Consider the following 438,922-nt stretch of genomic DNA (forward strand, 5'->3'; position numbering starts at 1 on the left):
ACTTAGCACACTTAGGATCCAGGCCAGCTCCCATGCAAATCAATGGGAAGTCTCCCACTGACTACAATGGGAGCTGGATCAGGCACTTAAGCTGAGATTTTTACAAGGGACCAAAGGAGTTACATACATGACACCCATTGAATTTTGATGGGAATTGATTGCTTAATTTCCTTAGGCCCCTTTGAAAATCTCAGCTTTAATTTTTCCTTATTAATCAATACTTACAGCACCTTAAATCACTTCTGTTGTTCTTCTCTAAACACCCTCCAAATTCTTTCTGATAATGAAGTGACCACACCACAGATGAATTCAATATTCCAAGTGTAAGTGTGCCAGAGCCATGCAGAGAGGAATTTATTAATTCTTTGTATGTGATTTGACGCCAATGTGTATTCAACCCAAAACTGAATTGCCCTTTTTCTTCCTGGCTGCCACATTTGAATTGTAAAGCCAAGACTGACTTGCAGGGCCGGCTCCAGCTTTTTTGCCACCTCAAGTGGTGAAGAAAAAGAATAACAAAAAAAGAAAAACCCGACTGAGCTGCCGCTGAATTGCCGCCAAAGAGGAATAGAGGGAATGAAGGACCCACCGCCGAATTGCCGCCGAAGACCCGGAAGTGCCACCCTAATAACGCACGGAGTGCAACCCCTTTCTATTGGCCGCCCCAGGCACCTGCTTCCTTCACTGGTGCTTGGAGCCGGCCCTGCTGACTTGCCACCCACGATTTCTCCTTCATCTCTATTGCTTTGGGGTTCTCCCTCCCATTGAGCATCTGTGTTTCATATTGCTTTCCCGCAGGTGTATTAGATAGTATTTTCCTACATTTAAACTCATGCTAGTTATCTTCTCTCCAGCCACGTATCTGATCTGTTTAGGTTCCTCCTGACTTGAGCCCTAAAGCATGCATTGGCACATGTGTTAGGCTCATTCATAACTGAGGGTTGGGGTTGGTATGGTGTTTCTTTTGAGTGCTGGAGATGTGTTAAGCCCTCTTTCACTCTGGGGTTTCATAATGAATACATGAATATTATTAGCTTGCCCAGGAGGAAGGATCACGGGGTTACAGTGGTGCCAATTAGCACATCTTGTGTTTAAAAGTATTCACTGCCCATATCTGAGGTGAGAGAAATCCCTTTTTGTTAATGATGCTTTTCTTTTGAAGCCTGGCGGCTACCGCAGCCAAGTTGGTTTCAAAGACAGCCAGGAGAAGCATCACAGCTTACCTAGGGGAAAGGTGCCAGGCTGCAGCAAGGGACAACACTAGTCATCACAGCACCAGGAGGCAAGAGCAGAGTTTGGGGAGTGGAGCAGAGGGGAAGGAGATGGGGGAAGTAATTCAAAGAGCCCCCAAAATGCTATTGGAAGCAAAGTCTCTGAAGAATCCTGTTCTGTATGGTGGGCAATGGAGCATCTCAAATAAAATCTGTCCCATTCTCAACATCTGGAGACAGCTGGGAATGGTGGAGCTGTTTGTGCCTCAGAGCCTGTGCTTGTGTGTCATTCTCTACAGCACCTGCTGCTGGGAGAAGCTGGGATTGGAGTAGGTTCCTGCACAAACAGTGCTCCCACACCATTCCTGACAGGGCTTCATGCTAAGGGACGTCAACTCTGGAATGCCTACGAACCAGCCATTCCCTGCAGTGACGGATGTGGAGCACTGAAGCTCACCCATTCCTGAGAACGTTCTCTGCTGACATACCCTACTGCTCATGACAGCTGCAGACGATGGAACACAACAGAGAGGTAAAGCAGCCCTGCCAGCCTCCCATCTCAAGGAGGCTTTAGAAATCAAGGTAAATTAAAGAAAATGGCTGGTGTCAAGTGCTTGTAAATCACTGTGTGGATGGGGAGATTTCAGGGCATTCAGTAGAGAGGCTGGGAAACAATGAAAAGAACTCTGATGGCTCCCATGTAATTCCACAGCAAGACACCCAGCTGGAGTGCAATTCAGCTGGTTCTGAAGTGCATCTGATGATGAAATTCACCCACAGGGTTTTGGTTTTTTTTAGGACTTGACGCTTCTATTCCCATGGAAATGAAACACGCGGAAGAAGAGTTTGAAAAGTCTCATCAAATTCTCCTGATTCTTAAATACGCACAATCTGATTTCCTTATTATGCCCGTGTGCCGGTTCAGGGTTTGCGGCAAGTCACTGTGGCTCTTGATTGGTGATAGCCAATGAGGAAGAGAGCTCGATGCAGAAAGATGGCTGACGAGGAAGAGGGCTTGATTCCTCATGTGAGGAATTCGTCGGTGATTCCTCCATCCCCATACTGACATAAGATAAAATTTCAGTACCACTTAGATAATGGTTCACAGAAGCAGACTCACTAAAGAGAGGAGTTAGGACAGATACTTACATGTTTCTTCACTGTTTCCAACTTAGCGTGATAATGCAGTCATCACTTGTGACACGTTGCAGTATCACAGCAGCTACTTGTGTCATCAGTCTGTGATCGCCACTATCGTGATGATGAAATGGCCCCTCATGACACTGCATTTAATTCTTGTGGTTACCCAGGATGTTCAGATTAGTGTCACAATTCAACATTGGTCACCAAGGCCACCTCAAGGAGAATGTATGGTGCAAGAGGCATTGGGTCAGAGATCACCTCAGCTCAGGTCGGGCTGAGCTACCACAGCTGCTGGCCAAAAAATTTGCAACATTCCTTCAGCCTCCCTGCAAAAGTAAGCAATGCTTAGCCACGAGGAGCAGCTGTGCTTGACAACTAAAACCTCCCATCTGTAAGTGATTAGAGGCTCAGCAGCTGTCCAAGGCAAAGGCTTAATTGTCTTTGGCTATTGAGGGCATAAAATGAAGAGGCCTACTTTGTGCCTTTAATCGGCAGCCTTCAGTAAAGGGTTGTTCAGAGCTACCCTGCCCTAGGGGGAACTCTAAGGATTGTACAAACCCTTCCTAAGCTGCTTGGTGCACAGAAGGAGGATAGTGCAGCCTGCTATCCACAGTAAACCCACTCTGTTCCAGTGGGTAGTGCAGAGGAAGGCAGGGCCATGGTTTTCACCCCTCTTTGCCCTTATAAGGTGATGACGTGCTCCCCATGGAGAGTAGGGTCTATTGCAGACTGGCCCCCTTGTGTAAGGAATGAGATATGTCTCCTTGAGTCCCCACCTGTGTTGGCCCGGAGACGGGAATCAAACAAGGAAATGGGGAACAGCTGCATTTCTCTCTCTCTCTTTTTTTTTTTTTGCTTTCACACCTCACCCCTTCCCATGTGCTGATCTCTCTCTCCCTCCCTTTCCATTAGCTTCTCCTCAGGCCATCGCACCTAGGTCAGGTTGTGGTGTTACATACATTTAATTTCACTTCCCCCTTCAGCTGACATTTGTGATGGGCTTGGGAGATTTTTGCTAGCTGTTATTGGATGCTTTTGACAGTTTGTTTAATGCTGCTCTGTTTAGATGAACATGTGGACTTACATCTCCAGAGCAGCCTATGTCAGCTTGCCAAGTCCTCTCTGTCAGCTCTCTCCCTGCAGAGTATAGCCACGGCCTGGAAATACCCAAAAATTCTTTGCAATGTGCAGCGTTGCTGTAGGGTTTAACTACAGAGACCATCCTGGTAAATGCCCATGTCTGAGTGCTGACAAAATGTCCTAGCCCATGGGCTAGTGATTATTTTTATAATGGAAAAGATCCTTACCTGCTTGCAGGTAAAACTTTGGGTGGAATCACCACTTACACTGGAGAGACCAGAAGGTTTTCCTCATGCAAATACACAATATTGCTCTAGGACTGACCCTTGCTTAAAGGATTGATGGCTTATCCAGTCAGCAAGTGGGCCATGTTCACTGAATATATAACTGAAAGCAGGGTATCTTTGGCAGGCCCTTTGCACTGAGGGATGTTACGATATTACAATTAGGAGAGAGAAGGCTTTATGCATATGTCATGCCTATAAAGTCCTACACCTCCCCTTCCTGTAGTGGTCAATGGGTTGGCCAACCCCAAGCATTCAAGGAATCAATTCTGAAGCACTTAGAGGAGAGGAAAGTGATCAGGAACAGTCAGCATGGATTCACCAAGGGCAAGTCATGCCTGACTAATCTAATTGCCTTCTATGACGAGATAAGTGATTCTGTGGATGAAGGGAAAGCAGTGGACGTGTTGTTCCTTGACTTCAGCAAAGCTTTTGACACTGTCTGCCACAGTATTCTTGCCAGCAAGTTAAAGAAGTATGGGCTGGATGAATGGACTATAAGGTGGATAGAAAGCTGGCTAGATTGTCGGGCTTAACGGGTAGTGATCAATGGCTCCATGTCTAGTTGGCAGCCGGTATCAAGTGGAGTGCCCCAAGGGTCGGTCCTGGGGCCGGTTTTGTCTATATCTTCATAAATGATCTGGAGGATGGTGTGGATTGCACCCTCAGCAAGTTTGCAGACGACACTAAACTGGGAGGAGAGGTAGACACGCTGGAGGGTAGGGATTGGATACAGAGGGACCTAGACAAATTGGAGGATTGGGCCAAAAGAAATCTGATGAGGTTCAACAAGGACAAGTGCAGTGTCCTGCACTTAGGACGGAAGAATCCAATGCACCGCTACAGACTAGCGACCGAATGGCTCGGCAGCAGCTCTGCAGGACCTAGGGGTTACAGTGGACGAGAAGCTGGATATGAGTCAACAGTGTGCCCTTGTTGCCAAGAAGGCCAATGGCATTTTGGGATGTATAAGTAGGGGCATTGCCAGCAGATCGAGGGACGTGATTGTTCCCCTCTATTCGACACTGGTGAGGCCTCATTTGGAGTACCGTGTCCAGTTTTGGGCCCCACACTACAAGAAGGATGTGGAAAAATTGGAAAGAGTCCAGCGGAGGGCAACAAAAATGATTAGGGGACTGGAACGCATGAGTTATGAGGAGAGGCTGAGGGAACTGGGGGGTGTTTAGTCTACGGAAGAGAAGAATGAGGGGGGATTTGATAGCTGCTTTCAACTACCTGAAAGGGGGTTCCAAAGAGGATGGCTCTAGACTGTTCTCAGTGGTAGCAGATGACAGAACAAGGAGTAATGGTCTCAAGTCACAGTGGGGGAGATTTAGGTTGGATATTAGGAAAATCTTTTTCACTAGGAGGGTGGTGAAACACTGGAATGTGTTACTTAGGGAGGTGGTGGAATCTCCTTCCTTAGAAGTTTTTAAGGTCAGGCTTGACAAAGCCCTGGCTGGGATGATTTAATTGGGGATCAGTCCTGCTTTGAGCAGGGGGTTGGACTAGATGACCTCCTGAGGTCCCTTCCAACCCTGATATTCTATGATTAAAAATCATGAGTCAAGTCCCCAAAAATCATGAGATTGGCTTAACAATAATGAGGTTTTAAAAAAGGAGATTCTTCCTATTTATCACCTGGTTTCTGAGCTTCTAGGGTGAACCTGGTGTGAGGTGACGCTCCATATTCTTTATAGAAATATGCTTATGATATGAATATGGCATAATTAAGATATTTTATGCAAGATGGCTCATGTAAGATATCATTGGAAAGGTTATGATTTACTGAACGAGATTATCCAATTTGTATGCATGGATCATTTCTGTATCTGGCATTAGGAATATTGACTATGTAACAATTCCATCTGTGATTATACTTGGAGACACCCACCAGACAGTAAGCAATCAGCCTTAATGGACCAATAAGAAAAAAACAATGAGTCTTTGAAGATGCGGATCCTCCGTCTTCTGGGGGTTCCTTCCTATGGACATTGCAAATAAACCTGGTTTCATGGTTGCTTTTTCACGGCAAGGTCAGGTGATAATGTCACCTGGTAAAAAGTACCACTTTTGACACTGCTGGTACTTTTCCACTGGAAACAAAGGCTTCCCGCCTTATGTAAATTCTATTTAAGGCTGGGGAGTAAGGCAAACAGGACTCTTTCTTCCCAAGAAGAAAGACTGCTGAAAGTACCTGAAGAGACAAAGGAAATGAGCTGTGGGAAAGGCAAGGGCTGAATCCAGACTAAGACAGGAGTCTAGTCTGTAAAGAGAAATAACTGGAACTCTAAGCTACAGAAACTCTGAAACTTGCCTAAAACAACATTTAGGGTGAGAAATTACATTTTATTATCTATTTCTTGAGTGTATTAAGCCTAATATGTGTGTTTCGTTTTATGTGCTCAGTAATCTGCTTTGTTCTGTTTGCTATCCCTTATAATCACTTAAAATTTACCTTTTTATAGTTAATAAACTTATTTCTTGTTTATAACATAACCCAGATTGTGGAATTCCTATTGGGAGGGGGGGCAAGAAGTTGTGCATAACTCTCCACATTGAGGGAGAAGGTGAATTTTTATGAGCTTGCGCTGTGCAGATATTTCTATATAGCACAAAACAATATTATTTTGGGTTTACTCTCCAAAAGGGGGTGTGCACTTGAGTGCTGGGCAACTTCCTAGCTGAATCTCCCCATAGAGAGCTGCTTGCAGACTGTGTGTGAGTCTACAGCTGGTGCGTCCCTGCCCTTGTGTGTGCTGCCAGAGGCCGGAAAGCCTGATTCAGCAAAACAGGGAGAGGGAGCCCAGGCTAGTTGAGCAGACAGGTTCAATGAAACCTCAGCACATCAGCTGGCATCCTGGACCAAGAGTGTGGGGGGGTCCAACTGTCACACTTGGGTCACATTTCTAAGCTTTTATCTGAAACCATTCTGTCTAGACACCTTGTTTTTTAAATGAAAGCTGAGATTCTCCTCTAATCATGACAGGTTTCAGAATAACAGCCGTGTTAGTCTGTATTCGCAAAAAAGAAAAGGAGTACTTGTGGCACCTTAGAGACTAACCAATTTATTTGAGCATAAGCTTTCGTGAGCTACAGCTCACTTCATCGGATGCATGAAGTGAGCTGTAGCTCACGAAAGCTTATGCTCAAATAAATTGGTTAGTCTCTAAGGTGCCACAAGTACTCCTTTTCTTTTTTCCTCTAATCATATGAATCTAGAGGCTGGGACTTTATGAAAAGCACCAGATATTGCAAGACTTGCAGTAAAATCACAAGAGTTTGCAGCATTGCTGTGTTAATGTTATGCTGAATCTGTTTTCTCTGTATGGTCCTTTAAATCTCCAAGAAGGCAGCCTGGTTGTCCATTTTAAGGTTATATCCAGAGTTGTGATACTCTCAGTACATTTCCCAGATCTAAAGAAGAGCTCTGTGTAGCTTGAAAGCTTGTCTTTCTCACCAGCAGAAATTGGTCCAATAAAAGATATGACCGCACCCACCTTGTGTTTTCATTTTGAGGCTGTCCATATTGGAGATCAGTTTTAGCTTGGATCAGATGCAGGGCCTTAGAGTGAATCACTGTATTCCCTCTGTCATGGTGACTTTGGAATTCTTCTCCATTTATTTTCTTTAATCTGAAATAATATTCATCTAGATACAGACAGAGGCTCCCAAGTCTCAAGTGGCTCTTTAATGGGTCTCCTGCAGCTCTTTACAGCACATGATATTACAACACGTTGTGATTTAATTATTAACCAGTCAGGAGGCTTTTACTATGCTGTTAACCAATTGTAGTTGATATAATAATACTTGGTCAGTCATTTTGCTGTGAGAATTACATATAGAAGCTAAATATTTACCCTGTCATACTGTTTAAATAGGAATATATAGCACTATAGTAAATGAAACAATGAATTCACACTACTGTGACTTTTCTGGGTAATGCTGATTGCTAATTTGGCTCCTGAACCACTGAGGTCTGAGTATCGCTGCTCTAAAACAAAAGATGCAGGTTGTTCTTCATGTCTGAAAATACAGAACAGACACCCCCAAGGATGCAGTGAGCAAATGTGGTCAAAGAAAGCAAAACACGGCTCACACCCCTGGCACCACCATGCTCCAGCAGATCCACTTGGAGAGAAATGTCCCTGGCCTCTCTCTGCCTTTCTCCTTTGTGCGGGGTGGGGAGAGAAAACTGCTTCTTTGCTGTTTTAGTGTCTAAATCGTCAAGCTTCCAATTGGCAAGGAGAGCGAAAAACAGTCACGTTTACTCCTAGACCTTGTGCCTTGTGTCCTCAGAGCTGCAGAGCTGCATTTCAATGAAGCAGTTGCAGAGACTGGTGGCAGTAACACACCCACCTGGTCCAACAGCATTTCAGTCCAGCCTCACCACAGTGGTGTGGTTTTGTTTTTTTTGTGTGCACCTGTTTAAGCGGTGTGACACTTGGCTGTGGATGCTCATGTTTGGCTGATGGTGTGGTGGGAAATGGCTTGCCTGGATGCCCTTCCAAGAACAGGGCTGGTCTGTTAGCAGAGGGTGTTGCACACACAAGCTTGCAATCCCGCCATGCAAGCGGCAGCGAGATGTGAATGAAGAGGGCAAGGGCTGTGCCGGGAAGAAAGTGCTGTAGCTCTGGCAAACAGATTGCCTCAGTTTAACCCCACAGCATGCCTTTGAACTGTAACTAACTAAAGCAAATCTTCTGCCATAAGCCAAGTGCCCCACTGCACCTTCCAAACCTGCTTATGGTTGCATAAGACTGGAACTGCAGAGTCGGAGGTTGCTATGGCAACTTCCATCCCCGAGTCTCCGTCTCCCTCATGATAGAAAACTTTGTGTGTGTGTGTGAGAGAGAGAGCACACACTGTAGTGATGGACAAATAACTCCCTTGTTTTGGGGGGGGGGGGGGGGGCTGTGATGCTCCCAGAGTTGTGAGGCACCTTACCACTACCTGCCCTTTGCATGAAGCAGTCCTCTCTGTGCTTGCTGTGGGTCAGCTTCCTGAAACCAAGAGCCTCTGTCAGCACAAGCAGTGCCTTCCAGGCCTCTGCAGACCTCACACTCTCCATACAGGTCGTGACAGGCACATGCCAACCCCTGAATACTCGGAGGATTCCTTGCAGTGTCCAGCCCCTCATCTACTGAACACTCTCAGAATAACTGGGCCTCCTGTCCCCCAAGGAACAATACACACCAGCTTGTAAGATTCAACTCTGGACCAGCACTTCGCTTAGCAGCACAGCACTGAGATGTATTTATTGTGAAAACAAGAATAAGTTTATAATCAAAGAGCAGAGTCAAGTCATAAGGAATACCAGTGTTGGCAACAAGTGGTCACATGTCAAATAAAATCATAACACACTTTCCTGTCCAAAGAAATGTATCGTGTTTTCAAGCTTTGCTTTGCAACTGTGAGGGCTAGAAATATAAAATTTAAAATTAAATCTGAGGCTTTCACATCATCACATTAATAAAAATTAGGATCTGGGGCTTTAAGCAAAGCACCAAATATCCTGCAGCTCCCAATAAAATTGCAAGAGTTGGCAACAATAATGTCAGGTGGCACTGCAAAGTTGGACTGAGGTTCATTAGCAGGGCCGTATTTGTGAGCTGGAGGGTTCTGGGAAGGGGATTAACAGGGGGTGATGCGGGTGAGGATTTAAATGTACTGTCAGAGCTGTTGGGGCAGGGGGCGTTTCTCAGGGGTAGAATAGCAGGGGAACTGCAGGTCATGATTTAGGTGCACTGGTAGAACAGGGAGGGGTACCCAGGATTGAATTAGCAGGAGGCTGGGACAGAGGTGCACTGACACGGTGAATGGGAAGTTTGTATAGTGTCTTTCCATCTGGGCTATTTGCTACCTCAGTTTCATGAGCATCGATTTCACCTCAACATTCCAAGTAGCATGTCCTTTGCAGATGTCTTTAGCTTTCAGTCCTCATTGAGCAAGTATTGTCACCAGCCAGGGGGAACTGAAATGCAGTATGTATCTCTCTGTATCTTGGTGTCTCTTTCTCTGGGATTAAAATAGAATAAAGTGCTTTTTAAAGAAACTAGCAAGGACAGTGAGGTTTTTTTCCAGGTGGTTATATAAGCTTTCTAGAGACAATCTCCCCTCACCACCACCCCCTCCCCCAAAAAATCAATATTAACTTCGTCAACTTTCTTTCTATAGTCTTTTCTTAAGGCAGGGACAGGGAAGTAAACTGCAAATGCCCAAATGGAGACATAGAGTAAGGCAGTAGGACCCTTGACGCAGAGAGAGAATTCAAGGATAGTTTAGCTGTGTATTATGTGGAGCAGAGTAGGGTTGCCAACTGTCTAATCACACAAACCCAAACACCCTTGCCCAGCCCCCTTCCCCGCCTCTTCCATGAGGCCCCGCCCCACTCACTCCATCCCCCCTACTTCCATCGCTCACTCTCCCCCACCCTCACTCACGTTCACAGGGCAGAGGGTTGGGGTGCAGGAGGGGGTTGCAGGCTTTGGGCTGGGGCTGAGGGGTTCAGAGTGTGGGAGGGGGCTCTGGGCTGAGCCTGGGGCAGGGAGTTAAGTGCAGGAGAAGATGCGGATGCAAGCTCTAGGAAGGAGTCTGGGTGATGGAGGGGGCTCAGGGCTGGGACAATGGGAGCTGCAGAGTCGGCGCAAGGGGCAGGGGCAGCACATGGAGACCCCCTGCCCCCACCACCCCCAGGGGCCGCAGGGATGTGCCGGCCACTTCCAGAAGCAGCGCAGGGCCAGGGCAGGCATGGAGCCTGCCTTAGCCCCACTCCGCTGCCAGACTTTTAGCAGCCTAAAATCTCCTGGTTTGGCTTCAGTAGCCTCCGGGAGATAAAGCGCGATTCCGAGAGACTCCCGGCGAAACTGGGAGGGTTGGCAACCCTAAGCAGAGGTGAATATACACAGTTCATGGCCTAATTAGCTATAAAATAGTATCCTACAGTGCACAAATGCTCATAGTTTCCCTCTTTCTTCTCCTCTCCTTGTTTTGTTGGAGAGTTCTAATCCCCATATAAATTGTAGCTCACTTTCCCTGTGCTCTGGCACTGCAAGGAGTGGCACTCCAGTTGGTTAGTTTGATACTAATTAAATTTGTTTCCGCTGTTCATTTCACAGATGCAGTCCTTTTCTACTTTTAAGGAGAGTGGTGGTCACAGCCAGTGGGAGCTTGTTGCTAATTGGATTATTGTGGGATTATTTGGAGAGGAGAGAAGCGTCTCAAAGCAGAGGAAAGTCAGGAGGATATGGAAGTGAAAAGAAGGTAACAATAACTTTGTACTACACATGTTCTGTGAACTTTGATCCAGAACACATAGAAAGCACCTTGGGTCTGATTCCCTATGGCCCTGCACCTTGTATGGTCACTTACACACATAAACCACTGCTGTGTCAGAGTGGTAGCAATTTGCATCATTCATACAGGCTCTAGTTTGATCACAAATTATTGGGGCTTGATGCAGGAATCACTGGGTGTAATTGCAGAGCGTGTGTTATGCAGAAGGCCCAATTGCATGATCAGAATTGTTCCTTCTGGCCTTGAAATCTATTCATTTAAAGAGCGAGGTGATGGTGAAGTTGGCCCCATGTCAGCACAGCTGTTTGTAGCTTTCATTATGAAACCTGAAACTGGGCCATGTTCATCCAGATCTGAATTTCATTCAAAGCTTGAAATTCAGACCAGGCTTGCACACAGGTTCAAAAACAGTGGAGCAGCCCTGGTTCCTGAATATTAGAGCTTCCAGATGAGCTCCACATTGAATTTTGGGGCTCGTTCAAACTTGAGATCAAACCCTGGGGGAAAACAAATTCACACAGTCCTTCTGGTAGGTACCCTACATCTTCCACTCAACAATACAGTGCTCTGTTTTAGCACTGCCAGCTCTGATTTTATTGCACATCTAGTGATATTTGACATTTCACTTAAAACCCCAGCTTTTTTAAAGTAAGATTTTAGCCCTTTTATTTTCAAAGCAAAGTTTTAAAATGTGACCCCAATGTATCCTAAAGGCTTAAAAATCAAACAATAAAAAGAACCCAAAATATTTTTTTATCTCATGATTTTCGGGGAGGTTGACTCATATTTTTTGATTGCTTGTGGTTGGCATTGTAGTTGACAATGCTGCATTTATTACAACTGGACAAAAATGGCTTTGTTCCATATGAGTTATCAGTTTCCCCCCCAAAAAAACTTTCATACCACATGGACTGTTATTCACTCATGCAATAACTCACCTCCCATGGTAAGCGTTCAGACTTTGCAATTAGCTTTCCTTGTATCCTCTCTCTGTGCTGATTATGCCTGGTCTGATGGTTCAGACCCAGCACTGGCATGGTTGGAAAACAAGGTTTCTATTTCCACTTCTCCCACTTGATTCACTGTGCGACCTTGAACAAAATAGCTTGCCTCTATGCCTTAGTTTCCCCATATGTCAAAAGAGACAAATATTTGTGTAGTTGTCTCATAGGAGCGTCTGAGGCTAAACTCATGGGTGTTCATAAAGCATTTTGTGGTATTAGTAAAAGATTATAGAAGTTCAAGCATTACTATTATTTATTAGTATGGCTGTCATTTTGCATCTTGAGTACATTATTGCTATGCTTAGAACAAAAAGAGAAAAACAGGGTGCGGAGAACAAGAACAAAAAAATGGACAAATGTTAATTCTGAGCTATTCTTTTTCCAGGAATTATAGTTAGTCACAGACTTCAATTAAAAAACCCAGAGGTATTTAATATCGTGTCAAAGTAAGGAGGCATTTATTTATCCCAGAGGCCTCCTTATTTTCATAATAAAAGTTAAAAATGGTAGGGAAAGAACAGTTGTTGTGATTACATAGAAATGGCACAGCAGTGAGATAGTCCAGCAGTTCTATGGGACAGGAAAGGGCGGGTAAATGAGACATTCACCTAAATCACTGAGGCATTGGGCCTGATTCACTGCCATCTATTTTTACCCTGGTGTGACTCCATTGAAACCAAGCGCCAAGGTGAAATCCATGGATCTGCAATAGTATAACATTGGAGCAACATGGTGGTGAAGCCAGCTTCAGGGAGGAGGCCAAGGGGGATAACAAAGGGATTAATTATCTTTAATAACGGGGAAATCTGGTCCTGAAACACTGACTTCAGGGAGAAAGACCAAGGGAAGTGTCAAAGGGATTAGCCCTCAGTTGCACCTTCCACCAGTGAGGTATCAGCTCCAGAAAGCAGAGAATCAGGGTTGAGAAAAGTCCATCTCTCAGGCACAAAGAACACAGATTTGGCAGCATTCGTGCTAGAAGAAACGATCTGCAAAGTATTTTCTGCAAATACTGCTCCCACCATCTCCTGAAGGCACAGGTGGGGGTGAACGTGGAAAGGGTTTTTTGAATAGATTTTAAAAACCTAGATCCCAGAGAAGCATTTTTTTGTAAGCTGCTTCCCCACCCCGTAGTGCTCCATCCAGTTTGCAAGGCAGATGGAGCCTCAGAATATGAGTATTTACACTGTCCCAGTTTATGTAGCAGCAGCCAGAGCTGCCTGGGCTATAACAGACGTTTCTTAATGGGGACCAAAATAGAACTACCTGCCAGAGACAGCATCACATGTGCTGCAGAAGGCTGTGGTGTTTTACTCAATGCTTCATGCATTTTTCATGTATTTCAGCTTGTTTCTATGCGGTTTGTTTTGTCTCTGTTTTCCCACCTCCCCTCCCATGTTACCAGGCTTTATTATGCTTTTGTTCTGATGCTTTCAAGTGGTCCCCTGTATTCACCTCTTCACCCCACTCCTCGGTCAGTTCCTCACACTCCTGTTGTAACTAAACATTTTCTGGAAGGTTCCAACCCTGACAGGAGGTGATTGGGAGGGAGGGAGAGGGAAAGTAGGGTCATAAAATGGAGAGCCAAGGAGAACCCAGATACTGTAGAAACAGAACTGTGGAAGAGGCCAGGTAGCTGCCATTTCCCCTCTCTGTATGCAGCTCCTAGATGGAAGAAGCCATCAGGACCCCTAGGGAATGGAGTCTGTGGTACCCCTCATACCATGCTGCATACCCACTGTCACTGGCCTGCAGGACTCAGGAGGCAGAGGTGTGCACCCCTCCTTGCTCCAATATGCACTATTGTCTGCCTGAAGAAATGGGTGTGGGAAAGAGATCCAAACTCATGACTTGTGCCGGCTCCTCCATGTTCATGAAGGGTTTTTATACAGTACAGTACTCTGTACTCAGTGTCAGAGGAGAACAGGGCTTTCCTTCAGCAGAGAATGCCTTAGACCACTCTGTTTTCCTTCATCAGGGCAGGGGAGATTATAAACCAATTAACTTGGTCCACCAATGGGAATATAGACACTGACTTCTTTACCCTTAGCTGTACAGCCCTCCCTAGGATAGGGGAAGAATAATACTTTGTATTTCCCTGGCACCTTCTATCCAAGAACCTCAAAGAGCTTTACAAACATAAAGGAATGTAGACTTGCAAGTAGAGATGGCTGAAAACTTTCAGTCACAACTTCTTTGATGAAAAATGGCTTGTTTCAAAATTGAAAACTTTTGCAAGCAGTTTTTCCATTTTTTCCATTTTTTTTTTACCAAAACCACATATTTTGAATTTGTTTTTTTTTCTCCCAGTTCAGTGGGGGTTTTTTCCTCATTTTTCTGTTTTCTTCCCATTTTCCACTCTGTAACCTTTCTGAATACTCAAATGAAACTCTAACTCTGCTACTTGGTAACTTTTCAAAGATGCACAAAACATTTTGAAAAGCTAGAGTGGCAAAAGGAAAAAAAGACTGTCTGTGCACTTTGGGGAAGAGGTAAAATCTGGGCATCCTTCATTTTATGCACTCAGTGGCCAAGTGAGAGAAACAGGGGCAAATGAAAATTCATTTTTGTTGAATGAAAAATTGTTCAATTTCAAACCTCGTGAATGAGAAACAGCTTTAGAACTTTCACAAAATTGTTCCTCCATTTTTCAACCAGCTTTATTCAGTCTCCCTGTGAGAAGGGTAACTATTATTCTGTTTTACATCCAAGGCCAGTAAGGCACTGAGAAATCAAATGACTTATCTAAGGTCACACACAAAGTCTGTGGCAAGGCTAGGAATAGAATCCCGGCTGTCTCCCAGGCTTGCATCTCATCCTTCCTCCCATTCTAGGTTAACGCTGTTGATAGCCGCTTATTTCCCCATGTTCATGACTGATTGTAAACTCCCCCCTCCTTGAGTGTCCTTCACTAAGTTGAATTAGCTGGGGGGTGGAGGGAGCTCTCATCTTTAGGGCTACCCAACTTTGTACTGCTTATAGTAAGTGTGACATGTAGGGTTGTCAACCCTCCAGGATTGTCCTGGAGTCTCCAGGATTAAGTCTGAAACAGCTCCAGGAATACTTCCAACCAAAACTGGCAATCTACATGGGGTTGGGGAAAAGAGCTGCAGCTTGCTGTCTCCTGCATAATAACTTTTCAATTATTCAGGGAGGGGCCACAAGCAATTGAAGTGAATACGAGAGGGGTGGAGGGAAGAACAAAGATGGTGGGGGAGGGAGAATGAGTCTGGTACATTGAATAATGAAGGAGATTAAAATGAATTGGAGAAGACAGGAAAGCTGATTTAAATATTTAATTTCTCATGTGCATTGAAAAGGAGACAAAAACCTTGGAACATCCTTTGTCTTGAACTAATTGTGATCAGAGGTGAGAGGCATGCGATTGTCATTTTCCTCATATCCTTGGTTAAGAGAGAACAGATGAGTCTCATTTCATCAGACCACTAGTCCATTAATTCAGCATCCAGTCTTCATCAGTGAAGTATGCAGAAGTAAAACAATAACAATTATTGCACCTAGCCTATTGTCCAATGGTGTATGTTACATGGGGAGGGGTCCCATTGTGATCCTGAAGCAATCAGTGTGAGAGGTGATGCAACCATCCTGTTTTGGGAGCACTGCATCTTTAAAAATGGAGGAGCCTCCCTGCAGCTGCCATCTTGTGCTTTGGTTCAAATGCAGAATATTACAGAGCAAGTCACTTTGCTTTCTGTCTGTCATTTAGATTTGGAAGCAGTCAGTTTGAACTGCACTGTACTCTGGCTTTTCACTTCTCCATGCCCCCTCCTCCTTTATTAGTAAAGCCTCTGGTGAAGTTGGAACATGGAGCTTCTCCCATCACCATGTTTGCTCTCCTTCCTTTGACCCTTATTGGTAAATTTTCCTTCTCTCCTCTGCTGACCTATTTTTTTCCCGGTTGATCTGAAATGACCATGGCACTTTTGCCCATCAGCAACCAGTTCATCATCTACCGCACATTCTGCTGTAGAAACAACTTCATTTATACACCAGCATCAGTGAGTGATCTTGGACTCATAGGACAGTGTATATATGTGCTCATTGCTGCAGAGCCAGTATATGGAGGAAGAAACATTTTTGTGGGCCCTGACCAAATAATGGCTACTGTTTTTGTTCAATTGATAAGAATCTGAAGCACTGTTCCTTTTTCCCTACCTCTCTTACACTTTAACCCCAGACTTGTGCTCCACGTCACAGACACTGTCAATATGAACCAGGGCTTTGGAGCAGAGCCCGGAGCTGGAGCACGGAGCAGCTCCGGAGCAGTGGAGCTGCAGGTTTTTGCCTGGAGCTGGAGCAGAGCTGGAGCACAGCTCTAAAGCCCTGATATGAACAAGGGGTAGGCAGAGCTCCCTCCAGAACCTGTTGATGCTAGTTGCTAATTAGCCAGAGAGAGATAGAGAGCTGTTTGATATGTGCAATTTGGTTTCTCTTATCTTGACCATAACCCAGACTTCTTTCTTTGGGCTCTACACTGCTATGGGATCTGTACCATAGTGAGTGTGCTTGCATTCAGTATCATGCAACATGGTTTTCTTACACACTTTAGCTGGCTTCATGTTCTGGATTACAAATCAACTATGTACTTATACAATGCACTTATATGGCCCCCATTACCATAGTATCTGAGCACCTCACAATCTGTGAGGTGTTTATCCTCACAATACTCCTGGGAGGAAGAACAGTGCTACTATCCACATTCTACAGATGGGAAATGAGGCACAAAGGGAGGGATCCACAACACATTGCAATGCTGAGTGTCACAGCACTTAATTTATAGGCACTTAAAACAAAACAACAAAAATATCACAGGAACAACACAGTGATCCACAAAGTCTGAGTTAGACAGCTGAGCTCCCTGTATAATGACTGGGGAAAGAGAGGCACCTTAGAATCTGATCCACAAAAGCCAGCAAGCTAGATGGGGAGCCACCTAAGCTAGCCAATGGGAAATGCTGATGAGAGGAGTATGTATTAAGCCGCACCACCTTGCAGACAATGTTGTGAAGGCCAAGACTATAACAGGGTTCAAAAAAGAACTAGATAAGTTCATGGAGGATAGGTCCATCAATGGCTATTAGCCAGGATGGGCAGGGATGGTGTCCCTAGCCTCCGTTTGCCAGAAGCTGGGAATGAGCGACAGCGATGGATCACTTGATAATTGCCTGTTCTGTTCATTCCATCTGGGGCACCTGGCATTGGCCATTGTTGGAAGACAGGATACTGGGCTAGACAGACCTTTGGTCTGACTCAATATGGCCGTTCTTATATTCTTATGAGATAGGCACTTACCTCTGCTGGCAATCCATGAATGGGAAGCAATCATCGGGAGTCAGACAGCGTAAGCACCTAAGACATTTCTTGTGGGAATGGGTTAGGCATCTGCTTTGCTCTTCACTAAATATCCAGAGGTGGTGGTGTCCACCTTATAACTTTAGACCAGTGGTTAGAGCGCTTACCTGGAAGGTGGGACCCAGGTTCAATTCCCCCATCTCTGCCAGAGCGGGAAGAGAAGATTTGAACAGGGGTCTCCTACCTCTCAGGAGAGTGCTCTAAACACTGAGCTAGGGGATATTCTGAGTTAGGGCTCCCTCAGTCTGTCCTGTTGCCCTGTGGATATATAATGAGTGATTGGAGCAGGAGGACTGGTCCCTTCGTCTCCCATCTCCTAGGCAGGTGGACTACGGAGTCATTCTCACTCTCTTGTTGGCTCAATGGCTCTTTAAGTATTTATCCACAGTGGCACAGTCATTTGAGGTGGGGAGAGAGAATGAATGACTCTATAGACGGGCTCTCAATCTCCTGTTCAATTCCTTTTCCCACCCTCTGGCAGAGAGGGGAAATTGAATCTGGGTTATAACGGGATACGAGTTATGAAGTGAGTGGTAGCCAAATGCTCCTGGTTCGTGCATCATTCTGGGGCTTAGGTGGGAGAGGTGTCTGGATGCCTAGAGTAGGGCAGCAGTGTACATGCCTTAGGGTCTAAAATTTTGGTCCCTAGGGAACTTTGACAGCAGAAAGTTAGGCACTAAGTGAGTTTAGGCAGCAGCCAAGCAGCAGTTTTGTGGGTCACAGTGGTTTAGGAGCATACAAGGATTTAGGAGCATAACTCTGGTGCCTAAATTGCTTCATGGGTCTCATACAGAGAGATTAAGTGACTTGCCCAAGGTCATACAGGAAGTCTGTAGCAAAGCAGGGACTTGACTCCCGGTCTCCTGAGTCCCAGGCAAGCGCATGAACCACTGGGCCATCTTTCCTCTCATGAACTGTGTGACTATGCTAGAAAAATATAAATAAAAATCATAGTGCTATTCATAAAGCAATTTGAAGATTTATAGTTTATTTTTACTTTATTAATACAATTGATTGTTTTATTACCCATTTGGTGAAATCAAATGGATCCAAGGGCACCTGACAAAATCTGTCCAGATTATCTCTTGATATAATTGCAGGAACTGATTTGCAAGTCTGGAAATCTTTTATCTTATCTAGGTTCCCATCCAGCAGCCATCAACATGGTATCTGGGCACCTTTCAGAAAAAGATATCCAAGTCCAATTTTGGTTTTGGTGAAGAAGGCTGGGTAAGTCTTTCAGGCTGTAACCTCACTTTTGTTTCTCTGCGTCTTCATCTTCACCTGCATTAGGTATAGAGTGACCTACCTTGATTAGGGTTAGACATCATGGTGGTGATATGGCCTGCACCCTGTCTACTCTACAGCTTCTGCCTTTGATAACATTGGTGGAGATGCACCAGCTCAGAGAAACTCTTAGAGATATTCTCTGGGTACATGCACTCTGTGAGTGGAAGGCAAATTCAGCTTCCATAGCCGATCCAGTCCTTGGCCATAATACTGCCAGTGACAGGTATAGAATCATCGAGTTTAAGGCCAGAAGAGAACGCCAGATCGTCTAGTGTGACCTCCTGTATATCACAGACCACCAACACCAGACAGCACCCACACAATGGAAATGAAACCAAAGCATTACAGCCCACGTGAGACTAGACTATTATGTGCCACAGGCAGAGATAGGAGCGTCTGAGCTACACCAGCACTTGAGGCCCCCAGCAGTGGCAGAGAATTGATTGAAAGACACCCAGATAATCCTGGCAAGTGGCCCACACCCCATGTTGCAGAGGAAGGCCAAAAAAACCCAAAGTCACTGCCAATCTGACCTGGAGGAAAATTCCTTCCCAATCCTACATATGGTGATCACTTAGACCCTGAGCATGTGAACAAGAACCGTCCAGCCAAGCACCTTGGAGAAAGACTTCTTGGTGTCACCTCATTGCACTGGCCCATCCCACTCTGTATCCCATTTCCTCCAGCCTTGGCCATCTCTGATGCGTCAGAGGAAGGAGACCAAAAAAACCACCATAATACACTGGGGGGGGGGGAATTCCCTTCCTGCCCCCTGTAGGTGATTGGCTGAAGTCCTGAAGCATAAGCTTTAGGAAAATAAGACATAAACCAGAAGGGACATCCCATCACAAGCAACCCCGTCATACAATCCCACTCAATTTTGTCCAGCTATCCCTTAAAATGAATTAAGTTGTTTGCCCCCACAACTCCTATTGTGAGACCATTCCAGAACCTCACCCCTCTGATGGTTAGAAACCTTCTTCCAATCTGCAACCTGAATTTATTGCTGGCCAGTTTATATCCTTTTGTTCCTGTGTCAGAATTGTCCTTTAGTTTAAATAGCTCCTCACCCTCCCTAGTGTTTATCCCTCTGATATATTTATAGAAAGCAATCATATCCGCTCTCAGCCTTCTTTTGGTTTGGCTAAACAAACCAAGCTCTTCCCGTTTTCTTGGGGTGGTGATTTTGTGCTGTTGATTCTTATCTGCTAGAAGCTGGGTGGTGGGGCCCTCATGCTCATCTTATTTAGACCACGGAACAGCTATCCTATAGTGACAGCTTTTGGTTCCTGTTGGCCTGTATTCAGTTTGAATTGGTAACCTAGCGGTAAAGGGCATTATATCCCAGTTTTAGAAAAAATTCCCTGAGCTATCCAGTCTCCACCCCTAGTATGTGTCAAGATGCCAGGGGAGACCCGGTAGTTGAAGGAGCCCTGGTCTTGCTGTATGAAAGGAGTGTGAAGGATTGGGCCCTCTTCCGGTTGAATCCAGGCTGCAAAGCTAGCTCCCTCCCTGGGGAAATCCTGCTGGGGGAGCCTCTCACAGAATCCAGGCAGAGTAGTCTCCATTCCGATTAATTGCTGTGGGTTTTATTTCATGCCTTCTTAATGAAAACAAGATCAAAGTTTCATAGCCTTTCCCCACAAGGTCTGTACAGGTTAAGTCCCTTCTCTCTCCACCCCCCAAGTCTGTCTCTCACCTTACGAGTTGCTCAACCCAAAGTTCCTGGCTCTTTACCTCTGAGCCCTTTGCACTAACAGGACTTTTCCAAGTCTCTCTTCTCTCCCTCTGTTTCTTGGAGCTGCTCCTCCCAACGGTTGCTCCAGCCTCTGGCAGGTATGGCTGACCCCTCTCCCATTTCCTGCTCTTCTTTTTATAAGGATCAGCAAATTCAGTTGCTGGTCATTTTTCCAGGTGAAGCAGGTGGGGCTACTTAGCCAGCCAGCCATCTGGAGGCCTCTGTCCTCAGAGGAATACTATCCCTTATACTTTCACATATCACCTGTCCTTGAGAGGTCCTGTCAGGCACTCACCACAGGGCCCCTAGTAGTCTTCAGTTCGTGACAGGAAGATGGTATTCTGATGATCACTCTCGGGTTAATGCTCTATACAAAACTGAAAGGGTTGTAAGGGTAGGTACCAGTATGTCACATGGGCATTTGAGTTTTTCATGGTTTGGAGCCACCTTAGAGCCGCATGGTCAGTGACCAAGACAAAGAGTTTTCCAAACTGTACCTCAGTGCCTTTACAGCCCAGTGTATGGTCAGGCATTCCTTCTCAAGGACCAAGTATCAGGTTTCCCAGAATAGGAGTTCTCTACTTATATAGAGGGTAGGGTGTTTTTGTCCATGGAAGGTTTGGGATTACATTGCACTCACAACGCGGTGCAAGGTGTCAGGGTGTAGAATGAATTCTCGAGAGAAACTGGGGCTGTGCATTATTGGCTTGTTGCATAGAAGCTGTTTAATTTTTCCAAAATGCTTGATCACACTGGGAAGACCACATGACCTGTCGAGGGGCTGATTTTTTAAACAAGATCATAAGTGGTGCTGCCAATTGGGCAAAGTTCGGTACCAATCTTCTACAGTACCCGGCAAGAGCTAGGAAGAACTAGACCTGCTTTTTAGTTCTTGATATGGGAGTTTTGCTAGGGCCTCAACTTTGTCCACTTTGTACCTTTCTGTTCCCTACTAGATACCCCAGATATTTTGTTTCCCATTTCCTCACCAGGCACTTTTTTGGATTTGCTGTGGATGGCCTCCTATAGGGCTTGAAAGACACCTGCTAGGTTTTGGTGAGCCAGTCCCGACAATAGAACACCATATCATCAAGGTAGGCTGTAGCATAGCAATGATGGGGCTGAAACTCCTGGGCCATCAGCCTTTGAAAGGTAGCCGGGGCCCCATGCAATCCAAAGGCCATGCTAATGAATTGGAATAGACCCAGTGGGGTAGAAAAGGGAGTAAGAGGAATTTGCCAATAGCCCTTAATTTGATCTAATGCCATGATAAAGCAGGCTTGACCAAGGCAATACATTGACTTGGAGCATCAGATATGCATAATCTTTGACAGAAATCTACCCAAAATTGGGCAGTCCCAGCTTGCTTTGGTACCAAAACTACCGGACTACACCAGGGACCACTAGACTCCTTGATTAATCCCAATCTTAACATTTCCTGTTTTTCCTGAACTAACGGGTTTTATGCTGTCTGGGATGGGATGTGACTTCTGGAGGGGCTTGCCCCCCCCCGGCTCTATACGATGCAGTGAATTACTAAGGAGGTTCATTCTGATAGTGGGGAGAACACTTCCATGTAAACTTTCAGGAGGTTTTTTGCCTTCTCTGCCCATCAGACAGTCTGTCCCCAAGTGGCACCTCTCCTATCCCTATTTCAGCTGGTGTAGGGAGCTGAGAATCCAGATCCTCTTCGCCCTCCTTCAGGCGGATGAAGAGACATTCCTGGATCTTCCAGGATTTTAACAGATTTATGTGATAAATCTACTTTTGTTTTCTCCAGTCAGGGTGATAGATTTCATAGTCTACTCATCCCACTCAATGGAGCACTTCATATTATCCCTGCCATTTGGCCAGGTGCTTGCTCTCTGAGCTGGGAAATATTTGGAATTTCCTGGCTCTAGACCCCTTATTTTATTGTTGCATCTGGGCCTGTTGGGTCTGCCTTTCCCTAGTTTGAATAACGTATTGGAGGTTATTGGTAGAGCAGGAGGGGTGAGCTTTCCAACACACCCTAACTATGTCTAACGCTCTGCTAGGCTGTCTCCCATAAAGGAGCTCCAAAGGGGAGAAGCCTCTGGAGGCCTGCAGTACCTCCCACACTGCAAACAAAATATAGAGAGGCAGTTGGTCCCAGTCTTTGGCTTCTGTTCCACAAATTTTAACATATCGTTAAGGGTCTTATTGGACCACTCTCCATGTCAATCTTTTTGAGGGTGGTAGACTGAGATCTGGAGTGGTTTTACTTTCAACAGTGGCCACACTTGGAGCACCTGGGATGTGAAATTCATTCCCCGATTAGTGAGGATTTCCACAGGAAGATCAGCTGAGGAAAATGCTAGGGTGGAGGCAAAGGAATTTCATAAAGGAATTCAGGTGGCGTAGTCCACAAGTACCAAAATAAACTTGTGACCTCAGACACTCTCCTCCAGAGGGCCTAGTAATCGATCCCTACCCATTCAAAGGGGTTTGCAATGTTGGGTAGGGAGTTAAGGGGCCCAGCCCTGATTTGTTGGGGTCACTTTTTGGTAATTGGGACACAATACACAGAAATCGCCTACTTCTTTATGTATCCCTAGCCAAAAGAATAGCGCCAATAGAAACACTCTTTTTTGGGTTTTCACCTTACCTAGGTGTCCTGCCATGGGGAGTGTATGAGCTAGTCATAGGAGTTCATGAGGCAAGAAGTTTGGGGATGTGTCTCTACTCAGTACAGGATCTCCTCCTGTAATTCAGAGGGGGGGAACTGGTGAGATGCATCTTCAGAGACGGCCACCCCATTGATGGCAGCAAACTGGTTGAAATATTCCCAGAGCATCTGGTCATAGTGTTGACCCACCACCACATCAAAGGTGTCACTTAGGGTGTTATAGTAGAGGATGGGATGGGCTCTGTGGTATCCATGGATAGGGGATATCCCAACAATCAGTAGGCTGTCCCCTCACCTGGGTCTGCTTTTTAGGAAGATTCTTCTCACAGCTCCATCGAATCACCTCTGGCTTGTCCTCCCTTCTGAGACTTCTTGGGCTGTCTTTGCAAACCTTGGGATCATCGTGGGATTTCAAAGAAGTCAGATTGAGCAATGGGAAACAGATCCCAGATATCCTCAGTGGGGTTCTTTTCTTGCCTCTCTAAAGTGTCTGGCTGCAGGGACTTGATTCTTCTCCCGGGAGAGTTGAAAGAGGTTTCCAGCCATAACCCAGGATCATGGGCCAATGTAGGCAATCTGCCACTCCTACCTGGAGGCGCCATATTTGACCTGCAAAACAACAGAGGCTGTTAGGTATGCATGGATTTCCCCATGAATGCAAGAAATCTGAGTAGGTCTGGAACTCTGGAACCAGTGATGGAACCAGGTCTTACTGAAATAGCATTTGCCCACACCCTGAGTTTATTAATTCCTCCATCATGTTTGGCCCTGTCTTTATTGGGACCACAAGGGGCCTCGCGCTCAATTCTATGGATTGGCTTGGAGTCTCCCTGGCTTGGACAAAGAGGCATCCTAAATAGTCACATTCCATCATAGGGCATTCTGGTCAGATGTGCCCATGTTGCCCACAGCGGTAACATACCACAGGCCCTTTGAGGGGGGGAGTAGTGGCCCATGGGAAGTCTGGAACTTTGAGACCCTTGCTGTGAGTGTGGGAGACCTGATAGCGGTAAAGTTTCGATTGGGGGGGGTAGGTCATAGTCTCTTGCTGCCTTTCTAAGTGAGACCAGCTGACTGAGAGGCTGTCCTTCCCACACCTCGGTAATTCAGCCGCCAAGAACCTCTCCATTGTCTCAACAGCCTCTGCAGTGCATCCAGGCTGAAAATGTTGAACCCAGGTGTGTACCACCTTAGAGAGAATGTTGTCCATGAGCTCCACTACCATCTTGGGCTCTAGGTTTAGCCATTGGGTAGTCAACTCCAGGAGCCATTGAGCTACTGCCCAAGGGTGCGCCCTTTAGGGAATGGCTCCAACCAAAATTTCTTTCAATAAGCTTCTATAGAGAGACAGAGGAGGTCCAGGATGACTCCCCTTTGCATTGCATAGGATTGTGCCTCATCCACACGCAGGGCCTGATAAGCTGCTTGGGCCTCTCCAATGAGGTATGGGGCCAGATGTGCCACCCAGGAACTCCTCTGCCAGCCCACTGTAGTAGCAACACATTCAGAGGTGGTCAGGTAGGCCTCAGGGTTGTCACTGCTGCCCATTTTGGTCAAAGTAAGACTGGGTGAAACTCCAGAGCTGGCTTCCCTCTGTGGCTGTTCCTTTCTCCCGCCAGCCATCGTGAGAGCAAGCGAGGCCATTTCTATCTAAGAGCTGTCTGTTCTGCTCATGGTCAGCCAGTTGGCCTTCTTGCAGGTGCTGTTGGGAACCAAGGAGAGCCTCCTGGAACTGACCGATCCTTTTATTCTCCACATGCTTTTGATTCACCATTAGTCAGAGTATCTACTCCATTGATGGAAAGGGCTCAGATTGAAAGGTCCCTGTTCAGGAGCCATATAAGAAGGACTAGGCCTACCTTGTAGCACCCTCTTCCAGCTGGACCCAGGCTGGTGCCTGCAGAGCTAGCTCCCTCCCTGGGGGAATCCTGCATGGGGCCTCTCACAGAATCCAGACAGAGTAGTTTCCACTCCCACTAACTGCTGTGGGTTTTATTTCAAGCCTTCTTAATGAAAACAAGATCAAAGTTTCACAGTCTTTCCCCACAAAGCCTGTAAAGATTAAGTCCCTTCCCCAACCCCCAAGTCTGTCCCTCACTCTATGATATCACCAACCAAAAGTTCCTGGGTCTTACCTCAGAGCCCTTTGTGCTAACAGGACTTTCCCCAGTCTCCCCTCTGTTTCTTGGAGCTGCACATCCTAACCTCTGACAAGTATCGGTGCCCACTCTCCCATTTCCTACTCCTCCTTTTATGAGGCTCAGCCAATTAAGTTGCCATCTTTTTCCCAGGTGTAGTGGTTGGGACTAATTAGACAGCCAGCCAACTGCAGGCTAGGGTTGCCAGGCATCCGGTTTTTGACTGGAACACCTGGTCGAAAAGGGACCCTGACAGCTCCGGTCAACATTGCTGACTGGGCTGTTAAAAGTCCGGTCGGTGGTGCAGCGGGGCTAAGGCAGGCTCCCTGCCTGCCCTGGCTCTGCATGGCTCCCGGAAGCAGTTGGTAAGTCCCTCTGTGGCCTCTAGGTACCAGTGCAGCCAAGGAGGTTCCGCATGCTGCCCCTTCTCCAAGTGCTGGCTCCACAGATCCCATTGGGCAGGAACCGCAGCCAATGGGAGCTGCGGGGGTGGTGCCTGCGGGTGAGGGCAGAGCACAGAGCCACCTGTCCATGACTCCACCTAGGAGCCGCAGGGACGTGCCGAGTTAAGTGCCACCCAGAGCCTGCACCTCCCCCCACACCCTGCCCCAGCCCTGAGTCCCCTCCTGGACCCAAACTCCTTCCCAGAGCCTGCACCCCCTCCAGCACCCCAATCCCCAGTCCTGAGCGCCTTCTCCCACTCTGAACCCCTCGGCCCCAGCCTGGAGCCCCCTCCTGCACCCCAAACCCCTCATCCCCGGCCCCACCCCAGAGCCCACACTCCAGCCATAGCTCTTGCACCCAACCTCCCTGTTCCAGCCCTAAACCCCCTCCTACACCCCAAACCCCTCATCCCCACTCCCAGCTGGAGCCCTTACTCCCCCGCCTGGTGAAAGTGAGTGAGGGTGGGGGAGAGCAAGTGAAGGAGGGACGGGGGATGGAGTGAGCAGGGGCAGGGCCTCAGAGAAGTGGCGGGGCAGGGGACAGGGAAAGGGTGTTCAGTTTTCCGCAATCAGAAAGTTGGCAACCCTACTCTCACCCCAGACGAGGAGGTTAGGCAGGGAGCTAACCTGATGCACTGATTTATCCCCCATTATTGTAGGGTACCATCATTGCCTAGGGAGGTTGTGGAATCTCCATCACTGGAGATTAAGAGCAGGTTAGACAAACACCTGTCGGGAATGGTCTAGAAAATACGTAGTCCTGCCATGAGTTCAGGGGCCTGGATTGATGACCTCTCACGGTCCCTTCCAGTCCTAGGAGTCTATGATTCTATCATACAGGAGTTACGAGGGATGGCTGAGAACCCAAGCCCCAGGGCTGGAGCCCGAAAACTTGACACAGTGCAGCTACATTACTCCTGGAGGAATTCTGTGCCACTGCATGTACACAGCATTTATGTTCCCTGCAGAATTCTTTGCTTCCCTGCAGAAAAATGGGAAGCAAAGGGAAGCCACAAGAAAGGTCATGTGACCCTCCCCAGCAGTATGTTTCAGGTGCCCAGGGCAGCCGGCAGAGAGCGGGGAGGGCAGGAGGCAGGACTGGGGAAGACCCGGCTAGTGGCTCCTACCCTGCACTGGGTTCAGCTGCTAGTCCCGGCTGGGCTGGGGAGGATGGGATTTCCTCTTTCCCTGCACAGCATCCGGGGCCAGGCCAGACCCACCCCCAGATTTCTCCATCTGGATCCCCCACTGAGCCCACCCTCAGACTCCCTCCCACTGCTGAGCCTCAACCACCTTCACCTGGACCCCCCTGCAGAGTCCCATTACCATTGCACCCAGAACCCCTCAATAAGCCCCTGTGCATCCAGATTCCCCCCCACACACACACCAGGATCCACTGCTGAGCCACCTGCACCCAGATTGTCCCGCACAGAACCCTCTCAGCCCACACCTGGATCCCCCCACATTAAGCCCCTGCACACTTGGATCCTCCCTTGCTGAGTCTGCCTGCCCACACAGAGGGGCAGGGCCCTGGGGTGTTTCTGGGGCAGGCCACGTCCTTGTGCTGTGTCAGGGTTGGGTGCAGCCTCACTGCTGAGTACGTGTCCCGGGGGGGAACTGCACAGTGATGGCCCACCTCTGTGCAGCCAATGGCCAGTGCTCCCCAATGCCATGCTGGAGCCTCCACATTTCTATGATAAATAAAATTTGCAGAATTTTAAAATATTGTGCACAGAATTTTAATTTTTTGGCACAATTTTTAAAATTTTTTGGCACAGAATGCCATCAGGAATATCACATGCACATTCAGCAGTGGGTGGGTATGACCAGCAGTCCTCTTCCTAGGAAGCGATTAATCATTTGTAGAGCTAAGGGGTGTGGCTAAGGAGGGAGGTGGTTACAAATCAGGGCTGCCAGCAGCAGTAATGCCGATATGCAGTCTATGGAGAAAGTGGTCTTGTTGCAGCAAGAAGAGGTCAGGAATCCAAACATGAGAAAGCAGGCGGGACCACAGCTTTTAGAGGGGAAATTAGCACTGTCTCTGGGTTGATCCAGAGCAAAATGAAGTTGCAAGCCACTTAACATTTGTAGCCTGATTTGTAGTTCTAGATCAAAACCAACGAGCGTTCCTAACAACTGCAAAGTGTCTTGGGGCAGGGGATGCTATATCTCAAAAGAATCATAGAAATTAGGAACAGAAAATCCCTATTTGGTTAACCGCTCAGTCCATCTCTGTTTAGCAGGAAACATTGGAAGGGGAAAATAGTGCTTTTAAAAAGTTCATGAGTTTTCAGAGCATAAAATATAATAGGAGTAAAAAGGATCTCTCACACACGATCACAGATATACACACAGGTCTCTTGTGGAAAGAAAAAGAATTTGCAATCTGGAATGTGAAAGAATTTTGTGTTTAAAAAAAAAAGCCCTTCAATAAACATAAGATCCCACCCCCTTGGCAACTCTTCTTCCACTGTCTCTGACTTAAAGGGAGGAGTGAGCCAATTATTGGTGAGTTCTGCAGAAGGAAAACCTGCAACTTACTAGCTGCTGGGGGAGAGAGACAGTGAGAGAGGCAGGGAGGAAGAATCAATAGACAAATTCTAAAATGTAAAGAAAAAGCAAAGCATTTTAAAACAAATCTCAGATGAGGTGGGGAAGTCTATTTTATCTGCCAGGATTTTTTGCAGTGCAAGAGTGAGGGTGTACTTTCAAACCTGCTATAATAAGAAACTCCCAGGCCCCCCTCTTAACCCCTAATTTGCTTCCCCCTCTTTATTTCACAGGGTCTACATAAAAGCACTGTGGGTCAGCTGAATGCACACACTAGCCTTGACAGCTAGGTGTCGCACCAGAGGCCACTTCCATGCAAATGAGTCTACGAATTACAAGTTGCAAGACAAGAAAGTGTGTGGGAGACCTCGTGAACTGAGACTACCAGGAGAAGAGCAAACCTCTTCAGAGGGCAAAAACTACTTCTGGTACACAGAGCCTACTTTGGATCATGTCAATCTTCTGACCCAATAAAGATCACCCATGGGGAACCAGCCCCTGGAGCGCTCTGGTCTTTCCCAGTCCAGCTAAGGTCCAAAGTGGTGGAGAAGAGCCCAGCTCAGTGACTTGGGATCCAGAAAGGAGCAGCAGGAGCAGCAGCCTCTGAAAGCCATCAAGACAGCTTCATCCACGGCACTAAGATTCAGGACTTCTCCTCCAAACAAAGAAAGGTAAGGGAGAGGCACTGAACTTGAAATTAAAGCAACAGAAAGGAAGAAAAACACCCTGCAGAAATAATATCAGTGTGCATGAAAATGAAAGGTACTCCAGGATTTTCTAATCAATGACAGGTCTGTAATGCACAGTTTGGTTTGCTTCTGCCTATGTCTCTTTTAGCCAGATGCAATAAATCATTTAGGATTAGTATAGAGAGAGAGATACTGTAACTGGTGACTGTAAACAGTGGCATCTCAGAATGTTTTTATGTATGGTCAGTGGTAGGGAGCATACTGCATGCAGTAATACTCAGCATTTGGGTATTGAAAGCTAACATGTAAAAGCTCCAGGCAGCAGGTTTTTTATCTTCATTATGTTTTTCTGTAACTGGTGCATAGGATCAGACTTTTCACCACCTCACTGGAATTTTGGCATAATCTGTTTAGTGCACGTGTGGATTTGCAAAGGCAGATGCATTATAATGTAGTCTTAAATTTGCAAAAACAGCATTGTCTAATGATTAGAGCAAGGGGCTGGAGTCAGGAGACTTTGGTTTTAATGCTTACCTTGTCACTGGCTCATGGTGTGACCTTAGACCAGTCGCTTTCTCTCTCTGTGCCCTGGTTTCACAGAGATAGGGATAGTTTTAAATTTACCTACCTTTTGTGAAACAGTTTAAAATCATTGGACAGAAGGTGCTCTAAAATTGCAAAATAGTATAAATCAGGTGTTTTGTTACCCTCAGGTCAGTGCAGGAAGTTAAAGACAGAGCAGGGAACAAATCTATTTTTAAACCTTTAATAAACTTGAAGGAAGAGTCATAGATTCAAACCAGCTTGTGGTGTGTGTTTGTCCTCTTCTGATTGATTTTTACTTTATTTAGTAAATAACCATGTGGTCTCTTTCTGTTTCCTCCTTACTACCTTTAATCTTTCCGGTGTATGGCTCCCTGTACCCCGCAAGGGGCTTGAACTTGGTCTCTTTCTCTGAGTAAGAGAGGAGAAAGATTTGAGTCAGAGAGAAGCTGTGATGATTTGAAGAGCGTGAAAGACAAATGAAGGTTCCAGGTTATGCCGCACCCTGCAAGTCAGGTGCACAGGGGAGGCAATGAAATGAATAACAGCTACAGGAATTAGAAGTGCTGAAAGGATCTATTTACTGTGCACTAGACCAAAGGCAGGCTGCAGAGCAAGGGAGCTCCCTTAAAGGAATAATCTGACAAACAGAACCTCTCAAGGGCACCATAAGGTGACATTTTAAATGAATATTGGGTGTGATGGGGGAGATCTGTTTCCAGTTGTCACTTCCCCTAACCTTGCACAATAAGGGTTTGCCCTGCTCAGGTTGGCAGGCAGTGTAGCCTAGTGACTGGAATTTGGGGCACTCTGAGAGCCAGGAGACTTGGGTTCTGTTCCCCACTTTGCTACTGACTTGTCTGACCACTTCCCCTAACCATGCACAATAAGGGTTTGCTCTGCTCAGGTTGGCAGGCAGTGTAGCCTAGTGACTGGAATTTGGGGCACTCTGAGAGCCAGGAGACTTGGGTTCTGTTCCCCACTTTGCTACTGACTTGTCTGACCTTGGTCAAGTCACTGAGCCGCTCTGTGCCTCATTCTCTCCCTCTCGGTAAAATGGGGATGATAGTACTTTTCTCTCAGGAGTACACTGAAGGAAAAATTAACAAAAAGTGCTTTGAAGTCTCTGGATTGAAGGTGCTGTGGAGATGCAAAAGGGGTATTGATTTATTGTATTTTTCATGGCCAGTGCATCTTTGAGAGGAAGGAGAAAAGTTGGAGCTGCCCCAGCCTGTGTGTATGGGAATTAGAGAAGGCCCGTATGTTTTAGGATTGCTCCCAACTGTGCACTCTCCCATGCTTCATCAAGCTTGTTAATTGGCCCAAGCCATAAGGCTCCTACCAGTTCCCAAGAGAGACTGTTCTGCAGATTCTGTGCCCCGATTGTTAGGATGAATATGAGAGAAAAATTCCTAAAAGTCCTGTGCTAGGCAGGATGGACAGAAAGTGGATTATTTTTATTTTCAGTGGAAGAATGTGTGCTGTCCCCTTTTGGAAGAGAATGGACAGAGAGTTGTAGGTGGCTTGTTATCAATAAAGTGATGTGACAAATCCAGAGCAGTGTGAAAAGCCTGCACGTGTAAAACAAAACTGACAACATGTGTATGCTCCCAACCAGACCCAAAACTAAAATCATACTCTTCTGCCCCAGTTCAGTTGTTTGCTTCTTGTTCTCAGCATGTTCTGAAGGATTCAGGGTTTATAGGGTTTATATAGGGCCAGTATGAACTTGGGGCCAGCTTTGCAGATGTACATCATGCACAACTGGGGCCAGATATTCCAGTGCTCAGATCCCAACAAAGAGCTTTGCTGAAAATCTGGCCCTATGTTCTATCACTTCCTTCAGTGCTCAGCTGAGGAGCGTCTGTTTCATCCCCAACCCCATAGAACCCCTGTGGTGGGCCATCTCTCAGAGCCGCTTTATATTATGATCCATTAGATTTGGATAGCCCCAGACTTTGACCACTTTAAAGCTGTTAGCCCAAATGAGTATTTCCTCCACGCACTCAAATATAGAAGAGATGATGCACACGTGCAGCTTGGCATGTCTGTATGATAGATGCAGAATTCTCCTCCCACCCATTGAAATGAGACACTCTCCTGCTTGCTTTCTTGATGGGACTGTATATCTGTGATTTGCTGCTAGTTCACGCAGTTGCCTTTTGGCCAGTATTTATTTATTTATTAGTTTATATTACGGTAGCACCCCAAGGCTGCAGTGAGGATCAGGGCCCTGTCATTCTGGGCACTGTACCAAACACATCAGATAACACCGATAGAGTTCCGTATTTGAAGAATGCTACCGTATTCTAACAGTATTCACCCTGTAGCAGCACAGCTGCAAGACACTGGGCCAGATCCTCAGGTGGTGTAAATCAGCATCACTCCACTGAAGTCAGTGCAATGACACCAGTGTACAACAGCTGAGGATTTGGCCCTATGTACAGCATCAGACCATTATGGCAGGATAATGTCAATCTTTTTTATAAGGATTGTCTGGCAAAACTGATTCTCCTTTTTAAAATACCCCACCTTACTAAACAAAGCTCAGAGAGCACGGGGGGCGGGAGGGGGGACTTCTGCCTAATCCCAAAACAGATCAGTCCCCATCCATTTGGTGCACAGACCCTAGAACCTGCACATCCTAGTGTACAAAGGAGAGTACAAGGGCCAGCGAACACCACTGGATGTCAGTGTTTCTGAGGAAAATTGGTGACTTTGCACTGAGAAGGTACAACCTGTTCCAAATTAGACACAGTCCAAACATAGGGCCGGATCTTGCCAGCCTAGCCTGGCACAGCGCTCACATCGACAGAATTGGACCCATGCTACATGTGCACAATATTACGTCCTGATTTTACTGCCTGATTGTAATTTAGGCTGTAATCCCCTTTGAGTGTAATTTAGATTATAATTTGCCTTTGGGGCAAGCACTGCATTTTCTTTTCTGCTCCTTACAGAGCTGAGAATGCTGTCAATGCTCAGTAAATAACCATAACGATGAGTAGTAATGTTCTGCTAGTGCCTTAAGCCACAGCACAAAGCCAGTAGGGATACTGGCTTGGACTTCTTACAGGCTTCTTTATTTACAAAGAATATTTCGTTACTTCTGCTTGGTACTTAACACATGTAAAACATTTTCAGTGATTTTCTTGGCATAAATACCAGATACATAAAGGTTTGGGAGATGAAATTCACATGGGGAAAGGATAGTCATCCAGATCTGTACCCAGAAATAATCTCTCAGTGTATATATAAATACTCAAAACCTATCATTCAGTAAACAACACCTACATTTAATAAACAGCACAATGGGAACTTGATATTTCTTTCATACGCTCCTAGTAACCAAAATAAACTGTCCAAATGTGTCTGCTATGCTACGACAGCTAGTTTTCCACAGTGTGCCTGTATTTTTCTTTTCTGTGCACAACATATTTGATCTGAAAGATAAAAAATGTCTGTGAAATCCATGTTTTTCTATCAAGATTTCCTGTATCTTTCTGCTGTGTCAAAATGTAATCTCCGGGGTCTGTAGACTCACTTTAGTATTCACCTTGCCCTTTGGTTATATCAGAAAGCTGCCCTCTTCCCCCACAGTCCCTCATTTATCTCAATACAGCCAAGGACTGCCAGAACCGAGGACTAACATGTGAATGTAAAGAGTGACACATCCATGAAAAACAAAACTAGCATTTCTGCAGCTCCATCCACTACCAGCCATCTTGCTGCAAAGCAGCAGTATTTGAGATGCTAACAGTTTGGGGGTGAGGAGCTCTGGCCTAAGAGATTTGTTGGATAAAAATCTGGTGTCAGAATTTGAAAAAGAACATTTGGGGCCCAAGTCTTTGAAGCTAGTGTCTGATGATGCAATTCTGTGCCTGCAATTACCTGTACCAGCACTTTAGGTCACTTGGACTCTAAGTATCTGATTGATCCTAGAAAGCAGGTACTGTGAGCAGCTCCCATTTAGATACCTAAAGGGAGTGGCTAGATCTTAATGGGAGCTGCTCAGTGCTTCTGGAAACCCGGCTGCTTCATTGAGGTGTCTAAACGAGAACTGAGCTCTTTTGAAAATCAGGCCCCAAATTTCTAAGTGGCTTAAACTGTGGGTATGAAACTGGAGTCATGGCTAGAGCCAAGCTGATAAATTAGCCCTCAATGTTTAAATAAAATGGCAAATTGTAGTTCAAAACTTTATGTTCAAATATAAATTTCTTCATTTTGGTGTGACTTAGAAAAGAAAATTCTCCTTAAATCAGGCTAAAAAATGAGACCGTTTCCCTCATGTAATTTCCTTATCAAGATTTCCTATATCTGCTAAGCAGACCTGCTAACCAGAACCAAATGCTGTATCTTACATCATGTAGCAATCCACAGTGATCTTTGAGTTAGCTGTAAGAAAACACAGAGGTCTCTCCACTACAGCCTCACTCTTCTTTCCTTTCTCTCCACCCCTGCCTGCTTTTATTTTGACCCTTTCAGCACCAAGCAATGATGAAGACTGTGTCCAGTGGGAACTGCACCCTGAGCGTGCCAGCCAAGAACTCCTACCGCATGGTGGTGCTGGGAGCCTCCAGAGTGGGCAAGAGCGCCATCGTCTCACGCTTTCTCACTGGCCGCTTTGAGGACCAGTACACTCCCACCATTGAGGATTTTCATCGCAAGGTCTACAACATCCGGGGAGACATGTACCAGCTGGACATCCTGGACACATCTGGGAATCACCCTTTCCCCGCAATGAGGAGGCTTTCTATATTGACAGGTGAGAGGGGTGGGGTGTGAGACAGAAAAGGGTGTCCTACTGAGGGATGGTGGGTCAAGGATCCCAACTGTGGATCTCTGCTTGACAATAATAACCAGGACACCATTCTTTCCTAACAAAGCACTAGTTATGGGAGATAGATAGAGGGAATGATGGGTAATGGGATGTAGCTTGTTATAAAGATGCATCTTTTCCCCAGTGACATTCCCTGACTGGAGCACTCCAGATGTCATCAGGGAGTACATCACTCACCCAGGAATCAACTTGGAGATGTTCAAAAATTTGAGTTGTTTTGCCTAATTTATTCTGCTCCCCTCACCCCCCGTGTATAATACGTATGACTTGTGTTTTTTAACTGCGGTGACAAGTGAATGGTAAAATCAAAATCTCACAGGTATAAAGAACACCAGGAGAAAGAGGAAGTTTGTCACCACCATGCACAAGCAATGTAATACAAATGTAAAATATACACTGAGGGATTTAAAAATGACTTGACAAGGTTTTGAAAAAAAATTTTAAACTAGTTTCCTGCTTTTGGACAATTAAAAATTCCAGTGGAATGCATCTCCCTAAAGTCACTCCCTCCACTCTTACTATTTCTGCCTTCTCCTGTAGTCACCCAGAATGAAGTAAACCACATATTAGAAGAATGGTGGCCTCATATGGAAAGTGTTGATAAGCTAGGAGTTCCTGTTTTCAGTGGGTGCTGCTGTGCGTGCACTTCTGAAAATTAGACTGTGGGTGTGTACATGGCTGAATATACAGCCATAGTTCATAGCCCACCTGGGTTAAGTCCTACTTGCCCTACTATCCAGTGAGACCCCAAGTCTATATTAGGTAGCGCTTGATACCAGGATCTGCATCCTACATGATGCAGATGCCAAACTCCAGGATGTGAGTGGGGGTAAGCTTGGGTCCATGAAAGATCTCTTTCTCAGTTCCATGTAAACTGCACTTAACAGGCTGTTAGTTTGCTTTATCTTATATTTGTACAAGAAAGATTCTCCCAGCATTGTAAGTAGATTGTGCAAATTGTCATTTGCACTTCCTTTTGTACTCTGTTTCTCTTGAGCCAGTGAAATTGTAGCAGAGCACTGGATTCTTGGAAGCTCAAACTCATTTCTCAGATGCTCTGAACAGACTGGCTTGTGGGTCTTGTGGTCAAGTGCTGCTCCTGTTCTTGTATATTGAAAGGGTCGAGGTATCATAGCTACTGTTTTCTGCTCTTAGGAGTTGCTAAACGGGTGGTGTTTTTCAGGAGAAATGATTGGGGGGTGGGGGGGAGGAGTGAGTGACCCAGAAGAATTAAGTCAGAAGATTGTTGAAAACACATGGTGCAAATAGGCCACATCAATAAGTCAAATGCAGTCTAGGATAAGACAACAGGATATGACTGAGGAAATACTTTGACCATAAGACGTTTCTACAGCTGTGGGAACAAGGGAGAAGGTAAATCAGAAGGTGACCAGGAACACTCCTTAGAGAGTGTATAGGATCGAAGGAGAAACAAGCAAAGAGGAAGAATGATGGGTGTGTAGGGGGAACGAAATCTATTGTTTTAAATAGAGAGAATCAAGATAGGTGAGGTAATATCTTTTATTGGACCAACTTCTTTGGTGGAAGGGAAGTAGACTGCTCTGAGATGGATTCTAATAAACAAATCCTCTGGCTTTCTTTTTAATTACAGGGGATGTTTTCATCCTAGTGTTCAGTTTGGATAACAGAGACTCCTTTGATGAGGTCAAGAGGATCCAAAAGCAGATCCTTGAAGTCAAATCCTGCCTGAAGAACAAGACCAAGGAGACAGCTGACCTCCCCATGGTGATTTGTGGCAACAAAAATGATCATAGTGAAATCTACCGCAAGGTGCGCTCGGAGGAAGCAGAGAAGCTTGTCTCCAGCGATGAGAACTGTGCCTACTTCGAAATCTCAGCCAAGAAGAACACAAATGTGGATGAGATGTTCTATGTCCTTTTCAGCATGGCCAAGCTACCTCACGAGATGAGCCCTGCCCTTCACAGGAAAATCTCTGTCCAGTATGGTGACGCCTTCCACCAAAAATCCTTCAGGATGCGCCGGGTCAAGGAGATGGATGCCTATGGCATGGTCTCCCCCTTCGCTCGCCGACCCAGCGTCAACAGTGACCTGAAATACATCAAATCCAAAGTTCTCAGGGAAGGCCAGGCAAGGGAGAGGGAGAAATGCACTATCCAGTGAAGGGGTATCCATCATTCTGAGTGAAATCATTGTGTTGGTGCAGTGCCTTAAAGTAAAAGGTTTGAGAACAGGTTCATAGCACCCACCTGATGGAGGATGCCCACCATGGCCGTAAGCTTGGCTCTTCCTCAGACCTCCACAGCATCGCTAATGTAAATAGTAAACTTCCAAGCCACCTTATAAACAGTTGAGGAAATCCGAGGTCTGAAAGGTGACTAGCTTCTTCATTTCTTAATTAAGTTTCTTTTTGTTCTTCTCCTGTCTGAAGAACTTGGACTTGTAAAGAAGGATTTGCTTCATGCCTACCCAGGGAATAGGTCAGCAACACAGAGAAGGCATTGGATATATGTAAATAACGAGTAACCCATCATTCAGCCTCTGCTGAGAAAAACAAATGTGTGTCTTTTTTCAAGCACACTTTAAAAATGCTCCAGTTTCCCCATCTTCATCCAACGGATAATGGTATTAACCCAGGCTCCCAGGACTGAGGGTGGACTTGATACATGGGAATGCAATTCTGACTGGCCAGGTAGATGAGCTCTGGTTTGCTGTATCTTAGAAAGTCTGGGAGCGATGAAATTTTGCTGTACAGGTGGCAATTTCTAACAGCCATTGTCGTAAATGTCACTTTTGTATTATAGCTTTAATCTTGTTTTTGTTTTGTTTTTTCAAGTGAAACCAGATGGCAATTGTGTATTTGAAATGAAAACTGTGTCTGTGTTCTAGACTTGCCAAGTATTTTCAGTTTTAAGGTTACATAATATGTACAGTAATTGAAAGTGAAATTGTTGTACTGTAAAGCCAACACATCTGACTGCTAGCTCTCCTCATGTGTGATTGCTTCTCAAAACAAACACAAATCTGTTACAGGTACTCACTCACTCTGCCCCACCTCTCTATCAGAGCAATGGTTCCTTCCTCGTGTCTTTGACAAGAGCTGGACCTGATTTGAATTTTGGCTTGAACCATTATAGAAAGAGGTTTGGACCTTCCTCTGAAATTCAAGGGTGACAGGACGTGGGGAGTTGATTTGGAACCAACTCTGCTTGGAACCATCCCTTCGTTCCAGAGTTCTCCTTGTTACTGGTGGGGTTTGCCCCTGAACAGAGGATGGGCATAGGTAGCACCACTAAAGTCCCTGACAGCACAGTCCTTGTGCTAGCTCTCTGCACAGTGTGAATTTTGCCACTGTGATTAATTTGGAGTTGAGTCACTCTTTCCCATTCCTCCCTTGCCCTGGTCCCTGGCTGCTCTCTCCCTGTCTTTTCTATTTCAGCATCTCTTGTTTGGTGTGCTGGGGCCCCTGTGTGCACTCAGAAAGCCAGATGTATTCCCTTTGATATGAGCATGCCACTCCCATTGACTTAAATGGGAGAAACGCATACATAGCTGTGGGTAGAATCTAGTTCTAAAACTGTAAGTAACAACAGTGCATATATTCTTCCCATGAGTGTGTGGTTTTTATATATACACCTCATACCAGCCCTGGCATATTCCAGCCCGCCCCATCCCTCACATACTGCCCCTGTATGTATTCATCTCGCTGTGTCCTGGCTGGAGCTGTGGGCTGAATGGTAGTTCATTCTGTAACTTGACAGGTGACAAAAAATGACAGATATTTGCTAGAAATAGCCTCTGAGAGACCCAATCCTGTCTCCACTTGTCCGTCATTCCATCCTCTCCTTGTATTCACAGGTAAAACGCACAAGTGTTTGATTCCTGGTGCCATGGCAACACCCTATATTATCAAGTCTCTCTCACTCTTTATAAATATGTATACTGTTTATGATTAAACCTGATTGATTTATTAGCAGTGTCCTGCCTGATTTTGCTTTTAGCAGGAGTAATTAGGAAGGCAGTAGGGTTTTTATGTAAGGTGTCAGGTGATTTTTGAACAGGGGGCTTCAGCTGAAGTCTTAGAAAAGGATTCTCTTTTCCTGACGGGAGCATACATTTAAAGGGATTTTCATAGCCCTTTCAGACTTCATTGACCTGCTTGGAACAGAATATTTTATTTTCTCCAGAAGGCTCCCGCTACATACATACATCCCTGACAGAGCTCTGAGGATGCCATAATTTTTGGCAGCTCCTGAGAAGGGGTTGGGTTGTTTGGGTCACAGGCCGTGGTGCTATGCTACAAGCACAAATGAAAGGGGGCCCGTATCTCCTCCAGAGCACAGGCAGCTAGCTATGCTCCCCACATTGCTCACGGTGCAGGGAGCCAGCCGCTCTCTCCCTCCTCTCATGAACTGAAAACACTGTCCACCCCTTCTTGGATTAGATGCGAGCTCTGTGAAGGAAAATTGTCCTCTGACCCACCATTAGAACTGTGAAAATAACTGATTTTTTGTTTGTTTGGTTTGGTTCTCTGGCAGTTCTGAAAAATCAAAGAAAAAGGTAATCAGAATTTACAGCGTATTGAAAAAAAATTGGAAATTTCATTTCTGGTCAAATGAAACGTTTCACAACCTGAAACAAAATGTCAGGTTAATTTTCTTTCTTTCTTTCTTTCTTTCTTTCTTTATTCATGCGCGGGGGCGGGAGGAGGAACGTATTTTTAGCCTTTTGTTTTGTAAGCAGGGTCTGAATGTACTCTCCCCTGACAGCTAGCTCGGGAGAGGGAGAGACTTCAGGAGCAAACTGTATTTACATGAACACACCCCTCTGCGTAGGTATCTAGCAGACAGGAGTTGTGTAGCTCCAAATAATCAGCTTTGTCTGATGCTTGGTTACAAATCACTTTAGTATTGAATGCAGGGGTAGAGAAATGTTATCAATGTTATCTTCATTGTATGACTAAAGGGGAGCAGAACTGAACATTGTCCAATTGAGTGGCCATCCTCAGCTGAAAGGAACTTGCTAAGCCAGGGGCTCAAATGCCAGACCTCTGTGAAAGTCAGAGGGGTGGGGACAGGTGTTCCCAGCCGGAGGTGTGGACTCTTCCTAACGGTCCCTAATCTGGTTTAACCTGATCCTTCCCACTGTTAAAAGGTAGAGCTAAATAGACTTCATTAGGAGCCTTTTGTTATATTAAAGAGCTCAAATGAGAGCTGAAATCACTTGGGGGGCGCAATGTTTCTGTCCAGCCTGCTATCACTAAGAGACTGATGTGTAGAGGTCACAACAGAGAGGCAGGTGGTAGCAGAAGGTGACTGACAGCCAGCGAATGAGCGGCTGGTGAGGCAACAAGTGGCTGGCGAAGCAGCCAGACAGTGAGGAACTGCGGCTGGCGAAGCAGCCAGCCACAGCAAGTGCTCAGATGGTGAAGCAAGCCAGGTGCCTTCTTCCTCAGGTGGGAGGTGAACTCACACAGATGCGCCTCTGAACCCAGGGTCCTCGCTGATCAAGGACAACCACAGTGAGTGGGGTATGGTGAGGGAACAGAGAGGGACACAGTAAAGGACCTTTTGGGTGTCGAACTCAAGAACATGAGGTGGAAGGCACTGCCCCACGCACTCTGGGGTGGGCATCCTGCTCACAGTTTTATGTTTATGAATCCTGCTTGCAGCATTTTCCCTAATTAATGTCGGGTAACTTCTTTCATTAAATGTTTCTTTTCTACACTCAGGCTCTGTGCTTGCGAGAGGTGAAGTATCGCCTCTCAGAGGCGCCCAGGGTGTGTGTGTAATTTTCCCAGGTTACTGGATCGGGGCTCGAGCCAGTTCTGTGTTGTATTGTTGAAAAGGAACCCCTAGATAGCGAACCCGGCCCTGGTTGCTGATGGCTCCACCTGGCAGAAGGGTTACAGTTTTAACAGAAGCAAAAGGCATGAAGGGCTAGATTCATGGAGGAGGCGGTGTCCCCCTTTTAACAAGTAGCGCAGTCATTAAGGCACTCACCTGGGATTGGGAACACTTGAAATCCAGAGCAGGGATTTGAAACAGGTTTTCCCCCCTTCTAGGTGAGTGTCCTAACCCATCAGGTTTCAGAGTAACAGCCGTGTTAGTCTGTATTCGCAAAAGGAAAAGGAGGACTTGTGGCACCTTAGAGACTAACCAATTTATTTGAGCATGAGCTTTCGTGAGCTACAGCTCATGAAAGCTCATGCTCAAATAAATTGGTTAGTCTCTAAGGTGCCACAAGTCCTCCTTTTCTTCTAACCATCAGGCTATTGGCTAAAAGGAAGGCATGCACCACAGTCACTACCACCTGCTCTTCCTCAATTTTGTGACTAGTGCCGAAATCTCCTTGTGAATCTAGCCTGACAAATCAAAATGGTTTGTTTCAATAATTTCAAAGGCACGATCTACAGCTGTATTTAGGTTGGGGCCAGCTGCCCACGCTGGGCCTCTTGGCAGCTTTCGGGGTGGTTGAGTCTGTGCTGTTGCCTTGGCGTTCCAAGGAATGTTGCTGATGTGTGTGTGGAATTGCTCTCCATTGGTCTGAATCACACCTGGAAGGCAGGAGTCATTGGATGCTGATAAACAGTGAGTCCGATCACAGCTATTATGATTTCATATTTGTCCAGTGCCCATAGTGTGCCAGGCACTTTACAGACTAGTAAAAGGGGAGGGGGCTGTCCTGGGGGCGCATACAGCCTTAGATAAGGAGACATAATGTAGGGAAAGATGTCCAGATAGTAAGGGGCATGGGAGGAGGGTAAGGTGACAGCAGTCAGACATAGGTGAGGTTTTTCGCAAGAGTGGGTGGGTGAGATTCTCTGGCCTGCGTTGTGCAGAAGGTCAGACTAGATGATCATAATGGTCCCTTCTGACCTTAGTATCTATGAATCTATGTGACTGCTTTGGTAGGTTCTCCATGCTTGATGAAGGGCTACTAATGTTTGTTAGTTGCCAGTGTTGCTAGGCCAAAGTATGTGTGGGAGGTTTGTTTGGGGAGGTGTGGGAAAGATGCTGAGGGAGAGGTGGGTGTGAGAAGGGAGAAGTGAAAGGGCATGGATGGGATGAAGTCACACAAATTGATTCCGAGCTGGTTCTTGTAAAGAGCTACAGGCCTGGGTTATTTCAAGACCTTGTCTGTGGGCCTCCTCTGGATGGGTATCTGACACTAGTTGCCATCTAGGAGCTCAGCCGTTACACCCACGGCCGGTCACTGATAGAGGTGTTGCTGAGGCATCTGCTGGGAACTGACACCTTTTTCCCTTTGGTATCCTCCTCAGTTTGTCCTTCTGCACCTATAAGAACCATCTGAAAGTGCTTCTTTTTGCTTTTTTCTTCAGTTTTAAGCTCTGTTAACCCTTGCATAGGCCCCACCCCTCCATCACTTTTCTGGGATTGGAATCATAGAATCATAGAATATCAGGGTTGGAAGGGACCCCAGAAGGTCATCTAGTCCAACCCCCTGCTCGAAGCAGGACCAATTCCCAGTTAAATCATCCCAGCCAGGGCTTTGTCAAGCCTGACCTTAAAAACCTCTAAGGAAGGAGATTCTACCACCTCCCTAGGTAACGCATTCCAGTGTTTCACCACCCTCTTAGTGAAAAAGTTTTTCCTAATATCCAATCTAAACCTCCCCCACCTCAACTTGAGACCATTACTCCTCGTTCTGTCATCTGCTACCATTGAGAACAGTCTAGAGCCATCCTCTTTGGAACCCCCTTTCAGGTAGTTGAAAGCAGCTATCAAATCCCCCCTCATTCTTCTCTTCTGCAGGCTAAACAATCCCAGCTCCCTCAGCCTCTCCTCATAACTCATGTGTTCCAGTCCCCTAATCATTTTTGTTACCCTTCGCTGGACTCTCTCCAATTTATCCACATCCTTCTTGTAGTGTGGGGCCCAAAACTGGACACAGTACTCCAGATGAGGCCTCACCAATGTCGAATAGAGGGGAACGATCACGTCCCTTGATCTGCTCGCTATGCCCCTACTTATACATCCCAAAATGCCATTGGCCTTCTTGGCAACAAGGGCACACTGCTGACTCATATCCAGCTTCTCGTCCACTGTCACCCCTAGGTCCTTTTCCGCAGAACTGCTGCCTAGCCATTCGGTCCCTAGTCTGTAGCTGTGCATTGGGTTCTTCCGTCCTAAGTGCAGGACCCTGCACTTATCCTTATTGAACCTCATCAGATTTCTTTTGGCCCAATCCTCCAATTTGTCTAGGTCCTTCTGTATCCTATTCCTCCCCTCCAGCGTATCTACCACTCCTCCCAGTTTAGTATCATCTGCAAATTTGCTGAGAGTGCAATCCACACCATCCTCCAGATCATTTATGAAGATATTGAACAAAACCGGCCCCAGGACCGACCCTTGGGGCACTCCACTTGATACCGGCTGCCAACTAGACATGGAGCCATTGATCACTACCCGTTGAGCCCGACAATCTAGCCAGCCTTCTACCCACCTTATAGTGCATTCATCCAGCCCATACTTCCTTAACTTGCTGACAAGAATACTGTGGGAGACCGTGTCAAAAGCTTTGCTAAAGTCAAGAAACAATACATCCACTGCTTTCCCTTCATCCACAGAACCAGTAATCTCATCATAAAAGGCGATTAGATTAGTCAGGCATGACCTTCCCTTGGTGAATCCATGCTGGCTGTTCCTGATCACTTTCCTCTCATGCAAGTGCTTCAGGATTGATTCTTTGAGGACCTGCTCCATGATTTTTCCAGGGACTGAGGTGAGGCTGACTGGCCTGTAGTTCCCAGGATCCTCCTTCTTCCCTTTTTTAAAGATTGGCACTACATTAGCCTTTTTCCAGTCATCCGGGACTTCCCCGGTTCGCCACGAGTTTTCAAAGATAATGGCCAATGGCTCTGCAATCACAGCCACCAATTCCTTCAGCACTCTCGGATGCAACTCGTCCGGCCCCATGGACTTGTGCACGTCCAGCTTTTCTAAATAGTCCCTAACCACCTCTATCTCCACAGAGGGCTGGCCATCTCTTCCCCATTTTGTGATGCCCAGCGCAGCAGTCTGGGAGCTGACCTTGTTAGTGAAAACAGAGGCAAAAAAAGCATTGAGTACATTAGCTTTTTCCACATCCTCTGTCACTAGGTTGCCTCCCTCATTCAGTAAGGGGCCCACACTTTCCTTGGCTTTCTTCTTGTTGCCAACATACCTGAAGAAACCCTTCTTGTTACTCTTGACATCTCTGGCTAGCTGCAGCTCCAGGTGCGATTTGGCCCTCCTGATATCATTCCTACATGCCCGAGCAATATTTTTATACTCTTCCCTGGTCATATGTCCAACCTTCCACTTCTTGTAAGCTTCTTTTTTATGTTTAAGATCCGCTAGGATTTCACCATTAAGCCAAGCTGGTCGCCTGCCATATTTACTATTCTTTCGACTCATTGGGATGGATTGTCCCTGTAACCTCAACAGGGATTCCTTGAAATACAGCCAGCTCTCCTGGACTCCTTTCCCCTTCAAGTTAGTCCCCCAGGGGATCCTGGCCATCCGTTCCCTGAGGGAGTCGAAGTCTGCTTTCCTGAAGTCCAGGGTTCGTATCCTGCTGCTTACCTTTCTTCCCTGCGTCAGGATCCTGAACTCAACCAACTCATGGTCACTGCCTCCCAGATTCCCATCCACTTTTGCTTCCCCCACTAATTCTACCCGGTTTGTGAGCAGCAGGTCAAGAAAAGCGCCCCCCCTAGTTGGCTCCTCTAGCACTTGTGCCAGGAAATTGTCCCCTACGCTTTCCAAAAACTTCCTGGATTGTCTATGCACCGCTGTATTGCTCTCCCAGCAGATATCAGGAAAATTAAAGTCACCCATGAGAATCAGGGCATGCGATCTAGTAGCTTCCGTGAGCTGCCGGAAGAAAGCCTCATCCACCTCATCCCCCTGGTCCGGTGGTCTATAGCAGACTCCCACCACTACATCACTCTTGTTGCACACACTTCTAAACTTAATCCAGAGACACTCAGGTTTTTCTGCAGTTTTGTACCGGAGCTCTGAGCAGTCATACTGCTCCCTTACATACAGTGCTACTCCCCCACCTTTTCTGCCCTGCCTGTCCTTCCTGAACAGTTTATAACCATCCATGACAGTACTCCAGTCATGTGAGTTATCCCACCAAGTCTCTGTTATTCCGATCACGTCATAGTTCCTTGACATCACCAGGACCTCCAGTTCTCCCTGCTTGTTTCCAAGGCTTTGTGCATTTGTATATAAGCACTTGAGATAACCTGTTGATCGCCCCTCATTCCCAGTATGAGGCAGGAGCCCTCCCCTCACAGACATTCCTGCCTGTGCTTCCTCCCGGTATCCCGCTTTCCCACTTACCTCAGGGCTTTGGTCTCCTTCCCCCGGTGAACCTAGTTTAAAGCCCTCCTCACTAGGTTAGCCAGCCTGCTGGCAAAGATGCTCTTCCCTCTCTTCGTGAGATGGAGCCCGTCTCTGCCCAGCACTCCTCCTTCATGGAACACCATCCCATGGTCAAAGAATCCAAAGCCTTCTCTCCGACACCACCTGCGTAGCCATTTGTTGACTTCCACAATTCGACAGTCCCTACCTAGGCCTTTTCCTTCCACGGGGAGGATGGAGAAGACCACCACTTGCGCCTCCAACTCCTTTATCCTTCTTCCTAGAGCCACATAGTCCGCAGTGATCCGCTCAAGGTCATTCTTGGCAGTATCATTGGTGCCCACGTGGAGAAGCAGGAAGGGGTAGCAATCCGAGGGCTTGATGAGTCTTGGCAGTCTCTCCGTCACATCGCGAATCTTAGCCCCTGGCAAGCAACAGACTTCTCGGTTTTCCCGGTCAGGGCGGCAGATAGATGACTCAGTCCCCCGGAGGAGAGAGTCCCCGACCACCACCACCCGCCTTCTCCTCTTGGGAGTGGTGGTCGTGGAACCCCCAACCTCAGGACATAGCATCTCATGCCTTCCAACCAGCGGAGTCTCCTTCTGCTTTCTCGCCCCAGACATATCATCTGGTCCACTCTCCGCAACGATACCTGTGGAGAGAACATGAAAGCGGTTAGTTACCTGTGTCTGTGTTACTGGAACCCGGACATTCCGCTTACCTCTTCTGGAGGTCACATGTTGCCAAGCTTCTTCACTGGCCTCTTGGCTTCTCTGTGCAACCTGCTCTATATCTGTAGAGCTTTGTGCCCCTAGAAGCCTATCCTGAGTTTTGTCCAGAAAATCCTCAGTTTCTCGTATGCAACGCAGGGTTGTTATCTGTTGCTCCAGACCTTCAATCTTCTCTTCCAATATGGAGACCAGCTTGCACTTTGTACAGACAAAGTCGCTTCTGTCCTGTGGAAGAAAGACAAACATGGCACATCCAGTGCAGGTCACAACAGCTGAACCCCCCCCCCCCCTTCCATATCACCTTCCTACTATGAGCTTCCTCAGAGCAGTTTGCAAGACGTAAGCCTCACTGGGCTCACTCCAGGTGAACTCCCAGGCAAACTCCTGCTGTGAGCTGCTCTGCTGTCCCCTGCTGCTCAGCTGGTTCACGAAGCTCTGGCTATTTTTAAACAGCCAGGCTTCCCTGACGCAAACAAACAGACACCCTACTGCCCGCCCCCTGCAGGCTAGCAGCCAATCAGACACTCACTCAGGCTCTCACACTGCCCTCCCAGCACACACACGCTCGGATACTTCCTCCGCAAGCAAACACACACACACTCAGATACTTACCAGTCCCAGGCAAACTCCTGCTGTGAGCTGCTCTGCTGTCCCCTGCTGCTCAGCTGGTTCGCCGCCGCTCAGCTGGTTCCCGAAGCTCTGGCTATTTTTACACAGCCAGATGGGCCAGAGATGCTTTAGAAATTAAATCATTGTAGTAACCCACCTAGCTGTGGAATTAGATGAAAAGGTTTCCTTGAAACAGGTCTAAAGTGGGATATAATGTATATTTTCCCCCTGGTTTCCATAATGACTGTCTCTTCTCTCAGTTCACAGTGACAACAAAAAGTTTGCAGTGGTTGAGGTATACAAAGGCTGATCTACACCAGTTCCTGTATATATTGCCTCTTAGTCCTCATGGGAACGTAATGTCAACCCTTCAGAAACCAGGACAAGGGGCCAGCCCCCATAACATACCTTCACTGATGATACTTCCAGCAAGACACATATCGAGAAGCAGGGTGCAACTGCTGTTCTATATAAGATATCAACTTCCATGCAATAACTATAAGACATGGTGCAGGGATATTTGATCTAGCCATGTTGCAGGCCAACAAAGTGGGTGGATTTTAGCTTTATTTCCCATCTTTGGGGCCCAAGCACCAGACTCCCTCACTCCCTACAGAATTGCCATCTGGTGGGTTCAGGGGATGAGGCCTTCCTCCAGGAAACATTTGATGCAACTGGGGGGAAAGATCATTACGCCATCAGCCCAGATCCTCTCCTTATTTCCCTCCCACACACACAGTCACAGGCTGATCCCAGCATTTGGGCTATGCAATGGCTATTGGATACTGCTTTACTATACGGTTATTGACAATGTAGACTGGGAGTTAGGGCACAAAAATGATTATGGGGCTGCTACAGAGAGTGACTTTTATAAGGATTATGGAAAGGCTGAAAGAGCTAAATATGTACATCTTAGGCAAACAATCTCTAAGGGAGGTGATGGTATGAAAACTTGCTATAAGTAGTTGAAACGTGTAGACAAATCAAGAAGAGGAGTTACTTATGGTTGGAAGGGAGCCGTTGCTGCGAACGATCTCCAATGGCACAGATGGCTTCAACCTCCATGATGAGAGGGTGAGCGTCCTGGCTTACGCGGATGACCTGGTCCCGACCGTGGACGACCCAGAGAGCCTCCAAGGTATGCTAGATGCCACCAGTAGAACTGTCGACTGGATGGGGCTCCGCTTCAGTGCAAAGAAGCGTGCAACTCTCCACATTGACGGCAGCAAAAGGGACTCGGTGCACACGATGGGGTTCCAGATCCTGGGCGAGCCCGTCATCCCCCTGGCAGAGGGACAGGCATACCAGCACCTTGGCACGCCGACGGGTTTCCATGTCTGGCAGACACCCAAGGACACCATCCAAGAGATCTTGCAGGATGCCGCCAAGATTGACGTCTCCCTGCTAGCACCGTGGCAGAAGATAAACACTTTGAACGCCTTCCTGATCCCGCGCATCCCATTCATCCTAAGGGGATCTGCCGTGGCGAAGGTACCCCTCAACAAGGCAGACAAGATCGTCCGGCAGCTGGTGAAGAAGTGGCTGTTCCTTCCCCAGAGAGCCAGCAACGAGCTGGTCTACGTCACCCACAGGCATGGCGGTGCCAATGTCCCCCACATGGGCAACCTGTGTGACATCGCGGAGATCACCCACGCCTTCCGCCTGCTGACGTGTCCCGACGCCATGGTAAGGAACATCGCGGCAAATGCCCTCCATGACGCAACAAAGAAGCGGATCAGCAGAGCCCCCTCCAACCAAGACATCGCCACCTTCCTGAGCAGTTCCCTGGATGGCGAATTTGGACGGGACAGGCGCGACATCGCTTTGCTGTGGTCCCGCGCTCGCAATGCCACATGTCGCCTGGGGAAGTGCATCGGCTGCCTCTGGGAGTGGTGCGAGGAGCACCAGGAGCTGGGAGTTCCTGGTGCCGCAGATCAGGTCCACCGACAACACCTTCATCACCCAGAGCACCAGGGGCATGCTGGAGAGGACCCTGAAGGCAGCCATTCACTCACTGTACATGGAAACCCTGAAGTGTAAACCAGACCAGGGTAAAACCTTCGAACTGACCATTAAGTGGGATGCCAACAACCACTTCCTCACCAGGGGCAGCTTCACCCGTTTTGCCATCCACCATGCCCGGCTCAACTGCGTCCCGCTCAACGGAGCCGTCCACCACGGGAACCAAGACAAGCGTTGCAGGAAGTGGGGCTACTCCAATTAGACCCTGCCCCACATCCTCTACAGCTGTAAGCCCCACTCCAGAGCCTGGCAGCTGCACCACAATACCATCCAGAACTGCCTGGTGAAAGCCATCGCATCGTGCCTCGGGGAGGTCGCCGTGAACTGTGCCATCCCCGGTACCGACAGCCAGTTATGACCTGACATGGTAGTCACCGACGAGGCCCAGAAAAAGATCATTCTCGTCAACGTCATGGTCTCCTTTGAGAACAGGACCTCAGCCATCCGCAAAGCCCGAGCTCGTAAGCTGGAAAAATACGCCCATCCCCCTCCCCCTGGCTGACACCCTGAGAGCGAAGGGCTACGAGGTGCAGATGGATGCCCTGATCGTTGGAGCCCTGGGCAGTTGGGACTCCTACAACGAGCGTGTGCTGTGGACCTGTGGGATCGGTCGACACTACGCACGGCTCATGCGGCACCTCATGGTCTCGGACACCATCCGATGGTCCAGGGACATCTACATCGAACACATCACCGGCCACCGACAGTACCAGGAGATGTGAGGGGGTATGACATCGTGCATCAACTATGAGAAAGGGACCGAGAGACTTTTTCCATTGGACCACATGAACTGGAGCCATAAACTCACTGAACATTAAATGTCACCAAATGAGGGTAACTCCATCCTCATCGTCATATCCACTCATTATACTCCACACCTGAACATAACCATTATATGGACAACATACCCCCATATCTCAATGTCTGTACTTTGACCCGTTAACCTTTTACCCCCAATCGGGGAGATTGCAGATTATGTATTCCTTACGCCACCTTGTTCCTAAACCGAATTCGCACCCCTTGATAATCTGTACCTTATTCCCTGATAACCAGAAACTTCTATGCTTCAACTCTGTACCATTTTCTTTTTATTTCAACATCATCTTAATAAATTATTAAATCTAACTGGGAATAATGATGTAAGCAAAGTCAGGATGAGCTCTACCCTGACATCTGGTGGTGAGTTGTGGCTGGTTGTGGAAAAGAACTTCAGGGGCTGATCTCATTTGCATAGGCACACCCACCCTGCCTAGATGGTTACTTTGGCTGCTGTAGGAGCCCCAGTTTCTCTGTTATTGGGGAAGGAATAAACTGTTATTATCCTGATTATGTGAATCAAGGACAGTGGAACTATACTTGGCCTTTTGTTATGATTGTGGGACTCTCCATCAACTAAGCAGCACTCTCTAGGCAAGGGTCATGGGCTCCAGAGCCCAGTGAATGGGGAGAGGTTGGGGATATGTATTAATATCTGATGGTATAGGCTCCCTGGTGATGGCTTAAAACACCAATTGTACCTTTTCATCTCACTACTGTGGAATATCAGAGCTAATTTTGATTCCCTTAGGAGTCTAGTTACAGGCTGCTGAGCTGAACTTGATTTGGAATAATGGTGCACCAGTACTGAGGCTCCCCTACTACAAGTTGAAATCACTAAAAAGCTAAAATTACTGAGTGCTGTGTTAAGTAGTGGGGTGGGCTCTGAAGATATATTGCAGGACGGCTGGTGGAGTGGAGCAGCTCATGGGATGGCTGGTGGAGTGGAGCGGCTAACAGAGTGGAGCAGTTTGTGGGATGGCTAGAGCAGCTCATGGGACGGCTGGTAGAGAGGAGCCCCACGGAGAGGCGGGGCAGTCGGCTTTGGACCACGTAAGGTGCCCTTAACCCCCCCCCCCATTTCCACCCAGGCTGGGAGGTAAAACTCTGCAGATAAACTTTTGAACTCTGGGGATGCACTGACCAAGGACAGAGACTTTTGGGTTGTTGGACTTTTGGGACTTCGGGTGATTTTTGGGGACTCAAGGACCAAAGGGAAAGGACACAGCCCAATTTGCTGGGGTGGGTTTTGCTCATGGTTTGTGTTACAATTCCTGTTGGTGGTGTTTCCCCAATATAATGCCACATTGTTTCTCTCTGTTGTTAAAAGGCTTTTGCTACACTCAGCCTCTGTGCTTGCGAGAGGGGAAGTATTACCTCTTGAAGGTGCCCGGGGGTGGTTATCCCGGGTATGTAGTTATCCCAGGTCACTGGGTGGGGGCTCGAGCCGGTTTTGCACTCTGTTATTGGAACAGAACCTCTAGATACTGAACCCGGCCCTTGTTGCTGCCAACTCTGACAAGCAGAAGGGTTACAAAAAGATTAAGTTAAGAAGGGGAAAATTCCTGACAGTGGTATTTATTGGTATAATCTCAAGTCATGGAAGTCTCATTAGAACTAGATAGGGATAAACACTAGAATATATACTAGCTTGCAAAGAATCATTCTGTGCTGGTAGTGGGATGGACTGGATGACAGAATAGGTTAGTTATCTCCATCTCTAAGAGTGTCTCTGTGATGGAACATGAGATGCCCAAAGTCTGCATCAAAGAGGTCAGACTAGACCATCACAGTGGTCCCTTCTGGCCTTTGAATCTGGTATCTATGAAAAATCTCCCTAAATTTCCCTTTACTTCCAACCCCCTTCCTTCCACACACTCTCACTATGCCACTTGGAGGTTGGGTAGTTCTCTGCTCCCCTTCAGGCAGATTAATATTACAAGGTAGACCTGATGACTTGTACTAGACCCCATTTTGAGAGCATCTTCAGAGGAGCTCAGTGACCTATTTGCAGCAAACAATCAATGAATTATCCATGAAGAGACACTGGCTCTTACATATGTGTTCATTATTCAAAAGTATTTGATTAATGATTTATGCAAATGTATTCCAGCCAGTGGGTGGACGGTGGCTGGATCATTTAGATTAGACGAGACGGAGAGGCGGGGGTGGGATAAGGTCACCATATTTTTCAAAATTAAAAAACAAAGCAGGAAATTTTTGTAACAACGTTTATGAAGGGTGTGAAATACTCAAGTGCTCCGCTGATTTCCAATGGGAGTTAGGCACCTAAATGCTGTTGAGGATCTGGGTCTTAGTTTCTGTGCCTAAGTTCCCCACCTGTGAAATGGGATAATAGCACTGCCCTACTTCATACGGGGGGTTGTGAAGAGAACTATGTTACAGATTGTGGGGTGCTCAGATACTATGGTGGTAGAGTTCCAAAGAAATACCAAAAATAAGCTATCGCCTCATCTAGTAGCTGAACTACTGCAAGGCCAACAGTGGGGGAAAGGAATTGCATTTCCTAGGAGCTATATACCACTTTTAAACTGAGGTACGCAGACTATGCATGTCCTCCTGGCAGCCTAGAAAATCCTATCAGTTTAAGGATTAAAATCCCTCCACCCCCAGATCAGTGCACTGTGGTGTGTGAACCGGGAGTGGATTGCAGACAGGTAGGAGCCCAAGAGCCTGTTGCACTGGCAGAGGGTGACCAGATGTCCCGATTTTATAGGGACAGTCCCAATTTTGGGGTCTTTTTCTTATATAGCCTCCTATTACCCTCCACCCCCTGTCCCAATTTTTCACATTTGCTGTCTGGTCACCCTACACTGGCATGGAGTATAAATTACTCATCCATCTCCTAGTTGTTTTGGAACCTAAACCCCTAATGCAAACACAAGTTGATTACAAAATAGTGTGTGTTTTGATAAAGTGGCACTGGCTAGGGAGTGGTGACATGGCAGGTGGCTCTCTGACTGGCTGATACAGGCGAGTGCCCCACACGCAAGGGAACAGTTTGTTCCAGTCCTGGTGGCAGGCTGCCAACCAAAGAAATACAGGTTTCTAAAAAGAAATAAAATAAAAAGGAAAATAAACACAGCGTGGAAAAGTGTTCTGCCAAGTGACAGGAGGTTTGCCTGGGAATTGCATGATGGGGATGAACAGTTCTCCTTGGAGCCTTCATAGCCAGAGCTCGGCAGCAGTTTTCAGACACTTTTTATGAGCTGCTGCCAGCTGGGAGAAACCTACATTTTGGCAGTTATAGAAGAGAACAATTCTAGCCAGGCACACCTCTGGCAAGATGAACATTCTCCCCTTACACAAACACAATGACTCACAGGCTGTGCAACTCCCTAGACTTCAGTGCAGTTACACAAAGGCCAGTATTATTATTATTACCAGGAACTGAAAGCCCTGGTGTTGCATAGGTATGGGAGTTGGGCCAAGTAATCCACCATCCGTCCACACTCCCTAATACAACGAATGAAACTGTTGCAAGCAAATTACCTGTAGAGTGAGGATGGTGTTTGGTTGAGTTACCTCTGATATCACAGTGGTCTAGGACTCTTGGCATGGCATAGATACAGGCCTTACTGTAGCTGTTCACTGTACGGGTGTACTTCATACATTCAAAATGGCTGAGAACTTAAACACTGGATGGTAATAGACCGTGAAGCCCAGTGATAACTTAACCTGGTGATATTTGGAACAAAAAGCTCTCAGCCATGCTTGTAGTGGTGTCTATCACGTCACACTGACTCAACAGGCATTCGAGGCTTCAGAGTGACAATCCTGGAATCTTATACAGACTATTATTATTTTCTGTATTAATTACTTGTGTGGCAGTAGTGCCTAGGAGCCCCAGTCACTGGGCCAGGATCCCATTGTGCTAGTATAAACACACAACAAAGAGATGATCCCTGCTTCAGAAAGCTTACAATCTAAATGAAGGCCAGGGCAGAATTTGGCTGACAATAGCCAACTGTACTATAGCCATACTGTGCCCATCACAATAATAATGAGGAGTCCGGTGGCGCCTTAAAGACTAAAAGATTAGTCTTTAAGGTGCCACTGGACTCCTCATTGTATTTCTGGATACAGACTAACACAGCTACTCCTCTGATACTTGGCATCATCATGATGTCTGTCCTATGCTTTATTCATGCTGACTAGTCATCTGCACAACCCTTGTCTCTCAGGCATTCTCCCTGTGTGGTAAGCTGAAATGGGTATGGTTGTATGCATTAGAAGTCAGCCACTGCCCTGGTTAACATTATAAATAAGTGATCAGTATGTCTGTGAAGACCTAGTAACTATTATATTCTAATAGGTAGCAGCACTGATAATTTGTGTAATTTTAGGGACAATGTTTCTTCAGCTGGACTTGCTAAGACACAGCTGGAGAGGACAGAGCTCCCATACAGTCCTGCCCAGAAGTCGTAGGGCCCTAGTTGATTCTAGGGCAAGACAGGAAAGCCAAAATTAGAAATATTGTCCTCTCAGTCCTGGGGGCCTCATGTTTTGGGTGCCCAGCTTGTTGATTTTCAAAGGTGCTGAGCCCCTACAATTCCAACTGAAATCAGAGAGAGCTGCGGGTGCTCAGCACCTCCGAAAATCAACAGGTGTCTCAAGTTGGGCATCCAAAAATCAGCAGCCACTGTCGAACATATTGGCCTACGTCACTCCTGCAGTATTCTCATGGAGGGCTGTTCTAGGGATTGCTAGATCACTTCGCTCCTTAGCTGACTCATGAGTGGTTCTGTAAGATGTAGCCAACTGGGTGCTGAGTGTGGGAGAGGAGATGTTTGTACCCCATCACTGAAGGCGAAGTAGTGAGGAGTGTGGGCAGCAGGGGGAAGGATTCTCTTCTCTACGGCTCCCTTGTACTGCTGCAGAGTGTAGCAGAGCCCTGCTTCCAGACAGGAGAGAATTCTCCTCCTCCCCCTATCCCCCGCACAGGCTTGGGCAAGGCAGTTTACATTGTCCTAAAAGGCCCTGCTGCAAGCCCCTCTGTTGGGTGAGCGTTGGGGGCAGGAAGGGGTCTCACTGGCTTCTACAGCTGCTCTCTGGGAGCGCACTGGTTTCTACAGCAGCCTGGAATCAGGAGGGCGCAAAAGTGGCTTATAGATTCATAGATATTTAAGTCAGAAGGGACCATTATGATCATCTAGTCTGACCTCCTGCACAACGCAGGCCACAGAATTTCACCCACCACTCCTACAAAAAAAACCTCACACCTATATCTGTGCTATTGAAGTCCTCAAATCGTAGTTTAAAGACTTCCAGGAGCAGAGAATCCTCCAGCAAGTGACCCGTGCCCCATGCTACAGAGGAAGGTGAAAAACCTCCAGGGCCTCTTCCAATCTGCCCTGGAGGAAAATTCCTTTCCGACCCCAAATATGGCGATCAGCTAAACCCTGAGCATATGGGCAAGATTCATCAGCCAGATACTACAGAAAATTCTTTCCTGGGTAACTCGGATCTCACCCCATCTAATAGCCCATCACAGGCCACTGGGCCTATTTACCATGAATATTTAATTACCAAAACCATGTTACCCCTTCATACCATCTCCTCCATAAACTTATTGAGTTTAATCTTAAAGTCAGATAGCTCTTTTGCCCCCACTGCTTCCCTTGGAAGGCTATTCCAAAACTTCACTCCTCTGATAGTTAAAAACCTTTGTCTAATTTCTAGTCTAAATTTCCTAGTGGCCAGTTTATATCCATTTGTTCTTGTGTCCACATTGGTACTGAGCTTAAATAATTCCTCCCCCTCTCTGGTATTTATCCCTCTGATATATTTATAGAGAGCAATCATATCTCCCCTCAACCTTCTTTTAGTTAGGCTAACCCAGCCAAGCTCCCTGAGTCTCCTTTCATAAGACAAGTTTTCCATTCCTCTGATCATCCTAGTAGCCGTTCTCTGTACCTGTTCCAGTTTGAATTCATCCTTCTTAAACGTGGGAGACTAGAACTGCACACAGTATTCCAGGTGAGGTCTCACCAGTGCCTTGTATAAGGGTACTAAAACCTCCTTAAGGCTTAAAGACTTCTTAGCTCCTTCTCCCCGGGCTGGGCGAATTCTCACCCTGGCTTGTTTCTCAGCGTTCTGCCAAAGGGTGAAATTTTCAAAAGCACCTAATTGACAGCGAAGCCTTCAATCCCACTGACTTTCCATGAGGCTCAGGCTCCCAGATCACTTGGCTCCTTTTGAAAATGTTCCCTCAATTGTCTAAGTGTAGAGAGGGAGTTTGAGGTCTGATGTTTATTAAAGAGCAATGTTGTTTTGAACGGGGTTCCCATTCAAAGGAACAATAAGTGGCTTTCCAGGAGAGGGGTTTAAGCTGAGAACATTTCCTCGGTCAAATGGCTGAGAGAGGTCTTTATTTTCATTTGATTACATTTAGAAAATAGGGACGCTTGATTTCTGTTCAAACAGTTGGGCAAAGGAATGCATTCCCGGGGACTGCATTGACTCAATGACAAAGGTTTCAGAGTAGCAGCCGTGTTAGTCTGTATTCGCAAAAGAAAAGGAGTACTTGTGGCACCTTAGAGACTAACAAATGTATTTGAGCATAAAAGCTTTCGTGAGCTACCGCTCACTTCATTGGATGCATTCAGTGGAAAATACAGTGGGGAGATTTATATACATAGAGAACATGAAACAATGGGTGTTACCATACACACTGTAAGGAGAGTGATCACTTAAGGTGAGCTATTACCAGCAGGGGGGGACGGACGGGGACTTTTGTAGTGATAATCAAGGTGGGCCATTTCCAGCAGTTGACAAGAACGTCTGAGGAATGGTGGGGGTGGGGAAATAAACAAAGGGAAATAGTTTTACTTTGTGTAATGACCCACCCACTCCCAGTCTCTATTCAAGCCTAAGTTAATTGTATCCAGTTTGCAAATTAATTCCAATTCAGCAGTCTCTCGTTGGAGTCTGTTTCTGAAGTTTTTTTTGTTGAAGAATTGCCACTTTTAGGTCTGTAATCGAGTGACCAAAGAGATTGAAGTGTTCTCCAACTGGTTTTTGAATGTTATAATTCTTGACGTCTGATTTGTGTCCATTTATTCTTTTACGTAGAGACTGTCCAGTTCGACCAATGTACATGGGAAAGGGGCATTGCTAGCACATGATGGCATATCTCACATTGGTAGATGTGCAGGTGAACGAGCCTCTGATAGTGTGACTGATGTGATTAGGCCCCATGATGGTGTCCCCTGAATAGATATGTGGACACAGTTGGCAACGGGCTTTGTTGCAGGGATAGGTTCCTGGGTTAGTGGTTCTCAGATGTTCTTGTCAACTGCTGGAAATGGTCCACCCTGATTATCACTTCAAAAGGTTCCACCCCGCGCCCCTGCTCTCCTGCTGGTAATAGCTCACCTTAAGTGATCACTCTCCTTACAGTGTGTATGGTAACACCCATTGTTTCATGTTCTCGATGTATATAAATCTCCCCACTGTATTTTCCACTGAATGCATCCGATGAAGTGAGCTGTAGCTCACGAAAGCTTATGCTCAAATAAATTTGTTAGTCTCTAAGGTGCCACAAGTCCTCCTTTTCTTTCAAGGACAAAGGTTGTTTGTTATTTTCCCAGTTAACATCTTTTCATTAATCAGGGATTAAAGTAAGAAGGATCTCAGGGGCTCACAGGTTGGTTCACCCTCTTTTGGGCATGGAGAGCTCAGCTATCCAGCCCTCCACTTCCTCCTGGCTCTTCATGGGCTGGTGAACAGAATCTGAAGCAGGGGCAGCAGGAGGGGCTGGTTGGTGTCCGGCTGGGGGCATTTCTGGGGCTCCAAGCCTTCCTGTCAGTAGGTGGAGCAGCACCAGCACCTGCTAAGAGAATTATCCAAACTAGGAGTCTCTGATCAGCTTTCTTTCTTCTACAGGATGATCTGTCCCCCTGCTGGTTCCTCCTCCCTTATAAGGGGGCAGAGAGGGAAAAAGGAGAGTTTCCCACTTCTAGGCCTCCCTTCCTTCATTCCTCACCAGAATGAAGGAAAACAAAATGACTGTCAATACCGTGTCCCCTCTTGGTACTCCACTGTGGGGTTGTGGGTAGACAAAGTTTGTTCCCCTACACAACTGCACACTCTGCATGTGCACACATGCACAGTACATTTATTCCCTTAGCTCTGTTTTCTTCAACATGTCATGTCCCATCTGACAGGATATTGAAGTATCACTTCACTACATGATGTCAACTTGCACAATAACGTGCATCCACCAGAATGGGGGAGGTTCTCCTCCTACTTTGATCTTTTTCAGACACTGAAGGACCAGCAGTTTGAATCAGTAGTCTCAGAGAGACCTGTCCATTGGCATCATCCAAACAAGGTAGAAGTGCTGAAGAGGTAACCTCAGAGACTCTTCTGTTTAGACAGCAGCCCAGCTTGCTAGATGAGTGAAGCCAGTGACCTCACAGAGGCTATGACATCATACCAACTGGCTAATGCTGCTGAGCTAGTGACCAGCAAACCAGGGATGTTTGGTCAGTGAGTTTACAGGGACCTGTTCCTTGACATCACATAAGCAAGTAAGCGACAGCAACTTAAAAGAGGCCTATGCCTCGATATCTATCATTCCAGCATTGTAGAGGTACTTAGTCAGTAACCTTGCTGTGATGGGATATATTACATACCTGGGTCCCAAGAGGGGTAGGGAGTGACCTATTTAGAAAGCTTTGTGGATCCAGTCAGGAAAGCAAGGGTTAACCGGCAGGCTCACAAAACAGCTAAAGTCCATTTGCCTCTCAGGAAACCAGCCTGAGACACCTAAGAGGAAGTACAAGCTAGTATAAGCGGGGGAATGGTCCCGCTGTTGTGGGGAAACTTTCCTGGCTTATACACTACTCCGGTGAAGTGGGCTAGTGAAAGGATCTGAGTCCTCAGTCTCTGCCTGACCTCAAGGGCTCCCCTTCCACTCTCCCCCGTGTGGCAGAGTCCTCATAACCCCAACAAGGCTGGGCCCAGGATTCCTGGGGGGCTCAACCCCCAACCTTGTTGTGGTCACTTAGGGCAGGGGCTAGGGTGTCCCCACTCCTGGGTGCTCTCTCTGCACTAGATGCTTCCCTGACCCACTGATCATTACATACAGTTCAAAGCAAATACAATTTATTAAACAATCAATTTAAAAAAATAAGGAAAAAGGGGAAAGGTTAAAGGAAAACGTGTCACCCCGCTCTGTGGCATGGGGACGCCACAACCAGAGTCTCTAGAATGTCAGGGCAGTTCACAGTCTGTTCCTCACACGTCCCAGGCCTCCTTCTCAGGCCCTGGCTGTGCTGCAGAGATGCTGTGGGTTGGACACTTGCTCTGGTGGTGGTCACACACCCTCAGGCTCTAGGCGGCAGGACCCTTCCCAGTGTCGCCTCTGCCCCGTTGGGGTTATGATCCCCCTCCAAGTCTAGCCTGCAGGGCCTCTTGGCTGGGGGCATCTCCCTGTGCTGGGCCTGCTGCCCAGGGTCCCCCCTCGCTCTCCCCAGCTGCTCACAGCACACAGCTCTGGACTGCTCCAGCTCCACTCTGCCTCAGCACAGCTCCTGCTGTGCCTCCAGCTCCCTGGGCTGCTTCTCTGGCCCCTCTGGCTCTGGTTGCTGCAGCTCTGCTCCCAGCACAGGTCTGCTCTGTGGCCTCTTCTGTGACTCTGCTCCCAGCACTGACCTGCTTCCTGGGCTGCTTCTCTGGCCCCTCTGGCTGGCACAGCTCTGCTCCCCAGCTCAGCTCGGGGCCCCTGCTTTCTCCTTAGCTTGGCCCCACTCTGCCTGACCCAGGCAATTCCAGCTCACACAGAGGAAGGGACCCCCCCTGGCCTCCTGCCTCCCTGATTAGCCTGCCCGCCCTGTCAATCAGGGTGACGTGGAGCATTGGCCTCTCCCCATTGTTCCTGGGAACTGTCAGTCTCAGGGTCCTGATTTCCCCTTGGTACTGGGAGCTAGCCAACCCAAACACCCCCACTGAGTTTTAGTACTAGGAGCTGGGGCAAGTGGAGCAATCGCTGGAGACTGTCTGCTCATCACAGAGGCAGCACCACCAACTTCAGAGTAAGTCTGTTTTGCTTTTAAGTGGTATTTGTTTGAGCCTCTTTTAAAAGCTTTAATTTCTCTCTGTGCTCTGAAGAGGATCAGGGTCCAAAGTCTCTGTGTGTTTTCAGGCCATCGGAAGGCTTTACTCCCTTTGTCCTATGGAGATAGAGCAAAGACGTGATTGAAAGTAGTCTTGGAAAGCAGGGGTGTTTGGGTAGCAAACCCAGACCAATGCCTCGAGTCCAGAGCCCGGACCCTGAATTCCAGAGGGTGGGGTGGGCTAGGCTAGAGTTCCTCTTTTCATCAGCACTGACCGACTGCTGGGAGGCTACTTTGCACCACTCTCAAAGACCTCTCACATCAGCTCAGCTGCTGAGCCCGTGGCCTCACAAAAGTCTGGGCCTTAAGTGTTAACCAGCAAGCTAAGTGCTAAGCCAGTGAGCTCACAATAGAGGTGCTGTGCAGTGGTTAAAGTAAAGAGGAGCATGTGGGAATACGGTTCTCCTCTTCTCCTGGCCCTGGGAGCTCTCAGCTCCCCCACCTCCTGCCTCTTCACAGGCAGGTGCAATAAGGACTCATCAGGCAGGAGAATCAGAAGTGGGAGTAACAGCAGGAGCTGTTCCCTGCCTGGAGTATTTCTGGGCCTCCATGGCTTTCTGTTAGTAGGTGGAGCAGCACTGGGCTCTGATGGGCAGAGAAGAATTGTCCAGGCTGGTAGTTCCCTACCTGCCCCCTTTTTCATAGAGGAGGATCTATTCCCCTGCTGGTTCCCCATCTCCTCTAGGGGGACAGAGAGGGAAAGAGCCAGAGCGTGGTGCTTCCAGCTCTCCCTCCTCTTTAGGGCTAAAGGAAACTGTGTCACAGGCCTCCCCTCCCCTAGCCAGAATTCAGGAGAAAAGGTGTGTGAGAGAGGGGGAATACATTTTGATTTGGTGACATATTTTAAAGGGAGACATTTTCTTAAAATGAGGAAGCAAATGTTTCTGATAGGCAAACTGTGCCCTTGCTGCTTTCTACAGCAATATCACCAGCAACAATGTGACAGGCACTCAGCCCACGAGTTTACTGAGATGAGGCAGAATGGGCTTCAATGCTTGCTCTTCTGAAGTGATATCAGCTCTTCCGGGATGAAGAGAGGAGGAGGAGAGTCCTATCCAGCCAAGACTTTGGAGGTGTGCAGGGATGGGGGTGGGCAAAAGAAAGGAAAAGAGAGAGAGCAGTTTTAACAGCACCAGCTTTCTTGACCTTAGCCATGCTTCAAAAGACTAAGGGCCTGATTCCCTCTTACATGGCCCTGCCAGCCCAGTGTAAAAGACCTTAGGGTAAATGAGAGAGTCAAGGTCCAAAACATCAGCTTCATTCATCTGTCGCATCAAAAAGACTTGGCACGAAACAGCGATAAATTAGTGCCAGCTTCCCTGCTGAGATAATTCAAGGGATCTTTCCTTCCACAGCAGGGACCAATTTTCCTGTTGATTACATATTGTGATTAATATAGGGAAATTTCTTGATTAAAAATGTCACTGAGTTAGGCCTTTTTTGCGGTAACTTGCCCTGTTTGTTTCTGTTCACAAAGTGAGCCCTTTGTTTCAGCGATGGGCGTGGTATCAACGGGTTAGATCTATCCAGTGGGTCTTCAGGTATCCACTGCTATACTGAGTGAGGCTTGTCAATCACAGCAATGCTAATCTCCTCCTTACCTCCCACACCATTGATTAGTGTCACTCATCCAGTGAGCAGGGAGAGAGAGCGGAGGCAGGTTCTGCCAGAAATAAGTGACTCGCTGAAAATCTAATCCATACAGTGCAGCCTGAGAATCATACCTCGTAGGTGGAAGAAAGAGGGGGAGGGGGAAAATATTTTCCACTTGATGATTGTGTGGCTCCTTTTTATTGCTTGTAACAGGTGTAGTTTACAGAGCCAGGGGAGAAAGATGGCTGAGTTTTTGGAAATGTTGTATAATGTCTAAGCAATTGTACGGAGGTTGCACTGGACAACTGTGCACCTTGGGGGCATTTGTGAGGCAGGGGGCCAAAGTAGTACCTGTGAGATCCCTCTGCCCCATTAAATGAAGGTATCCTGTGGGATCAGTCCCACATGCCAGGAGATGGAAGAGGCTTTGCAGTACAATATAGGGGCGGGAAGGGGTAGTCTTGTCATGGCTGCGGGTTGACAGCAGCATCTTCTGCACTGGGCTTTTAGAGGCAATCGCTCCTGGGGCAAGGGCTGGTCCCGGGGAGATGTGACGTCTAGTCCACTAGAGGTGATTCTGAGCGGCAAACATCAGATCTGGACCTCTCCAAAGTTTGGGAGTGACTAGATCCAGGGTTTTGGTTTGGGCCCTCTGTTTTTGGTTCCCAGTTGAAATCTGGTGGAGGATTGAAAACTCTGAGTGGGAAGATCCAAAGTTTCTAGTTAAAATCTGGGTGAGACAGAATCAGCACCATTGCTTATTGGTTAGCTCAGTGGACTTGGAGGCAGCTCTTCTTGGTTCTATTCCCAGGTCTGCCACTGACTCTCTGTCTGAATTTGGGCAAGTGACTCTGCTTCAGCTTCCGCATCTGCAAAATTAGGGTATAAATACTGTATCTATCCCGGAGAGGTGTTATGAGACCTAGAAATGTTCACAAAGTGCTTTGAGATCCTCAGATGAAGGGCAAAGCGTTGTGGTTCTCTCTCATGGTACAGGTATAGTACTAAATAACTGTTGTTGTGACCGAACAGTGACACTGGAAATTGAGGACTCCAGAGGAAAGGTCTGTGAGGGGAAACAAGTATCCAGATCCCCAATGCGTGTAATTTCAGTGGGAGTTAGGTGTTGTGTGTGCCTGTGGACAATCTCCCCCTGCATGGACGGGGGCTTCACCCATGGAAAAGAAGAGGCTGCATTTGATCTTTGTGACACCAACTCTCCTCTGATTTCAAAGCATTTGGGGCTTCGTCCTGCTCGGTGCTGAGCTCCTCACCATCCCCACTGACTGGGACCGGAGTTGAGGAAGTTCCCCACTGTGTAAGATCAGGTCCTTAAGAGAGAGGCAAAACCTGTCACTTCAGTCTTGTTCAGAGCTCCACTCACACCTGAACTCCCCATCTCTCTCCTAGTCCCCCGTCTAAATCTGGGACTGATTCCTTTTAGGAAAAGTGAAGGGGCTAACAGTCCCAGGATACAGCAAATATATAATATGCTTGTTTGATGACACTGACATTCTACCCTTTTCACTGAAAAAATGTACAACAAAAAGCCACCCCATCCTCCTCCTTCAAATCCCTTCTTAAAACTCTCCTGTGCCATGATACCTACAAAAAATAACCCTTGACAATGGTTAGGCAGCTGCTCATTATCCTGACCACTATTGTATCATTGTTTCCATGTGCTCACCCTTCTTGCGCTGTACCCACCTCTTATCCCTTGTATGATACTTAGATTGTCAGCTCCTTGGGGGAAGGACTGCCTTTTAGTGCTGTGTTTGTACAGCACCTAGCACAGTGGGGTCTCGGTCCATGACTAGGGATGCTAGGTGCTATGGTAATACAAATAATTAATACTAATAATAAATATGAGAACAGCCACACTGGGTTAGACCAGTAGTTCTTCTAGCCCAGTATTCTGTCTTTTGACAGTGACTAGTGTCAGATTCTTCAGAGGGAATTAACAGAACAGGGCAATTATCAAGTGATCCTTCCCCTGTCATCCAGTCCCCGCTTCTGGCAATCAGGAGTTTAAGGACACCTAGAGCATGGAGTTGCATCACTGACCACCTTGGCTAATAGCCATTGATGGACCTATCCTCCATGAATTTATCTAATTCTTTTTTTAACCCAGTTATACTTTTGGGCTTCCCAGCATCCCCTGGCAACGAGTGTCCCAGGTTGAGTAAGTACTTCCTTTTGTTTGTTTTAAATCTGCTGCCTATTAATTTCATTGTGTGACCCCTGGTTCTTGTGTCATGTGAAGGGGAAAGTAACACCTTTCATGATTTTATAGACCTCTGTCATATGACCCCTTAGTCATGTCTTTTCTACAGTGAACAATCCCAGTCTTTTCACTCTCTCCTCAAATGGAATCTGTTCCATACCACTAATCATTTTTGTTGCCTTTCTCTGTACCTTTTCCAATTCTAATATCTTTTTGGAGATAGGGTGACCAGAATTGCACACAATATTCAAGGTGTGGGTGTATCATGGACTTATATAGCAGCATTATGATCTTTTCTGTTTTATTATCTATCCCTTTCCTACTTGTTCCTAGCAGTCTGTTTGTTTTTTGACTGCCACTGCACATTGAGTGGATGTTTTCAGAGGACTGTCCACAATGACTCCAAGATCTCTTTCTTGAGTGTTAACAACTAATTTAGACCCCATCATTTTGGATGTAGAGTTGAGGATTATTTTTTCCAGTGCACATTACTTTGGATTTATCAACACTCATTTTCATTTGCCAATTTTGTTGCCCAGTTTCCCACTTTAGTGAGGTCCCTTTGTAACTTCACAGTCAGCTTTGGACTTAACTATCTAGAGTAGTCTCATTTTGTCTGCAAATGTTGCCACCTCACTGTCCAGCCCCTTTTCCAGATTGTTTATGAATATGTAGAACAGCCTAGGTCACCATACAGATCCTTGGGGGACCTCGCTATTCAATTGTTTCCATTGTGAAAACTGACCATTTTATTTCTACCCATTGTTTACTATCTTTTAACCAGTTACTGAACCATGAGATGACCTGCCCTCTTGGAAGGCTAATATCAGATGATATATTATCAACAGGGCTCATTTCTGCTCCCCTGATAACAATTACAAAAACTCCTGCAGAGTAGGATTGGGTCCAATTCAAAGCAATCTTAAGACTCTCTTTGTTGATGATCATGCATGGTAACATTTGAAAAAACATTTCAGCTATCCAGTTCAAGCCATAAATCTGGATTACATATATAAAAAAAGAATCTATTTAGAAGCATATGTCCAATTAAGGGGGAAATGTTTCCAACTCTTGTCTCTTGCACTGACTTTAATGTCAGTCAATTTTTTATGGTTTATTTGACTCAGTAAACTCATACACACTGACTGCCTGTGCTTAGTAGGACTAGTCCCTGCTTTTTTTCATAGCAAAAAACTATCCTTTTTCTATCTCTGTCCATCCCCAAAACTTCTCCCAGGCCAGTGCAATTCAATGGCATTTAAAACCTGTCTTTAATGGAAGTTTAGTGAGTTAGACCCTCTCTTTTAGTTAGCTTTCATATGCTAACAAGCATGATACACTTAGAGAGTTCAAGGTGAGATGTGACCATTGTGTTCATCTAGCCTGACCTCTGTGATAACACAGGCCTTAGAATTTCATTCAGTAATTCATGCATCAGGCTAGGGGTGCCAGAACGGGGAGAGCAGCAGGGCCATGGCCCCATCACTTTTAAAAGTGGGAGGGATATGCCCTCCCACTTTTTACCAGCCCTAAGGGCGAGCAAGCTGGGGGGAGAGGATTGGGGAGTAGATGTGCCATGCAGGGGAACAGGTGGCATGAGGGCTGGGGCTCAGGGAGAAGGGGCAGTGTGGGGGGTGTGGCTTCAGGGCTAACGGATAGTGTGGGCACAGGGGCGGAGCCACCGTTCAGGGGCTGGTGACACCCCCCCACCACACACTCTCTCTCTCTCTCTCTCTTACTTACTTTTAGGGAATTTCCACCACTCCTGCATCAAGCCAATAATCCATGCTGGAGTTAGTACATATCTCTAGTTGATGGCTGGCAACCAAGATCCTTCCTCCCATCCTATGGCATTAGCCCAATAAATATGAATTGCACTGTACAGACAGGAAGGCACAATCCCTTCCTCAAGAATAATAAATAGACCAATGGAGAAGTATAGGAGGGCAAGAGGGGAGATAACAGAAAATGAGAAAAGGAAAAATGGTTTGGGGAGAGTGAACTATGAAGAACTGAGATTGTTCTGTATGTTATGGTTCCATGTTTCTTTTCTATTTTTGTTTGATTTTAATGTTGGTGTGGTGATTTGGGGAATCTGTATGATTTATGAGCTCTGTGTGAGATTATGAACTGTTCATCTGTATCTGTGTCAACCTGCTGACTCCATCTTGGCTGTGGGGTTCTTTACCTACTCTGTTACCTCTGTACCACCAAGTTGGACTGAAATTCCAACAAGGCAGTGATACAAGGCTGACAATAGCAGGATGGTAAATCCGATTGGCTGACCACTGAAATGGAATAACTGTATACAGTAGCCTGGCTCCCAAGCAGGAGAAATGGTTTATCACGGGAGAGGTCACCTGGCAATGAAGTCAGCTTGGTAAGGGCCTGTGGATCACCTGAGTAGGCTGATCAATGAGTCACTTGACAGAGGGACTGGAATACTCTAAAGTGCAGGAGTTGCTCAGTCTATTGTCTCTCTCTTTGACAATTTTTCATGAGCGTAAGATCAGGGACGCTGCTGTGGCTGGGACCTCCGTGTATCTGGAAACAGATAGGACTCCAACGGGAAGGGTTGGCTAGAGTGAGGAGAATTGTCTGTGGGGTTTTTATTTTGTTAAGCGCTGTGTAATTCTCATACTATTAAAGAACAGCAGCGTTGTAGAACTCCAGGCAAAATGCATGCGTATTGTATGCTGCATCTACCATGTGCAACCCTGAGAGACTAAAGTAGTAACCCAGATGCCTCACACCTTTTGGTGGATTTCTGGAGAAAGGTGTATTGAAGCTTGGGGGAGCCTGCGGCGTCAGGTCTGGTAATAGGGCTGGGCAGGGGACAGCAAGGTCACCGCTGTCAGGAGGGAGTAGCATTCTGTTCAGACTCGGGAGCCTTAAAACACCCAGGGATCAAAAGGTTTGGACTTCTCCACAGCCATTTGGTGGGCGGCCTGCAAGAGGGAGTCTGACCAGATCAGCGACAGGTTATTTGTTTCAATTAATGATGTGGTCAGGTGGGAGTAAGGTTGCTTATGATGCCAGTGCTGCTGTCAGGGAGTGAAAGAGAGCCAAGAAGGGATTTAGAGAGGGAAGGTGTTCAGTGCTCAAGGGGATTGAGGCTTTTCCAGGCATAGGGCATGGCATCAAAGGTGTGCCTGGGAGAAAGACACCAAGGGGGCATCAAGTAAAGACAAGTGGGGGTAGAGTATAGGGAATGCAGGGGAAGCAGGCGGAGACCAGTTTGAGGTGTTAGGAGAGGCAGAGCTTCAGAGGTAAGAATGAGAAGGAAGATTCTGATCTTGTTTGCATTGTGTAAAGGCAGACTCATGCCACCGTTGACCTCACTGCAGTCACTCTGGATTTACATCCATATATGTGAGAGCCGTAGGCTGTCTTGAAGAATTTAAATGTGAATGCTCTACAGCCGATCAGCTGGGGAGATCTCCTGGAAGATCTGTTGTGTTGGGGATGGTATGACTGTAGCTTAGCCACCTACATGCACCCTACTCTTCCTGATAAATGCCCAGCTGGTGGGATGTGAGGCACAATGATGCCATCTTGTGGCCAGTTACAAAAAGTGTCAGGTCTTGAGTCCCTACAGACATGACACCAGATGCTGTATGTGCCACCTGGCTGGCATAATAAGTACTATACATCTTCACATGTGTATGCACATTACTTTAACCCTCACAAGCCCTCAGTCTGATAAGCAATTATTCCCATTTTACAGTTGGGGAAACTGAGGCACACAGTGGTGGATGTAGGATTGCAAGTACAATCCAGGAATTTGTGGCTCCCAGAGTCATGTAAGTTCATCTGTACTTTGAATCCAGCCCCATGAGGACGGAAAGAATTTGAAGTGGGTGCCTTTCAACAAACTGGAACTAAATTTCTTTTTTGGGATAGAGGGGGCAAAATGTTTGTTTATTTAGTTTAAAAAAAAGATTCCTGGCCAATGGGTGCTGTAGAGCCAATGCTTAGGGCAGCACGGGGAGCCCCCTGGATCCCCCTACACATAGGAACCAGAGGGGGACATGTCACTGCTTCCAGGAGCCGTGCAGAGAGCCTACCTCAGCCCCGCTGTGCTGCTGACCAGACTTTTAACGACCCGATCAGTGGTGTTGACCAGAGCCACCAGGGTCCCTTTTCAACCAGAACGCCCAGTCAAAAACTGGACACCTGGCAACCCTAGCCTACGTGAGAGTTATTTTTATGAGACTCTTTCTGACCCAATAGGCAATTGCTGTACAAATGCAGAGCTCATGAGGCAGACTTTACTGCCCTGTCAGTCTATTTGACTGTCTATTTCCAAACCTGACCTTGGCTTTTGGTTCCCAGGAGTATGTCCCTCCTCCCACCCCATGAATCGCTAACCAGCACCGTGACAGTCTGAGGGAATACGTCTGTGTCAACTTGTAAATGCCATTTTGTTTTGTGAAAGTCCTTTTACATTGTATCCTCCATCTTGGGTTAAGACATAAAGGTGGCGTTGGACACACTGTGCTCCTGCAGAGGGCATGGGGGCACCTCCTAGAAAGCTGGCGCTGACAGAGCCATCAACTGTGTGACTCTCCCCTGCTGGGACACTGGGCTGTCTGCCAGTAAGGTCACTGACTTTGAATAGACTCTCTTCCCAGAAACCTTTCTGGGGGGGAAGGGAGGGCTGGAATCCCCAGGTCTGAGCAGATGACTGGGAGAACTTCAGCTTCTCTGCTTGAGCACCTGGCCCAGTGGGGTAACTCTCTAAACCAAGAAAGCCTTTTCATTCCCAGAAACAGAAGACTTAGCTGGAGGAAGTGGAGAGAGGAGGGAATGGGCCTCTGCTGAAGGAGGTTCCCAGCCAGTGGGAGCTGCGGAGCCAGCACTTGAGGTGTGGGGCAGCATGCACAGCCCCCCTAGCATAAGAGCCAAAGCGGGGACATGCCGCTGCTTCCAGGAGCTGCACAGAGCCATAGCAGGCAGGGAGCCTGTCTGAGCCGTGCTGTGCCGCTGACTGGATTTTTAAGAGCCCAGTCAGCAGTGCTGACCAGAGCTGCCAGGGTCCCTTTTCGACTGGGCATTCCAGTCGAAAACAGGACACGTGGCAACCCTATGCAACACTCAGACTCAAGGCATCTAACCTTTTTAGGCACCAGGAATACCACTGCGCTCCACAAAGAGTGAGTTAGGCACCTGGGCTGCCCATACAATGAATGGGGAGAGAGAGGTGCCTTGTGATGATCCACAAAAGTTAACATGTTAGGCAGGGAGCTGCCTAAGCTAGCCCATGGGAAATGCTGACCACCAGTGTGTTGTAAGACCCTTCCCTCTCACCTGTGGTTAGACACCTACATGGCTCCACACAAAATTGAGGTTGGTGGGACTAGGAGCAGTGCCAGTGCCCACCTTATAACTTTTAGCCAGTAGTTAAAGCATTGGCCTGGGAGGTGAGAGCCTAAGATTCAATCCCCGCACCCCGTCAGAGGACAGGAAAGAATTTGAACAGGGATCTCCCACCTCTCAGGAGAGTATCTAACCACTGAGCTCTGGGATCTTTTGATGTAAGACTCCCTCAGTTTTGCCTGTTGAAGCTGTTCCCCTATGGATAAATAATAAGAGTAGCTGGAGCAGGGGGGACTGGTCCGGGGGGCCCCCCATCTCCCAGATGGGTGCCCTGACCGCTGGACAACAGAGTCATTCTCTTGGTGTCTGGCCCAATGACTATTTAGAATTATCCACAGTTGAACAATCATTGGTCCAGCGAGAGAGAGATTCTGTAGTCCAATGGTTAGAGCACCCATCTGGGTGCCTAGAGTGAGGCAGCAGGATGCATGACCAGAGGCAGAAACTTGGGTGCTGAGGGAATTTTTACTTTCAAAACTTACCTGCTGAGTGTTTGGCAAAAGTTTTGTGGATCGAAGTGGAACCTAAACCTGGCACTTACATGCCTAAATTTGGGCTTGGGGCACCTAAGTACCTTTGTGGAGCTGGGCCATAGTATCTAGTGTCCTCCTGCTGTATGCTGTCACCACAAGATGATGCAACATCTGTTCACCACACCAAATGAAGATGTGGGGTGACAGCCATCAGAACTGGGCTGCGAGGCCTCCTCTTTTGTGCAAAATGAACAGAGTTTAAGGCCAGACAGGTCCATTAGCTCATCTAGTCTGTCTTCTTGCATAGCACAGGCCATTGCAGTTCATCCAACAGTTCCTGTACTGAGCCCTGTAACTTACCGTCAGCTCAGTATGTCCCATATTCTTTAGCTGCCATTGAATTCCACCTCACCACTGTGTTCATATCCTTCCCCTAATCTGACTACCGTGATGCTGCCCCTAGCCCTGGAACTCCCTTCTTATCAGAGTTCACCAGGCATCAACCGTTCGCGTCTCAGGAGCCTGCCACCACAGACAGACACCAGTAAGAATGCTGAACCCATTGCCTCTCAAACCCAGGAACTACGTGAACACCAAGAGGCTGGAGCTTGGGTGTGCTGTGTCTGATTGGTGGGCTTTCTTCTGACGGAGTGGTTAAAGCAGACTAAAGTAAGAGCTAGTCCATTGCATTGGCTGGACATCGTGCTGCCGGCACGGGGTGCTGCTGCAGTTCCCGGGAGAGCCCTGAATTGACGCTGCATGCCTGCGGCTCCTGTCTGGGGTCTGCACGGTGGGGGCCGCCAGACGTGCTGCTCCTTTCGCCGCTGTGGCTCCCAGGAGAGCTCTGCGATTCAGGGCTCTCCCGGGAACTGCAGCAGCAAAAGGAGCAGAACCTCATGCCGGCAGCTCCTCCGGCGCGGCTGTACCGCCCCTAGCCTTGCCTCCCTGGACTCAGGAGACACAGCTACATGAAAGGGCCTGGGGGTGGTACAGCTGCGCTGGAGGAGGTGCCGGCGCAGGGCCGCCTGCTGGCCCCACGTTCTGCGCCTTTCCCCACTGCATTTCTGGAGAACCCTGCGGTTCAGAAGTTTCCAGCCCAGCGGGAAGAGGACAGAGCCCCCCCAGCTAACATGGGACGGATCATGGGGAGGGGATGGGGAGAGCACAGGGCCCTGGGCTGGGGCAGGGTCACATGAGAAGTCATGTGCGGAGATTCCCCCCACCCTTTAGCTGGTGCAGAGTACTGGTAAAAAAGGAATTCTACTTGCACCACTGCCTGTCCCCAAAGCGGGTGACAGCCAGCAAAACACCTGTGGTGTTTGCCTGCCCGTTCCTAGGCAGTGGGTGGAGCTGTGAATTGTTTTCCCAGCTGCCCTCCCCACCATGCAGTACCAGGAAGGGAGCAGGCACTTATAGGGCCATTTGGTTTCCCATGGACTCTGCCAGTGGTAAGATCTGTCCCTTTACTCCTGGGAAGAAGGGACAGCTGAAAGTGGTTTCCTTTCTCTTTGCCCCTCTAGACGGATGAGGAAACCAGATCTTCCTGCAGGAGAGAGGAAACACATAAGGAATTCCCAGTGGTCAAGGTTCCTCCCCCACTCTGAACTCTAGGGTACAGATGTGGGGACCTGCATGAAAAACCTCCTAAGCTTATCTTTACCAGCTTAGGTCAAAACTTCCCCAAGGTACAAAATATTACACCCGTTGTCCTTGGACTGGCCGCTACCACCACCAAACTAATACTGGTTACTGGGGAAGAGCTGTTTGGACACGTCCTTCCCCCCAAAATACTTCCCAAAACCTTGCACCCCACTTCCTGGACAAGGTTTGGTAAAAAGCCTCACCAATTTGCCTAGGTGACTACAGACCCAGACCCTTGGATCTTAAGAACAATGAACAATCCTCCCAACACTTGCACCCCCCCTTTCCTGGGAAATGTTGGATAAAAAGCCTCACCAATTTGCATAGGTGACCACAGACCCAAACCCTTGGATCTGAGAACAATGAAAAAGCATTCAGTTTTTTACAAGAAGACTTTTAATAAAAAATAGAAGTAAATAGAAATAAAGAAATCCCCCCTGTAAAATCAGGATGGTAGATATCTTACAGGGTAATTAGATTCAAAAACATAGAGAACCCCTCTAGGCAAAACCTTAAGTTACAAAAAAGATACACAGACAGAAATAGTTATTCTATTCAGCACAATTCTTTTCTCAGCCATTTAAAGAAATCATAATCTAACACATACCTAGCTAGATTACTTACTAAAAGTTCTAAGACTCCATTCCTGTTCTGTCCCTGGCAAGAGCAGCATCCAGACAGACACAGACCCTTTGTTTCTCTCCCTCCTCCCAGCTTTTGAAAGTATCTTGTCTCCTCATTGGTCATTTTGGTCAGGTGCCAGCGAGGTTACCTTGAGCTTCTTAACCCTTTACAGGTGAGAGGAGCTTTCCCCTGGCCAGGAGGGATTTCAAAGGGGTTTACCCTTCCCTTTATATTTATGACACCCCTCTAGACGGATGAGGAAACCAGATCTTCCTGCAGGAGAGAGGAAACACATAAGGAATTCCCAGTGTGAGTAATCCTCTCAGATGCCAGTGCTGGCACATTACCAGCAGGAATGCGTGGAGCCCCCGAATCTCCCCGCTAGAGCTGGCTGAAAAGTGCACATGCAGTTTTGTGGGAAATGCTGAAGCTGTGTTCCTTTGGCAGGGCTCTGCGCAACCTTATTTTTAAAAAAAATCCTGAAAGCTTTTAATGAAACATTTAAATCCACACACTATCAAAATGGTTCTCGAAGTAATTTTTTGTTTAAACAAAAAATGTCAGGAATGTTTGGGGTTTGTTTTTTTTTTTAATCAATTCTGATAAAGTCATGATTGGTGAAAAACAAAAAAAGAATGTGGAAAATGGTGACAGTTTTTCATTAAAATGCCCTTTTTTCAAAAAAAGGCCAGTTTTCAAGGTGAAGGAAACTTTTCATTTAAAAAATTTCAGTCAGTTCTGCTCCTGGGCTCCCACTTCAGAGTCCCTCACCTGATGAATTCTCCCTTCCCTGGGCAAAGAAAGGGAGATGCTCTGAGAAAGCTGCTTTCCGAGGCACTGCTGCTTACTTACCCTGCCACTTGGCTCCCTACCTTGAAGGGCTGATGTCAAAACACAGACCTCTGCAAAGGCACTCTTGTGCCTCTGCTGAACTGCTGGCTTATTTGAAGACACAGGCCTCTGTGGAGTTATTTACCAGTTAAGCATCTATACCTTATTGGATTAACATCATGGCATAGGCCTCTGAGCTCACTGGTTCAGTACCTCTAACTTGCTGGCCTTATGTTAAGGGACAGCCCTCTGTAAGGTCATTGGATCAACATTGTTAGTTTTTCTGGCCTTACATGAAGGCCTGGACATCTGTAAGGTTATTGACTACGTCAGGCTATCTTGCGGGGCTATTGTTGAGGCAAAGTTTGAAGTTCTTGGCTCAGCATCTCAAGTTTGATGGACTAGCCTCTGAGCTAACACTTGCTCAGCACTTCCACTGTGTTGGTCTGATGTCATTAGCATAAGCCTCTGTGATGTCCTTGGCTGTGCTGACGTCTGTGAAGAGGAGTCTCTGAGATTACAGTCTCAGCACCTCTAGCTTAGTGGTCTGGTGGCAAGGCATGGGTCTCTCTCAGTTCCACTCGGTCAGCAGATGAGCTACTTGGAGCAGAAAACTTGTCATCTCTTGTCTTGTACAGTGCCCAAGTACATGGTCTGTGCTTAACAAATTATAGCTATGACAAGGCCTCTGACAGAAGCTGCTCCTTGCGAGATAAGGGAGGGCAGTTCTCATTTGCGTAGTAGGATGGTGTCTCATGGGAGGTTATGAAAGAGTCTGTGTAATGGAAAATATGAGACCAGACACAGTGATCCCCATGAGGTGAAATGGAGAATTTCATACCAATAGCTGCTTCCAAAGAAAAGGATCAAAAAATGGAGGGTGGGGAAAGAATGACTCTGGAGATCTCAAAGCACTGTTGTCATTATGACACACAGCTATGCATAGATACTAACTGTGCAGGCAACTATTATGTGGTCCAGCCATTGCTCATGTAGCCTGATAGACAACAAAATCTGTTTGATTAGGATACCAGTCATGGCCAGGACCTCTAGCGTGCATATAACAGTTTGAAAGTACCCTAGGCATTTTAAGGTCTTGTGTGCAGGACAACTCCTCTAATCCTTAGTTTTGTACTGGGACACATTCTGAAGGGAAGTCTGTTTAACATCGCTCCCTCCAGATGGTGCAGCTGTCAAGCCGCTAAGAGCAACCAAGGGGAAAGCACTATTTAATCCTCTGTTTTCTTACCACTGCTTGTTTCCACCACACATCTCTTCCAGGCACTCTTGCTAGAATTCCATGCTCTGGGATACCCATATGTGACCACAAACTCAGGCTCTGTGAGAGAACTATTCTCTGAGCATTTTAGCATTGAGCACTTAAGCCTCCTCTCAGGCTGGAAGGGTGGGTGTCTGTTTCCCCCAGCCGTGGTTCTACCTCAAGCTAAGAAGAAATGGTTCAGAATGGCTCCCTAAAGAAACTAGTGATGTAATTACAATAAGTCCTGGCTGTGCTGGAAGTCACATTACTCAGTAAAAAGGCAATTTCATACTAGACAATTGTCTGTAGTTTAAGGGGCAAAGTCACATGACCTCAGCCTTCCTATCCAGTTATGAAAGCAACAGAGAGCCAACTTCTTCAGAAAGGAAGCTGGGAAAGGTCAGCCGGCGCTCCTCTGAACCAATCAAAAGCCGAAGGCAGAAGCTAACACGGAAGGCAATGGCAGCTTACCCAAAAAACTCAGTTGTCTCCTGCTTAGCAGTGTATAATTTGGAGACTTAAGGGACTGATTCTCAGTTACACAACGATTGGTAGAGTGGAAACAGCACTCTGAGAATCTTCTCTCAGCAAACATGTAGGTGGAGTGGATGAGGCAGTAGCATTAGATGGGGTTATTTGTTTGACTTGCTTCCAGATATCTTACTCTCTATACTCGGTGCTGAGAATGGTGATTTGGAGTCTGAGCACTTAAAGAGATCACAGTCATTGCCATCAAGGACTCGGGGTGCAGTAGGTTAATACACAGAGGCCTGGTTTCCCCTTTCTGTTACATTGCAAGTGGAACATGTTGAGTGGTCTCAAGCCAGTGGCTTTTTGTGCAAGGCAGAGCCAAGAGGAGAGGTGGCCAGAATCCATCACACTCCAGCGGCTGCTCTAGCTTGCATTGGAGAGCAGGCAGGCCGTTGGCTATCCCACAACACAGGGAGCACAAACCTAACTCAAAGCCCCTTTTCTCCTTCCCTACCCCCATTCCTGCCCTATCCTCTGTACCCGCAGGAACTGAGTAACTGAGCATCAGCACCTAAGCTGAAATTCAAAACAAATGGACTTTAGTCCTGCTTTAAACCGAAATCTCTACACAACCTTATCTATGGAGCTCCTACGGGGCCTCCATGATATCCTGGTTGTTACATATATTGTGCCAGGAGAGAGAGCAGCTTGCTTTTGTTGCCTTTACTGGACTCCTTACACTCGTGCATAGCTCACACTAATAATATTGCTACAGCACTATACAGAGTTAGATAAGAGGTTGTGAAAATTGAAGCTAGTTCTCCTATAAAGCAGGCTGTCCAAGACCCTTCTGTTCCCCACCATATGTATGCACCCTCCCCATGCTGTTTAAAGCTCACCTGTAAGGCCAAACTGCTGATCTGAAAATGAGTGCACTGCTGTTAAATCAGAGTTCAGTCTGGCAGTCATGCCATGTGGATTTAGTCATGATGTCTTTGTGAATGTAGATCTAGTCAGTGGGATAGGACCATCTCCCTCTCCCTGGGGATAAATAAAGGAGAATGACGCAGGCATACAAATCACAGCACAATTTCTCCAGGAAATCCAGCCTCCCTTCCCCATAGCCATAACACACTAAAGCCAGAGACCAAGTCATGCCCTCAAGTGGCAGGGTCTACTAACCACTGCCAACCAGGATGGATACCAGCATGGGGGTGGGGGAGGGATGTCAATTTTTTTTTACTTGCTCCCATTGATACCTTACTCTCTACCCCTGCTGCTGGGAACTGTGATTTGAAGTGTTGGTGTTTTAAAGAGATCACAGCCGTTGCCACAAAAGGGACCACTACTGGGGACTCGGGGTTCGGTAAGTTAACACACAAAGGCCTGGTTTCCATTTTCTGTTACATTGCAAGTGGAGTATGTTGAGTCGTCTCAAGCCAGTGGCTTTTTGTCCAAATCCCAGCAGGTATAGTTCAGTCTGACAGCAGGAACGCTGTGCACTGATAGCTCGGGGCATGGCTGATGGTAGCCTAAAAGCTCCCACCAGAATCCATAGCACCTTATGCGGAGGCTAAATGCAAAGCAAATGGATCTGAGTGAAAAGGTGATTCCTAATTGTACCCCAGATGGCTGGCACCCGCTGTGCCCTCAAAAGATAGGCTGCTCCCTTCTCTCTGTTTGTATATATAAATCTCTAGCTTAGTGACTCCAGGGGCTTGGAGTGTTCTGCTTTGGCCTGCCACTGATGTTCACAGCACCTGTGGCCATTTTCTTTGCAGGCCAGGGCTTTTTCTTTGGGAAGGAGAAGACTAAGCCACTATACAGAGTTCTAAGGATAATAGTGCGTATGTCTCCAGAGCCTTTTCTTCCAAACTAAACCCAAAGCTCTTAACCACACTCTGTCATCTAATCTAAACTTCAAGCTGGAGGTGTCATTTCCAGCTCCAGGAGTTATCCCTGCACTAGCTCTGATGAGCTAACACTATTTTCAGTATGTCGCTGTAACGGCAGCCACCTGATTACATACCTAGCGTCGCGAATGTGCCGCCTACAGATTTTGGGGCCTCTAGCCCCTCACTAATTTTTAATGCACTAGCTCAATCAGAGTTAGCATGAATCGATCTCCTTTAGCTGGAAATTACACAACTTGAAGTGTAGATATACCTACAGACAGCATCTGTAATCTGTCTGGTTAGCTATACCGGATCACTGGAGTAGCTGCACAGCTGGATACAGGAAACGTCTCATCTACCAATTAAAGGTGACCACCTCGGGGATGGAATTGTTTAAGAGCACATGGGACTACAGCCCAAGTCGTTCTCTGCAGGAAGTGAAGCGTCCTAGATCTAAATGAGACAGCAATAATATAATGAATAGCAGGAAGAAGGCTAAGCAGGTGTGCCCATTTACTAAGTCATGCTTCAATAACAGATGGGTACTCCGATTTAAAAACAATGGATTCAAAATAGATAATAAACCAGAATACCTTATCATTAATTAAATACTCATAACGTGCTCCATCCCAGACAAGATGCACAGACAGACAGCAATCTAAAACAGACCTAGGAAGAATGTGCTGGAAAACCACAGGAGGAACAATGTTAAGGATTTTTTTAATCTATGTATGTGCATCTGGTGGCTTCATGAACTGGGACTAGGAGGTCATTTCATTTACAGAGGGAGCATAGAAAAAGTCATAGGGACAAGAATGGAAGGAGACCAAGCCGGTGTCAAGCCTGCCTTTTTTGATAGACCAGGGAAGGGCCGGGAGAAGAGCTTACAATAAGTTGAGTAGGTCTGAGATGTTGGACACAGAAGAATTATGTAAGAGCAGAAAAGTGAGGATGAGCAGTTTAAACTTGATGTGCTATGATTAACCTGTGGAACTTACTGACACATGACAATATAGAGACAAAAAGCATATAAGATTTTTTTTACAAGGGTAATAAGAAGACTAGCTGCTGAAGTGAGAGTAGCCATACTAAACGGTCTCAATAGCTCCCTGCAACAGATCATAAATGAATCATCAGTGGGATCAGGACATGTTCCTCCCCTCCTGCCCACTGTAAAGCAGTGAAAAATTATGAGCAACTTTTTGAAGCTCATGGAACTAGCTATTGTCCAAGGGAAGAGACCTGGCTTGATAGCCCATTGGTAGCAATTTCTGCAGTTTTCTTTTCTTTCCAGCTGTGCTTTACCTTCACTCTTTCTGTCCCATTTAGTTTTCCCCCTTCTCTGCCCGCTCCCAGTAAATACGTGACATCCTGCATCCCCCAAAGGGTTTCCTCTGAGTAGCTTGACTATTCCTGTATATGTTCATCCAGCGGAGGGGGTGAGTGAGAAGAGACAGAACCATTCTGACATATCAGCTACTCTCTCGATAACCCAAGAGCTCACCAAGAGCCTGCAGGACGGGACTGCTCTCACGTAGACCCAAGGCAGAGCCCCCCCCCCCCACACACTGCGTTAGCATGATGTCAACACCAGTAATTTTCCACGCCTACGGTGGGATTGTGGGAGAATCTACTGTGGAATTTGGAAGGGGGCGGGGGGTGGAGCAGATGAGAAAGGGACAGAGTAAATGAGGTTCCCGTTCTCGCACTAGGAGTTCCAAACAAATACCACTGTCAGCCCACGGAGCTGCTGTTCAGATAAACAAGGAGGCATAGAGAAAACACCAGAACTAGAAGCTAAGAGGTCTTCCAGCCCAGACTATTCAATTGATTCAGTGTGTGACCGGGCCACAACAAGGCTGTAATATTAGAGCAGGGCCCCCGCATGCTATATTTGTATTGCGCTTCCCGGGGAAAACAAACAGTCTCGGAAACAATCCATCACCAACTAGTGCAACACTTGGTGCTACTAAATCTCCATTTGCCCCAGCAAGAGCTGAGGCAGCAGGATCATTTGGATGAGGGAGATGAGGCACAGCTATGGCTGATCACCATGACCCGAACATGCACCGTAGTTTGAATGCATGGCTATTGTGCTGGAAATCACCGTAGTGCTTGTGGACACATGCAAGAGCCTGGACTGCACGACATACCAGGGAGGTGCCTCTGTTTGCTACAAAAGGCAGCTTCAGTGCTTCCTGGGGTGGCAGAAGATGCTTGTTTTGCTTGTATCTTTATGGAGTGAGAGCAGCCAAGCTGGGGAAGGACCTTGGTGCAACTCAGCCAAGCGTCTATAAAACAGCTCTTTAAAAAGCCACAAAGTCACCTTTGCTGACATTTGCAAAGGGATTATATGCAAGTCACAGGACTGAGAGATGGACCCTGCCATGATTAGGGTCACAGAGGCAGGGAGTGAATTTATGTGCTAACAAACGGGCCTGCATGGCTCTCTCTTCTCACACATGCTCGGCTAGACACATTTATAAGCCTTTGTGAGACAAGTCTGACCTGGACTTCTCTTTCCATTTACTTTGTCACTTCTAGGACGGACACATGCACCCCTCTGCCAGTCCCCTATAGCCTCTGGCTGGATTCTCCACGTCCAAGGCAAGTGACCATAACCTGTAACTATGCTGAGCTGGCAGCGTTTTACATCACTTTGCACTGGGTACAGAGCACTGGGGTGGCACCCTTTAGTCTAGCAACAACCATGGTGCAGACTCTGTGCTCTTGGGACATTGCCCAGACCCCAGGCAGTCTCAGCATGTTCAAATATCCTCAAATGGATGAGGGTTTGGGTGTTTGGGCTGAAGAAATGACTGATGTTCTAGGCACTGTTCCTCACATCAGCTGCACCTGGTGGGACAAAGCCGGGTACAGTGCCCACGAGAGGTGTTTTATTGTTCTCGCCCTATAACATAATTAACCATCTCCATCCTCGCCTGCAACGAGCCAGTGATCAACATCGCAGCATTTAGTCACTAACGTGCACGCCAGTGCTACCAGTTACTGGAGGGGGAAATCCACGAAGCAAGAGGACTGGCCATGTGGTGGGTGAGTGAGGCCCAGCAATCGGCATGCTGGATAGGATTTAAAGCGAAAGCTACCACCTTAGCCTGTCCAAAATCCTAAGTAGTGAACACTGTGGGGCTGGGACTGTCTTATCTGTACAGTGCCCAGCCCAACACAGCCCTGCTCACCAGCTGGGGGTGCTTCCATGCTACCATACTACAGACAAATGGGTGACTGGCTTTCTGCCAAACCAATAGGACACGACTGAGGCGAGCTTAGCATTGTTCCCTACTAGCTTGGCTGGGGAGGGTAGAGACTCACCTCACCCAATAGAACTGCAGCTTATGCTGAGTATGCAGCAAGTAGTCAGACACAACACAGCCAGCAGCAAGCCCCACTCCTCCATTACACTGCCCTAAATGAACATAGCCATAGATGGCTGCTGGCCCACTTGGACTGACATAAGCAGCTGCCATAGCTGCAGAATTTAGCTCCCCACCAAGCCTAGCTTTATAGCCAAAAGCAGCGGCTGTTGTCGCTGGCAGGGAATCCTGTTGTGTTCAGCTGACAATCCTAGGCCCATATTTAATATGCTGCTCTTCCTGCAGCAGCTGCTATACCCTGAGCCAGAATGCGCAAGCTGCTAGTGGTCTGACTGAGACAAGGGCCAAGTAGACTGTAACCTCATCTAGGTGGCAAGAGGGAGTTCAGTGACCCTTCCAGCTAGTTAACAATGCCAGATTCTGAAAGGTTGAGTTCCCAGAGAATGCTGATCATGACCAAAACTGGAGTGGTGGGGATTTATAAAGGGAGCAAAGTAAGAAATACTCCCTGTTCCATCAAGGACTTTACCCCTATTCTCCTCTGAGTGGCAGAGGGTTTTTGGACCTCTGAGCTGAATGGAGAAGGAGCAGGACCACCTCAGCTAGTCTTCTGTATTTTAAGGAAACTGGGGGCTTAGTCACTGCTGATTTCACTCACACTGAAGTAGGGAATGCGCTCTGAAGTATTTAGAGCCCCTATTACTATCATACTGAGCCTCTCGCTATCTTCAGCATATTTGAACAGCTCTGAGGTAGGGAAATACTACTATCTCGAGACACAGCGAAACTAAGCGACTTGCCCAAGGACACACAGGAATTCTGTGGCAGAGCAGGGAATTGCACTCGGATCTTCCAAGTCTTAGGCTAACCACTGGCCTGTCCTTCTTCCATTGCAGGTTTTAACCACTTGCCTGCCAGCTGCAGCCCCCTATTACCCTCTTGAGCTAGAAGTTGCATTTCTTTTGTTGCCATGTTTCGGTTTACATAAGAAATGTGCTGCCGTTAGAAAGTAGAGTACAGTGTCACCTTCAGTTCTCTGCAGAAGTAGCACCAGCTGAGCATCTGTGAAAGGAAGAACCCGTGCTGGGCCAAGGAGAATCTCCAGCCCAGCAGTGGCCACAGAGTTTGGTCAAGGAAACCACACAGCGCAGTCAGGGACCCAGAATTCAGCTGAGGTGGAGTTTTAAAGGCCGATAAGCCTGTGAATCTGTGCTGGTATTTGAGCAATGACAAAGCTGAGGGTGTCTCCCCCATACACAAATATAAGGGGCTTTTATTCCTCCACAGGGCAGCTTGATTTCCACTAAAGCATACAGACTCCAAGTGCATCTCAAGACGTAGACTGGTACCACAGGGGCAATGGCCTGTGATTGTCACAGAGAGGAAATGTTGGGTGTTTGCTACTCTCTCTTTTTCCCACCTCCCCTGCTTCTCACCTAGGCACTTCTCAAACGTAAGAAGCAGACACAGACTCCGGTACATTAAGCATATTTATTTACTGTGAAACACACTATTCACAACCCAGTGCGATGGAAATTCAAATGCGTAGCAGCAGCTGCTGGGGATCAAGGGAGTCCTACACTTTCTCTTGAGAGCTTTTGCTAATGAGAGTTTAGCAACTAGTGACACACTTGCCAGCCCCCAGAAGCTGAAGGGCTGTGCTTATCCCCAGAATTGGCATAATACCATTGGTAGCAATACGAGCTCCCCTCTAACCTGCTAACATGTCTCATCCCTGCTCTTGAGAGACTGTCACCCCCTCTTAGGGGGAGGTGGGACACTCCCCACAGCCCATTCACTCCTTTGGTGGCTCAGGTGAGGCTGCTAAGTTCTTCCAAACTAGTTACTGTGACACCTTATGGAGGCCTGATTTTCAGAGGGCAGGAGCTCAGCACTTCCTGACAATCAGGCCCATTTATGGCATCTCTGGTTGGGCACCTAAAACTCCTAGTTCCTTTTGGAGACCTTGGCCAAGGCTGTCCCTCAGTGCCAGCTGTGGTGTCAATTCTAGCAGCGGGCAGGAGAGTTCTTAGTTCAAGCCCAGTTTCTCCTTCCCACACACATTCTCAGACATCTATTCTTAAACATTCTCCTACTCTCTGGCTCTGCTATGAGATGGGGTCTTTGGGGCCGAGCTCAGGGGAGAAGGTCTCAGGTCATTCCGTAATGAACAAATACATTATTTTGCTAAGAAAACAGATTTCTCCTCTAGGTGAAGCCAGATATCACCGTGAGCACCTCTCTTTGGTGAGAGACTGAACACTGCTCTAATCAAAAGCGCCCCCTCACTCTTTGGATGGTCACTTAAGAGGCACCCAAACCGGGGCTTAGGAAGCTATTCTAAGATGCACTGCTGGGCCTCCATGGAGGTGTCGCCTGATGTGCACGCTAGCCATGGAAACCGAACTCCTTGTACTTGCTGGCCATATCATTTCGGAACAGCTCCAGGGCCTTCTTCATCGCAGCCTGGGAATCGGCCCCAAAGTCCGAGGGATGCTTCTCAGCAATGACCTTGACAATGATTTCACAAATGAACTGTCAAGAAGGAGAGGGGGGAGGGAAAGGAAAAGGGACAGGTAAGCATCACTCACAGTAGGGACCTTTCAGTAAATAATTATTTGCAGATAGGGGTTGTCTACACAAACACTTAGCTTGTGGCAAGCAGGGGTGTAAATCTACCCCGCACAATCCTGCTGTGCACTGAGTGTCCATGTGGACCCAGGTGCCGCACACTAAAAGTTCTTTAGTGCGCTTTGATCTACCCCGCTTTGAAATGGGAGTAGATCAAAGTGCATCAGGGAGCTTTTGGTGCATGGCAGCAGGGTGCATACAGGCACTTAGTGCGTGGTAAGCTACTGCAAGATAGATTTACACTCCAGCTGGCCACAAATTAAGTGTTTGCATAGGCAAGTCCTAGGACTGAATTCAGTAGTCCTTCCCTCAGCCATTTGAGAGGCATCGTGGCCTATAAAGCACTAGGCTGGGACTTCGAAGACACCTGGGTTCTAGCCCTGGATCTGTCAGTGACCTGTTTCGTGATCCTGGGAAAGTCACTTCCCCTCCCATCCTTTGTCTGCCTTGTCCATTTACACTGTAAACTCTCCCTCTGTGTTTGTATAGTGCCTAGCACAATAGATCTCCGATCTTCACTGTGGCCTCCAGATGCTGCTGTAATACAAAGAAGTATCTTGGGTGCTGTCACTCACTGTTCTAATATGATCTGGTTTCCACGGGTGCTGCCGCTGCACACACTGGTTTGTTATTGTTAAGGGTTGCGTGTGAGCAATGTAAACATGGGGACTCACACCCCAGGAGCTGAGCCTTCCAATATTACAGTGGCCTCCTACATCACACTGAGCTCATACAGGTCCAACTAGATATCAGTGAGCAGAGGTGCAATCCGTCCTCCCACTCAAGCCCACATTCTCTACACACACTCAACCCCTCTCACCCGAGAAACCCTCTCCAATTCCCATACCTCCAAGTAGTTGACAGGGATTTTATGCTTGGTGGCATGGCTCTCTGCCAGTGGCTTCAGCTCCTGTTCATGATTGTTCTTCTGCTTCAGGATCCTGCCCAGGGCGGTAAGGACGGTGGTACCGTGCTTCTTCACTTCTTCTGAGCTCTTCAGCGCATCGATCGTTGTCAGGGTTTTGAACTTGGCAAAGCGTTCCTGGGTCTCGGGGTGAAGCTGAAAGAGTCTGTGAACAGAGGCAGGGAACCCATGAGGTGCAAAGGTGGGATGGGGAAAAAAACAGGAATTGCCAGACTTGATCAAACCCCATGTCCATCTACTTCAGCATCAAACCGATCTCTACACTGCAGTATGATTGCAGCTCGAGTAGACAAACCCAGGCTAGCTTTAATCTAGCTGGACTGTTTACTGGAGCAGTGAAGCTGAGGCAGAACAGACATCAGCATGGGCTAGCCATCCAAGTAATTAACCAGGGTTCTTGGTAGGCTTGCAACTGTGGCTTTGCTGCTCTGGTATCCAAGCTAGCTAGAGATTGGGTATCCCTATGCACACTGCAATCACACCGCCGATTGCAGTGTAGGCATACCCTTAGACAGTGGCCAGAACCAGATACTTCACAGGAAGGTATAAGAACCTCATAAGAAAGCAGATGTGGGATTTGCCTCCCATGAAAGTCTCATCCTGGCCTTCAATTGTTTGAGATTAGTCTGACACTTGAAGCAGGGGCACTGGAACAGTTTGTATAGTGGGGGCACTGAGCGCCATTGAACCAAACTGTAAACCCTGATATGATGGAAACCACTTCAAGCTAGTGGGTGCGGCAGCACCCCCGGTACTCCTAATTCCAGCACCTGTGCCTTGAAGTAAGAAGTTTTAGATCCTTTCCAAGTTTTCAGTAATAACTATGACAACTCAGGCTATTCTTGTTGTCCACATAAATACCTAATCCTTTTTGGAATTTTGCTAAGTTCTTAGCCTCAACAACATCCTGTGGCAGTGAGTTCCACAGTCTAATTACACATTGTGTGGAAAAGTATTTCCTTCTATCCACTTTGAATTTGATGGTTTTACATTTCATTGCACATCCCCTTGTTCTTGTGTTATGAGACAGGGAGAACAGAAGCTCCTCCCCTGGACCAAGCATCATTTTTTAACATTTAATCCTGTTCCCTCATATTTGTCTCCTTTCTAAGATGACCGATCCCAGCCTTCTCCATCTCTCTTCATGAGAGGCAGGCAGGCAGTGCACTTAACATTTTCAAATGATGTCACAGAGCAGGTGCCCATCTTACTTGTTTTTCACAGCTGTTTAGCCCTTTGGCACCAGTCACCTGGGATTGTACCAGCGTATTAGGATCAGGGTAGGAGTACAGGGCCAGCCAGGACACGAAGGAGTGACTGACATTTGTCTGAGAAAACCCTTCTTCCCTCACCTGCCATGGAGCTCTGAGGATTCACACAATTTAATGCCTTGGCTGCTTCTTCAAGCTCTGCTTCATGAGGCATTACAGCCATTAAATTCTGAGTTCCCATCTGAGCCCATCAGCGCTGCTCTTAAATTGACCAGGAGGGAACAATATTAGACATCTCTCTCTCCCCTCCCTCCCACCCAGGGGAGCCATGTACAGCACTTAAATAGAATGGTCAAAGGTGCTACCAAAAGCCTTCCAACAGAGAGGTGTAGATGCTGTGCCAGAGTCCTGTGTGTGTGCAGACAGCAGTCAGCACTCCCAACACCATGGCAGAGAGTGTGTGTTAATTCCTACCGCTTCTCTCACTCATCCATCAGCTAAGCCTGATACCTGACAGCACGGTTCTGCCACTGTGCACTGTTAGAGAATGGGGAGCAACTGGGTAACAAGAGCTGGAGGAGCACAAGGTCTGCAGCCATCCCAGGGCCGGCAAGTTTCCCACACCATCCAAAGCTACAAACAGGAGCTCTGTTTCCTGAAATGGAGACGGTGGGAAGGTGGTTAAAAACCAGACCTGTCACCATTCCTCCCCTGCTGAATTTACTGGGGGTTGGAGACAGATACCGCAGGCAGCCAGTCCTGAAGGAAACATCACTTTTGCCCCACGCTCTACAGTGACAATGAAAGGGGAATACTGGCTCACATTGCTATTATTTATTCATATCGTACGTAATAAGTATGTATCATTTGTGTCACAGTAGCACCAAGATCAGGCTCCATTGAGCTAGGTACTGTACAGACACAGGCAAAGAGGCCGTCCCTGGTCTGAAGATCATACACTCCAAATAAACAAGGCAAATAAAGAAAAGGCAAAAAATTATTGGTATCCTTATTTTATACATGGGGAAAAGAGGCACAGAGAGGTTACATGACTTGCCCGAAGAGTCTGTGGAACAGCCAGAAATTGAACCCACATCTCTTGAGTCCAGTGCCTTCACCACCAAACCATCTTTCACAACGTGATGGCCACCAGGTTTCACTGCCATGTGGAATGATGCTATTGGCCAGTAGCAGGTATGTCAGTCCCTCCACCTTTAACTAGAGACCCCTTAGAGGGCAGTAAGAAGGGAATTCTGCTTCTATGGGCCATTCAGTCTCGTGCCAGATTCTCAGTCTTACGACATCATTATATTAGATTAAATTGACAAACACCCCGAGTATATGGATAATAGGAACAGCCTTGTAGCAAAAAGATTCTTTATGTGGGTGACCATTCTTTAAAGGGCTTTCATTTAAGAAGGCACCAGTGTTACCAGAACAAAGGATTTCTGTGTCAATTTTGTCCTTTATCAGGTACTACATGTATCAAGATGGGTCTTTTCCTTCTTGTTTGTTTCCTCCTCACGACCTGGTTGGTTTCAGAAAGAAATGACTGGCACAGAGGTATCTCTTAGGGAAGGACATGCAACAAATTGCTTCATTTAGTATCATTTGAACTATATGCTATTGTAGTTTATAAGCGAAGCAATTTGTTGCAGACACACTCTCCACCCAGTGCAATGTAAGGAGCCTATCAGGACCAATTAGCCTTGTTAAAATGCCACTGCTAAATTGGAAGAAAAGTTATGATTGTTCTATGCTTCTGATGGATCTCCCTTCACCCTCTGCCTGGCTATGGCTAAATTATGCCTGCCAAAGATGATATATCTTTTGGACTCCTAAAAATACCTCTGACGAGCAATTTTTGTTTTGCTTGAAATGCATCCAGCTGCATCAAGTGTCAAATATTTTCCAAAAATATTCCCAGGGGATGATATCTACCTACAAGCTCTTTCCCTTAGCACAAGCTGAACACACTACTATGCCAACAGACGTCTGCAAGGCCTCCCTGTATTCAAATCCCTCTTGATCCTACAAGAAACCAGCTGGCTGATTAGGTCTTGGGGTAGTGAGGGATAATCTATGTATGTTATGCAAAAAACAAACACCCCTTGCACTTCTTCCCCATTATGTTATTAAAACACTGTATTGCCAAGATGTGGCTATACACCACCATGGCTGGCTTTTCTTATTGTTTATGCTGTATTCATTTCCCCTACCCTCCCTCTGTCTGTCTTTTCGGTTGTGAGCTCTTTGGAACAAGGACAATTCCTTCTTTTCTGTTTGGAAAGCGTCTAACATACTGTGGCTGCTACCAGAACCAAAAATTGTCATACAAGAATACTACACTCAGGATATTTTTCAAGAGCAGAGTATAGACCTTTCCAGTGAAGGGCGCTGAGTATGGATTTGCCAAGCAATGTTGCTCCCCTCCTTAGCTATGCTTAAAAGAAAACATTCTCATTCAAAGAGGGGAAGCAGACCGATAGATTCTCCAGTCATCTGCCCCACGTCCTCCCCTGGCAAGTATACGCCATACCTCTGGTATATGGGATTTAGCACCGGCTAAGGGAGAAATCTGGTAGCAGTCCCTTCTTAAAATATCGACAACGTCATTGGCGCCACTTTTAGTTAAGATGACCTTACCATAACACAAGTAAAGCACTCAAAGCAACTTAACCAAGAACATGTTTATGTGCATCATTTTTTAGCATGTTCCTATGGGGATTGGTGACCTCTGGAACTGGACAGGCAGAACTGATACGTAAAGGGGATCTCAATTTACTGTTAAAGCTCATGGTGTATGTGACTTGAAACACGGCACCCAGGGGAATCAAAACCCAACATGTCCATCCCACTGGAGGGGGACCTCAAGGTCATTGAAATGCTACTCACTGCTCCATCCCCAGATGCTCAAAAACTCAGTGTTGTGGGGCCTCCCTAGAGCTTGGCCTGGGGAGAATTCCCACCCTAACCTCAGAATCACACACTCCAGTGGAGGAGGGTGGGGTGGGAAAGTGCCCCATCTCAGACCAGACTCAAGCTGGGCTTTGGAAAAAGAGCTTGGGTCCTACCTCCCACCTTTCTAGATGGTTTGTCCTGAGGTTGTGGCAGGCTGGAAGAGGACTACCGAAGAGGAAACAGAAAGAAATGATTAGGCGGGGGGGAATTTGGTGGGGGGAAATCACAGGTAATCACAGCAAATTTGATGAAATCACAGATTCCATAAAAATTGGTCACATGCAATTTTTCTCTCATCTCTTCCCCTGACCCCTTTTTTTGTATCCTCCCATGCTGTTTCCCCTCCCTACCTCCGGAGGGACTAACTGCAGAGAATTGGAAGGCCCGGGAGGGACACCCACCTCACTCCAACATTTTGCTTCTGACAGTGGGGACCTGGAGTTCAACTTCATTAGTGGGCTAGCTGATCAGGGCAAAGGGAGTAACAAAACCCAAGACCTTTTTTGGGGGGGGAGCCGGGGGGAGGGTAACCTTAAAAAGTTAATGCTTTTGACCCAGAAACCATAGTGATGGGAAACCCACTGCCCTAGAAATGATCAATAAAGAAAGAAGTCAGTTCATAAAAATGCTAGAGAAAACTAAAGCCCCAGGGCTAATGAGTCACAACACCCTCTTTACTTTCTCACCTGTACACCTCTAAAGGATGCTCAAAAGCATATTATTCCTAAAGTCCAATGCACCAAGCGCTTGAGCCATGCTCTCTCGCACGCTTCCATCACCAGTTTCATGCCTACCTGATTATAACTTCCTGTCCATGGGCCGAGAGGTCTGGTTCCACCTTCGCCCAGATGCCCAGGACATGGTTCCATTCGTCATCACTGAGCCCCATAATTTGTTGGTGCTTGAAAAAAAAAAAGCGGAGATGAGGTTGTTAGCAGCCGAATGCCCTGCCTCAGAGTGCTGCTAGCGAGCTCACTCCTGCGGTTTATAATCCCTCCTCACAGACAGACACCTGTCAATTGTCAGCTGGAGTTTCGCTCTCTTTCAGGCTAGTTTAACCTAATCTGCCTCTCTCTTTCTGGGAAGCTATTTTGGGTCAGGTGCTATTGTGGCTGCCACTGATGGAATAATTTCTGCTTTTCCTATTGGGTTGGCACATATCCCATTGTGGCAGAAAGGACACTGCTGGAGTGCAGTGCCAGGAGCCTGTCACAGAGCTGCTGTCCCAAGGACCCGAGAGGCAGAGTCAAAATTTCAAGCTGTAGATTTCAGAACCACACTCTTGGCGGCGCCGAGATGGACCACGTCTGTCTGTAGTGACCCATTCTCTGCACCTCTATTCATCCCCCCAGGATGGGCAACAGGGGAAGTCCCAGCTGTCCTGTAGAACTGGTTACTGATTACAAAAGTATTTCCTTTCCACTGCGGATCTGGGATGAGATTTTATATTTCTTTTTTAATATTCTTATTTTCTTCTCTGATAAAAGCAGGTGATTCTCTTTTAGAAAATCACACAGTCTCATGGAGAAGTCTCCTCGAGAGCTTTTAGTTCCTCTGGGTCCAAATGCCATGTGTTCCCCTCCTCACTCTCCAGAACCAGGAAAAAACCAAGGGGGATATAACATTATAGCACTGAACTGCTTGAATGTTGCAAGGTGGTACCCAGAATGTCTCACATAGCCCCCAGGTAACCATTTGTCAAATAATACAAAACCTGATGCTTCAGGGCTCAAAACAATTTCTAAGTATGAGAGGCCAGGGTGAGACCTACTGTCAGGGGCAGATTATCCCACATCTGCATATTTCAGGGCTCTGAAGCGTCTGAGACAGGACTCTGGTCTAGATAGACCCAGGGTCTGATCCTGTCTGATAATGTTCCCTCCCCTAATCATTAACTAACTGTCTGTATCCCTACATTCAAATAACTGTGTGTTTGGAGAAATCCGGGGGGAGGGGGGGAGGGAAGAACAGCGCTGTGTTTACAGTTTGGGAGACTTACCAACCTTCTATATAGCTCCATAGAGGGAGCTGGCCAGGGAAGGACAGACAACTGGCAGGCACACTGAAGTGCTGATTTATTCCCTCCCAGGTTCAAGGAATCCTTATTGACATGGTCAGAACATGTCCTGATAATAAAATTCAATCAACAATTACTGTTTAATATGCACCCGTATCTATGGCTAAGCAGAAGTGTATATGCACAGAGAAAGGGAACTCTTGTTAGGAGATGAAAATTGGCACCAGCCTAGGACTTGGGAGATCTGGGTTCAGTTCCCTGCCACAAACTTCCTATGTGACCTTAGCAAAGTCAGTAAGTCTCTCAGTGCTTCAGTTTCCCATAGTAAAATGGGGGTAATAGCAGTGGCCTACTTCACGGTGGTGTTGTGAGTGTAACCCAGCCCTGGGGTGTGGGTATGGGTCCTGGGTTCAGCAACAAAGGCACCTTGTGCCTCCACCCAAGGAAACCCCTCCTAGTGCAGAGAACATAAGAACGGCCATACTGGGTCAGACCAAAGGTCCATCTAGCCCAGTATCCTGTCTTCCGACAGTGGCCAATGCCAGGTGTCCCAGAGGGAATGAACAGAACAGGTAATCATCAAGTGATCCATTCCTTGTCGCCCATTCCCAGCTTTTGACAAACAGAGGCTAGGGAAACCATCCTGGCTAGTAGCCATTGATGGACCTATCCTCCATGAATTTATCTAGTTCCTTTTTTAACCCTGTTATAGTCTTGGCCTTCACAACATCCTCTGGCAAGGAGTTCCACAGGTTGACTGCGTGTTGTGTGAAAAAATACTTCCTTTTGTTTGTTTTAAACCTGCTGCCTATTAATTTCATTTGGCAACCCCTAGTTATTGTGTTACTGAAAGGAGTAAATAACACTTCCTTATTTACTTTCTCTACTCCAGTCATGATTTTATAGACCTCAAACATATCCCCCCTTGTTTGTCTCTTTTCCAAGCTGAAATGTCCCGGTCTTATTAATCTCTCCTCATATGGCAGCCATTCCTTACTCCTCATAATTTTTGTTGTCCTTTTCTGAACCTTTTCCAATTCCAATATAACACAGAGGGCCTGTTCCTTGGGAAAATATTTACCACCCAAACTCATACAGAGGAGCATTAGTCAGAATACACAAAAATAAAATAGCTATATCAGTTCCCAGAGTAATAAAACAATAACCAACAAAACACAAAATTAGTCATATATAAATTCTACCGCCCACCCAACATTTACAGCCAGTGCAAACCACACTACTTCCTCTCCCAGCAGCTAGCATCTGCCGAGGCAAAAACTGAGTTCAGGCTCAGTCTTTGATGGATGGTGCAGCACTGAATCAGTGGCTCGCTTAAAACACAATATCAGAATAAATAAACAAGGGTGTTTTTACAAACTACTGTATTCACACCAAGGAGATTGTCATTGTGCCTCTCTGATCTGGATTTAAGTGTGCAGTTAGGCTGACTTTCAGTAGCCTGACTGCAACTTGAAGTCTTCTGAGTTTTTGATTTCTGCTGAGATGACATTGTCCTAGAAATTCCAAAAGGTCTTCAAATCTTCCCATGGGTGGGAATGTGGAGGGTAGAAGGGTCCTTCCTGGCTGTGATGCTACTCTCCCTGCTACGCTCCAAACACAAGCAAAAAGCCAGAAGTATAACCAAACCCTTTGCCTCTGAGTTTTGGCTTTTGATTGGTTCTGTAGTACCTTCCAGCTTGTTCGATCTCTGCCCTGGACTCTAGGCAGTCTGGGGAATAGGATCCTGATCCTCTGTTGCCACTGCTGCTGTAGTGTAGAGGCAAGTCCCCTAGACCAGTGGTCTCCAAACTTTTTTGATTGCGCACCCCCAGGAGAAAAAAAAATTGACGCAGGCGTGCCACCGAAGAAAAAAGAAGGGAGGAGCTGCTACATAGAAGAGCTGCCGCAGGCGCTCGCTTCCTGCCGCCGCAGAACCAAAGGTAGAAGAGCTGCCGCAGGCGTGCCGGCAGCGCTCCTCCTGCCGCACACCCTCAGGGATGGTCTTGCGCAGCCCACTTTGGAGACCACTGCCCTAGGCACTCAGTGTAACATGTTCGGAACAATCCATTCAAGAGGGGGTTACACACTCCCTCACCTGGGAAAACTTGATGTTCCCATCAAGAATTTCAATAGACATTTAAAATGATATGTAAATTCAATTTCATTAATGTACACAAATACGCTGTCCTACTACAACCTGAGGACAACATTAATGGTGTAAGGCAGTCGCAGTTGTCCCTCCACCCATCTGGGAGGGAGGCCATGCCCCCTCGCTACAAGGCCTCTGGGAGGGTGCAGTTCCAGACCTGGGGTCTCTGCCAGTCGGCGGGGTAGAGCAGTAATGTCTATAAGCCCCAGGTGGGGCAGCACACAGTTGGGGTTCCTGGCTCTGGCAGACCACCAAACAAACACAGGTCTCTTGGCCTAGAGTGGGGTGGCAGGAGGACCTGGGCCTGCCTGACTACACTGGGTCCCAGTTCAGGGCCCTAGCAGTGGTGAAGTGGTCCACCGCTGGGTCAGCAGGGAAATTCAGCCACAAAACGTTAGTCGGATGTCAGTCAGCAACACAGCCGAACTATATTCGGCTCCCCTGGGCTAATTCCTACACTCCTGTTCAGGGGGGTGTACCTGGGTCCCAGTGTCGTCGTTCGCCTCGCTAGGATAAACAGCTAATGGCAACTTCTCGGTGTCTCCAGCGACCAGCAGCTCTGATAGTCACTCCGGGTCTCGGGCACTGTAATGTTTGCTGTCAGGTCCGAACTCCAGCAACTGGTGGGAGACATCTTCTCCTCTGGCGGCTTCTCCCCAACTAAGCTGAAGGGCCTGCCTTTTAGATTTCCAGTTCCTGTCCCATCCCTCTGTTTCTGGCGAGGTGGGCGTGGGTGTCCTGGCTCTGCCCACCATGGGGCTCTCACAGTTGTCTCTCCAACCGTCTGGGAGGGAGGCCACACCCCCTCGCTACACAGTGGGTTTTAATATTGGACAGCATGCTCCTGACACCCACTTATACAGCACAGGGAGAAGTACACTGAAGGAGACACCAGGGGAGTCATAGATTAACTTTATGACAGGTTTCACCTCTTGACCAGACTGTCCGGGTACAGCTGTATCCTTGGCAGCAGTAGGGCATGCACTTCTCACCTCAGGCTCCACACTTGGGTCTGCAACTTCTCCCTCAGTAGGATTTTTCTCCATAACCATGGCCATATCGTCTTGATTTTGTGGTGAAATGAAATGTTCAGCCAAAGGGTTTAACTTACCTATAGCAGTAAGGTTTTGTTGAAACTAGGGTTTTCATTTCATTATGAGTCTTGTTCCTTCCAAACGTCATCAGATTGATGTGCTCATAAACCATTTCCCCACATGGGAAACTATACTTATTATCGTCATTAGAAGCAACAGGTTTCCCCTTGGCTGTCACTGAATGAGCTATATTGAGAGATGGCACTGGAGACTGAGATTAACTTGCTGTCTTCCTGCTCCAAGTAACAGGAGGTCTTTGGACAGGTGCTGGTACTGCCGTGTTAGTACTGGAGTCTAGCTGTCCAGTGGGCAACAGTTGGTTTCCGCGGAGAATCTTGCTACGTTCTCTCCCCTCCTCAGGCCAAACTTTGTAGACAAGAAGGCCTGGCACCTTCTCTTCTGTGATGTAGGTTTAGCCTGGCAATGGTCAGCAATCTTATGTCTTTCCTGGAGCCCAAGATTTTGTGTCAGGATCTGCTCTCTGGTTTGCGGGTTTGATCCCTCACACAGTTGTTTTATTTGCTTTTGTTGGACTCTCTGCCTTTTTCTTTTCTGCTTCTGTGGCTATTTTATAGGCCTTTTTTAATGCTTTCTTAGTTGGATGACACACTGGAGGTAGATTTCAGAGTAAGCTCCATCAGCAGACACTCCAAAGGCTAAGTTCACTGGCAGTCTGCCTCTCTCCCAAACGTTAGGTGGCATGGGGAATACCCAGTGGGTTTTTACTTGTGCAATTTTAGGCAGGTACTAAGAAGCTGTCATGCTGACTCCATTTGAACTTTTGATTAGGATTCAGGGTGCCTAACATGTTTAACAAGGTCCTATTAAATCTCTCTGGCTGAGGGTCTTCTTGGGGATGGCAGGAGTTGTTTTGGATTTCCTCATTCCTGTCATTTGCAATAGTTCTTTAATAAGCTGACTTCTGAAATCTTTTCCTGGATCTGAATGGATTCTACAGGGCAATCAATAATGCACAAAGAACTTTTCCCACAGCACCTCTGCAACAGTGGCAGCTTTCTAGTCCTCAGTGGGGAAGGCCTGCAAGTATTGGGTGAAATGGTCCTTTACCAGGAGTATGTTTTCAATGTTCTTAGTATTACTTTCCAAACTTAAAAAGTCCATGTGTACGAGATCAAGGGGTCCACAGCTGGTAATATTAACTAAAGGGGAAGATATCTTTGGCAGTGTTTTTCTTTGTGAATGTAACCCTTCTGACAGTTGGAGCCAGCAGCAACCAGGGCCGGGTTCAATAGCTAGGGGTTCCTTTCCATCGATACAACACAAAACCGGTTTGAGCCCCCACCCAGTAACCTGGGAAAATGACACATCACCCCTGGGCACTTCTGAGAGGCAATACTTCCCCACTCGCAAGCACAGAGTCTGTGTAGAAAAGAAACTTTTAATAAAAGGAGGGAAGTAACTGGGTGTTAATTTGGAAAAACTCCGCAAACAGGGTTCATAAACAAAAACCATGAGCAAAAGACCCACCCCCAAATAAGTTGGGCAGTGTCCTTTCCCCTCAGGTTCTTAAGGCCAGGAACCCAAAAGTCCCTTTCACGTGCCTGACCCTTCTCTGCACCCCACTCACAGTTGCTGTACTTGGTCAGTGCAGACCCAGAGTTCAGAGGTGCATCTGCAGAGTTCACCCCACCACACCCAGGGTGATGGGAGGGTAAAGAGGCACGTTAGTGCTCGAGCACTCGCTCACCACCCATCTCTGCAAGGCTCTGCTGTGGCACTCTCTGCCAGCCTCCCTGCTGGCTGCTCGCTGTGCCTCTCCGCCTCACCAGCCACTCGTTCACCAGCCAACTGTCAATCACCTACTGCTGCCACCTGCTTCTCTGCTGTGACCTCTGCACATCAGTCTCTCAATGATTTTTAGCTCTTAGCATGCAGGGCAGAAACACAGTCCTACCACAACTGATTTCAGCTCTGACTGAGCATTTAAAATAACAAAGAAACTCCTAATAAAGCCTATTTAGCTCTTTCTCTGAACAGTGGGGAGAAACAGGTTTAACCGTCCAGGAAGGACTTTTGGGGAGGGTTCTCAGCCTCTTGACTAAGACACCTAGCCCCACCCCTCTTTCTTTAACAGAGCTCTGGCATTTGAGCCCCTGGCTTAACGAGGTTCTTTCAACTGAGGGTGACCCTCTTATTTTGGGACAGGTTAAGCACAGTCCCGCTTTCCTGTATTCCTACTACAATTACAACATTGGTAAGCATATTTCACCACTCCTGAATTCAGATTTAATAATTTTATTAAGATGATGTTGAAATAAAAAGAAAACGGTACCGAGTTTAAGCATAGAAGTTTCTGGTTATTAGGGAATAAGGTACAGATTATCAAGGGGTGCAAAGTTCGGTTTAGGAACAGATGGCATAAGAAATACATAATCTGCAGTCTCCCCGATTGAGGGTAAAAGGTTAACGGGTCAAAGTACAGACATTGAGATATGGGAGTATGTTGTTCATATAATGGCTGTATGCAGGTGTGGAGTATAATGAGTGGATACGATGATGAGGATGGATTTACCCTCATTTGGTGAGATTTAATGTTCAGTGAGTTTATGGTTCCGGTTCATATGGTCCAATGGAAAAAGTCTCTCGGTCTCTTTCTCATAGTTGATGCACAATGTCATACCGGCTCACACCTCCTGGTACTGTTGGTGGCTGGTAAGTGATTTGTAACCCAACACCAGCCAAAGTTGATTACTTTGACACCACTCCATCTGCTGAATATATAAGCAATGCAGGAGCAAACTGTATTTACATAAACACACCCAAAGTCTCTCCCTCTCCCAGCTAGCTGTCAGGGAAGCATTCATTCAGATCCTGGTTACATATACATCTAAAGCAAGCCTTGCAATGTTTTTCCACTTCATGAGCCATACATGGCCAACAGAACCTGAACTTTACTAGGTTAAGAGTTTTGTTTACTCGCAAGTGCTCATTTTCGTAATGGAGGAAATGTAGGACAATACTCCACAGTTTAAAAGGAAGCACTAGTTGTTTCTTTGGGGCCATTTAACCTTGGCTTATGCGAAATAATAGGCCATTTATTAGAGTAAGCTTACTCCATTTTTTAAAAAAAATAAGGGTGCATCTTGGTGAGGAGACTTGACTGATAACTCTCACAATCCCTTTTGCAGAGTATGAATAAAGTCTTTTAAACTGAAGTCGGTTTTCTGAGCTTTTCTCTAGGCAGACTTGCAGTAAAGAAGTTGTATCCAAATGGGTGAAATGGGCTTAACCCATAGAGATAGCTTCTGGAGGGGCTCCCAGCTGGTTGGCAGCCCTCTTCAGGTTGGTGGTCGTTTTGTCTGTAGAGACTAGCATATGGCATATAGCCTTTACACCAGGGTCAAGAATAGTCCTCCAGAAATCTGGTGTGTTCTGTTCTGTGTGAAGGTGCTAAGACACAGCACCATCATTAGTGTCGTTCAAACTGAGCCGGTGCTGAAGTCATAAAGGGACAATGCTGAAAGCCATCGGTGTCCAGTAGCATGAAGCTTAGCTGATGTTAGCACATAGGATAACAGGTTGCTGTTCGTACATACCAGAAACTTGGCTGCATAAAGATAGTCATGAAACTTTTTCACTGCTGCCCACTTCAATGCCAGAAACTTCAACTTGTGAGCAGAATAGGTTTTTTTTCCTCTACTTTCAAACTTCTGCTGGCAAAGGCAATGGGTTTTAACTCTTTATCATTTCCTTGATAAAGAACTGCTTCCAGACCACTACAGCTAGTTGGATAAGGGGGGGGTTGGATAAGGGGCAGTGGGTCCCGGGGGGGCAGTCAGGGGACAGGGAGCAGTTGGATGGGGCGGAGGTTTGTGGGGGGGCGGTCAGGGGACGGGGAACAGGGGCAATTGGATAGGTGTGGGAATCCCGGGGGGGCCTGTCAGGGGGTGGAAGTTTGGACAGGGGTTGGGGCAGTCAGGGGACAGAGAGTAGGGGGGTTGAATACGGGGTGGGGTCCCAGGCAGGGGGTCCCGGGTGGGGGCGATCAGGAGACAGGGAGCAGAGGGTTTGGATGGGTCGGAGGTTCTGAGGGGGGAAGTCAGGATCGGGAAGTGGGAGGGGGAGGATAGGGGGCGGGGGTACAGCCTTCCCTACCCGGCCCTCCATACAGTTTCGGAACCCCGATGTGGCCCTCAGGCCAAAAAGTTTGCCCACCCCTAGGCTAGTACCAGCCAGGGCCTGTGTCAGGCACTGGATGATCTGCTGTAATGTCTCGTCACATTTGGGGTCTCATCGGGCTCTGAAAGGTTGAAACTCCTTAAAATAGGGTTTTTCTTTAAATGTTTTCTTGCCAGTCCCCTCAGATCTGGTAGGGGCATATCCCTGTGTTAGTTCACGCAGGGGTCTCACAACTAATGAATAGCTCTTGACGAACCTGCAGCAGTATCCACATAATTCTAAAAAGAATAGTAGGCTTCTTAAATTGCATGTCTGAGACCAAGTAGCCAAAGCACTTATTTTGTCAGGCCTGGGAGATATTCCTGGTTCAGACATGACGTGTCCCCCATATTTGATGGTGGTCTGGCAGAAAACACATTTGTGCAGTGATAATTTCAGGCCACATTCCTGCAGACAATCTAGGACCTTTAGCAAATGTGTTTCATGGTCCTTTAAGGGCTTTCCGAAGATGATGAGGTCATCTAAGTAGACTAGCAAAAGTCTTCCCTTGGTTAGGAACATGGAGGATAAAAGGGTCCTCCCTGGCTGTGATGCTTCTCTCCCTGCCATACTCCAAACACAGCCAAAACCCAAAAGTGTAACCAAACCCTTTCTCTCCGAGTTTTGGCTTAAGATTGGTTCTGGTAGCTTGTTTTATCTCCACCCTGGAATCTAGGCAAAGAGTCCTGAGCTTCTGTAGCCATTGCTGCTGTAGTCCAGGGGTAACCCCCCTAAAGGCTTAGTGTAATATGTTAGGAACAAACAATTCCAGAGAGGGTTACAGATACTACAGTGAGGAGGGCAAGCTAAGTATCTTCAAGAGGTGTGTATGACATCTCTGAATAATTCATAGCCATAGAGGGTTTGTCTTGACTAGGAAAAGTGGCAGGAGCCTAAGCTACAACTTGACCACCTAAAACTGAGGCTAAAGGTGTTACCCTCCAGCTAGCCTAGGGGAAAGGACAAGTTTCAGTTGGGCTTAGCTAGTACGTTGGTCAAGACAAACTCATATTTGTAACCCTTCTGTTACCTTTCTCCGATTATCCTTTCTGTCCCCTAAATTACAGTTTGCTTCCTATCTTGTGCCTAGCTTATTACACCACATATCACATTTCAGACATCATGAGTCAATCCCAGGTACAAAATTGCTCTGGAGAAGTGTGGTGTAAAATGTGCATATAATTTTGTACTGACTTTCTGTAATATAAACCAAGTTGAACTGTATGATTCACCATGATAACCTCATACTAAATTTTGGCCATCAATTTTCTGCCAGTAAACATCCACCCAGACTTTGGATCTAATCAAAGACTCAATTTCATTTCAGAGTTTCTATATGGAAGGGGACATTTACGTTAAGGGTGGGGAGTATAGAGTGTTAGGTGACAGCTGTCTGATTGGTATAATTTATCATGTACTTTTGACCACCTCACCTGCACTCAGCTCACTAAACCATCTTGCTGGGACATCTAACAACACTCCAGGCTACTCTACTTTTTTTTTAAAAAAACAACCTGGCACAAAAGGTCCTCCTCCCCCCCAGTCGCCTCCACCCAAATTACACAGACACTAGGCCAGGGACAGGTCAATATTCTGTTTTAGAAAAGTGAGAGATTTAAAGCTCCGATAACTCATGATCCACTGGGGCTAAAAATAAGAGTTATAGTGTAAGCAAGCCAGAAAAGCCTCCTTTTCAATAAGATAAAACACTTTTCCAAAATCTATTTGTTCTAATTTTCCTCTTCTTCTGAGGTCCAAAAAGTTGGTCTCATGGTATGAAAGGGAGTCTGGTTTGACAAGTAAAGGAATATAGAACTATTAACATTTTATATAACTCTAAACTTGTTTAAAACAAAGTTTTCCTGAAAAATATGGGGCAATTACAGATACATGATCATGTGATATGGTATAAAAGGTCTTATTAGCACTCATCTGGGATAACCACATAACTCATGGGTAAAAAGGCTTCATTCTGCTCGGAGTAAAGATTCCATCCCAAACTCAGCCTATTATTAATAATTATTAGTATTGTGGTAGCATCTAGGAACCCCAGTCAGAGACATGGACCCCATTGTGCAAGGCACTATATGAACACCAAACAAAAAGACACTCTCTGGCCCAATGAGCTTACAATCTAAGTAAAACCCTAAAAAACCCAGTAAAACCTTTCTATCACATTGATCTCTCTGTGGCTCAGGTCCCCACCTGTGAAATGGAGATAATACTTGACCATCTCACAAGGCTAAAATCCATTAATGTTTGTGAGGACCATACGCATCTAGATAGATCCATTAGGCTAATTAAAGAGACATGACATAAATCATTCCAAATAGCTTCTAGCCCTCAGGAAAAACATTCTACCTGATTAGATCATCTTTGTAAATCACAGTATATAAGTGCTAATGATTATAACGCTGTATAACAGAGTGTGCTGATGAATATGAAAAATCCACCCCCGAGAGACGTATCTGTACAGTAACTCCTCACTTAACATCCTCCCGCTTAATGTTGTTTTGAAGTTACGTCACTGCTCCATTAGGGAACATGCTTGTTTAAAGTTGTGCAATGCTCCCTTCTAATGTTGTTTGGCTGCCTGCTCTGTCTATTGCTTGTAGGATTCTGTGGAAGAACAGCAACTTTACAAGGGAACATTGCACAAGTCCCTCTTCTCCGCCTCCTCCCTCTCCCTCCCAGTGCTTCCCCCACCGCCAAACAGCACTGTCTCCCCACTCCTCCCCCTCCGCCCCACCCCCCAGAAAGTCCTAAGCATTGCCAAACAGCTGTTTGGCATCAGGGAAGCGCTGGGAGGAAGCGTGAGGAGCGGGGACGCGACATGCTCTGGGGAGGAAGTGGAATGGAGGTGGGAAGAGGAGGGCCTGGAATGGAGCAGGGAGGGGAAGAGGCGGGCCTGGAGCATCCCCTGGCAAAGTCGGCACCTGTTCTTCCGGGGGGGAAGCTGCCGCTGCTGCTGCTGCTGCGCAAGGTGCTTCCTCGTGTCCTTGCCTACCTCATTGTCTGCAGCGGGCTGTGCCTGTGTAGGGTAAGCCAGGGGTACCTCCCAACCACAGTACAGTACAGTATATAATGCCTTTTGTCTGCCCCCAAATTTTTTCCTTGGAAACTAACTCCCTGCATTTACGTTAAATCTTATGGGAAAATTGGATTCGTCGTTTTACTTAAAGTTGCATTTTTCAGGAACATAACTACAACGTTAAGTGAGGAGTTACTGTACCAACCTAACCCCCGGTGTAGACTGCGCTGGGTCAACAAAAAATTCTCCCATTGACCTAGCTACTGCCTCTCCGGAAGGTGGAATACCTGCGCCAAAGGAAGAACCCTTCCTGTCGGCATAGGTAGCATCTAAACTGAAACGCTGCAGCTGTAGCGTTTTAAGTGTAGACAAGCCCTGAGGCAGGATACATGACTCAATGGGTCATTGACTAGCTGGGACCAAACAGATGCTCTGAGGTTCAAAGCAGAATACTGGTGACCCCTCCCCCCAGCCCTTTCCTTCCCTTCTCCCCTTTAAAGTCCTAAGGAGTCCCTCTATTTTCCTCTTGTGCCTCCAAGTCATCATCAGTGTTCTTCTGACTGGGACTCTCCCTCAGAGTCAACCCTGTATGTTAGGCAAGTGGGGAGGAGGGAGGTGCAAGTGAGAGACACAGAGAGATAATGCCATCATCTATATTACAGGAGCCTGCTGCATGCTCATACATACATCCTGCAAGTTCCTAGAGCTCAGCCCAAACTTGAACCTATTGGGCATGACCTGCTGCCACCTAGTGGCTCTGGATGAGTAATGCAATAAGTGCAGCCTCATTCATAGCAAGATCACAGTAGGATAATCCCAATGGCAGGAGCCAGGGATTTTAAAGAATTCTCCGTGTGGCAGTGGGGAAGAAGAGTGCAGATTATGGTCCATTGCTAACTAAAGCATGACCAATGTCTGTAGGAAGAGCCCCATGCTAGCAGGACTTTAAATATAGATTGCTGCTTCTCCAATTCAGCATTAGCTATCGTGCTCTGATGGGGACAAGTTACAAGATCGTCACGAGAGCAAAAGGAGCTATCAGATAGTAGCTGCCATTTTGGATTCTCACTTCTGCAACATTCCAGTGTGTAGCTGGGCATTTTATAAAAGGGAGAGGCAGGAACTCAAAAATGGCAACTCCAAGAAACATGTCTGGGACACTGCAAGATAAGAGCCCTGCAGCGGGACGGGGAATCTCGTGGGTCCCACAGGATCCACTGTCATAAAAGCAGGAGTGGGTAAAATGTGCTTTGTTGTGGGCAGGATTGGGTGGGCCAAGAAAAAAAAAACAGACTACGGTAATTTGCAGGAAAACACTTTCAGTGATGTAAAGCAAGTTTTTCTTTTTTTTAAATAAAGGTTTTAATGTTTAAATTTAAACAAGGGCTCGAAAGAGATTTGGTATCTTTTCTAACAGGAGTTAAAATATTTTTACATGGTTTAAGCAAGATTTGTTTTATAATTTCAGTGGTAAAAATTGTGTCTGAATTACGTTTATATATATAATATGTTAACTGACTGCGTTTTGTTTTGTTTTTTAGTAGCATAGGGAAAACCTGTCTCTCTTGCGGGATTTGGCAGATCGAAGGTTTTTGCAGGTGGGAGCGAGATAAAAATGCAAGAAATAATGTGGGAGCAGGTGGGAGTGGCAGCGGGATTAAAAAAATAGTCCCACACAGGGCTCTACTGCAAGGTACAGGATGCAGCGTTCCTGGATCACCCACACTTGATAGGGACTGGCCTCCTTAAGGAAATTACAGAGCAACTAGAGAAACTCAAATGAAATTCATTGGCAGTACTCAGCATCGGAAGGTTCTGTTGGCAATAAAAGGGGGATATGACCATGTAATATTTTTCATCTTTCTGGCGTCTTCTCTGTGAGGATGTCAAAGCACTTTACAAGCGTTAAGGAATTAAACTTCACTTATGAAAGGCAATTACTGCATTATCATCTCCATTTTACAGATGGAAACTGAGCCACACAGAGAGGTTATATGACTTGCTCAAGGTCATGCACAAGGTCATTAGCAGAGCCAGGAAGAGAACCCAGTTCTCCCAGTCCACTGCTCTAACCTCAGGATCCTTCCAAAGATACAACAAAGGCATAGATTTAGCTCTAGAAACTACAGCTGTTCCTTAGTTACTAAGATGGGACCTATCTGTAAAAAAGGAGCCATGAGATCCCCTAAGAATTATGGACCAGTGAGCCATACGATTGTATTTGGACAGGGGCCAGCGGGAACTAATTCCAAGTGATTTGCACCCAGTCCAAACTTTTCTTGTGATGACGTTACTGTGAAGAGAGACTCATCTGTAATCTATAAAGTCATCTCTGGGTCTGGTGACATCAAAAGCTTCACTCTTCTGAGGTCACTATAGTTCTTGGCACCTCACTTTTGCCTCTGGATTTATTCCCTGAATCCACAATGCTCATCCTTTTGAGTCTTTTCTCTACATCCAGGCTTCCTGAACGCATGCAGTAAAGGCCACACTCAGGACAGAATTGCTAGTAGAGCTGGCTGAAATTTTTCGTTTGAGATTTTTTTCTTCATAGAAACAAACATTTCCATGGAAAATGTTCATTTTCCTCAAGTTGTTTTGAATTTTCATTAAAAAAATGAAAACCAGAAAATTCATTTCGTTTTGTTGTGTCTTCGCTTGCAGATGCCGAAAAGGGAAATATTTTTCATGTTCAGCTTTTCAGCAAAACCCCAAAACGTTTGGGCAAAAACAAAAAAAATCATTTACATTGAAATTTTTTATTAAAATAAAATGATTCTGTGACCAGCTTCAGGCCATCCTGGGTATTACACCTTTATATCATGGATAGCATTGCAGGGTCACATTACAAGCCTATCAACAGCAGAGTATCAAGGTGGCTCAGGTAATCTCTTTTATGGGACCAATGTCTGTTGGTGAGAGAGAGAAGCATTCGAGCCACACAGAGCTCTTCGTCGGGGCTGGGAACAGTACTAAGGCCTGGTCTACTCTATAGAGTTAAGTCGGCACAAGGCAGCATACGTTGACCTAACTCTGGAGGTGTCTACACTAAATTTCGCTCCCGCCAACGTAACTTACTAACTCCATCTCCATGATCAGCAGAGAGTTTAGGTCAATGTAGTTCGGTCGAAGCAGTGACAGTGTAGACACTGTGTTACTTACCTTGGTTGTCGGTGGCCTCCAGGAGGTATCCCCACAATGCCGCTCCTTGACTGCTCTGGTCACCATTGTGAACTCCACTGTCCAGCAGCCAGGTACACAGGAAGCCACCCCTCCCCTTTAAAGCCCCGTGAATTTTTGAAATTCCATTTCCTGTTTGCCTGGCTTGGAGAGCTCACCAGGCAACTGACCATGCTGGCTACATGCTACAGACGTGCTCCTGCCTGGAGTACATGGGGGACGGGGGGGTCGGATCTCATGGGTCTGTCAGGAGAAGAGGCCGTACAGGCACAGCTCTGATCCAGCCACAGAAATATCAACATCTACGAGCAGGTCGCTTGAGGCATGGAGGAGAAGGGGTACGACAGGGACCAGCAGCAGTGATGCGTGAAAGCCAAGGAGCTGCGGCAGGCATACCAGAAGGCAAGGGAGGCTAACCATCACTCTGGTGTGGACAATACTTAATTTGTGCCAGGCCTGAGCCCCTGGCACCTCTGGGCATGGCAGTTCATAGCCCCAGCACTTCTGGGCTTGCTGCATCAGTTATGAACATAAAAAAATTGCTTGAGCCCCGGCACCTCTTTCATTACAAATTAAGCACTGGCTGTGGAACCACAGACCTGCCGCTTTTACAAAGAGCTGCACACCATCCTTGGACAAGACCCCACCACCATCCCCAAGAGCCCCCGTGTATATTTTGTAGGACCCCAAGGCAGAGGCCCCCGCCATGAACAGGGAGAAGGAACGTGGAATACAGGAGACAGATGACCAGGGGATCCAGCAGCGCAGCGACCCAGGACCTGTTTTTGACTCCAGCGCAGTCCAACCAGTCCTAACAGTTGAGTACGGATGAGCCTGATGCAGGGGAAGGAACCTCTGGTAAGTATATGGTTTGCTTAGAAATTACAGAGATGGAACCCCCAAAGTGGCAGGACACATCCATTGATTTACTCTTTTTTACTTATGCTAGAAGAGGTAGTGAAACAACAGAGTCAGAGTTGCTATCCACTTCTCATCCCCCTCTAGAGTTAGGGCAGAGGGGGCCCCCGCAGAACAATTTGCTTATGTGCACTGGGATATCCTGTAAATCCTCCGTAGATATCTCGATGAAACTTTCCTGCAGATAATCTGCAATCCTCTGCTGAAGGTTTCTGGGGAAGACTGCCTTATTTCTTCTACTGCGGTAGGACAGTTTCCCACACCACTCAGCAATTACTTCAGCAGGCACCATTGCAGGACACAGGCTAGCAGCGTACTGCCTTGGTCTGCAGCTGGACATCTGCAGGAGTTGTTCCCTTTCAGCCTCCATTACCCTCAGGACTGAAATATCGGCTAAAATCCAGCTCCACCTATGGAAAATGGTGCCCGTATTCAGTTCAATTGCCCTATGCACATATACTCATGCCTGTGAGCTATCTCCCCTAATTTCCCCAATTTGTCCCCCACCCCAGGGCCATACTCACCATGGCTGGTGCTGTGACTGCCATCATGCTGTATAAACCCCAAGGAGAAGCGATAATGGAGTGCTTAAAACTTGTCTGGATCAAGGGGAGTGAGTTCAGTATCCTAAGTTTCAGTTTATCTCGTGAATACATTGACAATGGTACCTCTGTGTACTGTATCTTCAGCAGCTGCAAATGTGGCCTTCGGGGTCACTCCATCCACACCAGCAGAACGGCTGAGCCAGATAAGGACAAAGAGAAAGAGGACTCAGGATGACATGTTCCAAAAAATCCTGCAAGCCTCCGCTGCTTCAGATAACAAGTATAGGGCTTGGAGGGTCACCCTTGTGCACAGTCTGGCCAGACAGTCAGGGAGTGCAGAGAGAGGTGCAGGAAAAGGAGAGGGACATGCCGCAGGAGATGCTAGTGCTTCTCAGGCAGCAAACAGACATGCTGCAGACTCTGGTGGACCTACAGGTTCCACAATCCCATGCTCGCCTCCCTCTGCATTCCATAGAGAACTGCATATCAGGATCTCCCTACAGCCCCCCTCCCCCCCCCAAAAAAAATGTTCCACACAGCACAAGGGGCCGCTGCTCTACCCCTACCATTCCACCCCTTGGGGACATTAAAGACATTCACAGCCGCACATACACTGACCTGTGAAAGACACGATTGGTGTATGTGCAGCTGAGATGGAAATGACTGTTCTTTCCCCTTCATACATTCTTTTCCCTTAATGTGTTATGTTCTATTAAGTTATAAATGTTTTTCTATTTGCATTGTTATGGAGTAAAAATCTATTTTGGGAAACAAATGCATTTTTATTTGATCACAACATATGCTGCTGCCATCCTTCACAGACAGTATGGGTGCACTGGCCGTGTTATTTTACTACACACACAAGCACTCACCAAAGGGTTCATAACAGAGCTACAGGAGAGCAAGGCCAGGTAGAGCGCACTACAGCAACACACTACTCTGGCTCACTATTAAAATGGTCTTACAAAGCTTCCCTGAGCCTAATAGCTCCGCACTGTGTTCTTCTTGAAGACCTGATCTCCAGCTGCTCAAAATCACCGGACAGCTGCTCCACCTCTACTCTTCACTCCTTGGAAACTTTGCTCCCTTTGCTTCACAGATATTATGCAGGACACAGCAGGCAGCTATAACCATTGGGATATTTTTTCATTGAGGTCCAGTCTCATGAGTAGAGAGCGCCAGTGACCCTTCCAATATCCAAAGGCACATTCAACAGTCATTCTGCACCTGCTCAGCCTGCAGCTGAAGCACTCCTTGGTGCTATTGAGGTGCCCAGTGTACAGCTTCTTGAGCCATTGGAGCAAGGGGTAGGGCTGGGTCACCCGGGATGACCATTGGTATTTCAACATCCGCAATGGTAATCCACCAGTCGGGGAAGAAAGTCCCTGCTTGCAGCTTTCTGAACAGCCCTGTGTTCTTAAATATGTGTCATGAACCTTTCCTGACCAGCCCCCACTGATGTCGGTAAAGCATCCCTGGTGATTCACCAGAGCTTGCATTACCATAGAAAACTAGTTTTCTCTGTTAATGTACTCTGTGGCAAGGCAGTCTGGTGCTAAAATAGGGATATGCATGCCATCTATTGCTCAACTGCAGTTTGGGAACCGCATTGCTGCAGTGCCATCCACTATGTCTTGCACATTGCCAAGAGTCACAGTCCTTCCCAGCAGGAGGCAATTAATGGCCCTGCACACTTGCATCACAACAGCCCCCCTGGTGGAATTCCCAACTCCAAATTGATTCCCAACTGATCAGTAGCAATCTGGCGTTGCAAATTTTCACTGTGCAATTGCCACTCCCTTCTCCACTGTCAATGCAGATCTCATTTTGGTGTCTCTGAGTCGCAGGGCTGGGTCGAGCTCTGCACACAGATCCTGGAATGTGGTCTTGCGCATCCAAAAGTTCTGCAGCCACTACTCATCACCCCAAACCCCCGTGACAATGCGATCCCACCAGCCAGTGCTTGTTTCTTGGGCCCAGAACCAGCTCTCCACTGTCTGAAGCTGCTCTGTGAATGCTGACAACAACTTTGAATTGTTTCTATGTCCCACAGCCATCTAGCCTCCAAGAAATCATCATGTTCCCTGTGGCACCTCTTGCAGCTCTGCAATTACTGCAGGATCAGGTGGCCCGTGCTCATCGCAGTAGTGCAGAGCTGTGCAGGCTCCATGCTTCTGTCAGAGATGGTAGACAGCGAGGAGGGAAGCACGGGTTTATGGGATGGAGAATACTGCATTCTGGGAAGTTGAATCCACGCTCCCAGTCACCCCTGCATAACTGGTTTCATCCCAATGCAACATTATGGAAACTTACCAGAACACCCTGCACTGGATGGAGGCGAGGTGCACTGTGGGATAGCTGCCATGGTGCACTGCACCCTGCATCAACACAAGCACTCCTGGTGAGGACACGCACCGCCAGCACACGGAGCGCAGTTTGGACGAGCACAAACAATAACTGCTGCAGCTGTATGCCAATGTAACTTAGATCAACATAATTTTGTAGTGTAGACTGAGAGTGTCCCAGCTAAATACAAGATCAAACAGATAGTTTAGCATAAGTAGCACATATTCTAAGGGACTATTCAAGGTGAAGTGGCTTATTAACACCCCTGCAGTCATAGGACAGAAAGGAAGTTAGCGGGTTACAGATTGTTGTAATAAGCCATAAATACAGTGTCCTTAGTAAGACCATGACTCTAGACTGCTAAACTATCTGTTCAATCTTCTATTTAGCTCTGACACTCTAAGTACCTTTCCCAGACCTGAAGAAGAGCTCTGTGTCACTCAAAAGCTCACCTTTCTCACAAACAGAAGTTGGCCCAAGCTATTACCTCACCCACCTTGTCTCTTTAATATTCTGGGACTGACATGGCTACAACAACACTGCCTACAACAGGAGAGTGTAGCCAGCAGACAAGCTTGCTCTTTGACAAAAAAATGCCCTTTGTTTCACTCCTCCCACTTTCCTTCATAACAGGTTATACTGAGTTACTCCACCCTTGGTAAACACACACTAAGGGCCTTGGTGAGTATATTTGGCTTCTATAGGACATATTTTTTAAATCCACTTCTGAGAAACTCCTCTCCACTTCCTTACAGGAAACTGTGCTTCAGTCTTCACAGACACCGCCCTATTATTTCTCAGGCCGACTAGCGAAGAGCAGCCAGAGAGGTAAGGGTCATAGCGTTTCATCAGGGCTTTTGATCTTGCAGACCTTATATCGAGGAAGGGGATATTGTTTTGCCTCCTGCTGGCCTGTGGGCAAACCAGAAATTCCCTGTAAAATGTAAACTATTTACTATTGAAACGTGAGGTGGTCCGGTAGGGATTGTGCAGATCCCCTTTGCGCTTATGCTTAAATCTTCCCTTCCTCTTAAATGCTAGGTTTACTACCTCATCTCTTGACACCGACAGATTCCAGCAGCAGGGAGGTGGGGCTGGGCTGCCTGCTGAAAGGGGGCTGGAAGAGGCACATATCAATATCAAGAATAACATGGCAAGAATATAGCTGGAAGAGGGGTGTGTGGCGGGGAGAGAGAAGCATCTGTGCAAAATGTTGGGTCATTCACCTGTGTAGAGACCAGTGTAGTGCACTTTACTCATCAGTACGCTTGTGTGAACTGTTCTAAAGGCCACTAAAATCAAAGGGAGCTTTGCCATTGACTTCAGTGGTCACAGTCTGAGGCTTTCAAAGACAGCTAGCTAAAAAATTATATAACCTGATTGCCTTCTTTTGGAGAGTGCACAAGTCAGTGTTGAGACATGGTGTGATGGGCACAAAGCTGTTGTGTAATAATCTAAGACCACCGGTATGTAATAATTTTCTGTACACTGTATTACTGAGGTTATTGGTTATTGAGATAGACTGTGTAACTTACACTGTGGTAGTGGAATGTTTATTATAATCGTATAATGCTCAAATTCAATGAGGACTGTGGAAAAACAAGCAGGAAAGAAACATAATGGTCCCACATAAGAACAGAGCTTATATCTTGTCTCTAACAAAGATGCAAGACTTATTCTGCAAGGCTAGGAGACTAGTGATCAAAAGGTCTATAAATAGGGGAGTGATCAAAACACTACGCAGTCTTTAAAGGTGACGCTCTCTGAAGCAGGGGGAGAAATAGTTTGTGAGCTAAAGCAACAGATTATTCAGGCCAGACCTTAGAGGTTTCAGGGTTTCTACAGGAAGCTTAGACCTATCTACCAAGGTCCTCATGTGGAAGAGTGTTAGATACCTGGTAAGCTAGACATGCATTAGTCTGTTTATTGTTTTAAGATTTGTTTAATCTGAAAAGCTTTGGTTCTAAATAAATAACACTCTGCTTTAGAAAGCCTGTTCTGTTACTGGGTAGCGAATACCATTGTCATTGGTCACACAGGGGACAGAAATGCAGGCACTGAAAATAAGTCAGCCCGCTGAGGTAATCATGGCTAAGGCTACATTTTAGTCATGGGTATTTTTAGTAAAAGTCATGGTCAGGTCATGGGCAGTAAACAAAAATTCATGGCCAGTGTCCTGTCCATGGCTCGTACTATATACCCCTGATTAAAACTTGGGTGCTTTTTGGGGGGTTATGTGGCCCATGGGTGCAGCAGGTGCTCTGGGGGGGGTGGTCTGGGGGCTCGCAGCCCAGGACTCCCACTGTTGCAGGGGTGAGGGGGGGCTGGCAGGCTCCCTACCTGGCTCCACACAGTTCCCAGAAGCAGCCGGTCTGAACCGGCAGCCCCTAGGTGGAGGCGCAGCCAGTTGGGCTCCATGCGCTGCCCCCGCCCCGAGTGCCCAATCTGCAGCTCCCATTGGCTGGGAACTGCAGCCAATGGGAGCTGCGGGGGAAGCGCAGAGCCTCCTGGCCACGCCTCCGCCTAGGAGTCGGACATGCTGTCTGCTTCCAGAGAGCCCCCCCCAAGGTAAGTGCCACCCAGAGCCCTCACTCCCTCCCACGCTCCAACCCCCTGCCTCAGCCCTGAGCCCCCTTCCACATCCAAACTCCTGCTGATGCTGAGGGGGAGGGGCGCAGTGGCCCGAGACTACCACAGCAGCAGCCTGTGTGGCAGCCCCTGAGCCAGCCTCATCGGCCACTGCAGAAGTCATGGAGGTCCCGAAAAGTCACAGAATCCACGACCAGGGCTGGCCCACAACATTTTGGTACCTGAGGCAGGGAGCTCAAATGATGTCCCCATGCCCCCTCGCTTGGGCCAAAACTTTGAAACTCTGGGTCCTAGTGGCTCCCTCCCCCCACAGGCTGGCACCTGAGGCGGTCACCTCAGTTTGCCTCATAGTAAGGCCAGCCCTGTCCATGACTTCCGTGACAGACCCACAGCCTTAATCATGGCTGATCACAGGGGACTGCAGCCAGGGCCTGTTCTGAGAGAGATAGAATCACAGGATTCCACCCTGAGAAAGGCAATGGCATCAGGCCCAAGACCAGAGCAGGGTGCACGCGAAGAAAACAGGTGGGAGTCAGAGGTGCAGTTAGTCCAATGACTGTGGCATGTGGCTGTACCCCCAGGCAGGTTAAATTGTGCTGCACAGCTGCCACAGTTCCCCCCAGGAGCTTTCTGTTCTGTACTGAAACAATACAACAAGAAGAAAACAGTTTCACTCCCTTGGAACGCCCACCCTGCCTAGTTACCAGATCAGTACTCTGACTCGAGTGCCTCCCAATGACACCAGCAAAATGGCAGAATTCAGCTGAAGGCCACTTGTGGTGGGGAAGGGGAGATAGGCAGGGAGGGGAGATTGTCCTACCACGGTGCCTGGGCCAACATCAGCTGAACAGCATGTGGTCAGTAGTCACATTTCCCAGCTAACACCCATGCCCGGTATAAATACAGTGTCAAAACACGAGCCTGAGGCCCCGACCCAGGTACTGTCAGTTGGACTGAAACTGCAGAACAGGTTGCTTTTGTTTGCCAAGCAGGAAATTAGGGCTCTTGCTTCCTCAGGGCCTGATCCTGACTGGTGCTGAACAGCTCCGCTCCCCTTGAGTTCAGTGGCAGATGAGAGTACCCAGCCTCCAGCAGGAAGCACAAGGCACCTCCCAGGACAAGGCATCCGGAACTATTCCTCGTTGTGATTCCAGCAGGTCAGAGCTGCTAGTGCAAGGAGAACAAGGCTGCGTCACAGTGTAAACAAACACCCTTTCTGTGTCGCTGAATTTCTAACATCTTTGGGGAGGAGTTTGTACACTGCTCCAATGCTGCAGCAATGCAGTTGATGAAACTGAAATTAAAATTCTTCTATTTTCATTTTAGCTGCTCTTTGGAGACAACAGATGTAGTAACAATAACCCAGCGCTTTGGGCTCATATCGCACATTTCATCTGAAGAGCTCAAAGCTCATCAAAAGGAGGCACAGGGATCACCCCTATTTTTGCAGATGGAGAAAACGAGGCGCAGAGCAGTTAAGTGACTAGCCGAAACGCACGCAGGATGGCCAGAGTGGAATCACAATCAGGACCCGGGTCATACAACTCCTAAGTCCCTTTCTCGTGCTGCCTCTCCAGCATCCAGTAGATCCGTCATCCCCATTTCTTTCCCATGGCTGGGTTGCTGCCCCTCCCCGCATCCTTCTAGGCACTCATTTGATTTGCAGAGTGACAGATGCTAATTACAGTGAGGCACTTGGACACCTCAACAGGGAATTTTCTTACCTGTAATTTGAGCTCTGCTCATTTGACCAGCAGAGCTGCCCGACCTTTGCAGTGCAAAGAGCCATGCTCGCTGCTAGCCAGGAGCCCCAGTGCTATACCTAATTTCCATATTCATGTACACAGAATTTTAATCAGCTCTAAAAATAACCGTTTTAAAAAAAATTTTAAACAGAGCCCAGTAGATGTGCACGGCGCTTGACAAAACACAAGGACCAAGATTTAAAACATCTCAGACTAGCGCTGCTGTCCTTGGCCAAGAGCTTCTAAAGCATCTGGTGATTTTGTGAGTGCAACTTGCAGTCCCTTAAAGGGGCTGGATTTTCACAGGAGGATGCTCAGTGCTTTCTGAAAATCAGCCCCCTTAAGGCATCTCATGTTGGGCCCCCAAAATCACTACTGAAATTCTTTGCCCAAAGAGACTAGCACTGAGCTGAGATTTTAAATCCTCCGTTTCCTACATTCCATTATAGATTATTATTTGTATTACGGTACAGCCTAACAGCTCAAATGAGATCAAGACCATGCTGTGCTAGTCACTGCATAAATGCATAGTGAGAGTTTATAATCCGCTAACTATATAGACAAGATAGTCAAAGGGGAAACTGAGGCACGGGGGTGTGACTTGCCCAAGGTCGCCCAGCACAACAGTGGCAGAGGTAGGAATAGCACCTCAGTCTCCTGACTCCCAATCCAGATCCTCATCTACTAAACTAGAATTTCTCTGCTGAGGGATCAATGACCTTCAGGGGAATCACAAAAGGCAATCAAGGTACGATGTGAAGCACTGAAAACTTAAAGCTCCTCCAGTCCCCCCACCCCACCCCCACGCTTACCCTTCAAGGTCAAATATTAAACATCCTGAAACACACATATGGATACATGATGTAGGCTTGGTATTATCATCATCAATATAGCTAGTATAAAAGTAAGAGTAAAAAAATGTAAGGGGGGTGGTGGTCAGGAAAAAATTTGCATTTGAATAAGGGGTTGTCAACCTGAAATAGTTGGAAAACACTTCACAAGAGCATGCTTCCACCCCACCAGCAGAATTAGACCTGTTTAAACCTGGTATATGTGAGAGGAGACTCAGTCCGTGTATATGCAGTTCGCCTCATCTTGATCTAGATTAAAATGTCACTCTAGATTTTAGACTTTAATGAAATGCAGTTTGAACAGGTCAGAATCTACTGTATGGAAAATGCCAACTATTAACAAAATCCATTTTTCTATCAGGAAACAACTATTGCTTCAAACATCAGCTGCAGACTCAACACTAATGTCTACACTACAAAATTAGGTCAATTTTATAGAAGTTGATTTTTAGAAATCAATTTATACAGTCGATTGTGTATGTCCCCACTAAGCGCATTAAGTCAGCGGAGTGCATCCTCAATACCATGGCTAGCATCGACTTATGGATCGGTGCACTATGGGTAGCTACCCCACAGTTCCCGCAGTCTCTGCTGCCCATTGGAATTCTGTGTTAAGCTCCCAATGCCTGATGGGGCAAAAACATTGCTGCGGGTGGTTTGAGTATATGTCGTCAGTCGCCCCTCCCTCCATGAAAGCAACGGCAGACAATCGTTTTGCGCCTTTTTTCCTGGATTACCCGTGCAGATGCCATACCATGGCAAGCATGGAGCCCGCTGAGCTCACCGCTGCTGTTGTGAGCATTGTAAACACCTCATGCATTCAACCAGGTGACCATGAATGATATCACTCTCCTGAGGCTAACACAGAAAGGTATAGCCCGAATGTTGCTTGAATGCGACCAAAACCCAGGACCATTCACTGCCATGCGTTGTGCTACAAGGATTCCAGACTACTTGCTACTGGCTTGGCGTGATAAGGTGTCCTACCGTGGAGGACAACATAAGGCAGCCTTCCCCAGAAACCTTCTACAAAGGCTTTCAGAGTACCTCCAGGAGAGCTTCATGGAGATGTCCCTGGAGGATTTCCGTACCATCCCCAGACATGTTAACAGACTTTTCCAGTAGCTGTACTGGCCACGAATGCATCCCAATTCTTCAGGGCGAATCAAACATTAAACACTGTTGCTTTTAAACCCTGTACTGTAGTTACAAATGTGCACTCACCAGAGTTGCCTTCTCCAGCTTCAGGGCTGGGTATCCCGCCTTGGGAGGGTCCTGGCTCCAGGGTGATGAAAAGGTCCTGGCTGCCAGGGAGAACGGATTCACCGCTTTGCCTGCTGCGCATTCTCCTCCTCCTCCTCATCCACAAAATCCTCCTCCCTGGTGCATGAGACTTCCCCCTTGCAGGTGTCCACGGACAGTGTTGGTCCCCCCCTAGAATGCCATGCAGCTGATCATAGAAGCGGCATGTATGGGGCTCTGACCCAGAGTGACTGTTTGCCTCCTTTGTCTTTTGGTAGGCTTGCCTGAGCTCCTTAACTTTCACGCAGCACTGCTGTGTCCCTCTGGTGTAGCCTCTGTCCATCATGCCCTGTGCGATTTTGGCATATATATTTGCATTTCTTCTTTTTGATTGGAGTTCTGCCTGCACAGATTCTTCTCCCCATACAGCAATCAGATCCAGTGTCACCCTTTCGGTCCATGCTGGAGCTAGTTTGCGATTCTGGGAGGACTGCATGGTCATCTGTGCTGCTGAGCTTGTCACGCTGACCAAACAGGAAATGAAATTCAAAATTTCCCGGGGCTTTTCCTGTGTACCTGACTAGTGCATCGGAGATGTAAGTGCTGTCCAGAGCAGTCACAATGGAGCACTCTGGGATAGCTCCCGGAGGCCAATAACGTCAATTTGTGTCCGCACTACCCCAAATTTGATCCAGCAAGGTCGATTTTAGTGCTACTCCCCTCACTGGGGAGGAGTATGGAAGTCGATTTTAAGAGCCCTATAGGTCGATGGAACGGGGTTAGTTGTGTAGATGCATTCATTTTAAAATCGACCTAACGCAGCTAAATTCAACCTAACCCCATAGTGTAGACCAGGGCTAAGGGCCTTTGCATCCATTCAAATTGCATCTTGGTTCTGGCTTTTACAACAAAGGTAAACCAGATTTCATGCTTTCAAAATTCACGATCCTGTCTTCTTAGTGACCCAATTTTACATTGTACATTTAAATGTAATAATTTATTTACCCTTTATTTCTGACTAATTCTAATTAACCTAACTCAGGGGTTAACCTGAGCCTGAGAAGGCATCAGAATTTACCAATGTACATTGCCAAAGAGCCACAGTAATACATCAGCAGCCCCCCCATCAGCTCCCCCACCCCCAGTCGCCACCCCCAGCACCTCCTCCTCCCTCCCCGTGCCTCCTGCCTGCCGTGATCAGCTGTTTTGCAGTGTACAGGAGGCTCTGGGATGGAGGGAGGAGGCGCAAGGGTGCAGCAGGCTCAGGGGAGGGGGCAGGAAAGGGGGGGGCCTTGGGATAAGGGGTGGAGTGGGGGCGGGGCTTGGGGTTGAGCTGAGGAAAGTTAACACCTGTAGTCCAGCCCCAGAGTCAGCACCTATGCAAGGAGGCGCATATTAACTTCTGAAGAGCCGCATGCAGCTCCGGAGGCACAATTTGGCCACCCCTGACCTAACTACTTCTAGATGTACCTACTATAAAGGGTGACCAGCACATCTCTTGGCCCGCGCCAATTCCTGCAGCCCCCATTGGCCTGGAATGGCAAACCATGGCCAGTGGGAGCTGCGATCGGCTGAACCTGCAGACGCTGCAGGTAAACAAACCGACCCAGCCTGCCAGCGGATTTCCCTGATGGGCCGCATGCCAAAGTTTGCTGATCCCTGGATTAGCCTCTCTTCAAGCCAGGAATAGTCATTTTAAATTCACAGGGATATTTAACATAGAGGTTATTAAGAGCAGTATCAATCCCCTGCATAACCAATTGATCGCAAGTTACCAATAAAAGCGTTACAGGTTTCAAGCTGTTAGCAACATCAACAGCTAGATTTCCCACAACATACCTGCGGCTGCCAACAAAAGGGAGAATTTGTGCCAGTTATGATGGTGATTTTGTGATGGCTGGGCATGTTCCAATAGCAAACTAAAATGGGACCCTGCCTTCCCACTAAACTCATTCCACATGCAACACTTGTTCCTTCTGTTGATTCACTCTGAACCATGTTTCCCTCCTACTCTTCCCTTTACCAGGGTGGAAGCCACTCTTTTTCTCTGCATGAGAGGTGCTGAAGGACTGCAATGTAAACAAAGTCACAGAGATTGCACCTGGTATTTTCACCCAATAAGATGGCCTCGGAAACATTCAGTACTTACGAAGGTATCCCTGCTCCTTCCACTGCGCTATTTCTCTTTCCTTCTGTTTTCATGATTCAGAATGGGAAATGCATGCATCCTTTTAAAAGTAGGTCTGAAGACACTCCAGTCTGATGTTGTTTTTAATCTTAGAAAACACTGATGACCACGATTTTCAATATGATGGCAGCCTGGGGATCTCAGAGCTTTTGCAGGAGAAAATATACAGTGAGGAGCTGCAGAGCTTGTTTCCTGAGGGGTACAACTATGAGGAAATGTTGCGGGATGTGATGGACCTTGAGAGGTAAGCAAGAGAAATGTTGGTCAAAAAAGAATTCTCACACGCAGAGGCTGGTCAGCTGTCTCCTGATAACACCTCACCCCCCAATTGAATGGCACCAAGGTCCCTTCATCCATGACAGCCCCGGGTGTTGCCTCCATTTTATTTGTTATCGGTGAACAATTTCAGATTTATTAGCACCAGTGAGGATGTATAAAGCAGAAACGGTTCTCTGCCAGCAGGCTCAGTTCAGGGAAAGGATAACCTTAATCGGTATGCAGAGCAAGAGAGAGGAATAGAGGGTGCCAGAGAGAACAACCCAGTGCCTCAGAGTAGTGATTCTCAACTTTTTTGGGCTCAGGACCCATTTGTAAATGTTTATGCCCAGTCGTGACCCAGTAAATAGTCTGGGGCCTGGGGTGGTTTTGGTCAGGTCCTGCACCCCAGGGGGTTGGGTCCTGCCCAGCACTCACCCCACAATGGCAGCTCCTGCACCTCCTATGCTGTGGGGCTGGCTGGGCTTGGGTCTCCGCTCCAGGCATTGCAACCTCTGGGGTTGCAGCACCACTCAGGTTTGGCCCCGCACCTCTGACTAGACCAAATTTGTCTGAATGGATTTGTGACCTGCTTCATGGGGTTGTAGTGCCACTCACTCAAATTTGGCCTCCCATCATCATGACGGCTGGGCCAAACCTCCGTGGTGCTGCTCCCCCAGAGGCTGCAGTGCCGGGAGCAGGGATGCGAGCCCAGCCAGCCCCGTGAGACAGAAGCCACAGGAGCTGCCACATGACCCTTTGAAACATTTTAGTGACCCAATTTTGGGTTCCAACCCACAGGCTGAGAAAATCTACCTCATTGGGACTAAGGCTGCAGCAGTTTCAACATTTGGCAGGCAGGACAGATCAGTGATCCGAGGGCCGTGGGGTTTGGGAAGGAAGAGATCCCTGTTGGGGTATTATGGAGGCAAAATCTCACCAACAAGGGATCTGGGGAGCAGAACTCCCTCCTCCCCCAGAGACAATGAAACTGTGTGTGGCTTTCTCCCCTCTTCCCCACTTGTGCCAGGCCCCTCTGTCCAGCCAAACAAAAGCGGGAACAAAAAACCCCAAAATGATGAGGGTTCCCCCAAGTCACCCTGAAGGATGTGGTGTAGGGAGGATAAATACATTAAGAATAGGAGGCACTCAGTGCTATGGCAGTGGAGGCCAGATAAGTATGTAAGGGATAGCGTCTATGTCTAAACTTACAATGTTGCAGTTGCACCACTGTAAGGTTTCAGTGTGGACACTTACTACAGTAAGGGAGAGGCTCTCCTGTTGCTGTAGTTAATCCACCTCCTTGAGAGGTGGTAATTTGGTGGACAGAAGAATTCTTCCATCAACCTAGCACAGTCTACACATGGACTTAGGTCGGCTTAACTCCATTACTCAGGGAGATGGATTTTTCAGCTGGGTTGATCTAATTTTCTAGTGTAGACTAGTCCAGGGATACTTGCTCAGTTTACAAGACGGGCAGTATCGTTATTATTTGAATTCTAATAGCGCCTAGAGATTCCAGCCAAGACTGAAACTCCATTGTGCTGGGCACTGTATCACAGAAGTTAGCAGACAGTCCCTGCCCCAAAGAGATTACAGTCAAGGCAAAGGGTGGTGGGGAAACAGAGACCCAGAGGTAAAGTGACTTGTCCAAGGTCACCCAGCTGGTGAGTGGCAGAGCCAAAATAAGCATCAGGTATCTCCCAAGTTCCAGTGCAGTACCTTAGCCATTAGAACACACAGTCTCTTCACAAGTCAGAAAATATTTTCATTGCCATGAATAGCTATGACTCTGATACATACAAGGGAACAGATCTGCTGAGGAAGAAGGGGCCATTTTTAACAGTCACTTTTCACTGCACAACTATAAGGTCTCTTGCAGTGACCAAAATATACCTTTGGCTTCTAATAGGTCTGAAGGAATCATCCCCTGGGAAGAGAGTGCCAGTGAAGATATCATGGTCTTTCTGAAGCAGTTCCCTGACCAGAGAAAGGAGATAGAGAAGTGTATCCAGTGCCTTAAGGATATGGCAGACAGCATTGATGAGACCCATAAGAACTGCACCATTGCCAACATGGCCGCGAACTCCACAAGCCTGGCGTCCGGCATCTTGACCATCCTTGGGCTGACCTTAGCACCACTGACGGCAGGGGGGAGTTTGGCTCTCACGGCAACTGGGATTGGCCTAGGGGCAGCAGCAGCAGCTACCAGCATTTCTGTAAGCATATATGAGAACGTCAGCAATTTGAAGGAAAGGAGCAAAGCCAACGACCTGCTGGTGGAATGCCAAAGCAACCTGAAAACACTGTCCCTCCCCGACGAAGTGGATTTCAGACCCAAATTCTCTCCAAAGAGCGAGGCCATGGTCGAACACCTGAAACCCGTCCTTTCCACCGCTAGTAAAATTCCAGGGGTAGTATACAAAAGCGTTAAGGGGATAAGAACCAACGTAAGAGCATTCAAAGTGGTGAAAGCTAACCCTGGTTTGAAGGCCTTAGCAAAACGGCTCACCGCGGCTGGGAGTGCAGCCCGAAACTCAGCAAAGGGGACCAAGCAAGTGCAAAAAGCGTTAGGTGGGACCACCCTTGCCATGTCCAAAGGTGCGAGGGTGTTCGGTGCCACAGCAGCAGGAGTTTTTGTCTTGTTTGATGCCTACAGTCTCGTGAAAGACTCCATCCATTTAACTGAGGGGGCAAAGGCGGAGGCTGCAGCAGATATAAGAGAAAAAGCTAGCTACCTTGAAAAGGACCTTCAGAATCTCAGCGAGCTGTATGAGGAGCTGAAAGGCATGGTGTACCAATAGATGAGACACAAGTTCCCATTTCCAGCACTGGGCCAGGAGAGGAACCGAGCCACAAGGGGAGGGGAGATCATGGTAGGACGTCAAAGCCCCCAAAAGCGACACATGATGCCAACTAATAAGGAGATCCCAGCTCCACTTTGACCAAAAGCATCAAACAATCTGAACAGTTCAAAGAGACTGATATGGTAATTCAGTGAAAGGATCGGGAGATGTCGTGCATTTTGTTTGTACAGGACCTGGGACACCGTGAATCACCCTGCTAGGAGTTTACCCTGTTTTGCCTGTGCTTAAGAGAAAGTAACAATATCCTGTACGCATGTGAGAGAGATCTGCTCAGGAGTGAAATTACAAGAGCAGTACCTGCTTTTTAGATGAACTTGTAAAGCATTAAACTTCTTCTTCCTTTCTGTTTTGAGTGTATTAGCTGCCTTGCCCACATCTGTAATACTCACTGAAGCATTTTAATTCACCTCAGCAAATAGATAGAAATACCTGAGATATTTGTGCCTGGCCACCATTATTTTTATATTAGAGTAGCACCTACTTGCCTCAACGGTAGGTGTTGTACAGACTCAGTGGAAACTGGGGCTGGGTGCGAAGAGAAGGCATGAGGGAGAGAGAAATTTCTCCAGAGTTCTGAAACTCACCCCCATCTGCAAGAGCATCCGGAGAAGGGGAGATTCCCCCAACTCCCTTCACTGGAAATTAAAGCCATGCTGTGCAGTCCTAGCAGTTCTAGGTTAACCAACCACACAGCCATGAACTAGCATGGAGAGTAGCAAAGCAGTGTTTCTGGAAGGTGGAGGGTCAAAACTTTTACATTTCAGGGGAGGGGCACACCCTCACTCTAGAAGAGAAGAGGCTAATGTGTTCTTTCGGGCTCAGCCAGCACTAACCAAGAACCAATATACATGCATCCATACCCTCAGGACCAGGGTACCAAGAGGGAGCTGAGAGGATGTACAGACAGTAACTTAGAGAAAAAGGAAGGCTGTATCAGCCCTTGAAAGGAAAACAAGAGAAAGCCAGTGCCCTACAGAATGCACCCTGTACAGCAGCTGTGACATTGCTCCCATGTCCTGCCTTTGAGACCAACAGACCAGGCCTGGCAAAAGAGGGGTTTATTGGTATTTTATGCCGTGAAGAGTTAAGACCAAGCAGAGCTAGCTTGGCAGCCATATGAAACCCTAGCTGTGCACATGTATTTCCCATTCGACACATGCAGTTTAATTCCTGACTCATTATGAATGATTTAAAAATGTGTCTGAAAAAAATTAATCCAACTGGAAAATAAAGCTGTAGTCTGAAAGGTGCAGACATGGAAATTAAAAAACGTTCTTTCAAAATTACTGATAATATAAATGGAGGAGCACTGAGGGCATTGCGTGCACTTTGTTTCCCATTTAAAAATACACGTTGCAGTGGCAAAAACCTACACATAAACCCCCAAAGCCAGCCCTGCCATTCAGAAAGCGCATCCTAGAAAATATGATTTATTATTTGTACTGCAGTAGAGCCCAGAGGCTCCAGAACAGGTTCAGGCCCCCACTGTGCTAGCTAGGATCAATATGGCAAAACACACACAATTCATATGATGGCCATTCCCAGAACAGATTGCCCAGATGGTTGTGACATTGACGTGACATGCCAAATCCAAGATTTTACTGCACACTGGGGGAGTAGGAGAGGGGAGAGTTGGGGAGGGTGACCCATGGCCTGACCTTCAATTCCTAGCAGGCCGAGGAGGGAACTAGTCAGACTGTTGGTACATTCAGAATAGCTAAGTTATTGTGACATCAAAATCATAGGTGAAAGCCAGGTTGCAAAGAAAGGGAGAATAACCTTTCCACCAACACATGATGGGAGCTCATTTCTGAACATTCACACACAAATCGAACCAGAGTCAGCACATTCTACTAAAATATTTAATTTCAAACACAGCATGTCCCGCTTTCCCTGCTTAGGCAGCTTCCCACACACAGGAACTAGTAATAGGCCCAAGCCAAAATCCTAGACCCAACCGTCCACAAACTCCGGAAGGCCAGCTCCAAGTCTGCAGTTTGGGGAGGCCTCCAGCTCTTTAATGAGCTGAATTAAAACCCTGGATCCAAACTCCCAGAACGTCGTGCCTCAGGCCCGTAACAGCACTGGGCTCTTGTGTCGCTCTCATACATTCCACAGTCCGACCGTCCAAGTCCCCCACCTCCAAATAACCATGTCTCCTGTCATCTCCCTTTAGTCTCATTAGGCTGCCCAGAATAGACTCCGGTCTCTCGTAAGGCTTCACATTAGAAGTTTTCACATCATGTGTCTAACATTTCCCCAGTTGTGTGTATCTGACCCTAACAACTATCGTACTGAACTGAACTGGCAGACATTGAAGCTCTTCCTGCATATTCAAATGTTATGTTCCTGCTGGTATCTCTGTTGTAGTCCAGATTTCTAGCCACTGGCATGATCTGAAGCCATCTGGTGGCTATGCTTGAAAAAATGCTTTAAGTGCAGATTCATTTCATGCTAAAACCGACCAAGATAATCTCTGCAACACAGACAGTTCTGTGCAGTGACAAAGCCAGGGATGTTAAAGATGGGTCCTGGTAACAGCACAAGGGATTCACATGCTGGTGCAAATGCGAGGCTCAAAAAACCCAGCAACGACAGCAGGTTCCACTGTGCCAGGACCCTTTGTAGCTGAATCTTCCTCCAATTCAGCACATGTCCACACTGCACTGTCCCTCGGGGAGCAAGGCAGATCTTCCACAGCTCTGTAAGCAGAGCTGAGGATTAGAAAATGGCAGCCCCCACACGTGAGAGCTGTACTTTGCAAGCCACGGGACACTGTATCCAACCCTAGTGCAGGGCGTCACTGTGGATCACTGACTTGTAGGGATCTGGTATCACACTGGGTGAACCACACCCCTGGAGGTGAATGGTTTGGATGCTCCAAGCACTGAGTTCTTTCAGCTCTAGCCCTCGGGGTGAGCGCCCATTCACTGTGATAACATGGAGGATAACTAGGGCTGAAGAGGTAAGGTGCAAAGACACTCCGCACAGTTGCTTTAGTCACAGGCAAAAGAGATGATAAATGATCAGCTCAGCAGCTCCTAACTCAGAGTCCCCAAGGCCAAGAACAACCCAATATGAGGTGATGAAGGAAAGAGTCTTGGTGTAACCTCTGTACCTGATGTACCCCTGGCAGCAGCTCGTGCTTGTCCCTTGCCAGCGACAGGCTGTGATTTGATCCCGCCTTCCAGCCTCAGCTCTCCAGCTGCCTGGACTTCTTTCAACAGTCAGTTCCTCCCACAGGGCCCTCAGCTCTCTTCTGAGCCAGGTCCCCCAGTGACCTCCTCCTTCCCACTCCTGTGCTGGACTCTAGAAGGATTAGAGAGCCGTCTGCTGGCTGAATGTTGAACTGGGTGGTAAGAGGTGCCCAGGAGTTTCATGCTCAACCCTACATGAACTTTTTCTCCACAGACAGGCTATCTGCATATGATGAAAGGCAATTCAATGCAGAGTTGTTAACCAGAGCCCCAAGACCTTAATTTAACCTGGCAAAACACGCACTAAATCCCCATCGGATCTGCTTTCGGTTTCTATCTCACCGGTTTCCTGGTTCCACTTTCTTTTGAAAGCTTTGTTCTTTGTCCTCCCACAGCACAGCCAGGGCATCAGTGGAGAGGGAAAGCCATGCAAATCATGACACAGACAAAGAAGTGGCAGCCCGAGAGGTAAGTGCGATAGGATTTCATTTGAATTATTGATTTAGATCTTCTGTATTTATCAAGCAAGGTGCTATTGTTTTGTCTCCTGCTGGCAAACATAACACACTGTAGTTGGAATTCTTAGTAAAACGTGAACTGTTTACTAAAGAAAACATACAGCAGACTGTTTCTGATGGTCACAGCAACCAGATTCACTTTGCTTTCCTTCTCTTAAATGGTTGTCCTAATGCAGTGCTGTTGTTAATATTAACTTTACCTTCCTTACTGCGATGTGCTCTTGAACCCAAACCACATAGTTACCAGAGCGAGGACACACTTACAAGGCTCTGAACAGGAGCTGTTAAATTAAATTACTGAGTCCAAGCCAACTAGCCGCCCAGAGCACTTTAAATGACCAGTTTTTAAATTAAGGGAGCAAAGAAATTACAGATGAAAAAGATCTACCAAGGTAATTGAGTCCACTCCTCTCTCGTGGCCTGCTAGCACAAGATTGTTCCTCATAATATATTTTCTAGTGCTTCATCTAGCATTTACAGATAAGAGTCCACGTCAGAAATGTGATCGGTTTTATTTCTACTGCAAAGAAGATTCTGCAGAGCACTAAAGATTTATTAGTGTTCTTCCTTCTACACACTGAGAAAAGCCTTATGTTTCAGCCAAATGGCATTTCAAACTGACATTTGCCAGATTAAGGCAAAATAACTAACTAACTGAAAGACAAGGTAATATCTTTTATTGGATCAACTTCTCTTGGTGAAAAAGACAAGCTTTTGAGCAACAGACAGTTCTTCCTCAGGTCTTGGAAAGGTATTCAGGGTATGTTTACACTCAGAGACCTGCCCTTTGGGGGGCAGGGCAGAGTGAGGGCAGCAGCTTCAGCAGATGTTACTGAGCATGTTCAGTCTGTGAGCATGCTCAGTACAAGCAAAGCAGCAAATCGGGCGGTGGGGGCGGCACATGACCCCAGAGGCCGCCCCACCAGCTGCGCCGTCATAGTGCTTCAGTGTAGACACCTACCTACACTGACGGGAAGGGTTCTCCCATTGGCGTAGTTAATCCACCTTCCCGAGAGGCAGTAGCTAGGTTGACAGAAGTGCTGTCTACACCAGGGCTTCAGTATAGCTACACCTCTCAGGGGTGGGAATGTTGCCCATGGAATCCCTGAGGCTACCAACAAAGGGTCAGCTCATGCCAATTTTGACTCCACCGATAGTTTTATAATATGGGCACCTGTTCCCACTAGGGACTAGATTCTCAGTCATTCCACAAGCCACATCAGTCTCCTCTTGAGTCACCTTTAATAAGATACCTCTGAAGGGTTCAACAGAGAAGATGCAGAGAGTATTTTCCTCCAGGATATCTTCAGGAGCATCCAGTATTTCTGAAGGTACCTGAATATCTGCTGCAGTTCAGGCTGCTTCTCAATCTCTATTTTTCACTGTTCAGAACTAGTGCATCACACTTAAAACACCCTTTCAGGGCCAGGGGTTCCTGCTTTCCTCTCTCATCATCCTGTTGGCTGTGAGAGTCACCCTAATCAGGGTCACCAAGGTAACCTGTAGAACACTCCCAGTTACACTTGACCTGCAATGAGAGAGCCTGGGACCCAAATCTGGGTCTTCTACACGATTATGAGGAGCATTTCCAGGACTTGAGAGTCCAGAGAATGAAGGATCAGGACTTGGAACTGAGTTCTAATCTCCTGTAGCTCAGCACAGTGCATGAACCACTGCGCGTAGCTTCCTGCCCCTTCTTTGTTTGACTCGCATGCAAAACACAAGGGAATACTTGGTTTAATTATTTTAAATTTGATTTAGAAAATCTTGATGACAACCTTGAAATATCAAAGCATCTAAAGAGGACACTGGTAGACAAGATTGTCACTGACTTGAATGCTGAAGATTTGATGATGGTCAAGCAGGCCTTGATATATCTTGAGAGGTAATGCACGGCAATTTTGGCCAGTTAAGAATTCTCGCGAACAGAAGTTAACCAGTTGATCTGCTTTAATTTCCTTCCCCTTTAGTACGACACAATGTTCCGTGTTATGTGAAAAATGCAGGCTGTGATATTCCAGTTCTAGGCATAGGTGCAGTGTCTGTGAAACGTTTCTGATGTTTGTTGTTTTGTTTTTGTTTTTTTTAACTGAAAATGTATTCGATCTGCCTTGAGCAGGGTTACAGGACACAACATTAAAGCCAGCAGCATGAGTCCTGAGCTGGGGCTCTCCATGTTACTAATGTCTGTGAAGCTGAATTGACAATGGACAGAGTGGGAATTTTTTTCGAAAATTTCTCGACCATAAACAGGGCTTCTGAGAATTAGTGACGAGGGTTAGCATTTTTAAGGCTATCCTTTGCACTCAAAGTCCATCAAAGTCCAGGTTCCTTAGCTGGGGAGTGACACAGTCTCCAGGTGCCAGTTATGATAGAAAGAAGTCCCCTTCTCAAGCTTTAGGGCATAGGACAACCTCTAACTATTGTGGTTTAGGGGGAAACTTTCCCTGGGGGCAGGTTATACCAGAGCTGCCTGCTGCAGGAGTTTTTTTACCCTTTCCTCTGAAGCATCTGGTGCTGGCTACTGTTAGGGACAGGATACTGAACTACTGTAGATGGACATCTAGGGTATGATCCAACCTGGCAATTCCTATATCTCGCAGCTGTTACACATTCAGCCTGAATTCAGCTTTCATTTTAACAGTTAAGATTCTGGCCCTTTCTCTGTTCACTGTTTAAAACAAACAGATCATTGAGGTGGGATGTAGGGCAATGATGGGAAATCTTAAGAAAACGTCGAGTGCAGACTCAACCTAAGAGAGATTTAACCAGTAAAGCAGAGCCACTTACTTCCTCCTTTGGTGCATGTGACACACTGATTTACACCGTTCAGGGTGGTATCTGAGAGCAGTGCTGCATGGCTGGCTCGTATCCTGTTTGTTAGGCGTGAAGTGAATCCCAAGCTGGGGAAGTGGCTGGAGCATCCTGTGGGTCAACAGCTTTGCAGGTTTTCCAAGTCAAGGGAGAGTGCTGCTCACTTCTGCCTCCAGTGACTTTTCAAAGTGCTTCAGAATACATCCCAACAGTGCTTCCCCCTCCCCAATATCAAACTATACTTTCCATCTCAGTAAATGTAGGCACTGCGTCTTTTGCTCCTCAGCCAATAATGACACAAAGAAACCACATGGGCACAGTTGGGCCCTAAGTAACCATGTTTACTAACATATACAAACATGGCAGGCAGCCTAGTCACGTACACGCTGCTGCTCCGGCTGGTGTCCGGGGGCTTCTAAAACACAGAACGCAGGGAGTGCCACTAGAGGGCTCGCGGACTGTTAAAAGGGATACGACCCTAGTCTGATATATTGCAGTGGTTCAAATAAGGTCACTCACTTTTTAAAATTCTCTCTCCTTTGCCAATGCCTCAAGGAGCCGAGCTATTTTGGGACCACTAGCTGACAAGGGGCTGGGTGCTTTTGCTCAGCTGGGTTCCTGCTGAGAAGCAAATGGAGCGTCCCCTCCTCCCTTCCCCCATCCTGCAGACAGCAACTGAGGGGCAACATGTCCTGATTCTAGAAGTTGACACCTTACTTCCCCCTCCAAACAAGGAGCCTGCGTGGGCTGGGTGTCCAGGCACAGATTGTCCTGTGCACAGAGTCTGGTTGTCCGGGCATCTCCGTCAAACTTCTGGGCTATCAACAACTCCTCTGCACTAACACCCCAGTGGCTGTCTAGGTCTCAAGCACACGGGTAGCAGGTAGCTTCAAGTTCTTGTTCATCCTACCGCTCGCTGCTGATTCTGTGCCACTGTCTGCCTGGGGGAGCTCTTGTCTCAACCCTCCCAAATGACAAGAGAGCTACAATTATTGCTATTGGGGTAGTATCTAGATGGCTCGGGCAGGGTTTGGGTTTCCCAGGCACTAGATGTAGCACATATATATAAATAACAAGGTAACCCCTGTCCCAAAGAGCTTACAACTTCAGCGTAGAGGGAGAACAAGTGGATACAGCAAAGAGAGAGGGGGAAGGGGAAGGTAATACTGCAACGAGCATGTTCAGCAGCAGTCACTGCACACCCACCACTTAACCATCATTGACTGTTCTGTAGGCACTCCGTCTGAGGTCGGTTTTAGAGGGGACTCACTGGGAGGCATAGGTGCTGGAACTAGGGGTGCTGCCGCACCCTTACGCTTGAAGTGGTTTCCACCATATCTAGGGTTTACAGTTTGGTTCAATGGCTCTCAGCAGCCCCACTCTACAAATCATTCCAGCGCCCCTGCCAGGAGGAGAAGCTTCAGAGAATCCCACCCTCCCCCAAGAGCGACGTCTCTGCAGTGTATTACCTCCTGTCATTCCAACATCTTCATACAAGGTGAGGGGTGCTGCAGTTTCCACGATATGCATCCGATGAAGTGAGCTGTAGCTCATGAAAGCTCATGCTCAAATAAATTGGTTAGTCTCTAAGGTGCCACAAGTCCTCCTTTTCTGAATAGAACAGAGTTTCACTGGGGCACTTACTGTCCATGAGTAGCCAGTATTCAACTCTTCTGCATTTGTGTATTTGGTTATTCCAGTCAAGCCTTTACCTTTTAGCAGCTCTCATGTGTTGACTGACCCCGTGGCACCAACTATAAACGCATGACTTTGTCATCCAACAGGAATAAAGAAAGTATCGGTGACTTCCTGAAGCAGTTTCCCGAGCAAAGAAAGAAGGTGGAAAGCTTCATACGATGCCTTGAGGAAATGGTAGACACCATGGATGACGTCCATAAAAAATGTGCCACGATACGTACTGCAGCAAACACCATGGGTTTTATTTCAAGCATTTTTAATCTAGTAAAACATGGGGGCCGTCTCGGTCTTGGTTGGGAGATATTAGGTGATGTTGCAAATATTTCCAGACTTGTATACAAAAATCATAACAACTTCAAGATAGAGGATAAAGTTAAGAAGTTGCTACAGCAATATGAAAACAGCCTGAATTATCTGAAAATGTCCAATGAAGAGGATTGTGAATTAGAAGCTTTTCAGAAGACGGAGGCCTCATGCAACTACTTGAATGATTTCTTGTCTGCTGCTGGTTCAGCTCAGGGATTATATAGAAACATTACAAAGTTAAACAAATCAACTCAACAAAAAGCTAACCCTAGTTCAAGGTCAGAAGAAAGCAGTATCCCTAGCAGAACTAGACAGTCTAAGGCAATGGGAAGCGGTTCAGCTGAAACACCACCTGCTGCGTCCAAAGGAAACTGGCTGGATGCTGTAATAGCAACACCAGCCATCATAAACAAAGCCTGTGTGATTAAGACAGACGTCACACATTTAGCTGAGGGAGGTAAGGGAGGGACTGGAGCTGAAATAAGAAAAATAGCTGAGAAGCTGAAAATGAAACTTGAGGCGATCAGTTTGCTGTATACAGCGTATTTGGAATTGACAGATATGGCAAATTAGCAAACTTTTATGTATAAATATACCATTCATGGCATACACATGGAGAAGTTAGATAAAAACCAAATACTCTTGCTAGAAGGTTGCAACATAACACGACTTTCCTTAGGGAATGTTTACACTGAAAAGTTACATGAGCATAGCTACATCCCTCAGGGGTTGGAAAAATCCACACCCCCAAGAGACAGAGTTAAGCCAACATCACCCCCAGTGGAGCTGATGGCTAGGTCAATGGAGAATACTTCCATCGACCCAGCCACTGCCTCTTCGGGAGGTGGATTAACTGCAGCAACGGGAGAACCCCTCCTATGACTCTCGTGAGTGTCTACAGTGAATCTGTGCAACTGTGCTGCGGTAGCGGTTTAAGTGTAGGCTTATCCTTAGAATCATGGCATTTAAGGCCAGAAGGCACCCTAGATCATCTAGTCTGACCTCCTGTATAGCTAGGGCCCTTCGTTTTCAGTGTTCATTCTCCCAGGAATTTAACAGTGTTTATTACCATAACAACAAAAACTGGTGAAAATCAGTGCAAAAGACTATTCATCATTTTACTGGGTAAATATCGGGGTTTATTTTGGTGGATGGAAAGACGGTGGGGGGGAAGTATTTAGTAGATTAATGCTTTGAATTCCATTAGTCAATGTGCGTTTGCTGCAGAACTAAAACAGAACTCAAAACATAATGCTACCTCTGAGTTTAAGAAAACGATATATCTCTAATCCCCAAATAAAACTTTTCATTTGAATAAACAATGGACTGCTGTAGACTTAGAACTATTAGCCTACAAATATTTACATTTAATAATTGGGCTATACCATTTGCAGTGCATACACTCAACTTCATCCTTTTCTCCCGTTTTTGTTTTTTTTAAAACTTTCGAATACTTCCTTGTGTTCTGAAACATAGTCTGATACAGATTTTTGTTTTCTTCCCATTTTAGTGTATCAAATCTTTAAACTGTTATCTGCTCACAGCTTGAAACATGTACATGGTCGACGTGAAATTCATCGGTACGTTCAGACACGCATGCGCTTCAGAGCTTGTGTGCATGCCTGTTTGTTGTGTGTATCTTCTAGACCAGGGATCTCCAAACTACGGCCAGTGGCTTCAATTTGTCCAGCCCCCCAACCAACATCGCATCGGGCAGCCGGACCCCGGCTGGCAGGAGCCCGTGGCGGGAATCCCAGAGCAGCAGTGGGCTGAGCAGCTCAGCCCGCCACCACTCTGAGGTTCCCGCCGCGGGCTCCTGTCAGCCGGGGTCTCAGCCCACTGCCAGCCTGGGTTCCTTCACCCAGGCCAGCAGCGGGTGCTGGGTGCAGGCAGCGGCGGGACCCCGGCTGGCAAGGGGCCAGCAGCAGAAACCCCAGAGCCGCGGCAGAACTTCATTACGTCACTGCATTCCTGCCAGGGTCGCAGAGCCGATGAGCACACAGTAGGTAGGTTAGTAGCGGCAGAAGGAACTGGATGCGTGATGAGTTGTTGTTTCCCTCAGTTTTTGTCTTAGCGCGTGTCAGACTATTGAGAAATGTATATTCGTTGTGTTTAAGTCTGTTGCTACTGGGGCCATTATGTCGGGAAAAGGACAGAAGAGAAAGGTTGATTCTGAATGTCGCGTGTTTAAAGAACAATGGAGTGTGGACTATTTCATTATTGAATCAGGTAGTAAAGCATTGTGTTTAATATGTAACGAAACTATCGCAGTGCTAAAAGAATACAACGTTTGTAGACATTATGGAACTAAGCACTGGTCGAACTACTCTCAATTTACGGGAAAGCTACTTTCAGATAAATTAGAATCCATGAAACATGGCTTATCGTCACAACAGTTTATATTTAAGAAGAAGAAAACCGAGAACAAAGCTGCAACAAGAGCCACCTTCCGAGTGGCACAACTATTAACAAAATGAAGAAAACCATTTACTGATGGCGAGCTAGTTAAAATATGTATGATTCAAGCAGCCAAAGAAATATGCCCAGAAAAAGTAGATTTATTTAAGACAATTAGTCTTTTGGCAAACGCAGTTGGTCGCAGAATCGAGGACATTGGCAGTAATATAATTTTCCAGATGAATGAAAAGGCTAAGAAGTTTGAGTGGTTTTCCCTCGCACTTGACGAGTCAACTGATGTTTCCGATACTTCGCAGCTGCTGTTGTTTATTCACGGGGTCGGCAGTAATTTTGAAGTTATGGAAGAACTAGCCTCTGTGCACAGTATGCATGGAACAACCACAGGTGAAAAGATTTTCAAAGAAGCTGAAAAGTCACTTTCTCAATACAACCTGCAATGGAAACAACTGAAATACATTACAGTTGATGGAGGTAGAAATATGTGCAGTTCCAAAAAAGGTTTGATTGGACAAATCTACAAAGCTTGTGAAAGTGCGGGCCTATGAAACCCAAGCCTATGATTCTTCATTGCATTCTTCATCAGCAAGCATTGTGTGGGAAATACTTGGATTTGTCATGTGTTATGGAACCCGTAGTTTCAACCGTGAATTTCATTCGCTCGCATGGACTCCATCGTCAGTTCCAAGCATTTCTGGTGGAAATAGAATCAGAATATCACGAGTTGCCCTACCACATTTCAGTTCGATGGCTTAGCTGTGGAAAGGTTTTATCGTGATTTTTTTAGCTTAGAACTGAAATTGAAATGTTCTTAAATTTAAAAAAATGACCTCTACCTTTACTCACAAACAGTGAATGGGTTTGGAAATTAGCTTTTTTTCAGGTTTCAGAGTAACAGCCGTGTTAGTCTGTATTCGCAAAAAGAAAAGGAGTACTTGTGGCACCTTAGAGACTAACCAATTTATTTGAGCATGAGCTTTCGTGAGCTACAGCTCACTTCATCAGATGTATGCCGTGGAAACTGCAGCAGACTTTATATATACACAGAGAATATGAAAAAATACCTCCTCCCACCCCATTGTGCAGCTGGTAATAGCTTATCTAAAGTGATCATCAGGTGGGCCATTTCCAGCACAAATCCAGGTTTTCTCACCCTCCACCCCCCCACACAAATTCACTCTCCTGCTGGTGATAGCCCATCCAAAGTGACAACTCTTTACACAATGTGCATGATAATAAAGTTGGGCCATTTCCTGCACAAATCCAGGTTCTCTCACCCCCTCACCCCCCTCCCAAAAACCACACACACAAACTCACTATCCTGCTGGTAATAGCTCATCCAAACTGACCACTCTCCAAATTTAAATCCAAGTTAAACCAGAACATCTGGGGGGGGGGAGTAGGAAAAAACAAGAGGAAATAGGCTACCTTGCATAATGACTTAGCCACTCGCAGTCTCTATTTAAGCCTAAATTAATAGTATCCAATTTGCAAATGAATTCCAATTCAGCAGTTTCTCGCTGGAGTCTGGATTTGAAGTTTTTTTGTTTTAAGATAGCGACCTTCATGTCTGTGATTGCGTGACCAGAGAGATTGAAGTGTTCTCCGACTGGTTTATGAATGTTATAATTCTTGACATCTGATTTGTGTCCATTTATTCTTTTACGTAGAGACTGTCCAGTTTGACCAATGTACATGGCAGAGGGGCATTGCTGGCACATGATGGCATATATCACATTGGTGGATGTGCAGGTATACGAGCCTCTGATAGTGTGGCTGATGTTATTAGGCCCTGTGATGGTGTCCCCTGAATAGATATGTGGGCACAATTGGCAACGGGCTTTGTTGCAAGGATAGGTTCCTGGGTTAGTGGTTCTGTTGTGTGGTATGTGATTGTTGGTGAGTATTTGCTTCAGGTTGCGGGGCTGTCTGTAGGCAAGGACTGGCCTGTCTCCCAAGATTTGTGAGAGTGTTGGGTCATCCTTTAGGATAGGTTGTAGATCCTTAATAATGCGTTGGAGGGGTTTTAGTTGGGGGCTGAAGGTGACAGCTAGTGGCGTTCTGTTATTTTCTTTGTTAGGCCTGTCCTGTAGTAGGTAACTTCTGGGAACTCTTCTGGCTCTATCAATCTGTTTCTTTACTTCTGCAGGTGGGTATTGTAGTTGTAAGAAAGCTTGACAGAGATCTTGTAGGTGTTCGTCTCTGTCTGAGGGGTTGGAGCAAATGCGGTTGTATTGCAGAGCTTGGCTGTAGACGATGGATCGTGTGGTGTGGTCCGGGTGAAAGCTGGAGGCATGCAGGTAGGAATAGCGGTCAGTAGGTTTCCGGTATAGGGTGGTGTTTATGTGACCATTGTTTATTAGCACTGTAGTGTCCAGGAAGTGGATCTCTTGTGTGGACTGGACCAGGCTGAGGTTGGTGGTGGGATGGAAATTGTTGAAATCATGGTGGAATTCCTCAAGGGCTTCTTTTCCATGGGTCCAGATGATGAAGATGTCATCAATATAGCGCAAGTAGAGTAGGGGCTTTAGGGGACGAGAGCTGAGGAAGCGTTGTTCTAAGTCAGCCATAAAAATGTTGGCGTACTGTGGGGCCATGCGGGTACCCATAGCAGTGCCGCTGATCTGAAGGTATACATTGTCCCCAAATGTGAAATAGTTATAGGTAAGGACAAAGTCACAAAGTTCAGCCACCAGGTTAGCCGTGACATTATCGGGGATAGTGTTCCTGACGGCTTGTAGTCCATCTTTGTGTGGAATGTTGGTGCAGAGGGCTTCTACATCCATAGTGGCCAGGATGGTGTTATCAGGAAGATCACTGATGGATTGAAGTTTCCTTAGGAAGTCAGTGGTGTCTCGAAGGTAGCTGGGTGTGCTGGTAGCGTAGGGCCTGAGGAGGGAGTCTACATAGCCAGACAATCCTGCTGTCAAGGTGCCAATGCCTGAGATGATGGGGCGCCCATTTGTGTGGGGGGGTGGAGGGTGAGAAAACCTGGATTTGTGCTGGAAATGGCTCACCTGATGATCACTTTAGATAAGCTATTACCAGCTGCACAATGGGGTGGGAGGAGGTATTTTTTCATATTCTCTGTGTATATATAAAGTCTGCTGCAGTTTCCACGGCATACATCTGATGAAGTGAGCTGTAGCTCACGAAAGCTCATGCTCAAATAAATTGGTTAGTCTCTAAGGTGCCACAAGTACTCCTTTTCTTTTAGCTTTTTTTCATAGACTTAACCAAGCACATGAATGACTTCAATCTTAGACTACAAGGAGAAAATGGGCTTATCTGTGACATGTACACCCAGGTGAAAGCATTCAGGCAAAAACTAGTTCTTTTCGAGTCCCAGCTGATGAGGGACTGCTTTGCTCATTTTACATGTTGTGAAAAGTTCAACCAAGTTCAACTGAATCACGATTCCCAACTATGTTTGCACAAGAAATCATTTCTGATCTGAAACTACAGTTTCAGGAGTGTTTCTCTGACCTTGATGTGAATGCAGGAGAAATATGGATCTTCCAAAACCCATTTCATTGCGATCTCGAAAAACTGCCACCTGAACTTCAAATGGAAGTGATTGACCTGCAATCCAATGATTTGTTGAAGGACAAATATAAGGAAGGAAATCTGGTAGAGTTCTATAAATGCCGGCCAAGTGATCAATATGCTCATGTAAAAAACCTTGTCTGTGGATTAATGTCAGTGTTTGGCACTACTTATGTGTGTGAAAAAACATTTGAGATGATGAAATATGTGAAATCCAACTACAGATCGACCTTGTCTGATGAACATGTACAATCAATTTTGATGATCGGGAACACTAACTTTGAACCACAGCTAAATGCAGTTTTGTCAGAAAAACATCAGTACCATACTTCTCGCTAATCCTAAAATAATATTTCTTTTTTTTAACGATTTTGCATATGTTTAATTTTTTCACAGTCGCTTCATCCCGTGAAGGCCCTTCAGAAATCTAATATGGCCCTTGTCTCAAAGTTTGGAGACCCCTGTTCTAGACGAATACATAGCTTTACTTCAACAAGCAGCTTTGCATATACACACAGACTAATGTACTATCGTAATACATATATCTCATGCAACGTATTGTATTTTCCTAATAAAAGAAGTTTTTTTTATATATTTGAATGATAGAAAAGTAAGGTGAAAATCTGTAAAAAAAAATGAATAATACTTTTTGTAAAACCCAGGAATTTTTTGGTAAAAATCAGATTAAACTGAAAACAAAGGGGCTTCTGTATAGCACAGGCCACCAGCATCAACCAGCACCTGCACTCTAAACCCAACAACTGAAATGACACCAGAGTATTGCAGCCCACAGGAGACTAGACTATTATGTGCCACAGGCAGTGAACAAGAGGGACTGAGGTGCCCTGGTGATGGAGGCCCCAGCAACGGCAGGGAAATGATTAAATGAGATATACCCAGAGAATCCTGCAAGTAACCCATATCCACACAATAACAAAAGCCACAAAACAGAGAGAGACAAAGCAGGCTGCTCCCTAAAAACAGAGAGGCACAACTCACCCACTATACTCTAGAGTCTGGACAGACTGTCTGCAGACTGACTGATCACATGCTTTCCTACAGCGTCCTGTCAAAGTCAGATTCAAGACTCACTGAATTTGTCAGACCACTCTGTTCATTAGCAAAGCGCTTTGCCAAGGCACCCAGATATATGTGAGCCTTCTGCAAAAGCTCAAGATAACTTATTTATACAGATAAGCCAAAGCCAATTTAACATAGGAGACAAAAGGAAGCAGAAACTGACAAATATACATACATATCTTATTTGCATACTAATGTTTACCAATCTCCTAGCTCAGTAGGAGCTCTAAGTTAATTAGTTTGAGGACCCATTGTCTCACACTCCTGAATGTTTCTCTTCCTGACAACTATATTTCAACAAACTCTTCAAGCAGCATTTCTTTAATGAATTATAATTTCAATATAATTCATTCTACTTTCACAGTCCCCTAGCTCGCAAGCAGGACCAGGAATAAAAACCTGAAATTTAAAGTCACCGCCTACAATTTTAACAGAGTTTCAATACACCACAAATGAAGAATCATACACTGAAATATCCCCTTCAGTTTATTCGTGCAGTAGAACTGCTGGCTGAGGTGAGCAATGGTTTTATATGATCAAAGGCATCTCCATTTTCAACCAAGATGGCATTTTATGCAGATTTATATGTATTACGGTAGCAGTTAGATATCTCCAAATGCACATGAAATATCTGAAGTGCTCCAAGGTGGGAGAGGCACCTGACCTTCCTAAATATAAACCATGGTATAGATCAGTGGCTTTCAGCCTTTCCAGACTACTGTACCCCCTTCAGGAGCCTGATTTGTCTGGTGTACCCCCAAGTTTCACCTCACTTAAAAACTGCTTGCTTACAAAATCAGACCTAAAAATACAAACGTGTCACAGCATGCTGTTAATGAAAAATTGCTCGCTTTCTCATTTTTACCATATAATTATAAAATAAATCAATTGGAATATAAATGTTGTACTTACATTTCAGTGTATAGTAGATAGAGCAGTATAAACAAGTCATTATCCGTATGAAATTTTAGTTTGTACTGACTTTGCTAGTGCGTTTTATGTAGCCTGTTGTAAAAGTAGGCAACTATCTAGATGAGTTAATGTACCCCCTGGAAGACCTCTAATTACCCCCAGGGTACACGTACTCCTGGTTGAGAACTACTGGTATAGAACAATGCTTTCCCATTAAGATTTGTGGAGGATCACCTGGGAGGTATGGAATGCTTTACATCATATTCAACGTGCTCTTTATAAAATTGAGCCTCTACACAGATTGGGGAGATAGCTTTTGTCCATCAATCAGCGAAGCCATTGTAAACTGTTCCCCCCAACCACAAACATGGATTTGTTTGTGAAACTCCATCCCTTTCCCCTCTATGCCCCAGTCACAAAAATAAAAATATTTCAACCTAGCCTAGTTCCATGCAGTTTGTCAAGGTTTATCTGATGACTGGCTGGCATTTTCTATGCTGATGTGCTAGGGTCCCTTAAGATGTGCTTTTTATGTTGATGTCATCTTCATTCCAAATTTTTTTGCTTACTTTCAACTAAGGCATGGCTTGAAAAAACATGTGTGGAACTAATGTTATTCTCTTTCCCCATTTGAATCAATTATCCAATCTACTGGCCTTTGCAAAGGTCTAACTTCAAGTCTACAAAATGTTGAATAAATCCAAACCACTTGTTGTTTCCAGTGTTGTTGTAGCCATGTTGGTCCCCGGATATTAGAGAGACTAGGTGGGTGAGGTAATAGCTTTTACTGTGAAGCAGCAGTTGGTCCAATAAAAGCTATTACCTCGACTACCTTGTCTCTCTAAAACATTTATCAGTAATAGAGCACGGAAAGCCTTGGAGGTTATCTGCAAAGGCAACTGTGAATACAAAAACAAAAGAACATAATCTAGAATGTCTTGGCTCTCTTGATTAGGTCCATAAAATCTAGTACAACAGTCTTCATAAATTGTATATGACTTCAGCTCTTAGAAGTCAATTTGTGATTGCAGCTGATTCACTCCCTCTTAAAATATGGAGGAAATCCAGCCAACTAATCTCATTACTAATAGGCCTACCTAAGTATCTCCATCTTCTGGGACAAACTTTGACACTCTAATGAGTTGGCCATCACGTTGCATTGTTCCTCCTCTTCTATCATTACCAAGTAATATATTGATGATTAATTCCTGATTCTTCCCCAGATGATGCCATATGTCTCACTCTGAGCTGGCTTGTCACAAACAAACAGATACATTATGTCAGGGGTATGGATGCTTCACTCACTTAGTGATTGAAGACACACAAAATGAAACACTTTTTTATTAAGGGAAAAAAGGCTATTTATGGATAAAAATGAGTTTTCTGATTTTTAAGAAGAGTGGAGAACATACCCAAGAGGAGGAAAAAGACCAGAGACTCTGATTTTAAAGGATTCGGTGTGGCAGCTGTTCCCAAAGGAACTATTTTTTCTCTTCTAATGTATTGGGTTATCATGTAGGATTTAAAATCATTATAAATAATATAGGTACGCAAGAAGATGTTTGAGCTTTGGATATATCCTTTTCTCTTTTTCTTTCTACCCTTCTTTCTCATAGGAAAAGGTTGATTTGACTGGAAAACTTGTTCACTTTATTTTTACGGTCAATGTGATTCTTGTTATCTATATTCTTGTTCTGGTAAATAGGTTGTATCTTGGCATACGGCCCTTGGTGTTTGCTTTTTTATCTGCATCCAAATGTTATAATCTCAGACTCTAACAATCAGGAAAAAATGGCTTTTTCTACATTTTTATCATTCTTATTCATCCATTACCATGTGTTCTGATTAATGTCTTATACATTTTCAGTACACTAGAATAATTAAATAATTATTTGAAAAAGTTATTTCCCTCAAATGGACATGCACGGAGTGTCAGAGGGCAGAGACACTGGTCTTATCATGGAGCGGGATTCATCTCTTGGCCATATTATTCCCCAAGTAACTAGATCCAAAGAGGAGGCCAGAGAAATGAAGGATAATGTGGTCAATTTAAGAGTCTGATTACACCCGGAGTAGGACAGAATACTAATTCCTCCACCAACCTATAATCCCTATATCGGGCAGTTTTCACTGTTCAAACATATGTACTCTGATCAGGTATTGTGGTGACGTTTTATAAATACCAGTGGATTAGATAGCTCAGAAGCTGTGAAGGGAGAAGGAAAAAAAAGAGAAAAACTGGTACAGGTGCATAGGTTGTTAAAAGTCAGGCGGCAGGACACCGATTGGGGAAACAAAACTTGAGGTTGAGAAATACTCTGAACGTGGATTTCCCAGTCCAAAATTGTTTGTTGCTCCCACAGACTTCAACGGAAATTTGGATCTCTCAGAACCTCTGAATATCAGGCCATTTCTATTTAGGTGCCTAAATATGGATTTCTGTGATTCATTGTATACTCCCTAGTTTGAAACTTTTTGCCAGTGTCTAATTTCACAAAAGGTGGAGTCTCTTCTCATGCCTGACAAAGCTTTTAACAGGGTGGAATGGGGTTGCTGCCACTACTTTTAACTTGACAGGCCAGATTCTTCTCTTAGCTGCAAGGTGTGGAGCCAGAGTATCTCCACGGAAAGTACTGGAGTTATACAGCGTAGCTGAGAGTAGAACTTGGTCCTGTAAATGTGGATTTGGAGAGCTACATTTTGCTCTTGCTTTCATTAGTGCTGAACTGAGGCCTTGGCTGTATAGGCAGTAATGGATTTTTTCCCCCAGCCCCTTTAAACCAGGTTGTGAGTCATGACAAGGATGCCCTCTCTCTCTGCTCCAGGTTGACAAGTTTTTGGATCCATGGCAGTCACTATTTGACAGAATCAGGGTATCCAAGGTACTAAGTCTAGAAATACAGTAGTAATGTTACATGCAGGTGAGTCTCCTCCTTTTATTTCTCCACCAAAAGTATCAGTCCCCTCCTCTACTGCCACTTATTGAGACTTTTGATAAATTTATAATAAAATGGACAAAAATCAGAGCTGCTGCTTCCCTTACAGTGTTGTTCAAAAATAACCTGGTGAGCACTGGAATGTCAGTGTCTTAAATACCTAATGATTTGGACATCAACCCTGCTTTCAGAGGCAAGGACCTGTAAACTTGAATGCTCTGTAAGGAACAATTATTTCTGACTTGAGAAGGTGACAGGACCTGACCCTTCCCTCTGCAGTCTTGTAAATAGTCTGAAAAGAAACATTCTTCCCTGTCTGCTTTATGCCCCAAGGCTCCAATCCGGCACAGACTTATGCATGGTCTTAACTTTACATACTGGCCTCAGATCATTCCCTGTTCGATCTTCCTTAACTAGTTTACTGAAGTTAACAAGCTAGTTGAGCTTTTTTGTACAGGAAGAAGGCTAAGGGGCCAAACTCTGCTGCTAAATGGTACCTCACTTACTCTAAGGGAAACTTTATGCTTCCCTGCCCAGTGACGATACATAATATGCACCCTTCATGTTGAGCAGACCTTATGTTGGTATCAGGATATCACACCTGTTAACCAACTTGGGTAAACAGAGCAGGAGCTTACTTGATACCTTCCACTGCTGAGCATGCTGGGCTCCTGCTGTCAGCCCTGTGTACTGGAAATGTATAGCACTGCTAGAATTTCAGCAGCTGTGGTCACAACTCCAACTGTTAGAATTAGGTGTAGCTCCAGCAAAGACGGTATAATTTCACCTGCTTCCAGTAGCTCTAAATTCAGCCTCTAATTCCTTTCTCTCTCTAGGGCACTATTTTCCACTGACTATGCTGCAAAATTCTTGGATTAAAAGAACGGGGGTATTTTAAAAATAGACTAAGTTAAAGATTTTTCCAAAGGGTGGCGCTTTGGTAAAGGAAGGCAGGTGCTAGACTGAGGAACAAAGAGTGACCACTCAGAGGTACACACCCACATGGTAACACCACTTATCACGCCATGTGAAAACCCAGTACTACTATTGCAAAAGCCAAGAATCTGTTACTCACCAGATATGTACAATAATTGTCGTTCTGCAAGACGTATTGTGCACACATACGTTCCATGACCCTACAGTGGAATGCGTATTTGCACAATCACTGGAAGGAAAACGACAACATTGTATCAACTTGGGACAAAAGCTCTGGGAAGTACTGTACCCAGTCAGTCTATTGTGCACACCCACATTATTTGGATCCTGAGGTTACATGGCAAATCTGTAACTTTTTGGAAAACGTAGGGGAAATTTCCTGATGGCTTGTGGTAGTTAAAATTTCCTTGAATTGCCTACTGGCTCAAGGGATCAGTCTGGATCCCTCAGGTTTCAAAATGGCTATGCCATTATGTCTAGTACCTAGGCCAAATCCAAGATCACATGTCTCAGGTGAATTAACTTTCCAAAGAAATAGGGTGAAAAAACTTAGTTCTTCATCAGCAAGGAGCCCGTGTGCAAACACGCACAATACAGAAAATAGAAGGTTTGTTCCTGGGTAGGGAATTCCTGCCCTGGGAATGCAGAATGTGGATTGTGGGCATCGTGCATGGGAGCACAGGCCTACAGCTAGTGGAGGCATGGAGGTATGGGCCCTGACTGGCAGGGGAGATATGAGGTACCATCACAGGTTGCGGTCTAAACAGGGACAGGACCTATGAGCACAGCGCCTGTGCCCATGAGAGCACACAACCAGGAACAGGGGCTGTAAACGCTCAAAGTCCTGGTAGGGAAAGCACAGCATGTGAAATCCTGGCCCCAGTGACGTCAATGTGAGTTTTGTCATTGCATTCAATGAGGCTAGGATTTCACCCAGGGTGTTCATGAGGTTCTGGGGAGCTTAGGGCCTGGACGGCTCTGGGACTTCAAGACTAGGATACACAGATGCATGGGGCCTGAAAAGGTGTGTGTGGAGGAGGGGTGAGAAGGAGGGGAAAACCTTGCATTTGGCTCCCAAGGCACTATTGTGCTTTCAGGGCATTTAGCGTTGTGTCTTGGAGCACTCAGTGTTACAGCAGCATTTCCATTGAGTGCGAAAACGTATCAATTGCTTAGAGCATTAGTTTGTGTCCAGTTTGGGACTTGAGGGTATTGACAATAGGCAGCTGCAATGGATAATTTCATATTGCCCATAGCTGTCCAGTAATAGCCAGCAACAACTACTTGATGGGGAGGGCCTTGCACCGGTGCAGCTCTTCTGGTGAAGACGCTCTAAGCTGACGGGAGAAGCTCTCCCGCTGACATAACACTGTCTACACAAGCGCTTAGGTCGGTATAATTTATGTCACTCAAGGTGTAGATTATTCACACCCCTGAGTGACGTAATCTGTAGCACAGACACAGCCTTCATCACTAGAGTCAGCAGTAGTTATTGGAATTACATCAGTGATGGATTTGACCCTCTCTGTGTCTTCAGAGACCTTTTTCTCTCTCCATCGAGCTTTCACATCTTTCTATTGCTGCTCCTCCTGCAAAGCCAACACACTATGGGACAGCAAGCTGGATTTGACTCTGGTTCACACATCATTGACAGTATTCTTAACTAAATTATAATAAACTAGAATATTAATTGCCTTTATCACAGCCACAAAGAACTCTGCTTGACGGCCAGAGCCCACGATGAGTTTGCAAGGTTGGCAGCTAGAACCCCTCCCCCTGCTTCCTTCCTAAATATAAAATGAGTTAATTGAATTGAGTCATTGAGACACAAATATGTAAAATCCATAAATGTGGAGTCTCGTGCCATATTTACCAACATTTTTTGTAAGCTTTGGGTGGGTTGCCCCTTCCCCCCCACCCCGCCCCTTTTCTTTCTACTGTGATAGACCCAGGCCAGTTGGGTAGAACAAAGTAGTAGAAGGCAGATATACTGGCCACTGGATTAGCAGTTTTCTGTTCCCTGAGTGACCAGAGCAGGGGCTCCAGGCTAATGAGAACACCTGACTCCAATTAACCTGCAAAGAATCAGGTGAGGCCATTAAGGTAATGTGAACACCTGACTCTAATTAAGGCCCCTCTGATACTATAAAAGGGCTCACTCCAGTCAGGCCAAGGAGAGCCAGAGGAAAGGAAGCACGGCTGAAGGGCTGGTTAATGAAGACACCCTCAAGCCATCGGTAAGGGAGCCCTAAGGTAAGGGTGAAGAAGAGAAGCAGGAGAGCTGTGGGGAACTGGCCCAGGGAAATGTAGCAACTCTGGCAGTGAAAGGTCAGCTGCCAACAGCTGCTACCATTAGGGTCCCTGGGCCGGAACCCGGGGTAGAGGGCAGGCCCGGGTTCCCCACAACCTGCCACTACAGAAATACCTCCTGGAAGACAGGTCCCATCAGGACAGGAGGCTAAACTGTTCGGGTATGAACCCATAGGGACAACAGAGACTGTGGGAGATCTCTCATCAACCTCCTTGCTGGCTTATGATGAAAAGGGCTCAGTAGACTGTAACCCTGGCCCTAGAGAGAGAAGGGCTATGTGGAGGGTCACAGTGAGCCTCTGAGGCTAGCATAAACTGCCTAGAAGCGTGGGACCCACGGGTACAAAGTCGGAGCTCTGCCACATTACCCTCCCCCAAAAGCCCTGTATCTGAACAGTCACAGAGTTCAAGGATTCAGAGTAGCAGCCGTGTTAGTCTGTATTCGCAAAAAGAAAAGGAGTACTTGTGGCACCTTAGAGACTAACCAATGTATTTGAGCATAATTCCACAGCTGGTCAATGTTGTTCCTGAGCCGTGGGAGGGTGCCGTCTCCCCTCAAATGATGAGAATGCTGCGACCCCTGCAGCTGTTGAGTATGTGACTGACTTTGTGCTCTGTAGAACCGGGGCCTCTGAGACAACTGTCAATTGCACATGTGAAATGTACTTGATCAATTTCGTGAGATATTTATGGAGTCTGAATTCCTTCCATGTGGACAGAGGAGAACCAAGTAGTAGTAAAAATTTTAAAGAGCACTGCTGCTTTTAACTCCGAGATCTAGGGTTTTTAGAGCCGAGGCAGAGGGGACGGGGTGGAATAGTGTGGAGCGGGGAAGGGGTATAGTGCATCGGCAGTGCTAGACCTGCCAATCATGGAAAAGATCATTTGATAGAAACAAAGATTAAGTGAAGATATTTTTAAAGAGCTCCACAAAATCAGTGGCTTCTCAGCTGAGTTAGGCTGAAGGGCCGCACTTTCCATACAAAGCAAAGTGACTTTGTAGCTTTACATTTCCTACTGACACATGGAAATGTGATTTGTGATTGAAAAGATGGCGAGTTTAATCACCAAAGGGAGTCGGGACAAAGCCTGCCATTTGCACACGGAGGAACAAGGCAGATGCAAAACAGATGTATTTATATCCTTCCATTAATAAAACAAGCCGAGTCAATCCGTACCGTTGTGCTAAAGTTAGAGTGCAGCACTCAGCATGTCCTTAAAAAGACAAAGTACCCACAGACTGGGACAGCTGCTCTCCGTGCAGGCACTGCACATCCTCTCTCTCCCAGGTGTGCCCAAAATCTCGAGACCATTCCAAGGGTGATCAGCTCACAGCAAAGCAGGAGCCGACTGTCACATGATTTCTCAACACAAAAGGTCAATTCCTGCCTTCTGGCAGCCATCTTGGGATATTGGCCACTGCGCTTTGGGTGTCAAGAAAATGCTTCTGCCTCCACTTTCACCAAAGAGTAACAGAAGCAGAGTGTGCATGGTTAGAAACCAAGCTCTCCTCAGGTCTATCCCAGGCCTTTGCAGACTCACTCTTGAACAGGCCTTTCCAAACGCCAGCTGTCGGATGGTGTGATCCTCCAACCTGCTCATCTAGACATGAATTCCCAGTATGTCTTTGCGAGTGCACTTCCGCTCTCTCGTGCAGGTTGTGAGCTCTTTGGGGTAGAATCCATTTCTGTCTGGATAGAACCTAGCACAATGGAGCCCACGTTTTAACGGGGGCCCCTCGAGGCTAATGAGATGCAAATAATACAACCCAATGCTGTTGATAGCCAGTGTGAGGCCAGAGGTTGAGACAATAGGACTGGAGAGTGAACCTGGAACATGTGGCCCCACCGTGCAGAATGCACCCAGTCTCTCTGCACCAGTCCGGAGAGAGACTTGCCATGGGAAATAAACCCAAGAGGGCAAAGTAGTAACCCCTCGGCCAGTGCTCCAAAGTCAGTGCTTTTTGAATCTCAAAAAGGGGCTCCCCAAATGGAAACACTGTTTGTGAAAAGAAAAAAAGAAAAGGGTGCTCCCCACTGGGTCCCAGAATGTTTCAGAGCCATCACTGTTATCTGGAATAACTGCAGTTTTCCTCAGCCAGCCACTAGAGGACAGACTGGCAGCACCAAAGTGCTGTGAAAGCAAGCCCATCACCGATTATTAAAGAGTTGGCATCACAGTGCAGTAGAGTCATAGATGTGAAAGGCCAAAAGGGATCATGGTAATCATCCAGTCTGACCTCCTACCTAACACAGGCCATAGGACTTCCCTAAATTAATTCCTTCATCAAGTCCAATAGCTGGGGTTGAACTAGAGCAGATCTTTTAGAAAAGCACCAATCTTAATTTAAAAAATTTCAGTGATGGAGAATCCACCACAACTCAAGGGTAAGTTGTTCCACAGATTAATTTCCCACATTTTTTTTTTTAACAGTGTGCCTTATTTCAATATTGAATTTGTCTAGCTTCAGCTTCCATCCATTGGAGCTTGTTATACCTTTATCTGCTAGACTGACGAGCCCTCTTTTTTTATCAGATTTGTTTCCCATATAGGTACTTATAGACTGTGATCAACTCAGCCCTTAACCTTCTCTCGGATACCCTAGACAGATTTAGCTCCTTGAGCTCTCTCTATAAGGCGTGTTTTCTAATCCTTTTATTGTTTTTGTGGTTCTTCACTGAACCTTTTCTAATTTTTCAAGTGAAGTGTGGGCACCAGAACTAGACACAGTATTCCAGTAACGGTCACACCAGTGCCAAATACAGAGGTGATATAACTTCCCTACTCCCACTCGAGATTCCTGTTTACATAGGCAAGGATAGCGTTAGCCCTTGTAGCCAGAGTATTTGATCACCCCTAGGTCTTTTCCAAAGTCACTGCTTCGTGTATGGCCTACATTCTTTATTCCTTGATGACCTTACACTTGGCCATATTTGAAACATACATTGTTCACTTGCACCCAGCTTACTAAGCAATCCAGAATACTCTGTATCAGTGACCTGTTCTCTTCATTATTTGACTCTCAATCTTTGGTGCATCTGCAAACTTTATCAGTGTTGTTTCTGTGTGTTTTTTCCAGGATGAAATTGTTGAATAGCATAGGGCCAAGAACCAGCCCTGCAGACATCAATAGACACACACCTTCTCAGTAATGATTTTCTGTTTGAGACCTATCAGTTAGCCAGTTTTTAATCTATTATGTATCATGTTGATTTTGTATTGTTCTAGTTTCTTAATCAAAATGTAGTTGGGTACCTAGTCAAATGCCATACAGAAGTCCAAGCGTATTACACCAACACTACTGCCTTCATCAACCAAATTTGCAATATAATGAAAAATGGTATCAACATAAACTAGGGGTGGGCAAACTTTTTGGCCTGAGGGCCACATTGGGGTTCCAAAACTGTACGGAGGGCCAAGTAGGGAAGGCTGTGCCTCCCCTAACCCTATCTGCCCCATCCCACTTTCCGCCCCCTGACTGCCCCCCCCTCAGAACTCCTGACCCATGCAACCCCCCCCACTCCTTGTCCCCTGACCACTCCATCCTGGGACCCCCTACCCCTAACCGCACCCCCCCGGGACCCCACTCCCTATCCAACCCCCCCTGCTCCCTGACTGCCCCGACCCTTATCCACAGCCCCGCCCCAATAGGCCCCCCTCTAAAGCTTCTTTCAGAATGCGGCCCAGCGAACATGGGTGGAGGACTCAGGAGGAGCCGTGGTTTCCCCTTCAAAGTGCTGCCTCTCTCCAGCAGGCTGTGCGGTGCTCCTCCTGAGTCCTCTGTCTGCGTTCGCTGTGCTCTCGCCACCCGCCTGCCTGTTCCCCTGTGGCTGCAGGTGAGCCTCCCTTCCTGCTCTCCCCTGCCCCTGCACTGCAGCCCCCTCCCACGCTGATGGCGCAGCGAGCTAAGGTTGCGGGGGGACAGCAGGGGAGGGGCCAGGGGCTAGCCTCCCCAGCCGGGAGCTCATGAGCCGAGCAGGAGGGGCCTGCGGGCCGTAGTTTGCCCACCTCTGACATAAACCCATGTTGACTGGTATGAATTGTTTTACCCTCTTATTTCTTCATTAATCAAGTCCGGTATCAGCTGTTCCATTATCTTACCTGGAATCAAAATTAAGCTGACACTTACTTGGGTCATCCCTTTTTAAATACTGGCACATCACTGGCTTAATTTCCAGTCCTCTGGAAATTCCTGTGTTTTAAGACCTACTAAAAATCAACATTAATGGGCCAGAATGCTCTTTGCCCAGCTATTTGGAAACAAGTTATCTGGATCTCCTGATTTAAAGAAGTCTAACTTTAGTAGCTGCTGTTTAACATTCTCCTTAGTTACTGGTGGAATGGAAAATATTGGATATGAATACGTTATCTTGCTTTTGCTCAAACATAGAACAAATACTTATTGGACATTTCTGACTTTCTTCATTATTATTGACAATTCTACTATTTCCATTTAGAAATGGACTAATACCTTTGGTAGCGTTCCTTTTGTTCCTGATGTACTCCAGAATTCTCCTTCTTTTCCTTAATCCTGCTGGCCACAGATTTCTCCTTGTATTCTTCTGCTCCCCTTGTCAGCTTTTACAATTACGCGTAATTCTGCCAGCACTATGATTTATTATTTCTCCCTCATTCTTAGGATCATTAGCCTGGAAACACATCTATTTCAAGGGCTAATAATAATACACTTGCATGATGTCTTTCATTTCAGTATTTCAAAGCACTTTATAAAATATGAATGAATTCAAACCTCAACACTTGTGTGCAATAATAGTATCCTCATTTTACGGGCAAAGAGGATCAGAGAGTTTAAAATTACTTGTCCAGTCTCCCACAGGAAATCTATGCAGAGCCAAGATTAGAACCTAGAACTGCTGACTCTGAGTCATGTGCTGAGGCCATGTGAACACAAATGGCAGGGTGGCTGGGTACACAGGTTTAAGGCCAAGGGCCCTAAAGACACTCTGGGCTGAAATATTAGCCTTTCACCCCCTAAAACTGGGTTCAGCTGTGGATTGCTTATAGGTGAAATAAAGTCTCAAATCATGTCCACAGTGAGTGGGTTTTTCTGCTTTTAAGAAAACACAGGATATAGATAGCAGGGAGTGCGGTAGAACAGGACTGGGAGATACAGACAGCTTTGGGGGCCCAATTAATGAACATGGTAGGTCACGACTGAGGTGCATCAGCAGAGCTGTGAGAGCGCCTCTCCTGCATCCTGGCAGTATTCTTGGCTTGACTTTCCTGAGCTTTACATTGATCATTTTTTAAAAGCGCCTCTCTGCCCTCCAAAGTGAGAACAGTGAAAGGGGAATGGGCACGAAAACCAACAATGCTCACAACAGAGAACCCGTAAACAAACACTCAGGACACATCCAACTGGTGTTTCTCTTTTATTTAAAAACAGTGCTTCATTACCATTTGCAAAGGGTGAGGAAGGGCTCCTCCCTTGCTTAGAGTTTATAAAAGCCAGCAACATGATCAATAATTTATACACATGGATAGTAATACAAAAAAAGGAATAAAAGCTAAAGATCTAACTACTCCGACCTTCACAATTCCAGCTACTTGATAATAATAGGAGTAACCCAATGAATACTGTATGGTCTGAAAGCTACTATACAATATGATACTTAATGAGAGGGGGAAGGAAGTTAGAGACGGTCACAAAGCCCTGGGATGCAGGTACTGCTTCTCCAGAGTCAGCAGAGAAATGGGACCCTGAACAAGCAGCTTGGGCGTCCTAGGAAATGATCCAGGGGAGAGGAAAGCATCTAATTTTGATGCCTCCTATGCCCCAAGGGTACCTGGCAATGGGAAGGTGGTGGGGAGACTGCATGAAGGGGCAAAGTCAGTCATTGCCACTGGAGGTTCCGTGGAATTTTAGCCTTGCATTGAAAAGCTCCAAGTCTCAGGCAGATCAGCCCGTGAGGTCAGTAAACTCTCCACCAGCTCCATATCGCTCTACAGCCCTGGTTCTCGTTTGCTATCGGCCCCAGGTTTTTTTTTGCTCCAGCTATTTACAAGCAGAATTGATAACATAAAAAGAAAAACAAATCCTATCCCCTGGGGTAAAAGAGGATTACTTCGTCACTTGAGAATGCAGCCAAACTGAGCTGCCAAAACTACAACACGCGCGCACACAAAAAATACTGTCAAGAGAAAAACAGAAGAAAGTGACTGAAGCTGAGATTATTTATGTGGGAGGCCAGATTCCCTTTACGAGATCACTCCTCAGGGAAGCAACAAACAGACCCCTCCCACCCACCCACCCCCAAAAAATATCTGGCAAAAGAGAGACTTATTGACCAGCTTTAGAATCAATCCTTAGATCACTGGCACTTTGCAGATTGCCAGCCAAATGAATACTCAGGTGGACGGCTTTATACATCAGCAATTTCCCTAAAGGCAAGGTTTTGGCTGATGTATTCTTACTCTGCTACCAATCTTTGCCGACTGGCTGCACTGGCACTGACCGTATTTGTCATCTTCCTGTGTAAGCTTTCACTGGTTGCTGCCAGAAACATGGGTAGGACAACAACTGCAAGTGGTTACACCACTTCTGGAATGTCCCCCTCCACTGTTCGTGGTGGCAACCGATTCTGGCATTGGACGTCTTAGTTCAATTTGCTTTGTAACCGGTGTGTGTTCTGGGAGGGGCGTTATATTGCATACTGCAAGCTACAGGAAGGACTCCACCCTGGAGGACACCCAAAGCCTACTTGGAAAGGACCCCATTTCACACACTGGCTATTACATTCCTGCATGCCTTGTCGACTGGTGATTTCATTATAGAATAAAATAAGTTGGGGTGGGGAGGAGATCAGTGGGGTGGGGGCAAGGAGGGAGGAGCTTTTCAGACAGTAACATCACCAAAAAATAGTGTTTTATGCAACAAAGAATCAAGTCTCACTCGTGTATACTACAAAATGTTTGACATTTTCAAGAGCATGACAAAATAAAAACACACCGAAGTTTACATTGGATGTTCACCTTGTTCACTAGTTTGTTTTTTTCTCCTATTTTAAAACAGTGCAAACAAGTAACACACTCTTTAAAAACCACTTCCCCCTCCGCCAAGGCATGGACTCCTTAGACGTGACCATACTAGAGGGGCGCAAGCAGCAAGTTATTCTCCAAGCTGCTTGTGTGGTTTCCCTTTGGAGCTGGACTCAGCAAAAGAAGAGTTCCCCAGAGCCAATATTTCTTTCCCTTCTTGAATTCCTAAGTGCTCCCCACACCTATTCTCTACTTGTCTTTTCCTTGGGGATTGGAGTAGAAGGGGGATATATGAAGATTTGCAAAGCCCCCAGGTGCCCACATAGCAGAGCTCAAAAAACCACAACAGCCAGGACCTCATTTAAGAATGATTCTCACCAGAAAGCTGCTAGGCTATGAAATCGTTTTATAAACCATTTTATATCAGTTAGGCCCTACCTATACTGGGATTTGAGACATTACTTAGATCTCATATAGAACTTTTCATCCATAGGTGTCAAAGGGCTTCACAAAAGGAGGATAAAGTATCACAATCCCTGCTTTGTGGATGGGGAAAACTGATGCACAGGGAGATGAACAGACCTGCCCAAGGTCACATGGCAGGATCATCGGTAGAACCAGTCTAGAACCCAGGTCTTCCACTCCCAGCCTAGTGCTCTATCCCACTGGACCACACTACTGTCCCCATAGCAGTGGGCTGTCTAAGCAAGAATATAATTTAAAAGCATGGCTTTGGCTAACATGGTTGAACTCTACTGTAGACAGGACCTCCATGACTGCCTGCCCTGTGAATGCCTGGTTATAAGAAATGGGTAACTGGAACACTAAGGGCTTGTCTACACACAAAAGTTGTATTGCTTTACCTACGCCAGTGTGGTTAAAGTCACACAACACCTCTACCGCGGACACAATTATATATATGTGCCTTATACTGATATAGCTTATTCCCATGTGGAAAGGGGAATAAGCTATACTGGTATAATGCACCTTTATACCAGTATAACAGCACCCACATTTGGATTGTACCAGTATAACAATATCATTAAAATCACCCCTCTAACCAAACTAGTTATACTGGTACAAACACTGGGGGACAGACCAGACCTAAGTGGTTAAGGACCTGAGCCAAGTCCTGTGTGACAGAAACTCTTGAACACTGATCATTACAGGACAAAAGTACTAGATGTTCCCAGTGACAAAAGCCTGCTCCACTTTTGTACCCCCATTCCCCTCATCCCTGTAATAAAAAGCCTGAATATAATTAATTCTGCATAGGAAGATATGGGCCTTCCTCAATCTTTGGAGAAATGGATACTTCAAACCAGCCAAGGCTTGGCTAATTTGAATGGAAATAGGTCCTTCGTATCATGAGCCAATTCATTAAATATCATCTGTGGAATCAGAGTCATTGTGTTTGCCAAGAGGGATGAAGGGAGGGATGAAAGGCTCTTGCTTGCCATGGCACAGAATTCATAGGAGCAACCATGCTGCAAAAATCCAGCTGTGGTAAAAGCTGTCTGGGAGGTCTTGGTTTTGGAAAGTATCACCTGGACTGTATGGATGGTAAATGTCTAAAATTATAGAACCAACTCCTGTAATCAGCAGGACAAAGGGATTAGCTTCCCCCCAGCCCGGTCACCATGGAGTAGGAATTAGGGAAACCCAGGTGCTAATACACTGAGGGGCCTAGAACAGTGATTAATAGATCAGGGCAGCCCCCACTGATGCATTAGGGGACTGGCCTTTGTGGATCAGAAGTTGGTGACAGTAGGTGGTAAAGCATTAGGTGACCCACCCCCTGCTGAACCCAGGCACTTATGTGACGAGAACCCAGATTCTCAGCACTAAGCAGGGTTATATCTGTCAAGCACAGACCCTACTTAACAGCAGAAATATGTTCAGCCTTCCCTACAGATGGAGAAGCAAAGGGGCAACCAACCACATGCTGCGCCGCCATGGTGCAGGAGGGCTCTTGAGAAAGTGGAGCTTGGCCTTTCAGAAGCTACAGTCAGAACCAGCTGAACTGAGACACATGAAAGCGGCCGAAGCTCAGGCTCCTGCCACTACAGCGCTAAGCAAGCTGTGGCCCCTCACCCTCTCCCATTCTCTGGCCCTACAGCATCAGCAATTTCTCCTTCCTGAGAGTAAGGAAAGAGACATCCTGTTTTCACTCCCCCCGCCACCCTAGGTGTGGCTATGATGAACTCCATTTGAGGCTTTTGCTGCGTCTCAGCTCCAGAAAGGAGTCTCCCACTCCCATCTGCCACAGGATGGAAATTGGCTTCCCTTCAATATGACACTAGACGTTCTACTGGAAAAAAAAAAGTTTCCCACTCAACCAGTAAAAGCCAAAAATCCCACCGACCCCTCATTTCCTTGATTTTGTGAAAGCCCAACACCCCACTCCCCCACCCCGTTTTCAATCTAACTAAAATATTTATATACAAACAACAAAAATTGTCATAACTGCAACAAACCAAACTTTGGCTTGGGGGAGAAAAAAAAACAACAACGAGAAAAGTGGCCAACAGGCTGGCAGTTTGGTGTCCCCTTGTTCTAGCTATTCCTCCACAGAATCAATAGCCTTAGGGTCTCTAGCTTAACTAATGTCTCCTCAGTCCTTCCCATTTCAGGCACCTCCTCCCTGCCAGGCACAGGGAGGACATGTGCTGAGGGGAAGAGCAAAGATGTGTGTTGTGCATGGTGGGTCAGTGCACCTCCCAGACAGCCCTGCCCACTTACAATGCTTAAAGTTCAGCGCATCTGCTTTCCTATTCTGATATCAACTGTTGACAGCGAAGCAAGTGTATGGTGGCAGGAGTTGAAAGGCTCTAGCTACAAATCCACACCCCACACAGCCCTTCTGGGAGTGAAAAGTCACCCCTGTACCAGTTCAGCTAGACAAGGGAGCCAAATGGAATTGTGCTTCTCTCTCTGTTTCTCTAGTGTCTAGGGTTAGATAAAGCTTCAGAGAATCTGCCTTTGATTGCAAGAGTTGCTGGGAGCATAGCAATAACTAACAACTGGAGGGGAGACTATTCCTCTGAGTTCTAAAATCAAGCTCAGATGTTGACAGCAACAACTCCCTGCCACAGTGTTACTCCTTGCAGCAACCTAAAAAATGCCTGCTTTTTAAAATAGAAGAGTCACTCCAGTTAAAAGAGCAGAAGGAAGATGGCCTTGGGAGCCATGGAGCCCTTCTAAATAGTCTGTAGTGTAAATGTGGACTGAGCAGTCCAGGTGCTCTTTGCAGGATACTAAGAGGCTGGGCAAATGGCCACTGGGGCTCTAGATTAAATATTTAAGGGCCTCAAATAGATCTAGCAGATGGGAGGTTCCTATGACTTCAGAGCTTGTACAAACGGCTTCTGCCTACCTCCAGACATCTGAGCTATCCAAAATCACTTCAGGAACAGCGTTCTGAAATAAAACACACTCTCTTCCCCTCACACACACTCCCCTGTCCCTCTGCAGCTGCTCCATGACTCATTTTTTGTCTTCACACTACTTTAATGATTTATTTGCAGCAATGCCGAAGTGGCTCATGGTGAATAGGGAGAGGGACCTTGAATGCTGAACCTCAGAGCAGCTCAGTGTGGCACCGATGCAGGGTTCTTCAGCCAGCTTCCTTCCCCATAAAGCTGCAAATGCTCGGTAAATCTAACCACTCCTTGATGTCCGAGACACAAGCACTCTCAACCATTGCCTCAAGCTCTGTCCTTACTGGCCCACGTTTTCAGCATCACACCAACCAATCCTCAAGGAAAGAAGGGAAAAAGAGGGGCAGTAAAGGAGAAAGACCTTAGAAAGCAGAGGAAGGACAGACAATTACAGTCCAGTAGTGGACAACAATCAAGGTGTGTGTGTGGGGGGAGAGATATCAAGAATTCATTTCAAAGTCTTGTCCCCTACTGCAGTTAATCGCCCAAGTCTTTGGGCAAGTTTGGGGAATCTTCTCTCACCAACTATACAGTCCTGACACCCCTGAAACTGTTCCAAGTGTGTGCGTGCCAGATGGTGATAAAATGCTGGAAGTCTCTGCATCTCCCTTCTTTTCAAATACAAAGAACTACTTCTCACCAGCATGTGGGTTCCAGCCACAGCCAATCAATGTGTCCCTCCAAAGGGCAGAAACACAGCAGGAAGAGGCTCTCCCTCACATCCTCCTATCTCACAGGTGCCAAGCACCAGACCCAGGTAAGTAACTTTGTCCACGATTAATTGCATGATATTGGTTCCTAACATCTTTCCTTATCATTAATTGCCTCTTCCGTGATTGGTAGGATAAGCTATGCACCAACATACAGACACGGAAATGCATTATTTTTTACCACAGTTAAAAAACAAAAAACAAACAAAAAAAGCACAATCTTTGGAACAAAAGAATTAAAGGCAGAAATTTAAAGGAAAAATACATATTCAAAGAACATAGTGAGGTATAAAAAAGTATTTTCTCTTTTCTTTTTTTGTTTTTCCTCCTCATCTTGCTATAGAGTTCCTCTACTAGTAAATATTGCAATAGCCAGGCCTCATGAACTGGGGGGGCTGTCCCACTTGCAGGGGCTCACGTCACTTCAGTAGGGGGCGAATCGGCTGTAGCCACCTCGGTATAAACTCGCCTGCAGAAGTTAAAGGATAAAAGAAAAGATGATTAGGAGCTTGGGGAGAGAAACATTCAAAGCAATGACAAAACCTCCATGAAAGGGATTGGAGTGAGTGCGCCCAGGTGTTGATCTACCATCTTTGGAGACTCCCACTGGCAGATGAGATGGGAAAGTCAGAAAAAACAGACACCAGGCTCAGGTGGGACAGCCTCACAGACAACCAGTTAGTTGAAAGTAGAGTTGAGCAAATCTCCGAATCCAAACAGCTCCAAGGATCTCAGAGTACAATTCTATGTTTCCTTTTTGGATGAACCCACTTGCATTTCAATTTTCATAAGAGCAGAGATACAGTATTGACTGGAAGCAGAGATGGTGAGGGTGAGTTCTGTGCAAGCTGCTCCACTCACCTCATTCCTGACTGGAAAGACAGGTTAGACCAGGTCATGTCCCCCACCACAGCTCTTCCCCAGCATCTCACTCCTAGAGTGACCAGATGTCTCGATTTTATAGGGACAGTCCTGATATTCGGGGTTTTTTCTTAGATAAGCACCTATTATCTCATCTCCCTACCCCTTGTCCTGATTTTTCACACTTTCTATGTGGTCTCCTTACTCACTCCTGACCTGGAACACCCCTTGCTGTTCCAATCCCAGGAATTCCACACCCCCAGGCACCTCAGTGTTGGTCTGCAATGCTTCCAATGCTCGAAGGCCCTCATGCTCCTTTCTGTAGGGGGTTTCCTCCCATTCTGAGCCCTTAAACATATAGAACTTGGGATTTAGAAATGCAAGAAGCACTGAGGATAAAGGAGAGCCAAGCAAGCCATCTAGGTCTGTTCTCTGCAACGAGTCCTTGATCCATTCACCTACCATCTTTCCTATATAGTTCTGCTTTGCTTTACAGAGCAATGCAGGGGCAGAAAAATGGCTCCTTCTACCTCAGCTAACCTGCTCTGTGTATGTATCAGAGTCAGATCTGACTTCAGTAACAAAATAAACTTTTGCTACTTTTTATTCCTCTGAGCCCTACAGAGCTGAGCGATGGAACTGGAATCTCTTCCTTCTTGTACAAAACAATGGTATACTAAGTCCCAAGCAGTGACACCTGTGGAAACCCACGGAAGGCAATGGGTGCAATGGCCCTGAGGGCCTAATTGTTTACTGACTTTCTTTCTGCCATAGCTGACAGGTTGCACTTTGCCAATCATTGTGTTGCTCCTCAGCAACCTCATTCTAGTGCCCAGGGGAACCAGGAACAACAACTCCATTGGCAGCTCTCTTGAGGCCCATGAGAGACAAGACCTTATTCTACCTCCCCTACCAAGAATTCGTATTCTTGACATTTAACACAGTTTTTAAAGTTAAGGGAAGTGGTGGTGAAAGGATGCCTTGTGCTTTCAAGCTTTGCCACAACAGTTTCTAGAGACTCCATCCAGTAGAAGCAGAAGCAGCCAAAGTGAGGGCGAGGGGGTAAAATGGGCCCAACTGGGGGTACTCCTGTCCTCAGAATTGTGCAGGCGAGATTGTCCACACACTCTGGGGGCACTAGGACCTAGGTGTGTCTTTCTGCCCTTCCCCCCACGTGGGCTTGGAAGAAAGCTATAGAGCAGGGCTGGTTAAGGGCAGAAATAGCCAAATCAGAGACCTTTGGTCCATAGGTTACGTCTACACTGCAATAAAAGATTCGTGGCTGGCCCAGGTCTGCTGACTTGGGCTCATGGGATTTGGGTTGCAGGGCTATAAAACTGCAGTGTAGACATTCAGGTTTGGGCTGGAGCCCAGACTCTGAGACCCTGCAAGGGGGGAGGATCTCAGAGTCCACGTTCCAGCCCAAGCCTGAACGTCTACACTGCAATTTTATAGCCCTTCAGCCCAAGTCAGCTGACCTGGGCTGAGACTCAGTGCCGTGGGTTTTTCACTGCATTGTAGACGTATCCTGGGAGAACTTTCTACAGGTTTGAGTGGACTTTTTCCACCCTGTGCTGATTGGCTGTTGGCTCCAACCCTTCCTCCTCCCTCACACTCTCTCTGCCTCAGCATCACCCCTGTTCTCCTCTTCTCCCCTCCCTTCCCTATTCCCCTCATTTCCCTTCCCTTCAATGTCCCCCTCGCCCTTCCTTTTAATTATCCCATCCTAACTGCACCCACCAAAATAAGGAAAAAAGCACTAACGTGCTGTTTGCCACCAATACATTGTTCACTCTGATTGTGTGAGAGACCCCTTCCCCCACCCTGTTTCTGTGTTGTCTAGTTAGCCTGCAAGCTCCTCAGGGCAGGGACCATCTTTTAATTCTGTGTTTGTACAACACCAAGTACAATGGGATCCTGGTCCATGACTCGGGCTCTTAGGCGCTATGGTCACACAAATAATAATAATAAAGCCACACTAACAGATATCACCCTATTGCTCTCCCCATCCCTCTCCTAAGCACCAGAACAACAAGACACTGCTCATCTCCAACTGCAGTAACAGATCTGTCAGGCAATACAGACAAGAGGGCATGGACTAGCTGGAGAGCTTCCTTGCAGTGAGAGGCCTCTTGACTGAAGAGAAAAGGTGGTCGATGGAGACTCATAGCAGCTCCTGTGCCCTGGGCAGCTATTCACCATAGCAGGAATGAGAGAAATGGCAGGAGGATAGAAAGAAAATCATACTTACCACAGCGCCAACTCCGTAGCTAGCGGCAGGGGCAAGAGCGTGATAAGGGTCTGCTGTGTACACCCTGCCATACCTGAGGGAAGGGGGAAAAGAAAAAATGTCACTCCACAGAGGGATTTAGATATTACTCTTTGACGAGAGGAAGTGGAAGGGTCGGGGGGGAAATGTTGTGCCCCCGCCCACACCTGCTTGAGGCAGCCCCACTCCAGAGAGCATCTATGGATACGTTGTATGAGATGGGATGAAAGAAAGGCCTGCAAGGAAGAGACACACAAAAGCCATATTCTCAATTAGCAGGAGCGTGGTGAGAACAGCTGGCATCACATTTAGTGCCCCTCCTACCTCTAGTGGTGCTATTTTGGAGGAGGGCAACTACTGGTATTAGGGCAGCTGCCATGATTATAGCAACTAAATGGAAGGGAGAGGGGAATTGTCCAGAATATGAAGACAGGAGTGCAAGCTTTAGAGCTGGATGAATTAGGGATTTTTCAGTTCGCTGACAATTCCAAAAAAATTTAAAAAATTAGTTTCAGGTCAAACAAAACCTTTTGTTTTGACTTCAAGTGTTTTTCTTAAAGTTTTTGCATTTTCAAAACTGAAGGAAATTTTCAAAATAAAAAGTGGTTTTGAACCCAAAATTGAAACATTTCAGTTTGAAATGTCAAAACAAAACATTTAGATTTTTTCAGATTTTTGGGAGGGATGCGGGGGAGGAGAGTTGGCCAGAACAATTTGGCAAAACCAACATAAATTCATGAAATGTTTTGGTGTTACTGAATTTGCATTTTTGACACCTCCCCTGCCCCTGCTTCCCCTCCCCCCCAAAAGTTTTGGTTGAAAATTTTCCCCCAGCTCTAGTAAGACTGAAAAGTCCCACCATGCATTTGAATTAATATGCAATTTTCACTGTACAGGGAGGTAAAAGACCTTATGGCAATTACTCTGATAATAATCCGAATAATTCCTTGCACTTATATAGAAGTTTTCATGAAAGGATCTCAAACTACTTTACAAGGTCATTTTTACCATTTTACAGATGGGGAAACAGAGGCACTGAGTGATTCAGTGACTTACCCCACAGTCACAGAACAAAGAAATTGGAATATAAACCATGTCTTGTGACTCCCAGTACCTGACCCTAACCATAAAACCATGTTGTCTCTTTTGGCAGAGGACCAAAGGGGTAAGGGAGAAACCAGGTTTAGTGCCCTAGTCCATATATCTGACAGCTACAGAGCCCAAGCCTGGAATGGGCCAACTGGACATTTTCCTCTAAAGTGTGTGTGTGTGTGGGTGTGGGTGGATGGGGGGGTGTCTTTGGGGGTGGGGGAGGGGGAATGAGCCAGAGTAATGAGATAGAGGAGTATTTAAAAGGAGTAGCAGTGCTCCACGAACCCCTGAGCATATCCAGTTCGCCCCATGCCTCCTTACATACCCATCGCTGTAAGCTGCTGCAGCGGCCGCAGCGGCCGTGGCTGCTGTTGCAGTAGCAGGCTGTGCATATCTGTAGGCGGCATATCCACCCTGCAGGAGAAAGGAGAACTGACTTTACAGATACCTGTCCACCAACAGAAAGCAAAACTCACACACACCACAAGGAGAGGAAGGGTTTCAAACTGCATCAGCTCCCATGTTACATCCATCACAACAGAGTCACCCTCTAACCCATCTGTGTTCTACCCCTCAGTAGGGTTGGGGAGAGCCTTGAATCAAAGCCTCAGTAGGCAGTTTAGTGAAAAGCATAGGCCGAAGGAAATCTCATACGGTCATTCGTGTGGGAAATTACAGCTGGTGTTGGGGAGGGGAAAACCAGGACAGAAAAGAGCTAAATTTGGCTGTTGTACCCCTATATGCCCCTCTGCCAGAGTTGGGGGAAGCTGCCTAAGAAGGGAGGTGTGGGCTGTGGGCAAAGGAACATAACAAGGTGTTCTCTTTTCCACCAATATGCACTTCAGAAAGAAAATCACCCAGGGAAACTCCTGCTTTTGTTTCTTTGCTGTGAGAGGAACAAGAAGTTTAGATATTCACCTGGTCCAGATACACAAAAGAATGATGAGTTAGCAAAACGCCCAGAAACTGAAGCAGGTGCCACTAGCTGGCATTCTCAGCAGAGGCAGCAAGGATTAAACGTTTACAGAGACTGAACAGGCCTTTTGCCACTTTGGGTTGGCCCCTTAAAGTAAGACTGAGGCATGTGGGGGACATCTGGGCATTATGTCAGGGAGGCGTGTGTTGTTGCTGTGGTCCATGCTATAGTTGCTCTGAGAATACACAGAAGCCTTTTAAAAGACGCTGAGATGCTACAGATCATGGGAGGTTGTTCAGAGAGTTAGTTACAGCTCCCAAGGAATAGGCAAAATTCATCCTAAATTCTGAGCCAAAGAAAGATTTGTGGGTCTCTGAGTGGAATTCCGGAAAAGCACAGACACAAGCAGTTCCTTCCTTTTCCCCCTTCTCGGGGCTGAGAGGGACCTGAGTAGTCAGGCAAGCGGCTTTCTATATCTTTCATAGGGCAATTAAAGGTAAGCTATGGATGGAAAGGTATATTCCCAATCAGAATGGAGACAAAGACCCGTCCAAAGAGGCTTCTAGTGTCAGAAACCAGGATAATGAACTTGGTGAAATGGGGATTCGATCTGCATTTACTGTATAACTTTGGACATGGCTTTTGTTAACCATATGGGAATAATATGGCCAGTGACTCCAGCTTGAGCTATTACTAAAGCCAGAAAACCTCAGAGACAGTTTTCAACATTTACGCAGTTGTATAGGACCAAATGCTGGTCTTACATCCTTCATCTCTGGATTGGGTTAATGACAACTTTGCCATCATTAGCTGACAAACTTTTGGCAAGAGGAGGGCAAAAGCAAAAACTCAAGCTCATATTCAATCTGAGGGAAAATACATGATCCTTCTCCTTGTGAAGTTTGTCTCAAAGTTTTCTTTTTAAAAAGAGGCAATTGGCTTTTGTTTAGTTTCCACTGCCTTAGTGGAGCTACTCGGAATGAAGGGTGGGGAGCTGACTGGAAGACAAGTTTGCAGATGCTTTCTTACTCTGGAGGAGGTGAAGATATAATGTCTAGGGTTAAGTTAGGATCTTCCTGTTAATGAGATATAGCATATTGCAAATCGTCACCCATTAAACCTTACATCATCTTTTTAAAATGGTGTGATGTCACTGCTTTTACTCTCCCACTCTTACCTGGCTGTTTTTAGTCCCTCCACTTAAATTTGCTAGGTTTTTGTACTTTACTGCTAATCCCCAAACACAAAAGAGAGAGGGTGCACGAGGCACAGTGAGACCCAGTTCATCCATATTAACCTTCGCCAACAAATGCAAGCAAAACTTCAAATTGACACCACCACTGTACTCTCCTAGTTTATGAGATTCCTGAATTCTTGGTATGTCTGATGTTCAGGCAGATGTAAAATTTACCCAGTTCCACATGTTAGTATCACATGCAGGGCAGCCTGCATCAGAATGTGCCCAGATTCTCACTCTCCCGAACATTTACTAGCCACATTGGAAATCGGCAGCCATGTTTAATGAGTGGAGGTTATTGTGAACATAACAGCAAGATGCAGTTTGAAACCAAAAAAGGTTTTCATTTATTCTCTTTTAACTTACATGTCATATAATGGGAAAAGGGACAGAGGGACTGGAATCAGGTGTGGGAAAGGTAATGGCGTAACATCTATTAATCAAATTAAAAACTAAGCATGCTGACAACTGGAGCTAACACAACCAGCAAAATCACCACGTTCAGACTCATATTGGCTAGTTCTATCTATCCCAGCATTCTCTTGGGACAGCGGTTTGTCCTAGGCTTCTACCACAAGCTCGGTGAAGTACACAGCCTCAGTTACTAGAGCGTGCAGCCACAACGACCTGCTATTACGGAAACAGTCAGTCACCACTGGAGCTAACATTCCAAACCCTAACCCTAACCCGCCCCCCGCCCCAAAATAAAAATGTCTCCCGCCCTAGCCCTAGCCCACGCCACAATGTTAATAATTATAACAAGCAATAACCCATCTGTTATATCAGAGAAGGGAACAGAGACTCCACTGAGATTTAGAGCGAGATGTTAACATTTCTTCTCCAACTGCACAACAAACAAAAAACAGGAGAAATATTTCATTGGAGAAATGAAGTTAAGAAACAGCTGACATGTGTACTGGTTTTAACCATGCACTGATGCAAAACGGAAGCTACTGTTAATTAAAAAAAAATTAAAGGCTACATGTATATACACACACAATCAGACCTGTGATCTGGAGCCGTTTACATATTCTATGTGTGTGTACAATAAATAAAACAAAAAACGAGGACTAACCTCACTATGATATGTTCCTGATCTAGGAGCAATGAGCATGGACCACTTCTGGGGATTCAGACATCTGGATATATCTAGCATTACCTAAGCAGGTCCGAATACACCAAAACAGGGGGAAAATAAAAGGTCCCATTTCTCACTCCTTTTCATTCCTTAATAATTTCTGGTGAGTTTTAGGACGTGTGAAAAACAAGGGGAAGCTCTGGGGGAGTTTCCTTCTTCAGCAGCAGTCCCTGCTTTTCCAAACCCAGGACCCACACATAGCTCCGTCAGTGCATCTCAGATCCCACACAGCTTGTCCAAAGCACATACAACGTCTCCATCCTGCTATTCCTGCCCACACACAACTTTGCCTGAAGAAAAAAGCGAATCTATTAACCCACTCATAGGGACGTACCCCCCATGATTTCTGATGCCACTCTCATTAGGTATTGTAGCTTATTTAAATTGCGTCACTACAGGATATTTTCACTGAACTTGCATGTTCATAAAAAGAACAGGAGGACTTGTGGCACCTTAGAGACTAACAAATTTATTTGAGCATAAGCTTTCGTGAGCTACAGCTCACTTCATCGGATGCATCCACTGTAGCTCACAAAAGCTTATGCTCAAATAAATTTTTTAGTCTCTAAGGTGCCACAAGTCCTCCTTTTCTTTTTGCGAATACAGACTAACACGGCTGCTACTCTGAAACCTTGCATGTTCACGTTACCCTATGAAAAAGACACCTCCTGAATAGCTGCTCCATACTTCTCCAGTGCTGCAGAGGGACCCTAATGGAGCCTACCCTTCAATGGCATAGTCCCTAAATACCCAAGGCAGCTGTGCAATCTCCACCAACCTAGTTAGCCTTTTTTAAAAAAACCATCCAAACTGTGTCTCAAAACAAATGAATGGGTCTGGACTTGTGAGAATGTGATGCCAGATACCTCCCTACCAGCAAGGCAGTAAAAAAGCTCTGCCATAAGAAGAGAGGAGGGGCAAGGAGAAGGGCTGTATGTATTTAGTGAGCATTCAATTGCAAGGAGAAGGCTCTTCTACAGCAGGTATGGGGTCTTTAGAGTGCATACTATTTTGGCTGGGTTGAGGGAGATGTGTGAAGACTGATGAGGACAGTCTAAGCACTGCTTCGGCAAAGTGCAGATTAGCTTCATTTGAGTTCTTTTACTCCCAGTATGTCTCAAATGCTGAGAGAAGTTGTCTTTAATGAACCTCTCCTCTTCTGTGGCTATATGGAGGGCCCTACAGGCTGATTCCATTGTCCTCATTTGTCAATCTGACTGGATTTTCCTAGGTTTGTGGCAGAAATCCCCTGACCTCAAACTGCTTTTCTGAGGGCCAGAGGACCAAGATAAGCAGATACCAGCCATGGCCCAGCAACAGAAGGATAAGTCAAAACATTCCCTTTGGATTCCTTTGCCAAAATTAAAATGTGGATTTTTTTCAGTATTCGTTTGCTGCTGCAAGTATCTGAAAATTATTTGATAACTGATGTAAGTATGAAGCTGCTGTTTGAACTGAAACAACATTTCAGCTGTCCACTGAAGATTCTAAAGGCAGATAGCAAGTGTTTTCAGTTGCCTACACTGCTCTTCAGCACAAAAAAACACACTCTCTCTTCCACGCAAAAGAGCCATATGGGGCAATCAAACAAAACAGACCATAAGGAAATCCAATTACACCTTACAACAAGCTTCCTCTCTCCTCTTTCAGTGCCTTATTATTCAGGCATATTAGCAGATGCCCTTTCTCTGGAGTGGCAGAGGACACGAGGGAGTGAGCAGAGAAGCGTGTTGCTGAGGTTCAGTACTATGGAGCATACCTCTAGGTGTCAGAGGTATTTCCAGAAACATGAAGAAAAGGACAGTCCATGCTGATGAGTGTGTCTATATACTCACTACCCTATCAGTTTTGGGGTTGCAAGTCCAATTTTAGGAACCCTTTGTTTTCTAGGCCTGGCGCGTCTTTTCTCCATTCCCCAATGCCTCTATAATTGAAGGTTAAAAAGCAAAAGGGGCTGGAATTAATTTCTAGGATTTCAGTATTACAAAGCTGGCAGGTAAGCACTGTGGATCGGCAGGTGAAAGAGGTGACAGGACAACAGCATTCACTGCACCAGGAGAATCTACATAGTAATGGGACAAGCATGACCTGTATTAACCCTTCCACTTAATTTTTGGAATGAAAAGCCACTTGGTGTGAAACCTGAACATGTGCAGCCCAGAGGTAGCAGGAGCTTTGATCACACGCTCACAAGTCTGCACTGTCCTAAAAAAAGCCTCTGTTCCCATCTCTAACGTGGCGCTGGAATGGTTAGTATAATTCAGTTTTTTTCCACTGCAATCCACAATCTGATTGGTTGGCAGGTCACACTGGCTCTCCTACCTGAGGTATTTTAGCGCTAATGATTGGTTCCTGTAAGACTATTCTATAACAGAACACAGGAAGAGCAGTTCAAAAAACACAGCTGTGGAAAGAAACAATCATACAGACACAGCCCACCGAGGGGCTCACCAGCCTTTTCTTTCCAGTGGATGCAAGCACGCTTTTCATAGATGGGAGTGGTCTTTATGGGTGGTTTGTTATCCCAGACTGACCCCATTGTAGGAGAAGCACTGTCTTTCCTCATGGCCAAAATGGAGCTATTATCCCCCAACACTGACCCTGGGGAAGGTTACTTTATAAATTCAGTTATTTTGCCAGACAGGAATGAGTCCAACAAGAGATGGAACCAGCCCTTTTAATAGAAGAAAGTGGCTAGCAGGATGGTTGCCCCAGAAAAGAAGAGGAGGGAGGAGGAAGAGGAAGACCAAATCAAAGTGTATGATACCTGTGTGGGAAGGAAAAGCAGCCAAAGCCTGGAACAACCCTCTTCTCCCCCTACTCACCCCATCCTGCCAGCTGCAGGTCCTTCTCCCCCCTGCTTTTCCCTCAGCCCACCCCTATCAGTTCAGCAGGTGTGAGGGCTCTTCACCTTAACTTCCGCCATCTCAACAACTAGGGAACCCTCTTTCCAAATCAGCAATCAGTGGCGGAAGAACCCTGTTCCTTCATCTGAAAGTTTAGGACAGCCCTCATACAGCAACTAAACGAATACAATCCAGTGGGAGATGAGGCACCAGCACCCATTCAATTTGTGCCAATCCAGAGTGGAAAGTGGGGTAACTCAGAAGTTCAGGCCGAGATGCATCTCTCTTGAGAACTCTAGCAATAAAAAGGAAAGGGATAAACCTGGCCGACCCATCTTCAGAGAGGCCCTATACTGAAGTCCCTGTTTTCCGTATTAATGGAACCTGAACTATTTATAGCAAGATGCCAAATAAATGGTTTTATCTGAGGGTTCTAGTCCCTTTTTTAGCGCTTAGACACATTAAATGCTGAAAGCGGAGTGTAACATGAGGTGGGCGTGGGGATTCTCTGCACTATTAAAGTTGCTGTCAAGGTGTTAAATGAGCCCCTTTTATGCATAAAAGGTGCAAGTTAAAGATCTGAAGGAACTTTCTGAAAAGAATCGGGAGATAACCCCAGTCAACATTTCCCTCTCAACAAGGCTTTAATGTGCTAGCCTGTGCAAGAGAAGCCACCAAGCACAGAATAGCTGCCCATTTACCTGCTTAGTCACTGCAAGGTCAGCCCCAAACTCATTGATCTACATAGATTAGAGTAAGGCTTTAGGAGTGACAGAGAAAAAACAGAACTCTTTCCTACATCCTGAAGTATTATTATAATGGAACACTTGACCAGGCAGGTCAGTTCCTAGGTGAGCATATGTGCAAGAGCACATGTGAATCAGGAAATGCATGTGTGTGCGCAGGCATGTACATGTGAGAGCATGTGTGAGAGTGTTTATTTGCAGACAGGCAAAGTATATACATAACACTAAGTTCCTCAGTGTTTAGATAGAATGTTTTCTAACGGTTGGGTTGGGAAAAGTGTCTTTACAAGGTCTGAAGCTCCATATAGACCAGAGAAGCCCAAAGGCAACCCTATCCATTACCCAGGAACCAACCTCTAGATGTATATCTTTGGATGTTCGGGGCACCATCTCCTAAGCAGTATGGAAACCAAGTTCAGCTATTCTGGCAACTCTACCCACAAACAAGACAAAATTCTTGGTAACTCCAAAGATACATCTCCACCTATTGAAGGAAGAGCTTTGCTGGAGCCCGACAGTTTGAGCAGGATGAAGGTGGGGACAATGAATGTAAAGTTCTTTGGTCTGGAGAGCACATTCCTATAGTGTGATTGTTATAATGGAACTTTCCATCCAAAGGAAAACTGCTCTCCTTACCTACCAATAAGAACAACCCCCCCGCCACTCCCCCCATGGTGTAGGAACACCACCCTCAATCAGTTCAAACATCAGTGCGCTAAGAATTCTGGATACAGATATGCTGCTGAAGTCACATGATAGGGCAAAGCCTTTTGCGGTGCTTGAGAAATTTACCAGGAAGCAGGAGGCTGCTGATTCTTCCATCTAAACATCCTCACATATACGTGCTCTACAACTCCCCTGGGGAGAAGAAAGAGAACCCTTATTCTATTTAGGTACCATTTCAACTAGTAAAATGAGATGCCAACCTTCACTCCAGTATCTCAGACTCCATTTTTAATCAGCCCCACGTCTTCTCCAGAGGAGTGACATCCACATCCCAATGGTACACGAGCTTTTGTAAACACAGAGCTCAGTTAGCTTAGTGCATGGTGCACAAATCAAGCCTGAAAGGGCCCCAAGAGGGGAGAAGAAGGGGGAGGGGAGAGGGAAAGGGAACATCTGAGGCTAAACCAGTCCTGTTATTTTTATATCCAAATTATGCAAATGAGAGAAGTATTGAGAGAAATTTTAATTTGCTAATCATCTCTCAGGTTGATTAGTAGCAGTGTGCATGTGGGGAGAGGACACCCAGTAAACTGACCCTGGCAATGATCAGGAAACCCATAGGCTTAGGTCTTGCACCCAGGGGCAAGCGCAGTGACAGAGAAGCATGCTTGCATTCTTAAATATATAATATATATATCCACAAGGAAGAAGAAAATCAAAGTAAATGATATTTAAAAAAAAAACAACAAATCAAACCAACCAAATAAACAAACAACAAGAAGAACAAAAAAGGCTGGCTTGTTGAAGGTTGGGGATGAGAAGGCTCCGGTGTGTGTACTTACATAGAGGTCAGCACCGTAAAATCCGTCCTGGTAAACCACACTGCAGAAAATCCACACAAAAACAAAAAAACAAAAACAAAAACAAAAAGAACAGAAAACACATTCCGGTTATTGAGGACGGCAGCATGCACATGCATTTTACACAGGCAGGTGATGTATGAATCCACAACCTGGGCTTTCTGGCAGGAGCGAATCAGCAAGAGAATGTGTGTGCGCACGTACCCATGCGGCCCCATGTCATCCTCCATGGCATGCAGGCGGGGAGGGTGGGGGGATGGGACAGTATGCATAGGGTGGGAGGGAAACAGCCTTCATATTGTATAATAAAAATAGACTCAGAAAGACCTGATGCCCTGAAGAGGAGAAACATGGGTTTAGGAGCCTCCACCCTGGTTATGATCCTGGAATTACTTTAGTTACTCCCTAAACACATGGAAAGACTGGCTTCATGGAGTGGGTTTCACATGGACTAAAGAAGCCCTTTAGAAGCAGTCCCACAAGGGCTAGAATCCACCTAAGTCAGAAGCACATTGGAGAAAGCTGTGTATAATTCTGTATGTTAAGTTTTACAGGGCTGCATGACTGTTTCTGATATCCATACATCACCTGTTTTTACCCTGCACATTAGACATGCGATAAGATTTGGCTGATCACACAAGCATGCAAAGTATTATTATTCAGCATCTTAAAGAACCGATGCAACACCTCAGGAAAACAAGTCAATCAATTCTGATCAAAGTAAACACAGAGAAATATAATTCAAAAGAAAAAACCAACAATACCCACAATGCATTGCTTTCACAAGCAGAGATAATGAGCTAAAAAGGTTAAGTGATTGGTCCAAGGTTCAAGAATTGAAAGGTGCAGTGGGATCATCCCTGATAGTAACGACACATTCCACAGCAGAGAGGAGCAACTGGAAGGATGGAGTGGTGCTCTCTTTGCTTTATTGGTAACTATTAGTTTCTCTCAGAACTTCAAGCCGCAAAAATGTCAGACCAGGGTCTGTGGTTCCCAAAGAGCCACTCTTACCAGAATATTTGGCAGTGTAAGGTTGTAATGTAGCTTGCTTTGGGGATGAAAATTGGGGAAGGACAAGGAAGGAAAAAAGGTATTCTCCAGGCCGCCCCGCCGCCCCCTCCACTCCTTGATATAAACACACGCTTTCATATTATACAACTTTCTCCTGTTTTGTCCTCTGGACAGTTCAGTCCTAAGCCACCCACACTTTAAAAAGCATTATCTCCACCATCTTTGAGACTGATGGGGGCATGTGTATAACTTACCAATAGCATTACCACAAGCTAGAAAGAGGTAGGGAACATTAGCTGTAATTTTTTTCATAGTATCAGCTGGAGTGTAAAATGCTGCCAAAATCCTGACACCCTGATTAAAACACCCATCTATTGTAAAGTAGAGAGAGAGGGGTCAGGATATCTTGCAAGCAGACTGTAAGTTATCATTAAAAATAATGGAGCAGTGTTAGCTACAAGTGAAGTCTTTTGGTAAAATTTTGTCTCCTCCAAGACAGGTGCAATCCATTCCCCATGGACAGAGTTGCATTGGTCTCTAAGTGCACTAGATGTGGAGATGAAGAGACAAGATGATATACCTCAGCAGGAAGAAGTGGGTCATATGGTGTTTGTAGGAACCAAACTCTAAAACCACAAAAGTTTGGTTTCTGGGGCTGTGACTTAAATTGTTAGATTTTCTGTTGTCAAATGTGTTTTATTAAGCAGGTCCCCACTCCTGCATGAAGGATAAACACTTGACAGAGACAGTGATTGTTTTATGAATAGGTTACCATTTTAGTAAAAATATTTTGGAGTTCATAGGAATTGCCATACTGGATTATATCAATGGTCCATCTAGTCTAGGATCTTGTCACTGACAGTTGCCAGCACTGGCTGCTTCAGAAAAAGGTACAAGAATCCATGTTGTGGGATAACTTGTCACTAGAGAAAGTTCTCCTCCGTAATCCCTAATAAATTGAGATTGGTTTATAACCTGAAGTTTGAGGGTTTAAATCCCTTCCAAAACTCTTGGTATTTTTTTCCTCCCTTCTTAGTATTTACTATAACAACTCTGGTTATTGAGGCTAAAAACTTAGCAAGATTCGAAAAGGGACTGGACATTTATATAGCTAACAAAAATATCCAGATTTATTAATTCATTAATGCAAACAAATTTTTGAAGAGATATTCATATATTTTAAGGCCGGATGGTCCACTATGTTTATCTACTCTGACTTCCTGCATTACACATACCACAGAATTTCACCAAGTGGTTTCTGCTTCAAGCCTATAACTTCCATTTGAGTCATAGCATATCTTTTAGAAAGACTTCCACTTCTACCTGCACCATCACTTCTTTGGTCAGGAGCACAAAGGACGATACTACGCATGTGCAGGTCAACCGACACTGCTTGGAAAAACTTGCAGATTCAGCCGCATAGTGCACGTGCGTACCCACATGTGGAATACACATTGGGCCCAGCATAGAAGATGGAGACTCCGTCACATTCCTAGGTAAATTATTCCAGTGGTTAATTATCTGCACTCCCTCCCGCCCCCACCCCCCAAAAAAAGTGCCTTATTTCTAGTTTGGATTTGTCTAGTTTCAGCTTCCAGACACTGGATCTTGTTATGCCTTTGTCTGCTGATATTAAAGAGCCCTGTACTATCATAAATTATTTCTCCACATAGGTACTAATAGGCTGTGATCAAGTCACTTCTTAACCTTCTTTCTGTTAACCTAAACAGATTGAGCTTTTTTAGTAAGATGTGTTTTTCAATTCTTGTAGCAGCTTTTTTCTGGGCCCCCTCTAATTTCCCAACATTCTTTTAAAGGCATGGCCACTAGATAGGGACATGGTATACCAATAATGGTCTTACTACCATTTTATACAAAGGTCTAATATCACCTCCCTACTACTTCTCAATATTCTTGTGCTTGTACACTCAAGGATTCCATTTGCTCTCTTAGTCCCTACGTTATACAGTGAGTTCATGTTCAGTTGGTTATCCATTATGACCCCTAAATGTTTTTCTGGTTCACAGCCTTCCAAGATGTAGGATGGGGAACTGTATGTGTAACCTGTTTCTAGTCCCTACATGTATGACCTGCAATTAGCAGTATTAAAATGCATGTTCATGCAAATTTTATTAAACCTTATGCTTCAGGTCTTAAACCAAATCTGTAATTACTAGGGATTAGGAGGTTTCTTGCCCCTTCCTCTGAAGCATCTGGATCTGACTACTATCAGAGACAGGATACTGGGATAAATGGCCCTTGATCGTGATTCAGTCTGGCAATTCCTATTCTTGTTATCTGTATAAATGTCTTACCTTTTTGAATCCTGCTAAGCTCTACGCCTGAATGATATCTTGTGGCAATTATTTCCACAAAATAATTGTGTTTTGTGAAAAAGTATTTTCTACTATCAGTTTTGAATTTTCCACCTTTCAATTTTATTGAATGTCCTCTTCCTAAGTATCCATTTTATTTTAGTTACTCAAGGCTTGGTTCTTGGTTTCATGGTCTCATCTTTCCATTAAAAGGGTAGGGGGAAGTAACTGATGCATGATTTGGTGCCAGGAATGTATGCATGACACTAAGCATTCACGGTCAAAAGTGGCCTGATGTAACTTCAGTTGTAATACTGTTTCTCTCCTACTGTTTTTTACAACATAAACTGCTCCACATTTTAAACTCTACAACGAGGAACCACCTTCCTCTGTAAGACATGCAATGTTGGAGACCCAGTCTGTGAAAACAACAAATGTATTAATTGAAACCTCATGTTTGTGTCTAGCACAATTCAGGATCATTTGAGAGTGCAGCTTGTTTACTGCTGTCTTCCAGTTGTTTGCTGGACAATTCACTGCACATGAAGACACATGAGATCAATCTGTGGTGTCAGACAAACTGAATGAATTGCAAGTACATACAGTCATGAGATATTATTTAGAAGGGATGGTCACTGGTGCATGGCCTGTATTCCAAATGTAAATAACTCCTTTGTACAAAGATCGGGTTGGACTTAACCAGTCAGTCATAAGTGCAGAAAAGCTATAAGGAGTGTTCTCCCAGTGTACCACTGATGACAGCCTCTTGCTAGGAATGCTCCAGCCGTTACTATCAGGGATAAAGAATAAAAGTCCTTCCTAAAACAGGATAAAAGTCCTTCTAGACAGTAGCACTTAGCTCAGTTTTGCTTGTGTGCTTCACTCTGGAGCACTTCCTGATAAAACAGGACTGGGTCATTATTACAGTAACAAAGATGGACAGAGGTTGTAGGTCAGAGGCCAGGGTTAGAGAACATAGGATATAAACTTGTAATGGCAATGGAAAGAGACGGATCTGTGTAAGAGGGATGATCATCTGAAAACTCAGTGAAAAGAACACCATTGTGAACCCCCATGTGCTCAGGCAACAGGTTCCCCACCCCAGGTCACTGGACGTACTAAGTCCAAAATATTTATTTGCATAATGTAGGATGCAAAGCCATTCAAATTATTGCTATATGTTATTGCTGTAGGGTCGATGGATGTCTAGCCACTCCAACTCGCTTCATTGAGCTCTATTTTAAATGCCAGATTGGACTCTGCAAAGAATGGGCACAGTAACCCCCATCTTAATCTATTACACAAGGTCCCCCACGCTGATCAGTGCATCCAAGGGCAAGGTCCAAATGTACTGTGGTATTAGGAGACTTATGGTCTATGCTCTCCCCCTCCAGAGCTGACCTAATGAGGAGAAATGGGAGTTAGTGTCCAACTTTCTTGCTCTCTGGGAGGATTCTCTCTCACTCAGATTCCCTCTGTGAAAATGTGAGGATGTTGCCTTGAGAACCGGGCAAACAGGCTATAGGGGTAAGTGATGTGAATGAGGCATCCTCAGATTCAAACCACCCAAATAAATCCAGCAATTTACACCTTTCAAACAGAATAATTTGTTGCTACGGAATTCATTCCACTACACAACTAATGAAAATCAGATGGTGAAGGATGCTAGATCACACATCCATCAGTACTTTATACCATTCTTATTATTTGAAGCATACTGCCGTTTCATTTTCCCTATACTCCCTCTCTCCCCACCTTAATTTAAATGGACTTGATTGATCTTTGTTTTAAACCTTTTTAAACTGTCTCCAACAAAGAAAGCAAATCCATTGTGGGTAACTGGCTCTCCTGTGCCCTACTCCCAGATGGGGAGGCATGAAGGTAGCGGATAATACTCCCCAATCCTGGATAACAAAATACAAAGGAGTGAAGAAAACAGAACCTGCCTCACTCCACAGACTTGAGACCCTTTCTTTGTCCTTTTTCATAGTGTCAATGCTAGATGAATTCCACATGGACAAACTGCTAATGCATAAGAGAAGGAACCTGCTGGTACCTTACGCAGTTGCCATTAGTTACTAGTGTGTCAGGATACTGAAATGAAGTGTAAAGTATCTAACACAAAAGATTTTAGATCTGCCTTTTTTTGGTGTCATTGGGTGCAGAATACTCTGGTGTTGGTGCATCCTGACTCTCACCATCCAACAGAGCTCTGATTTTTATCCTTGGCCAATCAGCTGTCTCTCAACATGGTGTAGATCACACTGTTTTGGTGTCCAGTGCTTACCCTGGGTAGGCAGGGATGGCCGTGGGGGGTACTGCTCGGACTGCACCGTATACTGTCCGTCCTCGGCCCCTCAGGTGTGCTCCCCGGAACGCAGCTGCTGTGGTGGCTGCAGTTGGGTAGGGGAAGCCTGGAACTGTAAAGACAGATAAGGAGAAAGATGAGAGGGATCAGAACTCCTGCCCAATTCAAAACTATCTGTTTTGAACAAAAATAATACAATAGGCTCCAGAGTTATGGGATGTTCCGCATCTGTCCGGCAAAGGGGCATACTTACAGCCCCATAGAAAGAATGTACCTCCTGCTACATCACGACCCAGAAGGAGAGGGGGGCTGCAGAGTGGCCTGGCATGCAAGGGGTTAATGTTGTGTCATGCCTTGCTCATTGCAAACGTGGTACAATTTCCCTCCACCCCCATTTTTGACACTGCCATGCAGTCTGGTTAGAAAGAGCCCGAGAAGCACAGAGAGTTGCTACCAATATAGCAGGCGACTCTTCTACATTTGGATGTGGCTCTTTGAAATAATTCAGCATGAGCCCCTTAAATCAGTCAGTTGTCCTCTTCCCTTCCCCCCTTTGCCATCCCCTCCCTCCCCATGTTCAATTTAAAGCCAGAAAGACAGGATAACCCCCATGTAAGGCAGCAGAAATTCCCCATTAAGTGCCAGTTTACCAAGAGCCCATCATCTTCTAGCAAATGTGACCAGTAACCGGTTCCATGTGTATTGGGCCCTGTTTTATTACACTTCATGCTGGAGTAAACTGGCTTCGGGGCAAATTAGGTCAGAATCTCGGAGGCAGCTACAAACAATGCAATAACAGATACCCAGAAGGAGCCAGTCGCAAGGCACAAATTCAACCCAAGGTGCTTCCAGGCGCATGCCCTAGGGGGCTTGCAGTCGACTCACAGTTTAGCAGCTTGTATAATATGTACTTTGGGGATTTGTCTGTTTGGTTTCTTTGGTTTTGAAGTACAAGCAGTGGCACTCTCTTCACACTCCCCTCCCTCCTGCTCTGCACCTTCCTTATCATTTCAGAAGCCCCTGTCAAAAGCAAGCATGGAAATGCACTGCAAGATGAAACGGTCATGGCCACTGCCCAGCGTGGGGGCTCTGGCTGGTGGCAAATCTGTCCCCAACAAAACCCATCCTTTCAAGTATATATCATACAGGCTGGAGAGAAGAGGGCTAACAGATCATTGTTTACTCAAGCACAGTAACAATACAGGGGCCAATTGGGGCTACTTACTGATTAAAGGAATGTAAGTGTTAATACCCCCCCTTCCTGACAGGGGCACTGCGGCGTCATTGCCCAGCGAGACATCTGCTTGAAAGCTGGATGCTAATTTAGTTTTAAAAAGAATAAAAAATGTAAAAAGGTTATAAAGAAACAGCAGACTGTGAACACAAACAAACACCACTGCAGTTAAATGGCAGAAATGGAAGTGTCTACTTAAGTTCTACCTGCGTATAACTCGGGGCCGTACACTGCTCCAACCACAGGGCTCAATTTCCAACCTGAAAGAGCAAAGATGGCAATGAGTGCTGAAGTCCATACCAGGAAAAACAGTGGAAAGGGTGTGGGAAGAAAATGAGCCTTGCATGTGAAACTCAGCTTTAGGCACTTCTCCCATTACTGCTTCCACCGAGGTCCCTGTGCTTTTGAACAGAGGCAAACTACCTTTCCTAATGCCAGTGTCCAGATATAGACCGTTATATGGGAGGTATAAGCAGAACACTAGCTGATCCACTGCATAGTAACCTCTGGTCTAAGCTATAAGAAACAAAACTGAGCAGAAAGCCAACTGCCTTATACATATATTCACTACAATCCCCATAGTTGGCCCACAAGACGCGTTCTCTCTGTGAATCTTCCTGTCAGTTCTTATTATTCTATATGTTCATTGGGAATCTTGAAGATTCTAACTATGTCTAAACCACTGGCTCAATCGGTGATCTCAGGCAAGTCACTTTACATCCCAATGTCTCAAATACACTAGCTATGATATTTACTGGAGTGTCACTAAAGACAGCATGGCAATTGAATGGCGATTTCCCAGGTAACAATCACACAGAATATGTTGCACAAAAGTATTTCAAACAAACAAGTTTGTTCATTCCACATTTTCTCTTCTCAGTTTTATTTATATTTTGCTGCTTTCTCCATGTTGCATCCCCCAGATGCAATCTTTCCCAGAGAATCATTTAATATAATCTGTACAATGGGCAAGTATTGAAAATCATCAACACAAATACACAAGAGAGCAATGGTTAAATAAGCTAATAATGAACCCGGTGAAAAGCCTGCCATTGTAGAATGGACATGAACTGAGGCACTTTTCCCAAGTGAGCAGAGCTGGAAAACCTGTTTGTCTCCACCCATACAAACCAAAAAGGGAAGAGAACTGGGATTAGGGTGGGCCCTTTAAAATGATCAGGTCTGATTTCCACAGAAAAGTCTTTACTTTTCAGGGCAGGCCTCATCTATTTACTTAGTTATCATGCAGGTTTTACTAATAAATATCACATATCCTTCCTCCACAGGAGTCCTAACTTACCACACTTTAACTACTCAGCCCCATCTTTGAGGTCTTACAAATCACCTTTCTGGTGTGATTTGATCACAGCCCACCAATGTCACTACTTAATATGCTGGGGTGTAATGCTGAATGATGTAATGCACACCCTCTTTGCAGCACTGGGCGTATTACCTGTGCACTGCCAACTTTGTGAGCAAGAGATTAAGATGATGGGTGCTAAGATAAGAACCTGGATAGACAGACATGGATTTTAATTCCCAAACCTAGTCTCTCTCACATGGCAGTGAAAAGCACTAACTAGTACACTCATAAACTGCCCAAATACCATACACCTTTACATTATTTTAACGTAGACTTTATGGGTTGACAAACCAAAAGGATGCTCTTGCCAGTCACCCTGGTCTACATGTCATTACCATGTAACCCTATACATTCTCTGTCCCTATTCACTGAGTAACACAGCACAACCACTTTGCACTTCCATAGTGACTTCCCACCACAGGATTTCAAAGCTCTTTACAAACATTTATTGAGCCTCACCACACTTGGGAAACTGACACAACACAAATTAAGTGACTTGCCCAAGGGTACATAGTAAATCTGTAGACGAGGCAAGAATAGGACCCAGATCTTCTGATTTCCAATCTTCTGTTTTAACCACCAACCCATGCTCTCTCACTATCTACTGTATGTTTAACTTGAAACTGCACAGAAGCTGTTTGGGAACCTTTTCAGTGCAACTGGGGACCATTCACTATGTTCCAGGACAACTTTGTGTACCTCAGTCTGTCCCAGGACAACTTTGTAAACTCCACATTTAATTTCACTGGGGGGTGAGATTTAAAATATACAGCTTCCAGTATAATGGTGCTCAGTTCTCATAACACAACATGTGCACTGTATAATAAGAATACTGCTGTTTCTATACTATGCTACATAGAGTTGCTGCAGAGAGATTGGTAGACAACAGACCCAAGACTTCTAATCAAGACAGAGTTCTTCACTCCACAAAACAGCTGAGTCATTCCTTATTCAAGTTCCTTGGAAAACTGTTGACAATAGGCAAGTTCTGTGAAAGACAAACTGTTTGGTGCCCCAGCTTTCCTGGCTGCAAGGAGAGAGTTATATTTACAGCTAAAAGTAAGGCCCAGATTATTTTAAAAATGAGCTCCTAAAGGTGGGCTCCTAAATCCACAATTAAGCATCTAAATAAGTGACCTGAGTTTCAAAGGTGCTGAGCAGCCAGAGATCCCACTGTAGTCAAGGAACAATGAGACCTTGTAATAAGGTCTTGAATTTGAGGCTGTAGAGTTTGTCATCACACCTGAAACCTTTCAGGTTAGGATTAGCGCAAACATTCTCTCTTACCATTTGCATATGGCGTGACCATCTTCTTATTGGTCATCACTCGCGCTGTTGCATTATTCACCTAAAAGTAAGAAAGGGGCGGGGGAGGAGAGGGAAGGAAGCACAAGACGTTAGGGAAAATTATAACTTCCTCTCCAATATCACATACCCTATACATCTTTGAGCAAAGAAATCAAACAGCTACTTTTATAAAAATGTAAGATAATTTAAATTACTATTAGAAGTTGTCATTTAATTGTAAACGTTACAGCTAATTGTGGCACTTTATGCATTTAAACAAAAGGCCAACGAGAGTAAAGTTGGGATTCTCAGACATCCTGCCACCATTAAAGCACACTGGGTATCTGCAGCTCACCAGTTGGATGGGCAAAAATCTAATCTCAGTCCCACTGGAGTGGTAAGGATGGTGATCTCTGCAGCTGAGGCAGAGGACAAACAAAGCAGGTGATGAATAAACTAGCTTCTTTTAGAAGCCCACCATTAAATGTGCTAGACCACAATCATCATAGACAAACAGGTCTTCACGAAGAAGAGTAATCTGGATTCCAGTTGTCTTGGATTTAATCTGTCTAGGCCAAGAGAGACTTTTGGAATCCTATGAGACATTGGCCTTCAACCTAGTTTCAAGATGCCCTTGGGTTACTACTTTGTTTATCTCTGATTTTAAAATTCTCACAAAAACCTCCTAAAATAAAATGCAGGGGTGTAGATGGGTCTCCTGGTTTCACTATACCCTCCACCCTCTTTACAGAGCTCCGTATAGTTCCAAGCATTCTGAGTGCTACAGCAAGTGGGTGTTACAGCAGAGGTGGTGCTGCTAAAGAAAGAATGGATGGGGTTTGAAAGCCAAGTTACTGCAGCCCTGTGTCAGACACAGCCTCAGAGTTCTTGCAAGGAGGGTGAAGCTTCTTAGCAGGAATCAATGATCTGTCAAAATCTCAGGCCAGAATGGAACTGAGAGGCCAGAGGAATGAAAGAAGCCTGCCTTAAGGAACCCTTTGGAATTTATGGAGTGGTGAGCCTGTGCAGGCGAGGGGAGCCTGGAACCACATTTACTCTAGTTTTGGCCCAAAAACAATATAAACATTACACATTTAAAAAAGAAAGAATGGGAAACAACAATGATGAGACTGAGAGCATGCAGTTAAACACACACAGATAAAAGAAAGGGGAAAAAAAACAATTGACTGGGGGGGGAAGGGAGGAGAAGAGAGGGTCTCACAGACAATCATTAAGATGGAGCCAGTGCCTGAAATCAGCTGCTACAGCAAAGTGCAACACAAGCACTTAAAGGAAAAATTGCCAGAACCAATCAGAAACCACCAGTCAGCAAAGAGAGACCAACAGCTGCATTTAACCGAGTAAAGAAATAAACTGGGGAGGGAGGGCATGTGGTGGAGGGGCGCGTAGAGAGAGAAAGAGAGAACAAACAATCACAGCTACAAATAGGTCTGGGAAAGACAGAGCAAGAGAAAGAAGGGGCAGGAGAGAAAGAGGAGGGGATGGGTGCATTAATAAAACCAGCCAAACTGGAGTTCAGTAACTCTGAGTAAGATGTGCAAGGGGAAATCACCATGAAGTCAGTAATCAAACAGCTCAGACTGCTACAAAACGATACGTACATCCAAAGTCCAGGCGGCATTACTCAACAGCATTGAAAATAAAAGAGGGGAAAAGGGAAAGGAGGCAGGTGGGGACAACAAGTCAAATCACATTTTGTAGTGTTAATGTGAGATGGCAGATGGATTTTTTTCTTTCTTATTTAATTTTGTTTTTGTAACTTTAAGAAAAAATTTAAAAATACAAGCTTCTTCTCCAGTGCTTTTGTTTCACTTACCGCCAACTCGTACCATCGCCAGCATTGTGTATAGTTACCATGGAAAGAGTGAGTCAAGTGAAGGGCCCTAAACGCTAAACCATCGAAAAGGGAAATAAAAAAAACAAAAACAAAAAAAAAAGCAAAATATGCAGACATCTTACTCAAAACGGCGGCTTTTATGTTTAATATTTTTTAATATTTAGTACTTTTTTGTTGTTGTTGTTGTTGTAAAGAAAGAGGGAGAAGGGGAAGGGGCCAGTTAGCCTTCAACAAGGTGGAACAGAAAATTGGTGAGCACCATGCAATGGCCCCATATGTAGCTACTTTGGCCAGCCACTTAACCCTTCTATTGAGAGCTCTCCTTACAGGAAGTTTTAAGAGTTAACTTTAATTGACTGCAGACAGATCAAGAAGGCAGCAATAGCAGCCCAATTAGTGCCTCTTCCCCTCTACCCTGCCCTCAACATCAGCTCACACTCATATGAAGGAGAACTGGCCTCTGAGGAAAAAGGATACTTGCTGGCCCCCTGCTTTATTGTCAGACACAGAGTTAGAAATCAGACAGTACTTTTTTAGTTACTTTTGTTCAGGCCTGATAACAAACAGGAAATCGGAGCCTCACAAACTGAAGCAAAGGAAAATCAAGACAGCAGAAGGGCAAAAATTTGGAGTGGGTGGGAAACAAACTTAAAAAAAAAAGAAAGAAAAAGAAAAATACTCAAAATCAAAGATTTTTTTGGGAGGGGATGTCACTTTTGTACACTTCAGTGCAGTGGGGTGAAGGACACAGAGACACAAACACACGCACACACAAGACAGGGATCCAAATGTGAAATAAGTGAGGCAAGACACAAAAAAGAAATAAAAAGAATAAATATAAAGAAGAAATTGAATTACTGAAGACATGCACCTCGATTTTACGGCCCTCTACCACGGTGCCGTGTAATTTCTCCCTGGCCCTGTCTGCATCAGCACTATTCTCGAAAGTTACGAACCCGAATCCCTGCATGCAGCGGGAGAAGGGGGGAAAACATGCACATCGTTATATATTGAAATACTGATCTCTAGGTAAATAGAGAAAAAATATCACAGTATGAAATTGACATCAGCACAACTCAGCAATACTCTCCTAGAGTCACATAGTTGGTTCATGCATGTTTCATAAATAAAAGAAATTCAATTCAATAAAATAAAGGAATTTTAATCAGAATATTAAATAATAATAATAATAAATAATAATAATAATAATGAAAAGAAAATGTAAAAGCAATTGAGGCCAGACCAAAAAAGAAGTACAAAGTTACTCGAGACAAATTTTCTTAAAGGTAAATCCTAGGCCCTACTCTATTCTGATGTAGAGAAGCTGGTGAAGCCCAAGCTGGACATTTCATGCCATTGCCAATTAATGCCTGTGATACTTTGTGGACCTTTATTTGGTATTGAAAGGCACCTGCTAGTTTCAACAGTCTCTTGCAAGAGAGAGGTGTGGGTTGAGTTAAGGATTGGGCACCAGGAATTCCTGTGTTCTGATCCTGGCTCCTACATTGACACCACTGTAGCTATGGGCAAGTCACCCTCTCTGCTTCACTTTTCTCATCCGTAAAATTGGTACAATAATATTTACCTACCTCAGATAATTGTTGTGAGGATTAGATGTTTGTAAAGCCCAGTGTAAGGTCTCCAGGGCAGAGATCATGTCTACCTCTATGCCTGTACAGTGTCTAGGACAGGCCCCTAATGCTAACTCAGACTTCTAGGCAGTACCAAAATATAAACATGTAAAGCACTATATATTATTGTCAGAAAAAAACAGTGTAAAATTTTCCCTCTGTGACTGCCATATCAAATCTATATAGCATAATAAGTATGAACGAGATTTCTATGTGCATTAATGTCATAGGCCAAGACAGGATTTAGCTGACATCCCCTATCTAACAGCTGCTTCCCTCCTAACTTATTTACATACCTAGACTACTATTTTAACAATTCCTACTTCAAAGGGGTATCCCGGTTTCTTCTCAACTGTATGTAGAGACAAGTGGGACCACTAGGTGGGCTTGAACGCTGAAGCTGGAGAAGAATGGTTTTACATTGGCCTGTTGGCAGGGGCACCGGAACAATTTATATAGTGGGGGTGCTGAGGGTCACTGAACCAAACTGTAAACTCTGTAGATGATGGAAACCACTTCAAGCCAGCACCTATGCCTATTAGGGTAACTATGGTGGCCCAAGGGCTATTATAACATCTCCTTACATGCAAAGCCCTTGGTCTACTTAGCCCAGGCCACCCTGAACACACATACAGAATCTCTTTCCTAAGAAGTCTCCACTCATTCAACCATAAAACAGTACAATGTACGACATCACACTGAATCCTATGGGGATGAACTGCACTGTCACATGGATGGACTAACTTGACTAAATGAACTAGGAATTTAACTAGCAGCAAATGATACATTCTAACAGACAGCTCTGATGATTTGGACATTTTTAATATAAAAGTCTAGTGGTCAGGGACCAAGGTGAAAATTTCACCTCAGATGGCTTTTAAGATCTTTTATGAACAGGAGAGGGGTACATAGTTTCTGTGGCTTGGTATAAAATGAACACCAGTTGTGCACAGACAGTAATCTGTGCTGGAACCACCCTGGGGAGCAGGGAGAACAAAGCTTGTGTTTGATTTAATGGAAAAAATTATATTAAATAGAGACCCAGGTAATGTGAGTGATGTAAGACTATGTCTCTGCAGGGAAAAGGCATCTCGGCTCTGCAGCCCCCTTCCTCAACACACGGGCTGAAGTGGAGTAGCAGCATCTTGATTTCTAAACAGGCTTAATGGCAAGAGGCTAGTGGGCCATCATTTTACAAGAGCTTTTTAAGGTTTTATAATGAGAACCTTCTAAGGTTTGAGCTATTTGCCATTCCAGTAGCCTTGTGCATAGTAGCCCTTATCCTTCACAACTGGATTTCCAGTACATTTGTAAAGCAGGGTTTTTTTGGCAGTGTTGGTTGTTTTTTTGTTTTAAGATCAAGAAAAAAAAATCATAGTTAATGATTAAATTGTTACGCTAGCTTCTGTAAGAGAATCTCATGTCTCCTCTTACCCCAGGAATCTAAACTTCCAGCCAATTACATTTTCCTGGTTACTAAAAAAATAACAAACTATATGACTAACAAGTGTCTCCCCTTTCAAAGCAGTTTGAAAGTGTGTTGCTGAAATGAGTCAAATTTAGACCACATGGGGGGCAGAATCAGGGATGACAAATTAGTCTGAATTGATAAAACCCTCTTGAACCTTGGCTCAGACATGCTGGAGCTGAGCTGGCTGCCAAGAGAGGCTAGACCATAGGTTGCCTTTAAAGGCAACTTGTGAAGGTGGGAAAGTTATGGTTGTGCCCCTCTTTGCTCCTTTATGGTGTATAAAGGCAGCCTGAAAATTTGTTGTAAAAAAGTTAAAAATAAAAACTTGCTTTTTCATTAAAAACATCTGTAATTATCTGTCCTGGAGTTTATGAAGAGAAGAGAATTGAAGAAATTATGACATCATAAATTACATAAAACTGAGCAACAGGGAAAAGGGATTTTTATGGCTTGTCTATACACAAACTGGAACCAAAATAACTACACTGGTTTTACTTCTAGACAGTGTAAATCTGCATGGGGACTCTTATTTTGGAATAAGAGTTCCCTATTTCAAATGAACTTAAGTAAAAACAAATTTGAAACCAACAACTAATATCAAACTGGGGCACTCATTCTAAAATGAATGCCCACAAACAGACTTGCACCAAAATAACCAAAGGTATGAATTAAAACGGATTTAGTTATTTTGGTTCCAGTTTATGTACAGACAAGCCCTCAGACTGTATCCCTCTGTTGACACCTATTTAATTCCAATACCCAATTAACTCTTTGGAGTATGGATGGTGTTAAAGATTCAACACCTATGCACCCTCCATTAAACTGTGAGACCACATGAAGCACATCTGAGCCTTTCAACTAGTACTCCAGAGGCAACTTCTGTTGGTCCAATAAAAAATATTATCTCGCCCACCTTGTCTCTCTAATACCCTGGGACCAACACAGCTACAACAACACTGCCTACAACTACTAGTCCAGTAAAACTAGACCAGACGTACCTGACATTACTACTATTTCTAAGGTTTAAAAAAAAAAAAAAACTTGCAGAATTTTTATTTTCTTCATTTGTTTTAAAAATTTCCATGTGGGAGAAAAAAAAAGCACAAAACTGATTTTTAAAAATCCTTTTTAAAAAAGGTGACCTACAAAAGAATGGAGATTAGTTTGTACCTAAATGCATTTATAACAGTCTTCTTTTTCCCTCCCTGGTAATTTCTGCTCACACACAAGACTGTCTGCTTTACAAAACAATACTTGTTTCAAGCAAAAAATATTTGCTAACCTGGATCCACAATGGGCAAAGGCTCTCCTTACCTCAGAAGGCAGAGGGCCAGATCTAGGGAGGATACAGGGCTGGGTCAAGAGAGATCTAGGGTTTTCTAAATATTACAAGCAGACTAAGTTTAATAGGACTGTTATGGCTTTCCACCCCAAAGTCAACCTTGCCAGTAGCTCAACCACCAGTAGGAAATAAGATCAAGCTTAGACAGTACTGGGTACCCCCAAAGAAACCTCTCTGCAACATTTGAGCAATCTGCAGCCCAACAGTATCCCTCTCTTTTTCCCCAAAGGCTTGTTTGAGGGCCCTGAAGAGACCGAGTAACTGTCACCCTTTTAGTCTGGCCTCAGATTCTGCAATAAATAACAAGCAACAGGATGAGCGGTGTAAAAAATAGATAGGTAGAGATATATAGTCTTTGAATGTTTCCATCTCTGAAGAATGAGAAAGAAAATTTACCATGTGACCGTAAAGGGAGAAATCAAAAGCAGACGGTTCTCCTGGGTGTGGCCAGAACACAGAAATTAAAACAAAACAAAAAATAAAACAACAAAAAACAGAAAATAAAAACCAAAGGAAACTAAACCAGTCCCTTGAAATCCATGCATTGTTAACTCTTTGTTTTCCACTGTGCTTAGAACATTCACCTGAGCAGCAGTAATTTTGTCTTGTGTTGCTAGAACACAAAGCCTCTGAAGGGCATTTCCTTAATTTGCTGCTACATTCAAAAATTAATTTTTACCAAAAATAAGTTGTTTTTCTGAAAATAAACCCTCTTTATAGATACAGTCAAGACACAGAAGCATAGAGACATGGCCAGGAAAGTCCAGCAGTATGGGCTGTCTGCTTCCAAGGCTTTAGGAAAGATTAGGGGACCTTTCACCTTCCTCCATAATCCACCTGAGATGAGTGATTGGAATGCACCAACAGCAACAGAGCAGGAGATTCAGAAACAAGCACACACTGTTTAAAGAGTGTACGCACATTCCCCAAACCCTGCAGGAGGAGAACGGTAGAACTTCTGGTCAGTAAGGAAAATCAAACTAAGGGCTTGTCTACAAGCAGAATTGCACTTAGGTGTGATTTTAAATGGATTTAGTTAAACCAGTACACAAATGGCTGTGTGAACTCTCTTATTTTGTTTTACGCCAGACTTTGCTCAGTTTCTCTCAAACTGATTATGAATTGGTTTAAACTAAGCTGAAATTAGTTACTGGTAAGCAGAAATAAAAGTGTGCACACCAAGGTTTGTCCGGGTTCAAGACTGTGCGTGGACAAGGCCTAAAATTGTAGCTAGACAACTAGGGGGAAAGATCTTGGCTACATCTCTTTCATTCTAAGTAATTACTAAGGACCTTGCTGACAAAAGAAAGTGGCAATGATTTAACTTGTCTGTTTTTAAACCAATTTAGTTCAATCAATGCAAACCTGTGTGGACACACTTATTTCAGTTTAGTAAGAAAATAATAATGCACTATGTCTACGCTGGCACTTGGTCGATGAAACCTTTGTCAGTCAGAAAAAAACACACCCCTGACTGACAAAGGTTTCACCGACAAAAGCGCTGTGTGGACAGCACTATGTTGGTGAGAGACGCTCTCCCACCGACATCACTACCACCATTTGTTAGGGGTGGTTTAATTATGCAAGCAGGAGAGCTCTCTCCTGACAGCATAGAGCAGCTACACAGGAGACCTTACAGTGGCGCAGCTGTAGCAGTACTGCTGTGAGGTCTGCAGTGTAGACATAGCCTTAGTGACTTATTTTGATTTAGTTTAAATTGACTTAAACCAACATAAGAGTGTCCACACACCTTTTGCACTGGTTTAACTAAATGGGTTTAAAATTACAGCTTTAGTTAAATGGGTGCAACTTTCTTGTTTAGGCAAGCCCTAAGCTAGTGTGCAAAAACATTTTTAAAAAACAGGAGTGTGCTTTCTGCAACTATGCTGGGCTATATAAGTTGTATGAACAGCGTGAGATTCTCCTACCCCCGCCCCCAGCTTTCAAGGGCATAGCAAGCAGTAGGGATGGGTGTCTGCTCTACCAGTGTTTTGAAGCTGTTCCTTGTCTTTTATCATAAGGGTGAAATAGCCTCCACTTGGGCTGCTGATGCTGACAGACCAATTCTGAGCCTGGAGTATGGGCAATATTATGATTTTGAATATATGAATTCTGGTGTGGTGCTTCAAGAGGTAAGGAGCTTGATTTTCTTTTCTTAGTTTGTTTTGTAGGTGCACTAATTGTTTCTTCACTTGGGTTTCCCTCTTAAGATTCAGGGCTTGGATGTGGTCCAGTAAAAGGTCTGAAGAGGTGATGTCACCCATCCTCACCTCTAGCAGTGAGGCTCCAGGAGATGTGTTTCAGTCCTTGGGGAAAGAAGAGGTGATGACCGGGTGCTGGAGCAGTGTGTGAAAGTAAGAGGATTTACTTGGGGATAACAGAGGAAATGAGAGAGAGATTTGCACATGAGTGTCCTTTAAGTAATCATCCCTTTTTGGTTTCTCTGGTTTAGATCTCAGGAATGTAGGAGATGCTGTTGCTGCAACAGAGACTGCCATGGCAACCCTCAGTACTGGAAGTCCATAAAAGGTGGGTGGATGTATCAGTGTGCCTGCTAACTACCTCTGCCTGTTTTCTGCATGAATTGCCATAGGCCAGAACAAAATTTACAGAACGTGTATAATATTTTACAAAATGTTAAAATGAAACATACAACTACATGGGGGCTTGAGTGGTGCTGAGCAGAGCCCAGTGTGAATTAAATCGCTCTGTGAACCAGAACCCTGTAATCGAATACTTGGCCAGTAGCCTAGGTCACCATAGTAGTAGTGTGCACTAAGGACAGCTAGCAGCTAAAAGTGGAACTCTATAGATGTGATCAATGTGTATTTCTCCAACAAGCCACAATCCCTTTTGGGGTTAAGCCCCATTGGATTTGCTCCTGTGGATACTACCTTCTCTCCCATAAGAAGTTCAGAACACTCTTCAGGACACAGGGCTAACTCCTTTTTGATGGGTCTGCGTTTCCCTCATAAAAGGCAGCGGGGGACAACATCATTTACATAATTCTAAAATCAATGGCATGTGAGATCTGTACTAAAACTGAACATTTTACTATTTTTTGTAAATGATTCCCTCATCAGCCAATCAGCAGCCAGGATTCCTCGTTCAGAAGCAGTCTTATTTTGTTATCATCATGTGCACAGCTCTGAATGCTGCATCTTGAATGGCTGATGAAGAGAAAAGCACTAAGTTTCCTTCTGGTGTAATGTTCCGTTATAACTTTTGGGAACAGGAAATGGGGGGAGCAAGTCTCAATTAAAATTCTATGGTTAAACTAATATGCAGATGGCATTAACTCTGCAAACACACACAGCTGTTCAGCTGGTATACTAATGTTGGGACATCTACTAGAAGAGGTGCCTCCTCCAACAGGTGGAGCATCGTATACCCTCACCTACTCTGGATATATTCTATTCTTGGTTCACTAAAATGCATGGTGAATTGGGGATGGGAGTGTTGTACCATTTACATGAACTAGAACTTTAATGGTAAACTGTGGGGAAACAAAAACAAACAGCTAGTTTCCTTGGGAACAAAAAAATCCCATTTAAGGGAAATCTGAAGTCATTCTGTTTGGCAAGCTGAAAACCACAAGAAAACCAAGAGGCCTTATGACAGGTTTCAAAGTAGCAGCCATGTTAGTCTGTATCCGCAAAAAGAAAAGGAGTACTTGTGGCACCTTAGAGACTAAATAAATAAATAAATCTGTTAGTCTCTAAGGTGCCACAAGAGGCCTTATAACATTCATTTATGCTTTCGAATGCGTACCAGCACAGCATCAGTGTAAAGACCACCAGAGGCAACAGTGTCATTTTATATAGTCCCAATCAGAGGAGCACTCAGATTAGTTTGGAATCCAAATCATGTGACTAGAGGAAACCACCAGGTGACTTGGAACTAATTCATCCCACCCCACACTTCAGAAAGTCAACAATGCAATTTTTTAAGATAAGTAACACAATCCAGTTGTTGTGCTGTAACTGTATTGTTCAGGACTCAGTGTTATTTCTCAGGTGTTCAGGGGCCACAATCACTTGCCCTGTTGAGTACAATTCCTCTCAAAATGTATAAAAAGATCACCCATCTAAGTGAATTAATGATGCAGAAAGAAAAGTTATCAGTTCATCTCAGGTGGATCCAAAAGGAAGGATATAAGTTGCTCATTTTCTCAAATCCCTACATTTACCAATCTTGGAGCAATTTCTGGCAGAGACCTCTGCCATCATTAGACAGGGACAAGAGCTGCTCAGACCATGGAAGAGTTTCCCATCACACACTGGGTGCGGGCAAAACCAGGGATATTTGGGATTTACCTTTATACCTTAAATATTTACCAAACACACATACAAGCTACACCCTTTAGGAACTCTGGGAAGGGGAGGGGAGCACTGAGAACACAGCACAAGGCAGGCAGCAGGAGCATCTGCTTTCAGATTCCCAAGAGAGAGGAGGAGGAGAAGAGAGAGGTTTCATATAATTAGATTACAAAGGAAACCACAGGGCAGGAGAAATGCATTCAGATTTTTAATTTATTTCAAATTTTATTTGGGGGGGGGGGAGACCCAAGAGTGAGTAAGGGACCTCCAGAAAGATCCATTTCCTTTGCTTCACCATCAGGTCACCAAATTGTTGTTTTTACATTATAGCGTGAATACCAGGTGGTTCGTGCAGCTATACCCACTCAGTAACACTTGGGCTTCCCATTTTCACACTAAGTAGGAATAAGTTTGGCATTTTTAAAAAACAGTAATAATTACTTTGGGTAGAGCAGGATGCAAACTCTCATGAACAAATATTCTTTGGGTGTATTCTGGGTCCCATCTCTGAAACAGCAAGCATCAGTTTTGCAACTACTCATTGCTATGAAGTTGACAAACAGCAATAGGAAACTGGATATCCAGAATATTATGTCTTTGGGTTGTTTTCATTTTTAAAATATTTACTAAGAATCCAGGGCAAAATTCTGCAAAAAACTCTTCAGCAAAACATGGGTTTTGTTTTAACTGAAAATCAGAAGCCTTGGGCTCATTTATCTTCTTGCACAGCTAGTGTTCATAATCAGAATTCAAGGATTCACAGAAAATCCCCCATGTTAATATTGTTGAAATGGGAAAGGGCAGGTGTGGGTGTTTAATACAGGGCTGGTGGAGGAGATGGGGTGTGTATGGAGGTGGAAAGGCATATAGAACTGTAAAGCACAAATACTGTGGGGGAAGAGGTATATAGCTCCACAGTTTTTTTGACAGGTCAGTTGAGGGGGTTTTTTTGGTTTTCTTTTTAAAGAGATTACATTCAGAAAAAGCAGAGATTTTGCTAAAGGCTGTTCACAACACCCAAGAGAAATGACTAAAATCAAGGATAATTCACAGACAGCTCTGGCCTACAAACAGAAGAACTGTGCAGAGCAGAATAAATATTTACAGATTCAGCCATAGCTGAATGTTTCTGGTAAAAGCATGTAGGGTTTACTGTATCTATAAAGAGAAAGAAAACTCCCAAACTAAACTATCCAGAAACCTATTTACCTAGACTGGATTATAAAACACACAGAATGGGCAAAAATGGGTGGAGTGATGCGCTGTTGGGAGTGGGGAGTGAATCTTGGTTCTTTTAGATATAAAACAACCCCTTGCCTGGATTCCAGAGAATACATGGAGAGATTAAGGAATTTTAAAATGCAATTTAGGGAACACAGGTGAGAATTTGTAGAGAACCTTGTATATCAGTATATTGCTGAAGGAGCAGTGAGGCCGCATAGTGCTGTGAACTTCAAACCCAAGGGAAAGGCAGGATTTAAAAATATGAACTGCTTAGCTGGCTTGCATCTCCAAAATCTCATGTGAGAGAGGAAATTTTCATTTTTAATTGAAAATGGGAATCGTAGCACTGATTAAGTCAAGCATAGTATAGACATGCACTGTGCAAGCTTCCCCCACAGAGCTCTGCCAATGCACCTTGATCCTGACCTGCAACACTCCCTGCTATTCCAGTGCTGGACCTCCTGGGCAGAGAGAGAATCACATCAATTTGTCATTGTGATGATCTTGGTTATGAGATGAGACCCAACTGCCAGTTAGGACAAAGAGCCCTGAAATTCACTACATTTGACCTGAGCAGCATTTGAAGCCTGGACTCCAGAGAGGTAAATTGGCATCAATGCTGAACAAAACCTCCCTTTTGATGCATCTTAAAGGTGAAAATAGTTGCGCAAATAGAAATTCAATGGGGAAGGGTTCATATTGGGGGAAATTGTGGGTACTTAATTTAAGCATTAGATGTCTCTGTCAAGAAAGGTCAGTATTTCTCACAACAGCCTATTAAGTTTTCAAAGGCGAGGAAAAAATTCCTTGCATATGTGAGATATTCCAGTTACTCTCAATAAGCACTTTTTTATGTAATAAAAACCATTTTATGGATATCAATACATAACACGTAGTGTCATCTTGTCTTGCCTTCCCCAGAGAACACCACATTGCTCTGCAGTGAAGAGGGTTCAAATGACTCCCTCCTTCCTCACAGGGTTGGGGAACCTGATCTCTCATTATAGAGAGGAATGTTTGGGAGCATTTGGATGTGCTGCCCAGAATTGGCCATGCTCAGATTCTGGAGTTAGAAGAAGCAGGAGAGAGTCCCAGAAATAGCTTCTCCATTTCCCCCCATCATACCAGGTCCTCCTGATCTCCGCAGAGCATGTTATTTGGCCAATGAACTGCCTATTTCTCTGTGCAAGCAAAACAACAAGAGAAACTGGATATAGAAACAGGACTTACCTTGGAGCCACGTTCATTAAAGATTATTTCTACATCAAGGATTTTGCCGAACTGCTGCAGAGAGACAAGAGAAGAAAGATTTATTCCTTGCTAGCCACTTTCCCCCTCTCTATTTTTGTCCTCTTTACACATGAAAGAAGGGAGATGGGAATCCTTCCATTTCTGACTCAGAAGTGAGAGCACTAAATCCCAGGGACAACCCTAGGGCTGCCCCAATTCTCTGGGGCCCTCAGACTCTCTCTCGGTCACAGGCCCATTGGTTTCTCTTGACTTTTTTCTTCTCTCAGACTGTATTTCCATAACAGTTTTATGGTCTTGTCCTCACTCATATTTTCAACAATCTCCCTCCTCTCCCATTCTACTGTTTCCCCTCAGGACTAGCAACACCTCCCAAATGTAGTCACATCTTGCCATCTGCCTCCTCCTGAAAGGGCTGCGACAAAGAGAAAGTGAATTGTAATCCTACTTCTCTGAAGAGGATAATCACACAGGACTCCTATACTTGGGAATCATCTCCCTGCATAAGACAGACAGGAACTTCCCTAAACTCTTAGCTATTTTCAGGTTTGGCAACCATAAAATGTTCAATAGTCATGAGTAAGACTGTAGAAAATAATGAGCTTGAAATTTTTTTAAAAGATTAAATCATGTTTTTAACTCCCCCGCCCACCCTCGAGGCATGTGTGAGAGACCATCAGTGTTGCTAACGCTCGCACATTTATCACGATTTTGACCCCTGCGGCAGGAACCCTCTCCAGAGGGCTCACCTGAGATCAGGGCGGTGCTGTACAAATTCACTTGCTAACTAGTACAAATGATAACGATAAGTGCAATGTGGGAGTTGGAACTGGGATGCACTAAATTATATTTACACACTCTCTGATTACTTCCAGGGGAAAGGCACTGTAGCTCATTAGCAAAGCCCTAAGGCATCCAGTCCTCCAGAAATACTAATGTTACACTTCTAGAATGAGGCTTGCTTTCTGAAAAGTTTATTAAATCAATATCTGACCTCCCAGGAACATACAAAGGCTGGGTCTTCCACTGTGTGGATACAGGCAATATCTCTTACACAATGCTCTCAAACACACACGACAGTAAAAGTGCTCTCCCCATCTCGTCCTTTAAGGGACAGCTCAAATCAACCAAAATACAAACACCAAAAATGCAATAAAAACAAACAAACATCCAAACTCACTTCTGAATATAATGTTTTGGCATATTAAGTAATTCTCACAATTACAGTCATTCCAGGGTCCTTACATAACTATATATTGTATTGAAAAATTCTCCTGAATAACCATTACATTCCAAAAATGTCAAAAAAAGTTACTGTTGCAAAATCAGTCACTCAAAAGTTAGGAAATGCCAGAACTAAGTTGGCCTGTATAACTTTAATTCAGCCCCCTTGTGCATATACATTATGATTCAGTCTAATTATGTGATCTTTTACTGTTTTTTCCACAGGACCCTTGCCTCATTCAACCTGGTAGTTAATGAGGCTGTTGTCTATATGACCCATCTCATTTGTTGCAGAGTTAGAAGGTATCTAGTGAATTTTCTTGGTACCCAATTTGAGAGACCTGGGGACAGATTTGCAGAAGTGTTGAGAACTCACAAGAGCAAGAGAAGGTGATTGGAGCTGTGCTTTGAACATATAAAGTGATGTAAAAATGCCAGGTACCCTTAAAAATCAGGCCTTAGGTGTCTCAACTTGTGCACACGAAATTAGTGGACATTTCTGACAATTTTAGACCTCTCTCTCTGTGTGCCAGTTTCCCATCTGTAAAATGGGGATGATAACACAACTTCACTCTACAAGGGTGTTGTGAAGATAAATTCATTAATGTTTGTGAAACACATAGATAGCGTGGTGAATTCACAATAGGAATGGGCATGAGGAAATTAATTTTGTATTCACTGCAAAGTTTGGGTGTGTGTTAAATAAGGCTTGGGCTATACACTGAAGGAGGAAGACAAAAATATTTAACAACTCCCCATACATTGGGCAATGTCCACCATTTTGAGCACTGAATAAGGCAGGGGTGCTTTGGAAAAATGTGTAATTAATTAGGGTTGCCAACTTTCTAGTCTCACAAAACAGAACACCCTAGCCCTAACCCTTTTCCGAGGCCCCGCCCCCACACACTACATTCCCCCTCCCTCAGTGTCTCGCTCTCCCCCACCCTCACCCACTTTCACTGGACTGGGGCAGGGGGTTGGGGTGCAGGAGGGGGTGAGGGCTCTAACTGGGGGTGCAGGCTCCAAGGTGGGGGCTCTGGGTGGGGGCAGGGACTTGGGGTGCGGGAGGGGGTGCAGGCTCTGGGGTAGGACTGGAGATGAGAAGTTTGGGGTGCAGGAGGGGGCTCCAGGCTGGGGGGTGAGGCCAAGAGAGCTGGAGTGCAATAGAGCTAGAGTATGGGATGGGGCTGCGGGTCGAAGCAGAGGGTTGGGGTGTAGGAAGGGGTGAGGACTCTGGGGCGGGGCCGTGGATGAGGGGTTCAGGGTGTGGGAGGGGGCTCTGGGCTGGGGTAGGGGGGCGGGGTGAGGACTCTGGACTGGGGTGCAGGAGGGGCCTCCGGGTTTAGGGGGTCTCAGGGGCTGGGGCGTTGGCTTACCTCCAGCGGCTCCCAGACAGCGGCACAGCGGGGGGGCGAGGGGCGCTAAGGCAGGCTACCAGCCTGCCCTGTCACTGTGCTGTGCGACCCCCAGAAGCAGCCAGCAGGTCCAGCTCCTAGGCGGAGGGGCCAGGAGACTCCACGCGCAGCTCTCACCCGCAGGCACTGCGCCCCCCAGCTCCCATTGGCCAGGAACCAACAGTGCTCGGGGCAGAGGCAGCACATGGAGCCCCATGCCCACCACCTAGGAGCCGGCTCTACTGGCCAGTTCTGGGGCACAGCGTGGTGACAGCCAGGATAGATAGGGACTAGCCTGCTCTCGCGCTGCAGCACCTCTGACCAGATTTTTAACGGCCCGGTCAGCAGTGTTGACCGGAGCTGCCAGGGTCCCTTTTCAACCAGGTGTTTCAGTCGAACACCCTATAATTAATCAGGAGAAAGATGAGATATATGCTTTGCCAGAGGGTTTCACAGCTATTTATTGATGGCATAGAAATGTAGTGACTCAGGTATCCAGGGTTCAAATTACAAGTTCTGGAGGGATGCATACACTAAATAGTTATAAACACTTCTGCCCCCACCTTCACCCCTAGCTTCTGCACCCATCCATGTCCCCCGGTCCTACCCTCTTCCATGCCTTTACCTATACACCCTCACCCTATGGTTCCTTGCCCCCTTCACTCTCCCCAAACTCCTGCTCCTCAGCCCTCTGCATTCCAGTCAGGCTGTTTCTTCCTCCTCCACACTGCCCGGACGCTGGTGCAGGAGGGAGGACAAAGAACAGCACCACTGGCTCCTGGGAACTAGGAGGCGCCATTGAAAGAGAATTGCAGCTCAGGTGCTGCAATCTTGGGACGGATTGCAGAGTAGATGGAATCTTCAGAAAAATTTATCTGCCAGCAGCTGACAAGTGCTTACTGAGCTTGCATAAACTGCAGTTTCCAGAGGCCTATAACTTGGCCCAGGTTGGGAGGATTTTCATGAGATTGTCAAAAGACATCTCTGACACTTGCACAACACCCCCTGCCAAATTTCAAGTCCCTGCTCCAGATATACCACAAAATGGTTGTACAAATTTTGTAACATGGGCAATACAACATATTTTTCCTGAATCTCATTTTTGGAAACAACTACACCATTTTAGCTGAAACTTTCACAAAAATTCAGGCAGTCATCCAGCCTACATGGTAAAAGTTTTGCAAAGTTATAAGCAACTGAAAATAGGGTCTTATACTGGAAGTGTTAGGTGAAGATGGTAGTGACACCTATTATTAAGGTTGCCCGTAATATATGTGTACATAAAACACACACAAAAGAACATTATTTAGGTTGCAGAGTCAAGCACTTCACAGGAAATGCCAGATTTATGGTTGCCCACTCAAACTTAATTCTGTCCCCCTGTGCATCCATCCTGTGCACTGAATGGGGCAGGTGTCCTGTAGGGAAAAGATATGTGATCATGTAATTAAAGATTGGCATAATGCATAACAGAAGGAAGCAGAATTAAGGTTGTGTGAGCAGCCACCAATCTGGGATTTCCTAATTTTTAAGTGCTTCATTTTGCAACCTAAATAACTTTCTCAAGATTTTTTTTTAAATATACTAATGTTCTACATTTTTTAAACAGAAAAATAAAAGCAAACAACATTCTGTGCAACTGTAACCATGCCTCATCAGCAGGGTTCAACCTTGAACATTCAGCAGTACAGCGCAGACTGCTACCACTTGAGCTACAGGCCTAACTACATAAGTTGTCAGCAGCAGAAGGCTGTTCTCCTAGAGGGAGTATGGACTGCTAGGTCAAACGCTGGGTATCCAAGCCTGGCCCACTCCTATCTTTCCCACTTAGAAATGGTGGGGAATGCCTACTCACTGTATCTCCAGAGGTGCGGGGGGATTGGCTGCTGAACTGGAGGGAACCTGGCCTGTCTTTTTCTCCTTCCCCTGTGGGAAGTTGGAGGAGCTCCAACCTCATTTCGTACCTGGGGCCAGGTGCAGGGCTAGTGGAGGGAGAGGAGAAATGAGCCTAGCTAGTTCCTGCCTCATGTGGTGCCCCCAGAGAAGGGTATGAGCCACTGGGGCCATGAGCTGGATGAGCCATGAGCCCAGCCTTAGGATGTTCAGGTGTTTCATTATTTTTTCATACTGTCAAAATTATCCTGAGGAATGAAAAGCAGAGAAGTGAAATGGTGAATTTTAACAGTTTATATCTCAGCAAAAGGTTGAATAGAACCTTACAGAATATAGAAAAGACATTTCTGTAGCTGGAGAGTGTTCCTCCTGCCAAATATCAACAGCTTTCTGTAAACAATGGAAGAGTGAGTGAGTTTTTTTATAATGGAAAATATTAGGCAATTTAACTATAGGGGGTGTTACCAACTCCCCCATCGTGTTTTTTTTTTAAGTTGTAAACATGTGACCTTCTCCTGGGTGCTCACTCACCGCCTCAGAATGGCCTACATGGAGTCCCTTGCCTCACTTTCCCTCTTCAGGGGACTTCCTCAATAATTCAAACACTTCCATCCATTCCCATCCCTTATCAGGTTCTGCTTTATTACCTTAAACATTCATAATAAAGTTTTCAAGTCCATCCATTCTCCAAGGCCTTTCCAAGTTTCAGGTTTCTCTGCTGGAGCCTAATCGCTCCCAGCAGCCTCTCTTCCCCCTGAGAACTCTCTCTGCAGTTTCCTCCTGCTCTTATAGGGAAATCAAGTGATTCCGCCTCAGGTATGCTTCCTTAGTAATCAGGGTTGGCTGACCCCCAGGCCTCTAGCCCTTAAGGTGTAAGCCACCCTATGGTAGCACAATGATGCTTTGGTTAATAATAAGGCCTGTACCAAAGCACAACCATATTAACAGCAGTCAGCTGGGACTACAACACCTATTCTTCATAGAATCATAGAATATCAGGGTTGGAAGGGACCTCAGGAGGTCATCTAGTCCAACCCCCTGCTCAAAGCAGGACCAATCCCCAACTAAATCATTCCAGCCAGAGCGTTGTCAAGCCAGGCCTTAAAAACCTCTAAGGAAGGAGATTCCACCACCTCCCTATGTAACCCATTCCAGTGCTTCACCACCCTCCTAGTGAAAAAGTTTTTCCTAATATCCAACCTAGACCTCCCACACTGCAACTTGAGACCATTACTCCTTGTTCTGTCATCTGCTACCACTGAGAACAGTCTAGATCTATCCTCTTTGGAACCCCCTTTCAGGCAGTTGAAAGCAGCTATCAAATCCCCCCTCACTCTTCTCTTCTGCAGACTAAATAATCCTAGTTCCCTCAGCCTCTCCTCATAAATCATGTTCTCCAGCCCCCTAATCATTTTTGTTGCCCTCCGCTGGACTCTTTCCAATTTTTCCACATCCTTCTTGTAATGTGGGGCCCAAAACTGGACACAGTACTCCAGATGAGGTCTCACCAATGCCGAATAGAGGTAACTGAGGAGTTGGCCCATTTTATTGTATTGATCTCTTTCCCTATGATTTATAAACACACCCATTCCAACGTGAATGGGCACATCCATACAATAACCGAGGCTGTACGTTCACTAGGGCAGGGACTGTCTGCTTCTCCCTGTTTGTGCCATGCCTGCCATAAGGGGGTTCTGATACTGGTTGGATGATAGGCACTGCGGTAATAAAGCATGGTTAACATGAGTGGTGGAGGGAGAGCTGGTGGTGGTCCTTTTTGGCCGTGGAATCTATAATTCCCCTGTTCATTCCCTCCCTTCATTCCCTCCCTGGGCCACAGGAAGAACAGGATTGCCTGCATTGCCCTCAACATGTTCAACACTTTCAGCTCTGTACTACAACAATGACTGTAATCAAATCTCATGTTTCAGGGCTTCAGCTGGTCACCTGCAAGGGTCAGGAAGGACATTTTTCCTGACGGTGCACAACTAGCCTAACTAACCTAACTAGCTGGGGGTTATTTAGCTTTTCTCTGAAACATCAGAGATGGGCCAGAGCTGAAGATGGGATATCAGATGGGGTGAGCCAGTGCTCTGAGGTGGTACAGTGAATCCTCTTTCTTAGGCCTGGCCTACACTTGCAGTGGCATGTAGGGTACAAATAGCTGCATGCGGCAGTGAAAGGCTCTGGCATGGGTGACGCAGCAGGGAAATGGTCCAGCAATGGAGAGCTGCAGGAGCCTTTCCCCACTGCCAGAGTCTTTCACTGCCACATGGGTTCTTCTTTTGGCTTGCAGCTTATGCACCTGTGGGGAAGGGTGGGTGTGTCTTTGTGCCTCTCATTTTGTTTCCCACCCAGAAGGCATGAAGACAGGAGCTTTTTGTGAGAGTTCTTGTGGCAGAGGCCAAAACTGCATTATTTGTGATAAATCTGAGATTGCCTTTTGACACACTGGCAGTTTAGTATGGCCCCTCCCTTGTATTCTGTTCCAACTGGCACTACCTTGGCTCATTCTCTAGAGCAGTCACTGTCCGTTTCAAAACGTGCAGGAAAAAAAAAGAGATAGCTCCCCTAAAAATGAAAACCATAAAAATCATAAATGTGAGTTCTCCAGAATTGGCCAGATGACAACAAAAGGGAGAAATAATGTAAGGCTCGACAACCTTCCACCACCACAGAACAAAACTCCCCCTCCCCTTGGAGAACACTGTGTAGGGCCTGCCCCGTCAGCACTCACAAAAGGAATCCATATAATTCACATCACCCCCTCTCTCTACTTAATCCAGCAAAAGGTGGAGTAGCCATTAGAGACCAAAGCCCCTACACTCTGTCACACACAATCAAAACAACTGATAAACTGACTTACTACCTGTGAAATAATAGGAGTTCCCAGGCTTGAAGTGACTCAGTTGGAATCTCCCACACTCAGTCAAAATAGAATACCACATTTTAAAAACAGGATGACAGAACTGAAAAGGATTAAATACTTGCAGGGCTGCAACTCATTATCAACTGAAGAGACAGTAGGTTACCTTCAACTAGTCATGCTCGGACAAACCTCTTGCTCAACAGAACCTGGAAGTTTTCTAATAGGCTAGATCCAAATAAGGAAGCCACATAGACAGTAGGGTATGCAGACCACAACTGTCTTAGAAACCAGAGCGATAGGAAACTTCATATAAAAATACTGTTTCTTGGTAACCTCAGCAGTCTGAAAACTGCCAGCGAGGTAAAAAGCTCTTGGACTACAAGACAGTGAGCTACACAGACGATTGATTAGAACCAGGGTAAGTAGAATCTCAGTTTGATTGGACTGGCACCTGTGGATAGAATCCATATGTAACTGGATTTTAAAAGTTACAGGTTCACCTAGTTTCATATAGACCTTAGTGTAGACTTTCCCTGCAACTTAAATAAAAGCTTCAAAGATGTCTCAGCCAGACAACTGACACTCACCACTGCCTTCCACTAGAATAAACCACACAAGACCCTATGCATTCCAATGTGCAGACACAATTTTTGTGCAGCACAAACAAATGTCCCCAAGCAAGAAAGGCAGCACAATAGTTGTTGACAGATGCACTGCTACCATTGGCTTAGGACAGATGCTTCTAGTCCTAGAGTTTTAGTTCTAGGGTATCCATTTGGACAAAGTCTGTTGCTCAAGCAGCACTGAACATACAGTTCCCAGTTCAAGGTCACTCTAGAAAGTATATTATTGATGCAAGATGTCAAGATAATGCCAGTGCCTCCTGTAACAGTAGCCACGAGAATCAGCAGATACTGACCGCCCCCTTCCCGCCACATGACAGGGAGGAGTATGACCTTTTGCAACCCTGACCCTTAGGGCCAGGAAATAAAGAGCAGTCCCTACCAGTACTACTGCGCCACAGCTTTTATTATACCTCCTTGCACCTATATCCGAGACTGTGGGAACAGAGTCAAGTACAAGGAGCATGTCCAGGGTGGGGAAAGATACCAGTGTCTTGACATCCTAAAGGTTAGGAGCCCCTCCATAAGGATGTCTAATGGATGCAGAGCAAGAAGTTGGAAGGCCCTTGGACAGCATCTGTACTTTTCTTTGTTTTCAGCTCCCACACTCCTGACTGAATCAAGACCTATAATTTAGTTTTCTCTATCCCATTGTTTCCCCACTGAACTGCACTCAGCAGGAGTAACACTTCTATCTTCACCAGTTGTGAACGCAAAAACCTTCATCATACTAGGTGTGAATTTAGGGTCATTTAGTGGAAAAGAAGAAGAATGGTTACCTTGCTGCAACTGTGGTTCTTCAAGATGTGATGCAGATGTGTATTCCAAGTAGGTGTATGCGCACATTGGAGCCAGAGACTTTTGCCTAGCAGTACCTGTAGAGCGGCCGTGCACACGCCCCGAACCACCTTAGTCCTTTCTTATCCAATGTCCAGGGAAAGATTCTGATACAGAGGGGATGGCATGAGGGTTGTGAAATACACATCTACATCGCACCTTGAAGAATCAGTAATAGTAAGCAACCGTTTCTTCTTCAAGTAGATGCGGTTGTGTATTCCAAGAAGGTGACTAGTGAGCAGTACACCCAACCGGAGGCTCAGCTTGGAGTCTACCTGAAAAAGATTGCAGGACCGCTCTTCTGACATTAATACCCACTCTGAAGGAAGCAATGATCGCATAATGGTCTGTAAAAGTACGCATGAACGACCCCGTGGTCACCCTACCAATGTCCAGTATGGACATGTCAGGGAGGAACGTCACGACGTTGCCTGTGCTGTTGTGGAATACACCCGTGTCTGGTCAGGAGGTGAAGCTGACACTCTCTTGTATGCAGTTTTGATGCAAGATGTTTATCCATCAAGAGATGGTCTCCACAGTGACCACTTGTCCCTTCCGGTCCACATACGATATGAAACAGGCGAGGCAAAGCACGAAACTTCCGTCCTGTTCAGATAGAAAGCTAGAGAGCGTCTGACGTCTAGCAGATGGAGGCATTGCTCTTCCAGGGAGGAATGTAGCTTAGGGGAAAATACAGGCAAATATACCACCTGGTTCAAATGAAACTGAGAGACCATCTTGGATACAAACTTTGGGTATGGCCAAAGCATAACCTTGTCCCTGGAGAACTGTGTGTAAGGAGGCCCAGCCGTCAGGGTCTGCAACTCACACCCCCTCCTGGCAGAGTTAATGACTATCAAGAATGCAGTTTTCTGAGACAGGAGGGACAGTGGGCAGGAAGCGAGGGGCTCGAACGGAGCTGCTAGAAATGTGTTCAGGTCCCACAAGAGGACTGGCTCTCCATTTCCAGTACATGCTGGCACTTTACAATGAGATGCTCTGGAGGCTGAATCTGACAGGAAATCCTTCAATCCCTAGCTTTCATTAACAACAGTGGTTTGGAAAGGGTTAAATGGTTTTCCCCACCCATACTTCATTGAGGTTCATTTCTATGTCTGCTCCAGACTGCACGAAAACATTAGCTGATGCTTCATGCCTGGGGACAGAGCTGACCTCTGGGTTGCCATTCTATCCTTGAGGGACTTCTTCCCCAGCATCACATTCATTCCTTCCCCCCCATTCAATGCTGTCTACCCAATTTCACTCTTTGCACAGTATTTTTGGAAAACCACTCGAGGCAAGGGCTTTGAGTCTCTCAGAGATTATGTTGAGGCGATCAGACCTGACACACAAAAAGGGGAGGGGGGAGGAGGAGGCTGCCACCCACAGCTGAAGACTCAAACAATCATGAGTCCCCTGAAGGAGACAGAAGGTTTGTTTCAATATGAGTCACCTAAGGAAAAGCCTCCTGCTTCCTGTGATGGGTGGAACTGAAGCCCCACATTACTGCTCCAGGCTGTGAATGTGAGAAGCAGCACTGACAGGGAAAAAGGGAGCAGAGGAGAGTCATTGATTGTTTCTCTGGAAAAGCTGCAGAGTTTCTCAGTGCTGAAAAATGGCATGTAACTGAATTTGTGCTCAAAAGATACAGTTCTGATAGACCACTCCTGAAAAGCTCATACCTTTCTCACTGGACATACAGATATGCTGAGCACACTGGCACTGAGATTTACCAGTCACAATTCTCCCTTAAATCAATGCCACTGAGCTGGCTCTCTAGCTGTTGTTACTGCTGATCTAAGGCCTGGTCTACAGTATGCAGTTATTTCAGAATTAGCCAAGTTAATTCGAAATAAAACTAATTCCGTCCACACGACCAAACCGTTTTTTTTCGATTTAAAGGGCTCTTTAATCTGATTTCTGTACTCCACCTCGGCAAGTGGAGTAGGGCTAAAATCGAGATCGCAGTTCTGGGTTACAGGTACTGTGGATGCAATTCGATGTTATTGGCCTCCGGGAGCTATCCCAGAATGCTACCTTGTGACCGCTCTGGACAACACTTTCAACTCCGATGCACTGGCCAGGTAGGCAGTAAAAGCCCTGGGAACTTTTGAATTTCATTTCCTGTTTGGTCACCATCAGCACAGTCCACTATCACAGGCAACCATGCAGAGTCCACCATCACAAGAGACCACACAGTCCCGGATTCGCAGACGAGCTCCAGCATCGTCCAAATGGGAGGTACTGGATCTCATCGCAGGTTGGGGAGACGAATCGGTTATGGCAGAACTATGTTCCGAAAAAAGAAACGCAAATACGTATGCTAAAATCTCTGGAGCCATGACGGAAAGAAGCTACTCCAGGAACACAGAGCAGTGTTGTACAAAATTCAAGGAGCTCAGGCAAGTGTACCAAAAAGCCACGGAGGCTAATAAGCGCTCTGGGTCACAGTCCCATACATGCCGCTTCTACCGTGAGCTGCATGCAATTATGGGGGGATGACATCACCACTACCCCACCACTGTCCTTGGACGCCTGCAAGGGGGCAGTTGCATGGAGCGAGGAGGATGAGTTATTGGAGGACGAAGAGGACGACGACGACAGTGCACAGGCAGCAAGTGGGGAATCCGTTTCCCCCCTTAGCCAGGAACTAGTCTTAACGCTGGAGACAATAGCCTCCCCTCACTCCCAAGGCGGGCTCCCAGACCATGACTCCGGAGAAGGCACTTCTGGTGAGTGGAGCCTGATCGGAGCCACACTGTCGGGGGTGGGGGGACACCCAGCCGCGCTGGGCTGTTCGCGTTTAGTTTAAAGGGCTCATCCCTGCTCAGAGCCTCATCGGAGCCACATGGTGGGTGGGAGGAGGTGCTGTGTGAAGCTATCATCCCAGAAAGCCTGAAAGCCCTCCTTTTATATGGCAAACCCACCAGGCATTGCTTGCTATGGGAAATGGGGCCCGGCAGTTTGAAAGCATTGAAATGAATGCGGAAGAAGCAGAACCCCGCGTGTCTCTAGGGCTTACCGTGGCTGCCTGCAAGCTGAATTCTGTTGCCCGGCCGCGTGTGATGGCTTACTCACACCAAAGTGGCAGGTACTTCAGTATAAGAGGCAAAATGTGACCTTGTACAGAAAGAACATGTGCTGTGTACTATGAATTGCCTGTTTCACTAAGAAAGAGTGTCCCCTTTGTTCTCTAAAACGTATCTTTTAAAATACTACCCTCCCTTTTTCTCCTCCCACAGGTGCAAATGTTTCAACGTGGCCCCTATCTACTCTGTCCCAGAGGCTGGTCCAGATTAGAAGGCGGAAAAAACGAAGTTGGGACGACATGTTTGCTGAGATCATGCAGTCCTCCTGCACTGACAGGGCCCAGCTGAATGCATGGAGGCAAACAATTGCGGAGTCCCATAAAGCGTTAAATGAACACAGAGAGAAGGGACGCACGCAATGAGAGCAGGTAGGATGCTATTGTCAAGCTCATGGGGGAGCAAACTGACATGCTTCGCTGTATGGTGGATCTAATGCGGGAAAGGCAGCAAGACCACAGACTGCTGCTGCAGCCCCTGTATAACCGCCGTCCCTCCTCCCCAAGTTCCATAGCCTCCTCACCCAGACGCCCAAGAACATGGGGCGGGGGGGGGAAGAGGCTACGGGGACCCACACCCTCAATCCCAGAGGATTGCACAAGCAGCAGAAAGATGGCATATCTGAAACTTTGATTTGGTTTCTGGACTTGTCCTTCCCTCCTCCTCCACCCCCCTAACCCAGTACCCTCCCCGCCCCGGTCTACCTTCTGATTTCTCTCAATGTGTTTCAGAGTAACAGCCGTGTTAGTCTGTATTCGCAAAAAGAAAAGATGCCACAAGTACTCCTTAGAGACTAACCAATATATTTGAGCATAAGCTTTCGTGAGCTACAGCTCATTTCATCGGATGCATTTAGTGGAAAGTATGTGTTGTGTTGTGCAACAAATAATAAAGAACAGTTTTTAAAAAATTGTGACTTTATTTCCTTTCATATATATAGGGGATGGGTAACTTCAAGAGAGAAAAACACAACTGTCACACTGTACCCTGGCCAGTCATTAAACTGGCTTTCAAGGCTTCTCTCACGTGCAGCGCACCCTGATGCGCTCTTCTAATCGCCCTGTTATCTGGCTGTGCGAAATTGGCAATCAGGCGAGTTGCCTCAACCTCCCACCCTGCCATAAACGTCTCCCCCTTACTCTCACAGATATTGTGGAGCACACAACAAGCAGCAATTACAATTGGAATATTGGTTGTGCTGAGATCTAACCGAGTCAGTAAACTGCACCAGCGTGCTTTCAAATGTCCAAAGCACATTCTACCACCTTTCTGCACTTGCTCAGCCTATAGTTGAACTGCTCCTTACTACTGTCCAGGGTGCCTGTGTACAGATTCATGAGCCATGGCATTAAGGGGTAGGCTGGGTCCCCGAGGATAACTATAGGCATTTCAACATCCCCAACAGTAATTTTCTGGTCTGGGAAGTAAGTCCCTTCCTGCAGCTGTTCAAACAGACCACAGTTCCTGAAGACGCGAGCGTCACGCACCTTTCCCGACCATCCCATGTTGATGTTGGTGAAACATCCCTTGTGATCCACCAGTGCTTGCAGCACCATGGAAAAGTGCCACTTGCGGTTTACGTATTGGCCGCCCCAGTGTTCTGGGGGCCAAGATAGGGATATGCGTTCCATCTATTGCCCCACCGCAGTTAGGGAACCCCAATGCATTAAAGCCATCCACAATGGTCTGCACATTTCCCAAAGTCATTACCCTTGATAGCAGCTGGTCAACGATTGCGTTGGCTACTTGCAGCACAGCAGCCCCCACAGTAGATTTGCCCACTCCAAACTGATTCCCGAGTGACCGGTAGCTGTTGGGTGTTGCAAGCTTCCACAGGGCTATGGCCACTCATTTCTCAGCTGTGAGGGCTGCTCTCATTTTGGTGTCTTTGCTCTTCAGGGCAGGGGACAGCAAGTCACAAAGTTCCATGGAAGTGGCCCTATGCATACGAAAGTTTCGCAGCCACTGGGAATCATCCCATACCTGCAACACTATGCAGTCCCACCAGTCTGTTGTTTCCCGGGCCCAGAATTGGTGTTCCACAGCATGAACCTGGCCCATCGCCACCATGATCTCCCAATCGCCACATGCCGTGCTTCTAGGAACGTCTGTGTCCATGTCCTCATCAGTATAGTAATCGCGCTGTCGTCGCTTCCTCACCCAGTTTTGCAGGTACTGCACATACTGCTGGATAATGCGCAAGGTATTTACTATGGTCAAAATTGCAGTGGAGATCTGAGTGGACTCCATGCTTGCCGCACTATGGTGCCTGCAAGGGTAATCCTGGAAAAAGGACGCAAAACATAGGAGAGCAGAGTGGCAGCACAAGAGATGCTGTTTGGTTCATGATAGCTGAAAAAAGGCGGGAAATGGAGGTCTTCTGTGGCTTTCACAGAGGTGGTAGCCCAGGACAGACAACATGGAGAAGCTCGGTAGTGCAGCAAGAGCGGGAGAGCAGAGTTGGCAGCGGAAGCTGTGCTGCTCTGTTCACGATGGCCGACCAGAGTTGGCAGCGGAATTGGAAGAGATGAGGAAGAGAAAGAGTAGATACTTATCGAGGTTACATAGAAAGACGAGAGGAAATGCGAGGTGGATTCATAGTACCAGGAGAGAAACGGTGCACCATACTGCACCGTCTGCTGAAAGCAGTATGCCATCTGCACGCCAAAAAGGCATGAAACGATTGTCTGCCGTAGCTTTCATGGAGGGAGGAGCGACTGACGACACACACCCAGAAACACCTGCGCGAATGTTTCTGCCCCATCGGACCCCGGCAGACAGCAGCGTGCCATTTAAATTCCTGCCCAGCCTGGCCTGGTCTTTTCCGTCCCCCGCCCACTGCTCTCTCCTTGCAGGACAGGCAAGCTTCACCCTCCCCCAGCTTCTTCCCCCAGAGTGCTGGGTTCCTGCCCCTCCTTCTCTCCCTCCCTGCAGCCAATCCGCAGATGGCCTTGTTACGGAGGGGGAGAGGGAAAAGTGGAGCCGCAGCGCTCTCTTCTCCGGGGACCTTGGGGAAGGGGGGTGGAATCAGGGCATATCCCCTCCAGGCCCCTGCCGTGAGCCGCTCAGGGCAGGGGGCTGGGAGCACCCCCATGACCCCAGCCCATGACCCCAGCCCACACCCCCAGCCCTCTGCCCTGACTCCTGCATCCCCTCACACACACCCCAGCCCCCTGCCCTGACCCCTGAACCCCCCACAACCCCCAGCCCTCTGCCCTGACCCCTGCACCTACCCCCCTCAAACACCCTCAGCCCTCTGCCCTGAACCCTCCTCACACACACCCAGCCCTCTGCCCTCACTCCCACACCCGCCACACACCCCAACCCCGTGCCCTGACTCCTGCACCCCTGCACACAACCCCAGCCCTGACTCCGGAACCCCCCACACATACCCAGCTCCCTGGCCTGACACCTGCACCCTGCTCACACACCCCAAGCCCCCTGCCCTGAGCACCAAATGGGAGCTCCTGCACACACACACACCTCACATTCCCACCTGCACCCCTCACACCAAATGGGAGCTGCCCAGGTAAGCGCTCCACACCCAAACCTCCTGCCCCAACCCTGAGCTCCCTCCCTCATTCTAGCTCCTAGCCAGACTCTGCACCCCAACCTGCTCCTTCACCCCCAGCCCTGGTCTCCGTGCACTCCCAGCATCATCTCAGTGCAGAGAGAGGAAGAGAATGGCTAGAACCAGGGAGAAGGTAGGTACCTACTCTATGTGGACAGGGCCGGGACCCCATGCCGGCAGTGGGCTAAGAGAGACCGGCAGCCGGGACTCTGGGTGGCAGGAGCCGGCAGACGGAACCCCAGCCCAGCAGCAGACTGAGTGGCAGTGGGCAGAGCCACTCAGCCCACTGCTGGTCTGGGATCTCGGCCACCAGCCCCATTCAGCCCACTGCCAGCCCGGGGTTCTGGCTGCCAGCCCCTTACCAGCCAGGGTCCTGGCTGCTGACCTAGTTGAATGGAACCCCAGGCCGGCAACTGGCTGAGCAGGCTGGCGGTGTAAGATCAGCATTTTAATTTAATTTTAAATGAAGCTTCTTGAACGTTTTGAAAACCCTGTTTACATACGACAATAGTTTAGTTATATAATAAATAGAGCGAGACCTTCTAAAAAACGTTAAAATGTATTATTGGCATGTGAAACCTTAAATTAAAGTGATTAAATGAAGACTCGGCACACCACTTCTAAAAGAAAAGGAGTACTTGTGGCACCTTAGCGACTAACCAATTTATTTGAGCATAAGCTTTCGTGATGCATCCGATGAAGTGAGCTGTAGCTCACGAAAGCTTATGCTCAAATAAATTGGTTAGTCTCTAAGGTGCCACAAGTACTCCTTTTCTTTTTGCGAATACAGACTAACACGGCTGTTACTCTGAAACCTGTCACTTCTAAAAGGTTGCTGACCCCTGCACTAGAAATAAACCCAGGTTATCTGCACAGCAGTAGATTGTGCTGCCATCTACTACATTAACTGCCTGGAACTCAAAACCAGGTCTCTCACAGTGCCTACTCCCATCCCAGTGCAAGAAACCAGGACTAACCCTTATCTTCCACAGTACACAGCACTCCCAGCTCCTACTGGTCAGCAGAGTTGAAGACCAGTGCTGGTTGTTTTAACATTTTGGCACATTTCATTCACTTCACCCTGGTTAACATGTGAACTGAGAGCCCACTTTTGTTCTCATTTAAACCACTGTTAATTAAAAATCCATGAATTTTGGAGATTAACAATATTGTAATTGCTAATGACACACAAACCAGAATCATAGAAATGTAGGGCTGGAAGGGACCTTGAGAAGTGGCAGGACTAAGTAAACTTAGACCATCCCTGACAAGTATTTGTCCAGCCTGTTTTTAAAAATCTAGTGATGGTGATTCCACAACCTCCCCTGTAAGCTTGTTCCAGAACTTAACTGTCCTTCTAGTTAGAAAGCTTTTCCTAATATCTAACCTAAATCTCCTTTGCTGAAGATTAAGCCCGTTACTTCTTGTCCTACCTTCCGTGGACATGGGGAACAACTGATCGCAGTACTTTTTCTAGCAGCCTTTAACATATTTGAAGACTGTTATCAGGCCCCTCCCCTCCGTCTTCTTTTCTCAAGACTAAACAAGCCCGTGTTTTTTACCCTTTCCTCACAAGTCAGGTTTCCTAAACCTTTTATCATTTTTGTCATTCTTCTCTGGACTCTCTCCAATTTGTCCTCATTTTTCCTAAAGTGTGGCACCCAGAATTCGACCCAGTACTCCAGCTGAGGCCTCCCCAGTGCAGAATGGAGCAAGACAAGTACCTTCCATGTCTCATACAAAACACTCCTGTTAATACACCCCAGAATGTTATTAGCCTTTTTGGCAGGTGCATCACATAGATGACTAATTCAATTTGTGATCTACTGTAACCCCCATTCTTTTCTGCAGTACCATCACCTAGCCACTTAGTCTCCATTTTGTAGTTGTGCATTTGATTGTTCCTTCCAAAAGAAGTAATTTGCACTTGTCTTTATTGAATTTCATCTTGTTGAATTCTGACCAATTCTTCAAATTGCCAGGGTCCTTTTGAATTCTAATCCTCTCCTCCAAAGGGCTTGAAACCCCTCCCAGCTTGGGGTCATCTGCAAATTTTATAAGCAAACGCTCCACTCCATTATCAAAGCCATTAATGTAAATACTGATGAGTGCCTAACCCTGGAATGACCCCTGTGGGATCCCATTAGATATGCCCTCCCAGTTTCACAGTGAACCACTGATTATTATTAAGTATGGTCTTTCAACCAATTGTCCACTCACCTTATAGTAATTTCATCTAGACCACATTTCCTTAGTTTGCCTATGAGAATGCCATGCAGGATTATGTCAAAAGCCTTACTAAAATCAAGATATAGCACATCTACTGATTCCCCCACATCCACTACATCAGTAACCCTGCCAAAGAAGGAAATTAGGTTGGTTTGACATGATTTGTTCTAGACAAATCCGTGCTGGCTATTCCTCATAAAAAGCAGCTACTCACTCTGTACTGTAACTGTTGTTCTTTGTGATTTGATGCAGACATGCATTCCATGTAGGTGTGTGCACTGAAGCCAAAGAACTTTGCCTAGCCTGTGGCACTAGCCCCTCTCCTGGCTAAATAAGGGCGGTGCTTCCCCAACCCCCTTCAGTTCTTTCACACCAAATAACAAGAGTACAGACTCTGATGCAGAGGGTGGGTTGTAGAGTACAGGTCTGTATCACATCTCAACAAACTGCTGTGCAGATAAGTAACCGTTTTTAATTCTTCGAGTAGATGCAGCCATGTATTCCAGGCAGGTGACTCACAAGCAGTACTCGTGGGAGACAGAGTTCAGAGTCTATTTAACAAGGACACCAGGAATGCCTTCCCAAAACTTGCATCTGATCTAGATGCAGCTGAAATGGCATAATGGCTTGTAAGAGTACGTACAGAGAACCAAGTGGCAGCCCTGCCAACGTCCAATATAGGAACGTCACTTAGAAATGCTATCAACATTGCTTGGCCCTTGTGAAATGAGCTTGCACCTTTTCAGGAGGCATAGTCTGAGCTATTTCGTATACTGGCATGACACAGGAAGTACCACCAGGAGATTGTCTGTCAAGAGTCTGCTTGTCCCTTCATTCAGACCGCATCTGAAACAAACAGATGAGGTGAAGAATGGAAAAGTTTAATCCTATCCAAGTAAAAAACAAAACGTCACCTGATTTCCAATGTGTGACGATGCTGCTCCTCTGGGGTGAATGCAGCTTAGGGAAGAATACGAGCAGATCTATAACTTAGTTCAAATGAGACTGAGAAACCACATTAGGAAAAAACTTAGGGTACAATCACAGATCACTTTATCTTCGGAAAATTGTGTGTAAGCAGGCTCTGCCATCAAAGCTTGCAACTCTCTCCTTGCAGATGTTATTGCTTCAAGAAAAGTGATTTTTTGACACAGAAAGGAGAAACGTTGCCAGAGGCTCAAATGGAAGTCCCAAAAGAACCACTAAGAGAGCATTAAGATCCCACAAAGGAATCAGTTCTTTACCAGGTGGGTGGAGATGAGTGACACTTTTTCAAGAACCTCAACACCATGGAGTTTGAAAACAACAACTTCCGAAGGATGGATGGATGGATGTGTTAGGATATAGATATTCAGGCCTGTCTGCAAAGGCCTATACTTTAAGAATTTAGGGGCATTCTTATCACTTGGCTAGTTCTAGAGGTATAAAAGAAAGAATCAAAATCACTGTCTGCTGGTGTAAGGGCCTTCTCTTACTGTGACAGTGTGAGGCCCTGTTCTTAGGCTAAGGCCTTTGGCTAAGCAGCAGAGGCAGCCATAAGCTAGGAAGCGAACAGTCACATCCTCACATTCCAAACTAGTCACATTGAAATAAGGTGCTATTGGGCTGTCAGGCACTATCAGGACAGGATTGTATTCCTATCACCTCCAGAGAAAGGGAAGTGCCTAGAAAATGTAAAAGGAAACTTAGTTTGATAGCATCCTGTCTGGCAAGAACTCACTTATCAATAGCTGGGATGTGAAATCCTCACTTCTGTATTGTTTTGTCATTATAGTTCCCACTTTGCTATTGTTTGTCTGTATAATCTCTGTCTGGTTCTGTGATTGTTTCTGTCTGCTGTAGAATTAATTTTGCTGGGTGTAAACTAATTAAGGTGGTGGGATATAATTGGTTAGCTAATCATGTTACAATATGTTAGGATTGGTTAGTTAAATTTCAGTAGAATGATTGGTTAAGGTATAGCTAAGAATAATACTATATAAATTAGGGGCAAACAGGAAGTAAGTTGGGATTCGAAAATAAGGAAAAAGGAACTTGTATTTAAGTTTGCTGGAAGTTCACCCTGATAAACATCGAATTCTTTGCACCTTCGGACTTCGGGTATTGTTGCTCTCTGTTCATGCGAGAAGGACCAGGGAAGTGGGAGAGTGAAGGAATAAGCTCTCTAACAGGATGGAATGCTGAAATTGCTGCCAGAGACACTTTCAAAGAAATAAGTCCAAGACCAGAAGACTGAAGGTGTAACAACAGGTCCTGGATACAAGCCATCATTGACTGAACTCCTCAGGTTAACAACCACACTGAAATCCACTTCGACTTGGCCAAATAGGGCACTTTGGTGGAGGGCTTTCTACTACTAAACTTGTTGGACCATCTGCGAACATCCTTCCTCCTTCTCACCTAGTTGCAGCATCCATGCTGTGAGATGAGCTGAGTGCTGGATGCAAAACCTGACCATGATGCTGAGTCAGGATATCAAGATGAAATGGAAAGGATATGGGAAGCCGTAACAATAATGCGAGGAGGTTGGAGAAACAACACTGTCTTGGCCATGCTGGAGCAATAAAAATAAGCTTGGCAGTGTCCAATTTCAGCTTGAGAATGGCCTGCGAGATGACTGGAATTGAAGGGAAACCACATAGGGATGACAATTCCCAGCTCAGGCAGAAAGGTCAAGGAGCCTGGACAGAAACCCCCTCATGGGCAAAACAGCTGGCATTTCTTGTTGTCTTTCATAGAGAACAGGGCGACAGTTGGGATGCCCTAAAGTGCAAAGATTGACCACAGAACTCTGGGCTTTAGGGACCATTTTCTGTTGAGATGATCCGTCAGATGATTCTGGATCCCACGAAAGTGATCGGCCACAGGGGTAAAGTTTTCCCTGATGCAAAACTGTCAGAGCCTGATCGCCTCTTGACACATCATGTTGGAGTGTGCTCCCCCATGTCTGTTCACAAACAGTAATACATTGTGGTGGTATTGTTGGTAAGGATGTGCACTGCTGAGTCCCTGATGTGATCTTGAAGTACCTGACAGCCATTGTAGGTGGCATGAAGCTCCAGGACATTGATATGCAGAGAAGCTTCCTCCTCCAACCACAGTCCTTGAACTTTCAGCGACCCCAGATGTACTCCCCAATCTATTAAGGAGGCAACAATGACAAGAGGCCTGGTTGGTGAGGACAGAGAGAAAGGAACACCCTGGCACACTTTGTCCTGAACCATACACCAGTGGTTCTCAACCAGGGGACTGGGGTGGTTTCAGGAGGTCACCCAAGCAGGGTCAGTGTTAGACTCGCTGGGACCCAGGGCAGAAAGCCAAAGCCCCACTGCATGGGGCTGAAGTCCATGCCCTGAGCCCCACCACCTGGGGATGATGCCAAAGAAATTGAGCAACTTAGCTTTGCGGGGGCCCCTGTGGCATAAGGCCCCAGGCAGTTGCCCTGCTTGCTACCCCCTAATGCCGGCCTGGGCTTTTATATGGAGAAAACCAGTTATTGTGGCACAGGTGGGCCATGGAGTTTTTATAGCACGTTGCGGAGGGCTCAGAAAGAAAAAGGTTGAGAACCCCTGCCATATACCACCGTAAAGAGTCCAGGATTGGCAGAGGAAGTTGAACCAGTCTGTCCAAGAGATGATCGTTTGGATGATACACCAACTTCAGCCACATCTAAAAAGGATGAAGGCACAACCTGGCATATTGGACTACCTATGTGCATGCAGCATATGGCCTAGAAACCTCAGGCATACTCAAGCTGTGGTTGAGGGTTGAGACTGCAATTCCAGACAAAGATGGTGAATCATGTGGAACCAGTCAGTTGGTAGAAACAGTCTCAAACTCAGAGTCTAGCGGGACCCCAAATAACTCAATTCTTTTAAAGTTTGAACCAATGCTGACTTCCCACTGTTTAGGATGAGACCTAGATGACCAAGTAAGCATAGCATGAACTGAAGGTGACAGGATTTCGTCTCTGGACTTGCCCTTCAGTATCAAATCGTACAGATACAAGAAGCTAGAAACTCCCCTCTTCCTGAGGTACACTGTCACCACAATCATGCACTTGGTAAAAACCCAGGAAGCAGAAGACAGATGAAAGGAAGCACGGTGTACTGATAGTGCTGGTCTACCATGACAAACCTGAGAAACCTCCTGTGGCTCGAAAGAATTGCTACATGGAAATAAACATCCTGAAGGTCCAGGGCAGCAAGCCAGTCATTGTGATTTAACACAGGGAGAATGATTGCAAGGGTGACCATACAGAATCTCACAAATCTTACATTCTATCAGACAACAACAAAGAGGAGGACAACCCCAATCTGGATATCGAGGAGTTCCGAAGATTCTGCAGTGAGAACAGAGAGCCAGCCCCAATGGGGCGAACAAACAATTGGACTCATCCGAAGCCCAACACGGGGGCCAGCATTGCTGCTGAAGAGGAATGGGGAATCAACGGTATTGAGCAAGACACACTCCCACTCAGTACTGGGAGAGGCACCAGTACCAAGGCCCAGGTGGTACCAAACTCGACAATGGGACTTCCTAAAAGTGCAATGACGGTGTCAAAGGACACACCAGCAGTGAGGGGGCCTTTGACACTGGGCCCGGCATCAGCCTCAACTCCACAGTTTGGGACATGGGCAATGCATGCTGCCGTGCTAACGAACCCAGCACCTTTGCAACATTGCCAGAATGTGCCGAAGACATAATGGAGGACAAAGTGGTAGAAGCTATGGCACTTGAAAACTCCTGAAGTAGTGAAGAGTTAGGGACTGAGCGGCAAAGCAGGTCTGATGTCTGCTGATATGCCACTGGTGTGGAGACAGTTAACACTGGTGCCAACATCATCAGTACCAGATTCAACAGACACCCCGTGGCTGGAACCAGGGAGTCAACAGTACCGGCTCTCGCTGATCTCAGTGCAGTACCAAGGACTGGTTAGACGACCTGCTCCATCCCACAAGCACCGTCCCTGCAGGTACTGCTAGGCAATGTTCTCCGGCTTCAGTGCACTGATGCATGCACATGCCTACATGGAAAACAAGGCCACATCTACTCGAAGAACTACCTTATTATCCTCCAAATGCTTACAAATTGATTGTTTAATAATTTGGTTCCAGTATCTTTCCAGGTATCAAAGTTAGGTTGACTGGTCTATAAGACCTTGGGTACTCTTTGTTCCCCTTTTTAAAAAGAGATACAATATTTGCCCTTCTCCAGTCTTCTGGGACTTCACCTGTCCTCCAAGAGTTCTCAAAGATAATTGTTAATAGTTCCAAGATTGCTTCATCTAGTTCCTTAAGCACCCTAGGATCAATTTCAGCAGGACCTTCCAACTTGAATACATCAAATTTATCTAACTAGTCTTCAACCTGTTCTTTTCCTATTTTGGCTAACATTCCTTCTCCTTCCCCCTTGTTAATATTAATTGTGTTGAGTATCATCTGATCACCATTATTGTTTTAGTGAAGACTGAACCAAATTAGTCATTAAATACCTCAGTTTTCTTGATGTCATATGTTATTAGTGTTACTTCCCCACTAAGTAGTGAGCCTACACTTTCCTTTGTCTTTCTCTTGCTCCCAATGTGTTCAAAAAACTCCTTGTTGCCTTTTATGTCCCTTGCTGGGTGTAACTCAAAGGCTAAATGCCTTCGCCTTTCTGTTTTGTGCCAACATGCTCATGCCATTCTTTTATACTTCTCCTTAGCAATTTGTCCATATTTCCACTTTTTGTAGAATTCATTTTTGATTTTCAGGTCATTAAAGAACTCCTGATAGAGCCAAATTGACCTCTTACTATTCTTATCTTTCCCTTGCATCGGGATAGTTTGCTGATGTGAATTAGGTATGGTTTCATAGGACACCTGCCTCATTCAGTGAATACTGTTCAAGCTGTACAGTGACTGAAGCAAGAGTCCTGCAGAACCAGTTGTAGGTGACGATGCACTTAGAAATGATTTACACATACACTCAGGGAACAACTATCAAGATTTCATGAGCAACCTTAACATTGTATTTCCTGTCTTGAGCTCTTCAGTCTGCAGCCTTAGCATGCAACAAAGTTTTGTTTTGTTTTATTAAATAGAATTCCCTAGATTTTGTTAAAAGAAAAACAAAACATTTAATTACACGGAACTATTTGCAGACAACACTAGTACATTGTCAACCACACAGGATGAGCAGCCAACAAGCCAAAGGTTCCTGTGGATCGTATAGACACTTCACTTGAAGCACAGCTCTTGCAAAGCCTTGTATCATCCTTTGAATTCGTGTGTGTCCATGGTGAACTAGTCCCTGGCCATACATATGAAGACAGTCTCTGCCCCACAGAGTTTACAATCTAAGAAGACAGGTAATGTACAAAGGCTGGAAGGATGGGGGAGCAGGCTAAAAGATACAGTCAAACTACACACAATGTGTATGTTATATACTTTTAAAAATACTATCCCCTCACCAATGGCGCCTCAAATATTATTTGGCCAATTTCTTCACAGGAATGTCTTCATAAGGTCCCAGAAGTGGATCATAAGGAGGCCCTTAAATGTTTCAGAAAGTTTGTAACCAACTGAAAAATAACGCTTTAGAATGGAAACACTAAATCAACCTTAGCTATGAAGCCTTATTTTCACTAGGCAACAAGGCAGAATTTTATCCATTGTTTGCTAACACATGATAAAATCTTAGTGCAGAAAGGGCAAGTGATAGCAAGTAGAGGTAAACCCTACCTAGTGCTTACCTCGCCCTGCTAATATGTGAAAACTACAAATTACCCTGTTCACACTGGGATTTTACCATATTAACGAATATGTAGTAAAAACACCTTTTTTCCTAACATAGACACACCATCAGTGTCACCATGTACTGTACTTATAGTGAAGTAGAGTCCATTGTTCCTTAAAGGCTTCAGTAACTTACCCCAAACATCTGTCGGAGGTCTGGATCCCGGAAACGGAAGGGAATGTTAGAGACATGAAGCCGCTTTGGAGTGGACTTGCTCTCAGTATTCTCACTGCTTTGTGTCTGTGACTGCTGTCCATCTGTCTGTGCCCCTCCTTCTGTTTGCTGAAATCAAACAGTGACAAAAAGAGAAGTGAAGAGAAATCATACCAATTCCAACCAACCCTTATGAGGTAGTCTCTGCCTATGTATTTACACTACACTTGTAACCGTGACAGTAAGTTTGATAATCCCAGCAAACAACTGATCTTTTATTTCTCCCTCCTTTCCATGAGCAAATAGTAAGAGGATCTTAGACTTCTTTCTCTCCCCTTCTCCACCAATATAATATTTTAGCTTAGTAGTGTTTTGTTTTGTTTTTTTAAAGTAGTTTCTCCTCTCTTTCCCTTGGCTTTTCTTCCCCCTTGTTACCATGGGAAACCTACAGTGAAGAGGTGGGGTCTTCTTTTTTGTCCTGATGCTGGCAAGTAATATTATTATTCTAATCTCTTATAGCAGCATGTTGATGCAATAATCAAAATCCCATGACTGAGGTGCAGCTTTCCAACAGACTGATGTCAGCACTGCACCCCCAGGCAAAACTGCATCTGTTCTGCTGTGTTCCATTCAGAGAAGTACCACCTCTAAATATGACCTATACTAAAATGGTTCAGCCCACAGGCAATGGCTATGCATTCTTATGTTTAATTTATTTTAGTTAATTTAAAATCTACTTTAATTTCTTGAATGAATAAATAAATATCACCATTTTTAGGTTCTACTAAAACTCAAAGAGCCACACTCCTTTTTTGGCTTTGCGGTCAAAATATACGTGCTGCCCCAAACGTGTTTTGCATCATAGATGAGATTGAGGCACAAATGAAGATGTCTTGGTAGGAGGTTTTAACATTGAAATTGAAATAGCCAGATTTATTTAATCTCCATTTGAATCTCTCCTCCAGGAGACTCCACAAGCTGTGTTATGACTTTGTTAACCCCAGCATGGGGGAACCCATCCCTTACTCTGAGACATGAAAAATGTACTCACTGACTCACGCTTGCCAGCAGAACAGCGAAATTGATAATAATCTGATCAGTTTTATTGCTGTGTCCCTTTCCAGCAGCTGTGAATGGTATGCCAGGATAATCACCAGAGCGCTTATTCACCCCTTCTTTTGTCACCTGTCTCAGATGAAGGTTTAATGCTTTGGCTGGATGTCTAGTAAATTTCTTAAGCCCAGCTTCACTCTCTCTCACATGGTGTGGGCTTACTTCACCCCTTCACCCACAGCAATAGTGAAAACCTATTGCATGGGAACTCAAAGGGCTAGCAAAGACTCTATTCAGCCTGTTTTAAACACTTGCAATGACATATCCAGGCCCTAACAGCTTAAAACAATCAAGTGTTTTACTGATGCTGGACATCCATTTTGTCTATCAAATGTGCAAAGAAATTCTCCCAGGGGACTTAACCAAAGACTGTGCTCCTCCACCGCTGGCTGGACTTACCCAGAGCGTCCTGCACATTATGCAGCAAAGCCTTGAGAGCCTCCCAGGGTATATCTACACAGCAAAGAAAAACCCATGGCTGGCCCACGCCAGCTGACTTGGGTTTATGGGGCTCAGGCTGTGGGGCTCTTTCATTGGTGTGTAGACTTCCAGGCTTGGGCTGGAGCCTGAAAGGTGGGAGGATCCCAGAGCCTGGGCCCAGAAGCCTACACAGAAATGAAACATCCCCGCAGCCCCAGTCGGCTGGTATGGGCCAGCCATGGCTTCTTCTTTGCTGGGTAGACATAGTCCCAAAGACCTGAAAAGGGGCATCTCTCCATTGCTATACAAAATGAGCAGCAGTAGCACTGAAATTCTCTCAGCCAGAAGTCTCTCTCTCTCGGACACACATACGAGTTATACGGGACTGACAATAGCATGTTAACAGTGAACACTGTGGCTGCGGCATGCTGATCAAAGCAACAGCAGCTTTCCATTTCACTTCACTTAAGCAATGCAGGCAGTACAAATGAATGTGATCCATTTGGTATAAACTAGCCGTGATGGGGAGAGTGGAATGGCATGGCTATGCAAGCATCTCTGTTCACAAGTTGCAGTGAAGGGGACAGCAGAGCGACATGAGCCCACCACAGACTGGACAAAGTACACCATTTACAATCAGCCATGGTTTACCCACCCCCAAATATCAGATAGACAACATCCTGACAGATATCATATCTAAAATGTACCACTTCCAGATGCCTTTCCCTTCCCTCACCCCATGACAAAATGCATCTCGAAACACGTGTGGTGCACCCTAGGGGAAGAATCAATGCAGTCAGCTTGTGATTAAATCACACCATGCTATTTGGCAGTTTTATTTTTATGACTCCATCAGAGTCCTCTGCTCCCCGGGGCAAATCTGTCCAAGGAAAAGGACAGAATACATGGCAGCTCATCCATCACCAGTGCAAACAGTGCCTAGAGATTAGCGTTCCAAAACCACCCCCAGAAATCATTAACTCCCCCAGTGCTACTGAGTTTCGAAGGGAATCTCTCTTCAGTCAGGTTTTATGCATACTCTGGAGTCCCACTAACGTAAATTTCCAAGCCCTGTGCTTCCCGCAACAGATAGTAAAAGTTGCAGGTAGACACATGCCCCACCAGATAGGCATGCACCCTCTGTCCATCCCTCCCAAGCATGACAAGTGTAGACTCCACAAAGTGAGGTATGTCAGCACAAGTTTAAGGACTCTGAACAGTTTCTGATGTAATCTGCCAAGGAATAGGTCTATTGCTTCAATAGGCATGGAAACCATGAGGCTGTGAACTAGTGGACCGAGGAGAATATAAACACTCAGAGGCAGGAACTCATGTCTTACTAAGCCTGTACTATGTCATACAGCGGCCTGTTCAGAAATCCCTCACAGCTGTGCCTGCATATGGCAGCGTGCTGCTGCCATACAAGAGACAATATTTACAGCATGCTAGCTTTGTACAGTGAGATAAGGCTTCAAACAGGGAAGACAAGAGGTCTTCTGTCAAACCTCACCTCGACTATGATAAGACTCCCAAGCTCAGAGACAGGTAACACCAATGTGGAAGGGTACATTCTTCTACATGAATTCAACAGTTTCCTGCTAATGTCAGATATGTTCCCTCTCTGAAAGCTATAAACTACACTTGCAAGGGGATGGGTTCATCAATCTAATGGTTCTTTCCCATTTCTAACATCTGTGACCCTAAAGTGAGGTTCAGTCTTTCAGCCAGCATCGGACTGGCTGGATACATTTGTGTATTGCCATATATTCAGCCACAAATACAAATGGAAGAAATGGCTTCCTAAGGTCTTGTTTTTCTTTTTTTGGTCATTCCTTGACTTAATTCATCAGGAGATAAAAGGGAAAGACCTGGAGCTTGTTTAGAGGCAGCATTTAATAGAGACTCATGGCAGAAAGTTACCCTGAGTCACATAATAAAAAACACTCTTCACAAACCAAATCTCTCCTCCCCGCACTAACTCTCACTTACTTCATTCTAGACTGATAGCAACATCTGACAGTGGGAAACCGCACTTCTCCCTCCTCAAGTCCGAGATACGTACTACAACCTGTTGTCAGTTCAGAACAGTGGGGTGCAGAGTCTCTTCATGTTCCTTAAATCTCAACTGCCAGCAAGGAGGCAGTAACAAGGAGACTTACGCTGTTGCAGAAATTCTGGAATTTAAAATGCTTTTAGTCCCATCCTACACTCTCACATTAGTCTGTGTAATTTACATTGATGGTAATTAGAGTGAGAAGGTGGTGACCCTTTTTTGACTCTTCAGGTCTGAGCTCTGTGTAAGCTTGACTCTCTCACCAACAAAAGTTGGTCCAATAAAAAAATAATATCTCACTCACCTTGTCTCTCTAATATTCTGGGACCACCACAGGTACAACAACACTGCATACATTGATGGTAAAGTCACCTGGCACTATGCTTATGGTCCCAAACTGTTCTGAAGCAGCCAGTTCCACAGACTGCATGCCCAAGTTAGGGTCTCAGTTAAGATTTCGGCGAAGCAGGGGATCTATACTGCTTGAGCCAACAGTGAATATTTATCTGACTGGGTGAGCAGACATAGGGTGGACAGACAAAGTGAGACTGCCAACAGTCTACAAAATCCACCTGCTGAAGTGAAAACACGGATTGACAGAGCCAGAAGAGTACCCAGAAGTCACCTACTACAGGACAGGCCCAACAAAGAAAATAACAGAACACCACTAGCTGTCACCTTCAGCCCCCAAATAAAACCTCTCCAGCGCATCATCAAAGAGCTACAACCTATCCTGAAAAATGATCCTTCACTCTCACAGATCTTGGGAGACAGACCCAGTCCTCACTTACAGACAGCCCCCCAACCTGAAGCAAATACTCTCCAGCAACCACACACTATACAACAAAAACACTAACCCAGGAACCTATCCTTGCAACAAAGCCTGATGCTAACTCTGTCCACATATTTATTCAAGTGACACCATCATAGGACCTAATCACATTAGCCACGCCATCAGGTGCTCGTTCACCTGCACATCTACCAATGTGATATATGCCATCATGTGCCAGCAATGCCCCTCTGCCATGTACATTGGCCAAAGCGGACAGTCTCTCCACAAAAGAATAAATGGACAAAAATCTGACATCAGGAATCATAACATTCAAAAACCAGTAGGAGAACACTTCAACCTCTCTGGCCACTCAGTAAAAGATTTAAGGGTGGCAATTTTGCAACAGAAAAGCTTCAAAAACAGACTAACGAGAAACTGCTAAGCTTGAATTAATATGCAAACTAGATACCATTAACTTGGGTTTGAATAGAGACTGGGAGTGGCTGGGTCATTACACATATTGAATCTATTTCCCTATGTTAAGTATCCTCCTCACATCGGCTTGTTAACTGTCTAAATGGGCCATCTTGATTATCACTACAAAAAATTCTCTCTCCTGCTGATAATAGCTCATCTTAATTAATTAGCCTCTTACAGTTTGTATGGCAACTTCCACCTTTTCTGTATGTGTATCTATCTATATCTATCTATCTTCTTACTATATATTCCATTCTATGCATCCGATGAAGTGGGGTGTAGCCCACAAAAGCTTATGCTCTAATAAATTTGTTAGTCTCTAAGGTGCCACAAGTACTGCTGTTCTTTTGACAACAGCAAAGAGATCAGCCAGCACAGAAACTATAAATACGAAGTACAGTTTGTTTCTCTCCCTCACTTGCTTCTTCAGATGCAAGTTATGGAAAATTAAAACGTTTGGAAATAGAAGATCCAGAATGCTGTGTAGCCCAAGAACAAGGGTAGACTGTGGGTACAGTCTATTTACAAAACAGACAGAAAAATGTAAACTATTAATGCCTGTATTCAGAGGGGAACTAGATTGGCTTATGAGCTTTGGAGTTGAGCTATAGCATTTTTTGACTCCACTAGTTATAGTCTGGCCACAGACCAGGAAACAGCTTGCGGAATGACTGAAGGCGGTGACTGAAATTCACTACTATTTGATGGCTATGTACCTACAGAAATGGAAAGTTGCTTGTTGAGGTTTTTGGGGGGTGGGGTGAGGATGGAGGGGTTTCAGTCCAGCTTCCAATAGGTTCACATCACAAAAGCTACCATCATAACAGACACCCTAGGAAGCAGTTTAAGTAGAGGTACGGGTTAAGGACTTAAAAGGGCCATGGACACTGAATCCCCCTCACTCCTATAGTTTGTTCCTCCGAGTTAAGGTTGAATACACAGTCATGGGCAGTGGATGTGGGAACTTGAATGGTCATTGCCCATGCTGTACCTGTTCTGAAGACAGAGGACTTCCAGTGCCAATTGGCACTTTTCAACAGCACTAAATTTCATTTTTAAAATTAACAAATCCATTTCCATTTGTATTCTTTACCTTAAAAATAGGGAGCCCAATTTCCAGAGACGGCAATATGGATGTCTAAATGCAACTCAGAACATGCTAGGAATATAATAAGAAAGGAATTATTTTGGGAAATTCTGTGGCCTGTGTTATACCAGAGGCCAGACCAGCTGATTACAAAGGGTCCTTTCTGGCCTTGGAATCTCTGAATGTATTAAATGTTTTTCTATGCAACGATGACATGCAGCGTCCAGACAGGATTGTTTTGATGGCCACCAAGCCAGAACCTTCATGAAAGTCTCTTGGGACCAAATGCATCTTTTATCAAATAGGGAGGTTTTGGCACACAAGCCAGAGAAGGTGGTGGCGAACAGCTGCCATGCTTAGACATTAAACAGTGGTTTGTAAGTGTGGAAAACTGAACTAATCTGTTTCATGGTCAGACCATGCTCTCAAATTCAAAATTTCATATTTAGTTGCCCAATGGTTTCCAAACTGTGGACCATGGAGTGGTCCACAGAGAGCTGTTCGGTCACATAGTGATGGCTTCTCCTCCACCTGTTAAACTGCATTAAGAGACACCTAAAAGTAAACATTACATACTTCCTTAATATTAAATTTCCTAGGTACACAATTGCTGTAGTTACCATAGGGATTTTCCATTATTATTTGAGGGAGAGGGGGCAATCTATACAACAGCAAATCAGAGAGGAGACATCCCTGGGCCAATCCTTCTGTTAAGATGCAGTTCATGCTATAAAAAAAAGTTTGGGAACACCCTGTCCTAGGAAAACCTTGCACATTCAAAAACATATGTTGCATATATGTTGCATTTAGATGCATATAATACACCCAGAAATTTGAAAGTATAGTCCCAATCTCACCATTCACACTGACTAGGGTACATGGATCCCACTGTGAATGTGATTCCTCATTCGCCAATAAAAAAAGGACATCTGTATTCCTTTGGAAGATGTGCTGCATTTACTAAATGTGTTTAAGTGACAGTACATCAGAGACTTATCTCAGACACTGCTCTCTGCAATGAGATTTTGTATTGTACAGGTTCATGATATAATGCGAAAGGCAAGCTCTCAACACCTGCCATTTATGAGGCTGCATCAGGAACATTCATATAAAGTGATTTACATATGTCTATGTCTGTACAGCTATACCTCTAGATATAGAGTTTTACACAGAGACACACACACACCTTCTTCCCACTATTCAGCTGGCTTCTTTCATCAGTTTTATTCACCTTATAGGGAAATCCTCTTGTTTTCTACTGTCAAGAAAGCCATTTTAGTTCACTAGATGGTCAATCATTCCTCTAAATAAGTCTCTCCACCTTGGGCTGTCTCAGATTGAGAGTCCTCAGGTTGTTTTATGTCTACCTCTGTAAACTGATAAAAACTCAAGAGTCATACCACTGACAAACTGAGATGCAAGGTATCAGTCAGGGAAAAAGACTTCTGCTGCAGGTTGTTTTGCTAAGCCACGTTTGAACTGATGTCCCTGTCAATTTTTGATCCAGCTCTCTCAACTCTGCTTTGGGCATAGTTTGGGAAGAAAGGCCAGCTGCTTTGGAAATAGACTCATAACCCCAAGTACTGGGCAAGAAACACAGCCCAGCACATGAAGTCTGATCCTCAATAAGTGAGGGGCCAATACCACAAATTAAACTCAAGCATAATATGAGCAATTAATGTGCAAGTTCCTCCATCCACAGTTCTATTTCTGTGCTTCTCAATCCTGACCTATAGCCATAAATATTATTTAAGTCCCAGGTTTCTCCTTGGCTGACAAAACAATCATGCCAGAATGTGCGTTGTTTTTATAACGTAGAGCAGGAGTAGTCAATAGGAAGACCACAGGCCAAACCCGAACCGCCAGACACTTTTAAAAGAACCCCAAAATATTTGTAGTTTACTTATTCTTTTCTCTGGAGTCCGGACCTTGACTATACCCGGACCAAGAAATCTGGACCTTGACAAAAAATAACTGATTACCCCGATGTAGAGAAATGTCCAGTCTGGAGCGGACCTTGACTCATGAAGTTTATTTCATTTGCAACCAGAGCTAACATTTGAACTCAGGTGTCCAGACTGTGTTAAATTAACTCACTTTGCCACTGTCAGCATCCTCACATCAGCCTGTCTGGCTTGTGTGCCAGAGCCTGACTAGCTCATAAGAGACGAAACTGGATGAACTCATTACACTGTCGCACAGGCTTGTTATCAGTCAGATGTAACCCATCCAAAACCAATTCAGAAATGACACCCTGTCTTCTCAGTTTAACATTTCTGCAAAAACCTCAGCATCTGCCAGGCTGAAAAGCAGGAATTCTAAGCTCTTCCTCCCATCCCCTTTTTGCTAACTGACTGTGTACTGTACCAAATGGACATCAGCATAAACTCTGATCTTAAAAGTAGGGAAAGGTCTCTTTTCTCTGGTTAAAGGAATTCCTGAAATGCCCCTGGGATTCCAGGCTTAAGATCACAACAGCAGGGGAATCTGCAGGCCTGTTGGGTTTGGGATCTCACTTGCACACACGTGAGGGCAGCTGCTCTTGTTGACTGCTGTAGCAAGAGGAGAGCATTAGAGGCCCTAAGACAACTTTACACAGTATTAGGTTAGTAGAGTCCCATGGGCCAGAAGACAGGATTAGAAAGAGGGAGAACCTGTGTGTGACAAATGAGTGCACACATGCAACATACACACACAAGTATGTATGTAATAACTGGCACATGTGATGGACAGTGCCAGTTATGGGTGTATTCAGAAAGGTAGTATCATCTACCTGGTGTGTTGTATTCTAACACCCACCTTCGGCCTGAGTAACTAAGCCTCCTACTTACAACACAATACAGTGAGTTTTCCTTGGTTCCCACATGACTGCTCAGTGTGTTGAATAAAGAGTAAAGCTAAAAGCAAATATACCCCAAGGCCTATATTCCATGGAATCAAAAGAGCTTCATACTAAGATTCCACTAGAGGGATAGAAAGGGATAAGTGCAGAAAGATTCAAGGCCCAAAGCATGTAAGACAGGCTAGGAAAGCCCTCAGCTACTTTGTTCACTCCCTTTGGATTTCCATGAAACACACACAGTGGCTTACCACCAACTGGAATCCTTTCAGGTTAAATAATTCTGGCCAAAACTGCCACCACTAATGTGTTCATGTGTTTTCTTGAAGGAATTTACCTTTACCCGTTCCTGGCCCGCTCCAGTTCTGTGCACTCTACTACTTCACAGTGTTCACTTGCACACCTTTAACTATGTTAAATAGTTAGAGCAGACATGCCTACTGTTCCCAGTAGTTGGTAGAAAAGTTACATGCTAGCCAACCTATTGTCTAAGCTCTCCACAGACTCCTGACAACAATTCTCCCACTCACAGCAGGCACCCAGCAACACACTCCTTCCCACGCGAGCTTCTATTCTCTCCTCATAGGCTACTAAGTACCACTGTCTCACCCTGCCAGAGCACATATGCGGACTCCTATTCTTGTTCTTTTGGCTCTCTGGAGCTTGTATTAGTCAATGAAACGCAGAGCTCTTCCCCGCAATGCAGTGGAGATGGTTCCTAATATGGAATAGGAACAGGAGGGTTGGCAGCAGCTTACGTCCAGGGTCAAGGCTCACATTATTCATTTCCATTTTAAAAAAAACATTCTTAATGTCTGGACAAAGATAGGAACTACATAAACACGTGGAAAAAGCAGACGAACAAGGAAGCACTCTGCACTGCCACGCAGGAGACCTAGGTTCTATTCCCAACATCCAGCTCCATCACTGAGCTGGTAGTGCTTAGTATTGCTCTGCATTGCCAGGCAGGAAACTAAAATCCCAGTTCCTGTGTTGTGTTCACTGGATGGGTGGGAGATGGGACAGACAGCTCAGTGTCATAATGCTACTTACATGGCTCTGCACTTGCTTGCATCAGCCTTGGGTTCCATTTCCAGTCATGATCTGTCATGGACTAGGATTGCATTGCCCTGTGACTTAGTAAGGTGTCTGAAGTGAATTGAAAGCATGGTCAATGTACTTTACCAGGCTTATACCCTTTCCTTCTGCATAGTTGTGAAAGACAATCCATTCATCTTGTGAACACCATAGCTCGAAGCACCTCCCAAGGTCAAGACTAGTGCTGTGAACAGGGCAGTCATGGCCCATCCCAGAGAGAAGGGTGCTACACGCTGCGCATCCGTACACACTTGAGCTGGCACTATATCAGCCCTTCCAATCACTGAGACTAAATTCACTCCGTACTTATAGGGAGAAAAAATGATCTCTAGCAGCCAAGCACCTAACTACAAGGAAAACTGAAAGCATTAGCAGATTAAATCCATCCCTTTGCACTGTAGGCTCTAACCATAAGGCTCTTTATTAGGAAGTTAAATCTTAACAAGTGGCTTAAGGGATGGATAAAGCTTTCCCTGGGATAATCTGCCAGCATGTTGTCCAGTTCCAGTTGCAGGCTATGGGAAGATGAAAGTGAACAAAGAAGACTGTGAAAGTCTTTGTTCAGTAAATGGCTGCATAGCAGCCAAAGCTTGTCTCCTGCCTAGGTCTGCCCCCCTGCACCCCCCATTCACACGGTCATCTTCAAAAAGCCAAAACGTCTCCCCACTCTACCACCTCCCTGAACTGGGATAATTCATCTGTATCTACTAATTATAATCCTATCTATAATTTCAGCTTTTTAAGGCTTGTTTTCACTCCGTTTTTTTTTTTTTTTTTTTTTATAATTTGATTGCAGATTAACTCAAAGTAGTTAACATCTTTGTAAAAGCTGGACATCCCTAAATTACTGTTCTAGTCTACAGTTCAGTCACAACATTTAAGAACGCCACCATAAACTATCGCTACTCCTTGTTGCGACAGAGGGGATATTTCTCTCTTCACAAACACATATTTATCAAGAGAGTATATCCAAGGGGGAAAGAAGGTAGGAGCATTGCACTGGGATGTGAAAGCCACGGGGCTTTCATAATTCTCTCACTTTTGGGATACAAGCGGCCTACCTCTGATACAAGAGCAACATTACCTACGCACTTATGAGACATTAGGAATGGGAGAGAGCTATCAGGTAATCTAACCTAAAACAGTTTCAGGAAACGAACTGTACGAATGGCACTGTATTGGTTTTCCCACTCTGCAACTGGCTGTGCATACCGTAAGAGATCCATTCTGCGTGCTGGGCGTATTCGTGCTCTGCTCTCCATGCGCCTGCGTACTTCCGTAGAGTGTCAGATTGTGCTCGCTGGTCTGGCCTGCATAGTCCTGAGTGTGTGGCACCCCATACTCTGTGGGGATCCCATTCTGTGGGGGTGGTGGGAACGGGATTGTGGTGAATGGCTGGACCATTGCATCAGGAGTGGCTGTTGGCTCCTGGTTACCCTGGAGAAGGGGAAAGGAGAAAATGGATTTAATATGCTACAAATGATGGACCAGCAGTCCAATCTAAGAAGAGCAAACAGGGGTCCAATCCAGCCCAGCTCAGTATCTCATTCATTGTCACTACACTACCACCCAAACAAGTCCTCTATTGCATTTTATACAGAAGGAACACTCCTCCCCAGAGAGCACAGATTCTCATTTTAAGTTTGCTTTGGCAGCTTTGAGGATACTGGACAGGAATGAAGGGGCCATATTTGCGGCTCAGGACCTACACACCCTTGAAATATCACAGGATCCCCTAAGTCATGTAAGGTGTATCTCCGGGGCCTGACTGGCTTGCATCTCCTCCTCAGGCCCAAATTACAGAATAGAATTCTCTTTCTGACTTTTCCTGAGTGCTCCCAGCATTCCAGTGCGGGTGACATTGGTCCTAACACCCCTATAAAATGCTAGTGTACTTGGCTGGCACATCCCACTTCTCCCAGTCCTCTAACCATTAAGATATTTCTTGTGATAAACAGCATCCTCATGGCACTGCCCCCAAGTACCTCTGCTTAGGGCAGTATTCCTTGCTATTATACTCTAGTAAAAGAGAGCAGAGATCTGTTTTCCAGGACAGATCTGTGCAAAACAGATTACCCAGATACCCAATTACTGGAATTCATGCTTCTTGCCTACTCCTCAGAAGACAGACAGGAGCCATGGGGAACTGAGAATTGAGAATACAGGCTTGCAGCACTTGCTCTCTCCCAAGCATTAGCATCACTACCTTCAAACAAGACGTTAATTATACTCCTCCCTCAACTCAGGGCATCCCACAGAGATTTCTGTGCTAGGACAATTGGCTTTTTAGCAGCTTTTGGCACCATTTGATGCCAACTGGTTGTCTATTAAACAGATACTCCACCAGACGAAAGGTATCCCAAAAAGGGTAAAAATCCCACACTGCCATGCCTCCAGAGGGTCCTAGCACTTCCAAAATCATCGTTATAGCCACTCTGCCCAACTGTCAGGGCCCATCTATATGCCCTCAGGGAAGGGAGGGAAGCATGGCTGGAAGAATTCAGTCACCTGGGGTAAAGGAAGAATGGCCCATGACATTCAAGTCTCTCTGACCTTAGAAGACTGGACTATTGCTCTGTTTCTATTGCACCCATCACCCCACCAGAGAAAGCCAAGGAATATTCTCAGGCTAGGAGGTTGCTCACCACTGTACTGTAATCCCGATTTTAAGTTTCACCTGCTACTCCAGACATGGGCCCTCCTCCCACAACACCCTGAGGTAGTGGAGCCTGTTGTAATATCGGTGTGCTTACATCAACGGACAAAAGGGAAAACAGTCTTGTCCCCAAATGAGGCAAAGGGATCTCTGCTGGGAAGGGATTCACCAAGGGGTAATTGCTGCAGGAAATTACATCGTAGTCGTTCAGCAGAGAATAGAGAGACACTGAAGGGAGCTCCGCTGAAACTGGACAAATCTTTCAATCCAGTTATCAAAGTGCCTGCAGCTCCCTTCCAGAGCGAATGAAACAATGAAATTCAATGCAGCTCCAGCCAACACAGGTCATTCAGACATTGGCTGAATCTCAAACTTGTTCTGACACTAGCATATCTGGCCTGTGTCCCCTGCGGACCAGATGATCATGCACGCCTGTAGCTGGCAAGAAGGTGAGGAAAGGGAATTCAACACCATTCAGCAGTGCAGAGCTGCAGCCACGGACCCTATGAAACCACACCGCCCGTTTCACTTACTGAAGTCCAGTCCCTACACAAAGCTGCATATTAAACACTGCTGCTTGCAGAAACAGAACTTGGAACCCTTATCAAAGGAAGAAAAATCAGTAGTCGTGTTTCAGCAACTGTCAGCAGCACTGTTAAATTCACAGACGCAGACATTTTTACCACCATGTCGTGAAAATGGCTGCACCACCGCTGGCAGCTACTGGAATATACAGTCACTCCTCATGTCCCTTTCGTTGTGACCTTGCGGATCAAGTAGGGAACATGCTCGTTTAAAGTTGCGCAACGCTCCCTTATAACGTTGTTTGGCAGCCGCCTGCTTTGCCCGCTGCTTGCAGGAAGAGTGGCCGGTTGGAGCTAGCTGGTGGGGGCTTGGAACCAGGGTGGGCCGGCAGCCCCCCATCAGCTCCCTGCTCCCCTAAGTTCTCTGTGCAGCAGCCGCCCAGCAGGCTACCAATTGCTGGCAGTTCAGCTGTCCCTCCCCCCACTGCCATGTATTGCTCCTGGGAGCCTCCTGCTTGCTGTGCAGGGGAGGGGGAAGAGGAGGGCTAATGTCAGGGTGTCCCCCTCCCACCTACTCCTGCCCCCCTTACCCCTTCTCCATATAGAGCAGGGTGGGGACAGGACAGGGAGCTTGCTGCCCCAGCTGCTGTCTCAACTTCCTGATTTTTTTTTTAAAGGCAATGTACTTAGAATGGGGTCAGTGTACTTAAAGGGGCAAGGCACATCTCTCTCTCTCTCTCTCTCCCCCACACACAGGGTGTGTGTCTCTGTCTGCCATGCTGCCTCCCCTCCCTCCATTCGTGCTGCCTTGTAGAGTGTAAGGCTACATTAACAACGTGTTAACCCTTGAGGGCTCAGCCAAGTGCTAGTTCATCGTTTAGCAGTAAGGCATTCCCTGGGAAATATCCCACCCTCTTCCACTCTCTGACTCCACCACCTTAACCAAGCTTCACAATCATCATTGCGATGTACAGTATTAAACTGTTTGTTTAAAACTTATACTCTGTGTGTGTGTGTATATATATTATATTAATGTAAATGGGGGGGGGGGAGGTTTCAGGGAAATTTTTTTCACCAGACAAAAAGTATATTTTATTTTTATACAAAAATAAAACAGTTTTTGGTCTGGTGAAAAAAATTTCCCTGGAACCTAACCCCGCCCCTATTTACATTAATTCTTATGGGGGAAATTGGATTCGCTGAACATCTTTTCGCTTAAAGTGCATTTTTCAGGAACATAACTACAATGTTAAGCGAGGAGTTACTGTAGCTGCAATTATTTCCAGTGTAGACTCACTCAATGCATCATCTGTGCAATGCAAGGTTTCCCCAAAAAGCCCAGAAGAGTGGTAGCCCCACCATGCTTTAATTTCTATCCAATTGCTTCCCTTACCCTGACAAGTTCCCTGTCTTTGAACCTTTAAGTGAATCTAAACTAATACAATAAATAAGTTTAGTTTTTTGAAGGAAGGACAGGCCTGAAGACTTTATTTTTAAATGAAGATTTTAAAGAAACACCATCAACTTAATTATGTTTCTGTCTAGAATTTTTTAAACTTATCATTGAGAGAGACATCTCTGATTATTATAACTGAAAGTTTAGAGAAAAATCATTTTAATATTTTTTCAGTTTATTTTCCTTGTCCGTTTGACAGCTGTTTGTCTATAGTTAGTTTTAATGTAAGTCAGTTCCCCATGACTGTGTAGGTTTTTCCATTTTTAAAATAGGAACAAAATAGGAAACTGTGATTGTAAAACTACAAAAACTGGCAGCAGGACTCCGGGGAAGGCGCAGTATCTAAAACAGTCGTTCCCAAACTTTAACAACCTGTGAACCCCTTTCACTAAAATGTTGTGTCTCGCGAAGCCCCTCCTAAAAATGAATATTTCCTGGGATTTTCTCCTTTACCTGAGCATAAATTATAAAAGCAGGGACCTTGGAAATATAAAATTTGTTTTTATGACATGCTTATTACATACTATTTATCAATTATGATTTATCATTACAGTATTTTATTACATTATGAAAACGGCAACACTCTTCCAAGATCTCACTTTCGTAGCTTTTATCACTATGAAGAAGCCTGTTATAAGACAAAGCTCCTGTGTTTCATCAAGGAGTATCTGATGTGAAACAGCATGAAGGTATTTAAGAAGCCAACTTAAAGAGTTCCTCCTACACAAGCATTCAGGTCTTGAGCAGTCCAGGCAAACAACGCACAGCATTACAACAAAGCTTAAACTTGTTCTTCATAATAATTTTAAAAACAATACTAGCTGCCTATTTAATTTAAAAACAGCAAAAAATATCTACCTCCCTTTCCATTTCTTATAAGGAGTCTTGAAGTTTAAATCTCCTCAGTGTGATAGATATGCTTGTTTTGATCTGCTTAGCTCTTGGAAGTCCAGGGGCTCCAGGCTGCTGGCCCCATGCTGCCCAGGGTCCCTAGGACGGCTCTGTCCGTCATTAGGGAATTCTTTCCAGAGAACCCCCTGTAACATTTCGCCAACCCCCAAGGGTTCACAAACCCCAGTTTGGGAATCACTGATCTAAAACTACTTACTTATTTATTTTTAACTGACTAGCTTTCAAGTTGACAATATCTCTAACACTGAGAACAAAATGCTAATTAGAAAGCTTTTAAAAACAAGTTGGACAAACATCCGTCAGGGATGGTCTAGGTTAACTTGGTCCTGCCACTGCGTAGGGACCCAGACTTGACTTCTCAAGTTCCCTTCCAGCCCTTCATTTCTAGGATTCTATGAATAAGACCTATTAGGTCACACAGTCTATCCTCTTGATAATGCAGGATTGTTCCCTGCAGGACATATTCTATTGTTTTATTTAATCTTGTTTTAAAATGACCCAAAAAGACTATCCTGCAAACCTAACAATCTCATTTTCAGAAGTTGTTTCCCTTTTAATTTCATTTTATTCCTTTCTTCCTATCTTACACGTTCATCCACTTGTACCATCCTAAATAAATACGCTTCCCACTTTTAGTCACTTACAAACATTTTAAGGGTGAAAATAGTATGTTCCTTCTAGCCTCTTAGTGGATGCTTAGACAACACATATATATTTAGCTCTTAATCTTGCCTCATAAATCCAACTATGATCATTATCATCCTCTCTGAACTTCCCAAATTTTTCAATCAATTTCTGGTGCTGAATACAGTACACCAGATGAAGTTGTCCCAGAGCAATTTAGAGGGGACTATCACCACCCTGCTTTTTGACTTCACGTCCAAGTAATTCAGTTCAAAACCATATTTGCTGCCACACTATTGCCAACGCATTTTAAATTTGATGTTTCCTACTATCTTTCACCAGTATTCTTATCCAGGTTTCTCCCTCCCACTGAATATTTGTATTTCAGATTATTTTTCTCCAGATGTATTCACTTGCACATTTCCTGCCTGATCTCATTATTCTCTGCCCATATTTCTAACCTTCGTGGATCCCTTTGTATTATTTCTCTGTCCTCACTAGTGCTCGTAATACCTCCTATTACGCTATCTGTGAGTTTTATTATTGTCCTGTTATCATCTAGATGTTCAGCGAGTTTCACCTCTTAATACTTGTTCCACTATTTTACTACTACTAATTCTTAGCATGTACAGAACACTTTAAATCTTCTAAGTACTGCACATAGTACAGGAAACACCAACAAGACCTGAAATTACAATTCAAATATAGAAATTGCCAGGATTGGGCTCCTCGCCCTCCCTCCCTCCTAAAATGTAAATACAATTCTAACAGCAGTATTTAAGCAAACTGATTCTCCCACTTCCCAGGTATGAACGACATGAAGAAATGCAAGAGTCCTAACAATTACAAGCAGGAAGAGAGGTGTGAATGGATGGACTGAAACTGCATTGCCTACCCATCCTCTCTACAAACTGTCTTGAGAGTCTTGTCAGCAATAGTGTGTTTCAAACTCTCTTCTGCAGATGACAGCCATCCCAGACGAGCCGAACAGGGAAGGGTTGTTCACGAATAGCAACAAGCACTCCAAGTGCAGTGGTAGCTTGGCAAACAGTAAACACAGTGTATGGTACTTTTTTTTTTAAACACAGTGTACAGTACTTTTTAACCTGGAGTTCAGCCCAAGAAAAAAATTCTGCTCTCTTCCACTAATTCATCCACAACCAGGGACTCAAACCAATTCCCCTCTCAAAACAGATGAACAGATTCCTGCATCTGATTCATTGACACATATCAGACCCCACTCCCATAAAGATACAGGGAACACCTCCATTGCTCATAAGAAAACTAAGGCTCTGTTCAGAAACATAACTGAAACAGTGGTCAGAGCACAAAAAGGATATGGGATTAATGTAACTAAATGCAGCTTGAACCCAGTCCCCTTGGCTTGTAAGGTGTGATCCAGAGTAGTGCGTGGCTCTGTGGAGGCCAAGTAGAACACTAAAGACAGAGACCTCCTTCCCAACTTAGATCTTGTACACGCACTTAACCAATTTATCTAAAACTGTTTAAAAATTTGATTTAGTTTAATTGCTCAAACCCCTTTTGTGGAAACTTATACCAGCTCACACTGGTACATCAGGAAATTTGGTTAAATCGGTGCGAAAAACTGCATATAGATCAGCCTTTATAGAAATGTAATAGCTTATAAAGATGTGGAGCTGGGGACATTCCTCTGAATATTTACTAAACTACTTTACTCTTCATTGCCATGTTAATTAGGTAAATTCCTTTGGCAGTCAGTAGGTGGTGAACCAAGATCATGACACTGAAATGGAGCACGGCTACTAGAGAAACATTGGCCTGGTCTACACACTTTTTTTAAACCAGTACAACCATTTTGGTCAGTTGTGTGAATTTTTTTTTTTTTAAATAGTTATACCAGTAAAAGCCGTCGGGGGAATACATTTATACTGGTATAACCATGCCATACACCAGGACAGTTCATTACCCTTCCTGTATAGGAATAAGCTATCCTGATCTAAGCACATGTACACCTACTGAACTGCGACTACCCTAGGGAGGTTGTACCACTTTAACTATATCAGTATAATTAAAGAAGTACAACTTATGTGTGTAGAGAAGCCCATAAAAATTGTCCTACTGGATCAGATCAGTTGTCTATCTAATCCAATACCCTGTATGAAAGTAGCGAGCATCATATGCTTTAGGAAGGTGCAAGAAACTCTGTGAATAACTTGCCCTTGGAGGAAGTTTCCTTCTCCTGTCAGGTTGTGGTTGGTTGACGTACGTCCTGAAGTACTAGGGTTTATATCCCTCATTTAAAAACAACAAACCAAGCAAAACAAAACAAAAAAACAAAAACAAGCCACCAAGCAAAAGCCAATGCACTCTTCTCAGTTGTAATGTCTACACTCAAACTTGTGGCAACTGATTACCTGTTAACTTGAGGTAATTAACATGTTTGTAAAGGCTAGTATGATCCAGGCTATAATTGTTTGTTCTTTATTCTTTATCCGGGAGAATAGACTAGAAGTAAAGAACAAACATTTATAGCCTGGATCTAAAGAGTATGTATCTAGTAAGACAAGCCCACAGAGGAAGGCACCAAGCACATGACAGCTTTCCAACCTACTGATGTTGTCTGCTGAATGGTTTGAATGAATGGAAACATGAGATAGGGATCAAGGAATTGTCGTGCCCTCTCCCTTCAAACCCAATGCCAGAACTATGGTCTTACGGGTCAAGTAAAGCTGGGTAAAACTAATTCAGAACCTGACCACACAATTCCCTTGGTGAAATAAGCCATGAAGTGTTGACCAGAAGAAGGTCTCCAAACAGTTTCTTCTTGAAAAGAGACAGGAGCAGGACACTGCCCTGTCAAAGCCTTCTTTCCTTTTAGTATGAGTTCAGAAGTAAAATATCATAGCAGGGGAGTCCAATAATAAAATCAAGACTTTTGAATTTCACCTCTTGTCAAAGAAAAGAAGCCAAAGAAAGCACACCTAGTACTTGTGGTATGAGCCAGCTGAAGAACAGCTACATGACAGCAAGGGAGACCAGAGATTCTGATGTCTGTCACTACAGGGGTGGCAGCAACTCTCGCAGTCTCTTCCTGAAATTGGGGCCTTGTCTGGGGGTAGTCAATAGGCAGCCTGCGGTCCACATCCAGACCGCGAGGGTCCCGGGGGCTCAGGGCTTCAGCCCTGCAGGAGGGTGTTTCAGTCCCGAGGTGCTTCCCACAGGGATGACCCTAGGATTTCTGGTGGGGCTGAAGACCCAAGCCAGGCACGTGGGGACTTGGGGCTTCAGCCTAGCAGTAGACACAGGGGGGCATTCCCGAACATTTATCCAGCTCTAATCTTGTGCACCTGAACTTAAACCATGACAGTGGGAGCCTGCCCAGGGCTGACAGCTATGTAGCCCCTGGAATGCTACCCACCACCCCAATCAAAATCTAAAATAGTACACCTGGGCACAGACCCTGCAATTAAACTGTCCACAATTCCACCCAAGCTGCTGAGGCTGCATATTTCCTGTCTTGGAAAAACCTCTTCTGGTTGACTGTTTTTTCCCTTGCTGCCAAACAGGGCTGATGGAGGAAGAAAGGGAAGTTATTCATATTGCAGTAACTGAAGTTCGAGATGTGTGTCCCTGTGGGTGCTCCACTCTAGGTGTTGATGTGTCCCAGCGCCGTTGATCAGAGATTTTCAGTAGCCGTGCCTGGTTGGGACACAGGCGCTCAGTTGGTATCTCCCGTCTCATTGGAATCTTCCTGAGCACCTGTGTCCCGCACCCCCCTCAGTTCCTTCTCTACCGTGGAGTGATTATACTAGTACTCCAAAGTAGAGGGAAGGTGGGTGGGGAGTGGAGCACCCACAGGGACACACATCTCGAAGAACTTCAGTTACTGCAAGGTGAGTAACTTCCCTTTCTTCTTCAAGTGCTGTTCCTGTGGGTGCTCCACTCTAGGTGAATGTGTAGCAGTACCCACTATGGTCGGTGGGACTTTGGAGATGCAGCAGTGAGTACAGTAGAGAGTACTGTATGGCCTACTATGGCGTCTGCCGTGATATCTTGTGTGATAGCACAGTGTTTGGCAAACGTGTGTTCAGGTGACCATGTAGCCGCCCTACAGATGTCAGAAATGGGTACGTTATGTAGGAAGGCAACGGACATTGGAATGGAACGTTCGAGTGGAATGAGTTCTAATGCCTTCGGACGGTTGAATATTTTGAATACGGTATGAGGATCTGATGCAGTCAGAGATCCACTTGGACAGACGTTGTTTAGAGATAGCCGTACCTTTCGATCTTTTGATGATGGAGACAAAGAGACATGGAGATTTACGAAACGGCTTAGTCCTGTCCAAGTAAAAGGCGATTGCTCGCCTGACATCGAGAGTATGTAGGGATGCTCTGTGTGGAGTCTTGTGAGGTTTGGGATAAAAAGTAGGCAAGTATATCGGTCTGTTAAGGTGGAAGGTGGATACCACCTTAGGGAGAAATTTAGGACGTGGTCTCAGAGTGACTGTGTCTTTGGAGAAGATTGTGTAGGGAGGATGGGCCATCAGGATGCTTATTTCACCTACTCTCCTTTCTGATGTTATTGCAACTAAGAAAGCTACCTTCATGGACATCTGGAGAAGAGAGGAGGTAGCCAAAGGCTCTAATGGAGGTTTCATGAGAGCGTGAAGAATGAGGTTAAGATCCATGTAGCTGCCATTGGCTAAATTTCAGGGCAGAGATTTTGCAGGCCTGTGAGAAATTGTTTTATGGTGGGGTGGGTAAAGAGTGAATAACCTTCTAACAGGTCATGGAAGGTGGTAAGCACCACCAGGTGTACTTTGATGGAGCTGAGCGAAAGTCCATCCTGTTTTGGTCTCAGGAGGTAGTCTAGAATGTTAGGGAGGGTCACTATATTGGGCGTTAAGTGATTACGTGAGCACCAGAGGGTGAAACGCTTCCACTTCTGCAGGTAAGTTTTACAAGTGGAGTCTTTTCTACTGTGCAGAAGGACGTATCGGATTTGCTCGGAACAGGCTAGTTCATGGGTTTGGAACCATGAAGGAACCAGGCTGTCAGGTGGAGCTTTTGGAGCTGGGAGTGAAGAACCCATCCGTTGTCCTGGGAAAGGAGATCTGGCCTATTGGGAGAGCCCGTGGATGACAGGAGGTAAGGATACCACGTCTGTCTCGGCCAAGCCGGGGCAATCAGGATGACCAGGGCCTTGTTGTCTACGATCTTCCGAAGAACTGTGTAGCAGAGGGATTGGTGGGAAGGCGTAGAGGAAAGAGTTGTTCCACAGGATGAGGAACGCGTCTTCTAGGGATGCAGCCCCGAGTCCCACTCTGGAGCAAAACAGCTGACATTTTCAATTCTGGGGTGTGGCAAACAGGTCTATTGACAGGGTGCCCCAGAGGAAGAAGAGCTGTTGAAGTATTGCAGTTCCCATTCGTGTTCTGTTGAGAAGGGTCTGCTGAGTGCGTCGGCAGTAGTGTTGTGGCAGCCTGGTAGGTAGGAAGCGATGGATTTGTATTTAATGTTGTATGCACCAATTCCATAGTCAGATGGCTTCCATGCAAAGGGAATGTGATCGGGCTCCCCCTTGTCTGTTGATGTAGTACATACATGCTATGTTGTCAAGACCCAAATAAATTTGTTCTTTATGAGGGGAAGAAAGTGAAGGCATGCTCACCTCACTGCTCTGAGCTCTAAGAGAGTTATGTGTAGGTGCGTCTCTAAGGCGGATCACCGGCCTTGTGTCCTGTGACCCCCGAGATGTGCTCACCAACCGATTAAGGAAGCATCTGGTGAGCATGAGCACTGGGGATCGTTGCTGGAAGGAAACCCCCATGCAGAGATTTTCTGGTCTTGTCCACCAGTGTACGGAAGCTAAAACATTGAGAGGAAGAGTTAGCAGCGACCCTACGGTGTGTCTGTTGGGTTTGAAATTGGAATTGAGCCAGCCCTGAAGACATCTCATGTGTAGCCTGGCATACTGGACCACGAAGGTGGTGGCTCCACATGACCAAGGAGTTGTAGACAGATTCTTGCCTGTGTCCTGGAACAAAGAGTGTGTGCGTACGAGCTGCGTGATAGCGAGGAATCTGTGATATGGGAGCAAGGCTCTGCTCTGGATTGAGTCGAGATGAGCTCCGATGAACTCGATCTGTTGTGTAGATGTCAGGGTGGATTTTTGGATGTTTATTTAGAGGCCTAGGCTGTGAAAGAGGGAGATGGCAAGACAGATAGCTTGAAGTGTCTCGCCATAGGAGTTGCCTTTGATGAGGCAATCGTCCAGGTAGAGGAAAAGCGTGATCCCATGTTTGTGGAGGTGAGCCACGACCACGGCTAGAGTTTTGGAAAAGACTCTCGGCGCTGTGGAGAGGCCAAAAGGAAGAACTCTATATTGAAAATGGTCATAACTGATTGTGAATTGTAGGAAGCAACTGTGAGCTGGATGAATTGATATATGAAAATAAGCATCCTGTAGGTCGAGGGCTGTGAACCAGTCCCCTTGATCCAGTGTGACCATCTTGAATTTTTGTATCCTCACGAATTTGTTCAGTCGGCGTAGATCTAGTATAGGCCTCTATCCCCCAGTCCTTTTCTGGGTCAGGAAGTAATGGGAGTAGAATCCTTTCCCTTTGATGTTGTGTCGGCACAAGTTCCACTGCGCCTAGCTGGAGAAGGTGAGCCACTTCTACGCGAAGTAGGTGCTCATGGGAGGGGTCCCTGAAGAGGGACGGGGAAGGGTAGGAGGATAGGATATGAATGGGATAGAGTAACCGGACTGAACTATTTTGAGGACCCAGCAATCCTGTGTAATACACTGCCAGGCATGTTGGAAACTCTGGAGGCGGTGGCCAAATGGGCAAGTAGGCTGTGGAATCAAGGGGTGGTTGTGCAGACCCTCGACCAACATTTCAAAATTGTTGTTTATTCCCGGATGGGTGGGAGGTGGTTGCTTGAGCTTCATTTTGTCTGCACTTAGGGGGTCTAGAGCGATTCCTATTTATGTCGTATGGTTTGGGTTGAGGCCGATAATATTGTTGTGTGCATGGTCTTTGGTAAGGTTGGTATCATTGTCTCCTGGGAAGAGATGGGTGAATACCCAGGGTGCACAGTGTCACTCTAGAATCTTTCATAGTGTGAAGTAGTTCATCCATTTTTTTTTTTTAAAAACAGTTTGTCTTTGTCAAAGGGGAGGTCCTCCACTTTGGTCTGCAGATCTTTAGGGATGCCAGGTGCAGAAAGCCATGAAGATCTGCGCATAACCACAGCAGTTGCAATAGTACGGACTGCTGTGTCTGCCATGTCTAAAGACGCTTGTAGGGCCGTTCTGGAAATCAATTGGCCCTCGCTCAGAATTGATTTAAAGTCCGCTCTCCTATCCTCTGGAATGTAGGAGGCAAATTCAAAAAGTTTATTGTAGTTATCAAAGTCGTAGCTGGAGAGGAGTGCAGAGTAGTTTGCAATCCTGAATTGAAGAGTGGAGAATGTGTAAACCTGTGTCCGAAGACGTCAAAGCGTTTAAGGTCCTTGTCTTCCCGGGTGGGCCGATATTGTGGCTGTTTCGTGCTTTGTGCAACCGCATCCATGACGAGAGAGTTCACTTGTGGGTGAGAAAATAGGAAGTCAGCATCCTTAGCAGGAACATAGTATTTATGTTCGGCCATTCCGCAGGTAGGTAATAAAGAAGCTGGAGTTTGCCAGAGTGTCAGCTGGTTCCAGGAGAGCTTCATTTATAGGGAGCGCGATCTTTGAGGGTGCAGAGGGTTGAAGGATCCTGAGGAGTTTGTGTTGTGTCTCCTTAACCTCTTCTAGGGGGGATGTCTTGACTGAGTGCCACCCTCTTGAAAAGCTCTTGAAATTGTTTACAGTTGACCACGTTCTGTGGAAGCGGGGGGGAGAGGGCTCTGTCTGGAACAGATGGAATTAGGGGTCGGTGAGTCAGGATATGGTTCGTAGCTCACGTTCTCAGGAGGGGGTTCAGGTACTCTAGAAGTGGACAGAGCTGCAGATCGAGGAACAGAAGCAAATAATGGTTTCGTGGAAGAGGTCTGAGGATGAGTGGTGGGAGGATGTGGCCAAGGGTACCACTGGGGCCCAGGCATAGGGTAGGAGAACCCAGGTGCCGTCCATGGGGAGGCAAAATAGGGAAACTGAGGCTGGTGGCTGAGGACTATAGCCTGAGGTGGAAGAGGGTCCAGTGGAGGAGGAGAGGCAGGTGGGGGGGAACGCCATCTGCTGCTGTAGATCGGGTTCGCTGTCAGTGAAGGTAGCCAGTTCAGGTGGTGAGAGTGGCTGTTCGAAGAGTGAGCCCTTTGTATCCAGGAGCGGTGAGTTAGGCTTAGGTGGCACTGATAGGTCACATTCAGTGAGGAACTGCTGCTCCTGCTCCCTGGGCTGCCCTGAGCCTGGACTGTGCTCTAGCGCATTAGCAACTGAAAGAGGAAGTGTCAGCGGTGCCGTGGGTCTGTTGGAGGTGCCCTGAAGGGGGTCTGCTGCAGGTGCTGGGACAGGACGCAGGCTTGGTGTCGACATTCTTCCCGGCACCGGGGCAGAGCGTTCAGTCGGCACCATGGATATTTTTAGTGCTGAGGCGCTCGGTGCCACGGAAACCTTCCCGGTACGGGAAGTAGGGTTCCTGCCTCTGCGGGAGCCACGGCTGAGGCTTTAGAAAGGGCTGAGGCGCTGTCAGCACAGAGGGTAAGGATCTCGCGGGAGACACTTTACCCTTGTCGGAGTCTCTCCCAGGAGACTGCTGTGCTTCTTGCCTCTGCTCCAAAGAGGGTGACGCAACGCTCCCCACTGATTCGGATCCAGCCAGGGAGCATGTAGGAGCGGGTTTAACTTTCCCCGTCTCCGAAAGCGGCTGCAGGGATTTTTCCATCAGACGCATTTTAAGTCGCAGGTCCCTGTCGCACCGAGCCCTTGACTTGAGGCTTGTACAGTGGAGGCACTTTGCGGGAATGTGGGTTTCCCTGAGGCACTTCACACAATGTGAGTGCCCATCAGACTGTGGCATGGAGTCCTGACAGGAAACACACTTTTTGAATCCTGAAGCCCCTGGCATTCTGAACTAGAAATGGCAGGGGAGAGTGTCTCTGCAGGAGACAAGCCTGAAGCAAAAAGGTGTGTGTTTGTTTTTTTTTAAACTAAGTAACTAACTATGTAACTACACTAAAGGAAGGGAAACAACTGGGATGTAACTAATAACTATTTCTATAGTCTTTGATACTTTTTTTCCTACTGAGAACAGGGAAGAGAAGTAGCACTGCCCCGAGTCCCGTCTTCAGCCAGGGTCGATTGAGAAGGAACTGAGGGGGGTGCGGGACACAGGCGCTCAGGAAGATTCCAACAAGGCGAGAGATACCAACTGAACACCTGTGTCCTGACCAGGCTCTGCTATCGAAAATCTCCGATCAACGGTGCTGGGACACACCGACACCTAGAGTGGAGCACCCACAGGGACAGCACTCGAAGAAGGCAGTGGTCTTTGCCTCTGCCCCTCAGCAGGAGCCATTTTTACAAGAAAGAGGAAAGAGTTCAATGGCTTGTGGTGGCTCTGTTCTTCCCTTCCGTCTACTTTTGGGACAAGGAGAGGGCTCTTGTGCCTCTCCCTCTTCTCCTCTTCCCCCCGCACCCCTTCAGCCCCGCCGGGAATCGTGGCGTCAGCCCCGCCGGGAATCATACCAGTACTCAGAGCTTCAGAGCAGTGAAGAGCCCCAAGAACTGCAGGAGGAACAAAGGTGAGCCAAGGTAGTCCCACCTCCAGTGCTTTCGACATTTAATGGCATGTGTTTAAAAATGTCAGGGAAAAAAAACAAGGAAGAAAATCAACACTGAAAACCATTCATTTAAAGACGAGTGGACCGATGCTGATTGTTTTATTTTGCCACAACACCCAAAGGGTCAACCAGTATGTTTAATTTGGACAGAGACTGTGGCTGTTGTTAAAAATGGGAACATCAAACAATGAAGCACATGGATTTTGACCACAAATATTTGCATCTGTTTGACATTTTATCCAAGTAATTCTCAAAGTCTCAGATAAATTACTTCTTTCTTGGAGGTTATTTTTAGGTTATACAGTGGTTTGATTTTATTTTTCATTTAATGCAGTAAAAATATATGCAATATAGGCCCTGGGTATATTGCACAGCATTGTATGTGTTCACTGAACCAGAGCACTTGTGGTGTGAAAAATGTTTCTCTGGCATCCAGACCTTGACTTTATCTTGACCAAGAAATTTGGGCCTTGACAAAAAATTATTGACTACCCCTGGCCTTGTCTATACACAGTCTTGCAGAAGTTTAACTAAAGGTGTGGGTTTGAACCAATTTAGTTAAATGGGTACAATTTGTGTGTAGACATTCTTGTTTCGGTTTGAGGCTAGTTTATCCGGTTCATTTTTAAATTTGGATTAAGCTAAACCAAAATAAGACACTCTTAAAATGAAAAAAAGAAAGCATCTATGCACAAACTTACTCACTCGTTTAACTAAATCTGTTTAAAAACACACCTTTAGTTAATCTAGTGCAAATCTATATAGAGAGAAGATTTGGCACTGCCTCCTAATGCCAGATATGTAAAACAGGGATTCACATTCAAAATGCAATATACCTTCCTATAAATACTGTACTATTCAAACTCAACCATAATACAAGCGTGAGCCTGTGAATTTTTGCATGGACTCCAAGGTTCAGGGAAGCTCACAAGAATAGAGAAGTCAAGGAAAAGGAGCAGAAAGAATCACTTGCATATTCTTACACATTATTTCAGTCTTGCAATATTCTACTTTCCCATTTGCCTCAGATAAGCCATTTTTTTTGGATGAGTAAGGAAAATAAAATTTCACTTTCCCATCATCCTCATTGACAAAGGTATTTTGCACCTGAACAAGAACACCGTCATGATAATTGTGAAAGAATGCCTTATTTAGCAGTGCTTTTATAGGTCTCTGGTATCTGATAAAATAACACAGGAGATCTAGCCTGAATTATGTATCTCCCTTCTCCCCAGGATAAGTCCTCAAATATCCATCATATCAGCTCATGATCAGACGCTTCTCCTTTCTGGGGACTGTGTCCTGTTTCCTTCTCCTCTTCTCTGTGGAAATGACAGGAACTAACAAAGAAATCCCATGGCTGCCTGCATCCCTACCACTCAAAATCCAAGGTGTTACAGTATTGCTCAAACACTGTTGATCTCCCAAGATCTAGAAAGCAGCTTGGTGGCCAACTGGGAAATGAGACAGTGAGCAGAAACGGGAACTTGTCTCTGTATATACAGGAAGGAAGGAAGTTCTTATGTAGCTCTAACACTGTTCTCAAGAAACCCATAAGACAAACTGATGAAACTGCTTTGGACAGGAGACTCCAGCCTTCAGTACTTCACAGAGAAATGGAAGTCTCTTCTGAGTAGGTTTCAGATGTCATGATGGAAAAAGGTAATTCAAGCAGCATCACCTACCCACATTTGAAACTCCAAAGAGAGGCCTTTCAAATATCTCACTAATATAGGATTCAAAGTCAAGAAGCAGTATTGACCATTTACATGTACATAGTGAGAGCATAACTCCAGCCCCACCTGGAGCCAGCCTCATATCCTAGTTGCCCTGAAGAGTGGAATTCGACATACATACCACAGCCCCATATTGGGGAAACTGGATGGGTTCAAAGGACTGGAAATGAGATACAAAGCCTTTTGTCTCTATTTCACTATTTCCAAATGGCTCTTGTTGGAAGTGATCAAAATCTATCACCTTCCAACAGCTATTCAGTGGGGTAGGTGCAAAGGGATGGGGGCACGCAAGGGGCCTGAAATCAGCTTTTAACAACGCAGTTGGAATGACAATGTATACAAGTGTTGCCAAAATTAACTTTCAGTTCTGTTCTTAGTTGGCTGGTATCCACAACACAAAAATGCAACCACAACTGCTTCCTTGCTAACACTGCCAACACAGGGCAAGTACTGAATAAAACATGGAGACTGAACACCAGTGAGAGTTAGATGGAGGGTATGGAAAGCTTGCATTGCTACCATATCTGTTCCATAAACAGAGGTCTTCAGCACCCAAGGCTGTCCCTCTAGCACCTTTCACTAGCACTAAAACTGCAGTGGATAAAAAGAGACAGGACAGAGTACTGACCTAGTACACAGGAGATGTGGGTTCTATTCTTGGCTCTGCCACTGGCCTACTGGGTGATCTTGGGCAAGTCACTTCACCTATGTGCCTCAGTTTCCCAATATGTAAAATGGGGATATACTGACCTCCTTTGTAAAGCACTGTGCAACAGGTAGGTATTACTACCACTGTAATACTAGAGATTCTTTTGTCTGAAGGCTCGGACATTTATTCTTCCCATCACGGCAGCTTGGTTTACACTGGAATTTTTCAGGCCTGTAATTCACAGTAGGTGCAGTTCCACTCATGAGAGCACTCATGGAAGCTGTATTTCTCAGAAGCCTCCTATGTATTCAAGCATTTTTATCACTATCATCAAATGGTGAATAACAATGTGGTGAAAGTGCTTGAGCTCACCTGAGCCTTGTCTAGCCCACAGAATCCACTGGTTCTAGCACTGGTTTTTCAGAACACCATGAGAATTATAGGTCTGAAAAATTCTAATGGAGACAGGCAAAAGAAATTTGAGACACGAAATTTACCCCCTGGACTTCTTTTTAAACACATCATATAGAAGGAAGCCAAACCCCGCTGCTGTGGGAAAGGAAGAAAAGAGAGATCTTTACTTTCAAGCACCTGAAAGACAGCACACACCCCCTGACAATCATTGTTCCTAACACCAGTTAACCTTCACTCTATTCCTGTGCACAAATTCAAGCTCTCTGTGCTGAAATGGACAACAACTTAGCCAAGAATTAAGCCTAATCACCTGGCTGAAAATACACCCTTGCTCTGAGCCATACCACCTTCTGCCCAGTCTCCCAGTGGATTGGTACTCTCCACTGCTGGACGCCAAAACACTGGGTCTGCTGCTGCTGAACTCTGCATCAACTGCCTCACCATAAAAATCTATCGTCATTGACACACCCTAGAAATAAATTAATGCTGGTTAGTGATCTCCAATCATTCTATGTTGGCCTCTGCTGAAGTGGTAGGAGGGTCCCCATACAGAAGCAGAGTCCTCTGCTGGGATGGTTGGAAGCTGAGGCTTCGCTTCCGGATTAGAACCTAAATCACCCAACACAAGGGAGCAGCAGACTCAGGATAAGGGGTTCCTATACATGAGCCCACTACTAGAGAGGCAGATAGAGGGCATGCCATCAGTGGCTTTCGGACTGACTTCCTGACCCTCAGTCCACTGTTTCCTCAATATCACACCACAAAACAAAGTTTTCTGTGTGGGGGAATGGAGTGGGGAAAGCAAAATCTTTGGTTGAATGATATGATAGTGCTGGCAGGGGCCACTGCCCACACAAGCTGGATCTCCTGCTCTAAGCAGTGCCACCCATTCCAGATGCCTCTGTTCCAAGGGGTAGGGAGGATGACAGCCCTACACAGGGCACCATACTCCTACAAATAGTGACCGGGGCACTCCATCCCAGCTACTTCACAGTGGTAGTAACCAGATTCCCCAAAAATGGCACTGGAGCTAGTTCTGCAGATTTAGGAAGACATCACAATAAAAACTAGAATTTTTTTTTTAAAATTACAGCTTAAATCCTAGAGAAGCTGATGCCCCGCACCCAGAAAAATTCCTACTCATTGTAGGCAAGTGGATTTTTCAAAGCCTTGCCTATTGCATGTGTCTGCCTGCAATGGGAGTCACATGCAGCTCTCTCAAACTGGTGCTTCTCTGGAAAGAATTGTGGAGATCCCTTTGCAACCAGAAGCCAGGCTTCCTTTTCTCTTTCTCCACAGCTGAAAGAGGAAAGTAGGGTGGTACCGAACTGTGCAAAGTAACTGCCTACATCATGATTTTGATGGTAGAAGGATGCACATAAACATTAAGGACTACAGTCACAGCCAAGTCAAACATCTAATTTCACTTACATAACAAAATCCACTCTGATTCCCCTGTTCCAGTGGCTAGCAAAATCTACCCCCTTGCCTGCACCTCCTTTCGCCAAATCCAGCACCTCAGGATGAAAACCAAGGACAGAGCAGCAGTGTGCCAGCCGGATGGGGAGGGGGAGGGGAAAGGAGGGAATGCTGGGAAAGGGAAAAACATCTGGAATCAATTGGTAGGGTTTTGAATGCCTTGGAAGGAACTGCAGAGCTGGCAGAAAACACAGTTAGGAGCTGTATGTACAGACACGACTTTGGAGATGAGATGTGGGGGAATGCATAGAGAGTATTTATATATAAAGCACAACTCCTCTTGAGATTCTTCATTATATAAGCAGCTAAAGTTGTCAGGCTCATACCACTTTCACTGCAGACTACACATACCACGGGTCCATATGAATTCGTCCTGTGCATGGAGAGAATTCAACAGCAACCAGACTGGCTCAGATGCGCACAATCCTAGCCAAGGCAAACCAGACTCTCCTCTGTGTTTTAAATGCCAGGACTCAATAGCAAAGCAACAATACTGTAACAATCTGCCATGGGGGTGTGGATGGAGGAGAGAAGTGGCAAAGGAGATCTGTGATTGACTTGGCATGTTATTTTTAAGGAGTTTGGTGGCTCAGGAATCCAGATTGGCTCCCACATTGGCTCCTCTAACTAATATAGTTTCCTCTTGCCTTGTTATTCATTTTTTCCAAGACCAAATTTCCATCCTAAAGGAAGGTTTCATTCTGTATTCTGGAAAGCACTGACTGTGCAAAGGATTTAGGGCTCAGTGAAAAAGCAACTCAACATAAGCTCTCAGTGCAATACTGTGGTAAAAAGGGCTAATGTGATCCTTGGATGTGCAAGCAGGGAAGTAGTGAGATGATTTTACCTCTTTACACAGCATTGCTGCGACTGATACTGGAATACCAAGTATAGTTTTTAAAAGGATGTTGAAAAACTGGAGGGGTTATAGAAAAGATCCACAAAAATTATTTTGGAGCTGGAGAAAATGCTATACAGTGAGAAACCTCAAGTGCTCAATCTACTTAATTTATCAAAAAGATTGAGAGGTGATTTGATTACAGTGTATAAATTCCTTCATGGGGAGACAATATCAGGTATTAAAGGCTCTTTAATCTAGCAGAGAAAAGCATAAAAAGAACCAATGGCTGAAAGCTGAAGCCAGACAAATTCAAATTAGAAATTAGGCACAAATTTTTAACAATGAGAGGGATTAGTCACTGCCACAAGCTCCTAAGGGAAATGGTGGATTCTTCACCTCTTGAGATCTTCAGCTCAAGAGTGGATGCCTTTCTAGAATACATGCTTTAGTCAAACATAAATTATGCTTTAGACAGATACAAGTTACTGGGCCCAGTACAGGGGTAACTAGGTGAAAATTAATGGCTTGTAATATACAGGTGGTCAGACTAGATAATCTAACGGTTCCTTCTGGCCTTAAACCTCTATGAATGTCTGACATACCTGTAAGAAATTTCTACCTTATTGCGGAATCTCTTTGTAGACCTGGGGGAGGAGAAACCTCAATTTTTCATATACCAGTTTGTAACCCACAAGTCTGCACTAAATTCTGCTCTATATCACCCACAGATATTGCTCAGAGATGCAGCCCATCTAGCGACATCTTCTCTACACTTCCACTCTCTCAGTGAGGTCTCAGTAAACTTCGGCCTTGATGCCTTCAGATGGAACAGCCCCCCAAGCTTTCCAAAGGCAAGATGCTCATTCCTATCCTCACCCCACTAAAGTCTTGTCTATACTAGAAAAGTGCACCAGTTTAAAGAGACCAATTTAAAAACTGATCTTGTTAAACTGGTGCAAACTCCTAATATGCAGACATACTTTTAACTGGTTTAAATCCTTCTGTAAGCTAAACTGATGTCAGGGCTTCTGTGAGTATCTACAGACTCCCAAAGATTGCACCTCAGTGAATCCCAACAGATTTCTGCCACCCACAGCAGTGTACTAAGGGATGAATAGATACAATTTTTCCTCTTTCCATTAGTCTGCCACCATACCAGAAATACAAGAGGCTGAGTCACATCAAACTCAAACCATTTCTGCCAACGGGTCCTACATATAAATGCCAGGCTAAACAAGGCAACACACCCTAGGACATAGGCCTGGCAGTAAGAATGAGCATCGGGCAGCCAAGAGAGAGAGACTCTAGGATATGCACCTAAGAACAAATGCAAGCCTCTGGTACTCAGAGGAAACACCAAGATGTAAGCCCGAATGCTAGTATGAATCTTGCAGTTGGGGAATGCCTTAAATTTACTCCATTTTTATCTTATTTCTGAAAGGAATTGCCAAGGAGCATTGTAGCCTACCCGTCTCCTAAGGCACCAGTGCTGCCATGATGCTGTACTGCCTTTGGAGCAATGAATATTTAAACAGGGCAATAAATATTTCAGAACACATTCATCCTGACGAGAAGTCTATTAGGATAAAAGAGAAGACATAAATACTGCAGGGCCATGGCCACTCCTTGTCCTGTTCCCCCCTCCTTCCCGAAGCCTCCACTAGGCACCTGAGAACTTCAAAGATTAATGAGCATAGTTTCAGTTACTTTCCAAACAGCAAAAGCCACCACAAAGGAGGAAAGAGAGGTGTGTCCCATATCCCAGGAGGATGGGACCTCAAAATGATCACCAGCTTCTGGAGAGATGCAAACTTTTAGGTGATATTATCTTGTTCTGGGGGAAAATAATTGCTTTAAGTCCCCTCAAAGCTTTCTTAGACTCTGCTCTTCCACAGTACATCCTGAAACAGTAAGACATGTTGAGGGCCAAGCTCAGTGCCAGGTCAGCCAGGTTCAGCTGCAACCCCTCTCCTTAGTTTAACTGTTGAGTTTACTCTGGTGCTTTTTCTATTGCTAGCAACTCCTCTCCCTGCTCTTAGCCCTCTGTGGGATGTAACAGTTGCACAGAACTTTGCAATTTCTGATAAAACATGAAACATGAATAAGAATGGATAGAAAACAAATTTTAGAATACTACAGAAAATACATTTGTTTAATGAGTTCATCTTCTGCATACCTTCTTCATGTACTGGATTTTAATTTTCAGAACTAGAAGTCTTTCCTGTCCAAGGCCTTGATTATACTTCCAGGGTTTGGTTCCTTGGAGACCAAGTTCCTTTTTAAAGGGGTTTTCCTGTACTGGAGGCTACAGTCCTCACTAAATTCTGAAGCAAATGTATAGAACACCAGCTAAGGGCCATATTCACGGCCATAGATATCAGCCTTGGGCCTGATAGGTTTCCCACAAAACGTTGGCTGCTTCTAAAATTCAAGATGGATAACCCGAAGCTCCTCTGAGAATGCTAAGAAAGCAGAAGGCATATTTTGGGGATGGGGCATACCTGCATTTACATCATCATTGACTTTCATATGCTTAGATTACAGGAAGAGGATGTGGAATTCATGGTCTCCTTACAGAAGGGGTCATATATCAGCGACCACCACTTATTCACCAGGTCATGAAAGATCCCATTTAAAATTCTAAACAGATATACAATATTAGGAAAAGCCATTCAGGATGCCATTTAGCCTTACACTGAGTGAAAGGAAATCAGCGGAATACCAGTTAGATTAAAACAAACCCTCCTTCTGGAGGCCTGCGTGAATGTTACCAATTTAATAAATAAAAAGTCTGAGAAAAGCAGTATGATTCCCATCTCCAAATGATCTAAAATACAGGATGAGCCATCATGACTGCAGACTAAAGATAGAACAAAAGTGGTGGAGTGTAGATACCTGCCCTCTGTTAGAGGGTGAGGGGAGAAAAGAAACAATGCTTTCAGATGGGATTTTAGGAAGAGGGAATTTGAAGCCCATTGGAGTGAGTAGTTCTTTGAGCCATCTCACTGACAACACTAGTGACAGAAATTTACTCCACCAACTGCCTTGCAGCAGGATGGTCATATGCTTCCCCATCTCATCCCCATACCCACTCTGCACAAGCACGGATTTGATTAGTCTCCTGCTGATTAAATCAAAGGGGATACCCCAATCTTACTGCAGAAATGCATCTTTCTACTCCTCAACAGTATTTTCAGGTATATGGGAGAATTCTATGTTACAAGTCACACTCACACAGGAATAGAGTAGTTCCAGCTGGTACGACTGTCCTGACAAGTTTCAGAAATCTAAAGGATAAACTTTGCTTCCTATTCCTTATTTTTGCCCCCTGTTTAGTGTTTTTTCCCCTAAATGCCAGGATAACTGATCCTGGGGGAGAGAAGAACGTGTTGGGTCTTGGTCTTTTGCTTCCTGGAGGATAAGAACCAAAGAGAAGGTGCAACTTGAAGCTATCCCTCTGAAAGCTTAATCTTATCAAACAAATCAGCAACAACAGAAAATGAAAGGTCGAAGTTTCCATAGACAAGGGGACTTATATCTCCCAGGAACCCTTTTAATGCAAGTGGGGCTTTACAATATGCCATTAGCTCTTTTTTTTTCTTGACTAAAATGTCTGAATGCTACTTGGTCTGCTCTGGATGGCCAGTTCCATATTAATGAAACACCCTCTCCTTCCCTCCCACTCCATGGCATGAATTGGCTCCCATATGAAATATTGAGCTGTCAAATGGCAAAACCTCTCTCCCCATATAGAATTTCAGGGAAGTGAAGCTGTGTATTGAATTGTTAGATCGATCACTTGCTGCCTCCCTCCGTCCCTGCAGAACTGAGGCTCCAGGAGGGTTCGCAGCAGCCACTACTTTTGACTATGGTCAGGGGGCAAGGGAAGAGATCCTGTTTACATCAACATTGTAAGTACTATAGCAAAGTGGTTCCAAGGGCAGCAGCAATTTATTTTACCCTTGTTGAGAGCTTGGATTTTACATTCCCACTCCCATCTCTCACTGCAGTCACCTTTAGTATTGACAGACCCCTCACTAAGGAGGGCGAAAGGATCTGGGGAACCCCATTAAAAATCAAACACCTGATCTGACAAAGAAGAATGACTTGCACCTTTCAGTCCTCCAAACAGGCCTTGCGAACACTCAAAGATATATAAAGGAGGCTTATGGAGACTCAGTGGAGATCATGAGTCCACAATTAAAAAAAATATATCTACCCCTTCATTGAGAAATTTAAAGTAGTTGCCACCATTTTGCAGGACACATCAAAACTAGTGAGAGCTCCCTCTGCTTGCTAGGTAGTAGTCTAATACTATTCCTGGAACTGTGCATATGTACACTAGTGCACAAAAAAGGCAGTGGTGGGGGGAGGGTCATATTAATCTGATCCAGGATGACAGAAAACCAAATTAGAAGTTAAATGTTTACCAAATGGAAAAGGAGAAATACAATAAAGAAATAAAAGAAAATTTTATTCTGTATTTTCTAAGGATAGATTTATTTCCAATTAATGGAGATAAGCGGATGACAAACTTTAATTTTGGATAACTGCAGCCCTAGTGGCAGGAAGGTCATGCTGCAGCCAATACTGGTGATATTCCTCATGGAGTATACTAATTTCACTACCAATTCATCCCAAAATCCACATGATTGCAGCAGAACCTGTCATGAGCATCTTGAACAAGAAGATTTGAAAGATGCTTGAAAGATGGGATACGAAAAAGCAAATTAAATACTAATGGAAGACAGGAAAGGAGAGCAGAGATACTGTCGTGTGTGAGCATGTGTGTGAGCACATGTGTTCAAGTAAGTATTGTAGGAGGAACAGAATTTCACAGAATGTTAAAGGAGCCAGAAGCACAAAGGGAAGCAAAGGTGAGACTGTCTCAGTGCTAGGACCAAAATTTTTCTGACATATAGTGGGGACACTGGAAAATGCAATTTACTCTTCGCTCACTGAAAGTCCCATACAGAACACAGAGAAAGATAGTTTTCTCCATCCTACAGACATGTTCCTTTGAAGCAGATGGCACTTTGCAACTGAACACATTCATTGCTTTAGAAGCAGAAGCCCCAGATTGCTGGATAGGTTCCATACAAGCCTCCCCCAGATGGGCCAGCACAGCTCACAAGACACACTTTATCATTGTCAAACTCCAGAAACCTTCCACAGTACAGAGCCCTGGGCAGTTTGTTTTAACTTATTTTTTTTAGAATAAAGGGATTTGGGCTGGACTGCTTCTCTTTGCTTGAAGGAATTCTGGTCAGGTGCTAGAACAAGATTGCATTAGTCCTGCAAAATCCATTTTCTACCGTGTGTAGTTCCTTCCAACTCCATGCATCCAGACTGGTAGCACTTTTGAGGAACTAAGCTTTACTTTCTTTCCCCAAAATTGTGGGATGAGTTTACTGAATTTTAATACTCCCAAAATGGCCGCAGATTGTTAAAAGTACAGCTCTGCCAGCATACCTTAGTCTAACCTGCCATACCCTTGCTATTCCAATCCTTTCCAGAAGCCAATGTAGAGTAGCAGGCTTACAAGAAGAAGAGGCTTACAAGAAAGTAAGTACTTGTGGTCATGGTGGATAAAAAAAATCAATTTTTTTTTAAGTTAAAAACAATTTAAATTTAAATTAAATACTTTTTTCTTTTGAAATATAAAACTTTTAAATTAAATTTAAAATTATGACAACCTATGTTAAGGTCTAAACTTACTATCATCTATTACAATCATTTAATTACAAATACTATTAAACAGAATATATATGTTTGCTGCCAAAGTTTTAAAGAAAGTCAAACCATTGAATTGGTGGAAGTCGCTGGCTACACAACTGGAACCACAATTTGTTGAAGTGCTAAAACCTGCATTTGACAGCAATAGGCTTTTCTGCAAGTTCAGAGAGAATATTTTCTTCAGGTTTCAGAGTAACAGCCGGGTTAGTCTGTATTCGCAAAAAGAAAAGGAGTACTTGTGGCACCTTAGAGACTAACCAATTTATTTGAGCATGAGCTCTCGTGAGCTACAGCTCACTTCATCGGATGCATACCGTGGAAACTGCAGCAGACTTTATATATACACAGAGAATATGAAACAATACCTCCTCCCACCCCACTGTCCTGCTGGAGCTATTACCAGCAGGACAGTGGGGTGGGAGGAGGTATTGCTTCATATTCTCTGTGTATATATAAAGTCTGCTGCAGTTTCCACGGTATGCATCCGATGAAGTGAGCTGTAGCTCACGAGAGCTCATGCTCAAATAAATTGGTTAGTCTCTAAGGTGCCACAAGTACTCCTTTTCTTTTTGCGAATATTTTCTTCATTTCAGTTTATTCACCTAGTTCAGTTCAATGCATAGTTCATTCCACTTTAAGAACTCATTGAGAGTGAAAAAGAAGGAAAGCTTGTTTTCCTCTTCCAGTCTGAATAAAAACGAGGTGCAAGAGGATGAGATCTATTAGTTCTAAAATCTTAAAGGACAGGACAACCAGAAACAAGCTATTGAGTTCATTAACTACAGATTATATTTATTATTATTATTATTGTTTTGTATTATTGTAGCACCTAGGAGCCTTAATCATGGCCAGAATCCTTTTTTTAAAATAATCAATTAATTTTAAAAGCAAAACATGCATTGATAAACTTTTTTTTTTAATGTACTCAGTGTATTTAAGGTACTTTCATTTAAGTAATAAAAAAAAAATTTAAAATGCTGTTTTTGTGCATTTTAATTGAATTCCAATTTCAATCCAAATAAAGCATAACACAAATGACTAAAAATTAATCTAAATAAGAAATGCATCTTTCACCATTTTCTAACATAATAAACGTGTAAAAATTCAGAATCTGAATAAATGTACAGTAAGCCATACAGCTGCTTAAATAAATGTGTATTGCTAGATACACTAGATCGTCCTGGTTAGCAAAAAGTAGTATCAATTTTGTTGTAAAGCTATATTTAATTACAAATCAACATGTTTTAATGGTTATCAAGTAATGAGAAATCAACCTCTATTTAGGAAAATAATTTAAAAGTACAAATGTAAAACAAGACTAAAATTGATTATTTAAATCAATCCACCCTGCTTGTGGAAGATCTACTTTCAATCCAGGAATTAAATATTGACATTTATTTAAATGTGTGATTCTCCAAATACACTTAAGATAAGATGGGATGACATAATACACTGCTTTTATATCTTCCTCTAGTTCATTGCCAGCGAGTTTAAGCATTTTCAGGAATCATGGCAAACCACCTACCTTGTCTCATGATTCCTTGTATACTATCACTCATCTGCCAAAATTACCAAAATGTTAGCATGGAGACTATCACAGTTATGCATTTACTATGTTACCCTAAACCAGCTTTCTCTGCCATCAGACTCTTTCCCCCCAGGCTTCTGCCAGATAGTAACTTGGCACAGTTGTATGGCAATGTACAGTATCCTCCTGGCTAACCTTGGGGAACATTTCAAATTTTGAAGTCACTGCTGCCTTCTAGGATCTGTCTGAATCAATAAAAGCCATCTCCCTTTACAGCCCCCACAAATATTTGAAGTTCTCCATTACTTATTTAATCATTAGATATTTCTTTTCCTTTGTTAATTTCCCAGAGTTCCCTCCCCCCCCAACACACACACACATTCACTCACTAGGCTTCTTTGGCTACTTCAGCTTTGGTCAGAGGTTTGGCTGAGGGATACAGAATTCCTGATGGGATTCAGTTGCTGGAGAGGACTTCTGGCCTCACATCAAACAGTTTTTTTGGGGCCAATGGACTACCTAAATTCCTGACAATGAATCTGGAGTCTCAAACTTCTGGTTCATCTTTCTCCCTGCTTCCTTTCTCAGACCTTCAATAACCATTGCAAGAGGCCGCTCAATTTCCAAGCTAATTAAGAGTCTCCTTCTCAGATCTCATCTTTAAACCTAGTTTATTTAGATTTAGCTTAATTTGGTAAAACCAGGCCTTCAGAACGCCTAAGACCTCTGTAGTTTGGTCTGCATTTGTCTATCTAATATGCTTCCTATTGGGTAATCCTGCCCTCTCAACACTTATGGCACGCCAACCTGCAATATCTTGGAAGTTCTGGGGTTACTACAGAAAATGGGGATCTAAACTGTTCCACACACAGGGGTCAATTCTGAGCACAGTGACACAGTGAATATTGGGCAGGGCATGGGATCGAAAAATAGCTTTAAACTACCTTTGCACTCACTATATTCTTGAGCCATTTGAGAAACTGACTGGGCCCTGGCATGAGGGTATCTTTATTGCTGCTCTAACTTACACTCCATTTCCCATGTCCTCATAAAGGCCATGGGGATAGGGTTGCCAGGTGTTCGGTTTTCTATTGGAATGCCTGGTCGAAAAGGGACCCTGGCGGCTCCGGTCAACACTGCCGACCTGGCCATCAAAAGTCTGGTCAGTGGTGCTGAGGGTCTAAGGCATGAAAGCCCCTACCTGTCCTGGCACCACACTGAGTCCCAGAAACAGCCAGCAGACCCGGCTCCTAGGCGGTGGGAGGGCCAATAGGAGCTGGGGGGGCAATGTCATGCCTGCAAGAGCATTGCACGGAGCCTCCTGGCCCCCCGCCTAGGAGCCGGACTCGCTGGCCACTTCCGCGGCGCAGCGCGGAGCCAGGACAAGCAGGGAGCGTGCCTTAGCCCTGCTGAGCCGCTAACCGGGAGCCACCTGAGGTAAGCCTGCGCCCCAACCCCCTGCCCCAGGCCTGAGGCCCCCCCCAAATCCAGAGCCCCCTCCCACACTCTGAACCCCTCATTTCTGGCCCGGAGCCCCCGCCCCCAGTTAGAGCCCTCACTCCCTCCCACACCCCAACCCCCTGCCCCAGCCCAGTGAAAGTGAGTGAGGGTGGGGAAGAGGGAGGGCAAATATAGTGAGTGGGAGCGGGACCCCAAGGAAGGGGTGAGGCAGTGGGCCAGGCCTCTGGGAAGGGGCAGGGCTATGGTGTTCAGTTTTAGAAAGTTGACAGCCCTACATGGGAAGCAGAGAACAGCCAAAGCATAGTGTGCTTCCCACCATGCCCCCTCCTCAACTCTGATCAGCCCCCTTTTCTCCCTGTCCTCTACTCTAGGGACTACACTTGTGTAGCCCCCTTACATGGAGGGAATTCCCCAGAGTAAAGTTCTGTCCCTTTACACTGCCATGATGACATTGAGGGGCTTCAGCTTAACAGAAAATGAGCTTCACAAAGTTGCATTTGGTAAATACAGCAAGGCGAAAGATGGTGTTTAAAGACCCACAGAAAGAAAAACGAGGAAAACTTACACCAACATAGTGTGAATTAAATACGGACAGTTAAACACTAAACAAAGCTAATGTTCCACAAAATCTCACCAGTTCACAGGGAGTCAACAAGTTCCTGGATCCCTCAAGAGCCACCTTCCCCTCTTCTATTGTCTAATCTAGTCAGTCTGGAAGAAATTCCTTGTAGGAAACTATGGATATCAAATTCAGCCTATTTAAATGGCTGACTTTTGTTCCTGTCTGTACTACACTTTCCAATTAGCGCTACAGAGACAGATCTTTCTCAAAAAGGGGGCTGGTTGAAAAACAAATGCCTTTCCCACTCTCCTTAACTGTGCTCACTTTGAGTAGTGTGTTCTGTTTTGGTCATCGCACTTCAAATGTTACATAGGACACAACAAAAACAAGAAAAGATCCAGAGAAGGACAACAAAACAAATTAAAGACAACATAAGTTTTAGGGATATGTGCACCATAGAGGATTGATGCTGTCCAAAAAAACGTGAGCCCAGTCTTAGGTGAGCCTCTCATACTTCTTGCAAATATTTTAAGCCTAGCAACGATTTAGGGATTGGAGGGTGAGAGGCTTTTATACAAGGAGAAGATAAACTCAAAGGTGAATCGGAGTGGTATTGTATGTACTGCTTAAGTCAAACTCTGATGTCTAAAACTCGATCAATCAAAAACAGTTATCTGGAAGTCAAATTTGCTCTCCAAAATTTGGAAGCTTTGTGGGACCAGGGCCTCACCGTGCACAACTTCTAAAGTCTGCAGGACCACAACTTCAAAATCTATGAACCTTAAGGAAGCAGAATGGCTCTAACTGCACTCAGGGTTCCTCAACCTAAGTGTAGTCCTTAAAGGTTGCTAGCTAGGCTGCCCTCCCAATTGCCCTAAAGTTGTAGTGTCCCCTTGCACTCTCAGATAACTGGATTGTACTTTACAGGCTATATACAGTACTCTGGGACTATAGTAGGACCTCAGAGTTAAAACTGACCAGTCAACCACACACCTCATTTAGAACCAGAAGTACACAATCAGGCAGCAGTAGACGCACCCCTCATAAAAAGCAAATACAGTACAGTACTGTGTTAAACAAAGTACTAAAACAATTAAGGGAAAGCAGCATTTTTCTTCTGCATAGTAAAGTTTCAAAGCTGTATTAAGTCAATGTTCAGTTGTAAACTTTACAAAGAACATAACGTTTTGTTCAGCATTACAAACGTTTCAGAGTTATGTACAACCTCCATTCCTGAGGTGTTTGAAACTCTGAGGTTCTACTGCATTTGAGGTAAAAGTAATTATAGACGGTCTTGAAAACATTAGATTTGTATTGGTAAATGTTGATAAATGTCAATTTCCCTGTACACACAAACCAATGAAAATATATTTCCATCAATAATCAAAATTTACAAATAGGCAAAGTAAGAAAAATCTGCTTGAGAACTTAGAGTTTTCTTTAAGGATATTTGTGTTTGTTTTGACATGTGATGTTGATAATTTGTGTTTTTAACAGTTCTAAAGCTTTAACTTTTTGAATCCATGCCTACTGTCACTAAATAATTACTGTTTGACACCCCCCAAAATTTCCCACAACTGTGAACATTTATATGGATCAACTTGGGGAAATGCTTAACACACATATTTTTGCACAACTGAAAATGTAAAAAGATAAAAATAGGGAAAAAAATTAAAAGTAAACTATTATCCATCAAAATTATTTAAAAAATAAAAATTGAATTTTGCCAAGCCAATTATAGGCAAGGCTAGTACTAGTGCCTATCATTAAGGCTGCCCAGCACTTCCCATTATCAGGCCCTGTCTTCAGTTACTTATAACTTTGCCAAATTAACTATTTGAAGTTTTCCATGCCACATGTCTGCCTCAGGCTGAATATTTTTGAAAGTCTATTCCATTCCTTTGAAAATCCATCCAATCTTGGCCAAATTATAGTCCGGGGGGAGGAATCACAGTTGGCACATGCTGGTTTGAGAATTCTTAGATTTTAGCAACTAAATTCCAGGAAGATTCCATCTGCAATAGGCATGCTCCAGCCTGGAGCAGAGCAGGACCTTCACTGTGATTGCAGCTCTCAACTGTTGCAGGCCATATGCTGGGTCTGAGTCCAGCTCTCGGCACCTGAAGAGATAGCAGGGGAGACCCTCGTTCCTGTGTTCTCCTTGACCCTTCTACCGGGCCCAGGCAGAGTGGAGAAGGAAGCTGCCTGATTAGAATGCAGAGGGGGCAAGAGCCAGATCTGCTGGGGGAGAACAAGGGAGTGAGAGTAGATTGGTACAAGGAACCGGGGGATGGCAGACAGAGTTGCGGGGGAAGACCGAAACTGGCTGAGCAAACAGACTAGGACAGGAGTCACAATGAGAGACTGGGGCTAGGAGTCAGCCAAGGAGACTAGGAGCCGGAGAAGAGGGGAGACATTCTGAAATTGGACAAGGGATCCAGAGAAGGAGAATGGGACTGGAAACCAGTGGGGATGGGGAATGTGGGCTGGTGGGGAAGAGAGCCCCTGGTGACTGGAAGCGGGGTGGAGGAGAGAGAGATTGGATCAAGGAGCCAGGAGGAGGGGAACTGGGACTGGCTGGGCAGCAGGGATTGGGATTAGTAGCCAAGGGTGGGGCAGAGACAGGACTTGGATATGGACAGGCTGGAGGGGACAAGGTAGAAGGGGTCATGGTTGAGGAAATAAGCATTAGAATCTGCGCCCGCTAAAGCCCCCACCCCTCCAGAGCCTGAAACAGAATCCAAGATTCCTGAGTCCACCATTCCTGTGCTGTCAGCAAATAGCTATGAAACCCACTGGCAAAGCCTGTGTCTCATTTCCCTCTAGGATTGGTCCACCTACTACTGGTATCAGTTACTCCCTTAGCTCAAGTGGCAGAGGTCAGAATGGTAGATCTAAAGGTTCCAACGTGATCCATTTTTGCGTCAATATGATCCCACATGATGGAATTTTGTTGGTTTTTTCAAAACCTTCTTTCTCTTTTCTGTGGAAAAAATTGTATGAGATCACGTAGCTAAAGACTGTTTCATAATGCATACTGTACAAGGGAGCCAAATTAAGTTTGCACAAACAAACTTAACTCTGGTATGTTGTGATTTTTGAGTGCTTGACTTTGCAACCTTAATATTGCTCTTTTAACATTGTTTTTGTGTGAAATATTAATATGAATTACATAAACAGACTGAATTTGGTAGGGCGAAAAGAAATCAGACATTTTGAAAAAGCATACTGTCACTGAACAGGCCTGATATTGTCCCAACTGATTTCTTTTCCATTTATTTGCAAAGTCCATTCAATTCTTTATTTTTCAAAAAGTTTCAATGCTCTTTTTTCTAGAAGAAAACAAGTCAGCATTAGTAGCTCTCGTATCTGAGAACAACCCTACAGAAACAATATATGCAACTCCCGCTCTCACAAACCACAAACCAACATTCACTAGCAAGCCAAAAAAAAAAAAAAAAAAATCTGCACAGCATAGAGATCATAGATAACCCTACAACAACAAATCAGAGCAGTTTCACATAATGTAGATGGAAAACAGATGTAGTACGAAGGTAAGATTTGTTTTCAGGTTCCAGAAAAAATGAGAAATAGGGAGAGCACCTGACTACATTCCTTTTAAATCTATGAGGTTTTTTTTAACAAGCAAACTTCTTCCATCTGTGTGCCCCACCATGAAGCCATTTGATTGCTTCTACTCCCTGTACTGAAACCTGAATTCTGTGACCTAAGAAGCCAACTAGTAAATGGTAACAGTGAGGGTAAGAGGAAAGAAAGGAGAATAGAGTATACTACTTTGTTCTACAAATCCACAAATGAACAGATGCATCTCCCACTGAAATTGTCTCCAGAATCTGACGCATGAGCTCTATCACTTTACCTGTAAAAGCTAGTTTGAAAATGGAGTTCATCCTCACACAAATGTCTGTTAGCCAGGACATTCTGCCTTCTCATTATTTCCCTCTGGCAGCAGTAGGTCCTGCTTTGCAGTAAGTAGATGTCCAATACTAATTCACTGAAATTCCACTCATCACAAAGAGCTCATGTTTTGTTCACATGGCCAAAAGACATACAGAAGGCACCAAAGGGTCCCTATCCTCAAATGGCTCTTGCTAACTCACCAAGCCCAATAAGCAATACATTTGGATCTTTCATGTTGGGACCACTTCTTGAAGTAATAACAAAAAACAATACTTTGCGTTTACATAGCACTTTTAATCTGATAACAATGTGTTTCACCATGAGCCTAAGAACCCCACTCTCCTAATTCGCTATCCTGGGCACCAACCACTAAGTCACCTTTGTCTTCCAAAGTAGAAACGTGCTAAATGAAATAGTTAATTCCTGAGACCAGGAATTGAGCAAATGGTATGGCTGTATCAAATTCCTCTTCCCACCACCTCACTGCTTAGGGATGATTAAATGCAGCGTCTGCCATCCTGAGGCTGCTAAGTGAGTGCCTGGAGCAGTTTGCACTCTGCTCAAATGTGCCTGAAAGTCCTCAACGGGGTGGTGCAGAGAATAGGTCTTTCAATGCACTCTCTAGGTTCCTATAGGCCCCACTGATTTTTAAGTTCTTCCTCTAAATGCAATAAACACTCTATAAAATATTCCTACACCTAAGGAAACAAACCAAAGGCCCATATACCCAGCAAGTCGGACCCTACACCAGGAAAGTGAGCTGAAGATTCATTACTAGATTCCTCTTTGGGACGTTCTGTTGGAAAAATGACCTGCTAGGACTCCTATTCTCACTCACACGTGTGCGCGGGTGTACGCACATACACATCCCTCCACTGCCAACATTGTCTCTGCAGCATTTGAAAAAAGTCCTAGGACAAACCAGGGAAAATGAGGAGAGACAAGGAAATGCCACAGGCACAAAAGCAGTGTATATTTCAACGGGGACCGTTTTCAGGACAAAAAGAATACCATGAACATGAGCCCTAGAGACAAGAGAAGTACAAAGGCTTTCAGATAGTCTGTGCACATGGTGAAAGAGACCCCAAACTGAACAGCAGAGAAGAGAGCTTGCCCAGGGGAGATGGAGACGCCGACGCCATACAGCAAAAAGGGTGCGGGTAGGCTAGAGGAGAGCAGTAATATCATCTAGGGAGGGGCGCTTGTGAAGGAACAGGGAGAATTTAAAGCCATTCACCATACAAGAGGGGGGAGAAGAGGTGTTTAAAGGGGGGAAAGAGGGATTTGGCAGCTTACAACTGGGGGGGGGGGGGATCTCACCACACAGTGTAAGAGAAAGTAGAGTTGTCCTAGGACTGAGTCTTCCTTACAGACAGTTCAGACAAAGGAGGTCCATTTTATCTGGTCATTACTGTAAGGGTGGGTTGGGAAAGATAGGAAGAGAGATTGAGGCAAAGGAATGAGATGGGCACACAGAGAGAGGCCTTTAATGAGTCAGAAAGCTGCTCTGATTCAAATACGATATCCATTTAAGGAGCTCTGGAATTGTTTTCAAAAAAAGCAGAGACTGGGTGAGCAACTTCTGGCTGCAGAGGGCTGTGTCTCAGACTGGCGTGGCGCGGGCCTGGATAGGAAAGGGTTATAGAAGGGGGAAGGGAAGGAACAATCTCTGGAAAAAATGAGGCTGCTGCTAGTCCGTTTTAACAGGAACATAAATTAGTCTCAAACCCACAAACCCCACCACCTCTCTGAGTCCTGGACAGAGCGGAGTAAGTCAAGCCCATGCCAAGATAAACGGTGCTAGCTGGAGTCTCAGAGGGGTCCTGGGGGGGGGGGGCATGCTGGCAGAGAATGGAGTGAAGTCACTTCTGATGGTGTCACAAAATGGAGACTAGTAATCCTACAAGGAGATCCAGGACTCACACGAAAAAGAATGCCAGACCCTCAGATGCTACTGCCTATGCTCGCCACAAAATGCAGAGCTGCCACCCCCTACTCCATGACATGTTGAGAGAGAAAAAGGGGCACTGAAGTTCGAAGAAAGCAGCTCTCTTGTGTCTGGCTTTAATTACAGCAAACATCCCCTCCCCCCACCTAGGAACACAAACCATGAGCAAGCAGCAGCCCAGGTGAAAGGCTCCATCCCTCCAAGCTACAGAAGAGGGGGGGAGCAAACAATGGAACGGGTGATTCATTACAAAGGAATACACTCCAGAATTGCCTGCTGCCACATGGGCTTGCCGAACTCCTTAAAGGGACAGCAGCCCCCTTTACTCTTTTCCCAGATGTTCAACACCTTCCCCCTCTCTCAGCCCTGATGGGAAACAGATTCTAAGGAAAACGCCAGCACGGCACAGGGCTGTCCAAGAAAGGGAGGGCTTTGTGTTTCACAGAAGCTAGCAATCTTACCATGCACTGCAGAGAGAAAAGCCCTTTAACATATAATCTTTTCCTCTCCACCCAAGACTTTCCCTTTCATCTGCAATTAGCACATGACATACTGGGCCTGGTTTATACTCATTTTCACTGATTAAGGATTAAGGGAATCAGGGCACATTCTGCTAATGAACTGGAGCTTAAATTCTCATTAGCAATCTTGATTTCCTATTTTAAAAGCATACCAGAATCTCCTGTTTCTACCCATCACTATTTCTAGCCCCGATCTCCTCCCATTTTTGTTTTTTTAAATGGCCCTTCATACATCTAATCTCACTCTCGCACTTCCAGGGAGATTGGGGAGCTTGTTCCCTAAAATATAGCAAACCACACTACACTGTTTTGAGATGTTCCAAAAAGCGGGTGTGCAGCAGATAGTGTGTGTGAATATGACAGCTCTACACAAAGAGACTGCTATAAGTTTAACACAAATCACTTGCTTTTCATACACAAAGGTTCAAAGTCCCACTGGAATAAACAGGGCTTTCACTCACAGGCTTTGAACAGGGTCACTGCAATACACAGAACCTGACAACTCAGTAAGAATAATGTGGGCGAGGATGTTGTTCTGTATGCCAGGTTATTCTAGACCATAAAAAGAAAAGGAGTACTTGTGGCACCTTAGAGACTAATAAATTTATTTGAGCATAAGCTTTCATGAGCTACAGCTCACTTCATCGGACTCAGTGAGCTGTAGCTCACGAAAGCTTATGCTCAAATAAATTTGTTAGTCTCTAAGGTGCCACAAGTACTCCTTTTCTTTTTGCAGATACAGACTAACACGGCTGCTACTCTGAAACCTGTCATTCTAGACCATGTAACTCCCCAAACCTGCAGCAAAGTAACATATAGGGCCAGATTTTAAGCAACCCATGCAGTCTCCCTAAAATATGGCAGTACTTAATGGACAAACTTACCCCACTGTTCCTACATTTCAGTAAATCGATACCAATCATTCAGAGACCCTCAGAGAAAGATGAAGCCTGAGCTTTCAGACCCTTCTGGTTATTTTAATTTGGATTTCTCTCATATCAGAATGTAAACATGCAACTTACACCCAGCAAATGTATCCTTGAAATTACACACACTTAAGACATTGTAATTCAAGGTCAACCAAGACTAGTAATTCATGAGTTTGACATCTTCTCCCACACGCCTGTGAATTAATGGTTCTTTGGGAAAAGCAATAGGCCAGACTTCCCCCATCTGGTTTACTAGGGTGTCCCCAGAACCCGTTGATAGGTTTATAATTTTTCTGTTTAACATTGTATAACAAGAATCCTATCCTTCCAAGCTTCTGCATATCTCTATGCCTACGTTCCGTCTCCGGTTTTCTGGTCATATGCACACACTTACTGTACACACTTGTAATTGGGGGCACACATGCACAACTGTACATACACACACACAATATAGACACAGACTACGTGCACAATAACTACACATAATAAGGACACATCACATACACACAAACATGGTATCCCCTCTCCCCACACATACACGGAGGAACACAGGCTATGTACATACAACTGTACAATAACTCCACATTCTACAGGCACACCACAGCTACACACAACTGGACACTGACTGTTGAGGCACAGTTTTAGGACCATTCAGTACCTACACCGAGGCAGAAAGTCTCAGGAGATCACTGGAAACCCTGGTCTGAATGAAAGGGCACACTGATGGAGATGCCGACTATGACAGCGAAAGCAGAAGAGAGGACTGGGGACTGGGAGCCTTCAAAAATGCCTTAGAGTGGACAGAGACCTTCCTATCTTTTAGCCATTGACAGTCAGTGCAAGGCGAGAGAGAATGAAGGGGTCAAAGCTGGTATCACCACTTCTTGTGGCTGTCCCATACTAAGCCAAATATCTATGAAATGTCCCCTTGCGTTGGGACAGGCACAGTCTCAGCAATGTTCGTAACAAACATGTATCCAGTTAGAGCTAAGGGGAGCAAAGAATGGATGTGTACATGTGAAATTGGAATGTTTTCCAAATAATGCAAAGCTCCAAAGAAAAACGGTATTCACCAACCCCAGATCTGATGAAAAGTTCCCTCCGCTAGACCTCTCCTCCACCCCCACTCCCGTTGGGAATATCCCCCAAAGGTTTCCGGCTCTGCATGGCACTGCAGGGCATTATATAATGTCAAACGGTAAAGGATTCCAGCTCCTGCGATGCCACTTCCTCCCTCCCTCCTCTTCTCCTTACCCTCTCCCTACGGCGGCGACTTGGTGATTCCATGCCAAAAAATCCTAAAACAAGTAGTGGCCTTAAAAGGTGGGCACTGTCTGATTAAATCCCCTCACAGGGTGGGAGAAAGATGATGGCTCCAGACCCTGGGTAAATTCCCTCACAAATGTCAGTTGCCCTCAACACAAGCACGTTCTCCTTCCTAAACTGTAATCCGTCCCATTCCCATTTTTACATCCCTTAAAGAAGGGTCCATCGCTTGGAGGGTAACCAGCAGAGCCACCTGACGACATGGTGGGAGGGGGATGTTTACCTTTCTGCTTGTCAGAAACAAGCCATTAAAATGCAGGTTTAGCCTAGCTTGAAAGAAGATATACATATGCCCGCCCCCCATGCACTCTGCTCTCTAGAGGGCACTAAAAAGCTAAATTAGTTGTTGAAGACAAGGGGCTTCAAATCCCCTGCCCCGTAAATACGCAGAGGACCCCCATCTGCTGGGGCCTGTGCTGCCAACAGAGCCAAAAAATGAATTGCTCTCCACAAGACACCCCAGCCATTGAGTGAAGGAGTTAAATTCCAGCTCCCAAGCCAAAATAGGAGCGGTAAAAGGGAGTGAGGTCCTACTCATGCAAAATCTCCTGTGAACCTGGAAAGCGAAACCCCTCGTTCCATGGCAGTTCTGTGAGAATCCCTCCGTACCTCTGCAGTCCCTCTCCCTCCCTCTCAACATCAAGACAAAGAGGTAGACAAATCCCCACAGGGTCTTTCCTGAGCTGCAGCTGCACAGCACAGGAAACAGGAATCTGCTATGGAGCAGGGGTGGAGGGGGTAGCTACACACACACACATGCAGCTCAATCTGTCCTGCAGCTCAGCACACTAAAAGCTGCTTTTTCCAGCAGGCGAGAGCTCTGCAGGAAGACTCTTAATTCCCCGCTATTCAGAGTTGCAGGGGGAGACAGTAGACAGCAGCAGGGAACACAAACCTTACCTGAGTTACCATTTTCTTTTTCTCCATAAACCAAACCGGAGTAGAGACAAGTGGGAGGAAAAAAACGTTCGAGCCGGATGCGGTAGAACCTCCTTGGCTCTTTGCTTTTCACCCTGCCCTCGTGTGGCTCTTACGAGCTTGTGGGGTTTTCCCTTTCGCCCGTTTTCCTCCCTTTCTTCTCTAGTGTTTCTTCCTTTCTTTTCTCTTCCTCTCTGGCTGCCTCTCCCTCTCTCTCTCTCTCTTCCCCCCCGCCCCCCAAGCTCCCTCCCATATCTCAGCCAGATGGCTGATGGAAGCCCCACCCCCGAATGCCTAAGGTAATTAATCAGAGCAGGGTCCCGCCTCCTCCTCCATCCCCGCCTGGCCTGCTGACACATCCAACTCAGAGACACAGAGAGGCCTTTTGGAGGCTGCGCCTCTGGAAGCTAGTGTGCGCGCTCTGTGTGTGGGGCTGGGGGAAAGAGGGGGGGGGTGTATATGGGCATGTGTGCGCTCAGCTATTGGGCGGGTGCCCATGTAGGCAAGCGGAGATGCACCAGGAAGGTAGGCTAATCACTGAAACAGAACGAGCCTGAGAACTGCACAGGGTGGTTTCCCCCTCAAGTACAGTTTCTCTCACAGTGAAGAGCCCACTGCCCTGAAGGTTACAAATGTTGCAGCTGGCCATATGAAATATTTATTTACAGTCAAGCACAGGCCTACAATGTTGTCTCATATTTCTAATGTGCCTAGAAGATGGTATTTAAGTGGCAAGGATTCCCCACAATAACCAAGGCACAACTGCCAATACACACACTTCCTGAGGTGTGTCCCCTATAAGGCCTGCAGAATCCCCATAAACAAATAGGGTAGAGGTGGCACTGAAAACTATCTGATCCTTAAACAATGGGCACATCTGGAAGAAGAGAGAAAAATCTAGCAGTATGGAAACAAACAGTATCGTACAGAACAAAACAAATCTTTTTTTCCAATATGACAAAATGTGACCCATGAAAGTGAAACTAAAATATTGTATATCATAGAATATCAGGGTAGGAAGGGACCTCAGGAGGTCATCTAGTCCAACCCCCTGCTCAAAGCAGGACAAATCCCCAACTAAATCACTTGTATCCATGCCCACTTGTACCCATGATTTCAAACAGTTCCATGTTAGGCCAGGAACTACCACTTCTATTTTACCAAGCCAACCTGAGTCCTGGATCAAACACAGCTTGGCAACGTGAGATCACGTCTGAAAAGCTATTGTTTGACAGTCTGATACTTTTACACAGACCTCCCATCACAGAAATTAAAGTGACTGGATTCGAGATTACACATGAAACTGGATGCAATGCCAAAGAAAAAGTCTGCATTAATAGTATTTCCTTCATACTATGGACATCACTGAATTATTTCCCAGGCTTCTTCATCTATCTTAGGTGTTTATTTGGCCCCCTTAGCCACAGTAGCTGAGTGCCCCATAATTTTTAACATATTAATCCTTCCAACACCCCATGTGAGATACCATAATCCTCATTTTACAGAAAGGGACCAGAGGCAGAGAGCAATTGATTTGCCCAAGGTCACATAGGGAGTCTGCAGCAAACCAAGAATTGAACCTAGGTCTCCCAAATCCCAGATTAGTGTCAACCACTGAACCATCCTTCCTTATCATCGTACCACTTTCACCTCTCCTCAAGAATAAAACCAACAGGGCACCAAATCCCTTCCAAGCCACCACAGGCACCAACTCCATGGGTGCTCCAGGGCTGGAGCACCCACGTGGAAAAAATGGTGGGTGCTGAGCACACACCAGCAGCCTCCCCATCAGCTCCCTTCCACACCTCCAGCGCCTCCCACCAGCTGGTGGGCCACACTGATCAGCACCTCCCCCCTTCCTCCCACCCGCCGCAAACAGCTGTTTGGCAGCATGGAGGAAGGCTGGGAGGGAGAGGGGAGGAGCAAGGACACGGCGCGCTTGGGGGAGGGGCGGAGTGGGAAGACGCAGGGCAGGGGTGGGGCCTTGGGGGAAGGGGTGGCATGGGGGTGGAAAGTCAGTGCTTGTGCAAGCCACTCCTTCAAACAAAATATCTTATACCCAAGACCCCATGCACTCTGTGGTAAAATGGGAGCAAATTCCACCGAAACAACCTCTAAATCCTGCAACAACATTTGTTCATTCTTTCATCCCCATCCATTCACGTTCATGCTAACACACACAATTATGGCTTACGGTTGGAAAATACTTCTTTCTTTATCCTCCTACACTCTCAGGTGTATAGGGCATCCACCAGCTTCCGCCATTTATTTTGGTCTTCTGCTGGTCTGTTTGGACTTCTGAGTGTCATGGTGATGCATTTGGCTTCTCTCTCTATTGTTCTGCATGTTTCTTTAGATCACTTTTTTCCTCCTTCCAGGCAGTACCTAAATCATCACTTGATGTGGAAGTCATCTCAGTGGCATCCATAAATCATGTCCTAAATATGTCTGTCTATCATCATCATCTTACCACGTTTGATGCTTTAGGTTGGTTTGATCTACTTGAGTTGCTTGCAACATCAGAAATTCTTTTCCATTGCCCTCTGAAGGTCTTCTGCAGGCATTTACTTAGAATGAGTTGATCATCTTATCTTCTCTCTGTTGTAGATTTCCATGACTCTGCTCCATATGGAGGACAGACATGATGCCAGTATTTAAAATTCGTATCAGCGCCCATTATGCTACTTTTCCAAATCTTTTCAAGTTTATGAAAGTTGTTTGCTGCTTTTGAGATATGTTGATATATAACTTTGGGTCACCATCATTGTACATCTCACTCCCTAGATAAGGCAGTCATTTTACCTCTTCTAGTGTCTCTCAGTCTATTCTGAGGGCTGCTTTTGGGACACTAATAGCTATTATATATATTGTGTGTACATACACACAATCTTCCAGTTGATAAACAAACCAACCTGTTTTGCTATGCCTACCAAAAGCTGGGTCTTCTCTTCCATTAAGCAATGTGTTGAACTAAGCAGGACACTATCATCAGCAAAATGAGGTAATCCAATTGTGCTTTATCACTTGTCTATAAAATTCTTCATTTGCCTTCTGTTGTTACTTTCCTCATGACATAGTCAATGACTAGTGCAAACAGCGTTAACAAAATACACCCTTGCTTTATTCCAGGTGTCACTGCAAACCACTGACTAATGTTACCATCTCTGACTGTACATTCGGCATCATCATATAGATAACTGATTATTCCAATTATTTTTGCTGGTGTTCCCTAATATGCCATAATTCTTCAGACACTGAAGAATTGAAGTGTACACTGTCAAAGGCCTTCTGGAAATCTATAAAATTGATCTTAAGAGGTGCTTGCTGCTCCACACTTAGTTTTATAATATGCCTGAAAACAATATGGTCTGTAGATGATCTCAATGGTCTAAAACCTGCTTGTTCCTCTATAAATTGGAGATCTATTTGTTCCTTGAAACATTGAAGGATGATGTGGCATGTGATTTTTCCCAGGCATTGAAAGTAATGTGATTCCTGTCCAGATATTGCCATTAGGTAGATCACCCTTCTATGGCAATTTTACTCTGAGGCCTCTCTTCCCCTGAACTGGGGTCTTTTCTTCATTCCATATTCTAGCCAAAACCACAAGACTGGAGGGTTGTTTCATCACTTGCTTTAAACATCTCTCTTCCAGTATTGTGATCTGTCTTCTCCAGCTGCTTTCCCATTTTTGAGTTTACTTATGACTTTTCTAATGTCTTCCATTTTAATATCACCTAAATCAATATCAAGCTCCAGTGGTAAATCTTCATCACATATTTCTAGTAGTTCGCTTGGTCTTCATCTGTTTAAAACAACCTGAAAATATTGTGACTATCTTTTCCTTTGTTGTTCTTCTGTACTAAGAGTCTACCTATTTGCGTCTTTCATAGGGCCTCCAGTATTGCTAAATTTTCCTGTTAGCTGTTTGATTGTCTTATACAAGGTAATACGGCCACCTCTTTGGCTAGTATCTTCAGCCTCTCAATATTTTCTATCAGTACATGCCCTGTATCCCTCCTGGCTCTCCTTTCTGTCTCTCATCTAGAATTCTGTATTCTTGCTATTTTACTCCCGGGGGAATTCTGCAACAAAAAATTAAAAATTCTGTGCACAATATTTTAAAATTCTGCATATTGTGTCAAAAACAACACAATATAATCACACCAGTTTCAATTATTTTTGGTCATTTATTTCAAAATACCTGTCAGCAAATATCTGTAACAATACAGACAACAAAAAAAGATTCAGGAACTGTTTATTGACAAATAGATTCCTTACGCGTATTAATACAGAACTCTGAGTAATAATTCATTTAAACTACAATATAGAACCATATTTCCCACACCCCTCAGAAGCAGTGCAAAGGCTTGGGGGAGTCAGGGGTAATGGAGGAGCTGAAGGAGAGGGAAGTAAATTGCTGGGAAGGAGCCTGGGTGTGAACTTGGAGAGATGTTAGGTATGGGTGGGGAAAAGTATGGAACAGAATTTTGGTGGCAGGGAGGGATTATTAGGGAGCTTCCCCCATGCAGATCCTGGCTGACTCCTAGCCTCTCCCATTCAGTCAGGCACATCTGCCCCTGTTCCCATGTATTCCTGCACCCCCATGTGTCCTTGGACCCCCTGTTCACATGTGTCCCTCCTCCTCCACTCAGACACCCACTCCCCCCATCCCCACGTATCTGTGTCCCCACTCAGCCACTCCCCTGTCCCCATGTGTCTCTGTACCCCCACTTAGCCACCCCATCCCTATTAGCTCTGCACCCTCTCCCCCATCACCATGTGGCCCTGTACCTCCCTCCCCTCTGTGGCCCTGTGCCTCCACTCCCATTCAGGCCCTGCCCCAGTCTGTCCTCTCCCACTAGCCCTTATGAGCCCCTGTCTGACCATCATCCCCAGCACCGCACGCTGTCTGCCTCCCCACAGCCCCTGTCTCCCGACCTGACCTGACAGGTGCTGCGAAGAAGACCGGCTCTCTCTCTTCCCTAGCTGGCCGGGAGTTGCTGCTTTGTTCTATCACCACAGCACCTTCTGGTAGGCAAAAGGCGGAACTGCAGAAGTTATTTTCTGCTGGGAGCTGCTGCTGTTCTTGTGCCACAGCGCCCTCCGGTGGTCACAAGATGGACCTACAGCAACATTTCAGCAGAAGCTTTTTTCTGCACAAAAAATTAAAGATATGTACAGCTCATTAATTATGCACACACGCAGTAGCACAGAATTCCCCCAGGAGCACTATTTCCTTGTCTCTGCACATATCTTAGCATGCGTGTGTTTTTGCTTTGTATTACTTTTCTTTTCCACTGCTGCCCATGTAGCATTGCTAATCCATTCTTCACCTTTAGATTTCATTGTCACTAGAGTTATCTTTGCACTTTCTAGATAGCACAAACTGAAGTTTTCCCACAGAGTATCAATTACTTCGTTTTCATCAGTTGATTCCATTAGAACACTGAACCTGTTCTTCACCTCAAGCTTAAAGGCACTTGTTGCATTTGAATCTTTTAACTGTGCACTGTTGATGCATGGTCTTCTTTTAACTTTCTTCATCCTCTAAATTGATCTTCAATTTAGCAATATAAAGTAACTACATTGACCAAAGAGCTGCAAAACTTTCCTAAAATGCAGAAATGATCTATCTGGTTCTTTGTAGCACCATCTGGGGAGTTCCATGTCACTCCACGGATTTCTTTATGAGGAAATATTGTTCCATCTACCACTAGTTATTCACACTGTAGATTTCCATTAATCGTTCACCATTTTGGTTCATGTCCAAACCCCTGCTGCACTTGCCCATAACTTTATTCAACCCATCATTGTTGCTTCCAGCCTTTGCAGAAAAATCACCCATAGATAGTCACTACCATATCATGTTTATCATGGGAAATACTTATTGGAGTAAATGTCATCTATAATTATTTGAGGGGATTTTGCTTTTGTCACTGTTATTTCCTATATGTGGCCTGGCTTCATTCCCCTGACCTTGGCTCATACAATGCTATCCTGGAGCCCAAATTCAGAACCATCTTCAAGTTTACCAGTGAAAGCGGGCACGGGGGGGGGGGGAGGGGGAGGGGGGAGAATATCTGTAAACTGACCTGTCTCCTTGGCTTTCTAGGTTGCTGCTGCTGCACTGTTCTTCAAGCTGCCTAGCTCACCAGCCTACACTACTTCTGGGTGCTCTGGCTTCCTCACCATCTACTGCTTGCTTGAGTGGAACAGTGCCTGAAGCATGCACTGTAATCCAATTACCTCCCTCTCAGAAATAAAGTTGGAGAGCAAGAGGCAGTTGTTGGCAGGCACAACCTGGCAGGGCAGGGAGGCAGAAAACAAAATGTCAGGTGGGGTAGTTGCAGGAAAATGGTGAATTCTATGACATCTTGGAAAAGAGCCAAACTCCATAGCTGCGGAACTCTTGAGTCTCAGGGCCCTGACTGAGGTGAATAGGGCAGTTCACGCCTCTCAAAGCTATTGTTTCAGGATGTCTGCAGACTCAAGCATAGCACATTACACTGGTTTATATTTTGTTTGGATTTCCAAAGTTCTCTCTGAAACTGTAAAGGCTAGAAACAGACTTTCTTTAAAAGAAAGCTCAGATTGTGAAGCACAACTTTGGCAGTTATCTCTAACCAGACAATTTTAACTAAAATTAGAAACTCAGCCTCAGAATTTAACATTTCAGTATTCAAATATTCCCCAAGTTCTCCACCTCAGGCAGAAGCTTGAGAGAACAGATTGGCTTAAAATGGGCTCTACTGAATCAATAAAAAAAGTATACTCCAAAATCAAAAGTCCTCTACTGAAAGCACCTTGCTGTCAGCCCCCAACATTTAAAAAATGTTATCCTAGGCACTTAGCTGATTTAAAATATTGTGAAGGGACAGAGAGAGTAAGGTGATTTCTTGGTTAACCAGGCCTCGAAACACATAGGGATTTAAGGGTCAGTATCAGCACTCTGAATTGAACCTAGAAGTGAATAAGAAGCCAATGCAGTCTGTGGAGCACTGATATAATATGCTGCCTATGGCAATATCTGCTAAATAAGCAAAAAGGTATATTCAGCACAAGCTACAGTTTCAAAGTGCTTCTGAACAGTAGTCCCATGAACCATATTGCAAACTGGAGGTCACAAAAACATGGATTATTCAGCCACAGCCATGTCTGAGAGAAACTGTTACATTAAACATGCTAGAGATAAGGACATTTCCAGAGAATCACTGCCACCACAAATTCTACAAAGGGAATAGGGGCAGACACCCCTGACAGGAATAGAAACGAATCCAAATCGACCTCCTACAAATATTAAGAGTACTTGGTTTCCTGTGTACAGTCCTGTGTGTATCACAATTCACCATACATCAGTCCAGAATACTACCTAGAAAACCTAGAGAACAAACCCTGCCCCACAAAGTATAGTCAGCCTCCCAAGCCCAATAGCCAGCTTGACTCATGCATTTACCCTGCTGTAACTCATAAACCCATGATATCTTGTAGTACACTGCAACAGATAAATCACATGTATCGAACAAGTGAGGTGATGGTCATTTTTACAGTCAACTCAGAGACAAACGTTCATGTTGTGGAGCCATTAACACAAAGGGGTGACAGCCCCAATCACTGGGGCAGTGTCATGCCTTTGATCCATTTAGATTTTCACCTTACAAATTCCTAGAGATGTTCACTAACAAAACCAACCTCTGAAAACAAAGCAACTGCTCATAACCATGCTGTTCAAGCACTCTGCATCCTGCCACTTCCTTGGTACAACCGCTTTACACATGCGCCAGAACAAGGGGCACACCCATAGTGGTGCCCAACTGCTGCCTTCACCTCTTACCCAAATGAACTCTTCACAAGATAGAAACTCTAATTCCCTTGTTTGGCATACATCCCACCTTATCCACCATCACTGCTCCGCTCTGACCGAAGAGGAATGCCACCCAAGGGCCAATGCACTCTCTGGTGTGGCAAGAAAGGAAGGTTCTCTTTAGGGGTTTTGACCAATACAAACAAAAACAACATGTCAAATAAGAATCTAGTATAGAATTTCAAAAGCTTCGAGAAAGCCGTGGAGGTGAGGATCAGGCATGCTAACATAAGTCATTTCTTCATTGTGCTCTTCTGGAACCAGCAAGGGAGAACTTTGTGTAAGATGAACAAGATCCATGGGATAAGTCGGTTTCGTCCATTCACTCTGGGGACCTAGGTTCAAATACTGCCTTGTAGTCAAGTGAAGTAAGATTGTTGGGCCTCCACCTAGCATCTCATTTGAGCACACCATAGAACGACAACATAATTTAGCATAATTGGCAGTCATCTCTACTTAGGAAAAGCCCCAGGTTGAAACTACTGGGGATGCTGCTAGATGTGATAGAGGTGCACAAGCAGAGCTGTGTGGGAACCTTACATAGCACTTCCCTGCCCTACACCCAGCTCTGTATGATCAGATCCTTATTTCCTAGTCACCAAATTTATTAAAAATTTAAAAACCGAAACAAAACATATCTGGATACCGGTACTTACAAGTTCTCATCATCTTGTGTGCATCTTGGTGCAAGTATGCACGCGGAACTTCATTTTGGTGTTGGATAAACAGCATTCTAAAGTAACCATGGGGAAATTTAACCTGTCTCACATAGTGGCTAAACAGACATGCTTTGTTGTCCTACAGGGCCCCGCATCACACCTGGGCATTTCCACCCATCCTTAAATTCCTTTATAACCTCAATGCACTTGATGACTTCCATCAGCCCATGTCATTCAATTCCAAGGGAAAGAGAGGCTGGGAGGAGAACGATTCAACTGCAGGTGACAAAGGTGAAGGCGGGCATTGAAATTACAATATTAACATTGAACAAATAAAGCAAGGGCTAACCTTTGGTTTGGATAACTGGTTTGCAGTTAAATTAGCCACCGTGGTTGAAAGGCTAATACACCATGGGCAGATAGAATCAACTGCTGCTCTCCTTTCACTCCCCATTTCTTTACTTCAAGTGCCCCCAGGGTTAGTTTTAATTTTGCTTTGCTATCCCTGTAATTCTCCCTTGGTGGAGTGGAAAGAGAACACACACTTCGATTTTAACATCCCATTATGTACATTTCTGTGCTGGCTCAAACTGAGATGGAACAAACCTGCCAGCTGGACCAGAGCCAGATAAAAAGTTTCAAGTGCAAAGAACCACATTTATCAGGGACAAATCTTAACAACCAAGAGACACACTTCTGGTGGCGGATTCTTTTCACGTAGCGTAATAAGAACCCCAATGCAAAATAACCTAACAAAACACTGACTATTCAGTGGCCATTTGGGCATTCTCAGGGCACAGAATCTTCACCCAATGTTTCTTTATTTTGTTTGTTTGTTAAATTTTGTGGACGAGTTTAGTGCTTGTGAAAATGAAGGGCTGCTGGAGCTGGCTAGATAGGCATGGTGCAGAGTATACCATTCTCCACATAGCTGTGCCAGAAGCACCTCAGTTCTGACCTGTTGCTTCAGACCTCTTCAGGCACACCACAGGTCTGAGTACTCATTGATATTCCGGGCCCAGGCTCTCCTCTGAACACAGGCCAGCAAGCCTGTTTTAAAGTGGACAAATGTCCACTAACTACTAGCCTGAAGCCATCAAGTCATCACACCTACAGCCTAATGCAGACTTTAAGACAGATCTTCAGAAGTGAAAGGCAAATGCTCCACAAAACCTAACAAAATCTAGTTAGTTACAAGTGAGGGGCGGGAGAAGCAGCTCCCTCCGCTGCTTGCCATCTCTGAAATGGACTGCCCCCAGATGATGCAATGAGTCACCCAATAAGAAAGAGATTCAGTTCACAGAGCATGAAGGTTTTATCAATTCAAAACCATTTCCCACCCTTCTTGAAAAAATAATAATCCAGGAAACTGCATCTGGAACAACTGAATCTCCAAAGTTTAATGCTAAACCCCTCAACAGGGCCCCCAAGCAGTAAAGCTCACAGTTCCTGCTACAGCAAAGCTCAATATAGAGCCCCTGGAAAGCTGAGGCCTGATCAGCATCACGTGAAGGAGCAGAGCTTAGAAGGCTATCACCCTTCCATAAAACATACACCTAAGCATATTTTAGGAATAAATGGAAATGACGACGAGGCTATTAATTTGCAACTGTTCCTTTGCTTACCTGGACAACTGGGTATTGATAATCCATACAATACACACCATACATAGCCAAAGATTCTCCAATTAAAGACCAGCTAGGCAGAGAACTGGAAGCTCCAAATCTGCGTCTCCGTCTTACAGTCTTATGCAAAGGACTCTGGCAGCACTGTGCAATGCCTGGCTCAGGACTCTGGGTCTACTCAGGTTGATACTGGCTCAGCTGAAAATGAAAAGGAGCTGCCTGATTCAGTTCAGATCAGCCCCCCTTCTCTCCTCTCCAGTGGTAACCAGCACTGCAGAGCCAAAGTGCACGGGGTAGAGAGGAGGCTACTAAACTGGGATTCCTGAACTGAAAACTGAATCCTCAGCTGACACCTCTCCTGCAACTCAAGAGGGGAACATAGGCACTTCGCAGCAACAGACAGAGATGGGAGGAAGCAAGCAGTATTTAGGAAAGGGCATAAGTTCTGGGCTTTAGGTGCGTCAGAAGGAAAACTCCCAATCCAGGACAGGGAAAAGCATGTGGGACTGTTTCTCCCCCTATTCAGAGATCCTTCTTAGTATCCTAGGCAGGGACAGGTGCTGGGATTAGCACAGAAAAACTCTTTGGTGATGCAGAAGGGGGTAGAAGAGAGAAGCCACATTGATATCTGCAGTGAAGGGATTTCTTTCATGGCAGAATACATGCTTGTATCGTTTAACACCTCTCTCTCTGCATTAACCCAGGCAGAGACAGCTGCCGGAACCAGCACTGGGGTGGGGCGTGTGTGAAGGGAATGGGGCCCCAGCTCTGGGGCAACATGAATCCACTGAGAGGCCTTGAAACATGCCTGATGCACGCTCTCAGCTGTTCCAATCAAACTTAGGAGGATTAACTCTGGCTGTCAGCAAAGGGGATAGTGAGGGGTGGGGAAGGCAGCTAGGTCTGGAAACCCAGTTGCTCTTCCCGTTTTAGGAAACTCCCTTGTACTTTTCCAAACGCACACACATTCCTACAAAAGGATACTGGATGTGTAACTGACATGGACAGATGCGGAGTTAATCTGACAAAGGCCAGCAGGTTCAGAAGTTCCTTTTAGAGCCCTGGATGCCATATGTGTTATCTGTAACCGGAGAACTGACCAGTGATTTAGAAGACAGAACATGGCCTGAAAGGGAGTGGGGAGGGCGAGAGAGAGAGAGAGAGAGAAGGGGACAACTCCAGCAACAAAATACATGAAATGTCACTGGGTTCTACTCCAAAGCAACTAATCTCAATTTCACACATGAACCCAATGGTTCAAACATTTGTTTAACACTTAGAAAATAGTGAACAATTCCAAACTCCTCTTTGACACCATGAACCCTCAGCCTGAGAGGTCAGTAACAGTATCCCTCACCTTGGAGTTTCAAAAAAATGAGACAAAGCTGTGGTGATCAAAAGCAGTGTCTATCTCAATTCCCCCTACTGTTTTAACTGGCTATGGATTTTTTTCTACACTTCTGATCTTGAACTTTTATGAAGCGTTTCTGTGCACTGTTAAATAACTGCTATGTCCTACCTCTAAGGTGGCTGCATTTCCGTGATCAGTGAAACGATTTCTGCATGATAGTATTCAAAGTAGTGACCACTATAGTTAAGGATTAGAATCCATCACTTTATCCCCCGTCCTACCCTGTGTTTCAAGTATCTTAATTTACCTGCAAAAACCTCAATTCAACAGATGAAGCTATAAACTTTGTATCTAGCATACCAATAACCCTTCTTGCAAAGCAAAAATCAAGCTAAGTTTGAAGAAAATTGACTTATTACTTTGAAAGTTATGAAGGTTTAAAATACCTGATTTACACAGCACAATTTATGTGCATGGTGCTTTATAAACTGGATACTTTGAACATATCTATGCAGAAAAACATTTTTCATTCAGTATTTAAGTGCACCTTAATCTGAAAGTGCCATAGAACGATGGGTGCCCTCACACATTTGAGAAGTGCTTCAGCTTTAAAGCACAGGGGACTTATTTACACTATATCTTTTTGTCAGTTTCCCACTGTTGCTACCGCAAGTGCAGCTCCCCTGGTGGTGGTGGTGCTGGGGCTGACACAGCTTCTGCAGCTACCGGCATTTTAAGCCTCATGTTGCCTAAACCACACACAGAACTTCTACACGACACAGCGCTTAAAATAGTGGCAGCCTCTTCTACACTTGTGCTCCCACTGCTGCTACCACCAATGGAGCTGAACTAGTGGTAGCAATAGTGGGTCATTTTTTTTTTTAAACTAAAAAAAGACCTAGGCTACACTACCTTTAAGAATTTCACCAAAAGCATAACCTTAAAGTATTTTAGTGCTGAAGGGATGACATCGACATTATCATTATTATTTATATTCCATTAGCCTATAGAGGCCCCATTGTGCTAGGCATCATACAGCGTAAGAGACCATCCTTGCCCCCAGAAACTTACGACATGGGTCAGGAAAAGGAACAGAGCCCACAATAAAATAAAATAAAAATCCATTTTTAAAATGAGTTAAAAGCAGTTTCAGGTATTACACCTGCCCCCGAGTGCCCCACTCCACAAATTCTGGTGGTTATATGATGACGTTTTCCCACTTTTAAAAAATGTTTCTACCCCCATAATTGCTGTGTGAAAAGACCTACATAACAACAGAGAAACCAGCTGGTTTTACAGGGGGAAACAGTGAAACTTACTATCCATAAAATGCTGTGAAATGGAGAAAGAAAACAAAAATGAAAAAATAGAGGAAACATTTTCTTCTCTAATCTTCAGTATTACTTGAACTATAATAGGTAAATAACTCCAGACAGAAGTGCAATGTTTTAAAGTTGATATCTTTTTATGCACTTAAGCTTGCTAGCATTAATTCACTTCAGTGATGAAGCGGTTCCCCTCCACCCTCAGAAAAGTACAGTTAAATTACAAACCTATTTTCAGATCACTGCACCAAGCCACTATTCTCATGCACAAAAAAGTAAAAATATGCACTGTTTATTGACCAGTATCAAGCTACATGGACTCCCATTCTAGAAAATGCTGTTATTATAGGGCTATTCGTCATGGCTGGCTTGTTACTGTAGAGTTGCTTGTGAGCACTGGGCCAGTTGCACAGACCTTTACTGGGGGAGATGGCAGAGGGAGTTTGTTAAATGTTGTCCCTCCTAATACCAAAAATTACACTTTGCACTTTGAGAAGAGACAGAGGCTCCAACTACATTACCATGTGACACGCTAGGAAATGAGAGAGAGAGAAAGTTTTAAAAATTCCGCTAACACGATTCATGACACTGGTGTGGGTAGGTAACTACCCTGGCCCTGATCCTGCAAACTCTTTGTAAGGGAGTAACTAAGATGATGAGTACTTCCTATGGGTTACTCACAGGTGTAAGTGCTTTCAGGACTGCAGACTATTTTTAGAAACTGTGAGACCAGGGCCCTCTCTACACTGGTCAACAGTAGGTCATTTTCTGATACACAGTCAAATCAGATCTCTCCCCTTCCCCAAAACTGGGCTGCTGGAGTCAGCATGGCCAAACTGTTTTCAGCACTGGCTACAGAAAGCATGCTAACTCAAAAGTACAAACCAGCATAAGTTAGTTATTACTGTATCAACGCTTCTGGCACAATCATAGTAGCTGAAATCATTTCCTACAGAAGTTTTTTAAACAGCTTCCTAACACTGCATAGACATGGCCAGAGAGACAGACTGCATACAGCATCTGGGGTTTTTTCTGTGTTGCACAATGATCACTCCGTACTGATCTTTACTTAGTAAATTACATCAACACACCAACTGTTTCACAGTAAACAGAATTTAATCTTATGTCTTATGCTAAATTCTTTCCTCTGGAGATAGCAGAATAATCCTTAGGCTCATCTTGTATTCCCACTACTGACACTTTCCCCTCCACATATTCTAACTATTTTCATGTTCCCTTCATCCCAGGAGGACTGGCTGGTGCACTTGCTCACACCCACCCAAACTGGCATCTTTAATAACTACACAATTGCTGCACCTGCTAAACTGGGTCATGAGAGCTCCAGTGAGGAGCTCGGGATATGTTTATGCTTTTTAAAGACTAGGGCAAGGTAAGAAACAAGCTAGCAAGCAAGGATGCATTTTCTGGTGTGGTATGTACCCATTTCCACAGCAGCTAAATAGTCCAAGGGGCCTAGTCAGCTCTTACAAGTGTTAGACAAACTGACTGGGAATAACATTTCCAGATAGCACCTTATTTAGACATTGTACGTGCCATTCCGTATCAATGCAAATTATATGGCCTGTGCGTGAAGGTGGCTTTTGCTAGGCCAGAAGGTGACTTAGTGAACTCATACCAGGACTACACCTCGTTTGTAGTGCAGGGCTCCATCTCCTGGGCTAGCAACATACTCACTAGAATGCTGGGTGGGAAAAGGAAAAACATTTTCTCAAAAATTGTTATGAATTCTTCTCCTCCCAATTTTGTCAAAAACTCTTTTTGGTGAAAATCTCCTAGCCAGCTTTAGTATCCACTAAAAACTGGAGCAATTAAGGTAAGCCTGACTATCTGGCCCTTGGGATCATCATACACTAAAGTGGAGAGGATATCAACTGAATTACAGCATACATCAGGAGGTGCTCAGTAGTACAGTGCAGGGCGCAGAGCTCAATGCTGACTGCTCTATGAGGGAATAAAGTGTATTAGGGTATAAATTTTTTTTCACCTCTAGAGATCTAGAAACGTTAGATATCTCCTTTGGTCACAAGAGCAAGAAGATTTGGCAGTCTCAACAAAGCGCATAGTGGACAGTTTATCTGTTGCACAAAACCACCACATAATTTGGCATGATGGGCACGTCAGGAATCAGGTATACTAGCAGAATTATAAGGGAGAAGCTTGCATAGTACCTACCTGGCCTGAGCTATGCCTGACTAGCCAATGCTACTGATACCTCAATGTTCACAAGCCTTAATACACTCAAGGCATTTGAAAAGTTATTAGGGCTAGAGTCCCTGAAACAACACTAATAAGGGACCTCAATTGTTATCCATCCTGGCTTTCATGGATGTGATCCAATATATCAGGAGGATGTTAATGGGTTTGATATTGAAACAGAATTATTTAAAGAAATGGAAATTCAAAAATTGTTACTATATATTCCCTTTCCTTCTCAGAAGAGGCTGGAGATTCCTCCTATTTGATCTTCTTCTGCCATTTTGCTCAGTTTAACTGGGTTTCCAAGACAATGCCTGTAAAACTATTATGTTCAACTTGCCATATACTCATCTCTTTAACAGTAAGTCTTTACAGTCTAATACTTACTTCTGGGTTTGTTAAGCACATTAGCATTCCACATCACTCGAACCTCAAACCAGATTTTAAAAGCACAAGACAGAAATATTCAAAGAGCAATTCTGAAATTTAGAGACAAATATTGTAAGAATTGGTGACAGCAAGGGTATGTCTACACTGCAATACAATGATATCTGTATAAGCCGGACCAGGGGGATGAGGTAGATGAGGCTTTCTTCCGGCAGCTCATGGAAGCTACTAGATCGCATGCCCTGATTCTCAGGGTGACTTTAATTTTCCTGATATCTGCTGGGAGAGCAATACAGCGGTGCATAGACAATCCAGGAAGTTTTTGGAAAGCGTGGGGGACAATTTCCTGGCGCAAGTGCTAGAGGAGCCAACTACGGGGGGCGCTTTTCTTGACCTACTGCTCACAAACCAGGTAGAATTAGTGGGGGAAGCAAAAGTGGATGGGAATCTGGGAGGCAGTGACCATGAGTTGGTTGAGTTCAGGATCCTGACGCAGGGAAGAAAGGTAAGCAGCAGGATACGGACCCTGGACTTCAGGAAAGCAGACTTCGACTCCCTCAGGGAACGGATGGCCAGGATCCCCTGGGGGACTAACTTGAAGGGGAAAGGAGTCCAGGAGAGCTGGCTGTATTTCAAGGAATCCCTGTTGAGGTTACAGGGACAAACCATCCCAATGAGTCGAAAGAATAGTAAATATGGCAGGCGACCAGCTTGGCTTAATGGTGAAATCCTAGTGGATCTTAAACATAAAAAAGAAGCTTACAAGAAGTGGAAGGTTGGACATATGACCAGGGAAGAGTATAAAAATATTGCTCGGGCATGTAGGAATGATATCAGGAGGGCCAAATCGCACCTGGAGCTGCAGCTAGCCAGAGATGTCAAGAGTAACAAGAAGGGTTTCTTCAGGTATGTTGGCAACAAGAAGAAAGCCAAGGAATGTGTGGGCCCCTTACTGAATGAGGGAGGCAACCTAGTGACAGAGGATGTGGAAAAAGCTAATGTACTCAACGCTTTTTTTGCCTCTGTTTTCACTAACAAGGTCAGCTCCCAGACTGCTGCGCTGGGCATCACAAAATGGGGAAGAGATGGCCAGCCCTCTGTGGAGATAGAGGTGGTTAGGGACTATTTAGAAAAGCTGGACGTGCACAAGTCCATGGGGCCGGACGAGTTGCATCCGAGAGTGCTGAAGGAATTGGCGGCTGTGATTGCAGAGCCATTGGCCATTATCTTTGAAAACTCGTGGCGAACCGGGGAAGTCCCGGATGACTGGAAAAAGGCTAATGTAGTGCCAATCTTTAAAAAAGGGAAGAAGGAGGATCCTGGGAACTAAAGGCCAGTCAGCCTCACCTCAGTCCCTGGAAAAATCATGGAGCAGGTCCTCAAAGAATCAATCCTGAAGCACTTGCATGAGAGGAAAGTGATCAGGAACAGCCAGCATGGATTCACCAAGGGAAGGTCATGCCTGACTAATCTAATCGCCTTTTATGATGAGATTACTGGTTCTGTGGATGAAGGGAAAGCAGTGGATGTATTGTTTCTTGGCTTTAGCAAAGCTTTTGACACGGTCTCCCATAGTATTCTTGTCAGCAAGTTAAGGAAGTATGGGCTGGATGAATGCACTATAAGGTGGGTAGAAAGCTGGCTAGATTGTCGGGATCAACGGGTAGTGATCAATGGCTCCACGTCTAGTTGGCAGCCGGTATCAAGTGGACCGACCCCAAGGGTCGGTCCTGGGGCCGGTTTTGTTCAATATCTTCATAAATGATCTGGAGGATGGTGTGGATTGCACTCTCAGCAAATTTGCGGATGATACTAAACTGGGAGGAGTGGTAGATACGCTGGAGGGGAGGGATAGGATACAGAAGGACCTAGACAAATTGGAGGATTGGGCCAAAAGGAATCTGATGAGGTTCAATAAGGATAAGTGCAGGGTCCTGCACTTAGGACGGAAGAACCCAATGCACAGCTACAGACTAGGGACCGAATGGCTAGGCAGCAGTTCTGCGGAAAAGGACCTAGGGGTGACAGTGGACGAGAAGCTGGATATGAGTCAGCAGTGTGCCCTTGTTGCCAAGAAGGCCAATGGCATTTTGGGATGTATAAGTAGGGGCATAGCGAGCAGATCGAGGGACGTGATCGTTCCCCTCTATTCGACATTGGTGAGGCCTCATCTGGAGTACTGTGTCCAGTTTTGGGCCCCGCACTTCAAGAAGGATGTGGATAAATTGGAGAGAGTCCAGCGAAGGGCAACAAAAATGATTAGGGGACTGGAACACATGAGTTATGAGGAGAGGCTGAGGGAGCTGGGATTGTTTAGCCTGCAGAAGAGAAGAATGAGGGGGGATTTGATAGCTGTTTTCAACTACCTGAAAGGGGGTTCCAAAGAGGATGGCTCTAGACTGTTCTCAATGGTAGCAGATGACAGAACGAGGAGTAATGGTCTCAAGTTGCAGTGGGGGAGGTTTAGATTGGATATTAGGAAAAACTTTTTCACTAAGAGGGTGGTGAAACACTGGAATGCGTTACCTAGGGAGGTGGTAGAATCTCCTTCCTTAGAGGTTTTTAAGGTCAGGCTTGACAAAGCCCTGGCTGGGATGATTTAACTGGGAATTGGTCCTGCTTTGAGCAGGGGGTTGGACTAGATGACCTTCTGGGGCCCCTTCCAACCTTGATATTCGATGATTCTATGAAGCCCAACCAGATTCCTGGTTAATGACTAGAGTGGCTAGCCCATGCTCCCATGGCTTCTCTTCTCCAGCATTCAAGGTAGCTAGATTTAAGCTAGCTCAGATGTATCTGTGAGAGCTGTAATCACACCCCATGATTGCAGTGTAGACATATCGCAAATGAGAGAAGCATCCAAGTGTGCATCCCACAAGAAGTGACATTGCTGACACAAGTGAATGGGCACCAGTAACAGGCAGTGACACTAAGCTTTAGTGCCCTCAATAGGTAACCACTTTCTGCTGTCATCTCCAAAAAAAAAAAAGTTTTGCACTCAGCCAGTGACCAGTAGCGAGCTCAAGTCTTCCCAGCACAGCTATGGCAGACTCACCTTCAAGTCAAGGCAGACTCCCTGGGGATCACTGCTTTACCGGGAAAGAAGTGATGAGGCAGCTTTTGGGACTAATGGGAATGAAGCCATTTCTGAGATGTATGAAATGTTACTGTCACCTAGCTCTGTAAATCATCTTCAAAATTGCTCAGAGATGCACTCATTTTTATCCTGGCACATGAGAAAAAATATGTGCACTTCTGCGCCCACGACCAGTAAGCATCTCTCTTGTCTGGGCATCAGCACACAGGTCAGACAGCTCAGGAGATTTCAATGTCCTTGTTACAAACGATTACTGGACAAATGCAGGGTCTAGGCATGGCGGCCCGTCAAAGGGTGCTTACAATGAATGGAGCTCTTCCCATATGCTGCCTCTGCCACTCTAAAGAATTCTAAGCCAAACTGAGTAATGCTGGAACCAACGTAATGTGGCTTAACCACTAGGGTTAAACTGTAGTTATAGGATACCCTGCTCCCATTACTGTCCACAGTTCCTCACTGTTTCATCTACATTTAATTATAATACACCAGTGATTTGTCTAAACTAGGAAAATAAATGGTGTTTGAAAGTGTGTACAACACCACAATTTTAAAACACAACTATGATGGTAAGGTAGGCAGTCCAAGTTGGGTTTAAAATGGGTAAGTCTCAAACAACATATTTTCCTACTCTCGACAAATTTTAATAGAAGAGGTGGGAGGAGGGAGAATCAGTGTGGATGTGCAAAGGCAATACGTTCCAAGACACTCAGGTCACTGGAGAGTAACCTTTGCTATCACATGGAATTGCCTCTGTACCATAGGAAACTGGCAGACAACAGCAATCAGGTAGGAAAGTTAATGGGAGTTTTAACTAACGGTTGAAGGACTGATCTCTGAGCATAAGCATCCAGTTTGGTTAAGGGCATTGCAAGTTCTTCAACGCAGGGACCTAGTGTTTTATTTAATTATTAGGAAAGCACCTAGCCCACTTTGGGTAGTATAAAAAGAATAATTATAACTGTAAATAGGCTCCAAAGTAGAGAGAGTACTTCTAAGAAAAAGTGTGAATTGAACTCCAAGTTGTGGCCTTATAAGTCATCAATATGCATGTAACATAAAAGACCTAGGAAGAGACTTTCTTTTTAGATTATGGACTGTGCCTCCAAACCCAGGGCTCTACCATAAATGATAATAGTAATCTTCCTCCAATGGAGCAGATACCAATGGACTGGAACTCCTGCCTATAGTAGGTTTGGTAAGTATTTATCAAGGTGGGCAGAAATTAATTCCTTAAACGCACCAATAAATGTGAAAGGGCTTGGATCCTTTCCAAACAACAACAAAGCTCTTTGCCCACCCCATCTATGCAGTCTAGCTTTCCCAGGCACATTGTGAGACTTTGGGAGGAAAAAAAGTGGAAGAACAAGGAGTCCTGATTCTGCAATGAGATCAGTGAAGACAGACCTCAGCTAAAGTAAATGGAACTCCTCACAGCAAGTGGTCTGCTCGAACAGAGTCAGCTGAAGGACTGGGATATAGGTTTGGTTCAGGTGAAATTCAGACATTGCCGTGAGGAGAAATTTCAGATGGACACACTGCATTATCTTAACTTTGTGAAATACTCCATCAGGAGAATCTGCTACCAAAGCTTGGATTTTACTCATCGTCCTACCTAAACAGATAACTCCCAGGAAGACAATTTTAATGGAAAAATAATTTTAAAATTCATTTAAAAGGTTAAAGTTGCAAAATGAAGCATAAGTCAGGAAATGCCAGGGTGTATGTTGCACACATAACTAACTCTTCTCCACTTGTGTACATATTATGATACCATCTTTAATTAAGTTATCTTGAGATAGTGCCAGCATACCTGAGTACCATAACCTGGCCAACCTTTCGGAACTTCCAATTTCACAGCAGCTCTGTCTTGTTTTATTTTCCATAAGATACAAGATATCAATGGGAAAGGGAGAAAAATGTACACAGAAGCTCCAGACTCCAGTGAAGGAGAACTTTTCTTCTCCAAGTGAGCTGGATCTCCTCAAAACAAAATTTTGAGCACTTGGCATTGCTTCAGAAAGAAAATAAGCCTTTTGGGTTACACCACTTGGGGAAAAATGTGTTCATAACATAGCATTGGTGTTTGATTTGATCTTGGCAGTTCTAGCTGTCCATACAGAATTCGGCTGGCCTGCCATGTGAAGAGCAAAAGGAGCCTTCTGGCTACATTATTTCACCAGATCACTACAGAGGAGAAAAGAATGAACTTCCTTTTTCATGGTTTAGACCAATGATAGTTATACCTCAGTGGTTCAGGAGCCAAATTAGTGATGAACATTACCCAGAAGAGCCACAGTAGTGTCAATTCATTGTTTCATTTACCATAATACTAAATATTAAACAATATGACAGGGGAAATACACACACACACACACACAAAATGACTGATCAAATATTATTTTATCAACTACCACTGGTTAATAAGTAAAAACAACTTGATTAACCAACCTAAGTTATTAACCAATTAAATCACAGTGTTTTAATATCATGTGCTGCAGAGAGACACATTAAAGAGCCACTTGTAGCTCTTGAGCCTCAGTCTCGAGTATCTTTGGTTTAGACATTCATGATAGCCATGTTGCCTTTTAGCATTTCTTTTTAAGAGAATATGACAGCAGCAACAACGGCTCTGAAATAGACCAAAAGATTTTTTTCCCTTTGTTTGTGATAGATCTAGCAGCTTCCTTTCACACATCTGTGGACCCTTAAATACAGAAGGCAAAGTGGGCATGTCCTCCTCCAATACAGTAGAACCTCAGAGTTACGTACACCTCAGGAATGGAGGTTGTTCATTACTCTGAAACGTTTGTAACTCTGAACAAAATGCTATGGTTGTTCTTTCAAATGTTTACAACTGAACTCTGACAATATAGCTTTGAAACTTTACTCTGCACAAGAAACATGCTGCTTTTAACCATCTTAATTTAAATGAAACAAGCACAGAAACAATTTCCTTACATTGTCAAATCTTTTTATTTTATTTTTTTAACTCCCCCCCTCCCTTTTTCTTTTAAGTAGTTTACATTTAACACAGTACTGTACTGTATTTGCTTTTCTTCTCGTTTCTGCTGCTGCCTGATTGTGTACTTCCGGTTCTAAATGAAGTGTGTAGTTGACCCATCGGTTCGCAACTCTGGTGTTCGTAACTCTGTACTCCCATTTCATTCTCACTCTGAGACTAACGGCTGCACAACGTGAGTATCCTCAAGGGGAATGACTCTCTCAAAGGTGTTTTGAGCTCCTAACGTTCAGTTTCACGACAGGAACATTATTCTCACATGAAATACAGAACCTGAAGCCTGTGCATTTCTCCAAATCCACCTGAACTGGATTCCACGCTAATCCTATTAAAACTAATCTTAAATCCTTATTTAAATAACTACCTAAGAATAAATTGTAATATTATTGGAAGTCACCAGGCGGCACTATCAGAGATACTCTAACAAAAATCTTTTTAATTGAATGAATAGTAAAGTAGGGCTTGTCTACATGGGAGATTTTTCCAGTTATACCAGCATAGTTAACCACTATACTTATACCAATTTAACATCTCTATCTGGAGACTCTTATTTGGGAAGAAAAGTGGCTCCTTTTGGTTGATGGGGGAGGCTTATTTTAAGTCACTTCCAAATGACATGTGCTAAACCAGAAAAAGGCACTCTTGTACTGGACTAAGAGCACCCCCATTGGGAGATGTACCAATGCAACTACATTGGTTTAAATTCATACCCTACTTTATATTGGTATAACTTTCCTGTGTAGACAACCCCTTAGAGCTTCAGAGAAATACTGTGTTAGCTGTGATGTAGTTCTTTTTATACAGGAGTAAAGCTATTTATTGCTTCAACTTCTTGGACTGGAAAAATTTCTTCGGTTCAGAGCAGCTGTAAAATGGTTACTAACCTGTTTGGTAACTGTTGTTCTTAGAGCTGTGTTGCACATGTCCATTCCACTCCTGGTGTCAGTACGCCCAGCTGTCGGAAACTTTTTCCCTCAGCTGTACCCATTGGTTGGCTCAAGTTCCCACTGTGTGCAGGGATAAAGGGCAGAACTCCCCCAAGCTCCTTCAGGTCCTTCTTGCCACAACTCCAAAGTAGAGGGGTAGGAGGACGGGTCATGGAATGGACATGCACAACACCTCTTGAAGAGCAACAGTTATGGAACAGGCTAGTAACCTTTTTTTCTTCAGGTGATTGCACATGCACATTCCTCCTGTGGTAACTCACAAGCTGTAGGAACAGGAGGTGAAATCAGAGTCTATTTCAATAAAGACTGGAGAACAACTCATCCAAATCGAGCGTCATCTCTGGGGTCCTGAGCCACAGCATAGTGGAAGGCAAACAGGTGGAACTAGTACTACGCTACCACTCTACAGCTGTGTGCAATTGGAACTTGTGCCAAAACGGTTGTCAGGGCCAATTGTGACCTTGTTGAATGAGTTCTGACTCTGTCAGGTGGAGCAACATTAGCCAAGTCACAGCACAGGCATATACAGGACATGATCCAGGGAGAAATTCTCTGGGTAGAGACTGATTGATCTCTTATTCTGTACACCACAGCTGTTAACACCTAGGAGGCTTTACAAAAGTGTTTGTCCAGGTAAAACACTAAGGCTCTCCTTACATCTAAGGTATGCAAATACTGTTCCTCCCTGCTTATATGTGGCTTTGGGTTAAAATGGACAAATAAGTGAGTTGGTTGATATGGGAAGAAAAAACCACCTTTGGGATGAACTTTGGATAAGGACGCAGGTAAACCTTGTCCTTAAAAAGATCATATATGGAAGCCCTGACATTAATGCCCATAGCTCCCCTACTTTTCTGGCCAAGGTAACGACCACCTATAATGACAACTTCATTGACAGAAGCAGCAGAGGGCAGGGAGCCAACAGCTCAAACAGGGAACCCATAAGTCTTGACAACACTGAGTTTAGCTCCCACAAGGGAATTAGGTTTTGTACCTGAGAGTATAATTTGAGGAAGCCTTTTAAAAACCGTACGGACATGTCACTGGAGAAAACAGAGCAATTGTCCACTTTAGGGTAGAACATGGAGACAGTTGCCAGATATTAACTGAATTAGCCACCAAACCTTGGTGTTTCCAGTATAAGTAGTACTCCAGAATATGTAGAACTGAAGAATTGGTCAGTGACACTCAAAACTGGCAAGACCAGACAGAAAAATGCTTCCATTTAGAGAGGTAAGTAGCTCTTGTAGAAGGCTTTCTACTATTTAGGAGGATCTCTAGAATGTCTTTCTCTAGTGTCTAACCATGGAGCATCCATGCAGTTAGGTGATAGGATTGTAGGCTCGAGTAGAGTAGGTAACCATAATCCTGAGAGATTAGGTCCAAGTGTAAGGGAAATTAAATTGGAGGTTTCACTGACCCAGTGCCAGGAGAGCACAGAACCAGAGCTGACGGGCCCATACTGGAGCTATAAGTATGACTCTGGCCACTCTTATCTTTAGTAATACCCTGTGAATGAACAGGACTGGTGGAAACACACAGAGATGCCTGCCTGTCAGTAAAAAGGTATCTGTTACGGAACCTGATCTGTGACACTTTAGGAAACAGAGCTGCTAGCACTTTCTGATAGACTTTGTCACAGATAGATCTATGTGGGGAAATCTCCACTGCTGGAAGATGTATCGGGCCACATCTGGGGGAAGAAATCACTCGTTGTGACTTGTAAACAATCTGCTCAAGTGATCTACTGGTCATTCTGTCCTCCTGGCAGGTAAGATGCTTCTATATCTATCAAATTGTCAATACAGAGCTCCCAGAATAGAGTCACTTCTTGACAGAGTGGAGAAGAGTAGGCTACCTCAGATTATGAGGTAGAACATTGCTGCTGTGTTGTCTGTGAGGACTAACAGGCCGCTTCCCTGGATCTGCAACAGAAATACTTGGCATGCCAATCTGACTGCTTTCAGTTCTTTGACAGTGATGTGTAAAGCTAAGTCCTCTGAGGACCAAAAACTCTGTGTCTGTAGAGAACCCAGGTGAGCAGAAGCATCTGTCACTAGCATGAGAGTCAGCTGTGGGCAGGCAAACAGAACACTGACACATACATTGGCTGGATTTGTCTAGGGAGGTGAGGACATGGGAAGACACCCTCACCACTACATCTAACTGATGGTACCTTGGTGAGTAAACGGATACCAGCAGCCCTACAGAGTTCTGAGATGCAGGCTGGCATATTGAACTATGTATGTGCAAGAGAGCATGTGACCCAAAAAACTCACACAGTTTTGTGCTGTTGTGACCGGGTAAGCCTTCAAACCGGTAACAATTGATCAAATTGCCTGGAACCTGGAGTCCAGAAGAAAGGCCCTGGCTTAAGATGAGTCCAGTGTAGCCCCTATAAGCTCTATCCTCTGAACCAAGGAGAGGAGAGATTTTTCTGTGTTGCTTAACAGTCCCAGAGCATTGAATGTTGACTGGATCAGGGGCAACACTGTTCTGTACTTGCAATTTGGACCAACCCCTGAACAGCCAGTCATCCACATAGGGATAAACCAGAACTCCTGATCTTCAGAGGAATTTAGCTACTACTACTACCATGACTATTGTAAAGACCTGGGAGCTGCTGAGAGGCCAAAGGCTGTACAATGAACTGGTAATCATTTTACCAGAAATCAAAGGTACTTCCTGTGAGCCTGATCATCACATGGAAGTAGGCATCTTTTCAGTCAAGGGCAGCATACCAGTCCCCAGCATCCAGGAAAGGAATAACAGAAGCTAGGGTGACCATGAAAAATTCTTTAAAAAAAAAACATGAGTCCTTGTGGCACCTTAGAAACTAACAAATTTATTTGGGCAGTCTCTAAGGTGACACAAGGACTCCTCGTTTTTGCTGATACAGGCTACCACTCTGAAACCTATCTTTTTAAAGAATTTGTTGAATTGAGACAAGTCTAAAATTGGCCACCCCCCACGCCCCCCCCCTTCACTTTTGGGATTAGGAAATATCAGGAATAAAACCCCTTCCCCTCTCAGACCATTTGGAACCTCCTCTATGGCTCCCAAGCAAAGGAGTGGTTGTACTTCCTGGATAAGGAGTTTGTTGTGAGAGTGGTCCCTGAAGAGGGATGAGGAGGAAGGGGTAAAAGCAAACTTGAGAGTATATCCCACTTCCACAATGCTCAAGACCAATTGGTCTGAAGTAACACGGGACCAAGCACTGTGGAAGAGGGACACATGTTTTACAAAGGTGAGGGAGTTTGGGTCTGAAAAGATGGAGACTGGTAAGTTGACCTTGACTGACCCATCAAAATGATGGCTTTGCACTTCCTGGATGTCTTGAAGAGTGTGGAAGCGGAGCTGAACCTGCAGGAGGGGGAGGCATAGGTCTATAACCCCAGGAACTCTTTTTTTTGACAAGCTCTGTTGAGGAGCGGAATGGGGGAGGGATAACTCAGTGGTTTGAGCATTGGCCTGCTAAACCCAGGGTTGTGAGTTCAATCCTTGAGGGGGCCATTTAGGGATCTGGGGCAAAAAATGGGGATTGGTCCTGCTTTGAGCAGGGGGTTGGACTAGATGACCTCCTGAGGTCCCTTCCAACCCTGATATTCTATGATTCTATGGTCAATGCATTTGCCGGGGCTGATAGTGCTTCCCAACCGGGCCAGCTGTGTACAGACCTAAAGACTTCAAGGTGGCTCTAGAGTTCTTAAGTCCATGGAGCTTGCTGTCCATCTGGACCAAGAACAGAGAAGGACCCTCAAATGGCAAGTCCTGGATAGTGCTCAGTATTTCATAGGGAAGACCAGAAGACTACAACCAGGATGATCTACGCATTGCAACGGTGGAAGCCACGGTTCTAGCTGCTGAGTCTGCTGCATCCAGCTCCGCCTGCAGCAAAGTTCTTGTGACTAGTCTGCCCTCATTGACCAGGGCAGAACAAGAGTTCTCAAGGAGTAATTCTCTGAACTTTTCCATGGAGCACCACAATAAAAATCATACAGCCCCAACAGAGCCTGCTGGTTAGCAATATGCAGTTGCAAATATGCGGTCGAATAAATCTTTGTGATGAATAAGTCTAGTCTCTTAACATCTTTTGATTTGGGGTGGCAGCCCAGTGCCCTGTCACACTCTCTCATTAGCTGCTGTGGATCACTGTGCCACTTCTGGCACTGGGCTTGATGGTGCTCCTTGCAGCTCCGGAGCCAACTTAGACTCAAGTTTGGAGGAAGAGTGCTTAGGTTTTAAGTGCACTCTACTGAACTCCTTCTTGCTCCTTTTACCAGACTTGAGAGGATGGAGACTTTCCCCTGGCCAGGGCTTCTCTAGAAGTTTTGTATTTCTTCCATAGTACAGGTGAAAGAGAAGACAGTCTGGATTCCATGAAAGCTGCAGGCATGCTTCTCACTGAATCTGCAGCACTCAGCATTGAGTCAGACCAGGATGGCTCCAACGGTGGCCTGAACTCCACCTCCCTCAGCAGGAATGTCAGCCTAGCCTCCCTATCCTTCTTTGTCTTAGCTTTGAACCCCCTGCAAATCTGGCGCTGGTCCTTTATGTGTTCTTCCCCCCAAGCACTTCAGGCAGCTATTGTGCAGGGCACTCACTGACGTAGACCTTTATTTTTATTTTTTTTTAAAACAGCACAACTAAAACTTACTAACTACACTGAAGACTAGATTACCTACACACACCACAACCTATGTACAACGGCTGAGAGAAAGACCTGTTTGGTATTGAACAGAGTTCCAACCATCATCGTGGGAGGTAAGAAGGAACTGAGGGTGCCCTTTATACCTCTGTGCAGTGGCACACAGCAGCAAGGGGAGCTCCAGCTACCTAGCAGGTATCGCTGAGGGAAAAAGTTTCTGATGGCTTTGCACAGGGCACACCAACACCAAGAGTGCAAAGCACATGCACAATGACTCGAAAAAGAACTGCAGGTTATAAGTAGGCGAGCAAACACACGTTACTTAAACTAATCTCTTAACTGGAAATTTAAGCTAAATAAACAGCACAGTCAAAGTGAGGGAACTGGTTCTGACACTACACTGACAATGGAAATAGAGAAACCAGGGAATGTTGTACAAGGGGGACCTTTATAACTACAGCTGAAATATATTGGTGCACACCTCACAATACTTAGATTGCTTTTGCAATGGTTCTTGGTCTGCAAAATATAGCATGTGACAGGTAAAGTCAAAATCAGCAGAGGCAATTTCAGGAGGGAAAGCTATACATGTCCTTTAATCTCTAGAGATCCAGGTTTAAATTTGACTTAGGTTCTAAACTTCAGACCATCAATCTTGTTTCATTCTATACCCATAAAACAAACAAAACAAACTCAGCCTGCTAGTCTACTAAGGAGAGGCTCAGGAGCAGAATACCAGAAGTGCTGCATGTTAAGAATTAGGTGAATTTGCTTAGTTGTGTGGAAAGGATTCAGAAATCGATTGCAGAAATATTTGGCAAGAATGAAAAGGTTTACCCTGAAAGAAGAAAGTCAGACTTGCTAAATGAATGGTGACAGCAGCAAGTCATGCTTTAATGCAGGGCGTGACCCCAGGGACTACTTTTCTTGGGGGGATGAGGGGGGAATACACTAGTTATTGCTGTGGATATTCTGCACACGTTCTTGCGTTTTTCTCGGACATAGGGTGTGCCTGTGTAGATTAGAGGAGCTTCATCCAGACTGTGCAGTCAGTTTGCCAACCCACCAAAAGTAGTCTTCAGGTCAGTTTCTGCCTCATACTAAGAGAAAGGGGAAAAGGGAGCAGATGAAAACAGCCAGAAAAAGTCAGTGAGACCTACAAATAAATGCAGCATGTGTGTTTGGAGAGGGTGTGTGTGTGTGGAAGAAGGGGATTGCTCTCACCCTGAGGCAGACAGGTGCAGGGATCCACTATCAGCAAACCAAGAAACTGAAATATTTGCATTTTCACAAAACCCCATGAAATAGGGCACAAAATGGCACAACATTCTTCTACTGACTCAAGGCTGGTGGGCAAACAGACAGGCCAGAGAAGGTAGAATAAAGCTCCCAACAACTGTTCAGTCCAAGACCCTTCCCGCAGGGCTAGCTTTATTTTCAAGTAACAGTTTTAAAACAAGAGCAAATAAAATCAAAACACTGGATATTAACCACCCAACGTTTTCCCAGCTTCCACAAGCTGGGAGGTGAGAGGACCACACTCTACCCCTTTAGCAGCCTCCTTGGCCACTATGAAGAGACTCACACTACAGCCTCCCTGACCCTGAGTCTCCCCTATCTGCTGTCCCTGCGCCAGAGGCAGAAAGCATTAGGCCTGGTCTAGACTATAAAGTTAGGTTGGGGGTTCTCAAACTGGGGGTAGGGACCCCTCAGGGGGTTGCAAGTTTATTACATGGGGGGGGGGTTGTGAGCTGTCAGCCTCCACCTGAAACCCCGCTTTGAATCCAGCATTTATAATGGTGTTAAATATATTAAAAAGTGTTTTTAATTTATAAGGGGAGTCGCACTCAGAGGCTTGTTATGTGAAAAGCGTCACCAGTACAAAAGTTTGAGAACCTCTGAGTTAGATCAACCTAAGTGAACATGTGTCAACCTGGTTGTAATGCATCTACACCAAAATCTGTCTCCCACTGACATGAGTATTGTTTAGGAATTGTGGAAAATTGATAAGGGAAACAAAAGAACACAAGGAGATCTCTATGGCCAGAGTTAAAGACAATATGGAGTTTTTAAAATATATTAGGAACAAAAAGAATCCTGACAATGGTATTGATCCATTACTATATGGGAATGGTAGAATTATCAATAATAATGAAGAAAAGGCAAAAGTGTTCAATAAATATTTCTGTTCTGTATTTGGGGAAAAAGCAGAATATAGGCTCATCCTATGGTGATGACAACACTTTCCATTCCACTAGTATCTCTGGAAGGTGTTAAACAGAAGCTACTAAGTTAGACATTTTTAAATCAACAGGTCACTAAATCTTGGAGCACTGGGGTAGTTCCAGAAGACTGGAAAAAGCTAATGTTGTGCCAATATTGAAAAAGGGTAAACAGGATGGCCTGGGTAATTATAGGCCTGTCAGCCTGACATCAATCCAGTGTAAGATAAGAGAGTAGATGATATGGGACTCTATTAATAAAGAATTAAAGGAGGGTAATGGGATTAATGTAAATTAACATTAGTTTATGGAAAACAGATCCTGTCAAACTAACCTGATGCTTTTTTGGATTAAATTACAAAATTTGATGGATAAAGAGAATAGCATTGCTGTAACATAGTTAGACTTCTGTAAGGCATTTGACTTGGTACAACACATCATTCTGATTAAAAAACTAAAACAATATAAAATAAACATGGCACACATTAAATGGATTAAAAACTGCCTCAAATGTAACTGTAAACAGGGAATCATCATCGAGCGGATGTGTCTTCAGAGGTGTCCTGCTGGGATCAGTTCTTGGCCCTACACTAGTTAATATTTTTATTAGTGACCTAGAGGAAAACACAAAATCATCACTGATAAAGTTTGCAGATGACCCAAATTGGGGGAGTAGTAAGTAATGAAGAGGACAGGTCACTGATTCACAGCAATCTGGATCACTTGGTAAACTGGGCACAAGCAAACAATGTGTGTTTTAATACATTTAAATGTAAATGTATATATCTAGGAACAAAGAATGCAGGTCATACTTACAGGATGAGGGACTCTATCTTGGGAAGCAGTGATTCTGAAAAAGATTTGGGGGTCATGCTGGATAATCAGCTGAACATGAGCTCCCAGTGTGATGCTGTGGCCAAAAAAGGCTAATGCAATCCTGGGCAGCATAAACAGGGGAATCTCAAGTGGGAATAGGGAGGTTATTTTACCTCTATATTTGATGCAGATGTGACTGCTGATGGAATACTGTGTCCAGTTCTGGTGCCCACAATTCAGGAAGGATGTTGATAAATTGGAGAGGGTTTGGAGAAGAGACACGAGAATGATTAAAAGGATTAGAAAACATGCCTTGTAGTGAAAGATTTAAGGAGCACAATCTATTTAGTTTAAGAAAGATTAACGGGTGACTTGATTACAGTCTATATGTATCTACATGGGGAACAAATATTTAATAATGGTCACTTCAGTCTAGTGGAAAAAGGTACAACACAATCCAATCACTAACAGTGAGAGTAATTGATGATTTGGACAATTTAACAAGGGTCGTGATGGATTCTCCATCACTGATCATTTTTAAATCAAGATTCGATGTTTTTCTAAAAGACATGGTCTAGGAATTATTTTGGGGGCGTTCTGTGGCCTGTGTTACACAGAAGTTCAGACTACATGATCACAATGGTCCCTTCTGGTCTTGGAATCTATGAAGTGCCCAGTTATGATGACACAATAACACTACCTCCTTGAGCAACACAGAGCCACGGCTGACCTACTTAGGTTGACGCAGTGCAAGCGTAGCCACTGTATTACCTGTGCCTCACCAATCTATTAGAAATCTTTGAGGGAATTAACAAGCATGTGGACAAGGGTAATCCAGCGGATATAGTGTACCTGAACTTTCAGAAAGCCTTTTACAAGGTTCCTCACCAAAGGCTCTTAAAGTAAGCTGTCATGGTATAAGAGGGAAGGTCTCTCATGGATCAGTAACTGGTTAAAAGATAGGAAATAAAGGATAGGAATAAATGGTCAGTTTTCACAGTGGAGAGAGGTAAATAGTGGTGTCCCCCAAGGTTCTGTACTGGGACCAGTGTTGTTCAGCATATTCATAAATGATCTGGAAAAAGGGGTAAACAGTGAGGCAGCAAAGTCTGCAGAAGATACTAAATTATCCAAAATAGTTAAGTCCAAAGTTGACTGTGAAAGGTTGCAAAGATTTCACAAAACTGGGTGACTGGGCTACAAAATGGCAGATGAAGTTCAGTTGATAAATGCAAAGTAATGCACATTGGTAAACATAATCCAATTATACATAAAAAATGATGGAGCCTAAATTGGCTGTTACCACTCAAGAAAGAACTTGGAGTCATCATGGATAGTTCTCTGAAAACATCTGCTCAATGTGAGCCAGCAGTGAAAAAAGTTAACAGCATGTTAGGAACCATTAGCAAAGGGATAGAAAAGAAGAAAAAGTATCATAATACCACTATATAAATCCACAGTATGCCCACACTTTGAACACTGCGTGCAGTTCTGGTTTTCCCCCACCCCACCCATCTCAAAAAAAGACTAGCATTGGAAAAAGTACAGAGAAAGGCAACAAAAATTATTAGGGATATGGAATAGCCATCATATGAGGAGAGATTGAAAAGACTGGGATTTTTCAGCTTGGAAAAGAGACAACTAAGTGGGGTTATGATAGAGGTCTATAAAATCATGACTGGTGTAGAGAAAGTGAATAGGGAAGTGTTATTTACTGCTTCTCAGAACACAGGAACCGGGGTCACCCAATGAATTAAGAGGCAGCAAGTTTAAAGCAAACATAAGGAAGTACTTCACAGTGCATAGTCATCCTCTAGAACTCGTTGCCAGGGGATGTTGTGAAGGCCAAAAGGTATAAATGGGTTAAAAAATAATTAAATACATTCATGGAGGATAGGTCCATCAATGGCTAATAGCCAAGATAGACAGGGACACAACACCATGCTCTGAGTGTCTCCAAACCTCTGACTGCCAGAAGCTGGGACTGGACAACAAGGGATGGATCACTTGATAGTTGCCCCGTTTTGCTCATTCTCTCTGAAGCATCTGGCACTGGTCACTAGTGGAAGACAGGATACTGGGCTAGATGGAATATTGGTCTGACCCAGTATGGCCGTTCTTATGTGTCAGCCCTAACAGTCCTCCAGTAGCTGTCCCACAATGCCCCTGTCCCCACAACAGAAGCCTCTCTGGTCACAATTCTGAACTCAGCTAGAGGTCACAGAGACCTGGAAGCCTGTCCCCCCTCTAAAACCACCTTTTATATGCCTTTTCCCGATTGTCCACCTTGGCAAGCACACCTCCCAGCTCACCTTTGTTGCGTGCATCTGTCCATGCTCATTCCACATGCACAGAGCACAACTAGACATGCTCATGCCTGGAGCAGGCAAGAAGTCTTGGATCTCCTTGGCCTGTGCAAAGAAGAGGCTGCCCAAGCACAGCTAAGGAACACCTATACAAATATTGACATCTATGTGCAAATTGCACAGGCGATGCTGAAACTGGGACACAACCGGGATGAGCAGCAGTGCCACATGAAAGCAAAGGGACTTTTCCGGGATAACAGCAAGCAAGGGAGGGCAACAAGAAATCTGGTGCTGCTGTGAAGACCTGCTGCTTTTACCACAAAGTGTATGCCATATTGGCAGTTATCTCGCCAACACCCTGCATTTGACCGTGGACACTTTGCAGGAGCCACTCCTGTCATGATCGGGCATAGAGGGGGGAGCAGGGGACTCAGACCATGCCATGAACCAGGAGCTGTTTGAAACTCCACTGCAGTCTACCCAGTCCCACTGGGCAAGCACAGGTGATGAAGGGGAAGGGAGCTCAGGTAAGTCTGTATGCACATTATTCCTTATAATCATTTTTTTCCTTTTTGTTTCCTGAAACCTCATCTCTCTCCTCTCTTTTGCCTTTCTTCCCCACTGAAAAATGGCACCCGTCCTATCTGCATGTATAGGGAGCAAAGGCACTGACTTCCAATTGCTTACTTTACTAGTATAATGTTTGAAAAAATCGAATGTTCGATAATAAATTTTTTAAAAAAAGTAGTATGACAGTTTGATTACATAAACCACACCAAGATCAGGGTCCTGTGCTTGAGTAGAGATAGAACAAACACGGGTAGAGTTGGAATCCACTTTAAATTCTTTGATTTGTTGCACTGGCGGTGGGGCACTTGTGGAGTACTTTGCTTATCTTAATAGGGATGTCCCTTTTATCCTACCGAGAAATATCTATGAAACTTTCATGGAGATCCTCTGCAATCCTGTCCCGACATTTCAAGGAAAGGCAACCTTGTTTCTTTCCCGAAGATAGGAGACTTTCCTACGCCACTCTACTGCAGTGCTGCCAGAGGAACTGAATGCAAACATGCTAGCAGCATGCGGGCTCAGGCGGCTTTGGGACACCAGTAACAGCTGGAGTCTCTGACTTTGTCACCCTCAGGAGTGAGGTATCAGCCAAGAGCACCATTGCCTGAGAAAATACTGCCAATATTAAATGCACTTGCCCTAAACCCAAACTCTGGGGTACCCACTCTGCAGAACAATCCCCTTCCTTCCTGCTAGAGCAGACATACTATGGTTTGACCTGCAAAGTGGTGCTGTAGCAAGGTTTTCCAAAGCAGAAGTGTCAATTAGCATTTCTCATGGTATTTATGGGAATAATGTTTAAAGGGAGTTGAGACTTATCGTTCCTTTTCTGTTATGACTGTAAATTTAATGATGTAGCTGTCTTTTTAATCACCAGCCTCTGGGATGGTGGCCTTGAGAGGTGGCCCCTTCACGCCTGCTGAACATCTGACCATGATCAGAAGAAAGAAGCAGACTAGGGAGGATATGTTCTGTGAGAGCCTTGAATTCTTTATAGCACCAGACCGTGAGCACAGAGGGGTCATATGACCTCGACCCTAGAGAAGGATCAGCAATGGAGGGAGCGATTGATGCAAGAGAGGAAAAAGAACTTAGAGACCCATCAGAAAATGTGCAAGGACATCATCAGTTTGCTCAGGCAACAAACTCAGATATTGCAGAGCATTACTGACCCACATGCCTAAAGACCCCAGACTCATCCACCTTTCCAATCTTTGAAAAACAGCTACACATCCACCCACGTGAAAACCACAGGATCTGACACAATACTCTGTAGTCAGGTTTTACATACATGAACCCTAATATTCACTGTTTATCTCCATTTTCACTTGGTATTTTAAAGTATGGTTCACCCTGTTACAGTGTTGCTAAACAGTTTTTACATTGTGTCTGCACTTTAATTTTGTTCCCTGCTGCTTTGCACACAATGAAGTTCTATTTTTGGAAACTCAAAGTATCTTTACACCAAGCATTACAGAATTCATAGCGAGAGGCAATAACCCATCCATATTTGATCTCCATACACACCACAGACATTATTTAATAAAAGCATCAGACATCATTGTGACTGACTGTTAAAATGGACTTTTACGGCCTCCTTAACCCATATAGCTCCATGGTTGGCTCTTCCAATAGCCCTTGTATCTGGCTGTTGAAAATCAGCAGACAGCTGGTCCACCTCACTCTGCCTCCCTGCCAGTAGTTTTTCCCCCTTTGCCTCACATATTATGCAGTATATGACATGCACTTATAATAATGGGGATGTTTGCCTCCCTGAGATTCAAGTGAGCAAGCAAACAGTGCCAGTGTCCCTTCAATCTACCAAAAGCACATTCAACTTCTGCACCTGCTGGACCGGTAGTCGAATTTTTCTTTGGTGCTGTCGAGGTGGCCAACATACAGCTTCATGAGCCAGGGAGCAAGGGATAGGCTGGGTCACTCAGAATCACTACTGGCATTCAACATCACCAGTGGTAATGCGCCAGTTGGGGAAGAATACCCCTGACTGCAGCTTTTTGAACAGTCCTGTGCTCTTAAAGATGCGAGCATCATGCACCTTCCCTGTCGAGCCCACACTGACAAAGGTGAAGCATCCCTGATGATTCACAAGTGCTCATGTAACCATGGAAAAGTAGCCCTTTCTGTTGGCGTACTCACTGGCAAGGTGGGTTAGTGCCGCAATAGAGATGCCCTCTATCGCTCCACCGCAATTCGGGAACCCCATTGCTGCAAATCCATCCACTATTTCCTGCACATTACTGAGAGAGACAGTCCTTTGTAGCAGGAGACTCTTAATGGTCTTACGCACTTGGATGACAATGCCCACCACTGTGGCTTTTCCAACTCCACATTGACAGCCCACTGATGGACAGCAATCCAACATTGCAAGCTTTCAGAGCACGACTGCCACTCACTTCTCCACTGTCAATACAGCTCTGAATTCAGTACACTGGAGGTCTGGGGTGAGCTTGGGCACAAAATCCAGGAATGTGGCTTTTTGCATCCAAAAGTTCTGCAGCCACTGCTCATGATGTCAGACTGCATTAGGATGCAATCCCACCCATCAGTGCTTGTCTCTCAGGCCCAGAAGAGGCAATCTACCAAGTGGAGCAGCTCTGTGAATGCTAACAGCAACCTGGCTTTTTTTTTTTTTTCATTGCATCCATCAGCATCCAGTTATTGTGCTTGAACATCTCCATCTCTTCCATATCATACTCCTGGTTGTAGTAGTACTCATTCAAGTCCTGCAAACACAGGAGAATCATGCGTCCTCTATTAGCAATGCTCATAAGAACTATGCTGAGCTGTGCAGAGGAGGGTCCATGCTTCTATCAGAGAGATGGCAGAGGACAAAAAGCAGTGTGTGGGACTGTGGGAGTTTTAAAAAACAGCACAAAATTTATGGGGTGGGGAAAGAGTTATGGGATGGGGAAAGTGGCATAGCAGGAACTTGACCCCTAGCTCCTAGAAAATCCTGGGTGATACCAGAATCACTTGTATCCCACAAAAGTGCAAATGTCCTACAAGGCACCGACTCATCAGGCAATGAGGGGCACACTGGGCTACCTACCTGTGCTACACCACATTTTAAAACGATGCAAGCACCCAAGTGTGCACATGCCCGAGCTATATACAAAAGTCAGCGGCTGTGCACGGACGTAACTTTCATCGACTGAACTTTCATACAGCCTTATACCTGGTTTTCTGTAGGTCACATACTGATGTGCCCTATGACGATGGGTGTGTCTTCACTGCAGAGTTAGCTTGAGTTACCCCCTCTCATAGATTCAAAGATTCCAAGGCCAGAAGGGACCCTTGTGATCATCTAGCCTGACCTCCTGCATAATGCAGGCCAGAGAACGTCCCCAAAACAATTCCTAGGACATACCTCTTGAGTTAGCCTGGCTCAAGTTAATAATGGCCACACTGCAAAACAATACTTGAGCTGTAGACTGACTGTATTAGCAGTACAGAGTAGCTGTGTTCCCACTGCATTAGCAGCTTGAGATGCAGCACTCAAGCTTCGACCCACACCCCTGATAGACCAGCAAGCTGGAGTTTAAAGCACCACCTAACTCAAACTAGAAATGTGTGGTGGGGGGGGGGGGGATGGGAGTCCGGTATGGGGCAACACTTGAGTCAGACCTCAAGCTAACACTTCAGTGAAGCAAACGCTGTAGCTCCCCATTTTAAAGAGCCTAACTTGCACACATGTTGTGATGCCTCTGCATTACACCACTTCCAGGAAGCTCATTTGAGCCTTGAGAATTTAAATTGCTAGATGTCTATTAATTTCTTCAGCAGACAGACCTGGCTGTATTGTTCTCACATACCAATTACCCAGGTCCTATGTACAGATTTGACAATGAGACCTTCTGCTGGGGATGAGGGAAGTGGCAGACTGAGAAATTCCTTGGGAAGTGTACCTCTGGAAGTGACACACTGCCAAAGGGATATATTGGGGGAGAGGAAGAGAAGAGGGGTTGCCACCAGACTGCCCCTAACTAGCTGCAATGAAACTGAAGTTCTCAGAAGTGCAGTTCACATCAAGATGAAAGCAGAGAGAATGAAAACTAAAATGGAAAGGGAGCTTTCTGCAAAGACTGCGACTCACCCATCCTCGTTAGTACTAAGAGACAGTTCTAATGGTGACCTTGCAAACCCAGCTGTCACATTTCAGTAGTTCTCCAATTGCCTGCAAGTACTTTTAAGCCCCCAGTCAGTCCCCAGACCAAAGGTCTCAGGGGGATGGGGCACTCCTAAATCTCACCAGGCGATACTTCCAATGTTAGAACTTACAATATGAAGATCAGATGGTCTGGGACGCTTGTAGACAGGGTCAAGACAAAGGAACAAAAAGGGGAACATCCAGGTCTATAATTAAAAATAGTTGTGTGGTTAATGTTTAGAAATAATGCACAGAGTTAATGAGCTGCACTTGGCAGAAGGGGAAGCATAGGCAGGGAAGTCACAGATGGAAGGAAAGATTCTCTCCTGCACCCAGGGGAAGGCAGAAAGATTGACCAAGCTAGAAGTTCCCTGTTTCATTCATGGTTCTGGGCAGGGAGAGACGGCACAAATCAAGAGAGAAGAGGAGAGCTTTCTTCTTGCATTCAAGGAGTGGGGCAAGGATTATTGGATGAAAGGGATGGAGTGTCTCTAACGTATCTCGCGGTGTGATACGGGGAAAGGGGAGGATTCCTGCTACATATGGAAATTAAGAAAAAGGAAAATAATAAGAGAACACACCAGTAGCTTGGGTTGTTTGAAGCATGCAGCCTGCCACTCCTCCTAGATTATGAGGAAGAATCCTGCCCTATTAACAGGGAAGGATCGTTGGAAACCAGCCGTCCTTCAACCCTTGACCCTCACTTGGAAGAAGGAGGGGTCCCCATATCAGCCACTCAACAGCATAGAGCTCCCTGCATTGGCACCAGTCGCCTGCCCAATTCAGACCTGTAATCTCCCCCGACTTTGATTTAATGTAGCAATTACTGGTAATGTGGTTTGAAGGAGATAAATGCCTGGTACGGGGCTGGCTGGCGCTGACGCTCATTCCGCTCATGATGCAAGAACAGTTTTAATTAAAATCCCCTTTATGATAAAGGAACTGCTTGACTGGATGTTTCTGTGCAGCCCTGATACAGAGTTTCCTCCAAAGCGGATTAGAAATCAAAGTTTCCCCCTTCTCACTACTGGCAACACACAAAAAATATGGAACACAATCACCATATCACCCCTCAGTGTGATTTCTTTAACCCTAGAAGTGCTGGGATCATGTCAGCATTTGCTTAAAACGATCGCCTTTTATCACAGCTTTAAACCCTTCCTCCCAAAAAACTAAGTATCAGGGACCCTTTAATTAGGAGAGAGAGAGAGGCAGCCAGAAAACCCATCTTCCATGAGCCAAAAGGGTTTTCCCTTTATTTGGTTTAAAATGGAATTATGCTGGCTTCCTATGTTGCAGGCTGTCATTGCAGACTTTATTCTTGGTGAGGAAGTATATCAAGACTGAGGTGTACTGGCAAAATTCTGGGAGATGGGGGCCTGGTTGTTGGACTGGAATAGCAGGAGATTGTTTGTCAGGAGGGAGGAGCACTGACTAAAGAGAAAGAAGGGGGAGGGGAAACACTGGACTAGCAGGGCTCCAGCCAGATGAAGGAGTTGGATTTGGAACAGCTACCAGAATCCCTGTACAGACCTGTTCTAGAAAAAAAAAAAATCTGTCAGTTCTTCATGAAATTAGAACAAAGGGGGATTTTCTAGTTTGCTTTTTTTCTTTACAGTATAAAATATACTAAAAATGAATATATTAAACCCAGCTAGTTTCTATTATTGCAAGTGCTAAGAGCAGACTGTCACAGAGAGAAACTCGTTTTGTGCATTATGCAGAAAAAGCAGCACAGGGGTTTGCAGCCTACAGACTGTGCAACTTGAAGATAAAGAGCCGTAAGTCTGAATGCACGTTATTTCTCTCTTCTCCCGGGGTTACCTTAAGCCACAGAATATATGTCAAGATAAAAAAGCTGATTTAAGCAATTGGATTTCTGCCTGGCCTTTGGAATATGTCATCCAGGGATCTTTTTACCATGGGAGTGCCTACCTCCAGTCCAGGGATCCCTGTAGTCAGAGCCTCAGCAGGAGACATCACTACACCCAGAGAATCCTCCTGTATCCCATGAGATTCCTTTCCCCCACAGGTATCCTTGATCCCATCTCTGGCATTCCCCTTTCCTAGGGATTTCAGAAGAGCCTCTTCCCATCAGATTCCTATTTCCCTCTCAGAGGGCCCAGGTGTTCTGGAAGCACTTCTTCCTTCAGAGGATACCCTATCATATGACAGAGGGGGAAAAAAACTTTCCAGGAAGAAGCTAGGAGGGATGAAGCAGAGCACCCTGACATAGTTCTAGCACAGATACCACCTGTAGCACAAGCATCTGAGAAAGTGAATCTGAGGCCATGGTGGGTTGATACAGTGCTACTGTACTGGTGAAATCAGTCTTCAGAAACAAATAGTAATTCAGCTCTCCAAAAATAAAGGGAAAATCCCAGGTCAAAGAACGCAGCATGAAGGCATAATGTGGCCATGCTGGTCCACAGGAAAAAGGCCTGGTGTAATTAACAAGATTAAAGGGGGATTTAGGATCAGGACAGAGAGAGCAACAGGCTAGATTGATCCTTGCAGGATTAAAACTGGAATCCTACTAATAGTCCAGTGGTCGTGAGATCAACACTACGTAATGGGATTAAATCAACAGCAGCTTTTATTTTTATATCTGAACCACAGCGCCTTCACTGCCGCCACTCCAATTAAATAGCAGAGAGGTTGCAATACCACTACAGGATTTGTGGGAAGGATGACAGAGCACTACCAAGTTCAATCCTGTAACTGTAGAAAAACCACAGAACAGACACTGCTCTTCACAGAAAGCAAAGGGACGACAATAATAAGCTGCCTGAGCACGGAAGACACTCTGAAGTTTACCAAAGCAGTGTCCTGGGGCCAGCCATAAATCTTGCTATAGTGAATTTGATTGGGTTGCCTCATGACTGATGAAAGAGAAAGGCTAAAGTGGAAATGCCTCAGCTGTACCCAGACATGCTGCAGATCGGCAGTCAGCTTTTGAAGGTGTCCATTGACCATCAGGAACAAAGAGAGCAGTATACTAGAAGGGACATATCAGCAAACACACATTTAAGAAAAATTGTTGCATATCCCCATTGTACAACAGAACCCAAGAATCACAAAAGAAAGAAAAGCCTGTCTCAAAAACATGTCACTGGCATTACTGTGGGGTAGCACATGCAGGCCAGCTGCTCCTCCATTCCAATGGTCTTTAAAGTTTCCAGCACTTGTGCTGGTAATTTGAATGGATATTGTGGAGAGGGAAAGAAGACAAGGCACCCAGTTCTCTCTAGACATTCATATAACATATCCAGAATTTTTAAAGCCTTTTTTTTTTTTGCACAAGCTGAAAAAAAAATTTTTAAACTGTCACACCTACCCCGCTCAACTGTCACAGAGCACAGCTATTCACAACAACTAAGCAGCTGCACAGGGGATCTACACCTGAGACACCTGAAGAAGGCATTACATCATCTTGCATTTTCTACTGCACTTTTTATCCTGAAAAATCCCAAACAACTTTAAAAACAGAAATTATACGAACACTCTATATTTATAGACACAACAACAACACTACATTAAAGCATTCAAGTGCCGTTAATAACATTTACCCAACCCCATTCTCTTCTCCAGTTCCTTGAAGGCATCATGCTCCAGCAAAACACCCAATTTCACAATTCAGTTACCTGCCATTTCTCACAAGGTGCCACCATCACCAATCTCACCTACCCTGCACCATCTGTCCCACTAGCTGAAATGGACAAAGCAAGGACTAATCCTAGTTATCCCTCCCCTTTGCCACACCTCTGCACTGAACAGTCAGTCAATCTCCCAATCTCAAACAGCTCCGAGAGTTTGGAATCACATATATCACTGGAGCGCTGGGACTGTTACAGCAGCCACCCCTGAGTGCTATTAGGAGACAGGGCTACTGGAATCAAACACCCCCAAAATCCTCGTTCTGTGGGTATACAGAAGACAGAAACTCAGCTAACTCCTGCTGCCTAAAATATTGCAGTGAAATCTCTCCTTCCTGAAGGAGGCTGAGACCATCCTTAACAGGCCACTTCACCCATGAAATTTCCAGGAAGGCTCAAGCTGACATGGTTCTCCTGGAAGGGGAGGCTACTGCAACAGAAATGAGAGAAAAAAAGAAATATAATAGACCAGAGCATGCTCATTTGTCAATTTCAAGACATATGCAGTAATTTAAATTTTTACATTGTTTTCCTGCATTTAAATTTGTTTGTACTCTTGGTACTTCCGAAGTTGTGAAAATGTTCAGAAGAATCTCACCGTTGTCCATCATGCATCAGAAAACCGCCTTTAGCATCATCCTACAGTAGAGCCTTACAGCAAGATGATTAATCTCTTACAGAGTAGCTGAAGTTCATCATTTGGTCAGGACAAATTCAAATAATTGTCTTGATGTCTAGGCATGAATTAGGACAAAGGGGTAGGGGACAGGCTGCCTCCTAGCTCATATGAAACATGGAAACTGTCTTTGGCCTGAATTCAACTAAAGGCCCAAGAATAACATCAACCTGGTGGAAAATCATATCTTGCAGACAGAACCTTAGCCATCAGAAATAGGATACAGAAGGTATACAAATGAAGATTTTCCTGAAGGGCTGTGAGAGAACAATGAAAACCAGATTTAAGGGAGGGACAGGCGGCGGCCTAATTACCAGTTTTAGTTTCTTCGCAGATTTGAGAAACTTGGACACACTTGATTGACGGCCATAGCAATGTTAGCGTTTGTTAGGATCCTCCAATCTGTGGGCTCTAGAGGGCATCCTTTGTTGGTTTATTTCTTTTCTGCCAGCAAAAAAGGGAGATCTTTACTTTCCCTGTGATTCACCAGCTGCCTGCACTAATCTCTCAACTCTATAATCTACTTCAGAGATTCTGTGAACCTTAACAAAAGTTTACTCTCTTCAATTCCAAGTCTGTGACTGGGCTGCCTGCTGTTCTGCACAAACTAAAGTTAAGTGGGCCCTTGGTCCTCTCTCGTCCTCCAAGACTGGAAGAACAGTTTCTGTTTACAATAGATTAAAGGTTTCCTGCACTCCCTGCCTTCTCGACAAGTTGATGCAGAGCAACTCAGCAGAAGAGTTGCAGGAAGAACTCACACTGAACTCTATAGTATGTTCAGTAGCTAGAATCTACCATCCAGGACCCTGGTATTCTTTTATTTAGGCTCATTCAGGAAACAAATGAGAACGTTACTCAACTTGTGCAGTAACTGAGGTTCTTTGAGATGCGTGTCCCTGTGGGTGCTCCACTTCAGGGGTTGGTACATCCTGGCACCAACAATCAGAGATTTACGGTAGCAGTGTCTGCGCGGATCACGCATGCACAGAAGGCATCTTGCGGTGCCATTGGTGCCGTGTCTAGCGCGTGCACGACCTGAGCCCTCCCATTCCTTCTCTACCGCAGAATCCTTACTGCAAACTCCAAAGTAGAGGGGAGGAGGGTGGGTAGTGGAGCACCCACAGGGACACACATCTCAAAGAACCTCAGTTACTGCACAAGGTGAGTAACCTTTTCTTCTTCTTCGAGTGCTGTCCCTATGGGAGGTCCACTTCAGGCGACTGTAGAGCAGTGCCCCTCAGAAGGCAGCAGGGATTTCGGGTTCATTTGAATCATAGAGGTAAGTACGGTTAGGCCAACTATGGCGTCAGCCCTGGAGTCTTCAGTTATTGCATAGTGCTCAGTGAATATGTGGGCAGAGGCCCAAGTGGCTGCCCTACAAATCTCTAATATCGGAACATTGTTAAGGAACGCTATCGAGATAGAAACAGATCGTGTGGAATACACTCTGATGTGCATAGGAGGATCCGTGTTCCAAATACTATAGCAATGTTGAATGCATGTGAAGATCCATTTAGTCAGTCTCTGAGTGGATATTGCACAGCCTTTCAAATGCTCAGTAGTAGAAATGAAAAGTCTAGGAGATTTCTGGAAAGGTTTGGTCCTTTCTAGGTAAAATGCTAGCGCACACTTGACATCCAATGTATGCAAGACAGTCTCTGTTGGAGACCCACGAGGCTTGGAATAGAACATAGGAAGATGGATTGGCTGGTTAATATGAAAGGATGATGTCACCTTCAGTTGAAATTTTGGGTGCAGACGTAGCGTGCCCTTGTCCTTGAAGAATACTGTGTAGGGAAGATCGGCCATGAGAGCCCCTATCTCACTCACCCGTCTGGTGGAAGTAATAGTGACCAAAAAGGCCACTTTTATGGATAAATGTAGGAGGGAACAGGTGGGTAGGGGTTCAAATGGCGGTCTGGTGAGGTATTTCAATATCAGAATGAGGTCCCAGGCCGGAGTAGGTTGGCGAACCTTTGGGTAAATGTTCTGGAGGCACGCGAGGAACCGTTTAGTAATGGGGTGCGCAAAGATCAAGGTCCTGTCAATTTCATGATGGAATGCAGTAATGGCCGCGAGATGGACTTTGATCAAGCTCATTGCTAAACCCTGGAATGTTTCAGTTCCGGTAGGTATTCCAACACTAATGATAGCAGTGATGGGGAGTCCATCACATGTTTTTAATGACACCATGAGGAGAATCTCTTCCATTTTTAAAGGTAAGTATCATGCGTGGTCACTTTCCTGCTGTTTAGTAACAGGTGTTTAACTTGTTCCAAGCAGGCTAGTTCACCATAATGGAACCATGCAGAAGCCACGCTTGAATATGGAGTTTCTCCAAACTGGGGTGAACAGAGCAACCATTGTTCCGAGACAGCAGGTCCGGACGGCGAGGGAGAACTTGAGGGGAATATATTGCCATGCGCATCAGGTAAGGGTACCATGCTTGCCTGGGCTATGTCAGGACTATGAGGATGACCTTGGCTTTGTCTAGTCACATCTTGTGTATCATTTGTGATATCGGGGAATCAGAAGGAATGTGTGCATGAGTTGTGCATCCCATGAGAAAGACATCCCCCAATGATCGCGGTCCTATTCCCACTCTCAAGCAGAACATGGCGCATTTGTGGTTCATTGAGGAAGCGAGCGATGAGGGGAGTGCCCCACTGGCAGAATGTCGATAGCAGCACTCCCTTGTTCATTTCCCATTTGTGGTCTCAAGAGAAGGATCTGCTTAGCATGTCCACCGTCACATTCCGACAGCTGAAATTTTTACATTGAGGTGTATGCACCAGTTCCACAGTTGCATGGCTTTGGTGCATAGCAAGTGAGATCGAGAGCCCCCTTGGCGACTGGTGTAAAACATGCAAGCAATGTTGTCGGTCAATATGCAAATTGATTTGTTCTTTATGTGACGTAGGAAGTGTCTGTTAGTGTTGCGGACTGCGCGTATCTCTAGTAGATGGATGTGTAACTGAGTCTCTGCAAGAGACTGTGTGCTGATACATGTGGGCGCCCCAGCCTATCAGTGACAAGTCTGTTGTGATTACTATTGATGGGGGATCCTGTTGGACTGGAATACCCAAGCATACATTTTCTGGTCTTGTCCACCAGTAGAGAGAGTCCAGGACGCGGGGTGGTACTGTAAGTTGTTTGTGCAGGCTGTGTTTGCTAGGTATGTATACTAAGCTCAACCAACCCTGTAGGCAGTGCATATGTAGTCTTGCGTGTCTGCCATGTTGTGGCTGCCATGTGTCCTTAACAGTTGCAAGACAGTATGAGCCAGTATTTGGGGGCTGACTCTTTCCTCTGAGACGAGGTTTGTCAGCATTGTGACTTTATTCAGGGACAGGGATGCCTTGGCTTCTATGGCATCAAGATGTGCCCTGATGAAGTCCAGTTGTTGAACAGGGACTAAAGTGGATTTTTGTTCATTTATCTGTAGCCCTTGATCCCTGAACAGTGTGATCGCCATCTGGACAGTGTCCCGTGCTTCTCGTTGAGTAGGGCCTTTGAGAAGGCAATCGTCCAGGTAAGGGAAGATCATTATTCCCTGTTTGCGTAGATGTGCCGCTACTACCACTAGGGTTTTGGAGAAAACTCTTGGTTCAGTGGATAGGCAAAATGGTAGTACTCTCTACTGGAAGTATTCATGTCCTATTGTGAATCGCAGGAATTTCCTGTGGGCAAGGTATATTGTAATATGAAAATAAGCATCTTGGAGGTTGAGGGCTAAAAACCAGTCCCCCTTTTGCAGCGCTAGAAGTATCAAGCCCAGTGTGCCCATCTTGAACTTTTGAGAGCATACGAACTTGTTGAGCTTCCTAAGATAGGTCTCCATCCCCCATTCTTCTTCTGCGTCAAGAAGTAGTGGGAGTAAAACCCCTTGCCTCTGTATTGCAAAGGCACTTGTTCCATGGCACCTAGCTGTAGAAGATGATTGATTTCTTGTTGTAACAGGTGCTCGTGGGAAGGATCCCTGAAGAGGGAAGGGAGGGAAGTAGGGTCGGTGGTTGGGAGGTAAAGGGGATGGTATATCCCGATCGTACGAACACCCATTGGTCCATGACACCCAGATAAAATAGAATGGGTGAAGACGATGACCAAAGCATGGGGATGGATCGGGTGTAAACGCTGCCTCGTGAGGGAGGTTGTCCAGACCCTCGACCAAAACTTCAAAATTGTGTCTTGGACGGAGCCGATTGAGAACTCAACGGTTGAGACTGAGGTGCTCTCCATCGCTGCAAACATTGACGCTGTCTTTGGTTCTCGTATGGTCGTTGCTGTTGTCAGTTAGAAGAGGAATCTCTGGATCTCTGATAAGGTTACATCCCACCTGTCTCTTTGCAGGTGGGATGTAAATCCACAGAGTGGCTCGAGAGTCTTTCATCGAGTGGAGCACTTCATCTGTCTTATTCAAGAACAGCTTTTCTCGGTCAAAAGGTAGGTCTTTGACTTTCATTTGAAGTTCTTTAGGGATGCCTAAGGACTGCAACCAGGATGCCCGGTGCATCACTGTGGTCATGGCCGTGTTCTGGCAGCTGTGTCCGTGACGTCCAAAGACGCTTGGAGGGTTGTTTTAGCGATGAGTTGACCATCATTTACAATCATCTGAAATTGTGATTTTTTTCCTTGGGAAGCTCCACTGTGAACAAGCTAAGTTTCCCATAAGAATCATAACCGTATTTAGCCAACAAGGTTGAACGGTTGGCAACACGGAATTGTAATGTCGCTGAGGAGTAAATTTTTCATCAAAGATGTCAAGCCTCTTGTGTTCCTTATTTTGTGGGGTCGATCTAAACTGTTGTTGTTTGCCATGCTTATTAGCAGCGTTGACCACCGAAGAGTTGGGAGGCGGGGGTGAGAAGAGGAAGTCCACCCCTTTGGCAGGGACGTAATACTTCCTATCCGCCTTTTTGCATGTCGACAAAATTGAGGCCGGTGTCTGCCAGACTGTCTGCTGGTTCCAAAATGGCATCGTTGATGGGCAGAGTGATTTTGGAAGTAGATGAAGGTTGAAGAATTTGTACCAACTCGTGCTGGTTTGTCTGCACTTCCTCCAACGGGATGTCCTGGCTTTGGGCGACCCGCTTAAACAGTTCCTGGAACTGCTTGAAGTCATCCGCTGAGGTGGACAGCAGTGACACGATTGCCTCATCTGTGGAAGAGGAAGAATTGTGAGCAGGAGATGCAGCTTCCTGATCTGTGCCTGTTTCTGTGTCATCCCCAACATCCTGAGCTTCTGTTGGCTGCAGGGTGGGGGATGTGGGATTAGACCTCAACTCGCCTTTATGAGCCATGGATGGCCTGGAGTGGGGGCCCCGATAAGTTGCCCAGGGTTCCCAATGTGCCCATTGAATTGGGAAGGCCACTGGTGGATACATCCATGGCAGTCCATAACACGGTTGAGCTGTCTGGTTGTAAGGGTATTTGATTAGCATCCTTTTGGTGATGAGTGGTGTAGCGAGAAAATGGATGGTTCCTGCGCATCATCATCGTCTTCACTGGATGAGTGCACAGTGTCATGAGAGGTATGGGGATCTCCTCTATAACATACAGGAGTGCCCTCTGCAGCAAGTAGTGGGGACTGTTACAACACAGTCTGTATCAGTTCTGATGTCGGTACAATTGGTTCCAATGGGGGTGCTCTCATCGGTGACAATGCCGGTGCCATCAGATGTTGGGGCGGTTCAGTCGGCGCGGTCTGTGTCAACTTAGTTTTCTCAACCGGTACCAACCGCAATGTCGGTGCTGGGGGTGGAGGCAAGGTGCCTGAGGAGATGCTCAACACCGGAGTCCCTTACAGGTGAATTTAGTGCCATGGAGAAGGCATGTCTGTGTCTGTGCCTTGACTCCGTCTCCTTCACTCAGGACTCGGCGGTGCCGGAGGTGCCTGGAGCATCAAAGGTGTTCACCTGAGCATGCGTCGGCATCAGGGGTAGCGACCTGGCAGAAGACCGCCTATGTTTCTGCGGTGCTCTTTGCGGAGACGTCTGCACCCTCTTCCTCGGTCTTTTAGAGGAAGGCATGTCTCCGGTCCCTGAAGGGGGCGGGTGCCCGGAAAGGAGGTCTATTGGTCAGGCTCTGGTTGAAGAGATTTCTCCATTAGTATCATTTTCAAGCAGAGATCCTGGTCACGCCGGGCTCTCACTTTCAAATTACTACAGTGGGCGCATTTTTGTGGGATATGCACCTCACTGAGACATCAGACACACAAAGAGTGCCCATCCAAAACGGGCATTGCCTCGCAGCAAGAGCTGCATTCCTTAAAACCTGGAGAGCCAGGCATCCAAACAGTTAATAGACCCCGGTGCAGGGAAACTACAGGGAGGGTAAAACTGAGAAAAGTAAACTTTTTTTTTTAAACTAAACTAAAACTATTACTATTACTAAAACTAATTATAACTTTCAAATGACTAACTAGCTACTTACTGCTATTTCTAAAGATTTGGCAAGAGTGACGAACACTGCCCCAGAGCTCCATCTTCACCAGAGGACAGTTGAGAAGGAACTGGAGGACTTGGGTCGTGCATATGCTAAATGCGGCACCAACAGCACCGCGAGACACCTACGGAGAAGACACTGCTACCGTAAATCTCTGATCGATGGCGCCGGGATGCACCAATACCTGAAGTGGAGCACCCATAGGAACAGCACTCGAAGAAGAATCTTTATTTCTTCTGACTACAATGGTATTCTGTGCACTGGCCTCCATATGAGGGATCACCCTGATCCCTAATCCCCCGCTTCTTTGAACACAGTGTTGCTTCATTTGAAATGACCTCTCCTATTGAACTGGGATTGTGGTCTCTGGGTAATAACTTTGGTTTCTCTGAGTCTGTTCCTGGACGAGTTAGAGCCTTACTTTAGGAATCATGTAAGGCCCTCTAAGGAGAGAAACACTGAGTCTTCATATGCACTAGCAACTACTGAAACTTTTCAAGCTCCTCCCCCACCAGGAATATGCTGTGAAAGAAGAGAGATAACTTATCTTTTAAGGAGTGGCCAGTGGATCACTGCTTTGGCCACAGTGATGACTGACAAAGCCATAGAGCCACATGACATCACAATGTAGATAAGCTCAAATCAAGGTAGGGCAAAGTCTTGACCAGGTCTTACTTCATCTCTGGCACAGGAGATTTCCTCAGTTTCTGGAGCCTGCTAATGGCTCCTAATGAACCAGTTTATAGAGTGAAGCTTACACAGAAAGTCTTGAAGCTGCTCTCCTCACAAAGCTTCCATCTTCCTGTCCTCTGACACTTTCCTGGAACTGTAACTGCACAAATCAGCCAAGCTATACCGAGAGAGTTGATGAATTGACCTAAAGGATCATGAGCCCAAAAAAGGCAGATTCACACCAATATGTAGATAAAGCTTGTCATAAATATAAAGGGAAGGGTAAACCCCTTTGAAATCCCTCCTGGCCAGGGGAAAGCTCCTCTCACCTGTAAAGGGTTAAGAAGCTAAAGGTAACCTCGCTGGCACCTGACCAAAATGACCAATGAGGAGACAAGATACTTTCAAAAGCTGGGAGGAGGGAGAGAAACAAAGGGTCTCTGTCTGTCTATATGCTGTTTCTGCCGGGGATAGACCAGGAATGGAGTCTTAGAACTTTTAGTAAGTAATCTAGCTAGGTACGTGTTAGATTATGATTTCTTTAAATGGCTGAGAAAAGAATTGTGCTGAATAGAATAACTATTTCTGTCTGTGTATCTTTTTTGTAACTTAAGGTTTTGCCTAGAGGGATTCTCTATGTTTTGAATCTAATTACCCTCTAAGGTATCTACCATCCTGATTTTACGGAGGTGATTTCTTTACTTCTATTTACTTCTATTTCTATTAAAAGTCTTCTTGTAAGAAAACTGAATGCTTTTTTCATTGTTCTCAGATCCAAGGGTTTAGGTCTGTGGTCACCTATGCAAATTGGTGAGGCTTTTTATCCAACATTTCCCAGGAAAGGGGCGGTGCAAGTGTTGGAAGGATTGTTCATTGTTCTTAAGATCCAAGGGTCTGGGTCTGTAGTCACCTAGACAAATTGGTGAGGCTTTTTACCAAACCTTGTCCAGGAAGTGGGGTGCAAGATTTTGGGAAGTATTTTGGGGGGAAAGACATTTCCAAACAGCTCTTCCCCAGTAACCAGTATTTGTTTGGTGGTGGTAGCAGCCAATCCAAGGACAAAGGGTGGAATATTTTGTACCTTGGGGAAGTTTTGACCTAAGCTGGTAAAGATAAGCTTAGGAGGTTTTTCATGCAGGTCCCCACATCTGTACCCTAGAGTTCAGAGTGGGGAAGGAACCTTGACAAAGCTCCTATTAGGCTCTGAAACCTAGGCTAGTCTCACCTTTGTTCAGGCCTCAATGATGTGCTCTACTTGTTGGAAACAGAAACCACCAAGGTCTGAAAGCCAGTAAAGCACCTACATGGAGAGGGGAACTATATCAAAAGACCCAGTTCTGTCGCCATCTGTTGGCTGGGAAGAACTATACCCATGTGTCTGGACTGGCACAGAATATCAAAGAAAAAAGATGTGGGTTACTATGGTAAGATGTAAATTCTTGGCTAGTAGCAGATTTAAAAAACAACAAAACGTGTCAGGCACTGCTGTTTTCTGAAAATCCCAGAACAGCAATGAAGCCAGTTGGACTTAGAGGTTGTGAACTAACTGAGCAAAAGGTGTACAAACACCCTGAAAACGTGTTTATTTTGATACAGATACCTCCTCCTTCCATCTCTCTCAACACTTCTTGTCCTGGTAACACCACCACTTCTATTTTACCCAAGTTAAATCACAGCTGTGTTGTTTTCCTCCAGATCCCAACTTCTATCATATACTAGTAATGTAATAAGACCAGATCCCTTTGGGGACAGCGCTGTCTTTTTGTTATATATCTTAATAGTGTCTAGCACAATGGGGCCCTGATCCTTGATTGGGATTTCAAGACGTCAACAACAAATAAACAAAATCTGGGTTCAATGAAAAGATGACAAATGAGTAGCATCAGCATGGTAACCACTCTGCATTTACCAAGGGATGGCCGGCAATCACGTGGGCGCCAAAAGCTTTGGTGGCCTGATAAGCTCATCAAAGACTGCCTTACGGACCTAGTTAGGGATTGATCCGGGTGGTGCTCGATCTCCAAGAAGACTATGTCCCTTTGGGATTTCACAAGAAGATGATAATGATATGAAACATCTCATCCTCTCTCTTCCAAGTGGCTTTACACATACGTTGAACAGGAGGATGACATGATGACATTTACTAAACTGACCTTCAACCAAAACCATTCAAAAGTAATCTCCTAGAATTGAAATGCTCCCACCTGAACTTGGCTAGCAGATTTCTTTCCCACCTCTCCCTATCACAGTTCCCAAATAACTAGCTTACCACCAACCAATAAGTGTTCAAATTTCCCCTCTCAACTATTGTAAAGCTATTCTTCTCTTGCCACTTTCAGGAATAAAACAGAAACAGGAAGGGATCCTTTAAAAAGGAACAAGCAGAAGCCATTTAAAACCAGAAAAACAGGCAATGTTTATTAAAACGTTGTATATTTTGGACATCAAATAATGCAAATTGTTAGACTATATAGCACCCAGTATGATGGGGCCCCACTCCTAGCAGCTGCTGCAATAATTATTAACAGCAGTACACTTCCTGGCCAATGGCACAATGGAAAAATATAGTTTTTTGTTCCTGCAATTTGCTTGGGGGGTTAAGGAGCTAGGGAGAGAGAAGAGGTTCAACAAATATATCTTCAGAAAATGGCACAAGACCATGCTGGGGGAGGGGAACAGAGGAACACTGACTGGGTGAGCATTGTGACTCATCACAATGTAAACCCCAGAATTAGAGTTTTCCCCTTCATGGTTTCATACATGTAGGCTCAGATGAGACAAGGCACTTCTTATCTCTTAAGACACAGTACTCCCTAACACTCAGTTCTATATACGTTCTTATACTGCGTTCATCACCATAGTATCTGAATGCCTTCCAGCAGTGCATTAAACAACATGCCTAACATCAGTTACATGTTTGTTCTCTCATCCTCTCCGCACGGGAGGAGCATGGTACTGTGGATATTTTTATTATTATTTTATAAATGGGGCTGGTACTATCACCTATTATTAAGGTTGCCCAACACCTCCCATTATAACACCTTGTCAGTTGCTTACAGCTTCGCCAAGCTATTGTTTGGGCTCAAATTTTCCATGTCGGGTGTCTGCCTCAGGCTGACTTTTCTTTATTTTTATTATGTTGGGGGGGGGGAGACACACGACACCACTTCAGGTCAAACTGTTCCACTGTTTCTGAGGAAGAGCCTAGAGAAAAATGTGCTGATTTGCCCATGTTAAAACATTGGCTACTTTTTCTTTGAAATGGAATAGCACCCTCATGCTTTGGAGCAGGGCCCAGAAATTTGGCAGGGGGTGGACTATGTGTCAGGCCTATACCTTTTGTCATCCTTGTGAAAATTCACCCAAATTTGACAACGTTATAGGCTTTTGAAGAACCATAGTTCCCACATGCTCAGCAGAGACTTCTTACCAGCTAAAACCTCCAATGATTCTGTTCTCACTGAGCATGTTACAGCCACTCTCAGCAACTAGGGCTGACCAGGCCTTGCACATGCCATCCACACAGAATAGCGGAGCACGCTCCAGCCCAGTGCCACAAGGGCAAAGCTGGACTTTCCCTGTAATAGCTGTTCCAGGCTGGGGTAGGACTGGCCACCCAAACTGAAAGCACGGAATCTGGCTCAGCTGCACTCTCAGCTATTCCTCTGCTGGCACCCTGGCAGCATGCAGAAGGAGAGTGCCTGATCTGAATGCACAGGGAACAGAAGTCAGACAAGTGGACAGAGAAAGGAGGAGGTGTGGGACAAGAAGTCTGGTGAGACTAAGACTGGAGTGGGAGTCTGGGGGAAAGAGAAACAGACTGTGACTGGCTGGACAAGGTGGCTGGGACTGGGAGGTGGAGGGAGAGGAGGCTGGTGATGGAAGTGTGGGGACTGGGAGCCAGTTGGGGGGAGGGACACATGCAGAGATCAGACAAGAAGTTGGGACCGGTGGGGGACACTTAGCTTGGCTGTACAAGGAGGCTGGGACTAGGAACCTATATGTGAGGGGAATGTGGCAGGGAGAGGGCAGATCGAGCTGACAAGGAATTGAAGCGCCGGGGCCATGGGGGAACAGAACTGGGACAGGGACAAAGAGCCGGGATGGGAAAGAGGGAATTGAAACTAACTGAGCAAGGATACGGAGTGGCGAGGAGGAAATTGGGACTCCGACAATGAATCCGGAAGGGGAGACTAGGATTGGGAAAAGACACTGCTATAAGAAGTCCGGTGAGGAGAGACTGAGACTAGGTAGACAGAAGGAGAATGAGCCTGGCATAAGGAACTGGAGTAGGAAGAGACTGGGCTGGGGACAAAGGGCTGGGACAGAAGGGGTCAAGTTTGGGAGGTACAGGCACCAGAGTCTGTGCCCACTAGGGCAGTGGTTCTCAACCAGGGGTCAGAGGCCCCCTAAGGGGCCTCGAGCAGGTTTCAGGGGGACCACCAAGCAGGGCCAGCATTAGACTCACTGGGGCCCAGGGCAGAAAGCCAAAACCCTGCCGCATGGGGTTGAAGCCCGGGCCCTGAGCCCCGCCACCCGAGGCCGAAACCGAAGCCTGAGTAATGTAGCTTTGCAGGGGCTCCTGTGGCATGAGGCTCCCCAGACAATTGGCCTGTTTGATACCTCCTAACGCCAGCCCTGTCTTTTATATGCACTAAACCTGTTATTGTGGAACAGGTGGGCTGTGGAGTTTTTATAGCATGTTGGGGGGGCCTCAGAAAGAAAAAGGTTGAGAACCCCTGCACTAGGGAACACTCATCTCTTAAGCCTGGAAAGGAGCCTAAAGTCTCACCATTCCTTTATTGTCAGCATAGATCCGTGAAATCATCTGGCCAAGCATACGTCTCATCCCCTTTCTAGTGCTTGTCACAATCGTGTTCTGCTATCAGTTACACCAAGTGACAGAGTAGCTCAAGTGGCAGAGGTCTGTGCTCTGGCTCTATAGATTCCAACCCTGCCGATGAACCACATGGGTGCCAATAAGATTCTACAGGATGGAACTTTTTTTTTAAAGTTTGCTTTTTAAAAAAAAGAAGAAAAAAACCTAGGAAATTACATATAAAAATGATGTTAAAAAGTTACTGAGGTGTTGCAATGTCAAGGACTCGAAAGTCAGGAAATATCAGAATGCAGGCTGCCTGTGCAACCCTAATTCAGCCCCCTTGTGCACATGCATTATGATACAGTACATGATCACAGAGTTTTTTCCCCAGAAGACCTTTGTCTCATTCAGCACACAAGATCACAGGCAGACTTTCTGATTTCCCCAGGGGAGCTCAACCCCCGCTCCGCCCCAAGCACCCCTACCCCACCCCTTCCCCGAAGACTCCACCCCACCACGCCTCTTCCCGCCCCTGCTCCGCCCCCTCCCTGCCTCTTCCCGCCTCATTCTGACCCCTCCCCCAAACGCGCCCCGCCTCTTTCTGCCCCTGCTCCTCCTCCTCCCCACCCCGGGCCTCCTGCCCACTGCTGAACAGGAGGAGGAGCTGATCAGCGGGGCCCACTGGTGGGAGTACCCACAGAGTCAGCGCCTATGCACAAGATGGACCTGCTCTGGAGATGAATCAGGTCTGTGTAGCAAAGGAAGCTGTTGCCTGTAGAACCCTTAGCTCATTTGTTGCAGAAGCTGGAAGGTGTGTAGTAAATAAGGCATGGGACTGCAGGAAGAGAAAGAAGGGTCTCATGGTCAAGGCAGTTGAATGCTGCCCTGGAGAACTGGATTCTATCCCTGCATCTGACACACAGTTTCTGTGTGATGTTGGACAAGTCACTTTAACCAAACTTTTCACAGGTGATAACGGATTGTGGGTTCCTCATTTTCTGGGTGCCCGAACTGACACCCTAGGGTCTGATTTGTAGAAGTGCTGAGCTGTAACTGAAATCAATGAGAGCTGTGCTTTGAACATATTAAGTGCTACATAATACTAAGTAATGGAAATAATAATACCTCCTGCACTTCACAAGGGTGTAGTGAAAAATCAAATGACTGTGATGCACTCAGATACTACATTAAGGAACACCACAGAAAAGCCCATAAGGAAATTAATGAACAATGAGGATAAAACAAAATATTGAATAGCTGCTCAGAAACTGAATGAGAATGGGGTTCTGTGGATCATGTGATCATGTAATTAAATGTGATCATGTAATTAAAGACTATCATAATGCATATGGCTCAAATTAAGGTTCAAATTCTGGAATTTCCTAACTTTGGGGTACCCGACTTCGCAACAAAGTTCTATTAATGTAGCTTTCTGTAAAATATTTATGCGCACGCATACAGAGTTTACATTAGAGTAGACAAGGTCTAAGAAATATCTGATCTATGCCCCACTTTCAAAGATCTCATTTAATTGGTTATTTTGAGAAACACTTCTTCTGCCCTTAGTTCACTACTCAAAGAGAATAAATAGAACTATAATACAGTATGTGTTTTATAGATCAGCATTTACACATTTAACAAAGCCTCATGAAGTTCCAATATTTACAAAGATCCAGCCCCTAGCACAGGAAAAGTTCAGAAGCAGGGATGGTCACTTGCTATGTGACTGTATATATATTGCGTCCTGTGAAAAACATCCTGTGCTGATCATAGTATGCACTGGCTCTAACCAACCTCATGCAAGAGGTTGAAATGAAAGAAAGACATGGCATGAGCAGGAGTATGTTGCTAAGGCCCAGAGCTGGCAGCAGAGTTGGGTTTCTAGTCCCTAGGGTGGTAAAGCTGATGAGCTCAACGCCTAGAGAGAGGGAAAAGAAAAATGATTCTATGCAATCCAAAGAGAGACTCTACAGCGAGCTCCCCTTGCAGTGAAGGCAAGGCAAATGAAAGGCAAATCAAAAAGAAAAAGGAGACAAAGGCAGAAATATTACAAATAACTTGGTAAGCTACCTGGCACCATTCCTGCTTGTAAAGCAAATAGTCAGAGGTCTGAGGAAGGGATTCATTTCCACAGAGCTCGGGTGAAAGAAATCATTCTAACTGCACTGGGAAGCCAGTCCTCTCACAAACACTCAGCATGTACCCTGTGCACAGCTGGGAGAACCGAGGAAATTACCTAGAGACACTATAATCCCTTGGAGATCAGAGCTTTGAATCCAGTGCTTTCCTATCAGGAGCCTAGCAACAACATGGACCTTCGCTCCATTAGTCCCTCCTGTCTTTGATGGCTTCAGCCCTCTCAGAGAATGGAAGGAAGGGTAGATTGATCAAATTGCTTGCTGGGGTTGCTGCTCCTTCTTCTAACCTTTCATATTCCAACATACATTCAGCAAGGCAGCATCTGTGTAACTCTTGAGTCTACATCCTGCAATTTATAAAGCACTCCTCAAAATAAAGTGAGCCTACATTTGTACCACGTGATTCATTGTATACAAAGGGTTAGGGGCCATACCTCTGACATCTAATGCGAGGGTAAGGCTTTTCTATTTAAAAGGCAACTAAGGACTGGTCTACACATAAACTTGTATTGGTTTAACTACGTTAATTTCCAAAAATCTCTTTGTTTTGGTGCAAGCCTGTGTTGACACTTATTGTGGAATAAAATTTGATTGAACTAAACATGGGTCAGATTGAGAAAAAAATATGATACACTCTTCCAAACTCAGCCCACAGAATAAGCTACCTCCACGTGAGAGACTGCTCAAAATAGACTGTACAGAAATTCAGAATATGATTTTGCATGTTCTTTGTGCTCCTTTGGGTACAAAGAAACCCATGGACTTTGCTGTGCTCCTTGGGCTTGACTTCCCATTGGTAAGGACACACCCATTGGGCTTTTTGTACTGGACCCTCCCACACACTTTGGAAGGCCTCAGATGTCCTGCTCCTTGGGTTTAGCTCACTCTCAATCAGTGTGTAGGACAAAGTGTGGTGTCTCCAAACCGACATGTTCATGGTTCAAAAATGAGCTGTCACTCGCAGATCTTCATAATATGATCTTCCCTTTCCTTTCTTACTTGCTTTGATGAGCAGTTCAGTAGTTAACACTTTCAATGGCAAAATATCACTGGGTACCTCAGTTAGCCCCCACTGAGATGAATGGGGCAGTTAACGGCTTTCAGAGTTATCATTTCAGATCGAAAATACAGGTAGACATCACTGCATTAGTTAGCCTCAAAAATCTGAGCCAAGTATACCTCAATAACCATAACAGCTAGACACTTGGGACTTGTCTACACTTGGAAATTTAACAAAATAGCGATTCCAGAATAGTTATTTCATTATAAGCCCCGTGTGGTCACACTTATTCCAGAATGAGTGTCCATACAGCAGCTTATACTAAAATAACTATTCCAGAACAGCTATTTTGGTAAATTTTCAAGTGCAGAGAAGCTCTTAGTTGCACTTCAAGTGAAAGCTTAAATTCAGGCAAAGAAGGCAGCAGCAAGACATAGGGGCTGGTATGGTATTCTGGCACACAACAGGTGGATCTGAGCCCCAATGCTACAGTCAGTAGCACAAAGCAGCCTTAGCTAGATTGATCCTAGCCATTTTTGTTCTAAAATACCCAAGTATCCAGACAGGGACTCACACCAAACTAAGTCTGGTTTAATTCACACTGTTTCTTATTTCGGCTCAAGGGCGCAGAAGGAAAAGGCTGAGATGTCGGGGCCACCAGCACGTCTTTCCCCTCCCCCACCACAAACCTCCTGTGGACTGCAGCCGCAGGGGCTCCCATCAGACTTCACCCATGGCTAGTCCTTTCTGAGTTTGACCATTATGTGTTCAGGAATATTAAAGTTAAAAGATTTTCAGTTCAAATACTGAAAACGACAGTAGGCATCTTTTCCTGTATTTTGATCCGGGCAGTAGCCTGCCCCTACTGCCGGAGCCTCACAGCAGACTTCGTACAACTGCATACCCCACACTGTAACACTGCTAAGGTAAACGGTATTTCTTACTACTATAACTGTGCAGTTCCACTGTTAGCCTGCCTTCTCAGCTTCCGACACCATAGCCAGCTGTTCCGCACAGATTAGGTCATCACATCAGATTTTAAATTTCCCACTCTCTGGATCTCTTGCAGCCCAGAATGCACTGTATCTTACAAAGGCTTTATTTAAAATATCCTGTGACACATTACACGCTAGAGAGTACAGATCAGCAAGCAGGAAATTTAATTTGAATGTGGAATATGATGGCTCATTCAAAGGAGGCGGCAGTTATAACCCCCAAGCTATTGCGTTCTGGCTACTGCACCATTCTGGGCTGGATTCTTCTCTGCACCCACAGTTAGAGAAAAGTGCAGTTCCTTTGTATTTTATTTCATTGCATTATTTACCAAATAGTATGTGGCAATGTCCAGTGTTGCAGGATCACTTAAGAAAAGATCATACTGTAATGTGCAAGCACAAGGGACAATGTTAAGGTTCCCGCAGCAACCATAACTCTGGATTTCCTGGCTTGCACATTTAAAACCTCAAATTTAACATTGTATTAATGTAGCTTTATACACTAAATTAAGGAATGACTCAGTACAAAACTCCATGGATCTACAGCAGTTCCAATGTTCTATGGACAAAAAACACTGAACAGAGAAAATACAGCACAGGGAACAGAAAGAGCTGTGACCACAAGCACTGAAGCAAGAAACCAGAGCCCAATTACAGTATGGATGTGGCACAGCCGACCCAGAGTCAAATCAGACAGGCAACTCTGGGTTCCTAGTTTTTGCCACTGAAGGCTACACGGTAAGTCAGTGAGAGACAAAAGCATAAGAGGGAACGTAGGATGCACTGGGAGGCAAAGGCTTCTGTGAAGTGGGAGAGAGAGACACCTTCCCCAAAGAACCAGGGTCGCAGAAAATTCCCCACACTTTGTGCCGGAAAGAGAGAAGAATGTTACCAGTTACCCATTTTTGAATTAACATACTTGGTGCTGGAAGGAGCCCTTAGCACTGGTTAACAGCAGTTAAAACCCTTTCAACACCTCAGTTTAACTATAATCCTACTAAAGCAATAGTGGATCTGGGAGTTTGGGGTGGAATTGGGAGGAAGAGTAGTACATACAGCATAAAGGAGGATACTGTTCTTCAGTCTGCTGGGAAACTGGCCAAAACTAAACCTTCTCCCAGGATCCACAAGAGCGGCAATTCACAATCACTCCTGTTAAAAAATGAAGCACACCGCTAGTATGAGTCTCTCTTGGCTGACACATTGGCAGGCCATATCCCTTACACCTAGAACTGTTACACACACACACACACACACAGGAAGGAGAGCAGGGCTACTGATGTCCGCTCCCACACTTTAGCCAATTTACACTGGAGCTGGAGGTGTAATTTCCAGATACACATGTACTAGTTTTGATCCAGCTAACGTGCTAAAAACAGCAGTGTAGCTGCAGCAGCATGAGCTGCAGAAGGGGCTAGCCATCCAAGTACCAATACAGGGTGCTGGAAACAATTGTACTGGAGCTGGCTAGCTATCCTGCTGCCTGCACCACTGGGGCTATGCTGGTACTTTTAGCACACTCAGTTGATCAAAGCTAGCATGGGTACTATACATCTACCTGAGCTGGAAATTACAGGTCCAGTGTAGGAACACCCATAGTCAGTAGGGAACTATCACACCATTGTCACTTATTAGCTAAAATCAGTACTAGCACCAATGAATAGCTTCTCACTTCACCACATCCAGCAGATTTAGCAGCAGTCTTATCTGATCCGCAAGAGAAGGCCTATCTAGCCCTCCTTGGCAAAAATGGTGGCCATATTCAAGGCCCAGAATATGTGGTTGGAGAAGAAAGGGGATTTAAAAGTTGAAATCCATCTGCTAACAGGGACAACCCTATAAAAACAAGCAAGTGTGCATTGCCCAGCATATGTAAGTTACCCTATGATTACAAAGCTAGAGTGTGTGCACAATGGAAAAAAGTAAAAAGCAGCAAAACGCCTCTGTGTTCCAAGGCTTCCTTTGTTTTCTAAATAAACTGGAGGGAAGGGCTGGGGAAGGGGGGATGGGAGTTAAAAAATGACAGTGACAGAATCCCACAACTTCCCCAGTAATGAATATATTAAACTTTTGACCTGATTATCCTTAAATCAAATGCAGGAGCCTGCAATCTTGGGCATATGGGTAACAGATCCAAGGACAAAACGACAGATTTCAAGGGTACCAAGGAGCAGAGAGAATTACACATCCTAGCCGAGCAGCCTAACAGCGGACTACTCCAGAGAAAATTTAAGAATTTGTTCAGAGGATGAAAATTTATGTATATTTTATAAAGCTAGCTAGATATTTATCATCTCACACGCATTTCTCCTGTCACTATATCCCATAATCCACTAGAAATTCCTGTAATCCTGGCACCTCTGATAAAAGCATCCTTGCATCTGGCCACATACTCCCCAATTACAATGCTAATTCTCCCTGATCATATTCTCTACTCCTGGCATTTGAGGATCAAACTTATTTCTACCACGTACACCGCCAGGGTGCCCCTCAGTCATACCAAAATTCCACAAAGCATAGGAAGAAGTCCAGGAACAGCACAGGTCCTACAGGTGCTAGAAAATGAGGATAATTCCACAAAGAATTCTCTCTCTGAGGCACCTGCTGAAAAACATACAAGCTCAGAGGGATCTTGCTGCAGGAAAAGTCTGTTTAAAATTCAGTTACCAATATAATTTTTTAAAGAATTTTTTAAAATGGAAGCTAAAGCCTACTGTGTGTAGGGGCTGCAGAGAGCTGAGCCCTAAGGGGAAGGCCGCTCATGCTAGTACAGAATCCCTCAGCTTTCCACTCCTTATATGTGCAAAGCGTGTAAGCCCTCACACACACAGCCCTCTACTCACCCAGAGGTACATCATGTCAGCCTGAGCTGTTCAAACCCAGCAGGGAGGTGATCCGGGAACGCAAAAGGCTCCTCAATAAAAAGTAGAGACAAAGGGTTTAAAAAACAAAATCCAAATTGCTCAGTTTAAGGATTAAAAAGTGTCTCGCCTCTTCCTCCCCCCCTCCTCCTCCAACACTGTTTGGCTGTTCTGTGCTTTCTCTCTCTCTCTCTCACTCAATCTCTCTGGGAGTTCCCAGCCTTGTGTGTCTGTACTGGCGTGCAGAGCACACACTCTGCATTTGCCTCCAGGGAATTTCTCTCTGTCATTCCGCTTCTAAAAACACAATCAGGGCCTCACAAGATTCTTGCAAAAGGCAGGGATGGGTGGGGTTAGTAATAAATGCAGACCAACTCCTAATACCAGAGTGTGCTTACTTTAGAAATGGGTTCTTTAAACATGAATGAAGCAGAGAACTACTCTTCAAGGTCAAGGAGGGTGAGAGCAAGTCCTCCCCTCTCTACAACTCCCTTCCCTTAGTTCCCGCTCCAGAAGTCATCCATAAACCTAGAAACTGTGCAGAGTCCTATTCCTGCAACATCTTCGTCTGCAACCATTAGCCAACGTTAGTCAACATACAAAGCTTAGTCATAATTCAGTAGCTATATGTATTTATAGTATGCCACTTGCAGGGACCAAGGCAGAGAACAAATCTTGGGAACCCTGAAGCTCAGAAGATGGTGTATACAGTGTACCGGGCACCCCAAAGTTATCAACAGAGAGAGAGAGAGAGAAAGAGAGAGAGAGAAGATCAGGGTGGGATCAGAAGGGGAGAGAATCAAAAGATAAAAGGGTTTAAAAATCTTTTGCAGGTGGCTTTCTACGTGAATATTTTACAATCTCTGATATCACTAAAGGGAAAAAAGCAGCTGGCTTGGCTCCTGATTCATGGAGACTATGGAGTTCCCACTACCTAGGGGCCCTGCTGAAGTGAGGGTGAGCTGAGATTAGCTGAGGTGAGCATCCTCTTGCTTACTGCATTCAGATCCCCCATCCTCAATTTCAGTTTTACAAACCCCATCAATCAGCAGCAAGCCCCGGCAGAGGTGCATGGCACAAAAGACCCTCTTCTTGAGCTCCCAGCACAGGTCTGAAAAGACATGAGCCAACAAGTCCTTCCCCTCCACACAATACCCCCATCCCATCCCCCATGCTCATAGGACAAGTGTCACTTCTCATCTAGCTAACCTGTTAAAACTGCTGTTCCAAACTAGGAAAATGGGTTTACCTCCCCGTCTCAGGATGCAAAATTTCCTCGATTCCCTAGGCCACAAATGATAAGCCTTACTTGGCCTCTCTTCTAATGCAAGAGCCTGTATTTTAACTGAATGAGGTCAAGAGGCAGAGGCAATGTTCTCCTTGGAAATGTGTGTTTGGAACAAATATTTTTGTCTCGGCAGAAGGAATAGAAATCTCACACCACCTCTGCTCCTTATCCTTACATATAAATTATATACATAAATAGGGCTCAAAGTGGAAACAGCAGCGGTACTCTCCCAACTCCACTCCCACAAGAGCCACCTATCTAGGGTGACAAAATGAGATGCCACCAGAGCAATTTGTGAAAATGTTCAAAGTATGCTCACATATGCTCTCCTGGGCTGCTCACACTTGACTCCCCCTCAACAGGGTTGAGATACACCACGGACTAGGCTGGATTAAGGTATAGGCACAACAGGCACGTGCCTAGGGCCCTTTCTCCCAAAATCATAGACAGACAGACAGAGATAAAAAATAATATCAAAACCTCAGAGGGGTAGAGCATTTTGTTTCTGACCCTCATGGCTGCAAAGAAAAGCCTGACAGTGTGACCGGGATGGAACAAATGCAATGATTTCTCAGCAGCCACTAAAGCCAGGGAGGAAGCCACCTGGCCCAATACTCGCTACTGGAACACACTTTGTGGAGAAGGTGCACAGGGTTGGCCCAGGTAGGCTTGTATGCCCCACTGGGTTGTGCACAATTGGCTCCCCATTGGTGTGGCTAAAATAATCCCTTGGGCCTTGTGACTCCATAGATCAGATGGGAGAATACCACCTTTTTCCCCCCTCCAATCACCACCCAGTCATGGCACCAAACTGAGCTGTCACTCTCAGAAGAAGATATTATAATCTGCACTATGACCCTTCTGCTTCTTTCTTGTATGCACTGAATAGCAGTGAAATAGTTAAAAATGCTCACATTAACATCACTGGGCATCTCAGTTAACATTTCACTGACATGAATGGAACACATTTACACCTCTGGGAGATATTATTCAGGCTGTCTGCAGATTCAGGAGGGCATCCCTCCACTGGTTTGCACGTGGGTCACATTTTCAAGATTTTATTCACAACCATGACGGCTAGAGACTTACAATTTTTTTAAATGAAAGCTGGAGATTCTGGAATACAATAGCACAGCCTCAAAAAACACAAAGCAGTTCACTGACCCAGCACAACCCAGGGAAATTCAAGCTCCATACAAAAATGTATTTTTAGGAGAGATTTTAAAAGACGAGTGCCTAAAATTAAACGCCTAAATAGGTGACCTGATTTTCAAAAGTCCTGAATACCCAATAGCTCTCTAAGGCAAAAAGCTACCCTGCATTTTCTCAGCCTGTCTCACCCCTTAGGTCCGTTTCACAAGACAGGGAAGGTAAGGGAAAGCCTGTGCCTTGAAAGCTGGATTTCAATTTGATGGCTGGTTTCAAGGCAGCTCCATAACTCCACTGCTGCACAGAGCACATTCAGCTTCCAAAGCAACATCTGGAACTTGTCTTAAACCCCTTTTTCCACAACTATCAAATAAAGAATCATCCTGCCACCAGCAGTACTCAGTCAGAACCTCTCCACTGGAGGCAAACTGGGAGGTTTTTTTATGGCCAGTTGGCACCTTGTCACCAAGGCCTCGTAGGGCCTCACCATTGTTTATTGGGGCTACAAAATCAGGTTTCACTACCCACTTTCCATGAATACTATCTGACACCTTATCAGGAAAAGATGATGTAAGAAATCCAGACCCTCCTGGCAACAAAGACACCCCTGGAACTAGACCCAAGAGGGATACTTCCTGGTAGCCAAAAAAACAGGAGGGCTCCAGCCCATCGTGGATCTCAGGTACCTAAATCACTATTTACTCAAGGACAATTCAAGACCATCACCCTGGGAGATATGCTTCTTTTAGAAGAAGGTGACCAATTATTACGTGCTCTGGACCATGCGCACAAAGATAATTCTTAAGCAACAGAAGTGTATCAGATTTTCCACAGCACAACACCACTACCGTTTCCTGTTTTGCCTTTTGGGGTGGTGGCAGCACTCCATGTTGTCACAAAAAGGTTGACTGTCATTGTGGCCTGCCTACAATGGCTGGGTGTGCATGTTCCACACGATATTCTTGATTACGAAGTACCTACCAGGGAGGGAGGGAGAGTGACTGCAGATTGATGGAGTTGCCCCATTACAAATACTCATGAATGGTCTCTGGATCAGGGAGTCATGGGATCAAAACTTACTCAAGTGGTGGGATACTTGAGGTTTCTCTGTGCCACTCACGTTACTCATCTACTCATGGCACTGAGTATGCCAGGTTAACAAGGGTCATCCACAGTGGAATCAGGCTACTGTACGATGGATGGCTCTTAAGTATGGTGTTGGATCATCACAGTTTACCAGGGCACGTCACTCCCTCCTAATGTGAGAATTTTATCCCTTACAGCTAAACTCCTATGTGTCTCAAAATCTGTAGGCATGGTGTCTCCACCCCATTTTCTTTTACAATGCTGTGACTGATAGGATTGTGTCTAAATGGCTATGATTGCATTTATGACTTCACTGGCCAGAAACTAAGCTATACCACTGCTCGCTAGATGCAAGACCCAACGGTTTCCACTGCCTGCCTCAAAGATGTTTCCCTCACAGACCCACTAACATGGTTATATTTACAGTACATATGAGAAATAAGTGACTTACCGAAGATCACACAACAAGACAGCGACAGTTAGGAAGAGAATCCAAGGTCTCCCTATTCCCAGTCCCAGGCTCTACTCACTAAACCACACTACCTAATTATTTGACAGCCTCTCCCACCCCAATACAAGAGAGAAATTGAAAGATTAATAAGAAAAATGAGGGAAGAATATAAAGAGGATTAAACAAATAAATATTTTATATTCGTATAGCATCTTCTGTCCTGAAGGATTCCAAAGGATTTCAAAGCCAAAGTTTCACATTCTCTGGCTGTGAAATGCAGCCATCCTTGGGGTAAATTCCAGCAGGGAGGGCCATGGCCTTATCACTTTTTACTGGTCATAAGGGCAAGCGAAGGTGGGGGAGGCGCGGCGGAGGGGAGCAAACAGGAGGCAGGATCTGGAGGGAGGGAGAAGTGCAGAGGTGGGGCCTCAGGGGAATGGGTGGTACAAGGGCAGAGCCTCGGAAAGAAAGGGAGAGGAAGCGCTAGGGAAAGGGCCACAGTTCTGGCACCAGTGCGCCCCCCCCCCTTTTAGGGAGCTTCCATTGCCTCTGAATCCCAGCAGCTGTTTTAACACCACACGTGAACCCCACTCAACATTTTACAACAGGACACAAAGCAGATCATATTTTATTTGATATTTAGGTTGGCAGAATGTAATGACCCAAATGGGAATATGGCCAAGAAGTGGACAGAGTTGCCACCCCTATTCTTGTAAAAAATGTTATGGGATACTTAATCAGGAGAAGCAGTCAGCCTTTGTGTTGAAAGGCCCTGTTTGCGCAACAAACATAACCAGATCAGGGTGCCAAGATACAATATTGTTGTCCTCTAATCTAGGTAAAATCTGTAGAATAGAAGGGACCTAACCACAATGTATATACACAGATTATTTAATCACGTTAAAGATTTGACTACATCCAGGTGGAGGCCCATGGACACATCTAAGGTTTTAGCTGAATTACATGACCTGTTTACAACAACCATAATCCCTATCTACACTACAAAATTTTAACTATAACGTAGCCAGGTCAAAAAGTTCCACCATGTTGTAGCCAGGCTCCCTGATGTGGTTATTTTTTTTGTATCTCGGACAGGGGCTAAGTCTTAGCCAAATTAAGACATCTCCATCAGCAGCCCCATAGGGACACATCAGGGCACTGGTTCAGAACTGAGTGAGGAAAATACTACCATTGACAATCACCAATACCACTTTCTACAGCACCTAGGAACATAACCCAGCCCAACGCTCTAACGTTGCAGGCCAAAGGAGAGAAGAAATGAAGGTGGGCCAATCAGATGAAAGAAGGTAAAGGGAACGAAGATGCAGTAGAAGGCATAAGGGAGGGAAACAAAAATAAATTGCTGTCCCAGAGAGATGCTGCTAATGCACAATCATTCTTGGGATGGAAAATTCTGGTCAGGGATGTATCTGCTTTTGTTAGCAAATAAGACTTGTCTGAACCCTCTCCTGTAAGATAGGATTAAAAAGTAGTTAAATAAGGATGACCATGTCCTATTATGGTTAGTAAATGTTACTAAATGTACTGGTGTTCCTACACTGTGTTGTATTCCTAGGGCCAAGAAGTGGGAGGAAAGGTGTGTATGTCTTGGAGGGGTAAGGAAAGGGAGAATTTCATTTCAAACTGGGGAAACTGACTATTTTCTAAGCCAAAAGTCCGACACAGGATGCCACAATTTATGCAGAAACAGTATACTGATCAAGGATGGAGAGTCGTTCATTGTCCCACCACGATAAATACTTCAAGGACTATCTACAAAGGTCTGAGTGGAGATGGGAAGGGAAACGTGCTTTGCAATTGTCAAAGGGAAATTTCTATGACTAAATGGCTGTGTTCTTGGTCTTATCTGACTCTGTCAGAACGTCCCAGCAAGAGAATTTGTAAATCAGAGTCTCTCAGTTTTGCTTCTTTTTTTTTAAAAAGTAAATAAATAAATAAAAGATTGATTAATGGGATGGGAACTATCTGGGGAGGGACACAAAAGTCTCTGGGCACACCTGCAGTTCCTGTGAAGATACGCTGATCTTCTTTGAGGCTGGTTTACTCCTTTGGGTGCTGCTAGAGACTCTAACCTTATAAAAAAGAGTACATATTCACTCTGAACCTCTCTTCCCAGGAGTCCTGCATTATCTACAGGTATCAGAATGTCTGAAGCCACAAGGTAAGTCTCATCTCAGTGTCCAAGGCACCTGGAAATGTTTCTTTCTGCACCAGCCTGCTTGTGGAAAAAGTTAGGAGAATACAAAGTGTGTACACTAAGCCTCCCAGAAAGGTCCCTAGGGTCCTTTAGAATGTCTTATCAAACAAGTAAGCAAAACACTGGCATGTTTCAAGAGAAAACCCATTTTGTTACAGTGCAAAGGAGACACTGGAAAACAGGATTGCCTGTTCTTCCTCTGGTAGGTACAGCTCAGCTATACATTACCACATGAAGCAGGCTTCTGAAAGGGATTACTCTGTGGAGGCAAACTGCTTAGGATGACAGGTTTTAGAGTAGCAGTCATGTTAGTCTGTATTCGCAAAAAGAAAAGGAGTACTTGTGGCACCTTAGAGACTAACCAATTTATTTGAGCATAAGCTTTCGTGAGCTACAGCTCACTTCACTGGATGCAGGAATGCAACCGATGAAGTGAGCTGCAGCTCACGAAAGCTTATGCTCAAATAAATTTGTTAGTCTCTAAGGTGCCACAAGTACTCCTTTTCTTTTTGCTTAGGATGAGAGTACCTCCTGTTAAAGGGAATGCGTCAATTCAAACAGCAAGGATATCCCAACATGTGGATGGAACAAACTATTTCCAGGAACATTGCTGGAGATGTCCACCACTGGCCACACAGGAATTAATTTTCTGGCCTTAAAATATACTTCATGTAGATTCAGGCCAGAAAGGACCATCGTGATAATCAAATCTGACCTCCCGCACATTGCAGGCCACAGAACCTCACCCACCCACTCCCGTAATAGACCCATAACCTCTGGCTGAGTTACTGAAGTCCTCAAACTATGATTTAAAAAGATTTCAAGTTACAGAGAATCCACCATTTACTCTAGTTCAAACCAACAAGTGACCCATGACTCACACTGCAGGGGAAGGCAAAAACCCTCTAGGGTCTTTGCCAATCTGACCTAGGAGAAAATTCCTTCCTGATCCCAAATATGGCAATCAGTTAGACCCTGAACATGTCAGTCAGACCCACCAGCCAGACACCTCGGAAAGAAATCACTGTAGTACTCAGAGCCCTCCCCATATAGTGTCCCATCTCTGGCTGTTGGGGATATCTGCTACTAGCAATCACAGATGGGCCACGTGCCATTGTAGGCAATCTCAGCATACCAACCCCTCCATAAACTTATCAAGCTCACCTGTGAAACCAGTTAGGGTTTTTGCCCCCACCGCTCCCCCTGGAAGGCTGTTTCAGAACTTCACTCCTCTGATGGTTAGAAACCTTCATCTAATTTCAAGCCTAAACTAGTTGATGGCCAGCTTCTATCCATTTGTTCTTGTGACCACATTGGTCCTTAACTTAAATAACTCCTCTCCCTCCCTGGTATTTATCCCTCTGATGTATTTATAAAGAGCAATCATATTTCCTTTCAGCCTTCATTTGGTTAGGCTAAACAAGCCAAGCTTCTTAAATCTCCTCTCGTAAACCAGGTTCTCCATTCCTCTGACCATCCTAGTAGCCCTTCTCTGCACCTGTTCCAATTTAAATTCATCTTTCTTAAACATGGGAAACCAGAACGGCACACAGTATTCCAGATGAGGTTTCACCAGTACCTTGTACAATGGTAATAAATACTTCAAAAGATCTCAGCTCACAGCCTTACTGTCCAAACCTGCAGCCAAAGAAAGTGAAGTCCTTAGCAAGGACAAAGGAACCAAGTATTGAGAAATATCTTTTAGCTGTGGAAAGTACATCCACAGGCATCCGATGAAGTGAGCTGTAGCTCACGAAAGCTTATGCTCAAATAAATTGGTTAGTCTCTAAGGTGCCACAAGTACTCCTTTTCTTTTTGCGAATACAGACTAACACAGCTGTTACTCTGAAACCTGTCATTTTTTAGCTGTCACTCCCAAATTAGTAGCTTAAGTAGGGTGAATATAAAGCCAGCAAGGCAGTCTTTGTAGTTATTCCCAAAGTTATTTGTTAAAGTGAGGTTAAGATTGAGAGAGCACATAGTGTTAGCAAAACCAAAATTTAAAACTCAAGAAATTCAGAGTTAAGGATAATGTTGCAAGAAATGCAAACATTTTGAAATACAGTCACACACCAGATAGCTAATGTTCTGTGGTGCTTTTTTGGTATTCAATCTGCCAAGGATGGTGTCCTGCCAGGACACAGGTAAATTAGTTTGGGTGCCTTAACTGTGAATCTCCATGCTTTTAATTTAAGAGGCTCACGGAAGTAGGACTTTACCTGAGTGCATCAACCTTCTGGTGAGCCTTATGAGGTTTGTCAGAGACACCCCCAAAACCCACTTCCTGAAAGGCCTTGGGATTTGTTAAAAAAAAAACCTCACCCTATTTGTGACACTGTATGGAATCGAGACACACTTTATATTATTATTATTAATACCAGTATTATAAAATTGCAATGAATCGTGCTAGATATGCCATGAAAGGTATCTGTGAAAATGTTTTATACTTGGCAAATCATCCTGATTATATGTTTGTACCACCTTTGTATTATGAGTTACAGATATGTAGGGTATATCTGTATTTCCAAATGTGTGCTGTGTTTCTGGGTGACACCCCTAGACAGATTGGCATCAGCACTGCCTAGCCTGTTCAGTGGCCCATCAATGGTCGTCAGCGGTACAATGAACCCATAGAAAGGTGCCAGGGGATACACCTTATGAGTCAGCAAGACTTGTAGGGGCAGGCCAGTGAACAGAGAACTCTGAGGCTTTTCCATGCCATGTTCTGTGAAGCTTGTATTTGGGACACAGGAAGTACAAGCCACATGGCAAAAGAATTTTAAAAGGCAGTAACTTCTCTATAAACTGAAGATCTGAAAAAAGGACTGAATGATCCATCCAAGCTGTGGATGTGTTCCATAGATTCATAGATTCATAGATATTTAGGTCAGAAGGGACCATTATGATCATCTAGTCTGACCTCCTGCACAATGCAGGCCACAGAATTTCACCCACCACTCCTAAAAAAGACCTCACACCTATATCTGTGCTATTGAAGTCCTCAAATTGTAGTTTGAAGACCTCAAGGAGCAGAGAATCCTCCAGCAAGTGACCCGTGCCCCATGCTACAGAGGAAGGCGAAAAACCTCCAGGGCCTTCCAATCTGCCCTGGAGGAAAATTCCTTCCCGACCCCAAATATGGCGATCAGCTAAACCCTGAGCATATGGGCAAGATTCATCAGCCAGATACTACAGAAAATTCTTTCCCGGGTAACTTGGATCTTACCCCATCTAAAAACCCATCACAGGCCATTGGGCCTATTTACCATGAATATTTAATTACCAAAACCATGTTATCCCATCATACCATCTCCTCCATAAACTTATCGAGTTTAATCTTAAAGCAAGATAGATCTTTTGCCCCCACTACTTCCCTCGGAAGGCTATTCCAAAACTTCACTCCTCTGATGGTTAGAAACCTTCGTCTAATTTCTAATCTAAATTTCCTAGTGGCCAGTTTATATCCATTTGTTCTTGTGTCCACATTGGTATTGAGTTTAAATAATTCCTCTCCCTCTCTGGTATTTATCCCTCTGATATATTTATAGAGAGCAATCATATCTCCCCTCAACCTTCTTTTAGTTAGGCTAAACAAGCCAAGCTCCCTGAGTCTCCTTTCATAAGACAAGTTTTCCATTCCTCGGATCATCCTAGTAGCCCTTCTCTGTACCTGTTCCAGTTTGAATTCATCCTTCTTAAACATGGGAGACCAGAACTGCACACAGTATTCCAGGTGAGGTCTCACCAGTGCCTTATATAACGGTACTAAAACCTCCTTATCCCTACTGGAAATACCTCTCCTGATGCATCCCAAGACGACATTAGCTTTTTTCACAGCCATATCACATTGGCAGCTCATAGTCAACCTATGATCAACCAATACTCCAAGGTCCTTTTCCTCCTCCGTTACTTCTAGTTGATGCGTCCCTAGCTTATAACTAAAATTCTTGTTATTAATCCCTAAATGCATGACCTTACACTTCTCACTATTAAATTTCATCCTATTCCTATTACTCCAGTTTACAAGGTCATCCAGATCCTCCTGTAGGGTATCCCTGTCCTTCTCTAAATTAGCAATACCTCCCAGCTTTGTATCATCTGCAAACTTTATTAGCACACTCCCACTTTTTGTGCCCAGGTCAGTAATAAAAAGATTAAATAAGATTGGTCCCAAAACTGATCCTTGAGGAACTCCACTGGTAACCTCCCTCCAACTTGACAGTTCACCTTTCAGTAGGACCCGTTGTAGTCTCCCCTTTAACCAATTCCCTATCCACCTTTCAATTTTCCTATTGATGCCCATCTTATCCAATTTAACTAATAATTCCCCATGTGGCACAGTATCAAACGCCTTACTAAAATCTAAATAAATTAGATCCACTGCGTTTCCTTTATCTAAAAAATCTGTTACTCTCTCAAAGAAGGAAATCAGGTTGGTTTGGCACGATCTACCTTTTGTAAAACCATGTTGTATTTTGTCCCATTTACCATTGACTTCAATGTCCTTAACTACCTTCTCCTTCAAAATTTTTTCCAAGACCTTGCATACTACAGATGTCAAACTAACAGGCCTATAATTACTTGGATCACTTTTTTTCCCTTTCTTAAAAATAGGAACTATGTTAGCAATTCTCCAATCATATGGTACAACCCCTGAATTTACAGATTCATTAAAAATTCTTGCTAATGGGCTTGCAATTTCTTGTGCCAATTCTTTTAATATTCTTGGATGAAGATTATCTGGGCCCCCCGATTTAGCCCCATTAAGCTGTTTGAGTTTCGCTTCTACCTCAGATATGGTGATGTCTACCTCCATATCCTCATTCCCATTTATCATGCTACCATTATCCCTAAGATCCTCTTTAGTCTTATTAAAGACTGAGGCAAAGTATTTGTTTAGATATTGGGCCATGCCTAGATTATCCTTGACCTCCACTCCATCCTCAGTTTTTAGCGGTCCCACTTCTTCTTTCTTTGTTTTTTTCCTATTTATATGACTATAGAACCTTTTACTATTGGTTTTAATTCCCTTTGCAAGGTCCAACTCTACTTGACTTTTAGCCTGTCTCACTTTATCCCTACATATTCTGACCTCAATAAGGTAGCTTTCCTTACTGATCCCTCCCTTCTTCCACTCCCTATATGCTTTCTGCTTTTTCTTAATTACCTCTCTAAGATGCTTGCTCATCCAGCTTGGTCTACAACTCCTGCCTATGAATTTTTTCCCCTTTCTTGGGATGCAGGCTTCCGATAGCTTCTGCAGCTTTAATTTAAAATAATCCCAGGCCTCCTCTACCTTTAAACCCATAAATTCTTCAGTCCAATCCACTTCCCTAACTAATTTCCTTAATTTTTGAAAGTCAGCCCTTTTGAAATCAAAAACCCTAGTTGCAGATTTATTTTTGTTAATCCTTCCATTCAGTTTGAACTGAATTAGCTCATGATCACTTGAGCCAAGATTATCCCCTACAACCATTTCCTCTATGAGATCCTCATTACTCGCCAAGACCAGATCTAAAATGGCATCCCCTCTAGTCGGTTCAGCAACTACTTGTTGAAGGAACCCATCAGCTATCGCATCTAGGAAAATCTGAGCCCTATTATTATTACTAGCACTCATCCTCCAGTCTATATCTGGGAAGTTAAAGTCTCCCATGATCACACAGTTTCCATTAGTATTTACTTTATTAAAAACATTAAAAAGGGCTCTATCCATATCCAAATTAGATCCCGGTGGTCTATAGCACACCCCAAGCACTATCCTAGGGGAGGCTCTAATAGTTTTCTTCCCCAATTTAATTATTGCCCAGACAGACTCAGTCATATCCATTTCATCGCTTCTTATTTCTTTACATTCTATCTCATCATTGATATACAGTGCTACTCCACCACCTTTACCTTTATTTCGGTCTTTCCTAAACAGCACATACCCTTCAATACCTGTAGCCCAGTCATGACTACTATTCCACCAGGTCTCTGTTATACCTATAATATCTGGTTTCACTTCCTGCACCAGTAACTCTAGTTCCATAAGGCCTTTCAAGCCAGCAAATTCACCAATACTGCTAAGAACCTGATATATGGACTCTGAAGTCTCTGTATGTATCTGATTACTTTACCATTTAACACTCTTGTTGTTCTTTTTTCTTTATACTAAACCTTTAGTTTTAGATACTAAAGAATTGGCTAGCAGCATAGTATTTTGGGTAAGATCCAAACTAATATTGACTTGACAAAGCAGCTGGCCCTTTGGGGTCAGAAGAACATTTTGTATAATGAGCAGAATTTTAAATAACTTCTCACTATAGTGGACCTATGTGCTGACTGAGAGCCAGAAAACTGGAATGCAATAAGGGGGATATATGATTTCTTTTTTAGTTTCTTGATAACCACTGTGGGGAATCAGGAGCACAATTTTTGACTGATTGGTGAGTCTAACTTCAGTGTTAACCACCAGTTTTGGGAAAATCTGCTCTCCTTTTTGCAGCCTGCCCTGACCTTGGCATTTTCAATGAGAGCTGCCCCAGGCCACGCTATTCCACTCCCACACGAAGGTTATAGGAGGCTCGCACTCACTATCAGGAGCCTTAGGAAGTCAGTATGAATCCACTGCCCCCCAAATTCTGAAACACTTTTGCGGCTCTAGTCCCCCTCATTGCCCAAGGCTTAGGAGGCTCAGTGGAAAATCCCCACCCCCATGAGTGTTAGGAGATGTAGAAGAGCAGTAGGAATCCCACAAACATCCACCCTCATTGCAAACATTAACACATACTTCAGACCCAAGTCCTGATACTTCCCTCATAACCCTTAGGAAATTCAACTGTCCATAATGACCCTAAATAGGATTGTCAGTTCCGCGACAAACCTCTGTAGCTCCCAATGGACCTACAAAGACTTCTCAGCACCTGCAGACCTAATTAGGCTTCCAGGGAATGTGGGATGGTTGCAAGAACCCCAATGAACCTATTAAGTCTTGTAGTGGGGCGAGGGGGTGCTAACAAAGTTTTAGGGGAGAATGAAGAGCCAACCAAGCCTAGGGTCTGGAGTATAGGTGGAATCTCCCCACCACCATCATCCCTAAATTCTCCTTTTCACTGCTTCAACCCAAGATCCATTCCCTCCCCACCATCATGCCATAACTGGAAGACCTACTAAGGGCCACAAAAAGTTAGTACATTTGGAGCTGCACGGGAGGGGGTTGCTAGGACTGGCATGAGGCACGGATATTTCAAAATTTTCATAATTTTTGAAGTTAGAGTTTAATCAACTAAACTTTAATCCTATGCTCATTATTTTGACTGGGGGAGTCCAGAAAATTAAGTTGGAATTCTTTCCCCCGTTGTCCCTATAAAGCAGCAAAAAGCATTAAACGTTCTCCAGAGTTCAAATGCTGTTCTATTTTTAGTGTGTCAAATCAGGAACCCCATATTGGATTTAAATGAAAATGGGTAGAAAAATTACCCCTCCCCCTGATTTAATGCATCAATGCTGAGGCTGGTACACATTTGTTTGTGGATTTTAGACAGGGCACAAATAGGGCTTATAAAATGGAAACTCAGGGCCAACCTCAATGACAGAATGGTCACCAGTGTTGCATAACTGTGGCCACATCCAGGTCAGACAGGCAATGTCAGGGGTGTTGCCTTGATTGAGGCATAGGTGGTTTGGGTGAGGAAGAAGGGAAGCTGCTGCTGTTCTGAACCACTAACAGCTGAGGTTTTTTTCATTGGTTTTGAATCAGGAATCAATTTTTTTGCCTCCATCTCCCACTACTGCAGGCTATCTTAACACATTAGCAACTCATGAGCGTGCACACACAGACCATCCACTGAATTCAGATCAGCTGTATGTGGAGCGATATTACAGCAGTATGTGTGGGAAAGAGGGCAGCCGAGTTCTCCCCTCTGCTCCAGGAAGTCATGTTAAAATTCCACTACAGAATTTTGGCTTATACCCCATGTTGACACCTCAGGACAGAACCTAGGGAAAATGCCGTCCTTTACAGAAGCTAAAGGAATTCCTTTCTTCTTCTCTGTGGGAGAAACCTAAAGATACTAGGGCATTAATCAAAAAGTAGGAGATGCTCTCTTGTCCAGGCCAAATTCTTTTTCAATAAAAGAGATCCTAATTTTCCAGGCAATATGACAGTACTGACGCTTGTTAGCTATTACGTTTACCTGTGCCAGCCCCATACTGCTGAGATCTAATTCAATATTATGTAAAGCAGTTTACAAGCCCTGGGATATGGATGTAACTGGAGACAAGAATTTTATTCTGTAATTATAAGAGCCCCTTGAGCAGCTGAACAGATTCTGAACACTCCCTTTAACAGTGTGCAATGATTTCTCTCTTCCAAGAAGATCCAAAGATTAATAAATCACATTGAGTAAATTTAAAAATACACCTAAAACAGCACAGAAGTCCAACTATTTTTCAAATTCTGCATTATACAGACTCATGATTGGCTAGCTGCATCCTATGTCATGGTTCCTTTAATTTTTCTCTGTGTTCTTTTCTTATAAACTAATTATCTTCTTTGTGGTGATCCCCTATAAAAGAAAAAATTCAATAAGGTTATACAAACACGTTATGTACCTAAAGCAAGACAAGTTGTCTGGATTGTCAGCTCGTTTTTGCCAACAGCATGCCAGTTACATGGTTTTGGTGTGAGAAGGGATCCTGGAGAGACCAATACACGAGTACATAATTCACAGGTAGGAGAGGAATGTGATCAGGAACAGTCAGCATGGATTCACCAAGGGCAAGTCATGCCTGACTAATCTAATTGCCTTCTATGACAAGATAACTGGCTCTGGGGATGAGGGAAAAGCAGTGGCCGTGTTATTCCTCGACTTAAGCAAAGCTTTTGATACGGTTACCCATAGTATTCTTGACATCAAGTTAAAGAAGTATGGGCTGGATGAATGGACTAGAAGGTGGAGAGAAAGCTGGCTAGATCGTTGGGCTCAACAGGTAGTGATCAATGGCTCCATGTCTAGTTGGCAGCCGGTATCAAGCGGAGTGCCCCAAGGGTCGGTCCTGGGGCCGGTTTTGTTCAATATCTTCATTAATGATCTGGAGGATGGCGTGGACTGCACCCTCAGCAAGTCTGCAAATGACACTAAACTGGGAGGTGTGGTAGATACGCTGGAGGGTAGGGATAAGATACAGAGGGACCTAGACAAATTAGAGGACTGGGCCAAAAGAGATCTGATGGGGTTCGACAAGGACAAGTGCAGACTCCTGCACTTAGGACGGAAGAATCCCATGCACCGCTACAGACTAGGGACTGAATGGCTAGGCAGCAGTTCCGCAGAAAAGGACTTAGGGGTTACAGTGGACGAGAAGCTGGATATGAGTCAACAGTGTGCCCTTGTTGCCAAGAAGGCCAATGGCATTTTGGGATGTATAAGTAGGGGCATTGCCAGCAGATCGAGGGACGTGATCATTCCCCTCTATTCGACACTGGTGAGGCCTCATCTGGAGTAGTGTGTCCAGTTTTGGGCCCCACACTACAAGAAGGATGTGGAAAAATTGGAAAGCATCCAGCGGAGGGCAACAAAAATGATTAGGGGACTGGAACACATGAGTTATGAGGAGAGGCTGAGGAAACTGGGATTGTTTAGTCTGTGGAAGAGAAGAATGAGGGGGGTTTGGTAGCTGCTTTCAACTATCTGAAAGGGGGTTCCAAAGAGGATGGATCTAGACTGTTCTCAGTGGTAGCAGATGACAGAACAAGGACTAATGGTCTCAAGTTGCACTGGGTGAGGTTTAGGTTGGATATTAGGAAAAACTTTTTCAATAGGAGGGTGGTGAAGCACTGGAATGTGTTACTTAGGGAGGTGGTGGAATCTCCTTCCTTTGAGGTTTTTAAGGTCAGGCTTGACAAAGCCCTGGCTGGGATGATTTAGCTGGGGATTGGTCCTGCTTTGAGCAGGGGGTTGGACTAGATGACCTCCTGAGGTCCTTTCGAACCCTGATATTCTATGATTCTATGACTCCTCCAGTTAATTAAGGTGCAACACTAGTGGGGTCTGAAGGGAATCCCCAGAAGGAAGGCTGAAATTAAAACAATTGCTAAAAGACTTCTGTGAAGCATAGTAACAATTATATTGTAAGTAGGGGAAGGAGGAAGAAAACCATATACAGATTTAAGGGAAAGCTGATACCTGTAGAGCATTGGAGTAGAGAAAAATCAAGGGGAGACTGCCATTTATAGAACTAAAAGTTTGTGATATGTGTATCCACAGCTCTCAAACCACATACAGAAGGACCAAAGTGGGATATGTCCCAAACCATACCTACACTACAAACTGTAGTCGACACAAGCTATGTTGGTGTACAGCAGCCAAAGTTGGTATACCGCTGGGGTGTGTACATACTTGGCTACTTGCGTCAGCACTGTGCATACTCACCAGGAGTGCTTGTGTTGATGCAAAATACAGAGCACTAGGGTTGGTCTCCCAGTGTGCCCCATGTCACCGTCCAGCATAGTGCCTTTTGGGAAATTTTCATAGTGTGTTGTGGGATAGAAATGACTCACCCAGGGATTCTTGTGTGCTAAGGGTCAAATTCCCAGCATACAACTTTCTCCATCCCATAATGCCATCCATATCTCATCAATTTTTGCATCTCTTTTTAAAAATCCCACAAACCCGCATCTCTGACAGAAGCACACACCACTCTGCATGGGTCTCATGCGCATGGCAAATACAGGATGCACAGTTCTTCTGTATTTGCAGACTCACAGGGGCCATGATGCTTTCTTTGAGGATAGTTTGCTGTGGGACACCGGAAAAACAACTCAGGGTTGTTGGTGGGAACACAGTGGAACACCACTTCTGGGCCTGAGAAACGAGCACGGACTGGGCGCGCGGGGGGGAGTGTCTCATTGTAACGCAGGTTTGGAATGATGCGCATTTGCTGCCAACTTTCGGCTGCACCAGGCCACATTCCTGCATCTGTATATCGAACTCACCCCAGTACTCCAACACACAAATGCCAGAACGAGAGCTTCACTGACAGAGGAGAAGAGAGTGTCAATTGCACTCTGGAAGCTTTCCACACTGGATTGCTATTGGTCAGTGGACCATAAGTTGGGGTTAGAAAATCCATAGTGCAGGCCACTGTCATCCAAGTATGCAGGGCCATTAATCGTCTCCTGCTATGCAGGACTGTGACTCTCAGCAAAGTGCAGGAAACAGTGAATGGATTTGCAGCAATGGGGTTCCTGAATTGTGGTGGGCCAATACAGATCCTTACACTGACACCACTCCACCTTGCCACAGAATACGTCAACAGAAAGGGCTACTTTTCTACAGCTATGCAAGCATTGGTGGATCACCAGGGACACATCACTGATATTCAGTGTGAGCTGGTCAGAGGTGGTGAACGAATTCACATCTTTAAGAACACAGGACTGTTCCGAAAGCTGCAGGCAGGGACATTCTTTCCCAGCTGGTGCATTACCACTGCCAATACCGAAAGGGCAATAACGATTCTAGGTGACCCAACCTACCTCTTGCTCCTGATGTCATATGCTGGCTACCTCAAGAGCACCAAGGGAAGATTCGATTACCAGCTCAGTAGGTACAAAATGACTGCTGAATGTGTTTTTGGTAGTTTGAAGGGATACTGGTGGTGTTTACTTACAATGTTGCATCTCAGTAAGAAAAATATCCCAATGATTATAACTGCCTGATGGGTCCTGTATAATGTTTGTGAGGCAAAGGGGGGAAAGCAGCCACCTGGGTGGAGGGGGAGCAGTTGTCTGCTGACTGTGAACACAAGGGCTATTACTAGAGCACAGCATGGAGCTATGCAGTTGAGGACGGCTTTGAAAGAGTACTTTAGTGGTCAGCCATAGTGGTGTTCTGTGCTCGAGCGTCCCCTGGCCTGGAGCTTTGAGTGCTGCTGAGACCATGTAGTGCTTGCTATACATTTAGAAATATGTCTGGGTATTTTCCTGAAGCTGGTTCTGTGGTGCTTAGTGTGCATTTACAAGTACTGTTTCCTTTGACTAGCACTATGCATTCTACAGGATTTCTTGTACACTAATAAACAATTTGAGTCTTGAAAAATAGAACTTTATTGAGTAGGAAAAAACAGGTCAGAAAAACCAATGTGCTAATAAAACCACAGGCAATGATATACAAATTTTAACAGTGCGAAAAATTAAAATTAGAAAGGAAATAAACATTTACATCCATTTGAATGCACAAATGTTGTCCTTTAGGGCTATACATACACCAGCCGTGGTTCTCACCAGTCAGCGCATGTGAAGTGGCGGTTTTCCTTGCTGCCCCCCAGTGTGAAGTGGTTGGGGTAACGACCACCCTGGGATGCCACATGTTCTGATGGAGGTGTAGGGAGCAGTGACGATGGAGTTCTCAGAGGACTGCAAATGGCGGAGAGTCCAGGATTTTTGGACCTGTCCTGTAGATCAACCAGGGTCTGGAGCATTTGGATTTGCTACCTGAGAAGACCCATTACTTCCTAGTGCACTTCCCACTCCTTGTCCCTGATGGAACTCCTGGGCCTATGTCCTGTTCTCTGTCTTTTTCCATGCTTTTGGTCATATTCCCCACCCAAGCCCTTTGTTTATGGTCTGATCCAGAAAGGGCTTGAAGGATCTCACAGAACATGTCCTCCCTAGTCCTCTTCTTTCTCATCTTCATCAGGGTCAGGTGTTCTGTTGGTGGGGAGGGGGATCCCCCCCCAAAAGGCTACCACACTAGAAGCTCCTGATAAAAACAGATGTGCCTCTGGATTTACAGTCACAAGGGGACAGGGAAAGATAAGTTTCAAAATTCCCTTCCCCTATTCCCATAAACACTTAAGAAATGCTTATTGACACGCCGGAGCTTTGGAGTACCTCAGCACAACACTGCTCTCCAGATCTACCTGTGGTAAGTATGGCAAGGGTGTGGGGGGGAGGATTTTCTGTTGCATGAAGATATAAAATTCTGTTCCCTATTCCATGGGTAGGAGCACAGGGCAATGGCATTGAACACTGGCACTAGTTTAGCAGATATCTCACTCCTGAGGGCTGCAGACCCACAGAGAGCACAGCTGCTACTGGCACCCAGAAGACCCCCAGGCCCAGATGCTGCTAGCCCGTTTACTGCAATGGTGCCAGCCAAACTCATCGCAGAGCAGCGTGTGGAAGTGGCCTACTGTGGAGAAGGAAATAAGGCAGCCATCCCTAGAAACCTTCAGTCTGCAGTCCTCTGCTATCTCCTTGAACGTTTCATTGAGATCTCTCAGGAGAATAAAAGCAACATCCCTATGCACATAAACAAACTGCTCCATGTATCCCCTCCCACCTAACCCAACAGGTGAATGAAAGCAGACGCCAACTTTCGTTCTGTTTGTTGTACCAATACCTCTTCTCCTACAAGTAAAACAATGAAAATTCAATACCTTTGTCTTGTTAACTGGGGGATGGGCTGGCACCATCTTTAAAATTAAACACTGTAAGGGAAAACACACACTTACCAGAGTTCCTGTCCGCTTTTTCAGGATCATCTATGCTTGCTCGGGAAAATTGGCTACATTGTGACAGAGTCTCAAACAGGACCTGGCTTGCAGCATGGCTAGGGTCTCCTGCCATGTCTCCCTCCTCCTCCTCCTCGTTGTTCACAGCAGGGACCTCTGTCTCAGGCTCCTCCGAGTAGTCTGTGGGGTGCTAGCAGCGTCTCTGCCAAGTAAGGCAAGCAGTTTCTTATAAAAACAACAGGTCTGCAGTGCAGCATCCGATCTATTGTTGCATTCTCTGGCCTTGTGGTATCCCTGACAGAGTTCCTTCGCTTTCACGTGGAATTGCTGCTGATCCCTGTCGTAATCCTTTGCCTGCATTCCCTCATACAATCTGCTTGAAGATGTCCACATTTCTATAGCTGGTCCGTAGCTGGGCTTTGTGACACAGACAGTACCCAATGTTCACCACTTTTACAAGACTATGATACATTTTGTACAAAGTATGCCTTGTGAGGTACCATTTGAAAACTCATAATCTGCTGAACATTATCGTCTTAGTAAAATGTGTGGCAATACAGTATGTAAATGTATACGGTTTTACTGTATGATTTTAGCAAAGCATATTCCATATCTAGGGAAACATCCCAAACCAGTTTCTCGGAGACAAAAAGTGAGTCAGCACCTCAGCGATGTGTCAGCATAATCAGATCACCTGAGTAAATGGCCATTCATTGGCAGAAAGAAAGGTGTGAGCGAGAAATTTACCTTTTGGCAATGGAACAGCTGGGAGTTCCCGTGTAACAGACTGGCTGTTGCCTGTACCCCAGCTGGAGATATAGCTTTCTCTCCTCTTGGAGGATTAAGAATAGAGGACACAATATAAATTACCTCTCTCTTCCATTCCTCTCTCCTCATGGCAGCAACTACGCCTAAAGGAACATTAAACTGGGAGAGTGGTCCTGGTTGGGATGGAATGCAATCTCCAGCCAGTAAGATTGCAAAAAGCTTGTGGTGAGAAAAACCTTTGCTCTGAATTCATTTAATTTGCTAAATTTTGGATTAGTTTGTGTTTTACCTTTTATTTTCTTTGTAACTAATTCTTACTTTTATGCTTCATTACTTGTAATTACTTAAAATCTTTCTTTCTGTAGTTAATAAACTTGTTTTATTGTTTTATCTAAGCCAGTATGTTTTGATTAAAGTGTTTGGGAACCTCCACTTGAGGTAACTGCTTGTGCATATCATTTTCTATTAATGAAATGACGGACTTTCTATGAGCTTGTATTGTCCAGAAGGAGAGAGCTGAGCAGTACAAGATGCACAATTCTGGGGGAAGGTCTGGGACTGGGGATTTGCTGGTGTTGCCGTGTAATGTAATTCATGAGTGGTTAGCTAGAAAGCTCATACAATATAACTGGGAGCAATTTACATGCTGGAGGCTGTGTGTGAGCAGGCCAGGAATGGTTGTTCTCACAGTGAAGCAGTTTAAAAGGCACCTGAGGCTGGAGATTTGAGGGGACACAGCTGCTCATCTGTTCACATTGTACGAGGGGAATGTCACAGGCTTGCACAGCCTTCTCCCCCTCAACAGGCCCAGGATCCCCAGTACTTCCCCTTCTACTCCAGGCAGGAGTGCATTTAGTACCCCTCTCTGTGAAAGAAGCCAGCATGGATAGTTGCACACAACAAGGGTGAGCTTCTAGGTGGGCTTGCCAAGGAGGGCAATCAGGAAAAGGCATTTCCAAAACACTGTGGGGGGGAGAAAATGGGGCTTCCAGTCTCATGACCCCTGCGCAGTGGAGTTTAAAATTGTGACCAGAGCAATTGCTGTCGCAGGAAGTGGGCCAGCTGCTGGAGGACTGTTAGGGTCAACTCAGGTCATTCAATGTCTACACTAGCACTGCAATGACTTAAATAGGTTGGCCATTGCTCTACACCATTCAGGGAGGTGATTTTACTGTGTTGCTGTAGTGGGTTGCTTACACTGGGTGGGGGCAAATTTGAAGGCAGACACATGCACAGATAGGTTGACTCAAGGGGACAGATGACCAAGGGGGAGACCAAAGACTCGGTACATGTATCAGTGAAGCTCAGAGACACCAATCGGCACAACAGCCTGGTGCACAATGATGAGTTTTAGAAGGCGGCTATAAAAAGCCACCAACCCCAAACAGGAAAGTGGCAAGGAAGATGAGAACATTAGGTCTGCCCTAATGCTAAATCTGAAGGACAGTTAAAAGCTCCAAATTATGCTAAATGCAGTTGTTTGCCCTTTATGTAGCATTGACCACTAAGAATACATTACACCTGTGTTGCGTATTGTGAAGTAATTAGATTAACTTTTGAGTGAAAAATCAAAGTGTTGGCTACTATCTACAGAGCCCAAAATAATTTGGACTGTATCTCAGAGACCAGCACTCCTTCTGTGCCCAACCACAACCACCGCTCTCAGAGAGAGTGCATCAGCTATTTGTCCTTAGGATGAAGCTCACAGCAGTCAGCTCTGAAATGCCAATCAGCAGGAAACACGACAGCCCAAACCTGGCCCCATACACCACAACATATAAGACATCTCCTTCATCCAAGCTTTCAACAGAAAGCTTTTGAATCCCATAACATTTACTCTTCTGGCTGCTAGCCATCTTCTCAGATCCTTGCAAAGGATCAGAGTTGGTTGCTACACAGGTTTGGAAAAGACACGTTCCCCTATCACGTGAAATTGTTTAGTACTATTTTAAACCTATATCAAGTATGCTTAGGTGCCAGGGTGTTAGGTGCCTCGTAAATACAGATGACAATCATGAAAAGTAATAGGCGTTTCCCATGGCTGCTTTGTTGACATGTAAAAATGTGTAACCCAGGCATCCAGGCTGTAACAGGGGAGTGATGATGAAGCCCAAGAGGTTAGGACGTATTACAGAGCAGTTACTTAAGCTTCTCCTCATTATCATCCTTGTGGGATTTTCAACTGGACTCATCAGCAACAAATCATTCAGAAAATCTGCATTAGACAGAGAGCAAATGCAGCTCAGCCCCACACAATCAACAGTGCAGCTCATCACCATTCAAAGCCACCGAAGAGTTAAAAAGTCAAATTCCTGCTAAAACCGCCAAGAGCTACAAGCCCGGCTCCTGTGTGGGTGGTGGCAGCAGCAGCTAAATCCACTCCCCAATGATTGGCTGGCCTAGTAAAAAGGGGGGGTGGAAGAAGAGATGGGTCCCCCCGCCCAGTAAACAACTACATGGCATCTGCTCAAATTTTCAGCTAAAATCTGCCAGACAGTTCTGTTCATTTTACCGCAAGTCTCAGGAGATAGCAGCCTCTGACCTTTGTTAGAAAGAGAACCCTTGTCCTCTAATTACAGACTTCTTGAAAAACATAATCCAGCCGGCAATTAATGCAAAATAGAGAAATATTTTTTTTCTATATCAAATTAGCACAGCAGACCACACTCCACGGACATTAAATGTACACACACACCCCAGCAAAATGGCAGCAGAATCAAAGCACACTTTCACCTGCCACGTCACTCCTACTGACAACGCTTAACTGGACTGTTTTCAAAGACGTTGCCTTTCAACTTCTTTCCTCCCGCCTGCCATCCCACAAAGACATTGTTGCTTGTGCCAGCACCTCCTGAGATCCATTGGGAAATGTAGGAGAGTTAAGCCAGGACATTGCCGATTAATCCACTAATGGAATGAATCAAAATAGTGTCTACAGCAGTTCCCCCACCACACACACACACAGAGTAACTCCTTGCTTAACATTGTAGTTATGTCCCTGAAAAATGCGACTTTAAGCAAATCCAATTTCCCCATAAGAATTAATGTAAATAGGGGGGACTAAGTTCCCGGGAAATTTTTTTCACCAGACAAAAAACTATTTATATACACACACACACAGCGCGTATAAGTTTTAAACCAACAATGTAATACCGTACACCGCAATGATGATTGTGAAGCTTGGTTGAGGTGGTGAAGTTAGAGAGTGGAAGAGGGTGGGATATTTCCCAGGGAATGCCTTACTGCTAAACGATGAACTAGCACTCGGCTGAGCCCTCAAGGGTTAACACATTGTTGTTAATGTAGCCTCACACTCTACAAGGCAGCATGAATGAAGGGAGGGGAGGCAGCATGGCAGACAGACACACACACACACACACCCTGTGTGTGGGGGAGAGAGAGATGTGCATTGCCCCTTTAAGTACGCTGATCCCATTCAAAGTACATTGCCTTTAAAAAAAATCAAGAAGTTGAGACAGCAGCTAGGGCCAGCAAGCTCTCAGGAGCCCTGTCCTGTCCCCATCCTGCTCTATACGGAGAAGGGGGGGGCAGGAGTAGGGGGAAGGGGGACACCCTGACATTAGCCCTCCTCTTCCCCCTCCCCTGCACAGCAAGCAGGAGGCTCATGGAGCAGCTCCAAGGCAGAGGGCAGGAGCAGCACATGGCAGTGGGGGGAGGGACAGCTGAACTGCCAACAATTGGTAACCCGCTGGGCTGGGCGGCTGCCGCACAGAGAACTTAGGGGAGCAGGGAGCTGATACGGGAGCTGCAAGTCCACCCTGGTTCCAAGCCCCCACCTGCTAGCTGCAACCGGCTGCTCTTCCTGCAAGCAGTGGACAAAGCAGGCGGCTGCCAAACGACGTTATAAGGGAGCGTTGCGCAACTTTAAACGAGCATGTTCCCTACTTGATCCGCAAGGTCACAACGAAACAATGTCAACCGGGACGACTAAGTGAGGAGTTCCTGTACATCCAGAAATCTCTGGGGAGCAGAATCCATCTGGTAAATGCCTGCTCCAGGCAGTGTTATCCTAGACCCTAACTCTATGCTGAGAGCAACCCTCTCTTTTAGAAAGGGCATGAATATCCTGCATCCACTGTTCTTTCTTAAGAAGCATCTGTTTAGTGACAGGAGACCGGATTCTTAAATGCACCATCTTGCACCAGCAAATGCAGAGTTGCTTTTTTACCAAGCAGGAAAAGTAAGCAGAATAGCTGTAGTTAGGAAATTCCCATTCATTTCATTCTCAGGGTAGTACAGCAGCATGAGGTGCAAGAGGGAAAGGAAGAGGCATAGAGCAATAACTATACTGGGGGTAACATGGTGTCCACCTCTGGCAGTTCCCAATAGCACATGGGTAAAAGCAAGCAACAGAGCTCCCTGGAGTGAGGAAATACTGATGCTGAAGGTTGTTGGTCCAATTTTATTTGTGTAACAGGAGATGGGGGCAAGGCTACATATGGTGAGAGGGAGGAATCCCTCTTCAAGTGAGCTAAAGAGATTAAATTCTGTCCACTGAACCGTATGGGGGAGTCGTACAACTGAGCTGGTTTCTGGGGTTCACAGCCTGGCCCAGCTTATCCATGCCAGGCAGAAGAAAGGCCTGTAACTGGAGTCCAGAGCTTCCTTTAGCCCTCAGGTATTAAGTCAGGCAAGGAAAACACAGAAAGCTGTGGGACAGAGGTCTCAAAGAAACGACCCACCCAGCTGCCTGGCACCTGGATGGACACATCATATGTCAGCCACAGGAGACCTCCAGTATTACAATTAATAACCCAGACAGAAGGGCCTTAGCCTTCAATCTGTCATGGCTGTTATGATATAGATGGAGACACCTGTTTTCATACCACTGGAGAAGGGGTTGAGGAGTGGGAGTCCTGTTCCCTCTTCTATTCCTATAAATGGTGTTATAGATTACGGTAGGCTGATTGCAGTGGAGAAAGTAGGTGTTCCCTACAGAGTGGTCTCTAGGGAAACTAGGGTGGTTAGGGGCCTGAAGGGAGATGTACCTAGATCAGATCAGTGACTCTCTCATTATATATAAAACACTGAGTAGGAATGATGCTTGACAGCACGCTCAAATATTCATAATGATAATGCAGGCTCAAAACCAATAGCATGCTAAGTTCAGAACAGCCCTGGTGCCCAACCAGCCTCTTTCCCACAAAAGGGTCAGTTGTCTATTCCCAACATTTCTCAGCAAGACCCTCTTGTATTTTCCCCTTTGTCTACCACCTTGGACATATAGGTATTCGGCAACCAGATAGAGACTGTTCCATGATTAAAACCTTTTCTTACATACCTTGCCAGCAAAAGCGCTCACAGCTCCTCAGATTAAGTCTCTGTCCTATTCCAAAACAGATTGTATTTGGGGATAACAGACCCATTATCAACCAATGCACACGCAGAAGCCTGCATTGGGTTCTCCTGGCTCTGTGCGGAATTGGTCATAGCATTTTCTTCCCTCCTCCAAAAATAAGATTTCTCTTGTCAAGATTTGCCTCCTACACATCCACAGAGAGAAGCAGTAACTAAATGCTTACTAGATGTTAGTACACTTACTTTATCATGCCTTTTCCCACTTCCTAGTCACTAACTCCTTCACACAACCAGTCAGCTTCTACCCTCTACTTTCCATCTTCTCCCCAAACCTTACAACATTCCTGTTCCACAGCAGTAGTTACAAATTTTTGGTTGACACTCTGAGTATATTTCCCAGACCTGAAGAAGAGTTCCATGTAAGCTCGAGAGCTTGTCTCTTTCACCAACAGAAACTGGTCCAATTAAAGAGATTACCTACTCATACTGTGTCTCTAATATCCTGGGACTGACACACTACAACAATACTGCACACAACAAATTTGTAGTGACAGAAGAGTCTAAAAGACTCACTTAGAAAATGAGAATGGCTTTCAGGAGAGGAAGGAGGAATCTTTGCGCTCCTACTCTTGGCTTTTCTATACATCCATTCTGTAGACAGATCCAGCTCTGGAGTCTTGAATTGTTTCCACTTTTACATTTGGCACTTACTGTGCACTGGGTGCCCTCTTCTGGCAAAACACAGATACAGCCACACGGATCAGCTATCTCCTCCCACGTGGCACACAGCAGGCCCTTTATTGGTTCTGTTCAGTAACAGTTTTCCTAATAATGTAATGACATCAATCCCATATACAGCCAGAGGTGCCTCCTCCCGAAAACTCCTTTTCTTTGTGCCGACTGCTGTGCGGCTCACGTCAGAACTGGGACTTCAGAACTAAAAACAAATGATCTACTGCTGTGTGGTGTAGCAGCATCCAGTTTAAAAAAACGTTGCAGTCAGCTATGTGGTTGTTGCTGTGATATGTGCAGATATTTATAGAGATCCAGAGAGGAAGTCTGTAAAGTGTCTTGGGATCTTTCAGAATCAAAAATGTTAAATAAATGTAAGATATTTAAGTGATTTTTTTTCCAGTTCAAAAGATATCAAATGATAGGATAACTACAGATACACAGGGAGCTGACAACTTCCCATCTCCCATGGGGTTTTGCTCCCCTCACTATCACTCTAAATATTCTGAAGAAAAAATATCCCTACACAAGACAGACATTAAGTTTGCACATTTTTAGTTCTGACCCCATGAGCCTCAGACTGATCACCTTCTGTCAGCCTAGATTTCCCTGTTCTCAATTTGAGCTCAGTACTTCTAGTCAGACCCCCCTGTTCCTCACCTTCCTTGGTGTTTACAAGGGGGTCTAACTAGGAGCATGAGCTCAGACTGAGAACAGGGAAATCTAGGCTGAATACTCGCTTTCTGACAGTGAGCTCTATTCGTCTAGTTTCTCAATAGAAATCATGGTTGTCCCATTGTTTGGGACATGAAAGGCTAGACTCAGAGCACTAGCACTGGAGGGAACACTCCTGCGTTGGCAGGGAAATGGGCTGGATGGTCCAATGGCTGGAGTAAGGGTTTGGATTTTACATGGGTCCTCCTAGTATCCCCAGAGGGATCTCCTCTGCACAGTTCTGGGTCTGAGAGTAGGTGGCACTGGAGGCGAAGAGGTAGGCCCAGGTGGGTCCCATCTTTCCTCTTCCCCTTCTGCCCTCACCCAGGCGGCTACACCTGCTTAAAGTGCCTCAGCATGTGCTATACCAGCTTCAGCCTCTGCCTGGCTCTTCCCTATAAATTCTTTCCTTAAGGAATATTTGACTCTTACTCTTCTTTCATAGCTTCATAATTTACGTTGCTTTTAACGCCTTCCAATCTGTCATCTTTCCGACACGGAGGTGCACAGACCTGGACATATTAAGCCGCGTTTGTGTATGAGAGATGTCTCAAGAAGGTCTCTTCCCTTCCAACTCTGTTAAAAGGCTTTATGTACGCACTCTTAAGTTACACTGGTTTGTTGTTGCGACCATGCTACATTTTAATCTCATGTCTACCACATCAGTCAATATCACTCCTTAATATCTTTCACCACCACTGCTTCCCAGATTTCTCCCTTCCTTTAAATTTCTCTTTCAGATTATTTTTGCCCACATATTTATCTTGCCGTTTTCTAAACGGAATCTCTATTTTCTGCAAGAAGTTGCACGTTAGGTCAACAACAGACCACGTTACCGGGCCTGTCTAGTACAGAGTACGAACATTTTACTCCTTGCTGACAAAAAGCTGGAAAAGTAGTGAAGTAGAAGGTTTAACAACTCTAACCTCAACGCATCTGATCTTATGTGCAGGAGAGGATTTTATTGCAGATGGAGTTAGTCAGGAATAGCTATCCCAGAATAACTCCCTGTGTAGACAAGCCCTAAGAATGTAACCTCTTTGCTCTGTGTTTGTACAGAGCCTAGCACAATAGGGTCCTAAACTATGACTGGGGCTCCTAGGCACTACCATGATAGACAAGACAGATAAGGCTGAACTATTCCCCCACTCCCTTTGAATCTCAGATATTTTCCTGCCCCAGTATTGTCTTAAAAAAGGCTAACACCCAATGTGGAATCCCAACTCATATTGCTACACTTCCCACCTTCCCAAAAGGGAACAGGACAACCAAGGTACAGGAAACAGACCCACACCAAACCAGTCAGAGAGCAATGGGGAGACCATGCTAGCTGCCCCATTTCCCAAATGAAGAAGGCATGAAGATGCTGTACACAGCAGAGACTCCCCCACTCCCCCCGACAGGTAAAGTATCTGTGAGGAGATTACACCAGGAAGCTTGGCTGCTCTGCAGTGCACTTCCCCTGGGAGAGGCAGCAAACTCACTCGATTTCCTCACTAAGAGCCTTCTTGCCGAATTCCACACAACACAAGGGAATGGGAGGAGGCGGAAGGGCTGTGCTGAGCCTGTAAGAACCAGGCACAGATCTGTGAATTTTCCAGTTGCCAGAAAGGGATCAAGCAGCACAAAAGACTGCCTGTTTTCAACACTTCTGCCAGTGATGCATGTCTCATCCAAACCAGTTCATAACCATTAGTAGGAGCGAACACACAAATCTTTTTGGCTAAGTTGCTCAGGAAACTGAATATACATTTTAAAACAATAAGTGAATAAGAATGCAAGAGGTCAGTGGCTCAGTTAGAAATGGATTAGATCAGTGGTTCCTGGACCCGTCATGGATTATGCAGGGTCTGTCCCTTGAAACAAGGCTGAAACGTGTCGAAACACTGTTCAAGAACTTTTGCTGTCTGGAGGGCACCATTTTGTTCTCAAAATAACGTCCTCTGCACAGCGTGACCTTGCACATTCCAAGCACAAGAGGTCAAGCTGGCAACGGTACTCCCACTCTGGCGGTGGCTTTCCAGTAATACCAGAAACGAGAGACATTTAGTCAGATACCAAAGAGAAAAAAGGATGAAAAATGTTTGGGAACCCCTGGGTTAGATAAATTTTACCCCGAGGTTGAAGCCAGCTCAAAGGGGCAGTGACTGAAAGTTGTTTCTAGCAGTTACCATATGCAGCCATACTACCTTGGACTATATTCTCATCTGTACTCATAAGAAGAGTAAGGTCAGACCTGGCAAGTACTTGGATGGGAAACCAGCAAGGGAAATTGTTCTACTGCATGAAGTAGCCGTTGTGATAAGATAGATGGCACTTTCCCCTCCAAATTAGTATGATGTTACAACTCTGTATTCCTGGAGGTGCAATCTTTTAAATGAGGCTTCAAACTAACACTCTAAACCCTAGCTCTTTATGGTAGCTGAAGATCACTTTTGTGGCCCAGTTCCAATTTGTGCAATTACATTCTGCCTGTAGAATATGGCACATAGCTATGCTACTCAGCAGTCTGGAACAAAATGAGGAAGAGTACCATATTCAATTGACACTGGGGAAAGGGCATACTTCACCCCAGAAGTGGCTGAAGCAAATTCTAGATATTGTTTATAAAGCACTTTGGCATGAAAAGCACTAGAAAAATACAAAGCAGGGGAACTGACTGGCAGAGTCACAACAAAATAACTATTTGGAAGTAAGTGGAGTAATTTGGAGTAATTATTCTGGAATAAAGTCACATTTATTCCAGAACAGAGTGTCCACATGGGGAGTTATTCCACTATAGCAATGAAGGTCAATTTCCTTGTGTTGACATGCCTATAGTATCTAAGGGACATTTAGCAGGACACATGAAATGCGCTCTGGAAGTCTCAGTTCAGTGCCTAAGGGGCAAGTATTTATATCACAGAAACCACCACAATTGGTCCCTTTGTTGGCAGACTCAGCAGAGGGGCAAGGGCTGAACAGCACAGAGAGCAGCAGTTCTCAAACTGGGGTCCGCGAGCAGGGCTGGATTAAGGCAGAGGCTGATTAAGGCAGGGGCTTTAGGAGCTGCAGCCCAGGGCCCCAGCTCAAGGGGGCCCCTGCAAAAATAAATCACAGGCAACGATCTCTGGGCCACTAAAAAGGGTGCTCAGGCAGGGTGCCTGCATGCCGTGGCCCCACGCTGCTCCCAGAAGTGGCTGGCTGCTGGCATGTTTCTCTGGCTCCTGGTGTGGGGGGAGGCAGGTCTGTGAACTACCCCCACCCCCAGCACTGTCCCCGCAGTTCTCATTGGCCGATTCCCAGCCAATAGGAGCTACGGGGCAGTGCTTGCAGGCGCAGGCAGCGCACAGATACATGCTGTCCCACTCCAGCCGGGGGCCGCAGAAATGTGCCAGTAGCCAGCCGCTTCCGGGAGCGGCATGTGGCCACGGCATGAAGGCAGCCTGCCTGAGCCCTGCTGCACCGCTGGCCGGGAGCTGCCTGTGGTAAGTGCCTCCCAGCCAGAGCCTGCACCTCGCACCCCCTCCTCCACCCCAACCACCTGCCCCAGATCACAATCCCCCTCCTGCACCAAACTCCCTCCCAGACCCCGCACCCCCTCCTGAACCCTAATCCCCTGGCCTTGAACAGTTACCTGGAAGGGAGGAAGAAGGAAAGGTGACAAAACTGAAACAGTCAAGAATGTATGGATAAGGTTTATCCACTAGATGGTGTAAGGACAACACAGTGAAAGGTTTACAGATGTCAATTAATGGCACTTACAGTTCAAAGGTGTAAAAAAGGCATACAGGAAGAAATGGAAGAAAGGTTGAGTTATCCCTGAGCACTTTTATCCAGAAAGTAAAATTCAGTTTTGCCATTTCTGATAAAAAATGACTTGGTAAGAAATCAGCACAGTTCTTAAAGAGAAATAAATGTGACGTCTCAGAAAAGAGTTAGCTATGCAGCTTTTAAACACTAAGGCCCGGATACATAAAGGTATTTAGGCACCTAACTCCGAGACTTATGCTCCACTACGATCTACAAAACTCCTGCCTGGCTGTCGCTGAACCCTGTACCACGAAAGCTTATGCCCAAATAAATCTGTTCATCTTTAAGGTGCCACCGGACTCCTCGTTGTTTCTGTAGGCACCTAAACTCTTTTGCACCTACATTTTTGAAGTAAAAGTTCAGCATTGCAATACCTAAATCCCTCTGTGGCTCTGAACCTAAACCACCAATTCAAATCCAGCTCCCAGTCAGAGTGCGGGGAGAAATCTCATTCAACAGACCAAATTGCTGCTTCTGCATCTCAATTACTTTAGCATGGAGCCTGAATTACTAAACCTAACCTCCTTTGCCCTGCGCTGCAAAGAACCAGGTGATAGGTTGCACACCGCCGTCTCTGCAACACCAGACCCAGCCTGTGGCTACAGAGGACTTTGCTTTCTACTGCTATCAGATTAGAGGCTCCCAATCAGATTAGCTAAAAGCTTGAAATCTCATTAGTTTGAAAGCCAGGTCTGAATTTCATCTGCCTCAGAGCCAAAAGCGAGACTAGGAAAAAACCCTAATAGATCAAGAAATAACAAGGAGCAAATATGGAAGGAAAATCATTTTACAGAGAGATTTACTAAAGTGAAAACGTGACCGTTAAAAAGTGAGGTTGCCTGGCTTGCCAGGAAACCTCCATGAAGTAAATTGCCATCTGAAATGCCTATACACGTTTTGGCTAATATGTTGACACCTGTGCGCACCTTCATGGAGAGGTCATGACTGGACTGTGTAGAGTTGCCAGCACACACACTGGCTGATCCATTCGCTCCTGTGCCCACCTGCAGTGTCCTCGTGATCTATCAGGGTACAGCTGCCATAGCAGGCCCTATGATTAACTGATGCTGTTTATGTAGAAGCTGAAATTGTGACCCAGTGTCCATGGCCTCACAGGGTATATGGTATTTGCACCTGGTTCACATTTTTTGTTTGTCCCAATGGATCCTCTGAATAATTCTGTCCCGTATGGGAATTTGCACATGCCTCATGAGGGCCAAGGATTAGTTTCACAGTTGCCAAGCTCATGGTATAGTCTCACCAACCTCTCCCCCAAGCTGCTGCCAGATTTACTCTGGGCTCAAGCTACGATAGACACTACCTCCTTTGGGTAACCGTTCTTGAGGAAGTTCTTTGATTTGAGTCTGATTATTTATTCAATAACTCATTTTAATTTGTCGCATGATTGATTTTCTGTTCTTGTTTGGTTGGTGTGTCACTCACCTTAAAAGAAAAAACCCAGCCACCATGAAACCTACTACATTTAGCTATTACCCTTGTCTTCTCCCTTTCCCCCCCTCCCTTGCATTCAATACCCACCTTCACACCTTGACCTTATTTAGATTGTAAGCATGTTGGAGCAGAAGCATTCATTCTACATTTGTACAGTGCCTAGCACACTGGATCTCCATCTTGACTGGGGCATCTGGGAGCTACTGTCTCATAAATAAAAGAATAATGCAGTTAAGAGATGGATTTGATTGCCAGGATTTGATTGCCATCAGGAAAGTGCGTACAATAGGGCATGTGCATGCCTAGATTGGCTGCTGAACAGCAATTGATTTTTGTCCTTTGTTTTTCAGGCAAATCCTCATGAGGTTTAAACATGTTCAGGTTACAAAAGCTGTAGTTTAGTGTTTTATTTTGTGTGTCTCCCATTGCTGTCCCAGGGTGCAGAGTTTGGGTGCAGACTGAGAGAGAACATTCAAAACTGTTCATATAACGTCCCAGGTGCTGTCAGGATGGCCCTGAATGGCAGGAGTTGGAAGACAGGACGGAGCATAGCTGAGAGCAGATGAGTACCTATGCATGTGTTCTCAGACCCACATGCAGCCAAAAGAAGAGTTGCACGAGAGAGGACAGAGCCAGTATTCTGAATGGTCAAATCTACTATTGAGTGATGGGGCCAGGAGCATTGTAACACTGCACTGGCAGAACTAACTCAACCACTGTAGCTATAACACTTATATTTTCTGTTTATTTCTCTACAACAACGTAGAGAAACCCAGTGTAGGATTCAATGGTGGCAAGACTTGTAATTGTACTTTCTCTCAGCAAGGGTCTTGAGAGTTAAAATAAGGCATACAGGTGGCTGCAATGCCAAAATACTGTAGCACAGACAAGGCTTTTCTTTTTGCGATGTAGCTGGGAATCCCTTAACTGGTATGACTGGTCCACATGTTTTTTCCAGAACTTTGTGCAGTAGGAGATCACAGACTACGCTACACCACAGGCTCTGGTGTGCCACTCTATATGCACTTGCTCTGGTCACCCAACCCAATCCCCACACTCCTATGGAACCACTGTAGGATAATTTACCAAATTCCCCGGGAATGCATAGATACAAACAGTTCAGCAGCATGGCAAGCATGGATACAAACTCAGCTAACACATGAATGTGGTGTTTTTCTGTTTGTTTGGGCGCGTGCGGGGGAGGTTCAGTGCAACACAACTGTGTTTGTTGAAACAAAATCAGAGCACGTGACACACTGAATACATAAAACATAGCTGTACTTCTACTGTGCATGTGCCCATACTCCTTGCTTAGGACCTTCAAAAATCTCCATAAAATTCAATTCCAGAGTTAGAATAAAGGTTTCAGACAAGCTTCAGGACTTCTTCCTGGACAATGTTGACTTGTAAGCTGCAAGGGACAAAGGGTGACAAATATCCTCACAATGGAAAGGTAGAAAGAATTTATGATGGCCCTCTCCTTCCCTGCTCTACACAGACTCATCAGCTGGCGTTTCCCACCTTCTGTGGAGTGGGAAGGGGATGTTGAGATGGCTGCAATGGACCAAACCGTACCATCTTTACTACTATAAAATTAAAACATCCTCAACTGGTGGATGGGGCATGGACCCTGCAGGACTCAAAAAGCACCAAGGCAAATTCACAAGAGCTAGAAGCAACCCATCCTGGCCCATGCTGTTCTCTGCTCCAGCAGCACTGCAAGGGAAGAGACTTCTCAGACAAAAACTGTTTCTCATCTCTCCTCAGCTGCTAGAGTTACAGCAGTAAGAACAAAACAGAGCGAAGAGTTCACAGACTGAACGTCTATACTGAGCAAAACTGAGGAGACCGAATAGGTATTTGGGATGCAGATCTGAAGTCCCGTTTTAAGAATAGCCAAGGGTCAGGAAATTCTTTAATGAGAACCAGAGGGATCACATTTAACCCATCATGCATGCAGCCACATTCCATATGTGGCATGGCCAAAAAATGTATTTAATTTACTGTATACCTCTGTAAGCGTTCAACCAGTGAAATAAAACAGTCCCCATTCCAAAACAAACAGTGTCAGGAAGCCATCTGCCAGAACATCCACAAGCAGACAGACACGCACACAGTTTACTGTAATCGGACTCTTACTTGATTATCCCTCGCAGGGTATCCATGATAACCTGAGGTCAGAGGCTCATTCTACAAGAGAACAGAAAAGGTGAATGCAACGACTGTAAGGAATAGAAACAAGGGGTTATAAGTCTACCCAAGTCCAGGTGGACACAAGAAGCTGCAATGATTTGGGGAAAGAGGATGGTAACATTAAAATTTCCTACTGATGTCCTATTTTCTGTGTGAGTCAATGCATCTAAATACAGACTAGTTTGAAACTACATATTCCAGAGTGCATGGAAGAAGAAAATACAGGCATGAAATAATCAAACTATTCCTACTCCATCTCCTGTCAGATGTGTCTATAGTTTTTGCTATTTTTCACAGGATTTTTTTTTTAAAACGTCTCTTTTTCCATTGTGGAGATAGAACAATTATAGCGTAAACGTCTATGTGCTGCTGCCCAGTTAACCCAGTCTCGGAGAAAACTCTCTCCATCTAAACAATGGCAACAAAGGTGTGCACTCTTTCCTGAAAACCGTGCTACACTGTGACATGTGAACATAATGTTAGTTACCATTTAAATGATAACCTTACTAAACTTGGGCGAAATATCACACACACTCCCAAAAAGAACCAATGTTCTAGCTTCTCTTTTCTCACCCCCAAATTGCTCATCCTATTTCCTACATCAGCAATTCTGTCACACTGCCTTGACTGGAAGGATATGTGAGTTTTCTACGTCCTATTCATCCTTGGAATTTCTTATAATTTCCCAGCCTCTCCCCTATTCTAGCAACTACAGCAGAGATGAGGTGAACATATCAATACTTTATTTTTACTCTTCCTGGAGATAGGAAGAGAATCTCTCCTACACTTGCAAATTCAAATTGGGGGAGAAATTAGGCAGTTTCACCTTACACACACCTCTTTTCTTTGACAAGGTTAGGGTAGGGAGTGAGTAAAAGTGAATAGGATTGCTTCAGTTTCATTCTGCTCCTGCTGCTCCCTCCAGGGCAGACGGGGGAAGTAGTTGTATGCAAAAGTTATAAAATGCTGGCCATAAAGAAAGTAGCAATCCCACACTCCTGCATAGAGTTTGTTTTTAAACTGTTGCTACACACAGCAGTAGGTATTGTTTGGCAAGGGGGTGTTCTGGAGTCTTAACAAGCCCTGCATGTTATCCCAGCTGTTTGTTCCTAGAGGAAAAACTAGGCAAAGCTGACCAGACCAAATTTGTTAAAAGCAAACCTATGCCAGGACTGCTGTTTCTGCCAGTAGTTGCATTGTGGGAAACAGCTGGAAGTTAGATAGAGAGACTTTGTAGACCTTGACTGATGCTGGAGTATTCAGCTCAAACTGGCCTCTGTCCTACAGAGAGCATGAGGTTGAGGCTATGTTCTCACAATGATCTCTTGGAGTCAAAAAGATTATATAGTCTCTGTCCAGAGACTGAACTCCAGGACCACAGTGCTTGTTAAGACAAATGCTTCGTGGCAAAAGGTGCTCGATTACTTCCATCACACATCATGACTATCATTACTATTTTAAATAAATAATCACGCTCTTAAACGACAATAGAATACCATTTAATTTAAATATTTTTGGATGTTTACTACATTTTCAAATATTTTAATTTTAATTACAACACAGAATACAAAGTGTACAGTGCTCACTTTATATTTATTTTTGATTACAAATATTTGCACTGTAAAAAACAAAATTGCGATTTTCAATTCACCTCATACAAGTACTGTAGTGCAATCTCTATCATGAAAGTTGAACTTACAAATGTAGAATTATGTACAAAAAAACTGCAATCAAAAACAAAACAATATAAAACTTTAGAGCCTACAAGTCCACTCAGTCCTACTTCTTGGTCAGCCAATCACTCAAACAAGGTTGGTTACAACTTGCAGGAGATAATTCAGCCTGCTTCTCGTTTATAAATGTCATCTGAAAGCGAGAACAGGCATTCGCATGGCACTGTTGTAGCTGTCGTTGCAAGATATTTACATGCCAGATGCGCTAAAGATTCTTATGTCCCTTCATGCTTCAACCACCATTCCAGAGGACATGCATCCATGTTGACGATGGGTTCTGCTTGATAATGATCCAAAGCAGTGCAGACTGATGCATGTTCATTTTCATCATCTGAGTCAGATGTCACTGGCAGAAGGTTGATTTTCTTTCTTGGTGGTTTGGGTTCTGTAGTTTCCGCATCAGAGTGTTGCTCTTTTAAGACTTCTAAAAGCATGCTCCACACCTCATCCCTCTCACATTTTGGATAGCACTTCAGATTCTTAAACCTTGGATCGAGTGCTGTAGCTATTTTTAGAAATCTCATATCGGTACCTTCTTTGCGTTTTGTCAAATCTGCTGTGAAAGTGTTCTTAAAAACAAACATGTGCTGGATCATCATCCGAGACTACTATAACATGAAATATATACAGAATGCGGGTAAAACAGAGCAGGAGACATACAATTCTCCCCCCAAGGAATACAGTCACAAATTTAATTAACGCATTATTTTTTAACGAGCATCATCAGCAATGAAGCATGTCCTCTGGAATGGTGGCCGAAGCATGAAGGGGCATACGATCGTTTAGCATATCTGGCATGTAAATACCTTGCAATGCTGGCTACAAAAGCACCATGTGAATGTCCATTCTCACTTTCAGGTGACATTGTAAATAAGAATAAGGCAGCAGTATCTCCCGTCAACATAAACAAACTTGTTTGTCTTAGCGATTGGCAAAATAAGAAGTAGGACTGAGTGGACTTGTAGGCTCTCAAGTTTTACACGGTTTTGTTTTTGAGTGCAGTTATGTAACCAAAAAAAAAAATCTCCATTTGTAAGTTACACTTTCATGATAAAGAGATTGCACTTCAGTATTTGTATGAGGTGAACTGAAAAATACTATTTCCCTTATCATTTTTACAGTGCATATATTTGTAATCAAAAATAATAAAATAAAGTGAGCACTGTGCACTTTGTATTCGGTGTTGTAATTGAAATCAATATTGAAAATGTAGAAAAACATCCAAAAATATTTAATAAAATTTCAATTGGTATTCTATAGTTATAAGTGCAATTAATCACAATTAATTTTTTTAATCACAGTTAATTTTTTGAGTTAATCGCATGAGTTAACTGTAATTAATTGACAGCACTAATTTTATTTGAGAATTTTCTTCAATTTTTACTGATTTTTATTTTTACAGTTGCTGGAAATTAAGGAGCAGGAGTGGGGTTAGAACAGCACTGACAGCAGGACTGCAGTGTGCTCTGGGAGGCTCTCTGCACAACTGAAGGGCCCAAGACACAGGGGTGCAAGGTGCAGGGAAGGATGCGGTCCTAGCCCAGAAGAGTAAAGAACGCCCCGCCTCAAGCCAGGACTGCAAGGAGGAGGACCAGCAGTACTCTGTGGCCAGGGGTTCAATAGTTCCTGGCCAGGGACAGCTCCCACACTCCCAGCTGGTGAGCAGGGCTGTGACAGCAGAGCTGCAGAGGGCTCCTTGCACAGCTGTGGGGCCAGTAGCACCTCATCCCTGCAGGTGCAAGGTATGGGGAAGACTGCAGTCCTCATAGGACAGAGCAGAGACCCACTGGCAGGGCTGTCAAAAGGACAACGACGAGCCATTCAGCAGCTAGGTGGCCTCCCCTCACAGCTGTGGGCTTGTCCTTCTCCTGCTGGCCCTGGCCACAGCCTTCCCCAACCCGTGCACCTGCAGGGGTTGGGTGTCACCAGCCCTGTGACAGTACACGGAGCCCTCTGCAGCCCTACTATCACAGGAATGAGGGAGCAGGTTCACGAAAACAGGCTGCAGAGGGCTCCCTGCACTGCGACAGGGCCAGTAACACTCGATCCCTGCAGGCACAATGGGGTGGGGGCTGCACTCCCGCTGTTACAGCTGGCTACTTTTTTCATCAGTTTCAATGTGTCAGCTGAAATTGACATTTACCATTCAAATTGAATCCTGCCGAGCCTACACTCGAGTCAACATGTGATGTAGTTGTGAAAACAGCAAATACCAATCTGGGGTGTATGTAATACACGGGAGGTAAATGTCCCATTCTACTGGGCACTGGTGAGGCCTCAGCTGGAGTACCGTGTCCAGTTCTGGGTGCCACACTTTAGGAAAGATGTGGACAAATTGGAGAGAGTCCAGAGGAGAGCAACAAAAAACAATAAAAGATTTAGAAAACCTGACCCATGAAGAAAGATTACAAAAGCTGTGCATGTTTAGTCTTGAGAAAAGAAGACAGAGACACCTGCTAACAGTCTTCAAATATGTTAAGGACTGTTATAGAAAGACGACAACGATGAATTGTTCTCCATGCCCACAGCAGGTTGGACAAGAAATTATTGGTTTAATTGCTGCCAGGGAGATTTAGGTGAGATATTAGAAAAATTTTCTAACTAAAAGGATAGTTAAGTACTGGAATTGGTTACCAAGGCAGGTTGTAGAATCTCCATTACTGGAGGAATGCAAGAACAGATAAGACAAACACCTATGAGAGATGGTCTCAGTTTATTTGGCCTTGCCTCAGCATGAGGGAGGCGGACTAGGTCAGTATTTCTAACCTTTGGTACCAGCGACTGACTTGCTGCCTTCCTAAACTGTGCCAGGGAGTTCTCTGGGACCAGCACCAGCTGACAGACTGGTCGTTGAGGAACACTGGACTAGATGACCTCTCAAAGTTCCTTCCAGCTCTACAATTCTAGTATGCTATGATTAATAATGGAATAATAGACTCTTCGAACTCCCCATATTATTAAATATTAGTAAAAACTCATGAATAGGCTGCTTTTGAAGAAAGTAGGTGCAACTAAACAAAATGATCAAGGATTGCTGTATTTAATTGTTATGGTTATACGCAGAGTCATATCAATAGCTGAGGACATTCAGAATATCATCATGACACTTGTGGAAGCCAGAGAGAAGATATTTGCTGCTATCAAGGCAAGACACATGAATGCAGCAGTAGAGTCAATGTTGCAGATGTGTTGCATTTTTATAGCTCTTCATCTTCAAAGGGTGTTAGAAATATTGACTACATTCTCAAAGCACCCTTGAAAGTAGAAAGATTGGCAGACAGAAGATGTGGGAAGGAAGGAAAGGGCAGGATCATAGACAACTCCAATGTGATAGGCAGTGGAGGCAAATGGGATGCACAAATCAAGAAAAGAGGGGGACAAAGTTATTTGAAGGATGCACTTGTTCACATCAGACATTAACTAGAGGAATTACTTGGACAAGAGGCAGAAAGGGTAAACAGAGACCACTTGTTATAGAAAATGAGAGCTTGGTATGCACTGTATATGACCAAAATAAAAAAGCGTTTGAGAGAAAGTAACCCAAAGTGAACATAGATTGGTTTGGCAGGGACATGGAAGAGAGCCAAAATTAAGCTTTTTGGGACTTGTAAGTGAAAGGATTTTGATGCAGAAAAGTCATCTCCAGAAACAGAGTGGTTGGACAGTAGGAGCTCCATCAAGAGAGAAGGAAGTCAGTCAGAGATGGCTTGAGAGTTATGCGGCTGGTCCAGGATTCAAGACGGCACTGAGGTCAAGGAAACCCATGCAACAAAAAGGTTAACTGTATGGTGGGAAGTTTCCACTCTATGTCCGAAGTGGGGGAACCCACACAGACTGAACACAGTCAAGGATATTGTTGTACAAGAAGTGACTGAAGAAATGAGAAAAAGCTACTTTCTTAAGCAATCTGCTGAAAAAGGAGGTTAGAGAGTGGGCAGCAGCTAGAGCATCAAGGTCACAGAAAGGTCAAAGATACCTTTCTGACTTTCATGCAGAAATAGTGCCATGTGGCACTGTACTGTTTGCAAATTCCCTGCTGTGCATGTTGTAGCTCTAATTGAACTTAACTCTCCAGGGGGAGTGGGGAAGCGCCTGGGGAAAGCTGGCTCCTGCCAATAGTCACTGGTGCTGCCAATTTTACAGGTCACTAATTGTGAATCGAGGAAGGGCCTTGCTGCATGATTATTCTGTACAGAGTTTGCTATTGTTGAAGACGATAAGGAGCAGGGAGTGAAAAGGTTAGAATGGGTTAAACTCCTATGATTGGAACAGAACAATCCAGTTAAACCAAGTGGAGAGAAAATCCCAATAGCAGATCCAAAGGAGAAGGGGAAGCAAAGACTAAATGCAGAGCAAAATATGCCGTACTGCCTACACCCAACAAAACTCATTCCAAAAAAGACTGTGGAGAAAGGGAGGTTTAATTAAAAAAACCTCACATACACCCCTCCTCAGGGAGGAAGAAGAAAGCGTCTGCCTTCCAGTAAGAGCAACACAGCCTAGTGAGACCGGACAACCCCAGCTTATTCCAGTTCCCTCACGACTCCCTCCTACCAACACCAAATTAGTTTTCTCTCCCCATTTCCAGAGAGATTTAGTTAGGATGTGCTAGCCAGTGAAATCAAATCAAACTGCCATGGGGCATTTCATCATTTTGTTTACTGCTGAAAGGCACTTCCTGGGTGCTCAAGACCTGCTTTAAAGTGGGGAGAACAAGGTGAAGAGAGGGGAGCACACGGGCATTAGATTTCTGATTGTCACAGGCATCTCACTTTTTTTTGACTGTCTACTAATCTCTCACCCATGACTCCCTCACTCCCACAGTGTTTGCAACTACAGCACAGAAGTAATAGTTACAATACATATGCCAGCCCTGTGACTTACCCCAACAACTGCTCCCATGAAGTCCATGCTAGACTTTTACACCCTGCTTACATCAGAGGGTTTTGGTTTTGTTGTTTTTTGGTTTTGTTTATATTTCCCAGTCTTGCTAGAACAAGTTCACTTCCACCAACATTAGCAAACTAAGAGCTCTGGTGCAGACAGCTCACAAACTCCCAACGCCATTTCCAGCATCCACGTCATCTAACCCAACTGGGAGCAAGTCTAATTGAGACGGTGCTGAAAATGATGTTGGCGGTCAGACCACCCACACTGTGGAACTGAACCTTACTAACACTGATGAAGGTGAACCTGAGTTAGCAATGATGGAAATTTTAAAGAGAGGTCTCTAGACAAGACAAGATTTAAACATAACTGAGGGAACAAACTCTACATCAGCTCCTCTAATGAAGTCAATTTACTCATATGTTTGATACAGTAAACAACGTCCATGTGTGGGAGCCACATAGAAGAAGGACTCAGCTCAGGGCAAGCTGCCCCACGCTTTCCGCTCTCTGCACAAACATACAATCAGCATCCAAGATAGGAAATACCGTAGTCCTCACACATACTGAAAGGCCCATAGTTCCCCTAATTTTTCTCTATAAAACAAAGAGAAATTGGAGATTGAAAAGATCTTAGTTTTCCTTTGTCCACCACTATGGTCAACACAGGATAGTTCCCTGGCAGTTTAGTTGTAAAAGGAAGCAAGTGATGGGGTGGCCAACCATTTCCCTTTTGACTGTTCAATGGTCTAACAGACTTCTGTAGCAACTGTTTCTTGACCTTCAGCCTGCAGCTTGGGGACTGCAAACACATCATGGGAACTTAACTCGGTAAGAATCCCAATACCATCCTCCTTACCAGAAGCTGGCGGATGCACTGTCCTTTTACCTCACTGTTGCACCTCTCCCACTGTTTTAACCTCCAATCTTTCATATTAGTGGCCCTGTCTTCAGCAGGAAAAAAGGCAAAACTGTCCTGAAGATAGACATGTAATATGCTGGATGAGGAAAAGGTATTTTCTTACCATGTTAGCTAACTGAAGTAAAACACTAAGACAAGACAGTTTTAGTTTTACCACCAATTAGCAGGTTGAACACATTTGGAAACTACAAACTGCCTTGTCTTCCCTAGAATTTTATTTCGTCTTAGTTACCATGTATTAGCTAACATGGTAAGAAAACCCGTTTTTTCCTAGCATGGATGCACCCAATACATTAGGTCTGTCTTCACTGCTGTTTGCAACACCTCCTGATCTAGAATCGCCTGTGAATACAACTAACGTAAAAGTAGTGTCTAAGGCTCAACTACCAGATTACTCATGAAAAACTGAATTAAACTGGTTTTGAAACTGATCTCTATGGCACCTCAACTGGATACTTACCCCAATTTGATGTATGGCTCTTTATTACCTCCTGCTATTAAGCTCCAATAACATCATGTATAGAGTAGTAAGCCTCCCTCTGGCTGTCTTCCCTCTTCCAGTTTCATTTGGTTCTGGGCTTTGGCCCATCAACAATCCTACAAACATCATTTGTTTACTAGAAGATGTTCCATTTATTTGCTGCCTCATTAGTGCACTAGCATGAACATCTCTACATACAGAGTTGTAGGCTATTGAGAATTACACCACTTCCTCCCAATCCCATCATTATTTTTACAGGACGTATTTTGAATGTAAAAAGGTAATTTTGGTCAGAGGTATCACTCTTTGATATTAACTATACTGTGCACCACTGTCCTCTATTGCCCACGATATATACTCCTGCCCATATGTATAAAAGTTTTCCCATTTGGTTAAGTTAGTGGAGCTGTTTCTTTAGTTCACCAGGAAGAGATGTCCAGAAATGCAGTCAAAGGCCATATATTCTATTCCACAGAGGCATGAATACGTGGTGAGCTGACAATCACATTTTCCGTGAACAGATACAGTTATGGATTGTTACATCACCCTTTTTTTCTTTTTAACCAGAAGAAAATGCTTTATAAAATACAGGTTTCAGAGTAACAGCCGTGTTAGTCTGTATTCGCAAAAAGAAAAGGAGTACTTGTGGCACCTTAGAGACTAACCAATTTATTTGAGCATAAGCTTTTGTGAGCTACAGCTCACTTCATCGGATGCATACTGTGGAAAATACAGAAGATGTTTTTATACACACAAACCATGAAAAAATGGGTATTTATCACTACAAAAGGTTTTCTCTCCCCACACCCTACTCTCCTGCTGGTAATAGCTTATCTAAAGTGATCACTCTCCTTTTGTAGTGATAAGCACCCATTTTTTCATGGTTTGTGTGTATAAAAACATCTTCTGTATTTTCCACAGTATGCATCCAATGAAGTGGGCTGTAGCTCACGAAAGCTTATGCTCAAATAAATTGGTTAGTCTCTACGGTACCACATGTACTCCTTTTCTTTTTATAAAATACAGTGTATATACACACACACACTATACATTCAAAAGCACTCAGGGTATTGACCTGACAAGCATTTATAAACAAATTCAAGGTGATGTTTCCAAATGAAACATCTGGGGCCTTTCTGCATGACCGACTGCACATCCTTGATGTTCCTGAAAAAAATACGCACACCCACAATCACCACAGTGGTGCCTGGGCTGGTGCATGAAATATGATGACATCACTTCCTCTTCCTTCCTGGAATTCTAAACCATGCTGTTCTCCCCTTGCACACAACTATCATCTCCATGGTAACCCTCACCTCCTCCTGCTTCTTTAGTGGCCTCACAGAGCAGGATACAAGGTTTCCCGTTCACCTCAAAAAAAAATGATGCTTTCAACAAGAAGCAGAGCTAAATTTAGACATTTGGGATATGGAGTCTTGAAATTAAGGAAACAGCTCCATATTTCCCTCCTCCCCTCAGAATTCAGACGAAATGGGCAGTGCCTATGGAATGTAAACAACTGGGATTGCCATAAATATCAGCCCTGAACACAAAATGGAAAATTCACCTCATCCTTTCTTGAATAAGATAAATAATTGCATGGGACAAAAAAAAAACAAACACAACCCCAGGACACTGGCCACCTGAATTCTGAATCTCACCTAATTCCCAGCACGCTTCAGGGCTTACTTGAACATATGGAGGAAAGTAGTATTTTTTAAATTTCGTAAGGAACTATGTCCTGCACTTCCCCACCCAGAAATACATATTTCCTTGAGTAGTACAATGAGATTAGAGTTTTAGTTAGTTCCCAGGGAGCAAGGAAATATATCTACCTACTGAGAAGCAGTTCATATAAAGTGTTGGAGACACATATACATATTGCCTGGTAAAACTACAACAGTGAGACTGCCACGTTCCCCTCCTCCCTCAAACGCCAGCCCACACTATGGACCCTGACTTTCAGTGCAGTCATGTATTTCCCTGTCATAAGCAAAACGCGCATCTTTATAGTAATAATGCAATATTCTATAGCCCTGTTACTCACTACCTCAATCAAGTGGTTCTGTTCTATGCTACCATTAATGGACAAGGCACCAATTATAACCAAGTAAGAAATGCCCCCGAACTGGTCAGAGCCTTACAGAACAGAAAGAGTACACTAAAGACAGACACACCCCAGAGAGATATATTTTCAATATGCAGGGCAGAGTCTCAGTTCAAGTATGTTTTACTATCCAGGGAGATAGGAAAGGCTGCAAAAGACAAGAAGTGGAAGTGATGTAAGATTAATCAAAATAGCCTTCAGCCCTAATCAGAATGTCAATAATCTGGAGCAGTTAGCCAGACAAAACATGCAAGGCAGCCAGGAGCCATTAAACAAGGCAGCCATAAAACAAGGCATGCAAGCATCCATAGGGAGCTTTACTACTGTCAGGTAAAGCAGTACTGAAATCAGACAAAGCTAGCTGGAGTTCATTGGCCCCAAACTTTTTGGTGTGGTTTTCTGGCCCGAAAGAACAGGTGTCACATCTTCACAATTCCCTGCCCTACCTGCACATTCCTTGATGTGTTCCCTTAACTCCCAGTTTGTCATGCTGATATCTACCACAAATAGATCACAAATAAAGGAAGAAAGTTTATCAAATGGAGATCATCATCTTGAAATCTAAGTTTTAGAAGAATTAAAAGTGGTTTGAGGCACTTAACTTGCCCCTTAGTCCCTCTGAATTTTGTATGGTTTTACAATCACATTTTTCTATTTTTAAAAAGTGTTTATCTCAATATTTATCTTCAACTCCAATCCCTATTCCCTGGCCACTGTGGAAAAATCTCACAAACTAGAAGGGAATTAATTGACTGTACAGCAGAAACAGTGACACTGACTACAGTGCCACCAAATACACTATGTAAACAAACAGAAAAAAAGACCAAAAAAGAACATCTCTAATCTTTCAATTCTACTAGTAATCTCAAGTGTTAATAGTAACAGAAAGTAAAGTTTTAAACATAAGCACAGGTTTTAAACTGAAAGTGTCCCTTTAAAATAAACATACATGGAAAAAGAACGAGAAATATAACTTTACAGAGAGAACCATGTGAAAGCCATGCCGTCATATGGTTGTAATTCATAAAGTGTAAAAAAAAAACCAAAAAATGGATGAGAATGTAAAAACCGGATGGTAAAAGACGTCAGATTGCAGTGAGGATAGAACTGCTTGACATTCTAAACAAAGAGCTCTCAACAATCCTTGTAGTAGAGCCCTGCATAAAACTATTTTTTTTAATCCTGATCCCACCCACAAAAACCTTAGATCATGCAAAAGAGACTGATTCCCCCATGCTACTAAAACAAAAACGGTCAGTTATATTTATTTATTTATTTATTTAGTGGTAAGAATCCTAACAAATCTTTCTTAAACCGGGTAAAAAAAATATTTTAAGTCCTGTTATAATAGATAGCAAATAATTCTATCCCTCACTTAAATTTAAGTATTAATACTGTTATTTAAAAAAAAGAAAAATTTGCTTTACATTGCTGAAACTTTGAATTTGAAACATTGAAACAAACTGCTGTCGTATGTATCACAGTTGTCAAAACAAACTGCACCACAATTTTGCCTTAAAAGGTGCAGATTTTTTTAATGATTATAAAAAGGAAGTTGTTTAAAAAACCAGGAATTTTTTAAACTGCTTAAGCACCATTTTCGGAACTTTGAAACATACCATTCAAATTATTTATATGTCAGAATTATTGCTTTTTGAAAAACATTTACCAGAAAACTGCTCGCGGCACTGACAGCAAGCTGATACAACAGTGACAGTCTGCGCATATGTGACATCACAGAACAATAAAACCAATTAGTGAGATTCTCTGACCTGACTTGAGCCAGTGTACTACACCAGATTTGGAGCAAGGAAGATAAACATGTATAGGAAAAAGAAGCTTAGACAAAGTAATTAGCAATTTCTCAAATAAGATATTCTTGGTAAACTAATGAGATATTTAGTGTTTCCCCACAAATTACCACAGTCTGTATTTTTTTCCCCACTAAATCCCGCCCACAACAAAGTACATTTTACCCACTCTTGCTATTATGGCAGCGGGTCCTGTGGGACCCATGGGACCCCAGTCCCACTGCAGGGCTCTAGCTTGTAGACATTCTAGGCTTCAGAGTGACACCCTAGAATCGTTTTTTGGTTTTTTTTCCTTTTAAAAAGTTTTTATTCAGTTTAAGATGTGTTTCTTAAGCAGTCATTATGCTGCTATCACAGATCTTGTTTACAAGATTGGAAAATTTTTGCCAGAAAAGAAAACCACAACCAAAGGAACATCAGAATTTTTTTTTTTTTTTTGGAGGCAAGACATTGAGCAGATCATGATTCATACGTGTCAAAGTGAAAACATCACCCAATATAAATGCTTCTATTACAAAAACCTCTCTAAATAGATTTTATAAAAAAAAATAAAATTCAACTAAATGAATTTAATCTGTTTCTTTTTCAACGTATTTTTAGAATTGTTAAAGAAACGTACGTTTCTGCAGAATATTTTTTTCAATTTAGAAAGCGTAAGGGGTTTAAATTTATATAGTAAAAAAACCACTGAAAGCAGAATTTCTTTATAAGATTGGCCACAGCTCATCTTGAGCTGAAATACTTGCGTTCAATTACCATCATAAAATGTAAAGATAAAGATCATTGCTCTCAAACACATGGGATAGCCATCTTACTTATGCACAATATTTAAACAGCTAATTGGCTTAGAGCCCCATGGTCAGTACAACTTGCTCAGACAGGAAAGGATGTATGACATCCATTATATATGCATCCACTTTGAAAGTATGTTTGTCTTATTAGACAGATGGTGAGTATCTGTCAGTGGAATGAGCCAATGTATTTAAAGAAAATCTAGATGGCTATATGGACTCTAATACATTAAAAGGTGTATTAGTCAGTTTTGTGCTTGAGAAGTAGCCATCTATGTTTTCTGGAGGTCAGGAAGGAATCTTCTGCTAATTGTGCTTTTCTCTCCCCAGTTCGGCTATGGAGATTTTTGCTTTAGGACATTTTGGCCTTCTGGAACAAAGAGACTAAAAAAAATTCAATTTATTTAAAGCAACTTTAAATCTGAATTTTGTTAGAAGTTATATAGGCTAGAGATGACAGTATTTTCAATGTATTTCAGACCTCAAGGGCCTATGGCCTGCTTCTGGTCCTACATGAACTACGTTTGCATTATCAAGCCCCTGAGACTACTATGTGCAATGTGACAGCTATATACCAGCAGATATAAGGACATGCTGTAGGCACAAAAGTTAGCAGCACCGAATTTTTGGTAGACAATGGCGTTTCAGAAGTACGTCTTTTCTTCACTTTTATTTCTACTCATCAGGAAACATCTAAGGGTCCTACACAGACTTTAAAATCCAATGTTGAAATCACCTTTTGATACCAAGATCACATAGGGTTGATGATGAAGCATCTTGCATTTTATTTGCACTGTAATCTACCTGTCAGAGTGGATACACCTACACTGCAGCTAGGAGGTGTAATTCCCAGCTCGGGTAGACATACTACGCACTAGGTCTGCTCAATCTAGCGTGCAACAGTACAGCAGTGTGGCCGCAGTGGCCCAACACACGTACCTAGGATGGGATTGCACTGAGGCACCAAGCCTGAGCTGCTGCCCATGACGCTGCAACCACACTGCTATTTTTAGTGCACTAGCTCGAACTGGGAATTACATCCCCCAGCTGCAGTGACACTCACTGGGTTTCAAAACTCCATGTGCTTGCTCATCCACAGCAACTAGAAATTTTGGCCTAGCAAGCAAGACCAGGGAACTACTAACTCCTTCCTTGGAGAATGTGGGGAGGAAGAAGGTGGAAAGGCAGCAGAACAGATCAAGTGTTACTGCTCATTTTCTCAGAAGATTGAGGGGAGAGGAAAAGGGGAATGGGGAACAGAAGCCCTACTTGCAGAGGGGTGGCCAGGAGCACAAGGACTTCCTGCATGATCAGGAGAGTGGCAGTCCTACAAAGAAGCAGGGCAGAATTAATTCATAGTGTGCTGTGTGTGAGAGAGATGAATTGATTTATTGGTGGGAAATGAAGATGGGACAATATAAATTAAGCAAGCAAGGCTTTGTTTTAGAGTGGGTTTTCTTTTGTGTGTGTGGGGGGGGAGAGAGACGTAGCACAGACTTTTTTCAACAAGACTAGTAGGTTTGTCATAAGAACGGCCAGACTGGGTCAGACCAAACGTCCATCTAACCCAGCATCCTGTCTTCCGACAGTGGCCAATGCCAGGTGCTTCAGAGGGAATGAACAGAACAGGCAATCATCAAGTGATCCATCCCATCTCCCATTCCCAGCTTCTAGTAAACAGTGGCTAGGGGCACTTCAGAGCATGGTTTTGCATCCCTGCCTATCCTGGCTAATAGCCATTGATGGACCTATCCTTCATGAACTTATCTAGGTGTCAGGGAATTTTCCAAGCCCAGGATATTCTGAGCTGACGGAATTAGATTGCCATAAATAACTGGGGTGTCATTTTCACCGCTTCATTTTACACACTAACTTCTCCCCCAGAAACAGCGATCTCCTTTCCAAATACTCTATACCAGTGGTTCGCAACCAGGGGTCCAGGGCCCACAATGGGGCCGCGAGCAGGTTTCAAGGGGTCCGCCAAGGAGGGCCAGTGTTCAACTCGCTGGGGCCCAGGGCAGAAAGCCGAAGCCCCGCCGCATGAGGCTGAACCCTAGGCTTCAGCCACCTGGGGCTGAAGCCGAAGCCTGAGCAACTTAGCTTTGTGGGGCGCCAGGCAATAACACCAGCCCGGGCTTTTATAAGCAGAAAACCTATTACTGTGGCACAGGTGGGGCGTGGAGTTTTTATAGCATGTTGGAGGGCTGTGAGGGAGCACTCAGAAAAAAAAAAGGTTGAGAACCTCTGCTCTATACAACCTGAATTTCATCTGTTGGATACCTAACCGGCTACAGTTAACAGGTTAGATCTGAGGAGGGCCGCAAGGCCAGAATTGAAATGGTAAAGGGCTAAAAGGGGTGGGAGAAAACATGGAGCTCAGAAGGTTGGATAAAGAAAAGAGAGCCTTATGTGAGTTCCAGCGGCAAGGCTGGTTCTGATTAAGCTCGTATGATCGTGGAGCCACACAGGAAGCGCTCAGGGGGCCCTCAGTCAGCACCACCCCAAACACACTGGAAATCTTTGTGTTCCAGCAGCACCATCTGGAATCAGTCAGAACCAAGCAGCTCCCAGGCTCGCCCTAAAAAAATCATTCCCTCTTTTAAAACCACTGAGCCTGGCCCTCTTCATTCCCCTCCTGGAAACCTCCTCTCCCTGTGGCTGCAGCAAACAAAAGGGCATCTATATGAGAGAATGAAACCCCTCAAGTGAGGCTCACACAGTGCAAGGGCCCTCTCAGCTCACAGGAGTCATCACGAGATTGCAACACAAGGGGAAGGAACAAAGATAGACAAATCATTAAGGCAGAATGGGTTATTTCTCAGATCAACCATCAGTCATCTGTAAGAATCACTTCTTCAAAAGTAACATTAGTAACAAAGTGTCCAGTGCACTAATCACTTATAAAAAGATAAAGAGAGAACTTGGACGCCAATCCCAACTGTCTGTCAGTGGATACAGCAGCCCTAAAAAGGAATGAAACACCCAGAAGACCTCTCACACTGCTACTTGCTCTTTTGAAAGCTCCGGGCCAGTGCCAAATTGGCATGCAGATATGAGAAAATCCACTTAGCTGAACATAAAGGAATATTCTGCAGTATCTGCATAAAACAGAGTCTCAGTTCAGTTCTTTATGGAATGGATGATCATATAAAACCGCAGACACACACACGCACCCACCCATTACAATTAGCACTAAACTGGCAGTCTCAACAGCAGTACCAAGGACTGAAAGGGTCCATGGAGAGTGAACTACCCCTTCTTACTCTTCGAAAGGTTCCTCCCAATCAGGGCTGGGATATGCTGGCAGGAAGTGGTGTGGGTGCAAAGCTGCTTGTAACTGCTAATCCTTTTATATCCGCCCTGTGGATAAACAGACGACTTCAATCTCCAGGACTGTTAATATTGCACCTTTCACTAATACTACATTCACATGTATTAACTTGTAACATGTAGAGGGATAGCTAGTGACTGTGGCATTTTACCCAGCCAACAAGCTGTTATGCATTGACATACTCAGAGAGGTAATTCCGTTTTACAAGTTTGTAACAGTTTACTAGTTCCAGAACAAAGAAACACATGCCTTGCAATCTGCCCCATTTTCATTCAACTCCCTCCTCCAGATCAACTTTTTTCAATTAACTTTCCAGAGCTGACCCTTATTGCTAAATTGCTAGTTTAATGTAAGAATTTTTTTCAAAAACATAGCTAAACAAAAATAAAGCAAAAAACAAAACCTACCACCTGTTTAGATACCAAACCAACTGCAAACAGAAACTAACATAACTAACATCACAACATTCTACAGAGTAATCTTTGCCTTCCCCTTATGTCCAGCCTCAGATTTGGTGCCATTTAGATTGTAAGTGGCTTGTGCCAGACCCCACGTCTTACTGTTTTTATAAAGGCACCAGGCCATATACACCAATTGTGCTATGTAAAAATGTTTTCAAACACGCCCCCAGAATTCTTTTGGGCACACTTCTGTCTTTCCAACCTCTTCCTCCTTTACAAGACTGGCTGCTGCTAAACACAATTAGCTCCTCTGCCCTTAGATCCCTATACTGGAAGAGCACGGGGGGGGGGGGGGGGGGGGACATGTCCCCACTGAATAGGTCATGAATGAAAAACACCAGCCATAAATAGATTGTCCATTATGGCAGGTTATAGTCAATAACCCATTAAATCTAGTAATTGCCCCTCGCTGAGACTAACTAGGTCTTTATGCAAAGGGCAGGACTGAGTCACCACAGAGCATATGACAGCTGCAGCCACTACAGAGTTAAAAGCAGGAAAAGCCACCAACAATATTATGGCTGTCTCCCCCACTCCCATAGGAAAAACACCACCTCCCCAGAATTGTTTCAATCAAACTGAAGAACAAAGCATAAAATTCAAAGGAGGAAAACAAGACCAAAGCTTCATTCACGGGAGACTGCACGCAAAGCAGAAAGGGAGTGCTGGGAGCAGGGAAGAATTCGAATAAAGCCTGCTACAGGGAAGAAGTGCCTCAGGGAAGCAAGACAGGCCACTATAAGGAGAGTTTGCAGGGTGCCAGCAGCCTGAGACCTAGAATCTTGTCTTCACTGCTTTTAAAAAAAAAAGGGGGGGGGGGGCGGGGAGGTTTAAACCTTGTGATAACTACATGCATGAGCTCTCTCAAGGTTAACAAAAAAGGCACTTCAGTTTTACTGTGAGGTAAACTCATCAACCCTATACCCCTGCCTGCTGTTGCCCTTAGAGAATTTATCTTGCAGTAAAACTAAAGTGCCTGGTTTTCACTGTTTTTACACCTTGGGATAGCTCATGCACATTAGTTACCACAAGGTAAAAACACCAAGCTTTTTAGCAGTGTAGACAAGCCCTAAGAGAAACCATATTACAAGTGGAGAAAAGTATCCACCGGGTAACTATCCAGCCAACCAAAGCAGGACTTTTCTCATGTTTGGATCTGCACAGGAGTGCTAGTCTTGCTTCTAAGGGAAGAACAGCTGCTGCTAGAAATTCCAAGGAGAAAGCCCAAGAGATTGATTCAGAGGTGACAAAGAGACTGGGGAAGGAGATAAGAGACTACCAGTGGCACAGGGGAGGTAGTGTACTCTCCTCACACCTCTAGTCCAAACCCTGTAGACTGCAAGAATTAAAAAGAAAAAAAAAAAGGCAAAACTAAACCTAGTTAGAGAATTCTTCACAAAATTAATGCTGTTTGGCACAAATTCTGGTCTTTGGAACATATCAGGATGGGAAAAGCAAAGGGTAGTGATGGCCAGATAGGCATTAAGAGGATCTCCACGGTTAACCCAGGACTGGAATGCCAAGCAGCTGCACCGACAGAACTGCGTGAAGGCTCAGAACTGAAGTAGTAAGGAGTGCCATAGGTCAGGACTGAGGTGCAACCAGCAGACAAATTTTGTACGGTTCCTGCTTGCATCACATGTCAGTACTATCAAGCGTTCTTTTTTTACTAGCCCTAAGATTTGACTAATCTTCTCATTAATAAATGGATTTCCATACTTGGTCCAAGTTCCAGTCGCCTAACTTTAAACACACCAGAAAAGAGAAGAGATTTAAAAACCCCAGACTCCAAATTCCTGCAAGTACTGTACTGCTGAAAAGCTTCAATATTATTTTGCATCTCCCTCCGGGACAAGGCAAAAAAAAAAATCAATCTTCTAAAATCCCTGGAGATTTATTTGCATCAAGAGGTTAAATCCCCTCCCTGAACATACAGATGAAACACAAGAGAGAAGAGTTCTGAATACACTAGGCTCCTGAAATTAAAGCATCGTATTTCCTCCTAGAATGTGGCAAGTTTATCTGGAGGAGACAGAAAAGGGAGCTGGCCCTCTTGATACATACACAAACATCTTAAATTAGGTACAGAGAATTTGGCAGGACAGCAGACTCCAGAACTGGAGCAGCCACAAGACACCATGGCAAATAGCAGTTGATGGAGCCAATCTAAACTTCAGGCCACAACAAAGCATCATTGCTTTTTAAAAAACAGTTTTGTAAACATAGCCAAGGTTTTTATTCAAAGCCCTAGACAGTTGCAGTCATGTACATTCAGCTTACTTGCTCTTTCTTCTGCATGGCTGGTAAAAGATGTTCAGCCCAGGGAGCAAGATACTGGGACTCAATGTTAGGTCAGCCACCTGGTGGTGTGGAGTACCAACCACTAAACCTCCTTCTTGGAGGAATCTATCTACCCTTACCATGCATTTCAGAACAATTTCCACTGGGCCCCTAAAACTGCTTCAGGTTAAGATCAAGGACTCTATGCTCTTCTGCAATTCATTCATTCCATGTGACATCATCTTTCATCTCAGGCAAAGAAAAAAAGGAATCTACTTCCCTCCAGTCACATTTCTTGGCTTCCCTCCCTGTGCCAAGACACTCCCAATCCAACCCGTACTGTACAGAACCACCATGTGAGAAACATATCTGCTCATACTGCTCCTTCCCCCCTCACCATAAGCAGGGGACAGCTGGATACAATATAATGCAGCTCTATCAAGGAGTGGAGGTGCTCAAACTGAGTGAACTCTCATGAATGGAAGGGAATGATGTCAGCAGTATCTCTGACCTCAGCTGGGTGCCAGGAACCAAGCTCTGTTGTGCTCAGTTAATTATTGACAGAGCCTTGAGCATCAGGAGGAAATGGGCATTTCTATCAATTAAATCCATCGACACTTGGGAGTTTATTTCCAGCTCACCAATCAGCAAGGGTCCAGGGGAAACTGAGGCTGCCAGTTCTGCACTGGATTTCACACATACACACAGATTTCCTGCCTTTTGCTTCTTCATGATTATGATAGTATTATGGCTTGTTTACCAAGCACCTAGAGTACTAGCCAAAGCACTGAAGTTTCTAGCCAGCAGCTAACAGGATAAATGGCTCCCCAAGCTTGAGCAGGGATCGGTAGCACTGATTTGATGGGAACGGTTCAGAAAATCCACTAACTCATGGAGAGAGAGTTTTTTTTCCCCCTAGTAAATGGTCACGGCTTAAGCTATCAACTCCTGCATTCGCAGCATTTAAAGGTTCACATTAAAAAGTAAGGTTCTAGTCCTTCAGATTGAAAAAAATCTCCCAAACACCAACCAAATAGAAAGAGAGCACTGCATCAGATTGAATCTACTGAAAGACAGCTCCAGTCCCTGGCAGGATGGTCACACTTTGCACAGCAGCAACAGAGTGAAATTTAAAAGATGCTAGTCAGCTGACAATTTTATTACAGCTGTTCAGAATTCTATGGGTAGCAATAAAACTGCCATGAATCAAATACATTTTACACTGATGCTACTGCTGAGAAAGACTGGAATTATTCAGGATGAAAAGGGACTCAACCCATGCAAAATACAGACTGAGGCAGACTGCTCCTCATTCCCATCACCCTTGAAGCATCTAGAAGTATGTGGGGGGGAGGGAGTAGGAGATCTGCTCCTTCCTGGCTTTAGTCAGGAAACTCATGGAGACAGAGGAGGGAAGGAGGAAGAACAAGTTCTTCCTTTCTTCCAGTTAAGGCGGGGAGGGAGGGAGGAGCTTCAAAATTTAATCAAAAAGAAAAGGAGTACTTGTGGCACCTTAGAGACTAACCAATTTATTTGAGCATAAGCTTTCGTGCGCTACAGCTCACTTCATCGGATGCATCGAAAGCTTATGCTCAAATAAATTGGTTAGTCTCTAAGGTGCCACAAGTACTCCTTTTCTTTTTGAGAATACAGACTAACACAGCTGCTACTCTGAAACCTGTCAAAATTTAATCAGACACCTACAGCTAGAACCTGTACAAAAGACGGAGCAAGCAAAGTCCAGGGACAGCATCCTAGTAGCAGTCCCAGCACTCTCCTACTTCCTAGAACCTGAATGATAAAGAGGCTAAGCTTCTCACCAGGGTATTGCACCTAGACCTTGCTAGTGCACAGCCCTTTCCCCCCACCATCTTTTGCATTTACTTCTGGCTAGGACTAGTACTTTTATATGTTAAGTGTCTAATACATCTGTTAAGTCCTGATAGATAATAGGTAACCAGATCCCCACCCATTTCTCTTGGCTGTTGTGAGGATGGCAGCATTGTGGATTTCCCAGAATACTGTTTCTACAACCTGCTGTGCCCCTTTCCACTCTCCCAACTTTTTTCTGTTGGGTGGGAGGGAAGGGTTGTGCTTAACTGGTCTCAGAGAGCAGTAGTTTTCCTGTGTTTGGAGGTCCCCCTTCCCTCTATATAGTTGGAAAAGAAATGGTGTTTCTCTCCACCCTCCTCTCAACTCCTGGTTGTTAGAAAGCGTACAGGGAGAACCACTCCCCATTCTCCTGCTTATTTGGCTCTTTCTTCAGCAGTCTCTTCTCTGTAGATATATCTTACCTTCCACTCCTTTTTCTGGCTTGTGCTTTGTTACCCTTCACACAGAATCATATCTAGCCTCCTCTGCTGTTTGCTACAGACCATCATAGCAAAGTGACACTAACATGATTTTTTCAAAAGCAACAGCATCCTCCAGTGGTCTAGGGACAGGAGTGGGGAAGGAAGAAAAAGGAGAAATATCTCTTTCCCCACCACCTCCCTCTGGATTCCAAATAGCAGCAGGAGACTGAATCTAGTCTCTGTCGCCCCTGTTTACAATTCTGATCAATTTTATCATTGCCAACGGGGCCCCATGCACCAGGAAACCTCTCACCAACCAGCAGAAGAGTACGCTTATCAAGAATGGCCAACTTACTCCCAAAAAAGTTTGTTTAATTTCCATTCTGTATTTGCTTTGATGTGAACGGTTTGGATTCCTCTCTAGGATAGACTTCCATTTTCTCTAGCACTTTTCATACCCTGGGGTCCCCAAAGCACTTTACAAATCACTGAGTAAGAGCTCAGCAGTGCAGCAGCTGCACAGACTAATGCATCAGCCGTTCTGTGCTCAGAGATCATTCACACATCATCTCAAATATTAGAATCTGTTTTACTGAGAGGGAATATTGGCTGTAACCCTGGGGGTTATTCCTGTTTTATTCTTGTCAGAAATACCATAGACTCTAAATTCCACACTGGCAAGACTGATAATATATCAATTCAATGTCTACATGATGAGCCCTCTAACAGCGCAGCTAAAGGGAGGCTCTGGACAAAGAGGATGAGGCATACACAAAGGAAGGGTTGAGTTACATTACGCACTACTTTATCTGAGCAGAGGGAGGGGCCTGGAGTTCCCTCTCCCTCTGCTAGCATTAGCCAACATCTGAGAACAAATTCAGGTCACAGATGGCTTCTCCAGGAATATTTTGCAGCCATCTGAACATTATTGATAACAGTCAGAGGGACAAGGCAAAATAGGGACCACTGAGTGACAAAGATGACTCCTAACACGGCTGCTACTCTGAATCCTTTTCTCTTTGTTTCCCCAATGGCTAAGTGCATCAGTCTGGAAGTTCCCAGCAAGAAAAGTGATACTCATCACAAACTATAAACTGCACCCCTGTGAAAGTAGCTGGGAACGCTATAGCCCTTTTGTGCTGTGATCACCGGACAATTAGTGGACAGAATAAGAACTTTAAAGAGGAAACATTTAACAGTAAATTTTTTCAGACTGCTAAAACCAGCATTACAACTGATGGGAAACTGTTTCCATTTCACCAGTAGGGGAAACTCTCCCACCAGATCAGAGATGGGTAACGACCGAGGCTGCTTTGTAGCACACTGGCCCTTGAAAACAGGGGATATGTGCAAGAGATGCATCATCTCAAGTTGCAATTAAGGAATGACAAGGATAGGCTTTACAGGATAGACTTTGCTTCAAGGATAAAATACCTGCAACATAGGGTGTCGTGTCAAGTGAGAGTACAGAAAGTGGGGAATTATGGTAGGAAGGAGTGAAGAGCATGCCTCAGGAATCCAGTTGGCCTTCAGAACAAAAACCAGACATGTGGTCCTTGCTAAAGAGGAAAGTGCACCTTTATCCACCAGCCTCTTTACACAGATCAAGAGATTAAAAGGATATCAGATCTTTTTTGACGTATAGTTGAACCTCAAGTTGCATACTCACATGTACAATCAATCAAATGACCCACCATCATTCTCCCCCCCCCCAAAGCTCATATACACAGAGCACTGTGCCTGCACAGCACACAAAGCAATGGAATCAATCACCCTAGGGCCTGGCAAGATGCCCCAGAGCCACAGCGGGAATTCAATATGAACAGCAGGACAAAAAGGAGTGAATTATTCAGACATCCCGATGCACTTACAAGAGGCTGTCAAGGCAAGATAAAACCAACGTAAACTAATGTCAGCTATCCCATAATAATTTGCAGGTAGGGGTTGAAACCTGAAGTGTGGGGACACAAATTTCAAATGGAGTACTTGTTTCATTTCACTGCAGGGAGCCCAACAAGCCAAAGAAACACTTCACTTTCCAGGAGAGGAACTAAGCGTGACAGTCCTGCCAGCCAATGTGTTCTGAACCAATGCACTTACAGAAACCAGCAACCCCGACTGCCTACCCTACTATAACAACATCAGAGTCCCTGCTAATTACATACAGCTGGTTGTTCCCTCTGCACATAGCTTCCTGGGGCTTACTGCAAGGGGAAAGAGACTAAATCACGTGTTCCTGTACAGCCCAGTCTCTAGAGCTTTACACAGAAAACAGACTATTCCTAGTCATTCTCCCTCTGCAACCTACAGCCCTTCCATGTGGAAAACACAGCTACTCTGCCGCTCCAGTAAATATGGGAAAATCAGGAAAAAAAAACTGTGACAGGAAGGGAGAAGATGAGGGAGGGAAAGGTTCAAAGGACAGAGAAAGGGGAAAACAGTTTCCAAATTTCAACCTCAGATATAGTTATTACCTGAATATGGCACTATCCTGCAAAGGGAATTGAGTTTCTAGAAAAGAGGCATTTCCCCAATCACCACATTGGGCAGTCACAGGGGGACTGGCCCTTTTATGCGGTTCTGGGGAAAGTTATCGCAGTCACATGACTAGTAGGCCCTGTGGCTAAATCAGTCCCAGGCCTAGTGATAAAAGAGAAGTTTCCAGAGAGCCAAAGGAGGAAAGAATGAGCAGACAAACAGAAGCCTGCCTGCCTAGGAGGAAAGGACAGATGTCAGCGGGGCCAGCTCAAAGAAACTGATCAAGGGCTGCAGCCAGCCGGAGTTGCCGACACAGGCCCCAGAAGGGGAGCTGTAAGACTCTTGACCCAAGGAAGAGAACCTTTGCCTTGATCATAGCACAGGCCCCAAGGAGGGCTGTGGGATTCCTCACTTAAGAAGGAACAAGGTTAGGGACTAAGGAGCCAAAGGGTCTATATTCTGATAAGACTTAATAAATAAGACTCCACAAGGGGGATCCTACTTTAAGTATTCTGGCACATGAACCCTGAGAAAGCCAAGGGGAGAACACCTGCAGAACTATGGCGTGACACCAGAGGGCAAGATTCAGAATGGCCCCCCAGTTGTGGAGCAGTTATATCTAAGTGAACATGACTGCATACAAGTTTGGGATGCGAGAGACTCCAGCCTGGGTACTCTGCCCTCTCCACTCAGGTAGTCAGGCTTAAAGAGGGTGACTGCCCAGACCCCAGCACATCCCAGATACCTTAACTAATGGAATTAGTTGTAATTCTGCCTCACTGGTAAGGATGCAAGGACATTCAGAAGTGGTCAGCAAATGTTATGATGTCTCTAGAACTCTCTTCTTCTCTCCCTCTCCCCTCTGCAATGGACCCACATCTGGAAATATTCCCAAAGGTCTGGATTCTTAAACCCAGAAAAGTTTAGACAGTTCCAAGTTTCCAGGCACTCCCACCTTCAGTGTCTATTCAACTCAGCACACCCTGCCACATCTGCTACTTGCAGAGGTGAAAGCAAGCCAGTGCGGTCCAGTACACCGCTGACCATACCGGCTTCCCCAGGCCGGCAATTTAAAGGTTCTGGGGCTCCCAGCAGTGGCCGGAGCCCCAGGCCCTTTAAATTGCCAACCGAGCCCTGGGGCTCCAGGCCACCTCCGCAGCTGGTAGCTCCGGAGGTGATTTAAAGGGCCTGGGGCTCCCAGCTGCCGCTACCACAGCCAGAGCCCCAGGCCCTTTAAATCTCAATTTAAAGGGCCAGAGGATTTAACGGCCCCGCTTCTTCGCGTTGAAGCCCTGCCCCTTTCCGGTTGAGGCCCCGCCCCCCTGCTCAGGACTCCAGCATACCAGTAAGTCCTTTAAGTTACTTTCACCCCTGGCTACATGACAAAAGTGCCTCAAGGATTTCATGAGCTAAGTCCTTCTTAGCCCACTCTGGTTGCCATGCTTTTACATATCCCACGTTACTACAGCAACATGAACCAGCAACCCTCGTTTGGTGAGACGATGCGCACAAGTAGCAGTTATAGCAGCTGAAGGCAAAAGGTAGTGCCTCCTCACCAGGTGCTGAACCGATAGCCTCAAGTTGGTCTTGGCTGGAAATAATTGTTTACATATCTTATGCCCACAATGACTCTTCTATTAAATTGTTTGTGAATGAGTATTTTAAACCACGGTGGCACCAGGCTTGTGTCAGTGACCTATACTTCTCCATTTCCATCCCTGACACAGTACAGGAATAATCACTCTTCTGTATACACAAACACAGACTCCTACTCTAGCCTCTGTCCGGAAAGTGAATTGGTACCAGAGAAGTGCTGCTGAACGGGCAGGTGAAAGTGGATGGGGTCCATTGTACTTGCTGGAAGCTCTAGAGAAAAGCTCATTCTCCACCTTCATCCCTCTACAAACAGCAGACTGACAATGCACTGCAGTTTGAGCACAGATGTCCATCCGGTTGTGAAGATTCCTCTGGGGCCTGAAAGGAGCTGGGTTGCAGTTCACTGGACAAAAGAAATCCCAACCTGATCTCGAATCCACAAATAAATCTCTCTAAAATAAGAAAGATAAGGAAGCTCTCTCTGGAATCCTAAGTATTCCCTCTGTTGATTGTTATTCTAGTTTTCCAGGGCTATGGCCCATGAAGAGTTGTATAGATCTTCACAGGATCTTTGGGAAACAGCCAAGTCCATGTAAGACTGAAAGCACTAAAATTACCTTTGTAAAAACTGAACATAAAATTGATAATTTGCACATTTAGATCAAACAGTTTGAAAATTTAGATTCTACTGCAAGAACAGCAGCCAGCCTATTACGTTAACTCTTGAATTGTAAAGGAGGGGGAAGAGAAAGGAATGGGAGAGGAACACAAAGCTAACTTCTACTTTGGAACACACCCACACCCCCCTTTTAATTAACAGGAATTACTGCATCACTACATCCAGCAGTTTCTCAAATGGCATGTTGAATGTTCCTAAAGAAAAGAAAGAACAGACTTGCTGAGGGAAACAAGGAAGCTTACTCGTATGGAACTATCCCCACCCCTGACCTTTGCACCACTGCCTCCTGAATTATTATTCACTAAGCTCATCATCCATATTTGCTACCAGATCAGATCCGGGAGATAAAAACCTAAACGTAGAGAGGAAAGTACTTTTTCAAAAAGTAAGAGCAATCCTAACTAAGAGATTTAAAACAGGACACCAAAAATCTTCCTCCTCTTCCTGATGTACTCATCTCTAAGAAGCAAGAATTAGACCTTCTGTGGAAGTCATCCCAACTGAGTGAGTCATTACAGCCATCCCAGAAGGGTAAGATCCAGAGGGCAGCTGGAAACAGCTGTTGTGAGAACAACTGAAATGGGGAGTGGATAAAAAGGGAGATATCTAAAACAGAAACATGAATTTAAGGTCCAATTTTGCCCATTCTGAGAGGGCTGTATTATTTTCTTGCTTTGGCAGAAAGATATCCCTTCCACAATCCCCAGGATTGTTTCCTCATCCAAGCGGAACAAAACCGTCAAGTGGAACAAAACCATCAGAGCTGACACCATGATGAATTTCTGATCCCAAAAGAAACTCTCACACGATGGGCCTTCTGCCAATCAGAGGAGACCTCCTCCAAGTGTCTCAGAGTCATGAAATGGCATCAGTTTCCCAGAAGAGAAGGAAGGAAGAACCTTCAGAGAAGTGAGGGAAAGCCAGTGTTTTGATATCTTGAGGAGCAGGGCTTTGACAAGTGTGAATAAACTACTTCCTGTATATTACAATTCTGGGATAGGAAGCCGAGTTTCCACACACACACACACATACATTTTAGGGAACTATTGATTCTTTATAGTTTAAAGCTGTCCAGCACATGGCTCCGATTCTGCTTCTGTATATTCTCTTAAAGTCGGAAAGAAGGAGAGTTTACTATCAAAAGCATCAGGAAAAAATAGATATTGGTTGCCTTTATGACCACATGTGATCTGTGGAGACACAGAGGACTACAGTCAGCAGTGAAGGTGTTTCAGCCTTCACACACACGATACCATATCAAAAGTCTAACAGGGCTAGAACAGGCTGCTACTGGGGACAAGGCGAGCTGCCTGAAACACCCTTCTATTCCCAGTTCTCACACGCCACTGTTTCCATAATAAGAAAATAGGAATTAATTTTCATTATAACCTTCAGTCTGTTGGGCACAGCAAAAGAAGAGAAGAGGGATATTTATGGAGAAGAGGAGATGGCTGGAAAGAGGCCAGGTTCATTTCTTCAACATGTACAAAGTTTTCAAGACTCAGTTTTTGATGATGGTTTAGTAACAGAGTCAGATGAGCAGATCTGCACTGGACGGAAGTAAATCTGAATCTAAAATGAGAGATGTCCCTTCTTAATGAGAGGGGTGTGAATCTTTCCATTTGGATTAGCGCTTGAGCTGGAAAATATAACACACTCAGCCAAACCTTATTAGAAGATATCGCCAGCCTCTCTCCCCCCCATGGCTTGTTCTCTATGACAGCCAGTCTATCAGTCACACAGCTAATCAGTATGGGATACTCTCTCTCCCTCCCCCATCAGTATGCTCCTCCGACATGCAGCAGTAATTGCCTTTCCTATTAGCCCACAGCGACAACGGCTGCCATGGCAACTAGCAGTGATTTTAATAAGTCCAGTCTGTTTTCAAGGGCAGCACGCGCGTGCCGGCGGACAAGAGCATTGCAGACATGCGCTGAGGGGGAGGGGAGCCTGTCATCGGCTGGAAGGTCAGAGTTTAAAACTCAAAGGCAATCAGGGCAGCCACCAAAACAAATATTTTCTCCTCTTTTTCCACAGAGGGAAGAAGAGAGTCCAAATAACATTTTTTTTAAATATAAAGGTGAGCAGAGGAATACCAATGCCGAGTGAGCGAGGAGCCTCTGCCTACAAGAGCTATGCCCCACCTCCATTGTTCTGCACGGAGGCTAAAACCAGTATTCAGCTGTGCTGAGTGTACACACACACCCACACCCACAGAGTAAGTGTAGATACCGGTTCTCCAAACACCACCAAGAAACAGGAACTTTAAGCACTTTTGGCAGAACAGCCTCTCTTTGTGAGGAACAGCAGCGGCCACCTGGGTAGTAGAGATACAAATTCTTCAATGGCCTCTCCTTATGTAACACTACAAGAGAGTCTCTCCTTTCACTCCCCAATACTGCTGGGTTTCTGAAGTCCAACATGCACTTACTTGTTAAGATCACAGAGGCAAGGGAAGACTGTCACTGCACAGGCCTGAAATATATTGCTGCCTCCTCTCTACCTCCTGCCCCATCCCCCCACCTGTTGGCTCATGTTGCCTTTCAAAAACACAGGTATGCTGCACCCTCTCCTTCCATCCAATCCTCTGCTACAGCCAGTTCACTTGGGGGGCGGGGGGACGGGGGAGAGACGGGACACACACACATATTTACTCTTTGTTGACCATCACTCTAGGTACTCCAGACTGAGTTCTTTCAGCTTGCTTCAGCCTCAGAGACATAGCACGGCTTCTGTGGTCAGTGTTCCTAGCACTAGTGTGTGAATGCTCAAGGACAAGCCTCCATTAAAGCTTGGTCTACACTAGGGATGTTTTCCAAAACAGCATCAGCAATGTTAGGAGCGCTAGTGTAGACAGCCCACTGACTGCCACAACCATATTAGCCACATTATCAATCCTGAAAATGTCATCAGCAGCCAGTAGACCGTCCTACACTAGAAACCTTGACATTGCTAATGCCCATGTGTTGATATGACATTAACTATGGGGAGACATTTTTGAAAGATAGAGCCTTCTGGAGCTTTTGCCAGCCCATCTGTCAGCTGCTATAGAGGGCCATTTTCTGCTGTTCAAGTTGCCACTAATGTCTGAAAGTCTAGGGGCTAGAAATGGAAGAGGAGTAAACATGGAACTGGAATAAAGTGGGGAAAGTACACCTGTAAATCAGCCATGGGGTTGGGCAATTGCTCCAATCTCTTAAAACCTGAACAGCTTTCCTATGCAGAATACTCTGGCAGAGAGCAAGGAGGAAATGGTACAACCTTCTCCATCTCACCATCCATTTTTCACTTGGAAGAGAAATGGAGAAAGTCTATACACACTGCATTCTTTTAATTAGTTACCAGGTTAGAGAGATGAAACAAGCAATCTCTAGGGATAGGGAGCAGTTCCATTATATGTATTTAGTTTTAAGTGAATTTGGTGCTGGCAAGAGTTGCTGGATTTGTAGCCCCTGGAGAAAAGAGTCTTCTATTTATGCCCTGGACAGGTACAACACAGGCAGCAACAGTGCAAGCACACAGCATCCTCCTCCACTGTGTCATCCATCACTGAAGAATCACCTCTAAGAGCAAAAGGGGCTACTCACCTTTCCGTTTCTGCAGACAGTCAAAGGCGTCATTAGCGCACGTTAAGAAGAAAGGCTGGCCCAGTGTTTAAGATCCAGCCTAGGACTCTGGAGACCTGGCTTCAATTCCGTGCTCCATCACAGACTTCCTAGGTGATTCTATTGCGATCCAGGAAGTGGACGGGCGGAGCCCGCCCACTGCTAAAGGACCCCCACTCGGCCTAAGGGGAGGATCCACAGGACCTGGAAACCAAATAATTCCAGGGGACTAATGAAATAACAGAGACAGGAGCGCGGTCAAAGGGTCAAACGAAGGGAACCTGATGCGGACACTGAGCAGAGAACCCTGGACAGCGCCCACTGCTCCTCAAAGGCATCAAGGGAGCCAGTGGATGCCACCCAGAGGAACTCTGCCCGGATGCGTGAATGGAGTTAGGTAAATCACTTAGATGCTCTGTGCCTCTCTTCCCCATCTATAAAACAGGGACAACAGTACCTCCCTACCTCACAAGGGCATTGTGAGGATAAATACATCAAGATTGTGAGGTGCTAGATACTATGGTAATGGGGACCAGGCAACTACCATGGATTAGAGTAGGGGGTGGCCAAACTTACTCAGCCTCCAAGTCGCATACAACAATCTTCAGAAGTTCAAGAGCTGGGGTGTGCCTGCCAGGGCTTTAGCCCTGCAGGGAGGCAGGTCTCAGGGCTTCAGCCCCATGGGAGGTGCCTGCCCAGGCTCCGGGCTTCAGTCCTGCTCCCGCTGAAGCCCCAACAGACATGCCCTATGGGGCTGAAGTCCCAAGCCCTCCCTCCCCACTGGGCAGAAGCCAGAGGTGACACGGGGGAGGGAAGAGAGAGAGACATGTGGGGTCATGTGCCCCCACACACACACACATTTTTGCCAGGATTTGCTGGCCCCACTCAGTCACATGGTGTCGCCAGGCCCCCTCCCTGCAGGGCAGCTGCTGGAGCTGGCAAGCTGGGAACTGTGGCCATGGGGAGAGGCAGGGGCAAACAGCTGGGAGCTGCATGGATAGCTGCTGCTTTTGTTGCTGCCTCTCCCCCCAGAACTAATACCTGGGAGTTGCAGGGAGGTGCCACTGAGGGTAAGAGGGGGAGCGTGCCTGTTGGGGCATCACACAAGCTATTGGGGGGAGCATAAACCTTTAAATTGGGGCCCCCCCAAGCAAGCACCAGTTGTCTCTGGCAGAAGCCCCTAGCCCCACCAGCCCGCTGCAAGGCAGAAGCTCTGAGCTCTTCTCCTCTCCCCCTCCCCGAGTCTGGTAGATGGAGAATTGGTGGGGGGTGGGAGGGGAGCCTTGGAGGGAAGCGGTCCGTGAGCCGCACTTTAACTGTAAAAGAGCTGCATGTGGCTCACAAGCCGTGGTTTGGCCACCCCTGGATTAGAGGGATCTAAAGTGTTACAGTTTTTGTAATGTGGACAATGGCTAACCAAAAAGTGGACCAGAACAACCAACTCACTGGGGTTGAAAATTTTACTAAATAGAGGATTAATCCTACTAAGAAGAAGAAAGAAGCCTGCAAGGAAAAGGGAGCGTACTGGGATTCCTACTGTGCGGCTGTCCCTTAACCATGCTCAAAGGCTCCTTCAACCTCTGGCTAGTAGGTACCTGACAGAGGAGAGAACTGTCTCCTGCCCCAAAGCCTCAACTCCTTTAGAAGCTGATAAAGGAAAAGGAATTCAGAGGACCTCCTCTACTTTACTGTTCCCCCTGCATCCATTTTTGGATTATCATCCTCTCTCTTGAATGGTTACACAAGGGCCTCCCTTTACTGCTGTCCCTCTGCTTTACCCACAGCAGTATGAGTGTCATGCAATTATTGTCAGATTCACTGCTGCCCAGAGGGTTCTCAACTGCAGCAATGAATTGACCAGTTTTGTTAATTTAATTCTGCTTCATGGGCAAGCTGTAAGCAAGAACAGAAGCAATGGAGGTGTCTAGCAGCAGACTTAACAAGACCATACTGTATAGATTCATATTTTGTGGGTTATCTTCACAAACATAGTAGCTAGAGACTTTCTTTTTCATTCAAGTTTAAATTCTGAGGGATTTAAGGATGCAAGTCAATTTTTAAGCCCTACCAAGTAATTTCACATAGTGGACTGAACTGCCATCAGACAATGATGACTTTCAATGACTACTAATCTAGGCCTAATCTTAATTGGCACCTCGAGGTGAAAGTCTCTGGACTCTGAGTTCTATCCCCTGAGCAAGCTGCACTACCTGACCTGGCGTTCAATTGGAAAGTAGCAACCAAGAGATGAAAGGTGCCATATCTTATTCGTAATCCTGTGAGCTCTCCAGTCCCATAAACCAGCAGTTCTCATCCAGGCTATTCACAATCAATTGTATTCTTTTGCAGTATCTTGACAGTGATAGTTGCCTCCGTGATTAAATGACAAACTATATAAAATACTATGCTGTAAAGCTTTACACAACAGAGCCTGCAAAAAGACTGAGGTCCCTAGCCCCAAGATAGACTAGCCCCTGCATTAAAAGAGGACCAAAGAGGGAAGGATTCCTAACTAAGAATCGTCCATAGATCTAAAACACATCCCTTCAGCAAGTTCGTTGATTTACAGTTCAACTGCAAAGCTCACCAAAACCACACCCTGTGTGCCCACTTATGCAGAAAACCTTACCAAGGTCTGAATTCACACACTGCCCCCCAACAGCAGCAATGCCCCATAGCCACTCTTGCTGAAAGGAAGAAACCAGGAATTTAGGCCTGGGCCTTAAAATCCTGCCTCACAGTGCAAGTAAAATATTCTAATAGAAAGACAAACCAAGTAACACTCTGAACCTCTGAACTCTGCTCAGGAATTCAAGAAACACAGGAATCCAGAAATAGTCTTCTCAAAATAAGTGGAAAGGGGGAACTGATGTAGGATAATGACTATTTTAAACTAATCCAGAGGACAAAGGATGAGTGCAGAATACACGTTAGGAAAACATTCAGTTTATACACTCATGTGTGTGTTTATTATTGTAGACAGAGTTGATAGGAATGCCTATAGTTAAGGTTGCCTAACACATTCCATTATAATTAGACTTGGAAGGATCAGATTTGTATCGGTAAAGGTCAGTAAAAGTTGATTTCACTGTACACACACCCCCCCCCAAAGAAAAATATTTCCCATCAATTATACTTGAAATTTACAGATTGACAAAACAAGAAAAATGTTGCTTGAGAACTCAGAGTTTGATTTAAAGATATTTACTTTGTATATTTTGACACGTGATGTTGCCAATTTGTGTTAATCGATATAAAGCTTTACCATTTTGAATCACAACATCTACTGTCATTAAATAATTATTGTCTGACCCCTTTATTATCTCTCACCACCACAATTTCCCACAACTGTGAAAATTTAAAATCAACAAAAAAATAAAATGCTTAGAAACAAACATTGATATTATCCAGAAAAATTACCCAAAAAAATCAAATTCTGCCAAACCTAATTATAAGATCCTATTTTCAGTTGTTTATGGCTCTCTCAAAATGTAACTGTTCAGACTGAAATTTTCCATGCTAGATGTCTGCTTCAGAATTTTTAAATTTCAGCAAAAATGGTTCAATCATTTTCTAGGATTAAATTTGAGGAAAATATGTAGTTTTGTCCATGTTAAAAAAATCCATAGACTTTTTTTGAAAAGCAGTAAAGCCTCCATGCTTTGGAGCAGTCTTGAAATTTGGCAGGGGCTTGCCCTTGTTTCAGGGATGTGTATTTTGCCATCTCATAAAAATCCACCTAAATTTGGCTAAATTACAAGCCTCCAGAAAATCTGAGTTCAGTAGACACTTGGTAGCTTTTGGCAACTAACTTCTCCAAAGACTCCATCTGTATTAAGCATAAAGAAAAGGAGTACTTGTGGCACCTTAGAGACTAACCAATTTATTAGAGTATAAGCTTTCGTGAGCTACAGCTCACTTCCTCAGCATCTGAGGAAGTGAGCTGTAGCTCACGAAAGCTTATACTCTAATAAATTGGTTAGTCTCTAAGGTGCCACAAGTACTCCTTTTCTTTTTGCGAATACAGACTAACACGGCTGTTACTCTGAAACCTGTATTAAGCATGCAGCCCAGGGGTGTAGGGGCTAAGCAAGACTCTCCCTGCAACTGCTTCTGGTGCTGGGCCCAAGGAATGAGACCAAGGAGTCTCTCTCTCCTGTTCTCTCAGTGTTGCGCTTAGGCAGTGAGGAGGAGAAAGAGGAAGTAACTTGGCAGTAATTGCAGGGGGTGAGAAGCAGAAAGGAGATAGTGACACTCAGGCTGTAATTGGTACATGCTGGGGACAGGGACAGAAGAGTCTGTAACGACCAGAGACCACCCATTCCAGAACCTGAAACAAGATCCAGGATTCCTGAGTGTCAACATTCTTCTATTGTGAGCAAATAATCGTAAAACCTACTGGCAACCTGTCTCTCTTCTTCCCCTCTAGTGGCTCTGGTCCACATAGAGGCTACCAGTTAGTTACTCTGTTAGCTCAAGTGGCAGAGGTCTTTGCTGCTGATCTAAAGCTCCCAGCATTGGAGATAGGGAAAGTCCAGTATGATTCCACATGACAGAAATTGCTTTTCCAATCTTCTTTTTTAAAAAAAAGTTATGAAATTACTTCCAAAAATGCTGCATTAGCAAAATCTTAAGTTGCAAAGTCAAGAATTCAGAAGTTAAGAAAATGCCAGAATTAATGTGGTCCATGCAACCTCAATTCAGGAGCCCCCTTATGCATATGTATGATAAAATCGTTAATTACATGATCACATGCTACTTTTTGCACAATATCCCTGCCTCATTCAGTGCACAGGATGGACGGTGCTTTGACAATGAATCATGGCTGTGTACGTATATGAGGCCAGCATCCATAAGACTCTAGTTTGTTGCAGAAGTTGGAAGGCAAGTGGTGAATGAGGCAGGGGATTGCAGGAAAAGAAAAGATGACTTTGTGGTTTAGGTGTGCGAATACTGCCCTGGAGAAATAGATTCTATCCCTGCCTATGACACAAAGTTTCTGTGTAATGCTGAGCAAGTCACTCAAACCAAACTTTTCACAGGTGGTCACTAATTGTGTGTTCCTCATTTTTTAGGTGACCAATTTGAGACAGAGGATCTGATTTGCAGAAGCGCAGAACACAACTGCAAGTGAAGCTGATTAGAGCTGTGCATTGAACATAAAAAATTCTAAGTACTCTGAAAAAATCAGGCCTTAGATGTCCCGAAGCAGACACCCAAATTTAGTTCACACTTTTGACAATCTCTTTGTGCCTCAATTTGCCATCTGTAAAGTAGGGATAATACCTCCCTATGGCACAGGAGTTGCTGTGAAGATAAGATCATTAATATCTGTGAAATATTTAGACACTATGGTGAATACTTCTATAGAAAAGCCCATGAGGAAATTAATTTTGTATTCAGTGCAGGGTTTGGATGGTGTGCAATAAATAATACATAGGGCCACACAATGGATGATGACAATAAAAAGCAATATTGAATAGCTACCCCTTCAAGATCTGATCCTGCACCCATTTTAGTCAGTGTCACATCTCCCACTGATTTCAGTGGCCCCAGTGAACACTGTCCAAATAATATGTGATCATGTAATTAAAAGTGTACCATAATGCATACACACAAGGGAGCGGAATTAAGATTGCAAAGGCAACCTCCATTCTTGCATTTCCTAACTTCTTAGTGCTTGACTTTGCAATTTTAACTTTTGTTCACATATTGCATACAAAAACACTATGTTACAATGGCAGAGTTCCAAAATCATGCTTTTCTTTAGTAAGACATTCATGGGATTCAGTTAGCAGCCAAGCCATAAACACATGTGTGTATGCATCTGTGCTCCATTACAATAGTTTCAAAACAAATGCATCATCTTGCTACTTACTTCACACAATCCCTCACTGCTGGAGCCAGTGTGTTATGATAACGGAGATTTCCTCAAGTTCCTACAAGTTTTCAGGTCTGGACTAGTGGGAGTTCTGGCATTCTATATAGGAGACCCAAGTTCAAGCTCCAGTTCCACATTTCCTGGACCAACATGGACTGGAAATAGACTGTTCTCAAACATCCCAGATCACCCAAGGGTTTGAGCACTCATGTTAGAACCCCAGCCCCTCACTGACTAGATTGGCAGAAGCTGCAAGTGCTTGTTGTGAAAGTTAACAAGCAAGTCTTCACTCTGAGCCCAGAATCCTGGGGGAGTGCCACAGAAAGAGACAGTTTCCTGAGAATCCCCCAATACTCACAAGAACGGAGAGGTGCCTATGCAACATCCTCCATGCCAATGAGCATGAGGCTTTCACTCAGAAGTAAAAAGGCAGCAGAGGAAATTGGAGAATCCATACACAGGCTGACTTGGGAGGGGGAGACCTCATCACCAGTACCTTTTCTGGGATAAGACTGATCTAGAGCACTGGTTCTCAACCAGGGGTAGGCGTACCCCCTGGGGGTACACAGAGGTCTTCCAGGAGATACATGAATTCATCTAGGTATTTGCCTAGTTTTACAACAGGCTACATAACAATCACTAGCAAAGTCAGTACAAACTAAAATTTCATACAACTTGATTATACTGCTCTATGTGCTACATACACACACACTGAAATGTAAGTACAATATTTATATTCCAATTGATTTTATAATTATATGGTAAACAAGAACATAAGCAATTTTTCAGTAATAGTGGTTGTGACACTTTTGTATTTTTATGTCCGATTTTGTAAACAAGCAGTTTTTAAAGTGAGGTGTAACCTGAAGGTACACAAGCCAAATCAAACTCCTGGCAGGGATACAGTAGTCTGGAAAGGTTGAGAGCCACTGATCTAGAGGGCAGTGCTGAACCCTCAGTAGTCTATGGCCATCATCTTCATCATCATCATGTTCCCATTACGCCTCGGATGTTTAGGGCAGCGACGAAGCTCCTCCACCCCTGTCTGTTTCTGGCAAGTCGTTCAATGGTTCCCCAGCTGCGCCCCAGGTTTTTCAGCTCGGCTTCCACAGCTCTTCACCATGTTGTTTTCGGTTGGCCTCATTTTCGCTTGCCTTTAGGTGTCCATCTTATTGCTACTCTGGCGTTGGAATCAGTTTCCATCCGAAGCACATGGCCAATCCGTCTCCAGCGCCTCCTGGCAATGATGGTGCTCATATTCTCTTGACTGCACTGTGTCAATAGATCTTGGTTTCAGATTGTTCTGGGCCAAAAGATACGGAGGATTTTTCTGAGACAGGTTGTATGGAATGAAGATAGTTTGGACATGTCATACTTTGTCATTCCCCCGCATTCTGCACTCTAAAGTAATGTTGAAAGTACACAGCTCTGATAAATCTTGAGTTTGGTTTTGCTTTTGTATGGTAGATGCAGCATATTCTAGATTAAAGCTCCATTCCCACCCCCCTCAGAGAGGAAACTGCAACCACAGACAAATTATGTACCTGTGGTCCCAGTTACTGCCTTTTGCTATTATACTCAATACTAAATTAAGACTTAAGTGAGGCCTTGGTGGAACTTCACTCCTGGGCATCACCCCTGATGGTGGCAATTACCCCAGATGTCTGCAAAATTCTTCTAAAATAACAGAACAGGAAAAGCCTTGCAGAAAGCCTCAGCTAACAGAATGCATTCCAGGCCCTGGGAGGAGCCTGATCTAGATCCAGATCCCAGAATCTCAAGCGCCTCTAGGGAGGATAATTTGATATTCACAACACAGAAATGCGATAAGATTATTTCTTTAGCTTTTCTGTTAGGATTTTAGCCAAAAATAGAGGGAAGGGAGAGGTTTCAAAACCATCCCCCTCCTCTGCTTTTTAGTAGTATGGGTTTGTCCCATCTTTGCACTAAATAGTATTTTTATTCCAGTTGAGGCAATTATGATCAGGCAAACCAACAAAGCCATAAAGGAAAATAAACAGTACTCGTCTAACCTATGTCCCTGGAAAAAAGCATCCCAATTATCCTGTGCAAAGAATTCTCCCTTGGCAGAGGCAACAGGGACACACACAATCAATCACACTGGTAAGCAAGGGGCGGGGGTGAGGTGGTTAGTCTGCTGTAGAGGAGACTCATCCAAGCAGAAGTCTGAGTCCCACACTTCCTAAGTCACACAGACTGGAAACATCCTGTTCCCACATACCCCAGATTACCAGGAGGTGCTAGTATACTTGATAGGGTCCCAGTCTCTCAGTGACTGAGCCAGCAGAAGCTTCAAGAGCTTTCTTTGCACTGCCCTATAGGAGGCCCACCTTCAAATCTGGATACCATTCCTCACAAAATAAACTAGGAGCATCTTCCACAACTCCTGCTGCCTTAACACATGTTAAGCCACTTGAGCATATCATATCTTTCCCATACAGCTACTGTCCCATTCCAGTCCAGTCCAACAACAGAAACACTCTGGTAGCGTTCACTAGGTACAGTAGGTCTGCATGACAAGGCAGATGACGATGGTACTGGGATCGTTCACAAGCTTCTGCCTAAAAATATGGAGACAGCCCACAAGTGAGAATCCACATTACAAAATGATCAGACAGACTCTTTTTAAGTAAAGCCCAGTGCATACAAGGGTTGCGATAGGTTGAGTCAACATAGCCATAAGTATAGAAATGTGTGTGTATCTGCAAAACTGATACAAAGAGTGGGGGGGAAGTGTTTTGAGAAAATGCATACACACATACAGCTGATGCACATCTTTCAACAGAGCATTTTTCTTGAATTCAGAAGTGACTGTGGTCAAAATGAAATTCACTGGAGAGCAGAGGGCGTTAATGCCCAAAACTCAGCCAAACAGCTTTAATCCCTAAACTGTGGGATTATCTCATGACAGCTACACTCCAGAGTCACCTCAATACCACTGCAAAATGTAGATCAACAGAATGCTTCACTGAACTGGAACTGGTTAGCTCTAATTGCCTCTCTCACTTTACTTTGGGATGCTCTTTTAATCCCTTAGCTGAAATATCTCAGAAGAGGCTTTTTACACACACACATAAATGCAGTCAATTAATATTTCATATGGGGAAATTAAATATTAGGTTGCCATGCCACCCAAAGCACTTGCTAATCTCCTCCCAGACCTTTTGCTCTCTTACTTTTACACCCAGTTATACAGGACAGCTCAAACTTTATCAGACTCACCAGTTGACTGAATGAAAAAGTCTTGCCTATACTGAGAATTTTCAGCACTTCTCCCACCGTTAGTCCAGCCCCAGTTTGATCCTAGCAGTACTAGCAACAGTGGAATCACTAGTGTATACTAGGCATTTGCATTTTTTCAGCTGTGTCATCTGCACCACATGTACTCTAATGTTTTCACTATAATGCTAGACCAACAATGGGAAAATCCTCCGTGTAAATACAGCCACAGATAGAGATTGGAGTAAGGCAGGAAGCCAGCATGTCACTCTGGCTTCTTACAATCCTCAAGTGACTAGCGCAGGGGTGGGCAAACTACAGCCCACGGGCCGGATTCAGCCTGCCAGCCATTTTAAGCTGGCCCTCGAGCTCCCACTGGGCAGGATCTGGGACTTGCCCCGCTCTGGCGCTCCAGCCAGGGAGCAGGTTCGGTGGCCGCTCTACACGGTTCCCAGAAGCTGCAGCATGGCCCCCCTCTGGCACTCCAGCTGGGGAGCAGGGTCAGGGGCCGCTCCATGCGGCTCCTGGAAGCCATGACATGGCCACCCTCTGGCTCCTATGCACTCCAGTGGCCCACTCTGACGCTCCAATGGAGAAGGGACATGCTGCTGCTTCTGGGAGCCACTTGAGGTAAACGCTGTCTGAAGCCTGCACCCCTGAGCCTCTCCCCACGCCCCAACTCCCTGCCCCAGCCCTGATTTCCCTCCCGCTCTCCGAACCCCTCATACCCAGTCCCACCACAGACCCCGCACCTCCAGCCAGAGCCCTCCCTCCCCTCCCCCAGCACCAGAGGGGCCCCCCCATCACACCCTGAACTCATTTCTGGCCCCACCCCAGAGCCCACACCCCCAACCAGAGCCCTCATACCCTCCCACACCCCAACCCCAATTCTGTGAGCATTCATGGCCCACCATATAATTTCTATTCCCAGATGTGGCCCTCGGGCCAAAAAGTTTGCCAACCCCTAGACTAGTGCCTCCTTCTCAACAACAACTATAAAAACTGTGAACTCAAGTATATTGTGAAATGGAGATTCTGCAAATGAAACCACTGGAAATAACAGAGTAGCACTCACAGGGGAAGCCTGGAAGGCCAGCATCCTGGTCGCATTGTGCTACCCTGGTTATGAACCTCATTGGCTAAGTGGGCAATAAAGTTTTCAAAATGACCACAGTGATCCCAGGATTTCTGTAAAATGCAAACATCCAGCTGTTTCTAATTGGAAATATTATAAACTAATTGTTCATAGAGCACCCAACCATATATGGAAAGAAAACAGCCCCCAGAAGAACCAGACCTTGATTTAGCTTCTAGACTTGCAATTCCAGCTATCACCTTTAAACATACACCTCTAAAATCTAGATAAATAATGACATACTCTCTTGGTGTTCTACTGCATCAATCTGATTTGTGGGGGTGGGAATTTCCTATCTTCCTGAATGAGGAGGGAAAGAGCCAGCTATAAAGAGCTCCCGGCTTCTCTACTGGTCACAGCCTTCAGTCTATTCCCAAAGGTTCCCTTTAAACTTGGGGAAGAATATATAAAACCGTCCCAGGTTTTCACCTATGAGGCAACTATTTAAGCTCATACCAAAGTGGACACAAGAACAAATGGATATAAAGCAGCCATCGGGAAGTTCAGACTTGAAATTAGAAGATTTCTAACAGCCTTCCAAGGAAAGCAGTGGGAGAAAAAGACCTATCTGGCTTCAAGATTAAACTCGATAAGTTTATGGAGGAGATGGTATGATGGGATAACATGATTTTGGCAATTAATTGATCTTTAACTATTCATGGGAAATAGGCCCAATGACCTGTAATGGGATGTTAGATGGGGTGGGATCCGAGTTACTACAGAGAATTCTTTCCTTGGTATCTGGCTGGTGAATCTTGCCCATATGCTCAGAGTTCAGCTGATCACCATATTTGGGGTCGGAAAGGAATTTTCCTCCAGGGCAGATTGAAAGAAGCCCTGGGGGTTTTTCGCCTTCCTCTGTAGCATGGGGCACTGGTAACTTGCTGGAGGATTCTCTGCACCTTGAAGTCTTTAAACCATGATTTGAGGACTTCAATAGCTCAGACATAGGTGAGAGTTTCATTGCAGGAGTGGGTGGGTAGAGATTCTGTGGCCTGGATTGTGCAGGAGGTCAGACTAGATGATCATAATGGTCCCTTCTGACCTTAATATCTATGAATCTATGAAACTGTAACATCCATAAAGAGATTCTAAAAAAACCCAGAGAACAAAAGTCAACAGAGAAATAATTATGAACCAGAGGAATTATTATGCACCTCCACATCAGCATGAATATGACTGTCCACATCCAAAACCTTCTGCAAACCCACAGTCTCCCAGTTAAACTCCCTCGACATCCCTCACTGAATCTCAGACAGGGGTTATTACAGAAAATGAAACTCAGTTCTATCGTAGAATATTCTACATTCCTGGTATTCCTCATACAGAGATGGCCACTGACTAAGTGACAAAAAGGAGGAAAGTCCAACCCCAGTGTGCACCTTCTATAGCATCTCCTTAAACCATCTGCTCCTCTTTGTAGGAGTTAAGAGGACCTGGTAACCAGCCAGTTTCCTAGGAATGAACCCATACCATAAAAGGGTGGATCAACCTGACTCTTCCTACCTATTACAGTCCCAGTCAACTTTTCTCCTTCAGAATCCAACCCAGTCTTTGGAAATTTGTTACCAGAGATGCAAGAATGGCAAGAAGGAGAAAAAGCATCATTAGCATTGAAAATATCAGTGGCCTGCTTAGCACACACCTTACTTAAAGATCCATTAACGCCCAGTTAGATTTATAGCTGACAAGAGGCAATTCCTTTCACGTGCCGCAGAGAGATACGGAATGCACGTGACATATGGGTCGTTTCCAAAAGAAATGTGCTGTAAAATAAAGTCTCCAGCCAGACTTTAGTAGCAGATTCATAGTACCCCCACCGGTACCAGGTTCCTCACCCACAGAAGCAAAAATATTTTAATTCACAAAACAAGGCATGTCCAGATAGAAAGTTTCCCCCAGATTAATTGGAAAACACAAAAGGGTGGCATGGGTGAGTAATTCAGCCCCTTCACAGGCCAATCAGAAGAGAAGCACTTGGACATTTTCTCCAGCGGTGGCCAAGAACCTATGCATCCCACTCAGCTGGCATCCCTTTAATGCCACAATGAAGAGGGCATGGAGGACATGTCCAACCCAATGTTTTCCATGCTAATGATGTTTTTCAATTCCATTCTTCTCCCCACATTTTCTCCTAGAGAAGGAGAAAGAGTGCACACTTCCCAGTTCAATGCCCCATTTCTCTCCTCCACCCCAGCACAAAAGTAAAAGATGTGCTTGTCTCAGTGGCACTCTTCCTTCAATCAGAACAACAGGCAACCTCTTGGAGAAGTAGTGGACCAAGGTGTTTCAAAGGCAACTTCAGAGGGACTGGTACTCAAGTGAATCAATGAATCACTTCTTCAGAACAGCAAAACCCCCAGAAAAAGAGTTACATTCTTACACCACAGTATTTAAATGGTTAATAGACAATGCAACAATGCACTTGGGACTCTGTTTAAAAAGTTTGCAAACGCATCCAAGCCCTCCCAGAACACATTACTGGTCCAGTATAGCAGATTTGCCACTTACAGGCCACAGGGAGTTTGACAGAAGCAGCTTATGTTGGACCTTCTGCTGTGGCTAATTCTTTCCCCCTCCCACAGCCTCATTAACAGAAATATGTCCCAGATTCAGATACCAGCTATGATCCGATTTGTCCCAATCCCAGCTCAAGCGGCTTTACACCACCCTACTAACAAGATCAGCACCGGCCAAACAGGGCTTATCCAGGCTGATCAGAGATGGATTAGATAATGAAACCCTAACTGTATAAGTGGTCTGCTAGTGCCAGGGTTGAAAGAGAGTGAAGAATAAGAAACTCAACATACTTAGGGGTTACATTAGCACCTAACGCACACTTTGTCCCCAGTATTAGCCTCTCAATATCCAGTTACTATCTTGAGTCTCTCTTTGTGACCTAGTTTTTCAATTCTATATACACAGACAAAAAAGCATCATTAAGTTTATGGAAGAGTTAAGATTTTTCAGTAATTGGGAGTTGATTTATTACAACATTACATTCTTCTTCCTTATTCACTGTCTTCCTAATGGTGACATTAATACATAATGCTCTAGCATAAAGGAAACTGATAGATATGGCAGTTCAGGACTCCTTCACAACCTTTACAAGCTCTACAGGCACAGAGTCTCAACGTTTTGAAGACAGCAGCTGCTAAGCTTAGTACCTCTCGAATAGTAACTAGAGAATGTAAAAGACCCGCAGGAGCCACAACGTAAGGTCACTGGCTTCAGATTATAGCTTCCATAAAACCTCCGATACTTACAGATCCGATATATGTGCAATTCACAATTCATAATTTCTGCAAGCATCATACCTAACTTATACATGGAGGATTTTCTAAAAAATTAGTGATTTCAAAAATTAAAAGTGTCTGGGCACTCTTTCTCATGATGGAAAATCAAGTATTAAGTTTTTATATTAAGGCATTGTAGTTATAAGGATAAATTTCCAAAACATTAAGAACCATCAATTTTTCTAAAAACAATAACGCAAAACTTACTTGTCTGATTAGCCTCAAACTTTCTACTGGCCCAGTCCCAACTACCAAAAAAACCTTCCAAAAAATAAACAAACCACTCTCCTCTGGCCTAAAAATAACCATGTGAAACTTCAGACCAAGAGGACTTTAACTGTAATTTTTTTCCTGTGTTGCTAGAATTGTATGTCTGCCTACATTACCAGTATGGAAAACATTCATATCTATTATTATTCAATATTTTTATTGTGGTAGCACTTAAAGGCCTCAAAAAGGGAATAAGGTCCTATTATAATAGGCACTGTACACACACAACAAAAATACATTCCCTGCACAAATTTAGGTAGGTCTTTTTCTACACAAAAGTTGCACCAGTTCAATTTAAAACCTGAGTTTATTTAATTTAGTTAAATCAGAGCAAACTCCTGTGTGAACAAACATATTGGTAAACTAACTGTAAACCAAATTAGCCACCATTATTTAACCAAACCAGTGCATCTCATGTATGTACACGAGACCAATGACATATGCCCTGGCTTTCAACTCCTAAAAGCTAGAAGAAGTTCATATCAGACTGTTCACGTATTCATTCATAATTACCAAGCTACATGCAACATACAAGGTTCCCTTCTATTCTGAGCAGCTTTTCTAGTGCACTCACGCATTGTCTTCACACTTCAAGACCTCTATACCAGGTAAAATATCATTGCAACCAGGGAGAAAGAGGTAAGTGTGTGCTTCCTGGCAGCCTCTGGAGGAGCAGGGGGCATTTCAAATTGAATGTGTGATGTTCCAAATCAAGTTCAGTTGATATAATGGTGTAAGAAAGGAGGGATATGAGGGAAAATGGGGGGTGTGAATGACGAGACAGAGAGAGAGATAAGAGGGTAGGGCCAGACACACAGGAGATCTCCAAACAAATACTTCCTGCTGCAAGGTAGTTTAAAAAAAAAAAAAGCCTCCAGCATCCGATCTGGAAATAACCATAAAATAAAAGTGAAGAAAAACCTGTATTGGCACTTGGGAAGTGCTCAGGAGAGAAACATGTTATCTCCCTTCAGAGACTATTAACAAAAACCACAAACCCAAGCAGGAATGAGAGCAGAAAAAAATATGATGAATAAATCAGGTTGTTTTCAAAGAGCTCCAACACATCCAGTGCAAGAAACAGCAGCAAGAAGCACTGAGACCACCCGCTTACTTCTCTAGCAGAAACGCATTGTGTAAAATATCTCCAGAGAGAAAATAAAAACACTCCAAACAAAAAGAAAAGGAGTACTTGTGGCACCTTAGAGACTAACCAAAGCTTATACTCAAATAAATTGGTTAGTCTCTAAGGTACCACAAGTACTTCTTTTCTTTTTGCGAATACAGACTAACATGGCTGTTACTCTGAAACTCCAAACAAATGCATCTGAAAAAGGAGAGAACATTTCATTAATGATAATCAAAACAAAAAGGGGCAAGAAGATAGAAGAATCTTTCATGTGCTGACATGTCTGCCTTCAAACTCTAATAATAAGAGGTAGCGCTCTTTTTGCCAATCTTGGGAACAACCCACATAGGATGGTCTTTTGTTTATCAGCTGCACCTCCAATTAGTCATTATTTACAAACACACAAGAGCAAGATATGGCTAAGTGTAATTGATTATTAGAAATACACATGCAGGATGGCAGAAACATTTGCCTTTGCCACTCCCGTCTGTAGCATCTCCCAGGGCAGCGCTGCCATTACACAGTATACAGAAGCTACAATCAGATACAGTACACAGAAGCTACAGTCAGAGGGAGATATCCAGCCATGTGGGAAGGAAAGGCCCAGTGAAGAACAAACAGCAACAAGACTGTCCCCAGGAGAAATGTACCCTTGATAAATTAAAATAGTTCATTGTGATGACGTGCCCATGTGAATTCATAAACTCATGCCCACCTATACCTATGGGAGAACAGGCTCTAAGATTACAGACCAGATCCTCCTTGTTCCTTCATGTTATCCAAGACACCTCTGCACCATACACTGAATACTCCAACCCCAAAATCCCTCTTCCAATCCTGTAAACTAGCACTGAACTCTTATTTTCTATATTCTCCCATTCATTAAAAACTGGAAAAAGCAGAACAAACAGCAACAACAACAAAAGTAGTAAATGAAGTCCACAATCAGCAGCTGTCACCAATCTGAGGCACCCAAGATAGAAACAAGCATCCAGTGACTCAGTGCAACAAACATAGTGATTTGGCAAAAGAAAATATGTTAAAGGAGGGCAGCCCCCACACTGGATGCCAACAATTCTACAACGTTCTTTGCAGTTTTAGATATTACTACACCTTTAACATAGGAAAAGTCAGTACTTAAAAATCAAACTATGGGACAGAATGGCATATTTTTAAGGTTGTGTTATTTTTTTAATAAATAGGCATCTGGAACAGTAAAAGAGATCAACTTGAAAATATCAGGTCTGAAAACCCTATACATTCTCTTGTTATAATAATAATCTGAGGTATTATTTAATAAATAGATTAACAAAAATATGTATCTATTTTGTTTACATTGTGCATTTGAAATCACTTTGCATCTAGTCAGTTTCACAATTTCTCTTGTATAGCCCCCTCAGTTTCTTCATTGTTGAGGAGACCCTTACAAACATCGGGGGAAACAACCAACCAAACAAAAAACTGTATAATTTGTTTTTAAAAGGAATTTTAAAAAAATAAGCCCATTTATTTAAGAGCGCACTAGCAAAAATAACAGTTTGAAAAGTAAGTGTCCCTTTAATCGAAACACTGAAATCCTTAGGGCCACACTCCAGAACCAGCGTGTATTATTCTCCATTAGAAACAGTAACTTTTTGGATTCTGTTCGGCACTGGGACAAGGAAGGGCGAAAACCGCTCTCGGAAAACTGGCTTCATTTCTGCTGTAGGGACCATGAAGCTGCGGGTGGGGAATTGACCCACGACCCAAATCAATCCCACGACCCAAATCAATCTCATTCCCCTACCTGCCCAGGGCCAGCCCATGGCCCCCTGCTCCGGAGAGCGTCCCATCCCTGCCCAGGCCGGCGCCCTGCTCCTCCAGCACCGGCTTCCTCCTTCCCGCAGCCTACCTGGCCGGCTGCTTTCCCCCAGCTCTCCCGAGCCGCTCCCCCACAGGATCTGGTCCCGATCCCGCCACTCCTCCGATGCAAGGGTCTCGCTGACCCACACAACCCAGTTACGGGTCCCCGAGCTGGCGGGCGCCCCCCGGAGCCTGCACCAACCCTCCTCCCGCTCCGGCTCCGCCTGCCGGCCCCCCAGCGCAGCCTGCCCGGGCCCCGCTACCTGCATGCCGCCGCCGCCCGCCTCCGCCTCTGTCCTCAGCCGCTTGCAGAGGCCGGTCTCGGCGCCGTCCCCTCCGGGCATGGGCTGCTCCAGCTCCGGCTCCCGCTTCACGCCCCGGGGGGCTCCGCCGCCGGGGAGAAGCTGCTGCTGCTGCTGCTGGGCCTGGGTCCCCTCCGCCATCCGAGCCGGACCCCCCGGCCGCCCCGCGTCCCCTGCGGGAGCCGCCGCCGCAGCCGCGCACGGGCGATAGGGTCCCCGCTTGTCGCGCTAGCCCGGTGGCGCTGCGGGCCCGGCGCAGCCGGGGCAAGGGTCAGGCAGCGGGCTCCGGGCGCTCAGGAGCAGCGGGGTCCGTCCCGCGGCAGCCGCTCTGCCGAGCTACTCAGGCACTGACTCGGGCCGGCCACTGGGGAGGGGGCGGGGGCGGCGGCGGCGGGAGCAGCAGCCGGGGAGGGGAGGGGAGGGGCCGGAGCCCCTCGGCTCTCTCCGGAAACGCCGGCTCGGGAGCCGAGGCGGCACGACCCCCGCTCGGCAACCTTCGGGAAGGGAGGGGCGGGGCCTCGGCAACCTTCGGGAATGGGGGCGGGTCCACACACGGGGCAGGGGGTACTTCGAGCCCGGGTGCCTAGAGGGCGGGGCGGGGCAGGGCAGCGGGAACCTGGGCCAGCTCTGTGGCCCCAGGGGCGGGGTCTTCTCTGCCCCATCAGGTTGCCCGGCTCAAGTCCAGCACCGGCGCGCTCCGCCGCTGCTTTGTGTCATGCTCCCTGCACCCCACTCAACTCTTGGGCCCGGGAGGGCGGAGGGGGGTCCGTGCCTGCCTGGGGGTAGTTTTCAAGGTGTGTTGCCTTTTAACCTCCTGGCATATGTGCATGCTCTCACGTTATGAGAAACAGGAGCCCCCCACATGGGCCTAGCTTATTATTCACTCGTATGTGTATCCCCCATTGTTTGTCTCCTGGCTGGACTACACAGTCCCCATCTTTTCAGTCTCTCTTCATACATAAATCTGTCCAGGTCTCTACTCATTTTCACTGCCTGGCTCGGAAATATCTCCCTTTCTGCTACATCTGTTTGAAGTAGGATGACCAAAAGTGAACACAGCACCTTAGGTGAGGGCAAACTCTCAATTTACATAATGGCATGAAAATTGGGGCTGTCAATTAACCACCATTATCTAAAGTGAAACAAATTAACTAGATTTTTAAAAGTTGCAATTAATCACAGTTTTAATTGCACTGTTAAACAATAATAAAATACCCATTTGCATTTATTATAAATATTTGAGGTTTTTCTACCTTCTTATATCTACTGATTTCAGTTACAACACAGGATAAAAGTGTACAGTGCTCCTTATATTTATAGTTTTATTATAAATATTTACACTGTAAAAAAGAAAAAAGTGTATTTCAATTCACCTCATACAGGTACTGGAGTGCAATCTCTATCGTGAAAGTGCAATTTACAAATGTAGAAATATTTTTTACATAACTGCACTCAGAAACAAAACAGTGTAAAACTTTAACGCTTACAAGTCCACTCAGTCCTACTTCTTGTTCAGCCAATCACTAAGCCAAACAAGTTTGTTTACATTTACGGCAGATATTGTAAACAAGAAGCAGACACCATTATCACCTGAAATCAATCAATAGATTTGAAAATGTAAAAAAAAATCAAAAAGAATATCAAATTAAATTTGATATTATTGTTTAACTGTGTGATTAAAACTGTGATCAATAGTGACTTTTTTAACCTCACAATTAATTGTGATTATTCTTTTAATTGTTTGACAGCCCTAATTGAAATATTTTCAGGCCTGTTCTTTATATGATACGACTTTACTTGTTTTTCTGTCCACTGCAACACATTATGAAGAGGTTTTTGCTGACTATTCATAATGACTAGATCATCTTCCCATGTGATTTAACAGTTGACTTAAAACCCAGCAATGTGTATGAGTAATTCAAATCATTCCTTCAAATTTGCTTCTCCTGGCATTTCTTAATATTTAATTTCATTTACCACTGGGCTCCCATTCACCTGTCTTTGTTAGGTACATCTGGAGTTTGTTATTCTTATCTAGTCTTGACTAGGTAGTCCTGAATAAATAATTTTACAATCAGGTGCAACATTTGCCACCTCACTGTTCATCTCCTTTTCCAGATAATTAAACATTGAACCTAGAAAGAAATCTAAACGTGTACCAGTGTTAATCATTCGTCATCTTGAAAACTGACCATTTTTTTCTACTCTGTTAGCTGTTGCTTCAGGCTTGTTGACACAGGAAAGTTTTATCAGTTATATTGGTATAATTTTACCAGTACACTTATATCAGTATAGTTATACCAGCACAACTCCATGTGTGGACACTCTTATTCCAGTTTGAGAGTGGCTTTTTCTGGTTTATCTTAAAACCCTTTCTAAAATGACATAAGCTAAATTGGAAAAAAAGCACTGTTAGGCCTGGTCTACACTTAAAACTTCTATCAATCTAGCTACAGTACATAGCTCAGGACTGTGACAAATTTCATGCCCCGTGCAATGTAGTCAGGACAACCAAATGTTCATTGTAGATGCAGCTTGAATTCTTCCATCAACGTAGCTCCCAACTCCCAGAGAGATGCATTAACTACATCTATACTACTACAGCAGCATAACTATGCTGCTGTAGTATAGGCATATCCTTACACTGGAATAAGCGTGTCCATACAGGGATTTATACTAGAATAACTGTATTGGTTTTAGAGTGGCAGCCATGTTAGTCTGTATTCGCAAAAAGAAAAGGAGTACTTGTGGCACCTTAGAGACTAACCAATGTATTTGAGCATAAGCTTTCGTGAGCTACATGCATCCGATGAAGTGAGCTGTAGCTCATGAAAGCTTATGCACAGATAAATTGGTTAGTCTCTAAGGTGCCACAAGTCCTCCTTTACTTTTTTGTGTATTGGTTTTAAATCTCATTTTAGCGTTTACCCGTATAACTTTCCAGTGTGGATTAGTCCATAGGCCTTGTCTACATGAGAGTGGGTTGTTTTTTTAAAAACTGGGTGAGGCCAGAGCTTCCCACCCATTCTATATGCTATTTGATAAATTGTCAGATTGATACCAGTGGAAACCATGGAATTATTTACCCTTTCTTTTGTTTCAGTATCTGAATTTGTTGCAGAGGAATGTATAGTTTTGGTACTGGAATAGGTCATTGGTTCATCTGGCTGGGCATCCCACCTCTGACAGTGACCACTCACTGATGCTTCAGAGGAAGGGGGAAAAAAAAAACCCTATAATGGACCTAGCCAAGAGTGCACGTGGGTTTGAGAAGAAGTCTTTCTTGACTCCCCAGATATCAGTTTATGCCCTGAAGCCTGAGAATTGATTATCCTATCTCAGCATCTCTCTACAACTGTTACTATTGATCTTCATGAAATTATCCAGCCATTGGCTTCTGAATTCCAACACTTGACTCCAGCCCTCCCATGCGCAACACTTTCCCTGATCCAGAAATTGTTTTCAAGGTCAAGTTAAACAATAATTTCAACTAATACATTTTTGTTGTGATGTCCCAGTTTGTGAGGACATGGTAGTCTCTGTATTCAATAGCAGTAAATCTACATGGAATAGTGTGTACCCAAAGGAATCTTAGATGCAGTTTCTGGCTGCCAGCATGCCAAGGGTAACTGTTTGGCCCAGTCGTCTTGATTAGATTCCACATGAAAAGGCATGTCGAGGAAGATTCAACTAAAGTGTTCGATAAAAGCCTTCTGATATAGGCCAGGAATGGAGACTCTAATCAGTGGGCCACTACCCCATTCAGAGAAAAAACACACAAACTCTACCTTCATCCTACTTTTATGCACCATTCACAACCAATTTTAAAGAGATCTTCCCGATGAAGAATCCATGTAAGGACGTTCCACCAGGGAGCTCTGAAGTAGCAGCAGCTGCAGGACTTAATTGAACAGCCTATCAGCCACTGGATGGCACTGAGGGGAACTTTCCAAAGTGCCCTCAGTTAATGAGCACATGCAGAGCTAAGGCAAGTTACTGTGCTCTATCTAAAAAACTGCCACAGAGCTACCACTAAATGACACCCTCTGCTGTTAATAATATTTCTATAGCACTTTCCATCCCATAATTTCAAAACCCATGAATTAACCATCACAGCGTGCCTGTGGGGAAGGTACCATTGCCACTTAACCTCATGGTGCTTGAATTTCTCCTTCAGTTAAGTGACATTCCCCCAAGTCACTCAGGAAGTCTGTGGCAGAGCTAAGACCATAACCCAGATCGGTTGACTGACTGTCACACAATTCAATCTCCTATTTATTGTAGGTAACATGTGAGACTTACCAATACTTCCTCTTCCCCCAGTACTTTCACTACTGCACTTGCATCATAGGAGACAACAGAAATGCCCCGTCCAACATGTAAAATGCTCAATCACCACAACTTTGCCTTCAAGAAATGAGCAGGTCACTTGTAAGTAAATCATTACACCTGCAAAGGGCTCATGGCAGGCTGGTGTGAAAAAACTCCTCTGCCTGAACATATCCAGTACCTTGTATAGGTTTGCTATCATGTAGCTTTTCTATGCTGGAAGGCTCCACAAGAAAGGGCTAGAAGGAATAAATTCTGGGATTCTACCAGACATGTATCAGAGATTAGACAGCACCAAGACACCAGTGGGGAGTGGCGGGGTCGGGGGGAGGGGAGCACAATCTGTGGAAAGGACAAAAACCTGAACTCCACCATACACTGCTTGGAGGATGGGAGTGGGGACACTGACTTTTGGGAGCTCTAAGAAACAGTCCTGAACTGAGACGCTGCTAATAGCAAATGCAAATTCAGTGATCAGTCTTTGATCCCAAGTGTGGAGATCATCAGGCAATAGTTCAAAGCGAGCCTTTCCCCTCCACCACCACCACACTGAAATGTCCTTTTTCCTGTGCTACTTTTGTCACCACACAAGATGTGTCTCCTAATTCAGCCCACCCTTTCCTCAATCTCCTATCTCAGTCCCTGGTGGCATTGTCTCTCTCCTCATTCCCAAGTTCTTAGTGGTGCTGTCGCTCTCCTCAGAAGACCAGTAGGGAAGTAGTGCTTTGAACCACTCTGCTTGTTGCTGCAATTTCTATCCTGCAGGTCAATTAGAAAGTGGAGGATGGACAGCTCTTGGGCCCAGATCCTCAAAAGTTATTTTGGCACCTAACTCCCGTTGAATTCAATGGAGACCTAAATAACTTTGAGGATCTGGGGCTTTGGAGCTTGATGTCTCTCCCTGTGGCAGCAGTAACTGCTACAGAGTTCTCAAGCAATGCTGGGCCAGCTGAGGTGCACTTTATACCCATGCTTTGACCTTTGTAACTGAAATATCCCAATCTGTGCCAGTGCAGCTTCCCTTAGCTAAGCATATGAATAAATGCTTTTTCTTTCTTACTTTAACTATGATTCTTACATCTTTCTTACCTGTTGGTTAAATGCACCCATACTTGGCATTTGATTGCTGATTGGCCTGGACCTGTAGGCTTATAAATTGTACCACTTCAACTATACTGGTGTACTGCTTTCATAGATTCATAGAATATCAGAGTTGGAAGGGACCTCAGGAGGTCATCTAGTCCAACCCCCTGCTCAAAGCAGGACCAATCCCCAATTTTGCCCCAGAACCCCTTGAATGGCCCCCTCAAGGATTGAACTCACAATCTTGGGTTTAGCTGGCCAATGCTCAAACCACTGAGCTATCCCTCTTTCATTATAACTCCTCCCCCCACAGTGTAGATGCAGTTATATCAGTACGATGGTTCCTTGCACCAGTATTGCTTATTTCTGTAGTGGAAGGGGAATAAGCTATACTTGCGTAAGGGACCTTTATACTGACTGCATCCACGCAGTCAGGGGCTGTATCAGTATAACTGTCTAAGTAAGCCATCTCACATACATACACACCCAAAATAGTTATACCGGTACAAAAAGCGTGTGTAGACCACTCCTGGGAAATGAAAGATCCTCAGGCTAGAGGAAATGGAGTTGACCGGATCGCATGCACTTGAGTTCAAAGCAAAAGGTATCAGGAAAGACTGTGGTAGCTAGCCATGTAGATGCCACAACTGGTGCACTAGTTGGCATAAATTGAACCCTTTCCCATTCAGGGTGCCAGGGAACAGTGCACAATAGACTACCTGATTTTTCCTCACAACAGCTTGTCAAACCTGTAATGGAAGGTCCTGGGGTTTGGGGTCTGTTTTGAGGGGTTGGTAGTTACCAGTATTGAGGCAATACTTTTCTAGTTTGGTCCAACCCACTTCCTCTGCCTAAATATGTAAACCAATTATGTTTACATTCTTATTTCTCTGCAGTGCCTTTAAGATGAAACACCTTTTGCCTGACATTCCAAAGTTTATAGTGGCTGGTTTGTTGCAGTGTGCAGAGCTTCTGTTTACATGGACTTCCAGGAATACACAAACCAAACACTGATCCGTATTAGTTATTGTCGGTTTCCAATAATGCCCACAATGCGGTAGGCACTGCATAAATAAAGGCAGGTATGTGCAGAGCTTACACGCTACGATCCAACAATCAAGCAAAAGGAAGGGTACAATATACAAGTAAGATGGTCAAGATGATGGTCGGCCAAGTTATAACAGAACGTATTTGATCATATAATTTTTGTATGATTTAAGACCTCCACACACTCACTAATTGCAAACCAACCTCACCTCTATTATTAATTGGCCTATTTCTTGAACTAGTATGTTTTTATCATTTGGTTTACTGAACAGGGTCTTAAAGTGCACCAATATACATACAATGTTGTTCAGATCTCTCTGTCCTGAAGCTGACTTAACTAGCTACAGAACAGCATGGATTTCCTTGGGTGGTGTAGAGCTGCCACAGCCAGAGCTGACAAGAAGGGAGGAAAGAGGGGACAGTTGTTCTGGGCCCCCCCGCAAAACAAAAAACTGTAAAGTTTGTATAAATAAAGTGAAATGAAAGGGGATGAGGCCTCAACAACCATTATGTACCAGGTCCCCAAATTTCTCTTGACAGGGCTGTCCTCAGCAGTTCCTTCCCTCTCTGCGGCCAGTGCAGTCTGGCTGGGGCATCCCTGCAGCCTGAGGATTCTAGCTGCCACAAAAGCCCCTTCAGGTGGTAGGCAACCATTGCAGGTTACAGGCATACAACTTGTGCCTGGGGATCAGATTAGCACGAAGTAGCCCCGGTAGTGGGGCAGTGCAAAAGCAGCTTAAAGCCATCTTTCCATGCCCCTCCTCAGCTATGCTAAACCCTCCTCAGCTGCCTGAGAGGTTCTGAGTCTTAATCTGCTCCACACTCTCACACATTTCCATTTACTCTTCACATACTCCTCTGAAACCTATTCAACATTCCAGACCATGCTGTATGCATTATAATGATTCCACCTGTTGGCTATTTAGCAGTCCAGCAATCACTCAATGCAACTACTCACATGAGAAACTTAACTCCTGTGTCTACCTGTTTGCAAGATCGGGCCCTTAGATTGTAGGCTCTCTGTGGCAGGATATCAGTCATCGTTTACACTGAAAGTGCCCTGTGCATTTATAATGCTGAAGAAGAAATGTTATTAGAAGCCGGGGATGGAAGGCACCAAGAAGTACTAGAGATGCGATCTTATCCATTGACAAGTTGATATGTCGCTTGTACAAAACGTATTTCAAGCTATTTGCAAGTTTTAAATAATTACACACATTTTTAAACAGCTCTCTCCACTCTATACACAGTCACACCCACCCCTCACCCAAACATATGCTGAAGAACAGGAGCAAAACCCCCAACAACAATTCATGTACAAGTCAAAGATATTCTGGGCAAGGTTTTCAAAGATGAGAAAACTCCATTCTATGTACACAATCACACATGCCTAATTTATTTACATAAATACTATGAATGCACATAAAAATTGGATGTTTGCATGAACACACAGTGAGCTAGGGATGTAGCTAGCAAAGTGTATGCAGAAATCCTTTGGCTGCCAATTCAGCAAGGTACTTAAGCATTTGCCTAACTTTAAGCACATAAGTAGTTTAACTGAAGTCAATGGGATTATTCACATGCTTAAAGTTAGGCATGTGCTTGAATACTTTGCTGAATCAGGTCCATGATTTGTGTGCACATCTGGGTGTTTGTACACAGATGGCAGGCATGCAAAATTGCACACATCTGTCTTGGAATATGTGGTCGTCTCTGCTGATCATCAGTGCTCTCTTATCTCCAACAGAATGAGATTATTTCAAATGCAATTTACAATCCCCACCACAAAAGTCTGTAACTACCGTTCTCCCTGAATTTATTGAAACTCCAGACACTACATAATCCCCTGTAGGAAATATGAAAGGCTAATGAAATTTTAAAGACACTTCAAACATGCCAGGCTTTCTAGCCCCAATAATGTGTTGCAGATTTCCCCACAGAAAAAAAAAAAAAGTGGGGGAGGCGGGACCTGCCTGCAGCTCTTCATGGTTCTCTTCAAACCTTGGGATCTCCAGCTGTGGCTGCTGGCAGGGAGGGGCAGCTAAACTAACAGTCTGTAGCAATCGGAAACCCAGTCATATTTAGTCATGTTTTCCAGCCCCTTCTCCTCTCATTTCTTCATGCTGAACAGCCATCTGGAAGCAGATCACAGCTCCATATCCAAACCAAAAATCAAAACGTTATCAGAAATCAAAAGAAGATATCTCACGTCTGTGGAGCTGCTGACAAAACTGTAGTGGAATCTCTGACTGACATGGAATTGGGACACATGCCTTCTGAGGTTATGGGCCAAGTGTACCAGATATCTTTTCTCTGACTCATGATTATTACTGCTATGTACACCCGAGTCCAGCCAGGGACTTGCCTCACACATTGTTATTTCTTTTATTCCAAAACACAAACTATGCTCAAGTGGAGTTAAGATGAAGTCGACATATCAGTAATTTAAGGTAAAATACATTATGGGGATGTTGCAATAATCCCTCAAACAAGCATTATAAACCCAGGAAATTCACCATGCAGGTGATTCACCATTCACCATTGTAAGAAATTTAAATATGTGATTTAGCGATAAAAATAACTCTGCCCTGGAGTGATCAGATAGAATAACCATGTGATTGAGACTGAGGCATTTTAGTGTTTGTGTTCTCAGGATTCAACTAAACTGATTTTTAAAAGCACAATCAATTTTCAAATGTCCTCCCATTGTGTTGTCACTACAGGTCAGAGTTAAGGTTGTTTGAGCACTTAATAGTGTATTTCTTACTTTAATGGGGTTAGGTTTAAGTTGAACCTTAACACTGAATTTCCTGGGTTTGTAATGCATGGTTCAGGGCATAATGACAACAGTTCTACAATGTATTTCCCCCTAAATTGTGCCAATTTCACATATAACATAAACCCATACAAATACGAAGAGATACAAAAAAACCCTGGAGACCTGCTCGCTTCACTCACTGTGGCTCGTCTCTGCTCCTGGCACCTGGTGGTTTCTTGCTGCTCCCCTCTCCCAGAGACTCTTCTCTCTGGATGGGGCCAACTGCCCTACGGCCCACTTGGGGCCTGTTCCTCATCCCCATAGCAATGGCAGAGTCCCCTTCCCAGTCTATAGGCACCTCTGCCAAGAGAGGGGCTCCTTGGCCTTCTCCCTGAGCTGCCATCCATGACCGAGGGCCTCTCCCTGCTCCTAAGGGGCTTGTCAGAGACTGGTTGCTGTGAGGTCCTCTGTGGTTTTGTGGTTAGCCTGGCAGACTCTTCGCTGGCAAAATCCCTCCTCTTCTCCATGTCATCACCAGTCTCTGGCTCCCTGACCTGTCACATGGGGTCTCCTCTGCCCAGGGAGCCCCTCCCTCAGCCTCGGCTTCTTGGCAGCCTGGTTCCTCCCAGGCATGGCTCCTCCTGCTGCATTTAGCTTGCCATCGCTTTATCTTTGTTTCCTCCCCGTCCCTATTGATATTACAATCGGTGTTTCCAGGGGAGCCACTGCAAGGCCCCTAAGGACAAGGAGGAATAAGAGGCCAGTCACAGGTGCTCACAGCAGTAAGAGCCACCTGGGCACCGATTTAGTCCTCAACTGCCAGTGCCTTTTAGAACCTCCCAGAACCATCAGGAGCCACCTGGGGCTCCCTGCCCGGGTTCTGTCCTTTCAAGGATTCTACAATTGACCCTCACCTTCCACAAAAGGGATTATTACAAAGCACAAACTCTCCCGCCTTCCCCTGCCAGCTCACGTTACTACTACTGACTCACTCGTGATCTCTGGCAGCAAGTCAGGCTGTTCATAAACACACACCCTGGCCCCTACTTCCCTCTCAATGGGAGAAACGTCTCTCATTTTAGCCCTGCATGCCTCCAGCCCACACAGATCCTGAGGGCTGGCTCTTTCAGTGCTCTGAAATACATTAGAAACGATGAACCATGAAGTGAGGCTACTGCAATGTCATTTGACTTGAGCATTTCTTGCTGCAAGGAGTTTTCAACCTATTTCAGGGCACACTTCCTGGGGCTGAGCACACTGCCAGAAAAAGAGGCGCACACGTGCCATCTTTCCTGATCAAATGCTCTAAAGTAGACTCCAGATTTAAGAGGCTCTCTCTTCACAGTCTAGTCCCCGCAAAACAAAGAAGTTAGTTAGCTTGGATATAAGGTAGGTAGAATGCAAATCCCACACAACAATCACTGAAAAGCAAGGAAATCACCAGCTAAGGCAATCTTCATTGACACACCTTAACAATCCTTGCCCAAGCACACACACAGACTTCTCACATCCACAACATATAATGTATAATCCTATTCCTCTTCATCAGAGGCAATCACACAGCCTTAACTCCAACCTCCTAGCTTTCCCCATGCAGCTAATACATTCGCATTATCAGTGCACATGTTTCAAGAGAATACATCATAATCTAGCCATGGTCAGAGGTAAGGCTGTGCCTTACTTGGGTGTGACCCAGAAAATGTGATACTCTACTAGACCACATGGCCCCTCCCATCTTGATACATAGTTATTTATCAGTAGACAGTTATCCCCTTCTGCCAGTTTTCATTCCACAGGACATTGTTGCCGTTAGAACCAACTGTAATTCATTTAAAAGTTTTTGAACAACACTAAGATTCTTCACTTAGATCCAAATATTCCATCTATAACTTTCTCTTTGTCCTCGAAAATTGTAATTTAGCAAACAAAGCTCACCAAAAACATTGTCTGACACTTGGGCGTAGACAGCTGGGAACAGGGAGGGGCTGTATCCCCTCCCCCAAAGATTTTATAGGGATTTCCTTAATAACTAATGGAAACACTAAATTTGGGACAGAAATGCATTTCTCACTTCGTTAAACGTGGACACATTTAGTCATGGTACAAAACTACTCAAAGTGATATTCAACAGCTACTACTGTATTATTTTTAACTCTAACCTCTCCAAATAAAAAAGGTGTCTACGCTCCTGTGACAAGTTTTATAAACCTAAGCCAGACAGAGGTAATGGTGTCCTCTTTCATATTTAGTGTAGTTTTTCCTCCTAATATTTATTCCATTATTTTATATGGGACAGAAGTTAGAATTATGGGGCAAAGCATTACAAAGGGATCTCACAAGACTGGTTAACAGGCACCAAAATTACAGTTGAAAGTCAATGTTGATCAATGCAAAGTAATGCACATTGGAAAATATAATCCCAGCTATACATATAAAATGATGGGGTCTAAATAAGCGGTTACCACTCAAGAAAGATCTTAGAGTCATTGTGGAGAGTTCTCTGAAAACATCCGCTCAATGTGCAGTGGCAGTCAAAAAAGTGAACAGAATGTTAGGACCCATTAGGAAAGGGATAGAAAATAAGACAGAAAATATCATAATGCCCTTGTACAAAGCCATGGTACGCCCACACCTTGAATACTGACTGCGTGCATTTCTGGTCATCCCCCTCATCTCAAAAAAGATATATTAGAATTGGAAAAAGTACAGAGAAAGGCAACAAAAATGATTAGGGGTATGGAACAGTTTCCATATGAAGAGAGCACAAAAGAATTGGGACTGTTCAGGTTAGAAAAGAGAAGGCTAAGGGGGGATATGATAGAGGTCTATAAAATCCTGAATAGTGTGGAAAAAGTGACTAAGGAAGTGTTATTTACCCCTCAAAGAACACAAGAACTAGGAGGTCAACCAATTAAATGAATGGGCAGCAGGTTTAAAACAAACATAAGGAAGTACTTCTTCACACAACACACAGCCAACTTGTGGAACTGCCATGGGATGTTATGAAGGTGGGGCCAAAAGTATTACTGGGTTAAAAAAAGAACTAGATAAATTCATGGAGAATAGGTCCATCAAGGGCTATTAGCCAAGATAGTCAAGGGTGCAACCCCATGCTCTGCATTTCCCTAAACCTCTGACTTCCAGAATCTGGGACTGAATGACAGAGGATGAATCAGTCAATAATTGCCCTCTTCTCTTCATTCCCTCTGAAGCATGTGGCATCAGCAGCTGTTGGGAGACAAGCTACCGCAGAGCCATAAGTAGGCATTTTAGTGCCAGGGGCGAGTAAGCATATTTGTGCCCCCAGAGGCAATGCATGGGGGGCATGTGAGGTCACGTGCCCTCTCCCCCTCCCCCCAGATTTCTGACTTCCATTTAGCACAGAGGTTTTCAAATTGCACCTGGTTCTTGGAGGGGAGAGGCAAGAACACATCAGGGGCACAGCTCAGAGTTCTGCCACCCGCCCTGCCTATGGAGCACCTGGCCATGCAGAGGGCTCCCACAGCACAGAGAGTCAGGGGCCCAAGCAGGCAGAGTGGCTCCCACCAGCTTCCAATGCACCAGCTCCTGGTAGGAGGCAATGGTTTTCAAACTGTGGGGCGCCTCACAGTTCGAAAACCTCTGTGCTAAATGGAAGGCAGAAATCTGGGGGAGGTACATGACCCCATATGTCCCCTTCACACCACACCATTTTTCCACCCCTGCAGCTTTACATCCTGGACCTCTGCCCTGATCGCCCCAACCTGATTACGGCCCTGGCCTGCTGGGCAAGATGTGACCCAGTATGGCCATTCTTATGTACCTCCCTGATATGTTTAGATGTTGGTAACACAATAAAAATGACTAGCCATTTATATACTCACCTCTCAGCCGAAACAATGGTTGTTAACCTTCCTTATGACCAAACTAGATCATAACCCAGCCTGGTACAACCTGTGGGGACAGGGCCTAAACCTGTTATAACTAGAACAAAAAGAAGAGAGCACATTAATGACAGCCAGGCTGAAGAAAGGCCTCAGTTAATGCATGATTTTGTTGGTTGAATCTGCTTATAACATTGCTCAGCCCTGCTGCCTGTTTCAGCCACAACTGGATGTTTAAGTGCTGTTAGGCCCTCTTTGCACTTGGAATTAGCCCCAATTTCAGCCATTGGCGCAGCTGCACCAGTGCAAACCCCAAGTGTAGACAAGGGAAGCAGTAATTTGCACTGGTGGACTACCCAGGTGGCTTTAATCGAGGCTCACTCCAAGTACAGACCAGGCCTAATGCCTTTGTTTGGGAGGGTAAGACTTGTGCATTTTTCCATCCCTTGTATGCAGTTACAACAAGAGGTCTCAAGAGGGCAGTGGTTACCACAATTATTTAATGATTTATACATGACATTTGCAAGCATCAGGTGCTTTAAATAGCTGCAGCTGTTGAGGTAGCCAGTGATGTGCTGGAACCTGGAAGGACTCTAAAGGCTCCTGGAAGCTGCCTTCACAGGGGTTAGAAGGGCAGTTCACCACCCAGCAGACATACAGGCCAGTTGTACCACCAAACTGCACGCAGGAGGGCAGGGATGTGGACTACAGGGGATGGATTACTCAATAATTGCCCTGCTCAGTTTATTCCCTGTGGGGCACCTGGCACTGGCCACTGTCAGAAGCCAGGATACCGGGCCAAATGGACCTTTAGTCTGACCCACTATGGCCGTTCTTATGGTGACTTCTGTGCCTCTGATTTGCATGCATCCCATGAGGAGACTGCTAAAGAAGAGAGCAGTTTCTGGTCTTCGGAATGGCCTAGATTGCACCAAATGGAAGAGATTTTCTAAACATCTCTCTTCATCCCCCTCTCCATTCAAATAACACAAGCAGGGCAGTCAGCTCTAACACTGTCATTTTTTTCAGGAACAAAGCATAAGCATTTCCAGCAAAGGCACTTAATGTATATGTGCTTGCCAAGGGCTATTTGCTCCTCCCTACCTATTGTAATGAGAGATTTTCAGTGCAAATGGGGAAAATATGAGTCCCTTCCCCTGTCCCTCCCCACAGTAGCCATACTGCTGGTACACAGAGCTTGCCACTGGCAAAAAGGGACCTGGTTTGGGGAACCTCTTGTTAAAACTGGTCTGTTTGTTCCCAACTCCAAAGCACTTCTCTTTTGTATAAATATTTATTAGCTGTTTTAGAAGCTAGAAAGTCCACATAGTGTTAGCAGGAGTTTCCCATTGCAAGATTTTAGGGTCAGAGATCAAATATATGATTGTTATTTATTTGTATGACCGTAATGCTAGAAGCCCTCGTCCCAGACTAGGACCCCATTGTGCTAGGCGTCATACAAAAACAGACCAAAAAGACCAAAGAAATGGCAATTTAAGTAAGTACAGTTTTCTTGCTATTCTTTCACTAGCTGATTTTGAAGGGAATCCCTCTTAATTTCAGAAGTCTGGGCTGTTCTAAACTCACAGATGTAAGCTTGGTACATGTGCCACAGGGTGGATGGGTGAGTATGCGGGGTCATTAAGATTTAGAAGAGGTTCGTTCGCTTTGTGAAGTGATAGTTTGTGGAAAGTGGAGTCATCTGTCATTAGTAGAAGTGGGTGGAAAATGGTAATTCTGTTCTGTGGAGGATTAATAGAGATGCTAGATTTGGTTTTGTTCCGTTCCAGTTTGGTCCCACAGAACATTTTGATTTTGATTGGTTCCACGGTCTCTTTTGATTTTGATGAATCGGCAAATTCTGATGAAAGAATGATTTGTCAACGTTTTTCCCACCAGCCATAGTCATTAGCGCAGCTTGTCTAGCCATGCGGTGGATGCTCCCGGCTTAAAGCCTTTACAACAAGACTGGGTGGCTTTCTGAAAGATATTCTCTAAGTTCCACCCACAAGTTATTGGGCAAGGGGCAAGCAGTTGCTGGGTGTGGGTCTAGGGCCTGTGTTATACAGGAGGTCAGATTAGACAATCTACTGCGGTGGTTCTCAACTAGGGATACATGTATCCCTGGTGGTACACAGAGGTCTTCCAGGGGTCTTCAACTCATCTAGATCAGTTTCTCAATCTGGGGGTTGCGACCCTCCGGGGGGGGGGTGTCACAGAACAGGTTTAGGGGGGGTTCCACATGCAGGGCTGGCATTAGGGGTTGCAAACAGGACAATTGCCTGGTCCCCATGCCACAGAGGGCCCCGCGAAGCTAAATTACATGCTTCAGACCTGGGCGGCAGGGCTCAGGCTTCAGGGGTACAGTAGTCCGGAAAGGTTGAGAACCATGGATCTAAAGGTCCCTTCTGGCCATAAGCTCCAAGCAAACAAGGAACCTCCATTGTCGTGAAAGTCAGGCATTCAAGCAGGTTTGCTCCCTGTTCCATAGGTGCCGGAATCTGAGCACATGCTGGTGCTGCTGGCTCCAATTTGTTTATCCTCAGTGCTAGGAAGGTGCTCTGTCTCTTTCTGGTTTTGTGCACATCTAAGGGTATGTCTACACTATGAAATTACCTCGATTTCTTAGAGGTCGATTTTTAGAAATGGATTTTATACAGTCAATTGCGTATGTCCCCACTAAGCGCATTAAGTCGGCTGACTGCATCCTCACTACCGTGGCTAGCGCGACTTACGGAGCGGTGCACTGTGGGTAGCTATCCCACAGTTCCTGCAGTCTCCGCCGCCCACTGGAATTCTGGGTTAAGCTTCCAATGCCTGATGGGGCAAAAACATTGTCGCGGGTGGTTTTGGGTACATGTCGTCAGTCGCCCCTCCCTCCATGAAAGCAACTGCAGACAATTGTTTCATGCCTTTTTTCCATGGAGACACCATACCACAGCAAGCATGGAGCCCGCTCAGCTCAGCTCACCGTCTCTGCTGCTGTTGTGTCCTGGGTGCTTCTGTCAGCAGACGGTGCAGTAGGACTGCTAACCGTCATCATCCACTGCAACTCTGCTCTCCTGGTGCCATGAATCCACCCCACAGGTCCTCTCATCGTTCTGTATAAATATTTATTCTTGTGGCATCCATTGTCATCCACTGCTCCCGCTGAAACTCTGCTTTCCTGCTCTCCTGCAGATGCCATACCATGGCAAGCATGGAGCTCACTCAGCTCACCGCTGCTATTGTGAGCATTGTAAACACCTCACGCATTATTCTGCAGTATGTGCAGAACCTGCAAAAGCGGGCGAGGAGGTGACGACAGCACGATCGCGATAGTGATGAAGACATGGACGCAGACTTCTCTCAAAGCATGGGCCCTGGCAATTTGGACATCATGGTGGCAATGGGGCAGGTTCCTGCCATGGAACACTGATTCTGGGCCTGGGAAACGAGCACAGACTGGTGGGACTGCATAGTGTTGCAGGTCTGGGATGATTCCCAGTGGCTGCGAAACTTTCGCATGCGTAAGGGCACTTTCATGGAACTTTGTGACTTGCTTTCCCCTGCCCTGAAGCACTAGAATACCAAGATGAGAGCAGCCCTCGCAGTTGAGAAGTGAGTGGCGATAGCCCTCTGGAAGCTTGCAATGCCAGACAGCTACCAGTCAGTCAGGAATCAATTTGGAGTGGGTAAGCCAACATAAGCCAAGTAGCCAACACAATCACTGAGCTGCTGCTATCAAGGGTAGTGACTCTGGGAAATGTGCAGGTCATAGTGGATGGCTTTGCTGCAATGGGGTTCCCTAACTGTTGTGAAGCGATAGACAGAATGCATATCCCTATCTTGGGACCAGACCACCTTGGCAGCCAGTACGTAAACTGCAAGGGGTACTTTTCAGTGGTGCTGCAAGCATTGGTGGATCACAAGGGACATTTCACCGACGTCAACGTGGGATGGCCGGAAAAGGTACATGACCCTCGCATCTTCAGGAACTCTGCTCTGTTTGAACAGCTGCAGGAGGGAACTTACTTCCCAGACCAGAAAATAACTGTTGGGGATGTTGAAACGCCCATAGTTATCCTTGGGGACCCAGACTACCCCTTAATGCCATTGCTCATGAAGCCATACACAGGCACCCTGGACAGTAGTAAGGAGCAGTTCAACTATAGACTGAGCAAGTGCAGAATGGTGGTAGAATGTGCATTTGGATGTTTAAAAGCTCGCTGGCGCAGTTTACTGACTCGGTCAGACCTCAGCGAAACCAATATTCCCATTGTTATTGCTGCTTGCTGTGTGCTCTATAATATCTGTGAGAATAAGGGGGAGACATTTATGGTGGGATGGGAGGTTGAGGCAAATCTCCTGGTGGCCGATTACGCACAGCCAGACACCAGGGAAATTAGAAGAGCACAGCTGGATGCCCTGCACATCAGAGAAGCTTTGAAAACCAGTTTCATGACTGGCCAGGCTACGTTGTGACAGTTCTGTGGGTTTCTCCTTCATGAAAACCTGCCCCTTTGGTTGACTCTACCAGGAGGGGTGAGTGAGGAGGATATGGAACTTGGGGAGGAGGGCAAGAGGTTATACAGGGGCTGCAGTGGCGGTCTGTGCTCCTGCTGCCTTTCCTGCAGCTCCACTAGATGCCTGAGCATGTCAGTTTGCTCCCCCATTAGCCTCAGCATTGCATCCTCCCTCCTCTCATTGTGTTCGTTTAACACTTTCCTGGACTCTGCCATTGTTTGCCTCCACGCATTCTGCTGAGCTCTTTCAGTGCAGGAGGACTGCATGAGCTCTGAGAACATGTCATCGCAAGTGTGTTTTTTTCGCCTTCTAATCTGCACTAGCCTCTGGGATGGAGATGATAGTGGGGGGCGTAGAAACATTTGCAGCTGCGGGAGGAAAAAAAAGGGAGAGTAGTATTTAAAAAGATACATTTTAGAGAACAAAGGGAAGACTATTTCACACTGAATCAAGCGATTCACATTACATTTTGTCTCCTATATTGAGTGCCTGCCGGTTTGTTGTGAGACATCACATATGCTCGGCTGGGCAACAGAATTTGGCTTGCAGGCAGCCATAGTGAGGCAAAGAGTTTTGGCTTCTTCAAACTTCATAACATGTGGGACTGGTTTCAAACAGCAGTGCCCTCCTTTCCCATACCAAGCAAAGCCCGTTGCGTTGGCCATTTCAAAGGAGGGGCTGCGGTTTTAGGGTGAATGTGCAGCACAACCCAACCCCCACCCCCAATTCTTTGGGATGATCGCTTCACACCCGCCCCCGCCCCCCCCCCCACCACATGGCTAGTATCAGGAAAGATCCCTGTCAGCCAAACACGAACAGCTCAGCATGAATGGGCTTCCCCACACCGCATGGCTAACAGCGGGAATTATTTCTTTTCAGCCAAAGGCAAACAGCCCAGCAGGAATGGGCACCTCTGAATATCCCCTTGGTGTGGTAAAATGTTCTACCATGGAGGATGGAATAAGGCTGCCCTCCCCAGAAGCCTTCTGCAAAGGCTTTTAGAGTACCTCCAGGAGAGCTTCATGGGGATGTCCCTGGAGGATTTCCACTCCATCCCCAGACACGTTAACAGACTTTTCCAATAGCTATACTGGCCACGAATGCATCCCAAGTCTTCAGGGCAAATTACTCATTAAACATGCTTGCTTTTAAACTCTGTATTATATTTACAAAGGTACACTCACCAGAGGTGCCTTCTCTGGCTTCATGGTCCGGGAGCCCGCCTTGGGAGGGTATTGGCTCCAGGGTGATGAACAGTTCCTGGCTGCCGGGGAGAAGGGATTCTCTGCTTGCCTGCTGTGCACTATCCTCAACCTCCTCATCTTCCTCATCCACAAAATCCTCATCCCTGTTGCGTGAGACTCCCCCCTTGCAGGTGTCCACGGACAGTGGTGGGGTAGTGGTAGGGGCGCTCCCTAGAATTGCATGCAGCTCATCATAGAAGCAGCATGTCTGGGGCTCTGACCCGGAGCAGCCGATTGCCTCCTTTGTTTTTTGATAGGCTTGCCCGAGCTCCTTAATTTTCACACGGCACTGCTGTGTGTCCCTGTTGTAGCCTCTGTCCATCATGCCCTTGGAGATTTTGGCAAATATACTGGCATTTCGTCTTTTGGAACGGAGTTCTGCCTGCACGGATTCATCTCCCCATACAGCGATCAGATCCAATACCTCCTGTTTGGTCCATGCTGGAGCTCTTTTGCTATTCTGGGATTGCATGGTCACCTCTGCTGATCAGCTCTCCACGCTGGCCAAACAGGAAATGAGATTCAAAAGTTCCTGGGGCTTTTCCTGTCTACCTGGCCAGTGCATCTGAGTTGAGAGTGCTGTCCAGAGCGGTCACAATGGAGCACTCTGGGATAGCTCCCGGAGACCAATACTGTCGAATTGTATCCACACTACCCCAAATTCGACCCAGCAAGGTCAATTTTTAAACCCCTCGCCGGGGAGGAGTACAGAAATCGATTTTAAGAGCCCTTTAAGTTGACAAAACTGGCTTGGTCGTGTGGATGGGTGCAGGGTTAAATCAACCTAACGCCGCTAAATTTGACCTAAACTCGTAGTGTAGACCAGGGCTAAGTCACAGATTGTTTTTCCCACAGAAACATGGCCAGGGATGGTTCTAGGAACACAGGAAGTAGCACACTGGATTAGCCCAGGGATTTTCAAACTTCATTGCACCGAGACCCCCTTCTGACAACAAAAATTACTACACGACCCCAGGAGAGGGGACTGAAGCCTGAGCCCCGCAGCCAGGGAGCCAAAGCAGAAGCCCCAGAGCTTCAGTCTCAGGCAGGGAGCCTGTAAATCTAAGTCCCGCCACCCAGTGCTGAAGCCCTCAGGCTTCGGCCCCAGCTGGTGGGGCTCAGGCGTCGGCTATGAGCCCAGATGGTGGGGCTCGGGCTTCAGCTTCAGCCTCAAGACTCAGCAAATGTAAGCCAACCCTGGCAACCCCATTAAAACAGGGTTGCAACCCACTTTGGGGTCCCGACCCACGGTTTGAGAACTGCTGAATTAGACACAAGGCCCATCTAGCCCATTATCATGTCTCTGACAGCGGCCAGGACCAGATGCTTCAAAGGAAGGTGTAAGTACCCTGCAGTAGGCAGATTTGGGATAATCTTCTACCTACATTAGGTCATATTCTGAGTTAGAGAGTGGTTTAAGCCCTGAAGCAGGAGGTTTTATACCTCTGCCAACATTTTTATCGTCAAATTATAACAGCTCTGGATATTATCTTCTATATACATGGCCGATCCCTTTTTGACTATCATTAAAGTCCTGGATTCAGTGACATCCTGTGGCAGAGAATTCCACAGTCTAGTTACATGCTGTATTAAAAAGCATTTCCTTTGATTCATTTTGAATTTCCCACCTTTAATTTAATTTAATGGCCCCTTTTTCTTGGGTGCTGAGCCAGGGAGAACAGAAGTTCCTGATCTACCTTGTCTGGCTAGTCATTATTTGATATATTCCTATCATGTGTCCCTCTTATACAACTCTTCTCTTCCTATGAGAGCGGTTCCAAGCCCTTGATCATTCTTTGAACCCCCTGTAATTCTGCACTATCATATGTGAGATGGGGTGCACATAGGATGACCAACTTTTTAAAAGGCAAAGCAGGACACATGCAGGAGCCCCGCCACTCTCTATGGCCCTGCCCCTCTTGTTCCCCCGAGCCTCCCATCCCTGCTCCTCTTCATCCCAAGGCCCCGGCCCCCAGGGCAGATGGAGGGTCTGGGGCTCCCCACAGCGGCCCAAGCTCTCTGCCCAGCTCCGGCTTCTAGCCTGGAAAGGGGTTGAGGCCTTGTGGGGAGGAAGGACTAAGGCTCACCTCAGCCTCCACCACCAGGAAGAGGCTGGTGCTGCCCCTGAGCCTCAGGCAGGCACAGAGCAGCACCACAGGGAATCTGGGACAAATGCTGTCCCAGAGTCATTCAGCCCGGGACTGTATCTTGAACTCTGCATTTTGGGACTGTCCCACCCTATTTGGGACAGGTGGTCACCCTAGGCCCACACAGTAAATGAGAAGAGGCTGCACCATTTGCCATTGTGGAAGCCTATGTTGGTTTAGTGTTCTACTGTTTTGATGGTGATTTTGTCAGCCAGAGCTCAGTGTGAATGTGCCTAGCTAGTTGGGTCTGTAGTACCTGACCTCAGATTAGGACTCGCATGCTGGATCTGAAAAGGGCCCCACCAGTTGTGGCGATCTTGCTCTTGGACCATCCCCCGTTTTCCCACCTCCACACCAAGGGAGTGGTTTTGTGAAAGTGTTACTGAAATCAGAGGTGGGCAAAATGTGATGTGAATGTGCCATCCCCCTCTCAGGAACAGCTGCTCTGACTCGCCCGTCCTTCCTGGAGACAACCACTCACCCCTCCTGGAAGGCTGCACATCTCTCTTACAAAGGAACTTCGATGTAAGAAACTCACATAAGCCCACCAGCGAGAGCGAGTCAATGCACCAAGGTCAGGCAACTCACCGATGAAGGGTCCATGGCTGCTTTAACTCCTACATCAGATATATAGGGCATAATTGAACCCTGGGGGCATTTGGCTCAGCAGGACATACATTTGTTAATCCTGTTGTGATAGCCGCCCTGTAGGTCTCCTTCTACTCTGATATGGAGTCCCACTGCAGAATTTACTGAGCACAGACCACTACGGGCATAGGGAATATTCTTTAATCAGGTCCCCAGAAATTCCCCAGATTCCCGGCTACAGGAGAAACAGTGAGCTACTCTTCCAAGTACAACGTGGTTAAATGGCCGATCACGTCCCTCACACACAGGGAAACAGTCTGACTTCCACAGCAAGGTGCACAATGCTTCTGATAGCATACACTTACAGCCCTAGCAGAAAGGATCCAAACCCACCCAGCTAATTGGTTTCTCTTGTTTCCACCCTTTTTGGCTGGTCTGCTTCAAAGCCTGAGGCAGTTGATAATGACAACATTAGCACTCCTTGTGGAACGGGGCAGGACAGGCCCCACTTCTGAGCCACCTTGGACTCCTGGCGTGAGAGCCTCACCTGGGCTTCAGGCCCTGTTTGCTAGGGCAGCCTGGCTCAAGCATAGTTTCTGAGCGGCTCCCCAGTGAAGAGAGAGGGTGGTCGCTAGGGAAGCTGAGAAAAAGGACCACATGCTGCTGCCTAGAGACCACTGCAATGCATGCTGGGGGGAGAACTTACTCCCAGCTGCTAAGCAGCACTGGTGGCTAGTGGAGGTGGCTCATGCAGCTGCTGAGATGAAGGCCACAGAGGCAGGAAAAGGCCCATTAATCTTCCATAAGGGGCCGTGGCATTGGTCCACGGCCTGTAGGGTACAGCCTTGTTGGTATCTCTCTCTCTGATGCTGTGGTCCTACCAGAGCTAGAGTCAATAGAGCTGTGTGGCCCTCCCACGGCTCAGAAGTTGGGATGCTGTCTGCAAAGCTGCAGCCAAGGGTTCCCTTCTAGGCCCCTGGTACCTCCGTCCACTTCTGGTAGCCCTAGCAGCAGCATAAGCGAAGCTGAAGCAGGGCCAGAGCTTGACCCTGGCAAGGCTCAATGCCAAAGTGCAGTAAGTGAGAGGCTGGAAGCTGGAGTGCAGAGAGACTGCTCCTGAGGGCAAAAGTTACCTTATTCCTCTGGCTAGCAAAGCTGCAAGGAGCTGCACGTGAGACTGTCAGTTCTCATCCTGTGCTGGAGATAGGGGAAGAGCAGCTGCTGCCCACCATGCAGCAAACTCCCTTTAATCTGAGAAGAGCTCAGAAATTTGCCTCTAGGACAAGTATCATTCAGCACTTCTGGCTGATTCCCTATGCTTTGTCAACCATGCCGTACAGCGCCCACCCCAATGGGGCCCCAATCTGGACTGGGGGTGCCCCTGGCCACACCTACAAAACAAACAGAGCTCAGGGAGAGGAGGATGGGTGGAATACAGCTTTTCCCTGGCTAGGAGACAAATTGAACTGGGATGGGTTCAACAGGGTTGGACAACCACAGAGAGAAGGGAAAACCCAGTGGTAGGTGCAGTGAGCCTGCCTGAGAGAAAGCAGATGCCTGAACAGCACTGTTAGCTGGCAAAAGCAAACAGCTTATCAATTCTAACGTGTCCCGGCAACGTCACTTACAGAACTTGAGCTGAGTAGCAGCATGTGTTTGAGTCCAACCAGGAGCTCTGCTTCACAGCTCACGTCTAGACCCCGCTTTGGCTCAGCCTTCCCCTCCCCTCCAACACGTAGTATCTTGTGTTGAGGTTTTCAGTCAAATATCACCCATTCTCCTTCCCCCTCCCCATTATACATGGCAGCCAGAAGTCAGACAGACTGGAGCCACTTCATCTATATTTATAGTTCAGGCAAAGGGGAACCATTTGTAACCTAGTACATCCCAAAGCAATATCGCCTTTTGAATCAATGGGGGGTGGGGGGGTGGAGGTTGTTCAAATTCCTCACCTAAATCCCTTTACCAACTCATTAAGGCTGTCTAAGGACCTTAAACCCCTAGTGCTACCCCCAGTTAAACTGCCCCCCCGGAAGCCCTAGCACAGATGAGGCTCTGATAGTCTCAAGTTCAGCCTTATCGGGTAGTACAATGGCAGAGCCTTGCCTAGGCTGGGCCTCCTACCAATGCAGTTGAGCTGGTGGTTGCAATGGCAGGAACTTTCTCTAATATTTCCCAGTGCAGACAGAGAAGGAGAGCGTCCTGCTGTTTCGAGGGCTAGTCCTTCTACAATAGCTGAGCCAAGTCTCGTGCATTTCATTGTGCTGCAGCTCCTGCTTGGTGCTATAATAAAGCAATGAAGTCACTGGTAACCATTCATCCGTTGAAGATGAATGGCAGCTTTAGCATATGTCTGCACAGGCCTAGACACCTGCAGCTGGCCTATACCAGGCCACTTGGGCTCCTAGGGCCGGGCTGTTTCACTGCTGTGTAGATGCCCAGCCCGTCCCAGAAGTCTGCACAGCACTGAAACAGCCCCATCACTTGAGCCCTGCAGGCCTGAGGGAGGAGAGAGACAGGCCCCTGGGGCTGTATTTTTGGGGCTTTAGTGAACCAGGTTACCATTATTCCCCATATAACCACCAGAATGTATCCCAGGCTGGACACATTTAAAGAAAAAGTCACCCCTAAATACATGCAAAACTCCCTCTGTAACTAGGGGTGCAGCCATACCCCAGGCTTGAAGTGCTTTCCATCCTATTACAGTTTGGTTCAGTGGCTCTCAGCACCCCCCACTCTATAAATTATTCTAGCACCCCTGCCTCTGGGCCTGCTGTTGGGAGACCCGCCACACTGCTGAGACAACCCTAGTCATGTTCTTAATGGAGTTAAGGGTACCAAGGGCTACTTACGTTGACTGCTTTCCTTTAGAATCCAGGGAGGGGTGAACTATGCCCCACTCCGGAGCCCTGCTCTTATAGGCCCAGCTAGTCTAAGGGTAGGAATGTTAAGGCTTCTTCTGAGCCCCAAAGGGCCCCTTTACCTTGATAAGATCAGAGCTTCACTTAGTAGGAAAGAGTTTGGGCAGGGGTGTGGCACTGAACATCACCCCTCCACACTTCTCCTGTCAGCAAGAAGCCACCACAGCACTACCCAAGAGGGATATCAACCAATGGGTGAAATAGGTGTGGCAGAGCTCCTTGACCCTGTAGATCCCACGCTTCCAGGCGGTTTATGCTAGCTTCACGGAGCCCTTCTCTCTAGGGCCAGGGACTCAGTCTACCGAGCTCTTTTCATCATAAACCAGCAGTGGAGGTTGGTGAAAGAATTCCCAGTGTCTCTGTTGCTCCTATGGCCTCATGCCAAAACAGTTTAGCCTCCTGTCCTGATAGGGGCCTGTTTCTCCTCCCAGGAGGAGTTTCTGTAGTGGTGGACTGGGGGGAACCCGGGCCCGCCCTTTACTCTGGGTTGCGGCCCAGGGACCCTAATGGTAGTAGCTGTTGGCAGCTAACCTTTTACTGGTAGAGTTGCTACATTTCCCTGGGCTACTTCCCCACCGTTCTGCTTCTCTTCTTCACCCTTACCTTAGGGCTCCCTTACTAATGACTTGAAGGTGTCTTTGTTAACCAGCCCTTCAGCTGCACTTCCTTTCATCTTTTATATGATCAGAGGGGCCTTAAGTAGAGTCAGGCAGTCACATTAGCTTAATGGCCTCACCTGACTCTTTGCAGGTTAATTGGAGTCAGGTGTTCTCATCTGCCTGGAGCCACTCCTGCCCTGGTCAGTCAGGGAACAGAAAACTGTTAATTCAGTGGCCAGTAGATCAGCCTTCTGCTCCTCTGCTGTACCCAACTGGCCTGGAGGGAGGAGGGAGATTACTGCTACTGGGCCTTGGGCCCTTGCTGCCACTGCCCCTGCTGCTCCCCTGGCTGGGCCGGACACAACCCACCCCCCTTCTCTGCTACTTGGTTGCTGGCTAGCTGCTGGACTCCCCCACCCACCCTTGGGTGCTGCTGTTACTGCTCCAACTACAGCCCCTTTGCGGGGGGGCTGCTGGCCCGCTCACCAGAGGGGGGGAGTGAGGGACCCCTACCCCCTGCCCTTGCTACTGCTGCTGTGGATGACGACACCACCACCATCTGTGAGGGGTCCTCTCTGCCTACCTGGCCACCGGGCTGCTGCCTGGGACTGCTGCTGCCTTTGCTGCCTGAGAGCTGCTGGACCCCGAAGGCGGAGGGGACGAGGCTATCTGCTGCTGGGGGAGCGCACAGGGACTCTGTAGACTCTGTGTCCCTCCCCCAGGGCATACGCCCAGGTAGCGGCAGCCCCCCCGCCTGCACTACATCATCTCTCCCGCCCACTGCTTCTGCTACCAGCTATAGTGGCCGGGGCCCCTTCCCCACCATGACCAGGAAGCATGGCGTCCGTTGCCTCCTGGTGCCCGCCTCGCCCCACGGGGAGACGTTCGTGCGGGCATTGGGGCCCGCAGCCATTGTGGTGGCCTCTAGAATGTACGGGAAGGTGGTCTTCTTCCTGGCATCAGAGGCCGCTGCCCAGGAGGCGGTGGAGAAGGGCCTGGCGGTGGGGGGGCGTGTTCGTCCCCCTGGAGCCGCTGGACGACCTGGGCATCCACGTGGTTCTGACTTCCATCCCTCCCTTCCTTCCCAATGCCGCCCTGTTACCTGCCCTCTCTACCCTGGGGAAGCCCATCTCTGTTCTGAGCCCTCTCTCACTGGGCTGCAAGGACCCCGCCCTCCGTCACGTCCTCTCGTTCTGCCGGCAAGTGCAGCTGCAACTGCCGCCGGCGGCGCGTGACAGAGAGGCGCTTGAGGGGTCCTTTTGGATCCCCTACCAGGGGGCCCATTACCGGGTGCATTATTCCACGGGGGAGGCCCGGTGCTACCTCTGCCGGGCGATGGGGCACGTCCAGAGGGACTGCCCCTTGGCCTGGCATGGAGAGGCATCCGGGACCTCCAAGCCCCGGCGGGGCACCGGCCCCATCATCGCCGGCGCCCCTGGCTGCCCGGCGGCCGAAGCCGCCCCTCCTCCTACTCAGTCCATCACTGCTCCCGCTTGGGCCCAAGGGGCGCTCCCCCCAGCACGCCCAGACGAGCAGGAGAGCCCCACCTCTGCTGCCTACGATCTGGCAGGGCCCCTAGAGGAGGGTGCAGCAGGGATACCCCTGAGCATGGGAGAGGGCCGGGCCCAGGGGGAATCTTCCCTCTCTCATTCTGCCCCACCGCTGCCTCCCACGGTCCCTGAGCCATCGTCCTTGCCCCCCGACCCGACCCCTGTTAGCCGGCCCCCCGATGATGCCATGGAGGGCTGGGCCCTAGTCCAGGGCAAGCGGAGGGCTCGAGCTCCACTCCTTTCCACCGATGCAGAAGCCCCCCAGAAGACCAGAAAGGGGGGCGCCGATGCCAAGCCCTCTGCCTTGCCTGCGGGCACGTGCCATCCCCTGGTGCTGGCTGGGGAAAAGGTGGCAGCACGGGAGGGCAGTACCGTCCCTCCGTTGGAGTCCCTTCCCTCCAAGGCCCCCGATGGAGACCCCCACCTGCCCCCTTACCATCTGGAACCCCCGTGAGCCCCGGGGTGAGCGTCGCTTCGGGAACTGGTGGGGAGACCTCCGGGGTGGCGGAAGGAGAGCTCCCCTCCATTTATAAGGAGATCGAGGCCCTGGGTCTGACCCCAGTCACGCAGCGGGAGGACAACCCTCTGCTAGCGGGCCTCGATCTGAGCGACCTCACCCCGGCGCCGCCTTCTCCATGTTCCCTGCCCCAACCGCTGTTTCTGCTCCCGCCTCCGAATGTTCCCCGGGCTCCTCCATCTGCCCAGCCACAGGTGGCACCCTGCCGTTGGCCGCCGAGCCCACTGAGGCGACCGCCGGTGCTGTGCGGCTGGGACCCGAGCCCCATGGGCTGTCCCTTGTGGGCGTAGGGCGATCGACCTCTTTCCTGGGCGGGGACCCCACTGAAGGTGCTGTGGCTACTATGCCGGCCGTGGTTCCGGAGCCCAGCATCACGGAGGGCCCCCTGCCCCGCTCCCAGAGCCTGACCGAGAGGGGCCATTTCCCAACGGCCTGGCTACTGGGGCCCAGGATCCTGCTTTTGCCCCTCTCCCTGACTCTGCACCCGACCCCTGCCTTGCCCCTACTCTGGATCCCTACCCTGCCCCTGATGTCAACTTCGTCCCTGTCCCCTTCATCTCCCGCGATATCATTGCCGCCCCCTGGGGCCGTCATCTCCTCGCTCCTAGAGGATAACCCCCAGGGAGCGACCTCTGTATTTCCCAGTCCCGACTCACCAGGGGCTGCTATCTTCCCTCCGCCACCCCCAATCAAGCTGGGGTTTGAGGGGGAGTGTGTGGGCTGCCACGTCGGGGGTCCTTGCCTGCCTGTTTCGATGGGCCACGGGGATGTGTCAGTGGTCCCTCCAGAGGAAAGCCGGGGGCTACTGACCCTGGCCCCCGATACACTGCGAGAGGAGCTGCGGGAGTTCCTTGAGGACGTTCGGGGCTCCCATAACAAGGTGCAGCTCGCCCTGCAGCGAGGGGGGGACTTCCATCAAATCCTCCGGGCCTTGAGGGCCCTCATGGGGGAGGGTAAAAGGACCGGGAAGCAGGCCGCCGCGGCCTACCAGCAGGTCCACCTCTTCCGTGACTCCCTACTTACCTACGGGGTAGGTCACGGATTGCTGCGTGGCCCGTTGGGAACTATGAGCGTCTCTGCCGGCGAGGATCCCCCCCAGCCCTCCTCATGGCACCTCTCACCATCACAACATTAAACACCCAGGTCTGTAGGATGGGTCTCTGCAGGTACCAGGTGCTCTCCTTCCTTCGGGAGGGGTATACTCTGTGGTTTTCCTGCAGGAGACCCATACGGATCCGGCGGCCAAAGATAGCTGGTGGCTGGAATGGGGGGACAGGGTCTACTTTAGCCATCTCACAGTTCGTATGGCTGGAGTGGCGACCCTGTTCTCCCCCGACCTACAGCCTGAGGTGCTGGGGGTCGCCGAGGCTGTGCCAGGCTGCCTGCTGCACCTCCGGGTCTGTATGGAGGGGCTCGTGGTCAATCTTGTTAACGTTTATGCCCCGACATGGGGCCCGGAGCGGCTGCGTTTCTTTCATCAGGTATCCACCTTACTCGGCACCTTGGATCCTCGCGAGTGCCTCGTCTTGGGCAGGGACTTTAATACTACCCTCGAGGAGCGGGACCGCTCGGGGACCGAGCGGTGCCTGGCCGCCGCGGACGTCCTCCGGGAGATAGTCGACCATCACGCCCTGGTGGACGTCTGGCACAACCACCACCCGGATGACGTCTCGACGTTCACTTTTGTCTGGGTGGAGGCCCATTGGTTGCGCCACTCCCGGTTGGACTGCATCTATTTATCACACTTCCATCTTTCACAGGCCCACTCCTCCAGCATCCAGCCGGCACCATTCTCCGATCATCACTTGGCCACCGTGACGGTCTCTCTCTGCGCAGAGAGGCCGGGGCCAGCCTATTGGCATTTTAACAACAGCTTGTTGGAGGATGTGGGCTTCGTGGCGTCCTTCCGGGAGTTCTGGCTGGCCTAGCGAGGGCAGCGGTGTGCCTTTCCCTCGGCACGGCGGTGGTGGGACCTGGGGAAGGTGCGCGCCCGGCTCTTCTGCCGTGACTACAGCCGGGGCACCAGCCGACGGAGGGATGCGGCGATAGGGCAGTTGGAATGGGAGGTCTTGGAGCCGGAGAGGCGTCTGGCTACCAGCCCCGAGGATCCATCCCTCTGCGGGGTGTGCCAGGAGAAGCGGGAGGAGCTCCGGGCCCTCGAGGACCATCGCGCCCCGGGGTGCCTTTGTTCGATCCTGCATCCGCATCCTTTGGGAGATGGATCGCGGCTCCCGCTTCTTCTATGCCCTGGAGAAAAAGAGGGGGGCCAAGAAGCACATCACCTGCCTCCTCGCAGAGGATGGCACCCCCCTCACGGATCCAGTGGAGATGTGCGGGAGGGCCAGGGCCTTCTACGCAGGCCTTTTCTCCCCAGATCCGACCGATCCTAACGCTTGCAGAGTGCTCTGGGACGAACTCCCAACGGTCAGCGCGGGCGACCGAGACTGGCTTGAGCTGCCTCTCACTCTGGTAGAGTTCTCGGAAGCCCTCTGCCGTATGCCCACCAATAAATTTCCGGGCATGGACGGGCTGACCGTGGAGTTCCACCGCATGTTCTGGGACGTCCTCGGCCCAGACCTATTCACCGTCTGGGCCGAGTCTTTGTAGAGCAGGGTCCTCCCTCTTTCGTGCAGGCGAATCATGCTCGCCTTATTGCCAAAGAAGGGGGACCTCTGCGATTTACGAAATTGGCGTCCCGTCTCGCTCCTCAGCACGGACTACAAGGTCATATCAAAAGCCATCTCGCTGCGGCTAGGGTCCATGCTGGCGGACGTGATCCACCCAGACCTACACCATCCCGGGCCGCACCATCTTCGACAACCTGTATCTGGTCCGGGACCTCTTGGAACTCGGGTGTAGGGATGGTCTGTCGTTCGCCCTCCTGTCCCTGGGTCAGGAGAAGGTGTTCGACAGGGTAGATCACAGGTATCTCCTGAGCGCTCTGCGAGCGTTTGGCTTCGGACCCCAGTTTGTGGGTTTTCTCCACGTGCTGTACGCCTCCACAGAGTGTCTGGTCAGGCTCAACTGGACCCTGACCAAACCAGTCAGCTTCAGGTGAGGAGTAAGGCAGGGGTGCCCCCTCTCAGGCCAGCTGTACGCTCTGGCAATCGAGCCCTTCCTCTGTCTCCTCCGCAGGAGGTTGATGGAGTTGGCGCTACGGGAGCCGGAGCTGTGGCTGGTCCTTTCAGCATACACCAACGATGTGCTCCTCGTGGTCCAGGACCCAGGCGATTTGGCGCGGATGGAGGCTTGCCAGGCTGTTTACTTGGCAGTCTCCTCCGCCCGGGTCAACTGGGTCAAGAGCTCTGGCTTGGTGGTAGGGGACTGGAAGCAGGCGAGCTCCCTCCCACCCGCACTGCAAGCCATCCGGTGGAGCACGGGTCCGTTGTTCTATCTTGGCGTTTACCTTTCTGCCACGCATCCATCTCCGCCAGAGAACTGGCAGGGTTTAGAGGGCAGGGTGGTAGAACGGCTCCAGAGATGGACAGGACTATTCCGGTGTCTGTCCCTTCGAGGGCGGGCACTGGTGCTCAACCAACTAGTCCTGTCCATGCTCTGGTACTGGCTCAACACCCTGGTTCCGGCCCCGGATTTCCTGGCCAACCTCCGGACATTGATTCTGGAGTTCTTCTGGTCAGGACTGCACTGGGTCTCTGCAGGGGTTCTCCATCTACCCCTGGAGGAGGGAGGGCAGGGCCTGAAGTGTCTCCGCACTCAGGTCCATGTCTTCCGCCTCCAGGCCCTGCAGAGGCTCCTTTATGGTGCAGGTAGTCCGGCGTGGAGCATACTGGCGCACGCCATCCTGCACCGCTTCCGAGGGCTCCGATACGACCGGCAGCTCCTTTATCCCCATCCAAGGGGTCTTCCGCGAGACCTCTCCGGGCTGCCGGTCTTCTTCCAGGACCTCCTCCAGACCTGGAAACTGTTCACAGCGATCAGGTCCGTGGTAGCCTCCGTGGGGGAAGATCTCCTCGCGGAGCCCCTGCTACACAACCCCCAGTTCCGTGTGCAGGTGGTGGAGTCCCCCTCGGTGCGCCAGAGGTTGGTCCTGGCAGAAGTTACCAGAGTCAGAGACCTCCTGGACTACGACCAGGGAGACTGGCTGGATCCCCTGACGCTCGCTCAGCGCATGGGGCTCTCCAGACCTCGTACTGCCCTGCGCGTACTTCAGGAGGTGAGGGCCGCTTTGCTGCCCGCTGCTCGGGTTTACCTCGACCGGGTCCTGCGAGAGGGCGCGCCCCACCCACCCTCCACCCCAGGCCCTCCAGACCTTTTCATCGGACCCCTTTCCCGTGGACCCGACCGACACCCCCTCCCCCCCACCCCTTCACCGTGAGCCGGCTACGCGAACTGCAGCCGGTCCGGTTCCAGACCGCTCCAAGGAAACATCTCTACATGCTCATGCTCCACACCCTTCATGTCCTCACCCTCGCGTCCCGCCCTGACACAAAGTGGCAGGACCTCCTGCCACCTCTAGAGGGTGAGGAGCCCTGGTGGGCCAGCCTATATTCCACCTTAATCCCAAGGCCTGCCGGGGATATCAGTTGGCGGTTCCTTCATGGGGCCGTGAGCATGGGCATGTACTTGGCGTGGTTCACCCCAATCCCGGACACCTGCACCTTTTGCGGCGTGAGGGAAACCCTGGTGCACGTCTACCTGGAGTGCGCCAGGCTGGAGTCCCTATTCCAGCTCCTCACGAATATTTTGTTATTTTGGTTGCACTTTTTCCCTCACCTCATTATCTATACCCTCCCTGTCCGTGGCCCTGCTAAGCCGTGGGACCTCCTCGTCAGCCTCCTCCTGGCCCTGGCTCTGGCTAAAGTGGCCATCTATAAAACCAGGGTGAGGAGGTTGGCTGATGGGGTCTCCTGCGACTGTAGGGCCTATTTCCAATCCTCTGTCCGTTCATGCCTTCGGGCAGAGTTCCTCTGGGCAGCGTCCACTGACTCCCTTGACACCTTTGAGGAGCAGTGGGCGCTGTCTGGGGTCCTCTGCTCAGTATCCCCGTCCGGTTCCCTTGGTTTGACCCTTTGTCTGACTCCTGTCCCTGTTGTTCATTAGTTGTCCCCTGTAATTACTTGGTTTTCCAGGTCCTGTGGACCCCCCCCTTAGGCTGGGAGGGGATCCTTTAGCAGTGGGGCTACTCTGCTGTACCCAACTGGCCTGGGTCTATCACATAGGCCGTTAGGGACTTTTTCAATGTATTTTCCACAGGGAAGAGCAAAGAGATCCTCCCTTCAAACACAAACACGCCGAGCCCTGGGAAAGCTGGACTGATGGGCTGTCAAAGGGTTCCAGGAGATCCACAGGGTAGTGAACTCCAGCATGTGCAGGCTGAGGGACTGTGACCAACCAGCAGCAAAGGGGGAGTTTGGTAGATCAAGGTTGCACTCTACAAGATTCAATAGCCAGGATAGGAAAATTGCATGCTAAGGGTTAAACCCCACCCCTCTGTGGGCTTGTGTACAAATAGGGGAAAAGGTGTAGGAGGCAGTTGTGTTGCCAGGGCAGGCAGCTTGTGCTACACAAAAGAGCACCTGGAGGAGGTGGATAGGCTCCAGCCTGGCTTGCACGCACATACATTGCTGGCAGCAGCCAGTACTGGCTGACAGCGACTCTTCATGTTCCCAGTCAGGTAGCCTACCCGAAGCCAGCCTGTACAGTCATGCTGCACATCTACCACTGTGAGATATGCCATCGTGTGCCAGCAATGCCCCGCGGCCATGTACATTGGCCAAAGCAGACAGTCTCTCCACAAAAGAATAAATGGACACAAATCTGACATCAGGAATCATAACATTCAAAAACCAGTAGAACACTTCAACCTCTCTGGCCACTCAGTAAAATATTTAAGGGTGGCAATTTTGCAAGAGAAAAGCTTCAAAAACAGACTCCAATGAGAAAAGGAGGACTTGTGGCACCTTAGACTAACAAATTTATTTGAGCATAAGCTTTCGTGAGCTACAGCTCACTTCATTGGATGCATCTGATGAAGTGACCTGTAGCTCACAAAAGCTTATGCTCAAATAAATTGGTTAGTCTCTAAGGTGCCACAAGTCCTCCTTTTCTTTTTGCGAACACAGACTAACACGGCTGCTACTCTGAGACTCCAATGAGAAACTGCTGAGTTTGAATTAATATGCGAACTAGATACCATTACTGTGGGTTTGAACAGAGACTGGGAGTGGCTGGGACATTACACATAGTGAATCTATTTCCCTAAGTATCCTCACACCTTCTTGTCAACTGTCTAAAGGGGCCATCTTGATTATCACTGCAAAAGTTTTTTTTCCTCCGGCTGATAATAGCTCATCTTAACTAATTAGCCTCTCACAGTTTGTATGGCAACTTCCAACTTATCTGTATATATATAATCTTACTATATGTTCCATTCTGTGCATCCGATGAAGTGGGCTGTAGCCCATGAAAGCTTATGCTCAAATAAATTGGTTAGTCTCTAAGCTGCCACAAGTACGCCTTATCTTTTTGCGAATACAGACTAACACGGCTGCTACTCTGAAAGCTAGGAGCATGTCACTATCCCCACTGCATCAGCTTTCCTTGATTAGAGCCATAGGTGCTGACTTCTGCTGGTGCCGATGGGTGCTCGACCCACCTCTGCCCCCGCCCTGCCTCCACCCTTGCCCTGCCCCCATTCCAACCCCTTCTCCAAATCCCTGCCCTGGCCTCGCCTCTTCCCCGCCTCCTCAGCTGAGCATGCCGCATTCCCATTCCTCCCCTCTCCCTCCCAGAGCTTGTTATACCACAAAACAGCTGTTTTGTGGCAGCAAGCGCTGGGAGGTAGGCGGAGAAGCGGGGACACGCACAGTCAGGGGAGGAGGCGGAGGTGGAGTGGGGAGGGGAGCTTGACTGCTGGTAGGTGCAGAGCACCCACTAAATTTTTCCCTGTGGGTGCTCCAGCCCCAGAGCACCCACAGAGTCAGCGCCTCAGAGTACAGCTGGCTGCTGCCCTGGTTCTTCCCAGTCGAAGCATTGATACACAGCTATGAACATATCTGGTTTGGCAGTGAGCAGTTTAAGTTTGGTGAAGGCAACAGCTACATATTTGAACCAGTAAATTCCCTGATTGTATTATGCAAAGCGAGTGAAGTCTTGGTTTTAATGCTGATTTGCTAATGTCTCATGGGCAAGTCTTTCACAGACAGCAAAGCTTGTATTTCATGCAGCGTTTGCACTGTTGTGCCCCCTTTGCTCTAGGCACTCTCATGGGAAATTCCTGCTCATGCTTAGTAAGTATTCATTGTATTTGTAAAATCTGATCAGCCCTGTGTTTGAGCAATGCAGTGGCAGTAAGCGCATTGCTAAAGAGTGGTCTCCCACGTGACTTGTCTTCTCTCATACAAGGCTCCAATAATACAAGCCTGAAGGATGCTTTTAACTGGTTTTCACAAACAAAGGAACTTCTCATCCAAAATACAAGCATTACATGTAATGCTTTCAAGTTTAAGTTTGCAACCCCCATTAAATTGTATAGAATCTAGTTTACAATCAGTATTGATTTGTGGGATTGGGCCCCACTTCTGTAGTGGCAGATGTGTTGCTTTAGAACAAAGGTGGGCAAACTACAGTCCATGGGCCACATCCAGCCCACGGGACCGTCCTGCCCAGCCCCTGAGCTCCTGGCCCAGGAGGCTTGCCTCCAGCCCCTCCCCCACTGTTCCCCCTCCCCCGCAGCCTCAGCTCACTGCCCTGCCAGCACAATGCTCTGGGCAGCAGGGCTGTGAGCTCTTGCCAGGCAGCGCAGCTGCACAGCCAGGGCCTGACCTGGTGCTCTGCGCTGCACGGTGGCGTGGCTGGCTCCAGCTGGGTGGCATGGCTGCCTGTCTTGGTGCTCTGGGCAGCACGGCTGTAACGCTACCAGCCACTGGTGCTCCAGACAGCACAGTAAGGGAGCAGGGAGCAAGGGGGCTGGATAGAGGGCAGGGGAGTTTGAGGTGGTCAGGGCACAGGGGTGTGGGTAGGGGTCAGGGCTGTCAGAGGGCAGGGATTCTGGGGGCAGTCAGGGAGAAGGGTGATTGGATGGGGTAGGGGTCCCGCAGGGCAGTCAGGAATGAGAGGAGGGGTTGGGTGGGGCAGCAGGGGGCAGTCAGGGGCAGGGGTTCCAGGGGCAGTCAGGGGGGCAAGAAGCAGCAGGGGTCTGATAGGGGGCTGGGGCAGGCCATACCTGGCTGTTTGGGGAGGCACAGCCTCCCCTAACCAGCCCTCCATACAATTTTGGAAACCCGATGTAGCCCTCAGACCAAAAATTTGCCTGCCCCTGCTTTAAACCTATTGCCTCTTCCAGTGGTTGCCTCTGCTCTTTCCAGGAGGATCAACCCCCTACTTTTCACTACTTGTGTCGACAAGAATCCCCCCTCCTGCCCTTGGGCTCTAGTCTCCTGTGCTCCACTGAGCTACAGCTGCTTCCTCCCTCCTGTTTGTCCTAGCCACACTTTGGTCACTCACTTCCCCCTCTTTGCAGCAGCAGCTGGCAATTTCAAAACGCCATCTGCTGGTTAACATAAGGCATGTCCCCTGGATCTTGCAGCCACCACTGTACATTTCAGTTCAGGATGTAAGCCCACCTCTTAAGAGCAGCATCCAGCCGCAGGTTTCTTTTTTATCTAGGCTGAACCCTTTGGCATTTAATAGGACAACACAGCAGTGATTAGTATGATCAGAATTCTGAAGTGCCACTTGTACTAACAGTGACTTTAGAGTCACTCCTCCAGACATCATGCATACCTAGTACCTAGGTGCATGGAGACCTGTCGTCCTCAATGTTATTTTCTGTCCCTGTGCCCCGCTGTAGGGTAGCTTTTCCCTTTGCACACCTGGATGTACCATGTCCATCAGTAAAGACACACACACACACCCACCCCCAACCTGCAGAAATATTCAACGTTCAATACAACCCAAAAGGAGAAGGCAGCTCATTGTAGCATGGACACTGACTCCATCCTCGAGATTCTTGTATCACATCCATTCATCTCTGAACAGCCAGGGCAAC

The 438,922-nt window shown here is 45.5% G+C and overlaps 5 protein-coding genes across 18 annotated transcripts; 3 read left to right on the forward strand and 2 right to left on the reverse strand.

Annotated features, from left to right (window-relative positions):
- The first annotated feature begins 28,139 nt into the window (after window positions 1–28,139).
- RASD2 (RASD family member 2) lies at window positions 28,140–38,218 on the forward strand. The gene is made up of 3 exons (XM_073324865.2): window positions 28,140–28,868; window positions 33,915–34,194; window positions 35,882–38,218. Exons 2-3 carry the CDS (start codon window positions 33,924–33,926, stop codon window positions 36,409–36,411), a joined length of 801 nt encoding a protein of 266 aa, XP_073180966.1. The 5' UTR covers window positions 28,140–28,868; window positions 33,915–33,923; the 3' UTR covers window positions 36,412–38,218.
- Window positions 38,219–58,752: 20,534 nt separating this feature from the next.
- On the forward strand, window positions 58,753–117,936 carry LOC140903522 (apolipoprotein L6). 5 transcript variants are annotated; one of them, XM_073324921.2, is made up of 7 exons: window positions 58,753–58,860; window positions 106,611–106,683; window positions 109,771–109,918; window positions 111,402–112,878; window positions 114,309–114,435; window positions 114,564–114,714; window positions 116,638–117,936. In XM_073324921.2, the coding sequence occupies exons 5-7, from the start codon at window positions 114,405–114,407 to the stop codon at window positions 117,527–117,529; spliced, it is 1,074 nt and encodes a 357-aa protein (XP_073181022.1). In that variant the 5' UTR covers window positions 58,753–58,860; window positions 106,611–106,683; window positions 109,771–109,918; window positions 111,402–112,878; window positions 114,309–114,404; the 3' UTR covers window positions 117,530–117,936. The 5 variants fall into 5 exon arrangements, with proteins under 5 accessions (XP_073181022.1, XP_073181049.1, XP_073181031.1 ...); XM_073324948.1 differs by lacking the exon at window positions 111,402–112,878; XM_073324930.2 differs by lacking the exon at window positions 109,771–109,918.
- On the reverse strand, window positions 80,146–91,249 carry MB (myoglobin). 2 transcript variants are annotated; one of them, XM_073330202.1, is made up of 4 exons: window positions 91,042–91,249; window positions 87,191–87,297; window positions 82,147–82,369; window positions 80,146–81,203 (listed from the first exon to the last, which is right to left on the reverse strand). In XM_073330202.1, the coding sequence occupies exons 2-4, from the start codon at window positions 87,283–87,285 to the stop codon at window positions 81,057–81,059; spliced, it is 465 nt and encodes a 154-aa protein (XP_073186303.1). In that variant the 5' UTR covers window positions 87,286–87,297; window positions 91,042–91,249; the 3' UTR covers window positions 80,146–81,056. The 2 variants fall into 2 exon arrangements, with proteins under 2 accessions (XP_073186303.1, XP_073186293.1); XM_073330192.1 differs by lacking the exon at window positions 91,042–91,249 and adding an exon at window positions 88,168–88,215.
- A 5,135-nt stretch (window positions 117,937–123,071) lies between the features above and the next one.
- On the forward strand, window positions 123,072–127,506 carry LOC140903574 (uncharacterized). Its single transcript, XM_073325076.1, has 2 exons — window positions 123,072–123,192; window positions 125,906–127,506. The coding sequence occupies exons 1-2, from the start codon at window positions 123,158–123,160 to the stop codon at window positions 126,696–126,698; spliced, it is 828 nt and encodes a 275-aa protein (XP_073181177.1). The 5' UTR covers window positions 123,072–123,157; the 3' UTR covers window positions 126,699–127,506.
- Window positions 127,507–145,637: 18,131 nt separating this feature from the next.
- On the reverse strand, window positions 145,638–403,113 carry RBFOX2 (RNA binding fox-1 homolog 2). Of its 9 annotated transcripts, XM_073324986.2 has the most exons (14): window positions 402,722–403,113; window positions 356,157–356,207; window positions 222,384–222,608; window positions 211,295–211,441; window positions 186,637–186,690; window positions 176,291–176,383; window positions 173,562–173,622; window positions 171,118–171,171; window positions 170,903–170,995; window positions 169,657–169,789; window positions 164,023–164,062; window positions 155,957–156,045; window positions 154,522–154,594; window positions 145,638–151,878 (listed from the first exon to the last, which is right to left on the reverse strand). In XM_073324986.2, the coding sequence occupies exons 1-14, from the start codon at window positions 402,899–402,901 to the stop codon at window positions 151,834–151,836; spliced, it is 1,338 nt and encodes a 445-aa protein (XP_073181087.2). In that variant the 5' UTR covers window positions 402,902–403,113; the 3' UTR covers window positions 145,638–151,833. The 9 variants fall into 9 exon arrangements, with proteins under 9 accessions (XP_073181087.2, XP_073181107.2, XP_073181126.2 ...); XM_073325006.2 differs by lacking the exon at window positions 356,157–356,207; XM_073325025.2 differs by lacking the exon at window positions 176,291–176,383.
- Window positions 403,114–438,922: the final 35,809 nt, after the last annotated feature.

The sequence above is a fragment of the Lepidochelys kempii genome, chromosome 1, assembly GCF_965140285.1.
Source record: "Lepidochelys kempii isolate rLepKem1 chromosome 1, rLepKem1.hap1, whole genome shotgun sequence".
Classification (NCBI taxonomy): Eukaryota; Metazoa; Chordata; order Testudines; family Cheloniidae; genus Lepidochelys; species Lepidochelys kempii.

Excerpts from the sequence above, each read along its gene's own strand:
- LOC140903574 (XM_073325076.1), top strand. The coding sequence starts at position 123,158 with ATGATGGTCAAGCAGGCCTTGATATATCTTGAGAG. Across the intron at positions 123,193-125,905 it reads GCCTTGATATATCTTGAGAG|GAATAAAGAAAGTATCGGTG; the intron begins GTAATGCACGGC and ends GTCATCCAACAG.
- MB (XM_073330192.1), bottom strand. The coding sequence starts at position 88,197 with ATGCAGATGTGGGATAATCTGCCCCTGACA. Across the intron at positions 82,370-87,190 it reads GGACAGGAAGTTATAATCAG|ACTCTTTCAGCTTCACCCCG; the intron begins GTAGGCATGAAA and ends CTCTGTTCACAG. Across the intron at positions 81,204-82,146 it reads TCCCTGTCAACTACTTGGAG|TTCATTTGTGAAATCATTGT; the intron begins GTATGGGAATTG and ends CCTTCTTGACAG.
- RBFOX2 (XM_073324986.2), bottom strand. The coding sequence starts at position 402,901 with ATGGCGGAGGGGACCCAGGCCCAGCAGCAGCAGCAGCAGCTTCTCCCC. Across the intron at positions 169,790-170,902 it reads CACTTACATTCCTTTAATCA|TTCCAGGCTTCCCCTACCCA; the intron begins GTAAGTAGCCCC and ends CTGTCTTTACAG. Across the intron at positions 156,046-164,022 it reads TTTACGGTGCTGACCTCTAT|GGTGGATATGCCGCCTACAG; the intron begins GTAAGTACACAC and ends TTTCTCCTGCAG.
- RASD2 (XM_073324865.2), top strand. The coding sequence starts at position 33,924 with ATGATGAAGACTGTGTCCAGTGGGAACTGCACCCTGAGCGTGCCAGCC. Across the intron at positions 34,195-35,881 it reads GAGGCTTTCTATATTGACAG|GGGATGTTTTCATCCTAGTG; the intron begins GTGAGAGGGGTG and ends TTTTAATTACAG.
- LOC140903522 (XM_073324921.2), top strand. The coding sequence starts at position 114,405 with ATGGCCTCGGAAACATTCAGTACTTACGAAG. Across the intron at positions 114,436-114,563 it reads AACATTCAGTACTTACGAAG|AAAACACTGATGACCACGAT; the intron begins GTATCCCTGCTC and ends TTTTAATCTTAG. Across the intron at positions 114,715-116,637 it reads GATGTGATGGACCTTGAGAG|GTCTGAAGGAATCATCCCCT; the intron begins GTAAGCAAGAGA and ends GGCTTCTAATAG.